This window comes from Lithobates pipiens, unplaced genomic scaffold (assembly GCF_037356315.1).
Source record: "Lithobates pipiens isolate NorthernLeopardFrog02 unplaced genomic scaffold, aLitPip1_a1.2 Scaffold_22, whole genome shotgun sequence".
Classification (NCBI taxonomy): Eukaryota; Metazoa; Chordata; class Amphibia; order Anura; family Ranidae; genus Lithobates; species Lithobates pipiens.
The window spans coordinates 63,833,307-64,339,610 of record NW_027507784.1 but is presented as its reverse complement, the minus strand read 5'-3'; the positions used below and the strand labels follow the sequence as shown (position 1 = coordinate 64,339,610).

Here is a 506,304-nt window from a genome sequence, read left to right as displayed (position 1 = left end):
GTCCATGTCAACAACACTACACGTGGCCGCTAAGTAAGCAGCCTTAGATAGTGTGGGGCGTGGACTTAATCCCCCTGAGCCATTATTGGCCGAAGGCATCCTGACTTTGGCCGATCATGGCTCTCTCAGCAGAGAACGCTGTTATTGGCCATAGCATGCTGGTCACATGCATGCTTTGGCCAATCATCATACAGCAATGCATTATGGGGCGTTACGCAGCGCTCAAATTTCCCGCGAACGCCCCATAATGTTCGGTGTTCGGCGAACACCTGATGTTCGAGCTCATCCCTAGTGTCAACCCTTCTAAATCTAAAGTTCTGTCGGTCAACCTCTCTCTTCCAGTATTAATGGGTTTGAAAACAACCTTCCCCTTTGATTGGTACTCCTCTTTGCCCTATCTGGGAATCTGCCTCAGCTCAACATATGCAGGATTGTACCAGGCCAATTTTCCATCCTTGTTCAAAAGATTGTCTGATATGCTGTCCTCCTGGTCCCATTTACCACTGCCCTGGTTTGGTAGAATAACTGCAATTCGTATCTTATCTCTCAAAATTGCTTTATATTTTTAGTCTTGGCTGTTTAGTCCCTTCGCAGATTTAATGTATACATCAACCTAGGCTTTTGCAGTTTTTAGGTCTACCCGACCTTGAATCAGTAAACTGGTTTTGTACGCTCGACAGATCAATGTTGGCCTTTCAGTCCCCAAGTGGCAGGCCTACTATACTGCTGCAAGCATAGCTCAGTTTTCCCATATCCATGAAACATATCAGCTGTGGGTATGGGCCACAATGGATCTTGTCGATTCCTATCCCATACCTGTCACTTCCTCCTATTCATCGCCTGGCTGCAATAGGGCCATGTTTAGCCCACTCTCTATGATTATGGGACTCAAATACAATACAATCCCGCCCTACCCCATACACTCTGACTCCTTTTGATAGCCTATGTAGAGTCAGACCCACTCTCCAGGCCTGATATCGTTGATACATTCATCAATAATTTTTGCAAAAAAGCCTCCTTTGAGGCCCTATCATCTCCAATGGGAAAAAGAGCTGGGAAGGCAGTTAGATACAGAGGACTAGTAGATTATGACTATAGCCCTTTCCAAGTGTTTGAGAAACGTTCTTATGTTGGAGAATGCCTATAAAGTGTTTTATAGGCGGTATTACATGCTGCATAGATTGGCCCATTTTAGCCCAACTTACTCTCCTCTCTGCTTTCGGGGATGCTCACAAGAATGGCACATATTCGGAGGTCATGCCCGAGGGCGTGCAGGCTATGGGTCAGGGTCTATACCCTTCTTCGTAACTTATTTCATGTTAACCTTAAAAGGGACCTCTATGAAGCCCTACTTGGCAAACCAATCCTTGAATTGCTATGCCCGGCAATGGCAATTGGCCCAACATCTCTCTACTGCAACTAAACTAAACATTGCAAAGGCATGGAAACCCCCCGCTCTCAGCTTTGAGGTGGTCAAAAATCGTATGAACGATGTCATGGTGAATGAGAAGTTGACAGCCATCTTTTCAGATACGCATGACAAATTTCTTATGCCTTGTACACACGGTCGGAAATTCCAACGGAAAAGTCCGATCGGATTATATTGACGGAAAATCCGATCATGGGTGGGCTCTATTGGACTTTTTCCGTCCGAAATTCAGACGGAACAGATTTGAGAGCAGGATCTCAAGTTTTCTGACAAAAAAATCCAATCTGACTTTTTCCGATCGTTTGTAGAGAATTCCGATCGGACAAAGTGCCGCGCATGCTCAGATCAAATTATGAGACCAAAGCTATTGGCTACTAGCCTCAACGTAGTTTCGTCGTAAAGAAACGAACGTCATCACGTTCCGAACGATCGGATTTTCCGTCAACTTTGTCCGACTGTGTGTATTCAACACCAGTTTAGGACAAGACCCGTCATAAAAAATCCGATGGATTTTGTGGTCGAAATGTCCGACTGTGTGTACAAGGCATTCGAGTTTGGCAGCCACTGATTACATATACTTAGCCTTCTTTGTTTGACATTACACGTCTCTGATTTAAAGCGGACCTTTCATTTTTTCAACTTTCCATCTATTAAATCTTCTGCCCTTGTTTTAACTTTGGATAGTTAAACATTTATTTCCTGCGAGTAAATAACGTATACAGCCCACTTCCTGTTTCTTGTCTGGTCATTAGCCTAGGCTTATGACATCATGCACAGCTCCCTCTCTCACTCTTGTGAGAGTTTGCCAGGAAGGGAGGGGGAATGAGTCATAAGAGGGCCAATGAAAGCTGCAGAGCTGGGGGGGCGTGCCTCTGTGTGTCTGTGTAAATCCAGAAAGTGAACAGGCAGTAGCTTCAGCTGCCCACAGTTAAAATGGCTGCAGCCAGACTCAGTGGAGAGAGATTTCTGCAGCATATTTGACAATCACAGTATATATAAAATAATATGCAAAGTGGTTGAAGGGGAAACTTCAGAATGGCAAAGATGTTTTTATTACAAATTATGTGAGCAGACTGCAGTTCCTCTTTAACAACTTCCTGTCCGGCCTATAGCAAACCCGTGGGGGCACGCAGCGTGGCAATCAGTGGTGCGGCGTGTCAGTCAGACACACCTCTATACAGATTTCAGTAAAGAGCCTCCGATGGAGGGTCTTTACTAAGTGATCAGCCATGTCCAATCACGGCTGATCACAGTGTAAACAGGAAGAGACGTGTATCAGCTTTTCCTCACTTGCGTCTGAAAGAGGCGGGTAGAGGAGAGCCGATCGCCAGTTCTCCTGATGGTGGGGGGGGGGGTCTGCGCTGATTGTTTATGCCCACCACACATTGATCAGTGCCCACAAATAGTGCCAGTCAGTGCCTACTATGAATGCCTCCTCATCAGTGATGCCCAGCAGCGCCACCCATCAGTGCCACCCATCAGTGTTCATCAGTGCCACCTACCAGCGCCTGTAGAGTAGACAGCAGGCACTCCAGGCAGCCAGAGTCATGACACATGACAGGAGAGGAGAGCCACCCGCCCGAGTGCCAAGTGGGGATCTTCTCACAATGGCGCGGTGGCTGCATTGTAATTCCAGCCTTCTGATGGACACTAAAACATGTCCCGCAGTCCCGGCATTGGACCAGTGGGACATCCATCATAGGCGCTGCAGGCTCCAGAAGGTGGGACCTGCCATGTCACTTGGCCGCGCTCGGATTAGATCGATCCTCGATTGGCGGTGGTGCTCGTGCTCAGGGCTAATAAGAAAACTGCGAATGCCCGTGACCCGGGGCTTTTTGGGCTCCAGCCCCCCTCACCAACGCTACGCTTGACACCTGCATAATCCTACTGCTCATGTCTCCTTTTTTCTATTATTTATTTTTTGTTTGCCTATTACACAATTTAACCATCTAAATGCTGACCTGATATGTTGGATTACATGTTAATAAACCTTTTGTAAAAGAAAAGTATCTAAAGTTTTCTTCTGTAGTTCTTGCTGGGATTCCATCTGTATCCCTGAGGGTGAAGGATAAGCATTCCTTCTGTTTTGGAACTTTGCCTTAAAACTGATAGATTACTGTTCTTAAAACATTCTATCTTGAAATGGGGCCACAACACCTCTTCTGTAATTCATATCAAACTGACAAAGTCCTGCTGGTATCTACAGCCAATGGAAGAAGAGCTGGAGCCCATTGCATCTTCATCCTATGTAATCTTTGGCAATGCATACCACAGATAATAGACATTTTAATGGTATTCTCTACTTTCTTTTGGCTTTAAAGGTTACTGGGTTCATGCCTTCCTTTGGTTTATATATATAACAGCATACCTGCATATATACAGTGTATATACACATTGATCAGCCAACTTTATGACCACTGACAGGAAAAAGTGAATTGCATTAATTTTCTCGTTACAAGGGCATCTGAAAGTTGGTGGGATATATTAGTTAGCAAGCAAAGATATTACCCCTGAAGTTGATGTGTTGAAAGTAGAAATAATGGGCATTGCAGTTTGTTGCATATGGGGCTACATAGCCGCAGACCGGTCAGGGTGCTCTTGCTACCCGTGTCCACAGCCAAAAGGGTCTACCATGGGCATAGGAGTAACAGAACTGGACCACAGAGTCCAGACCATGAAAGGAGGTGGCCTGGTTTGATGTGGATGGCTGGATGAGTGTATGTCGCTTATCTGGGAATGAGATAGCACCAGGATGCAGTATGGGAAGAAGAAGGCAAGCTGGCAGAGGCAGTGTGATGCTTTAAGCAATGTTCTGCTGGGAAACCTTGGATCCTGCCATTCACGTGGCTGTTACTTGACACGTACCAGTTACTAGTGATGGACGAACTTCCGACGGGACGTTTCGCGAACGCGGCCAAAAGTTTACGAACCGCAAAGTTCGCAGCAGACTCAATTGACTTTAATGGCAGGCAAACCTTAAAAACCTACAGGTCATATTTTCAGCCACAAAATACTTACTAGCTGTGCACACATAGTCCCACAACATGGACACTGACATAACAAAAGTATTAAGTGAATCTGGGATCGACAACGACAAGCATTCTTTTTTTATCTGTCTGAAACCAGCACCGCGAAAGAGACTGAGCACTGACACCAGCACTGTGATAGAGAGCACTGACACCAGCACCGAGATAGAGAGCACTGACACCAGCACAGTGATAGAGAGCACTGACACCAGCCCCGTGATAGAGAACACTGGCACCAGCACCGTGATAGAGAGCACTGACACCAGCACCGAGATAGAGCACTGACAGCACACCAGCACCGTGTTAGAGAGCACTGACACCAGCACCGTGATAGAGAGCACTGACACCAGCACCGAGATAGAGAGCACTGACACCAGCACCGTGATAGAGAGCACTGACACCAGCACCGAGATAGAGAGCACTGACACCAGCACCGTGATAGAGAGCACTGACAGCAGCACCGTGATAGAGAACACTGACACCAGCACCGAGATAGAGAGCACTGGCACCACACCAGGACCGTGATAGAGAGCACTGACACCAGCACCGTGATAGAGAGCACTGACACCAGCACCGAGATAGAGAGCACTGACACCAGCACCGAGATAGAGAGCACTGACACCAGCACCGTGATAGAGAGCACTGACAGCAGCACCGTGATAGAGAACACTGACACCAGCACCGAGATAGAGAGCACTGACACCACACCAGGACCGTGATAGAGAGCACTGACACCAGCACCGTGATAGAGAGCACTGACACCAGCACCGAGATAGAGAGCACTGACACCAGCACCGTGATAGAGAGCACTGACAGCAGCACCGTGATAGAGAACACTGACACCAGCACCGAGATAGAGAGCACTGACACCACACCAGGACCGTGATAGAGAGCACTGACACCAGCACCGTGATAGAGAGCACTGACACCAGCACCGAGATAGAGAGCACTGACACCAGCACCGTGATAGAGAGCACTGACAGCAGCACCGTGATAGAGAACACTGACACCAGCACCGAGATAGAGAGCACTGACACCACACCAGGACCGTGATAGAGAGCACTGACACCAGCACCGTGATAGAGAGCACTGTTGGTGGTAGTGTCTTTGGGGGTGCATGCAGCAGAGAGTGAAGAGGGTGCAGATCGAGAGGATGAGGAGGGTGCAGAAGAGTACGGCTGAGTGAGCCACTCAACCAAGTCTGGTGCATCCTTTGATGTAATCGCACGCACCTTCTGCAATTTGCCACTTTGGCTCGAGTCTGTTGCTCCTGCCCTACCCCTACCACCCCTGCGGAAGGGCCTGCCTCTTCCTCTGCCAAAAGTCTCCAGAGAAGTGCAGTATGTATGTGGAAGAAGGTATATAACACCCCGCTTCAATCTGTCATTTTTGGGGGCCACTGGTCTATCACACCAGTTATAATACTTTTTTTTAAATTGCGTTTGTCACTCTTTGTAGTATCGCTGCAGAACCGCTCAGCAGTCACAATGCTGCACAGTGGAAATGCACTATACTATGCTTTCTATATGTGCAAGTATTTTATACATGTATTACACCCCTATATACTGCACACCAAATAGTACACCTATACCAGTCCTTAAAAGGACCTTTGTGGACCTAATAGTAATAGCTAGTGATTAAACTGACTGCAGTCAGCAGCAGTGCATCAGAACCCTATATACTGTACACCTATACCAGTCCTTAAAAGGACCTTTGTGGATCTAGTAGCTAGTGATTTGCAGACTGTCCCTCAGTCCCTACACTGATAAAAGACAGCTGCAGAATCAGTCAGCACTCAGCTCAGCAGTCAAGTATAATAGGCTTTCTATATTTAAAAGAAAGTATATTATACGTGTACAACCCTATATACTGTACACCTATACTAGTCCTTAAAAGGTCCTTTGTGGACCTAATAGTAATAGCTAGTGATTAAACTGACTGTCCCTGCTCCACACAGCGTCCTGTCCCTACACTGACAAAAGACAGCTGCAGAATCGGTCAGCAGTGCACTCAGCAATCAGCAGCATAGCAGTCAGCAGCAGTGCACCAGAACCCTATATACTGTACACCTATACCAGTGCTTAAAAGGACTTTTGTGGACCTAATAGCTAGTGATTTGTGTCACTACAGTCTGTCCCTGCTCCACACAGCAACTTCTCCCTACACTGACAAAAGACAGATGTAAAATGGCCACCAGATCAGGTCTATTTATAAGGTAGGGGGAATGTCCAATTGTCCATGTGCTGAAATGTTTCAATTGGCTGTCCTGTAACCCGTGATGGATGTGTCATCATGGGTCAAAGTTCTTTCACAATGTAAACACATATGTCTGCTGCACGAACAGTCCGCCGGTTTGGCGAATCGCGAACACACAAAATTTGCTGCGAACCGACCGCCGGGCGAACCGCAACCAGTTACCTGAACATTGTTGCTGATCATACAGTAGGTGTGCACAGCCTATTGAAATATACCTCCTGACAGGGGATGTTTTGGAGATTAGGCCAAGGGGATTTCTAAGCTTTGGTCCGGTAAGGTGGCGATAAAGGTGAACTTACCCTTTAAAGAACTGTCAGATGGCAGTGGAAGCTTTCTGCAGCAGTCAAACATTTTTTTCTTTTTTCAGGTTGGTGGTGGGCATCATGATTGAGGATGGATCTACATTAGGGGACATTGTTTTTTGTTTTTTAAATAAATAACTTGTCAAAAATGGCCTACAGTCATTTTTACACTACACCTTTTTTTGGTGAATGGGTAGGGGTGCTATGTACCCAATGCTCATTTGCAAAGTCCAGAAATCAAGATAGGGAAAGGAATATCACAGCTCCAGATAGGTCAGCCAAGAATAGGATAAAAACCTCTCCTCCAGTTTAGAAGCCACAGGTGCTGGCAATGCATATAGCAATAAAATAGGAATAAATTCTGGTCAGCCGCGCTCCAAAAAGTTTATTTAAAAAACAGTATCAAAAATACATATCACAGCAGAGCGGCCGGAAATCTGACGTGTTTCACACTATAAAGCTTTTCTGTCCACTCTGCTGTGGCATGTATGTTTGATCCTGTTTTTTGAATAAAAGGCAATTTTTGCAGTGCGGCTGTCCAGAATTTCTTCCTATTTTACCCCCTGCTTATTCACATAGTGGGGAGGCCAGGATCTGGGGGCCCCCTTATTAAAGGCGGCTTCCAGATTCCGATAAGCCCCCCACCTGCAGACCCCCACAACTACAAGCCAGGGTTGTTGAGAGAATGCCCTTGTCCTCATCAACAAGGGGACAAGGTGCTTCGGGGGGGGGGGGGGCTGTCCCAAAGCACCCCCTATGTTGAGGGCATGTAGTCTGGTATGGTTCGGGCGCACTCGCTCGTCCCCTTCCTTTCCTGACCTGGATGCTTGGATAAGGGTCTGGTATGGATTAATAAAATTGACGCGTGGTTGCCCTCATAAATCATACCAGACATGAAGGGCCTAGTATGGATTGGGGGAGTGCGCCGTTTTTTGCTATGGATTGGGGGGGGCATTTAAAAAAAAGAAATTTTAGGAAAAAAAGTCCCTGACCTTTTCCAAAAACGTACTCACTGAAAAACACATAGGTGTAAACTTCTACCATAGGAAAGAAACCATGTTAAAGGGGCTTTTCTGCAAACTGCAAAACGCACTATAAAAAACCCATAGGTGTCAACCTAGGCTTAGGGTTGTCTCAATTGCTCCTTTCTCTACAGTGGAAACACCCAGGAAGCGTGTTACATCAGTTGAAAAGAAAGGGGGGGGGGGGGGCAAAAGGAAAACAAATACAGTCACCATGTTTAAGGATTGGTAAGCAACAATATATTACATTTTTGTTTTTGATATTAATACCACTTTAAATAGGGAGTGGAGGTGTTTGATCTTTGAACTCTTTAGGATCTGCACCTGTCAAGGCACGGTGGACTTTGTAGTTCCTCAACAACTGACATACTGCAGCTTTCCTGTGCCTGATCTAAATTCAAATGAACTTTCCTGCTCAGTCAAGAATTTGAATAGAAGTCCATTCATCACATGCCTTTCCCTGCAGAAAGTATGCAAATAGAGACACAGGCCCCAGAAAACGTGGCTTCCAGATGGCTATTTGATAGATTGGTTACTCTATGACTGTTTTCATTTGGAAACTGAGCAACTTTTATCCTTGTACAGAAACATTTAGAAATGGAAAAAAAAATACATTTTATTTTATGATAGTTTCAAGTCCTCCTCCGTTTTTGAATCTGCAACTTCTAACAGATGACTCATTTTAATAGGATTAAAAGTACTATAGACTTTAACAACTGTAGAATAACACCAGCTGCTGCAGAATCACTAATTAGATGACTTTCTTTAGGCCTGATTCACACCTTTGCAATTTTAGCGCTTTTTGCATTTTGCCAATTTTCACTACAGTCCATTCAACTTGGTTCCCCATGGAACACGTTCTGTAGCATAGCTCCCACCTGTCCCTGATTTTGAGGGACTGCCCCTGCTTTAGAGCAATGTCCCTCTGTCCCTCATTCCTCCTCATTTGTCCCTCATTTTGGTCTGATCAATATAGTTGTATATAAAATACACTTTTTATCTATCAAAAAGTATTTTCCAGCACTAAACCGTTCATCTGATTTCTAAATTTCTGCATTTGTAAATTCCAAAAGCCAATATAAAGAAATATTAATGGTAAAAAGAGCATTTGTGGGTTCAACAAATCTTGTTTTTTTTGTACAATTCTCCTTTAAGGGGGCGTGGCAAGGGGTGTGTCCTATGCCTACATACTTTTTCTGATATGTGTCCCTCATTCCCATCTCAAAAAGTTGGGAGGTATGCTGTAGCCCAAATCTGCAAAATGCAAAAAGCACTAAATTGATAGGTGTGAATCCAGCCTTAAAGAGTAACTCAAGGGAATAAGTCAGTTGGAGTGCTAAACAGTCTTCTATATTAATATCTCTCCTGTGTCAATCAGTCAGTGCTTTGCAGGAAATGTCTTTATGCTACAGTCAGGATGTCCTTTAAGTTAAAGCGGACCTTCACCCAGCCCACCGAATTTCCATCATTCCACTCCTAACTCCCCAACCAGCCCAGATGACAAATCCCCCCCCCCCCCGCTCTCAAGTAGACATTATTTTTATTTCTTTTTATATACCCTCATTTGGGACCATATCCTCGCATTTCCTACATTCTTGCCTAGGTGAGAATGACAGATTCAGTTGCCCGCCGCCTCCAGGGCTACTCACATCACGCATGCCAAGAGGCCTAGATTTGCTGGGCTTGCAGTTTTTTTTGGGTAACTCAGCGGAAAAGTAAGGGGGGAAAAAACATGAGAGGTGTGAAGTTCCTCTCTAAAGAGACTTATCTAGTGCAAAGGTACTCTAGTGAAAGTCCACTCAACCCACCTAATTAGACCTTTACCATGCTTTCCATCAGTGTCCTTGCAAAATACCCAGTGCTTCGGAGTAGCGGGGGGAGACAGACACACGTGACCTTTTCTTATGATGCAGTGCTCCTCCATTTTGAACAACCAATTGCTCATGTGAGGTATTAGAGGTAGGGGCATTCTCTGCCCTGTGCAAGCTCTGACCTGGAGCTGCTCCTCCATCTTGAACAACCAATTGCTCATGTGAGGTATTGGGGTAGGGGCATCCTTGGTAGATAATATTTATGTTTGGCCAAAACAAATTGGATTTTTATTTTTATTTTGCAATCCAGACAGGAGTGCCAGGATCTGTTCTCACTTTTCTGTATTACAGTTAGAAAAATGTAACTTGGCCCAGGGCCGGTGCAAGAATTTTTGTCTACATAGATGTTACTTCCTGCTCTGTGTACAAAAGGAAGTCTCAGAGGACAGATGTCCATTGAGCTCTCGCTGCCCTTCCCAGCAACACCTGACATGACAGCACCGGGCCTGCAGGTGGGACAGAGAAGCCCAGTAAACATGGCAGGGGGTTGCGTGGGGGGTGGCACGTTACGGCGGTTGTGAAAATGATCAGTAGCGTCACAGCCACTTGTATCACTTCCATATTGAAAGCTAACAGTTGGCTTTACAAAAGTACACACACTTCCGGCTGCTATACCGCCTGGGAGTGTGTTGAAAACACATGTCTACAACACAGTGAAAAATCTGAATCTCCAGCAAGTGGCTGGGGATTTAGATTTTAACCCTCCCCCATGGTAGCCAAGTAAGAAAAATTAGCTGCACACCAACATCCATCCAACAGTTTTATTGAAAGTCTGCCACCCGGGCTATGACAAAGGACCAAGGGGTGATGACGTTTCACACGTACATTGTGCTTCTTCAAAGTTTTGTAGAAGCTCAATGTATGTGTGCAATTTCTTCACCCTTTGGTTCATTGTCATAATCCTGGTGGCAGTATTTCAATAAACCTGTTGGACGCATGTTGGTGTGCAGCTAATTTTTCTTGCTTGGTCTGCATGTTCACGGTTGTGAACCCTAGCTAGAACCTAGCCCTTCCTTTCTGGTGGATTATCACACTCACCTGGAGCAGCGATCTGTCTCATTGACTTGATCTTATGGTGGCACCGGCCCTGCCTCGGTCAAAGAGCAGCACCAGTCCGTGACTGGATATTGAAAAAGCTGCAACATGCTGAAAAGGTCAACATTATGCTATCCTCTCCTATCAGCCAGGGCTCTGGGTACTCTGCAGTGTAATTAAGCCTGGTAGGTTTGGGATGCCGGTGTTCCCTTTCGTTGTCATAGCCTATGGTACAAGTCACCGCAGGATGCTGATATTTATATATTAAAGGTACTTATATAGAGCTGTCAATTTAAGGAGCGCTTTACATATATATTGTACATTCACCTCAATCCCTGCCCTCAAGGAGCTTACAATCTAAGGTCCCTAACTCACATTCATACATGCACATACTATGACCAATTTAGACAGGAGCCAATAAACCTACCAGCGTGTCTTCGGAGTGTGAGAGGAAACCATAGTACCCAGAGAAAACCCACGCAGGCCTAGGGAGAACATGCAAGCTCTATTCATGTAATGCTGTGGTTGGGATTTGAATCAACGACTCTAGTGGTGCTAGGCAGAAGTGCTGACCACTTAGCCACTGTGCTGCCCATAGACTGGGTACTATTGGGAAATACATTATTAAATACATAACTGGCTTAAATGGGGGTATTTTGTATTTGCCTACCAGTTTGCTTAATTTAAGTATGCTTTTTTTTTTCATTCACACGTGAAGCAATAGCTTCCTGCACCATGTCATTTCGGTACAGAGCCATGTTATTTCATCCCAGAGAATCCCAGATTTATCTCCACACTGTCCATATACGGTGTCTATATGTTCTGTAATCACTGCAACTCAATAGAGTGTCAATGAGCTGGTTGCAAGTGGCACCCGCATGCTCCATAACAACCAATGTGGTGCCGCCCGCATGCTCCATAACCACCAATAGCACTGTATGGCCGCCTGCCTCCTGGTAACCAATAACACACAACCACATACCATCATTGGTTTCTAGGACACTGGCCGGGCCAAAGCATCATTTGGGGGTAGGGGTGGCATTGAGTGTGGGTTTCAAAAACAGCCACCTCAGGCAGTAGTTAACTTAGGCACAATCTTGTCAATTAGTATTGATGAGGCGGGGGTAGGCTATCAAATATACCATTGCAAAGGGGAAGCTCTGCTTGTTTGTACACTCCCTCCCTCCACTGCCACTTTTGTCACTTTTTTGGGGGGAGAGTGAGTACCTGGTTTTGACAGGTACCCACTCCCACATAAAATCGCAGTGGCGATATCCAAGTATTTCTGGCCCCTCCTCTTTCCCCCTGCTGCCTTCTGGGACATACACAGGTCCCAGAAAACTGTGGGACCATTCAAAAAGCACAGCGTGACTTGAGCATGCGCAGTAGGAAACTTGCTGCGAAGCCTGAAGGCTTTACTGGCAGTTTCCCTTAGTGAAGATGCCATCACCTGCACCCAAAGCCAATTGACTAATCGTCTTGGGGTGCTGGATCTCTGGACAGGTAAGTGTTCTTATATTAAAAGTCAGCAGCTACAGTATTTGTAAATGCAGACTTTTCATTTTTTTGCCCAGCCTGGAGCTCCTCTTCAACCACTAGCCGACCTGCCACAGTCATTATAATTGGGCAGGTTGGCTCTCCTGGGCAAATCGTCATAGCTGTATGTTGGCCCTTTAAGTAGCCTTAGCAGGCACATGCCCTCGCCACATGGCGTAGGAGCAGATGCACGCCGGGCACCAGCAATCACTCCTGAGAGAGGAATGAATGGGGGATCTGGATCTAGTGATTAGAAACAGCAATCTCTCTCTACTCCTAGTCACTACACTGTCCACACAGTTAGAAACACCTCCCTAGGACACAAACTTTTTTTTTTTTTTTTTTTATAATTCTTTATTTATCGATTTTATCAAACAATCACATTTCTTACAAAATTCCATCCTTTTTACATTATCGCCGATAAAAATCCCTTTTATTCCCCCCCTCCCCCCCCCTCCCCCTCTCACTCGATCCTTCCCTTGTCACAGTCCCTTAACATTCGAGTAGCTTCCAATAATTATCAGTTTTTTTGAATTGTAACCAATGCCTCCACTTATTCAGATACCTCTCCTCTGTACTTTCTGACTCAGAGATCATGGCTTCAATATTTCTTATCTTTTCCAGTCTCTCTACCCATTCCTTCATTGTGGGGGGGTCTTGACTTTTCCATTTCCGTGGAATCAAAGCTTTAGCAGCGTTCAACAGACAAGGGATCAAGGACCGACCATACGCTTCCTCTCTATCTTCTGTGCTATGGAATAAGCACACCCATGGATCACTCCTGATCCTTTCACCTGTTACATTTAAACTTGCTTCTATTATTTTCCCCCAGTATACTTGTATTTTAGGGCACTCCCACCATAAGTGAGCAAAAGACCCTACCGCTGAGCATCCTCTCCAACACCCAATGGGGTTTTCATTACTAATCTTATTTCCTTGCTGTGGGGTTATATACCACCTAGTCAGGAGTTTATAGGACATTTCCCTTGTTTGTGAGTCTGTCGCTACCGTATACGTACGTCTCAGTATTTTGTTTCTTTGTTGATCGTTGCTTAAAGAGCCTATTTCCCTAGGACACAAACTTAACCCCTTGATCGCCCCCTAATGTTAACCCCTTCCCTGCCAGTGACATTTATACAGTGATCAGTGGCTATTTTTAGCTCAGATCGCTGTATAAATGTCAATCATCCCAAAAAAGTGTCAAAAGTGTTCGATATATCCTCCGCAATGTTCCAGTTCTCCTAGAAATCTTGCCATTACTAGTAAAAAAGAAAATAATAATAATAAAAATACCATAAATCTATCCCCTATTTTGTAGACGCTATAACTTTTGTGCAAACCAATCAATATACGCTTATTGTGATTTTTTTTTAACAAAAATATGTAGAAGAATACATATTGGCCTAAACTGATGATTAAATTCGTTTTTTCAAATTCGGGAGATATTTATTATAGCAAAAAGTAAAAAATATTGTTTTTTCTTCAAAATTGTCGCTCTTTTTTTGTTTTTTAACAAAAAAAAACAGAGGTGATCAAATACACAGTGCTGTATCGCAAAAAATGGCCCGGTCATTAAGGAGGCAAATCCTTCCAGGGCTGAAATGGTTAAATACCGCCTCTTATACCAGTGTAGCTGATAACATTTGGGATCAAATGTCACACACCTGTAAATTTAGTTTTTGGCCTCAGAACAGTAAAGGTTCTGAGGGTTAATTGTGTGGGTAGGCCTTAACACCAGCCTGGCCAGGCTGTGTTTGGAAGTTCTGCCTGGTCATGTGGACGGTGAGGTGCACATGACAGGCTAGAAGTCTGGTTGGGTGTTTGGGTATCGGTAGGGTTGCCACCTTTTCTTCAAGTCAAACCCGAACACTTTAGCGGCGCACAGCAATTTTTTTTATAGTATAAACTATATATATATTTTGCTATTTAATAACATTTCTAATCATATGAAGTTAAGAACAAGAGTCCCCCTTTACATCAGAGTCCACAGAGTTCCCCTTTTACATCTGAACTCGCAGAGTTCCCTTTCACTGTAAGGGGGGACTCTGATGTAAGGGAGAACTCTAACATAAGGGATGCTCTAGGAACCCTGATTTAAGGGGGGACCCTGAGAACTCTGATGTACGGAGAAGACTCTGATGTAAAGGGGAAACACTGTGACCTCTGGTGTAAAGGGGAAATCTGATGTAAGGGGTGCTCTGAGAACCCTGATTTGCCTTAGTGTACTTAGTCAGAGGCAGGAGAGAGAAGGGGGAGACTTCAGTCACAGACAGGGATGGATGGTGAGCTCACTCACCACCTCTCATCCAGATGTATCTGAGGCTGCTGGATTTCAAATTTCCGGCCCGCCTTACTTTCCTATTCTGGGGCTCAGCACCAGGGATCGGAGTGTGGACAGACACAGAGGGGTAGGGGTGGGGGAGGCGCAGATTGCGCCCTCTTTCCTCTGTGTGTGTGTTTGGGGGGATTGTTAGTGTTGGCTTTGGGCAGTGTTAAAGAGTGTAACAGACACTCTCAGCTTAGACAACTGTATGCAGCAACCCTGCTGGGAGGCCATAGTCCAGTTTAAATAATGTGTCCGGGTTTCAGGCAGTCTGAAACCCGAACACATGATTCCAAACCCGAACTGTCCGGGTGAATCCTGGACAGGTGGCAACCCTAGGTATCGGAGTCTGGGAAGGGGTACTTAAACGGATGTGGGTCACGTGTTCGGGGTTCCAGAGTTGTTCGAGAGACCCGTGTGGTCTGGTCTGGTTCCAGGACTGGGGTAGCCCCGTGAGGGGTCCTGGTCACAGGGTGTTTGACAACCTGCAACATGTTCCTGTCAGTGGCCCCTGATAGACATGCCTGGTCTGGGGTAGGGATCCGTCTGTTCCCGAGCCTCGGAACCTGCTGGTCCGAGGCGCAGTAACTGAGGGAGGATTCAAAGTGTCCGGGTGTGCTCTCGGAGGGACACCACAACTCGTGGAAGTGAACGGGGGAGGACTCTTCGGAGGAGGGCCGGCAAGTGGCATCCTGAGAAGTGCCTGGTTACTGAGTTGAGAAGTACATTGATGAATTCACACTTTTCCAGTACCAGAATGGAGACGGGAAATGTTCCAGGTACGGAGGAAAAGCTTCCTGTTTGCCCTTACTTATTTTTTCAAGTTTGAGTCAACGTGCTGACTGCCATGATCTCTGGCTAGAGATCTCTTCAGCCTTGAAGTGCCCAGCTGCGAGTGGCTACTCTCTGGGTGGAAATAGAGGCTTTGCTAGACCTACAGTGCAAGGTGCCCGAGTTCTTCACCCGTGCCCTCTGTTCCCTAAGAGACTGTGTTAATTGAGAGTTCTACTGCAAAATAAAACCTTTTTGAAAGGACTTCATCTGTGTCAGTGTACAAGTCATTGGGTATCAACCCTGGGAACCCTTATGCCGCGTACACACGACCAGACTTATGTCCGACAGACTTCCGAAGGAGTTCTGCCAGAGTTCTGCCGGAGTTCCGACAGAGTTCTGACAGACTTTTCGAATGAGCGGACTTGGCCACACACAATCACACCAAACTCCGACGGATTCTAACGTGATGACGTACGACTGGACTCGAATAAGGAAGTTCATAGCCAGTAGCCAATAGCTGCCCTAGCGTCGGTTTTAGTCCGTCGGAATAGCATACACACGAGCGAATTTTTCGGTAGGAACTGGGTCCGGCGGAGTTCTGTCTGAAAAATTTGAAGCATGTTCCATTTTCTAAAGTCTGTCAGACTTTTGCGAATCAAAAGTCCGTTGCAGCCCACACACGATCGAAAAGCCTGACGGAATCATTCCGTCAGACTTTGGATGTTGAAAAGTCCGCTCGTGTGTACGGGGCTTTAGAAGTGGAAGAGCAGGCCAAGAGAAGGTAATCGGTAAGCCCATTAAAGCGGGAGTCCACCGGGACTCCGCGTTTTTTTTTTTTTTTAAAAGCCAGCAGCTACAAATACTGCAGCTGCTGACTTTTAAAATAGTGACACTTACCTGTCCAGCGCGCCCGCGATGTCGGCACCCGAAGCCGATCGCTAGGTCGTCTGTCGGGTCCTGCCGCCGCCATCTTGGGTATGGGAATCAGGAAATGGAGCCTTTCGGCTTCATTTCCCGGTTCCCTACTGCGCATGCGCGAATTGCGCTGCACAATAAGGACGCTCCCCGCTGCCTCTGGGAGCTGTGTGTTTCCCAGCAGGCAGCGGGGCACTTGCGGGAAGGGGCGGGCACTTGCGGAAAGGGGCGTAAGTTACGCCCCTTTCCGCAGAGAGCTGTCCCGGAAGTGGGTGCAGTTACCTGGATTATCCAGGTAACTGCACCCCCCTCCCCCCTGAAAGGTGCCGATTGTGGCACCGGAGGGGGGGAGGGTTCCGATGAGCGGAAGGTCCACTTTAGGGTGGACCTCCGCTTTAAGCACCAGCATTTTTTACCTGTAAAAGCACCTCTATGTCAGTGATGGTGAACCTTGTTTTCGAACTACATTTCCCACAATGCTCAACTACACTGCAGAGTGCATGAACATCATGGGAAATGTAGTTACAAAACATCAGAGGTGCCAAGGTTTTCCATCACTGGCCTACGTGATCAAGCACACATTGGCGTTTAGAGGCATATTTTAAGAGGAGTGCTTACAGGCAGAAAGAAAAACCCACCAAAGCTGCATTCAGAGAGGACCTTCTCAGCTGAAAAAAAACCACACCTAAATGCATCTAAACACTCAATAACACAAGCATATGCGCGTAAATGTATTAATAATGGGCAGAATAAATTATTATCATAACCAGTAGAATGCATTTACACTCAAATGAGAAATGCATATAAACTTGTGTACATACCCACATAAATGCGCAAACCTATTGTAACATTAAAGGCGTTTTTTTCTGCCAAATTCTGGCAGAAAAAATGCTGCATATTTTCATATGCCCATGTGCATGAGGCCTAGAGAGTAAATGCATACCTCCCAACTTTTTGAGTTGGGAATGAGGGACACCTATCAGCAAAAGTATGCAGGCATAGGACACACCCCCTTGCCACGCCCCCTTAAAGGAGAATTGTACAAAAAGATTGGTTAACCACTTCAATACCAGGCACTTAGACACCTTCCTGCCCAGGCCAATTTTCAGCTTTCAGCGCTGTAGCAATTTGAATGACAATTGCGCGATAATGCTACACTGTACCCAAACATATTTTTTTATCATTTTGTTCCCACAAATAGAGCTTTATTTTGGTGGGATTTGATCACCTCTGCAACAAATAAAAAAAAAAAAGTTTTTCTTTGTTTCTGTTAACATTTTTTGACGGGCACTGATATGGCTGCAATGACAAGCACTATTAAGGCAGCACTGATGGGCACCGATGAGGTGGTACCAATGAGGTGGCACCGATGAGGTGACACTGATGGGCACTGATGATGGGCACTGATAGGCGGCACTGATGGGCACTCATAGATGGCACTGATAGGCACTAATAGGGGGTACTGATGGGTACATATGGGTGGCACTGGTAGGTGGCACAGATGGGCACTGATAGGTGGGCACTGATGGGCATGAATGGGCACTGATAGGTGGCACTCATGGACACTAATGGGTGGCACTGATGACACTGATGGGTGGCATTGCTTGGCATCACTGATGTCATTTGTTACATAACAGTGTCAGTCAGTGCCCATTTGTGGGCACTGATTGGCACAGATTGGGCATTCATTTGCACATGTAGATGGCCATGGGGTACATACCTGGCCATTCACATGTTGCCCCATTCCCTGGTGGTACAGTGTGGGCATCCGAGGGAGGATTGTTTATCATTAGCCGCCGTTTGGCTCTCCTCTACTCGCATCTGTCAGATGCGAGTGACGAAAAGCCGATCAACGGCTTTTCCTGTTTACATTGTGATCAGCCGTGATTGGACACGGCTGATCACATGGTAAAAAGCCTCCATGGGAGGTTCTTTACCGAGATTGGTGTAGCGGTGTGTCAGACTGATACGGGCACATGGCGGCTGTTATCCTGAAGGACGTCATATGACGCCCAGTCAGGATAACCGAACCACCGCCTGGCTGTCATTTTGCTGTAGGCCGGGCGGGAAGTGGTTAAACCAACAAGTGCTTTTTTTACCACTACTATTCCTTTATATTGGCTTTTGGAATTTACAAATGCAGCAATTTAAAAATCAGATGAAAGGTTTAGCGCTGGAAAACACTTTTTGAAAGATAAAAAGTGCATTTTATATCAGACCAAAATGAGAGATAAATGAGGAGGAAAGAGGGACAGAGGGACATTGTTACAAATCAGGGACAGTCCCTCGAAATCAGGAACAATTGGTATGTAAATGACTGGCAGTAACATTCACATACATCTTAGCTAAGTTCTGTTTAGCCATCACTTCCTTCCCGGTCTAATTTGCTCCTAGTACCAGTAAACAGATTGCAAATAGTATCATAGCAAAAGAAGTAGTAAAGGGAGCATCTGCTATCTGGCCCTCAGGGCGAAGTCCTAAGTCTGAGTGAGCAATGCTTGTCTTTTTCACCATCATTGCTCCAACAGAAGCCAAACCATGTTGTGCAGATTAGCTTAAAGACATTTCATACTAGTAAATCCTCTGTATATAAGAGCCCCGAACCCTAGTTCATGGTTTTTATCAAAGACCAGAACATTTTAGGCATTACTCCTGAGTGCAGTAACATGTTTTTCTATCTGTGGAGGTTCTCATTTATCCAGGTCATGGTATATCAAAGAATAGATAGTCACATTCAACTGATCTGTTATGCTGAAGACATGTTATTCTGACAACCGTGACAACTGCCGCATACTGAAGATACCAAAAAGCAATGTATACATGATAGATTGAGTAGGAACGTTTGGAAGTAATACATTTAAACCTCAGATAATGCAACTTTTGGGCTGTACATCCAAATTCTATTTGTTATAAGTAATAAGGTTGTGGCTTAGTGGCCAGCGCTGTGGCCTTTTTGAATATAGGTTACAGGTTTAGTTCCCATGTTCATTGGCAAGTTGAACACTTGCAGAGCACTTGAAACACAAGTTCTAGTTGACACTTTTCCAATTTGTAGTAAATTTGGGTGGCAAGTCTCTAGCAAGAGCAAAGTTGCAGTGGTGAGTCTACAGCAAGAGCTCTGCAACAGTGACCCTGTGTGGTGGGATGATGATTACACAACATAACTGAACCAGAACTTGCAGCAGACTTTCAGAATGTTTGCAAAGAAAGTTGATCTGGAGTCATGCAATGTGGACTTGCTGCAATTGCGCAACAAACTTGTGAAGCCTGGCAAGTCTAGTAATGGCTTAGCAAGTCATTTTCAAACTTGCAGCTCATTTGCTTGCTATCTGGGATGCTGCCATGGGCAAAAGGGGGGGGGGTTGCTGGCCATAATTGCACAGTATGTGGCCCGGTGCAGCTTAACCACTTGAGACCCGCGCTATAGCCGAATGACGGCTACAGCGCGGATCTCCTTCGCCGGGACTACGTCTATTGACGTAGTCCCGTGCACGAGAGGCTATGGGACTCGCCTGATCACCGATCCGAGCAAGGGGTCGATCCCGACCCCTTATCACGTGATCAGCTGTCAGCCAATGACAGCTGATCATGTGATATAACGGAGCCGGTAATCGGCTATTATTCCTCCTCGCGCTGACAGGCGGCCGTGATCGGGACATCAGTCCCGATCACGGCCAGCCCTGCCAGTGCCCACCTGCCCCCTGCCAGTGCCCACCTGCCCCCTCATCACTAAACACAATTAAAAAATAAGTGCCCCCCATCAGTGCCACCCAGCAGTGCCCACAGTGCCACCCAGCAGTGCCCACAGTGCCACCCAGCAGTGCCCACAGTGCCACCCAGAATTGCCCACAATCTGCCTCAACAAAGGTGCTGCACCCCAGTGCCACATATCCGTGCCCATCAGTGTCATCTACCAGTGCCCATCAGTGCCCAGCAGTGCCGCCCATCAGTGCCCAGCAGTGCCACCTATCAGAGCCACCTATCAGTGCCCATCAGTCCCATCTATCAGTGGTACCTATCAGTTCCCCTTAGTGCCACCCATCTGTGCCACCCATCCGTACCATCTTATCTGTGCCCATCTTTGCCCATCAGTGCCGCCTTATCTGTGCCCATCGGTGCCGCCTTATCTGTGCCGCCTTAACTATGCCTATCAGTGCCCACCAGTGCAGCCTATCAGTGCCCACCAGTGCAGCCTATCAGTGCCCACCAATGCAGCCTATCAGTGCCCACCAGTGCAGCCTATCAGTGCCGCCTCATCAGCGCACTTCAATGAAGGAGAAAAATGACCTGTTTGCAAAATTTTATAACAAACTATTAAACATGATTTTTTTTTTTTTGCATCTTTTTTTGTTTGTTTAGCAAAAAATAAAACTCCCAGCTGTAATTAAATACCACCAAAAGAAAGCTCTATTTGTGGGAAAAAAATGATAAAAATTTCGTTTGGGTACAGTGTTGTATGCCCGCGCAATTGTCATTCAAAGTGCATCAGCGCTGAAAGCTTAAAATTGATCTGGGACTGAGGGGGGTTTAAGTGCCCAGTAAGCAAGTGGTTAATTTGGTGTAAATATAGCATGCACTCCCTCCTTTCTGCTCAGTTGTGTTATTATTATTATTATACAGGATTTATATAGCGCCAACAGTTTGCGTAATGCTTTATGACACGAGGGCAGACAGTACAGTTACAAAACAAATCGATACAGGAGGAATCAGAGTGCCCTGCTCGTTAGAGCTTAAAGTGGAGGTCCTCTGAAAAAAAAAAAAAATTACATATAAATGCAACAAAAAATTAAGAAAAATAATAATTTTTTACTCACCAGAAATGTCTGTTGCTAGGCAGATCGTCCTAATCTGCCACTTCCTATTCCGTGGTGATATTCAGTCTTCTCCTCCTTGCATTGATTTCTGGGAAATTTGGGCGCAGTGTCTTCTGGGACCTGTGTTTGTCACAGAAGACAGCCGCCCATTCAGAAATCGCCGGGGGGACTCGCGCATGCGCAGTAGGAAATGGGCAGTGAAGCCGCAAGGCTCCACTGCCTGTTTCCCTTAGTGAGGATGGCGGCACATGATACGAGCGACGGATCGGTCGATATATCGCGGGCGCCCTGGACAGGTAAGTGTCCTTATTAAAAGTCAGCAGCTACAGTGTTTGTAACTGCTGACTTTTAAAAAAAATTTACGGCTGGAACACCGTTTTGAAGGTATTTGTGAGATTTTAGTACTGGGTTTACATATATTTTAATGGGCTTCTGATTCCTAATGCCGCGTACACACGAGCGGACTGTATGGCGTACTTAGTCCGTCGAAACACATTTCAGCGGACAGTCCGCTCGTGTGTGGGCTTCAGCGGACTTTTTCAGCGTGCAGTCCGGCGTACTAAGAATTTCGGATTTTTCGAAATTCTGTCCGTCGTACTATGGTTTCAGCGGACAGTCCGCTCGTCAGTATGCTAGTTCGACGGACTAAGAATGGCGCATGCCCAGAAAGGATTTACACGGCGGAAGGGTGCTTTGCTGTGTCTTGGACTTCCTATTTCTAGTCCCGTCGTACGTGCTGTACACGTCATCGCGCAAGCTTTCGACGGACTGTTTGTGCATCCGTGTGTGGTCAAGTCCGTTCAGTCGAAAGTACGACGGACTGTCCGTCGGATTGTATGACGAACTAAGTACGCCATACAGTCCGCTCGTGTGTACGCGGCATTAGGCTACTTTTACATTAGCATAGCTCCAAACTGCCCCTAATTTTGAGGGACTGTCCTTGATTTGGAACAAAGTCCTTCTGTCCCTCTTTCCTCCTCATTTGTCCCTCATTTTGGAGTGATCTATATAGTTGTATATAAAATTATTTTTTGTATTTTGCACTATTTATGTTTCAAAAAAGTGTTTCCCAATACTAAACCTTTCGTCCAAATTCTAAATTTCTGCATTTGTATATTTTAAAACCCAGTATAAAGGAATTGCAGTGGTTAAAAACTAATGATTTTTTGTAGAATTCTCTTTTAAGGAGGTGTGGCAGGGGGTGTGTCTTATGCCTACATACTTTTGCTAATAGGTGTCCCTCGTTCCCATCTCAAAAATTTGGAAGGTATGCATTAATGGTCCTGCTTATCGCCCTCTGTGGTTTTCAGAGGGCAGTATAGCAGCGGCTGACGGGCATTCAAGAGGCACTACTGCCACCTCTCGAACACCTGTTTTTTGCAATTTTTCATTGCAGAACCATGCCACAACTGTGAGACAAGCATTCAACCGGTAGTTGCGGGTTAGTTTGACAGTCGACACTGCAAGTTAAGAATGCTGCAACCATGAAGCTGCAGGTTGTGTAGAGCCCTTTCTAGCTGTATTGTTACAATTCCGGTGGGCAGCTGGTTGAGCAGTAAAATTGCAGCCTATTATTATTGCATCTCCACCTTTTATAAAAGGGCCCTTAGTCTACTACTACTAGTGAAGGATCAAAATTACTGTTTGTGCTTCTCTACCAGCATTAAGAAGAAATTGTGGTGGATCCCAATGCACAAGCAATTTTGCAATCTTTGTTTCAGGAGAAAATATCTGTCAAATAATGGTTGTATACAGCGCAGTTTTGTTTTCGAAGTACAATGGCCTATTTCTGATCTTCCCTATTCACACAGAGGCCAAGTAGTTCACACCAAAAGCTTGGCAGCCATGGAGCCTGAAAACCTTGTTCAGAAATCAAAAACTACCTGACATGTAAGGGCATATTTAAAAAATAGTGAACATTACTTTCACGCTCCATTCACTGGTCATGAATAAATCACGGTCATTTAAAAGACTTGATACTCTAAGAATATCCTGCTGTAAATATTTGGTGAATGTCAAATTCACTACTTTATAAATATGTATAGTTAAAACAGAAAAAAAGTGCCCCAGGACGACGTTATCTTGTGACGAAACATGTCAGGAGGAGGGACGTGCTGACATCACCACGTTGCTACGATCCCGGAAGGATGAGTGGTCTATGCAAGCCGGCTGACTTTTTTATTCTTTGCTTTTTTATCTACTCCTTGCTTGTATGCTGAGGTGGTTCCTTGGTCCTTGGTAGATAACCTAGACGTCTGTTTGGCCTCTTCCCGCACGGAGTGTGATCCAGCTTAGAGTTTCCCTCTGGATAAAGGCCCTGGCTGGGTATTAGTCGCAAGATTTTCAAACTTGCCATCTGGTAAGCATGTCTTTTATGTGGTGGAGGTGCACTTTTGGTGTGATGTGACAGTCTTCACCCATTTGTCACCGAAAACACTTTATGGGCACTTATCTTTATAGTTTTTTTTTGATTAATATGTGGACATTTTTTCACTGTTATTTTTGCATAATTTATGTTTAGGTTAGCGTAGCTCATTTTGCCTTTCAAATATGTATAGTTGTCATTGTGGACTGTTTATTCACTCTTTGTACCTTTCTCTTATCAGTTTATGTCTTTCCTGTGATGAGTCAGGTGCTTTTTATAGACTTAATAAATGAATGCTCAGGTGACAGTCCTAGTGATTTGGATCTATAGCATTAGAAGTGATGGAAAGTTTAGTAAGGATCACAGCTCATGATATTTTGAAACAAATTATCTTTAAAAAAAATCTGGAGTCCATGAGTTGCCAGCGACTTCCTACCAATTTTTCCACACAAAATCCCCCAACAATCCAGTCCACAGACCAGGCCTCATACCCAGGTGTATAAATCACTATCTACTTTAAAGCTGACCATACATTTGTAGCGGCGGCTCCTGAAGAGCATGGGCTATGCGTTTTTATAAAGTTAAAGTTGCCTAAACTGCCGTTTGGTTTAGACACAATTATCTAAATTGGGCCTCAGCATCAGTCTGACTGGTCTGTGAGATGTTCAGCCTGGCCACACGGGGCACTGTCTCTTCTGGCAAGCATGGAACTATAGTCTGGTCAGGTGCTTAAGTTACTCTCTCTCGGAGCCCGCCCAGTGGGAGTGGCACTCTCGCTGTGCTTTCTGGGAGAGGGTATTTAAGAGGTCACGTGGTTCGGGGTTCCGGTCCAGAATGATGTGCTGACTTCATGGTCCTGGTCCTCCTGACCAGCCCCCAGGAAGGCTATGGCCTAGGGTGCGGATCCACCCGACTTTAATGTCTCTGGGCTGGCTAGCCTGAGGCAAGGAAACTAAGGAAGAATTCTGAGATGGTTGGGTGCCGTCTCCGGTTCGGGAGAGACCCAGTGTGCTTCCAGCATTCCAGGGGAGGACTCTTCAGAAGAACACCACGTACAGGTTGGTTTTCTTAGCAAGAGCCTGGAAGGGCTGAAGTAACCGAGAGAATACGGTCTTGTGGATATCGCCAAGTAGGCTGAGAGATCCAGGTGTTCCACAACAAGTGTTCTCAAGCTTAGTTTTCCTACGAGTTCTACAACAACGTCTGTGGCAGAGACATTATTTTGTACGTTTCCACAACAATGTCTGTGGCAGAGACTTGTTCCTGAGTAAGCACGAAGTTGGCTGCTAGGCCTTGTGAGAGAGGGACTGTCCAACCTGAGTGATCATCCAGTTGTGAATGGCTATTCTCTGGATGCAGTCAAAGTAAGCAAGTTCTTCAACGTTTTTCTGACTTTGACACTAAGAGTACCTGAACCCTCTTTCCAACCATCTGATCCCAAGTTGAAAGACTGTTCAATTGTCTGAGTTTTGCAAATAAAATCCATTCAAGTGGATATATTGTCAGTCTGAAGTTACTAGGCCATCTACCACGGGACATCGCCTAGACGTGCCACAAGGAGAACAGAATGTAACGGTAATCCCAAAAATAACCAGCAGCTCCTTCGGGGATGAGTGCTACACATTGTAGACTTTTCTTGTTCAATTTCCTTTAGATTTACCTTCAGCTATGAAGGGCAAAGGGCCTGTCTGATTGCATACAAACTGAAATTGTTTAGGTTTGACCCCATATTTTTGGTAAATCTAAAGGAAAATTGTACAAGAGGATTGTATAATGTATGATTAGCCTAACACATTGGGGTTGATTTACTAAAGGTACGTTGAAAAGTGTAGCTGATCTAGAGCTTAGTAAATGAGGTAAAGCTTAATTTTACAAAGAATACCCAATCATGAACAAAGAAAATAAAAATATGAATTTTTGCTCGCACATGATTGGATGATGGAAATCGGCAGAGCTTCCCCTCATTTACTAAGCTCTGGAGCAACTGCACTTGCAGAGTACACAGTCTATTTGCCTTTAGTAAAGCAACCCCATTGCTACAACCATAAAGTAGCTTTCCTTTCAGTTCCTCATGGGACAGTTGCCCCCATGCTCCCTTCATTTCCATTCCTTCCTCCCCACACATTCCATTGAGACGAACACATAGTACCCACATCTCTATTCTATCCATACCCGTTATTAATACAATTATAGAAACAAAAATACTTAACCCAATGTATGTTCTCTATTACACTTAAATTAAAAAAAAAATATATTGAATTGGAGAATTTGCAACCTGGTAAAGGATGTATAAAGAAGTCAGGGAATTTAGAAACATTTTTTGCTGCAAAAAAAAAATGTATGTGTTCTATTAGAATAGATTCAACCAGGCGGCAATTTATCTGAAAAGGGATCTGCGGTGGACCGCGTTTTCAGGGGTCGTAGAGCAGTGACTTCCAGGCGTTCAGGAGGTGATACCGCCATCTCCTGAATGCCTGTTTCTAGTTATTGCAAAGCACGACCCCCTCTGGCTAACTTGTTAGGCTTTGATGGGTGGTTGGGGGGGGGGGGGGGGGCTTGGGCTGTAAAAGAAGGGCTTGCCTGTCTGTTTTTTACCGCCTAAACCGTGTACACTTTATTCCCAGTGTTTTATGTTGTTCTTTAGCAAGGTATTGCAATGTAAATTCAATAATTTAATTGAATGAGAAAGTGCTACTTTTGTATTGTAAGAGAAGCCAAGGAGTTTAGCAACCATTTATGTGTTTAAAAAAAATGTTTTTTTTATAAGTAAAAGGGTAATTTAGCTCAGCATCATGGAGTGTGTTTCTATAGGGCCAAAAACAGATTCATCCAAGGTCTGTCACATGTTTTGATAAATTATTTACCTAATTGTTTTGGCCGTCATCAGGCCTCACAAATCATCACTTAAAGTCAATTGCCAGATTCTATATTATTCCTATTTACAAGGGTAGCAATACCTGTAGCCAAAATGTTTTTGTGTCTTTGGATAATGTAGGGAACATTTGGAACATTGGAAAATGTATCAGCTTTTTATGTCTGTCTATATTCCTAGTAAGAATTATTTGTCTTGCTGACCATTGTCACTGAGACAGACGCTGATAGGAAATCCAGCATGTTATGGTCATCACTAGATCAGAAATTGAGGGGAAATCTTCCAATGGGAACACCTGTTCTGGAAACAACTGAAGAATGACTGAAGAGTGGATTTCCCTTGAAATTGGTACATAAGTACATATTGTGTCACAGGGCCCTTTACTATGGGCGCCTTCTGTCCTGGCTCAGTTTATGCAGAGAGGACATGTACAGAGCCTGGTGTGCACTATGGGCAGCCGGAAGTAAATGGATTCCACTGCCCATTTACGCCTGGCTGTCTCCGATACACTCCACCCATCCATTTATTTTTTTAGCAGGCTTGATCAGACCAGGAGGTAGACAAGTGTAATGGGACACAAGTCTATTTACACCAGCTTCTCCATAGGGATGCATGGACCTTCCAAACAGGTCCACCTGAAAAAACTGAAAGGAGGACCTGTAATCAGTTTGCCCATGTGAAAGGGCCCTCAAGGTTGGAAAGTGAAGGGAAATATTACTAGCCAGACACAGCAAGAAAAAAAACCCCTAAAAGACAGTCTCACCCTTCCCTACTCTATTAAAAAAAAAAAAAAAAAAGTTTTATCTAGAGATATATTTTTAAATGCTTCTTTCATTAACAGTTGATGGGCTTATAACGTGGTATATCTTACAGTCATTGACAAGATTAGCTCAGACACCATGGCTGGTGCTCTGGAATGTTTCCCGTTTCTTTCTTTGGTGCTAGATTCATCTATGTTTATTGGTTTATTCCCTTGGTCTTGCCCTTTGTCTGCCTAATGGGTCCTCTTGAACTCCAGATGTCTCTAATTTCTCATCCTAAAGCAACCTTTTAGCTCCTTGAATGTGTTGTCCACCAAAAATCCATATGCATTAAATTGTTTTGCATTCCAGGGTTGTCCATCATAGAGTTTGTTAACTCATTGGTGTGACAGGCAGTTTCTTGGATTGACTGTTGGTGGTGACCCTGATCAGCCTCAACTTCCCTGAACTCTGCTTTGCTGAATACATGTTCTCTGCCTGCTCTGTTTTTTTAACTCTCTGTTTTGATTATCCCTGGCAAAGACCCATAGCTATACTGCACTCTTGTGTTATCCTTTGGCAACAAGTCCAGCTGATTTTGCTGCCTGCTAGGTTACCAACAAATCCTTGGCATCCCCCTGACTCTGTATCGTTGTCTTGATCATTTTGCCTATCCAAGAGAAAAAGCTTTCTCTTTGGGGCTATGGCCATGTTGCCTAAGCCTTATGATCCTCTAAATAAATTCCTAAGGTCACCTGAGTACTAGAACAGTCCTAGAACAGTCTTAAGAAGGTGAAGAGTCACAAGAAAGCAGTAACAGAGTTACTGCCTACACCTTATGCCTATGCTGCAGCATATAATATTCTTGACCATTTACAGTAGTTTTGCTACTTGCACAGGAGGCTTTGCATACCTAATGTGGAGACCACTTTGGTTTTTTATGGCAGCTGTCACAATTTGCTTTAGGAAAGGGAACTCTGTCTTACCATCATATTACACAATAATAGTGAGGCTAAGGGAGCTGGACTGAGTAGGGCTATGCTTGAGCTTGCCATGAAAAGTCAGGATTTGTCTTCAGTTTCCTATACGTTTGGAACTTATAATGTTTTGGCATGTAATTCCCACTAACAGCAACCATGGTTAATGCATTTTTCATCCTCTGCTCGGTTTATATCGTCCAGATTTGTGATAGCTATTCTTTAATATCCTGAATATGGTTTCACTGAAGTGTCTGCTAAATATATATCTGCTGGATAACCTTTAATAAAAGAGGGTTACAAAAACAGCCTTCTTTATTTCCGAACTGTCTCCATCAGCTGCTTTCTAAATTATCAGCTCACTTGAGGTCTGTTCTGCAAATTCTCAGACATTTATGTGAGATATCTTGTAGGTTTTCCCTGGCACACTGACCCCTTTTTTTCCTGCTTGTAATGAAATGTATATGAAATACAGCTTGTGTCTGGAGAGAACCAGAGGAGAACATTTCACAGCATGACACAAAGCAATCATGGTAGAGTGTGAAATATGCTCAGCGCACTCCAGAGATGTAGCATTTATTGAAGGCTGGGGTTTACTGTTAAAAAAATGACCTTTCTAAAATATGGTAGATATGAAATGTAACTCCTTTTCTGCAACCTCAAACCTTCAGTTCACACAAAAGTTCTGCAAAGAAGGGGACCTGTCTTAAAGAAGAGAGTGCTTTGACCTGCAGGTGTTCAACCGTTAGCTAAAACCTCAGTGTTACAAATGGCTCTATAATAGAAATAATATAAGGGTTTATATGTGTTATACAGCAGACATTCTGGAGGTACAGTAAGCAAATGGAATGTGAAATAAATGATTTGCAGGGCTCTGTCCATTATTCTGAAGAGTAATCTCCTTATTTTTGGGAAATGTGATGGAATGAAAATTGTGAATACCTTTTGTTCTAAGAAGGCTCCAGTGTATTACACACAAGTCAAGTAGAGGACTTGTTTCCTTTAAAATCTCCTCACCATTAAAGTGGAAGTAAACCCATTGATTTAAACAGTTAAAAAAAAAAGGCATGCCGGGAATGCTAACTGCACATTGGCTGTGCTCTCAGCCAAACTATCAAACCATCCAATGGCTGGTGTCACAACGAATCGCATGTGCAGCACCATAGCAGTTGAAGATTAAACAGAGGCAAAGATGGCAGCTTCCTTGGCTGAAAACGATACGGGAGTTTACTTCCACTTTAACTTCTGGGTTATATGTCCTCCTTCTAAAAATGCTAGTTGCTTGCCTATCAAGTTGATCCAGTGGATTAAATGCAAAACTTGAGAACAAAAATTTAATAAATTGCAGCTTACCAGTTCTTTGATGTAGCATCTGCATTGATTTTCCTTTTTAAAGCTAACTACATTTTTTGCAAGTACAGAAAAACTTTTGATTCTGCTGATTTGCTGCTTTGTGTCTATGTTGTATTTTGAATATAAGTTTATACAAATGTTTTTGTCATCTGCTTTTGCCATTGATTCTTTATTGTGCTTTCACTCTTCAGTTATGAGATATGTTGACATATGTATCTATTTCAGAAAGTACCTCAGAGAACCAATGTATAACCCCCTGAGGAAGACTGGCAAGTTAAAACGTGTTGGATTTCCTTATGTACTATTATCATTAAGAACAACACACCGTGTATGGTTTCCAAAATGTACAATTAGTACACAGTATTATGCTTACATGTTTTTAAGATTTTGTTTTGTATGCAATATCTCTTGAGCTCACCTGAGCTTTTTTAATGTGTTAACATTAAAGGAGAAGTCCAGCCTGAGCTTTTTTTTGGCTGGGCTTATCCTATGGGTCACAGGAGTGCAATTTGTTTTGCACTCATGTGACCCATTTTCAGCAGAGAGCGGACTGAATTCTGCTCTCTGCTAATGTCACAGGAATCAGTCCAGGCACCGCCTCTTGGTGGTAGATTTGACGGTACATGGCCCAGTCCATCGTCCCTTTGATGCTGTGAAGTTGTCCTGCCCCTAAGCAAAAAGACACCCCCAAAGCATAATGTTTCCACCTCCATGTTTGACGGTGTGGATTGTGTTCTTGGGGTCATAGGCAGCATTCCTTGTCTCCCAAACACAGTGAGTTGAGTTTATGCTAAAGAGCTTGATTTTGGTCTCATCTGACCACAAAACTTTCACCCAGTTCTCCTCTGAATAATTCAGATGTTCATTAGCAAACTTTGGACAGGCCTGTACATGTGTTTCCTTGCGCAGGGGGGCCTTGCAGGCACTGCAGGATTTCAGTCCTTCACCGTGTATTGTGTAATCTTTTTTTTAAATTTGTGACTATGGTCCCAGCTGTCTTGAGATCATTGACAAGTTTCTCCTGTGTAGTTCTGGGCTGATTCTATACCGTTTGCATGATCATTGAAACTCCACCAGGTGAGATCTTGCATGGAGCCCCAGACTGAAGGAGATTGATAGTTATTTTGTGTTTCTTCTATTAGCGAATAATCGCACCAACTGTTGTCCCCCTCTCACCAAGCTGCTTGGAGATGGTCTTGTAGCCCATTCCAGTCTTGTGTAGGTCTAAAATCTTGTCCTTGACATCATTGGGCAGCTCTTTGGTCTTGGCCATGGTGGAAAGATTGGAATCTGATTTATTGATAGCTTCTTGTTTTGTATGCAATATTTCTTGAGCTCATCTGAGCTTTTTTAATGCGCTCACAATAAAGGATAATGTCCAGCCTGAGCTTTTTTTGCTGGGCTTATCCTATGGGTCATAGGAGTGCAATTAGTTTTTGTTGCACTCCTGTGACCCATTTTCAGCAGAGAGCGGACTGAATTCTGCTCTCTGCTGATGTCACAGGAATCAGTCCAGGCACCACGTCTTGACGGTAGATTTGACGGTACATGGCCCCGTCCATCATCCCTTTGATGCGGTGAAGTTGTCCTGCCCCTAAGCAGAAAGACACCCCCAAAGCATAATATTTCCATCCTGTTGTCACCCTCTCACCAAGCTGCTTGGAGATAGTCTTGTAGCCCATACCAGCCTTGTATAGGTCTACAGTCTTGTCCCTGACATCATTGGACAGCTCTTTGGTCTTGGCCATGGTGGAGAGATTGGAATCTCATTGATTGATTTCTTCTGTGGACAAGTGTCTTTTATACAGGTAGCAAACTGAGATTGAGAATGCACCTAATCTCAGCTCGTTACCTGTATAGGGACACCTGGGAGCCAGAAATCTTGCTGACCTTTGTATGACGAAACCGATAGGGCGTGGCCATTGGACGTGACCTATCTATAGCAAACCGCAGCGGCTGGAAGTTTTATTATTGCGATTGTACAACCTGTGATATGTGAGTAGTTTTCCTTTTTAATAAACAAACTATAAAGACATACTACACCATAGATCTCCTTTTCTTTCATGGAACATATGAATGAGACCTTTACCAGTGGATGACAAACCAGATTCCCAGGGAAACACCAGAGAGCGGCACAGGGGCTAACACTGTGGAGGCGACTTTACCCCGGCAGGGGTAGGGATCTGGTGAGCACAATACAATTTGATTTCACCAAAGCGCACCGGGAATTTGTTCTGGCAGTCTGCACAAGTCACCATTTGGAAAGAATATTGGATTTGAACTATTTGCACATTATAAATCACTTGTGTATTTAAATATATCTTTATATCAATTGGAAAGAATATTGGAAGGCTTGAACTATTTGCACATTATAATTCACTTGTCAATTTAAATGTATTTTTATATGGTTTTATGTATTATAGCGTAATCACCTGGTGGTTTGATATTGGTTACAAAAACATTGATTAGTGACACGTAGAATTAGGGAATTTTTTACATCTTCCAATATTCTTTTTATATATAATAAATTTTTTTTTTTTTTTTTTGAGAGACAGTATAGTGAGCACATATAATTTAAACACACAGGAGGAAGGTGCAGTTAAGGTTTAAAGTAGCACATAAGACACAAGGCCTTCATTGGCCATATACATCAGTATTCCAATAGCACATGGAAATACCCTTTAAGCACATCACAAAGCAGCGATTTCATGGCACAAATTGGGGGGGGGGGGGGGGGGGGCTATCAAGTAGAGGCAGCTCTTACCCATTACTATTCCATAGTGCAATCTCATCTTTTTTCCTTTAACACCCTTTATGTATTGCAGCTAAGGAGAGGGGGGAGAGAGCAGCTCAGGGTAACAATTCTGCTTCTACATACAGTAAATACAGAGCAGTAAGTGATCATTGTATACCTACATCATGAAGATAAGCCTTTTTGACTAAATATGACCATATAAAGAAGTGTTTTTGCACAGTAAATATTTGTTGATCTATGAACTGATTCATTGCCTTTACATGAAGCTTATGAGGGCTTTCTGCTATGCAGATCAACAGAGCTTAAAACTAGTGTAGCAACCTGGTGTTTAGGCAGGGTTGCTCCTAAATTTACCTGCCAGGTATAACTATCTTGGCTAATTGTTAAGGATCAATTGATTTCACTCTAAGTATGTAATTGCTGCACTTCTCTTGCCACTAGGTGGCTGGGTACCTTGTGGCATTAGATATGAGAAGGGCACTGCAAGGTCAGATTATGGGTATATGGGGTATCTCAGCCAATGGGCAGAGGTTTTCTTAAATCACTTGGCCTGCTGTGAGAACCTACCCTGTTTCCCCCAAAATAAGACCTATCGTGATTGTCAGTGATGGCTGCAATATAAGCCCTACCCTGTTTCCCCAAAAATAAGCCCTACCCTGAAAATAAGACCTACACGGCTTATTTGGGGGTAGGGCTTATATTGCAGCCATCACCGGCAATCACGCTAGGTTTTATTTTCGGGGAAACAGGGTATATATTTGGGTGGAGTCAGGTGATCGGTGTTCTATGCCACCTAGACAGCTGTCTGGGTGGATGTGTGTTGTACTGCCCGGGCTGCTAGGCTGGAGATTGGGCCTATTCCGGGCACATCAGGCTGCTATGCTGTCTGAGGTCCTATCCAGAAGCAAGAGAGCAGAGCAGGGTTCGGACTGCAGCTTGCAGTCCAGTCATAAGTGATGGTTCTGCCAGCCAGAGAACCTGTCATGGTCGGAGGTAGAAGGGAAGCTGTCGCCACTAAGGGACCGACCACCTTATTACCAGGGACCACTGTGAGTAACTGAAGAAAGTACCAGAGCAGCATTCTCATCAACCGGGGACGGTGAAGAATCTGGACTCTTCAGTGGATATCAAGCCAGGGACCCAGCCAGCGGAGGTGACGCTCACAGAGCAACCTTGTGTGTCAAGCCACTGAAGGAGCAGGCCAGTGGGATGAAGCTTGAGAGGTATCTTGAGTGCCAATCTAGGGACCCAGCAGAGAGGCGGGGTTGACGCTTGAGGTAGATACTGCCGTAAAGTTTGGAGGAGCTCAAGGGATGCGGTGGCAGTGAATCAGCGGGTCTAGTGAGAGACTGGGAGCTCAGTGGGCTGAAGAACTAGAAGAGGTGATTGTGGTGGAAGTGAAGAAACTGTTACGCTTTGTGTTAGGAACTGTTAAAGACTGTTGCCATAGGAGACAGCATTCCTACACATGCAGATGTGGCGTCTTGTCTCTTGTGTCCTCGCCCTAACCCTCTCTCTCAAAGTTCTGTTAAGAGAAATAAAAATCTCTTTTGCATTCAAGTAGTGTCGGGCGCTCAATGACTTACCTTGCACCCACTATGCCTCACAACCCACCATATACAGAAGGATGTCAGCTATCCCTGGCCCTGGAGGTTCTCATTAGACCGATGGATGGACATTGCTACACTAAAATGTCAAAATCTTGTCTATGCCTGATGTGTCTATGCTTTCCCAGCATTAAGATTATTTGGAGCCATTGGTGGTTATGCTGCCATTGGCGTTGCTTTATGTGATCATTATAGCACCTTATCCAATGCCAAAGCTTTTACCTTGTTAAGAAACCATGAAAGCAAGAGAGGACTCATCAAACATGATGACCTGCATTGCTAATGAACTTCTCTGAGGTTCTCATCTCAGATTTACTCCTCCCCCATATTTTCTATAGCCACATACGTCTAACCAATATGGCTTAGTAGTCTGTCAGTGCAGTGCATGAATAGTAGAAATTGGCAGCAGGGGATCGTGGAAGGGCAATCAGGAAGTGATTTGATGGAATAGATGATGACACTGTTAGGGAAAAAAATGTTATAACCCATTCATAATTTTTTTCACTATGGCCCTCTGTGCTTTTTGTCCACAATTATTTATACAGGTCTAAGCCCTTGTACACACGGTCTGAGACTCCGATGGAATGTTTCCTATCGGACCGTTTTGTCGGATATTCCGACTGTGTGTGGTCTGCATCGGACTGTTTCCATCAGAATATACGACGGACCAAGTTTTCCAACTTGCCGGTAAAATTTTCAGACAAAATGCTCCTATCGGACATACTCCGATCATGTGTAGCCTACTCCGACGGACAAAGTGTCACGCATGCTCAGATCAAATTCCTAGACCAAAGCTATTGGCTACTAGCCTGAACGTAGTCCCGTCTAACGAAATAACGTCATCACGTTATGTACAATCGGATTTTCGGACAACTTAGTCCGACCGTGTGTATGCAACATCACTTCCGGACCTCTTCCGGAATTAATCCGTCGGAATTACTCCGACGGATTTGGTTGTCGGTATCTCCGACCGTGTGTACAAGGGCTTATTCCTTGTACACACAAGGATGATGATTATTTGATAATATCTCCCTCCTCCATCCTGACCACCTGGCTATCCATTTGGCTACCTGTTTAACTCCTAGTGGTTCCTAATGTCCTTTTGGGCACCAGCTGTATTATCTCTACCCCTGGGTGTATAGCCATCATTAGGGTAAGTTTTCAGCTATTGTATATATGACAATGTCAGAATGCAGATAGACTACTAAATAGAAAGACCTTTGGCCATGGAAATTGCATCTTCTAGAAATAAATTCATATTCTACAGAGGCTTCTTTGCATGTTGTATAGTTTGAAATTCAACCCTTACTGTTTTTAATAAAGATAACGTGAAAGCAGATGATCTGTAGGAGAGAAAGTGTGAATGTCTGCTACATATTTTTAGTCTGATATCTCCAGTCCCTGGAAGAAAATAATGAATTGTAGAAAATAATGAATTGTATCAAATTTATGGCAGCTAATGCCTGTTTTTCTGCTTTAGGAGTGGGATGGGAGCTGCAGTACTTGCAGGCCAGTCTGTGTCTCTTGTCATGTTACAGCTCCCCATATATCTCTACTATTTTTATTATCTTTTTCCTTAATAGCCTCTTAAGACCTATTTATCTAACACTACATAAAATGTGATGGAAAATTAAACATGGGCAGTAGTTAATTGCTTAAAACAGAATCCTAGCGTGGACATGTTGTTTTCAGACATTGCAAATATGCCACATTCAATTACTTACTTAAAGTATAACTAAATGCAAAACTTTTTTTTGTTTTTGGATAGGGTGTAGCATGATTAGAACGCTTGCCAGTTTTTTAGTTCAATCTTATTTTATTAAGAAAAGAGAGGTGTAAATCACACACAAGTAAACGTTCATTAACCCATAGATAGAAGCAGACATTTCGATATTGGTAACATAACGTCACATTGTATAGAGAATTTGTTAGCTTCAACTGAATTAATTTCGTATAGAAGCCTGTGTAGCTGTCACGTACCTTTAAGCAGAGCCCGGAGTGCAGGGAGTGGCCTCTCGTAGACCTCTGACTCGAGAGACCCTGGTAGTGGTGACAGGGGCTCAGGAGCACAGAGGGGCACAAGTGCCTGACTGGATAGCAGATGGTAAAGGCAGAAGACCGTTGAAGGAGGAGGTGTATTGTAGTCCGGTGTCTGAATGCAGGCAAAGGTGAGATAAGGTCCAGCAGACAGCAGAAGGGTTCCTGTAGTCCAGCAACGGCATACAAGTGATTGCAGGAGGTGACAAACAACGGAGGGGTATTGTAGTCCAACAACGGATGCAGGTGCAATGGATAAGCGGAAGCGGAAGAGTCCAGTAGTCTGTGGCCAAAGGTAGAAGGCTACAAACGCAGAAGGAGTACAGCCAAATATTGCGGAGGACTGGGAGGTGTCCTATAGTACAACAGCAAGCAACTTACAGTTGACGGATGGTGTAACAGTCCAGGTCAGGCACAGGCGGGCAGATCAGATACAGAAACGGAATCCAGAAGAGTAGTCGGGTACAAGCAAAAGTCGGGAGGCAGGCAGCAAACAGCAGAATCGGAAACAAGCCGGGTTCGATACGGATCAGGGTACAGGTACAGGTACAGGTACAGGTACAGGTTCAGGTTCAGATTCAGATACGGATCACCAGGACGCACAGGAACGCTGTTGATCAGGCAGCAAGGCAGTGAGGCATGGATCCAGTTTAAATAGCGCTATTGGCGCCAATTTGCGTCAAACGGCCGCGCGCATGCGCACCCGCGCGCGCACGTGCACGCGCACGCGCGCACCGCCGATCGCGGTAACGCTCCTGGAACTGGGCAAGAGATCTTCTGCGACTTTCGCCGCTCGGACGTCCGTGAGGAGGATCTTCCTGACATTGCCCCCCCCCAATGGGCAGCCTCCGGATGCCCAACTGGGACATCTTACCTGGGTGAGATCTTTTAAATGCCAGAACCAACCTCTTGGCGTGGATGCCAGTCTCTGGTTCCCAGGAGTTCTCTTCTGGACCATACCCCTTCCACTTCACGAGATACTGTACCTGGTTGCATCTCTTTCTGCAATCCAAAATTGCTTCTACTTCAAACTCCTCTTCACCATTAATAAGCACAGGTTCAGGAGGGCCCACGTTCCGATCGGTGAAGGGATCCTGGATTGAAGGTCTTAAGAGGGACACATGAAACACTGGGTGAATACGCAGCGATTCTGGTAATTTCAGCTCATAAGCCACATTGTTAATTTTCCTGGAAATTGGGAAAGGACCCACAAATTTTGGGCCCAGTTTTCTAGATGGGCATGTTAATTTTAGATTCAGAGTAGATAACCAAACCAAATCTCCGGGTTTTAGGTCGAGCTCCCCTCTCCTCTTTCTGTCAAAAACTGCTTTGTTGCGTTCTTGAGTTCTTGCCATCGTTTCTTGAAGCAATTTGTTATTGGTGCAGAAAAAGTCCAAAGTTTCTTGAACTGCTGGAACCGTGCATTCTGGGATATTGGCTGATAAGAACTGAGGGTGAAAACCATAGTTCGCAAAGAAGGGAGATTGATTAGTTGCAGAATGAACAGAGTTATTGTAGGAAAACTCGGCAAGTGGTAAAAGGGATACCCAATCGTCTTGCGAAAAAGAAGAATAACACCGCAAATACTGCTCAAGGGTCTGGTTCGTTCGTTCGGTCTGGCCGTTGGTCTGGGGATGATAGGCAGACGAGAACGAAAGATCAATTTTCAAGGACTTACATAAAGCTCTCCAAAATTTTGATGTAAATTGTACCCCTCGGTCGGAAACAATGTTCGCAGGTATACCGTGGAGTCTTACAATCTCCTTAATGAAGATCCTTGCGGTCTCAGGGGCAGAAGGTGTACCCTTCATGGGCAGAAAGTGAGCCATTTTGGACAATCTGTCGACCACCACAAGGATAGTGGTGAAGCCTTCTGACGGAGGTAATTCTACAATAAAGTCTATGGAAATCATTTTCCAAGGCCTTTCCGGGATGGGGAGTGGTTTCAGCAACCCCCAGGCTTTGGTCTTGCTACTCTTGTTCTGGGTACAGGTAATGCAAGATTCAACATAAAGTTTACAGTCTCTTAGCAGCTGAGGCCACCAGAAGGTGCGTTGGAGAAGTTCGGCGGTCTTGTGTACCCCAAAATGACCGGCCAATTTGTGGTCGTGGCAAGACTTGAGAACAGCAACCCGTAGTTGTTGGGGCACGTAGATCTTGTTTTCATGCCATAACAAGTTATTGCTAGAGAGTAAGGTGGTGTTTGAGGGATGTGGAGCTGAAGATGAAGCCTGCTTAAGTTGGGATAGAAGATCTTCCTGGAGCATAAGGAAATTTCCGGGCGCAAGGATGGTGTCTGTGGGCTGAAGAACTTCGGGTTCGCTGAACATCCGGGATAGCGCGTCGGGTTTGGTGTTCTTAGATCCGGGCCTATAGGTTATGTGGAAGGAAAATCTTGTAAAGAACAGTGCCCATCTGGCCTGACGCGGCTTCAGCCTCTCAGCAGTCTTTAAATACTCTAAGTTCTTGTGGTCAGTGTATACCAGAATGGGATGGACTGCTCCCTCCAGGAGATAGCGCCATTCCTCAAGTGCGGCTTTGATAGCGAGTAACTCCCTGTCCCCGACATCATAATTCTTTTCCGCTTCAGACAATTTACGTGAGAAGAACGCCACTGGGTGCAATAAAGCCTTTGGGCCCTGTCTCTGAGAAAGGACTGCTCCCACTGCAACTTCGGATGCATCCACCTCAAGGATGTAGGGTAGCGCAGAATTAGGATGCTTCAGGACAGATGCTGATACAAATTGTTCTTTAAGGGAAGAAAATGCGGCCTGTGCCTCCGGAGTCCACTGGAACTTGATACCTTGTCTCGTTAATCTGGTGATTGGAGCGATGATTGTAGAAAATCCCTTGATGAATTTTCGATAAAAATTCGCAAACCCCACAAAGCGTTGAATTCCTCTTTTATCAGTAGGGGCTGGCCAGTCCAGGATGGCCGAAACTTTTTGCGGATCCATCTTGATTCCATCCACCGAAATAATCAGCCCCAAAAACTGAATGCTGCAACGTTCAAACTCGCACTTCTCAGGTTTTGCGTACAAGCCGTGTTGGCGAAGCCGAGTGAGAACCTTCTTAACGTGTTCCCTGTGAGCTGGCAGAGAGGGGGAGAAAATTAAGATGTCGTCCAGATATACTATAACAAACAGGTCGAGAAAATCTCTAAAGATATCATTCACAAAATGCTGGAAAGTCGCAGGAGCGTTGCATAGCCCAAAGGGCATTACGAGATATTCAAAATGTCCGAAGCGGGTGCGGAAGGCAGTCTTCCATTCGTCCCCGCTTCGGATACGGACCAAATTATAGGCTCCGCGAAGATCCAATTTTGTGAAGATACTAGCTGATCCAAGGCGCTGGAATAATTCGGGTACCAAAGGCAGTGGGTACCGGTTCTTGACTGTAACTTTATTTAAGTCCCGGTAGTCAACACAAGGGCGGAGAGAATGGTCCTTCTTTTCTACAAAAAAGATTCCTGCCCCAGCTGGGGACGTAGAAGGACGTATGAACCCCTTTTTCAGATTGTCGTCAATGTAAGTCCTGAGAGTCTCCAATTCCACTTCTGTTAAGGGAAATATTCTCCCGAAAGGGATTTCGGCTCCGGGAAGGATCTCAATTGGGCAATCGTAGGGTCTATGAGGGGGAAGTGTTTCTGCCCCCTTCTTGCTGAACACGTCCAGGAAGTCATGGTAGGTCTCAGGAACGTGCTGGCGAGTCTCAACATCGGTCTCCATGCACATTAAATGGGGTGAAACCTTAGTTGATTCTTGAAAGCAGTGTTGACGACAATAGGGGGAGAAAAAGAAAATGTTTCCGGTGGACCAGTCTATTTGCGGGTTGTGTGCCCGAAGCCAGGGCATACCCAGTATGATAGGGAAAAGGGGAGATTCAATAATGTCCAGGCAGAGTTGTTCCTGATGGTTACCGGAAATGGTAGCAGTCAAAGGACATGTCTCTTGTGTCACTGGTCCTGATTTGATAGCTGACCCATCGGCAAGGTGTACAGACAACCCTTTCGCCCTGGGCCGTAAGGGTACTTGGAACTTTTGGGCAAATGATAAGTCCATAAATCCACTGCACGCTCCAGAATCAACTATTGCGGGGACTTGAATGTTCCCTCTGGGTAGCTGAAGAGAGACGGGAACAGCCAGGTGAGTAGCATTACTAGGCACAGCAGGTAAAACAGGAGAAGATCCAGAAGAATGCTTACGGAATTTGGCAGGACAGGATCTCACATAATGTCCGGGTTCTCCACAGTAAAGACACAGATTGTTGAGCTGCCGGCGTTGTCGTTCCTCGGTGGTGAGCGTTGGTCTAAGTAAGCCCAGTTGCATGGGTTCAGGCGTGTCAGCAGCAGGATGTGCAGGGGGATTAGGTACACGGGGTAACATCCAGACTGGTCGGGACGGCCCGGCAGTGCGTTCTGTTCTCCGTTCTCTCAAGCGTCTGTCTATCTGGATGGAGAGGTTGATAAGGGCTTCAAGAGTTGCTGGAACACCCACCCGGGCCAATTCATCCTTTAGAGGTTCAGAGAGTCCCATGCGAAACTGGTATCGCAGAGCAGCATCGTTCCAGGTAGTATCGGAACTCCAGCGCCGAAATTCAGACGCATAGTCCTCTGCCGCTCTGCGGCCTTGCTGAAGAGAATATAAAGCTGCTTCCGCTGTGGCCGCCTGCTGAGGATCCTCATAGAGCAAACCCATGGCTTGAAAAAAGGTATTCAGGTTATTAAGGCAGGCTTCCTTTTGCTCCAAAAGGCGGTGGGCCCAAGCCTGGGGCTCACCCAGTAGGAGGGAGATAACAAAACCCACCTTAGTGGATTCTAGAGAGAAGGTTCTGGGTTGAAGTGCAAAAAACAATTCACAGGCATTGCGAAAAGCTCTATACTTGCTGCGATTTCCCGAAAACCTCTCCGGAGTTGGGACCTTGGGTTCAGGGGGTAACATAACCACTGATGGCGCAGAAGAAGTTCCCGACACGGTAGGGCCTGTGGTAGATAAGACCTGGACACGCTCTTCCAATCGAGAATAGCCTTCTTGTAGAGATTTAACAGCCTGGGTAAGTCCAGCAAGATGACGGCATAAATCATCCATGGCCGAATCTCCCTGCGTGGGCTCAGACATGGCTGCCTGATACTGTCACGTACCTTTAAGCAGAGCCCGGAGTGCAGGGAGTGGCCTCTCGTAGACCTCTGACTCGAGAGACCCTGGTAGTGGTGACAGGGGCTCAGGAGCACAGAGGGGCACAAGTGCCTGACTGGATAGCAGATGGTAAAGGCAGAAGACCGTTGAAGGAGGAGGTGTATTGTAGTCCGGTGTCTGAATGCAGGCAAAGGTGAGATAAGGTCCAGCAGACAGCAGAAGGGTTCCTGTAGTCCAGCAACGGCATACAAGTGATTGCAGGAGGTGACAAACAACGGAGGGGTATTGTAGTCCAACAACGGATGCAGGTGCAATGGATAAGCGGAAGCGGAAGAGTCCAGTAGTCTGTGGCCAAAGGTAGAAGGCTACAAACGCAGAAGGAGTACAGCCAAATATTGCGGAGGACTGGGAGGTGTCCTATAGTACAACAGCAAGCAACTTACAGTTGACGGATGGTGTAACAGTCCAGGTCAGGCACAGGCGGGCAGATCAGATACTGAAACGGAATCCAGAAGAGTAGTCGGGTACAAGCAAAAGTCGGGAGGCAGGCAGCAAACAGCAGAATCGGAAACAAGCCGGGTTCGATACGGATCAGGGTACAGGTACAGGTACAGGTACAGGTTCAGGTTCAGATTCAGATACGGATCACCAGGACGCACAGGAACGCTGTTGATCAGGCAGCAAGGCAGTGAGGCATGGATCCAGTTTAAATAGCGCTATTGGCGCCAATTTGCGTCAAACGGCCGCGCGCGCACCCGCGTGCGCGCTCCCGCGCGCATGCGCACGCACGCGCGCACGTGCACGCGCACGCGCGCACCGCCGATCGCGGTAACGCTCCTGGAACTGGGCAAGAGATCTTCTGCGACTTTCGCCGCTCGGACGTCCGTGAGGAGGATCTTCCTGACAGTAGCCAAAGCATCTATCATGACATATTGAGGGTCAGTGAGCACCACTATCCACTCAACGAGTTGTGCTCACACATTACAAATATGCTAGGGCTTTTGTTATTGTGCTAAACTCAATTTCTCAAATGGGGGAACTCTATGTGGGTCAGAGTTCCCGCCTGTCGAGACTAGAGATTATGGTTTGGGTGTTCGTGTATCATTGCATCATATAAAGAGAGGAGGGGGAATTATGGTGAAAATAGAGGGGTCAAGGCAGTAAGGTAAGTAGATATTGAGAAGGAGACATTCCACTTATGTCAGACAGATGTGATGGTAGAGTCCTCAGCTGCCCATGGAATAAGTTCCGAACATTCATTCCAAGCTATTGATTCGGTCCACTTCAATTCCCCATTCCCCCAGGGAAGACATGTCCGTCAACTTCCAGTGTCTGGGCAGAACCATTTTAGCTTCTGGCAGAAAGTGACCCAGAATGTCTTTTTTGATGGATTTGAGTGGTCCGGGGAGCATAGATAGTAGAACTACCTCAGGAGAGAGTGTAAGCGAGGTCGCCATGAGTCTGCAGTACAAGTTGAGAATCTTTTGCCAGAACCTCTGCACAGTGGGGCATTCCCACCAAATGTGGAATAAAGTTCCCTTGTCTTACAAGCAGCGCCAGCAGGTATCCAGGAGCAGTTTATCCAGTGTAAAGTCGAGGGGCATCTGTATCAACGGGTCAACAACCTGAACCCTTTTTCTTGATCTTTGGAGGCTAAGGATATTTTGTGAGTCAGAATGAAGCACTTTTTCCAGTCAACAGGTGAAATGGAGTGGCCCAAGTCTACCTTCCAGGCCTGTGTGCATGGAGGGAGGTTGAGATTAGAATTCATATGTATGAGAGAGTAGAGTTTAGAGACCACATGCAGGGGAGGGGGGGTCGGCCTGAAGAAGCATGTTCTCCAAGTCCATTAAATCAGTAAGCATATCAGGCAAGGATGGGAAGGTACGAATGTAGCATATCACTTGTTGCCTCTGCAGCCAATGCGCCGAGGTATAAGAAGATGGGCCGGAGGGAACGTCTTTCAGCAGAGAAGAGTCTGAATGAAGGACTTGGGCAAGTCGTCTGTTGTCCTCCTTACTCCAAGGTCCAAAACTCTCCCCTGTAGTGCCGATGGAAAAGCCAGAGTCCTAAACAGAGGCATCATTGGTCCCTTTAGTGGGGATACGGTCTTGGAGGAATTAATTGGGGTCCATATTTGTATAGTTTGTCGGGTGAGATCGCCAAGGGGTAACACCCTCTTCAGGAATTCAGAAGGTGTCCATGGCAAAGTGCAGAGATCTATTGGATTGAGGTGGCTTTCTATTTGTACCCATAATTTGGTGAAGGAATGGTGGAACCAGTCAAGCATACGCATGATTTCTGCTGCTCTATAGTATATAGAGGCATCTGGATCTCCAGCTCCACCCCGGATCTTGGGGAGCGATAGAGTTTTATAGCGTATCCGAGCCTGAGCCCCCCTCCAGATAAAGGAGGAAAACAGGAAAACGGAGCTTCTTAAAGAACGAGGAGGGTATGGAAGTAGGAATTTTCTGGAACAAATAAAGACTGAGGGAGAACATCCATTTTTAGAGCATTCACCCTGCCTAGCCATGATAGGTGTTTCTTTGTGTAGTTTGAGAGATCCGTCTTGGTTCTAAGCAGGAGGGGAGCGAAGTTCGTGAAGAACAATTGAGACCCTTCTGTAGATATTCTGTGGGTATTTGGATTCCGAGGTAAAGGATGGAAGTGGAACTTGTTTAAAAGGGAAAATTAGTGGAGACTTGGTGGAGGACCTTCTGGGACAGCAAGATATTCAGGATTTCTGACTTAGTATGATTCACTTTAAAGTTGCTCAGCTTCCCAAACCTTGTGAATTCCTCCATTATATGTGGTAAGGATAGATGGGGTTGGGTCACAAACATCAATAGGTCATCTGCAAAGAGAGGCAGTTTGAAATGAGATTGGGATTATTGCGCAAAGCAATTGCCAGGTGTTCCATGACAAGGACATAGAGGAGGGGAGATAGAGGACAGCCTTGTTGTGTCCCATTGTGGATAGAAAATGTGGGGGACAATGAGCCATTGACATGAATTCTAGCGGAAGGAGAAGAGTATAGGGACATAATTCAGGATAGCATAATGGGTCCCAGACCTATCTGTACCAGAGACATCTGGAGGAATTGCCAGTCGACCCGATAGAATGCTTTTTCCGCATCGACCGTCAAAAGGCATAGAGGGGCATCATGGGTGCAAGCATAGTCAGGAAGAAGCAGGGTTTTCAGGGTGTTGTCCCTTGCCTCGCGACCACTTGCAAAACCCACCCGATCCAGGTGTATGAGGCAGGGGAGCAGCGGCTGCAATCTATTGGCTAGAATTCTACTCCAATTAACGATATGGGTCTATAATTAGCGCACAGAGATGGGTTCTTGGGATAATGGCAATATGGGCTTCAAGTGTTTGTGGGGGAAACACTGAGCCTTCCGATAAGGAGTTGAACACTTTAGCTAAGAAGGGGGTCAGTAGGGGAGCAAATATTTTGTAGAATTTAGGAGTGAAACCATCAGGACCCAGGCTTTTACTGGATGGGGTGGCTGCTATCGCTTTTACGACCTCGTCTGCGGTAACTACCTGCTCCAGCTCATCTACAGTATCGCCATCCAATGTAAGGAGCGCTCTTTCCTTAATATAAGACTGTCTATGAGTCTCAGGAGTAAGGGGGGACTAGAAGAGAACCCGGGCAGTAGATTGTACAGTGATTGGTAGAAATGTTTGTGATAGCTTAGAGGGCTCACTGATTATTTCCCCAGATGGGGCCTGAATGTGGGGTATAAATGTGGAAGACGTGTTCGGGTGGAAGAAGCGAGCCAAAGGTCTGCCGCATTTATCAGCCTCATATAATACCTTGATTTGGGATCGAGCCGTTGAGACCTCTGTAAGGGTCACCACCATTAGAGCTTGTTTATGTTGGGTTTCAAGGTCACAAAGCTTTTGCATTGCTGACGTTATTGAGGCTGATCGTGCCTTTTTCATGCGGGACCCCATCTGAATAAAGATTCCCCGCAGGACAGCTTTAAGCGCCTCCCACTGTAGGGGTAGTGTCCGAGGAATGATCTGCTAAGAAATTAGAAATGGTTTCCAAAACCTTGTGGGAACAGTCAGGGTTTGTAAATCATTTAGCCTCCACATCCATTCCCTCACCAGAGTGGAAGGGAGTGATAGTGTCAGATAGATAGGTGAGTGGTCAGACCACACCATAGAGTCTATCTCGTAATTGGGTGACCAATCCAAACAGCTATGATCAATAAGAAAAATAGTCAATACCACTATAGGAGTGATGAACCTGTGAGAAATGAGTATAGTTGTGAGTTTTCGGAAACAGAACCTGCCAAATGTCGATTAGGCGGTCGTAAATAGCCCATTTGAATGTCCTCAGCTTAGTAAAGGAGATGGATGAACGAGAGGTTGATGAGTCTAGAAGGGGATCCAAGGGGGCATTAAAATCCCCTCCTAAGATTAGGTTACCTCCTGTGAAGTCCAACAAGATCCTCATGTACCGCAGAGCAGTCAATATTTGATTAGTATTTGGTAGGTAAAGGTTGGTGATAGTGAATTTCGTACCCCATAGAGAGAACTTCAGAAACACATACCTTCCCTGAGGGTCTGAGATCTGGTCTATCAGCTCAATCGGAAGCGTTTTGTGGAAAGCAACTGAAACACCTTTAGATTTCAGAGAAGGATTTGTACTGTGGAACCATCTGTTAATGTACCAGTTGGAGCAGGAAGGGGTGGAGTTTGTGTGGAAATGAGTTTCCAGTAATAGTAACACATGGTATGGTATTTGCCCCCTTTTGGATGCAATATTGAGGCCATTTACATTGTAGGAGCAAAATTTCAGGTGAGGACGAGATAGTACTGTATGGACCATAGTGGAATGAGAAAAAGAAAATCAGATTATAGACAACAGAGAGAGGAAGAGGGATGGGGAAGGAAAGGGGAAACCTGCACTGTGGCAGAAATATACCAGGACAAAACTAGGAAGGGGGTCCAGTAGCATAACAGGCATATAAAGCTTAATTGAGGCACATCAGTGTAATAAGGCGTTAAACAGTAGAACACACATCAGATCATTTGTGAAGGAGGGTGGCGGTCTGTGTGTGTGAATAGTCCTGATCAAGATGGCCCTCTCTCCTTCACAAAGAAATTATCAATCCATGAAATAACATCATATGGGGAAGGTAATCATTTTCAGCATATGTTATCCATAAACTCCAACAGGCACCCTGGAAACATAAATTTGAGTAACAATACTAAAATCATTAACAGTGTGAGTTAACATTTTAGGGTGAAACTAAGCGGTGTAGGAGAAATCATACACGGAGTGCTATAGGCTATAGGTGCCCACGAGGACAGTGACAAGGGACCGTGGACCCAGCAAGTCCATCTATCTGCCCCTCCGCCTGTATCCAGGTGGGACATTTGCTCTAAACCCATAAAGATTCAACCAGTTCAGCAAAGTATATTAGAAGCTCAGTAATTGCATAGCCAAATCAGATATCAGAAATTTTACAATCCCATAGTCTCTCCCAAACCCCAGCTAGGTACAGCACACCACCAAAGGGCAGGGAGGAGGCTCGAGAATTTGTTACACCAATTATCGTGAGGCATTAGATTACGGAACAGGTCATTTCGTCACCCACAGTAACATATCTGGCTGAAAACAGTTGGAACAAAGAAGTAAATTGAAAAGGGAAGAAAAACAAAACAAAAAAGGGGGGTTCCCAACGTCGACCAGGAGACAAGAAGTAAGCAGTGTATCGGAATGGTGCTAGTTACATGTGGAGTGTTGATATGGCTTTATGCAACATCTTAGCCCACGTACACACGGTCGGAGATTTTGGCAACCAAATCCGTCGGATTTTGCCTGTCGGATTTAGTCTGACGGATTGTGTCCGAAACTGTTGCATACACACGGTCGGGCCAAGTTGGCGAAAAATCCGATCTTTCAGAACGTGATGACGTAATTTTGTTACGATGGGACTACATTCAGGCTAGTAGCCAATAGGTTTGATGTAGGAATTTGATCTGAGCATGCGTGGCACTTGGTCCAATCAAAATGCTCTACACATGATCGGATTAGGTCCGTCCGGCCCAGTTGGTCGGGAAATATTTCCAACATGTTGGAAAATTGGGTCGGACGGAGATTCGGACGGAATCAGTCCGATGCATACCACACACAGTCGGATTATCTGACGACACGGTCCGATAAGACTCATTCCGACAGATTCTCCGACCGTGTGTACAAGGGCTTAGAGTTCTCTTAATCTTCTGGTGAGGTAGGCTGACACATTTTAGGGCCCAGAGAATGTAATCTGGACTGCGGATGCCTGCGTTGTTGTGGTAGGGGGTCACGTGCTTGTACCCTGGTGCGGTCAACTGGTGAATCTAACCAGTTCGGTACATGAATTGGGTCTTGTTCCAGAAAGAGGAAGAAGGATGGGATTTGATCTGGGTCAGAAAGGACGAATTTATGTTCAGTCCTGGTCACCCTAATACTGAAGGGATGACCCCATGTGTAAGTTGCTCTGGCTTGTCATATCTGGTCTAGCAGCGGGCGGACCATGCAACGCATTTGGAGAGTGTTGCGAGAGTGTTCCGGGTAGAGATGAATTGCAGAACCATTGCAGAAGTCCATGGGGCCCAAACGCCATGCCTTAAACATAAGTTCTTCCTTAAGGGTGTAATAATGTACCCTGCAGAGGCCATCGTGTGGGTGGGCATTATGATCCTTCTTCGGCCCTCCTCGGTCTATTTCAATGGGGGATGAAGCCTCTCTTCCCAGGACTATGTTGAAGATGGCAATGACAGAAGGTTTTAAGTCTGTTCCAGTTGTGGCCTCTGGTATTCCTTGTAGCCGTATATTGTTCCTGCGGCTCCAATTTTCTCTGTCTTCTATGCGCAATTGATGTTGCCGTATGCAGTGCAAGTGCTCCCTGGAGGCCTTTTTGAGGGATGTGATGCGCCTGCATGGTCAGTTTGAGTGTCAGTTAGAGGGCCTGGAGGGCTTTGTGAAGTGAGATCTCCATTTCGACCGCCCAGGACTTAAGCTCCGCCCACAAGAACGACAGAAGGGCCGAGACCTCGGATCTGGATGATCCCCCTGAGGCCTGAATAGTATCCACAGGGTCTGTGTCAGGGAGCAGTGCAACAGGTGTCACTGACATGGATACCACAGCCGGTGGGTCTGAATGCAGGGCCGGGGGATAATCCGATTCCTCACTGCTGTCTGTCGCCGGCTAAGAAGGGGGAGGAAGCTCTCTTCCTTGTTTCAAGTGGGTGCCATCTTGTCTTTGGGAGTATGGGGAATCCGACTGAGATGTGTGGAGCAGGTACTGCTGGATTGTGCCCTGTTGCAGATCTCTGGAATTAGCAGATTGAGAGCTGTGTGTAGAAATGCTGTTCAAAGAAGGGCTATGGTTGGAAGATAGCCTGCCAGCTATGGGCGATCACGGGGCTCAGCTCACGGCGCTCAGCAGCACATGTCTTTAGCCATCCATGGTTGGCCACGTCCCCTGAGGAGTTTTTTTTCCTGGTGAGGACCACGGGTGTCAGCTGAAATTGCTGGGCAGCTCTTGTATCTATGTATGGAGAGATCCAGGCTCAGAGGGGATAGGGAGAAGCAAGATGGCCACCACATGTGGCCTCTGTAGCTAGGGCCGCGGCTGCAACACACGTAACAGATGAGGGTGGATGCCTGTTAATATCCCCCTCGGGGGTCACAATCTGCCAGGTCAGGGCACCCCTGGGGGTAGATGGGGCTTGAATCGGGCCCAGAGGAGTCGGGGAGGCCGCCAGGGTGTAGCAAGATGGCTGCCGTTCCTTCAGGATGGCCAGCGCTTGCCAGTTTTTATTGCGGTTTGTACCCCCATTAAGATTCACCCTCCCTATTTATCCTGGTTACCATTATCACTGAAAGTGAATATAAAAGAAAATCCCAAATTTTGAGTTATCCCCAGTAATAGATGGGAACTCTTCCAATGGGGACACTAGATCTGGTGACCTAGGGGTCCCCAAGAAATTCCCTTGAATTGCAGGGATTTCTTCTCACTTCCTGTTTGGCAATGGGACAGGAAGTGGAAGGAAATCTCCTAATCGGACACAGATGGTGAAAAAAAATCTGATAGGGGTTATAATCCTCCCTTACCCTATTCAAAATGAAAAAAGTTTTGCCTATAGTTCTATGTTAAGCTCCCAGCACATTCACTTCTTAGGGCTGGACCATTGGCTTGCAGTGGTGACAGATATATGTCAGTCACTTTAGTTTTATAGTTTTATTGTTGAACACACAAGGGAGAGATGAGGGAACAGGATACCAAAATACACAACAATAACATCTCTGTACAGCAGCCTCCAAAACCTTCTTACAAATAGCAACTTCCAGCTTGCAGGTCCCATACACATGTAGAATCTCCTTGCCTCTGGGTGTTGGATGCGGTCACATGAGTAGCTCAGTGGTCTAACATCTCAGTCTAAGGATCTGATCAGTAGTGTATGGTGGGGCAAACAATAAGTTAAGCACTAGTCACTTTAGTGCTGTACTCAATAACAAGAGAGAGGGGTTGGAGGACTAGTTATCTGAAATAGCAATAGTAGTAGTAGGCCATTTAGGCCATTTAGCAGCAGCCTCTTGGCAAATGCTGACCCTGTAAGAGTGTTCACTGGACTTCCTTTAAATTGCAGTGCATTTCTCTTTCATAATCCTGGCTTTGATTACATTCAAAGATACCTTGATTGGTGGGAAGTTAATCCTTCTTGCAATGTCCGGACAGTAAATTCTTCCCAGTTCCTCTACGACACTCCTCAGCAAAGAAGATTCCTTACAGTTGTTTCTTTTAGGCAGCCATCCACGTGCCCAGCTACCTCTGGATTACACCCTCCAGCAACACATGGCCCAACCTGAGATAAGGCCCAAGCAGAGATCCTATTAAATAATCATCCTCTCCAGGCAGAAGCCCAGGAGGTAGAGAACACTCAAGTAAATTGGCCCAAGCATTTATCATATCCCAAACTATACTATAAAAAGGACCTCAGAGATTAATTGAGTTAGATACATATTCATAAGTCAGTGATTGTTTTTCCTACTCTGCTTACTGAAACCTCCATCTCAGTAACAGGCAGAAGCAATAATCCCACTGAGCTTAGGGAAGACCTCTAGAGAAATGCTTAAATAATACATTACAATTTAACTAAACCCATTAGGTTTTAGTTGACGAAAATGATTTTAAGAAAGAAAGAATCTGCCGCTCCAGGTGTATACAATCTCAATTGGAACCGAAACAGTAGTGCTAGTCCCGGTCTGCCTGGCCGCCTCCATGGAATACATGGAAAAAAAAAATGGCTTCACAACCAAAGGTTCCAAAAATGTGGCTTTATTGAAAATCACCAGGATACACCAGGACACCAGATATTTAGTCATGTAGATGCGTTTCACACATCTAAACTGTGCTTAATCATTAACGTAATTAGTCCTTAAATAGGATTAAATCTAAAACAGTTCAAATGAATAAAATATGACCATAGTCAAAAGACTATGGCTAAAACAAAATCGACATTTGTCCTCAAAATGAACACTGCTTTGGAAGGGATAAAGAGGGAGGGGTGAAGAAGGTAGCGTTACGGAAGGGTGACTAAGTTATAGAATAACTGTCCGAAAACACAGTTATTATTTACAGTTTAGTTCCATGTGTGAAGTTTGCTTTTTGCTGCTATAGGTAGCACCCTTTACGCAGTATAAGCAAAAAAAAAAAAAACATGAATTTGTATTTTAGATAATAGTTATATATGTATATATATATATATATATATATATATATATATATAAAACTATGTATCACTGTACAAAACCCCTGCAATTTTCATTAAGCTTGTTTTATTTCTTGTGCTTTCTGCAACACATTTCAAATGCTCAGCAGTATCTCATTTAACCAGCAGGGGTCCCCATTAAAATAATACTTTTCAATCTTCCTGCAGAATATTGGTGTAGTTTATTCAGACAATTGTAATACTAATGTAATACTAATGTATAATCATACTTCACTTTTAATCAACTACTTTGGAGAACCTTTACCATCAAGTGGCTGGCAAAATATGATTACTGCCTTTCTTCCTTTGTATATTTACACCAAATCACTACCTGTGTCCCAAAATAAATGATTGGCTACCCAACCTACTTCTGCTTGGGAGCATGTGGCCTAGTCTATGAGCAATTTGGCCATACAGGTTTCTGTTCATACCTTACAGATCCAGATATTTGAACTGTGTATTGCATACACCCTTCTGTACAAATAAATGATAGACATACAGGAATGGATATTCACCCCGGAACACAAACTGCCTGCGTCCAGGGGCGCACATCTATTCCTGTACGCATGTAAATGCGCTAATGTGAGGTTACCAGTGTACAGCCACAGCCTGTCATTGATTGGTACATCCTGAGCCTGCTGTACGCACATGCCTATACTCTGGGCACAAGATTATACACTTCTATTCATGGAGTAGAACTCTCTACAGCAGTGGGTCTCAACTCCTGTCCTCAGATGCGCTTCCTGGAAGAATGGGCAAACATTCCCATAGACACACTCCTAAACCTTGCGGACAGCCTTTCCAGAGGAGTTGAAGCTGTTATTGCTGCAAACTCAATATTGAACCCTACGGACTAAGACTGGGATGCCATTAACCTCCCTGGCGGTAAGATTAGTTCTGAATTTAGGTGCTGAAAGCGGTACAATTATTTTGCATGGAAATTTGGCGTTTTATATTGTAGGCCTGCAATTCTCGGGAATAACTCTCTTAAATCTGTTCAAACCAGAGTCTAGCAGACATCCCGGGTATGATAAAATGTATAATATAATAAATAATAATAAAAATTATTCAATAATGTAATCAAATCCAAAAACACTGAAATTTGCTCATTTGCAGAATTGTCGCTGTCATTAGATTTAGTGTTTGATGACGAATTTCCCCACAAATCGCTATCGCTCAATTCTGCAAGTGATTCTAATTTATTATCGCTGTTTTCTAGTTGGTCTAAAATCACTTTTGACATAAAGGGACACTTTCTGGTTGCTATGGGCAATCTCCAAATTCCAGGCAGAAAAAACAGTATTTATAATATAAAAGTGCATGCAGGGCACTGCACAGACCACTAGGGACAAAGGGTGTGTGTAATTTTTTTATACAGTACTGCAATCTGTAAGATTCGCAGGGAACAGAGCTCGGCGGCACTCGGGCACTGTGTGAATCGAGCGGAGGACAACTTGATCACACAGCGCGGAGGACATTGCTGGATCCAGGGGACAAGGTAAGTAACTTCTCCCTGTATCCAGCGATGCGATCCCGAAGTTACCGCTTATGGTACTGAAATCCCAACCCGAGCCAGACTCGGGATCACCGACAGGGAGGTTAAAGTTCATCTGTGTGTAAAGGCAGGTGTCCCAATACATTTGGTAATATAGTGTATGTGAATTGGAACGTAAAACAAATAAAATAATTATCCCAATTTGGGATACACATTAGGGCCGGTTCACACAGCGAGGCGCGGCGAGGCGTCTCCGACTTGCCTCGCCGCGACCTGCGGGGACCTCAGCGGCGACTTGCAGAGGATTTCTGTATAGAAGTCAATGCAAGTCGCCCCCGAAGTCGCCCCGAAGTAGTACAGGAACCTTTTTTCTGAGTCGGAGCGACTCGAGTCGCTCCTCTCAGAACGGTTCCATTGTACAGAACGGGGGCGACTTGCGGGAGCGAGGCGAGGCGAGCCGTGTCGCCTCGCATCGCCTCGCTGTGTGAACCGGCCCTTAAAGTAATCTTTAGCTAGGGCAGTTCCTGGACTAGGTTGTATATTGCTTGTCTGCACTGTTGTCTGGAGATCTGACTGGGCCAGACTTACAAGCCTAGGTGAACAGAATTGCAAATCATTAGGCAGGTAAGGAAGTTCTCATGTATGCATTGGAATTCTTTATTAGCCGTTTGCCTGGAGTTTCAAAACACCTGTCTATTGCAATATAATTATTCAGAATTCCCTTCTTTTTCTAAAATGTGTTGCTGCTCAGTCTATGCAGCCAGACATTGCTGAACTGGGTGCAGACTAGAACAATGTTTTTGGGAGGATCCTTCGATAACAAATGTGAGAAACATGTCAAGGTCAAGACATTGTTTTGTAGGATGGGGTCTGGTAATAGTGCTGAACTGCAATGGATTACATGTTGTTTGAATTCTAAATGGATTCTTTGGAGAGGTCACTAAGTCAGGATAGACACACAATTTTCACTGCATGTTTACGCACTTTTATTTCTCAAATCAGAGGAAACAGGAAGGGGCACGTCATCCCGACAATTTATTGCTTACCTGGTAATGTACACATTGTGAGCTCTGAGGATAAAAACTTCAGTTATCTCTGTAGCCATTAGTCTGACTCTATATAAAAGGCACACCAGGATAAAGATATCTACTTACTTAACAACTTCAGCCCCGGAAGATTTTCCCCCTTAAAGACCAGGCCATTTTTTCCGATACAGCACTGCGTCGCTTTATTTGACAATTACGCGGTCGTGCGATGCTGTATCCAAACAAAATTGATGTCCTTTTTTTTCCTACAAATAGAGCTTTCTTTTGGTGGTATTTGATCACTTCTGCGTTTTTTATTTTTTGCGCTATAAACAAAAAAGTCAGACAATTAAAAAAAAAAAAGATTTTTTACTTTTTGCTATAATAAATATATAAATATTACAAAAAATCTAAATAAATAAATTCTTGATCGGTTTAGGCCAATGTGTACTCTTCTACATATTTTTGTTAAGAAAAAAAATTGCAATAAGTGCATATTGATTGGTTTGTGCAAAAGTTATAGAGTCTGCAAAATAGGGGAGAGATTTATGGCATCTTTATTATATTTACTAGTAATGACGTGATCAGCATTATTTAGCGGGGCTGTGACATTGCGGCGGACAGATCGGACACTTTTGACACTTTTTTGGGCCCAGTGACATTTATACAGCGATCAGTGCTATAAAAATGCACTGATCACTGTATAAATGACACTGGCACGGAAGGGGTTGACATTAGTGGTGATCAAGGAGTTAAATGTGTTCCCTGGGAGGTGTTTCTTACTGTGGGGGGGAATGAACTGACTGGAGGAGGAGAGAGATCGCTGTTCCTGATCATTAGGAACAGATGATCACTCCGTTTGTTTACATTGACAGATCCCTGTTATGGCGTTCTGTGGATTGATTGCGGGTTGCCAGCAGACATTGCGGCCATCGGCCACGCGCATCAGCTCCCCCGCCGTGCAGCGGGCACGCACGTGCCTGCTATAGCTGTTAAAGGGACCGGCGTACAGCTAAAGCAATTCACAGGAACGAGCTGACCCGACACAATATAATGATGATGGCTGGTCGGCAAGTGGTTAAAGCAATTCTAAAGGTAAACTTTTTATTTTTTAACAAAGATATCATACTTACCTGCTCTGTGTAATGGTTTTGCACAGAGCAGCCCCGATTCTCCTCTTCTCAGGTTCCCTGCCGGTGTTCTGTCAAAATAGCCAATTCATCGACATCTCCAATCATGTAATTTCCGGTTACTGTAAACCCTCAGTAATTGAAGATTTCGATAAATTGCTGTTTTGACACAATACCGGGAAACCATATACACTCCGGTACACGCTAAACCAACAAAAGTCGACGACAACTTTTTTCTCCTCACCCGCCGTTCTGTCAAAAATTGTAAATCTTTGTGTACCGGAATGTACAAGGTTGTGTAAAAACAGCAATTCATCGAAAATCTCCAATTACTGATGGTTTACAGTAACCGGAAGTGAAGTGGAGATCTCGGTGAATTGGCTTTTTTGATAGAACACTCCTGGCTCCTCCCCCCTGCTTAGTGCCTCATAGCAAGCTGCTTAATATAGGGGCACTTGTGTTTGGCTTTGCTCCCTCCTCATTGGCTGTGATTGACAGCAGCGTAAGCCAATGGCTCCCGCTGCTCTGTCTGAGCCAATGAGGAGAAAGAGCAGAGAGAGCCTCTGCTCTAATGCACATCGCTGGATCGAGATTGAGTTCAGGCAGGGTTTTTTGTGTCAGAGAATAGATGCAGGTACTCCTCCCCTACCAAGTCATCCCTCCTCTCCACCCCCTACCCACCTCTGAGCACTGTCCCTTGATTCTATCCCTCACCCACATGTCAGTACTGCCCCTTTTTGTTTTTTGTTTAAATCAGATTTTTTTAATTCAATGATTTTGGAGTAAAAATATATCTAAATATAGTTTTTCTATTTAATATACATTGATAATTTAGTTTATTCAGCATGAAAGAGCTTAGTCATGTAAAATGAGGCTGTATATTCTGCAATATTTACATTTTTGGTAAAATCATTCAATGAATCCAAGCTCTGCAAGCTGAGATAACATGCACTGGCAAAGTTATTGTTTTAATTAAATAAAAAAATTTGAGTAGTTCTCCAACCATGTGTGATTAACCTATTAACCTAAAATTGGCTCTGATATCGCTGTTTTACTAACCTGACAGCTTATTATTCTAAATAGAAGACCTTCATTTTGTTTTCAAAATTTTGTTTGTCCTTACATTTAAAGAGCGCCTGTCATTTCAAATCCATCATAGCAGCGCCTGTTTGCGGGCATCCACTTACTTGCTGTCAATGCATCCCTCACCTTGTAGGGTCACTGATGCATTACCAGTCCTCCCATTAAAGTGAATGGGACTGTCGGTGAGTCAACAGCAGGTCAGAGGAGGAACCGCTGCGGGACAGAGATGACAGTTGCTCTTTAACCACTTGCTTACTGGGCACTTAAACCCCCCTCAGTCCCAGACCAATTTTCAGCTTTCAGCGCTGATGCACTTTGAGTGACAATTGCGCGGGCATACAACACTGTACCCAAATGAAATTTTTATCATTTTTTTCCCACAAATAGAGCTTTCTTTTGGTGGTATTTAGTTACAGCTCGGAGTTTTATTTTTTGCTAAACAAACAAAAAAAGATGCAAAAAAAAAAAATCATGTTTTAATAGTTTGTTATAAAATTTTGCAAACGGGTCATTTTTCTCCTTCATTGAAGTGCGCTGATTAGGCGGCACTGATAGGCTGCATTGGTGGGCACTGATGGGCTGCATTGGTGGGCACTGATGGGCTGCATTGGTGGGCACTGATGGGCTGCACTGGTGGGCACTGATAGGCATAGTTAAGGCGGCACTAATAGGCACAGATAAGGCGGCACCGATGGGCACAGATAAGGCGGCACTGATGGGCAAAGATGGGCACAGATAAGATGGCACGGATGGGTGGCACGGATAAGTGGCACGGATGGGTGGCACGGATGGGCACTGATAGGTACCACAGATAGATGGGACTGATGGGCACTGATAGGTGGCACTGATAGGTGGCTCTGATAGGTGGCACTGCTGGGCACTGATGGGCGGCACTGCTGGGCACTGATGGGCGGCACTGCTGGGCACTGATGGGCGGCACTGGGGTGCAGCACCTTTGAGGCAGATTGGGTGGCACTGTGGGTGGCACTGTGGGGTGGCACTGTGGGTGGCACTGTGGGTGGCACTGTGGGTGGCACTGTGGGTGGCACTGTGGGCACTATGGGCACTGACAGGGGGCACTGACGGGGGGCACTTACTTTTTCTTTTATTTTACTTCAGGATGGCACTGCGGGAGGCAGGTGGGCACAGGCAGGTGGCAGGTGGTCCCTTGTATTGATGGCCGTGATCGGGACTGATGTCCCGATCACGGCCGCCGGTGATCGGCTTTTTTTTTCTCTCCTCGCGCTGTCAGCGCGAGGAGGAATAATAGCCGATTACCGGCTCCGTTCTATCACATGATCAGCTGTCATTGGCTGACAGCTGATCACGTGATAAGGGGTCGGGATCGACCCCTTACACGGATCGGTGATCAGGCGAGTCTCACGGACTCGCCGATCACAGAGCGCGCCGCGCGCGCCCCTCAGGGGGCGCGCAGGCCGCTCGTAACCAGGACGACGTCAATAGACGTAGTCCTGAAAATGTAGGTCCGCGCTAATGCCGTCATTTGGCAATAGCGCGGATCTGAAGTGGTTAAAAATTATGATTTAAATCGAGTTGATTTAAATCAAGCCTTTTTACTAGTGATTTAAATCAAATCCACCCTGGAGAATACAGAACCAAATTATAATTTTTTCAATTTGCTAATGAAAGGCAGTAAAATAGGTCCCCTGCAGCCAGCAACAATAGACCCCCCAGCAACAATAGGCACCATCATCAATAATAGATCTCCCAGCAACAATAGATCCACCCAAGCAATAAAATACTCCCCAGCAACAATAGATCCACCCCAGCTCTAATAGACCCCCACCAGCAACACTAGATCTCCCAGTAGCTAGTACTAATAGACTCCCCAGCAGCCAGCAACATTAGACACCTCCCTTAACAGTAGATTTCTCCCATCAACAATTCACCCCCCCCAGCCAAAATAGATCCCCTCACCAGCAGCAATAGATCTCCCAAGCAACAGTAGATCCACCAATGACAATTTATCCCCCCCAGCAGCCAGCATCAATAGACCTTCCAGCAAACCCCAGCACCCCTTGTCATTACATACATTCAGTGCTGGAGGTGATGGAACTGCGTTCTCCCACATCCCTGCTGAAAAAAAGACCTGAGCTCAAGTAATTATTTAGGGGTCATGGGGGGAGCTTTGCTAGGGAACTAACCAGTGGTGGCCCGTGCATTGCGGGCACACGGGCGCCACCCCCCCTATCCCTGCCGGCACCTCCCCATCCATGTGCCCGTGTCAGCATGGACTCCTATGGCGGGGGCAGGAGGAAGCTCTAATATTCTTCAAAAAAGGGTTTGCTTGGGGCACAGAGAGTGAAAAAAAAATCAAAAAGAAAAAAAAAGAAAAGTAAGCATTGAAAATACTTTTTTTTTTTTAACTGCAACCTTGATAATGGGTCTCTTTAAGGAAAACAGAGAAAAATACTAAGCACAACAGAACTTGGATTGTGAAGAGTAGCCGAGGGACAGAACACTGGTACCTCTTGCTTCATGTTGTGTATTCCCTGACCAGCTCGAGGCACTGCAGGAGCTAAAATAAACCTACAATTCCCAGAGATTCATTTACGACTAATCAGTCAGGACTGGTGTTTATATAACAGAAAAACCCCTTTGATGGAAATTCCCAGAAATGTGTCGATCGCCTCCGGACAAATGTTACTTTCACTTTTTGTTACCTGGAACATTTGTGTTCTCAATGACTTGCTTTGTTTTCCATGCTATGCTGGTTGTGGGAGGGTGATAGTTTCTCCGTTCTTCCAGACTGATTGAATGCAGTGAAAATCATTTTCAGCTTGTGCTCTGCCAGTTATTTGCAGTGGCAGATCGATATTGGTGTAGCGCTAAAAGGGCCACTGATTTGTCCTAGGTGCTTTTCCCAGATTACTGCAATAGCAGCCAACAAACACAGCAACAGTCACTCCTTTGGCTCAATGAACAGTCTAGGGCAGGGGTGTCCAACTCAACTTCATCAAGAGCAGGGTGGATTTGATTAAAATCAAGTCGATTTTAATCACAATTTAAATCCTGATTTAAATCACTAATAAAACGGCTTGATTTAAATCAGCTCAATTAAAATCAGAATTTTTAACTACTTTACTACTTTAACTGCAATGTATATATACGGCCTGGTGGGAGCTCTCTACTTCTGACTGGACGTCCTTCAGAAATAGGGGGATCGCGCGTGCGCGTCCCCGCGCAGCGGCGAGATCCCGATGCGCTCGTGTCACCCGGACACGGCGCATCTCGGATCGGCAGGAGGGCTCTGTGATTGGCCCTCCTGTTTACATGATGGCCGTGTCCAATCACAGCCGTCATGAGATGTAAACAAACAGCCGGTTGCTAGGCAATCGGCTCTCCTCACGCGGAAGTCGTCGCTGAGGAGAAGAGAGTGGATTGCTGCAGCCGGCTGGTGATCAGTGAGTATGAGCTGTTTTTTTACAGCTTTTTACTCACTGATCACCAATCTAGTCTAAAACAGTGTAAACACAAATGTCCCCAAAACACACATGTCCCCAAATAATAAACACACATGTCCCCAATAATAAAAACACATGTCCCCCACATATGTCCCACTAAAATGACATGTCACAATGATTATCTGCACACATATGTACATGATCATTTGCGTACATATGTCCGTGATCACACAAACCAATTATTATACACTTAACGGAATTTTTTTTTACCAAAAACATGTAGCAGAATACATTTTGGCTTAAATTTATGACAAAATTCGATTTTATTGGATTTCTAAAATAGAATGAAGAAAATATTGTTTTTTTTTCCCCAAATTTACACAATTTTTTTGCTTATATCGCAAAAAATAAAAAACGGAGTCGTGAATAAATACCACCAAAATAAATCTATATTCGTGCAAACAAAATGATAAAAATTTAATTTGGTTACAGCGTAGCATGACTGTGCAATTTTGTCATTGAAAGTGCGAGAGTGCTGAAAGCTGAAAATTGGGCTGGGAAGGAGGGGGCGAAAGTGCCCAGTATTGTAGTGGTTAAAGAGCAACTGTCATCTCTGTCCCTCCTCTGACCCGCTGATGACTCACCGACAGTCCCATTCACTTTAATGGAATGGCTGGTGATGCGGCAGTGTGTCAGGGGTGAGCTCATCCCTTCCTTCTCAGAGCTGGGCGCTCAGCTGTCAGCTAATTGCCAGCTCCGATCTCTCCTCAGTTACTCAGCTGTTGATGATATCCTGCTCGTCAGTCCTGCCTACTTAAGCAGGCCATACATGGTCGAATTTCGAACTAATTTTCTTTTCAAAATCTGAAAGATTTTTTTTTTGGTGATCCGATGATGCCACCATTGATTTTCAAAATTCGAACGACCAAGCCTTCAATTTCACCTCATGTTGCTACAGAAAAGAATTTTCGTGGCCGGGAATCTTCTTTTCTCTCTGTAAATTTTCTTGTCTTGCACAAATGCGCATTTTTTTTTCTTATTACATTTCTCGCACAATTCTCCCATCATTGATTAGAAAATCGTTCGTTTTTCAAAAAATTTGCAACATGTCCGATTCCTCAAATTTGATTGCCGCATGAAAATCGAGCGTTGTTGCAGCTAATGGTGTGACATTCGTACCAAAATTCATAGATACAATTTTCGAAAGAAAATTATTTTGAAATTCGAAACGTATATGGCCGGCATTAAGCTATCCAGTCCAGAGGAGCTCTGCCTTCGCCTTACTCAACATCACAGAAACTATCTCCTGCGATCCTGTTCAAGACTTGCTTTGCTGACATCCCTTCTGGCTCCAGATCCTGCTTGCTGTTCCACTACATTGATCCCTGACTTCTGGCTTGGCTGACTATCCGTTCTGGTTACTGAACTTTGGCTATGTTTTGACTACGTTTGTTCTTTTTACTTTTATTATTAAACAAGTGTGATTTAACTGTACTTCTGTCTCAGCCTGATTTCATAGTTTCTGACACAGTGACTCAAGGTGAGGGATGTGACGGCAGCAGGTGAGTAGATGCCCGCCAATATGCGCTGCCATGAAGGATCTGAAATGACAGACGCTCTTTAAATGTAAGGACTCATTCTTGCTGGTAGTTGGAATCTTTAATATTTGCAAACAAAAATAAGTTTTCCTATTTAGAATAATAAGCTTTCAGGTTAGTAAATATTCCCAAACTGAGTTTCTTTTACAGACTGCTGCCATTTTGCTTTCTCAGGGGAGGAATAAAGCACTTCAAGCTATGTGCAGAAAGATCACATGGTTAATAATTTGCTTAGAAGGTTTAATTTTCATTTTTCCTGCTTGTCCTTCCTCCTCACACTTAGAGCCTGGTACAGATGCATTTCTCTTCAAACAATCATACAGTTTGTAGTGTACATAGATTTGAAAAACAATGGGATAAAGGAATATTCCTAAACTTTGTTTTATCTCATGGTTACTGTGAAATTGTGTGAATGCATCAATGAGGTACATATGATCTCAGCTTGCAGAGCTTGGATTCATTGAATGAGTTTATCAAAAATGTAAATATTGCAGAATATACAGCCTCATTTTACATAACTAAACTTCATTTCATGTTGAATAAACTCATTTATTAATGTATAATAACCACTTCCATACCAGGCCTATTCTGGCACTCCTCTCCTACATGTAAAAATCATAATTTTTTTGCTAGAAAATTACTGTGAAAGATGATGTTATGCCGAGTAAATAAATACCAACATGGCACACTTTAAAATAGCGCACACTCATGGAATGACGCCAAACGTCAGTACTTAAAAATCTCCATAGGCGACACTTAAATTTTTTTTACAGGTTACATGTTTAGAGTTACAGAGGAGGTCTAGTACTAGAATTGTTGCTTGAACACTAACGCACGCAGCGATGCCTCACATGTGTGGTTTGAACATATGTGGGCGGAACCTACGTGTGCGTTCGCTTCTGAGCGCGAGCTACCGGGGCCAGGGGCGTTTTAAATTATTATTTTTTTTATTTTATTTAACTTTATTTTTTTATTTTCTTTTACAACATTTATTTTTTGATCACTTTTATTCCTATTACAAGGAATGTAAACATCCCTTGTAATAGGAATCATTCGTGACAGGTCCTCTTTATGGAGCGATGCGGAGTCAATAAGACCCTACATCTCTCCACCAGGCAGGAAAGCACGAGATCGGGAAAAAAATCCCTGATGTCATGCTTACCAGTGGCTTTCTTTACATCCGCGGCCCGGACGCGACCATTTGGTCACCGGTCATCTCTATGCTCGTCATCCGGCGGTGGCCGATTCTTTCTCTGGGTCCCGGATGGCACGGGAGAGCCGGGGAAGCACCAGATGGCGGCTGGGGGGATGTCCACTCCTGTCACATGTAAGAACGATTAACTGTCACTATGATCATTCTTATGGTGCACCGAATCGCCAGCTGAAAACAAGGATATCTGAATGGTGCCTGTAGCTGCAGGCATCATTCAGATATTCCCACTGAAAGTCCAGGACATCTTTAGATTTTTTACTCCAAAAGTATTATATTAAAATAAATTTGATAAAAACCCGATTTAAATAAAAAATATATATATTTATTTTTTAAAGAATCATCAATTTTTATCTACCCTGATCAAAAGCCACGTTATTATGATTGCCCTCAAAAAGCCAATGTATCTGTACAACTATATAAATTTATCCAGGGCTTTTTATCATCAGAGAAATGGTTCAGGAACTTAACCACACCCCCTATGCCGAACCTCATTGAATGGTGGGCATGGCCATCTTGCACCTGTACCTGATTAGCATTGTCGATGTTCAGCCAACAATTTTCTGCCCAGCTCTTTAATTTTTAGATCAAAGGATGTCAAGCGAGAGGGTGCACTCAGGGGTTGAATATCAACCAGTTCGTCAGAATTTGCTGCATGTATTGCAATCTTAAGGCTTCTTTCAGACAGGTGATGGATGGAAAAAAGCATCATGTGCCCATGCATCAAACACTCTCCTGGCATGGCCACCAGGAAGCAATGGAAACCAATGAGAAGATGCTGGCAAAACATTGAAATCATTTTTTATGTTTTATTTTGAAGCAAACCAAAGCCTGGCCAAGTGGGTATGGACATACAGTAGATTCGTTCACTGCACTCTTCCAGCTTTGCAGTTGAGTTGCAGTTATTTGGAATGGGTGCCAAATGTCCCCTTTCAGAACTCGTGTGAATGTCAACTTAACCTAAATGTAAATCCTACATGAGTGACATTTAGTTTGGTAACTCACGCTACATCATAAATAGTTTCCATTTTGCTTTATAATTTTTCATAGGATAAAACAAGCTGTTTCTGGCATGTTTTATCCTATATTGCAGTGGTCATCAACCCTGTCCTCAGGGCCCACTAACAGGGCAGGTTTTATGTATTAGCTTGGGGAGATGCAGACTAGAATACTGCAATCACTGAGCAGCAAATGATATCACCTGTGATGTATTTCAGTTATCTTGCAAACCTGGCCTGTTAGTGGGCCCTGAGAACAGGGTTGATGACCACTGCTATATTGCATGTCAGTGCTTCTTCCCTTCTGCAACCTCTTTGCAGACATTTCTTATCTTTATACTATGCTATGACCAGGGCCGGTGCAAGGATCCCCGTCCACACAGGCAAAGGCACACCCCACTGCCCCTCCCCCCCCCCCTTCATTAAGGAAAGGAAGCGGCAGTGCTGTAGGGGGAGCCACAAGACGATTAGTGTTAGCAATAAGGAAGTACAGCTGACCTTCCTGCTCAGCAGGTGCACGGGCCCCCCTTTGGAACTGATGGGGCATGGTACAGGAGGCCTGGCTGTACTACCTTATCAGCGGCCTTGTACCCCCCCCCCATCCTAGCACCCTAAGGTGGCTGCCCAAATAGGCTTATGCTGGCGCCAGCCCTGGCTATGACTATGTGGCATTTCTCTGGGTAGGCTTTCTAGTGGTGACTGGCCATTGGGACTACTGGGAGTTTTCCGGTGGGCCGATGGCTCAGTGGGCCAGTTTGAGTGACAGCCTGTCAAAGTAATGGCTGCATGGCCCCCACTGTGTCCTCCACCCCCCCACTGTGTCCCCCTGTGTCCTCCAACCCCCACTGTGTCCCCCTGTGTCCTCCACCCCCCATGGTGTCCAACTGTGTCCCCCCCCACGGTGTCCCCCTGTGTCCTCCACCACCCACACTGTCCCTCTGTGTCCTTCACCCCCCCCCCCCCCAACAGTATATATACTGTTTTTGTGCGTGTTTGCAAAATTAAAGTGGGCCGGTCTGGATTAAGTCCAGGGCCAAATTTTTGTCCCAGTCCATCTCTGGTGGTGACAACAGTGGACCACTTTTGTATGATGTGTGTGGTCACTTGTGGTCTCCGTTCAAAGTCCATCTGCCAGGACGACAATGCAGTGAACAAATTGGAAGACAGAAAGAAAACATTGTAACCCTGGAGCAGAAGGAAGTGCCTGAACAGGAAGCTTCATTGGTGAATCACCAGCCAGGTAATATTTTGCTGAAAGCTACAGATTTCCAAAGGCTATTAAAATTTCATAAAAGCTTCTATGAGATTTAAGTGATTAGGTTCACACATATTTTATACAAAAAAATTTCTAAAGTGATTTTTTGTTGGTGTCTTCCTGATTCATACCTCCCAACATTTTGAGATGAGAATGAGGGACACCTACTATCAAAGGTATATAGGCAATAAGACACGCCCCCTGCCACACCCCCTTAAAGGTAAATTAACCAAAAAAAAAAGTTTAATTAAATCCACAAGGACTTTTTTTTACCACTACTTTTCCTTTATATTGGCTCTTAAAATGTACAAATGCAGTAGTTTAGAAATTGGATGAAAGGTTTAGTACTGGGAAACACTTTTTGAAAGATAAAAAGTTAATTTTATTTACAACTATGAGACTATCTATCATACCAAAATGAGGGACAAATGAGGAGGAAAGAGGGACATTGCTCTAAATCAGGGACAGTCCCTCGAAATCATGGACAGTAGGGAGCTATGCTGATTGATGGAGAGTTGGGCCAGCGCTATGTGGCGCTGGTATTGGGAAATCACCCAATACTGTATACAGAATCTAGTCGATGCAAATATCAAGCTAAATAATGACCACAAGGTGGTCTGATCTATCCCTGATGGAACAATTGGAGGCTTTTGTATCTGGAAAGCTTTGCAGAGAGATATTGACTCAGAAGAGCTAGGCATTGATAACACAAGGAAAACAAGGAAAAAAGGCACATCTTTTTAAACGTAAACTATAAGCACTGCCAGAAGACTAATCATTAACAATGACATTTACAAAGTTAAAGTATTCCAGGCTTGTTGTCTGTCGGGATGTAAGACAAGTGGGAGCTGGACAAGAAGTCTGTAATAGCTGGAATCTAAAATTGACTCTATCATATCAATGTGATATTCTTGTGACAGTTGCTTCCTGCACATAAAACAGCATGTGGGATGTATGCAATGTTCTTTATTGCGGTTTGCAACAATAAAAAAAGGAATTTACTTAAAGTCCATCTCCGGGGAAATAAAAAATGCTCCCATGTATTGGGGATGCTCCCACACTGCAAGGCTTAATTCTCATTTAGGTCTGCAAAAAGCAGTTTTACTTGCCTGACTCTCTGCTCCCTAGCAGCAAGTGCTCTCTTCTTCTCCCCTACGCTCTGGCAGGGGATTGTCCCTTGTTGGTTTCACGTCCAATGCAGAGCTAGTTATGGGCTCCTCTTTGAACATGATGACATCAGAGGACCTCCAACTGCAGGAGTGTAGGTGAGAAGAGGCTGCTGGGACTGGTCTACTAGAAAGATGGACTCTGTGGGAGATTAGATTTAGATCATTTGAATTGCTAGATCTAAATAAGCATTTAATCTGTGTACTGAAGGCACACCTCCCAACAGTTTGAGATAGGAATGAGGGACATCTACTAACAAATGTACCGTATTTTTCCGTGTATAAGACGCTACTTTATCCTTAAATTGTTAGCCTGAAATTCGAGCAGCGTCTTATACACGGTCAGTCAGCCTGGGAGAGAGCCGTGCGGTGCCTAGATGGTCATAGCTTGTGAACGGCTTCCTCCAATCACGAGCCATATGTTAGTGACGTCAGCTGGAGGTAGAGGAGGAGGTGGAGAGTGAGCAGATACGATCCCGTTCGACGTGGAGACTGCGCAGATGCAGAGAGCAGAGCGTTTGAGCCCAAGATGTCACAGAATAATAAAAGTAAGAGACTGTCTTATTCTGCAAAATTTAAACTCAGTGTAGTTAGCTATGCAAAAGAGCATGGGAATAGAGCTGCAGAGAGACAGTTGACTGTGACTCAGAAGACAGCAATGATGCAAAAGAAGAATTCTGTCTGGAACTAGTGATGAAGAAGAGAACATTGATGCAACAGAGGTTGAATAAAGTGATATGATGCATAATATACTGGTATGTAAAAGTTAATTACTAAATAAAACTGTGTTCTGTTTTACCTGTTTAAAATATGGATTTCTTAATTCTGGGTTGCAAAAGTGGGGGGCGTCTTATACATGGGGGCGTCTTATAGACGGAAAAATACGGTATGTAATCATAGGACACGCCCACTACCAGACCAAATTTATAGGAGAATTAACCACAAAAAATGCTAATTAAATCCACAAAGGCTTTTTTTTTTTTTTTTAATCTTTATTAAAAAAAAAATTTCCATACAAAAAGTATAAAACATAGTATACATATACATATGCATCCTACTACCCCCCCCCCCCTATAGCCCTACTACCTCTTCATATTTCTTCGTTGATTTAAACAGTTTCCATTGCTTCCATTTCTTTCTAAATTTCTTTTCCCCGCTCTCCTCATCCTCTTCCCATCCCTCCATTCTATACATGTCCTCTACTTTTCCTATCCATTCCCTCAATTTTGGGGCTTCCACCTGTCTCCAGTTTTATGGTATCAAGCTCTTTGTTACGTTTATTAGGTTTCCTATGAGGCCTTCTTTGTACTTTTGAGTTGGGGTGTCTGTACCATGGAAAATACATGTCCATGGGTTTTCTAGTACCTGAGTTCCTGTTATTATTTTTATTAAAGTTAATGTTTCTCTCCAGTAATTTCTAATTTTTGGGCATTCCCACCAGATATGTGCCGCACTCCCTTGCTGTCCACACCCTCTCCAGCACATCCCGAGTTGCTCTTCCTGGTATCTCCTCATCTTGTCTGGTGTCCTATACCATCTAGCAAGGCTTTTATAATTCATTTCTATTGTATTAAGATCTTTCGATGTCCCGTGTGTTAAGTGTAAGATTTTTTCTATATTCTGTTTCTCCCCTCGTGGCCCTATTTCTTCTTCCCATTTTTTTTATATACAGTGGTGTGAAAAAGTGTTTGCCCCCTTCCTCATTTCCTGTTCCTTTGCATGTTTGTCACACTTAAGTGTTTCGGAACATCAAACCAATTTAAACAATAGTCAAGGACAACACAAGTAAACACAAAATGCAATTTGTAAATAAAGGTGTTTATTATTAAAGGTGAAAAAAAATCCAAACCATCATGGCCCTGTGTGAAAAAGTGATTGCCCCCCTTGTTAAAACATACTATAACTGTGGTTGTCCACACCTGAGTTCAATTTCTCTAGCCACACCCAGGCCTGATTATTGCCACACCTGTTCACAATCAAGGCATCACTTAAATAGGAGCTGCTTGACACAGTAAGGTCCACCAGAAGATCCTTAAAAGCTACACATCATGCCGAGACCCAAAGAAATTCAGGAACAATTGAGAAAGAAAGTAATTGAGATCTATCAGTCTGGAAAGGGTTATAAAGCCATTTCCAAAGCTTTGGGAATCCAGCGAACCACAGTGAGAGCCATTATCCACAAATGGCGAAGACATGGAACAGTGGTGAACCTTCCCAGGAGTGGCCGGCCGCCCAAAATTACCCCAAGAGCGCAGCGACGACTCATCCAAGAGGTCACAAAAGACCCCACAACAACGTCCAAGGAACTGCAGGCCTCACTTGCCTCAGTTAAGGTCAGCGTTCATGCCTCCACCATCAGGAAAAGACTGGGCAAAAATGGCCTGCATGGCAGAGTTCCAAGGAGAAAACCACTGCTGAGCAAAAAGAACATCAAAGCTCGTCTCAATTTCTCCACAACACATCTTGATGATCCCCAAGACTTTTGGGACAACATTCTGTGGACCGATGAGACAAAAGTGGAACTCTTTGGAAGGTGTGTGTCCAAGTATATCTGGCGTAGAAGGAACACTGCATTTCATAAAAAGAACATTATACCAACAGTAAAATATGGTGGTGGTAGTGTGATGGTCTGGGGCTGTTTTGCTGCTTCAGGACCTGGAAGACTTGCCGTGATAAAAGGAACTATGAATTCTGCTGTCTACCAAGAGATCCTGAAGGAGAATGTCCGACCATCTGTTCGTGTACTCAAGCTGAAACGAACTTGGGTTCTGCAGCAGGACAATGATCCTAAACACACCAGCAAGTCCACCACCGAATGGCTGAAGAAAAACAAAATGAAGACTTTGGAGTGGCCTAGCTAAAGTCCTGACCTGAATCCTATTGAGATGTTGTGGTATGACCTTAAAAAGGCCGTTCATGCTCGAAAACCCTCTAATGTAACTGAATTAGGACAATTCTGCAAAGATGAGTGGGCCAAAATTCCTCCAGGACGCTGTAAAAGCCTCATTGCACGTTATTGCAAACGCTTGGTTGCAGTTGTTGCTGCTAAGGGTGGCCCAACCAGTTATTAGGTTTAGGGGGCAATCACTTTTTCACACAGGGCCATGATGGTTTGGGTTTTTTTCACCTTTAATAATAAACACCTTCATTTACAAATTGCATTTTGTGTTTACTTGTGTTGTCCTTGACTATTGTTTAAATTGGTTTGATGTTCCGAAACACTTAAGTGTGACAAACATGCAAAGGAACAGGAAATGAGGAAGGGGGCAAACACTTTTTCACACCACTGTATATAGGTACCTCCATCTCGTCCACTTCTCCCAGCATCTTATATATCTGTGAGATATTTACTCTTATTATTTTCCCCTCACATATCCGCTCTAAGACGTTAAGATCTGTTCCACTTCTCAATGGTTGTGGCAATGATGAGACAAAATGTCTGAGCTGGAGGTACCTCCATCCGTCTATATCCATGTACTCCTGTAGTGTTTCTAACGTGTTTATTTTACCCGCATTTATTATGTGTCTCAATTGAATATCTTCTCTTCTAATCCAGTGTCCTCCCATAGTGCTCTTCCCCGGTGGAAATAAATTATTTTCTTTTAATGCCATTAGTGGAGAGTTGTATTTCCACTTATTATGCTTGTGAATTCCGTCCCATATTCTAAAAACGTTTTTTGTGAGTGCAAGTGTTGTTGGTCCGAGTGATCTGTGTTTTGGGGGTATCCAAATTTCCTTTCCTAATCGTGTCTCTGCAGCGCTGTGTTCTATTGCCACCCATCTTTTTTCATTATCTAATTTTGTCCACTCCACCACCCGTGTTAATACTATAGATTCGTAATATTTCTTAAAATCCGGTACTTTTAGACCTCCCCTCTCTTTTCCCAGTTGTAATACCTTTAAGGCTATTCTAGGCTTCTTATTTTTCCAAATGAGCTTGGTTATTAGACGTTTAATAGTATTAAAGTAGACTGGAGGAATATATATCGGTAACATCTGTAACTTATATAATATTTTTGGTTGTATGATCATCTTAAGGGCATTAATCCGGCCAAACCAGGACAATGGTTTCGTCATTATTTTTTTTGTGTCTTCTCTTACTTCGTCCAGTAGGGGGATATAGTTTATCTCATAGATTTTCTTTAATGAGGCTGCCAGCTTTATACCTAAATATTTAATTTCCTTTTTCCATAGGAAGGGAAATTTGCCCTTGATATCCTGTTCTTCCCCACTGCTCGTGCTGACACTTAAAACCTCTGTTTTTTTTAAATTTATTTTAAAATTTGATAGATCTCCATACTGCTCGATACTCTTTACCAAATTTGGCATGGAGATTCTAGGTTTTGTCACATAAAATAGGACATCGTCCGCAAATGCGGCTACTTTATGAACCTCTTCCCCCAGCTCAATTCCTCCTATGTCGGGATTTTTCCTCACTGTCTCCAGCAGTGGTTCCAAAGTCAACACGAACAGTATGGGTGACAGTGGGCAACCCTGTCTAGTCCCATTGTACATTCTAAAGGGGTCAGACAAGTTGCCGTTTACCCTTACCACTGCCATTGGGCACTGATAGAGTGTCTTTATCCAACTCAGGATTCGGATACCAAATCCCATTTCTTTCAACGTGCCCAGCATAAATCCCCAGTCTACTCGGTCAAATGCTTTTTCTGCATCTATTGACAAGAGAAGACTGGGGGTTTTGCTCTCTTGGGCTTTCTGGAGAAGCAATAGTGTCCTCACTCCATTATCCCTTCCCTCTCGGCCCCCCACGAACCCCACTTGGTCTGGGTGGACCAAGTTCGGAACTATTTTTTTAATTCTAGTAGCTAGTATTTTTGCGAATAATTTTATGTCGGTATTTAACAATGAGATTGGTCTATAGTTTGAACATATCATACCTTCCCTCCCTTCTTTCAATATTGTGGAGATAATTGCTAGAGAGGCTTCCTTACCCAGTCCATATTTTATATCTAGGCCGTTAAAATATGCACATAACCTTGGTGACAAAATTTCCCCAAATTTTTTATAATATTCTATTATATAACCGTCCGGGCCCGGGCTTTTCCCTCCTGTTGTTTCTTTTATTGCTTGGTTTACTTCGGATGTTGTTATAGGAGAATCCAATTCCTGTACTATTTCCTGTGATAGTGTAGGGACCTTAGCGTTTATTATATATTCTTTGATTTTCCTCTTTCTAATGTTCTCTTGCTGCTCTGTCTCCTTTTTTCTCACCCAATATAATTGCTCGTAGTATTCTCTAAATACCTCCGCTATATCTTCAGTCTTATATTTGATCTCGTTATTTTTATCTATTATTTTCTCAATATAATTTTTTGCTTTCTTTTTCCTCAATATCCTAGCTAAACTCTTGCCATTCTTGTTTCCCAAGAAATATCGCTCTTTCGTTATTTTATGATATTCTCTCCTTACTTCTTGCTCTATTGTTTCCTCCAGCTCTAGTTTTTTTATAGCTAGATTCCGTTGTAGCCCCTGTATCTGTCCCTTTCCATTTTGTTTCTCTATTTTGTGTTTTAATTCTAATCTCCTAATTTCTTCTCTTAATTCCTTTACCTTTTTATTCCTTTCTTTTTTTCTTTTTGCCCCAAGTGAGATTTTAACCACTACTATTCCTTTATTTTGGCTTTTAAAATGTACAAATGCAACCTTAAGGGGAATAATACATTATCACATGGAAATGTTTGTCTATTAATGGTACCAACCATCATGTCTTTTATTTACGTGTATATCTTTGGAAAATGTTACTGAATAATTCTACCAAGAAAATTTGTAATCTACATATGTCACAGCTCTTATATTCTTTTATATGTGCTATTTCTCAATAAAAAAAAAAGATATTGGAGTAAAAGATTTTTTTTTTTACAAATGCAGCAATTTAGAAATTGGATGAAAGGTTTAGCACTGGGAAACACTTTTTGAAAGATAAAAAGTGCATTTTATATACAACTATATAGATCAGACCAAAATGAAGGACAAATGAGGAGGGAAAAGGGACATAGGGACATTGTTCCAAATCAGGGACAGTCCCTCGAAATCGGGGACAGTTGAGAGTTATGACTGAGGGGGCTGCCCCAATGTAAGAGAGCATTTTTTCTTTCCCTGAAGTTCAGCTTTAAAGGTGCAATCCATTCAATATTGAAAATTAAAGCCCAGGTCCAGGCTCAGCCTAATGCCCCCAACCCAAATACAAAGAGCATAGTTTACCTGCTGAGTATTTCAGTTTTAAAAAAAATATGAAATCTGATGATACTGGAACACAACTGCTGGTGATACTGGAAAAAGTACTTGCTGATTCTCACACACTTAAAGCCTAATGTAAAAAAAATGCCAGTGATATGAATTTGCTCACCAATCGTCGATTTAAATGAAGCTTGGAAGTTTGAATTTTATTGGTGATAGTGTAAGCCAGCCTTTCTCAACCTTTTCAACACAGAGGAACCCTTGAAATAGTTCTCCAGTCTCGGGGAACCCCTGCTAAAAATTTGAAATCTACAACTTATTATACATTAGTGTGATGGTCAGTGGGAAGAGTGGTCCTTACACGTGTGGTCATTGGGAAGAATTACCTCCTTATAGATAGCTAAAAAGATCAATGGTGTTGGTGGGAACTTATTCGAGAGGCAGAAATGGCCCAATGCTGAAGGAACCCCTAGCAACCTCTGGATGAACCCTAGGGTTCCACGGAACCCTGGTTGAGAATCACTGGTGTAAGCAGAGAAAGGAAGTTACATACTATATGCTCCAGCAACTACACTCCTAACTTGCTCCTACTCATTCTCTATGCAGCTGTGATCATAAACTAAAGGCATTGAGAGAGCCATGAAGACGGTACATTGAGTAATAATTCTCATCACAGCCCTGGAGCCAGGAAGTAACGATAACCACATTTGTTAACAGGTATCACAAGAAATGAAGAACAAGTACTATAATCAGGGTATCACTTTCCTCTAGCCAGTGGGTAGCACCAATACAATAGTCACCATTAGAACATATTCTACTGGGCACAATAGACACTTCAACAGCCCGTATAAGCATAACAAACTAACAAAAGGTGATCAATATTATTTATTATGATTTATTATGATCAAACAAAGTTAAAAGAAAAGTAAGTCTAATGCCCGGTACACACGATCGGACTTTCCACCAACAAAACAGTGGATTTTTGTTCGAAGGTTGTTGGCTCAAACTTATCTAGCATACATACGGTCACACAAATGTACAAATGTTGGCCAACAATTCCGAATGTGGGAACGTGGTGATGTACAAGACGTACGATGAGCCGAGAAAAAGGAAGCTCGATAGCCAGTGCGGATTTTGATTGATTCCGAGCATGTAGGAACTTTCGTACGACGGACTTGTGTACACACAGTTGGACTTTCCGACAACAAAGTTTTGTTGGACGAAAATTTGAGAACCTGCTAAGAAACATTTGTTGGCGAAAAGTAGGACAGCAAATGCTCTATGGAGCATACACACGGTCGGACTTTCCGACAACAAGCTCACATCCAACATTTCCGACCATGAGTACGGGGAATAACACAAACATGAGCATAGGGTGAAACAAAAACGACATGCATGTTAAAAAACAATCAATAGTTCTATAGAGAGTCAGCTGCCCTATAAATAATATGTAAATCTCATTTTTTTTATGTGAAAGGCTCACCCCCTGAAGCCCCTATTGATCAATTTTACATTTTTTTTTTACATCTACAGCTTTCATTATAAGAACACCTAGTGATCAAGGCAGATGGCCATGATGGTCCACATTCAGGCATTTTCTGTCAGAGGGTGTGCTTACCTACCAGTTGCTCTCCTATGTTGTCATCCTTTGCCATGTACTTTTGGTGGAGACCATAAGCAGCTATGCAAGCATGTTCCACCTTTGCCACCGCCAGGAAGCCAGTCCTAAGCAATGATGTGCAGCTGCCACTACAGGGCATGTAGACAGGAGGTGCCAAAAAGGCTGCAGGAGATCATCAGGACTAACATGCAATAATGGATAAAAAAGGAGAATGCAAGACTCTTTCCTTAAACAATCATCCAGGTGGGGTTTATATCTACGGTATATTAACACTTATCAAGCTATCTTAGACGGGACCATGGAGGTTACCACTAAAATAAAGGGCACACCATTTTGTGGGCTGTGTTATTGGGATGGCCTTTGATGTGATGGAAAGGCTTGGAAGTAATGGAGCAACCTCTGACATGGGAGGCCTCTGATGTGGAGGGGGGGTTCTGATGCTTGGGGGGCTGTGATGTGATAGGGGGACCTTTTGATGTGATAGGAGAACCTCTGATGTGATTTCATCAAGGTGGTAGTGTGCATTGTCCCAGGCTCAGGTTTCCTATTGATCAATAACATATACATTTTTTATATATTAGACTGGGTGCCTCAAGATTTTTCATGTTTTTAAAGGGTGCCACAACTAAATAATGGTTGATAAATGCTGAACTATACCATGACCCTGGATAAATGAGAACCTTCACAGTCACACTTTCAATAAGTTCCAAAAAAGTAGGGTCGGCAGTGCTCCGTGTCTGCAGCATCAGGCTTGTTCTGGAGCTTGAACACATTGCTCCAGGCAGCGCCACACACCCCAATGCTGACTCTAGAGGTGCTCAGGGAATTAACACTCCAGTTGCCCAATTGCTTTATAGCTGTTCTGCTCTACATTACATAGTGTAAATCTTTCATTGGAGGATTATGGTGACTGCCACAGACCCACTTCTGAAAATAATAGTCACATTTCTGTTATACAGTACTGACTTTCTGGTTTCAATACTTTAGGAGTCACTGACCTGGAAAAAGTATGCAGGCCAAGAAAGTCAGACCAATGGCAGAAGTCCTTATCTGTATACTTGTCTTAGAAAGTTTTAAAGCAAAACAGTCAGTATGAGAGCCAGATGGGTAGCATTCTCAAAAGAAGATTTCAGTAATGGCAACCTCCATATGTCTTTATAGGGCTTTAGCAAAAGTCAGTTATTGTATGATCTTGGTTATTGGAGTCGGCCCCTGGCTTCTTAAAGCCCATCTACATGCCATTTTTTTTCTTTGTATGGCCCTCCATACAAAAAGCAGCCCCAGGCTCCAATATTAACCTTTAAAGTGGTTGTAAACCCTTACAAACCACTTTGACCTACAGGTAAGCCTAGATTAAGGCTTACCTGTAGGTCCAATTAATATCTCCTAAACCTATACGGTTTAGGAGATATTTACAAAAAGACAGCCATCGCTGATCGCCGCGATATGCCGCTCGTGTCGGCTCCCGTGCAAATGCGCGGGAGTGACGTCATCGTGGCTCCGGCGAATCACAGAGCATGAAAATGTACCAAGGGGCTTCCTCTCTGTGTTTTTGGGGATGTGGTCAACCTGGTATGATGTTCCACATATGGTGGACCTGTGGCAATGTTCGCCGGTTTTGGATTAGAGTTCCCTCCCTGATCTATTCTGTAACCATGGTGAATATAGTTAAAAACACTAAGGTGGCTCTGCTTAACGAGCCTGTTGTTGATGCTCCCAAGCTCATTCAAACTTTAATCCACTTTATGTTTCTTGTGGCAAAAATCGCTATAGCGACCGCATGGAGGAAACCGGTGTTAGATTTAGCTGTTATGAAAAATAAACTGACATGAATCAGCTCAACGAAAAATTGGTCAGTATCTTGCAGGGTAAAACTGCTAAGTGTGTCTTGTCTACAGTCAGGCATGATGGTGGGAGTGTGATGGTCTGGGGCTGCACGAGTGCTGCCGGCACTGGGGAGCTACAGCTCATTGAGGGAACCATGAATGCCAATATGTACTGTGACATGGTAATAGAATAATAATAATAGTGCGCTTAAACCCAACCGATTCCTACACATTAATTGGATTCATATCAACGCTTTACTTAGACCCCTTTCACACCACACCGCCGACAGCGGCATTTCGGCCGCTAGCGGGGCGCTTTTACCCCCGCTATCGGCCACGAAAGGGTTAAAACCGCCGGCAATACGCTGCAATAGCGGCGTTTTGCCGGCGGTATTACAGTGCTGCCCCATTGATTTCAATGGAGAGCAGCGGTGGAGGAGCGGTAAACACACTGCTCCTTCACCGCTCCAAAGAAGCTGCTGGCAGGACTTTTTTCTGACGTCCTGCCAGCGCACCGCTGTAGTGTGAAAGCCCTCGAGCTTTCAAACTACATACAATGGTGCAGCTTCTTTAGGGCGGATTGCAGGCGCTATTTCTAACGCTATAGCGCCTGCAAAATGCCCTGGTGTGAAAGGGGTCTAAATTCTTTTTTATTATGTACTGTGACATACTGAAGCCAAGCATGATTCCCTCCCTTCAGAGACTGAACCACAGGGCAGTATTTCAACATAACTACCCCAAACACACCTCCAAGAAGACCAATGCCTTGCTAAAGAAGCTGAGGTTAAAGGTGATGGTCTGGCCAAGCATGTCTCCAGACCTAAACCCTATTGAGCATCTGTGAGGCATCTTCAAATGGAAGGTGGAGGAGCGCAAGGTCTCTAACATCCACCAGCTCCCATATGTCGTCATGGAGGAGTGGAAGAGGACTCCAGTGGCAACCTGTGAAGCTCTGGTGAACTCTATTGCCAAGAGGGTTAAGGCAGTGCTGGAAAATAATGGTGGCCACATAAAATATTGACACTTTGCGGCCAATTTGGACAGTTTCACTTAGGGGTGTACTCACTTTTGTTGCCAGCGGTTTAGACATTAATGGCTGTGTGTTGAGTTATTTTGAGGGGACAGCAAATGTACACTGTTATACAAGCTGTACAATCACTACTTTACATAGCAAAGTGTCATTTCTTCAGTGTTGTCACATGAAAAAATATAATAAAATATTTACAAAAAATGTGAGGGGTGTACTCACTTTTGTGAGATACTGTATATATTGGCGTGTGCTGAGGTCTGCAGCAATGAAGGATTTTTGTATTTGAAACTTTAATGTAAATCTAGACAGTTGAGGGGGTGTGTGGTGTCCTGCCATTCACTATACCCATTCAGCATTTTCCAGTGACACCGATAACACCAGAAGGAGGGTGAGGACCAGAGAAGGATGAGAACCAGAGAAAGGCGGGGAACAGAGAAGAATAGCGAAGATCAGAGAAGATGTCCAGGAACCAGAGAAGAAGGGCAGGGAGCAGAGAAGAAGGGCAGGGATCAGAGAAGAAAGGCAGGGACCAGAGAAGAAAGGCAGGGACCAGAGAAGAAGGGCAGGGAGCAGAGAAGAAGGGCAGGGATCAGAGAAGAAAGGCAGGGACCAGAGAAGAAGGGCAGGGACCAGAGAAGAAGGGCAGGGACCAGAGAAGAAAGGCAGGGACCAGAGAAGAAGGGCAGGGAGCAGAGAAGAAGGGCAGGGATCAGAGAAGAAAGGCAGGGACCAGAGAAGAAGGGCAGGGACCAGAGAAGAAGGGCAGGGACCAGAGAAGAAAGGCAGGGACCAGAGAAGAAGGGCAGGGAGCAGAGAAGAAAGGCAGGGATCAGAGAAGAAGGGGCACAGATCAAAGGAGAAGGGCACGGACCATAGAAGGACAGGGGATCAAGAAGGTCTCACCGCTGAGCAGGGACGGCACCTGCCGTGTAGGCTGGACCTCCTCGACCACATACTGCCTCACACCACCACTTTTCAGGAGGTCTCTGAAGGCCAGAGGGATGGTGAACTGCACAGACATGATAGAACCTGCAATAGAATGGAAGGAAAATGTTACATTACTCTACGAAGACATTCTTCACTTCAACAGCGGAGTTCACCTTTACCTCCCTACACCCCAATGTACACTCCCCTTTCCTTCACTCACCCCACCCCCTCCATTGTGTAGCTGAAGGAAAGGCCTTCTCATTCAAGGGATGGAGGAGTGTGTGGCCAATCAGCTCTGTCCTAATAGGATACCAGAGATGACATTGTGGTGTCTCCCAGCACTGAGAAGAGGAGGAGCCAACACTGGAGATACCCCCCCCCAAGGGGGCAGAGGCAAGGTGTGCTGTACAGGGATTGTCAGCATAGGAGCGGGTGTAATAGAAAGCCCCCTCCCCCGATAGTGTGACATTATAGATATGTCCCCCAGACAGAAACAAGTCTGACCTTCTCCTATTGATGAGGTGACAGGGAACATGACACCGTTCAACTCTGCAAACCGCGGGCCGCCCTCATCCCAGCCAAGCGTGGTGCCCACTGTCACAATCCACAGAATCCCAAGGGCCCACCCCCTCACCCCGAACAACCCGAGGGCCCATCCACCTCACCCCAAACACCTTGAGGGCCCACCCCCCTCACCCCTCCCTTGCAGGAGCCAATCAGAGAAGTTGTGTACCAATATGATGACAGGGAACATGCTGATAGAAGGAGAGAGTGATGCTGTCTATGAAATGTTCCCACATACCTGCAGCGGGACTCCTGTTAACAGCACACAATAGATCAGTAGAGATCCCCATCAGGGTCAGGATGGTGGGGTGTCAGTGCAATATTTCTATCGGTGTAACATTTCTGCTGGGGGAGTATGGGTGTAATATTCCTGCTGGGGTGACGTCTGTGCAGGAAGTTCTTGTCATACGATGGACACGACGAGGCTCTTTTCACACCTAGGTGTTCCGGACTCCCGAATCGCTGAAAAATGCAGGAAGTGCTTGCGATCCATTTACTTTCAACATCACCCCAATCGAGGTGTGATTTTGCCACAATTGTGACAAATCGCAGGACTGCTTTTGGGAAACAGGCTTCACACGATTTTGTTTGCACGATTTGTTAGATGACAATATTGTCCTGTGATTAGGGTGCCATTGAAAGTAACAGGATCACAAGTGTGTCCCGTGTTTTCCGGCAATTCAGGAATTTCAGTAATTCTGTCCACAATCCAGAAGGCCTAGGTGTGAGCACAGCCTAAGCGTCTTCTATCAGTTTCTGGGTTCACCTACTATAGATTCTGGTGGAACATTTTCTTTCTCACACATACCACACCTTGGCTTCATTCTTTATTCCACTGCTAATATATACTCAGCATTGACCTTGTATAGCACTTTTCTTTCTGAGGAGTCCAAGTATTGGCTATGGCCAGGAATTGAACTCGGGTCAGTTGCTGGGAAAACAGCTATGCTCACCACTGCACCACCAACACAAGGTCTTTGTAGTGTGGGAGGAAACCTGAGTACCACGGAGGAAACCCACCAACAGGGAAGTGCCTGTTATTAAAGTGGTTAATCTTCAACTGCCATAATGTGGCACATGTGATCTGTTATGACACCAGCCATTGGATGGTTTGACAGTTTGGTTGAGAGCACAACCAATGTGACAGTTAGCATCTCGGCATGCCAGAAATAGAAATATTTTTTGAAACTGTTATATCGATGGGTTTTATTCCACTTTTATACAGGAAGAAACTGTTTATTTTTATAAATAACACACAGGCACTAGGATGCAGCTTTTTATCTGACAGAGAAGATGATATAAAGATCAGATTGTGGCTTAACAACCACTTCAAGTTCTAAAATTACTTGAAAACGAATAATTTTGAGATGAAGGTGCCTTTGATCCATGAGTGTAGGTGACTTATCCAGAGTATCTTTTGTATCTATCACTATCCATATTACTTACCATTCGCGGTGTCTGTATCCCGGTTAGGGATGAGACGAACACCCCTTGGTTCGGTTCGCACCAGAACTTTCGAACGGACCCCAAATTCGTACGAACTTTAGAACCCCATTGAAGTCTATGGGACTCGAACGTTCGAAATGAAAAGTGCTAATTTTAACGGCTAATATGCAAGATGCTGTCCTAAAAAGGGTTTGGGGACCTGGCTCCTGCCCCAGGGGACTTTGGTTCAATGCCTAAAATGTTTTTAAAAATGGCCGTTTTGGCGGGAGCACTGATTTTAATGACGATTAAAGTGAAAAAAAAAAAGTGAAATATTCCTTTAAATATGGTGCCTGGGGGGTGTCTGTAGTATGCCTGTGAAGTGCCACGTGTTTCCCGTGTTTAGAGCAGTCCCTGCACAAAATGACATTAAACGGAAATAACACCATTTAAAACTGCTTGCGGTTTTAATGTTATATCTGGTTCCTGCAATATGGTTGAAAATCATTGAGAAAAATGGCATGGGTAGCCCTCCCTGCCCATTACTAGCCTATTTGGGTCTTGTACACATATTAAGGGGAACCCTGTACCCATATTAAAAAAAGGAAATGCGTGTGGCTCCCAGGCCCTATATACTCAGAACAGCAGTATACAGGTGGTGCAAACAAGACAGGGACTGTGTAGGTTTGTTGTGTTAAGTTGAATCTGTTTGTAATTTTCAACTGGTACATTTTTAAAGTGTAGCTCCAGTCCAAAAAACTATTTTTAAGCTTTTTGGAAAACATAGGGAAGGGTTATCACCCCTGTATAATTTGTTTTGTCATCCATCTTTTTTCATCTCACTTGCTGTTGTTTCCTTCCGTTTGCAAGTAGGAGATGTTTGTAAGTTGGATGTTTGAAAGTAGGGGCCTGCCCTATATGCTCTGCAGAAATGGCGGAACAAGGTGTTGGTTTTGCCACAACATTGTAAGCCCTCAAAGTGACTCTTGGTGGGCGCTGGAGCGCCCTGCTGTGAACGATTATATCAAGAATTGTAATTACATGCCATTGTTGAACAGTGGTAGAAAAATTGACCTTTGGTGATTGTGGTGCTGGTGCCACAACACTATAAGTCCTCACCGTTACTCTGGGTGGGCACAGGAAGGGGCCCTCCTGTGAAATATTATATCAAGAATTGTAATTACATGTCCCTGTTAAACAGGGGCAGAAAAATGTGGCCTTAGGCACTGCTGCTGGTGCCACCACACTGCAACCTCTTCCATATACTCTAGTTTTAATGCAGGAATTAGCCCTGCTGCAAAGCATTGCATCAAAAATTGTACTTAAACGCCCCTGTTAAACAGGGGCAGAAAAATTGGGCCGTAGGCACTGGTGCTGGTGCCACCACACTGCAACCTCTGCCATATACTCTAGTTTTATTGCAGGAATTAGCCCTGCTGCAAAGCATTGCATCAAAAATTGTAATTAAACACCCCTGTTAAACAGGGGCAGAAAAATTGGGCCTTAGGCACTGGTGCTGGTGCCACCACACTGCAACCTCTGCCATACACTATATTTTTTTTGCAGGAATTAGCCCTGCTGCAAAGCATTGCATCAAAAATTGTAATTAAACGCCCGTTAAACAGGGGCAGAAAAATTTGGCCTTAGGCACTGCTGCTGGTGCCACCACACTGCAACCTCTTCCATATACTCTAGTTTTATTGCAGGAATTAGCCCTGCTGCAAAGCATTGCATCAAAAATTGTAATTAAACGCCCCTGTTAAACAGGGGCAGAAAAATTGGGCCTTTGGCACTGGTGCTGGTGCCACCACACTGCAACCTCTGCCATATACTCTAGTTTTATTGCAGGAATTAGCCCTGCTGCAAAGCATTGCATCAAAAATTGTAATTAAACGCCTCTGTTAAACAGGGGCAGAAAAATTTGGCCTTAGGCACTGCTGCTGGTGCCACCACACTGCAACCTCTTCCATATACTCTAGTTTTATTGCAGGAATTAGCCCTGCTGCAAAGCATTGCATCAAAAATTGTACTTAAACGCCCCTGTTAAACAGGGGCAGAAAAATTGGGCCTTAGGCACTGGTGCTGGTGCCACCACACTGCAACCTCTGCCATATACTCTAGTTTTAATGCAGGAATTAGCCCTGCTGCAAAGCATTGCATCAAAAATTGTAATTAAACGCCCCTGTTAAACAGGGGCAGAAAAATTGGGCCTTAGGCACTGGTGCTGGTGCCACCACACTGCAACCTCTCCCATATACTCTTGTTTGATTGCAGGAATTAGCCCTGCTGCAAAGCATTGCATCAAAAATTGTACTTAAATGCCCCTGTTAAACAGGGGCAGAAAAATTGGGCTGATGGCATCAACCAGAACCAGAAATGTTCTTCCAACATATCAGCGGAGGAGGAAGAGGATAGACAATCAACATAACAGGACAGTCACTCAGCATCAGCATAGGCAGTCTTGAAGGGATGTGATATTTCAAAAACAATTATTCTGTTACATCAGTTTCAGGTGCTTGGTAGCTGTGGGTGATCCAAGACTGATTCATCTTGATGAAGGTCAGTCGATCAACTGATTCGGTGGACAGGCGCACCCTGTGATCGGTAACAAAGCCACCAGCAGCACTGAAGGTGCGTTCCGAAAGAACGCTGGATGCAGGACAGGCCAGTAGCTCAATTGCATACTGTGCAAGCTCTGGCCAGTGATCCATCCTCAAGACCCAGTAAGCCAGAGGATTTTCGGTGGGAAAGGTGTCCAAGTCTGACCTTGCCCCTAGGTATTCCTGCACCATGTAAATCAGACGCTGGCGATGGGTGCTGGAACCGATCATACCTTGGGGCTGCGGACTAAAAAATTGTCTGAAAGCATCAGTCAGACGGCCACCTTCTCCACCGCTCCTTCTGACCGATGCCTCGGCAACACGTTGTCCAGGACCAGGAGTTTGTAACCTCCCAGTCTCTGGGAACGCGTTGCACAGACCTTTCTGCAAGGCCTCCCGGAGATGTCTCATCCTCTGCTCCCTCTGTGATGGCAAGATAAGGTCGGCAACCTTACCCTTGTACCGTGGATCAAGGAGAGTGGCCAGCCAGTAATGGTCCCTCTCCTTGATCCGAAGAATACGAGGATCCTTCCGCAGGCTTTGCAGGATCAGGGAGGCCATGCAGCGTAGGTTAGCTGAGGCATTCGGTCTGGAGTCCTCTGGGTCACTAAGGACAACATGATCCACAGCTACCTCCTCCCAGCCACGTACAAGTCCACATGTTTCTTGGGACTGTAAATCATCCCTACAAGACTGCTGCTGCTGCTGCTGCTGCTGCTGCTGATGCTGAGTGCCAGCCTCCACCTCCATGCTGACACAATCATCCTCCTCCTCCTCTTCCTCCTCCTCATCCTCTTCCTGTGTGATGGGTGGCACAGCAGGAACACTGTCTGGATAAAGGGGGCCTTGAGAGGCAAGGAAGTCCTCCTCTTCCTGCCTCTGTTCTGCCTCAAGTGCCCTGTCCATTATTCCATGCAGCGTATGCTCCAAGAGGTGGACAAGAGGTACAGTGTCACTGATGCATGCACTGTCACTGCTCACCATCCTTGTGGCCTCCTCAAACGGTGACAGGACAGGACATGCATCCCTGATCTTGCCCCACTGGCGTGGTGAGAAAAAACCAAACTCCCCTGACCCTGTCCTGGTGCCGTAGTCGTACAGGTACTCATTGATGGCCCTCTGCTGCGTGTGCAGCCGCTGCAGCATGGCCAATGTTGAGTTCCATCTGGTGGGCATGTCACATATAAGGCGGTTCTTGGGCAGGTTCAACTCCTTTTGGAGCTCAGCCAGCCGAGCACAGGCATTAAATGATCGGCGGAAATGCACACAGACTTTCCTGGCCTGCTTCAGGACATCCTGTAAGCCGGGGTACCTGCCCAAGAACCGCTGCACCACCAGGTTAAGGACGTGAGCTACACAGGGCACATGGGTCAGTTGTCCCTGTCGGAGGGCGGAGAGGAGGTTGGTGCCATTGTCACAAACCATCATTCCTGGCTTAAGCTGGCGTGGCGTCAACCACCTCTCGGCCTGCCCCTGCAGAGCTGACAAAACATCCGCCCCAGTGTGGCTCCTGTCTCCCAAACAAACCAGCGCAAGCACGGCATGGCATCGTTTTGCCTGCGTACTTGCGTAGCCCCTGGAACGCCTACGAAGCACCGCTGGTTCTGAGGACAGAGCACTGGAAGAGGCCATGGAGGAAGAAGAAGAGGAGGGGGTGGAGGAGAGAGGTGTGTCACAACCAATAGTAGCATTTTGGAGGCGTGGTGGCGGAACAACCTCCAACACTACTGCACCTTGTCCTGCATCCTTCCCAGCTGCCAGAAGAGTGACCCAATGGGCCGTGAAAGACAGGTAACGTCCCTGTCCATGCCTGCTGGACCATGAGTCAGCGGTAATATGCACCTTACCGCTGACCGCCCTGTCCAGCGAGGCAAGGACATTGCCTTCCACATGCCGGTAGAGAGCCGGAATCGCCTTCCGTGAGAAAAAGTGGCGTTTGGGGACCTGCCACTGAGGAACCGCACATTGTACAAACTCACGGAAGGGGGCCGAGTCTACCAACTGAAAAGGCAGCAGTTGAAGTGCTAGCAATTTAGCCAAGCTAGCATTCAACCGCTGGGCATGTGGATGGCTGGGAGTGAACTTCTTTCGCCGGTCCAGCAGCTGGGGCAGGGACATTTGCCTGCTATAGTCGGACGTGGGTGTACCGCTAGCAGAGTTCCCGGAAGCACTTGGCTGTGACACACCTAATTCTACACCTTCATTCCTCTCAGAGCAGGTTTCAGAGAGGACTGAAGGTCTAGTGGTGTTGGAGATGCCAGCTGATGAGGAGCAAGGAGAGGTCCGCTTTGTCCTTTGGTGTGGGTCTTTGAGGTACGCTTGCCAACGAGCTGCATGGCAGGTCAACATATGTCTGGTCAAGCATGTGGTGCCCAAGCGGCTGATGTTTTGGCCACGTGAGATACGCTTGAGACATATGTTGCAAATAGCAGCGGTGCGATCTGATGCACTCGTCTCAAAAAAGGCCCACACCAAAGAACTTTTAGAATAACACGCAGAGGCAGCGCTCTGCACAGGCGGAGCTCTGCGGTGTGATTCAGTCGGTGGGCCCCGAAGGGCATCCTGCCTCGTTGGACATGTGCCTCCTCCTCCTCCTCCCTCCTTCCAGGCACCCACGTGGAGTCAGTGCCCTCATCATCCCCTCCCTCTTCATCGCTGTAGCAAACCTGGCAGTATGCTGCAGCTTGTGGAACATGACTGCCAGATTGCTGTCCTTCTTGAGCATCCCCTCTCTCTGCGCTCACGCTACTGCCTTCCTCTAGCTGAGTGTCATCATCAGAGCCCACAAAACACTGGGCATCCTCCTGGAGCATGTACCCAACACTGTGCTCAAAGAGTTCAGGAGACTCCTCAGGAGGACGTGGTGGGTCTAGGGAAGGAGTCACTGATGATGACATTGAGAGGAGGGAAGACGATGCGTTGGCAGCTGCTTTGCTAGTACCCTGAGACTGGGTGAGAGAGGATGAGGAGGATGAAGAGGGCTTGGTCATCCACTCTACCAAGTCGTTGGCATGTTGCGGTTCAACATGTCCAGCTGCCGAAAATAAGGACAAGCGTGTCCCATGGCCACGTGCTGATGACAATGCACCGCGTCCACGACCAGCACTGTTGTCTCTAGACACAGAGCCTGCTTGCCCTCTTTTATCGGCTCGCGCCTGTCTGCCTCTCCTTGCTGGCCTTCCAGACATGGTAATGGCCTGAAGGGAGTTGGGTAAAAAAGCAGTTGGGTAGTGTATATTGTGCTAGAGGCACACAACACCCACTAACTCCTGCAGATGCCTTTATTATAGAACACCAGAGATAAAGGGGTATATACAGATGTATACTGTGCTGTGCTGGAGGCACACACAACTTCCAATAACTCCTGCAGATGGCAAGTGGACTCAAATAGAGAAGAGCTATGTAGGTGGATATAGCGGTATGTACTGGGTACAGAGCACGCAGACAGCACGCACTATCTCCTAACACTACTGACTGCAAGCTCTATTATAAAAGATAGATCACTAGCTATATAGGTGAGGTGAATATAGCGGTGTATACTGCGGTCAGGGCACGCAGACAATAACCAGAGAACACCAGAGATAAAGGGGTATATACAGATGTATACTGTGCTGTGCTGGAGGCACACACAACTTCCAATAACTCCTGCAGATGGCAAGTGGGCTCAAATAGAGAAGAGCTATGTAGGTGGATATAGCGGTATGTACTGGGTACAGAGCACGCAGACAGCACGCACTATCTCCTAACACTACTGACTGCAAGCTCTATTATAACAGATAGATCACTAGCTATATAGGTGAGGTGAATATAGCGGTGTATACTGCGGTCAGGGCACGCAGACAATAACCAGAGAACACCAGAGATAAAGGGGTATATACAGATGTATACTGTGCTGTGCTGGAGGCACACACAACTTCCAATAACTCCTGCAGATGGCAAGTGGGCTCAAATAGAGAAGAGCTATGTAGGTGGATATAGCGGTATGTACTGGGTACAGAGCACGCAGACAGCACGCACTATCTCCTAACACTACTGACTGCAAGCTCTATTATAACAGATAGATCATTAGCTATATAGGTGAGGTGAATATAGCGGTGTATACTGCGGTCAGGGCACGCAGACAATAACCACTACACAACAGCAAGATCGAAAATCGTCCGAAAACGATCGGTGTGTACTGTGTTGAAGGTACACAGAACACCCACTGCTTCAGACGCCAACACACTACACAAGGCCACCGCGCTGGCGGCCTTATATAGTGTGGGGCGTGCACTACACAGCCTGAGCTATGATTGGCCACAGGCATCCTGCCTGTGGCCAATCATGGCTCTCCTCGCTGCTGGCGCTGCGATTGGCCAAGCATGTGGGGTCACAGTGCATGCTTGGCCAATCATGAGCCAGCAATGCACTGCGCCATTGCAGTGCATTGTGGGCCGTGAGCGCCACACGAATTTGGCGCGAACGGACCAAAATGTTCGGACTTCGCCGAACGGACGAACAGCCAATGTTCGAGTCGAACGTACGTTCGACTCGAACACGAAGCTCATCCCTAATCCCGGTGATGTCCATTGGCTTTACAGCCGGAACCGAAACATCCGCACACAAACGCTCGGGTCCTCTTCATTTTGGGGGACTTTTTGGTTGGAGTATCTGCAGGCTGGTCCCCGATACCTCTTACCTTAGCTGCCCTTCCTTTGCTGGGTTTCTCTTTGGTGTTTTTCAGAGAAAGAAACTGATTACATTTAAATCGTTTCATTATTGAGAATAAAGAAACTCGCTTTCTATGTACAATAGAAATCGCAGTGAAATTGAATTGAATTAAATCAAATTCAATAAAATCGCAAGAAAAATCTCAGGAGAGATAAAAAGCACATCTTCACTGGTCTGTGAACACTCAGCTTCTGCTGCCTGCCTTCCCTGCGCCTCTTTATATTGGCTCACCGGAGATGCACTGTACCTCTCTGCCTGGGGGTTTTTCGGCTCTTGATTGGATAAATTGATAGCAGCGCAGCAATTGGCTCCCGCTGCTATTAAATCCAATCCAATGATGTGGGCGTTGGGGGGTGGGGCCGAGTCCTGCATTCTGTGTCTATGCACGTAAATGCTGAACTCGGGAGCGCACCCACAAGGTAACCCCCCAGGGAAAGCACTTCTCTGGCAGAAAAAAAATGTTTTACTATGCAAAGTTAAAACAACAAGGGCAGAAGATTTAATAGATGGAAAGATGAAAAAAATACTGAAGTTCCGCTTTAAGCACATATATTGAAAATGGAATTTCTACGCATGCAGGTGCTTCACCAGATGTGACTAAAGATAATGTAATAAGTTACAGATGTATAGAGGAAATACCTTCAAATATTACTGTATTCCAGACTGTCACCTCTTAAGAGCTGAAATATTGGCCAACCTACTACAAGATGCACTGCTCCCGAATGACAGAAAATCACAAGCAAAATAAAAGTTTCTCATAGGTGTGCACAGCCTATTGCACTAAAAAGTGCAAACACACATGCATGTGTGTAAATATATATGCCTATATATATATATATATATATATATATATATATATATATATATATATATATATAGAGAGAGAGAGAGTGAGAGAGAGAGAGAGAGAGAGAGAGAGAGATTTCCTTGTGGGCCCCTGCCTTGTCTGCACATAATCTCCCTGCCTGCAGATTTAGAGAAAGAGGAATGCTTCCACACTTCTTTCTTTCCCATCTCCCCACTGGCACACAGAGCAATAATGCTAATGCAAACAGGGTGATTAGAATGTGCCCAGGCACACCTAGCACAACCCATGCGCACGCCAATGAAGATCCTGGTTTAAATAAAAATCAATAAGGATAAATAATCATGGTGATAATAAAAAGCTACCCCTCTATATTCATATCTATCTGTTCTGTGTTTTTCTTTAGACTTTTTTTGACCGATTTCAACATAAGGATCCTTTCACACTGCTCCATTGAATAAACACAGTAAAAATTCATATTGTATGTGTTTTTGGTGCATTTTCTGGTTGCCTGACTCAAATCATGCACCTGTGAAACATGGACAAACACACCAAAAATGCAACTCTAATGCTTTTTTGATGCATGGAAAATCAATTTCAATGGGGAGGTACATTTTTTTATAAATGCATAAAAAATGCAGCATTCAGGGCTTTTAAAAATTCACCACACCCACAGTGCATTGCTGTGCAGAGTTTAATAGGACTTAAAGGGACAGGCATGTACTGGCCATCGGAACCACCGGCAGTTTCCCTGTGGGCCAATGGCTCAATGGGCCGGTTTGAGTGACAGACAGCCTGTCAAAGTAATGGCTGCGCGGGTTCGCTTAGTCATTAATTTGAGCACCTCTGTACTGCCCAGAGCCGGCCCAGGCGCCAATTTGAGAGGGGCGGCAATTCAGAGGTGGACTGGGCCAGGATGGTGGGAGCATGCTGGGGGCTTCAGTGTTCAGGGCGGCTTCCCTACTGCTACCATAGCTGGAGGCTTCTTATTGTTGCTGGCCCACCCACCACCTGTAGCACAGAGTGACAAGCTTTTGGAGCTTTGGCTGTGATAGGTTTCTAATAGGTCACGCTGGTGGGCAGGGACAGAAGTCCTCTGACAGCTGCTGCCGTTCCATCCTCCGGATCATCCCTGGTGTCAGTGTGTGGGCAGCGGGGGACAGCCAGTTCAGTGCAGCTGCCCTAGAAGAGGGGATCCGCACACTGCTCCATCCAGCATGCCTGAGCGAGATTGTGACACACACTGCTTATCCTGCCCCTTTCTCCCTACCCGTGTGCTGCATCTATGAACAGAAAGAGGGGGTGGGAAGATTAAACAAGCAGCGGACAGCCACATTAAAGCCGCTGACTGTGAGCCCCCCCGGACCATCCAAGTGAGTGAGCTGGGCACTGTCACTGACCAGACCCTGACCCCTCTCTCTGCCCCCCTACCCCCTCTCCCTGTCCCCCCTCTCTATGCCTTCCTTCGCCCTCTCTCTTGCTCCCTGCTCCCTCCCCCCTCTCTCGCTCCCTGCCCCCTCTCTCTGGCAGAAGGTGACAAGTGACATGCTACATCTGAGTAGCAGGTAACGGTGGCAAGTGACATGCTGTATCTGGGTGGCAGGCGACAGTGGCAAATGACTTGCTGCATCTGGTGGTAGTCAACGGTGGCAAGTGACATGCTGCATCTGGTAGCAGGTGACGATGGCAAGTGACACGCTGCATCTGGTGGCAGTCGACAGTGGCAAGTTACATAGTTACATAGTAGGTGAGGTTGAAAAAAGACAAAAGTCCATCAAGTCCAACCTATGTGTGTGATTATATGTCAGTAGTACATTGTATATCCCTGTAATACCGGTCATTCAGGAGCTTATCTAATAGTTTTTTGAAACTATTGATGCCCCCCCGCTGAGACCACTACCTGTGGAAGGGAATTCCACATCCTTGCCGCTCTTACAATAAAGAACCCTATACGTAGTTTAAGGTTGAACCTCTTTTCTTCTAATTTTGGCCAAGTGTATTGTTAAACTCCCTTCCGCGAAAAAGTTTCATCCCTATTGTGGGGTCACCAGTACGGTATTTGTAAATTGAAATCCAGCAAAATCAAGCTCAAGTGTCTCTTCTCCAGAGAGAATAAGTTCAGTGCTCGCAAACCTTTCCTCATAAATAATATCCTCCAGACCCTTTATTAGCTTTATTGCCCTTCTTTGTACTCGCTTCTTTTCCAGTACATCCTTCCTGAGGACCGGTGCCCAGAACTGGACAGCATACTCTAGGTGCGGCCGGAGTCTTGTAGAGTGGGAGAATTATTGTTTTATGCCAATATTCTGTTTGCTTTGTTAGAAGTAGCTTGGCATTGCATGCCATTGCTGAGCCTATCATCTACTAGGACCCCCAGGTCCTTTTCCATCCTAGATTCCCCCAGAGGTTCTCCCCCCAGTATATAGATTGTATTCATATTTTTGCCACCCAAATGCATTATTTTACATTTTTCTACATTAAACCTCATTTGCCATGTAGTTGCCCACCCCATTCATTTTTTGAGATCTTTTTTCAAGGTTTCCACATTCTGCAGAGAAGTTATTGCCCTGCTTAGCTTAGTATTGTCCACAAATACAGAGATTGAACTGTTTACCCCATCCTCCAGGTCGTTTATGAACAAAATAAATAGGATTGGTCCCAGCACAGAACCCTGGGGGACCCCACTGCCCACCCCTGACCATTCCCAGTACTTCCCATTTATCCCCACCCTCTGAACTCGCCCTTGTAGCATGTTTTCAATCCGTGTACTCACCCTATGGTCCATGCCAACGGACCTTAACCACTACAATACAGGGCACTTTCGCCCCCTTCCTTCCCAGCCCAATTTTCAGCTTTCATCGCTCTAGCACTTTCAGTGACAATTGCGCGGTCGTGCTACACTGTACCCAAATGAAATTGTTATCATTTTGTTCGCACAAATAGAGCTTTATTTTGGTGTTATTTATTCACGACTCCGATTTAAATTTTTTGCGATATAAGCGAAATTTGGAAAAAAAGCAATATTTTCTTTTTTCTATTTTAAAAGAAATCCAATCAAATCAAATTTTGTCATAAATTTAAGCCAAAATGTATTCTGCTACATGTTTTTGGTAAAAAAAAAGTGTATAATAATTGGTTTGTGTGATCACGGACATATGTACGCAAATGATCATGTACATATGTGTGCAGGTGATCACGTACATATGTGTGCAGATAATCATTGGGACATGTGATTTTAGTGGGACATATGTGGGGGACATGTTTTTATTATTAGGGATATGTGTTTTTATTATTTGGGGACATGTATGTTTTGGGGACATGTGTGTTTTGGGGACATATGTGGGGACTGTGTTTACACTGTGTTGTGTGTTGTGTGTTGACACTAGACTGATGATCAGTGAGTAAAAAGCTGTAAAAAACAGCTCATACTCACTGATCATCAGCCGGCTGCAGCGTCCTCACACGGAAGTCATCGCTGAGGAGAGGAGAGCCGATTGCCTAGCAACCGGCTGTTTGTTTACATCACATGACGGCCGTGATTGGACACGGCCGTCATGTGATCAGGAGGGCCAATCACAGAACCCTCCTGCCGATCTGAGATGTGCCGTGTCCGGGTGACACGAGCACATCGGGACCGCGCCGCTGTGCAGGCACGCGCGATCCCGCTACTTCTGAAGGACGTTTCTGAACGTCCTATCAGAAGTAGACGGCTCCCACCCGCCGTATATATGCATTGGCCAGGTGGGAAGTGGTTAATTTGTACAGGAGACGTTTATAGGGGAACTGTGTCAAATGCTTTTGCAAAATCCAGATACATCATGCCTACGGGCCTTCCTTTATCTTGATGGCAACTCACCTTCTCATAGAAGGTTATTAGATCGGTTTGGCAAGAATGATTCTTCATGAATCCATGCTGATTACTGCTAATGATACCGTTCTCGTTACTAAAATCTTGTCTTATCATCCCCTCCAAGAGCTTGCATACTACTGATGTTAAGCTAACTGGTCTGTAATTCCCAGGGATGTATTTTGGGCCCTTTTTAAATATTGGTGCTACATTGGCTTTTCTCCAATCAGCTGTTACCATTCCAGTTAGTAGACTGTCAGTAAAAAATTAGGAACAATGGTCTGACAATTACTTGACTGAGTTCCCTGTGTCCCCTCGGATGCAAGCCATCTGGTCCCGTTGATTTATTAATGTTAATTTTCCAAGTCTAATTTTAATTCTGTCCTCTGTTAACCATGGAGGTGCTTCCAGTGATGTGTCATGAGGAAAAAAAGCTGTTTTGGTTACTGAAGCCTCCCGGTCCCCTCGTGAAGGCTGAGGAGAAGAATAAATTCAATACCATAGCAGCAGGAGCCAATGGGGAGGGAGAGAGTGGAGAGAGCCTCTGCTCTCAGGCACAGTGCTGGATCGAGATTGGGCTCAGGTAAATATTAGGGGGGCTGGGAGGAGGGAGCTGCACACAGAAGATTTCTTTACCTTAATGCAGAGAATGCATTAAAGTAAAAAACCTTCAGCCTCTACAACCACTTTAATGTTTTTATAAAAGGCACAAATAATGTAGTCCTGTTTTCATTATTACACAAATAAATGTATTTTCTAAATGTAAGTTCCTGAATTCAACTTGGTTTCAGCCTGTACAGCAAAGCTCACAGAGGGTGAGAGAGAAGCAGCACAGGGAGCCAATCCGGTGTGTTGCAGTGACACAAACATGATGATAAGAGGGGAGTGTAGAATTGGAGAAAAATTACCTTATCAGTGTGCTGCTTCTCCTTTTCCTGTCCAGTCACAGGGTGTGGGTGGGAAGGAGACCTGCAAGTAAAATTAAAACCTCAGCAGAAAAAGATTAGGTCCTCTATCCTGAATTACAGGACTTTATCATGTGTCAGGTCTGTGTAAACCCTAGGACTGGATGGACAAAAATACAGATCCTTTTGATAGTCTCCCTTTGCTTATTTTTATCCGTCCCCAGGAGCACTATTTCATCCACTGATACCAACAATGGGGCATAATTCCCCTCCCCCCTCCCACTGAGACCAGTGAAGGGGTACAACTCCTCCCAATGACACCAACATGTGGGCTCAATGACACCAATGATGAGGCACAATTCCTCCCGTTGACACAAACCATAGCGCAAAACTCCTCCCACGACACCAACAAAGGCGCACAATTCCTCCCAATAACACCAACAATTGGGCCCAATGACACAATGATGGGGCAAAATTTCTGCCAATGACACTAACAACAGGGCAAATTTCCTCCCACGGGCACCAAGGACAGGGCACAATTCCTCCCACTGACATTAAGAATGGGACATTGTTTTCCTCCAATCACATCAGTACCTTTTTCTACTCCCAGTGGCCACAGTCCAGCCCCCCTAAAGTCTGAGGGACAGTTATGCTCCCTATATTGTGCACACTATAACAAGGCATCGCATTATTTGTTTTTTCACAAAATTACATTTTACTCAACACTGTATCCCACAGCATGTTGGGATATGGCATAGAGCATTACAACATGCTATGCAGCCTGTCCTGCTTATTTCAACTGGCTGCATTGGTGTGACAGCTGGTGGTATTTTTTTTTGGGGGGGGGGGGGGGGAGGGCGCCAAACATTCCACCTGCTGCCAATTCCCCCAGTCGGTCGGGTCACAGGCACTCCCCAGGTTCGTTGGTCCCCAGCCCTGCACTTATCCCATCTAGATCATGGGCAGCGCTTCCTCCGGGCAGCGGGTCGCATCTCCTCCTCCTGGTGCTTCACGGCAGCTTCCCCTGCACCTCCTCCCTCCTCCTCCTTGGAGGCCAATAGGATCGCTTCTCCTCTCGGCCAATTGGGTGACAGGTCACGCATCCTGATTGCCCAGGAGGAGAATCAGGAAGACAATAGTGAATATTAATTTGCTATTATCACACAACTGGGAGTGCTCAGGGCACTGTGCCCTGTGCGCCGAGACCACCCTTTTTTGAAGCCTAGCAGAGCTTTTGGCTCTAATAACGTACTTCAAAAAAAAAAAAAAAAAAACCTCAATGCAATCCATTTGTCTGGCGCCCCCATGTAGATTAGGGGGGCAGCCGCATGTATTAGGGAGGTAGCGCCCCTGTGCCCTGCATTAAGAGCTACCACTGGTGAAACATAAAAACATAAGGCAAACTATACGCTGGGTCTGCATTAGAAAACGCTGCCCAATGCAGCCCAATGCGTATTGTGTGAATGGTCCCTTAGAATGGGTCGTTTAGGAGGAGCTGTAAACAATTTTCCAATACAGAAAATAGATCAGCCATGAGTGTGGAACACAAGCACAATTCATACACTCAGGTGTGCAAACAGCTTTCTGTAGACGGAGGTGGTTTCCAGAGTCTATTTATAGAGCAGAGTACATCAAAGTGACTGCTGGGAATTCCATCTCCAAACAAACATGTCCTATCTGCCGGCATTCCTGAACTACGCATGCAGGAAAACCAAATAACAAAAATCTATTACAAAAATATACATTAAAAAATGATATATATATATAAATATTGTTACAGAAAATTTGTTTTCAAATGTCATAGTGTTGTTTGCTTTTGGAATAGGACTGGTAGTTTTTGGCAAGATGGTTAAGGTTAAGCATGGTGGTTCAGGTGTTGCTTTAGTTTGTAATCACATCTATGTGATGCGGCAATGCAGGTGTATAGATGCGCATTTTTATGTGTGTTTTATATGCATCGTGTTGCGTTGGGCAGCCTATTCTTTTGAATGAGCTGCCCAAGTAATGAAATCGCACTAAAGAAGTGCATGAACCTTTTTATAAACAGAAAGTTTTACCCCCTTCATGACCAGGCCATATTTTGCTATTTGGCACTGCGCAACTGGTACCTGCACGGTCATGCAACATTGTACCCAAAAAAAAGTTTGTATAATTTTTTCACACAAATAGAACTTTCTTTTGAAGGTATTTGATCACCATAGTATTTTTTTTTTTTTTGGGATATAAACAAAAAGTAAAAAAAAGTAAAAAAAAAAAAAAAAAAAACGGTATATTTTTTTACTTTCTGCTATTCGCAGTACATTGCGGGCAGGAGGTCCGGCTCAAGTGTATACACACGCCTTAGCAAGGTGCATTGAGGTGCCTTTAAGAATGAATGGAACTGCAGCACATCTACAATGAAAACAGGCATTATTTGTTCGATGCATGAAAGCTCACGATTTTACCCACATTCCTATAGCACACAGGTATGATTGTGGACTTAGTAGGGATAAGAGTGCTTTAGTCAATATTGATATTGCCCCAAAAATACAGATTTTACTGTCAATGAAATTTCGAGAAAACGAATTTTCACTTATTGAACTCCTTAGGCCAAATTTTTGTTGAATAAGGCCCCTTTCACACAAGCTTTTTGATCAGGTCCACGTGTCAGTTTTTTCAGGCAGACCTGATCAGAAGCTCCATGCGAGTCTATATAGCCTCGTACACACAAACAAATTGTTGGCCAACAAAACCGTGTACTTTTGTCCAAAGGGCGTTGGCCCAAACTTTTCTTGCATACACAAGGCCACACAATTGTTGGTAAACAAACACGAACGTAGTGGTTTTTCAGCTCTTTAGCGCCACCCTTTGGGCTCCTTCTGCTAATTTTGTGTTAGTAGAAGTTTAGTGAGTGTTGAGTCTCGCTTTTCATTTCACACTTTTCAGTTTGTTTCTGAATGGCCGTTTGTCAACCAGCCATGTTGCGGAATCAGAGGAGATAACATGTTAGTTATTGCTTTGACATTATTATAGTATATTTTCTATATTTTTAGATGCATAGAATGCACTTTTTGGTTAAGTTCTATTGGCAGATAGCATGTCTAATTTTATTTGTTTTCTTTTTTTAATGCACAATAAAAAAAATGTGGAGAATAATACTTGGCTGTGTGCTTTACTTCAAATGACAGTTTGGGAGTAGGTAGTTACATTTAAAAAAATACAATGTAAAATTGACAAGGGACACCAACATAGTTGTATCTTTGATCTTAACCACTACAATACAGGGCACTTTCACCCCCTTCCTTCCCAGCCCAATTTTCAGCTTTCATCGCTCTCGAACTTTCAATGACAATTGCGCGGTCATGCTACACTGTACCCAAATTAAATTTTTATCCATTTGTTCACACAAATAGAGCTTTATTTTGGTGGTATTTATTCACGACTCCGTTTTTTTTTTTTGCGATATAAGTGCAAAAATGCGGAAATTTGGAAAAAAAACAATATTTTCTTCTTTCTATTTTAAAAGAAATCAGATGAAATCAAATTTTGCGTAAATTTAAGCCAAAATATATTCTGCTACATGTTTTTGGTAAAAAAAAAAAAAAAAAAAAAGCTGTAAAAACAGCTCATACTCACTGATCACCAGCCTGCTGCAGTTTGTTTACATCACATGACGGCTGTGATTAGACACGTCCGTCATGTGATCAGGAGGGCCAATCACAGAGCCCTCCTGCCGATCCGAGATGTGCCGTGTCCGGGTGACACGGGCGCATCGGGATCGTGCCTCTGCGCGGGCACACGTGCATGCGATCCCCCTCCTTCTGATGGACGTTCCTGAACGTCCAGTTCGAAGGAGGTGGCTCCCACCCAGCCGTATATATACATTGGCCGGGTGGAAAGTGGTTAAAAACAAGGGGATAATGGAGTTGTGGTAACTTGCCCAAAAAAAAAAAAAAAAATATATATTATTCTTGATATCACTAGAAAAAAAAAGCCTTTGAAAATTCGTTTGCAATACCTCCATCAGTATCACCAGAAAAGCAGCTTCATTATTATCCCATTAAAGAAGAAGAGAATTGTGCGCTGCATTTTGAGATTTCATAAATTGCCACATCACGAATGTTAATTCTTCATTACAAACGCTAGTTTACAAGACCGACCGCTCCCTGGCTCGTTCTTGTTTATAAGCATGCGTGTTTCTACTTTGGACTTTTGTCCGACGGACTTGTGTACCCACGCTCAGAAAATCTGACAACAGACATTTGTCCGCGGAAAATTTTAAAACCTGCTAGCCAACATTTCTCCATGGAAAATCAGACAATTGTCCGATGGAGCATACACACAGTCGGATTTTCCGCCAACAGCCTGTCATCACAAATTTCCCGTCGGAAAATCCAATCGTGTGCACGCGGCTTATGAGCAGGCTAATGTAAGCAAAATTGTGTCTTCTCCACTTGCCTACTTCTGAGTCTGTCTAGGTCCAGAAAAAAAAAAAACAGAGAAGGATGCATCCTTTTCTGTTTTTTCCAGACCTAAAAGTGACGGATGGTGATCGTGGTCTGGCCGCCTACAGAGCAATCATGGGTTTGCACCTCTCCATTGTGTACATGCAGAGAAATACTAAATGGCCATTGATGTCAAAGAAACAGACATCCTTCCCAATCAGCACCGATTCAGCCCGGATCTGCTCACCGGTTCCCCGCTGAACGGAGTGGACAAAGCCCAAGTGAAAGCACCCTAACGGTTCAATTTTTTCTGGGTTAATTTGATGTTCTTTGTATTTGTGTTTTTTCCCATTTTTGAATAGTTGATTGTTATTTGTGAACAGTTGTTAGATATTTTTATTCAACTTATTTCTTACTGTCAGTGCTTTCTTTCTGTGAAAAAAAATTAAAATAAAATGAGGCCAATGAAGGAACATTTTTTCTGCAAAAGAACAGATCCAGGACAGCTGAACGCAGTTTTTGTAACTCTCAGGAGCCATTTAAATGCCACTGTTCCCACAAAAACCTACCAATCCACCTCAATGTTGTCTCTTGCATTGACTGCAATACACTTTGGTGAAATGACAAAATTTCACTTAAACTAGAGGGAAATACAAACCCACATTCTCTCATTGCTAATCTGTAGTGACTTCCTATTGGGGCATTTTAAGAACCATAAAAAATAGGATGCTCAGCTGCCTCCTGAGCCTTCCTATTGGCTAGGATTAGTAAGGCACAGAGACATATGTGATTAAAGAAAAATGGAGGTGAGCTGATGGACACAGATCCTTAACCCGTAACAAGCAATCACCAGTTCTTTATAATGACTTGGCCTCGGCAGATTTCCACAAAGCAGGGTTTCCCCTCTAAAGATAGGGGCCACCCAAATCAAGAAGTCCACAAAGTGAAAAAAAGAGAGAACCAAACTGTCATCTGAAGAGTCCAAGATCCTTTATTGTTAGGAAGGTATGTTGTGGAAGACAGCCAACACCTTTCAGGGGCCAAAAAGCCTTAGCCCTTGTACACACGGTCGGAGAATCTGTCGAAATGCGTCTTATCGGACCGTGTCGTCAGATAATCCGACTGTGTGTGGTATGCATCGGACTGATTCTGTCCGAATCTCCGTCCGACCCAATTTTCCAACATGTTGGAAATATTTCCCGACCAACTGGTTCGATCGGACATACTCCGATCATGTGTAGAGAATTTTGATCGGACCAAGTGCCACGCATGCTCAGATGAAATTCCTACATCAAAGCTATTGGCTACTAGCCTGAACGTAGTCCCATCGTAACGAAATTACGTCATCACGTTCTGAATGATAGGATTTTTCGACAACTTAGTCCGACCGCGTGTATGCAACAGTTTCGGACAAGATCCGACGGACAAAATCCGACGGATTTGGTTGTTGAAATCTCTGACCGTGTGTACAGGGGCTTCCACAGCTTTAGGCCTGGGCCCCCCCTCCTGAGCCTGCCCACCAACATTCCCCAAGGCTTGCCTATGGGCCATCCTACCAAAAATCCGCACATCGGCCACCTCATCTGTACACACGCAGCCCCCACCACACCTGTATATATGTCAGCCCCCCCCCCCCCACACACACACCTGTATATATGTCAGCCCCCTCAATCCTGTATAGATGTCAGCCCCTCACATACACAAATCTGCAAACACACAAGGCTCTGGCCCCTCCCTGTACACACAGCCCTCTTCCATTACCCTCACAGCCCCTACTTGTAATGAAGGTCTTCCTACCTAGTCCCAGCCATTTTCACAAAGCTGACATGTTGCTGAGAAGCACAAATCACACGAGGGGTGCAAATACACATAGAAGCCAGAGGTGGCAGTAAAGCGCTCGATGTCTGAGCTCAGTGACACGAGAACAGCAGAAGCTGTGAAATCGTTTTCTGTAATGCACAGCACGGCTCCCCTTCACCTTCTTCTGGCCCAGACGGGCCTCTTACAGTTGTGACGGCTGTACCCCCCTGCTTGTGCATGTAGGAAAAAGGCTGAAATACAAAAACTCCTGGATGTAAATCACTTGACTGGAGTGAGAGGATTTAAGTGGTTTCAAACCCACAACCAAAAATGTAATATATTGCAGCTTACCAGTCATTAGATATGATGGCTGTATCAGTTTTCTTTTCTTTGGCCTTTTTCCCCTCTGTTTTCACCTGGTGATCTGACGCTAACAAATGAAATCCAAACTCAAGCTCACACATTCTAATCAGTTACAGAAAACATTTTTTTTCCTTTTGGGATAAAGGTTTTGCATGAATAAATAAAAGATGATTATTTTAATGGTTTTAAGTGGTTTGTCTAATCCATGTAAACTAATACATTCTTCTGGAGAGCTTGTGCTTTTGAAAAACAACAGACTTGCTGGCTGGATCACCAGATGAAAATAGAAGAAAGAACGAATGCCATGATCACATCTAAGAATTAGTAAGTTGGAATTTAAAGTGATATTATTATTATTTTTTAAATAAAAAACGTTATACTTACCTGCTCTGTGAAGAGCAGCCCCAGCCTTCCTCTTCTTGGGTTCCTCATGGCCCCTCCTCTTCTCCAAGTGCCCCCATAGCAAGCTTCTTTGCTACAGGGGGCACTTGTGCATGCTCGCTCCTGAGCCCCTCTCTGTGTGTCCATTAGACACACAGAATGGGTCTCAGTCCTGCCCCCTGCTCCCTCCTCTCTGGCGGTGAGCTGTGATTGAAAGCAGGGGGAGCAAATAGCTCCCACTGCTGTCTCTCAGCTAATCAGGAGGCAGAGACCTGGAAGAGCAGCTGCTTTCATGCAGATCACTTTCAGCCTTTAGAACCACTTTAATAAATGTTTGCTTTTGGGTTTATTACTGTTTTAACCACTTGCCGACCGCCGCACGACGATGTACGTCGACAGAATGGCACGGGCAGGCAAATGGGCGTACCTGTACGTCCCTGCCTTCCCGCGGGTGGGGGGCCCGATCGGGCCCCCCCCCCGGTGCCTGCGGCGGTCGGTATTCGTTCGGGAGCGATCCGGGATGAGGGGGCGGCCATTCATTCATGGCCACCCCCTCGCGATCGCTCCCGACGAATGGAAATGCTCCGTGACATCACTTCCTCTCCTGTAATGTAAACACAGGCAGAGGAAGTGATGTAATCTCTCCTCAGTGTCAGTATTTTTCGTTCCGGCACCGAGGAGAGAGGATCGGTGAGTTGCACCAACACGACACTACACAGTCGAACATGCCAGGCACACTCACACCCCCCCTCACCCCCCGATCACCCCCCCAATTACCCCTGCCCCCCCAGTCACAGTGACACCAATTGCATTTTTTTTTTTTTGCATTGGTGTCATTTGTGACTGTAATAACTGTTAGGGCAGTTAGGGTTAGCCCCCTTTAGTTCTAATGTACCCCCCTAACCCCCCCAATAAAAGTTTAACCCCGTGATCACCCCCCGTCGCCAGTGTCACTAATGCTGGGTTCACATTGCAGCGGTTTATGAGAACGGATGTGATTCGCACTGCACTGCAGTGCAAATCACATCCGATCTCTGTGCGATTTGAGTTCAGCCATACAGATAGTATGGCTGAATTTGCGCCGCACCCGCCGCACCTGCCGCAAATTCGCACGGGACCCTTTTTTTGGTCCGCAGCAGAATCGGATCGCATGGGTGTTCACACCATGCGATCCGAGTTTGCAGATCGCACTGCGATATGCGAACTGATCTGGGGGTGTCATTAACATTTCACTGACACTCCCAGCAGTTCGCATAGGGCAGTGTGAACTGCCGCCGGGAGGCATGCGATGCGGGAACCCGCCGCGGATTCGTGGCGTTCCCGCATCGCTCCAGTGTGAACCCAGCCTAATAAGCGATCGCTGTATTAGTGTCACAGGTGACGCTAGTTAGGCAGGTAGGTATTTAGGTTCGCCGCAGCTTTTTATAGCGCCAGGGACCCCCATATACTACCGCATAAAGCCCCCTGATTGCCCCCTAGTTAACCCTTTCACCAGTGATCACCATATAACTGTTACAGGTGACGCTGGTTGGTTAGTTATTTTTTTATAGTTTCAGGGCACCCGCCATTTATTACCTAGTCTCACTAGTGTACCCGTAAATTTAGGGGTGTCTACTTTCCAAAATGGGGTCATTTGGGGGGGGTTTGTGCCATCTTGGCATTTTATGGCCTTCAAAACTGTAACGCCCTTAGAAAGCCTGAAGGCGGTGCTTGGTTTTCGGGGCCCCGTACGCGGCTAGGCTCCCAAAAAGTCCCACATATGTTGTATCCCCGTACTCAGGAGAAGCAGCAGAATTTATTTTGGGGTGTCATTTCACATATGCCCATGGCATGCGTGAGTAATATATCATTTAGTGACAACTTTGTGAAAAAAAAAAAAAAAAGTTTGTAATTTTCCCGCAACTTGTGGCAAAATATAAAATATTCCATGGACTCAATATGCCTCTCAGCAAATAGCTTGGGGTGTCTACTTTCTAAAATGGGGTAATTTGTGGGGGTTTTGTGCCATCTTGGCATTTTATGGCCTTCAAAACTGTAATAGGTAGTGAGAAGTGAAATCAAAAATTTACGCCCTTAGAAAGCCTGAAGGCGGTGCTTGGTTTTCGGGGCCCCGTACGCGGCTAGGCTCCCAAAAAGTCCCACATATGTGGTATCCCCGTACTCAGGAGAAGCAGCAGAATTTATTTTGGGGTGTCATTTCATAAATGCCCATAGCATGTGTGAGCAATATACAATTTAGTGACAACTTTGTGAAAAAAAAAAAAAGTTTGTAATTTTCCCGCAACTTGTGGCAAAATATAAAATATTCCATGGACTCAACATGCCTCTCAGCAAATAGCTTGGGGTGTCTACTTTCTAAAATGGGGTCATTTGTGGGGGTTTTGTGCCATCTTGGCATTTTATGGCCTTCAAAACTGTAATAGGTAGTGAGAAGTGAAATCAAAAATTTACGCCCTTAGAAAGCCTGAAGGCGGTGCTTGGTTTTCGGGGCCCCGTACGCCGCTAGGCTCACAAAAAGTCCCACATATGTGGTATCCCCGTACTCAGGAGAAGCAGCAGAATTTATTTTGGGGTGTCATTTCACATATGCCCATAGCATATGTGAGCAATATATCATTTAGTGACAACTTTGTGTAAAAAAAAAAAAATATTTTTTTTTGTCATTATTCAATCGCTTGAGGCAAAAAAATAAAATATTCAATGGGCTCAACATGCCTCTTATCAATTTCCTTAGGGGGTCTACTTTCCAAAATGGGGTCATTTGGGGGGGTTTTGTACTGCCCTGCCATTTTAGCACCTCAAGAAATGAGATAGGCAGACGTAAACTAAAAGCTGCGTAAATTCCAGAAAACGTACCTTAGTTTGTAGATGTGACAACTTTTGCGCAAACCAATAAATATACAGTTATTGACTTTTTTTTTACCAAAGACATGTGGCTGAATACATTTTGGCCTAAATGTATGACTAAAATTGAGTTTATTGGATTTTTCTAATAACAAAAAGTAGAAAATATCATTTTTTTACAAAATTTGCGGTCTTTTTACGTTTATATCGCAAAAAATAAAAATCGCAGAGTCAGTCAAATACCTTTAAAAGAAAGCTCTATTTGTGGGAAAAAAAGGACGCAAATTTTGTTTGGGTACAACATTGCATGACCGCGCAATTACCAGTTAAAGCAGCGCAGTGCCAAATTGTAAAAAGACCTCTGGTCATTGACCAGCAAAATGGTCCGGTCTGAAAGTGGTTAATGTGTGTTTGTTCCTGCCTCTATGGCTGAATGATGCAGTAACCAATATCATGTGATTTTCCTGGTTACAGTGCCTTGAAAAAAGTATTCATACCCCTTGAAATGTTCTAATATAATTTTAAAGACACTTGAATAGAGTTTAGTGTCACTTTAACCACATGCCGACCAATATACGTCAGCAGAATGGCACGGACAAGCAAATGGGAGTACAGGTACGTCCTTTTAAATTTGCTGCTGTGCCATCACGTGCGCTGCCAGCCGTACACGCGCGCACCGGTTGGGACCTCCGTGAGTCTGATCACGGGTCCCGTGGATACCCGCAATTGTCTCACAGGGAGGAAAAACGGGGAGATGCTAATGTAAACAAGCATCTCTCCGTTCTGCCTAGTGACACTGTCACTGATCTCTGCTCCCTATGATTGGAGCAGAGATCAGTGATGTGTCATACACAGCCACTCCCCCCCCCCACAGTTAGAAACACTCCCCAGGGCTCACTTAACCCCTACACTGCCCCCTAGTGGTTAACTCCTTCACTGCCAGTGTCATTTACACAGGAATCAGTACATTTAATAGCACTGATTGCTGTATAAATGACAATGGTCCCAAAAATGTGTAAAAAATGTCTGATGTGTCCGCCATAATGTCACAGTCATGATAAAAATTGCTGATCGCTGCTATTACTAGTAAAAAAAAAATATTAATAAAAATGCCATAAAACTATCCCATGCTGTAACTTTTGCACAAACCAATCAATAATCAAATCATTCTCTGCAGCTATTACCTTTTGTACCACCACCCCTTCCCTTTAGAATGTAAGCTCTACGAGCAGGGCCCTCCTGTACCTTTTGTATTGTACTGTAACTGTGTTGTTCCCCCTATACATTGTAAAGTGCTGCGTAAACTGTTGGCGCTATATAAATCGATAATAATAATAATCGCTAATTGCGATTTTTTTTTTTTTACCAAAAATATGTAGAAGAATATGTATTGGCCTAAACTGAGGAGAAATTTTTTTTTAAATACTCTTGGGGGATAATTATTATAGCTAAATGTAAAAAATAATGTGTTTTTTTTTTCAAAATTGTCATTCTTTTTTTGTTCATAGTGTAAAAAATAAAAACCACAGTGGTGATAAAATACCACCAAAAGAAAGTTCTGATTGTGGGGACGTCAATTTTGTTTGGGAGTCACGTTGCACAACCGCGCAATTGTCAGTTAAAGTGACACGGTGCCGAATCGCAAAAAGTGCTCTGGTCTTTGGCCTGCAAAATGGTCCGGGGGTTAAGTGGTTACGTTAAAAAAAAAAAAAAAACAGTCGCAGTGTTTTGAGCAGAATCACTGAACTGGGCTTTCTATTACCTAACCAATTACAAATTATTGATCAAAACATCCCATCTGCCAAAAGTAAGCTTCAAATCACATTTGTCCTGCAGAATTCTCCGTAGAGTAAAAAAAAAAATCTAAGAGGAAGAGTGAAAAACCCATGTAATGGATAATATAGTAAGCTTGTTGGGTAAAAAAAAAACTGCCAACAACTGGAAAATCTGCTCTGGGTAGACAGAACTATTAAAAATTGTAATATTTGCTATTATAGTAATAAATTGTCCTAATAGCAGCTGCCAGCTCTTCTCCATTCTGTGACCCTCCCTGCATGTGGAACGTGTTATTATGTGTTTGTACGGGGTGGTTCTTCTGCTTGAGGAATATGTAATACTCAGGGGAATGACATAACGTATGACCTTTCATCAGAGGTCCAGTTTGGGATCTCTGTAATCAGACTCCATGTACATCATTAAACTATTGAGAATCATTGAATATTAAAGTGGACTTATGCTCTACGGATACCCTGGGCTACTGAACACCCTGAATTACACTAATACACTATACAACTGCTGGATTAAAGGGAACTCTGGGCTCAGCTGGAGGCTGATCACATGATCTCTGCAGACGGCGCATTGAGAAATGATGTTCGGGTAGAGCTGGCCAATCAATAGCTGTGCCTCCCCTTCAGCAGGAATCATGTGAACAATGCCACATCACCTGCCATGGCAAAGGGGGACCTCTCTACTCTTTACTCCATTACAGATATGTTTTTGTCAGCTGTCTTGTCAGGACATGATTTTAACCACTTCAATACCGGGCACTTTCGCACCTTCCTGCCCAGGCCAATTTTCAGCTTTCGTTGCTGTCACTTTTTAAATAAGAATTGCGCGGTCATGCCACTGTACCCAAACTACATATTTTATCATTTTGTTCCCACAAATAGAGATTTCTTTTGGTGGTATTTGATCACCTCTGCGGTTTTTATTTTTTGCTAAACGAATAAAAAAAAAAAAAGTGCATACTAGCTCATTATGCCTTTTGCCTTACGGGTTTAAAAAAAAAAAAAAAAATTGCGGGGTTTACTACCAGTTTCACCCCTGCGCCAGATCACGTATATATATGTGATACGGTTCTTTGGGTAGCAAGCGTGAATGTGCGGTGGCTCGCTTGATGCGGCAGGAGCTGATCAGCAGGTCCGCCGACACCCGCTGATTGTACGGTAGAGAGGCAGACTGACGGTCTGCCTTTGTGAACAAGGCAGATCGCAGTTCTGACAGGAGGGAAAGCAAGGATCCTATATCTCTACATGCCTTCCCCTAGTAAAAGCATCTCCCACAGTACACAAAAACATTGGCTAGGCACATAGTTAACCCTTTAATCGTCACTAATGTTAACCCCTTCCCCTAGTCAAAGCACCTCCCACGCAGTGAGTAAGCACAACCAAGACACACAGTCAATCTTTTGACCACCCCTGATGTTAACCCCTTCCCAGCCAGTGTTATTAGTACAGTGACAGTGCTTATTTTTTAGCACTGACCAATGTATTACTCTCACTGGTCCCCAAAAAGTGTCAAAGTGTTAGTTAAATAAATAAAAATATCCTATAGTTTGTAGACGCTATATCTTTTGCACAAACTAACCAATTATTGAGATTTTTTTTCCCAAAAATATGTAGCAGAACACATATTGGCCTAAATTGATGAAGAAATTTGATTTTTTTTAAACTTTTTTATTGGATGTATTTTCTAACAGAAAATATGCAGTTTTTTTCTTTCTCAAAATTATCTGTCTTATTTTGTTTATAGCGCAAAAAAAAAAAAATGCAGGCGATCAAATACCACCAAAAGAAAGCTCCATTTGTGGGGGTAAACCTTCTGGAGCTGAAGTGGTTAATTAATACAAAGTACCTTCAAATAAGGCTTTTTATTTAATATGGATAAGAAGGGGGCAAAGAAAATACAACAACCCATGACAATCAATGAGCAATCATTTTTTGTTGTCCTGGCTATTTAAAATGGAGGAAAGCTGACATTTGGTTCTCAAGGACACATAGATGGACTTTGTGCCAACAGCTAAATATATGGCTGCTGTTGTACCCAGCAAACAGCACAGCCAGTTTGGTGACCTGACTTTTCTCTACTACACTCATCCAATACAGCTGGGTCACACCCCTGCCATCAGGCTTTGATTGGACAGTAAAGAAGCACCAGCAGACTGATCAGCTCATCCCTCTTTTCTGTCTTGCTGTCAGGATGTTCTGTGTCAGCAAATCTGGATGTGGCACACCATGTTAGGTAAAGTGACCAGATTTTTTAAATGAAATCCAGGGACATATTTTTTTTACTAGTAATAGCTGCAATTAGCGACTCTCTGCCCTTCACCGCCGCCGCCGCCCGCCTCACAGCCTGTCAAGTCTTACTGGGTGGGGAGCGGAGGAAGATCACTCCGCCAGGGAAGGCAAGGAGATGGGCAGGTGGCTGGCCGGGACTTGAGCTAAGGCAGAAGAACATGCGAGCAGGAACTGAACGGCACCTGAAATGGAAGAAATATTCTCTCTGCTCTGACCAGCGCATGATCATCAGAAAGGGGCACAGATAATGAAAAAAATACACCCCACCCCCATGTAATTCAGATTTTTTTTTTTTATTCTGCACTGACTGTCTTTGAAATTGCCCCAGCCCCTGTTCAAATCCAATCTGGGGACAAAACTGGGGACAGACTTGGTTCGGGGACAGTGTCCTCAATCCGGGGACTGTCCCCGGAAACCGGGAATGTATGGTCACCCTAATGTTAGGTCCTACCTTATTTCCCTGCAAATAAGACTGGGTCTTATTATATTATTTTGGCTACAAAAAACACACTCCTGCTTATTTTCAGGGGATGTCTTATTTACGGTATGTACAAAAAAGGTTCCTGTGTCCACCTGTCTTCTCTCTCCCTGTAAGGTCAGGAGTTAGCATTATGACATTCTTTAATCACAAAAATAAACCTTAGTTAAAGTCACTGTTAAAGCATGTAATCCGTTTTGTAAAAAGATTATGTCCAGTGTGTCTCCTTTTGTAACTGTATTGTCAAAAATACCTTATTTACAGTGCCGCTGGGCACTCACGTGATCTGCCAGAACTCTTCTTCCCAAATGCTCCAAATACTGCAGAGGGAGAGGCCGAGATCCCTGCTGACATCGGCCCTGCTCCAAGCACTGCAGAGGGAGGGCCTGCTGATGTCAGCCCTGCTCCAAGCACTGAAGAGGGAGGGCCTGCTGATGTCAGCCCCGCTCCAAGCACTGCAGAGGGAGGGCCTGCTGATGTCAGCCCTGCTCCAAGCACTGCAGAGGGAGGGCCTGCTGATGTCAGCCCCGCTACAAGCACTGCAGAGGGAGGGCCTGCTGACGTCGGCCCTGCTCCAAGCTGATGTCAGCCCCGCTCCAAACACTGCAGAGGGAGGGCCTGCTGATGTCAGCCCCGCTACAAGCACTGCAGAGGGAGGGCCTGCTGACGTCGGCCCTGCTCCAAGCTGATGTCAGCCCCGCTCCAAACACTGCAGAGGGAAGGCCTGCTGATGTCAGCCCCGCTCCAAGCACTGCAGAGGGAGGGCCTGCTGATGTCAGCCCTGCTCCAAGCACTGCAGAGGGAGGGCCTGCTGATGTCAGCCCCGCTACAAGCACTGCAGAGGGAGGGCCTGCTGACGTCGGCCCTGCTCCAAGCTGATGTCAGCCCCGCTCCAAACACTGCAGAGGGAGGGCCTGCTGATGTCAGCCCTGCTCCAAGCTGATGTCAGCCCCGCTCCAAGCACTGCAGAGGGAGGGCCTGTGGATGTCAGCCCCGCTCCAAGCACTGCAGATGGAAGGCCTGCTGATGTCAGCCCCGCTTCAAGCACTGCAGATGGAAGGCCTGCTGATGTCAGCCCCGCTTCAAGCACTGCAGATGGAGGGCCTGCTGACGTCAGCCCCACTCCAATCACTGCAGAGGGAGGGCCTGTTGATGTCAGCCCCATTCTAAGCACTGCAGAGGGAGGGCCTGCTGATGTCAGCCCCGCTCCAAGTACTGCAGAGGGAGGGCCTGTTGATGTCAGCCCTGCTCCAAGCACTGCAGATGGAGGGCCTGCTGACGTCAGCCCCGCTCCAATCACTGCAGAGGGAGGGCCTGCTGATGTCAGCCCCGCTCCAAGTACTGCAGAGGGAGGGCCTGTTGATGTCAGCCCTGCTCCAAGCACTGCAGATGGAGGGCCTGCTGACGTCAGCCCCACTCCAATCACTGCAGAGGGAGGGCCTGTTGATGTCAGCCTCGCTCCAAGTACTGCAGAGGGAGGGCCTGTTGATGTCAGCCCCGCTCCAAGCACTGCTGATGTCTGCTGGGAGGACAGAAGAAGATCTCATGCGGGTCACGTGAGTGCCCAGCGGCGCTGTAAATAGGGTATTTTCCACAATAAAGTTACAAAAGGAGACACACTGGACAATATAAATTATTTTTACAAAATAGGATTACATATTATTACAAAGACTTATAGGGCTTTAGGGCTTTTTTTCAGAGTAGGGCTTATATTTCAGCCATCTCTGAAAATAACGCTAGGTTTCGGGGATAGGGCTTATTTTCAGGATAACACAGTAGTTCTGGCTCTCCCTCTTTCGGTCCCTGTTTTTCTGTACAAGGGATTACTAGAGGTTGACATCAACAGAGATTCTGGTTATTACACTAGCTACATTTAAAAATAATTTTAATTATGTTTTAATTCATTCCTAACTGTATTCAATGGCATTTTTTATATCAGCTTTTTAATAAAGACGATGGCATACAGAATGTCAAATTTTGAGATTTAATCAATGATGTAGCAACAGAGGTCGCCACACCCATATCTACTAAATGGCTTTAGAAGAAAAGTCCTACTTCCAAGTGCTCAGATCTTGATGTTATGTAAGTTTACTGGCAAGTTTCCTCCTGACTAGCACTTTCCTTTAGCAGCATTGCAAAATAAGCAGTTAAAAAAAGGGTGTTCATAGGACTGATGAAACAATTCTTCCAACGAGTCTTTTCATGTATATTTATAAATCGTTTTCTGAAGATTCAGTGTACCTCCCACTGGACCACATCATAGTATGGAATTCACTCTAAAGAATATGTTACTGAACCACAGAAATAAATTGAGCTTAATTTAAAGGTATTGCAGTTGACATTATTAAAAAGAATAATTTTTTTTATGTATAAATAGATATTGTCTATAAAACATCAGTTCTGCAAAGGAGCCTGTGCAACTCTAATGTGACCACTCAAATATTGTGATCATTTAGTTATAAGAACTAAGAAATTGTGGCAACAGATTTACTGCAAAATAAACTTAAAAATCTGCTTTTATCTTTATTCCAGTAATCCGCCTCCCTGCACTTTCCAAAATCCCAGCAGAACTGGTCACCCCAAAATATTCAGGGTCAGGTTAGGTTAATGTTAGGGGCAGGCCCTAGAGAGTGAACCCGGGGTCAGGAAAAGGCATCTCTCTGGAGCAGAGGTTGGGTGGTTATCTGGCTCTACTTCTTCCCGGTCATCTCATGTGTTCTGCATGACTGGTTACACTCAATGTAATCAATGAGGCCCCTCTGTTCATATGATGGCTGGTTCCATTCCATCATAAGCACAACAGCACAGCAGACCAGTTGTCAAAGTGACAGCAAAGCTTCGCTAATTGCAGAGCTGCTCTCTCCCAGTATAACCTGCAGGACTGGGCTGTCAATGTGACAGCCCAGTCCTGCTCTTCATTCTTGCATGAATAAATTCTGGTTGTAGCATTCATTCATAAATTAGTGTTCTTAAGTGAACTGTAAACAAAAAAAAGTTATGAAAAGTTTAACCCCTTGTTAACCCTTAGTTAACTCTGATTATTTTTATCGACCCCATCATACCCTTCTGCCCTGAACGTTTCATATGTAAACTTTACAAATGTGCATTTGTTTGCTTTTTAGCATTCAATTAAAAAATAATTTCACCAGGTACATAACCTCTTAGAGAAAGAACTGAAGGTACAGAAAATATAGACTGATAGACTGTATTTTTGTTAGGACATGGGTTGACTAGTGCCTCCCAATGCTATCCTTTTTTTTTTTTGTATGCTGCCGTATTCTATTCCGTGTGTGCAATGGGGGCAGTGCCTTGTCCATCTCCTTCCTGTGCAGGGTGGAGATGCAGCAGATAAAAGCGAGGTCTGGCAAACCTCAAAATCTAAGTAGAGGTACTAGGAGTAGTACTGAACACCTTGCCACTCTTGTTTTCTCCAAACTGCTAGAGTTAAAAGAGAAGTATGGCTTAAAAAACAGTCATACTCACATAGATGGCTGCAGTACCGATCCCAGCTGCAGCTGTCCCACTACCGCCTCTAAGACCAAGTGCTCAGTTCTTGGTTGTCAGCCTGCAAAGAGCCGGTGGCTGTCAGTCTCCAGTGCTCACTGGAGTGCTGGGCTGTGTGGCTCACCAAGAGGCCAAGTCAGCTGCCAGTTCAGGCATTTGGGTAGATCCCAACCATATGGTTAGGATCTTTTCCGAGACTGGACCAGCACTGTGACGTCAGTGGGTCACATGAGTGCAGAATGAACTGTACTCCTGTGAGCCATAGGAGAAGTACAGCCAAAATAGCTTTGGCTATACTTCTCCTTTAAGGTTCATACAATCTCCATAATTCTTACTGTAATGGAGTTATCTTCACAAAAAGTGGTTACACTATTATATAAGAAGATACCAATCAATTAGATACTAAACGCCTATAATACAAGATTTGGAAGGCTAATAGGATTCTTTAGACCTCCTAGCAGAAATATACATCAGATCTATATTGGATTTGGTATTTAACAAATTGTATTTTTATTCTGCTAAAAAAATATGCTGGTTAAAGGATTGTGAAACCTTGACATATGGAAATATACAGTAGCTGTATCCAGGAGAGTTGGCATGAAGGGTGTGTCAAGCTGAGCATAAAAAAATGCTATCAAGCACACCTACCATCCACCCCTCGCAGCCTTTGATTGGGTGTAATTAGATATGAACACCCTCACAAAGAACAACAAAAAGCTGCTGCATTTGGGACCTTTATATTCAAAATTACCTAGGATACCAAGTCATGTTTTTGAGGACCAGTGACTCTGCAATATCAGATTGAGCTTACTCTGTGAGTGATCTGATCTTTGCACTGAGCCAAAGACCAGATGGACTGAACTTAAATTAGTACTGAGGTTTAAACTTTTTTTTTACCTTTTTGAATTCTCTGCATTAAGGTAAACAAAAAATACCCAACTACCTGTTCTATACTATCCCTAAACACTTACCTGACTCATAATGGAGAACAAGAAAGGGGGGGATTATTGCAGTGTCAGTGATGACCTATGTTGGCACAGCAATAATCCCCCCCCCCTTTCTTGTTCTCCATTATACTGTAATTTTGGGATGAGGTGTCTTATCTATTAGGACATACTAGCCACCAGTTCTCACTTACCTGGCTCCATGTCACTGCCGACAGCCATAGGCTCCTGCTGCCATCAGCCAAGTAGCTTTCCAGTTGTCAGGGATCTTGTGCAGCAAGTGCTAATTCCTTTGCAGCGGGCTCATTTTCATGTACATGTGCAAAGTTGTGGAGTGTGGCGTGCAGTTTCTGGCCCTCAGTGGCTTATTTAAACCTGAGGTCCACCTAGCCTCATTGCTGGATTGTCTTCAGCTCTGAATACTGTGCACCAAGTTCCTAAAAATCTGTTAACCTTGTTATTGACCCAGCTATGCCTAAAATGTCTCTTTGGATTGTCCTTGTCTGCTATGTCTGCTGCTCGTCTGTGTTATTGACCCCGGCCTTGAGTTCAGACCACAATTCTGCCTCCTGATTTAGTACCTCGCTGCCAGCACCATTGCTGACTCCTGCCTGTCCCTGACCTTGATCGTGATTCTGTACCTGTCTGCCTGACTGCTGCAGAGCACAGCTTGTGACCTGACTTTATACTGCCACTGAGTGGATCCCTGTGTTTCCAAGCTCCAGTTCACCTCTCCAGCTTCCTGGCACCTGTGCCCTTCTGCTGCCCTAGCAGTCCCTGTCTCCAGTGGCAAATCTGGACATTCTGTCACCCGGGGCAAAGAATCAGACTCGACTCAGTTTTTTTAATGTATGGGCTGTTTTAGTTTGCTGGTGTTTAGATTGTTTTCCCCCGAACTGGAAAATCTCTGTGCAGGGCACACATGCACAGCACACCCTTGGGTTCCTTTCCACCATATTTGACCAGAGAAGGGCTCCCTAAACTGGTGTGGAGATGTTAGGCTTTCCAGCGCAAATTACTTTATATATGTGTAGTGCTTATCCCCGGAGGGGCTGCTGGAAATAAACCAGGTCACCCTTACCTATTCAGAGGCCACCAGCCCAGGTACCAGCTCCAGAGCACACCAGCAAAACTCAAGCTCAGTCTAGGGGTATCTTTCTAAAGATTTATTGCAGTACTTGAACCAGTACTTAGATGAGGGCTCATCCAGTACTTTGATGAGGGTTAAGGATACTCCAAAACACATGCAGGTACAATAGGACATATTTTCAAGCAAAGCTCCTAAGTAGCAGCCTTAAGTATTGCTGGTGGTAGAGGGGAAAGCCAGTTTAGCCTGAGATTCCATGGGAGCAGCCAGAGTCCTTGCAGCAACCTCTGGCATCTAACCCTAAAAGCACAAGCATACCTGGAGCTTAAAGCAAAAGCTCCAACTCACAATGTCCAGAGACAGCTCCCCAACCATGCCCTCAGCCAAGTACATGTTAAGGCCAACAGCAACAGCTATTCAGTAACACAAGCTGCCTCCCAGGGGCAGAAACCCCAGGAAAAAAAGAGTTTTAACCAGCCCCTCCCAAACATTTATCTTCTCCCCAGCCACACCTTCTGGGCCAGCCTCCAAGGGATTGGCTGAAGTCAGATAACTATTCATAACCCAGTGGCTAACTATCATACTCTACAGTAATTCTAAAAGCTTGTAGCTTCTTCCAGAGGCAGGGAGAAGCAATCAATGGTTAGGGATAGACCTAACCAGATCTGAATAATAAATTGCTGCTCAGCTGGGTGCAGAAGAGCCAAAAACTAAATTTAGCCAGCCTAGGGCAGGGCGCTACTTATGTAAAAAGAATGACCTTTAAATACAATTTATGCAACAGGCTTTGACGACCATAATAATGTGAAAACTTTGAGAATAAAGGCCAACTTTTTAGTTAAAGACTAATTCCACCAATTTTGAATAGAGTATGAAAGGGTTAGAACTTCTATTGGATTTTAAATACTGTTGGTGGCCCTGTTCTTATTTCTCTCTCAGAATTTAAAGCTGTCGCATTTCTGTTCTGTTCCTTTTTTCTCAAACACCTTTGACTTGCACAGGAAGTGAGAAGAGATCTCCTCCATGAGGACACAAACAACAATAAAATCCTAACAGAGGACCAAAACCTCCCTCTTCTTCTAGAACAGGGATAGGCAACTCTTACGAGGTGGAGATCGACCTGAACAAAATGGAGGAGATCAAAAATCACCAGGATGCAGCCAACCTAACAGCAACCTAGGGTGGATATAACCTAGCAAAGTCCCATTAAAAATGAAGGCTCGTTTGAAGAGTTCAGTTATCAGTAGTAGGTAACATAGCATTTAGAGGTCAGCAGTAAGTAGTGCAGAATTCAACAGTCAGTAATATGTAACACAGAGTTCAGAGTAGTAGTAAGTAAGGCAAAGTGCAGGGATCAGGAGGAAAAAACAGTTCAGATGTCAGTGGTAAGTCACACAGAGTCAGAGATCAGTAGTAAGTAAGGCAGAGTGCAAAAATCAGGCGTTAGTAACACAGAGTTCACAGGTCAGTACTGTGTAATGCACGTAATGCACAATGCAGAGGTCAGTCATAAGTAACACAGACTGCAGAGGTTGGTAGTATGTAATGCACAGTGTAGATGTTGGTAGTGTGTAATGCACAGTGCAGAGGTCAGTAGTATGTAATGCACAGTGCAGAGGTTAGTAGTATTTAATGCACACGACAGAGGTCAGGTGTAACTAGTACACATCCCTTCCACAAGAAAAATAGCTTCCTTTTAGTACATACATTTACCACCCGAAGCCAAAATTGCTCACAGCACTATAACCTCCGCTGTAAAGTTCACCCGCCAGACTTCAGGCGCAGCGTTGTCCGACAGAGTGAGGGAAATCCTCCCAGGTCTCCCCTTGACATGAAAGGTAAAAGCAGGAAAAGGTGCCTGGGACTTCACTCAGCTCTGGAATGCCTAATGCCCTTCTGATCTGAGGTCTGAAAGGTGACGAACGGTGTAAGGAAATGGCAGCTGGCACCGTGGGGGGTCAAAATTTACCTGTCACAATTGGTAAATTGTGATTGACTGGCCGTCAATTACTGCTCTAGAAAATTAGAAAATGTGTTTTTACTGCTGCCTGTGTCCCCATTGGGGAAATAATAGACAGAAGGTAAGAAAAACTCTCTTAAATGGGAACACACAAAAGGTTGAATGAGAGTCTAACCGTTCAACACACGATCCTAAACTGAAAAAAATAAAAAGTTTGGAATGAAGTTGGACTTTTAGGATATTTCCTTTTTTTGTGATTGGAGCTTCACTTTAAATTAAGAAGGGTGAAAAAACAAGCCACAGCTAAAGCTTGCCTCCATATTCACATGCCAAGGTGATGTTTGCTAAACTAATTTGTCCTCTCTTGTTAAATGTACCTTCCATATTAAACGCCTTGTTTATTTATGGATGGTGTGAAAATCTTCCAACTCTTTCTGTTTACTTCTGGGCGACAAGTTTACATCAGGACGTTATTTTAGATATTGATGAAGATACGTGAATGAGATCAGATCATCACACTGTTCATCCTCTGCCACTGAATTCATTAGCACCTCGAGAGCAGAGATTCCACAGTATTAATTGGAATTATAAATATCGCTACGTGGGAACTTCAGCAGACTAACAATGCATCACTCACACTCATTCAGTTGTGATATAAACCCAACTAAAATATATTTGTGTGATGATGAATTTATAAGGGGGCCCTGCACAATAGATAAATTATTTTATATTATGAACCTCACCTTGATGCCACTTGTACATAGAGCATTGATAGGCCAGACTCTCTGTGATGTCACTATTTAATAGTGAAGTGTCGGGCTAGCTTACAGTGATGTCACTGATACAAAGTCAGCTGACAAGCAAACTGTCAATGATGTCACTATAGTGAAATTAAGTGGCAGGCTAGATTTTTAGTGATGCCACTGGTTCTTAGTGAAGTAATGAGGCTAAACTGTCAGTGATCTTGGCTGTACATAAAGACGTGGTTGGCTGAATTGTCAGTGATGTCACTGGTAAATAGAAAAGTTATATGCCTAAGTGTCATTGATGTCACAGGTACATGGAAAAATGATAGGCTGAACTGTCAGTGATGTCACTGGCACATAGAGAAGTGATAGGCTGATTTGTCAGTGATATCACTGGTAAATAGAAAAGTGATAGGCTTAAAGTGACTGTAAACCCTCACCTTGTAAAATAACCCATTCAATTTAAAATAGAAATGAAAGGCAAAACATTTGTGTACAGATATAAAACATTTAATTTTTCCCCCTTTTTTCATAAGTGCTTACATACCCTCTGTTCTCAGCTGCATAAGGGGGGAGGGAAGAAACCAAAGCACACTGGTCTTTCCAGTGAAAGGCTGCATGTGTGTGTGTGTGGGGGGGGGGGGGAGGGGGGATGTCAGCACAAGTCTGATCTTTGGAGGAGAACAGGCTGAGTTCCCAGCATAGCTAGAGAACTGACCATGCTCTTTTCTCATGCATAGTATAGTCAGCAGAGGGACTTCAGGGATTCATGGAACATCAGGGATTTTACACTAAGGAAGCAATACAAAGAAAACAGGATACTTCTTGTTAGGAATTCTGTATATAGCCCTACAGAACAGATAGTGCACAGTCCACATGGGCTTTGCTGCTTAGCTGCAGACAGAAATCAGGAATTTTATTATAGAGAAAAAAAAACATAGGGGTTCATTTACTATAACTGGTGCAAAATCTGGTGCAGCTAGGCATAAAAACCAATCAGCTTCCAGGATTTTTTGTCAAAGTTTAATTGAATATGTTAGAAGCTGTTTGGTTACCATGCACAGCTGAACCAGATTTTGCACCCTCCAGCTTTAGAAAATCAACCCCATAAGGTTTAACCATAGATGCAGCTAAAAACATATAAACACTCCCATCTACTGGTTGAAGTATATATCTGTGCTGAATATTGATATTGATGTAGTTGTTTCATAAAATCCAATTCTGTATTCCAACACACCCACTCAACAACTACTCCTGATATTAGTCCAATTTCGGATGTCAGTTCTATAAATCTGTTTCTTGTAAGCAGTTTTGTCAAATGCTGTGATTTACTTTTGTTTCTCATGAGTTGGAAGTCTTTGCATCTCATCCTATGAATCTGGCTCTGGTTTTAATGCTATGCAAACAACATAGGACAGACGTTTGGCTGGGATGCCTTTATTGCTTCTGGTGGTTTTGCTGATTGAAGCCTCTTGTGACCTGGTTTCTTCTTTTACAGCATTTGGATTGTCTGCATTAATTTATACCGTGTTTGTGTCTTGGTGTAGAATTCTGTATCCCTTTCCAGATTCACTGTACCCCACAGGTACACCTTACTTTGCGCAAGCATCCCATGTTGTTTTTCTTTTGGGATGTGCACATAGGCTTGGCTTTAAAAATATTTTAGATGGTTCATTCAAATTTGGGGCTTTTTCATTCCACAGGGTATATGGAGTTTTCCCAGTTGATTTTGGTTGGCATATCTGCATCAAACAGAATGCTTCTTGCACTCTCACATAGAGTATGGATCATTCTTTCTGCAACCCCATTTTATTCTGGGTTGCATGGTACAGTAGTTTGAAATATTATGCCGTACTTTCTGAGAATCGACCTGTGTGTTATCACCTGTATATTCAGTTTCATTGTCTGTGCGCAATAAACACATTTGTTGCTTATTTGAGCCAAATACTGTTCAAGTTGCTCTGGTACATCACTTCTGTTGTGTAACAGATATAGTGTAGTACAGTGTCTTTCAAATGAGGTTCCGCGGCACCCTTGGTATTCCGCAAAGGGTCCTCAGGGGTGCTATGGCAAGGGGACCAAAAACTGCCCTATCTATGGCAGGCACCTGCTAAAATATTTTTCATAGCTAGAAGTTAAGCTTTTTTCTTACTGTGTGCCAGTTTTCTTATGTAAACTCTCTGGAAAATAGGATAGTAAAGAAAACTCTCTCCTATTCCAATTCCTATTCCATTAGTTGCTCATTAGCTGTGGTGATTTTTCATATTTGAAAAGTCCCTCTGGTCAAGTTAAATAAAGAAATGTCTGTCATTTGTCAGGTAACTTGTAGCTCCTGAATCAACACACCATGCCTGCAAAGATGAGGTGCAACTTTTGGATTGAAAAACATATTCATTATATGAAGAAAAATCAGTTTCTTCCGTCATACTTTTGGTCTTTTGTAGTTTAGTTGTTTTTGCATTCTAGCTTTCCAGATTCTGCAGTCTGCTTTTAAACTACCTTGCTTCTTGCATGCATTCACGTGTTTCTTGCTGCATGTTACTGTTTGTATTCCTATTTTTTGTCTTTAAAGCAGACTTTGTGACAGAATCACCGTCACTATTAGCCCTTGTACACACGGTCGGAGATTCCGACAACCAAATCCATCGGAGTAATTCCGATTAATTAATTCCGGAAGAGGTCCGGAAGTGATGTTGCATACACACGGTCGGACTAAGTTGTCGGAAAATCCGATTGTACATAACGTGATGACGTTATTTCATTAGGACGGGACTACGTTTAGGCTAGTAGCCAATAGCTTTGGTCTAGGAATTTGATCTGAGCATGCGTGACACTTTGCCCATCGGAGTACATGATCGGAGTATGTCCGATAGGAGCATTTTGTCAGAAAATTTTACCGGCAAGTTGGAAAACGGAAACAGTCTGATGCAGACCACACACAGTCGGAATATCCGACAAAACGGTCCGATAGGACACATTCCGTCAGAATCTCATGTGCACTGACAAAAAATGTGTTTGTTTTCGTTTCATTCTTTTTTTTTTTTGCTTTTTTCGGAAATTCAAAAATTAGAAAATTTGTAAATCTGAAAATCTGAAAAAAAGAAAGAAAATCAGTAACATTTGAAATAATAACTAACTAATAATAACTAACTATTCAATTATAGGTATTGGAATTTCCTTTCAAATTTGGCTGTTTGTGAACGTAATGAATACAAATTTATCTGACGTTATGAATTATCCAAAATAACAAATCCCACATCGAAACAAATGGAATGGAACAAATTAATAATAAATAATATTAATTAAAAGGTTTTATTATTATTATTTATTATTATTAGATTGTTACATTCCATTTGTTTAGCTACGGCATTCATTATTTCAGATAATGCGTAACTTCAGATAAGTTTGTACTTGTTACGTTCACTAACAGCCAAATTTGAAAGGAAATTCCAATACCTATAATTTGATAGTTATTATTAGTTATTATTCCAGACTTTTGGGTTTTAGAATTTTTGGATTTTCAAATTTCAAAATTTTGGGATTTTCAAATTTCTGAAATTTAGAATTTTCTAATTTCTGAAATTTAGAATTTTCTAATTTCTGAAATTTAGAATTTTCTAATTTCTGAAATTTAGAATTTTCTAATTTCTGAAATTTAGAATTTTCTAATTTCTGAAATTTAGAATTTTCTAATTTCTGAAATTTAGAATTTTCTAATCTCTGAAATTTAGAATTTTCTAATTTCTGAAATTTAGAATTTCCGAATTTCTGAAATTTAGAATTTCCGAATTTCTGAAATTTAGAATTTCCGAATTTCCTAATTTCAAATTTTTCAAATTTCTGAAATTTCAAATTTCAGAACTTCTGAAATTTCGAATTTCAGAACTTCTGAAATTTCGAATTTCAGAACTTCTGAAATTTTCGAATTTCAGAACTTCTGAAATTTCGAATTTCAGAACTTCTGAAATTTTCGAAATTTAAAATTTCCGAATTCAAATTTTTGAATTTCCAAAATTTTTAATTTTCAAATTTCTGAAATTTAGAATTTCAGAAATTTCCTGTTTCTGAATTTCAAATTTCTAAAATTTTAAAAATTGAAAATTTGGAAATTTGGAAATTCCAAAATTCGGGGAAATTCCAAATTTTAAAATTCGAAATGTTGGAAACTGATAAAATTCAGGAAATTCAAAAATTTTGGAATTAACAAATTAGTCAAAATTTGTTAGAAAGACGAATTCAGAACTAAACAAATTGCAAATGTCTAGTCACTATTAATGCTTTCTATTTTCCACTTATATTCATCCACAAGCTGGCCCTTATATAAACATATTCCAATGTCAGTTTATCATCTGGATTTGCATCAAGTACTGTGACAAGTGTTTCATAACTTTCTGGTAAGCCACTGAGTAATAGTGCCGCGACATGAAAATCTTTTATTTCTTCTCTTATAAAGCTTAGGCATTCAACCATTTCCAAGGTAATCCTTCATATCCTGGCCTTTCATCAGCTTGGTTTGGTATAGCTTTCTAATCAAATACAGTTTATTGCTCATTCATGTTCATGTACCTTTTTGCAATCCTTTCCACATTTTTTTTAGCAGTTTCACACTTACATATTTGTATGATTTGATCATATTTGATCAAAACCTTTGTTGCAGCTGTGTTATCGGTCATCTTCTTTTATTCTGTTGAAGTCTTGTTTCTGTTGCTCTTGCATTTATCTTCTGTATATGGCTATGACTGGGTTCTCAGCTTTTCTTTAGGTGGGTGTCTGGGCTATGCCTGGGCCCATACTGACCTGTTAGAAATTCTGTATATAGCCCTACAGAACAGCCAGACAGTGCACAGTCCACATGGGCTTTGCCGCTTAACTCCAGATAGGAAACAGAATCTTTATTATAGAGAAAAGACATAGAGTTTAACCATAGATGCCGCTAAAAACATATAAGCACTGCCATCTACTGGTTGAAGAATATATGTCTACTGAATACTGATATTGATGTAGTTGTTGCATTAAATACAATTCTGTGTTCCAACACTGTTTCATAGAAGTTCATGGTACAGCAGGCACATATCAGGAATATGAAATGTTGGGTTTACATATTCTTTAAGTGTTGGTGATGCCATTGGTAAATAGAAAAGCATTAGGCTTAAGTGTTGGTGATGTCACACGCACATGGAGAAATGATGGGCTGAACTGTCAGTGATGTCACAGGTACAGTTTATTATCTTGACTGCTCATTAGGCCATTGATTTAAAGTGATCTGATAAAATGTGCTGTTAGTGACCCCACTGGTTTATATTGAAATAATAAGATGGACAATTGATGACATCACCATTTATTTACATTGGTTTTATGTGCAGCCTGTTACATTGCTATAAAACCATGACATCAGAATGAATTTAGATGATTATTTACTAGGTATTAGTCACATTTTCGATAATCCATTTGAGGTGTCCAGTCTATCAGTGTCCTTCGCATTTAATCTCTATAAACTAGTGGCATCATATGGAAAAAAATATAATTCACTATGAAATGTGAAATCACTGAGAATCCATTGTATCATTTCACTTTTAAGTTAATATCACTGAAGAGATTCTATTTTATCTATTCACTTTAAAATGTGGTATCTCTGATTATAGTATGTTATATCAATTCACTATGAATTCACTGTGACATCACTGAGATTCCATGCTATTATTTCACTTTTAAGTGTGATATCACAGAGCAGAGTCCATTGGATTATTTCACTATATACAGTAGGCCAGGAATATCACCGAACTAAAGGCAGTCCAGTTATATTAAAAATTACCCACCAGTAATAAAAATAAATGTTGCTCGATAATGTTCCATTTTAGTGGCTAGATATTTCTAACTTACCAAACTGAATTACTAGAACGTTTCTGTGAAGTAAACCAATGATGACTGCACAGAGAGCTATGATAATGCAGGAACGAACACATAGGAGAGCGATGAATTCTGTCTGATAAGGGTTAATGTTCTTTGCATTTTGCTGTTCATTAAATTAGCTTGTCTGTGTTATTTTTTATTATTGGTAGGTTGATTAAGTGCAGAGAATGGAATCATTATTGAATAAGACAAAGAGAAGTAGCAAAGCACAGATGCCCATAAGCAACCAATCAGCTATTAATGCTCTGGTTGTGCTTAACCACTTCATCCCCGGAAGAGTTTACCCCCTTCCTGACCAGAGCACTTTTTGCGATATGGCACTCCATCTCTTTAACTTACAATTGCGTGTACTCAAACAAAATTGACGTCCTTTTTTTCCCACAAATAGAGCTTTCTTTTGGTGGTATTTGATCACCTCTGCAGTTTTTATTTTTTGCGCTATAAACAAAAAAAGCGACAATTTTGAAAAAAATTCAATATTTTTAACTTTTTGCTATAATAAATATCCCCCAAAAATATATAAAAAAAACATTTTTTTCCCTCAGTTTAGGTCGATGTGTATTCTACATATTTTTGGAAAAAAAAATTGCAATAAGTGCAAAAGTTATAGTGTCTACAAAATAGGGGATCGTTTTTTGGCATTTTTATTATAATTTTTTTTTATTAGTAATGGCGGCGATCTGCGATTTTTATTGTGACTGCGACATTATGGCAGACATATCAGACACTTTTGACACTATTTTGGGACCATGGTCATTTATACAGCGATTAGTGCTGTAAAAATGCACTAATTACTGTGTAAATTACATTGGCAGGGAAGGAGTTAACCACTAGGGGGTGATGAAGGGGTTAAGTGTGTCCTAGGGAGTGATTCTAACTGTGGGGGGAAGAGGCTACCTAGGACATGACAGTGATCACTGCTCCCGATCACAGGGAGCAGTGATCTCTGTCAAGACACAAGGCAGAACAGGGAAATGCCTTGTTTACACTTCCCCTTTCTACCTCTCCACACCACAATTGCAGTCCGCCGGGGAACATTGAGTTCCCGGGACCATGGGCACGCTCCCGCGGCTTGCAGTGGGTGTGCGCCTGAAAGGCGGCAAATTCAAAGGGACGTACTTGTACGCCCATTTGCCTGCCTGTGCCATTCTGCCAACGTACATCTCTGTGCGGAGGTCGGCAAGTGGTTAAAGCAACACTGGGAAGAGCCGCAATCGAGTGCAGGTAAAGATGGCATGGGGGATCGGTGGATACCCTTTACAGATACACTGTTACTTTACCCTTTAGGGGCACCAAGCTGATGAAAGACAACATCTGATTGGCTTTGCTTACAGCACATACATGTATACATATAGGACCAAGGAAACCTGGAGAAAAGTGTAGATGCCATTCATGGCCACAAATCACAATAAATCCTTTGGATAGCGCAGTGGCTAAGCGGTTAGCATTTTCGTTGAAATCCCAACCATGGCAACCATGCACGGAGTTTGCATGTTCTCCCTGTGCCTGGGTGGGTTTCCTCCGGGTACTTCAGTTTCCTCCCACACTCAAAAGACATGCTAGTAGGTTAAATAATTTCTGTTTAACTAGTTGCTGACCGCCGGCCGTCAAATGACGGCCAGGCGGCGCACCTATTGTGGCGGGAGGCCATCATATGACATCCTCCCGTTTAAACAGGGAATGCGCGCGATCGTGCGCGTGCACCCCTGTTTCTTCGGTGGCGGCGTGTCACGGAGACACCGCACGCCACTGAAGGGGGTGAACAGCCATTGGTTATGGCTGTTTACCACGTGATTGGCCGTGATGAAGTCACGGCCGATCACAGATGGTCACACCCCGACTGTGCACGGCACATGCGAACAATCGTGAGCGCGCTGCGCGTTCACGTCGGTGGCGGCGTGTTCCCCGGGAACACTGCTCGTCACCGATGCTGGTAAACAGCCATTGGCCGGCTGTTTACCCACGTGATCGGCTGTGATCCTTTCACAGCCGATCACTAAAATGTAAACAAACCGCGGTAACAAGATGTTACCGGGTTCTCCTCCTCACACACCGATCGTGTGTGAGGAGGAGATTGCGGTAACATCTCGTTACCGCCTACAGTACACATGAAGCACACTGATTGCCCCCCACCCCAATAAAGAGGACCTGTCACCACCCCTCATAGTACCTGTCAATCACAGTCCATCAGAGTACCTGTCACAGTCCATCAGAGTATTTGAGTACCTGTCACAGCCCATCAGAGTACCCGAGTACCTGTCACAGCCCATCAGAGTACCCGAGTACCTGTCACGGTTCATCCGAGTACCCGAGTAGCTGTCACAGCCCATCAAAGTACCCAAAGTACCTGTCACTGTTCATCCGAGAACCCAAGTACCTGTCATAGCCCATCTGAGTACCCGAGTACCTGTCACAGCCCATCTGAGTACCCGAGTACCTGTCCCAGTCCATCTGAGTACCCAAGTACCTGTCCCAGTCCATCTGAGTACCTGAGTACCTGTCCCAGTCCATCTGAGTACCCGAGTACCTATCACAGTTCATCTGAGTACCCGAGTACCTTTCACAGTTCATCTGAGTACCTGTCACAGTTCATCTGAGTACCTGAGTACCTGTCACAGTCCATATGAGTACCTGTCACCGCCCTTCAGAGTACCCAAATACCAGTCACCAAGCCATCAGAGTACCTGTCACCAGGCCATCAGAGTACCCGAGTACCTGTCACCAGGCCATCCGAGTACCTGAGTACCTGTCACCAGGCCATCAGAATACCCAACTACCTGTCACCAGGCCATCAGAGTACCCAAGTACCTGCCACCAGGCCATCAGAGTAACCGAGTACCTGTCACCAGGCCATCAGAGTACCAGAGTACCTATCTCCAGCCCATCAGAGTACCCGAGTACCTATTTGCAGCCCATGTCTCATAGAATATACGTTGGGGTGTTTGCTTTCCAACATGGGGTAATTTTGTGGGTAATTTCACTGTCCTGGTGCTCCAGGACCTTCAAAAGTGTGATGGGTAGGAATGAAATTAGATGTGTCATTTATGCTCCTAGAACGCCTGAACGTACTACTTCAATGTTCGGCCTCTCTATGTAACCACGCTGTGTAAAAGTCCTACACATGTGGTATTGCCATACTTGGGAAGAGTAGCAGAATGTATTTTGGGGTGTCATTTTTGCTATATACATGCTATGTGTTAGAAATATCTTATAAATTGACAATTTTGTGTAAAAAAAAATGCGTTTACATTTTTTCCCACATATTCCAAAAACTTCTGGAAAAAAATTAACCATTCAAAAGACTCATTATGCCTCACAGATTATACGTTGGGGTGTTTGCTTTCCAAAATGGGGTCATTTTATGGGAAATTCCATTGTCCTGGTACTCCAGGGCCTTCAAAAGTGTAATAGGTGGATGAGAAATGAGATGCGTCAATTTTGCTCGTAGAACGTCTGAAGGTACTGCATCAATGTTGGTGCTCTGTATGTGGCCAGGCTGTGTAAAAGTCTCACACATGTGGTATCGCCGTACTCGGGAAGAGTAGCAGAATGTATTTTGGGGTGTAATTTGTTGTATGCATATGCTGTGTGTGAAAAATAACCTGATAATATGACAATTTTGTAAAAAAAAATAATAATAAAAAAAAAATCTTCATTTTGCAAAGAATTGTGGGAAAAAATGACAACTTAAAAAAACTCACCATGCTACTTACTTAATACCTTGGAATTTCTACTTTGTAAAAAGGGGTCATTTGGGGGGTATTTGTATTTTCCTGACTCGTTAGTGTCTCAAGAAATGAGATACACCTGATGTACTGAAGGCCTGATCAGATGTGATCAATTTTCAGCAATTGGCACCATAGTTTGTAGACTCTATAACTTTCACAAAGACCAAATAATATACACTAATGTGGGTTATTTTTACCAAAGATAGGTAACAGTATAAATTTTGGCCAAAATTTATGAAGAAAAATTACTAATTAGAAAAAATTTATGACAGGAACAAAGAAAAAGGCATTTTTTTCACAAAATTTAAGTTTTATTTTATTTATAGCACAAAAATAAAAAACCCACTAGTGATTAAATACCACGAAAAGAAAGCTCTATTTGTGTGGAAAAAAGGATGCAAGTTTCATATGGGTACAGTGTTGGATGACTGAGTAATTGTCATTCAAACTGTGAGAGCGCTGAAAGCTGAAAATTGGTCTGGTCAGGAAGGGGGTTTAACTGCACTGTATTGATGTGGTTAAATTGGCCCTATTATGTGCTTGTATGAATGTGAGTTAAGGACCCTTAGATTGTAAGCTCCTTGAGGGCAGGGACTGATGTGAATGTACAATATGTGTAAAGTGCAACATAAATTGACTACGCTATATAAATACCTTCCTTTTTTCCACACAAATAGAGCTTTCTTTTAGTGGTATTTAATCACTAGTGGGTTTTTTATTTTTTGTGCTATAAATAAAATAAAACATAAATTTTGTGAAAAAAATGCCTTTTTCTTCGTTTCTGTCATAAATTTTTGCTAATTAGTAATTTTTCTTCATAAATTTTGGCCAAAATTTATACTGCTACATATCTTTGGTAAAAATAACCCACATTAGTGGATATTATTTGGTCTTTGTGAAAGTTAGAGAGTCTACAAACTATGGTGCCAATCACTGAAAATTGATCACTTCTGATCAGGCCTTCAGTACATCAGGTGTACCTCATTTCTTGAGACACTAACAAGTCAGGAAAGTACAAATACCCCCCAAATGACCCCTTTTTACAAAGTAGACATCCCAAGGTATTAAGTAAGTAGCATGGTGAGTTTTTTTAAGTTGTCATTTTTTCCCACAATTCTTTGCAAAATGAAGATTTTTTTTTTTTTTTATTTATTTTTTTTTACAAAATTGTCATATTATCAGGTTATTTCTCACACACAGCATATGCATACAACAAATTACACCCCAAAATACATTCTGCTACTCTTCCCGAGTACGGCGATACCACATGTGTAGGACTTTTACACAGCCTGGCCACATACAGAGCACTAACATTGATGTAGTACCTTCAGACGTTCTACGAGCAAAAATTACGCATCTCATTTCTCAACCACCTATTACACTTTTGAAGGCCCTGGAGTACCAGGACAATGGAATTTCCCATAAAATTACCCCATTTTGGAAAGCAAACACCCCAACGTATAATCTGTGAGGTATAATGAGTCTTTTGAACAGTTCATTTTTTTCCAGAAGTTTTTGGAATATGTGGAAAAAAATTAAAACGCATTTTTTTTACACAAAATTGTCAATTTATAAGATATTTCTAACACATAGCATGTATATAGCAAAAATTACACCCCAAAATACATTCTGCTACTCCTCCCGAGTATGGCGATACCACATGTGTAGGACTTTTACACAGCCTGGCCACATAGAGAGGCCGAACATTGAAGTAGTACGTTCAGGCATTCTAGGAGCATAAATGACACATCTCATTTCATTCCTACCCATCACACTTTTGAAGGTCCTGGACCACCAGGACAGTGAAATTACCCACAAAATGACCCCATTTTGGAAAGCAAACACCCCAACGTATATTCTATGAGACATGGGCTGCAAATAGGTACTCAGGTACTCTGATGGCCTGGTGACAGGTACTCGGGTGCTCTGATGGCCTGGTGACAGGTACTCGGGTACTCTGATGGTCTGGTGACAGGTACTCGGGTACTCTGATGGTCTGGTGACAGGTACTCGGGTACTCTGATGGTCTGGTGACAGGTACTCGGGTACTCTGATGGTCTGGTGACAGGTACTCGGGTACTCTGATGGTCTGGTGACAGGTACTCGGGTACTCTGATGGCCTGGTGGCAGGTACTCGGGTACTCTGATGGCCTGGTGGCAGGTACTCGGGTACTCTGATGGCCTGGTGACAGATACTCGGGTACTCTGATGGCCTGGTGACAGGTACTCGGGTACTCTGATGGCCTGGTGACAGGTACTCGGGTACTCTGATGGCCTGGTGACAGGTACTCGGGTACTCTGATGGCCTGGTGACAGGTACTCTGATGGTTTGGTGACTGGTATTTGGGTACTCTGAAGGGCGGTGACAGGTACTCATATGGACTGTGACAGGTACTCGGGTACTCAGATGGACTGTGACAGGTACTCTGGTACACAGATGGACTGGAACAGGTACTCGGGTACTCAGATGGGCTGTGACAGGTACTCGGGTACCCTGATGGACTGTGACAGGTACTCGGTACTCTAATGGACTGTGACAGGTACTCGGTACTCTAATGGACTGTGACAGGTACTCGGGTACTCTAATGGACTGTGACAGGTACTCGGTACTCTAATGGACTGTGACAGGTACTCGGGTACCCTGATGGACTGTGACAGGTACTCGGGTACCCTGATGGACTGTGACAGGTACTCGGTACTCTAATGGACTGTGACAGGTACTTGGGTACCCTGATGGGCCGTGACAGGTACTCGGGTACCCTGATGGGCCGTGACAGGTACTCCGGTACCCTGATGGGCCGTGACAGGTACTCCGGTACCCTGATGGGCCGTGACAGGTACTCCGGTACCCTGATGGGCCGTGACAGGTACTCGGGTACCCTGATGGGCTGTGACAGGTACTCGGGTACCCTGATGGGCCGTGACAGGTACTCGGGTACTCTGATGTGCCGTGACAGGTACTCGGGTACTCTGATGGGCTGTGACAGGTACACGGGTACTCTGATGGGCTGTGACAGGTACTCGGGTACTCTGATGGGCTGTGACAGGTACTCGGGTACTCAGATGAACTGTGACAGGTACTCGGGTACTCTGATGGGCTGACAGGTACTCTGATGGGCTGTGACAGGTACTCGGGTACTCTGATGTGCTGTGACAGGTACTCAAATACTCTGATGGACTGTGACAGGTACTCTGATGGACTGTGATTGACAGGTACTATGAGGGGTGGTGACAGGTCCTCTTTATTGGGGGGGGGCAATCAGTATGATTGGTGTACACTGTATGCGGTAACGAGATGTTACCGCAATCTCCTCCTCACACACGATCGGTGTGTGAGGAGGAGAACCCGGTAACATCCCGTTACCGCAGTTTGTTTACATTTTTGTGATCGGCTGTGAAAGGATCACAGCCGATCACGTGGGTAAACAGCCGGCCAATGGCTGTTTACCAGCGTCGGTGACGAGCAGTGTTCCCGGGGAACACGCCGCCACTGACGTGCACGCGCAGCGCGCTCACGATCGCGCGCATGCGCCGTGCACGTTCGGGGTGTGACCATCTGTGATCGGCCGTGACTTCATCACGGCCGATCACGTGGTAAACAGCCATAACGAATGGCTGTTCACCCCCTTCGGTGGCGAGCGGTGTCTCCGTGACACGCCGCCACCGAAGAAACAGGGATGTGCGCGCTCGATCGCGCGCATTCCCTGTTTAAACGGGAAGCCGTCATATGACGGCCTCCCGCCACAATAGGTGCACCGCCTGCCCGTCATTTGACGGCCGGCGGTCAGCAACTAGTTAATATTTAGTTTTTTGAGGCATGGGAACGCATATCAATGCTAACTACAATTTATTTACTGGGTTTTTCAGCAATCAGCGACCTCCCTTAGAGACCAACCCCTGGTGTTGAGATAAGGGGACTCTGATCTTATGGGGGACTCTCTAAGGGATGGTGCCAAAGGGACTGTGATCTAATGGAGGTCTGTAAGGGAGGGGTGATGATATAAGGTGACTCTGATATAATGGGAGGTCTCTACGGGGGATGCTTATATAAGGTGACTCTGATGTAATTGAGGACTCTAAGGGGGGGTGTTGATATCAGGAGACCCTGATCTAATGGGGGTCTCTAAATTCTAAATTATGGGGGGTGCTGACTGCTGATCATCTAAAGGTTGTCACAAACCATTAGATCAGCCAACCCCACCCCATCTTCAGAGACCCCCCCCCCCCATTAGCTAGTCCCCTTATATCATGCCTCTCCTTAGAGTCCTCCATTACTTCAGAGAGACCCCCCTTATATCAGTGCCCCCTATTAGATTGCCTTACCAAGAGGGACTGGGAGCTGCTGCAAGCCAGGGAGCCAAGTGTGGGAGGGAGAGTTTGGGGGCAGAGCTTGAAGATGGAGTAGCTCAGCTCTACTGTTCTAGCTGTATTCCTCCCATTGTGTGTGTGTGTGTGGGGGGGGGGGGGGGGGGGGGAAGCAGGGCAGTAGCAGGGAGAAGGGAGGCACAGGCTCCGGGCACATGCAGGTGCTGCACCGGCACAGGAATCCTCATTGCCTGAGAGCACTGATTGTGAGAAGAGCACCCGTGGTCCACAGGAAATTGCATGGCTCCGCCCCAAGGACAGAATTACATTTATTTGAATTGTTCCAGGAGCCAGGATGGTTGCACTCAAGGATCATGTTCTGTAGCAGTGTTATGGCCCCACCATGGTGCTGGAATGCTAGGGCCCGGTCACAAGTTTGATCTTGAGATCCTGGTAGTTCCACCACTCATGCACTTGAAAACTGAAATTAAGGATCTGATTGGTTGCTATTAGTATCAGCAACTTAATTTCTAGTTTTCTTATAACAACCATAATGGCTCTTTGCTATATGAGCCTGCGGGAATTGTGACATATTTGTTTAACAAGTCAGGTTGAACAAATAAGGAGAAAAGCAATGAGGTGTCTAGATGACGGTGATGCGGTGTAGTGTTGAGTTAGAAGTGCTATGAGCATGACTGTGTAAACAAGGAGCTTTCACAATCCTAGAATTATACCAAGACTGGTTTGTGTCTGTTTTCTCTGACTTGATATGTACCACATTATCAGAGCATGGGTGGTCAGACTCCCCCAGTGACAATATTCTAAAGAAAGGTGATATGGACAATGAAAGCATGTGGAACTTCTGAGCACTTAAAGTGGTAGTAAAGCCTGCTTTATGATATTTACCTATTAAGTCTTAACTGTAGGTAAAATATTGAATATTTCCTAAACATTCAGGCCGCGTACACACGCGGGGACTGTTCGCTCAACTTTGTCCGCTGAACAGTGTTTCGGCGGACAGTCCGCTCGTGTGTGGGCTTTCAGCGGACAGTTTCAGCGGACAGTCTGCTGAACAAAGTTTTTCGGAAATTCCGAAAAACTGTCCGCTGAAACTTTGTTTCAGCGAACAGTCCCCTCGTGTGTAGGCTTGTTCGTCAAACTAAGTTCCGCGCATGCTCAGAAAGGATTTACACGCCGAAGTTTGCATTGCAGTGTATAGGACGTCGTTTTCTAGTCCCGTCGTACGTGCCGTTCACGTCATCGCGCACGGTTTCAGCGGACTGTTCGTTCGTCGTGTGTGGGCAAGTCCGTCCATGCTAATTTTGAGCGGACTGTCCGCTGAAACTGTTTGACAGACAAAGTTGAGCGAACAGTCCCCGCGTGTGTACGCGGCCTCACCCTTTAGGAGATATTCACCCGGGGTGCAGCCCATTATCGGCGCATGCGCTCCAAAGGCCTGGCATACCTTTCCGGAACGTCAGAGCTTCCTGTTGAAACCGAGGGCTGCCACGTGCATGCACGGGATTGATGTCATCGTGGCTCCTGCCAATCACATAGCTGGAGCGTACGAACCCCGGAAGAAAGACCGGGGGAAGATGTCAGCCCTCTCAGAGGTGACAGCATAACGCTGGAGGGCTTTGTTCTTTATTTCATAGTATGTGATACATACTAGCACATTATGCCATTGCCGTACAGGTGTTTTTTTCTTTTTTTTTAAACCAGCCGTGGTTTACAGCCACTTTAAATGAGCTTGTTTGGCTGTACTTCTGTGAAACACGGGAGTTCAGTTATTTCTGTACTCCTGTGACCCGTTTTCAGCCAACAGCTGAATACCGCTGTCGGCTGAAATCACAGAGGCAGAACAGGCTGAGGTAGGGTTGCCACCTCATCCCTTTAAACCTGAATACATATTAATTACACAGGTTCTGTGGCTGATTAAGGTGGTAATTAAACTCACTTGGTGCCTTATCTGCAATAAATTAGCCTCAGAACCTGTGTAATTCATATGTGTCCGGGTTTAAAGGTATGAGGTGGCAACCCCTGGCTGAGGCAAGATCACAATAAAGTCAGGATCCACCCACAACCCAGGACCAGCACCTGGCTCAGCCTCTCAGCAAGCTCCTGAGAGCCTGAGCCAGCCGCTCCCACCCCCTTCACAGCCCAACACTCCAGTGAGCACAGAGGGGACAGAAAAGAGAGCCAGTGACCAACTGAGAACTGAGCGATCATCAATCTTTAATCGGACCGATGTTGCATCCACCTAGGTAAGTATGATTTTAAAAACAAAAAACGAACGTTTCTTTTAATAATGACAATCCAACAAAATTAAAGAGGAAGTAAACCCTTATGGTATCCTATGGTATACAGTAAATACCTCCTAAATGGTGACTGTTTAGGAGATATTTAAAGAGGTTCTCTCCCATCACCAGTTACACTAATTTTGTGTTCAGTGATACACTGTCACTGTACTAATGACATTTAGGATGATCAAGGAGTTAAATGTGTGGCTAACACCATGTAATGTGTGTAATATGTGTTGGTTTTTACTAAGGATCTTTGATTCTTATTCCTGCTTTGATTGTCAACACAGGGCTATGGCTGTGATTGGACACAGCCGATCAGCAGGTACTGGCCATGAATCATTGGGCAAGACCTGCAGTACTGACTAAGTGCTGCTGTGTTCAATCACAGCAGAGCCGGCGGACGCAGGTGTACATGCGCACCCTGAACCCGGAAGAAAGTCTTGATGTACAGGTAAGGTGCGGTGCCTGTAAGAGCCACCCTGTCACTTTATATGTGCTGTGGTGGGTCGGAAATTGGTTTTAGAGAGGGGAAGTGTAGGAGCTGAAAATCGCTATGAAAAGTGGAGGTGGAGATGATGAGTGGTTCTATGGTTCTATGGAGAGAGGAGATATGGGGTAATTAGCAATACCAGGGTTCTTCAAAAGGTTTCTGCACTTTTATAACTCTGTTAAATATAAAAAAGTAGGGGAGGTAGAATAGATGAGCTCCACTACAGAAATAGCATGGATAGATGAGCTCCACTATGAATAGGGAAGGGGAAGGAGAGGATAAACACTATAGAGAGGAGACAAAAGACTGAATGGAGAGGGGATGTAGGAGATATGAGCTCCACTATGTAGAGCTTCACTATATAGAGGGAAGGAAGGAGAAACACTATGGAGAAAGGAAGAGGAGACACCACGAAGAGGAGGAGTAGTGGCGATAAGCTCAACAAAGAGGATGGAGGAAGAAGGAACAAGAGACATTATGCAGACGGGAAAGGATACCATGGGGAAAGGAAGGCTGAGGAGATGAGTGGTAATATGGACAAGAGGAGATGGAGGAGATGTGTGATACTTTGGAGAAGGGGAGCTGGAGGAGACAAGTGGTACCATGGAGATGGGGAGATGGAGGAGATAAGTGATACTATGTAGAAGGGGAGATTAAGGAGATGAGTGGTAATATGGAGAAGGGGAGATGGAGGAGATGAGTGATACTATGTAGAAGGGTTGATGGAGGAGATGAGTGGTAATATGGAGGAGATGAGTGATACAATGTAGAAGGGGTGATGGAGGAGATGAGTGGTAATATGGAGGAGATGAGTGATACAATGTAGAAGGGGTGATGGAGGAGATGAGTGGTAATATGGAGGAGATGAGTGATACTATGTAGAAGGGGCGATGGAGGAGATGAGTGAAACTATATAGAAGGGGAGATGAAGGAGATGGGTTGTAATTTGGAGCAGGGGAGATGGAGGAGATGAGTGATACTATGTAGAAGGGGAGATGAAGGAGATGGGTGGTAATATGGAGAAGAGGAAATGGAAGAGATGAGTGATACTATGTAGAAGGGGAGATGGAGGAGATGAGTGGTAATATGGAGAAGGGGAGATGAATGAAATGAGTGATACTAAGTAGAAGGGGAAATGGGGAAGATGAGTAATACTATGAAGAAGTGGAGCTGGAAGAGATGAGTGGTAAAACGGAGAAGAAGAGATGGAGGAGATGAGTAATACTATGTAGAAGGGGAGATGGAGGAGATTAGTGGTAAAATGGAGAAGGGGAGATGGAGATGAGGGAAGAAGGAGAAGAGAGACACCATGGACAATGGAGGGTAAATTAAGGAAATGAGTAATAATATTGAGAAAGAAGGTGGAGGAGATGAGGGATACCATGAATAAGAGTGGAGGGTTTTAAGAGATGAGTGGAGTAAGAAAAGAGAGAAGAGACGCTATGGAAAAGGGGAGGCAGAAGAAATAAGTATCACTATGGAGAAAGGAATGGAAGTGGATGAGAGGTATTGGCAGAGACATTACCACTATATTTCTAAGCCCTTGTACACACGGTCGGAGAATCCGTCGGAATGTGTCTTATCGGACTGTGTCGTCGGATAATCCGACTGTGTGTGGTATGCATCGGACTGATTCCGTCGGAATATCTGTCGGACCCAATTTTCCAACTTGTTGGAAATATTTCCCGACCAACTGGGCCGGTCGGACATACTCCGATCATGTGCAGAGAATTTTGATCGGACCAAGTGCCACGCATGCTCAGATCAAATTCCTACATCAAAACTATTGGCTACTAGCCTGAACGTAGTCCCATCGTAATTATGTCATCACGTTCTGAATGATCAGATTTTTCGACAACTTAGTCCGACCGTGTGTATGCAACAGTTTCGGACAAGATCCGACGGACAAAATCCGACGGATTTGGTTGTCGAATTTTCCGACCGTGTGTGCAGGGGCTTAGGAAGGAACAAAAAAGATGGGTTTTCTAACCTGCCCAGCGAAGAATGCATTTTTGACAAACTGGATAAATTATGAGAAAACGTTTGAGGTCTAAAGGACTGGTGTGCTTTAATTAAAAAACAAACAAAAAAAAAAACCCCAAAAATAATGACCCAGGTGGAACATATTTAATTTTTTTTTTACATAAAATAACTGTTACCCTTTACAACTTTTTACACATGCATGCTATCTTTGTACAGCCATGGGCAAAAGTTTGGTGAATGGTACAAATATTAGGTTTCACAAAGTCTGCTGCTTCAGTGTTTTTAGATCTTTTTGTCAGATGTTACTATGGTATATTGAAGTATAATTACAAGCATTTCATAAGTGTCAAAGGCTTATATTGACAATTATATTAAGTTTATGCAAAGAGTCAATATTCTCAGTGTTGACCTTTCTTTTTCAAGATCTCTGCAATTCGCCCGGACGTGCTGTCAATCAACTTCTGGGCCACATCCTGACTGATGGCCGCCCATTCTTACATAATCAATGCTTGGAGTTTGTCAGAATTTGTGGGGCTTTGTTCACCAGCCTCTTGAGAATTAAACACAAGTTCTCAATGGGATTAACCTCCCTGGCGGTATGATTATTTCAGATTTTTGATGCTTAAAACAATTCTTTTGCATGGAAATTTGGCGTTTTATATTGTAGGCCTGTAATTCTTAGGAATAACACACTTAAATCTGTCCAAAGAAGAGTCTAGTAGACAGGGACGGACTGACATACCCCCGGGCAATAGGAGATTATAGGGCCCCCAGGCAATCAGACATTATGGGGCCAAACAGTATACACAAACACACACACACACAGTATACAATCACACTGTATACTCAGACATGTTTCTATTGGCTGAGAAGGTACCGGAGAGGCGGGGCAGCTATAATCTCGGGATTTTTAGACCAAAAGGATGTCGGTAAGGGACATTTCAGAGACAGATGTAAAAAAAACTGATTTTTAAATACTTTCCCTGGTTTTACTGAGGCTGGCAACCCTGATGGGGCCCCCTAGTGGCATGGGGCCCTCGGGCAGTGCCCGAGTGGCCCAATGGTCAGTCCGCCCCTGCTAGTAGACATCCCTGGTATAATAAAAGTTTGAAACATGAAATCATAAATTATAATATAATAAATAACTATAAATAATTATAATAAATAATAATATAATAATAATATAAAATGATTCAATAATGTAATCAAATCAAAAACACTGAAATTTGCTCAGTTGCAGAATTGTCACTGTCATTACTTTCAGTTTTTGAGGATGAATTTCCCCACAAATCACTATCACTCAATTCTGCAAGTAATTCCAATTTATTATCGCTGTTTTCTAGTTGGTTTAAAACCACTTTTGATGTAAAGGGACGGTTTTGGTTGCCATGGACAATCTTCAGTTTCCAGGCAGAAAGAACAGTAGTTATAATATAAAAGTGCATGAAGGGCACTGGACAGACCACTGGGGGATGTGAAACGATTTCATACAGTAATGTAATCTATACAATTACAGTGTACTGTATGTATAGTGTGTGTTTCACTTTTTGAGTTTGTCGCCGTTCGTCCTCGCACGTCATAACGCTGGCAGGGAACGGAGCCCGGCTCTGTGATGCATCAAGCAGAGAAACAGCCGCCGCACACAGCGGGGAGACATCGCAGGATCCAGGAGACAAGGTAAGTAACTGTACCTGGATCCCAAGTGTGGCTCAGGGTTACCGCTTTTGGTACTGAAAATCCAGCCCAAGCCACTCGGGAATACTGTCAGGGAGGTTAAGGTCTGGGGAGTTTCCTGGCCATGGACCCAAAATGTTGATGTTTTGTTCCCCAAGCCACTTAGTTAACACTTTTTCCTTATGGCAAGGTGCTTCATCATGCTGAAAATGGATGGTTGGGAGAAGTTGCTCTCGGGGGATGTTTTTGTACCATTCCTTATTCATGACTCTGTTCTTAGGCAAAATTGGCTGAGAAGCAACCCCACACATGAATGGTCTCACAGCTTTACTGTTGGCATGGCACAGGACTGATGGTAGCGCTCACCTTTTCTTCACCGGACAAGGTTTTTTTCCAGATGCTCCAAACAATCGGAAAGGGAATTCATCAGAGAAAATGATTTTACCCCAGTCCTCAGCAGTCCAATCCCTGTACCTTTTGCAGAATATCAGTCCGTTACTGATGTTTTTCCTGGAGACAAGAGGCTTCTTTGCTACCCGTCTTGACACCAGACCATCCTCCAAAAGTCCAGGGCAGCACAGTGGTGTAGTGGTTAGCACTTTCACCTAGCAGCAATAGGCTCACTGGTTCAAATCCCAACCATCTGCCTGGAGGTTGCATGTTCTCCCTGTGCCTGCATGGGTTTCCTCCAGGTACTCTGGTTTCCTCCCACACTCCAAAGATATGCTGGTAGGTTAATTAGACCTTGTCTAAAAAAAATGGTCTTAATATGTGTATGTCAATGTTGTATGTGTTTGTAAGCGTGTCAGGACCTTACAAGGTGAAGGACTCTGGTGGCAAGAAAGCACCCTGAGGCGATTCAGTTTGCATAGGTAGCGCTATACAAGTCACTCACTCACTCAAAAGTCTTTGCCTTACTGTGTGAGCAGATGTACTTACACCTGCCTGCTGCCATTCCTGAGCAAGTTGTTGGTGCCCCGATCCCATAGCTGAATCAAATGTACAACTTGCTGGACTTTCTTGGCCAACCTGAAGCCTGCTCACAAATGCAGTGGAAATGTTTTTTATGGGATTAAAGTGTTACTAATCCCACGACAGTAAAAATCAGTCTGTATATGCAGAATAGCATGCTTGTTATATTCACTGTGCAAACTAAGGGATTAATCCTTTGCATTGTGTAAAAAGTCTGTTTGATCCTGTATGCACAGATCCTTCTCTTCCTGCATTATCGCCCTGGAAAAGTTTGGATAAGATACAACAGGTGGAGTCAGGCTGCACATGCTCAGTTTGTCTATATTGCTGGAGAGAGCATCTCCTGTACATGTCAGTGGTACAGGACCAATCAATGTTGGCCGGAAGGAGGGTCAGAAGTCAGGCACCATCACAGATACCAGGGTGCCTTGACTAGGCTCTGTGGCAGGATATTTGGTTGTCTGCGGGCTGGTGGTAAGTTAAGCTTGGTTTTTCCCTTGGATTTATCCTCGGCCTTGTTTGTACCTGTTGTTAGCCTTCCAATGCTTCTTACTGCGATAGCCAGCTATAGATGGGAGCAAGTGGCGTCTTTTTTCTATCACTGTCAGGCACCATCACTATTCATGTCAGAGGAGAGTGAAGTCTCCCCCTACAAGAACCTTCAGCGTTCGGCCAGACAATGATGTATGTCACGTGACTGCTGTATACCGAGCATCAGAAGTGGTTTTATTTGAAAGAAATAACAACACATATGGGTTGTGTGTAATGCAGGGGTTTCGGATGGATCCTTTATACATTCAGGGGTTTAGTAACACATTAACCACTTCAGCTCCGGAGGGTTTTGCCCCCTTCCTGACCAGGCCATTTTTTGCGTTATGGCACTGCGTTGCTTTAACTGACAATTGCGCTGTCATGCGACGTTGTACCCAAATAAAATTGATGTCTTTTTTTCCCCCAAAATAGAGCTTTCTTATGGTGGTAATTTATCACCTCTGCGTTTTTTATTTTTTGAGCTATAAACAATATTTTTCACTTTTTTGCTGTTAAACACATCCAATAAAAAAAATTTAAAAAATCAAATTTCTTCGTCAATTTAGGCCAATTTGTATTCTGCTACATATTTTTAGTGGGACTGACATTGCGGCGGACAAATCTGACACTAAGTGACACTTTTTTGGGGACACCAGTGGCACCAATACAGTGATCAGTGCTCCACACAATCATACATACAGCTCTGCGCTATACTTACAAAACACACACTTTGGAATAAATACTTAAACACAGACCTGTGCTTTACACATAAGCATAAGTACATACATACAATCTGCATTATAATCACAAACATACGCTTGTGTAGTCACCGTCCTCCTGCAGAAGGAGGGTCAAGCCCGGTCCTGCTGCCATATGCTGTTCTTTTACTAGAACAGAAGCTACACCTGAAATGGTAGAACTTGAAACTGAACTCCAGGAATTTAACCACTTTGTTAAATGAGCTGGTTTATTATAGGTTAATTATAATGAGGTGCATGCCACCTTGAGGACTTATCACTTTTATTTACAACTAACAGTTTTACTGAGCACCGGGAGTACAGCTATGACTATATTTCAGGCACCTTAACAGGAGAGACGCTGTCTTCTCAACAGCAACTCTACAACTCATGCAACTCTGCAGGTGCTGGAGCTGAGACCAGAAGGTCCAGTGTTGGATGTATAGCAATATCTATGCTCCTGGTGCTCAATAAAAATGTAAACATGTAAATAAAAGAGAAAAATCCAAGAGGTGGCATACACCTCATTGGACTTAACCCATAGTAAGCCATTACATTTTAGAAAGTGTCTGAAGCTCTCTGGAGGTTGAGGCCTGGGTTCACACTAGCTGTGGCCATGGCTCACAGCAGGGGGTCTGGTGCGTCCTTGTGCTCCGTTTCAGGGTCTGAATTTTTGCCTCAATTCGGACCTGAAAGGGAGCCAAAAATGCACAGGACCCTTTTCCAGTGCAGACCATGGCTGCCCCGGAGGTGTGCGAACTGGCTCCTTTGAGAGCCGGTCACAGTCCCCTATCATGCGAAATGGATGCGGAGAAATCTGCATCCAACCCAGCTTAAATGTAACACATGGGGCATAATTATGAAGCAGTTATTCTTTCTCTGCAGGTGAATCTCCCTGGTACACACATGTTTTAAATGACTGTGAATGATTCACCACCAGTGAATATCTGGTGAAAGTTGCCTTTTTTTGACATGTTTTTATTTATTCAGAAAGGTACAGCATTACAATAACTAAATAAAAAAGCAAAGAAAAAAAAAGTCACCTTCAATACTTTAGAAATACATCCTATAGTATATTTTTGGCGTGCACATGTTTTGAGTTAGTATTGCAATCTTTACCCAAAAATATTTTCCCCTATGTTTGTCTTATTGTATAATAGAGGTTTGAAGATTGGCCACTAGGGAGCGCTCTCAGTGCTTTAGCACATTAAAGTAAAAAAAATAAAAAAATCAATATTTTTTTTAATTTGCAGCTTTTATTAAAGTAATACTTGGTGATCCTACCACAAAGGTCCTGTATAAGCAGTTCCCGTTAGGGCTTGTTTACACTTGTGGCCAGGGGTAATAAAAATAGGGGGGTGAATCTTGGTTTTACCACCTTTGCCCTGTTGAGCTGCAAAGGCATCTGGATGGAGTTGTACACATGCATACCTCCCAACATCTTGACAGGGCCGGATTAACATAGGGGCTGATGGAGCTGCAGCACCAAGCCCCTGCCTTAAAATAGGCCCACCCAGCCAGCAGCATAAGCCCGATTTTTTTTTTTTTCCTGTCCATAAACTTCTATGGGACAGGAGAAGTGTGTGTAAATGTAGGGGTGTCTGGCTGCATCTGTGTTTGCTCACTGTGGTTATTACAATGTCACAGTGCACAGTTCCCCCCCTACACAAATGGGAGAGGCTGAGTCGGCTCTGCCTTTCCCCTCCCCCTCTGTGAAGTCTATGCAGTGAAGGAGCCGTGTGGGTGGGAAACACCGGCAGATAGAAGGTGAACAGGATATCTCTGAGTGATGAGCCTCCAGGGACCGTCCACATGTGAGCTCAGTGACTGGTTTCTTATATCCCTTTCCCTCGTTTTTAACTTTTTTCTCCAGCAGTAGCTGTTAGAACTGCAGCCAAAGTGTTTAGAATTGTGTCATCAGCCTGTGGCAGTGCTTGGTGGCCCCTTGTGCTTTTAGGTGGTTCACACTGATTTGCTGTGTTTTGGCCCATTGCTGGTGTATCCACAGTTTTCCTGCGTTTTACCCCCAGTCCTATAGATTTCTATTAGGTTGTTTGTTTTTTCTGCATTTTCTGAAAGCGCACCAAAATTCCTGCATGCTGCATCTTTGGCACACTGTCAGAAAATGCAGCAAAAACCTGCAACCTGATATAAATCAATAGGACTGCAGCTAAAACTGCAGATACATGAGCAGTGCAGCCAACTGCAGCACACCAGTGTGAGCCCAAAAGCTTGCACACACAACCCTGTACAACTTGGTCTAAACAAAAGTCCTGGCATACAGCCATACCATCCCAGCTCAGGAGGGGTGGGGGCTCCAGGGATTTGATTGACTATGCAGGCCCTGTCTCTTCTATCCAATTGGGGAGAGTCTTGGAGGCAGTGGCAGGCTGCTGGTGGTAAGTGGCACACTGTATCTGGTGACAGGCTGTGGGTGGCGAGTGGCACACTGTATCTGGTTGCATGCTGGTGGCAAGTGGCACACTGTATCTGGTGGCAGGCTGCTGATGGCAAGTAGCACACTATCTTGTGGAAGGCTGCTGGTTGCACACTGCTGCTGGTGGCAAGTAGCACACTATCTGGTGGAAGGCTGCTGATGGCACACTGCTGGTGGCAAGTGGCACACTGTATCTGGTGGCACACTGCTGGTGGCAAGTGGCACACTGTATCTGGTGACAGGCTGCTGGTGGTAAGTGGCACACTGTATCTGGTGACATTCTGCTGGTGGCAAGTGGCACATGCTGCTGGTGGCAAGTGGCACACTGTATCTGATGGCAGGCTGCTTGTGGCAAATGGCACACTGTATCTGATGGCAGGCTGCTTGTGGCAAATGGCACACTGTATCTGGTGGCATGTTGCTTGTGTCAAGTGGTACACTGTATCTGGCATGCTGCTTGTGGCAAGTGGCATGCTGCTTGTGGCAAGTGGCACACTGTATCTGGTGGTACACTGCTGCTGGTGGCAGGCTGCTGATGGCAAGTAGCACACTGTATCTGGTGGCAGGCTGCTGATGGCAAGTAGCACACTGTATCTGGTGGCAGGCTGCTTGTGGCAAGTAGCACACTGTATCTGGTGGCAGGCTGCTTGTGGCAAGTGGCACACTGTATCTGGTGGAAGGCGGCTTGTGGCAAGTGGCACACTGTATCTGGTGGAAGGCGGCTTGTGGCAAGTGGCACACTGTATCTGGTGGAAGGCTGCTTGTGGCAAGTGGCACACTGTATCTGGTGACATGCTGCTGGTGGCAAGTGTCACACTGTATCTGGCATGCTGCTGGTGGCAAGTGTCACACTGTATCTGGCATGCTGCTTGTGGCAAGTGGCACACTATATCTGGCAGGCTGCTTGTGGCAAGTGGCACACTGTAACTGGTGGCAGGCTGCTTGTGGCAAGTGGCACACTGTAACTGGTGGCAGGCTGCTTGTGGCAAGTGGCACACTGTAACTGGTGGCAGGCTGCTTGTGGCAAGTGGCACACTGTAACTGGTGGCAGGCTGCTGTTGGCAAGTGGCACACTGTATCTGGTGGCATGCTGCTGGTAGCAAGGGGCACACTATCTGGCATGCTGCTTGTGACAAGTGGCACACTGTAACTGGTGGCAGGCTGCTGTTGGCAAGTGGCACACTGTATCTGGTGGCATGCTGCTGGTAGCAAGTGGCACACTATCTGGCATGCTGCTTGTGACAAGTGGCACACCGTATCTGGTGGCATGCTGCTGGTGGCAAGTGGCATGCTGCTGGTGGCAAGTGGCACACTGCTTGTGACAAGTGGTACACTGTATCTGGTGGCAGACTGCTGGTGGCAAGTGGCACACTTAAAGAGGGATTCCGCCCAAAAAAAAATATTAAAAGCCAGCAGCTATAAATACTACAGCTGCTGACTTTTAATAAATGGACACTCACCTGTCCCGGGTTCCAGCGATGCCGAGGCCGATCGACCGCTCGTGCCTCGGCTGCTGCCGCCACCATTCTAGGTGAGGGAATCAGGAAGTAAAGCGAATCGGCTTCACTTCCCGGTTCCCTACTGCGCGAGCTGCGCCGCGCAATAGGAAATCTCCGCGCTGTCACTGGGACCCGTGTGTGTCCCAGCAGACAGCGCGGCAGGGCAGGAAATGGCGTAGACTCCCGTGGGAGTCTATGCCCGGAAGTGGGTGAAAATACCCCCCTCCCCCCTGAAAGGTGTCAATTGTGACACCGGATGGGGGGGGGGGTTCCGATCAGCGGAGGTTCCACTTTAGGGTGGAATCCCGCTTTAATCTGGTGGCATGCTGCTGGTAGCAAGTGGCACACTATCTGGCATGCTGCTTGTGACAAGTGGCACACCGTATCTGGTGTCAGGTTGCTAGTGGCAAGTGGCACACTGTATCTGGTGGCAAGTGGCACACTGTATCTGGTGGCAGGCTGCTAGTGGCACTGTATCTGGTGGCACACTGTATCTGGTGGCAAGTGGCACACTGTATCTGGTGGCAGGCTGCCAGTGGCACACTGTATCTGGTGACAGGCTGCTGGTGGCAAGTGGCACACTGTATCTGGTGGCATGCTGGTGGCAAGTGGCACACTGTATCTGGTGGCAGGCTGCGGGTGGCATCTGGCAGCAGGCAATGGTGGCAAGCGACACACTGCATCTGGTGGGAAGTGACAAGCTCAGGTTCCCACTGATAATGCATCATGGTGAGTTGAACTATTTCACTATATATTACAATGTAGTAATAGAAATAATGGAATTTGATCATCCCGATGCCATATCAAGCATAGCGTCAGGATGATTTTAAGTGCTAAGTGCCATTTGCCTGAAAAATCACCCCCCGCCACCTATTTCCCCATCAACCCGAGACTACATCCCCCCTCTTTTTTTTTTTGGAAAGGGGGGGATCTCCCTGAATGGCAGTTTGGAAATGTGGTCTCCTATGTTGCTGCTGTTGAGAGACCGCATAGCAGGTGGTATTGGGGGTGTTCCTGCTGCTCAAAGGCTGCACGGCCGATATTACTGGTGAAAGTATATTTAATTTGTTTTAGCAAAACATTTTTGCATTTTCATTTTGTTTCCGTAAAAAAGGCCCACCAAAATCCTCAGCACCAGGCCCATGATGCTGTTAATCTGGCCCTGCATCTTGAGATGGGAATGAGGGACACCTACTAGCAAATGTATGCAGGCATAGGACACGCCCCCTGCCACACCCCCTTAAAGGGGAAATAACAAAAAAAAGGTTAATTAAATCCACAAGTGCTTTTTTTTTACCACTACTATTCCTTTATATTGGCTTTCAAAATTGAAAAATGCAGCACTTTAGAAATCAGATGAAAGATTTAGTGCTGGGAAACACTTTTTGAAAGATAAAAAGTACGTTTTATATAGAACTATATAGATCAGACCAAAATGAGGGACAAATGAGGAGGAATGAGGGACAGATGGACATTGCTCCAAATCAGGGACAGTCCCTCGAAATCAGGGACAGTTGGGAGCTATGCACATGCTGTAGTAAAAATGATATCCCCATCGCGTTCAGCAGTTAGTACACCCGTCAAACACGGTCTATTCAAGTGACCCCACTGCAACTACCCTGCGATGCAAGGAAGTGACGGTGAAGTGGTGTTTGTCTAGAGCTGTGATCTCCAAACTGTGGCCTGGGGGCCAGATGGGGGCCAGATGCGGCCCTTCACTTGCTTTTATCCAGCCCTTGGGGCACTATTTTCATCCACCGATACCAACAAGTGAGAGTAAATCCCTGCAAATTGAGACCCCCAGGTCATCAGAACCAGTGTCCCCACTGGAAGATTTCCCCTCTATTACTTTTCTGGGGACAACCCAAAATGTGTGATTTTCAGTTACTTTCACTTTCAATGATAATGGTGAGCAGGGCGAATAGAGAAGGGGAATCTCCTTAACGGGGGCACAGATAGCAATAAAAACCTGACAGGTGTATTCCCTCTCCACTCCATCCCAAATAGGGTTGCCAACTGTACGGGATTCACCCGGACAGTTAGAGTATTGAATCATGTGTCCAGGTTTCAGGCGGACTGAAACCCAGACACATTATTGAATTCAGACCAGGCTATGGTTCCCCAAGTAACTAAGATAGTCACATACAAATCTCTTGCTATCCAAGAGCTGCAGCAGCCACCTGGTGGCAGGTTTGGCATCGCTGGAGGGCAGGGCGATGATGTCATGAAGAGTAATCTGGCAACACCCACCATTCGCTGTGGCACGCATTACTACTCTCCTTGGGGCACCCAAAGGGGTCCCAGGTAACTAAAGTGTTCGGGTTTGGCTTGAAGAAAAGGTGGTAACCCTAATCCCAAACGAAAATAAATATTTTGCCTTTAGTTATACTATAACTCTTTGATCACTCTAGCTGTTTAACCCCTTCCCAGCCAGTGTCATTAGTACAGTGACAGTGCATATTTTTAGCACTCATCACTGTATTAGTGTCACTGGTTCCTGCAAAGTATCAAAAGTGTCAGCTAGTGTCTGATTGTCCATTGCAATATTGTAGTCCCACTATAAATAACTAAACGCCACTATTACTAGTATAAATTTTTTAAAAAAAAATAACATTAATAAAATAAATAAATAAAATATATCCCGTAGATGCTATAATGTTCACGTAAACCAATCAATATACGCTTATTGGGATTTTTTTTTTTTAACCAAAACTATGTAGCAGAATACATATTGGTCTAAATTTATGAAGAAATTCGATTTTTTCGATTTTTTTTTATTGGAAATGTTTTATAGTAGAAAGTAAAAATTATTGTTTTTCTTTGAAAAATTGTCAGCCTTTGTTTTATAGAGCTAAAAATATAAAACACGGAGTGGTGATCAAATACCACCAAACAAAAGCTCTATTTGTGGGAAAAAGATTACATACATATTATTTGGGTACAGCGTCGCATGACCGCGCAATTGTCATTTACCACGATTTTAAAGCCTTGTTTTTTCTTATTTTAAAAATAACAAACATGTTATACTTATCTACTAGTAGTTTTGCACAGAGCCGCCCCAAGCCTCTTCTTCTTGGGTCTCACGCCGGTGTTCCTGGCTCCTTCCTCCTGCTGAGTGCCCCCACAGCAAGCAGCTTGCTGTGGGGGCATGTTTCCCGATTGGACAATGTATCAGGCGATCCTATTCCTTTGGTGGAAGAGGGGAAACATGGCGGAGGAAGCTGCTGGAGGAGCAGGGGTGTTTTTTTCTTTTTTGCAACCCCCTCAAAAGAAGAACCCACCAGCCACCACTGCCACAGAGTCGCATGCCTGAATAATTTTTGAGGGGGGGTTTCAGTGCTGTGCCACCGGGGGAGTGTCCTTTGTTTGCCACCCCCAAAGAAGAACCACCAGCCATCACTGGCACAGAGTCGCATGCCCTCATAATTGTTGAGGGGGGGTTTCAGTGCCATGCCACGCCACTGAGGGGGTGTTCTTTGTTTGCCACCCCCCAAAAGAAGAACCCACTAGCTGCCACTGGTACAGAGTTGCACGCCTGCATAATTGTCAGGGGGGGTTTCAGTGCTGTGCCACACCACCGGGGGGTGTTCTTTGCTTGCCACCCCCCCAAAAGAGGAACCCACTAGCCGCCACTGGTACAGAGTCGCACGCCCGCATAATTGTCAGGGGGGTTTCAGTGCCGTGCCACGCCACCGGGGGGGTGTTCTTTGTTTGCCACCCCCCGCAAAAGAAGAACCCAACACCCACCGCTGGTACAGAGTCGCACGCCTGCATAATTGTCAGGGGGGTTTCAGTGCCGCCCCACGCCACAGGGGGGGGGGTGTTCTTTGTTTGCCATCCCCCGCAAAAGAAGAACCCAACACCCACCACTGGTACAGAGTTGCACGCCTGCATAATTGTCAGGGGGGGTTCAGTGCCATGCCACTGGGGGCCACCGCTGGTACAGAGTTGCACGCCTGCGTAATTGTCGGGGGGGTTTTAGTGCCGTGCCACGCCACTGGGGGGATGTTCTTTGTTTGCCACCCCCCAAAAGAAGAACCCACCAACCGCCAGTGGTAGAGTCGCACACCCGCATAATTGTCATTTAAAGTAACGCAGTGCCATATCGCAAAAAAATTGAGCTGAAGTGGTTAAAATACACCTATAATAAAAATGACCGACCCTTCGTTTCTGCGTAAGTGGGCAAACGTACAACATCTGCAGGGGATCAAATAATTATTTCCCCCAATGTATTACATTTTTCGGGTTTAGTTCCGCTTTCATTTATTTATTTTTTGCTGAGCTACTGATTCCAGAGCCTTGATTGCCTCCCATCCCTTTACTTATAGTGACACCTCTATGGGCAGGAGCTGCCAATCATCCTGCCCTCTCCCCACCATCATCATCATCATCATCAGCAGCAGCAGCAGCTCTACCCTCACCTGAGCCTCCGCTGCTCTGCCTGGATCACTAGAGGGAGCTTTTCCCTTGCCTTGGACAATGAAGGGAGTTTCCATGTTGTGCTGAGTGAGGCTGGCTGCTGCCCGGAGCCTCCTGCGCTCCTCTCTCTCTCTCTCTCATTGAGCGGCACGGAGCGGGGAGGGGTGAGCAAAGCGTGCAACATGCAGATGCCATCCGTGCCCCGGAGCCCTTCTCTAGGATCCCAGCCGGGCTTTTTCTGGAGGGCACCCAGGGCCAGGAAGGTGGCAGAGCTGCCAGTGTGCTAGAAGGGCAGCTTCTATTGTATCGTCCGATCTGCCGCCAGGACCGGTGGGGAGGGAGATCGCTGGTGGTGGGGGGTGGGGGGGTGGGAGAAGGAGGACTGATTTCCCAGGAAAGGTGGATTATTGCAGAGACTGCACATCATGGGGAATGCTGGCAGCATGGATTCCAACCAAACCGACTTCAAGGCGCACAATATGCCACTGAAGCTGCCCATGCCAGAACCAGGGGAGCTGGAGGAGCGATTTGCAGTGGTCCTGGTGAGTAGCGCTGCTTTTGGCTGTAGCCCTGTATGCCTATTGATGCCCACTCTCAGCACCCCCCTCCTACTCTGTCTCTCCTATCTGCTATTGCTGTCCCCTTCAATGCAATTTGCACTGGAGGAAAAAAAAAAAAAAAGGTCTGCCTAGCAAAAAAAAAAAAAAAAAAGCCCCATTGTCTGATGGTTTTCAAGGGGGGTGGTTCAGCCAGGCACGTTTCTCCTACCAGATCCTTTCAGCTTGTTCAGCTAGGAGAGCTGCTTTGTAGTGGAAGGGTTGGCATGGTGTCCCATGTGGAGATATTATACTGTAAAGTCACTGCTTGGACAAGCTGTCTATAGAAGAGAGGGTAGGAGGGGGTCACCATTGGGAAGAGATGACATCTGCAGGGTGTCACTCCTTCAAAGAGAAAGCCATTGATTCCATTTTTTTGGAAAGAGAATAAAAAAAACTTGGGTGCTTAGAGGAAACCTTTTATGGCAGACACATGGAGGCCTCCATTGGCCTCTTCCAGTTGTCTGATTAGTAAAATGACCAACTGGATTCAGGAAAGATTCAAGTCACTGGCGCAAGTGTTCATATTAGTAAAGCAGTCTTTTCAACTGAGGTTTTAGTGGAGCACTAGAGTTCCTACAGAGGTTGCTAGGGGTTCCTTGCGCAAGGAGCAGTAAGTTCCCACTGACACCAATGATCATTTTCGTTATCTATAGGAAGGGTATCCTTGCCACTGAATGCCAGTTTAAGGAGTATTCTTCCCACTGACCACCAATATAAGAGCGTTCTTCCCAATGACCACCAATGTAGGTAGCATTCTTCCCACTGACCACCAATATAAGAGCGTTCTTCCCAATGACCACCAATGTAGGTAGCATTCTTCCCACTGACCACCAATATAAGAGCGTTCTTCCCAATGACCACCAATGTAGGTAGCATTCTTCCCACTGACCACCAATATAAGAGCGTTCTTCCCAATGACCACCAGTGTAGGTAGCATTCTTCCCACTGACCACCAATATAAGAGTGTTTTTCCCAATGACCACCAATGTAGGGGGCATTCTTCCCACTGACCACCAATATAGGGGGCATTCTTCCCACTGACCACCAATATAAGAACACTCTTCCCAATGACCACCAATGTAGGTAGCATTTTTCCCACTGACTGCCAATATAAGAGCACTCTTCCCAATGACCACCAATGTAGGGGGCATTCTTCCCACTGACTGCCAATATAAGAGCACTCTTCCCAATGACCACCAATGTAGGGCGCATTTTCCCAATGACCACCAATATAAGAGCACTCTTCGCAATGACCACCAATGTAGGGAGCATTCTTCCCACTGACCACCAAAATAAGAGCACTCTTCCCAATGACCACCAATGTAGGGAGCATTTTTCCCACTGACCACCAATATAAGAGCACTCTTCCCAATGACCACCAATGTAGGGAGCATTGTTCCCACTGACCACCAGTGTATGAGTAGTCTTCCCACTGACCCCAGTGTAACAAGAAGTTTTCCTACTGTCCACAAATGTAAGTGGTATTTTCCCACTGACCAGCAGTGTAAGGGGCATTCTTCCTACTGAAGGCGATAGGAGCATTCTGTCCACTGAACACCAGTGTAGGAAGAAGTCTTCTTACTGGTCACAGATGTAAGCTATATTCTTCCTACTGACCACCAATGTAGGGGCATTCTTCTCACTGATCACCAGTGTAAGCATTGTTTGCACTGGCCACAAATCTAAGGGGTATTATTCCCATAAATCACAAATGTAAGGGGCATTCTTCCCACTGACCATCAATGTAAGAAACATTCTTCCCACTGAACTACCAGTGTAAGAGCAGTATTCCCAATGACAACAAATGTAGGGAGCATTCTACTGACCACCAGTGTACATTCTTCCCACTGACCAGGAATGTAAGAGCACTCTTCCCAATGAATACGAATGTAGGGAGCATTCTTCCCACTGACCACCAGTGTAAGAAGAAGTCTTCCTACTGTCCACAAATGTAAGTGGTATTTTGACTGACAGTCATAGAAAGAAGTATTCTGCCCTTTGAACACAAATGTAAGGAGTATTCTTCTGACTAGTCACAAATGTAAGCTATATTCTTCCCAGTGACCACCAATGTAAGGACCATACTTCCCACTGACCACCAATGTAAGAAACATTCTTCCCACTGACCACCAATGTAAGGACCATACTTCCCACTGACCACCAATGTAAGGCGCATTCTTCCCACTCACCACCAAGGTAAGAAACATTCTTCTCACTGACCACCAATGTAAGACGCATTCTTCCCACTCGCCACCAATGTAAGGAGAATTCTTACTGCTGACCTTTGCACTAATGTACAGTGAACTGTAGATACAGTAATTATTAGCAGGGGTTCCCTGAAAATGGAAAGTTCTTTCTAAGGTTCCTCCATTCTAACAAGGTTAAGAAAGATGCTCGAAAGTTGGAGGAAAGTCAGACTTGATTTGTATAGCTAATAGTAGTCATATTTAGGTGACTTTTTCTGTAATGTTTGAAATGTTTCTCTGCTAATTCATGTAGCTTCCTCGGCTCAAATCTGATGATCTCTTGGTTGAGTGGTGAAATATCTTCAGAACAAGTCCAGTTAATCGTGGCTTTCTGCTACTAGTTATTTCCACACTTCTTCCATGTAAGGGACACAAAGTATCAAAGCATGAGTTTAAATGTGACAGCTAGGACTAGCATTTGCAGAATGAGAAGTGGCAATGGCAGCCTCCATGTCTCTATTAGGAACGGTTTCCTTTCAAGTGAAGCTTGGTTTGGGGGGGCAGTGGGTATCTGATCCAGGTGGAAATAAGCACTTGGTAGGAATTTGGGAGGAGGGGTGACATCTGTGTTCAGTCTATTGTGGTCTATGAAATATTAACTTTGAGCCTGTTTAATGAGTATGGCTGCACTTGATGTTTGCTCTCTGATCCAGATGATTGCTGTGAAGTGTTTGTAATTCTGAGTACAAGCTTAAGATCCTGGATGGAGTAGCAGTTATACAGTGAATTAAGTATGCCATTGACAGGAAGGATAGTGTGTTGGATCAGATTGACAGGAGGGATTGTGCACTGTGTCTGATTGTCAAGAGAGATTGTGTACTGTGTCTGATTGTCAAGAGGGATTGTGTACTGATTGTCAAGAGGGATTGTGTACTGTGTCTGATTGTCAGGATGGGTAGTGCACTGTGTCTGATTGTCAAAAGGGATTGTGTACTGTGTCTGATTGTCAAGAGGGATTGTATACTGTGTCTGATTGTCAGGAGGGATAGTGTACTGTGTCTGATTGTCGGGAGGGATTGTGTACTGTGTCTGATTGTCAAGAGGGATTGTGTACTGTATCTGATTGTCAAGAGGGATTGTGTACTGTGTCTGATTGACAGGTAGGATTGTGTACTGTATCTGATTGACAGAGGGGATTGTGTACTGTACCGAATTGTAAGGAAGCATTGTGTACTGTATCTGATTGACAAAAAAAAATTGAGTATCTGATTGACAAGAGGGATCTTTTACTGTAATAATTGTCAGGATAGATTATGTTCTGTATTTGATTGAAAGAAGGGATTGGGTACTGTAACTGAGTGACAGCAGGGCACCTGTACTGTACTTGTCAGGGAGGATAGTGTACTGTATAAAAATTGACAGTAGGGATTGTGTAGTTAATTGTCAGAATTGTGTACTGTATCAAATTTTATGGAAAGATTGTGTACTGTATCTAACTGTATGGAAGGATTGTGTATTGCATCTTATTGTATGAAAATATTATGTACTGTATCAAATTGTATAGAAGGATTGTGTATTGTATCTGATTGTATGGAAGCATTGTGTACTGTATCGAATTGTGTACTATATCAAATTGTAAAGTAGGCTTGTGTACTGTATCAAGTTGTAAAGATGGATTGTGTCCTATTATATGATTATAAGGAAGCATTCTGTCTGTGTCAAATTGTAAAGAAGGATTGTGTACTGTATCGAATTGTAAATAGGGATCATGCTCTGTATCTGATTGACATTGGGGTTGATTTACTAAAACTGGAGAGTGCAAAATCTGGTGCAGCTCTGCATAGAAACCAACCAAAGCTGCACTAGATTTTGCACTCTCCAGTTTTAGTAAATCAACCCCATTGTGTAATTCCCAGAGGTTTAATGAGCGACTCTAATTTTTGTTACATTTGTTTGAGTTAAATTCCAAAGTTTGTAAATAGTATTCATCGCCTGTGTTGTTTTGATACGCCTATGCATACCTTTGAATCACTGTTTAGATTTTGTTCAGATTTTGTTGTATTATTATTATTTTGTTGTATTTATTTATCATTCAGGATGGTCTAGAGCAGCCATTCTCATCCAGGGTTCTGTGGAACCCTGGGGTTCCTCCAGAGGTTGCTCGGGATTCCTTGAGCTGTGGCTGATGAACCACCTATTTGATGATGCCTACAGAGTTCAATGTTCAGGACCACTTGGCAAAGCCAGCAGCATGACACTAAATATCTTTTTAGCTGTCTTTAAAGAGGATGTGAACCCTGATGAGTTTACTTCCTCTTTCATTCCCTGCAAAGGTAAAGCATAATGGACTACTATGCATTGCATAGTAGTCCATTATGTGTCACTTACCTGACACAGGAGCCAGCGAAGTCACCGCTGTCCCCTGTAGTCCGGCGCATCTATCTTCTCGGTGGGTCTCGCTGCTCCGCCGCTGTCATTCTGCGAAGCCGCGATGACGTCACTCCCACACATGCGCACGGGAGCCAACACGCACTGCATCTTTGTCGTTGACAGTGCCGTGCTCAGTGCGTCTGTGCGCCGCCGTCTACGGCGCATGCGCCGTAGACGGCGGTGCCTGTCTTCGGGCAAATATCTCCTAAACCGTATAGGTTTAGGAGATATTTCTTGGACCTACAGGTAAGCCTTAATCTAGGCTTACCTGTAGGTCAAAGTGTGTTGTTAAGGGTTTACAACCACTTTAAGGGCGGCATTCTAAACACCACTTTATGGGGGACGTTCTCCCTATTGACCACTAATATAAGGAGCATTGTTCCTATTGAGCCCTGATGATTTGATTTTAGTAAGGGTTCCTCGAGACATAAAAAATATTTTTGGGGTTCCTTCAGGGTTAAAACGTTGAGAAAGCCTGGTCTAGAGAGCTACTTTCAGTTGTCAGTGCTTTGCTTAGTTAGTCCGCACATTCCAATCATCAACTGAAAATGAAATGAAATGTCAGTTTGCAATGTTAAGGGCAATGTGACCGAATCTCTTGAAAGCCCACCTCCTGACCCACTTTCTTATTTATTGACCCATTTTCATCCAAGAAGCCATCCATGACAGTCCACACACTTCTCCCCTGACAGGTGTCCAAAGAGCTCCATTTGCCAGAAGAACAGTATTTGAATTTAAAAGAACAATGTTACAAAGCAAGGCACCTGTATGAGAAGTAGCAGATGGAAGCTTCCAGCTTCCAGGACATATATCAGGACTTTTATGAGTTCTGTAGCAGTGAAGTGGAACCTGTGTGTTTTCCTTGCATGGGATGTCACTACCCTAGAAGTAGTATGTAATCCATGAGTCACAGAATGGCAGCTTGCATTTCACGCTTCTCACCCAGGTACCTTGCATTGTTACACCATGGCACTCAGGTCACCTGCGGCTCTCTACTTTATGGATTTATTACAAAAGTTATCAGGAAGCGGAAGACCTGAGTCTCACTTTCAGGTTGATCCTGTATTTTATAGTAACCACAAACTATAAAGATAACATATTTGATTAAACAATTGACACAAGTCCCTGTTTGACTGATAAACAGTAGTCAAGAAGTCATTTCTTGTGATCCTTAAAGTAAGGTGCAAAAAATTCAACTCCTCAAAGCAGATGTCTTTGCAAGAGGTAATTGATCCTTTCCAGCCAACAGGAGCTGTCCTTTAAAAGTTTGTAACACTGGGCATCATATGGGCTTCCAAGTAGGGTTGCACCGATACTAGTATCGGTATTGGTGCCGATACCGAGTATTTGCACAAGTATCGGTACTCCTCCAAATGTGACGATACCTGAAACCGATACTTTCAGGCTCGGTTCTTTGAGGTGTCAGTGGGTTTCCCCTGTTGACAGCTGAAGTGTTAAAGAAGTCTGGTAATTGGAGCTGTCAAAAAAAAAAAAAAGCAGTCGGTGTTCTGACGAGAAGTGTTCCCCCCATCAGATAGTGTCCGCCCTATACTGCACAGGCCCAGTACTTTCGCAGTACAGAGGAAAAAGGAGATGTCGAAAGTCTCCGAAGATGAATGGTACATTCAGCCATAGGCTCCCGATGTTGTAAAACAGCACTTCGTAACAGGGCCCCTCGCAGGCTCGCTTCGCTTGCCACGCTTCGGGCACGGCCTCGCTTTGCTCAAAATATTTTTATTCTAACTCTATGTCCACTTTGATGGTGGGGCTTGAACCAGGACTCAGGGCAGAATGTACTATTAAGTGCTCAGGCGCTGTTCATCTTTGGAGACTTTCGGCACCTCCATTCTCCTCCGTACTGCGCAAGTGCAGTATAGGGCGGACACTATACGATGGGGGACAGTTTTCAAAAGGACATTGGCAATGTTTATTAACAACATTGCTCAGCTGCTGAAACACTATAATAAAAAGAAATATTGTTTCTTTTTGAATCTTTCTGTTTCTTCATCTGCAGATCAAAGGGATGAACAAATATTCCTCTATTTAACCCCTTATTAACCCTTAATTTACTTTAATCAGCCTTAATTAACTCCCTATTATCTTCCATTTAATTATTTTCCTGCTTTTTTTTTGTTCACATCTATTCTATAAACGATAAACAATTAAAAAAAAATTTTGTTTGCTTTGTTAGTGAATATTTTTACACATATATATATTAACATATATTTACACATTTTACATTGAAAAAGCGCAAAATGATAGATAAAAAAAATATATTTATTTCATTTGTAAACCTTTCAATGCTCTGTACCATTGCTGACAGCTGAAGTGAAAACAAAACAGCTGCGGTGCATATTGGCAATTGGTATCGGCGAGTACTAAAAAAAAAAGTATCGGTACTTGTTGTTAAAAAAAATGGTATCAGTGCATCCTTGCTTCCAAGTCATATGATTGGCTGCCACGGTGATCACATGAGCAGGGAGCTTGTCCCAACAGTGAGAAAGAGCTGTTGGTGACAGTGCAGTCACTGTGTGTGTGTGGGTGTGGGGTGGCAGGGTACAAAGTGAGTGTGATCCAAGCCTAAACAAGGGACCCGAGCTGTTTGCGTGTAGGTGGCAGCTTGATGCTAAAACCCATTGCCATGCTGCTGATGTATACGACCAGCATTAAGGAGTTAAATACTTACCTCTCCTGCTGCCTTCGCCACTGAACACCACAAAATAGAGGAATTGTTTATTGAAGTCTCTGCAGAAACCAGTACTTGAAGGATTGTTGGTCATCTGTGTCTCCTGCTCAGGGTGGAGAGGAGCGGTGATGATGTCTGCACAGCAGAGCTCATAGAGAAGAAGGTAGAAGCAGCATAAGGAGCCAATCGGGTGTGCTGAGGTGGGAGGAGCATGCTGATAGGAGCAGAGAGCAGAATAACAGAGAGATGAACTAATCAGTGCTTCTCCTTTCACTACTGTATAGATGGAAGTGAAGTTTCAGCAGAGAAATATCAGGTCCTTTCCTCTGCTTGACAGGGCTATTCTGTGGCAGAGCTGTATATATCCCATGACTGTATGGACAGAAGTACAAACTTGACAGGTTAAACAACACCTACATACATTATGTACTGTATATCATCTGTGTATTTAGCCATTTGCCCGCAGTGTAGCTTTTATACTGTAAATCTGATGGAGAACATACAGTATTTAATGACACTGCAAGAAAACGTTAACAACCAGAAATCAGCATTCATCTCTATAAGTGCAACTGAAATGAAGAGCCATGGCTTGCAATGGGGTTGATTTACTAAAGGCAAATAGACTGTGCACTTGCTCCAGAGCTTAGTAAATGAGCAGAAGCTCTGCTGACTTCCATCATCCAATCACGTACAAGCTAAATGCATTTCTTTTTTCATTTTCCTTGCATGTGATTGGGTGTTCTTTGCAAAGTGAAGCCTTGCCTCATTTACTAAGCTCTGGAGCAACTGCACTTGCAGAGGGCAACTACACTTTGTAAAGTGCACAGTCTATTTGCCTTTAGTAAATAAACCCCATTATGTCTATTGATTTTTTTTTACTATTATGTGCAGATCAAGCTACCTTGCAAAACGATCGGTGACAGATTGGGACAAACTATAACATTGCCAGGGGTTCTTGAACAATTGCAGTTCTTTTATTTTTTTTAAGTTTAAACAATAGAAATAACAGGTGTTTGTTCTAAGCACCCCTGGCAGTGCTAATCACCTCAATAATAGATGAATTCTTTCTTAGTAAAGGCGGTAATTACACTTCCAGAAACAAAGGCAAAGACCTGCTAAACTGTAAATCTAAACAGGTGCATTTATCCAGTGACAAGTGTGGTTTGAACACTTTGGTCTCTATGGGGGCTGGTGCAGTGTTTACATCTCCCAGGACACACAGTAGGGGCTGGGGCAGTGTTTACGTTCTATGGTATACAGTAGGAGGCTGGTTCAGTGTTTACATCTCCCAGGACACAGTAGAGGCTGGTGCAGTGTTTACATACTCCAGTGCACAGCGGGGGTCGGTGCAGTGTTTATATTCTCCAGTGCACAGTAAGGACTGGTACAATGTTTACATCCTCTGGTGTACAGTAGCAGGGTGGTACAGTGTTTACAACCTCCAGTTTACAGTAGCAGGATGGTACAGTGTTTACATCCTCTGTTGTACTGTTGTAGTCTAGTGCATTGTTTACATCCTCTTGTGTACAGACGGCCCCCTAGTTACAAACATCGACTTATAAACGACTCCTACTTACAAACGGAGGGAGACAACAGGAAGTGAGAGGAAATCTACTCCTAGGAAGGGAAGTTCGCTCCTGTAAGAACTATTATGGGAAAAAGGTGTCTCCATTGAAGCTTTATCACCAAGGTTTGTTTCCACAACAACCCAAAATTTTCAAAATCCAATTGTCATTGGGAAAGTGAGGTGAAATCTTCTGAACAGGGGCGCAGACAGTTACAGGGGTGATGATAACCCTTTCCTATGCAATCCAAAAAGCTTAAAAATAGTCTTTATGGCTGCAGCTACAGTTAAAAAATGTACCTGTTCCGACTTACAAACAGATTCATCTTAAGAACAAACCTACAGACCCTATCTTGTTTGTAACCTGGGGACCGCCTGTACAGTAGAGGCTGGTGCTGTATAGTAGGGGGGCGGTGCATTGTTTACATCCTCTGGTGTACATTAGGGGGTGGTGCATTGTTTACATCCTCTGGTGTAAATTAGGGGGTGGTGCAGTGTTTACATCCTCTGGTGTACATTAGGGGGCAGTGCATTGTTTACATCCTGTGGTGTAAATTAGGGGGTGGTGCAGTGTTTACATCCTCTGGTGTACATTAGGGGGTGGTGCATCGTTTACATCCTCTGGTGTACATTAGGGGCAGTTCATTGTTTACATCCTCTGGTATACATTAGGGAGCGGTGCATAGTTTACAACCTCTGGTGCACATTAGGGGGCGGTGCATTGTTTACATCCTCTGGTGTACATTAGGGGTTGGTGCAGTGTTTACATCCTCTGGCTTATAGTAGGGGGTCATGCAGTGTTTACATCCTCCAGTGTACAGTCGGGTGGTGCAGTGTTTATATTCCCAGGTGTACAGTATAGAGTGTGCCATGTTTACATCCTCTGTTGTACAGTAGGGTTGGTGGTGCAGTGTTTACATCCTCCAGTGTATAGTAGGGGGTTAATGTTTAAATCCTCCGGTGTACAGTAGGGGGGTGCATTGTTGGCACTCTCTGATGTAAAGAAGGGGCTTGTGCAGTATTTACATCATCATTTGTTTATAAAAATGTTTTTTTATTGATGAATGGTAATTTTGCATTGCAGTACCACACTGCAACCGTGAGCTAAGCGTTTCCCTTGTAGTTGAGGTGTGGCCCAATTGATCTCAATGGGTGAGTGTGACAGGCGGTGGCACCTGTTATACTCTGAAGCCCTGTTATACACTGCATGCGTACAACCCTTTCAGGTTGTAATGTTGGGATTCAGGAGGTGGGCAGCCAGAGGGTAGTAAAACCGCTACTCAGCTGCCTGTTTCTACCACCCCGCCCCCCCCCCCCGGGTGTGTGGAGGGGCACTTAATGATAGTGGCATAGTGCGTCATATGTCATTAGTTGGTCCTGCTTATACTCTAGTTCCACTTTAATAAATCTGAGTAGCTTATTCCCTACAGTGAGAACCAACAGCAATTTTCCTTTGTACAGTTTTGAGGGCCCCAAGCGTGTTCTGATTTTCCATTAATAGAATGGCGGTGCCGTCATAGAAGCGCTCACATGGCTGCTGGTGTTTGCAGCTACTATTCTGTGTACAATTCACATGTAAATCCAATCACTCCTTAGTTATTCAGAGAGGCAAACACCCTGCAAATGGCTGAGAATTCCTCAATGTCAAGTCAACTCTCACTGCCCTGGTGACTTATTAACTTCCCATTAAATAAAGGAGTCACACAGTTCACTAGACCTGGACTGGAATTATGGATGTGTGGGATCAGATTTTCAATATTGTCTAAAGTGGATGTAAACCCTTACAGACCACTTTGACCCACAGGTAAGCCTAGATTAAGGCTTACCTATAGTTCTAAGAAATATCTCCTAAACCTACACGGTTTAGGAGATATTTGCAAAAAAACGGGCACCGCTGTCTATGGCGCCGTAGACAGCGGGTGCGCAGGCGCACTGAGCATACTGCTGCTAACGCCGATATGCCATTAGTGGCGGCACCCTTGCACATGTGCGGGAGTGACATCATCGTGGCAATCACTGCAACGGAGCCACGATGCCTGGAAAGAAGATGGACGCTCCGTGGAAGAGGGGACAGCGGTGACATCGCTGGCACCTGTGTCAGGTAAGTGACACATAATGGGCTACTATGTGATGCATAGTAGCCCTTTATGCTTTACCTTTGCAGGGAAACAAAGAGGAAGTAAAACCCATCAGGGTTTACTTCCTCTTTAAAAGGAAGTTATTTTCAAAAAGATATACATGGAGACATTAGGGTTGATTTACTAAAGGCAAATAGACTGTGCACTTTTGAAAGTGCAGTTGCACTCTGCAAGGGCAGTTGCTCCAGAGCTTAGTAAATAATGGAGAGCTCTGCTGACTTCCATCATCCAATCATGTGCAAGGAAAGTGACAAAAACAAAATTTTTGCTTGCATATGATTGGATGATGGAAGTCAGCAGCGCTCTCTGTTATTTATTAAGCTCTGGAGCAGTTGCTCCAGAGCTTTGCAGAGTGCAATTTAACTTTCAAAAATGAACAGTCTATTTGCCTTTAGTAAATCAACTCTAATCAGTCTTATCTAACTAATCTCCTACCAAATATATTATTTAGCACTTCTGCCTTACAGCACTGGGGTCCCCGGTTTGAATCACATCAGGACACCATCTGCATGGAGTTTGCATGTTCTCCCTGTGCTTACCTCGGTTTCTTCCCACGCTCCAATGAAATGTTGGTAGTATTATTGCCTAATGTCCAAATTCCTAGTATATGTATGTATGCAGGGAAGATGGGGACCTAAGTGCTCTTTTAGACTTGCAGTGCCCTCTGATCTGCGTCCGGATCACTTTTCAGAGGGCAATACTCACCTTAGATTGAAGCTGCTGCAGCGGTCCCCGTACACTGGTCCGGTAACCGCACGGCAGCTAAGCAACGGCATGAGCGAGCCGTTGCTTCAGTGCACATGTGCCAATGGCGTCGATACATGCTGATACAGGGGATATCGCCCAAACACATTTAGGAGGTAAGCCTAATGCCCCGTACACACGGCCGGACTTTCCGACGGAAAACGTGCGATCGGATCTTGGTGTCGTGTGTGGGCTCCATCTGACTTTTTCCATCAGAATTTCCGACACACAAAGTTTGAGAGCTGGATCTAAAATTTTCCGACAATAAAATCCGATCGTTTAAATTCCGATCGTGTGTAGACAATTCCGCCATGCATACTCAGAATAAATTATGAGACAAAAGCTATTGGCTACTGGCCCGTTTATAGTCCCGTCGTACGTGTTCTACATCACTGTGTTCTGAACGATTGGATTTTCCGTCAACTTTGTGCGACCGCGTCTATGCAAGACATGTTTGTAGACAGTTGCTCTTTAAAAATTATGACTTAAATTGAGTTGATATAAATCAAGCCTTTTTACTAGTGATTTAAATCACGATTTAAAGCGGTGTTCTGCTTAAAAAAAAAAATTAAAAGTCAGCAGCTAAAAATACTGCAGCTGCTGACTTTTAATAACCAGACACTTACCTGTCCCAGGGCCCAGCGATGCTGGGGAACGAAGCCCTGCTCCTCTCCCCCTCCTCTCTGCGGTGCCGGCATTGTAACCGTGGGCACCCAGCTGTGGCTTCACAGCTGAGCACCCACTACGCATGCACGAGCCGTGTGGCGTCTGTGACTGGACAGGTAATCATCTGGGACCTGTAACATGTCCCAGATGATTGCTGAGAGGGAGGGGGGAGTGATGATCTCCCTTCCGGTGCTGCGGTGCGCCGGGAGGAAGTGGGAGCTGGAACCCTCTAAAGGGTAGCTGCCCCCCCCCCCCCCCAAAAAAAGACTTGCCAAATGTGGCATGTCAGGGGGTCATCTTCCCTTAAAGCGGAAGTTACATTTTTGGGTGGAACTCCGCTTTAAATCAAATCCACCCTGGCCAAAAGGACTTGGTGTTGCCTCTCCTGGCTAAGGTGTAGAGCCCCATTGGCACTCCGGATAGTAGGGATGCCAGCGTTAGAGAAACTCAACCAGTGACCAATGAACATTTGAGCTTGAAGGCACGCACCTTTTTTTGCCACACTGGAATCAAAACGCATGGGTATTCACATCCATGTGATCCATTTCTGCCAATCGCACTGTGTTTTGCGAACCGTTTTTGGGGTGTTGTTAACTTAACAATGACACCTGCAGCAGTTCGCACGAACAAAGTGCGATTGTGATGTGGTGCGGGGAACGCACAGGAATCGATGCGAATCCCACACCGCATCAGACTTAACCTTTTTTATTGGTGGTGATGGTCACTTGTCCAGATTGTTGTGTTCAGTTCTTGTCCTAATCATCACTGCTGTGCCATTAACATGGTAGTTTAAGTTTTCCCAGCTCACCCAGTGGCGTGTTTGTTCAGATGTGGCTGGGGTCTCATTAGTAAAACAAATATCGTTCTCTGAGCATATACACAGCTTGGCAAATTCACACTCTGAATAGTCACGTGCTGCGTGGTCCTGATTAACCAAGTGGGCTCCAGATTTCTGCAATCCTTAGTAGACCTTTTCAGTTTTTCGGTGGCTGTGTTATTGGGGAAAGGCATGCTTTGGACCACCCAGAAGCAGAACTAAGTCACGATGAAGAAATAGGAAGCTGCATCTCTTGGGAAATTAAGTTGCTATTTCATAAAAAGGTTCATTTTTGTCAGCGGTGATCAAATTTTTTTGCTTTGTTTGAAAATTAGATGTCAACCTTATCCAAAACAGTAATATCAGTTTCGTATGATTGCTGGCAAGTTGGAACACATGCTGGTTTCTTATACCTTTCCAGGAATTTAGCGGTGAGGTATCCTCACCAGAATTACCAATGTTACCCGTCTATCTCGGCTGTTAAAATGCTAACTGAGGGTGTTGAATTTACACAAAAGAAGCACAGTAAACCCTTGCATTGCGAGCAAAATTCACTCCAGAAACATAATCCAAAGCACTTGTATATCAAAGCGAATTTCCCTATAAGAAATAATGAAAACTCAGATGATTCGTTCCACAACCATTTACTGCATTCATAAGTCCTTCTTCAGTTTAAAGTACAGGGCCACCCTAAAAAAGAAAACAGCATTAATATTCTTTAAAAAAATAAAAATTGTTTTTTTACCTTACCAGAAATTCCTGTTGCTAGGCAGTCTTCCTAATCTGCCTGTTCCTACTCCACGGTGATCTTCGGTCTTCTCTCCTCCTCGCCGTTGTCTTCTAGATAATGGGGCGCGCTGTGGTCTGGGAACTGTGTGTTTCCTAACACAGCGCATCCCATTCACAAAGCGATGCGCGACTCGCACATGCGCAGTAGGAAACGGGCAGTGAAGCCGCAAGGCTCCACTGCCCGTTTCCCTTAGTGAGGATGGCAGCGCTGGAACCCGAGAGCCGAGGGACGGGTCGGCCTCGGGCGGCCGACATTGCAGGCGCCCTGGAAAGGTAAGTGTCATTATTAAAAGTCAGCAGCTACTTTTTTTTTAGCTGCTGACTTTAAAAAAATGTTTTTCCCTGCTGGAGCACCCCTTTAAAGTCCATATAAAAATATTATAGCAATGTGATAGGTTGTGTAACCATAAAATGTCCATCAAGAAATTGAAGCCTCCACAATGGGATTAGAAGCAAAATCTATCAGGAGCTCCAGAGTATAAAAGAGAAGAGAGGCGCCTCTAAGGCCGCGTACACACGGGCGGATTGTCTGTCCAACTTAGTCCGCTGAACCGTGTTTCAGCGGACAATCCGCTCGTGTGTGGGCTTCAGCGGACTTTTTCAGCGGACTGTCTGACGAACAAAGTCTTACGGAATTTCCGAAATTTTGTCCGTTCAAACTTGGTTTTGTCCGTCCAAACTTGGTTTCAGCGGACAGTCCGCTCGTGTGTAGGCAATTTGGACAGACTAAGTATGGCGCATGCTCAGAAAGGATTTACACGGACGAAGGTTGCATTGCAGTGTATAGGACGTCGTTTTTCTAGTCCCGTCGTACGTGCTGTACACGTCATCGCGCAAGCTTTCAGCGGACTGTCTGTTCATCGTGTGTGGGCAAGTCCGTTCATGCAAATTTTGAACGGACTGTCTGTCGGATTGTCTGACGAACTTAGTTGGCCAGACAATCCGCCCGTGTGTACGCGGCCTAAGTGTAGCAATATGGTTACATTTAATAAAGGCACAACATTTACAAGCTCACGTGGTTGCTCCCACATAACTGGATTTACAATGTATTTGTTTTTTCTACATTATAATACAATAAAACTGGTTTGAGAGTGTTTTTCAAGACAAACAACATTTTAAAATAACTCTTGACTTGATATACAAGCGATGTCTTGATATACAAGTAGCGTCATGAGTATAAAAGAGAGGCGCCTCTAAGTGTATCAATATGGTTACATTTAATGAAGGTACAACATTTAGGAACTCACATGGTTGATGATTAAACCTGGCACATCTACGTATGCAGGAATCTGGGGTAAAGCTGTCCACATAGACCATCCCCCAAACCGCCAGCTCTCACCGCTGTCAGTCTGCAATCGTGACCGGGAAGACTACCCTGCAGGAGAGCGATTGAACCACTCATGGAGCGCAGTGTAGAAAGGATGATGTCAGTGGCAGTGAGGGGGATGGTCTATGTGGACAGCTTTACCCCATATTCCTGCATATGTAGATGTGCCAGGTTTAATCATCAACCATGTGAGTTCCTAAATGTTGTACCTTCATTAAATGTAACCATATTGCTACACTTAGAGGCGCCTCTCTTTTATACTCAGTTGTGACATGACGCTACTTGTAGATCAAGACATCGCTTGTATATCAAGTCAAGAGTTATTTTAGGATCATGTTGTCGGAAAATTTTATAGCCCAGCTCTAAAACTTTGTCGGTCGGATATTCTGACGGAAACAGTCCGATGGAGCCCACACACGGTCGGATTATCCGACAACACGGTCCGATCGGACATTTTCCGTCGGAATGTCCGACCGTGTGTACAAGGGCTAAGAGTGCTTGTCCATGGTCAGCATCTCATTAGGTAGTGAAGACTGGATCGGGATGACAGCCCACTGATTGCACCTTTTAAAAAGTCATCAGTGGCAACATTTGTTCAATCACTTGTTTAGGTAACATTATTTCCACATTCCACAGGAAACAGAAACAGGGAACCCTTCATTTGTTGCAGTGAATGCTCAGATCACCACCAGACTATTTTGTGGAGCCAACTTAATGGCAATCTGAATCTTCTGGTTGCTCATAAAAACTCAATGATTTCTGGAACACGATGGCTTACATTTTTTTTTTTTTTTTTTTAGGTCTAGCTTTGAAAACCTGCTAAACCCTTTGATTTTATAGTAGAGGGTGTTTCCCCATTTTAAGGTGTAAAAAGAAAAGTTTGTTTGCTGTGCTGGCCAATGAAACCAGCAAAGTGCTATAGAGACAATGGGGTTGATTTACTAAAGGCAAATCCACTTTGCACTACAAGTGCACTTGGAAGTGTAGTCGCTGTAGATCTGAGGGGAAGCTCTGCTTATTTTTTTTCATCCAATCATGTGCAAGCTAAAATGCTGTTTTTTATTTTTCTCACATGCCGGCCCCCCCCCCCCCTTCCCCTCAGATCTACAGCGACTGCACTTTTAAGTGGATTTTCCTTTAGTAAATAACCCCCAATGTCATTTTTACACATGGGATATCGGAAGCTTTGCGACAGACATCACAAATGTTGGAGAATGCCTCTACGTTGGCTGTTAATGTGCGGTAAATTTGTGTTGAAATCTGCACACTCTGCTGACAAATCACTTGTAAGCTAATTTTGATGATTGCTTCAGCACTGCTAACCAGCTATTCTTCTATGCGTTAATCCCCTCTTTCAGGATGGAATGTCAACTGGAAGGGGAGGGGGGCTTCATGTGCAACTGGAGGTGTGTGCTTCATTGAGTTGTCTTTCTACTGGTTGAGTGAAAAGAAAAGAAAATACCATTGTTAGTTAATACACCCTTGCCATCGTCTGATAATTACCATGAAAAATCAGGACACTGAAAGAGGTCTAGACAGGTTCTCACTAAGGTGTGAAGTACGCAGTATTTAGTTTAGCATGTGCTATGTACTTTGAAGAGGGCCGGTCTGTCTTTATGTCACCCTCTGTCTGAGGTTGGCCGTAAAGGTCTGTTCTGTGTATAAGGATGAACTTGATAGGGTTATCTTGATGCTGCTTCCATGGTGGTGACATCACTGGTGGTAAGGCTGAATGTATTCTTCTCCCCTTGCATCTTTAGGCTGACTTTCCCAAAGTATCCTTACATACATAAATGTGGCTCATAGCCAGATTTTTTTCCAGGCAGAGGGGAGGAATGAGAATGGATTGGGCCTTGCTGGTGTATCCAGCCAACAAGGAATTGTGTACTCTTATGCCGCGTACACACGACCGGTCTTTTCGATGGACTTGGTCCAGCTGACAATCCGACGGACTTTGCAGCTGAGGTCCGCCGGACTTTCAAACGAACTGGCTTGGCCATACACGATCACTTCAAATGTCAGACGGATTCGAACGTGATGACATAGAATAAGGAAGTTCATAGCCAGTAGACAATAGCTGCCCTAGCGTCGGTTTTAGTCCGTCGGACTAGCACACAGACGGATTGTCCGCTAAAAGCCGAGTCTGGCGGACAAATTTGAAGCCAGTCTTATTTCTAGATCCGCTGGAGCCCACACACAATCGAATTGTATGACGGACTCTGGTTCGCCGGACCAGGTGCACTGGAAAGTCCGATCGCGTGTACGCGGCATTAGGCCAGTGTCTTGCAGCAACTCACCAGTGACAGGTTTGCTCAAAAAGCAGAGAAAACACTCTTCTGCATCTATAGTGCCACTCGTTGGTTGAATCAGTGTGGTGTCTCTCCCTGGAGAACTTTAGCAGGATACTGCTGCTGGAAAGTAGGCCACCAGACGCAGGATCACTATTGGGACATGGCCTTCAGGGTTGCCACATTCTCTGGGAAAAATACCTGATTCTATTTTTTCCTAATAATACCACTGGCAACAAGTCCAATGTTTACTGGTAGAATACTGGCCAGGTGGCAGCCTTATGTGTTCTACTAGTTAGGTTACCTGATAGATTAATTTTAAGCCAATCTATCCTAGCCTCTCCCAGGTCTGTCCAAACTTGTTAAACTGACATTTTAGTACGCCAAACCCACATCAGAGTACCTCTAGAATGAGGCAAATTTGGAAGTCAAAGAGTCATATATAGGCTAATTCGCCATTCATGAACTTTCTTTTTTTCCATTTGTGACAGTAGTCCACTATTTCTCAACCAGGGTTGCATGGAACTCTAGGGTTCCTCCAGGGGTGGCAAGGAGTTCTTTGAGCAATTAGCAATTTTTGCCTCTCAGATAAGTTCCTACTGATACCAGCTATCTGAAACGGGGGTAATTCTTCCCAATGTCCACAAATGTAAGGAGCATCCTCCCTACTGACCATCGCACTAGTGTATCATGAGTTGAAGATAGTCATTTTCAACAGGGGTTCCCTGAGACCAGAAAGCTAATAAATTGAATGCATAGTTATGCACCACATTTCATGGATCAGTGGACCTCTAAATTGTTTGTAGAAAGAATAGTTCCTGGTGCCCAAGGCAACCAGTCAGCTTTCTCCTTCCAAATATTTACTGCAGCAAAGAAGAGTGGAATGAAATCTCTGATTGGTTGTTGAAAGTAAGGCTGGCTATAGAGGGGTAATTGTTTTCGATCAGCCGTTGGGCAAGAAAAAAATGAATGTATTCCCCCATCTGTACAAATAAGGTGGATGGAGGAATCCTCCCCACTATGTTATTGTATTCTCACAGCAGGGACTCCCCCACTGTCAGAATACACTAATCAGTGCTGCAGCCGATTGGCTGCAGTTGCTGACCGAATGGAAAATTTTCATCATTCCTATTTGAGAAAAGTTGCTTGTTAGATGGCAATGGGATGCTAATTGCATATGGCTAGGTAGGTCCAATAGGTCACACAGGAGCAGGGGCTCAACTGCAAATAAAACATGACAAAAGTGTAGCAATTCGCGTGGAATGCATCTTGTCTTTTCTCCTGGGCCCTTTTAAAGTGTGTCTATAGGCAAATAAATGCCTATTTGTATTTTGGATAGAGTGTGGAAGAGTTAGAACCTCTGTCAAGTTTTTATTCCCCCTGCGCTTGCTATTGTTGTTGCTGCTGCATCGGGGGGAATCACCTTTTTTTTTAATAGGCCCCGTTTACATCTGTGCATTTTATGTGCGTTGTGTAAAAAAACTCGTGCTTGCTGCATCTTTGATGCACTTTCATGAAAATGCATGATATATTGCATGCACAGCTAGTAAAAACGCATGTAAAATGTGCCTATTCGAACCGCACAGATGTGAACTGGCCCCTAGTCTTTGTGCGTCTGGGAGAGAAAGTGATGGGAAATCCAAAATGTTACACTTGTCACCAGAATAGAAGGTTACAGGAAATCTTACAATGGAAAAATTGGTTCTGGTGGCCAGTTTTTACTCACAACAGAGATTTTCTCATGCCTCCTGTTGTTTCCTTTAGATCTCCCCAATGGGCTCATGTACACACAGACTAGGTTGACCACCAGCTGGGGTAAAATGCAAAAAGCGACAAAACCGTGATGCGATTTTACCGGGAATTTGCAGCGAAACGTTCCTATCCGGAACGCGATTTTTCCGCATTCAGGAGACGGTGATTGAGGAAGGTTGAACCTCCCCTAACTGCAGCAGCTTCTAAACTCTAAAGCCTATGTGTGGACACATAGGGGTTGATTTACTAAAGGCAAATTGACTGTGCACTTTGCAAAGTGCAATTGCACTCTGCAAGTGCAGTTGCTCCAGAGCTTAGTAAATGAGATAAAGCTTCACTTTGCAAAGAATACCCAATCACGTGCAAGGAAAATTTAAAAAACAGCATTTTTTTTATCACATGATTGGATGATAGGGGTCAGCGGAGCTTTTCCTCATTTACTAAGCTCTGGAGCAACGGCTCTCGCAGCGTGCAACAGCACTTTGCAAAGTGCACAGTCAATTTCCTTTAGTAAATCAACACCAATGGCTTTTATGGAGTTGTGTTTAGGAGCTTTGGCAAAAAAACGTGTACTTGAGCACTAAAACTGCAGTCACACCTCTGCGTTTTGAATCATGAGCAGATTAGCCACGATTCTGCCCGCGATTTCAAAGCGCCAAGGTGTGAATGACAAATTGCAGAACACATATTTTATAAGCCATTCATTTGAATGGCACCTAAAATCGCTGTGTGGTTCTGCCACGATTGTCGCACGATAAATCGTGCTGCAATGGCAGCAACCCGCATCACATGAAGTTTGTCGGCCAAAATATGTTTAGGAGCTACTTTTGGCATGCTTCAAACGTAGTGGGTCATCATGATTGCAGTGCGACAATTGCGGCAGAATCAAATCGTGATATTAGGTGCCATTTAAATGAATGGCATATCAAATATGTGTTCTGCAGTTTGTCGTTCACCCCTCGGCGCAAATCTACCTGTGATTCAAAATGCCAAGCTATGAATGCAGCCATAGTCATTACCTTTCCAAAAAAAAAAAAAAGTCAGATCGGATTTTGTTGTGGGAAAATTTTAGATCCAGCTGTCAAACTTTTTACGTTGGAAATTCCGACAGAAAAAGTCTGAGAGCCCACACACGATCGGATTTTCCAACAACATAATCCGATCAGACTTTTTCCGTCAGAATTTCTGATCGTATGTATTATGCATAATAATACCTAAACACAAGATCAAATGATATGATCATCGGTCTTTATTACCACTATATTATAATTTTTAGGGCTAGTTCACACCACAAAAATGCACTGCAGATCCGTTCTGGATGCATTTCAGCATGCACGCTTTTAACATGTTTTTGGCGCGTTCCGGTGCATTTTGGATGCATTTCTAGACGCATTCCAGATGATTTTTTCTGCTTATCTCCTGTTTATTTTTATTTTTTTTTGCACTGGACTGGGGTCCAATGCATTTTTAATGCATTCCAGTGCATTCCGGTGGGTTTTTGATCCATTTTACCACGTTGCAGTGCAGGAAAAATGCAGCATGTTCTACTTCTTTTTTTTTTTCCTGGAACTGGGAAGCCCTGGAACTGACCACAGTGGTGTGAATTATGCCATTGGAAACCATTTCACCTATTTCCATGCGCTTTTGAGGCAGAAAAGAAACGCACTGGATGCATGTGATTTTAACTGGCCTTTAGTAAATACTAGTTCTAGCTGCATGTTTTACTAATTTTGCTGCGGAGAGTCCAGTAGAAAGTCACAAGCTTAATCCTAAATACTCCAGTGAAAGGGATTATTGTTCTTGCGTTAAGCACCCACTTTGTTGAAAATGCTGTTTGTGTTGTGAATTCTTAGAGCTACTAGTCATCGCGGTGCCACATTTGCGTGACTCGTTGGCTGTAGTCGGTGGTATACCGGTTACAGAAGTATAATTATTTATAGCGTTGATGAAAAGTGTCTGAAAGGCAATTAGAATTGCTGTTAAATACAATGGAGGAATGATTACATAGAAGGAAACTAGACAGAGCCGCGTTGATGTAGTGAGAGTGCAAAGCAGAGCGGCACTGTTGTGTTGGAGGGGAAGGAGGGACTACAGTGGGTGTTATGACGGACAATAGCAAAGCCATTTTTACTATTTATTTACTCATTTGTTTCTTGATAGAAACAAAGGTACCCATAGAAGTGAGATGATGGTGGGTAGATCTGGCAACTCAATGAGTTTTCTAAAGAAAGATTGCTACATAAACAAGCACCAGTTTAGAGTGCACCCTTTATAAATTGTTACATTTAGGTCATAAAATGAAAAGTGGTCCACTGCTGCTTGGAATATCTACATCAGCCTTTCTCAACCTTTTAACCCTGGAGGAACCCCCAAAAAAATGTCAGGTCTCAAGGAACCCTTGCTAAAACCAATTTATCAGGGGTTAATAGGAACAATGGCCCTTAAAAACGGCCCCCTTAAAGTGGTGCTCAGAATGCCACCCTTAAAGACAGCTAAAAAGATATTTGGTGTCATGCTACTGGCTTTGCTAAGTGAAGCTGAACCTCAAACTCTGTAGGCACCATCAAAAAGGTGGTTCATCAGCCACAGCTCAAGGAACCCCTAGCAACCTCTGGAGGAACCAAAGGGTTTCACGGAACCCTGGTTGAGAATGGCTGATCTACATCCTCACTCCTTTTTGCAGCAAACCTTATTTTAATCTATCAGCCTCATCAGGAATAGCAGTTTTGGAGGACCAGCAATGCTCCTCGCACACCTGAGCGATTTTGTTGCATGTTTCCCAAAGCATGACAACACACATCACGTAATATTCAATGGTACCTGAGTGCCGTGATCAGTGGGGGCTGGTGCTTTAGCCAGGAGGCAGCAAACAAACCAGCCGACCCCCCCTGCTGGTGGTACTCACACGGTTGGGCTCTCAATCGACGTTGATGCAGAGCACTGAGAGATCGCTCTGGGCGGCTATCTCCCGAGTCCAGGATCTTCCTGTAAATACTCCTCCCTGCCCAGCCAATACGATCGCTTCTCCTCTTAGCCAGTCGTGCTCCTCCCACTTCCTGATTGGCTGGGAGGAGAAGCTGGAAGACAATAGTGAATATGGAGAAGCAGGAAGGCAATAGCGAATATGGACAAGCAGGAAGACAATAGCGAATATTAATTTGCTGTTGTCACACAACTGGGTGGGTGCCCCAACAGAACATTGTGCCCCAAGCCCACCCTTTTTTGAAGCCAATTAGAGCCTCAGGCTCTAATTATGTGCTTCAAAAAGAAAAAAAAAACATTGCAATCCATGCGTCCAACGCCCTGCATGTCGTGGGAGTGCACCACTCCAAAGTGATCAGCTCTCCTAAGAACAGCTGTCTCCACAATCAGGCAGGGTGCTGGTTCTGTTTGCAACAGAGATAATGGAAGAAATAGAACGCTGGATAGCCGCATTCCAAAAAAGTTCACCTTTATTAAAAAATGGATATCAAAGCATCACAGGGCAATACAGACTAACAGCACACGTCTGACGTGTTTCACACCATATATGGTGCTTAGTCATAGCTGATATCCATAGGTGAACTTTTTTGGAGATATAGGTGAACTTTTTTGGAGTGCGGCTATCCAGCGTTCTATTTCTTCCATTAGCCCTGCATGTTGTGCTGCCACTTGTCGGAAGTACATGAGCTTTTTTTTGGGGGGGGGGGGGAGAACTGTACTTTTTGGCCCCATACACTTCAATTGGAGCACCCAAAATGTATAACATAAGCGCTTTAGCATGTTTTTGAACCAGACAACTGATCTCCTCCTCCTAGCAACCTCAAGCCTGTTAACAAAATGGAAAATTCTGTAAATGTGGTCATGCTGAATGTGGAGACTTTTCTGGTGAGGGCCTACAAGAACCTCTATGACCCAGTGATGCCCATTACAAGAAGTGACAGGGGCCATGGGAAGAAATTGACTTAGTGGACATGGCTCAAGGGCTCTGATAGCACAAGACACCAAAACACCACACTTTAAAACCAGGAAGAGATAAGCACAATGACAACAAATGATATCATGGATCATATTGTTTTCTATTAGCCAAAACAAAAATGCCTGAAGCTTGAAAACGTGAAAAATACTTAAAAAACAGATGTTCACATCCAAAAAAAAGTGAAATAAAATGCTTCAAATCACCTGAAAATTGTCAGGTTTTAGTGTGAATGGGACTTTCATGGCAGGCTTCAGCTGAGCACCCGTGCCTGTAGCAGTTATGGAGCCTGTGTGGGGTCCCAAAATTTCCAAAACTCAGGACGACTCCTTAGAACCTCCCAGGTGAAGTGTAGGAGCTTGATCCCTACTAGGGGATGCTGCACAGTGGTCTTTTTCTGCCTCAAACAACATTTTCACCAAGGCCAATGGCGGTCTTTATATAACCAAACAGCAGTGTTCCAAATACAATAATGCCTGGTATACACAACCGGTTTTTCCATCAGAATAAACTCTGATAGTCTTTCCGACGGAGTTCCGCTGAAACGGACTTGCCTACACACGATCACACCAAAGTCCGTTCATTTAGAACGTGATCACCTACGACGGGACTAAAAAAAAGAAGTTCAATAGCCAGTAGCCAATAGCTGCCCATTTTGGTCCGTCGGAATAGCATACAGATGAACGGTTTTCCTGTTAGGAATTGATTCAGTCGGAAAGATTTAAAACATGTTCTATTTCTAGGTCCTTCAGAATTTTTGAAAAAAAGTCTGCTGAAGCCCACACACGATCGGAATATCCGATGAAATGATTCCGTCTGACATTTTCTGCCAGAAAGTCTGGTCATGTGTTAGTCTTTCTGACCAATCAAAATTCATACCTTACCTACACTACTCTGATGCAGGTTGCTGGTTTACCAGGCAGGGACAGAAGAACAATGAAGTCTGTGCAGCACAGTGTTGTGACAGCGGGTTTTGTTGCATGAAGGATGACCATCCCTTCTTCTACTTGTGGCATGAAGGATGACCATCCCTTCTCCTACTTGTGGCATGAAGGATGACCATCCCTTCTTCTACTTGTGGCATGAAGGATGACCATCCCTTCTTCTACTTGTGGCATGAAGGATGACCATCCCTTCTTCTACTTATCACCTAGGCCCTTCTGAATTAGGGACCATGTTGGTATGAAATTGGGGTGCTTGGTGCTGATATTATGTTAAAAAGTGAAATGTGTGGTTCTGATGATGGCCAGCATTTAATACGGTCTAATAGAGGTCCTTATCCTGACCCTGTTGTATCAAAAATTTAAATAAAACAATTTTGGGCAGGATATACAGTTATATATATATATATATATATATATATATATATATATATATATACACATATTTTTTTTTGTTGTATGTTACATTTTTTACACATGTGTTGGAGCGTGCAGCTAGAAACGAAAATTGAATAGTCTGGCAGCTCTGCAGGTTCCTTGCTGCCAAGTGTATCTGGGCTTCACGTACAGGGCTCTTGGCAGTGATGAGTTGCCCTGCATTTTCCTTTGTCTCTGAGCACGATGTGTATGAGACTGGGGCTGCACACAACACACTCAGCATTTCTGTGTCTCCGGAGGGCTGATGGGACAATCGTATCACAATGACCGTTCACACAGCTCTTTCTGCTCACTTTCAGGCCTCATCTGCGTGGGCAAGGCTTGTGAAAGGCTTTACACAGGGGTATACATGTCAATGAGCTTAAGCACAGCGAGAGACTGGGCTGCAGACATCCTAAAGAGAAAATTAGACTTACTCTAACGGCTGATTCTAACCATTTTTTTTCTCTCTAGATGTTTTTTTGTAAAGAGTACCTGTCCTGAACTCATATTGTAAGACATCAGCTAAACTCTGTACATAGATTAAGTATCCCTTTTCAGACCTTTATAAGCCCAGAACCACAGAAAGCTCTATTGTGCATGTACCAACATTTTCTAAGAACTCACTGGTCACTTACAGCATCTTGCTATTGGCCACCACACCTAGTGGTCAAGAGCAATACAAGGGTAGTTACAGTGCCTTGAAAAAGTATTCATAACCCATTCAATTTTCCACATTTTGTCATGTTACAACCAAAATATACGCAAGTTGTATCTATCGGCAGTCTTCTCTTCTCTACATCCATTCAAAGTGCTGAATAAGGATGAGCCGAACCCCCCCCCCCCCCCCCCCCGGTTCGGTTCGCACCAGAACCTGCGAACAGACCTAAACTTCGTGTGAACTTTAGAACCCTATTAAAGTCTATAGGACTCGAACGTTCAAAATCTAAAGTGATAATTTTAAAGGCTAATATGCAAGTTACTGTCCTAAAAAGTGTTTGGGGACCCGGGTCCTGCCCCCGGGGACATGTATCAATGCAAAAAAAAGTTTTAAAAACTGAAGTTTTTTTGGCAGCAGTGATTTTAATAATGATTAAAGTGAAACAATAAAAGTGTAATATTCCTTTAAATTTCATACCTGGGGGGGTATCTATAGTATGCCTGTAAAGGGGTGCATGTTTCCCGTGCTTAGAACTGTCCCTGCACAAAGTATCATTTCTGCAGGAAAAAAAGTAATTTAAAATAATCCGCGGCTATAATGAATTGTCGGCTCCTGTAATACAGAGAACACTCATTGAAAGTCATTGATAAAAAAAAAAAAAAAAAAAGCCAGCCCAGACTAGAATAAAAAAGTTCATAGCCAGCAGCCAATAGCTGCCCTAGTGTCGTTTTTTGTCTGTCAGACTAGCATACACACGAACAGATTTCTCTATCGGAACTAGATCCGGCGGGTTCCGGCGTAAAAATTTGAAACGTGTTCTATTTCTAAAGTCCGCCAGATTTTTGGACAGCAAAGGTCCGATGGAGCCCACACACGATCGAATTGTCCGACAGATTCGTTCAGTCGGACCTTTGCTGTCGAAAAGTCCGGTCGTGTGTACGCGGCATTAGTGTCACTTCTGTCTGTTGCTTTGTTCCTCTGCTATCAGCATGAGTCACGTCTGACAAGTTTTTCTGACACCAAGAGAAAAAAAGTGACAGGGGAGGGAGCTCCAGCTGATTGGCAGCATCAGCTCTGTTCTTGTGAGCTGTGTAAAGGGGGTGTGTGTATTTTCTCCAATCAGCTCTCAAAGCTCTTCTAACTGAGCTATGCAGAGTGTAAGTTCAGCTCTCCATCCCCTTTTTTTCTGAACTCTCAGACAAGCCTATACATTCAGCACTTTGAACAGACGTAGAGAAGAGAAGACTGCCGATAGACAGATACAACTTATGTAGGAGGCTTTGTTAAATTTCTGTGAATCACCTGAGGATAGTCCTTTCACTGGGTATATGTAAGGATTTGCAATCACTTTAAGCTTTGACAATAAAACCTTGAAGCTGATTGGTTACCATGAACAGCTACACATATTCTGTGTACACCAGTTTTAGTAAAATTCCCCCAATGTAATATAGCAAACAAAAAAAAAGACCTAACCTGCCTATACCCTCACCTAAATATATGGTCACAGCATACACTTTCATTTTATAAATTCAGCATTGTAATACCAATACAAACAATATTTATTTTAGACAGTCCAATATAAGCTTACTTAAAGTGGTGTTGCCACCAAAAAATTAAAAGCTGCTTAAAATTCGTAAAAAAAAAAAAAAAAAAATAATTGGCAAAAAAAAAAAATTTTTACTCACCTCTAAATACCGGTTGCTAGGGGGTCCCTCGTAATCTGCCTTCTTCATTGCCCGGGCTGGTGACATCACTTCCCCTCGCGCCGCACATTCACCTGGGACCTGTCATGTGTCCCAGGTGACTGTAGGGCGTATCACGGCGCCCTGCGCCGCTCGCGCATGTGTAGTGGGTGCCCGGCTGTGAAGCCACAGCCGGGTGCCCACAGTATGCATGACGGCGCCGCGAGCGGAGCGGGGAGCGAGGGGGGGGGCTTCGTTCCCCCGCATCGCTGGACCCTGGGGCAGGTAAGTGTCCAATTATTAAAAGCCAGCAGCTGCAGTATTTGTAGCTGCTGACTTTTAATTTTTTTTTTTTAGGGGGTACCCCACTTTAAAAAATCTCCTTTCCTGTTGTGAGTGCTGCCTGTCTGCTGACCATCTCTTTCCACAATCTCCTGAATTCCCTGCATGTTTTGCACCTTCTCCTCTGCTGTTTACTTTCCAATTCTAGGGACTATATATCCCATGGTACCTTGCTGCCTGCAAGCAGTGATTCCTGTACTGACTCCATCTCCTGCCACTCCTCCTCTCGGCACCTCTGTAGATCAGAAGGCAGGCTCTGTGAAATGTGTGACACAGCAATGCCTACTCACAGGGCAAAGTGACTAGGCCCCATGTACACGGGATGCTGTTAAACGTGCGTTCAGAGGCAGTTGGACGCTTTTTTCAAATGCCCCTGAACTCATTCAATGTTATCCTATGTGACCATGTACGCAGTCTCGTTTATTGCTGTTTTTTTGCAGTTGCGTTTAACAGTGTTCCTTTGGAAGCAAAAAAATGGGTTCCAACGCAGAAGATTTCCAAAAATTAAATACAATGTGGAAATATATATAAATATATGACTTTGCATTTTTACCATTGATACATTTTAATAGCTTGTACTATACTAAACAATACTAAACAATATAAATGAGTCATATATTACTTAGTGTGATACAATCTTTGAATATGAAGGTAGGGAATATGCAGGTTGGGTATTTTCTTTCGTTTAGGATAATCTTATGATTTGACCAGAGTTTATGTTTCACCTGACTCATCTTTCACTAATGCTGCTATCAAGTATAAAGTGTCAGCATCTAGAGGAGACACAACATGGGTCCTCCTGACTCATGTAGACTTTTTTTTAGCATAGCGGTGACAGGAAACCAATTGGGTCTTCTAGAAGGAGATCAGCTGGTTTCCTTTCTAGCAGCTGTCCTTGAACACATTGTGCAAATATTGAATCCTGGGCAAAAGCAGCACTTGTGAAATTGTAGCTGCTGTTACATGTTCCCTTTATGATTCTGATATGGTTGAGTAGGGTTAGAACTTCGTATTTTCTTGCTATTCTTTTGAAAAAATTATTGGGGACCATATCAAAATCTAAAAGGTTTAGGTTGGAGTTCCATTGCCTCTAGAACACATATGTCGAACACAAAGACTGCCAGGCCGAATCCGGCCCGCCAGGCCATTTCATGTGGCCCTTGCACCTCTCCTGTAGCTGTGGCACCCTCTTCATCTCTGTCCTCACCATGTCTCAGCATTTGGCAGAAGACAGGAGGACAGAACTCCTCATACAGTTCCTGCACCACTCTGCGCAGCCACAGAACCCCCTCCTCTCTACCTTCCCTGGTATCAACATTCAGCAGACTCCAGCCCTCCTCTGGTCTTCCTCTAGACTCTGAACTTTTTGCTTCCCAGATCCCCCCCCAGCTTCTTCCCAGCAACAGCACAAGGGGGGTGCACTATTATGTAAAGGATGGTAGGGGACTCTGGACAGCTAGTCTTACAAATTCAACCAGCCCTTTGAGGGCAACCATAATGCTGATGTTGCCCGCAATGAAATTGAGTTTGATGCCCCTGCTCTAGAAGCTAATGAAAATGTTGTGTTGAGACCAGAGTTCTACCTAAAATACGAAATAAAAGAGGTTTGCGAGTTAAGCCACACTGGATTCTTTCAACGACCGTTAACATCTCAAACCACAATGAAGTCTACAGAGAACACACCGCAGCTTTCATTAAAAAAGAATCAGATTCGTTGGTTGAATCTTTTTTTTCTTTGAAGTATTTCAAGATCAGAATTACAGGCCGTAGGCCTATCTATCTTCAGCTTTCAGGACAACAGAACCTCTAGTGTTCTGTATGCTATAAGGCAGTAATTATTAAAAGTAAAACCATATGCGCTTCCTCGATGGATTGTATTGGAGTGGCGGTTTCTTTGTGAGATGATTAGGTGATGAATTACCCCGATATTGGCAACTATACAGGGAATTGCATGTGCAGATCATACATAGTCATTCAGAACTGGTGAAGAGTGAGCCAAATCCATGCAGAGATGGATCTGTTGGATGCAGTAGCAGCTGCTAAACTAGCAAACAAATTAGCTGGTGAACCTTGATGTCCTGTGATTACTTTTGGGTTGATTTAAAAAGATACTGAAGCGAAAAGATAGTCAAGTGGAAAATAAGTACTACTGCTTGTTACCAATAATATATAACTGCTATACCCCCAAAATGCCCATTTACGGAGTCTTTTATTACTTTCCTATAGATCTCGCTCTTCTGTCTGATCCCTACATCCCGACACATCTCAGATCTCTGCGGGACCTTTTCTGTTCAGTCAACAGCTAACATTGCCTTTCGGCCCCTGATATTAAAGCCCAACTTTGGCCATTTTTTTTTACCTTTGAATAGAGTGGAAAAGGATTTAAACCAGTGTTTGAGGGTATTATTTGCTGTCTGTTTAGCTGTTGGAGAGACTTTCCCCTCAAGATGTCCCATTATTTTATTTTCCATTGACCATACCTTGGACTTTTTTGAAGTGCCCACGCCTGGTGTGGTTGGTGAATAAGGGTGGATGATGAAGAATAGGATAAAATTGCAGCACTTGGCTGTCCCTCTGTTGTAGGTGTAATCGCTTTGTGTGAAACAATGCCAGGGTATATCTCTGAGTGATAGTGGCTGATAGTCCTAAGGAGGGAAGCCCGCCGTGCATCCACCACACCCCTGCCCCTATAACAACCTTCTGTCAGGGTACACTATTAGGCAACCAGATCCTGTGGTCAAGCACCCAGGTCCTTTTCTTCCTGTTTCATGATTGGTTGGTGATACCTTCCATTAAAGTTAAGGACCAGTAGAATCCATAATACTGGTGCCACCAGTGCATTCTTTACCCCTAGTGGATTCTTCTTAGGGATAGAGGGGGCTCTCACCAGTGCAGGGGATGGGAGTATTCTTTTCACTGAGGTTATCAACATGATGTGTCCGAGCATCAAAGCCTACATCACTCCATCCAACCTAATGTGCTTTAAATATCATTCCCCTTTAAACCTGCAAGCATAGCTAGAGCCATAGTATTTGCAGCATGTAAATACATATGATTTACATGTACATACATACATGTATGTACATACATATATGATTTATAGAGAGCTGGAACTAGAGTCTTTATTTGCAATCCAGAATTTTAGAGAAGAATGGGCTGTGTTTTTTATCCATGGCTAAGCTCCCCACATTCAGCTGCTCCAGGCACTGATTAAATACCATGGATTTTTCGCTGCTCCAAATTCAATAATTGTTCATTTTTAAAACATGCCTTAAAGGGAAGTATTCATTTCATTTGTATTTTCATTTCCAGAATACATTATAACTGAGGTCATTCCTGGCATATGATGATTCAGTAAACCTGTTTTGGGGGTTTGCTGTAAAAAAAAGAGCTTTGGTAAAATATTCTGGGGTTCAGGCATAAGGCCAACACGGACTGCGGTTGTGTTTCAACTGAGGACTGGTGGCTGAAAAATTGAAAATTCTGTTTGGTATAGTAAAAGAGAGTCGTCTCCAGTTGGTCAGCTTCTACCCACCCCACCTAAATCAGATTTAAAGAGCCCCTGTCACTAAACTATTCATCTTAACTAAAATCTTCCCATAAGCGTATGCATTCTGTGCATCTTATTGTCAGGCATGGGCAAAAAAACTATATCACAGTGATCATGTGATCTGTTGCCCATCGTACTGTTCACACTGGTGCCAGCTGTACTCATATATCTGTCTTAAAGCCTACTGCCTTGCTGCCACATATATGTGTATGGCTGATGGCATATCTGCAGCCCTCTCTCCACTACAGTCTTCCAAAACACACATTTTACACAGTATCTCTCAGCGGCAGGGGGCAGGGATCTAAAGAAACAAAGTGCACAGTGTAGAGCACAGAGCTGAGTGTAATCAGAGACTTAAGTGGAGGGAATGCTCACACCCTCTCTGCACAGTCTCATAGGGAAACTTGCAGATGTGAGGCTATCACTCTGCTGCGTACTGGAGCTCCTCTCCAACATCATCTGTGATTATCTGGAATACAGTACATAACCTGTGAGAAGGGACTCATGCAGATAGCATAGAAAGGAGACAACAGATAGAAATAATACTAATACCTTTGGTTTGAGGCAAATACACACTGCAGTAAAAGCTTGGATTGCGAGTAATGCTGTTTATGAGCATTTCGCAATACGAGCTGTTTTTTTTTTTTTTAATCCTGACTTGGTTTGCGAGTGTTGTCTCACAAGACGAGCAGGATTCAAGCTTCTGGGATGTGCAGTACCGCATATGGCCAGAGGTGCGGGAGAGAGCTCCAGAGTGTCTCCGAGCATCTCTGAGTGTTTGCAAGTGTCTCTGGTGCTCCCCACCTCGGGCCACATGCGGTATTGCATACACTAGCCCGTGACACTGGAACAAATTATCTGAGTTTCCATTGATTCCTATGGGGAAACTCGCTTTGATATAAGAGTGCTTTGATTACAAGCATGCTTCTGGAACAAATTATGCTCATAATCCAAGGTACTACTGTATAGAATGATATGCTTTGTTCATTGTTCATTTCAGAGGTTTACAACCACTTTAATATAGAGTTGTATGTCACAGCAATCTTCTTTAACGTCATACATTGTTTATATTTCTCCCTGTCCTTGCTTCCAAGGACTATGTCAGGTTTTGTCAGTTCATTTTTTTTATTTTTGCCACTGGAAATGTTTGTGTAGTTCTCAGAATTGAGTCCAGATAAACATGGATTAGCAGGATTACTGGAAACAGGATCCTTTAATTGTTTGATTACACTTGGCACCCAAAAGAAAATAAGAGATGGCAGTTATAAACCGAACAAACATCATATCAGGTATGTCCCAGCTTTTGCTTTCAGACAGTGGGATCCCTAATTAAAGAGGAAGTAAACCCTGATGGGTTTTACTTCCTCTTTATATCCCTGCAAAGGTAAAGCATAATCGGCTACTATGCACCTTATAGTAGCCTATTATGTGTCACTTACCTGAAACCGAAGCCTATGATGTCACCGCTGTCCCCACTAGCAGCGAGCGTCCATCTTTACCCCTCTTCCTTCCGGGGCTGCGAACTATAGGTCTGTGACTGTCCGGAGTTGCGTGACATCATGCGTGCAGGAGCCACCAGTCACGGCATGACCCCTATTAGAAACGGCACGATCTGCCCTTCCTAAAGTGCACATTTGCGCCATAGACATCGCGCATGCGCCATATTCACGGCTGTTTTGTGAATATCTCCTAAACCGTGGAGGTTTAGTTGATATTTCAAGCACCTACAGGTAAGCCTTAATATAGGCTTACCTGTAGGTAAAAGTGGTTGTACATAGTGTACAACCACTTTAAGAAGTATTGTTTTGTGTCAGTATACTGACAGTTTACAGCAAATTGTTTTGATAATGGAACTTGTTGTTCTAAAATAATTGAAAAAGTATTATAATTACAAATAAAACTACAATAAAAAAAAATTAGATTGTATAGGCTTGTGATTAGTTTTTGTATAAACTCGAAAACTACCTTGCACATTATAGCTCTCTCCTTTTCTGGGAGTTTCCAACTACTCTATGTGCTGGCCCAGCTCCTCCACCCCTCCCTAAACTTCCTTACATAACCTTTTATGTAGCAGCCAGGGGAGGAGAGAAGAAGAATACTATAGGGCAGTGATTAAAAGTCAGCAGCTACAAAAAGTATAGCTGCTGACTTTTAATAAACAGCCACTCACCTGTCCCACGGTCCAGCGATGTGGCCGCCCGAAGCCTCCTTTCTCTCCCTCTCCTCTACATTGTGAGTGTAGGTGCCCGGCTGAGACAGTTTACGGCTTCAAAGCCAGGCGCGCACTGCGCATTCGCGCATACCTGTCACGTGTCCCAGAACATCACTGGGAGGGAGGGGATGCCTATGACTCGCCTAGGCAGTCGGAAGGACGAAGTGGGACAGGAAGTTCCACTCCAAACCAGGAACCCATCATCCCTCCTCCCCCAAAAAAATGACATGCCAATTGTGGCATGTTAGGGGGTGAGGAGTACTTAAAGCAGAAGATCCACTTTTGGGTGGAACTCCGCTTTAACATATCCCCTGCTGAACGGACTGGAGATGGTTAAATATAAGATTGATTGTTATAGTAAAAGTATAATGGAATCCAACTAGATTGGATAAAACATAAAAACAAGATAAGTAAGGAAAATAAGCTTTTGAAGCTCTAGCTTGGATGGCATGTATACACTAATACACTATTGGGCGAAAGGTAACTCCACTTTGCACTGAGGGGAAGCTCTGCTGATTTTATCATCTAATCATGTACAAGCTAAAATTCAGTTTTTTAGCTTTGCCTTTAGTAAATAAAGCCACATATATATATATATATATATATATATATATATATATATATATATATATATATGTATGTATATATATATATATATATATATATATATATATATATTATATAGAAAACAGTATGACAGTAATAATTGATTCCATTTAGCCAGTGTTGATGCCTGACACCTAAATCCAGATAATATCTTCTACAAGAAAAGAGTATTCAGCTTTTTGCCCATCCCCCACCATTTTGTAGTCAATGATCGACAATGAATTAGTGCCCCATCTTGGTGATATTTTTGTCAGCGGAAACATTTCGGCCCCCTTTTCCCCCCCCTGTTCATTCATTCTTTTTCTTTTTAACATTTCTCCGGCCTTCCCTTTTTTTTTTTCTTTTTCTTGTCAGCCTAGGAACTTGGTGTAGAATCCAGGGAAAGGGGTAGGGGGTATTCACATGAAATGTAGCCTTTGAGACACAAGCATGTCTGTATGAGCAGGCCTGGTTGCCATGGTGCTGCAATAAGACTTCCAAGGAAACCACAGGCAGGAATTGCAGGCCTCGGAGATGCAGGGCTTTGTAGGCCTCAGAGATGCAGGGCTTAGATTTTTAGATGCTACACACAACCTGTACGCATTCCTGGCTCAAAATTCTTCACAGGGCTCAAATGTTTTGCATTACTCGATTTGGACACATGATACAAAGGGTATTGGTTGACGTTAAAAGAAGATATCTACCTAACATAAATGACAGTGCTTTAACCACTTCTGGGCTGCCACACGCCAATATACATCCTAACTGTGAAGAGAGATATCTTTGTTATGGCAGCAGCTAGCTTCCATAACCCTGGTATCCTCTTCTGCGGCGGGCGGTCCGGTTTCCCATAATAGTAGTCTCTGCGCAAGATCACTTTTATCCCCCCCCCCCGCCATGCTTCGGTGCCCTCCGTCGCTTAACGAAGCCATCGGTAGCAGCGGAGGCGATCGGATGCTTGTCCTTCCTGGGTATGGAGACGAGCAAGGGGAAGATGGCCCCCACCTGTCTCCATACCATTATAGGGCGGAAGGGACGTCAAAACGGCACTTCAACCCATAGCTCTTAAAGGGCCATTTAAAAAAAATCCTTTTTGACCCCCAGATCTCATATCTCAGGTCCTGTCATGCTTTTTTTCTATAAGGCCCCTTTCACACATGCGGATGATATGTCCGTATTTCATCCATGCGTTTGCGGATGAAATACGGGCATACATTCATCCCTATGGGATAGCGGGTGTCTGTGGATGAACATCTGCAGACACCCGATTTCCTCCGCCTCCGCAACAGTCCGATTCTGCAGACGGAGGAAAATCCTATTTTTCTATCCGTCTGCAGAGCGGATCGGATGAACACGGACACACGGTCCGTGCTCATCCGATCCCCATAGAGGAGAGCGGAGAGCTGACAGGGCGGTCCCTGCACAGTGTGCGGAGACTGCCCTGTCCGCAGCCGGCTCAGCGGGGACAACGGAACGATCCCCGCTGAGCGAGCGGATCATCACGGGGCGGATCATTACTGATCCGCCCCGTGTGAAAGAGGCCTTACAAGGGATGTTTACATTCCTTGTAATAGGAATAAAAAAATACACATTTTTTTTCTCAAAAGAACAGTGTGAAAAATAAAAGGTAAAATAAATAAGAAAAAAATAAATATATTTTTTAAACACATCCCGTCATGCCAAGCTTGCGTGCAGAAGCGAATGCAAAGATAAGTAGCGCCCGCATATGAAAACGGTGTTCAAACCACACATGTGAGGTATCGCCATGATCGGTAAAGAGAGAGCAATAATTCTAGTCCCCAATTTTTGAAACGTCACCTATGGAGATTTTTAAAGATAAATGTTTGCCGCAATTCCATAAGCAGGCACAAGTTTGAAGCGTGACATGTTGGGTATTAATTTACTTGGCGTAACATTATCTTTAACAATATACAAAAAATTGGGCTAACGTCTAATTTTTTTATTCAAAAAAAGTGTATTTTTTTCCCCCAAAACATGTGCTTGTAAAACTGCTGCGCAAATACGGTGTGACAGAAAGTATTGCAACGACCACTATTTTATTCTTTAGGGTGTTAGCAAAAAAATGTATACTGTTTGGGGGGCTCTAAGTAATTCTCTAGCAAAAAAAAAAAAACTGTTTTTAACTTGTAAACAGCAAATCTCAGAAAGAGGCTCGGTCCTTAAGTGGTTAATAAGAAAAAGCAATCTCTTGCATGTTAGACTTCCTAGACTTCGTTTTCTTTATCCTCCTCAGGCAGATTATATCAGATTGCCACTGTGAATATTCTTAATTGCTGCAGTAATAAATGTGTTGCCTGAAAAAAAAATAGTTGGCACTGTTTTAACTCTTAAAGTGGTCCTTTCAAAGATGACGCCAGCAGGCTGATAAAAAACAAAAAAACTGAATGGATTCCCCTATATACACAATCAAAGTGACTGGAGGAATCCTCCCCTTTGCCCTATTGTATTTTGACAGTGGGGACTCTTCCACTGTCAGAATTCTCTAATCAGTGTTGCAGCCAATTTCCTGCAGCACTGATCTAATGAAGATTTGTGCCCCAAGTTTTGCTCAACAGGGGATCTGTCTGCTGATCCCCTGCTGAGCTGAGTTGGAGCAGCTGGATGAAAGGTCTGCAAGGGCCCAACACACATTAACGGCTAGTTTACGCTACACAAAACAAGGCTTCAGACAGGCTTTATTAAAGCTCTCTGAACATTAGTCAAAGCTCCTGTCACTAAATAAAATGGTTAAAGTTCTGTTTACACCTTGCTTTTGCTTTGGCTTTGCTTCAAAAATGATACCCCATGTAGCTTTAGTGGTGCTTCAAAGCATCTTCAAAGCCTCTATAGAAGTCTATGGCAAATCTCACTTGAAGCCACACTGAAGCCTCACCACAGCCTCATCAAAGCACCAAGCAAAAGCAAGGTGTAAACAGCACTGTAAGCTAACCATTTTATTTAGTGATGGGAACTTTGACTGGCGTTTAGAGAGCTTTAACAAAGTGTGTCTGAAGCCATGTTTTGAAGCAAGTGTAAACTAGCCCTAACCTCTCCTCTCTGCTCTATGGGCAGCTGAATGTAAATGGACCAGACAAAGGGGAAAAATCTCCTTCCGTTTTTTTTTTTTTTTTTGGATTGGACCTGGAGGTAGCTGGGTGCAAACAGACACAAGGCTGTTTACATTCCACCACTCATAGAAGAGAATGTAGAGTCTGGTCAGGTCCGGCTGAAAAACGGACATCTAGAACCGATTGGACCTCTTATGTGAAAGGGGTCTTACTGGAAGTCCCATTTGAGAGGAGTCTATCATTAGATTAACACCTCTCAAACTGGAACAGCCATAGTTGGATCAAAACTCGCAGGTTTGGCAGCCCTTCCATGCCTAGGTGTCACAGCACTGCGCCTTTGTTAGCTTCTATATGTTTGTACTATAGCTTTGATGTGTAAATACCACCATAGCTGTCGACCATTTCGGCATGGGTTTCATCCGCTAATTATGCACTCATGGGGCCCTGGCCTGGTCCCTTTGGTATAACTGAGTAGGAATTTGCATCGCTGATGGGTTTAGCCTGGAAATGTGGGGGGTTTGGTGGTGGTGGGGGGGAGGTTTTTTTTGGGGGGTTGTTTATACACTATTGCTGTGTATTTTTGTACTTTTGGGGCCTTTTCATCCTTTTTGTTACTTTGTGGTGCCGCTGGCGACATGTGGTGCCTTAAAGCAGTAGTAAACCAGCAAATTTTTTTTTTTTTAAACCTGCAAAGCAAAAGGCATAATGAGCTAGTATGCACCGCATACTAGCTCATTATGAAATACTTACCTTAGAACGAGGCCCCGACATCTGGCCCGATCCACGCCGAGGGAGCCGACATGCTCCCTCGGCGTTTCTTCCGGGTATCGCGGCTCCGGCGCTGTGAGTGTGCCCGGAGCAGCGATATCGTCACTCCCGCTCATGCGCGCGGGAGATTTCATTCCGGCCGGCCGGATTTTCAGGCCGAGAATCCCCTTGTGCGCATGCGCCGCTGCAGTCAGCGGCGCATACCGAGGGGAATATGTACGGTTTAGGAGATATTTTTTTTACCTACATGTAAGCCTTAGTGCTCATGCACACGGACGTTTTAAAAAACTGGCTGCAAAGCTAGCTCCGATGCCTGGAAAAATTGTTGTTAAAAACGTGATTTTTACCGCGTTTTGCATTGGCGTTTTTGCGCGTTTTTGCGCGTTTTTTAGCGTTAGCGTTAAGTAGCGTTTTTTAAGAAACACATCTCTTGGATAGAGCACTCAGAAAACAAAGAAAATATGTTGCGTGTTTATGCGCGTTTTTGCGCGATTCGCGTTTTTACAGCTCTAGCTCCACGCCACAGAACGCACTGGTCCTGGGGTTTTTTTACAGCTTAAAAACGCCTATGCCATTTGCAGCTCAAAAACGCCTAGGTGGGCATGAAGCCATAGACTAACATGGACAGCCGTTTTTAAGCTGCAAAAAAAGCTCAAAAAAGTGGCTGTAAAAACGTCCGTGTGCATGAGGCCTTATAGGCTTTCCTGTAGGTAAAAGTAAAAAAATTGAGTTTACAACCACTTTAATGAGGCCCCTTTCTATAGTAAAGTGCACATGGGTCCTGACGAGCCCCTGTGTTAACTTTTTATTTTGTGTATTGTACTTGTATTACAAGAAGTATACTTGAGTTGGTTGTACTCCCCCATAAATAGAAATTACAAAAAAAATATTTTGTCTGGTTCCTGCTAAAACAGCCAAATTTCAATCCATCTATAGCTAGCTTAATTTTGTGCCATAAACTTCCTCCCCCTTACAAAAATACCAACAGGTTTTATACTAGAAAAAACTTTCTCCCTTTGTTCCCTCCCACTACCTCATTCCTCACCTAGGCCAGGGTGAAACGTAAAAGGTCCTCCTGCTGGCCCCTGAGACAACTACTGTACATCACATACCTGAAGAGGATGCAAAGCTTGCCATATCACTAGTAGATATTCAAACCGATATTCGCAGGAACATTCATATGAAAACCTGTACAAAATTTCACAGCATGTTCGACAGCTTGATGAATGGCATTCGAACGTATTTCAAAATTGCGTTTGCTTTTAACATTCGATTTTGGAACCAAAAGACTCTATTAAATGAAACTATAAAACTAAAAAATTTGTTGATTCGCAAAACATTTTCCAAATTGCTTCCTCAAAGTTTTTTTGTCACTGTGGTTGAAAAAGAATGCCGATTTGACCCCGCTAATGATGAGGAAATAAAACAAACTAAAAATTTCAGAATTGAATTCTACTAGTGTTTGACCAGCCTAATGCCCCGTACACACGATAGGATTTTCCGACAAGAAATGTTGGATGTGAGCTTGTTTTCGGAAAAATGTCCGAACATGTGTATGCTTCATAGAACATTTGTTGTCGGATTTTCCATCAACAAATGTTTGAGAGCAGGTTCTCAAATTTTTCGACAACAAAACTTGTTGTCAGAATTTCTGAGCGTGTGTACACAATTCCGGACCACAAAAGTCCATGCATGCTCGGAATCAAGCAGAAGAGCCGCACTGGCTATTGAACTTAATTTTTCTCAGCTCGTCATACGTGTTGTACGTCACCACGTTCTTGACAATCGGAATTTCCGACAACATTTGTGTGACCGTGTGTATGCAAGACAAGTTTGAGCCAACATCCTTCGGAAAAAAATGCTATTGTGTATACATAGCCAAACACCTAAAATCCTACCATATTTCACTCCTGCAGACAAAACAACATGGGGCCAGATCTTCTGTGCTTGCACTAGATCCGGCACCTCATTATCAGGGGTCTGGTTGCAGCAATGCGAAAGAGACAACTTTGATGCCCTAAAAAAATCATGGAGGAGCAGAGCAGGACAGACCATGGACAGCAGCAGTTGAAAGAACGACATGAATGGTTATACTGGGCTGTTATGTTTTTCATTTCATATTCAGTGGACAATCACAGCAAAGGTAACATGCCTTTGATTATTTAAAGCCGACCTAATGTCAGTATACTTACCTCCTCTCTAATATCCAAAATCCACAAACTGTCCCTTGCTGGTGCCAGCTTCTTTTTCCTGAGTGCTGGTCTTCGGGCCTCTTCATTAGCCGGTGCAGGATGATGTAACCCTGCACATGCTCAGGAGATAGTCATCCTGACACACAAGGACCATGACGGCGATTTCAGCAGAGTGTGGCAGATCTGTGATGGCTCTATGGGCAGCCAGATGTAAACAGACTTGTGTGCGTTTACATCAAGCTACTTCTGATCTGTCACATTTAGGTCTGAAAAAATGGAGAAGGCAGTTCTTTTCCATTTTTTTTCCACACCTGGATGGACACAGGTAGGCGGGTGTAAATGTAAACTTGTCTATGCCTGTGCTTAGACCTGCATGTAGCTTTCCGATCAGGTCTTCCTGAAAAACGAACAGGTGGACCTGATCGGAAAGTCCATGTGAAAGTGCCCTAAAGCAGACCTTACACTAAAATGCATTAAAAAATCTGAGGTGGACAGAAAGAAAATTCAGGATTGGCAGGGAAATCTCACTTTTGGAGTACCTATCTCCACCTAGAAGTGTAGTATTGAGTTGGTGGACTGACCGTTTAAGAATTTGAACTTGATTTGTTTTTACAGTGGCCTTTGGCACAGTAGTGCTTGGAGTTTGTAAGTTCTTCCTGTTTATGTGTGAATTTGCTGTAGGTGAAAAATAATACAGGCTTATTATAGTGTAACTATATTATAGTAAAACTTTTTTTTTAAGTTTGGATAGAGTGGGAAGGAATTAGAACATCTGTCAGGTTTTTACTGTGGTCTCTGCCCATGTTAGGGAGATTCGCCCTTTCTATTTGTCCAGTTTACTGTTATTAGTCAAAGAAAATGCCCAATGTTGGGTTGTCACCAAAGCAGGGGAAATCTTCTATTGGGGACATCGGTTTGGTGACCCTGGAGATTATTCTCCTCTCACTTCCAGTTTTGGCCATAAGACAGGAGGTAAAGGGAAATCTCCTCAATGGGACACAGATAGGCAAAAAATTTTTTGAAATGGTTCATGGTCTTTTTAACCTGTGGGCTGAGATGCCTGACAAGTCGCGCTCCGTTCTGTACTATTGAACCATTCTAATAGGAGAGACTTAAGTCGCTCCGACTTAGAAAAAGGTTCCTGTACTATTTTTGGGGCAACTTCAGGCAACTTGCATTGACTTCTATACAGTAGTCGTTTTGCAAGTCGCTGCTGAAGTCGTGTGCAGGTCGCGTCTGTGAGTCGCGCTGCAAGTCGTCTAGCCCCTGTGTGAACGGGCACTTACTCTATGAACAATAAAAAATAAATAAGTTTCCTTTAGTTCTACTTTAAAGCTGAATTCTAGGCAGATGTAAATTATAAAAATAAATGTTGTTATGTAATCAAGCCCAGCCTGTCTAATCACAGTCTGGGGCAGGTTCAGCACAACCTGGGTTCAGAGCAAGTGGTTTGATTGGTGGTGGCCATCAGACTGAGGACATCTAGCAGCAGAAGAAAAGTACTGCAAGGAAATCACCGAATTGCAGAAAAGGCTTGTATTGTTATTTTTTCTTTTTAAATAGACCATTCCTTTTTATTTTTATTTTTGTAATTCAGCTTTAGTTGGTTTCTGGTGTGTGTTAGTGTGATTTTAATAGACACATTGTAAGGTCCTTTGTAGGTAGGGACTTGTGTGAAGTGTTTTGTGTTCTCTCTAAAGCTCCATGGAATATACCGGCTCTAAACAAATAAATTAGATGATATAGACATCCATGTATATTACATTAGAGGACTGCTGGTGGGTGCAAAACATAAACTAGTTCAAAGGAAATAGTATTTAATTCTGTGCAAGTTGAGTTTATTTTGTTTTTCAGTTTTTTTTTTTACACATTTTCAGCAGGGTGACCTGGACACCTGACCCCAAAGTGTTATTTCCTTTTACTCCCAGCATGACAATGTATGGTTCAGGACACCAGCTCCTTTCTCGTATATCTCATCAAAGGCTTTTAGTTTTAATAGCAGCTCCAGGCAACAAGTAAGACCAGCTGGTGAAATACGAATGCTAACTGGAAAGCATTGCAACTGTGCTTAAAGTGATTGTAAACGATCGCCTTGTAAAACAACCCATTCCGTTTTAAAATAGAAATGTAAGGCAAACATTTGTGTATAGTTATAAAAAAACATTTTTTTTTGTTGATACAAAATACCTTGTTTGTTTTTTTAAAAGTGATTACATCCCCTCTGTTGCCAGTTGCATAAGAGCTGGGAGAGGAGAAACAGAAGAACACTGAGCGTCCTAGTGGAATATGCACCAAAAATGCACCCCCCCCCCGTAAAATGCATGGACAATGTGGCAAAATGCATCAAAAATGCACCCATGTTGAGTTTTTTATGGGATTTTTGAGTCACAAGACATGAAAAATGCACCATAAACGCAGTAAAATCATTGCAAAATTGCATGCATTTTTCAGCGGCCATTATCAGCATAATGCCAATAAACCTATTTTCAACTGATAATTTTTGGTGGCTGATATATCAGTGTTTACCGAGACCAGATATTCCCAGATATAATAAAAGTCTGGTGGCTCAAAGCTCACATCAAGCAACTAGATCTTATGGACAGGAGACCTTGTTTGCATTATTACGGCATATGCTAAGAGTGAAAGGTCTACTTGTTCTGATTGTTTATATGACCTGGTCACAGGCAGGCTTCCTGATAGAACAGGAAGAACACTGTTGTTTCCTTTTAAGACAGAATATTTTCCATATGAACTTGTCCACACTGCACACTCCGGCTATGTACAGGGTTCAACAAGAGTGAAAGCTCCACTATCTTCTTTCCAAGGTTTCCCTATGGCAGGTGCAGGAACTTACGGTCAAAGGGAACAACTTTCTTCAAGCCAAAATGAAAAGGAATACCAAACCCCCAACACTTAGCCAACATTTTGCAGTCCAGTACATTTAGATTAAATTGGAGGTTAAATAAATAAAATAAAAAACTCTTCTTGATTTCTAACAGCAGATTTGTTGAGATCTTCGACTATAACCTGTTGACTATGTTTTCGATGTTGTCACGGTCTGAAGCTGGGAGGGCTCATACCATCAAATTATCTGTTCTTATTAATGAGATGGACAAAATATTTTGTTTGTGCATCCTGGTTTAATTTTTCAAAGAACTATCTTCTGGGGATGGGTTTTTGGGGGGTCCATAACGCAATATGTGCGTTACTGTCCAATCAGATAATACTATATTTGGTCAAATGTTCCATGTCTCGTCATCCAGTTGTGGAAGGTACATGGAGGAGGCAGAGCAAGAGCTGATTGTGGGGATACATGGTGGAAGATAAGCTAATCATGGCATTGTGATGGATGGGGAAGATTTAAAAGGTGAAGTGGTAGCTGATTTTAGCTGGCGGAAGGTGACTGTGGCAGAGGATGGGAAATGGGACACAGTGGAAGCAATTAGTGTTAGAGGAGGGGGGGGGGGTAGAGTGAAAGACAGGCAGAGTGGTAACTGATCACAACATGGGGGGCATTGGAGAAAGAGAAGAGAAAGAGCTGAATGTGGAGCGATGAGGGAGGGTAGTGCAGCAGCTGATTGTGGACATAAGAAAGGCAGTGCAGAAGCTGATTGTTGACCTGAGGGAGGCAGTGCAGGAGAGTGTTGTGGACCTGAGGGAGGCAGTGCAGGAGAGTGTTGTGGACCTGAGGGAGGCAGTGCAAGAAATGATTGTGGACCTGAGGGAGGCAGTGCAGGAGAGTGTTGTGGACCTGAGGGAGGCAGTGCAGGAGATGATTGTAGATCTGAGGGAGGCAGTGCAGGAGATGATTGTAGATCTGAGGGAGGCAGTGCAGGAGATGATTGTGGACCTGAGGGAGGCAGTGCAGGAGAGTGTTGTGGACCTGAGGGAGGCAGTGCAGGAGATGATTGTAGATCTGAGGGAGGCAGTGCAGGAGATGATTGTAGATCTGAGGGAGGCAGTGCAGGAGATGATTGTGGACCTGAGGGAGGCAGTGCAGGAGATGATTGTAGATCTGAGGGAGGCAGTGCAGGAGATGATTGTGGACCTGAGGGAGGCAGTGCAGGAGATGATTGTAGATCTGAGGGAGGCAGTGCAGGAGATGATTGTAGATCTGAGGGAGGCAGTGCAGGAGATGATTGTAGATCTGAGGGAGGCAGTGCAGGAGATGATTGTAGATCTGAGGGAGGCAGTGAAGGAGATGATTGTAGATCTGAGGGAGGCAGTGCAGGAGATGATTGTAGATCTGAGGGAGGCAGTGAAGGAGATGATTGTAGATCTGAGGGAGGCAGTGCAGGAGATGATTGTGGACCTGAGGGAGGCAGTGCAGGAGAATATTTGTGGACCTGAGGGAGGCAGTGCAGGAGATGATTGTGGACCTGAGGGAGGCAGTGCAGGAGATGATTGTGGACCTGAGGGAGGCAGTGCAGGAGATGATTGTGGACCTGAGGGAGGCAGTGCAGAAGATGATTGTGGACCTGAGGGAGGCAGTGCAGGAGATGATTGTGGACCTGAGGGAGGCAGTGCAGGAGATGATTGTGGACCTGAGGGAGGCAGTGCAGGAGATGATTGTGGACCTGAGGGAGGCAGTGCAGGAGATGATTGTGGACCTGAGGGAGGCAGTGCAGAAGATGATTGTGGACCTGAGGGAGGCAGTGCAGGAGATGATTGTGGACCTGAGGGAGGCAGTGCAGGAGATGATTGTGGACCTGAGGGAGGCAGTCTTTATTAGGCCTGATTGACACCTATGCATTTTTAGTGCTTTTTGCATTTTGCAGATTTGCGCCACAGAACGTGTTCCATAGGAAACCATTTTAAATTGGACTGTTGTGCAAATCTGCAAAATGCAAAAAGCACTAAAAATGCCATAGATGTGAATCCAGTCTTAGGCAAACATAAAATGACACATAATGCACTCACATGCTCCTGGAATGACACCAAGCTCATCACACAACTGTGAGAACCCAACTTCAGAACCCCTGTATGGATGCCACTAGATGCAATCCACTAATGGCTCCACTCCCAGTGTCTGTGTTTTGGGATAAAAAGTGGGGAGCTGCCGCAATAGCAGCTTGTGTATGACAGCTCCCGGGATTATGGAGGACTGGTGTTCTATCAGATTACCACTACCCATCAGAATATGCAAATTTAGTGATGCTCCACCACGGCCATCTTGGTACACCCGCACTTGTCCATAGCAAGCCTACAGTCAGAAGGCGTCAAGTGGACATCTTGTTACACCCACCGAAGTCTTGCATTTCACAGTTTTTTTTACCACTAAATTGAGCTTATATAGTGAAATACAGTATTTTGAAATCTGTCAGACTGTTTTGATGTTGAATTTTAAAATCAGCGGTGTTCTGTCAGATCAGCAAACCTGTGAGATCAGCAGGCTTGCGGATGCTTTTAAAATTCAACATCAAAACAGCGTTACAGACTTCCAAATACTGTATTTCACTATATAAGCTCAGTTTACTGGTAAAAATAAGTGTGAAATGCAAAACTCCCAACATTTTGAGATGGGAATGAGGGACACCTACTAGCAAATGTATGTAGGTATAGGACACACCCCCTGCCCCACCCCCTTAAAGAAGAATTAACCAAAAAAAATGTTCATTAAATCCACAAGTACTATTTTTACAACTGCTATTCCATTATATTGGCTTTTAAAATTTACAAATGCAGCAATTTAGAAGTTGAATGAAAGGTTTAGCACTGGGAATCACTTTTTGAAAGATAAAAATTGCTTTTTATATACAACTATATAGATCAGACCAAAATGAGGGACTAATGAGGAGGAAAGGGGGACAGAGGAACATTGCTTCAAATCAGGGACAGTCCCTCGAAATCAGGGACAGTTGGGAGCTATGGAAATGCAAGACTCCGTTGGGTGTAAAAAGTCCGCTTGGCGACTTCTGACTGCGGGCTTACTGCGGATGGGTGCAGGTGTACCAAGATGACCGCGACGGAACGTCACTTCCGTTGCATATTCTGATGGGTAGCGCCTTTCTGATAGAACACTGGCAATCATTCAGTAGAGCGGCTTGCCCCCGAAGGAGGCTGTGTGGGTTATCGTAGGTTTGAAGTTGCGGGCCACGGGTTGAGATTGATAAGAATGTTTACCTGAAGTTGATCATATTCACATATGTATAGAAAAATTGTAAAAAAAAGACTTCTCCATATTAAAATGCCAATCATTTCTATTATAACATGATACATTGTTAACCTTATTGGCAGCAAGATTTTTTCTATTTGCTGCCTTGCAATACTGCCAGAAAATAGAAGTGGGATCTGATTGCTGATTGGATGCTAGAAGAGCTGTGAACATCTGCACCCCATTGTCTCACCTCGGATGATCTGACTGTAGTAATACACAGTATACATTATCAGTACGTGCAAACTATGACACCATGCCTTCCGAGCTGAACTCAATTTAAAACATGTCTCTTGTGTAATACAGACAGAACATGAAAAAGGGCTTTCTGTGCTGGTACATAGATCCTAGTCTGTGTGGTCTCCTGGAGGGGTCTTGGAACTTCCCAGTTGTGTAATTATATCCAAATGTGATTCCCACATCATGTAGGTCAGTGGAGTAAGTGAACATCTGTCGGTTTAATCTAATACATCTCACCTGTGAGTGAATCTGTGGGCTAAGCACATTAACTGCCACGGGGATGTCTTAAAGGGCACGCACAACCACTTGTGACACTGGCACATATGGCATACATCCTTGCAGTAATCCATTTAATAACTTTAGTGAAATAGCAAAAAGCAGAAATAATGAAAGGCATATAAGGCTAAGTGGCATGACACCTCTCTATGATGTCATAGCAGTGGAATCACTGAATAACCAGTGCAATATACCAGCAAGCTTTTAGGACTAAAGCCTCGTACACACAATCGGATTTTCCGACGGGAATTGTGTGTTGACAGAAAATCCTACCTTTTGTATGCTCCATCGGACAATTGTTGTCGGATTTTCCGCAGGACAAATGTTGGATGGCAGGCTTTAAAATTTTCCGCAGACAACAGTTCGGATTTTCCAATCGTGTGTACACAAGTCCGTCAGACAAAAGTACAAAGTACAAACACAGAATCAATGCTCACCAAACACAACATTAGCAGAAGGAGCCCAGAGGGTGTCGCTAAAGAGCTGAAAAGCCACGTAGTACGTCACTACGTTTGTGTTTGTTGGCCGACAATTGTGTGCAATTTGTATGCAAGACAAGTTCCTGAGCAATGCCCTTCAGACAAAAATCTGACGCTTTGTCTGCGGAAAATCCGATCGTGTGTACGAGGCTTAAGGGCTGGGTTCACACTGGTGCAATGCGGAAACCACAGAGATTCCTGTGCAGGTTCCCACATCGCATCAGAATTGCAGGTAGTTCACACCGCGCTCTGTGAACCTCTGCAGGTGTCAATATAAAGTTAATGACACCCCCCAAAATCGGTTCGCAGAACGCATTGTGAACTGTGGAATTGGATGGAATCAGATCGCATGGGTCTAAATACCCCAAAAAAAGGTCCTGCACCATTTTGGTGTGAATTTGATGTGATTTCAACCATACAAACATGCATGGCTGAATTCACACCACACAGACATCACATATGATAGGCACAGGGATGCGTTGGTGCGAATCACATGCGATGTCTACAATCGCATCAGTGTGAACCCAGCCTTAAGGGCCACTCATGGTAAATCCAAAGATTTCCCCTTGCAGTACTAGCCTGCCAATAGATATCCTCAGGCTGATAGCAAACACCATTGAGCCTTGGTTCACACTGGTACAAATTGCCGGCAATGGCACCGCCTTAATCGGTGTGGTGCTGCATTTGCGGCGCTGCACTGATTTACAAAAGTAGTTTCTGTACTACTTTTTGCAATTTCCGGCTGGGATTTACTTTGACATCTGCACAGATGTCTCTGAAGTCGCAGTCGAAATCGGGACTGACAAGCAGGAGTGAAATCTGAACTTGCATGGCTTCATTCCTGCAGCTCAGTGTAAACCTGGGCTTAACCTGCTTCCTCCGAACCCATGTTGGCATCAACCTGCTCAACCAGTGGCTGGACAGTGAGAGGAGAAATGGCACAGAGAGGAGCCCATCTCACTGTCACTCTGCTTACTCCTCCTATCTGCATGCTTCTTGTTTTCACGTGAATTGGTTGCTTGAGCTGCTACCCCCTTCAATACTCCAGCTACAAGAACTGCAAGAAGTAACCACCAGGCCAAATGTAGGTACTTACTCTACTTGCATTTAAAATGTACATGTAAAAATATATTAATAATTACAGCTCTGCTTTCATTTGTGTCTTTTATCTATGCCGAGTATTTCGCTTTAATAAACTTTTTGAGTCATCATTAAATTACAGCAGCAAAAAAGATAAATGCTTTCAACAACATGGCAAAGTTCCAAACCTATCTGGCTCTTGCTCAAACCCAGAGGTAAATGTGGCGAAATGGATTTTCTCATAATGTACATTTTGTGCTTCCTGCATAGTAATGCAGAACAGTGACTGTACTTAACTGATCTTCTTCACCAGCCTTTCTCAACATTTTTACCTCATAGGAACCAGTAAAATAATTTCATATCTCTAGGAACCCCTGCAAAAATGAATTCATTGGAGGTCAATGAGAAAATGCCCCTTAGCTTGGTGGTTAGTGGAGAGAATGCCTCTGGCCTTGGTGGTCAATGGGAAGAATGTCCCTTACATTGGTGGTCAGTTGGAAGAATGTCCCTTACATTGGTGGTCAGTTGGAAGAATGTCCCTTACATTGGTGGTCAGTTGAAAGAATGCTCCTGACATTGGTAGTCAATGGGAAGAATGTCCCTTTAATTGGTGGTCAGTGAGAAAAATACCACCCTTACAGAGAACTAAAAAGATAACCAGTGTCATGCTGCTGCCTTTTGCAAGTAGCATTGGCCCGGGACTAGGCATCATCAGGCAGCTACAACTCAAGGAACTTCTACCAATCTCTGGAGGAACCCTGGTTGAGAATGGCTGTCTTAGCCCCTGTACACACAGTCGGACATTCTGCCAACCAAATCCGTCAGATTTTGTCCGTCGGATCTTGTCCAAAACTGTTGCATACACACGGTCGGACAAAGTTGTTGAAAAATCCAATCTTTCAGAACGTGATGACGTAATTTCGTTACGATGGGACTACGTTCAGGCTAGTAGCCATTTGATCTGAGCATGCGTGGCACTTTGTCCGATCGGAATTCTCTACACATGATCGGAGTATGTCCTATCGGACCAGTTTGTCGGAAAATATTTCCAACAAGTTGGAAAATTTGGTCCGACGGATATTCTGACGGAAACAGTCCGATGCATACCACACACAGTCGGATTATCCGACAACACGGTCCGATCGGACACATTCCGACGGATTCTCCGACCGTGTGTACGGGGGCTTAGACTGATTAACATGTCTTATCATGAGAGTGGTTTTATCTCTTTCCATAAGGATTATTCTTGTTTTTTTGTTGTTGTTTTTATTTTATTTTAATGGTGATATTAGACCTTGGTGGCATTACTTGATGGCAGGCAAGTCAATAAAGATGACAGACAAGATAATAAAATCAGCTATAATGGCAAGGTTCCCAGAGAGTTGGCCTATAGAGTTTGATAGAGACTGAATGGATATATAGTTAGTAAGTTATATGAGAACCACCACTCTACCTGGTCTGGAGCTGGTCTTGGAGCCTGTCCGCAAACATACTAGGTATGAGCTCAGGCATGTTCGGATTCTAGTCTAAACCTGCCTGAGCTATCCCACCAGATGCAGTCACTGCAGGCTGCCGATTATAAATGGCTGAAGCATGAAAGAGGTAGTAAACCACTGAAAATAAATAAGTAAATAGATAAAAAACCTGCAAGACAATGGCATAATGTGCAGAAATACATGCCTTAGAACGAAGCACCCCCAGTGGCGCCTGGTCACCACGAGAAGGCTGACATCTTTCCCCGGCCTTTCTTCTGGGTTCATAGTCTCCGGCGCTGTGAGTGGCTGGAGCCGCAGTGACGTCACTCCCGAGCATGCATGTGGGAGCCCTCGGTTCCGAGCTCTGAAGGTCCGGCACAGCATGTTGGACCTTCAGAGCGCATTCGCCGATGACGTCACTGGCTGCACCCAGGGGGAATATGGAGATATTTATTTTGCCTACAGGTAAGCCTTACTATAGGCTTACCTGTAGGTAAAAATAACAACCACTTTAATCATCCCACAGCCACACATATACAAGGGGCATGTATACATGCGGGGAATGCCACGGCCACTTATGATTGGCGGTATGCAGTGACAACTTCCTGGTGGGATAGCTCAGGTCAGTTCAGGTAGGCAGGCCATACATGGTTTGAATCCCAACTGGATCATTTGGAACCGATGGAGATTTGGGCAGGCTGGATGTATCAAGTTGATCGTTCGATCAGCTTGGGTAAAACCAGCATGCCAGGTTTTACCTGTGATTATCGCTAGTGGCTGCTATAGCCACTAGCAGTAATCAGTCTTCTCCCACCCCCCTGCCGGGAGAAGGCAATGACCCAGCACTGTCTGTGTTGATGGGAGAATCAAGCTAATTTCTTTCCTGCAACCCGTGGTTGCAGGAAAGAAATCCATGTGTGGCTGGCCTTAGTATCCGAACGTGCCTGATCTCGTCCCTGATTACATACGGTACATACTGTACAGAATAGCAAGCTTTTAATTGACAATAATCACTTTTTTTTTTTTTTTTTTTTTTAGCAATGGTTAAATAGTGCTAGATGTTTATATTTATTATCTATTTATCTTCAAGCAGATAGTCCTCCATGGTGTTTCGCATTTGGTTATGCTGTGTGGCTTCTCTGTAATGGAAGCCAGTGGGGGAGGGCGCTGACTAGGCCTCAACACAGGTAGAGCTAAAAGCAAACCCACATTCATATTTAGTGGGGCAGAAGATAATTGCAAAAAATAGTGTCAGGATGTCGTCTGATGGATTTTACTTCTGCTCCGCTGGTTGTGTTTTAGTTGAAGGAGTTTTTTTTTTTCTTCCTTTTTTTAACCCCTTCTTTCACTTAGTGTAGTTTCCTGTGCTAAAATTTACCCTTTGATCTGACAATTGTAGTTTTACGCAGGGATGATTTTTCACCAGTCAGTTATGGTATGGCATTTTTTAAATATCATTTATAACACTGCAACATATAAAACTCTATAATGTCACATTGTTCAGATTTTACAATTTTTTTTTACTTACTAACTAAAGTGAACCTGTGCCCAAATCATGTAATGCTAAAGTATTTATATATGGAGAGGTGAGCATTTTATTTAAATAAATATTATAGCAATTCCCCCCTTTTTTTTGTGAACATGTACACCGGTAATTTAGTAAAATATATTATGTTTCCGAAAAAATACGTAATATATTTGTTGTTTCATATTATATTAATTTAGTTTAAATGTTGTTAGAACACAAAGAAACTTTCAATTTAAGCTTCAGGTACACGGGACGTCGTTCAACCTCTACTGAACAATTTAACTTGACAGCTAGAAAACAACATCTAAAAACAGCCTTTTAGCTGCGTTTACATGTCACGTTTAGTCACGTTTAGCATCATTTGCATCTAGGCACGTGTGAAAAAAAAAAAAAAAAAAAAAAATATATATATATATATATATATATATATATATATATATATATATATATATATTTTTTTCCTTTTCAAATTAGCCAAAAATGAAAAACGCCTGTAAACAAAATGCGGCTAAATGTGAGTTACCTTGTTTAGCCGCGTTTAGCTGCGTTTTGCTTTTAAAATGCCTCTAAACACAGCTTCTGAACGCATTTTTTGGGGTTCCAAAAAAAGCCTCTAAACGCAACTGCCTAGAAGCGACTATAAATGACCCTGTGTACATGTACTGATAAGATAACATAGAGGAGAGTTCAGGAGCAGTTGAAAAAAATGCCCAACTGCTCCTAAACATCCGTTTACCAGCAGCAGTGTACATGAGGCCTTTAAAGTGGTTGTAAAGACAGAAGGTTTTTTTATCTTAATGCATTCTATGCTATGCAAAAGATAAAAGCCCTCTGCGAGCAGCAGCCCCCCTCATACTTTCCCTGAGCCCATCTCGATCCAGTGATGTTGCACAAGAGACTTTGTTGCCCTGGACTCTCCCTCCTCATTGGCTGGGACGGTAGCGGAGCGCCATTGGTGCCCGCTGCTGTCAATCATGGTCAGTGAGCCAATGAGGAAAGAAAGGGGACTAGGCCTAGCCGCTGCTCTCTGTCTGAATGGACTCATAGAGCAGTGGCTCAGCTCGGGTTCCCCTATAGCAAGGTGCTTACTGTGGGGGGCACTCAGAAGGAGGGAGGGGCCAGGAGCGCCGGCGAGGGACCCGAGAAGAGGAGGATCTGGGCTGCTCTGTGCAAATCCACTACACAGGGTATAACATGTTTGATATTTTTAAACACAAAAAAACAAAACTTTAGTATCACTTTAAATCAGCTAAATATATTGCAGGTGTATCAGAACAAAAAGTGTGCAAAATCCTAACCCCCTGTTCACACCGGTGCCAATTGTCATGTAATTTGACAGGTCCAAATCGCATCACAAGTCGCACCCTATTGTTGACAATAGAACTGATTGAATCGGTGCGACCCCGACTTTGCAGTACCACACTGATGTGAAAAAAAAACGGTTCCTGCACAATTCTTTTGCGATTTCAGGTGCGATTTGCATAGACATCTGTGCATGAAGTCAAAGCCACAGGTCAGTGCGACTTGGCTGACATCAAGTGAAGTCGGGCGATTTCAAAGTCGGATTTAGTGTGAACAGGGACTTAAAGTGGAACTTTAAGTAAAAAAAACAAGTTGTGGAACAGACAGTATTTAGAACGTAGAATAGGCATCCGTCTCTTCTGCGTTGAAGATTCTTACTTACATGTCTACCATTGTACAATGAGCAGCTCGGTGCACAATTTTAGGCAATGCTGAGGTGTCTGAACTCCGGCACATGTGCAGGATTGGCGTCACCTCAGCCTGGCCAATTATAATGGCTGGAGATCCGTACCGGGTAGCTGCCCGGCTGAAGATGACAGCGAGCTCCGGGACAGTGCAGGGGAGGTAATTATAGCTCTGCTTTCTAGTAGATCTTCAGGCTTTTCCTAACTATGCCTGTCATTGATTTGTGCAGAATCCCTGCATGGGGCTACATGGAATTGCTGTGCATGCTGTACTTGGGAAGCTGCACCCTTCCCACAGATGTCTACAAGTCGCTACATCTATGCTAATGAGGCCCAATTGGGTTTTAGCTTTTGGATGGTTCATTCATACACAATAAACATCTACTGACATCTGCTTTGAACTCTCAGCACTAATTACGACAAAATATAAAATTACCCCAGGAATTTTGCTAAGGGTTAACATAATGTCAAAGATAAAGGTGCCTTAAATGAATCATCTGAGGCTTTCATCTCCATTCTTTTGCATAGATTTTAGTGGATCTCTGTTAATCTCTATTACAAACAGTGTTTACAGCTTGGTGCACTGTATGGCAGGGCAAATCTGCAGATCAATGGGTGCGAAGTTCTGTGGACCCGTGAAGATATGCAAGGTGGTCAATGCAACTTCTTTTTTTTTTTTTATTGTATTTTTGTTAGTTTTATCAAAGTACAAAAATTAGATCTTAGAAAAAAAACCACATGTATAAACAGTAGCAAAGATGGAGGCATTAATAAAAGTGGGTTACAAATCGTTAACGTCTATAGCACATATCATAGTCAAAGAATAAAGGAAAAATAACAAAAAAGGAAAATAAAATTAATCGTGACATATAGCTATAACTTGTATAAGAATACACCGGTGGGTCAAAGTAGAGAGAACAGGGACATGGGATGCAGGGACCTAAAAGAAACTTAGAACTGATAATATATAATAATCCCACCCGTCTCAATCATGCGGGACCACGCGGGGTACCAAATTCAGAGCAGTCACAGGAATCCCATATCCTGTTGAACTGGGTTACAGCATCTCCCACCTGAGCAGTCATATATTCCATTCTACATATTTCCAAAATCACCTTCAAAAGTTGGGCTTGAAAAGGGGGGGTAGTGGATAACCAATGTAGCGGAATAGTTCTTTTATTTGTTCATAGACTTTCCAATACCCAGAAAAGGGAGCCCCAAAAGACAACGTAGCGGATCCATCGATAAAGAGCACTTGTTGGATCAGACATTACCGTAGACCAAAAGGGCACAATAATCTCACATTGAATATGAAAATGTCTACCTTTATCTTTACCACAACGCCAGCATAGAGGGGAAAGAGATCGATCTTGAAAATGTAATACTTCCGGGGGTTCTTCACCAGAACATAAGGATTTTATAAACAGTCTCTCTCTTCGCCACACATCTGGAAGTGGATGTCCATATTTTGTTTCAACATGGCAGAGTGATGGGGCCTTGAAGACCACTTCCTCATATAAGCATGATGGTCTACAGAAATTGGGGTGGTGACATGAAGTAGTTTATAAATAGAGGAAATCAGATGGAACTGATGGGGGGCCTTGAGCACAACAATGCAGAGACTTCCGTTCATTATAAACACAAACAGAGGTCCATTGACAGCTGTTAAAGCAGGTGTGAAGGTCCCAGATCTCCATGCCCCTGGGAAGGTTCTCCTACTGTTCCCCACACTTGGCTGATATCATGTTACCTTTGGTCACAGCATTGATGCATGGTGACCATCATGGACAGAGAAGAAGGTTGTATAAATATATTGCACTCTATTGGGGGAATCAAGTCAAACAAAGGGCAGGCGTGAGCTAATATAGGATTCAATTACTGTACATACAGACTGTTTATTCTGAGTTTAATCCTCTCTTCTACAAAATGCAATATACTGCTGTGTAGATAAGCAAGTGAATACCAATAAACTCTTATTTACTCTCTCTTTAGTCCTATTATTATTCTGACAGTCACTTTCAGATAAAATCACAAATGACTGTTTAGTCTATCCAATCGCGTTTACCTAGAGAATTTTCAGTTTTGGAGTGAGGAAGGGTAAGTAAGACCCCCTGCTGGATTTTCAGTTATCCAAGGCTCCATTAATCTGGCCATACACTGTAATGCAGGCCATACATTGGTCGAATTCCAAACAAATGTTCTTTTAAAAATCAGAAATTTTGTGTGTTTTGTGATCATTGATTTCAAAATTCTACCAACTAAGCCTTCAATTGCAATTCATGTTATTACAGAAAATAATTTTGTAGCCGGGAATCTTTTCTTTCCAGAATTATTCTTTTTTTGTGCTCATGCGCATTTCTTTTTTAGATTTATATTTCTCACACATGATTCTCCCATCATTGATTAGAAAATTATTTGTTTTTCCAAAAAATTTCCAACATGCCCAATCACTCAAATTCAATGGCTGCACAGAAATCGAACGAAATGGTGCGAAATTCGAACGAAAATTCCTTCTGAATTTGACCCATGTATGGCCGGCCTAAGGCTTCTTTTTATACACCAATCCATGCTAAATAGCATAGATGGAGGAATCTCTGCTGCCGCTGAGACGCAAAAGTGTGAATGGAGCCTAAATCTGCAGCAGGACTGCAGGCAGCAATAAAATCTGATGGGAATTCTAGTCTGCACCCACTGTACTTAACATTTTTTTTTATTTCTGTAACCACTGTCACCAGGACAGGAAGTAAGAGACATCTTTTAGAGCTGCACGATTAATCATTAAAAAATCATGATCACGATTCAACCCCCCTCAGGATCTTAATACAGCATTTTCCTGATTCAGCCGGCAAATGTTTATCAACAGCGATAAAGAGAACCAATGGGGGTTATTTACTAAAGGCAAATCCACCTTGGACTACAAGTGCATTGCAAGTTTACATCCATTATTCGTCCGATCCGTTTTTTTGACAGATGAAAAAAAACGGATGTTGATGGATGAAAATGGATGAAAATAGATGATCATCGTTGTCATCCATTTTTACATAGACTTGCATTGATGTCCGTTTTTCATCCGTCAACGAATGGATGAAAAACAGACAAACTGTCTGTATGTGTGAAAGGGGCCTTATGGGAAGGCAGCTAGCATATGGTGGCCAGCAATGGCTGCCTTTGTAAATCCCTCATGACAGGTTTCCCTTAGGCTGGGTTTACACATATGTGGCTGCGGTTTCAGTGCGGCAGTCCGGTGCAGTTCTGTCCACCGTTTTACCTGAAACCGGACCCAAAAATGTACAGGACCCTTTTTAGAACTGCACTACGGCCACCCCGCACATGTGTGAAAGCCGGTCCCATTCACATGTTATGCGAATTGGATGCGATTAAAAATTCATCCGATTTGCATATATGTGAACTGGCTGATCTAATTTTGATAAACTGAAATCGAATTGGTTACGGGTTTCTCTTCTCTTCTCATTGGCAATGCTCTTTGCACGGCCTGATGGAATAAGCCTGGAAAGCGTATATTCATGAATCGCATGTTATATACAGACATTTTTCTGGTTCTTTGTGCGCTCCCCCTGATTCGTGCTCACCGTAGCTTTTCTTTAGCAGTCCCCAGTGCATTTACTCGATTTAGTTATGGCTGGCTAGTAGCAGATTCAGATGACCTCAGAAAGATAAAACTTGGTGTTCATCTCTGAGGAATTAATCGGCTCCTGTAGGTGAGATCGCCCTCATGGCTCAATTCACAATAGTAAAAATGGTTCTTGACAGCTGAGTGCTCTCTTCTTAGTGCATTTAGTCTACATGCCTGGAAACAGGGGCAAATACTGGATGTATTGTAAAAAAATAATGTGGTTTGATTACAGTCGCACCTGTCTAACAAGGCAAAGTGCGGTCAATTGACTTGAATATCAGTTATTGCAGACTGGTGCCATTACTAATCAGATTTCTAGGTATGTGTACGTTTGGCAGCATTATTTTCTTTTCTAGGACCTAAAAAAGGTAAAGGACAATTAAAGAGGAAGTAAACCGTGATGGGTTTTACTTCCTCTTTTATCCCCTTCAAAGTAAAAACATAATGGGCTAGTATGCATCGCATATTAGCCCATTATGTGCCCCTTACCTGCAAACGAAGTCCGCAAGGTCCTTGCTGGTGGCCGCATCTATCTTCACCCCTTTTCCTTCCGGGGGACTCCGGCTCTGTGACTGGCCGGAGTTGCGTGAAGTCACTGTGCACGGGAGCCGCCAGTCACGGCACAAGCCCCTTAGAAACGTCATGATCGTGCCCTTTCTTCAGTGCGCCCGAGTATATGGTAAATATCACCTAAACCTATTTGTGGGTAAAAAAGGACTTCAGCTTTGTTTGGGTACAATGTGGCACCACCACGTAATTGTCAATTAAAGCGATGCAGTGCTGTATTACAAAAAATGGCCTGGTCAATAAGGGGGTAAATCCTTCTGTGGCTGAAGTGGTTAAACTTAAAAAGTAACACCACTTTTGTTTAAAAAAAAAAACTATTTCCCTCTGGGTGATTTATATACATTACAAGTATTTTAACAAACTTTGTTGCAGATTCTTATCTTTTGTTATTTTGAAACAATAGTTTGTTTCTCTGTGGAAAGTGAATCTACAAGGAGTGCTTTTATAATTATCAGGCTGGTTTCACGCTGGTCTGCTGTGCGAGATTGCATGTGATTTGCACCACACTGCAGTGCAAATCACATGCGATATCTGTGCGATGCGAGTTCAGCCATACAGACAGTATGGCTGAATTTGCATTGCATTTGGACCAAACTCGCACTTTTTTGGTCTGCACCAGAATTAGAACACCCAATCAGATCCAATTCCTGTCTGAACTGTCAGTTCCCACTGCGGTATGCGAACTGAAATGGGGGTGTCATTAACCACTTCAGCCTGGAAGAATTTGCCCCCTTCCTGACCAGGCCATTTTTTGCAATTTGGCACTGCGTTACTTTAGCTGACAATTGCGCGGTGGTGCGACGTTGTACCCAAGCAAAATTGATGCCCTTTGTTTTGGTGGTATTTGATCACCTCTACTTATTTGGGGTTTTTTTGCACTAGAAACAAAAAAAAGACTGACAATTTTGTAAAAAAAAAAACAATATTTTAAATTTTCTGCTATAAAATACACCCACATTTAAAAAAAAAAATCTAATTTCTTTATCAATTTATGCCAATATGTATTCTTCTACATTTTTTTGGTACAAAAAACCCCTATAAGCATATAGTGATTGGTTTGCGCAAAAGTTATTGCGTCTACAAAATAGGGGATAGATTTATGGCTTTTTTTTTACTAGTAATGGTGGTGATCTGCGATTTTTAGTGGGACTGCGAAATTGCGTCAGACAGATCGAACACCTAACTGACATTTTTTACACTTTTTGGGAACCAGTGACATCATTACATTGATCACTGCTAAAAATATGCACTGACATTATACTAATGACACTGGCAGGGAAGGGGTTAACATCAGGGGCGATCAAAGAGTTAACTGTGTTCCCTCACTGTGTTTACTAACTGTATGAGGGATGAGCTGCCTGGGACAACTCACAGATCCGTCTTCCTGCATAGCAGAAAAACAGGATCTGTGTGTCATCCCCTGACAGAACAGGGATCTGCCTTGTTTACTTTGGCAGATCCCGGTTCTGTCACTGCGGGGAACAATCGCGGGCAACCAGCGAACATCGAGTCTGCAGACCTGCTGATTGGCCAGCGGAGGAGAGATGAGACATAACGGGGGGTGTTCTGGACACAAACTGTGTCCAGAACACCTCCAGGTTGCCATATTGTATTGCATTTTACAGAAAATTACAGCGCTGCAGATTGAAAATGAAAGGTAATTTTTAATAACATTCAATTACAACATGAGTTGTGTAACAATTGTGTATGCTAGATTTTTTGGGGGTTTATTTTCTTTTTTATTACCCACAAGTGTGGAGTTACCCTTTAAAAAACCCCAAGCAACCCACAAAAAAAAGACACCCCTGAAGAACCCAAAAGTCACCCCAAGGTGCCACCTCACCCTCGATGAAAAAGACTGCTTTAGAGCTTTACTCAATATTTGAAGTCCCTTGAAATAGTTTGTTTCGGCCAAGCTGCCATAAAGGAACTATCTACTGTAGGTATAGATGTACTTGCTGGGCGTCCGGTAATAACTGTAAGTAGCCTCAGCTACTTACAGTATACAGCGAAGTGTTCCGGCAGTGGGACGGGGAATTCTTGCCCCACGCCTGGAACAAAAGATTGTTGAGCGAAGTGCTGCTCAGCTATTCACAAGAAGATTTGTATTCTATGAATGAATACAAGACTTCTTCTGATTGGCTGAGGTGGAGAAGCGGGTGAATGATGTCACAGTCCAGTCTGGTTGTAATATTAGAATTTAGGTAAGCAGCCGGGGGGGCAGTAAAACCGCGCCTGTTTATCACAAGGCTGTCTACTAATTTTACCGGTTGGGACCTGGAGCAACGTTGCAGTCGGTGAAACACAGACTGAACCAAAAGTCTATGGCTCCCTAAGCAGTGGATAAGCATGACAAGTAGGGAGGAAGAATTTTCAGATTCAGATGTCGGCCTTCTCTTTTCTTCCACTAAGGTGCCATTGAAAGATCATTTAAGGCCAGCGACTCGTGAACAGTTCCTTGCTATCAACACATCACTACAGAGTAGGCCAGAGCTAAATGAAAAAGTCAGATCGGAGTTCTTCCATTTCCAATCTCAGGAATATATTTTTATTTATGATGTTAGATGATTGGAACACGAGTTTTTAGAAAGCGTTCCAGCTGTGAGGGACAAGCAGTTCACGAGCAGAATGCGAGAGGTTTGTGCTGAGCTTGCTGTTACTCTCGTTTAATCTCGACTTGTTTTCTTTTCCTCATGTGTCGAGGATTTCTGTTTTTCTTATAGAGCAGAAGGCAGTCAAGTCCAAATGTCCTAGCAAATTTAGAACTGAGTGATGCAGATACGTGAATGCTATTATTTTTGTAAAATCTCTTCAGTTGGCCTGGCAGCTGCAGTCTAAATTTGGTCAGTATTTAATACCTTGTGTTACATCAAGATGTTGCCTGTTCTGTATAGGAGAGCGCTCTCAATTATTCTGCAGACAGACAATATGGTCAAGGGTTTGACTTTTGATTTATGGAAACAATGAAAATAGATAATAAAGCCACACTCTAGCCTTTTTTATTGTATTTTTAAATACTATGTGACGGGAGTCACTTTTGGTGCGGGGGGGGGGGGGGGGGGGGTTCATGGAGCCCAGCTTACCTTAAAGAGGTCAGGAAACTCATTTTTCAGCTCCCCAGGTCCCTTTTATGTGTAAGCCACCCTGTGTCTATTAGGGTCACAGGGTGAAGAAAAAATGATGGACAACTACTTAATAGACGCTGAGAGCGTGGTTTGGATTACTTCAAATGGGACAGAAATATTTATCAACAATACCCCTTAAGAAATCTATGAAGATAAATGAATTCAACTTTATCAGACCTGGGACCTGGTTTGTCTTCTAATGACTTGTCTAGTGGACAGAAAACACAAATGTGTATCTCTCCCATTGTATGCCTCCTAGAGTGCAGTCCCATTGTTAATTGTGCTAATTAATTATTGTTAATTCTGGCAGTCTGCTCATCTCTTGAACATAATATTGTCACCACTTTAACTTGTTATGGAACCATTGTGGGATGTTATGTTTTATGCTTATAATAATGTGTATTGTACAGTATTTTGAATCCAGGGATGTAGGTGCCGGGCAGTCTGGTCACCTAGGCTGGACAAGTTAATCATATCACTGTCAGCTATTAGTTGCTAGAGGGGGAGTAGCATAGTTTATGTTGACGATTCTTTAGTTATGCTAATTATATTCCTGTATAAAGAATTGATTGGAGATGTTTGCTCGTAGTAAAGGAGGGAAGGGTCTGGGGAAAGGAGGCACAAGCACTTCCGGACTCATCTATGAGGAGACCTGTGGATTACTCTACTGCCCCGTACACACAAGCAGAAAGTCCGATGAGAGCTTTTGGTCCGAAAATGCGACCGTGTGTATGCTCCATCTGACTTTTGCTGGCGGAATTCCAGCCAGCAAAAGATTGTGAGCATGGTCTCAATTTTTTGGTCAGAAATTCCGATCGTCTGTACCAATCCCGACGTGCAAAATTCCTATGCATGCTCGGAAACAATTCAACGCATGCTTGGAAGCATTGAACTTAATTTTCTCGGCTCGTTGTAGTGTTGTACGTCACCGTGTTCTTGGTGGTCGAAAGTTCAGTGAACTTTTGTGTGACCGTGTGTATGCAAGCCAAGCTTGAGCGGAATTCTGTCGGAAAAACCATCCAAGATTTTTCTGACAGAAATTCCGTTCGGGCATAAGTCTTCTTGGAGAATGTCATCCCAAGACCCAAGGGTCCCAAGACCCTGAGAATGCCAAGAGGAAGACCGTCACCTCCATGGATGTCGCCTATGCTCTCAAATGCCAGGGCCTCTCTCTCTAAGGTAAAGTAGATTCCACAAGCCCCCCGCCAAAAAGTGACTCCCCGTCACATGCGAAAATAGATATTAATATACTATAAACTGGATTTTTCAGTGAGGCAGTGCAATAAAACATTTGTGTGTGAAATTTACTTTTTGGGGCACCTAAAAAGTCCATGTAATCTTTTTTTGGAAATTCCTTCAAGGTTAGAGTCTGAGCAGCTACTATGTCCATTCCTCCCCTTTTCCTGCCCAATCACAGGAGCCTTTGTATTATGTGAACTCATTTACAAAATACAAAGGCTTCTGTGAATGGGCAGAGGAGGGGAGGAGCAGGCATAGCGGCTCTGTGTGCTTCTCTCCTCTCTCACATCCCAAAATGTCTGGAGTACTGTATATCCTTCCTCAGAGCCCTAAACCCATCAAGTATAAAAAAAGTTCATGAGCTTGCAGTCACCTGGTTGGACTTACCTCATAGTGTTCCTGCACTTTTTATAGGATTTCAGCTTCATGCTGCTCTGTATTCATCTGTACTGTTAAATGCAAGCAGTGTAAATATGTAAATGTCAGCCACCTACAGTCCCCGTGCAGCAAAGCTTAAAGAGGGGGGCATAAGAAGCAGCGCAAGGAGCATTCTCAATATAGGAGAGAGAAATACAATTGTTGAAGAAAAATCTAATTTACAGCTTGTATAGTTTTAGAACAGGGAATGGCAAGAAACATCTGTCAGATCATTATTGATACATGTACCCTTTAGGAACATGGCCCCTCATGTCCTGACCTGGTGATACCCTATGTCCTTGGAAGTGCACTATTTTTGGCAATTTCAGGTGCGACTTGCATAGACATCTATGCATCAAGTTGCACAGATGTCAGCCGAGTTGCACCTAAAGTTGCACTGACCTGCGGCTATAAAATCTTGCGACTTCAAGTCAGATTCAGTGTGAACGGGGCTTAAAATTAGCAAACTATTTAACGTGAGACCTACCTAAACCTCCCATTCTATATCTTTCTCACCAGACTAGCCCCTATAATATAAAAAAAATTGTACTTTTAAATTCACATTTACAAGCATTTCTGGTTTTGCGTGTTTAATATAAGCAGATGTCTTATAGCAGTTGTGTGGAAGCTCCTTTCTTCCTGTAAGGCTGTGAGCCATCACTGGAGATATATATTAGCATAATACATTGAAGGAAATGTTGAACTTGGTGCTTTGTTGGCTGAAGTGCCCCAATTTGATAGAACATAGCGGACGTTCTTGTGAAAGCTGCTCGGGTTTACTTTGTTGATGACTGGGGTCCTGGAAGCCGGATGGCTCTATAGAATAGATGCTCTCCATGAAACGTTCCATTGATGGCCGAGCAATCTGCAGCACAATAAACAGTGTCTGTGTTCTTTGCCTGCTGATGCGGCCTGGCACTTAGGTCACATTGATCCATTTCCAAAAATGGCCCTGAAGGTATCTCCTCATCCAGCTGTATTTATCACAAGATAAACCCGCAAGAGGTATTTTACATCATTTTACAGTTTTCTACTGAATTCACAAATGTAGATATTGAGGTTTGCAATTTGTATCTGTGAAGCTTCTCATCTATCCAGGTCACAGTATATCTAGTAATAGTTGGTCATATTCTGCTGGACTTGTTCTGTAATGTTAAAGCGGAGCTCCACCCAAATGGGGAATTTCCGCTTGCTTGCACCCTTCACTGCCACATTTGGCACTTTTTTGGGGGGAAGGAGTGGGCACCGCAGTCTTCTGGGACACATCACAGGTCCCAGATGACTGCGGGACCATTTCTACCATAATTTAACCATTGAAAAACCTCCTGGCTTTGGACATCTCTATTAATTTTTTTAGAAATGAATATGAACTTTTCCATGCTGAAGACTTGGGGTGGTGGTGGGGTTTCTGGAAGTTCTATCTCTATTAGGTTAGCCATACAGATTTATCTTGTTCTGCCCGCGGACCCTAAAGCCCCATCAGGCCTGCCCAATTCCATACAAACTGAAACTCCTAAGGTTTGACCTCATATTATATGGTTTTGGTAAATCTGAAGGAAAAAATCAGCAGAAAATCTGTTAGTGTGTATGGGGCTTTACAGGGCCACCCAAGGCGCAAATTGTGGCTGATTCAGCAGGAATTGGTTGAAATTTGAACCATCTGTGGCAGCCTTTTCTTCCATCAAGCTCTTTCCATCTGTCTACAGGACACCTATCACACTCATTTATCTCTATGTCTGTCTGTCTATCTTTACCAACCTCATATTTATCTACAGTACACCCAACTCTCTCATTCATCTGTATATCTGTTGTTTCTGCTTTTCTCTACCACCTCTCTCGTTCACCACCGTCTCCACCAGTATTGTATTGTTTCTACATAGTCCAACTATGGCTAACCATTCCCAAAAACCTGTGTGGTAGCTGGTTGCCTGCATTTATCATATTGCAGTCCACCGGCAGCCTTGCCGAACTTTCAGAAGTGGAAACCACAGCTTCCACCCAGACAAAATGTAGCTGAGCAGACCTTCTCGTTCCTGATATTTGCAAGGTTTCCTGGACTGCTGTAGCAGATGTCAGTTCGACTTGTCGCCCGGAGTCGCTCTTTAAGAATGAAGAAATGCCAGTTTATTTTAAGCATACATTTACTGCCTCCTTGCAGATGTTTCATTGTGTTTTGTATTACTGACCTTCTCACCAGATTAGCACTTCTATGTTATCACTAGCCAAGCAGCTGTTATTATGGCTGCTGTGACATTCCTGTGTCTATCAGCAAACTCCATGTGAAAGAACATTGACAGCGGTCTACTAGATGGAGCAGCCTTTCTCAACCATTTTACCCCAGGGGAACCCTTAAAATAATTTTCAGGTCTCAGGGAACCCCTGATAAAACCAATTCATTGGGGTCAGTGGGAACAATGTTCATTACTTTGGTGGTCAGTGAGAAGATTGGCATTTTTTTACAGTTATGGTAAGAATAGCCCCCTTACAGAAATCTATAAAGATCATTGATGTCATACCACTGGCTCCTCCAAGTGGCATTGGCTCAGAAGTATGTAGGGACCATCAAACAGGAGATAAATCAGCCACAGCTCAAGGAACCCCTAGCCATCTCTGGAGGAACCCTGGTTGAGAATGGCTGAAATGGAGGAATGACCAAAAAAATGTCTAATTGATAGGGATGTTAAAGGAACATAGCTTTTAAACATTTTGGGTGTTTTCGTTTAAAATGACTTAAGGCTTCCATACATGGCTCGACATCACCTGGCTGGCTTTACACTGATGAAATATCGCCAGTTCATCAGTAACCCTGTCAGTACTTTCCTGGCCAACTTCCTTTAATTGAAAAATTGTTGGAAAATTGTTGCCCCGAAACAGCGGCTGCGTCTGATTGGCTACACTGGCACCTGCTGTCAGAATACATATAGCTGTGGGAGATTCATCCATCTGTGCTGTAAAGGCATCCCGTAGGCTGAACAAAAAGTGTATAGCCAGCTTAAGCTCCTTTTTTTCCAGATCAAGATATTAAACAGTGCGTGGATGTGAATACCTTGGATCAGTTGTACCAAACAACAAGTACCAAAGGGCTGCATGTTGAATTGTCCTTTCATAAGTTGGTATAAATAAACCATACCATAGTGTTCAAGCCTCCTATAGCAACCAGTCAGAATCCAGCTCCCTTTTCTAGCCTAGGCTATAAAGCAAAAGCCTTTTCACTGCTAGAGGTAACCACTCCATTCACCCTTCATCCTGTAGAGTCTGTAGACCTTTGCATCATTTGTACTGGTCTGTAGATTGGCCTTTCTCAACCTTTTCTTCACAGAGGAACCATTGAAATAACTTTCTAGTCTCAGGGAACTCCTGCTAAAAATCACTATAGCTACAACTCATGATACATTAGCGTGATGGTCAGTGGGAAGAATGCTCCTTACACTTGAGATCATTGGGATGAATTACTGCCTTACAGATAGCTAAAAAGTTCAGTGGGGTCAGCGGGAACTTATCTGAGTGGTAGAAATTGCTTATTGCCCAAGGAACCCCTAGCAGCATATGGAGGAGCCCTGGTTAAGAAACCCTGCTGTAGACTTTTGCATCATCTGTACACTTATATGCAGAGTCTGTAGACACTTGTATCATTTGTACACTTATATAAAGTGTCTGCAGACCTTTGCATCATCATTTGTACACCTTTATATAAAGTCTGTAGACCTTTGCATCATCATTTGTACACCTTTATATAGAGTCTGTAGACCTTTGCATGATCCGTACACTTATATGTAGAGTCTATAGACCTTTGCATCGTTTGTACACCTATATGTATAGACCTTTGTATCATCTGTACACGTATATGTGGAGTCTGTAGACCTTTGCATTATGTGCTTACTTAAATGTAGACACTTTAGACCATTGCATCATTTGTACACCGATATGTAGAGTCTGTGTACTGTAGACCTTTGCATTATCTGTGTACTTACTGTATATGTAGAGTCTATAGACCTTTGCATCATCTGTGTACTTATATGTAGAGTCTATAGCCCTTTGCATCATTTGTACACCAATATGTAGATTCTGTGTACTGTAGACATTTACATTATCTGCGCATTTACTGTTTATGCAGTCTATAGACCTTGGCGTCATTTGTATACTTATATGTAGAATCTGTAGACCTTTGCATCATCTGTGTACTTATGTGCAGAGTCTGTAGACCTTTGCATCATCTGTGTACTTATATGCAGAGTCTGTAGACCTTTTCATCATCTGTACACTTACAGTATATATAGGGTCTATAGACCTTTGCATCATTTCTACACCGATATGTAGAGTCTGTGTACTGTAGTAGACCTTTGCAGTATCTGCATACTTACGGTACTGTATATGTAGTGTTTATAGACTTTGCATCATCTGTGTACTTATATGTAGAGCCTATAGACCTTTGCATCATCTGTGTACTTGTATGTAGAGCCTATAGACCTTTGCATCATCTGTGTACTTGTATGTAGATTCTATAGACCTTTGCATCATCTGTGTACTTGTATGTAGAGTCTGTAGACCTTTGCATCATTTGTACACTTCTTTTATCCAGGCATGCTGTACAGCTGACACTACGCTGTTGAAAGCCGTACTGAAGCCAATGTGGGGAAATGTGAGCTCACTATAAAGAGGTTGCAAAGCTGATCTCTCGCTGCCAAGTGTAAATGGTTATCGGTGCCAACAAGATCATCAGCATTTTCCCTTCCAGACTAAAACACTGAATTAAAGATTTTTTTTTTTTTCCGCTTGTGGATTTATTCCAGGCTTGTTGACTTGTGTTTTGTACTTATATTTCAGAGCATGATATTGTTCTGAAATCACTCTGAACTTTTCAGTTCCTCCAAAACTTCTTTTATAGCTGTACATATGTTGTTGGGCTGAATTGCCTGCTGGGGTCTGTTATCTTTCAGAAATTCCAGCAAGGCGATCACTCCACCACCTCAAGTTTTTGACTTGGACTTATACAGTAGAGAGTGCAGGATGTAAAAAATGTAGTAATCATCACCAACTGTAAAATTAAATAGACTGTTTCCCATTCAGGGCAAAGTAACAGACACCCAAACCCATCCATCTCCCAATCACTGATCTACACCTTCACAACTCTCCACCTCTCTCAACTCTCCTTCGCTCGGTTCTTCAGTTAGGGATAGGAGTCCAGACCCTGTCATCAGACCATTCATTTCAACAGTAGTCTTCTTATCAGTAACCCTGTTAGTAGGATAATCCATGCTTGTTATTTACCTGTAAAAACCTTACTTGTGTAGACTTACAAAAGCCATGAGACTGCTGCTGGGTGTCAACAGCTCCAGCAGACTCAGAGCTGTCACTTAAAGCGGAGTTCCACTTACATTTTTTTAAAGTCAGAAGCTGCACTATTATAATAATCGGGCACTTACCTGTCCCGAGGTCCAGTGAGGCGGGGGAACGAAGCACTGCTTGTCTCCCCCCTCCTCTCTGTGGTGCATTGTCACTGTGGGCACCCAGCTGTGGCTTTACAGCCGGGCATGCACTGTGCATGGGCGAGCCATGCGCTGTGACTGGCTGGGCAATTATCTGGGACCAGTGATGTGTCCCAGATGATTGCTGAGAGGGAGTGGGGAGAGCTGATCTCCCTTCCAGTGCCACGGTGCACCAGAAGGAAGTGGGAGTTGGAACCCTCTAAAAAGAGGGTGTCCACACCCCCCCCCCTAAAAAATGACATGCCAAATGAGGCATGTCAGGGGATCAGCGGAAGTCCCATTTTTGGGATCAGGGTAATTAGGGTAGTTTCTGCTGTCATGATTTAAAAAGAGTAAACACAGTTGATTGATAATAAATGTCTTCAGCCAAACACCAGCCATGACTGAAAGAAATGTTTTTGTGTTATCATTCATATTCTCTGAAAAATGGCCAAGAAATCATAAATTCTGCCAGGGTATGTAAACTTATGAGCAAAACTGTATACACAGCAGAAGCATGGAGAAGTCACTGCCACAGCATGCAGAGAGCTGGGCATTGCATTACAGTGCCGCTATCCCCATACCCTGTGCAAACGAATGTGCCAACTATAAAATATAATCAGTGGTCACTGGAGCCAATAAAAAAAAAAAAAAGCCCAATAATTGCAGAATATTGCTCTAGAAGTCCAGGAACGCGCCCAGACCCTCATTATATGTTCCAAAGTGGAATGTTTTTTTTGCAGAAAAGAAAGTGCTATCACAAGAAAGCATAGAGTGTTGACACACAAGAATCTGAAACATGAAATATGTTAGGATAACGTTTCTGCATCCCCATGGGCCTTTGCTTAAAGAGGTTTTCAGTTTTTTTTCATCAAACCACTTGAACTGTCTTTCAGCTGAACTGCCAATAAATGTGGTTTGCATGTGTCTACATGAATTACTCATCAATGGGAAGCATACAGTACAACTCTTTAAGAAATGAGCGTGATCTTTGCTGGGCTAAAGATAAAATACAAGATTTCAAGGACAGCTATAATCTAAGCTGACATTACAGATATGGGTGGAAATTGGTGACAGAACTATCCCTGTGCTATTTAAAGTGGACCTAGCATCAGGTCCATTTTTCATGCCAAGCAAATGCATGCCAAAGCTGGCCATATACCATACAATTTTCTTATTCAATTTTCTTTAGATTTACCTTCAACTATGTAGTAGTAAGGGCCTGCCTGATATACAAATTGAAAGTGTTTAGGTTTGACCTCATATTATATGGTTTCAGTTAGGGTTGCACCGAGAGGTACCCATAAGCATCAAACAGCTGTAGTGGTCACAATAATTTTTTTTAATGTCATGTAACAGTAGCACTAATATGCAACACTGGTAGGTGGCACTGATGAGGCATGGACTGTGTCAGTAGTTTTTATTTTTTATTTTTTTTACAATTTAACTTTTAAATATTTCTTACAATTCTTTCTTTTTTTTAATTATTATTATTATATATATATATTTTTTTTATCAGCCCTGTTGGGGGGGCTTTGGTGAGCTATCAGGGGTCTAAACAGACCAATACCAACACAGTTTATGATGCTCAGTTATGAATAGACAGGGCAGTGACATATTTACAGACTCCTTCCTCTGCTCTCCATCCTGACAAATCTGGGACGGGGGGGGGGCCGAAGGAGAACACAGAGGACCCGGGGAGCTGGAGGAGGACAGTCGGGGATGATCGGGGTGGCGATGGGGGGGGGGGGGCAGTTACAAGCACCGATCTCCCTGTGTGACTTTCAATAAAGCAGCTGAAAGCTGCGGGAGGGAGGAGAGGAGAAGCCACTGTCAGCTACTTCGTTGAAAGCCATACAGGGAGATCGGGGCTTGCAACTGCCCCCCACCTCCACACCGATCATCTGTGAGGCTGCCCACGTATCGGATTAAGCACCAGAGCATTTGCACATAAGTATTTCGTGCAAATGCTCGGTATCGGCATTGATACTAATATCGGTATCTTCAGGGCTTTTTTTCAGGGGGAACTTGGTGGAACTCAGTTCCTCCACCTCTGGCTCAGACCCTTGGGGGGGCTGCTCACCACAATCAGCTCTGCACTCTGTGTGTAACCCCCCTGAACTCTGCACTCTGTATGTAATGTAATCCTGGTATTTAATACCCCTTTAAGACCCTCCTACTGTTTGTGAAATTTGACTGGCCACACCCACTATTTGATGTGATTTGGAGGGTGTGTGTGGGTTTTGGGGGGTCGTGGTTGAGTTCCAGCACCTAGTGTTTGAGAAAAAAAGCCCTGGGTATCGATGCAACCCTAGTTATGGTAAATCTAAAGGAAAGTTGTAAAAATAAAATTGTATAATGTATGGTCAGCGTTAGTAATGTGTAAGTATAAAATGCCCAGGTGTCTATTACCCCTCATGGAGATCACAGTACTCCGCCCTGACAAGGCCTTCCTCTGCTTTTCTCTCCAGAAGGATGGAGCCATCTTTGTTTAGGCAGTATCCAGGGTCACCAACTATTTCCTGCACTAAGATACAAGCTCAGAGATAATGGATATATTCCCATCCCATATTCATCTCTTTTCTGGATAAAGCCTGGGGGTGGTACAGCAATGAGCAGCTCATATTATGGTGATCAATGGACAAGGGAAGCATATGTCACCAGCACACCATGAATCAATTTAACAGTCCAAAGATTAATTGAAGCAATTACATCAATTTTAAAGCTGAAATGTTGGCAAAATCAATATTGCGGCATTAGACACGTGCCAATAACGTACCACGTATGTCCCACCTGTGGCTGGAGTTTCATTCCTGAAAGCTGTTAGATTCATGATGCATCCCCTGTGCTGAATGTCCAGAGCTGAAACTGACAGTTGAGGCTAGAGTAAGCAATCACAGGGGAATTCTTGCTGTGCAGCTCCTCCAGTCAGAAAACATCTTGTATTCTTTTCAAAGAATACAAGGCATTCTGTGTTTGGATGAGATTGTGACAGTCATGCGCCCAATTGCAGAACGCCTTATATTCATTGAATATAATTTTAATTTTTTTTTATAAATAGAGGAGCTGCAGAGCGAGCGTGCTCCAGCCCTTACTGTCAGCTGTGGAAGTTCATTGCTTACATTACTGTCAGCAGAGGCGTAACTTTGGGGGTCACAATTGCGACCCAGCCCCATGCTCCAGGGGGCCCATGCATCTTCCCTGTCACTCTTGGCTCTACACTTTGGATAGGAGGGGAGCAGGGTGGCATATAGAGTAATCGGTGCCCTCTATTTTCTTCCTGCAGTCGGCTTCTCCTCTTCTCCCTCATGCAGACATTCAGCAGCTTCAGGAGGAAAATAGAGGAGACTGGTTCTTCTATATGCCACCCCTGCTGCCTCTCCTATTCAAGTCACTTGTCTCCTGATGTCCCTGGGCCCCTGTATGCTCCCCTCACCCCCCCTCCCCCCGAAGCACTCCCGCCAGCTGCTGCGGGGGATGCATCAGGGTGAAGAGCAGAGAGGGGGACGGTAAAAAATAAAACTGTAAAAAAATAAATAAATAAAATAAAATTGTAAAAAATAATAATAATTAAAAAAAAAACTACTAGTGGTGGAAATACCAGGGTTGCAAAAGTCACACTTGTGACTGGGCCCTGGCATTTCATTGGCCACTGTGAAGATGGTAGGAAGAGGGCCTGCTGCAGAACATGTGATAGGGTCCCGTTGCAGAACCGTAATAAAGGGCCCTGAAATCAGTGGGAAGGGCCCTTGGCCCAGAGGGATAGGACCTGACCAGAGGGTCAGAGGGGCCCTTCATGGTTTCTTGCAGCAGGGCCCTGAAGGTTCTAGTTACGAGTCTGCTGTCAGGATGTTCTGAACAGATTTTTTAGGACTAAAGGAGCAGCCTTGAGTGAGACACACATCATTAGAGGTACGATATTGATGCCTAGCTAATGCCCCAAGATTTGTTTTGCCCAAAATTCAGCTTATGTGCCACGTTCTGGAGTTATATGCCAAGGGCAGCCCATTCATTTCAGTGCCGTATGATTAAAGTTCACAGACCGACAATATTGCTAAAAAGTATTTTTTGATTTGATGCTAATTCACGAAGAAACCGGGGTGCCTCCCATCCACATCAGCTATACACAACTCCTTTATGTGTTACCAGTACCTCACATTTTCTTTTCTATTTTGGTTGGCATTTTCTTTTCAGTTGTATAAAGTTGGATGGTTTCCTTAGACCTTCTAATTACAATCAGTGAGAAGAAATGTTCCTACTGTTTCAGTGACCTTTGCTGCTGAAAGTACTGAGTCTGCATTTGATTTTTCCTTGTGCAATATCCTTCAACAAGTACTTTTGAACTACAATTTCATAACTTATTTACTTGGAAAAAGACTGTTATCTAAGGAACACGACTTGGTGAGGTTTCACTTCTGTTAAATATCCTTGACATATAACTTGTTTCAGATCCTTCCCAGGTTTTTAGTCAGTTTTGTCTGTACCAAAGTTAACGTAACCGTTAATTTAGACTGGAGGTGCAATGGTGGTTGCTTATCATGTCATTAAAGCCACATTGCTGACTTTGGAGCTCATTTGTTTTTGCTTTCTAAAGCTCATGAGCAGTCATATCAGTTAAAGCGGCGTTCCACCCAATTTTGAGAAGTGGTCTTACTTAAACGAAAGACCACCTCTTCATCCCTCATTTTTGGATATAAAAAAAAAAAAAAATGTTTTACTTTCTAACTTACCTTTTTTGGATGTACTAAGAGTACTTCCGATCCAGATGGGACGCGGCCGAGGACCTCACCTCCTCTTCTGCGGCGAGCCTATACCCCCCCCCCCCCCCCCAATTTTCTTCTCCCAGAAGGCAAGCTGGCCATTCACAAAGCATGCGCAGTCAAAAACAGGCAGTGAAGCTGCAAGGCTCCACTGCCGTTTCCACTTAGTTGGAACGGCGGCTCCTGCACCCGATCCAATAGACGGATCGGCTTCGGGGGGCCAACATCACAGGCTACCTGGACAGGTAAGTGTCCTTATTAAAAAAGTCAGCAGCTACAGTGTTTTCAGCTGCTGAATTTAAAAAGAAAAATTTTGCATGGAACTTTAAGGGGAAACCGTTGGGTTGATGTACAAAAAGAAGCTCTGCCCCACAAACCTATTCAAGAGTTGGCACGCACCTCCTAATTGAATCCACCCCAAAATCCTGAACCGATGTTATGTTAATTGGTCCCCTTTAAAAATACGAATTGCCTGCCTATCTTTTGCTTTGATACAGCCACATCAACTAGTGAGAGTTGAAGAAAAGTCAGGGTTAGCAAGCATTAAATGCACTGGAATCACAGCCAGGCAGCTAACATTTTCAAAAGGACAGAGATGGCAGCCTACATGTCCTTTATGACAAGCTACTGTTACAGAAATGACTTTCCCTTCCCTTTCTTCCTGAATCCTCTTCTCCCCCCCCCCCCCCCCCCCTCTGTTAAAGTGGAAATAAACTATATCTACTGCACCACAAACTGAATACGCTAGTTAATTTCAATATTTAAAGCAAACTCATCTATTCATCCATATCTCCATGGTTTATTTTGTTGAGAAATCACTTAAAAAAACTCTTCCCCTAACATTTCTAGCTGTGGCCATATTGAGTAAGGGCTAGGGTCACCACCTCATCCCTTTAAACCCGAACACATATAAATTATACAGGTTCCCAGGCTAATTAAATGCAGATAGTTTAGTCTAATTACCACTTTAATCAGCCACAGAACCTGTGTAATTAAAGCAGAGTTCCACCCAAAAATGGAACTTCCGCTTTAAGCACTCCTCGCCCCCTTACATGGCACATTTGGCATGTAATTTTTTTTGGGGGGGATGGGGGCATCATTAGGAGGGGGACTTCCTGTCCCACTTTCTCCTTCTGCCCAGGGACTGCCTAGATGACTCCTCCTTTCGCCTTAGGTGGCCCCTCCCTCCAAGCGATCTCCTGGGACACGTGACAGGTCCCAGGAGATCGCCTGTCCACTTTGGGAGCATAGCGCGACTCGCCCATGCGCAGTGCGTGCCCGGCCGTGAAGCCGAAAGCTGTCATGGCCAGGTGCCCAGAGTGGCAATGGAGGCGCCGGCGGAGAGGAGCGACACCCCATTTGGCCGCATCGCTGGACCGTGGAACAGGTAAGTGTCTGTTTATTAAAAAAAAATTTTTAATCTTTACCTGCAGGTAAGCCTACATTAAGGCTTACCTGTAGGTAAAATGAATATCTCCTAAACCTGTACTGTTAAGAACATATTCAATTTGCATGCAGCCACTGACGTCAGCAGCGCATGTGCAGTGACCTTGCCGGGAAGAAGGCTCCGGCACGCATGCGTGGGAGTGACATCATCACGGCTCCGGCCACTCACAGTGGCAGAGCCGCAAACCCAGAAGACACAACGAGGGCAAAATGTCAGCTCATTGGGCGTGGACCAGCCTTGCGATACGGGGACCTTGTTCTAAGGTAAGTATTTCATAATGTGAATAGAAAATAAGAATTGCGCTTTGCCCAAAAAGTATAAATGCAAAAAGTGAGCAGCTACACTAGAATGTGACAAAATTCAGAAAAAATGTTGAGGGTGAAAAGTGTAGCGCTAAAAATAAGTGAATTGGTGTAAACAAAAATCACTATAAAATATGTGCATAGGTATGACCTAGAAAGGAAACTGAAAATGAAACCAAATACTCCCCAAACGGAACACATATAACAAAAAAGTCCATCAAAAATTATAATGATATCCCAGTGAAGATGTCTTGAATCTTGTAGACCATCACATGGAAAAAGCTTTTCAGACAGATAATGTAGCTTATGCACGCTTACCGGAACCGGTGTACCCAACTGTCCGTGACAATGGGTCAATCAAGCATGGTTGGCTCAAAATGGCAGGTGGACCGGACCATCACCGGATGCTGGTCGATGCACTCTGCTGTTCTCCCGATGGCATCCGCAAAAACGACCAGTGGATGGATTGCAAACCACTGAATGGATATCAGTATTTCATAATGAGCTAGTATGAGGTGCATACTAGCTTATTGTGCCTTTGCCTTTCAGGGTTTTTTTATTAATTTTTTTCTGCGGGTATACAACCGCTTTAAAGGTCATCTTACTCTTTGCTTTTTTCAGTTCCAGAGCTGGTGCAGAGTTTGTTGATTTCATGATGTTAGTGCTCTGCTTCAACACACATTGAATTAAGGGTGATGTAGTGCTTCCCCCTTAGGGGACAAGGTAGTGACACCCTGCACTCATTGCATGTCCTCAGTCTTCCTGTTTAAAAGGTGTTGGGCGTCATTTCATCCAGAAAGACTTAAGACATCTTGTGGTGAAAAACAAGTACTGCAAGAGGGATTGGTTTGCTTTGGATTGAAGGTTAATATTGCATTCTGAGCTCCTTTTTAATTTTTTACGCTGCCTAGTGGCCCATTTTTATCCTCAAACAATAATTGCCCTAAGTTGAGCTTGAAACAGACAAAATATGTTAATAGATGGTGTTTAAAGGTCCGAACAGAGCAAAGTTAAACAGACTTTACCTTGAATTTTACTTTTCCATAATTCTTAATGTTTCACAGATTAGAAAAAGACATGCAGGTCTCACTGTTATTTTATTGATTATTTGGTCCTGAACTTTGCCTTTTACTTTTAAGCAAAAGCAGCAGAAGGCATATGGGACATTTTTCAGTGTTGTGCTGAACAATATTGTTGTTTTTTTTTGTTTTCTTATCCAACAAAATTTTCTTTTATTGAAAATGCAGCAGCATACATTGCCAAAACAATATTGTTTGTCTATAAGTGGGTAATGTCTTGGCTGGACGGAATGTTTTAGGTTAGTCATTGTGTGAGATCAGTTTGTGCTCTGGCTGCGGTTTCATGTTAGGCACATACATTTCCCTTCAGGATTCAGGGCCAGTTCACACCATATAAGCGCAGTACAGATGCGCTCCAGATGCTTTCTGAATGCGCCATTTTTGACGCTTATTTGATGCTTTCCAGTGCATTTTTGGTGCATTTTTGGTGCATTTTTGATGAAGTCTGGTGCATTTTTTCCTCCTCTTTTTTCTTAACCTTAAATAAGAACATATGTGTGCCAGTGCGTTTTTGATGTGTTTTACAGCGTTCCAGCACAGTCCAGTGCAGGGAAAGTGCAGCATGTGCTACTTTTTTTTCTGGAACTGGAACGCATTGGAACTGCAAGCACTGGTTTTAACTATGCCATTGAAAACCATATAACCTAATTTCCATGCGTTTTTGATGTAAAAAAAACACACTGGACTGCATATGGTGTTTGTGAGAAAAGAAGCCCAAAGGCTAACGCTGTACTAGAATTTTTTATTTTTTTGCTATATATGAAATATAGTGAATAAACTAAGCTGTCAGTACTAAGAAGTCTAATACAAGAGCTTAAAATAAATATATAGATACAAAGTAAGTGCAGCGCTAATAAAACAACATATCAAAATTTTCTAATTTTCAAGTGAAAACATATATAAAAAGGAATACGAAAGCAGAGTCCCAGTGAAAATTTCAGTCCATGAATAAAGAGTGAAATAAACATCCATCCGTGTGAAATATCGGTGACAAATTGCAAAGATTAAAATCGTGAAAGATCCTTCAAAGAATAGGCATCCAACGCCACACCCAAGTAAGCAAGTAGCCTACTTACCAGCTGTACGTGACTACTAAATCAGTAGTCTCACCCGGCACAGTCAAATCAGTCTTCCCAAGACCCTTAAAGATGTCTGGAACCACAGCTACAATGATGCCACTCAAAAATGTTAAAAGAAAATGCTTCCATTGGACCTGTCACCCACTTGTTCTGCTCAGATCTGCAAAGGATCAATGGACAGAACCCCCTCTGATCTAATTGTATCCTGCCTCGTCTGAAAGGGGCCTTAGGGAGGATGATTGAGAGATTGGTCGCACAGATGGAGGGAGCCTGCAGGAGCAACAAATAAAGTAAATAGGACTCCTTATATCCCTACCTTAACTAACATTCAAATCTTTGCAGTGTGGGGGGCAATGCAAAGATAACATTTTTCATACGTCCCAAGTTGGGTGTTAAAATTCTTCATACTTACCTATCCAAAATACAGTGAGTCTGAACTTTGTAGCTACTACCTCCAGTAGAATCATCTGTGCCAAATTGACATTGGATGAAACCACAGATTACAGCAGGGAACGCAAGCATTAAACACACCCAGGAGTGTTGGATGACGAAGATTCTGCTGGAGACCATAGCTCTACACAAAAGCAAAGTGCAATAGCTGTTAAGGTAAATATTCAAGCATACCTAAACCCCCAAAAATTTTTTTTTAAGAAATAGCAGCTCAACAGTCTGTAGATATGGTGCCTGCATTTGTTTTATTTTTATAGTTTTTTTTCCTTTTATTTTAAACTAGAGATCCTGAGAATGTACTTTCTGTCCTAGAGTGGCTACACTCACTTCTTCAGTGCATCTATAGAGGGAGCCATGGTTATCACATGGCTGGAATTCAAACATGTCTCCCTTTGTTTCTATAGGAGGCTGCTGTGCTTGAAAGCACTGATCGGCAGGTGAAACTTCTGCTGCCATCACTAATGAAGCAGGAATAAGGATAACAGCCCTCAGAGCTTGCACTTTTTAGAACAAGTCAGCAATGGCAATTTTCTTATTTCTTATAAAAGGTTCTTTTTAGGGTAGCCATAAACACGACTTATCTGTCTGGCAACAGTTTTATGTCTGTGTGTTCTTCTTGATGCCACAAACAAGTCACAGTTGGAAAGAATGAGCATCTGAACAAGTTGGAGAACGTGTTCCGATGGCTATAGCTCCTCTTCTGTCTAGGCCTCTTCTTTCTCCTCCACCCCCTCAACTCTTCATTGACATAATCTTGTAAAGTCTGGTCTATAGCGCTCCGAGAACAGCTTGTCTTGATTATGGTCAGATCACAGCAATCTTTCTTTCACGTCTACGGGAGACTACTGTACTGCTTGTTAAAACTTTTAACATAAAAACAAAGAGTTGTAAAAACATTTACATAAACTACTGATTTTTTAAAACTATATAAAAGCACAGTTCTATTCTGCTATACAAAGTCAGATCAGGCAAGTTCTTAGCTGCTTTTCTATTTTTAGGGCAAAATTTTCAGTACATATTTAATGGTTTTCTAATCATGTTTGATGTCTTCACATACACTTTTTTAGAAAAAGAATTCAGATGAGTTCTCTTTGTATAAACCACTAGAAAATGCATTTCCTGGAGAAAATGTGTGGGAATGCTGAATAGCATCAAAACTGCCCCATCATATTGCCCCCATCAAAACTGCCCCATCATATTGCCCCTATCAAAACTGCCCATCATATTCCTCTATTATAAATCAGTAAATGGTGTGTCTGCGCTCTCCCCCACTGCCCATCACTGTGTATAAGAAGCTTTGCTAACCATGGAAACAAAACAGCCAACAAAAGCCTGGATGCCCTAAATTTAATGACATTTTCTGAAATGATCACTAAACTTAAACAGCTTTTTCACAAAAACTGTAAAAGATATCAAACTGAAAAGATATAAACAGATAGCTGAATATTTTGTGAACATTTTAAAGTTAGTTTGGCGTCTGTAGGTGAAAGTATGAAGGAGCTGAAACTTTTAGGAGTGGAAGAAGATTTTAAGGATGCTCTCATTGACTTCAATGTTAAAAAAAAATAGTTAAAAAGCTTAATATTTTAAAAAGTATAAATAGTAGAAAAAAAGTTGAAGAAGTCCACACATCAGCTGAAAGAGCTCAACATTTTAAAAGACGTGTGACATTACTAGTCTAGAGAGGAGGGGATCTCCATCTTCAAATCCCAGAGTTGGGTTCGAACTTATTCAAGATTATTATCCTACTTATGATGAAGATGAAGGCGGAAAAAAAATGAGTGATCAATAAATATAAAGCCTCCTGTTTGCTTTTGAAATCTGACTAATCAAATAGCACCTTCTGTGCATGGTCTTTCCTCTTCCGGATGCCATGGCTTACCAGGTCTAAGACAAGAAAAATGGGGAATTGTCCTAGTTTCCTGTCCTACTGGGTATTGCTGTGATCTGAGCTTCCTATTTCCATTCTCTGGTGTGAATTTACCATTTAATTCTTTGGGCAATGTACTAGGGGCTGCTGTATAATTTAGATCATTTATTTTACTGTCTGTGCAAAAAACTATATCTTTTTTGTATGGTTATATGAGGCAGAGATCTGAAGAGGCAGCTGTACAGAGATGCACCATTATAATTCATGTGCATTAAAAATTTAAAACACCTTTCCGCTACTTTGTTCAGACAATGTGCTGACAATATTTTACCTCCTCTTTGTTGGAATATACATGTATATAAATAGTGCAAACATCTGAAAAGAAGTGGATTTCGGGGAGCTAGGGAGGGCATATTTTTGTGAAAGATGGCTTCCTGAGATACTACATTAGTGGGCTAGATAGATCAGATGAAGGAAGAATGATGACATCAATCTCCCAAGAGGCATCTGGAAAACAGTGCAATGCTTAGGCATACAATATTTATCTTCATGATATAAAACCTTTTTTCGGTACATATTTGCATATTGTTGACACGCTTATGGGATTGTAAATTTTTTTAAAGGTTAGATCTGCATCTACTCTATGCAGTTTTTTATGGATTAGATCAGTGATCTCAGAACTGTGACATGTGGGATGGATGTGGCCCTTTGCATGCTTTTATTTGGGTCTTGGGAATTCCTCCCACAAATCTGAAGTGTTCCTCCCACTGATACCAATGATGGGACACTATTCCTTGCACTGACACCAATGATGGGTCTCTATTCTTCCCACTGATACTGACAATGGGCCACTATTCCTTCCACTGACACCAACAATGGGGCATTATTCCTCCCACTGACACCAATAATAAGTCATTATTTCCATCACTAATACCTGCTATAGGGCACATTTCCTCCTCCTACTGACCACGGTTCGGCCCTTCTAAAGTCTGAAGGAAAGGTTAAACTGGTCCTTTGTTTTAAAAAGTTTGGAGACCCCTGGGTTACATGAAATTTATTTTGAATGTTCCTACCTTCATGTTTTAATTTGCTATAGGTGTCATATTTTTATAGCATTTAATGGGCATATACGTGTCTTTTCTTTTTAGTGGCTGTATGTCACAGAGCATGCTTGTATGATCGATTGCAGACTAGGCCATCCAGCAATAGTAATGTTTTTAGTATATAATCAAGAGTCTTTTCTGGCCTACTGACATGCCCTTGAGTGACTTTTAGGCTCCATTCATCATAGCCAAGAGTTCTAGAGGTTTTTTTTATGTGCGATTTGTAGTAAATAAGCAAAGTCACATGTTTTTGTCCCCATATCATTTTTAGGAGCTCCCTTTAAAGTCTATGGATCCAAAGAAATGTAAGCTGCCCAAAAAGACATTCATGTACTTTTTCAAACTTCACATGACTCGGGTATGAACAGGTCAATTGAGAACAATGAGATCCGTTAACTAGAGCGTTGGCCCGTTTTGGGGCCTTATGGTTCATGCCCAGCAAGAGAGGTGGACAGTTTCAGGACTGCAGGGAAAAATGAATGGGATACTGGCGTCTAGTTAATTTACTGTCTATACCAGTTGTTCTTAACCTTTTATGATGGAGGAACCCCTGCTAAAAAGTATTATATCTAGATTTTAAATGAAAGAATGAAGAGTACGGCATACTTAGAATATTTGATGCACACTCCCTTGCTCTATATCTCAGTACCTCTCTACCTTAATAACAATAATTCAATTAATAATAATGGGCACTAGTCATCAGTGGGAAATTGCCCCCTTACATTGGTAGTCACTGCAAATGAGCTCAATCTGCTATTGTTCAAGGAACCCCTGGCAAGCTCTGAAGGAGCCATAGGGATCTATAGGACCCTAGCTGAGAAAGCCTAGTCATACATTGGAAAATGGAAGTGTTGGTACTTTTTTACTGCTTGGATACAAGCTGTGAGCGAAAATTTTGTTTTGATAAAAAGGAATCTTCAGTTATAAAGTACAGTTACATAGACCATGTGTTTCCAATCTGTATGTTCTTGGCTACTCCAGAATTGTATATCACAACTGTTCTTCTATCAGGAGGGTGCCTAGAGACAAGATGAATTAACTCTGACTGGTTCTGTTAAAAAATACTGGCTTCCTTAAAACTATATCCAGTGGCTCTCTGACCCAGAATCCTTAATAAGGTAGTGTGCATCCTATCTCTAATGCAGTGTGGCAGGTATAGGGTAGGGGTGCCTTTTGCCTGCTGCTTCCAAACACTTTTCATCTGCTTAATTGACCTCATGTTGAAATATTTAGCTGAAGTCTGTGTCTGCATGGCCAAGATGGAAGTTCATTTGCCGTTCAGATTGAAAGATCAGCTGTAATCTCAGAATTCTGGGGAAAGATGCAGTGCAGGCATCCATCCATCCCCGTGTCGAGCTCCCAACTACATCTGCTGGCTGTGGGGGAACACTTGGGTTTAACATGATACCTTAGAGCAGAGAGGCCCAAGTTATTTCACAGAGAGTACAGTTATGTTTTCACTGTAGGTGTACAGTATATCGCAGCAGATGTGAAGTGCACGTGTTTTTCGTTTGGAAGGAAAGCACAAACCAAAGTGCTCCAAGTTTTTTTTTTATGAAACGGCAGAAATCTGCCTAGGCTTTGATTCATGTCCAGTTCAAAAAGAACCCCAGGAAAGTAGACAAAAAACAACTAATAGCTCACTTGAATTTCTTCTAAAGTCACTTTTTGATTTTTCAGTTCAGCTACTGAAATGTTCCAAAATATAACTAAATACCATATTAGAGCGATGCTGAAAATCAGACTTGCAGTGGGAGTGTCTTGGCTGGAAGCTCATGGGCAGGGACGAGAGGCAGTAAGAGGGCTGGACCAATAAAGTTATGTTGTGAAGAAGTTCACAGGGCAGGCAGGAGGGATTATGCCATGTAGTCTGTAGAATTATAGGTACTGTAATATCTTGTCACCCTCTTTATGCTTCAAAGACAGATTGAACAGCGAGGTGGGTGGAATATACAGATTGGATCATTTTTCAATCCTTTCACATATAAAACAGACTAATTATGTATTTAGCTAATACTTTTTAAATTTCATGTATTTTTAATAATCACACTCCCAACTTTTTATTAGCATGGAATAAATTAAAAAAGTTTTTAATAATCTGAATGAATTAAAGCCACTTTTCTAAACACATTGTTTAACACAGATGGGGGGAATCAAATGAATTTCTCTCATTCAGCCTGCAGAAAATGTAAATGTGGATGGCTACCCTTTCATTGCAGGGTAGAGAGTAGAGCTGCATGGTTCTGGCCAAAATGAGAATTTTTTTGCTTAGAATAAAAAGATCACGATTCTCCTGACGTAAAATCTTTCACATTATACAAAAAAAATGGGCTAACTTTTCTGCTTAGTTTTTTTTTTATTCATTAAAGCAATTTTTTCCCCAAAAAATTGCATTTAAAAGACTGCTGCGCAAATACAGTGTGATATAAAATATTACAACAACCACCATTTGATTCTCTAGGGTGTCTACTAAAAAATATATATATATAATGTTTGGGGGTTCTAAGAAGTTTTCTAGCAAAAAAAATAATTATTTTAACTTTAAACCAACAAATGTCAGAAAAAGGTTTAGTGTTGAAAGGGATTGTAAAGTAAACATGTTATACTTACCTCCACTATATAGCTCATTTTGCACAGAGTGGCCCCGAACCTGCTCTTCTGGGGTCCCTCAGCGGCTGTCTCTGCTTCCTCCCGCAGGTACTTCTCACATTGATGCGAGCTCCCTCGCATGGTGAGAAGCACCTGCGGGCACGCTTCTGTGATACAGCCGGCGGCTATAGCCGCTCGCTGTATAACACGGCCCCGCCCCCCGGCGCTCCGCGTCAGTGGATGTGATTGACAGCAGTGCGAGCCAATGGCTGCGCTGCTTTCCATCCATCCACTCCAGCCAATCAGCGGCCAGGCTGAACGGTGAAGAGGACGGCGGGGGTGAGCGGGGGATTTTCGAGGGGTGAGGTAAGTAAAACAGGGGGGCTGGGGGCGCAGGCAGTGTCAGATGTTTTTTCACCTTTAAGGTGAAAAAACATTTACGTTTACAACCCCTTTAAGTGGTTAAAGCGGGAGTCCGCCAGGAGTCTGCGTTTTTTTTTTTTAAAAGCCAACAGCTACAAATACTGCAGCTGCTGACTTTTAAAATAGTGCCACTTACCTGTCCAGCGCGCCCGCGATGTCGGCACCCGAAGCCGATCCCTCGATCGTCTCTCGGGTGCTGCCGCCGCCATCTTGGGTATGGGAATCAGGAAGTGGAGCCTTTCGGCTTCATTTCCCAGTTCCCTACTGCGCATGCGCGAGTCGCGTTGCGCAATAAGGATGGACCCGCTGCCTCTGGGATCTGTGTGTTTCCCAGCAGGCAGCGGGGGACGTAATCTACGCCCCTTTCCGCAGAGAGATATCCCGGAAGTGGGTGCAGATACCTGTACTGTACAGGTACCTGCACCCCCCTCCCCCCTGAAAGGTGCCAATTGTGGCGCCGGAGGGGGGGAGGATTCCAATGAGCGGAAGGTCCACTTTAGGGTGGACCTCCGCTTTAAACATTTTTCACTTACACACAAAGTCTATTCCATTGACAAATTGTTACAATCTTTATACTTAAGTTCAACTGATAAAGAATGTTTTGATTCTTGGCAGACTGCCCAGTTTTTCTCTTCCTTTCTTTTGATGGCTGTGGCTTCAGAAGAGCAGAGATAATTCTTTGCATAGAAAGAATTGTGAAACACTTCAGTCAAGATCGCCATAACGATTCTTGACGATTAATTTTGCAGCTCTAGTAGAGAGCATGGCTTAATTCCAGATAGCTGCCCAGTGCTGTGACATTCCTCTTGAGATTCACAGTCAGACACCAACCAGGAGCCACTGTCAATCATTCTCTTCAGGGCTGGGCATGGGCAAGTCTTAGTCTGACAATGGCACTACAGGCACACCATACATTGGCACATTGTCCTGTAAATCTCAAGCAAATAAGAGATGATGCAAACTGACTGTGTTAGCTACCATGGATATGCATTAGGGGTTAGCATGGTCAGTAAAGAACAGGACGCCCTGCAATATGAGGGGGAAAGGCATGATCACCATATGAAGGGGACTGGCAGAATCACCATAGGAAGAGGATTGATAGGATCACCATATGAAGAGGACAGACAGAATCACCACATGAAGGGGACTGACAGGATCACCACATGAAGGGGACTGACAGGATCACTACATGAAGGGGACTAAGAGGATTGAGTGACTTGTATAGCGCTACCTATGCAAACTGAATCACCTCAGGGTGCTTTCTTGCCACCAGAGTCCATCTGTGGCTTTGCGTGGTCCTTTTCCCCCGTAAGGTCCTGACACGCTTACAAACACATACAACATTGACATACACATACACATATTAAGGCCAATTTTTATTTTTATTTTATTTTTTTTAAGACAAGGTCTAATTAACCTACCAGCATGTCTTTGGAGTGTGGGAGGAAACCGGAGTACCCGGAAGAAACCCACACAGGCACAGGGAGAACATGCAAACTCCAGGCAGATGGTGTCGTGGTCAGGATTTGAACCAGGGACCCTATTGCTGCTAGGTGAAAGTGCTAGCCACTACACCACTGTGCTGCCCTATTACCACATGAAGGGGACTGGCAGGATCATCACAAGAAGGGGACTGGCAGGATCACCACATGAAGGGGACTGGCAGGATCACCACATGAAGGGGACTGGCAGGATCACCACATGAAGGGGACTGACAAGATCACCATATGAAGGGGACTGGCAGGGTCACCCCATTGAGGAGAACTAGCACAGTCACCACATGAAGAGGATTTGCAGGATCACCACATGGAGAACTAGCAGAGTCACCACATGAAGAGGACTGGCAGGATCACCACAAGGAGAACTAGCAAAGTCACTACATGAAGAGGACTGGATAAAGCACTCCATTGAGGAGAACGAGCAGAGTCACCACATGAAGAGGACTGGATAAAGCACTCCATTGAGGAGAACGAGCAGAGTCACCACATGAAGAGGACTGGCAGGATCACCACATGAAAGGGGCTGACAGGATTACTTGATGCCTGAAACTCTGTCAGAAAATATAAAATTATAGTATAATTTAAAAGAATTCTTCTTACTAGTGTTATAAGTCGCTGTGGACCCCAGATATTTGCCTGTAATATCTGAACCCTAAATAGCATCCCTGGTGACAGAGATTGTTCGCACAGCAGATCAAGGAAAGTAAAAGCCATTGAAATCCTCCCTGTGAACTTACGACCTGATCTGCAAAAGTCTTGTGACACCGCGGGTGTGAATTAAAGCTACTTTCTATTATTACTTGCAAACAGCTTTTTTCCCCCTAAGCCACAATTACTAATTCGATGTCTTTGTAGAAGTGAAAGCACCAAATGTTCTATAGTGAGAGGCCACGTCAGGCAAAAGGCTAGTAAAGTGCGGTGATAAAATAAGGTGGCCCAGAACAAAAGAGACAACTGGCACTTACAGCCAACCATGTATAACTGAAGCCAATAAAAAAAGTTGTAAATTTATGTTTAATTGTAGCAGTTTTTGGGTCCTTATGAAGATCACCATCAGGCTTATGCCGCGTACACACGATTGGACTTTCTGAAGGGAAATGTTGGATGTGAGCTTTTTGGCTGAAAGTCCAACCATGTGTCTGCTTCATCGAACATATGTTGTTGGACTTTCCGCTAAGAAATGTTGGCTAGCAGGTTCTCACATTTTCCGCCAACAAAACTTTGTTGTCGGACTTTCCAATCCTGTGTACACAAGTCCGACGCACAAAAGTTCACACATGCTTGGAATCAAGTATGAGCCGGAAGCTCTCGGTCTTGTAAAACTAGCGTTCGTAATGGAGATATCACATAACTATTGAACTACCTTTTTATCGGCTCGTCAGACGTCTTGTACGTCACCACATTCCCACATTCATAATTGTTGGCCAACATTTGTGTGACCGTGTGTATGCAAGACAAGTTGGAGCCAACAAACTTCAAACAAAAAAACATGGTTTTGTTGTAGGAAAGTCCGTGTGTACGAGGCATTCGATTTCACCTAACCTCCTGCCCAAGTGACAATTTGCAATTGTAAAAATTAGCAAATACTGTACAGGAATAAAAATACTGTCTGTGCAATTGGCCCATTGCATGGGTTTCCCTGTGGGTGACATTTCATGTCAGGTTTAAAAACTGGAAATTTTTGATCTGGTATCTGTATGCAGATTCCCCATAGAGGAAACCCACTTCTTCACAGTGTGTCAGAACTTCAACAGGCTGGGTTTTTATGGACAGGGGAATTTTGTAGTAAGTTCAGTCTTTTGTTCTAGAACCTGTAATATACCTCTTAATCGCACCTGATAATTGGGATAGGACATGTTAGCTTTTGCTTTTTAAAACTGCCACAGGAAAAGCATTGGGGAGATTTCCCCTTACTTCCTGTTGTAGTGACAACAATAGATGAACTTTCTGTTTCTCCTTTCTTTTTTGCATTCACTATTCCAGAGACACTGTCACCTGGCCCCTGTCACATGAAAGTTCCGATCAGATCCGCCTGTCCGTTTTTCACGTGGACCCAATCAGAACCTCCATTCTCCTCTATAGAGCTTCGGGTGTAACGATCTGCTAAAAACAGATAGATGGGAATCTGTTCCCCTTCTGTCCAGCGGATCGGATCGAATGGCAGTTGGGTGTAAACGGACAGGCGGTCCGTTTACATTCAACCACCCATAGAGGAGAGCGGGCTGTGTCCATGTCCACTCTGCATAAACGGAGCGGACACAGACCTGTCATCCACCTGCTTAGCAGGGATCAGTTTGTTTTTAATTTGCTATTTTTTTGCACAGTTTCACGTGTTCGAAAACATTCTTCTTGCTTGGTGTGTTTGGGATGCTTTTCACAATAAATGGCAGCACAAGCATGCATTTACAGTGCCTTAATGAAGTATTCATACCCCTTGAAATTTTCCACATTTCGTCATGTTACATCCAAAAACGTAAATGTATTTTATTGGGATTTTATGTGATAGACCAACACAAAGTGGCACATAATTGTGAAGTGGAAGGAAAATAATAAATAGTTTCAATTTTTTTTATACAAATAAATATGTGAAGTGTGGGGTGCATTTGTATTCAGCCCCCCCCCCCCCACCCCGAGTCAATACTTTGTAGAACCACCTTTCACTGCAATTACAGCTGCAAGTCTTTTTGGGAATGTCTCTTCCAGCTTTGCACATCTAGAGAGTGACATTTTTGCCCATTCTACTTTGCAAAATATCTCAAGCTTTGTCAGATTGGATGGAGAGCATCTGTAAACAGCAATTTTCAAGTCTTTCCACAGATTCTTAATTGGATTTAGGTCTGGACTTTGACTGGGCCATTCTAACACATGAATATGCTTTGATCTAAACCATTCCATTGTAGCTCTGGCTGTATGTTTAGGGTCGTTGTCCTGCTGAAAGGTGAACCTCCACCCCGGTCTCAAGTCTTTTGCAGACTCTAATGCCACGTACACACGATCGGATATTCTGACAACAAAATCCATGGGATTTTTTCCAATGGATGTTGGCTCAAACTTGTTTTGCATACACACAGTCACACAATGTTGTTGTAAATTCCGAATGCCAAGAACGTGGTAACTCACGACGAGCTGAGAAAATCGAATTTGAATAGCCAGTGTGGCTCTTCTGCTTGATTCCGAGCATGTGTAGAACTTTGTGCTTCGGAACTGTGTACACACGATCAGAATTTCCAACAGCGGATTTTGTTGTCGGAAAATTTGAGAACCAGATTTCAAATTTTGTGCGATGGAAATTCTGATTGAAAATGTCCGATGGAGCCTACACATGGTCAGAATTTCTGACAACAAGCTCCAATCACACATTTGCCGTCGGAAAGTCCGACCGCGTGTATGCGGCATAACAGGTTTTCTTCTAAGATTGCCCTGTATTTGGCTCCATCCATCTTCCCATCAACTCTGACCAGCTTCTCTGTCCCTGCTGAAGAAAAGCATCCCCACCATGAAACATGGCGGTGGCAGCATCATGTTGTGGGGATGCTTTTCTTCAGCATGGTGTGTATTAATACTGAGATTAAATTACATACAGGTGGAATCTATTTACTAATTAGATGACCTCTGAAGGCCATTGGTTTCCCTAGATTTTTGTTAGGGGTATCAGAGTAAAGGGGGCTGAATACAAATGCACGCCACACTTTTCAGATGTTTATTTGTAAAAAAAAAAAATGAAAACAATTTATCATTTTCCTCCCACTTCACAATTCTGTGCCACTTTGTGTTGGTCTATAACATAAAATCCCAATAAAATACATTTCTGTTTTTGGTTGTAACGTGACAAAATGTGGAATATTTCAAGAGGCATGAATACTTTTTCAAGGTGTGAATACAGAAGTAAGTGTATGTAAACCCCAACAATACTCTTTTGCTCCCTTTTGGTCAGTTTAGTATACCATTGAAAGTGTTTTGTTATATCTGTTCAATGCAGAAGAACATGTAGATCCTGAACAAAATCCATTCAGTTTGTAACTTGCTGTACTCTGTGTTCTGTGTTGTGCTATTATAAAGTTACATAGTTACATAATAGGTGAGGTCGAAAAAAGACACAAGTTCATCAAGTCCAACCTATGTGTGTGATTATATGTCAGTATTACATTGTCTATCCCTGTATGTTGGGGTCTATCGATGCTCCCTGCTGAGACTTACAGTAAAGAACCCTCTACATAGTTTAAGGTTAAACTTGTTTTCCTCTAATTTTAATGAGTGGCCACGTGTCTTGTTAAACTCCCTTCCGCGAAAAAGTTTTATCCCTATTGTGAGGTCACCAGTATGTTATTTGTAAATTTAAATCATATCCCCTCTCAACGTCTCTTCTCCAGAGAGAATAAGTTCAGTGTCGTAACCTTTCCTCATAACTAATATCCTCCAGACCCTTTATTAGTTTTGTTTCCCTCCTTTGTACTCGCTCCATTTCCAGTACATCCTTCCTGAGGACTGGTGCCCAGAACTGGACAGCATACTCCAGGTGTGGCCGGACCAGAGTCTTGTAGAGCAGGAGAATTATCGTTTTATCTCTGGAATTAATCCCCTTTTTAATGCATGTCAATATTCTGTTGACTTTGTTAGCAGCAGCTTGGCATTGCTGAACGTATAATCTACTAGGACCCCCAGGTCCTTTTCCATCCTAGATCCCCTCTTAGCCCCTGTACACACGGTCGGAGATTTCCACAACCAAATCCATGGGATTCTGCCCGTCGGATTTTGTCCGTCGGATCTTGTCCGAAACTGTTGCATACACACGGTCGGACAAAGTTGGCGAAAAATCCGATCTTTCAGAACGCGATGACATAATTTCGTTACGATGGGACTACATTCAGGCTAGTAGCCAATAGCTTTGATGTAGGAATTTGATCTGAGCATGCGTGACACTTGGTCCGATCAAAATGCTCTACACATGATCGGATTAGGTCCGACCGGCCCAGTTGGTCGGGAAATATTTCCAACATGTTGGAAAATTGGGTCCGACGGAGATTCGGACGGAATCGGTCCGATGCATACCACACACAGTCGGATTATCCGACGACACGGTCCGATAGGACACATTCCGACGGATTCTCCGACCGTGTGTACAAGGCTTAAGTTAGCATTGTTCCTAATTCTCTCTGTGGACTATGGAGCCCCCCCCCCCAGGTTTTGGGGATGGGGGGTTTGTAGTTATAACAAACTTTCCTGGCTCAGGTGAATTATGCTGCTCCTCCCTAAATAAAGTACAGTCATGGCCCATACATACACCAATGCAGTGCACTGCAAAACATCTGTTTTTGTTGAGGCACATTGCGATGTGATAGGCTGCAGAGCAACTTGCTGAAAGTAAAAATTGCTGCAAGTCTTCATTTTTTCACAGTGAATCAGAATGCACAGGACACCATGCATTGTGTGCATGCCTGTACATTGTAAAGGTGCGTTGGTGTGCCATTCACAATGAATGGCGCTGCAGTGCACCAGCACATGAAATTTACATTGCTGAAACACAATTGATGTGTGAATATTTTTACCCGAACACAGGAAATGTGTTAATGGCAAGATCACCAGGTAAAATAAAGGAAAAAAAGGACAGAAAAAAGAAAATGAAAGCAGCTATTATATCTAGGAACCATTAAGCTGGAATATGTTACCTTTTTGTTTTTAGGATTATTTACCCTAAAGCTGAACTTTGTGATAGGTAAATATTGTCTAAATGTGTATTCTTACTTAAATCTTGGTGTGCTTTGCCTATTTCTTCCAGATCTGTGCAGTAATCCAGTGTGAAACTTGTGTAGGAGCTTCTTGTAATAAAGACCGCTCACTGCTGCTCTCTCTCCTTGTGCAGAGTGACTGGTCTTGTCTCCACCCCCTCTTGTAGGTCACTGCTGCTCTCTCTCCTTGTGCAGGGTGACTTGTCTTGTCTCCGCCCCCTCTTGTAGGTCACTGCTGCTCTCTCTCCTTGTGCAGGGTGACTTGTCTTGTCTCCGCCCCCTCTTGCAGTTTTACTCCGCCCCTCTTGTAGGTCACTGCTGCTCTCTTTCCTTGTGCTGGGTGACTGGTCTTGTCTCCACCCCCTCCTGTAGTTTTACTCCACCCCCTCTTGTAGGTCACTACTCCTCTCTCTGCTTGTGCTGGGTGATTGGTCTTGTTTACATCCTGTGTGGCTACTAAGCAGCATATTTCAATGATTTTTTTTGAGCCTGGAGTTCAGCTTTAAGCTCACATCAGTACTCTGATGGTCACCAGGGCAGGATGTGAGAGGAGATATGCTGTAAGCTGACACAGCAATAAAAATGTGACAGAGGTGCTAACCCTGCCCCAGTGTAACCAAAATAAAGAAAAGGTTGAACTGGAGTTCAACTTTAAAGTGGTTCTTCACCCTAAATGGGAAGTTCCGCTAATCTGATCCCTCCCCCCTCCGGTGCCACAATCGGCACCTTTCAGGGGGGAGGGGGGTGCAGTTACCTGGATAATCCAGGTATTTGCACCCACTTCCGGGCAGACCCCCGCAGACGCCCCCCCCCCCCCCCCCCGTTGTGTTCTGGGAAACACACAGTTCCCAGGACACAGCGGGGACCAGAAGAGACGCGCAGCGCGACTCGCGCATGCGCAGTAGGGAACCGGGCAGTGAAGCCACAACGCTTCACTTCCCGATTCCCTGACAGAGGATGGCGGCGTGGGCAGCAGCGAGACGAGCGATCGCTCGTCATCTGCCGCCGACATCGCTGGACCCTGGGACAGGTAAGTGTGATTTTATTAAAAGTCAGCAGCTGCAATATTAGTAGCTGCTGGCTTTTAATATTTTTTTTTTTTTAGGTGCAGAACCACTTTAACTGCTGAGAAATTGAATAATGAGCAGAATAAATTTGTGGGTGCGGTAGAAACAACCCTTTATGAAAACAAAAAAAAACCTTTTAGCATTAATACCTTCTAATTGGCAGTCATTAGAGATTCTGTTTAGCGCTGCGGCTTCTCCATTGTTATACAGAATAATGCATAGGTTATAAAGCCTTTGATCATTTGTGTTATCAGGAATTAGATTTTTCCTTTATGCCCCCCCGAGAATTGTAATTATTTTTAGTGCTCAAGTTGTGAAGCATTGTGGTGAAATTCTACACTGAGATATTCTCCAAAGTCTTCCCCATAGACTTCCTTTTCATAGGCTTTCTACCACTACTCTCACTTCCGCTTCTGCATTTTATTTCCCCAAAATGATACATTTTGAGGAATTATTGATACGTAAACCTGAATTGTTAATATTTTTTCTTTTTTCATTTGAATTCTTTATGTAAAGAAATTTCACACTGGCAGGGATAATATTTTTTATTTTATTTTCAGTAGCTATGATAGATATCAAAGGGTTAGCACAGCGGTTAGCAAGTCAACCTTGCAGCACTGGGGTCCTCGGTTTGAGTCTCTGCCAGGTCACTATCTGCATGGAGTTTGTGTGTTATCCCTTGGCTATCATGGGATTGCTCTGGGTACTGCAATTCCCTCTCAAACTCTAAAGACTTTTTGATAGGTTAATTGGCTCTGGTTTAACAGTTGACCCTAGTATGATATTCTACAGATCACACCCAAGAATGCAGCCTTACCTTCTGCCCTAACAGAAATGGAAATTAAAGTGCCACTACTGCTAAGAGGTCCAGTATTCCAATACAAGTCAGAGGGACAAACAAATGCATTTTAAGGGTCCAAAAATGCCCCCTATCATTGACTGCTGAGAATGTCTGTGCTTGTAATCACACTGGAAAAAATACCATTAAAGGCCCAGCTCACTTCTAGTCCATTCACGATTATAATGAATCAAGCACTGATGAAGGGGGAGTTTTGGACCCTTGAAATGCATTCGATTTTTTTGGGATTGTCCCCCTGACTTTTATTGAAATAAAGTTGTATCTGAACCTCTAAACAGTGGTGTGGCACTTCAATTTTAATTTGTGTTACATTACCCTACAAGCCAAGGAGACCATGGAGATCCTCTGGGGTGAAGAAGCCACCTGCCTGGGAACCAGATTATTTTCATCTTTGTCACACCCATACCAGTGAGATAACCTTGTGGGTCCAACACTATTTTTCCACTTTCCTCAATTCACCATCTGCCCTAAAAGCAGATAAAGTGCTTTAAAGAGGAAGTAAACCCTGATGAGTTTACTTCCTCTTTCATTCCCTGCAAAGGCAAAGCATAATGGACTACTATGCATCGCATAGTAGCCCATTATGTGTCACTTACCTGACACAGGAGCCAGCGAAGTCGCCGCTGTCCCCTGTAGTCCGCCGCATCCATCTTGTTGGTGGGGTCGCGCAGCTCCGCCGCTGTCATTCGGCGAAGCATGCGCACGGGAGTTGACACGCGCGGCAGCTCCATTTTTGGAAATGCCGCGCTCAGTAGACAGCGGTGCCCGTTTTCGGGCAAATATCTTCTAAACCATATAGGTTTAGGAGATATTGCTTGGACCTACAGGTAAGCCTTAATCTAGGCTTACCTGTAGGTCAAAGTGGTTTGTAAGGGTTTACAACCACTTTAAGTCCCAAGGGAGAAATGTGCTATAGAAATATAAATTCATGAATTAATTAAAAAAAATGCATCAAAATGACATGTCCTGCCGCCTGGAGTCAGGCCACTCCGCTCTGTGATTCTGTACAAGTTTTCCCACAAAAGCAGCCTACAGCACTGGACAGGGGGTTTAGCTGTCCCAAAAAATCATGATATCTTCTGTTCTTCTATCGGTGGATCAACTTTTGTACAACCACCGTGCACATACACGGGTCAAAATTCAGCTGGCCCCCGCTGAACTGGCCAAATTTTGACCCACGTATGGCCAGCTTAACCGTCTACTGCCAATTTTACTCACCTCAATGTATCAATGGAGAAGCATCAGTTTCATATTCTTTCCTTTTTGGTTTGGTAAATATAACATTGAAAGATTTTGTTATATGTTGAACTAAAAAACATCTGTCTTACTTAAAGGGAATGAATGTGAAAAGTTATTGATAAGGTTTACATACACATTAGGAGATCTTGCTTTCTGGTTCCATATTGCTCCTACAGCTTCTCAAGTCTTGTGAGACTACTGTTCGATGCATTATCTCACATCCGCACGAAGAACCGCCTGCATAGAACATACTGTATATTCTAAGTCTATCAGATATTAAGAAGGATGACAACCAATCCAGCCTTGCAGTTCATATGAACACAACGGTGAATGCTCTTTAAACTAAAAGATTTGAAAGAACAGGGAAAAGAAAAGCAGCATAGTGCAGAAATCTTTATTAAAAAAAAAAAAAAACAGTAAGTAATACTCTCCAATAGTGACAGGAGATGTTTTCGGTCCAACCCCAGGGTTCCTGTTTATTATATAATATTGCCTACATGCTTTTTTATTATATAATATTGCCTACATGCTAGCTGTGCAAGTATTTTACTGTGTGAGTGCATTACTATTGTTTTTTATACATTAAAGAAGATGACTATACTATTCAGGTATGCTCTTCCCTATTCTTTCATATCTCTTAGCCCTTGTACACACGGTCGGAGAATCCATCGGAATGTGTCCGTGTCGTCGGATAATCCGACTGTGTGTGGTATGCATCAGACTGATTCCGTCGGAATATCCATGGGACCCAATTTTCCAACATGTTGGAAATATTTCCCGACCAACTGGGCCGATCGGACATACTCCGATCATGTGTAGAGAATTTTGATCGGACCAAGTGCCACGCATGCTCAGATCAAATTCCTACATCAAAGCTATTGGCTACTAGCCTGAATGTAGTCCCGTCGTAATGAAATTACGTCATCACGTTCTGAAAGATCTGATTTTTTCGCCAACTTTGTCCGACCGTGTGTATGCAACAGTTTCGGACAAGATCCGATGGACAAAATCCGACGGGCAAAATCCGACGGATTTGGTTGTGGAAATCTCCGACTGTGTGTACAGGGGCTTAGTGTGCATACCTTTCCTCCTGCCCATGGTGCTAAACGCAGTGCCATTCATGAGGAACAGTCTCTGAAGTCCTCTGGAACTTCTGCTGAGGTTCTGTCTTTTGGCCTCCACACCATGTCTGCACTTCTATGATTATCAATGCAATGGTCCCCTTAAACGCTTGATGGTTCCTTCTAATGACCTCCACGCCACTTCTGTACTTCCAGAAGTTTTGATTTCCTGGGTCACCTGAGATCTTCCTGGTTGCTTCTATTGACCTGCCATTTCTGCACTTCTGGGAGTGTCAATCTATTAGGTCCCATTAGGTCCCCTGAGCTCCCCCTGGTTCCTTCTATTGACCTCCATGCTATTTCTCCGCTTCTGGGATTGTCAGCCTATTAGATCCCTGGAAATCTCACTGGTTCCTTCTATTGACCTGCACACCACTACTGCACTTCCAGGAGTGACAATCTACTGAATCCCCTGAGTTCCTCCTTGTTTCTTCTGTTGACCTCCATGGCACTTCTGCACTTCTGGGAGTATCAATGTACTGGATTTCCCTGAACTCTCACTGGTTCCTTCTGTTGACCTCTACACTATTTCTGCACTTCCAGGAGTGTCAATGTACTGGTTTCGCATAGCTCTTCCTGGTTCCTTTTATTAACCTCCATGCCACTTCTGCACCTCCAGCAGTGTCAATCTCTTAGGTCCTTTGTAGCTTTCACTCCTTGTAATAGGTGGAGGCCAGTAGGAGGAACCAGTAAGGAACCAGCGAGAGTTTCAGGGACCCAGTAGATTGACACATCTGGAAGTGTCACTTTTCCAATAGACTTCAGTGCCCAATTACACAGTTTTTTTTACAGGCAAAGCTTGGCTGTGTAACTTTGACGGGTTAGAAAATTGACGGGTTATCTTAATGTCACAACATGATGTGGCCCAGGGTTCTTTACATGAAAACGTAATTCAGTTAATGTTTTTACATTAAAACTTCATTAAGCTGAGTACCAATGTAGAAAAAATATTTTTTTTTTACATTTTTCAAGATCAGACTTTATATTTTGTAGCATGAATATATTTAAACACACACAACAGATCAAATAAATGTTCACGCAGCAGACCCGAAGAGTGTTCACTCCTGAAGTGCATGACATCGGAGAGGAAGGATGTTATGTGACTACTCTTAAAAAAGAAAAATAATTATCATCAGAAATAAACCATTTACTCTGGAAAAATACAGAACTGATACCAGGGCTTCCTCTTTGGTTACATTTACTTTATGAATGATTCACAACTTCTAGAATCTTCTGACATACTGATCTAATTTTAAATTGTAAGCTCTCAGGAGCAGGACCCTCTGAACCCTCTCATATTGAATTGTATAAGCCCTTGTACACACGGTCGGAGATTCCGACGGAATGTGTCCTATTGGACCGTTTTGTCGGATATTCCGACTGTGTGTGGTCTCCATTGGACTGTTTCCGTCGGAATATCCGACGGAGCAACTTTTCCAACTTGCCGGTAAAATTTTCCGACAAAATGCTCCGATCGGACATACTCCGATCATGTGTAGCCTACTTTGACGGACAAAGTGCCACGCATGCTCAGATCAAATTCCTAGACCAAAGCTATTGGCTACTAGCCTGAATGTAGTCCAGTCGTAACAAAATAACGTCATAACGTTATGTACAATGGGATTTTCCGACAACTTTGTCTGACCGTGTGTATGCAACAGTTTCGGACAAAATCCGTTGGACAAAATCCAACGGATTTGGTTGTCAGAATGTCCGACCGTGTGTACAAGGGCTAACTGTACTGTATTCCTATGAATTGTAAAGTGCTGTGAATACTGTTGAGACTATATAAATCCTGCATAATAATAATAATAATATATTATACTGTAAATTTATATTATCTACATTATTCTCGAGCAAACTTGGATTTAACCCTCTTTTTTCATTTTTTTAACTAATCTGACCACTCCCAAATTAATGTCATTGATTACATGATCTAAACTAAAGAGGGTCTAATAAAATTAGAGAATTAAAGGTATGTTTAAAACAGATCAGGGCAGAAGCATACAACTTTTTTAAGGAAACCTGTGCCAAACCTACAGAGAAAATGCTGTGTACTGTAACTATGGTGAACAAAAACAGCCATTCAACATGAATACTGTTCTTTTGCTGCTTATAGGAAATATACCATGGGTCTGTACATATTTTTTTTTTATTATGGTGAGGACCATTAAAAAAAATGTTTTTTATTAGGTACAAATTAAATATTGCATTTTCATATTTGCATTTGTCTTCCAGGCTCTTGCTTTGCTTCTTTGTTGTAAAAACATATTGGTAACAGAACACAGAGGTTCAATCTGAAATATAAACAGGTAGATGACTGATGGCAAAGACATGTCCCTTATTGGAAAGTTCAGTTCTATATCGTATGGTTTTTAGATAACCCACAGTGCTTTGGGAGTCCATTGTCATGTATAAAATGTTTATATTTAAATAACAACTGGGTGGCCAAATAACAACTGTCACACAAATGAACGTTCTATTACACACTACTAAAGCCCCGTACACACAGGCCGAATCAGTCAGTTCAATAAAAAATGGCCAACATTTGGCCCGTGTGTGTGTTGGTCTGTGTGATAGAAGCCATCCATTTGTCCGGCTTCTGTCGGAAGAGCATGCTGGAAAACCAGCAGCTGCCCGATTCCCGACCAGCGATCTTAGCCAATGGCACAGAGCACTGATTGAAGTGTTGTGGCAGGGGAGCTGTCCCCCTGTCAGAACACAACAGCTCAGTAGGGGAGATTGCTGTACTAACTTCGGATTGTTAGTACAGTGGCTCTGACTGGAGCTGTCTGTTTTTTTAGTTCTGAATTAAAAAAAACATGTAGTGTGTACCAGGCAAGTCTTTACCACATGTTGCATTCGGCAAGCATTACTGCCATCACGACTTATTCAAGTGAATGGGGCATTACTTCAACCGATCTGTAACCTTGTGTAATGCACGTGATTGTGGTGCGGCAGGCTTTTAATAATAATACAGGTAATACAGGCAGTAAAGAGGCTCAGAGCCCCATGTCAAATGCTCCTGATAAGTGATTCACTGCAGATCACTTTTTAGAGGGGCAGCAATGACAGCCACATGTGTCTCTTACCTGCACCAGAGAAAAATATTCCTGGCGCAGGATTATGGTGTGTAGCAGAGCTGTTTAAATCTCAGGTCTGGAAGGAAAGAAATACTAATGCTTTGCAGGTGAAACTGATTTTGTATATGTATTTAGTCTATGTACATACTGTAGCTGTTTTCCTGGAGTTAAGATTTAAAGTCTATATACAGATTATTTTACTGTTCTTTGAATTATTTTAATGAAAATACAGTGAACTGATTGCTCATTCAGAATTGTTTTGTTAATGCATAAAACATCTATCAGACTGCCTTCTCGGAGAATGACTAAGCTCACAGTCCTCGCTATTTGCGTTTGCCATCCCGGACAAGGCCCACCCTAATTTATTGCACAAGCCTCCCTGACTCTTCCTTAGTGTCCCACTCGGCAGTCATGTCTCCAGCCGAGCATGTTAAAGCCTGACATCATGATCCAATCACTGTGTGCGTTTTGCAATAATGCGAATCACAGGCCTAGTGTCAGCAGGGCCGGCAGCCAGCAAGGAGTGAAAAGTGTCACGCCTTACACAGCTTACTTCATTGTTCTTGGGGGCTCTGGAGAGAAAAACAGATATATTTCACAATAAAAATCTATCTGTGAGTATTGGGCTGTCTTCAGGGTTTCCTGTGTCAGCCTTGACTTTCTGGAAATTTCCGCAGATGGGAGAGTCTCAGTAAAATCTTTTACCTTGTAAATATTTTGTAGGAAAAAATAAATCATTTTATATAGTGTTCTCTTCCGTTAATCTGTAGAAGAATTTCCGACGCTCTGTTATGTGGATCACGCAGGACCATTCTGCGACGACCAGAAATATAAAGGCAGCTGCAAGCAACAAGAATGTTACTAAACGGTGTGTACTGTCCAGGAATTGTTGCAGCTGTTACTGGGGAAAAACATTTTTCTTTCATATTGGATAGAATAACGGAGGGTTATGACCCCTGTCAGATGTTTTTGCCATCTTTGTCCCATTGGGGAGATTTTACTTTGCTTCCGGTCCCATAGCCAAAACAGGAGGTAAGAGGAAATCCTGCGAAAGTGAGGGATTCCCTGGTTGTCATAAAAGCCACCAGAATTTGTGTCTAGGCAGTGGGAAAGGGGGACATTTTTCTTGGGCATAGTACAAGGCAATAATGCCTAGTATGAGTTATTCGCTTAATATTTTGACTTTCCAGACCACAGTTAGTTAAGCCAATCTACCACTCTTCTCACTTCTGGGTAGGAGTGCAGCCTCTTATCATGGGACTCTTGGGTATGGGTTACATACAACCTCCCACTCACACCACACTATGTTTGTTTGGGGCTGCTATGATCTTAGAGAAGAAAACTTTCCGTGCATACAGGTCCACTTCATTTCATCTTAACATTGTCCTATAGTAGAAAGACAAACACTCTTGCGCATAAGTATAGTGGCCAGCCTAACTATGAGTGATGATCCACTCTTTAATGGATGATACTTCTGGCTTTGCTGTCCTCTAGGACTGGGGATGACCTTAATACACTAGAACGATAGAAAGAAGAAGGCATACCAGCCTTGTGCATTATCCCAAGTAAATTTATTATGTAAAAAGATAAAAAACGATTTACAAGCATGTAGAAATAAAAGTGATTAAACAGGCCACCGTCAAGTGGCTATACAGTCTTGGGACCTACGTAGGCTCTGAGGAAGAAGATTTACCTTTGAAACGTGTTAGCAGCAGGGCCTCTTGCATGGTCTCCCCAGCGATCTAGATGTTGCTGGTCCCAGGACTGTATAGCCACATGATGGGGGCCTGTTCACTCCCTTTCTTTTCTACATGCTTGTGAGTAGTTTTTATCTTTTTACATAATACATTTACTTGGAATAATGCACAAGGCTGGTGCACCCTCTCATTTTTCTACTGTCCTATAGTAGATTGGGCCTTATCCCATTCACACTTCTTGCGACTTTGGATATACAACGTCACATGACAAGTCGTACCCCATGTCTTTCAAATGTTAACTATGTTAACTATGTTAACTATTCATATATGTACAACTTCTTGCACTACTTTGGTCCAACTTTCAGGCAACTTGAAGGCCATAGACTTCAATGTTAACCTCAAGACTTCATGAAATTCATACCTGAATGTTTTAAAAGCAACAGTGGGTCCAGCTTTGCAGAAGGACAAGCCACAGTCAAGTGGCATCCAACCAAAGTTGCATTCCAAACCGACATTGGAGTCATAGAGGTGCCAATATGAAAAACAAGGTCTCTTTAAAGCCTGCACCCAATGTTTTAAAAGCAACAGTGGGTCCAGCTTTGCAGAAGGACAAGCCACAGTCAAGTGGCATCCAACCAAAGTTGCATTCCAAAGTCGCCGACATTGGAGTCATACAGGTGCCAATATGAAAAACAAGGTCTCGTTAAAGCTTGCCCCCAACCACCTTATGCACATCTCCATGATGTTCCCCCATTGCTCCTTTCTCCATCGTCCAGTATCAGAGCTTACATAGGGTGGTGATGTCACCTTTTCCATCATATGATGGTGTTAACATTGAGCGTTTGTCCATCATGAGTCAGTGTTTGGGCCTAGTTATTGGTCATTAGGCCAGAGCATTGCATTGTAGGAGGAGGCCAACCCAATTCAGATGTATAAGAGGAAATCTGCCTTCGGTTGGTCATATATAACTGATGCAAACAAGTAATGTGACTGATACAAGAAAGTCATTTGCCATGTGGTTGTGTGTTAATTGATCATTCCAATCCTTGAAAGCACAAAGCTTTTTCAAACATGTACAACATCAATATGTCAACAAGATATGAAGGAACGATGAGTGTGCAAGTCACTAAAGATAGAAAGATACTAGATGTACGGTACATTAATGGCCACCCCACTGCCACATACACACGATCGGAATTTCCGACAACAAATGTTCGATGTGAGCTTGTTGTCGGAAATTCCGACCGTATGTAGGCTCCATCGGACATTTTTTGTCGGAATTTCCGACCAACAAAATTTAAGAGCTGGTTCTCAAATTTTCCGACAACAAAATCTGTTGTCGGAAATTCCGATCGTATGTGTACATTTCCAATGTACAAAATTCCATGCATGCTCGTAATCAAGCAGAAAAGCTGCACTGTGTACGCGGCATTACTGTTGTTAGCATGCCATTGTGTTTTTTAGCAGCTTTTGGCCTAAGTGTTTTGTGGTCTGCTTTGCTCTGTGCCACAGTATGGCTGTTGGAGGCCGAAACATGTCATCATCAGCCGTAATCTTTATTATCAGAGTAAATTAAATTCATTTTAAGGCTCTTGGTAGTGGAAAAAGTGATCAAACACATCTCAGTACAATAAATCCTCTGTTCGTAGTAAATGGTGGTACGAGATGGAATTTGTAGCCAACAGCCCAAGACTTGTTGGTGTATGAAGACCATCCATCATTCTGGAACTATTATGATGAAACAATTACTACTTTAAAATTCAAGAACATATGGAGTGTGGTTTTCATGGTGAATCACAAGCAATGTTAGATGTGCTAATTGATCACCAGCGCATAACAATTTGTTTACCCCTAGCAACCAGTTGCATATTTTCAAATTTGTTTACCCCTAGCAACCAGTTGCATATTTTCAAATTTGTTTACCTCTAGCAATTTGCAATTCATTTAACTCTAGCAAACGAATCACAATTTCACTTATCAGATGCTAGTAATCTGAAATGCGTTAGATATGCGTTATTAGTCTTTCGTGTTTTCGATGCTCCTTCTGCCATTAAACTGGTGAGGCTGCTTTGTGTTCATTTGTTATAGTCACTTTTGAAGGAAAGTTTGTTTTATTGCCCTTTTGTGAAAAGCACCAGATTGATTATTACCTGCAAGTCTTTTAAGTCTGTGCTGACATTTGCAGTTGCGATAATGATTAACACTGTAAAAATGCAAGATTGCCTATTCTGACATACTTTATAGTATTTTTTTTTTATATTATACTGTGTGTACCTGGATCAAATCTATCAGATTACGTATTTCTGTAGCTATCTCAGAACTTTCATTGGAACAAATAGCTTTAACATCTGGATTTGAAGAATGCACATCTTGTGTTTGGAAAGTCGCAGACACTCGCCAGCTATTCAGTAAAAGAGTTTTAGTTAGCATTGTCCACTTTTTTTTCTTGGCAAGCTTTATGGTTGTAGTACAGAACTGTAAACTTCTGCTGAATACTGTTTTTCTTTGCTTAATGGTACTGTACAGCAGGCCTTATGGTCTAAGGCTGAGGTTTCCAAACTTATTTGGCCTATTGCCCCCTTTTCAGAAACAAAAATGACACAGCGCCCCCTGGAAATCCTTCTTCTTTCAGCGAACAAACAGAAAGATGCAGTTACAAATGTACCTTCTTTCATGTATACCAAAAAAAAAAAGATGGGATTGCTGCACATAAAAATGTATTGAAGATATAAAAAGATTACTGTATTTGTCGGCGTATAACATGCGCCATCGTATAACACGCACCATCGTATAACACGCACCATCGTATAACACGCACCCCAAGTTTAGGAGGGAATTTTAAGGAAAAAAACGTATAGGACGGAAGTTTAAGGATGTCCTGTGTATCTTGGCGGCGCTCTGTAGCTCTCGGCCGAACTCACCCGTTCTCACCCGTTCTCATCGGCTTTCAGCCTCTCTTGGCGGCTTTCGGCCATTCTCAGTATCTTGCACCCGCACTCAGCCATTCTCGAAAGCCACCGAGAATGGCAGAAAGCGTCCGAAAGCCACGAGAAGCTCTCAATCGGCGGAGGATTGGCGTATAACACGCACCCACGATTTTCCCTTGATTTTAAGGGGAAAAAAGTGCGTGTTATACGCCGATAAATACGGTACATCAAAATTAAATGGCATACACGGTGAAGTTTTGGGATAATGTAGATAGCGCCCTTCTTCAAAACCACATACCTGCAAATTGACCACATACATGGACTAATATATAGCTCATTATTATTAACACTTAATTGAATAATTAAATCATTTATACAAGCCGGAATCAATTAGTAATGAAGTATACAACATTCCTTATCATTATATATCAATTAATCAAAAAAACTGAAACGACTCTAAATAACAGGTGTTTTGAATCCCTCACATTGCAAAGATGTAATCGATCAAACACTACATCTAAAGAACAAAAAAAAATATATATAATATAATTCATATCTATAAAGAGTATTAATAAAACAGTGAATATCTAAATTAATTAATACAAAAAAGGGGACCAATACAGAAAAAGCTAATACAAAAAATGTATGAATCAATGAAAATTATTAAAAAATCAACTGTCTCCATAAATAAAAAAATTAAAATAATTGAATCAGAAAAAAAGCTATTACAGTGAATGCTGTTATAAGAAAAAAGTGAAAATCTGAATTTAACCCCTTGGGTTGTAAGGTATCTAAATGGTGTATCCAATTCACTTTTCTTTTTCTCAGTTCTAATTCCCTATTTCCTCCTCGCCTATTTTTAGGTATCCCATCAACCATATATCTCAATTGACACTGTATGGTTTTTTTTCTATAAAGTGTCTGGCCAATGGTAATTGAACCAGTCTATCTCTGATGGAATACTTGTGTCTTAGGCCGCGTACACACGCGCGGACTGTTCGCCCAACTTTGTCCGCTGAACAGTGTTTCAGCGGACAGTCCGCTCGTGTGTGGGCTTCAGCGGACAGTTTCAGCGGACAGTCTGACGAACAAAGTTTTTCGGAATTTCCGTAAGACTGTCCGCTGAAACTTGGTTTGAGCGGACAGTCCGCTCGTGTGTAGGCTTGTTCGACAAACTAAGTCTCGCGCATGCTCAGAAAGAATTTACACGGCGAAGGTTGCATTGCAGTGTATTGGACGTCGAATTTCTCGTCCCGTCGTACGTGCCGTTCACGTCATTCCTGTCCTTGACTTTTCGTGTTTCTCCCACATAAAGAAGTCTGCATGGACATTTATTGATATATACAACATAAGAGGACTGACAAGTAAAATAGTCCCTAATGGGTATGCTTTATCCTTTATTCTTTTATGTATATATATATATATATATATATATATATATATATATATATATATATATTTCTACCTGCATCCTACAAGAAAGAATGAAAAAAAAAAAAAACAGAGGAGCTCGCGAAGAGCTCGCTGTACAAACTATGCAATTGCTATTGGCTGCCAGTGCTGATCGGTTGCCAATCGACTGCTGTTTGTCCAGCATACCTGTTTAAAAGAAGTCGGATGTTCGTCTGATTTCTGTAGGACAGGCTGCTGTACACACAGGCCGAATGTCGGCTGGTTTCTGTTGGACAGACCAATATTCGGCCCATGTGTTCCAGACTATATTTACCCAGTCCTCCGCCCCTCTCTGCACAAGACCAGTCCCTGCAGCTACTGTACCCCCCGTGCTCTTAAATTCTTGAGTCCTGATGGCATCAAGCCTAGATCAGTGTCCAGAGTAGCAACAATCCCCTGCTGGATCGTGGGGGAGCTCCGTTTGCTGGAGGAACAGAGGTTTGGGTAAGTATAAGGGGTTTCTCCTCTCCCCCAGACAAAACAAAAGAGGTTTTAAACCTCCACAAATTAAATCCCCCCCCCCCCCCCCATAAGCCTGCATGACAAAGACATAATGAGCTAGTATGCATCGCATACTAGCCCATTATGAAATATTTACCTTAGAACGATGCCCTGAATCAGCGCTGGCACGCCCCTGACAGGGCTGGCATCTTTCCCAGAGTTACTTCCGGGTTCGCAGGCTCTGGAGCTTTGATTGGCTGGAGCCACAGTGACGTCACTCCCGCACAAGCGCGAGGGAGCAGCCGATCAGGGCACAGGCCCTGAAGAAACGGCCCAAGTGGGCTGTTCCTTCAGTGCGCATGCAACAATGACTTTAGCAGCAGGGTATATAGTAAATATCTCCTAAACGGTTCAAGTTTAGGAGATATTTACAGTACCTACAGGTAAGCCTTATTATAGACTTACCTGTAGGTACAATTAAAGAAGACTTTTCTTCCTCTTTAACTCTTGCAGTGAGGCTGCAGATAATTTTTCTGCTCAGTGTTGGGCTTTGAGACTTGTTGGTGGACTTGACCTCTGATTGTTTATAACTTGCATTTTGTGTAATTAATTGGAAAATAAAGTAATCACTACAATTTTAAGTTACACAACTGAATAAACATGCATAAATGTTTTTTAAAATGATTTCTTCTTCTTCTTTCTTTATGCTTCCACTGCCCCCTTATTTTTATTGAACACCCCCTACTACTGCCCCTGGGTTGTTCCAGCGCCCCCAGGGCAATATGGATACTTATGTCAAGTGTCCCTATTAGCGTCCCCTCTTACATCAGGGGTCCTCATCAGAGTCCCTCTTTATATCAGGTGTCCCCTTCAGAGTGTCCCTTACATCAACTGCCCCATTCAGAGCCCCTCTTACATCAATTGTTTCTATCAGAGTGGCCCCTTACATTAATTGTCTCCATCAAAAGTGCCCCTTACATCAACTATCTGCATCAGAGTGCCCCTTACATCATCTGTCTCCATCAGAGTGCCCCCTTACATCAACTGTCTCCATCAGAGTGCCCCCTTACATCAATTATCTCCATCAGAGTGCCCCCTTACATCAACTGTCTCCATCAGTGCCCCCTTACATCAACTGTCTCCATCAGAGTTCCCCTTTACATCAACTGTCTCCATCATTGCCCACTTACATCAACTGTCTTCATCAGAGTGCCTCCTTACATCAACTGTCTCCATCAGAGTGCCCCCTTACATCAATTATCTCCATCAGAGTGCCCCCTTACATCAACTGTCTCCATCAGTGCCCCCTTACATCAACTGTCTCCATCAGAGTTCCCCTTTACATCAACTGTCTCCATCATTGCCCACTTACATCAACTGTCTTCATCAGAGTGCCTCCTTACATCAACTGTCTCCATCAGAGTGCCCCCTTACATCAATTATCTCCATCAGAGTGCCCCCTTACATCAACTGTCTCCATCAGTGCCCCCTTACATCAACTGTCTCCATCAGAGTTCCCTTTTACATCAACTGTCTCCATCAGAGTGCCCACTTACATCAACTGTCTCCATCAGAGTGCCCCCTTACATCAATTGTCCCCATCAGAGTGTCCCCTTGCATCAACTGTCTCCATCAAAGTGCCCTCTTACATCAATTGTCCCCATCAGATTGCCCCTCGCATCAATTGTCTCCATCAGAGTGCCCCCTTACATCAATTGTCCCCATCAGAGTGCCCTCACATTAACTGTCCCTATCAGAGTGCCTCATGGATCAGTAAATGCACATTTAGAACCCTGGGGGGCGCAACTAAATTCTGGGGGGCACAGCCCACCCGGAACCCTGCTAGATCCGGGCCTGCCACTGATCCCTGATAAATGTATTTTCATCATGGATCCCTAAGACCTGCAAACGGTTTCAATGGTTCCTTTGGTGTAAAAAGGTTGATAAAGGCTGCATTTGGCAAGTATAGGGCACAGACACTATTTACCCTACAAACTGTACAAAGAAACAATGTTTTTAATATTCTCATTCATCAAATTTTATAATTACATTATGCTGATCTCTTTCACATCATATCTAAGTTGAATTAAAAAGGTGACAATTCCCCTTTAACTGCATTTTGGCGTGGCTCATGTGTGTGATCATCAGGTGTCACTTCCTGAAGGATTCAGTGAAAACTTGCAAAATCGGAAAGGATCAGACTTCAGTAATCATGCTGTGGGTTGTTACTCCGTTTTGGACTAGATTAATGATTACACAACTATGAGCAATCGTATTCAGTAAATGCCAACAGACATTTAATCTGTGAAACCTACCAGAGTTGTAAACCCACCTTGACTTATAACTTTTTACGACAGAGGAGTAGGCGGGCGGGGTGGGGCACATATGGAGCCATATTACTCCAAAAATGCACACATCCTTCAATAAAAGCTGTGTGTCCTTTACAGTTTGGAATTACTCTAAGTCAGTGGTCTCCAAAATGTGGTCCAAGGGCATGATGTGGCCCTTTGCTCGCCTTTATCTGGTCCTTGCGCCAGTACTGCTTCCACTGACACCAAAGATAGGGCACTGTCCTTCTCACTGACGCCAACAATGGGTTACTATTCCTTCCACTGATACCAAAGATGGGATACTAATTCTCCCACTGACACCAATGATGGGGCACCATTCCTCCCACTGATGCCAATGATGGGGCACTATTCTTCCCACTGACACCAATGATGGGGCACTATTCCTCCTGCTGATACCAATCATGGGGCACTATTCCTCCCTCTGACACCAATGATGAAGCACTATTCCTCCCATTTTTACCAATGATGGGGCATTATTCCTCCCACTGTCACCAATGATGGGGCACTGTTCCTCTTATGGACACCAATGATGGGGCACTATTCCTCTTATGGACACCAATGATGGGGCACCATTCCTCCCAGTGATACCAATGATGGGGCACTATTCCTCTTATGCTGCGTACACATGGTCGGATTTTCCGGCGGGAAATGTTCGGTGTGAGCTTGTTGTCAGAAAGTCCGACCGTGCGTATGCTCCATAGAACATTTGCTGTCGGAATTTCTGCCCACAAATGTTTGAGAGCAGGTTCTCAAATTTTTCGCCAACAAAACTTGTCCGAAAGTCCGATCATGTGTACACAAGTATGTTGCACAAAAGTTCAAGCATGCTTTAAATCAAGCAGAAGGCTATTAAACTGGCTATTGAACTTCCTTTTTCTCGGCTCGTCGTACGTCTTATACGCAGGGGCGGACTGACAACTCATGTGGCCCCCGGGCAATAGGAGATTATGGGGCCCCCAGGCAATCAGACATTATGGGGCCACACAGTATACATAAACACACACACAGTATACAATCACACAGTATACGCAGACATGTTTCTATTGGCTGAGAAGGTACTGGAGAGGTGGGGTAGCTATAATCTAAGGATTTTAGACCAAAAGGATGTTGGTAAGGGATATTTCAGAGACAGATGTAAAAAAAAAAAAAACACATATTTTTACATACTTTCCCTGGTTTTACTGAGGCTGGCAACCCTGATGGAACCCCCTAGTGGCACGGGGCCTTCGGGCAGTGCCCGAGTGGCCCAATGGTCAGTCCGCCCCTGCTTGTACATCACCGTGTTCCCACGTTCAGAATTTTGGGCCAACATTTGTGTGACCATGTGTATGCAAGACAAGTATGAGTCAACATCCTTCAGACAAAAAAACACGGTTTTGTTGGCGGAAAGTCCGATCGTGTGTACAGGACTTTACTGTCACCAATCGTGGGGCACTATTCCTCCCACTATCACCAATGATGGGGCCCTATTCTTCTTATTGTCACCAATGATGGGGCACTATTCTTCCCACTGACACTAATTATGTAAATTGTTTTACTCCCACTGACCACCAAACCTATGGCATAGCAGTGCCGGGCAGTTGTCTACTCCCACTAGCAACAGTCTGGCCCCATAGAGTTGGAAGGGCAGTAAGCTGGCCCTTTGTTTCGAAAGTTTGGAGAGCCTTGCTCTAAGTGAAAGCAGTTTATTCTTCCACCTTCTATTATCTTGTTAACTGATAGAGTTAAAAAGTTTTTGTTCTTGGCAGAGATACAAAGTTAAAAGTATCGCATTCTGCAGGGTTGTCATATCTCTTGTCTTCTGATCTGAAAAGCCATTGTGTAAAGTCAGCTGGTGTTATTTTACAAGGGAAGCCTCATATTCACCATGGTGGCAATAAAGTCAGGATAAAGTTTTTGTTGTGGCTCTGATCTGGTTATATCAAAACTTGCAAAGCTGATCTGGATGACTTTGTATGGAATGTGGTTCAATGGTGGTTATGGGGTTCTGGCACAATTCCCCTGCAAAGTGTGGTCCTCTGTATAGCCCAACAAGATTAATGTTTTGCAGCCAGTCCTGAATTGTATACAGTGCTGTATGGTTGGTGATCTCACATTTGTCTAATGCTGTTAAGCAGTATAGATTGGTTACCTTCTTCTTGCTCCCAACCTGTGTTTGGATAGGGATGGACCAGCAGAAATCTCAGATACTAGAGAATGGGAAGGAGATTGCATAAGACAAGTCTCTTTTTTGTCCACACAGGTTCAGTGGTACTACATCTTCTCATATAAGACACTGAAGAATATTGAGTCCCTAAAACAACTTGCCAATAACATTTTAAAAGGTACCACACCATATATTTAAAATTCAAATTTGTTATTTGTCAAAGGCGCACTTAAAAAGAAGTTAAAACCACAGATAACTTAACACATAGGTGTTGATTATACACAACTGCAGTTCCATATATTGCCAGTTAATAATAACCACAACCCCAGATGGTCAAAAGGGGTGTTACATGCAGAAATGTCCAACACGTTTCGTGGGACAAAGCCTGCTTCCTCAGGGAGAACTGGCAAGTATCTTTGTCATAGGTTTTCAATGTACAGGCAACTTGAACCAAGAATGTGGTTAATAAAGCATAATAATATTATTCTTGATATCATTAGAAAAAAAAAAGCCTTTGAAAATTAATTTGCAATAACTCCATCAGTATCACCAGCAAAGCAGCTTCATTATTATCCCATTAAAGTAGAAGAGAATGTGCGCTGCATTTCTAGATTTCATAATTTGCCACGTCACGAATGTTAATTCTCCATTACGAACGCTAGTTTACAAGAGCGATCGCTTCTGGCTCGTCCTTGCTTCCGAGCATGCGTGTTTGTACTTTGGACTTTTGTCCGACGGACTTGTGTACCCACGCTCAGAAAATCCGACAACACACATTTGTCCACTGGAAGATTTGAAAACCTACCATCCAACATTTGTCCGCTTAAAATACAATTGTCCGATGGAGCGCACACACAGTCGGATTTTCCTCCAACAGCCTGCCATCACACATTTCCTGATCCGATCGAGTGTACGAGGCTTTACGGCCTAAAATAATTGTTTTAACGTGTGCAAAAAACTGAATTCTTTTTTACATGTTCCATCCATAAGCTTTGTTAGTAAAAAGCTGGCTCCTAGATTCAAAGCAAATGTGTCAAGCCCTGTTATAAGGTCATCCTTCTGCTCACTCTACGCTCTTTATCCGCCTGTGATTGGATGCTGCTATGCATGGGGTTTATTAGGAGGCTAATATCAATGCAAAATCTGCTACTTACAATAGTTGCATTTAAAAATAATAGTTGTATTTAATGAATACATATCAGCATTATTATTATTAATATTTTTTTTTTTTTGCTAATATGTTTGTCTTGAGCTCATCTTTAAGATTTATGCTTAACAAAGCTCATTCCTGATTTTGTAAAAACAGATCGGTATGCAAAACGGCTTCTATTACATTAGCGCACAGTATGTCGGCTTGGTAATAATCCCTGTAGAATATGGTCAATTGGGCACGGAGCAGTTGTGTACAAGGCAGATTGCTTAAATATCAAATCAGATTTTCATCTGCCACCCCTAGAGAACCTGTTTTGACTTAGAGGAACCATCTGGGATGACAATGTTTTGGTCTGTGCCTCATCCGTGTGTAACCAGCAGCTGACAACACAGCCAGATAGATAGCACACCAAGGACCAGAACCATCTAAGTTAATAATGTGCTAAATGACTGCTTGTCCTGTCATGCAAGCAGAAGGCCCCAAATTTCGGGATGTTAATGACATTGCAGAAGCGGTGCCCCCCTCTTATCCCCCCTCCCTCCCTTCATGTTCTTCTTCGTAGTGGCAGATGCTAGCGGCATGCCGTTATCAGCCTACTCTAGCTGCTGGAAGAGGGAGACGGTCATTAAATTATTTACAGTAATGCCACTGAAGAAGCTGCCAAGTGTTTTATAAAATCCCTTAAATGTCTCAATCATGTGTTTGATTACAAACATTTGTTAATGTTATCAGTTCTAGTGCTTACTAATGCATTCGAATCAATCATATTCTCTAACCTTTCTGATTCGTGTGCCAAGAATCACATTTGCGCTACACATTTATTCCCACATGAATCGTATATTACATTTGTAGTTTAAAGGGTCGGGCCACCCAAATCCCACATTTCGCATTTTGGTTCCTGGAGATTGAAAAGACCTCATGTGTTTTTCATATCTCAGGGACTCCAGTGGAAAACATAGATCACAACTGTCCCTCATTTGGAAGGACTCTTTTACAAGACAAGCAACATTTTTAAATAGATTTTGACTTGATAAACGAGCGATATCTTGATATACAAGTAGCGGCATGTCACAACTGAGTATAAAAGAGAAGAGAGGCGCCTCTAAGGCCGCGTACACACGGGCGGATTGTCTGCCCAACTTAGTCCGCTGAAACGTGTTTTAGCGGACAATCCGCTCGTGTGTGGGCTTCAGCTGACTTTTTCAGCGGACAGTCTGGCGGACTAAGTCTTTCGGAATTTCCGTAATTTTGTCCGTCCAAACTTGGTTTCAGCGGACAGTCCGCTCGTGTGTAGGCAAGTTGGACGGACTAAGTATGGTGCATGCTCAGAAAGGATTTACACGCCGAAGGTTGCATTGCAGTGTATTGGACGTCGAATTTCTAGTCCCGTCGTACGTGCCGTACACGTCATCGCGCAAGCTTTCGGCGGACTGTCTGCTCATCGTGTGTGGTCAAGTCCGTTCATTCAAAAGTAGGACGGATTGTCTGTCGGATTGTCTGACGAACTTAGTTGGCCAGACAATCCGCCCGTGTGTACGCGGCCTAAGTGTAGCAATATGGTAACATTTAATGAAGGTACAACATTTAGGAACTCGCATGGTTGATGTTTAAATCAGGCACATCTAAGTATGCAGGCATCCAGAGTAAAGCTGTTCACATAGACCAGGGATCCTCAAACTACGGTCCTCCAGCTGTTGCGAAACTACACATCCCATGAGGCATTGTAAAACTCTGACATTCACAGACATGACTGGGCATGATGGGAATTGTAGTTCCTGAACAACTGGAGGGCCGTAGTTTGAAGACCCATGACATAGATAGACCATCCTCGGCACCACCATTAACGTTGTCCCTTCCACGCTGCGCTCCACGAGCGGTTCAAGCCTCGCTTTCAGATTGTGCTACTGTAGTGTAGTTTTCCTGGTCAACATTGTAGACTGACAGCGGTGGGAGGCGGCGGTGCAGAGGACTGTGTATGTGGACAGCTTTACCCCGGTTGCCTGCATACTTATGCTACATACACACGATCGAGCATTCCAACAACAAAATCCATGGGATTTTTTCCCGACGGATGTTGGCTCAAACTTGTCTTGCATTCACATGATCACACAATGTTGTCGGAAATTCTGAATGTCAAGAACGCGGTGACGTATGATGAGCCAAGAAAATTTAAGTTCAACAGCCAGTGCAGCTCTTCTGCTTGGTTCCGAGCATGCGTAGAACTTTGTGCTTCGGAATTGTGTACACACGATCGGAATTTCTGACAATGGATCTTGTTGTCGGAAAATTTGAGATCCCGAGCTCAAATATTGTGTGTGTTGGAAATTCCGATGGAAAATGTCCAATGGAACCCACACACGGTCAGAATGTCCGACAAAAAGCTCCTATTGAACATTTTCAAAAACATTGGAAAATCCGACCATGTGTATGTGCATTAGATGTGCCTGTTTTAATCATCCACCATGCGAGTTCCTAAATGTTGTACCTTCATTAAATGTAACCATATTGCTACACTTAGAGGCACCTCTCTTCTCTTTTATACACTCTCACTGGATTTCGCTTCTAATCCTCTTGTGGAGGCTGCCATTTGTGAATGGACATTTTATGGTTACACAACCCATCACATTGCTATAATCATTTTCAATAGACTATAAACTGAAGGACTTATGAAAAAATGATTGTGGAACAAATCATCTGAGTTTCCATTATTTCTTATGGGGAAATTAGCTTTGATATAGTTGTCTCTCTATTTCAGGGGTGTCAAACACAATTTCATCAGGGGCCTAATCAGCAGTATGGTTGCCCTCAAAGGGTCAGTTGTATCTGTAAGACAAGTATCTACCCCTTCATTATTCAGGAGTGCGTTACAAACAGAATGCAGAGTTCAGGAGTACGCTACATAAGTTCAAGGTTCAAGGGTGCGCTTTGTATAGAGTGCAAAGTTTGGGGGTGCTTTATGCACAGAGTGCAGAGTTTAGGGGTGCGCGATGTACAGAGTTCAGAAGTGTGTTATGTACAGAGTGCAGAGTACAGGGTGCAGAGTTCAAGGGTGCACTGTGTAGAGCGCAGGGTTAGGGGGGTGCGCTATGCACTGAGTGCAGAGTTTCGGGGTGCACTACATACAGAGTTCAGGACGTACATAGTGCAGGATTTAGGGCTGTGTTAGGCACAAAATGCAGAGTTTAGGGGTGCTCCACATATAGAGTGTAGAGTTCAGCAGTGCTTTATGTACAGAGTGCAGATTTAGGAGCGTGCTGTCCACAGAATGCAGAGTTCAGGGGTGCGCTGTGTACAGAGTACAGGGTTTAGGGGTGCGCAATTCATAGTGTGCAACACCAACTCCACCCCAAAGCTTCCTTGCATATCTACTTATCTACCAGCTCGGGCCCCCCGTGAGTCTGGTCGCGGGTCCCACAGACTCGATCGCTGTGGGGATACCCGCGATCGTCTCACAGGGCGGCTGAACGGGGAAATGCCATTGTAAACAGCATCTCCCCGTTCTGCCTAGCAACAAGTGACGCTGATCTCTGCTCCATGTGATTGGAGCAGAGATCAGTGTTCACTAACACAAAGCCCAGCCCCCCACAGTTAGTAACACACCCCTAGGAACACTTAAACCCTACACTGCCACCCCCCGGTTAACCCCTTCACTGCCAGTGTCATTTAAACAGGAATCAATGCATTTGTATAGCACTGATTACTGTATAAATGACAATGGTCCCAAAAATGTGTCAAAAATGTCAGATGTGTCCGCCATAATGTCGCAGTCACAATAAAAATCGCTGATCGCCGCCATTACTAGTAAAAAAAAAAAATTATAAAAATGCCATAAATCTATCCCCTATTTTTGTAAACGCTATAACTTTTGCGCAAACCAATCAATAATCGCTTACTGCGATTTTTTTTTACCAAAAATATGTAGAAGAATACGTATCAGATTAAACTGAGGGAATTTTTTTTATATATTTTTTTTGGGGGATATTTAAACAAAACAAACAAAAAGTAAAAAATAATGCGTTTTTTTCAAAATTGTCGCTCTATTTTTGTTTATAGCGCAAAAAATAAAAAACGCAGAGGTGATCAAATACCACAAAAAGAAAAGGACATCAATTTTGTTTGGGAGCCACGTCACACGACCGCGCCATTGTCAGTTAAAGCAACGCAGTGCCGAATCGCAAAAAGTGGTCTGGTCTTAAGCCAGCAAAATGGTCCGGTCTGAAAGTGGTTAATAAAATATATCCAAGGATAATGCACAAGGTTGATGCTCCCTCTTTTTTCCATTTCTCTATAATGCTCATCTTTGAATATTTCTTTTTATATACTGTATGTCTTTATACCTTTATGGTGGATCAGTTGTTATGGACACCAAAGTTAACAAAAGTCCGGTCCAGTGAATTAACATTCCCTGTCCTTTGTAATTTCTCAGTTTCAGGCCTCTGCCATCCAACTACAGAGGATGTCATTATTCCTAGAAACATAATGAGGAATGATGCTGGCCATTTGCATTAATAGGGGCAATTGTGCATTGTTTACAGTAAGCATGCTAAGCGACTCGAGAAAACCAATTGTTTCAAAGAGATTCACATGGCCTTGAATCAAGAGAAAAAAGTGTAATTAGACATCTAATTTAAAGTGACTCTATCTCTGTTTTAAACTTTAAACACTGCCAGATCCTGCACAGCAAACACTTACCTGTTCCATTTGCCGCTCCACCAAAATTCTCTCTGTTAAAGAAATGGAGGTTAATTTACTAAAGGCAAATGGACTGTGCACTTTGCAAGTGCAGTTCCTGCAGAACTTAGTAAATAAGGGGAAGCTCTGCTGACTTCCATAATCCAATCATGTGCAAGCAAAATGCTGTTATTTTTATTTTACTTGCATGTGGGCATTCTTTGTAAAGTGAAACGTTGCGACATTTACTAAGCTCTGACGCAACTGCACTTGCAAAGTGCACAGTCTGTTTGCCTTTAAAAAATCAACCCCATAATGCTGCTGCAAAATCTTCTACATTGGACACTTCTGGGAGAGTCAAATGCCGGAATCACCCTCTGTGCTCTGTGGTTCCTTCCACTGCTGTCTGTGCTCTGCAGTGATGTAGGGGGTATGTGGAATGAACCACAGAGCACAGTGGGGGACACCAACATGCAACAGTCCCTGAGGCTCGATTCACACTTGTGCAATGCGGGGACCCTGCGAATCCACTGCGGGTTCCCCCATCACACCCGACTCGCACGGCAGTTCACATTGCCATATGAAAACTGCTGGGAGTGTCAATGCAATGGGGTTATTTACTGAAGGCAAATTCACTTTGCACTGAAAGTGCACTTGGAAGTGCAGTAGCTGTAGATCCGAGGGGAACATGCAAGGAAAATAAAAAACAGCATTTTAGCTTGCGCATGATTGGATGATAAAATCTAATCTACCCCTTAGCCCTTGTACACACGGTCGGAGATTCCGACAACAAAATCCGTCTGATTAATTCCGGAAGAGGTGCGGGAGTGATGTTGCATACACACGGTCGGACTAAGTTGTCAGAAAATCCGATTGTACATAACGTGATGACGTTATTTAGTTATGACAGGACTACGTTCAGGCTAGTAGCCAATAGCTTTGGTCTAGGAATTTGATCTGAGCATGCGTGGCACTTTGTCCGTCGGAGTATGCTACACATGATCGGAGTATGTCCGATCTGAGCATTTTGTCGGAAAATATTTCCGGCAAGTTGGAAAAGTTGGTCCGTCGGATATTCCGACGGAAACAGTCCGATGGAGACCACACACAGTCGGAATATCCGACAAAAAGGTCCGATAGGACACATTCCGTCGGAATCTCCGACCATGTGTACAAGGGCTTCGATTTACAGCGACTGCACTTCCAAGTGCACCTGTAGTGCAAAGTGGATTTGCCTTTTGTAAATAACCCCCAATGTTAATGAGACCCCCATTTCAGCTCGCATATCGCACTGCGAACTGACAGTTCAGACATGAGTGTGTGAACACCCATGCGATTCGATTCTGATGCGGCCAAAAAAGGGTCCTGTGCAAGTTTGGTCTGAATGCAATATCAGCCATACTATCTGTATGGCTGAAATCACATCGCACAGACATCGTGTGCGATTTGCACTGCAGTGCGGTGCGAATCACATGCGATCTCGCACCACGCACAAGTGTGACCCGGGACTGCAAATGTTAAAAAGAATAGACCTTCAGTAACATTATCTCTTCATCACAGAGGGGTTCGCCAAGCAGATAGTATAATAGGTAAGTATTGAGGATTTGGCCTCTCTATATGTGCTTGTAACAACAGGACAAAAAGTAAGGAGTTGGGGTCACAGAGATAGGAAAACACGCAGCAATAGAAAAAAAAAAAGTTTAGAATGTCTGTCCCGTTGACCCCCAGTCACTTCTCTCATGCTAGATAGATCTCAAGGCACGCATATGCTTTGCCTATTTAGAGCAAAAAACACGTGACTCACTCCGTGGTGACAATGATGGGCCTAGGGTTGCCGCCTCATCCCTTTAAACCCAAACACATATGAATTACACAGGTTCTGAGGCTAATTTAATGCAGATAAGGCAACAAGTGAGTTTAATTACCACCTTAATCAGCCACAGAACCTGCGTAATTAATATGTGTTCGGTTTTAAAGGGATGAGGTGGCAACACTAGATGGGCCACATGGTCATGGCCAACAATGTCACCCAGCACATCTATACAGGGGGTTCCCTAGCCCTGTGTAAGCTAGGACTCCGGAGACAAATAGCTTACGTGGGGCTTTCCTTTCACTCCAAGCTTCAAAAGGTTTAAGAGCTTAATTGCTTACTACTTGCTTACAACTTTAAAAGTCCGTGTATCTGGTCACATGATCTCTGCTGAACAGGAGGTTAGGGAACGCTAAGCACCGATCTTGCCCTTTAGCATATATCATGTGACCAAATGCCTAGGCCTTGTGTCCTGTGAACAGTACTAGAGGGATCCAAGAACAGCAGTATGTCCAGGAAAGGATAATAATTTCAGCTCCTATATTATTGTTAATTTGCCTATCCCGGCACAACTGTTAACCTAGCTTTAGGGTTAACACTGTAGTAAAGGTCCATTAAAGAGCCTTCACTACTTTATAATATGGCTGTGTTATGTAATAAGTGCTGTACTCATTGCCACAGTTACGATTTTATTAGGTTTTAATTCTTTTACTTCTTACGTGTTAAGACTTGTGGTGCAATATTCTATGTAAAAGTGTCAATGAAAATGGAATTTTCCATTGTATATGTCTGGCAAGTTCTCATTTTTTATTTTTCATATAGCCATAACAAATGCCAAGTGCCAGTTCTCTGTGTTTACACTAGGTTTACACTAGGCGTGCGCTTCATTAGGTAATTTGGTGTAATAATATTTTATGAAGTATGAAATTATGTGGCTATGAATTTATATTGTTAGGGCAATTTAGAAGTGTTATAGTTTTCAGGATACATATTATTTAACAAAAGTGCAACGTTTCAAATTTTTAGGGGTGCCCCGAGACCCCTGTCTTGGTGAAGCACCACCAGCTGGACCCTCTACTCTTACCGCTTTCAGAGCTAATAAACTAAATTGTGGACAAAAAGCTTTTACTTTCTTGCAGTGCCTGCTAGTCATTATCCTTTATGCAAGGTTCACACTGCCACGTCCCGAAAGTTGTGCGACTTACAGTGCGACTTTGAAGCAATTATGAAGCAACTTCAATGAATGCCTGGGTAATCTTCCTGTAATTTCGGGTCCAAATCACATCAATTAAGAGGATCCGACTTAGAGGCAACTTCCATTAAAGTGATTGTAAAACCTCATTTTTTTCCTTTTATACTTACCTGCTCTGTTTGCAGTGGATTTGCATAGAGTAGCCCCAATCCTCCTCTTCCCGGGTCTTGCCGAGTGCCTCCACAGCAAGCAGCTTGCTATGGGGGCCCAAGCCGAGTCAAAGCTCCACGTCTCCATTCAGACACGGTGCCCCGGCCCTGCCCCACCCCTTCTCTCTCTTGATTGGCTAGCCGACTTTGGTAGCAGCGGCAGCCTATGGCGCCGCTGTTGGGACTCAGCCAGTCACGAGGGAGAATCTCAGATGGCTGGGACACTCGTGGATGACATTTACAGAGAAGGACCTCAGGTAAGTGTTAAGAGGGCTGAGGAGGGAGCTGCATACAGAAGGCTTTTTATCTTAATGCATAGAATGTATTAAGATAAAAAAACCTTTGGACTTTACAGCCCCTTTAAAGTCTATGGGCACAAGTTGGATAGAAATCACGTTGAAGTATTGCAGGAATTTTTTCTAAAGTAGGTTCGACTTCAGTAGTGCTAATTAAAACATTTCTCATTGACTAAAATGGGATTTTACATGTCACATGACATGGGGTCCCACAGGTCGGATCCCAAGTTGCGGAAGTATGAACTGAGCCTTAAAGTATATATTTTGGCAAAGTAATAGAAAAAAGAAAACTTTCCAGTACATCTCTCCATTACCTGCATGGTTTTGTCTCTTTAAAAGTGTTGCAGGTGATAAAAAAATACCTATCAATCCGTCAGAAATCCTATGAGCTCCTAATTTGCAATGTTAGTCTGAGAGCACCGGAAGGTTGGTTTACTAAAGGCAAATTGACTGTGCACCTTGCATGTGAAGTTGCTCTAGAGTTTAGTAAGTGAGGCAAGGCTTTTCTGGTAGGATAAACAGGTATTATTTGTACTTGCATTACCTTTACCCGATAACACATGGGGAAATATGCATGTATTGCAGAGATTTATTGAGAAGGTTTTCCCCCAAGAAACACATTTTACCTGCTAGTCCCCAATGGCAGTAGTGTTGCTGGGCTCTACCTTAGAGTGTTGTGTGCTGCAAACCAACCAAGAATTCAATGAAAACTGGAATGTAGCCAGGGCAGGACTTACCATTGGGCTTGACTGGGCTCAAGCCCATGGGCCCTGCCCAATGGGGGGCCCCGTGGGCCCTGCCGGGATACATAGCCAAATGCACTCAACTCAGCTCACAGTCACGCCCAGTCCCGCCCGATGATGGACATAACACAGGGACAGGGCATGACTGTGAGTCGAGCCGAGTACACTCGTCTACTCTTGGCTCTGCTCGGGACTGCGAGAGGACCTGAGAGGACCTGAGAGCCGCCAAGAGGACCCGAGAGCCGCCAAGAGGACCCGAGAGCCGCCAAGAGGACCAGATAGCCGCTGAGAGGACCCGAGAGCCGCCGAGATACACAGGATTCTGTATCTCGGCTGTGCCATTTTGAAACTTCAAGACTGCAATGACAAGGCTGCAACTGACAAGGCTGCAATGACACTGGACAAGGCTGCAGATGGACACTGATAAGGCTGCATTGATGGGTATTTAAATGTAAGTTTTTTCCTTAAACTTCTCTCCTAAAAGTTTTTTTCCTTAAAATTCCCTCCTAAACTTGAGGTGCGTGTTATACACCGGCACGTGTTATACACCGATAAATACGGTAATGTATAGAAGGTAGGACCTGAAAGTGACTCAAGCCCAGGGGCCCCCACCACCCTAAGTCCTGCCCTGAATGTAGCCCAATATTTCTATGGCATCCCATCAGCCCTCCTATGAGTGCCTAATTGGGATTCTACATTGAGCCAAGTGCTGAGACACAAATGAGTTCTAGACCCATCAATTCCAGGATCTTGCGGGTCGAGCAGTAAGAATAAGAACCCCTCCTTATGCCCATAGTTTTGGGACTTAATAGCAGCTTTCTGATCAATTGCCTAGCCGCGATATAAGGTAGCTTAAATTGGAACTACTCCCAAAAGGGAAGTCCCACTTGTTTGCATCTCCCTCACTACACTGCCAGGTGGCACTTTTTTTTGGGGGGGGGGGGGGGGGGGGCTGGTTTTGACAGGTACCTGCTCCCACTTCTGGTCAGATGCACTATGGCAATCTGAGCTGGTAATTTGCCCCCCTCCTTCCCCCTTGGTCTTCTGGCACGCAGTTCTCGGAAGGCTACAGAACTATTCAAAGGTGCAGTGCAGCTCATGCATGCGCAGTCGGGGAATCCGATGTGAAGCCGTGAGACTTCACTGCCTTTTTCTCTTACTTGAGATTCCGGCACCTGCATCTGAAGGTGATTGAAGAATCGGCTCCGGGGAGGGCATTGCTGGATCCCTGGACAAGTGTCCTTATATTAAAAGTCAGCAGCTACAGTATATGTAGCTGTTGGCTTTTCGTTTCTTGGGGGAGCCTGGAGCCCCTCTTTAACTCTTCAGAAACTACAAAATCTCTAAATATCAGATGCACTGACTTTTTACCATAACCAAACAACAATCCATATTTTTTTTTGTTTAAGCAAATTTAAACCACGAGTGACTCTTCAAGCACCACCGGGCTCCACAAAAGTTGATTTTAAAATCTACCGAGCAAGGTGGAAATTATTGGCCAGACAGTGACTGCATCCAATCAGATTCAGTCACTGTTCAACGGCACCTGAAGATGCAGGAGACATGGCTGCATGAATACAATGCAGATTCCGCCATTCATACTGTTAGTACACTGTCTCACATAGCCTGAACGGATGAAATTTGAGCTGTCTATGCCTAGCCTAAGATTTAGTATTCACTAATCTTTCAAACTCCATAGCGCTGAATATTCCCACTGTTGGAACCAAATCTGTCTGTCTCTCTTTTCTCCTCTAATGTACCTCTTTTTAGATTCAATACACAGAGTTGTATAAATCCATTTCACTGCCAGAAATGTTTATACTGCACTCAGCATTTCACCCAACCTTCGGATTATTGTGTTGGTTATTTTCAAATGCCAGTATAAAGGTAAAATCCGGGGGCTGCAAGGTCCATAAAGACATAAATGAGTTTCCAGCTCTCAAACTTTGTGTGTCAGAAATTCCGACTGAAAAAGTCCGATGGAGCCCACACATGATTGGATTTTCCGACAACACAATCCCATCGCACATTTTCCGTCTGAAAGTCCGGCCGTGTGTAAAGGGCATAAGAGTTCGTGTGTGTGTAAAGGCAGTCGTCCCAATACTTTTGGCACTATAGTGTATATAGAAATGTAAGCTATCCATATGCTGCTCGTTTTCTTTCCTTCAGCCCATGGGCTAAATAGGAGAAAAATAGTTAATTTCCCCTTAATTCAGCAGGAATCAGCCTGGTGAGGCTCGGTTCACGCAGTACGCGGCACGACTTGCAGCGCCGCGACCTGCCGCGACCTCAGCGGCGACTTGCAAAACGACTTCTGTATAGAAGTCAATGCAAGTCGCCCGAAGTCGCCGCAAAAAGTAGTACAGGAACCTTTTTTCTAAGTCGGAGCGACTTGAGTCGCTCCTATTAGAACGGTTCCGTAGTACAGAACGGGGCGCGACTTGTCAGGCGGCGAAGTCGCCTGGACAAGTCGCCCCTGTGTGAACCGAGCCTGAGTCTTAAAGTGGTAATAAAGGTTCAACTTAAAAAAAATATATATAACAAACATGTTATACTTACCTGCTCTGTGTTGTAGTTTTTCACAGAGTAGCCCCAATCTACTTCTCATATCCCCGCCAATGCTCCTGGCTCCTCCCCCTTGACCAGTGCCCCCAATAGCAAGCTGCTTGCTTCGGGGGGGCAGTGGTCCTTTCTCACTCATATTGCACAATCACATCAGTCCCTGCCCTCAAGGAGCTTACAATCTACGGTCCCTAACCTCACATTCATACATACACATACTAGGACCAATTTAGACAGGAACCAATTAACCTACCAGCGTGTCTTTGAAGTGAGGGATTAAACCGAAGTACTCGGAGGAAACCCTTGCATACACAGAGAGAATGTGCAAACTCCAGGCAGGTAGTTGGGATTCGAACTGAGGACTCTAGTTCTTTAGAACAACTTTAATTGTTATTTTATTAAAAGTGATATTAAAGCCTTAGTTATACTTACCTACTCTGTGTAATGGTTTTGCACAGAGCAGCCCAGACCCTCCTCTTCTTGAGTCTCACGCTGGCGCTCAAGCAGGTACACTCCTGATTTGTGGCTCTGTGTGTCCATTCACACATGTAGCCATGGCTTGGCCCCTGCTCCTCTGTCTCCTGATTGGCTCACTGGCTGAGAGTGACAGGAGCAGGAGCCAATCACTCCCGCTGCTCCCAAAAGCTAATTAGGAGTGCGAGTCCCTGGAGAGGCTCTCGTGGACATAGATGGATTGAAAGGGGGCTCGGGAAAGTATCAGGGGGGCTGGGGGGCTGCTGCACACAGAAGGTTTTTTTACCTTAATGCATAGAATGCATGAAGATAGAAATATACAAAATAATGGACCCTAACCAACAAAATATAAGGACTATAACAGTACCCAATTTATGTAAAAAGTATCAAAGAGTATTTATTTATGATAAAAATTGCACATACATGTGCAATTTTTATCAAAAATAAATACTCTTTGATACTTTTTACATAAATTGGATACTGTTATAGTACTTATGTTTAGTTTGTTAGGGTCCATTATTTTGTATATTATTGATTAGAATGAGGTACCAGACCAACATGGGCTACCAAACGAGGGTCTCTTATGGAGGCCTTCCTCCTAATTCTCTATTCTTCATGAAGGCAAATAAACCTTGTGCCTTTACAACCACTTTAATTATGCTATTAAAGCCAACCTAATCATCCAACCTCTAAATTTTTCGATTTGTTATTTGAAAAGCCAGTATAAAAGAATTTTGGGTGTGAAAAAACTTCTATAAGTTTAACAAATCATTGTTTAACCACTTTTTGCGATTCGGCACTGCGTCGCTTTAACTGACAATTGCGCGGTCGTGCGACGTGGCTCCCAAACAAAATTGACGTCCTTTTTTTCCCACAAATAGAGCTTTCTTTAGGTGGTATTTGATCACCCCTGCGGTTTTTATTTTTTGCGCTATAAACAAAAATAGAGCGACAATTTTGAAAAAAACGCATTATTTTTTACTTTTTGTTATAATAAATATCCCCCAAAAATATATAAAAAAACATTTTTTTCCCTCAGTTTAGGCCGATACGTATTCGTCTACATATTTTTGGTAAAAAAATCGCAATAAGCGATTATTGATTGGTTTGCGCAAAAGTTATAGCGTTTACAAAATAGGGATAGTTTTATAGCATTTTTATTAATAATTTTTTATTATTTTTTTTTTACTAGTAATGGCGACGATCAGCGTTTTTTATTGTGACTGCGACATTGTGGGGGACCCATCGGACATTTTTGACACATTTTTGGGACCATGGTCATCTATACAGTAATCACTGCTATATAAATGCAGTGATTCCTGTGTAAATGACACAGGCAGTGAAGGGGTTAACCAGTGGGTGGCAGTGTAGGGGTTAAGTGTTCCTAGGGGTGTGTTACTAACTGTGGGGGGGTTGGGCTTTTATTTAGTGAACACTGATCTCTGCTCCAATCACATGGAGCAGAGATCAGCGTCACTAGTTGCTAGGCAGAATGGAGAAATGCTGTTTACACTGCATTTCCTCCATTCGGCCGCTCCGTGAGACGATCGCGGGGATGCTCGCGGCGATCGAGTCCGCGGGCGCGCTCCCGATGGCAGGGTGGCATTGAATATTGGACGTACCTGTATGCCAATATGCCTGCCCGTGCCATTCTGTCGACGTACATCGTTGTGCGCTGGTCGGGAAGTGGTTAAACATATTTATCCTCTATGGGTCACATAACTGAAAGCGTTGCAGGGGTGGGTCCTTTGCCTACATCCATGACTGCTGAGACGCAATGGGCCTAGGTCCAAATTAATGTAACACAATGGGATCAAATCCCCCACCACCCTTACCCTTTTACCCCATTAAATAAAACACAACCATTAGGTTGGAAAGGGCAAGGCCACAGCTTTATTAAATTCCACCCCAGTAACATGTGAACACATTTAACCAGTGGCAGTCACAGTGGTACTGTGAGCACACAATTCCAAAAGGGGGAAGTGGTGCCTGTCCTTACCATAAGTGCCGGACAGGCCGTCTAAGTTCTAATTTTCCATCAAGGGCATAGCCCATTACAGCAGCTTTAAATGCTGGCAAGGTCAAGAAACCGCAGCCATCTGTGACATACCATAACAGAGGAAAAAAATGGGCGGGAGGGTGGGCAGCTCTTCCATCCGGTTCTTCGGAAAGACCCAGAATTCCCTGGGGCACACGTTCCCTGAGCTCAGGCCCATCCCCATGTTTCTACTAATCATTTCCTTTGTCTGGCCCTGGCCATGCCCCATCAGTCAAGGCTCACTTTCCCGGGGGGGCTCAAGAGCTCTTCATTGTAATAAAGGGGTCCCTCTTTCAATCTCAGAAGGTTGGCCGGTATGCGTATGATGTTCTCTGCTTCATGGACATCCATGTAGACACATGTACAGGGATAGGGACAGTTGTAGACACTCACTCAGGTTGAACTGGATGGACTGGTGTCTTTATTCAACCTTACTCTGTAACTATATATCACAATTCCCTATAAAATGTAATAATATGACTTCCCAGGGTGCTTCACTGTCATAAAAGTGTCATTTCAGGTCTACAGTCCGATCAATTAAAAAGGAATCATTTTTCTAAGCACCTCTTATTGCAGAATGGGGTTGTAGTAATTCTTCATCCATTCACATAGATTATGCACCCTGCAGAGTAAAATTAGTGGTGTTTCAAATCCCGCAGCTCTCCCACTGCTCGGTTAATATCCATTCTCTGTGCCATTCTAATGCCGCTGCTCTTAATCCCATTTGGTATTTTTATGGTCTGCTTGTGTGTGTGTGTTTTATCTGAATGAGTGAGAGGAGGATCAGTTGACATCATGTTTCTCGCTGACTTAATCTCTTTGTCTGGGTTGCTTGTGATAGATATTACATAACACAGTTGTGCGTAGTGTATCACAGCCACGGAGAGGGAGGAATGTGGGGAAAAAAATGAATATTGAGGTCAGATTATAAAAAAGACCTTTGCTTTTTATGGTTTGCTTTCAACATATCCAGAGACATTGTTTTAACCCCTTCAGATCTAGACTTATTTTAAGCATCCCCTAAATAATTTATGCCCCGTACAGAATAGAGGTTTGGGAGTCTGGTCCCCCACCAGGACCCACCAAAGAAAGGAGCACTTGGACTATCTCGGTACACATATAGATTCTTGTAACTATAAACAAATATATAGGCAAGCATAAAATTGAAACAATTTATTAATACAGACAAAAAAACACAATTTCTAAAATTACAGATGATGTAGTATTTTGACTAGTTTTGCGGCTTGACCGCTTCATCAGGAAATACAGGGAATACATCTGAAAAAAATTAGGGCTGTGGAAATTAAAGATTAATTCCTCGATTAATCAATACATTTTTTTTGATCGATCGAAATTCTTTTGATCGGTACTCACTTCTCCGCCGACTTCCGAGTCTTCAGGGAGTTCCATCGGAGATCCGGTGATGTCACGGACATCGACGTCACTGGACTCCTCCCCCCTTCCCCAAGTGCCTCCGTCTGCTAACAAAGGGGAGGGGGAGATCAGCCAAAAAGGTATATAGTGGTAATATTTTAATATAAAAAGATTTATAAACTGTGGGCACTGGGGGGGGGGGGGGGGCAGATGAACTGTTTTAATTTTACTGGGTTTACTAACACTTTAGGGTTCCCCTACTCTGACCTACATACTATCACAAATCAACCTTAAACCTAATCAGCGCAAATAAAAAATTATATATAAATTCAGGTGACTATATGTGAAAAAATCCAGTTCCTGCTTCTCACTCAGTTCATTTTAAAATCAGTAATACGGTAGTATAGAGCAGCGCAACTGGCAACAGGCTAATACTGAGATGGATACATATAAATAACAGTGTAACAATTAATCCTACAAAACAGTGATTGCTACAATCTTATAAGTTTATTATTATCAGATTGTAGCAATCAATGTTTTGTAGGATTAATTGTTACACTGTTATTTATATGTATCCATCTCAGTATTTGTTAGTTTGTTGCTAGTTGCGTTGCACTATACATATTATTGATTTTATATACTATTACATTATCCACTATTCTCTACAGAATGGTATGATGTGGGTTATTTTGCTCTGTTCATCATGTGACCATAAATGGAAAAGAGGGACATCTTAGGGCCTTTTCACACTGACGGGTCCACCTGTCAGTTTTTCAGTGGACCCGATTGGATCCCCCAGTCTCCTCTATGGAGCGGTCTGATGACACCCGCCGACATTCAATCCTACCTGCTAAAATCAGACAGATGGGGGTCCGTTCCCCTCCATCTGGCGGATCAGATGGCTGTCGGTTGTATAACAGTTGGTCCATCCATAAGCAGAGCAGACACGGACCAGCCATCCGCCTGCTGAAGCAGACTGCAACAGAGCCCGTGTATAAGGAGTCTTAAAGTATTAGTAAACAGAGAAGTGTTAATTGCCATAATTCATTCACATAAATCATAATATTCAAAGCAAATTCCCTTATCCATCTATGTCTCCATGGTTAAGACCCTCCATGCTTGAGAAAACACCCCCCTTAGCATTTATAGCCGTGACCATTTTGAGTAAGGGGAAATGATTCATGTAGCATTTACTTCCTGGAATCCATCTGCCCTCAGCTCAAGCATGCATGCAGGAGGGTGTGCTTATCTGAGAAAACTCCTCCTTCTCTCCTCCCCTCCTGAAGACTTGTGTGATGTATGGCATCATTTGCCTAAGCAAGAAACCAGGCTGTAACTGAAGAAATGTAAAAAAAAAAGGTTTAAAACAAGTAAATATAATATACTTTCCTATCTATTTACTAATGCTAGCAGCATGAGGATTACAAATAATCAATGTTGATTGGGAGAGTAAAGTTCCACATTAAAGCGGAGTTCCACCAAAAAAATAAAAGTCAGCCGCTACAAATACTGGAGCTGCTGACTTTTAAGTTAAGGACACTTACCTGTCCAGGGTGCCCATGATGTCCTCACCAGAAGCCAACCCAGCCCTCGGTTCTCGGGTGGAGGCGCCGGCATCTTCAGTAAGAGAATCAGGAAGTGAAGCCTTGCGACTTCGCAGCCTGGTTCCCTACAGCGCATGCGTGAGTCGCGCTGGGTGTTCTGAGTGGTCCCTGCAGTTTTCTGGGACCTGGGTGTCCCCCGGAAGACAGCTGGGGGGACAGAGGAGGGCCGGACATGGCGTCGTAGATCTCCGCAGATCCTGCGACGATCTTTCGCTGGAAGTGGGAGCAAATACCTGGATTAGACAGTTATCTGCTCCCCCCTGAAAGGTGCCAAATGTGACACTGGAGGGGGGGGGAGAACCGAATTTCCATTTTTGGGTGGAACTCCACTTTAAGGCTTTGAGATGTTTGTGTATGGTGTTTTTCCTGTCCCCCCAGATTATCCTTAGAGAGAGTCTTTATGTCGCACTAAGGTGCCAAACAGAGTTAATGAGCTAAGAGGGATTTCTTTCTAATTGAATAGAAGAAAATATTACATTATGTATTTGCTTTGTTCTTCAATGAGTGTGAAAGTTTTAAATGATTACAGAATTAGTCACACAACCGCTCTATTGTTTTCATTTCATTTATAGCAGCAGCACACATTGATTTAATTGCTTTGCTAGCCAATAATTTCCGGGCCCTTCTTTGCTTCTATTTATAGAATGACAAGCACATAAATATGGTACAATTTACAAATTAATTTTACACTTTTATTTTTAGTACAATGGTAAAAATTTGGGAAGTGAAGTAATGTATTAGGAGAATGCATAGGCTGCCATTGCCACTGCTTCTTCAAATCTTTCTTAACTGGTTGTGTTGCTCATCCTCTGGCTTCAATACTTTATGGATCGTTAAAACGGAACAAGATCAAGAGTAGTGATGAGTGAACGGGATTCGGTTCGCAGGAGTTTCAGCAAAGCCATAAAAAAAAACCTGCTAAACCCAAACGTAGCACCAAACCCCACTGACGTCTTTGGGTAGCTGGGCACTACCATGGAGGCCATTTACCAATGCAAAAAAAAAAATATGCAAAATACCATCTAGTGGAGAGAGTGCCTTGTAATGCTGCTTAAAGGACAACATAAAAAATACACAAATCCTTTAAATAACATGATTGGAGGATGCCCTGAACCTGCACAAGAAGGTACAGCTGCTGTCAATCAAATCCAATGACCTGGGGGGCGTGGCCGAGTCATACGTTCGGCTTCTATGGACGCTGAATGAATGACTCTGGAGCGCGCCCGCAAGGTAACCCCCTCGGGGGAAGCGATTCTTCGGGGGAAGCGAGGGGGTTATCTGATGCGGGGAGGAGCCGCCGAGGGACCCCAGAAAAGGATGTTCGGGCCATTCTGTGCAAAACGAGCTGCACAGTGCAGGTAAGTATGATATGTTTGTTATTTAAAAACAAAAAAAAACAAAACAAAGCTTTAGTGTCACTTTAAGCCCCATACACACTATTAGATTTTCTGCAGATTTTTGTCTTCAGATTTACCAAAACCCTATAATATGAGCTCAAACCTTAAGAGTTTCAATTTGTATGCAATCAGGCAGGCCCTTCTACTACATGGTTTTGGTAAATCTGAAGACAAAAATCTGCAGAAATTCTAATAGTGTGTAAGGGGCTTTAGATTTTCCTGAACACACACAAAGCTGCCATTTTTCCACAATCTGGCTCCCACTTTTACCGCCCAGATGATTTTATCAATTACTCAATACTGCCTTTGTTTACATTCACTGTTGTTTCCGTCTTGGAAGGACAAAGAGAAATATATGAAATCACAATACTACTTGTATACTGCATGTATTTTTGAACCAAAGCTCACGGATCTAGAATATTCCAGCGTACAGAAATAAAGCCAATTAACCTCGACTGGAAATTTTTATCCTCTGGTTAGTTGGGTTCTTAGGATTGGAAGAAGAGGGGTTCACAGCTAAGTGTAAGTTCAACCCAAACTTTTTTTTTTGTTTTTAGTTGAGGGGAAAAATTAGAACCCTTGACGGGTTTTTATTTCTATCTGGGACTTTGTTCCAGAGATTTCCTCGTTTTACTGTATTAAAGCGGGAGTCCGCCGTTTTCAAATACTAGAGCTGCTGACTTTTAAAATAATGACACTTACCCGCCCAGTGCGCCCGCGATGTCGGCACCCGAAGCCGATCTCTCGATCGTCTCTCGGGTGCTGCCGCCGCTATCTTGTGTATGGGAATCAGGAAGTGGAGCCTTGCGGCTTCATTTCCCGGTTCCCTACTGCGCATGCGTGAGTCGCGCTGCGCAATAAGGACGGTCCCCGCTGCCTCTGAGATCCGTGTGTTTCCCAGCAGGCAGCGGGGGACCTTCGGAAAGGGGCGTAGATTCTGCGAAAAAGGGCGTAGCTTCTGCAGAATCTACGCCGGAAGTGGGTGCAGATACCTGTACTGTACAGGTACCTGCACCCCCCTCCCCCCTGAAAGGTGCCAATTGTGGCGCCGGAGGGGGGGAGGGTTCCAATGAGCGGAAGCTCCACTTTAGGGTGGACCTCCGCTTTAATGATAGCACATAGAACTAGAGACACTTAAAGTAGTTATAAAGGTACAAGGTTTTTTACCTCCATGCATTCTATGCATGAAGGTAAAAAACCTGTGTGCAGCAGCCCCACTAATACTTACCTGAGCCCCCTCTAGATCCAGCAATGTCCATGAGAGCCTTGCCTCTTCGAGGACTTGGACTCCTGATTGGCTTTTGGCCATTGGCTCCTGCTGCTGTCAGTCACAGCCAGTAAGCCAATCAGAAGATGGAGGGGACGGGGGCCAAGCCACAGCTTCATGTGTGAATGAACACACAGAGTCTGGAGCGCCCCTGCTTGGGTGCCCCCACAGCAAATTGCTCGCTGTGGGGCACCAGATGGAAGGGAGGGGCCAGGAGTGCTGGTGAGGCATCCGAGAATAGGAGGATCCGGGCTTTTCTGTGCAGAACCACTGCACAGAGCAGGTAATATAACATTTTTGTTATTTAAAAAAAGAACAAGGCTTTAATATCACTTTAATTTTAGAAGTGTAGGGATCTAGTTGTAATGCTTCTCCACTATATTCAAAACTTTGTGAATAAAGAAAAAGGGGAAAAACACTGTGCTACCAATTAAAACTAATCAAAAGTAAATGTGAAGTACCACAAACCAGCAGCTAACATACAAACAAACCAAGTCAAATAGCAAAGTGTAACCAAAAAATATATATTCTATATTCAAATCTATATTATTATATTCGTAACTTAAATTAAAAATTGGCTGGACATATACTTCAGATGGCTTCACACTTCTGCTTTGTGGTACTGCAAAATGCATCGCACCTATTTATGCATTGTGGTCCTATTCCTTTTCAATAAAAAACATGCACAAATGGAAGGAGCGCCAGACCAAAGGATAAAAGAGTCCAACTTAATTTATTAGTTTTTACTAAAAAACAGCTGTGGCAGTGTTGAAGTGTAAGTCTGTTAACTTGCAGCACATTTTCACTGGCAAGTTGTACACTTGCAAAAGCACTTGAAGCACAAGTTCTAGTTGACACTTTTCCAATTTGTAGAAAATTTGCATGGCAAGTCTCTAGCAAGAGCAAAGTTGCAGTGGTGAGTCTACAACAAGAGCTCTGCAAGTATACAGCATGAAAATTCAGCCACAGTGCCCCCTGTGGTGGGATGACTATTGTGCAACATAACTAAACCAGAACTTGCAGCCACCTTGTAGAATGTTTGCAAAGAAAGTTGATCTGCAGTCATTCAATACGGACTTGCTGCAACAAACTTGTGAAGCCTGGAAAGTCTTGCAATAGTTCAGCAGGTCATTTTCAAACTTGCAGCTCAGTATCTTGCTATCTGGGAAGTAGATCTTGTATTCTAGGTCTCCTAGGCCTGAACAAACATCTAACACTTCCAGGGTGTGCTCTTTCCCACTGCAGGGGAGGATTTCTATGTTTCTCGGACTTGGGCTTTAGTGTTGTATTACTGATTACAGAGCTTTATGAATTTGTATTTTTCATATCAGCCTAGAGTCCAGCTGTAAATTAAGTCCAAAAATAAATAAAAAAATACATGTAGGGCCTCCAGGGGTTAAAGGTGTAGTACTAGGGGGTGTGGAGTTAAGGGTAGAATTGGTTTTTAAGAAATAATTGGGGATGCTAGCTACAAACTGCAAAACTTTAGCTGTGCCCTTGTAGGAATGGGCAGGGGAATGTTACACCACTGAGCTCTTATGGGATACATGAAGCCAAAACTAAATTCTACCTTGAAACGAATGCTTGTACTGGACAGAAAAGTATAAAAATATCAGGGGATGTTGCACATGCACCTGTCTGCCAAATTCTTGGTAATTTCTAATTATAGCTGTAGACACCAAACAAAGGACAACTGGGGCATTTGTTGTGTCTAATGTAAAATGGGAGCCAGTGCCTGGCTTCTTTGGCTTAATGAAAAAACATGAATTGCCTCTAGTTTGTCTTCTCCTAAAGGGAACCCATCTATGTAATTAAAAAAAAAATAGGTTTCAAAGAAACCCTGATTCCCATTTCTCATTCCGTTTGAAAAAAAAGGAAGTCAATATTGTTTTGTGATGCCAGACAGAAGAATACCTAACTTTGGAAATCCAACTACTTCTCTATTATTTCAGAGACACATAGTTTTTGTCTGCGGTGTCCTCTGTAAATAGTATTTTTTTTTTATACTTGGCCAGGGGCTGCCCGTCCATCAAGGGCCCATCCGATGCATCCGGCCCCTTTTAGGACAATGGATGCATGGATTCCAATGGGGGGGGGGGGGGTTGAAGCTCTGATTAGAGCTATAAGGTCTAATAGGCTTCAAACTAGGGTGGGCTCAAGGCGCAGAGAATGAGCTCTGAGCCCACCCAGGTGTGTTACAATATCGAATGAATATTTGCTATTTTAACACTGATCCTCCTCGAGGGCAATCAAAAGCTGATGGCCACTGGAGGGGGGGGGGGGGGCGATTGGTGGTTGTTTGCCGCCGCCCCCCCCCCCCCAAAAAAAAACACCAGTCGCCACTATACTCAGCCAACTGGTATGAGAGAAATGGGCAACGCAACATAGTGGGCTAAGAAGAATTAAATGTATAAAAAATGGCCCTGCATATAGTGTTTTACCCAATAATTACAGCAAAGGGTACCTTCAAGGGCTCAAGAAGCAAGGTGAATTTAGGGTAAATCTATTTATATAGACTACCTATACCTATCGTTGCTGTCGAATGTCTTAGGTATTTGCATTGGTTCCCGTGATATATATATATATATATATATATATATATATATATGGTGCTATATATTGAATTTTTGCCAGTGCCCAAAGGTGAAACAGTTTTGGAGCTGCATTTCAGCAGGCATAAGTGAACCAAACATGGCCCGGTCTGCCCTACTAAACAAACCAGATATCCCGAAATTCTCTAATTCTCTTCTCCCAACTGTCCCAACACTGTTTTCGATCTCATGTGTACATCTCTACAAAATGTGTTATTTGACTAGCAAAAGTTTATGCTGCACTACACTTTTTATCCAAGCTCTATATGACTGCATTTGAAAAGCCAATAAAAAGGAAAAGTAAGGGTCAAGCATGTGTTGGTTTTAGCCGATCCCTTTCTGCTTTAGATCTTTGAATAGAACATTAAACAAAGTCAGACTTCGTTCAATGCTCTATTCTAAGTGATTATTATATGGATGTTGTACCACTAATACAACAGCCCATCACATTAAATTAGTTCATATTAGATCTTTGTGGTCTGTGTAACTGGTGCCGGGCCTTCTGAGACCATGCCCATAGGGGCTGTTTCCTTTGCTTACATAATATGTATTAAAAGGTGTCCCTCTTTATTTCAGAAAGTTGGAAGGTATGTAAAGCTTGTATTGTCAGCCCTGCATGTCAGCGTCAGGCATGTCATTAGAGCTGCACGATTCTGGATAAAATGAAAATCACAATTTTTTTTTGCTTAGAATAAAGATCACGATTCTGAAGAACTTTTTTATTTGAAATATTTATAACCCCTGAACGTTAGGTTATCAAACAAGATGGCAATAAAATAAGACATAATACTCTTTTCTTCAATCAAATTTAAAGAAATGTAATGAAAAACAATGTATTGTCTAAAGAAATCCATAAATGACCATTAGGTTATATTAGGGTCTTTTTTTTAGTACTCGCCAATACCAATTACCGATACCTACTGCAATGTTTCTGTTTACACTTCAACTGTCAGCAATGGTGCAAAGCATGGAAAAGTTATTTTACAAATTAAATACATGTTTTTTCTGTCTCTTTCAGCACTGAGCAATGTTGTTGATAAACATTGCCGGCTGCTTTTTTTGACAGCTGTAAACAGGAAACTGCTCTGCACTTTTTACATGAATTGTGGGAATGCTGGATTAAGATCGTGTGGGGGGTTGAATTAAGATTGTGATCTTTTAACGATTAATTGTGCAGCTCTCGTGTATAGGTTGCGCCCTGTATGTCGATAAACATCATGGAGGATCTGAATGAATCTGATTTTGGATTAGCTACATGCCTGCTAGTGGTAGTTTTTTGGGCTTATTTGGATCATGAGGTGGTATAATTAGGTTAGGTATGTCATATGAGCTGTTTATTAAATTTTCTAAATGTTTTTCCTGTGATTAAAGCTTTGAGAACCCCTTTCCCCTTTATCCTGTCAACCCAGCCTCCGGTGTACACTGTATTATCTATTTGGATCTATATTGGCCTTTGAAGGAAATATATATATATATATGGTGGCTGCCATGCTCAACTTCCTTCTGAAAATGTGACATGCCTGTCTATCATGCTCATCCAATGGCTTCAGCTTTTTGCAAGTTACTGACTTAGTTCAAATGGCTTCACTGGCTGTGTGCTCATCCTGACTAGAGACTCAGAAGGGAGGCAGTCTTTTTTCTGTCTCATGGGTTCCCTTTTTGTACCTCCATGCAGTTAGGATTGCAGCCGTATATACAGGGACTAGAGTTGTGTCTACCTACACAATGTGCGTTCATAGAAACCCACAGCTCTGTAGCCTAGGATAGCAAGGTTCTCCTGTTCCTTCCTCCCTCCCTTTTTCAAGCTAATAGACTAACAGGAGACTGCACTGTCAACTCATTCCCATGATAACTGGAAGTTCAGCAGCAACTTGTTCCTGTGATAACCGGAAGTTCAGCAGCAACTCGTTCCTGTGATAACCGGAAGTTCAGCAGCAACTCGTTCCTGTGATAACCGGAAGTTCAGCAGCAACTCGTTCCTGTGATAACTGAACGTTCAGCAGCAACTCCTTCCTGTGATAACTGAACGTTCAGCAGCAACTCCTTCCTGTGATAACTGAACGTTCAGCAGCAACTCGTTCCCATAATAACTGGAAGTTCAGCAGCAACTCCTTCCTGTGATAACTGGAAGTTCAGCAGCAACTCATCCCATGATAACTGGAAGTTCAGCAGCAACTCGTTCCTGTGATAACTGGACGTTCAGCAGCAACTCGTTTCCATGATAACTGAAAGTTCAGCAGCAACTCGTTCCCATGATAACTGAACGTTCAGCAGCAACTCGTTCCCATGATAACTGAACGTTCAGCAACAACTTGTTCCCATAATAATTGGAAGTTCAGCAGCAACTCCTTCCTGTGATAACTGGAAGTTCAGCAGCAACTCATCCCATGATAACTGGAAGTTCAGCAGCAACTCGTTCCTGTGATAACTGGAAGTTCAGCAGCAACTCATCCCATGATAACTGGAAGTTCAGCAGCAACTCGTTCCTGTGATAACTGGAAGTTCAGCAGCAACTCGTTCCTGTGATAACTGGAAGTTCAGCAGCAACTCCTTCCTGTGATAACTGGAAGTTCAGCAGCAACTAGTTTCCATGACAACTGGAAGTTCAGCAGCAACTCGTTCCCATGATAACTGGAAGTTCAGCAGCAACTCCTTCCTGTGATAACTGGAAGTTCAGCAGCAACTCATCCCATGATAACTGGAACTTCAGCAGCAACTCATCCCATGATAACTGGAAGTTCAGCAGCAACTCATCCCATGATAACTGGAAGTTCAGCAGCAACTCATCCCATGATAACTGGAAGTTCAGCAGCAACTCATCCCATGATAACTGGATGTTCAGCAGCAACTCGTTCCTGTGATAACTGAACGTTCAGCAGCAACTCGTTCCCATAATAACTGGAAGTTCAGCAGCAACTCCTTCCTGTGATAACTGGAAGTTCAGCAGCAACTCATCCCATGATAACTGGAAGTTCAGCAGCAACTCATCCCATGATAACTGGAAGTTCAGCAGCAACTCGTTCCTGTGATAACTGGACGTTCAGCAGCAACTCGTTCCCATGATAACTGAACGTTCAGCAACAACTTGTTCCCATAATAACTGGAAGTTCAGCAGCAACTCCTTCCTGTGATAACTGGAAGTTCAGCAGCAACTCATCCCATGATAACTGGAAGTTCAGCAGCAACTCCTTCCTGTGATAACTGGAAGTTCAGCAGCAACTCCTTCTTGTGATAACTGGAAGTTCAGCAGCAACTAGTTTCCATGACAACTGGAAGTTCAGCAGCAACTCGTTCCCATGATAACTGGAAGTTCAGCAGCAACTCCTTCCTGTGATAACTGGAACTTCAGCAGCAACTCATCCCATGATAACTGGAAGTTCAGCAGCAACTCATCCCATGATAACTGGAAGTTCAGCAGCAACTCATCCCATGATAACTGGAAGTTCAGCAGCAACTCATCCCATGATAACTGGATGTTCAGCAGCAACTCGTTCCTGTGATAACTGGACGTTGAGCAGCAACTCGTTTCCATGATAACTGGAAGTTCAGAGGCAACTCCTTCCCACGATAACTGGAAATTCAGCAGAAACTCATTTCCATGATAACTGGAAGTTCAGCGGCAACTCGTTTCTGTGATAACTGGAAGTTCAGCGGCACTAATACAGCAGGAGCCAGCAGCATGAAAAGATGGAAAGCTGTGAACTGAATGTGCTGGGATAAGAATTATAACAAACTTTAACTGGGGAATATTTAATTTATTGTGCTCAATGTGTTAAGCTAAAAAAACGCTGAGAGTTTATCACTACTTTTTAGTATTTCATAATTTTAATTTATAAAACGCTGTTGTCTTGTGTTTAATGTCTTGGGTTCAGCACGTGCGTCCAAGCCTTGAGTAACAAAAACACTCCTTCATCTGGACAACTGCTCTTGTAAACCTGACATAGAGCAGAATACAAAATATAATTACCTTGGGCAAAAATGGATGAGATTTTAATATATGCTCTGTTGACTTGCGCTAGGTGTTGGCATTGGCCATTGTCAGATGATGTGAATAACACCATGGGAGATTTTCTTTCATGTCGATTGTATTTTCGGTATCCCCTGCAGCATGATTAATGATGCATTCTTCTGGATAGTTGGAATGGAGCTGGGGAACGTACAAAGGCAGTGCTTGGCATTGTGCGTTGTGTGATGGGCGGGACCCCCAGTAATGGGATGCACAGCTTGGCATGTCTTCCACAGATTGACTTCTAACCTGTGCCAATTCTGTACTGATGTGTTCCTTCAAACCAGGCTAGTGGATGAGTGGGAAGTATACAGCATGCAAAGGAGGAAAAGGTTGGGGTTTTTGGTTTTTCTGTGTATTCAGCCAGACAACAGTGGTCCGCTGACAAAGATAATTCCAACACAGTAAATGACATTGGACCTGTCACCCAGAAAGGATGAAAGTATATCATTTTCAGGAGTAATTCTGGTTCTGTCAAGGCATTTGTCATTTATTGTCATTTAAATGGCTTTTCCAAGTCAGTGTGCTGCTATTCCATCCATCTCCACAGTACAGACCATATTTTAAAAACATAACAGAAAAATCTTAACTGTTATTCAGCATTTAAACCTGACAGAGCTTCTAACTTTTCCCCGCTCTAAAATCTAAATCTAAAACAAAAAATTTGGGGCTTTAAATTGTAAATATAGACACCATTAAAAAAATACAGATATATAGCCTTTTCCAAGGACCAGAAGGATTTGCCCCCTTAATGACCAGGCAATTTTTTGCGATATGGCACTTCGTCGCTTTAACTCACAATTGTGTGGTCGTGCGACATTTTACCTAGGCAAAATTTATGGCCTTTTTTCCCCCACAAATAGAGCTTTCTTTTGGTATTTGATTATCTCTGCGGTTTTTATTTTTTGCGCTATAAACAAGAAAAGAGCGTCAATTTTGAAAAAAATACAATATTTTTTACATTTTGCTATAATAAATATCCCGAAAAAAATATAAAAAAAATAATTTCTTTCTCAGTTTAGTCCAATATGTATTCTTCTACATATTTTTGGTAAAAAAAAATCGCAATTAGAGTGTATTGATTGGTTTGCGCAAAAGTTATAGCGTCTATAAAATCGGTGATAGATTTATGGCATTTTAATGATATATTTTTTATTTTTGTTGTACTAGTAATGGCGGTGATCAGGGATTTTAAGCAGGACTGCGACATTGCAGTGGACAGATCGGACACAATGTCACTAGCAGGGGGGGCCAAGGGGTTAACACTAGTGGTGATCAGGGGGTTAAGGCTCCATGCACACTGGGCTTAAAAAAACATCTGTTCTCTTGGGAGTAAGAGAACATTTTTTGTATGAAGTTTAGACAAGTTTAGGAGAGTTTTAAGTTTTTTCTGCCTCCAAGCTCCAATCAGAAACGCAAACCAGAAGGTTTTTTCTTCTGCCTCTAAACGTTAAACTCAAAATATGCCTCTTAATGTCCTAATGTGCATGGGCAGTTTTTTAAGCCAGTGTGCATGGAGCCTAAATGTGTTCCCTGGAAGGTGTTTCTAACTGTGAAGGGAGTGGACTGACTGGAAGAGGAGAGATATCGCTGTTCCTGATCACTGGGAACAGACAACCTCTCTCTACTCCCCTGACAGAACAGGGATCTGTTTGTTTACATTGACAGATCCCTGTTCTGTCTCTCTGTAGAGCGATCGAGAGTGGATGGCAGACATTGCCGCTGCCAGTCACGCACATCGGCTCCGGCGTGCTCACTGTATTTATTACACAAACTGACATAAAGCTATGGCGATTCATGTAATAGAGTCAACCTGACGTAGTATAATGACGTTGGCTGGTCAGCAAGTGGTTAATCACACTATTTGTCCACTTCCTGTAATAGGATGACAACATGTTCATTCTGCAATGAAGCGTTGTCACTCTGTGGACATGTTAGTCTTAGATGAACATGTAAGTTTAAATGGACTTTAAAAGAGAAGTACGGAAATAAAAAAGTAAACATGCAGTACATACTCCACTATGTGAATGCTGCATTGGTTAAATGCTGCATCCGTCCTCTGCTGCATCTACACCGAGAATTGAGCGATCAAAGACAGCTGATCGCTTGTTTTTCAGTCTGCAGTGAGAAGAGAGCTGGTGATTGTCAGTCACTGACTCTCTGCTATGCCCCTCCAGCTTTCACTGAAGTGGGCTTTAGCCAGCTGTCAGCTGAGTACAGGTCAGAGAGAAGTAGGCCAGAAGAGCTTTGGCCCTACTTCTTCTATAAAAGAAAGTATGGGATTTTTTTTTTTTTAATCATACTTGCTTAGGTAGATGCAGCATTGGTGCGATGCTGCATCTGTCCCCCGATGGCAGTAACACTGAGAACCGAGCGATCAAACAACGCTGGACCGGCTCTGTGATGTCAGCCAGCAGCAGACTTCAGCCTGCTCTCTGCTGAAAATGGGTCAGAACGAACTGCACTACTGTGATCCACAGGAGAAGTACAGCCAAGCGCTTTGGCTATACTTCATCTTTAAGTAAAACACAAACAAATTAAATCACAACTACAACTAACACTTTTTAAGCAGGTAAGGCAATAAACTCACCCAAAGGAAATATACTCACCTGAAGGACGTGCCATATTTTGTTCAGGCATCAGCCAGAGTCAGCCTCTACATCCTGGACTAAGAAGCTAGTCCAAGGCATGTAAATCCCAAATCCAATATAGACGATGGTATGTTGCTTGACCCAAACAGATCAGCTCCTTGTTGATACCCCTTGATACTCCTTGTACAATGTTACTACAGCCCCGTTGAAGTGGTCATTAGTTTAAGGGAGGCTAAGGAAATTCTTAAGCCCTCATACACACGATTGGACTTTCCAACAACAAAACCTTGGAATTTTGTTTGAAGGGTGTTGGGTCAAACTTGTCTTGCATACACACGGCCAACAATTATGAACGTAGTGACGAACTAGAGGTGATATCTCCATTACGAACGCTAGTTTTACAAGACCGAGCGATTCCAGCTTGCCTCTGATTCCGAGCATGTGTATTTGTACTTTGGACTTTTGTCCGACAGACTTGTGTACACACAATCGGAAAGTCCGATAACGCACATTTGTTGGTGGAAAATTTGAGAACAAGCTACAAGTCCGACAACAATTGTTGTTCCAAAAATTGGAAGGAGCAGGATGAATGTGGTTTTCAGGCAAGTCAATTCACTCCAAAATATTAAAAGCAAATGGAATGATTTTTGTGAGGTACTTTTAAGCCACATTTTTCAAGTCATCAAATGAATGTTGATTATTTTTTGCATGAATTTTCATACGAATGTTCATATTAATGTTCTTCGAAAATCTTCTAATTTATGGCCAGCTTTAGGCTCAATTGCTGCCTTTTAATGATAGAGGTACCTTTTTAAAATTATACTGTTACTGTTTAATATGACATATAAGGAACCTGTTTGTGTGAATTTGTAAAATTACCGATCGCTCAATTTTAATTCTAAATAAAATGTCTTATTCAAAAGCTTTGTTAGCAGTATAAGTGAGAAATATTAGGAAATTTCAGCAAAAAAAAAAAGAGAGAATGAGCAGATTTAAAAAAAAGTAACTTAATGCAGTTGGGTAACTCCTTCCCTAGACTGCTTATGTAAGCGATCATTTTCTCGTAGTTGGGAGCTGTAGGCCCGGAGACATTGTTGGTACTGAGGTAGAAATAATTCTTCGTGTCTCCTTTGTAATAGGCTGGCTGGGGTCTGGAAATAGTATGTGCACTCATTTTTATTCAGCACCACGCTCGCCTTTCAAGCAGACCTGCTGAACTGTTTAACCTAATTACCATCAGAAGGATTTATTCAGCTTGCAACTGTGGAAGCTATTGCTTTATTTAACATGTCTTCATTTCAGCAAATCTCTGGAATTCTGACATCATTATTTAGCCGCGCTTCTCACTATCGACTGACTGTTATATATATATATATATATATATATATATATATATATATATATATATATATATATATATATATATAAATTTTTTGTGTGTGTGTACAGGTGCTCCGTGGCTTTCCCATCTAGGCCTTCCAAGCTAGGCCACATCCCAATCTCTTGGGAATAAAATTAATGCTTACGTATTTGTTTTCTGTATTTGTGTAGTAATGGAACATTCAGCTGTTCTTCACAGATTACATTTTGACTATGCAGATCAGTCCAGACTCCAGTTCTGAAGTCTGTATTAGGGGCAGCTTTACTATAATGCACTCATGGGACTATCTTAGGAGTAGTAGGGGAAAAAAAAAGGGTACCACCAAAAAGAAGAAAAAAATCATTTTGATTTTATTTTGGCCTTGCCTGGTCATATTTGGATACTTTTAAAGCTGACCTTAGATGGATGGAAATTTAGCCAGTTTAGCAGAGCCCCCGATTTTTGATCCATCTGTGGGCAGGCTGGTTTTACAGAAGTCGATCTCTTGATTAACTTCTGTACAACCAGCCTGGTGGAAAACTTTTGCTTGATCAGTGCTGCCGGCTGTATTCTCAATAAATTCAATAATTAAAATCTGTAATTAGTGTTCATTTAATTTTATTAAAAGAACACAGTGATCCTGCTAAGATCCTATTTGGGTACTTTCTGAGGTGACATCAGCCTCCCAGTTGTGCTCCTGTGTCAGGCAACCCTTGTGAAGACTACAAGTAGTCATGCCAACACACCTTTCTCAAGATTGGTTCACTGTTGTCACAATCGGATATGACAACAGAATGTGACAAGATGGTGTGTAGCCAACACTGGAGCTTGTACATGTAGACAAGAAGCATTTTCAAGTATGGTTTCGGATGTGGAATGAAACCCACCAAATGACTGAAACGGCTCTGCTCTCTTGCAAAGTTCTTTTGTGACCTTGCTTGGACAGGGGTCACTTTATTATAATTATCTATTGTGTGGTTGGAGACATGGTCAAGCAATCATATTTTACGAGCAGGCAGTTCTGATCCCAGGCAGACCCCGAAATTGACGGGTGTCAATAAGTGACCTGAGCTGAACAGTTGCGTTTGCATATAAGTGGCTGCCAGGCAGGTCCAAATGTTGATGTGACATTCAAGCCACAGTTGCATATAGCTTCTTGCAGTTCCACACCATTTTTCTGTGTATTTTCCTTTGTAGCATGCCTGAAGCCCACTGACCCTGACATAGAATCTAAGCCCTTGTACACACGGTCAGAGATTCTGACAACCAAATCCGTCGGATTTTGTCCGTCAGATTTTGTCCGACGGATTTTGTCCGAAACTGTTGCATACACACGGTCGGACAAAGTTGTCGGAAAATGCTACGTGTTTACGTTATTTCGTTATGACGGGACTACGTTCACGCTAGTAGCCAATAGCCTTGGTGTTGGAATTTGATCTGAGCATGCGTGGCACTTTGTTTGATCGGAATTATCTACACATGATCAGAGTATGTCCGATCGGAGCATTTTGTCGGAAAATTTTACTGGCAAGTTGGAAAAGTTGGTCCGTTGGAAACAGTCGGAATATCTAACAAAACGGTCCGATCGGACACATTCCATCAAAATCTCCGACCGTGTGTACAAGGGCTAACACTACTCCACTCTAATCAAACAAAAAAAAAGGTTGTAGCTAGAGTTCCACTTTACTATTGCTGTCTTGTCTGTTTGCATGTAAGATTAAAGTTTAATTGGCTTTGTTCTGATGTCATCTTCAACGATTATGAAAGTTTATTGTTATGAATGCAAACACATTTAAGTACCAGTAATATATTAATCCGTGTATTGATCCATGTTGCGACTTTATCATGAGTGATTGGCTAAGCTGGAAATGTCCTTTGATTTTTTTTAAAATATACCAACTATGCAGGTCTTTTAAAGTTATGACCCGACTGAATCGTATTTTAACACCATACCCACTTTTGGTTCCCCGTACATTCCCTTAAATTAGCATGCAGCAGAAGATTTTCGGAGTTATAGTATATTTATGTGACTTTCATCTTAGTTTCCTAGCAGAGCTATCCTTGTTTTACCAATCGCCCCAGTTGTAGATGACTTCAAGCTGTGTTAATGCTGTAGGAGCATTAAATACAGTATGGTCCACATGGAACAGTTTCTTGTGTGAACGAGACACAACTTTGTTTCTCAGATCATAACTGTCCAACTGGCAGCCTGAAACTCCTTTTGGACAGGACTGATCCTGCAAGAAACAATTTAGCAATTTTTTTTAAGTTTGTGTAGTGTTTGTAGTTACAGAATTTGAGCCAAATAATTATAGTTAATCACTCCTTATTATATTATTTAGTAGTTTTTACATATATGGTAAAGTTCCAAACACACCATAATATACATGTTATTAACAAATGAAGCTGAAAAGATGAATTACACCCAAAAGATCTGTTACTATTACCTTGATGTTGTCCATTACATCTACCTGTACAGCCATTTCGGTTTCAATAGTTTTTATTGAATTTTCAGCATTTAGCAAATATATAGAGACACATGAACCGGGATAGTAAGCAAGCTATATGTTATGCCGCAAACACATGGTCGGAATTTCGGCCAGCAAAAGACAGATGAGAGCATTTAGTTGGAAAATGCGACCATGTGTATGCTCCATCGGGATTTTGCTGGCTGAATTTCCGCCAGCTAAAGATTGAGAGCGGGTTCTCAATTTTTCAGACGGAAAAAGTTTCTATCGGAAATTCCGATCATGTGTATGCAATTCCAACATGCAAAAACTCACGCATGCTCAGATTCAACTACGGAAGCTATTGGCTACTGGCTATTGAATTTCCTTTTTCTAGTCCCATCGTACCTGTTGTACGTCACCGCGTTCTTGATGGTTGGAATTTGGTGTGACCGTGTGTATGCAAAACAGCTTGAGCGAAATCCCATCGGAATTCTGTCGAGAAAATCATCAGAGCATTTTCTGACCAAAATTCCGATCGTGTGTGCGGGGCATTACAGTATAAAAAAGGACTAGTAAGGCTTGAGTAGGGTAAAACAGATGTCAACTTACCCAAACCCCTTAACAACCTTATAATTAAACCAATTCCAATTTGAAGTAAAAAGTGGCTGTAGTGGCTGTTTATTAACAAATAAACAATACAGGAACATTTTTAGAAAAAGAGAAACATAAGAATAACCATGAAATTCAATACTCAAGGTTGCAAATCTTTGAAGGCACTAAAGTGCCAAAACTTGGTTTGTATCTGCGTAGCCATTTAAAGGTCCCCAGTCACAACACGCCAACCTGGGGACAATGCCAACTCTCCACATTCTCCGCAGATACCTCCATGTCAGAAAAATTCAACCCACCATTAACTGGACTTTTACAGAGAACACCCATACCATAGATGGGTCCCCACTATGCGATAACACTGTTACTTTATAAGGCCTCTAGAGATCCCGCTACACCACCACGACCACCGATGAAACAAATCCAAAATTTCAGGATGGGAGGGTGGGAAGATTTCTCTTCGTCCATTGGATTCAAACTGCAAGGAATTCTCCTTTAATCCTACCTCTTATCATCCAAGCCCCTCTTAACCTGCAAACCCAACAATCCTGGTACATAACCTAATATCTCATGATAAGTTGTTAACCCTCAATCTGGCTTCTTTGCCCTGTTTACCTAGTCAAGCCAGCCCTTCGCTTACATATTATTATTTTTATTTTGTTTCGGCCTATCTTTTATATAGCAAAACTATATGGGTCATTAGCCTGTTTTAATATTTGCAATGTGATGGTTTAAGGAATGATATAACTTGAAAGAGAAAATATTGTTCATATTGGGCAACTGGGGGAGGCAAAGAGCAAGAGAAACCTGCAAAAAAAAAAAAAAAAAAGGAGAAAGAGGAGACAAGAGAGGCGGGGGAAGGAAAATAAAGAGGAGGGATGGAAGATGGGTAGGATCCAAATGGTCCTTGACCTAATCAAGAAAAAATCATTAGACCGGCTTCAAACTGTGGCGGTTTTCAGACGCTTTAGTGCTCCAATTCCAATTCCAAACCACGTCCAATTCATTTCAGTGTGTCTTTAAACACTGGGGCGGTGCGTTCTGAAAAGTCCTGCAAACAGCATCTTTTGGGGTGGGTTGGGAGTGCTGTATTTAGCACTCCCAAAACACCCTGCCCATTGAAATAAATGGGCAGCACTTTCAAAGCGCCTGAAAAGCTCTTATTCTGAGCGCCGCAAAACTGGACTTTTTACCCTTTTTTTTGCGCCTAAAACAAGTGGCGCTTTAGCGCTAACGGATGTCGTTTTTACTGTGAAAGTAGCCGGGAAGAGTGGTCAAAATTGACTGGTAATAGTGTATATGACCAAGACTTCACTTTTGTGAAATTTGGGCAATCTATTATCTGAAATAGCTGCCATTTTCTCAAAAGCTTTACATAAATTGATATATGATTAATTTAAGGGTCTGGCAATTGTCTGCTTTACAGCATGGATTGACAAACGGAATTCTAAATTGGTACGGTCAGCTGTTTTTTTTGTTCAGGAGATGAAACAAAGCTCCCTACATAAGTTTTACATGTATATCTGCAAGCCTCAGCTTTATATACTGTTTAGACAATGCACGTCCTGTGAAATTTCTCTTTCGGATTCACCTGTGGGTGTGGATTGTTGCCATACACTGTGAGACAGCTGATTGGAAGAAAGGCACACACCCCCTATCCACATAGGCAGAGACTTGCAGAGCTGTGCTGCGACAAGACAAGCTCTCTGCTAATCAATTTATAGCACCCACAATAACACAAAATTCAGGCTGGTTTTATCAAAGTTTACAGAGAACTTGTCAGACGTTATGCTGATAACAGAAAAACGGAGCAGGAGAAAGCCACAGGGCACAGGGCTTTTGAAAAGAGATAAGAAAACACTGCAGATATTTGTGCCCAGCTCAAATTTCATGAATGGGCTTTACATCCACTTTAAATGATAAGAATAGGTTTTAATACAAACATTTATACTCAACTATGTTGGTGCAGCATTGATGCGATGTTGCAGCTGTCCCCCGCCGGCTCTACACTGAGTAATGAGTGACCAAAGACCGCTGATTTCTCAGTTCTCGGGTCTGCTCTGAGCAGAGAGCAGCTCTGTGATGTCTATGATGGCTTTAGCACGCTATCAGCTGAATCTGGGTCACAGGAGTGCAGAACTAAGTGCCCCATAGGAGAAGTATTCCCAGAAGAGCTTTGACAATACTTCTTCTTTAAAGTGTTACCAAACCTAGGACCCTGCATTCACTATATCTGCTATATTAAATATAAACTGCTAAATACCTTTTCTCATAAGAAGATTATAGCAGTCTTGTGACTTTTGTCAGTGTCTGGTTAAAGCTTGTAGGAGGAGTTTTCATTCTCCTCTGGCTGTCCTATGAGGCTGTAGGGCTCATAACCCTCTGTTTGGAAAGTGCTGATTGGCTCTGTGCTGATCACATGCACCCTCTCAAGAAAAAAAAAACCTGTAGCAATACACACCAAACTGAGCTTGTGCACAGTGACTCCAAAGGCTCTGTACTATAAGGAGATTAATTGGGGACCGTGGGAAGAAGGGGAGGAGCAGAGAAGACAGGATCAAATAGCCTTTTTACACAATGCACAGGATTGACCTCTTAGGATCCACAATGAGTATAACAAGCATACTTTACTGCATATACAGACTGATTTTACTGTTGTGGGTTTAGTAACACTACTCTTTGGACAATCAATCATTGTGGCACTAACACAGCCCCCACCACCACCCGCTGTCCGTACCTTGGATGTGGGTGGTAAAAGTGTGGTGGGCTTGAGTAAAACTAGTCCAGTTACTGGTGTCCTCTTGTGCAGCAGCGTCCACTGTGTCTCTCTTTTTCCCGGCGCTGGGCATCCAATAGAATCGCCTGATGTTTTGGCCAATTGGGAAACAGATTTTATACCTGCTTCCTGATTAGACGGAAGGCGGATCAGTGTTGCAACAGCAAATTTTCATTCGCTGTTGCAACACACCTGGGTGGGCTCCAGATGCAATGCTCTGCTTCCAAAGTCCTCCCTATTTTGAAGCCTATTAGAGTCTATGGCTCTAATTAGGTTCTTAAAAAATCAAAAACTGGCCGCTCTAATTCATCTGCCCGGTGACCCGAAAGGGGCCAGACACATGAATAGGGGGCGGCCGCTGTGATGGTGGATAGAGTCATGAAATGCATGACTCTATCCACTGCATATAGTGGGGTGGGGAGGATGGGGGGGGCCGCACCCGGACGTCCCTAATGGATGGGCCGCCCCTGATCAGTAAGTTTTTTAGTATTATAAACCTTTAATAATAAAGTACAAAGAATTCCATTGTGCTTTAACTACCCACCCACTCCCGTGTTGGATGAATCTAAACACTAAGTGCATATTTAAAAATAGAATGTCAAAGACTACCTCCCCCCACAGTATGCTCAATTACCGATTGTATGGGGAGCTAAGATGCCTTTTAGTCAAATGTAAAATAATTGTTTTCATACGGTGGATGCCAATTGTTTAAATGGGATGGAATTGAGATAATTCTCAACATGTTTCCCAGATCATAAATCTTCTTCGTCAGAGGAGGAGGAGAGTTTATAATATCATATCATAAATAATGTTAATGACATATAATAATTACAAGCTAGAGATACAATATCCTTTATATAATTATATCTTACATATCAACATTTTCAATCAGTTGTTCCATGACCAGAAATATTTTCCATACACAAATAAAAGAGAGAGCCCTGGAGCAACGATTTTATAAATTTGTGGGGAGCAGTAATGTTAGTGAACATGAGCCCACCAGTTTTATTCTAATTTGCTTGGGGGGGGGGGGGGGTATCTTATCAATCATATCATTGTGTATTATTTATTTCTGCCATCAGTGGCCTGGCCTATAGCCAGATCATGTTATATATGAAATATATGAAATATAAAATGCGTTGAATATGATTGATATTTCTCTATATAGATATATTTACATTCCTTTAGATCTGCTACAAACATTTATAAAACCACATTTTGTCTGTTCTCAGTGTATGGAAAATATTTATGGTTTATGGCACAACTACGTTGTAACTTTTGATACATGTAAGATATTGTGTGTCTATAACATTAATTATGATATATTATAGATACACTTTCATCCCCTGATGAAGCAGATTTATTATCTGGGAAACATGTTGAGAATTATCTTCATTCCACTGGAACAATCTACTTAAATTATATGGAAATAATTTTTTTGCATTTGACTACAAAGGCATTTTAACTTGCTGAGAAATTGGGTAGTTGAAGGTACTGTGGGAGGTATTTATGCGACATATCAAAAAACGAAATGGGTCGAAGTCCGAACATATTTTCTTAATCAGAAATTCCGCCAGCAAAAGTCAGATGAGAACTTTTGATCGGAAAATAGGAAAATACGATCGTGTGTATGCTCCATCGGACTTTTGCTGGCGGCAAAAGATAGAGAGCAGATTCTCTTTTTTTCAGATGTAAAAAGTTCCGATCGGAAATTTCCGATGGTCTGTGGCGATTCCGACAAGCAAAATTCCGACACATGCTCAGAAACAATTTGACGCATGCTGGTAAGCATTGACGTTCATTTTCTTGGCTCGCTGTAGTGTTGTACGTCACCGCGTTCTTGACGGTTGAAAGTTAAAGGGGTTGTAAAGTAAAAATTTTTATTTTTTTAAAATAACAAACATGTCATACTTACCTCCACTGTGCAGCTCGTTTTGCACAGAGTGGCCCCGAACCTGCTCTTCTGGGGTCCCTCTGTCTCTGCTTCCTCCCGCAGGTGCTTCTCACGTTAATGCGAGCTCCCTCGCATGGTGAGAAGCACTGCGGGCGCGCTCCCGTGATACAGCCGGCGGCAATAGCCGCTCGCTGTATCACAAGGCCCCGCCCCCCGGCGCGCTGCGTCATTGGATGTGATTGACAGCAGCGCGAGCCAATGGCTGCGCTGCTTTCAATCCATCCACTCCAGCCAATCAGCGGCCAGGCTGAGCGGCGAAGAGGACGGTGGGGGCGAGCGCGGGATTTTCGAGGGGTCAGGTAAGTAAAACGGGGGGACTGGGGGCGCCAGCAGTGTGAGATGTTTTTTCACCTTAATGCATAGAATGCATTAAGGTGAAAAAACATTTACCTTTACAACCCCTTTAAGAGAACTTTTGTGTGACTGTGTGTATGCAAGCCAAGCTTGAGCGGAATTCTGTCAGACAAACCATCCAAGATTTTTCCGATGAAAACTCCAATTGTGTGTACACAGCATTACTGCATCCTAGAAAAATATACATAATATACATTCAAAAAACAAGTTGTTCATCATACATTGCTTATAGCATGATATTTGCAAATGTATTGGTCTTAATGACTTACAATTAATAACAGATAAGATATAACTCAGGAGGATCCAAAGAAAGATGTGCTTAAAATCTTTCTCTATACAAGCTTAGGTTGGAAACCTTACAAGCTTACTTTGGAGAGCCTGTTCTTGTAAACTTTTTTTAATAGATGTGCAGATGATGGAAAGAAATTCTGTAAATATACATTTGCCTATTTTTCCCTCATTTGCAAGAAAGCGTTTCCTATAGATACTGCGGCCCTGGTCTACTGATGCCCCATACACGCGGTCGCAAATTCCGATGGAAAAAGTCAGATCGGATTATGTTGTCGGAAAATCTAATCGTGTGTGGGCTCTATTGGACTTTCCAACGCACAAAGTTTGAGAGCAGGATCTAAAATGTTTCCGTCAACAAAATCCGATCGTTTAAATTCCGATCATGTGTAGACAATTCCGATGGACAAAGGGCCACGCATGCTCAGAATAAACTAAGAGACGAAAGCTATTGGCTACTGGCCAGTTTATACTCCCATTGTACGTGATGTACACCGCCTCGATCGGATTTTCCGTCAACTTTGTGCGACCGTGTGTATGGAAGACAAGTTTGGCCCAAAATCCGTCGGAAAAAAACAGATTTTGTGGTCAGAGTGTCCGACTGCGTGTACGGGGCACGACTGGTAGAGGTTGTAATGATTCTGATTTGGGAAGAGGTTGCAAACGATTTTGTTATGTAACTAATAGGTTAAAAGAAGAAATAAATACTCAGTGAATTACAAATAATATTTGGCACGAAAGCCTTCAGTAAGTAGGAGTTTTAGTGCTTCAGTATGACTTCAAAATGATTTTCTTATCTCGCCATTGGATATGGTAGTGAGCTGGCGAAAACAACGGTCCACTCCCTTTTATGAAATGATTTATTTATATTATTATAACTGCTAAGTGTATTCTAGATACAAAGTAGATAGAACATCTGGATGGTGGGCGTTGTACAAAAGCTTCAAATAAAGTTTATGCAATGTTAAAATAATCGATCCCATTTTTTGAAATAATTAACAAAATAGCATAAATAGTTATAAAATAAATCGTTTTGAGGATTTTTAAAAGAAGGATTTGTAAATTTTCCATCAACCCAAAGCTGAACTCCAGTAATTTTTAAACACGGATCCTTGCACTGCCCCCCCCCCCCATTTCCTGACCCTTACCCCTAGCACTGCAAGGTTAAATGCTTATTAAAGCGGCAGTAACCCACTGTGTCTTTTTTTATGGAATCTGCAAGGTAAAGCCATAATGTGCTAGTATGCATCACATACTAACACATTATGTGAGGCAGCACAGTGGTGTAGTGGTTAGCACTCTCGCCTAGCGGTAAAAAGGGTCGCTGGTTCGAATTCCAACTACGACACTACCTGCCTGGAGTTTGCATGTTCTCCCTGTGCCTGTGTGGGTTTCCTCCACATACTCAGGTTTCCTCCCACACTCCAAAGACATGCAGGTAGGTTAATTGGCTTCTGTCCAAAAATTGACCCTAGTATATGAATGGGGACCTTGGATTGTGGGCTCCTTGAGGGTAGGGACTAGAGTTGCCACCTCATCCCTTTAAACCCGAACACATATGAGTTACACAGGTTCTGAGGCTAATTTCATGCAGGTAAGGCACCAAGTGAGTTTAATTATCACCTTAATCAGCCACAGAAACTGTGCAAATAATATGTGTTTGGTTTTAAAGGGATGAGGTGGCAACCCTAGTAGGGACAGATGTGAGTGTGCAATGTACAGGGATAGGGACAATTGTAGACACTCACTCAGGATGGACTGGTGTCTTTATTCAACCTTACTAACTATGTAACTTAACTTAGAGCAAACATTGGCTTCTATCTTCACCCATCTTCCTTCCAGGGTTTGCATGCGTGTGGGAGCAGCCATTTACGGCAGTGGTCATCAACCCTGTCCTCAGGGCCCACCAACAGACCAGGTTTGCAAGATAACTGAAATACATCACAGGTGATATCATTTGGTGCTCAGTGATTGCAGTATTCTAGTCTGCATCTCCCCAAGGTAATACATAAAACCTGGCCTGTTAGTGGGCACTGAGGACAGGGTTGATGACCACTGATTTACAGCACAGGACTCTGAAGGAATGGTCCGGGTGGCCGATCCTTCAGAGCACATGCGCCGGTGACATAACCGGCAGTATATATAGTAGATATATCCTAAACGGGCGCACGGTTATGAGATAGTTACAAATTATGCATGGCAGTTTTCTCCCACCTATAATCTAGGAGTAAAGGAATATGCAGTAAAGCCGCATACACGCGATCGAAATTCTCGTTGGAAAAATCTCTGATGGTTTTCCCATCGGAATTCCGCTCAAACTGTCTTGCCTACACACGGTGACGTACAGCATGTATGACGGGACTAGAAAAAGGAAGTTCAATACCTAGTAGCCAATATCTTCCATCTCGTAGTTGAATCTGAGCATGAGTGAGCTTTTGTACGTCGGAATTGCATACACACGATCGGAGTTCTTCCAACTATCAAGTTTTTGCTGGTGGGAATTCGGCCAGCTAAATTCCGATGGAGCATACATGCAGTCGCATTTTCCGATGAAAAGCTCTCATCGGTCTTTTGCTGGCCGAAATTCCGATCGTGTGTATGTGGCATAAGGCCTCGTTTAGACTAGCTGTATGAGGGTAGACTTTAAGATTGACACTTTTTCTTCAAGCCAAATCTGAACACTTTAGCGGCCTACAGCAACATTTTTTTTTTTTTTAGTATAGGATTGTAACAGACCTGAGACACCTTTGGGTGCTCCAAAGAGATTAGTAATGCAGAACGCATAGTGCCCCCTCCTGTTCTTGAGCCACATTCCTGTCTGAATAATGTGTCCGGGTTTTAGGCAGACTGAAACCCGGACACATAATCCAAAACCTGGACTGTCCGGGTCAAGCCCGGGCAAGTGGCAACCCTAGTATACGCCAGTACTTGCATAAACCCATGCATACAACCGCAAAACCTACAGGTACAGGTACATATACAGGTTTATGTATTACATGAGTATTGGCGGATAACCATATATAGCCCCGTACAGCCATTGATGTCTCTGGAATAGCAGTGTGCAGCACCTGTGGTTTCCAGGGGAAGAAATATGCTCAAACATTATATGAACAGAGGCAGTCATGAGCATGAACCCCAACAATTAAACTTTAGTTTGCATGTACATCTTTATCTTAAAAAACCCCATATATATATATATATATATATATATATATATATATATATTTATATATAATATAGGTGCAGTTTAACTCTCTTGTCTGGAATACCAAGTATACATTCAAGTCTGACCATTCTCTATGTCTATGGCCAGCTTTAAACTGTATTCTTCTTCCAATTCTCTTAGTAGTAAGTGATGTAGATGTTATATGCATCCTGACAAGTGTCAATGTCGGCAATGTGATCTTGCTACAGGCACAATATGGCGCAGGAAGGTGACCTTACTCCATTGTCCTTTTGTGGCGTCAAGCAGAAGTCACACGTTCGGTGCTGTTAATTGAAGCGCTCCTCCAGCATATTGTGCGCCCTGTATTTATAATGTGCCACTCTGTACGGTGGTGAGCAGCTTGCTTTTGTAGCCTGATTAAAAGATAGGATTAGACCCATGAATAGAGCTTTAATACTAGTCTGGAGCTGACCTTCTTTGTGTTGGATGTAAGCATATAAGGAGCATGCTCAGTCAGTGTCACGCTGCTCAGAACCAATTTCCAACTATAACTCTCTGGAGCACAATTACTGCAGACCCTGTAACTGCCCGCTTATTACCTATGTGCATACTTAATTGGAAACCAAAATGATTGCCATAGTAAAATATTTTGTGCAAAATTAATTGCTGGATTTGCATGCATTTAATTATTGCTATCCTGTTATTTAATACCAGTATTAAAGTACCAAATTTATTTAAGCCAGACTTTAAAGGGACCTTCCCTTTTATCTGTCATGAAGCAAAGTCCTGGCTTGAAGTTTGAAATAATGTAGAACATGAAAATGCATTTACATTTTATTTTCGCGCTGCCATTGTTGACTAATCAAAAATGGAAAACCAACTTTTGTATGCAGTTGTCTGCCCCTGTGCTTTGCTCATGCCCCTTCCCTCAGCAGCATATACTCCCTACCCCAACATTCCCCTGCGGCTAGGTCCAGTAAATAAAATACTCAGTGTTTCTAGTTACTGGTGAGTGTTTGACAGTGCTGGTGCTTGTTGGAAAGATGAGCATGTGCTGCAGAGGAAGGTGGCATTTAAGTGGGAGAACTTGGATCAGTTTCATCCGATTAATGCTGCATCAGCCTAAATTCAAGTTATAGGTGGCCTTGTAAGCACCACCCGGGTTGTTGGGTGTTGGGCATCATGACTGAAGTGGATCTACATGACTGGACAATGTGATTGAAGGAGGATTTACATTATATAGAATATATATTTTTGTAACCCATTTAAGGGGCCCTTTAAGGGGTTTCAGAAGCCAGGAGGCTGGGCGGTGTTTCTAATCATGTCACCGCTGTGATTGGCAGTCACAGTGGTCACATGATCAGTTTTCCGTTAGCCGCCGTTTTTTGTGATGTGAGCGCACAGGGTGCTCACTCTTGGCACAGCTCTGTTTATCTTTAGAGGCGCATACATGTGGCTTCTTGGTGTTAAGGCCCACCTGCCGAAAGGCAGCATATATGCGTACGGCTGGCGGAAAGGAGTCAAATTAAAGGACTTGTCAAAAAATGTGTTTATTTACCATTGACTTTTTTTTGTGAATGTGTAGGAATACTAAGGCAGTATTTGGGGGGCCCTTTATTTTTAAAGAGGGCTTCCAGACTCCAATAAGCCCTCTGCCTGCAGACTCCCACAACCACCAAGCCAAGGTTGTAGGGAAGAGGCCCTTGTCCTCATGAACATGAGGAAGCATGCTTTGCCACACGGTCTCCCCTGGCAAGGTACTCTCTCATGTTATGGGCATGGGACCTGATATGATTCAGGGAGGAGGGAGCCTCCTGCTTGTCCACCTCCCTTTCCTGTCCACCCAGGCTGCATGGTCAGATAATGGTCTGGTATGTATTTTTGGGTGGACCTCGCATTTTTCCCTTGTTTTATGTGTGCTAAAATTAGGCAAAACAAAATAGAAAAACTGGAACTCTGGGAGCTCATATAAAGAAATCACACCTATAGATTAGTTATGTATTCCTGGAAGAATTGCAATGTATTTTTAATTACGTCTTTTCATGATCCGCTATAAACCAGAAATCATAGTGAGCACACTGCTGCATCTTTTGCATTGCATCCCAATCTGTTTACATGTCTAGGCAGTTAAGAAGAGTGGAAAATAAAGAGAATAACCTCATTGGTGCCGTGCTTATACAGAGTCCATTGGACAGGGTGGAGGTGAAGAGATAAAAAAGAAAGGATACAACTGGACTCACAATTAAATGATTTGGAATCTACTGAGGCTAAGTTTTTATTTTACTGAAACAATATGTAAAGATAAAGCAGAACTCCACCCAAAAAGGAAAGTTCTGCTTGTTTGCATCCTCCCACCCCCCACCCCCCACTCCACTGCCACGTTTGGCACTTTTTAGGGGGGAGGGAGAAACGGGTACCTGGTTTTTGACAGGTACCCACTCCCACTTCTGGTCAGATCGATGTGTGTGGAAGTTTGCCTACCCCCTCCGAGGCCTTCTGGGACATATTACAGGTCCCAGAAGATTGCTGGACCATTCACCAGTCTGCTGCAGCCTTTTCACTGTCCAATCAGCAGGCTGAGGGTGGAGAGAAAACACCAATGTATTACTAACTGTAAGTGGTGTCATGACCAGAATTACAAATCCTTTGGCAAGTAAAACAGTTCCTTTTATGCCTTTCCTTTGTGTATTTAGCTGTTTGCCTGGAGTTCAGTTTAAATCTAATCACAGGAGCTCTTTTTCAGTCTTCAGTTTAGAAAACCACCAGCTATGAGATAGTAGACAGGTGCACTCGGCGCACACACATGTGCAATCGCCTTGTCCCAAATTAGCCGAACCATTGTTAAGTTAAAAATAGTGCCAAATTATTTTTATAACTGCTCCCCTGATACCATCGACAGCTCCATCAAATGTAACTCAGCTGGTTCTATAGTACGTTCAGCTGGCACTGTCCCCTGGCGATAGCTTGGCTTATTCATGCATGCGCCAGGCCAGATGTTTCCACCGTGAAAGCCAGCCAGACAAATCTGTCTGATAGATACAAAGGTTGGAATTGCTGCAGCATAGTGCAGCTAAAGGTCCTATTAGTGGAATTGTTGGCGCAGTTTACCTTGTTGTCACAAAGAAAGGTCAAGTCATAAAAAAACTTACTAAAGATAAAATCTATTTTTGTGTTAACTTCGCAATTTCGGTAGTATTTGTAGATATGTGTGGGAAATGGAATCTTTAGAAAGTCGTTCTCTTTTTTTCAAAGTTCTGAATAAAAGCTGTGCAGACAAGAAAGATATTGTTTTCTTGTTCATGTTTCATTCTTGCAAAGCGTATCCACTGGCGGCTTTATTTTTTTTACAAAGCAATTTTGAAATATTGGATCTATTGGATTTTAATGAACAAGATATAGCACTTTAGATGTATGTAAGTGGTTGCCACCATCCCTGTTATGTAGATCGGGGTTATCCAAACTTTGGCCCTCCAAACTACAATTCCCATCATGTCTGTGAATGTCAGAGTTTTACAATGCCTCATGGGACATGTAGTTCTGCAACAGCTGGAGGGCCGTAGTTTGGACATCCCTGATGTAGATATTCAATTAATTTGTTAACTTCTAATGGAATTTTATTGGCAACCAGGAAAGCATAAACACAAATATGGATTTTTTTTAAAAAGTATACATTTTTGATATTTACTTCCACAGTACGTCATAAAACACCCACCTCATCATTGTTAAAAACTGTTTTATACATTGTTGTGTCATAAAAAATGACAAAGGGTCAGCATCACATAGTTACACTTGATATTTAGTGATACATCCAGTTGTCATTTGCTGTCGCAAAGGTAGTCTCCCACAGTAAATTTTCAACTGGAATTATCCAACACGTTTCGAACAATTAACTACAAAATGTTCTTCAGGGAAGTACCACAATGGTTATCACCTGTGATTCAACTTTTGATCCCCAAGACCACACATGGGCACAAGGAGGAGGAAAGGGCAAATCCCCATGCAATGGGACCAAAGTAATTTACTGTCACAGAGGTAGTCCCCACAGTAAAAGCTCAACTGGAATTTTCCAACAGGTTTCGAACAATTAACTACAAAATGTTCTTCTTCAGGATAGTACCACAATGGTTATCAACTGTGATTCAACTTATGATCCCCAAGACTACACATGGGCACAAGGAGGAGGAGAGGGCAAATCCCCATGCAATGGAACCAAAATCATTTGCTGTCACAGAGGTAGTCCCCACAGTAAATTTTCAACCAGAATTATCCAGCGTGTTTCGAGCAATTACCTACAACATGTTCTACTTCAGGAAAGTACCATAATGGTTATCAACTGTGATTTAACTTATGATCCCCAAGACCACACATGAGCACAAAGAGGAGGAGAGGGCAAATCCCCATGTAACGGAACCAAAGTAATTTGCTGTCACAGAGGTAGTCCCCACGGAACATTTTCAACCAGAATTTTTCAACCTGTCACAGGGCTGAACATGATGGAGCGGAGCTTGGAGCAGGCAAGGTGAAGTCCTTCCCCTCTGGTTTATAAACAGGTTTGGGTTCAGTGCCTCCCTTTGGTTCTGTTGTCCTCTCCTCCTCCTTGTGCCCATGTGTGGTCTTGGGGTGTCATCAGTTAAATCACAGTTGATAACCATTGTGCTACTTCCCTGAAGAAGAATATGTTGTAGTTAATTGTTGGAAACACGTTGGATAATTTTGGTTGAAAATTTACTGTGGGAGACCACCTCTGTGGCAGCAAATAACAACTGGATGTACCATTAAATATCAAGTATAACTATGTGTTGTTGACCTAGTGTCGTTTTCATGACACAACAATGTATAAAACAGTTTTTACCATACCCACAATAAAGGGGTGGGTGTTTTATGATGTTCTGTGGAAATAAATATGTCAAATTTATACTTTTTTAACAAAAAATCATATTTGTGTTTATACTTTCCATGTTGCCAACAAAATCCCATTAGAGGTCACCTAAGAAATTGAATGGATATATTGGATATATGATCATCAGCAGTCTGTTTTTTTTTTTATAGAAACCAATTGGATCATACCTTTTGACATTTCTATCATGAACTGGAAAATTATGCCTACGTTCACACTTATGTGGGGCAAATTTAATCCATTTTGCAGTGCGATTTTAAGGAGCACCTCCAGTGCGAGTTGATGCAATTCAGAAGCAATTTTAATGCATTTTTGATGCAATTTGGATACAGTCAGTTAAGCCCTGTACACACGGCCGAATGTCAGGAGACATCGACCAGTTAAAACATTTTTTAATTTGTATGTTGGTCTGTCCGACAGGAGCCGGCTGTTCAGCCAATGGCAGAGAGTGCTGATTGTAGTGCTCTGGCGGGGGGGGGGGGGGGGCACCCCCCTGTCAGGACACACCAGCTCAGCAAGGGAGATCGCTGTATGGATAGTTAGTACAGTGGCTCCAACTGGAGCTGACATTTTTTCTTCAATTCAACCCAGCGGAGTAGTGTGTACCTGGCATAAAGCTGGGTTGCATGAAAAAAACTGACAGCTCTGGTCAGAGAAGCTGTACTAACTATGCAAGGTTAGTTCAGCGGTCTCCCCTGCTGAGCTATAGTGTTCTGGCAGGGTGACGCCGCCCAGCCCCCCCCCCACAAGAACACTCCGATCAGTGCTCTCCGCTATTGGCTGTCGGTCGGCTGCTGGTTTTCCAACATGCACGTCGGACAGAAGCTTGGCTGGCTTCTGTCGGATAGGCTGACATACACATGGCCTGAATGTCGGCGTTTTTTCATTTTTTAACCAGCCGTTGTCTCGCAACATTCGACATGTGTGGAGCTTAAGTCTCTCTTTCTCTCTCATGAAATGGACCGGGGATGGGAAATAAGGAACAAAGCAAAGATTTGCAGAAAATGTGCTGGAATTGTGTTATCTTAGCACAGATAAGTGATCTGCATGTGATTTCCATTCAAGTCTATGTAGCTACAAATCGCACTGCACTAAACTCTCGCAGGACCCTTTTCAAAATCACATCTGAATCGCACTGCTAGTGTGTGAACTACCTCCATACAAGTTCATGTCATTTCACTTGTCATGCGATTCAGTGCCTTCTGGATCGCATCAGAAATTGCATTAGTGTGAACCAGGGTTAAAAATGGAAACTGGATGCCAGGGTCCAGAAGAATTGTTTTTTTGGCTCAGTATTGATTTAGTACATTCCTTTATAGTCCTCTTATAAAAGTGCATTTTGGTTGACCCTACACTAAATTTTTAAGTCGAGTTATTGCAATAGACCTCCCTTCTCTCCCATCTTAAATCGGGGGGCGGTGGAGGGAAAAAAAATATACTTACTTTACATCCAGCTTCCATCCGTGGCACCTAGGCAAGAGTAATATGATGAGCCTTCCAGTGCTATTCAGTGAATGCCGATCTGAGGATCCCAATTATCAGGAGAAGATGTTCTTGCACCGTGATGGAGTGTATTCCCATGAGAATTGGGATCCTTAGGGTCAGGGCCGTCTTTAATACTGATTGGACCCTGGGCAAAAATTTTCTTATGCCCCGTACACACGAGAGGGATTAAGTCTGACAGACCTCCAAAGGAGTTCCGCCGGAGTTCCGCCGGAGTTCCGACGGAGTTCTGGCGGACTTTTCGACCGAACGGACTTGACCACACACCATCACACCAAACTCCGACGGAGTCGAACGTGATGACGTACGACTGGATTCGACGTAGGAAGTTCCTAGACAGTAGCCAATAGCTGCCCTAGCGTCGGTTTTAGTCCGTCGGAGTAGCACACACACGAGCGGATTTTTCAAAGGGGACCGGGTCCGGCGGAGTTCCGTCGGGGAAAATTTAAAGCATGCTTCATTTCTAAAGTCCGTCAGACTTTAGCTTCGCTAAAGTCCGTTGCAGCCCACACACGATCGGATAGTCCGCCGGACTCAGTCCGTCGGAGTTTGGATGTCGAAAAGTCCGCTCGTGTGTACGGGGCATTAGGGCCCCCCTCCACCCATGCAATTTCGCTCTCCACCTTCTCTCAGACATACAATAAAAATAGCAGCTAGTATTAAAATCAGTTTACTGTATCAGATCAGGCAGCGATTGTGATTGGTTGCCAGAGGTTACAGCATATCATTACTGCTCACTGACTGGTTGCTAGAGGTTACAGCACTCCTTAAGGCTCACTGATTAGTTGCTAGAGGTTACAGCACATTTCCGCTTGTTGATTGGCTGCTAGAGATTGCTGTACAGTAATACTGCTCACTGGTTGCTATAGGTTACAGTACATCTTCTCCTCACTGCAGGGGGGCAGGATATACCTATGAATGCTGCCTTTATTTACATGCAGTTGGCCTCAGCTATTTACATATGCATGTCACTGCTATTTACATATGAATGCCAGTATTTACATGTAAACACAGGTCTGCAGGTGAGTCATCTGTACACAACAATAAGGCAGAGCTGGGCAGCATTAGTAGCAGCACTTCACACTGAGATATTGGGACACAGCACAGGAAACAGCACACAACTTCAAAGGACAAGGGAATTTAAACTGGGATAGTTGGCAAGTATGAGGCAGCTGCTTTGGGCCCCACAACAATGACAGGGCCCAGGGAAGCTGCCCCTTTTGCCCTGCCTTAAAGACGGCCCTACTTAGGGTTTTGTAGGATCTTGCTGGAAAGATCATGGCGTCACCTGCACCAGTGCAGAAGTCGATTATAAGGTATGTTTTCTAAAGTTTTTTCTACAGATGTTTTTTCACAGCTCTCATGAGGATTTGAGATTGGGGAACCTGATATAATAAGTAGACTTTGCATTACAGAGCAAGACCCGCATGCCCAGTCTGTATAAAATAACTTAATCTGTAAATTTCCGAAAAGTACCCGTAATTACATTCCAATAAGTGTGCCTATAGAGAGTAATGAATTCTAGACCCAGGTTGAATACAGGTCATTCACTTCTCTTCAACTTCAGATTAAGCCCTGCCACTTCCCTACACCACCCCTCCTGTCATTCATGTGAGTTGCATGTAGAGGCTCTTGTATTCAAATGTTGAAAAACATAGGCAAGGATTCACCCTGCTTCATCCTGACTTGCCCATTTTAAAGTGGAGGGCCACCCTGAAAAAAAAAAAATACATTAAAAATTAGAAAAAAAATCATAAAAAAAAAAAAATGATTTTTTTTTTTAATTTACTAGAAATGCCTGTTGCTAGGCACATCATCCTAATCTGCCTCTTCCTCCTCCGCGGAGATCTTCTTTCTTCTCTCCTCGTCGCGTTGTCTTCTGGGTAATGGGCCGCGCTGTGTTCTGGGAACTGTGTGTCTCAGAACACAGCGCGTCCCATTCACAAAGCGATGCGCGACTGGCACATGCGCAGTAGGAAACGGGCAGTGAAGCCGCAAGGCTCCACTGCCTGTTTCCCTTTGTGAAAATGGCGGCGCCGGGACCCGAGACCGAGGGACAGGTCAGCCTCGGGCAGCCAACATCGTGGGCGCCCTGGACAGGTAAGTGTGCTTATTAAAAGTCAGCAGCTATAGTGTTTGCAGCTGCTGACTTTTAATTTTTTTTTTTTTTAAACGGCCCTCCTCTTTAACATTTGTATTGTTACCTGTAATTTATTTGTTGTTTAGTTATTCATTTTGTATTACCTTTCATTTCTCCTTTTTATGCTTATAAATGTTGCTGTCACTTCTTGATCCTCCCTGGTTTTGAAAAACAGACTGGGAACCGGAATGCATCACCGGTAAATTTCTGAGTTTGGAAGAGGGACATGCTTTTTCAGCCTAAGGGCTGCATATCAACAGTCAGTAGATCCAGAGATACTGGGGGTTATTTACTAAAGGCAAATCCACTTTACACTACAAGTGCAAAGTGCACTTAAAATTGCACTGAAAATGCACTTGGAAGTAAAGTCGCTGTAGATCCAAGGGGGACATGCAAGGAAAATATGAAAGCAGCATTTTAGCCTTCACATGATTGGATGATAAAATCAGCAGAGCTTCCCCTTATTTAAGATCTACCCCTCTGGTTTGTGAAGGAGCAGCAGCTCACTGAAAAGGAATTCCCTGCACTGTCTCCCCCATTGGCTCTCACTGCTGTTAATCAAAGCCAGTGAGGAAGGAGTGGGGGGTGGGCCGAGCCACACTCTGTATGTCTGTGGGAGTGAGCAAACACGATTGCCCCATAGCAAGTTACTGGCTATGGTGGGCACTCAGTGGAGCCAGGAGTGTCAGTGGTGGACCCCAGAAGAAGAGGATCTGGGCTGCTCTGTGCATGTACCAATGACATAGCCAGCGTACACAGTAATTATCTTCTAAACAGTACAAGTTTAGGAGATATTTACAGTACCTATAGGTAAGCCTTTTTATAGGCTTACCTATAGGTAGAAACAAAATAAGGGAGTTTACTTCCTCTTTAAAGCTGAACACTAGGTAAATAAGAAAGACGCTGATGAATACAGTGTGTTTATTAGCAAAGCAGCGTAAGTATTGGAATTGATTTGATATCAGTCTCTTGCAGTACCTGTACAGCAGAGCTCAGAGTGTTAGAGGGAGAAGCAGTGCATAACGCCAAATTAGTTTATATGCTGACAAGGAGCATGCTGGTAGGAGGAGAAAGCACAGTGCCAGGGAGATGAGCTCATCACTGTGCTGCTTCTTCTATTCTGTCCAGTCACAGGCAGGGGTGGGTCCAGGGTGACCTGGACTCAGAAAATACGTGTTACATGTTGCGTGCCAGCAGACTTAAGACACAGTGCTAGAAAAAAGTACACCCTGGAATTTCCTGAATTGAAGCTGAAAGCTAATTTATAGTATTTTGTCTTTTAATTGACTATTCATTTTTAGCATTATTTTAGCTGGTGTTCTGCTTTTAGTCTCTGTGGTATAGCGCATGCTCTGAAGTGTTTGTAACCCTAAAAAAAAAAAGTGATCTCCTGCTCCCTTATAGCAGGTCTCTTGTCCCGCCCAACCTGCCCCTCTCTAAGCTGTAAAAAACCTGGTTGATCCTGCCAGTTTTCTGTGTCTACTGACCACAATAATGCAGGGATAATGCACTGTTTAAGTGTTTTTTTTTATAAACAAAGCCTTTAAATACCTTTTTTGCAGCTACGTTCAGGTCAGTCACGTCATTTCCAGATACTCTGTTACTCTGATCCAGGGCTACAGTGGGAGGAGCCGAACGGTCATGTGACCTCTCTGGCTGACGTCAGAGGGGGATCTCAGCCCCTCCCACTGTAGCCCTGGATTGGAGTAGCAGAGCGGCCAGGAGTCACATGACTGTCCTGAATATACAGTAAAACCTTGGTTTGAGAGTAACTTGGTTTAAGAGCATTTGCAAGACAAGCAACATTTTTAAATAAATAGTAAAAAAAAAGTAAAGAAAAAAAAAAGTAGCGGCATGTCACAACTGAGAGTAAAAGAGAAGAGAGGAGCCTCTAAGTGTAGCAATATGGTTATATTTAATGAAGGTACAAAATTTTACCAAATCACATGCCTGATGAATAAAAGAGGCACATCTAAGCATCCGGGGTAAAGCTGTCCACATAAACCATCCTCCGCACCGCCATCGTTGTACCTTCGACGCTGAGGTTCAAGCCTCGCTTTCAGATCGCTCTACTGCAGGGTAGTCTTCCCGTTCATGATTGCAGACTGACAACAGTGATAGCCGGCAGTGTGGAGGATGGTCTATGTGGACAGCTTTACCCCAGATGCCTGCATACTTAGCTGTGCCTGTTTTAATCATCAACCATGTGAGTTGCTAAATGTTGTACCTTCATTAAATGTAACCATATTGCTACACTAATGCCGCGTACACACGATCGGAATACTCGTCGGAAAAAGCCCTGATGGTTTTCCCGACGGAATTCCAATGGAACTCCGCTCAAGCTGTCTTGCCTACACACGGTAACACCAAATTCCGAACATGCTATAAATTTTTGGCTGGTGGGAATTTGGACAACTAAATTCCGATGGAGCATACACACGGTCGCATTTTCCGATGAAAAGCTCTCATCTGTCTTTTTCTGGCCAGAATTCTGATCGTGTGTACGCGGCATTAGAGGCGCCTCTCTTCTCTTTTATACTCAGTAGCTCCTGCTGGATTATGCCTCTAATCCCCTTGTGGAGGCTTCCATTTGTGGACATTTTATGGTTACACAACCTATCACATTGCTGTAATCTTTTTTATATGGACTATAAACTGAAGGACTTATGAATAAATGGTTGTGGAATGAATAATTTGAGTTTCCATTATTTCTTAAGGGAAAATTTTCTTTGATATGAGAGTGCTTTGGATTACAAGCAAGTTTCTGGAACCAATTATGCTCACAATCTAAGGTTTTACTGTATTTAGAGTTTTTGTTAATAAAAAAACACTAATGCCCCGTACACACGAGCGGACTTTTCAACATCCAAAGTCCGTCAGACCGAGTCCGTCAGACTATCCGATCGTGTGTGGGCTGCAACGGACTTTAGCTTCGCAAAAGTCTGACGGACTTTAGAAATGAAGCATGCTTCAAATTTTCCCGACGGAACTCCGCCGGACCCGGTCCCCTTTTGAAAACTCCGCTCGTGTGTATGCTACTCCGACGGACTAAAACCGACGCTAGGGCAGCTATTGGCTACTGGCTATGAACTTCCTTATTCGAGTCGGGTCGTACGTCATCACGTTCGAATCCGTCGGAGTTTAGTGTGATCGTGTGTGGCCAAGTCCGTTCGGCCGAAAAGTCTGTCAGAACTCCGTCGGAACTCCGGCGGAACTCCTTTGGAAGTCTGTCGGACATAAGTCCTCTCGTGTGTACGGGGCATTAGCCCTTGTACACACGGTCGGACATTCCGACAACCAAATCCGTTGGATTTTGTCTGACGGATTTTGTCCGAAACTGGTGTGGGATACACACGGTCGGACAAATTTGTTGGAAAATCTGATCGTTCAGAACGCAATGACGTTATTTCGTTACGATGGGACTACATTCAGGCTAGTAGCCAATATCTTTGGTCTAGGAATTTGATCTGAGCATGCGTGGCACTTTGTACGATCGGAATTCTCTACAAACGATCGGACAAAGTCCGATCGGACCATGTTGTCGGAAAATTTTATAGCCCAGCTCTAAAACTTGGTTAGTCGGATATTCCAACGGAAACAGTCCGATGGAGCCCACACACGGTCGGATTATCCGACAACACGGTCCGATCGGACATTTTCCGTCGGAATGTCCGACCGTGTGTACAAGGGCTTATACAGTGATTATCCCTGGATAAAACAGAGGGGCTGCCAGTGAAAGGGGCTTGAAAGGTAACAACCCTTTAAAGCCTCATACACACGATCGGATTTTATACAAACTTTCCCGTGGACTTTTGTACAAAGGGCGTAGTCCACTAGTTTGTATTGTATACACACGATCTGACTTTTTATGTAACAAACACAAACGTAGTGACGTTTCAACGTACTGACAACACTTCAAAAGAGGACGTTCAATTACTCCAGCGCCACCTTTGGTCAACTTCTGTATTGTTGTCTGATCTTTTGCATTGGTTCCGAGCATGCGTGTTTGTATCTTGTACAAAAGTCCGATGGTTTTGCGTACACACGATCGGACTTTGCTCCATCGGACTTATGTTGTCAAAAAGTTTGTCCATTCGCACAGCCAACAAAAGTCAGATGAAAACGGAAAAAGTTTGTCCGATGGAGCGTACACACGGTCGGATGTTGCTCCAAAACAGCTAATTTGCATGTTTGTTGTCAAAAAGTCCGATCGTGTGTACGGGCCTTAACTTTCACCTGTACAACATTTTCTCAAAAGACAAAAATGTAAAAATCAATATAAACTCATATTCAGGTCCAGAATGTAATTATAGCAGCACCATGTGAATAATGACCATAGTGAAATGTCGTTTTTGGCCGATGTTCAGTGCAAACCAACTCTCAGGATCACAGAAACTTCCTTGATGTGTCAATGATCCTATTTGAAAATTTTTCAGTGATTTAATCTTTGGTAAATCCCCCTAGCACTTTGGAGTCCCCATCTGTTCCTGCGATCAGGGCTCTGGGTTCTGTCCTTGTCTATAGCGAGCCGTGTGAAATGGAAACTTCACCTATAGAAAGTTGGCGGATGGAGGCAGAGGTGAATTCTTTTAGAATTTATTCACTTTTTTTTTTTTTTAACCTGCAGAGAACTGCCAAAATTCTTCTCATGAACAGCCACAACTTTTATTTGGAAGGAAATGGCGAGTCAGGGCAGGTTTAAAAATGTATGAAAAGAAACATACTTTGCTGAGACATTTCCAAATGATTCCAGATTACAACACTCATACAGCAGCTAAAATAAGGCAGTCTGATTTAAAAATAAAAAAATAAAAATGACTGTAACAATTGTAGCAACGACTATGTAAATAGTTACAGTTATTATCTTTTTAGTTAAAGTGTTACTAAACCCTCAACAGTAAAATCAGTTTGTATATGTAGTAAAGCATGCTTGTTATACTCACAGTGGAACCTAAGGGGTTAATCCTCCCTCCTCCGTTTTAAAAAAAACGCCAGGAAAAAGCAGCTTTAAAAAACACGCTTTTAGCAACATTTGAATAGCGTTTACAGGCGTTTATGCGCGTTTAGCGTTTTTTTTTTTACAGTAAAAACACTCCCTATAATTTAAAAGCGTCAAAAAGCAGCAAGCGTGGCAAAAAGCTTGTTATAGCATTAAGGTGGGTTTTGCCACATTTTTTTTACAGCCAACTGCCTCTGCTCCTGGACGCACAAGCAGTCGTTTTTTATTTTTTACTGCCCCTAAAAGTTTATGCCTCCAAACTCCTCTGAAAGTTTATTTGAGCATGGACACATAGGCTAACATGGAGGAGAGTTTAGAGGCAGTAAAAAAAAAATGCCAGACACCCCTAAAAAGAGCTGTAAAAATGTCCTGTGTGTATGAGCCCTGTCCCCAATCCATCTGCTGATACAACAGAGCCTTGGAAGCACTCTGCCCATGCTCAGTTTGGTGTGTATTTTTTTTTTTTTTTTTGGAAGGGTGCATGTGATCAGCACAGGGCCATTTATCACTGTCCAGACAGAAAGTCAGGGTTCATGTGGCCTCTGTCTGAGGAGTATGGAGATGGCGGCACAGTTCCCTGGCTGCTGCACCTGATCAGCAACTTATAGCAGGGAAAAGCTGGATCCGCCAGACAGGTGCATGCCTAAATCAAGGACAAGCCTTGATAAAAGGTAAATGGGGATAAAAGAAAAAATTGCAAGTGAAGTTCCACTTTAGCAGATCAAAAGGGAGCTTACTGTACGAGTTTACATTCACTTTAAAATAACTCAATTGCTAAACTAAATATGTAATATAATAAAAGGTCTCCTTATAAGGAACATAATAGATACTTGCCCCCAAATGCCGCTATTTTAAAAAGAAATTGTCTCCTAAAGTCTATTTTAGACACTGAGATTTTCAAGAATGTCAATCTCCTGGTCCCCTGCTGCACTCCGTGGTTCCTCCCGTTGACCCCTATTTCATTACAGGGCACAGTAGTGATAGGGGTCAGCAGGAGAAACCACTGAGTGCAGCAGGGGACCAGGAGATTGACACTAATGCCATACATTTGGCCAGTTCAACTGGGACTGGGTGAATTTTGATCCATGTATGGGTAGGCTGGTTATATACAAGTCGATGTATCTGCTATCTGTGTTCCCGTTTTGGAGATCGCCCTCTCTATTTATCCTGTTTACCATCACAACGGAAAATAAAAGAAATTCTCACATTTTAGGTTCTCACCAGAACAGGAATAGAGGGGAAAGCTTCCAATAGGGACACTGGTTCTGGTGACAACGGGATTTTCCTCACCTTGGAATGATTTCCTCTCACCTGCTGTTTTGGCTATGGGACAGGATGTGATGGGAAATCCCCCCCCCCCCCCCCCCAAAAAAAACTAGTTTTGCTTTAGTTTTAGTTTAAGATAGACTTTCGAGAAAAGTGAAAGTAGTGAATGACAACTTTTACAGGAAAATAACAGAGCATATAACAGCAGGAATGTCTGCACAAGTCTGAAAATAATCAGAAGTATTTCATTCTGTAAAGCCCTGAGATAAGAGTGTACCCTTCTGACTTTACTCTATGAAGCACATTTTAAATAAGAATGGGTAAAAAAGAAAAAAATGCGTAAATTTGTAAATGTAGAACAGGCAGGACCTGGTACAGAACATATTTTTGAGGCCTAGGTCTGCTCAGCACATGGGAGTTCTAAGAACTCTGTAGCAAGAAGCACTTGCTGACAGTCATCTCTTTTGCAGCACATGTATTTGTTTATGTTCCATTATATGCTGACTCAGGGGACCGTGTTTGGCGACGTGACCTTATTGTATATTGTATCTCCAGAATTGTCTGCTATGTAGTCTTTCTATCTGTAGCTGAAATATGTTTTGGGTAGAATGGTGAAGTGTTAGAACTTCTGTCAGGAGGACAGTTATGCCTTTTACACACAATTGGACTTTCCGACAACAAAACCGTGGAATTTTGTTGGAAGGTTGTTGGCTCCAACTTGTCTTGCATACACATAGTCACACAAATGTTGGGCAACAATTACAAAGGTAGTGACGTACAAGATGTAGGGCGAGCCGCTAAAAAGGAAGTTCAATTGTCGTGATATCTCCATTACAAACGCTAGTTTTACAAGACCGAGCGCGTCTGACTCGTACTTAATTCCGAGCATGCGTGGACTTTTGTGCAACGGATTTGTGTACACACGATCGGAAAGTTAGACAACAAAAATTTGTTGGCGGAGAATTTGAGAACCTGCTAGCCAACTTTTGTTGGCGGAAAATCCGACAACAAATATTCTATGGAGCATACACATGGTCGGACTTTCCGCCATCAAGCTCACATCCAAAATTTGTTGTCGAAAAATCTGATTGCGTGTACGGGGCATTTCTCTACTTTTGCCGTTCCATCCTGTTTATAAATACTGCAGGGGTTTTATTTTCTGTTTTTTTTTTTCCTTGTTGTCGCAGCAAAATCCGTCCTCCTAAAATAGGGAGACTAGGTAAGCTAGGCAGGTAAAAAAAGTACCTCAGAGGGTGTACTCACTCAATGCGATCCATACCATGGCCAAGCATGCTTGATCACCGAAATCCAGTTCATTTGACTAGTGTGAATTCTTCACACTGTGCTTGGGCACTGTTCCGCATACCATGACTTGGTCCAGTTGAAGAGGTGGGTTCAGACATGGTTCAGTTGAACTTGCACACAGGGTCACTTTGTACTGTGACAGTGGTCTCCAAACTGCAACTCTTTGCTTGCCTTTATCCTACCCTTGGGGCACTTTTCCTCCCACTGACATCAATGATGGGAAACTATTCCTCCCACTGACACCAACAATGGGGCACTATTCCTCCCACTGACATCAATGATGAGAAACTATTCCTCCCACTGACACCAATGATGGGGCACTATTTCTTTCCACTGACACTGACAATGGGGAACTATTCTTCCCACTGACACCAATGGTGGGGCACTTTTCCCTCCACTGACACCAACAATGGGGCACTATTCCTCCCACTCACACCAATGGTGGGGCACTATTCCTCCCACTGACACCAAAAATGGGGCACTATTCCTCCCACTGACACCAACAATGGGGCACTATTCCTCCCACTGATACAAAAGATAGGCATTGCTTACCCCCACTGATGTCAGGACATTTTCTACCCCCACTGGTCACAGTCAAGGCCCACCAAAGTCCGAAGGACAGTAAACTGGCCCTTTGTTTGGAAAGTTTGGAGACCTCTGATCTATGGCAAGGTAGCCCAGTGGAGGTGATGACAAGTGTGTTCAGTCTTAACACAATATGGGTGCAGGGAAGTGGGGAAGGGGGCAATCATGCTTGGGCATAGTAAAACAACCATGTCTAGCATGAGTATGAGTTTAAAGTTTTGCCATTCCAGACCACATTTATTTCATTATTGTCAGGACTTGTATGCTAGGCAAATTTTTTAAAACAATTTTTGAACAAAAGATATTTAGTATCCTCAAGAGATACAAACACGTGGGCTGGTGTGCCCATAGCTACAAGTCTATTTGAGATAATGACCTATATCTCTTCAGCTTCAGGCATTTGCCAGAAGATATGCCCTCCCACCAAAATAATGTGACTTCCTTTACAAAAATGCAGGTTTCTGCTGAGGGGCACTTACCTGGGCAAAGTCATGTGCAACTTAGATAGACAATCTGAATTCTGGGAGGTCCAGTCATTTTGAGATACATTTGCAGCAAATATTGCATTAGTTGAAAAATTATATTTTGTTGTACTTTCTATTTTTACAACTGCTTTTCATTTTACTGTGATTAATTTTGCCAATTTAGTAACAAGTTTAAAAATTCACACCAGTATGTGACCAAGCATTAAAAAAATCTCAATCTTAACGAAGAGCCGCAATTTTTTCAACTATTTTTGTTTGCCTTTTACCCTTGAATAAAACTACTTTTAGTTTTGAAGAGACCTCCAATACGCGTTTAATAAAGCTTTAGGACTTTCTAATATCGGTTACTTGGATGAAAAAAAGTAAAACTCAGGAAGGAACTTTGTGCCATAACAAATACTAATGCTGAATCATGAACTGAGCTGTTGGAGAAATCAAGGAGTGGCTCAATACAGGAAACTGATAGACAACACTGAACTTTAATAACCTTCTAGCTTTTACATGGATATTTTGTATTGTTTATTTGTGTGGGCCATAGAGCTAAAAATTCAGAATGAAGTGGTCACAAATTTGGATCTGCACTGTATTGACTGCCCCTATTGTCATGATCTCGCAATATATATAAAAAAAAACTGAAGTACACCTTAAAGTGATTGTAAAGGCTCAAGATTTTTTACACACAAAACCTTCTGTGTGCAACAGCCCCCCCCCCCCCTAAAAGTTATCTGAGCCGGTCCCGATCCAGCGTTGTGCACAAGAGCCACGGCTCCCCCTGGTCACTACTTCCTCATTGGCTGAGACAGCAGTGGTAACCATTGGCTTCTGCTACTATCACCCACTGCCAGCGAGCCAATAACAAGAGAGTGATATGAATGGACACACAGAGCAGCATCTCAGGAGTGAGCCTGCTTCGGGTGCCCTCAAGCTGCTTGCTATGGGGACACTAGGCAGGAGGGAGGGGCCAGGAGTGTCCGTAGGGGACCCGAAAACAGGAGGCTCAGGGCTGCTTTGTGCAAAACCACTTCAAAGAGCAGGTAAGTATAACATGTTTGCTATTTTTAAACAAAAATAAACTTGCCTTTAAAGAGGTTGTAAACTTCCAAAAAAGAAAAAGCAAGAAAAAAAAAAAGAAAATACCCTGCAAGAGAAAGGCATAATGAGCTAGTATACATCATATACTACATCATTATGAAATACCTTAGAACGAAGTCTTCCAGCGGCACTCGCACACCACTAAGATGGCCAACATCTTTCCCGGAGTTATTTCTGGGTTTGCGGGCTTCATTGATGTGAATGAAGTCACTCCCGTGCATGCACGCGGGAGCTGCCGTTCACGGCAAGGGGCTTGGAAGGAACGGCCCTTCCTTCAGAGCACATGCACCAGTGATGTCACTGGCTGCATGCAATGTAGATATCTCCTAAACTGTACACGTTTAGGAGATATTTGCACTACCTATAGATAAGCCTTATTATCGGCCTACCTATAGGTACATGTCAGCAGAGGAAGTTTACAGTACTTCCTCTTTAATATCCCTTTAAGGCCAAACTTTTGTGGACACTTTACCATCAATCATACCTATATGGCAAAACCTGCCACGAACACATATCTAAATGATTGAGTTTAGATGTTTCATGTGAAGGTGGCTGTTATTGCTGTAGCATACAAAAGCATTTTGGACAATGGTGCATGCTTTAAGACCAGTAGGGTGGGGAAGTAGGATTTTATCGGCACAGTCATTGGACATTACAAGAAGGTTAAAGTCACAAAAAAAAATGTTATTTCATACATTTTACAAAAACAATAATCATAAACTATACAGACAAACAATTGTATATAAAAATTTATATCCTTCTTAGCGGCTAATACACTCCAAAAACTGGGGTCACTTCTACCTAGGATGTTAATCCAGAGAAGAAATTTGAGTGTAGATCGTCGTACTCGACATGTTTCGCAGTCACCCGCTTCTTCAGGAGTGAAGTTTTAGGGAACAGGATACTATAACAAAAAATATATATCATCGTAATACCAATAGTAAACAAGATTTTGATGTTTAAGAACAAAATACTCATATGTACAGATTAGATAGCAGACATAAGATGAGAAGTATGGTATAGAGAGCACTTACCCAAAATAGCCAAGTGAAATTAGCCAACAGCCATCATGAAGGCATCAGGGCATACATCACACATACAATAGCGCATGCTTGGTGAAGACACAGTTTGGTGAAGACCCTATACTGTTCTGGAAAACCATCAAACCTACCTGAGCTTGTTGGACATCCCATTTGAAAATGTTGGGCATTGATATAATTATGGTTTCTTATGTACCAACCCTCACTTTTCTGGGAAAGTTTTTCATGAGATGGGGGGGGGGGGGGTTCTGTGGGAATTTGGGCACATTCAGCAAAAGATAATTTGGTGGGTCAGGTACTGATGTTGGATGAGAAAACCTGGTTCACCGTATGTTTTAATTTACCTCAAACGTTTTCAGTAGGGTTGAAGTCGGGGCTCTGTGCAGTCGGCTCAAGTTCCTCTATGCCAAATTCATCAACCCATGTTTTTATGCATCTGATTAGGGACTAGATAAACACCCAATATCTTGTACTTCTTGTGAAAAAATAATAATTCTTTATATTTTTTAATGGTTCCTATAAGACCAGAAATGTCTAAACCCAGTTCCAGTGCTAAAAACCTGTTTTCTTTTTCTTTTACAGAATGCTATGAACTTACCACCTGATAAAGCCCGATTATTGCGACAGTATGATAATGAGAAAAAATGGGAACTTATCTGCGATCAGGTAAGGAATACATATTTTTGTAATGTGTCATAAAGTATAAGAAAGAAAGTACCGTATATACTCGAGTATAGGCCGACCCGAATATAAGCCGAGGCCCCCAATTTACCCCCAAAAAACTGGGAAACTTATTGACTCGTGTATAAGCCGAGGGTGAGACATGCCTGTCCATCCCTGTGTGTCCGTCCATCCCTGTGTGTCCGTCGATCCCTGTGTGTCCGTCCATCCCTGTGTGTGTGTCCATCCATCCCTGTGTGTGTGTCCATCCATCCCTGTGTGTGTGTCCATCCATCCCTGTGTGTGTGTCCATCCATGCCTGTGTGTGTGTCCATCCATGCCTGTGTGTGTGTCCATCCATGCCTGTGTGTGTGTCCATCCATGCCTGTGTGTGTGTCCATCCATGCCTGTGTGTGTGTCCATCCATCCCTGTGTGTGTGTCCGTGCAGCCGTGTGTGTCCGTGCAGCCTTGTGTGTCCAGCCTACCTGTGTCCCGAGCCTCCGTCCCATCCCGAGCCGAGCCTCCGTCCCATCCCGAGCCGAGCCTCCGTTCCGTCCCGTCCCGAGCCGAGCCTCCGTTCCGTCCCGTCCCGAGCCGAGCCTCCATTCCGTCCCGTCCCGAGCCTCCGTCCTTCTGCCATGCCAGGATCGCCGCTCTTCGTCGGCGGCTCGGCGGCCATTCCACTGTTCAAAAGCCGCGCCTCCGTCTGTGATAGGCGGAACACTCAATTTCCCAGCAGTCTGTGTTCCGCCTATCATGGACATCCTCTCATCCTCGTCCGTAGTATGAGGATGAGCGGATGTCCGTGATAGGTGGACCACTGACTGCTGGGAAATTGAGTGTTCCGCCTATCACAGACGGAGGCGCGGCTTTTGAATAGTAGAATGGCCGCCGTCTGTCTGCTCGACACGCTGATCAGGCAGGCAGACGGCGATGACTCGAGTATAAGCCGAGGGGGGCACTTTCAGCCTCAAAAAAGAGGCTGAAAATCTCGGCTTATACTCGAGTATATACAGTATGTGTGTACATCACTGAAATCATAATCACCTATTATGTCTGCTTCATTGCTACTTTTCCTCTTAGTGCACATCTATGATTGAAGGCTGCCCTGACTAAAAAGAATGGACTCTCTATGAGACATGGGTGTCCAACCTGAGGCCCACATATACGCATAGGGGTTGATTTACAAAAATTGGAGAATGCAAAATCTGGTGCAGCTACGCATGGTAGCCAATCAGCTTCTAGCTCGTTCATATAAGCTTTGACAATAAAACCTGCAAGCTGATTGGTTTTTATGCAGGGCTGCACCAGATTTTGCACTCTTGACTTTTAGTAAATCAACCCCATAGTGAACACATGCAGCTTAAAGTGGTTGTAAACCCTTACAACACACTTTGACCTACAGGTAAGCCTAGATTAAGGCTTACCTGTAGGTCTAAGAAATATCTCCTAAACCTACACGGTAAAGACAGGCACCGCTGTCTACGGCGCATGCGCCATAGACAGCGCACAAGCATTTGACACAGTTCCCCATAAACGTTTACTGTACAAAGTAAGGTCCATTGGCATGGACAATAGGGTGAGTACATGGATGGAAAACTGGCTACAAGGATGAGTTCAGAGGGTAGTGATAAATGGGGAGTACTCAGAGTGGTCAGGGGTAGGAAGTTGGGTCCCTCGGGGTTCTGTGCCAATCCTATTTAATTTGTTCATAAAAGACCTGGAGGATGGGGTAAACCTCTCAATCTCTGTATTTGCAGAAAACACTAAGCTAAGCAGGGCAATAAATTCTCCGCAGGATGTGAAAATCTTTCAAGAAGATCTGAATAAATTAATAGGGTGGGCAACTACATAGCAAATGAGGATGTAGAAACATGTAAAATAGTTCATTTGGTTGTCAAAAATATGAATGCAATCTACTCACTAGGGGATGAACCTCTGGGGGAAAAGGACCTGGGGGTTCTTGTAGTTAACAGGCTCAGCAATGCCATGCACTGCCAAGCTGCTAACAAAGCAAACAGAATATTGGCATGCATTAAAAAGAGGATTAACTCCAGGGATAAAGCGATAATTCTCCCACTCTACAAGACTCTGGTCTCACCTAGAGTATGTCCCCACAGTTCTGGGCACCAGTCCCCAGGAAGGATGTACTGGAAATGGAGTGAGAACAAAGAAGGGCAACAAAGCTAATAAATGGTCTTGAGGATATTAGTTATGAAGAAAGGTTGCGAGTACTGAACTTATTCTCTCTGGAGAAGAGATGCTTTAGAGGGGATATGATTTCAATTCATAAATACCTTACTGGTGATCCCACAATAGGGATAAAACCTTTTTGCAGAATGGAGTTTAATAAGACACGTGGCCACTCATTAATATTAGAAGAAAAGAGGTTTAACCTTAAACTACGTAGAGGGTTCTTTACTGTAAGAGCGGCAAGGATGTGGAATTCCCTTACACGGGCGGTGGTCTCAGAGGGGAGCATCGATAGTTTAAAAAAACTATTAGATAAGCACCTGAACGACCGCAACATACAGGGATATACAATGTAATACTGACATATAATCACACACATAGGTTGAACTTGATGGACTTTTTTATCCATAGTTTTTCTTTTTTTTTGTTTGTTTTTTGCGGTTTTGGAGCATCTAGTGTGCATGGAGCCTTATGCCGCGTACACACGATCGAATTGTTCGGCGTACTTAGTCCGGCAAACAATCCAGCGGATAGTCCGGCGGACTTTCTACCGAACGGACTTGGCCACACACGGATACACGTAAAGTTCGGCGATTGCTAGCGCGATGACGTACAGCACGTACGACGGGACTAGAAAAAGGAAGTTCAATAGCCAGTAGCCAATAGCTTCCTTTTCGTACTTGCTTCTGAGCATGCGTCATTCTTAGTCCGCCGGATTAGCATACTCACAAACGTATTGTCCGCTGAAACCCAAGTCCGGCGGAAAGATTGGGCTGCAAAACTACTTTCTAAGTCCGCCGGACTTTACGCTGAAAAAGTCAGCTGAAGCCCACACACGATCGGATTGTCCGGTGAAATGCGGTCCGGTGGACTAAGTACGCCGGACAATTCGATCCTGTGTACGCGGCATGAATGTTTATTTTCCTTTCAAGCTGCAAAGGTGAGCTTATACTTTAATGTAGCAATGTATCACTTGTGCTCCTGACCCTCTCCGTATCTGAGTAAAAAACAGTTTGCCTGGATGAGAGAGATTTCCTATTTTAGCATTAAATATCAGTGATATCGATCACTGCTCATGGTGCAGGAAGTGAGGTATCTTGTAACTAACCATCCATGTTTTCAGCTATTTGCAGAGTTTAAATGACACAGGATCTTTAAATAGAAATGCATGATCATTTTGGTTGACCATGCACCGAGTAGACACCCCTACATGCAACACGAGGTATAGTTAATCAATTAGGTCTGAACAATAAACCAATGAACATCAAGGTATTCTTATAAGCACATCAAAGTACTAAGTGTAAAGTATGAAAGTATGTTGTTAAAATCTGGGGGAATCCTTAGTATTGTTGCCATGATTTTGTAACCTTTTTACTATGTCTTTAGTTACCTCATCTGTCTTACCCCGTTTTCCCCGAAAATAAGACCTAGCGTGATTGTCAGTGATGGCTGCAATATAAGCCCTACCCGGTTTCCCCGAAAATAAGCTTTACCCTGAAAATAAGACCTACAAGGACTTTAACTAGGGCTTATTTGGGGGTAGGGCTTATATTGCAGCCATTACAGACAATCACGCTAGGTCTTATTTTCGGGGAAACAGGGTATATAGATATACATTTTGGTTAGTTCCATTAGATTGAGAGGGAACCAGTTAAAAATAAAACATAGATCACATGTTCTATTAGATGGTTCTACATTTAAACTGTGTAATAAAATGCTGGAAGTGTCCTTTTTTTATTTTCTCAGATTTGGCTTCCATGATACTAAGAATATTCAAAAATGTTAGTGGGGAGCAGGGAACACATGGAATCAGTTGACAAAACCACAAGTAAAGTCATGCCAAGCCAACAGCTCCACAATTGTCTCTAAAAATGTGTTTAAGCCCAAATTTCCCTGCTATAGATTTGCACCCTGGTCCTTTAAATATACTCAATTTAGTCTGTCTAGCCTGTCTGCATCATTTTTTTTTTAATAGATGCTTTTTTTTACCATGGAGTTGAACCATGTTATCTGCCCCAATAGAATACTATGACTGATCATAGTCCTTCGCTGCCCCAGGTGACACCAGAAGAGAGAGAATGGAGCCCTTTTTTCCAGGTGTCACCTGGCAGGAGGATCAGACTAGTAACCCACTGAGAGATGACAAGTAGAGTGTTATGCAGAGGACCATCTTCAAATAAGGACATCTGTTCCATGACAGCTTTCTAAAAAGAGAATTCCCCTCATTTTGAGAGATTTCATCTAATTACCTATTGTGTCTCTGGGGCAATAAATGAAGGGAAATTACATCAATGGACACAGATAGCAAAATAATCACCTGGCAAGGGTTCTAACCATTTAGTACTCTATCCCCCAAAAAAAAAAAAAAACGTTTTTGGCTATGCATGTCCTTTAACTGATCTCCAAATCCTTAAACACATTATATGTCCCAAACCAAGTCATTAGGTGAGCTACACAACCTTTAGCCTGAGATTTGTAAGAAATAGCGGCAGGGGCGTATTTACCACCTTTTTGCCTGGGCAGCATTTTTTTTTGGGGGGGCGTTGCAGGCATCACCCCAGTATTGTTTTTTAGAGTTGCCGGTCGGCTCTCTTTTACTAGCAATCAAGCAGCTTACTAGCCACTCAATTGCTATTACAAGCAGCAGGAGGTGACTCCAGCCGCCTTCCTCAGCTCTCCTATCCCACCGGGAGACCCAAATGATTTGTAACAGTAAACATGACATCACTTCTGGTTTATTTGGGAACCATCGGTACCAGTTTTGAAAAATCGAAAGCATTCAGAAACACAGATCTTGATGGTTTGAATGTTTTTAAGGGCACAGAAGGGATTTTGGGTCTTGTAGAGTAATGCCCCATACCCATGGGCGGATTTTCCGTCGGGAAATGTTGGATGTGAGCTTGTTGTCGGAAAGTCTGACCGTGTGTATGCTCCATCGAACATTTGCATATCGGATTTTATACCAACAAATGTTGGCTAGCAGGTTCTCAAATTTTGAACTTCTATTGAAGTTCCTTTTTCTTGGCTCATCATGCGTCTTGTACGTCACCGCGTTCCCACGTTCGTAATTGTTGGCCAACATTTGTGTGACCGTGTGTATGCAAGACAAGTTTGAGCCAACAAACTTCAAACAAAAATGCACAATTTTGTTGGCGGAAAGTCCGATCATGTGATGTATCACTGCAAACGTCAGATCATGGGCATTAACTCTAGCACCAGACCTCCTCTGTAAATCTAAATGAGTAACTTGTAAAGGCTTTTAAAGGGCCGCTTGTGGGTAGTAAAATTTACGTTGTTTGTTGCCTTTGCACTGGCAATGCGCAATTTTAAGGCAGCTGTGCTGGCACAAGTTTAGATGAGGGGTGCGCCCATTTTTAGTCTTTCCTAGGGCAGCACAAACCCAAAATACACCACTGGATAGCGGGTACATAAAGTGACACAATGGGTGCACTACTAGGAATTCCAATAAATGTAGAAAGTCACTAGCAACAAAGGCGTTCATTTTTCCATTTTATTGTGAAAGAAAGGCAACAAAGTGGCCTACTTTCGTGCTTTGATAAAGGGACCCTGCTTTGACAGTAAAACTGTGAAACAAACCCCTGGGAGAGCTGGTGACATTCACTGTTTCATTTGCATGGAGTGATGTTTCCAGGGTATGTAATATGCCCTGTGCAACACTTGAAGGGTGAGCGTTGTGTGGGGGCGACACCAGGGGGTGTTTGGGTGTGTTTTAGCATACCCAAAATTCTAACACCCTCAAAGCGCTCCCATAGGATTAGCAGACCAAAACACTCTTATTTTATTGAAAAATCCCAGAATTTCCTGGAGTCCTCTATTCATACACAGTCCATATTCCCATCACACACATTCTTGGAATAAACTCTTAAGTTACTGGGTGCTGTAGCGACCAGCAGCTGGATACTGGAACCTTTACGATATGTAGATGTTCGCCATCGCACCAAGGATCATCAATTTCGTCCAGTTTTTATTCAAGAAAGACGAAATCACAAAATGGTGTAGCGCAACGTTTCATAGCCACGCAGGACAACTTCATCAGGGTGCTGCACAGTGCCACGTGTTTCCATGGTTCGGACGGGCCTCTAGATGCACCCCCTGTTTGCAGCTAAGGATACTAATCAGTGACATTGAGATAAACACTTTCTACATATCACCTCTTTGCCTTCAACCTCTTATTGGTGGATTTACACCTTCCTGGTGGCTTATCGCTAATGATTGGCAGCTGTTTTGAAAAGCTAATCTTACTGCAAGCAATTAGTAAGTGGTGGAACTGAGGCATCAGGATTATGTCATGTTCCAGAACTTTTTCTGGTGAGATAGTCTATCCTTTAACCCTGAATGTGAAGGATACCTCTTCACTTTGATGTGTTACTGGATTTTTATTCAGCAACACAAGTGATTCCTGTAATCATTATCCGTCTATCATCAGCACTGGGATATTGTCAGCTTCCACATCAAAGGGATGGCATAACAGCTTGTGCCACTCTAGATGGCAATCACAGGCAGCTGGAGACCAAAGTCTAAGTCTTTGTAATATTTCTAACTTTATTTCTGCAATTATAGGAAATCGGTCGTAACTGGAACATGGAGCTATAGTTGCTGATCTCCTCTTATAATGCTAGCGGACTGACTGTACCCTCACCAACTTTCTTCAGTAGTCAGAAATTCTGACTTTTCTCTCACTTTCATGGTTCACATAATCCGTCCTAGTCAGTGACTCAGAAAGTCTTTAAGGATTAGCGACACAACTAGCATTTTCAGAAGGGTGCCATGAATTGCCGTCCCATTTTTTTTCCATGAGAGGTTTACCTTAAGGTGAGCTTGGGCTTTTCTCATGCATGTCTAGAAGTATCAGGTTATTCCTTTGGCTCCAAGTGCTGACTGGAGCAGATGGGGAGAAAAGGGAAGGTGACAATGCTACTGGGGAGTAGGCTTCAGGCACAGTTTGCCCTGTATCCTGGTTGGCATTAGTTTAGTGCAGGGATATGCAATTAGTGGACCCCCAGCTGTTGCAGAACTACAAGTTCCATGAGGCATTTCAAGACTCTGACAGCCACAAGCATGACACCCAGAGGCAGAGGCATGATGGGACTTCTAGTTTTGCAACAGCTGGAGGTCCGCTAATTGCACATCCCTGTTTTAGTGAATACTTTTACTTACTATAAGGCCTCATGCACACAGGATGTTTAAAAAATGCCAGCGCTGCTGCCAGGAAAAAGCAGCTGTAAAAATGTTTTTTTAGCCACGTTTTTTCGCGTTAGTGTTTTTGGGTGTTTTTTGGCATTAGCATTTTTAGGTGTTTTTACAGTAAAAGCACTTCCTATAAATTAAAAACATCTAGAAACACCCAAAGAGGCTAAACGCGGATAAAAGGTTGTTACTTCGTTTAGCAGCGTTTTTAGGCGTTCTGCGTTTTTACAGCTCAACAGCCTCTGCTCCTGGAGGCACAAGCTATTGTTTTTTTCTACTGCTCCTAATTGCTTATGCCTCCAAACGCCTCTGAAAGTTTATGTGTGCATGGACACTAACATGGAGGGGCATTTAGAGGCATTTAAAAAAAACGTCAGATGCCCCTAACAGCAGCTGTAAAAACGTCCTGTGTGGATGAGCTCTAACCGAAGGTGAACTTTGGAATGTGTAAGTAAACCAAAAACTTTTTTCAGTTTTAGAAAAAGTAGGAAATGTTTAAAAACCATGTAATTTTTTTTCCTCTGACCTGGTACAAGGAAGTCAATGTGATTGAAGGGAGTCGCTATTGCTTCCAGGTGTCTCATTGGAAGATTTAATTACACCCCTCAGCTGAGTGTTGCATTTCTGAGTGTTTTTCCTTTGTTTTTGTTTTTTTGCGTGATTTTAGCACATTTGTATGCATGATCTGCCCATAATAATACAGTGTTTTTGAGCTTTGGTGTTTTTTTTTATTAGCCAATAGAGAAAACTGTTGCATCATTTGTTGCTAGGTTTTTTAGCTTTTCCATCAGCTTTTATTTCTTTTCTTATTATTAAATATTCATTTATTATTCATTAAGGGTTAGAATTAAGGTTAGGTTAGAGTTAGGATTAGGGATGAGCTCAGGCGTGTTCGCATGGAACACGTGCAGAGCCCGCCAGGAAGTAAGCGCAGCGCTGCGCTAATCACAGGCAGTGAGACATTGCCCGATCTCTGCAGCCGCACATCGGGGCAATGTCTCACTGCCTGTGATTAGCGCTGCGCTGACTTCCTGGCGGGCTCTGCACGTGTTCCATGCGAACACGCCTGAGCTCATCCCTAGTTAGGATTAAGGGTTTGGGTTAGGATTAGGGGTTAGGTTTATTTATTTCTTTTTTGTTAAGGTGAGTATGTTAATAATACTACTGCTACTACTACTAATAATAATAAAATATGAATAAATAAATGTAAAATAAATACATACATAAATAAAAATAATCATAAATAAATAACAAAGAAATACAATAAATGAAATCTTTGTAGTAATAAATAAATAATTAACCCCTAACAACAATAATAATAATAATAATAATAAATAACTAAATACCCGAACCCTAACACAAAATAAATACATGCATTATTATTATTATTATTATTAATAATATAAATATTAACAATTTTGGGTGGGTAGCGTATTTATTTTTATTATTATTATGAATAATAATAATTTATAAAAAAAAATATTTTTAAGGTTAGGGTTTATTTTTATTTATGAAAATATAATAAATTGGTTCCGCGCTATGGACTAAGGTAAAACTCAAATAGCTGCTGCCTCCACATATGGCAAGCACCAAATGGTGAATGGCCGCAATGAAAAACAATAATGGGTAAATGGAATTGGTGCTGCTAATGTGTAATTATGTAAACAATATTACGACAGTGCATATTTTTAGCACTGATCACTGTATTAGTATCACTGGTCCCCAAAAAGAGGGCCAAAAGTGTCAGTTAGGTGTCCGATCTGTCTGCTGCAATATTGAAGTCCCGCTATAAGTCACTGATCGCCACCTTTACTAGTATCAAATAAAAATATCCCATAGCTTATAGATGCTGTAACTTTTGCGCAAACCAATCAATATACGCTTATTGGGATTTTTTTTTACCAAAAATACGTAGCAGAATACATATTGGCCTAAATTGATGAAGAAATTCGTTTTTTTTTTTACATTTTTTATCGGATGTGTTTTCTAGAAAAAAGTGCATTTTAGAGCAGAAAGTAAAAAATATTGTTTTTTTTTTCAAAATCGTTGGTCATTCTTTGTTTCTAGCACAAAAAATAAAAACCGCAGAATTGATCAAATACCACAAAAAGAAGGCGTTCATTGTGGGAAAAAAAGGACATCAATTTTAATTGGGTACAGTGTTGCATGACTACACAATTGTCAGTTAAAGCAACGTAGTGCCATTACGCAAAAAATTGCCTGGTCAGGAAGGGGGGTGAACCTTCCTGGTTTGAAAGCTTCTCAGAGGATATGGTGCCTAAAAAATTCCAGAAGCCCCACTTTTTGTTTTTCTTGTGTATAGCTTCTTAGAGGCCCATATGATGTATTGAAATGAATGCTTGGCAGTCAGGTAGTCTGGATAGAGCAGTCTTTTTTAACCAGGGTGCCCAGGCCCCCAGGGGCATCTTCTGAGTTCTTCCAGGGTGCCTTGGCAAAATGCCTAAAAATTGCCCCAAATTGACCAAAAATTGTCTTCCAACCAGGAAGTGGATGAAACCTGCTTTTTTGTTACATAAACCATTGCTATTTATTGTGCAGCAATACAACCTTGGGCACTGTGAAGACCAGCTGCTGGCATCCTAAATACCGATTAAGTAATTGGTTGATAAGGAGGATGCCAGGCACCTGCATCCTTGTTTTCCTCTTTCCTTCAGCACTTGGGTCACTTCAGCTGAGTAAAGGAAATGAAAAAGAATGATTTAAAGGTATCACCACAGAGTGGTACTGTGGGTACAGAAGAAGTATATGTGCCATGTCCCTTTAACGGGAGATAATATTGGAAAAATTGGTACTGGACTTTTTAGGCACTGAGGTACACAATGAATGTTATAAGTAAAAATAATTTTTATTACAAATTGAATAAAAAAGAAACAACCAGACAGACACTGGTTTAAAAAACTTTGCAATGATCATGACAATGTCCTTGTTACATACTTACATAGAAGGTGAGGTTGAAAAAAGACACAAGTGCATCAAGTCCAACCTATGTGTGTGATTATATGTCGGTATTACATTGTATATCCCTGTATATTGAGGTCGTTCAGGTGCTTATCTAATTGTTTTTTTGAAACTATCGATGCTCCCCACTGAGACCACCGCCTGTGGAAGGGAATTTCACATCATTGCCGCTCTTACAGTAAAGAACCCTCTATGCAGTTTAAGGTTAAACCTCTTTTCCTCTAATTTTAATGAGTGGGCACAAGTCTTATTAAATTCCCTTCTGCAAAAGGTTTTATCCCTATTGTGGGATCACCAGTACGATATTTATAAATTGAAATAATTTCCCCTCTCATAGTTAGGCAGCAATTAGTCTACTTTCACATTTAGGCGTCTTACAAGGCGTTTTTGCGCTAAAAATAGCACCTGTAAACTGCCTCTTCCGCCCCCCGAAGGCTTTCACGTTGGGGCAGTGCGCTTGCAGGATGGGACATATATATATATATAATGTTTGGGGGTTCTAAGTAATTTTCTAGCAAAAAAAATACCATCTACCAATCAAAGTTTATTCCTTTCATCTAAAAGAACCAAGAGATACAATAAAGGTTGATTTACTAAAGGCAAATCCCCTCGAAGTGCACTTGGAAGTGCAGTCGCTGTAAATCTGAGGGGAAGATCTGAAATGAGGGGAAGCTCTGCTGATTTTATCATCCAATCATGTACAAGGAAAAATGCTGTTTTTTATTTTCCTTGCATGTCCTCCTCAGATCTACTGCGACTTTACTTCCAAGTGCACTTGCAGTGCAAAGTGGATTTGCCTTTAGTAAATAACCCGCATAGTGTATTATTTTGGGGAGCCCGGGATCAGCAGCCAGCCAAGTTCAGAAATCTATTTCTGAAGAATGTTAATAAACATTTGTTGGCCTTATTTTTTATTTTATTTTTGACAGTTTGGCTCTGCACTGTTTACATAGAATCCCAGAAACAGCTTATTAGCATCGTGGGGGGGGTTTGAACCGAGATCGCAATCTTTTAATGATTATTCGTGCAGCTCTTGTCTTTTGGACAATTTCATTTTTCCAACTTTGTGGGAACAGTTTGGGGATGGCCACCTCCTGTTCCAACATGACTGCACACCAGTGCACAAAGACGATAAAGACATGGATGAGTGAGTTTGGGATGGAGGAACTTGACTGGCCTGACCTCAACCCGATAGAAAACCTTTGGGATGAATTTGATCAGAGAATGCTAGCCAGGCCTTCTCATCCACATTAGTGCCCAACCTCACAAAGGCGCTTCTGGAAGAATGGTCAAACATCAGCCTTCCCAGAAGAGTTGAAGGTGTTATAGCTGGGAAGTATGGGACAACTCAATATTGAACCCTACAGACTAAGACTGGGAAGTCATTAAAGTTCATGTACATGTAAAGGCAGGCGTCCTAATAGTTTTGGTAATATAGTGTACCTTTTCCCATACCACGACTGTGCGGTCATGTGATCACCATGTGCTGGACGCCTGACGTCACAGAGAAGCTCGGCCCCTTCCGCTTCTCTCCATAGATCGGGGAAAACCAGCGGAGGTGGATCACGTGACCGTACAGCTGTGGTGGTTTTGTTTCATTTAAAAGAAATACGCTATTGTTGATGGCAGCCTAAACCGGAGGGGGTACATGTAATGTCACATAGTGACTATACAAACCCTTTAAGTTGATAACTGTTTTCAAAGGATTCCGCTGCTCTCAATATATATATATAAAAAAAAATTCCTCTTGATTGGTTCCCAGCTCCTCCCACCTGACAACGCCATTGCAATGGCTACTCACTCTGTATTTCTCAGGTATTTTAAGTAGGACGTTTGCTTGCTACTGCCCATCACGATGACCATGTTAGAAATAAAAGCTAAATACTAAATAATAATTGAAATAAAAATTAGTTGTAGAAGGACTCTTGGAGCAACATAGGGCTGCTACAAATAGCAATAATAAGGTTTTAGATTTTTTTTTAGCAAGTACTGGAAGAATAGAACAAGAAATCTGATTGGGTATTGAGGTAAGTATTGTTTTTTTTGTTTTTTTAAGTACCAATCTTTCCCTGTATGTAATTCTCTGTGTGGTCTCACCCCACTTCCTCCGGCTCCTATATGACCTCTGTATTATTAGCATTCTCTGCTACGGGTTACAGTGTAAGCAAATGAAATGAGCTTCTATTTTCCAATCTTTGACATTAATCTGTAACAATCTCTTTCTTCTCCGTGTCCCCAAATGGCCTGCTCCAAAGGCTTTCATTTCTTGAGAGCTTCTAACTGAATCTGTGAAGAATATTGTGCTTATACCGCGCTAAACATATTCACAGTTTTTCAGATTTATTGCATTTGCAGAATCTGTTTAATTAGGATTTTAGGAAAGTGTAAAAATGGGTGTTATGTCATTAAATATGATCACATTTTATGTGTTGAGATAATATTTTTGGAAAATATATTTCTGCAATAGGATGTCCACTACAAAGTGAATTTGGGCCCATGCTTCTGGGACAGTCTATACAGCAATTACTTGACTTACCCGACTTACGTGGAAGACCGTGGGACGCCGAACTGGCAGTACTAGCCTTTCTTGGCATGTGCAGCAAGCATAGAATGATGTGGGATCTCCAGTACAGAGAGTGATAGAAAATCCAAAATTTGTCACCAGAACAGAAATAGAATGGAAACCTGTTCTGATGACAATTATCTAAGGGGACATTCCCACCTTGCTTCAGAGAGATCTCCTCCTAACCACTTGCAGACCGGACCATTTTGCTGGTCAAAGACCAGACCACTTTTTGCGATTCGGCACTGCGTCGATTTAACTGACAATTGCGCGGTCGTGCGACGTGGCTCCCAAACAAAATTGACGTCCTTTTTTTCCCACAAATAGAGCTTTCTTTTGGTGGTATTTGATCACCCCTGCGTTTTTTTTTTTGTGCTATAAACAAAAATAGAGCGACAATTTTGAAAAAAACGCATTATTTTTTACTTTTTGTTATAATAAATATCCCCCAAAAATATATAAAAAAATATTTTTTTCCCTCAGTTTAGGCCGATACGTATTCTTCTACATATTTTTGGTAAAAAAAAATCGCAATAAGCGATTATTGATTGGTTTGCGCAAAAGTTATTGCGTTTACAAAATAGGGATAGTTTTATAGCATTTTTATTAATTATTTCTTATTATTTTTTTTTTTACTAGTAATGGCGGCGATCTGCGATTTTTATTGTGACTGCGACATTGTGGGGGACCCATCGGACATTTTTGACACATTTTTGGGACCATTGTCATTTATACAGTAATCACTGCTATATAAATGCAGTGATTCCTGTGTAAATGATACTGGCAGTGAAAGGGTTAACCAGTGGGTGGCAGTGTAGGGGTTAAGTGTTCCTAGGGGTGTGTTACTAACTGTGGGGGGGTTGGGCTTTCATTTAGTGTACACTGATCTCTGCTCCAATCACATGGAGCAGAGATCAGCGTCACTAGTTGCTAGGCAGAATGGAGAAATGTTGTTTACACGGCATTTCCTCCATTCGGCCGCTCCGTGAGACGATCACGGGGATGCACGCGGCGATCGAGTCCGCGGGTCCCGCGACCGGACTCACGGGGGTCCCGACCAGCGCGGGAGCACGCCGCCGGCGCGCTCCCGATGGCAGGGCGCCGCCGGCGCGCTCCCGATGGCAGGGCGGCATCGAATATTGGACGTACCTGTACGCCAATATGCCTGCCCGTGCCATTCTGTCGACGTACATCGTCGTGCGCTGGTCGGGAAGTGGTTAAGCCGCGTACACACAATCGGATTTTTCTATGGGAAATGTGTGATGACAGGCTGTTGGCAGAAAATCCGACCGTGTGTATGCTCCATCAGACAATTGTTGGCCAACTTTCCGCGGACAAATGTTGGATGGCAGGTTTATACAATTTCCACAGACAAATGATTTTCCGAGTATGTATACACAAGTCCGTCGGACTAAAGTCCAAAGTACAAACACCCATGCTCGGAAGCAAGGACGTGCTGGAAGCGGTCGTTCTTGTAAACTAGCGTTCGTAATGGAGAATTAACATTCATGACGTGGCAAATTATGAAATCTCCAAATGCAGCGCACAATTCTCTTCTTATTTAATGGGATAATAATGAAGCTGCTTTGCTGGTGATACTGATGGAGTTATTAAAAACAAATATTCAAAGGCTTTTTTTTCTAGTGATATCAAGAATAATATTATTATGCTTTTTTCTTAATTTTTTTTTATTTGGGCAAGTTACCACAACATCATTATCCCGTAGTTTTTAAGATCAAAGATACAACTATGTTGGTGTCCCTTGTCAATTTGACATTGTATTTTTTAAAATGTAACTGCCTACTCCCAAACTGTCATTTGAAGTAAAACACATAGCCAAGTATTATTCTACACAATTTTTTTGTGCATTAAAAAAAAGAAAATAAATAAAATTAGACATGCTATCTGCCAATAGAACTTTACCAAAAAGTACATTCTATGCATCCAAAAATATAGAAAATATACCAAATCAAATCATTATTATTGAACCAAAAAAATAATGTCAAAGCAATAACTCCAAGGCCAATAATAAATAACACGTTAGCTCCTCCGATTCCACAACTTGTCTGGTTGACGAACGGGAGTTCAGAAATGAACTGAAATGCACGAAAAGGAGAACCGAAAAGCGCTAAATGAAAAGTGCAAAAGACAAGTTTGGGCCAACGCCCTTCGGACAGAATTCCATGGTTTTGTTGGCCAACATCCATCTTCACTCCTCTTCTGTGGACTCCGGCTCTGTGACTGGCTGAATACGCATGACGTCATCCCCGCACATGCGCCGGGGTGCCGTCGGTCATGACAGGGGCCCTTTAGAAAAGGCATGATCGTGCCCTTTTTTAAGTGTGCATGCACCAATGACGTTGGCGCAAGCGTATATGGTAAATTTTTCCTAAACTATGTAGGTTTAGGAGATATTTCCAGTACCTACAGGTAAGCCTTATTACAGTATAGACTTACTTGTAGGTAAAAGTGGTATAACTAAGTTTACAACCACTTTTTGTGTGTGTCTCCATAATATACAATGGGGTGGGTTTTAATAAAACTGGAGCATGTAAAATCGAATGCAGCTCCACATAGAAACCAATCAGCTTCCAGGTTTTATTGTCAAAACTTAATTGAACAAGCTGAAGTTAGAAGCTGATTGGCTACCAGGCACAGCTGCACCAGATTCTGAGTACTCCAATTTTAGTAAATCTCCCCAATGTATTTAATGGTGACACACACATGCCTTTGTGAGCCTTATGGGAACAGAAGGCACAAAGTAGCATTATTTGGATGCTCAACGTGCACAGTAGACTAGGACTGCACCAATATGTGTTGAACATTAGCATACAATTAGGTTTAGGCATCATGTACAGTGGAACCTTGGTTTATGAGTAACGTGGTCAACAAGCATTTTGAAAGATGAGCAACTATTTTCTTTTTAAATCCTGACTCGGTTTGCCAGTGTTGTCTTGCAAGACGGGCAGGATTCAAGCCAATGGGGTGTGCAGTACCGCATTTGGCCAGAGGTGTGGGTGAGCCAGTGACACTCTGATACTCAGAATCACTCGGAAATACTCGGAAACACTCAGTTCCCGAGTATTTACGAGCTTTTTCAAGGGTTTGCGAGTTCAGCTGAGTTGTCCCCGAGTATTTTCAACTCTCTGCGGTGCCCCCCCACCTCTGGTCACATGCAGTATTGCATGCAATAGAAGTCAATGTGGAACAAATTATCTTTGTTTCCATTGACTTCTATGGGGAAACTCGCTTTGATATGTGAGTGCTTTGGATTACAAGCATTCTCCTGGAACAGATTATGCTTGTAGTTCAAGATTCCACTGTATATATTTTATTCCTGTATTTGTCCATTTGCTTTTGGTCAATCAGGATCGATATGTGATATTTTACATTGGGACCTAGAAGAGATTTGCAGTAAGTTGCTGACTCTACTGACAGGTAGAGTCTCTAGTTCTCCCTGGGCCCCCCCAGAACTTATACATTGATTGCTGGAAAATAATGCACACACAGACTGTAATATCCTGTTTATTTAAGAAATGTGTCCCTGGCAAGCCTTTCTGGCAAGTTTGCAAATCCAATTTGGCAGAGGTAAATCGAATATATTTTGGTTCCGGACATGAAAAGTCATTAATCAGGTTCGGAGACAGACCAATAGATGTAGAATTAAGTTCATGGCCATCTGGACAGATAAGGAAAATGCAAAAGTAATTTTTGCTTCCGTTTTTCCTTTTTTTTTTTTATGACTTGCGTTAACTGCGCCATCTCAGAGGTGGTCCCTGGTAGGACTGAAATAGGACAAATGATTTACTGCTGGTATAGTGAGCCAACATTGGAGAAATATGAGCATCTCTTACTAAAGAGACTTTCTGCAGTTTATAATGGGAGGAGATCTGGTTTATAATGGCATCATTCACTGCTATTGTTGAGTGAACTGTGATCTTGAAGAATTAATGCACTATTAGAAAGAAACTTGGGAAAGCGTTAGGAGCCCCCTGTCAGGCTTTTATTGCTGTATATTAGGAATAATACAGTTAACATTCTGACTCATTACTCCTGTAAATTATACATCAACTAGCCTGCACTTAGAACCCCTATGAAATAGAACGTAAAAGAGATAAGGCTTAATAGCCGATTTAGTTCCAAGTACAATATTAGTAAAACATCTTTTTTTTGCTATTCATCTGAAAGCAATTCTGCATAGAACCATCCAAAATACACACTCACCGGCCACTTTATTAGGTACACCTGTTCAATTGCTTGGTAATACAAATTGGTAATCAGCCAATCACATGGCAGCAATTCAATGCATTTAGGAATCTAGACGATAATTAATAATTACTACACAAAATGAGATTGCTATGAGTCTGACCTCAGCTCAGGGTCCAGACAGTTCATCCATGTGGTGTGAATGACTTTTGGCCAAGCGAATTATCAATTTTCCCAGATTAACCGATGTTCCCATCTAAATTGCTCCACAGTGTTCACTGGAATTCTTCTAACTCGAAAGTGACAAGTTGGCTTTTAATATTGAGCTGTTCTTTAGACTTTCACGTATTTTGCCAAAAGAATGATATGTTGGACAACACAATGAAAGTGCATAGTCTGAGGAGTCTATTGATGTGAACTTGGATTATAAATTACTTAAAATCAGAACACATTCTGTATGTAGACTCTTTTCTGCCAGACTCTTTATACTGGTTCTTGAGCTTGAGCCATAGAAAGCATTACATAAGAAAGAACTTTTGCTTTTACTTATACATTGTTTTTTGTTTTTACTGCCCTGTTATTCGGGCATATAGCTAAAAATAACATCTCTATTATATCTAGTGCTTAATTGAGGAAATCCGGCTGACACTCAAGTAAGCCATTCATAAAGAGTTGTGTTTAACACATTTTCTAAGCTGTTATTTTGTTGCAGCCTTTGTTGGGGTATAGCTTTTTTTTTTTTTGGGGGGGGGGGAGGGGGTTGCCCTTTTCAATATATTATAAAACAATCAAGTTTTTTTAATCTGAATTCCAGGTATGGCTATTGTACTGTATACATACTTACATTGGTCTAGTTACATTAGTCCAGACCGCTGTAACTATTGTACTAAATTCCAGGAATAGGTCTTAAAAAACAGGTATATATCACCATTGTTTGCATTGTGGTCCCTTTAGGGGGCAACAAGAGGCCATTTGGGAGTACTCATGTATTCTCACCCATACAGGTTGAGGGGTTCCAGGCTGATCAAGTGGAAGAAAGACAAAAACTGGCTTGCACTTTTCCTACAATTGTTAAGTCCTCATATGGGACCCAGAATTTGAACAGATTTGGGGTGAAAAAGTGCCTCCAACTCTGACTACAAGTACCATGGTCTTGAAAAGGTTAGCGTGGCTGCAAAAGAAGGCTGTGAAGGGCAAGATGCAGTGGGTAGGTGTCCATGAGGTATGGAGCAGAACATGCTTGTAATAGGAGCTATGTACTGAGACCCTGCTGGATTGTGGTGACCTTTCTTTGGACCTCTGTGGCAGGCAGGAACTTTAGACCATGTTAAGAGAAAAGGTGTTGCTGGAGTTTTTGCTAAAGTTTAATCTATACAAAAGGTGTATGGGTTGTTCTGTTTGTTCCCATGCTGAAGTAAGCTGTTTTACTAACTTGGCTGGCTGCTGATCCCAGGCTCCCAAAAATAATAGACTATGGGGGTTATTTACTAAAGAAAAATCCACTTTGCACTGCAAGTGCCCTTGAAAGTAAAGCCGTTGTAGATCCGCACATGATTGGATGATAAAATCAGCAGAGGTTCCACTCATTTCAGATCTACTACTTAGATTTAGAGCGACTACACTTTCAAGTGCACTTTCAGCACAAAGTGAATTTGCCTTTCGTAAATAACCCCCTATGTATGTGCCATACCTGGCCTAACCTAGAAGTTGGAAATCTGAACTAGACACCACTACTGCAGTGCTCACCAGTTGCTGCCGGGTCCTGTACCGAGAGGCTACAAAGTATAAGTGATTGGCTTTATTATACAGTATATCCAAAATTAGACACAAATTAAAACCATTTAAAAGAACAATTCTAAAGCAGCATTTTGCTAACATAATAAAATTTAAAAAAGCATTAAATATAAAAAAAAAAATTGAACGTGGCATTTTGAAGACTGTACGCTTTGCAAAGAAAGTTCCAGCAAAGTTTAAAGCTTAAAGTGTTTGTAACCCCCCCCCCCCCCCCCCCCCAAAAATGCTGTTCCTTTAAAGCATCCAGTGCTTGTGCTGTGTCATTTGGCCCCCTGTATCACCTAAAAAAAAAAAAAGAGGATGATGCTGCAATTTTCTGCTCTCCCCCTGTAAACGGACAACGGTTGGTTTAACATGGCTACTGAGCCCTGACATTGTGGTCAGTTTACATGCCTCTGTTATCTGCTGTGTCTCTCCTCCTCGATCCTCTCCTCCCTGCCTGTCAGCTCCGTCCACGCCACGATCCTCCCTCTCTCCGTCCACCTCTCTCCTCCCCATCCCCTGGTTGACATCAGCAGGAGTCCTCGCCCCCCCCGCTGTATATGTCAGACAGGGAGAGGAGAGAACCAAGGAGTCACGTGAGTGCCGGGAGACACTCTAAAATAAGGTATTAACCTTTTTTTTAAATAAAGGACATACAATGGGGCACATGTTATTATCTAACAGAGGGGATTGTAGAGACATAAGTTGCTTTACAGCCACTTTAATGAATGAGGTAAAGCTCTGCAGACTTCCATCATCCAGTGATGTGCAAACAGTGATTGCACATGGTTGGGTATTTTTTGTTGCCGCTTTCAATAAGCTGTAGGCGAAATCCCCTGAAAAATGCAACTTCCCTTGCAAAGTGAAGAGTCTATTTGCCTTTAGTAAATCAACCACAAAATGTGATTAATACAGAAATTGGTGTGTTCCTTTTTCATTTTGGATACAATAAATAGCAGGGTGGGCAAGCACTTTGAGCCAAACAGGTACTGTATAGTGCTGTCAGTCCAACACTGGTAACTTGCTCACAGAGAGAGAGAGCAGAATGAGCATGTCCTTCATTGTCCAAACACTGGGTTGGAGGGTTGGAGGCAAGTGACCAAACTCTATTGCTTACCCGCAGCAGAGAAAAGTGAGGTCACTAACTTGTATAGTCCCCTTTTCAGTAACGCTTGGATGTCAGGACTGAATAGGATTATAATTCTTTTGGTGTATAATTCATAATAATGTATTCGTATCTGTGGAATTTAACTTTGTTGGTGAAGTTATTTGTGTTAAAATGTTTGGATAGACACTTTTTTTTCAAGTTTTGGATAAAGTTAGCTTTCTCTGTGCCACTAGAAAGGTTTTCATTTCACTTCCTGTCCAGGAGGCCCAACAAGAACTGAGAACAAATTTCCATCTTTGACAGATGTCACCAAAGCATTTGTCCTAGTTGGATGACTTATCCTCACCTCAAAGTATTGGTGACAACCCCAGAGTTTAGGATCCCCCCCCCCCACGTTCTGTCTTGGTGACAAAAGTTAGCCAGGGGGTTGATTCTCTCCAGTTGGGACACAGACAACAAAAAAAATTGACATGGGTTATAACACTGACTTATGCCACATACACACGGCCGGAATTTCTGATGGAAACAGTGCGATGGGAGCTTTTCATCGTATTTTCCGACTGTGTGTATGCCAATCGGTCTTTTTCTGTCGGCATTTCCAACGCTCTTTAGATTGAGAGCCCGTTCTTAATTTTTCTGACGGAAAACCTTTCTATCGGATTTTTCGATCGTGTGTATGCAATTCCGACACTCAAAATTCCGTCGCATGCTCGGAAACAATTCAATGCATGCTCGGAAGCATTAAACTTCCCTTTTTTTAGTGCCGCCGAACGTGTTGTATGTCGCGGTGTTATTGACCATCGGAATTTGGTGTGACCATGTGTAGGCAAGACATTTTGAGCAAAATTCCTTTGGAATTCCGACGGGAAAACCATCAGAGCTTTTTCCGACGAGAATTCCGATCCGATTCCGATGTGTTTGCGGCATTACTCTATTCAAACTTAAAAAAAAGTTTTGCGATTACATACTGTTTTAAAATGGTTCTAAAGTCTTAAGGTTTTGTTTTACTTTAATTCATTCTATGCATTAAAGTGATACTAAAGTCTTGTTTTTTTTTTTATTATTATTAAAACGATAAGAAACATGTTATACTTACTTTCTCTGTACAGTAGTTTTGTACAGAGCAGCCCAGATCCTCCTCTTCTCGGGTCCCCCACTGGAGCTCCTGGACCCTCCCTCCTGCAGAGTGCCCCCACAGCAAGCAATGTGCTATGGGGGCATCCAAACCGAGCCACTGATCTTAGTGTCCATTCAGACACAGAGCTGCAGGTCGGCCCCACCCTCTCTCTCCCTTGATTGGCTCACTGACTTTGATTGACAACGGTGGGAGCCAATGGAGCCTGCTGTGTGTCTCAGCCAATTAGGGGGGAGAGTCCCAGAACAGTCGAGTGTCTCGTGCAACATCACTGGATCCAGATGGGGCTCAGGTAAGTATTAGGAGGGCTGCTACACACAGAAGTCTTTTTATCTTAAAGTGGAACTTTGGATAGTAAAACATTTTTTTTCTGCCAGTAAATACCTTATACAGCCCACTTCCTGTTTCTTCTCTGGTAATGAGACTAGGCTTATGACATCGAGCACAGCTCTGTTTCTCACTCTCCTGAGAGTTTGCCAGTAAGTGAGGGGCGGGGGGTGAGTCATAAGAGGGCCAATGAGAGCTGCAGAGCTGGAGGTGTGCCTCTGTGTGTCTGTGTAAATCCATGAAGGGAACAGGCAGCAGCCTCAGCTAAAATGGTTGCAGCCAGACTCAGGGGAGGGAGATTTCTGCAGCATAGCTGGCAAGTACAGAATCACAGTCTATATAAAATAATATGCAAAGTGGCTGGAGGGAAGCTTCAGAATGGCAAATATGTTTTTATTACAAATGATGTGAGCAGACTGCAGTTCCTAGTATAGAATGCATTAAGTTAAAAAACCTTCTGCCTTTACAGCCAATTTAAGGTAAAAAAAAACTCCTATTGCAGAGGATCCCCCAAGCCCTCCTTATACTTACCTGAGCCCGATCCCACAACAGAGATGGGCACAAGAGCAGCGGCTCTGTCCCTCCTCTCTGGACAGACTGATAGCAGCTGGAGACATTGGCGTCTGCTCCTGCCAATCAAATCCTATGATGGGGGCAGGGTTGAGCCACCCCGTCTGTACCAGCAGACGCAGACAGGGTGGCTTAGGAGCAAGCTTACATGAGTGCCCCCATAGAAAATGGCTGTCTATTGGGGCACTTGGTGGGGGTAGGGAGCCAGGAGTTCCAGCAGGGACCCAAGAAGAGGAGGATCTAGGCTGCTCTGTGCAAAACCATTGCACAGAGCAGGTAAGTATGACACGTTTATAATTTTAATGGAAAAAAAACAAACAAACCAGGAGGCCATAATATCAAATACAACCACGTATATTGCTAAAAACATAAAGACTATGGATTCCCTTAGACCGAAGGCTAAATGTAACAATGACTTTAGTTTGCACAGTATTTCACTATTTACAGTGTTGTCTTTTTCTTTCTAGGAAAGATTTCAAGTAAAGAATCCTCCGCACACATATATCCAGCAGCTGAAAGGCTACCTAGATCCAGCAGTAACACGGAAGGTAAGAGGATATCCATTATCCAATGTGGCCGCTCATTTTTGTGCACGTTTGTTCCAGTGTCTTCTGAAGGGTAATCCGTTACACCGATGTTCCAGGGGGACATCCAACCAAAGTTTAAGAGTTGCCTGTGTCATGGAAAGTCTTTGACAGGATCCAAAAGAGCAGAGAGCTAAAAAAAACGTCACAATGCAATCCAAAAATGGCATTAAGAAAAGAAGCCATTATAATTTATAGGTGAATTTGACCCCTTACCAGATCAGTGGGACAGCAACCGACTTCCCTTCTAGACGTGGAAAAGAAATAACTTGGCAGAAATGAAAGCCGTACCTTAAAATACAGCTTTACGGCTACAAAAATATATCTAATTATTAATATCCAGGCAGCCAGATGTGCTCATATCCCGTACTGATGTCTCAGCTTGATGGACGGAGGAGATCATATTTCTGATTGCTTCTCCCGTCTTTTCCATTCAAACAATTTCAGCTTTGTGATTTCAGCTAAAGAACAGTTGAAGTAGTAAGTTATATGAGCACAACTGTGTGTGTGTGTATGTATATATATATATATATATATATAGGCGTATAACACGCACCCTTTTCCCCTTAAAAGCAGGGGAAAATCATGGGTGCGTGTTATACGCTGATCCCCCTCCGATTGTGAGCCTGTGGGCGGCTTTCAGCCGTTCTCGGCGGCTTTCGCCCATTCTCACCGACTTTCGGCCGTTCTCGGTGCCTGAAAGCCGCCGAAAACAGCCAAGAGTGGCTGAAAGCCGACAAGAACGACCGAAAGCCACCGAGAACAGCCGAAGGCAGCCGAAAACAGGACATCTGGCTCTATATCTCGGCGGTACCATTTTTAAATGGCAAAGCTGAAAAAGACACTGACAAGGCTGCAGATGGACACTGATAAGACTGCATTGATGGGCATTTAAATGTAAGTTTTTTTCCTTAAACTTCCTTCCTAAAGGTTTTTTTCCTTAAAATTCCCTCCTAAACTTGGGGTGCGTGTTATACGCCGGCACGTGTTATACACCGATAAATATGGTATATATATATATATATATATATATACATATATATATATATATATATAAATATAAATTATATAAATTAGAGCTGCACGATTCTGCCCAAAATGAGAATCACAATTTGTTTTCTTAGAATAAAAAGAGACCACGATTCTTCTGGCGTAAAATCTTGCACATTATACAAAAAAAAAAAGAAAAAAATGGGCTGACTTTACTGGTTAGATTTTTTTTTATTCATTAAAGTGTATTTTTTCCCCAAAAAATTGCATTTGAACGACTGCTGCACAAATACAGTGTGACATAAAATATTGCAACAACCACCACATTTTATTCTCAAGGGTCTCTAGTAAAAAAATATATTTATATAATGTTTGGGGGTTCTAAATAATTTTCTAGAAAAAAAAAAACAATATTTTAACTTGAAACCAACAAGTGTCAGAAAAAAGTTTTGTGTTTAAGTGGTTAAACTTCCCTCATTTATATTATTATTATTATACAGGATTTATATAGCACCAACAGTTTACGCAGCGCTTTACAATAGAAAAAGGAGACAATACAGTTATGATACAATAAAATACAAGAGGATTAAGAGGGCCCTGGTCAGAAGAGCTTACAATCTAATAGGGTGGGGGAGGTGGTACAAAAGGTTGTAACTGTGAGGAATGAGCTGATGGAAGTGGTAGAAGATTAGTTGAAGATGTGATAGGCTTTCCTGAGGAGATGAGTTTTCAGGGATCGCCTGAAGGTAGCAAGAGTAGGGGATAGCCAGACCAGTGGAGGTAGTGAGTTCCAGAGGATGGGAGAGGCAGGTAGGAAGTCTTGAGAAGAGCGGGGAGGACAATTTGGGTGATATTTGGAGACAAGATTGGTGATGTAGCTCGTGGCAGAGTTGTGAATGGCTTTGTATGTTGTGGTTAGTAATTTGAATATCACTTATACACCGATGACATCCAAATCTATCTGTCTACTCCTCACGAGAGCCCTGCTTATTAGAGCTTACAATCACTTATTAGATTGTAAGCTCTTCTGAGTAGGGCCCTCTTAAAGAGGAAGTAAACCCTGATGGGTTTACTTCCTCTTTTTTTCCCTGCAAAGGTAAAGCATAATGGACTACTATGCATCGCATAGTAGCCCATTATGTGTCACTTACCTGACACAGGAGCCAGCGAAGTCGCCGCTGTCCCCTGTAGTCCGCCGCATCCATCTTGCTGGTGGCGTCTCGCAGCTCCGACGAATGACAGCGGCGAAGCCGCGATGACGTCACTCCCACGCATGCGCACGGGAGTAGACAAATTAGGCAAATCCATTCTTGGACTTGCCGCATTTAGTGCGCCTGCGCGCCGCTGTCTACGGCGCATGCGCCGTAGACAGCGGTGCCCATTTTCGGGCAAATATCTCCTAAACCATATAGGTTTAGGAGATATTGCTTGGACCTACAGGTAAGCCTTAATCTAGGCTTACCTGTAGGTCAAAGTTGTTTGAAAGGGTTTACTTCCTCTTTAATCCTCTTGTATTTTATTGTATTATAACTGTATTGTCTCCTTTTTATATTGTAAAGTGCTGCGTAAACTGTTGGCACTATATAAATCCTGTATTATAATAATAATAACAAACCCTGTGCATTTTTAGCACACATGCGGCCACTAGCGGGGCAGTTTTAACCCCCGCTAACGGCCGAAAAAGGGTTAAAACCGCCCGCAGGCGCTTTGCAGGCGGGTTTGCAGCACTGCCCCATTATTTTCTATGGTAAGGGATGCTTTAGAAGCGGTAAATACACCGCTCCTACATCGCTCCAAAGATGCGGCTTGCAGGACTTTTTTGACCGTCCTGCAAGCGCACAGCTCCAGTGTGAAAGCCCTTGGGCTTTCACACTGGAGAGACAGCAGCGGCTGTTTCAGGGCGCTTTGCAGGTGCTATTTTTAGCACTGTATATGTGAAAGGGGTCTAATGCCGCATACACAAGACCGGACTTTTCGAGGGACTAGGTCCGACAGACTTTCGGCGGAGTTCCGACGGACTTTCCGAATGAACGGACTTGGCCACACACAATCACACCAAAGTCCGATGGATTCGAACGCAATGATGTACGACTGGACTAGAATAAGGAAGTTCATAGCCAGTAGCCAATAGCTTAATAAAACCTATAAAATACAGCGCTATTCTTAAATGTGGTTTGTGTAACAATGAAAATTTGTGACAAAAAATTAGTGAAGATATACAATAAATGCAGCAGCAGCTTTAAACGTGAGATACCCACAATTCAAATACTAATTTTTTCCAAATAAGCTGCGCTATAATGATCCAAAAATACTATATGAAACAAGTAAATGAATTAAATAAATCAAAAACAACAGTTTGACAAAATATAAACAAAAAATGCATATATATGTGTTCAAATGTTAGTCCTTTTCCCCGTCAACAGAGATTCTGCTTGTAGTCTCCAACGTGTTTTATCACACCACACCAATAAAGAAAAAGTGTCTTTAGAGTTGCAGAGAAAGACTTCCACCACCAACAATACTGCCGCTTACCAGCTAAACTGATCCCATCTCAGAGATCAGATGTCACCAATATTAGAACATTCCCTCTGAACATGGACTGCATGGAGGATGTACAGTATCTCTTTAGGCGCTTAGTTCAAGTAGTTGGTTTAATCCTACGGCCACACCGCTCATTGCCCAGCACATACATAAACGAGAGGAATCGCCATAGTGTAATAAAGTCATAAAATTTTATGAATTAAAAAGAATTAAACTTACATCAAGTAGAAAAAGAATTCGCTTTCTAAAAAACACAACAGGTTTGCCGGCCGGCTTCGTACAACGCTGCCCGTCGCTTCCGGGTTCAGCGTAGATCGCGGTGACGTCAATACGCCACTCCTCCCTACGCCGTTTCGTTAAAAATAAAGTCTTCCAGGGGCACGGAAAAAAAAAAAAGTAGCCAATAGCTGCCCTAGCGTCGGTTTTTGTCCGTCGGACTAGCATACACATGAGCGGATTTCTCTGTCCGGCGGAGTTCCGGTGGAAAAATGTAAAACATGTTCTATTTCTAAAGTCCGCCGGATTTTTGGCAAGCAAAGGTCCGATGGAGCCCACACAAGATCGAATTGTCCGATGGACTCATTCCGTCGGAACTTTGCTGTCAAAAAGTCCGGTCGTGTGTACGCGGCATAAAGGAACCAGAACTTGCAGCAGACTTGCAGAATGTTTGCAAAGAAAGTTGATCTGGAGTCAGTCAGTGTGGATTTGCTGCAATTGTGCAACAAACTTGTGAAGCCTGGCACGTCTAGCAATAGCTTAGCAAGTCATTTTCAAACTTGAAGCACAATTGCTTGCTATCTGGGATGGTGTCTGCAGCGGTAGGACAACATCGGCCTGTTCTCAGTTGTGCTAACCTTCTGTATAGTACCTTGAAGCTCAGCCAATGATACCAACATGGCGCAGGGTCCTCTCCCTAATGAAAAGAGGGAAGGGTCGCCACTTTTTCAAAGACATTTTCCAATATGTTCTATACATTTAATAAGTATTTATGTCAGACCCAAAGCAGTATGATTTTGGCACTGGTCCATGGAACTCCTAAGGGTAAGGATCAAATTCTAACGATGACTTCACCAACCAGCTAAATATCCTCCAATTAGATTACTACTGTGAAGTCCTGAATAAAACTATATATGCAGAGGGCCATATCACTGAAACCCCTCATAGCAATTTCAAGTTAAGCTGGAAACTGAGATTTTCATTTGGATGCTTATACGTTATAAAAGGGAAAATTGGCTGGTACACAAAGGCCCTTTTAAATCGATACTTTACTTACACTTCAAAAGTTCATACACATTAAACACTAAGTGGTAAGGTATTATTATAGTATTCCCATGACTGGTAGCTACTATGGAGCTCTGTGCACTCTGTCCTAGAATTAATATTTCTTATGAAAACACTACTTATGAAAATTGAAACATGGACATTTGTGGGGCTGCTATTGTTCTAGTGATGGCACAATTCCACAGCACTCACAGTATATAGGATTGTAAGCCTGGGAAAGTCTATGACCAGGATGCCAAACCAAAGGGGCACAAAGGACTGTTTTGTGTGGGCCTTCATTCTTAAACTGTAGAAGGTTTGAGAGATTAAAATGTATCTGTCTTTGTCACAGAACCACAAAAACCAAAGACTAAAGCCGGCCATAGACAGAGCGATTTAAGAAAATCGCTTGATTCCCCTATTAACACAGTAAGTGTTTGTGAGGGAATCCCTCGCACAGAGCCATTGTGTAATAGCCACTAGCAATAATTGCATGTAAAATCGCATGTAAAATTCTTATTTGAACCTAATGAGATTCTAATCGTCTATGGCCGGCGTAGTAGACCTAAACCTTTGCTATTCTAAAATGTTATATCTTTTCTTATTTACTTTTGCCTGTCTATAAACTTCTATAGAGTGTCTATTATTATCATTAATGATAATTTAAAGTGGTTGTAAAGTCTTAAGGTTTTTCACCTTAAAGCACTGGTCCAAATCATTTGGTGGAGGGGGGATTATGGTGTGGGGTTGTTTTTCAGGGGTTGGGCTCAGCCCCTTAGTTCCAGTAAAGGGAACTCTTAAGGCGTCAGCATAGCAAGACATTTTGGACAATTTCATGCTCCCAACTTTGTGGGAACAGTTTGGGGATGGCTCCTTCCTGTTCCAACATGACTGCACACCAGTGCACAAAGCAAGGTCCATAAAGACATGGATGAGCAAGTTTGGGGTGGAGGAACTTGCCTGCACAGAGTTCTGACCTCAACCCGATAGAACACGTTTGGGATGAATTAGAGCGGAGACTGCAAGCCAGGCCTTCCTGTCCAACATCAGTGCCTGATCTTGCAAATTCCCAAATGCACTTCTGGAAGAATGGTCAAACATTTCCATATACACACCATCCTAATCCTGGTCAGCCTTCCCAGAATAGTTGAAGCTGTTATAACTGCAGTGGGTGGGCCAACTCAATATTGAACCCTACGGACTAAGACTGGGATGCCATTAACATTCATGTGGGTGTGAAGACAGGCATCCCAATACTTCTGACAATAAAGTATATGTGCATAATCACACCTGTTGAGGGTGCATGTTTATTTTCTGTGCAGATCCCTCTGGCAGGTTCATTATTTTAGAACAGAAGGTATCAGGAGAGTCGATGCAGGGTTTTCTCATAGACATACAGCCTTACTTAATTGACCAATCTGAGCCATATCAGATAATGTTCATCTTATGTCATTTAAACAGGCAAGTAAACAGCTCTGAGGCACCCTGAAGACTAAAAGTAGCATATTGGTATAATTCCCGTAATGCAGTCATGACCTTGGAAGCCAGATGGTGTTACAAGGCCAGCTATAATTTGTGCTGAAAAATACTGTACATGTGCAGCAGTCTCCCTGCATCGTGCAGCTGGGGTGTGAGGCGGACAGCCTGCATCTCTAGGCATAAGTCACCCCTACAGCAATAGTCTCCTTAAATCACTGCCAGAAATATCAAAATGTGATGTTGACCATACACATAAGATGAGGACCTACCTAAACTATCAAGTTGTCTCTAGTTGGGCAGGCCCTAGCACTATAAACTTGTCGGTAGCATGACGAAACCAATAGTGAGCAAATTGTAATTTAATTTTGTTTCTCTTTAGAAGTTTCGCAGAAGAGTACAGGAGTCCACTCAAGTGCTGAGGGAGCTGGAGATTTCTTTGAGGACAAATCACATTGGGTAAGTTTTGTTCTCTAAATACTTAGAGAAGAATTATTTCCTCTACTGCCATCATCATGACCAGAAGAGAGAAATCTAATGCTGTAAACTGCCAGGTGGATTTCGAAAATTGGTATACATGGGATCCTTCGTTTTTTGTTAGTGGCAGGCAACACAAACAGCTGCCTTCGTTTTTGTTCCTTGCAGGTAGCACCAGCAGCATCCTTATGTTTGTTAGTGGCAGGTAGCACCAACAGCATACTTGGTCCTTGTCAGTTGCAGGCTCCACAAAGAGCATGCTTAGTCTTTATTAGTGGCTGGTAGCACCAGTAGCATCTCTAGCCTTTATATATATCAGGCAGCAGCAACAGGATCCTTAGTCTATGTTAGTGGCAGACAGTGCCAGCAGCATCCTCCTTAATTTTTGTTAGTGGCAGTCAACAGAAACAAATGCCTTAACTTTCGTTAGTTGCAGGCAACACCAACGGCATCCAAAGGATTAAAAAATGGCAGGCAGCACCAACAGCATCCTAAGGATAAAGAAATGGCAAGTGGCACCAGCAGCACCCAAAGAATTAAGTAATGGTAGGCAGCACCAACGGCATCCACAGAATTAGGTAGTGGCAGGGAGCACCAGCAGCATTTAAAGAATGAAGTAATGGCAGGCAGCACCAGAAGCATCCTCAGAATTAGGTAGTGGCAGGCAGCCCCAGCAGCATTCAAAGAATGAAGAAGTGGCAGGCAGCAGCAACAACATACAAAGAATTAAGTAGTTTCAGGCTGCACCAATAGCATCCTTAGTCTGTATTAGTGGCCAATAGCTAGAGTAGCATCCCTAGCCTTTATAAATTGCAAGAAGCAGCAACAGGATCTTTAGTCTTTGTTAGGGTCAAGCAGTGCCATCCTTAAACTTTGTTAGTGAATTGCAGCACCAAAAGCATCCTTTGTCGTTTTTTATTGGCTGGTGTAATTAGCAGCATCATTTTTTATTTTTTTTTTATTTGTGACAGACAGCACCAACATAATTAAAAAAATGTACTAGTGGTAGTGAGCAATGTAGTTACATTCTGGTACATGTTTGTTCTTTCTTTGAGGTTTACAGATAAAGTTGTATTCACATACACCTAGGCCAGCTTCATTTAGTTGTCTAAAATGAAAAATTAAGCCTTGAGATACAAGGGTTGGACACAAATATGGAAATACTACATGATTTGCAGGTGTGAAAGTGATGACAAGTTCCGTGTTGAAAGTGGAAGTGATGTAACATTCTTTTGTTTCCGCTATGTGATGAGATACCTAGCTAACAGGTGGAAAGCCTCACTTTCGTCATTCACTGCGAGTGCTAATAGTAACATGGAGTTATGTCAGACTGTACTGAGTTTCAAAGAGGGCAAATTGTTGGTGCCCGCTTAGCTGGTGCCTTAGTGACTGGAGTTGCCAATTTATTCACGGTGACCCAAGGTATAGCAGCAAAGGTTATGACGACATATACATTTTCTGGGAAAACGTCATCTGATAAGCATAAGCGCGGTCGACATAGTCAACTGACCGAAAAAGACAAAAGGACATTGTGCAGGGTTGTGACCCGGAATAAGAAAACAACTGCTGCAAAAGGGCTCGGGCTAAATCTTTTAAAGCCACAGAAACTGTGCGGAGGAAACCCCATAAGCAAAGCATTCATTGGTGAGCTGCAATTGCCAAACCACTATTGACCGATATTAATGCTCAAAAGAGGAGGGAGTGGTGCAACATCTATAAATCGTGGACTGTTGATCAATGAAAGATTGTAATACCATCCAATGAATCGAGCTTCACACTGTTCCCAACCCCAAGTGTTTACGCATGTCGAACACCGCCCCAAGCTTACAACCAGGACTGTCTTGTGTCAACGGTAAAGCACGGTGGGCGGCACAATCATCACCATAAAAGGTAGAGTCACTGCCAGCAACTATGTACAAATTTTGCCTGACAAGGTGCACACCCATGGTGAAGACATTGTTTCCCAAAGACAGTGCCAGTTACCAAGACAGTAATGCTCCGATTCAGACAGCTGGTGTTGTCAAATCATGATTTGATGAGTATGCAGACATCTCGCACCTTCCCTGGGCGCCACAGTCGCCAGACCTCAATATCATAGAGCCACTATGGTCAATTTTGGAGAACAAGGTTCAGGCTCGTTTTCCACCCTCCAGCATCTCTGCGAGAAATATAATTATTTTTGCACGAAGAGTGGTATCAGAATTCATTATCCACCATCCAAGACTTATATTTGTCAATTCCCAGACTTTAGGCCGTCTTGGATGACAAAGGCAGCCAAACACCATATTAGGTAACGATTTTGTTATTTTACCTGGTATTTCCATAGTTTTGTCCAACCCCTTAATATATAATATAATCCCCTGCTAACCGTAGCATTGGTGTAGTGCACCAGTCCACCCTACCCCTACCTGCGATGCAGGAAAGCTGTTTGCAAACATACAACTGCAGGCTTATTGCTGACTCTGACAATGCAAGTTTTTTAAAGTCACCAATCAGATTTAATAATCCCTTATAAGTTTTGAATATGAGTACTGATACAAGTACAACAAAGAAGGTGTCAGGGAAATAGCCGCAGTTTTGTGAGACACGTTCGTGTTAACGCGCGTCGGCGCCTACACAAGCGCAAAGTAGTTTTTAGACGTACGACCGACGCGACGTCTAACCGGGCGGGCTTACGCGGTGATGCCACGAATACGCAACGTACCAGACGTAGGCGTACGATCGCTCCGACGCGCCCGCGGCGTGACCCCGCCAGTTCCCCTATTTAAACGTTCGCCTGACACTCCTGCATTGCTGGATTATCGTCAGCTCTCCTGAGAACCTGTACCTGTGATTCCTGTTACCTGATCTTCTGTGCACCGACCCGGCTTGTCTGACCCGTTCCTGTTGTCTTCCTGGCTCCGACTCTTGGCTTGTACCTGACGTTCCAGATCTGCTTCCTGAACCCGACCTCGGCCTGTCTTGACCACTCTCTGGACTTCCGCTGCCTATTCTCGGATCTCCTAAGCACGGTTGCCCATCCAGGCTTGTCCATCTGCTACCTGGTCTCTACTATTGCTACCCGGCAACCCGTGCCACTGTGGGCACTACATCCCTGTGCCAACTTCAGGGTTGTGCTGCGCTCGGCCGCAAGGGGAGCCCTCTCAGCATTTCGGCCTCATCCTAGACTCTGACAGTATAATCCAGCCATGACAGAGGTCGACAGAGGTGACTCCCCATTGGAGGCCGTCCTACGAGAACTCACGGCCCTTGCTCCAGCTATTCAGGAGCTCCGAGAGAAACATCACCGGCTGGAGGAGCGCCTGCAACATCCGCCTGAACCACCCACCTGCTCTGGTCAAGTTCCGGTGTCTACAATTTCAGCGGTCCTAGAACCACGAGTCCCAGTTCCAGAACACTTCTTCGGGGACCGGAGAAAATTCAGATCTTTCAGAAACTCATGTTTCCTCTACTTTTCCCTGCAACCTCAGACCTTTGCTTCAGAGACAATCAAGGTGGGATTCACCATCTCATTACTGAGGGACGATCCCCAGATGTGGGCCCATGGCCTGCTGGAACAATGCAGCCCTTGTGTGAATACCCTGGACCTGTTCTTTGAAGCCATGGCCCGCTTGTACGATGACCCTTTCCGGACAGCCACAGCCGAGGCAGCCTTGCATACTCTTCGCCAGGATGGGCGACCTGCAGAGGACTATTCAGTGGAGTTCCGTACCTGGAGCTCTGACTCTGGCTGGAATGAGGCGGCCCTCAAATTTCAATATCGTATGGGGTTGTCCGAAGCTCTTAAGGATGAGTTGGCCAGACTAAAGATCCCCACTACGCTCGAAGAACTCATCCAACTCGCCATCCAGCTTGACAGGCGTTTACGGGAACGTCAGCTAGAACGCTCTCAGACTGCGTGCTCCATCCAGGCCCCACCTCCAGCCTGCCCAGCAGTATCCCCCGTTCTGAGGGGCATTCCTCGTCCCGCTTTAACCTTTGAAAAGAGACTCCTCCGTCGTCAGGCACATCTCTGTTTTTACTGTGGGGGATCAGGACATTTCATTAGCAACTGCCCTACAAGGCCGAGTAAGCCAGCTCCAAACACTCCTTCCCATCTTCAGGTAGCAATGACAGTTTCTGCCCACATCGCTCTTCCAGTTACGTTGATGGTGGCGGGCAGCAGGATCCCCCTACAAGCAATCATTGACTCCGGAGCCTGTAGTTGCTTCCTGGACCTAACCTTGGCCAGGAGTCTGGCTCTCCCACTGAATCGCAAGGAACAGAGACTGACCGTCCGTTTGGCCGATGGCTCTTTACCTAGTTCAGGTCTTGTCACCCAGGAAACTAGTCCCATCCTGACAATCACCGGTTCGGGTCACCAAGAATTCCTTAAATTCGACATTCTGAGCTCCCCGATGTTCCCTGTTATCCTAGGGATCCCTTGGCTACAAGCTCACAACCCCCAGATCAATTGGCTCACAAGGGCGGTTTCCTTCACATCGGCCTATTGCCAGCAGCACTGTCTGGACTCCACCCCTCACGAATTGCCCGGCTGTTTGACCGTGCAACCCGCTCCCGGTCCGGCTTCTCGCATACCAACAGTCTACCAGGAATTCAGAGACGTTTTTGATAAAAGGAGAGCCGATACCCTACCTCCGCACCGCCCCTATGACTGCCCCATTGAATTACTACCTGGGGCCCCCATTCCTTTTGGTCGGATATTCCCCCTTTCGGAGACGGAACTGGAGGCTCTACGACTGTACATTGACGAAAACCTGGCCAAGGGATTCATTCGTCCCTCTTCATCCCCTGCCGGAGCAGGTATCTTCTTTGTGGAGAAGAAGGATAAGACCCTAAGACCATGTGTGGACTATCGGGACTTAAATAATATTACCCTCAAAAACCGGTATCCTCTTCCGCTTATCCCTGAACTCCTTCAAAGATTCCGTACCTCTCGTGTCTTTACAAAACTTGACCTACGTGGGGCTTATAATCTTGTCCGTATCCGGGAAGGGGACGAATGGAAGACTGCGTTCAGAACAAGATTCGGTCACTTCGAATATCTGGTCATGCCCTTTGGGTTATGTAACGCCCCGGCAACCTTTCAACATTTTATCAATGATATTTTTCGGGAGTACCTTGACCACTTTGTTGTCGCCTACCTTGACGACATCCTGATTTTCTCACCCTCACTAGAGCTGCATAGAGTACATGTCAAGAAAGTACTACATATTCTTAGAACTCATGGGTTATATGCCAAAGCCGAAAAGTGTGACTTTGAAAAGGAATCTATCCATTTCTTGGGACTTATTATTTCCACAGGGGGAATCGCCATGGACCCGCAGAAGGTGAAATCCATTCTGGACTGGCCCTCTCCTGCTGACAAGAAGGGTGTACAGAGGTTTATTGGCTTCGCAAACTTTTATCGAAGGTTCATACGGGGCTTCTCCACCATCGTAGCTCCCATCACTGTGACTACTCGCCAGCACACCAAGTTTCACTGGTCCCCAGAAGCTCAGTCCGCTTTCGATCAGCTCAAGACCCTATTTACCTCCGCGCCCATCCTGCGACACCCAGATCCCGCCTTACCCTTCGTACTAGAAGTTGATGCCTCGGAGGTGGCCACCGGGGCGATCTTATCCCAACGCCAAGGTCCCAAAGCCTTACTGCACCCTGTAGCCTTCTTCTCTCGGAAGATGAGTCCCCCAGAGAAGAACTATGATGTAGGGGACCGGGAACTTCTAGCGATCAAGACCGCCCTTGAAGAATGGAGGTACCTCCTAGAGGGCGCCGCTCACCCCATTTTAATTTTCACAGATCATAAGAACCTGGAGTATCTCCGTACGGCCAGACGCCTAAGACCCCGACAGGCCCGGTGGGCCTTGTTCTTTTCAAGATTTCATTTCCATATTACCTACCGCCCAGGATCTAAAAACAGCAAAGCGGATGCCTTATCTAGAATGTTCCCCGACACTCCTGAGGGGGCCCCACCTAGTACAATTTTATCCTCCCAGAATTTCCTGTTAATACAACCAGACCTGAAATCTTCTATTGAACTGGCTACTAGACAGTGCACGGAGACCGAAGCTTCCACCCTGAGGAGTCAAGGAGGGCTTCTATGGCACCAGGACAAGGTTTTTGTTCCCCAGCAGGTCAGGCTACTAGTACTGAAGACCCTCCACGATCACCCACTTGCAGGCCATTTTGGAGTGCGGAAGACGACAGACCTTGTACGGCGGTCCCTATGGTGGCCTACCTTAAAGGCGGACTGTAAGGCATACGTAGATTCCTGCACCATCTGCCAGCGCAACAAAGGACCTAACACCAGATCCTGGGGTCTATTAAGACCGCTGCCGGTCCCGGAGAAACCATGGAAAGAAATTTCCATGGATTTTATTGTGGAACTACCGCCCTCTGAAGGATTTACGGCCATCTTGGTGGTCGTAGATCGCCTGTCCAAGATGGCACATTTCTTGCCGCTTAAAGGGACTCCCTCTGCCCTGGATACAGCAAAAACTTTTGTTAAAGAGGTTGTCCGGTTACACGGGGTACCTGATAGTATAGTATCTGACAGAGGGGTTCAATTCACCTCTAAATTTTGGAAGGAACTGTGCAAATTGCTTTCAATTAAGATTTGTCTATCATCTGCCTACCACCCACAGAGTAACGGACAAACCGAAAGAACTAATCAAACACTAGAGCAGTACCTGCGATGCTTCTGCTCCTTCTCCCAGGACGATTGGGCCTCCTTGCTACCTTGTGCGGAATTCGCCTATAATAACTCCGTGCACGCCTCCACCAACCAGTCACCCTTCTGGGCAAACTACGGATTCCACCCTTCATTCCTGCCTAACACCATCCCTGAATCATCCGTCCCGGCAGTTCAAGACCGAGTAAAATTTATTCACTCGAACTATCTAATACTCCAAAACACCATGAGAAGGGCCCAGGAGGAATATAAGAAGCAGTATGACAGAAGGAAGCGAGCCAACCCCATCTTTAAGACAGGGGATAAGGTGTGGCTTTCAGCAGCAAATCTCAGACTGCCTTGTCCTTCCCGGAAACTGGGACCTAAATTTCTGGGTCCTTTTGAAATCAAACGAGAGATTAATCCCGTAGCCTTTGAACTTGTTTTACCTGACTCGTTTAAGATCCATCCTATATTTCATGTCTCCCTCCTTAAACCTGTTACCTTTAGTCCATTTTCAGGAAGAGAAGAAATGCCTCCGCCTCCGGTTCAGGTTGGTGAAGAAACCGAATACGAAGTTGAGTCCATCCTCGACTGTCGTCGAAGAGGTAGGACCATTCAGTTTTTAATTAAATGGAAAGGGTATCCTGCTGAAGAGAACTCGTGGGAGCCTGCCGATCACGTACATGCTCCTGAACTTTTACGAAGGTTCCGCACCCGACACCCTGAAAAGTGGGCTCGGTTGGGCATCCGGAGGCTGCCCCTTGGGGGGGGGCACTGTCAGGGAAATAGCCGCAGTTTTGTGAGACACGTTCGTGTTAACGCGCGTCGGCGCCTACACAAGCGCAAAGTAGTTTTTAGACGTACGACCGACGCGACGTCTAACCGGGCGGGCTTACGCGGTGATGCCACGAATACGCAACGTACCAGACGTAGGCGTACGATCGCTCCGACGCGCCCGCGGCGTGACCCCGCCAGTTCCCCTATTTAAACGTTCGCCTGACACTCCTGCATTGCTGGATTATCGTCAGCTCTCCTGAGAACCTGTACCTGTGATTCCTGTTACCTGATCTTCTGTGCACCGACCCGGCTTGTCTGACCCGTTCCTGTTGTCTTCCTGGCTCCGACTCTTGGCTTGTACCTGACGTTCCAGATCTGCTTCCTGAACCCGACCTCGGCCTGTCTTGACCACTCTCTGGACTTCCGCTGCCTATTCTCGGATCTCCTAAGCACGGTTGCCCATCCAGGCTTGTCCATCTGCTACCTGGTCTCTACTATTGCTACCCGGCAACCCGTGCCACTGTGGGCACTACATCCCTGTGCCAACTTCAGGGTTGTGCTGCGCTCGGCCGCAAGGGGAGCCCTCTCAGCATTTCGGCCTCATCCTAGACTCTGACAGAAGGAGTAGATTTCATAAAAGAGGTTTCTGGACGTATACTCCCAGTGTTCCTATGAGGTGCCGTCTGGATTCTCTGGTGTCACAAATTACTTAAAATAACATGAATTGAGTGAACTTTATGAGTTTAGAACAGCTGCATAGTTTGCATTATTAATAGTTCACTGATTGATTTCATTTTCCTGCAATTGCAAGTTAAAGATCACTGGGAATCAGTAGAAGTCATTCTTTGTCTTTGGCATTTTATCAAGTTTACGATATCTTTGCAATTAAAATGTGCATTATTGACAGGATATTGTCAATGAAGAGGTGCTTATCAGACTTCTTTATTAATAATAATAATAATAATAATAATAATAATTTAATTTAGATAATTCCAAAACCTCATTCAATTTTTTTATGCTCTCTGTGTCTGTGACATACACAGTATCAACTAACGTTCTGCCCAGGAGGCTCAACACAAAGATGAAATCTTTCAAAAGTGAAGGGAAATTGCCTCTGACAGTTGTGACCAGAACCAGTGTCCCTATTGGAAGATTCCCCCTCTATTCCTGTTCCGGTGACAACTCAAAATATTTCTCGTTTCCTAATTTTTAGTCCCAGTGAGGCTGGTCACCAGGACAAATAGGGTAAAGCAATAAAATCCAGACAGGGCTTTCTAGTCTTCTCCACCCTATTCAAAACTTAAAGAAAAGTGTGAGCTTTATATGAATAATCTACATCAGGCAAACTGTTCAGTGCCATGAAGAAGCTGAAGGAACATGCAAGCCAACTGTGGCTCTTAAGCTGCTCATTGGAAAAAATAGCTCGAAATCATTACCCTGACTGATAATCAATTATTTATTAACCGGGCATTTTCAGAATTGCATCAGATCATTTTCATTTTTGTAGGGTTCATATACTACAAAGCCTTCTGTGATTGGGCAAAATGAGAGGAGGGGCATGCAATGTTATGGCACCTGGAGTATATCTATAGCTATTGATACAGAGCTCAGTAAAACAGTAAATATTAAATAAAATACATAAGTCAATGAGATGACATACACCACAATGAAATGAACCCCTTATAATCCAGACATTTTTTAAAGGGTGCACTTACTGGAGTAATCAATTAGCAAAACAAATTTGTGCTAAGTCAAAAAATTGTGTAACAGCTAATTAATAATCTGTGATACCAGTTCAAAGTGACATACATACGTAAGCAGCGCTAAAAGATAAGTGACATAGATAAAGTGCCAAACAGAAGCGGCTGGTCCACAAGGGGCGCAGGGGTGCTACCCCCCTAGTTTGCATGCCGGACTCATAGGTTTCTATGAGTTTTTGTTTAGTTGTTCAAGTCACATGATTAGAGCCGGAGGCTCCTATTGGTTTGAGAATGGTTGAGCTTTGCGCCCCAAACTCACCCACTTGTGACACTAGCAAATCAGTATTTGCCATTGTCTTCTGGCTTCTCATCCCGGCCAATCAGGACAGGAGGCGAATCAGGTTGGCCAGGGGGGAGAAGCCGAGGAAGCCGTGGAGGGGCTGAGTGTGGGGGACCGTGGAGGGGTGGGTGCAGGGGAACTGTGGAGGGGTGAGTGCAGGGGAACTGTGGAGGGGTGAGTGCAGGGGAACCGTGGAGGGCTGAGTGTGGGGGACCGTGGAGGGGCTGAGTGCGGGGGACTGTGAAAGGGTGAGCGCACCCCGCCAAAAAGTTTAGCACCAGCCGCAACTGGTGCCAACTGCAATGACAAATAATACAGTGTAATCGCTATCTCAAAATAGCACATAGATAAATAAATACTATGCAATCCAAAGGTGCAAAATGAATATATGAACAAGTGAAAGATCAATCCATGTAAAGTCCAATCAGTACTTTGCAACATAAATCACATTCAATTTAAAAAAAAAGGGCAGCACGCAGCAAGTTGATTGATGAGGTCCACCACCATGCAAAGAACACTTGGCATATGCCTCTTACTGAATGTGCTGGAGCATAAATTAGAAAGGTCAAATAGGCATGTAATGGAGAACAGGAATCCAAAATCAACACGGACATGGATGGCACTCAACAGTGGGAACATATAAATGTCAGGAAGATGGAAGAAACTTTTTGTCTCTGTCCTGAACAAAACTTTTTCATTATGTACTGCTTTCTGGCATGGCTGGGATTGATTCATTAGCCACCAGGTGAAATGTCAGAGCTCTGGCCTAGGAAGCTGCCTAATTAGTGGAGTAAAACCAAAACCAAAAATGACATGTTTTGCAGCTCACCAGTTCTCAGATGAGGTGGTTGTATTTGTTTTCTATTCTCTTTTCTTTGTTCTATTTTCTTTTTTCCCCCCTTTTCTTCCTGTATTGTCACCTGGAACTCCTGTGAGTAACACACCTCCTGTCCCTGGCAGGCCTACGATCACTCACTACACTTTGACAACGGAGGGAGCAATGGTTGCCACACTAGGCTATTCCAATGATTTGGACTAAAAATTCATATTCCCCTCTTCATCTCCATTATATGGAGGATGGGGAAATTTGTTTACAGAAGATAGCCTGAAAGGAAGATTAGGTAGTATGTGATTTCAATTGAATTCTCAAGTGGTGACAAGGACCCTGTATTTCTGGCAGGATCAATAAGTATTGTTATACTTGTTGAAAATAATCTAAACCTGAAAAACAAAATTAATGCAACAACAAGATCTGTGGACTGGTAAGCCACAATACATTTCATTTTTTGTTCTTGGGTTTGGATACACTTTAAACTGACATAATTCCCCTTTTGCTGTTTCGGAAAAGTTTCCATAATTTACCTTAATGATTGGCAGGTTTGAACACGTACCTGCAATTAAATGTACTCTGTACGCGTTTTTTTTTTTTTTTATCCAGCCTCTGGTAGTGCAGGATATCCATCTGCAGAGTATTTATTAATTACATCTATTACGTTTTTATAAGGTCTATAAGAACCCGTTTGATGCTGCCAGACTGGTGATCTAAGCAGTTTTCTGTGCCAGGGAAAGAGCGGATTTGGATGCCCGCAAAAGCCTGGTCATGTTACCCATTTGTGAGCCGCTTCCTATAAACCTGAACATTAGGAGTATAGTGAAATGGAAAAACCACATCTTCAAATACGGCTATTTATAGCCAGACCGCAAAGTTTAGTCTACTTTTTCCATATGGATGAGCTTGTTGGGGCGAGTACACCCCATTCATCATTGCTGCTTCTATGTCACTGACATTTTACAATGTATAGGAGAAAAAGGGAAACTGTCATTATTGTAATGTTGATGTTAAAGCAGGGTTTAGCTTAAAACAAGAAAAGTTTATAAAAGTTTATAGGAAAAATATAGCAATAATAGCATTCACAGTCTTGCATGAAAAGTTTCCTGTTGTGTAGTGGTATGTACTGAAATGAAAACTGAAATCCAAGGAAAAACTCATTTGGAGTACATGAAAAAGCAAGATCAATCATTATACAGTAAAACCTTGCTTTGAGAGTAACTTGGTTTGAGAGCATTTTGCAAGACACGCAACATTTTTAAATAAACTTTGACTTGATATACAAGCGATGTCTTGATATACAAGTAGCGTCATGTCACAACTGGGTATAAAAGAGAAGAGAGGTGCCACTTATGCCTCGTTTCCACTGAGCAAAACGGTTTGGGTCAGTACAGTTTGGAAGGGTTAGAATGGTCCGGCCTGTTCAGGTGAGCGCAAGGTGCAAGTCGGACCGCCAGGGGCCATACGGGGTTTAGAAAAAATGCCTTTGACATGAGCATTGACGTTTTTTTTCTGTCCGCCAATCAGTGGAATGTATTGTGTGATGCCTGTAGCTCCGCCCTAACAGTACCGTACCATTTTCTATCGCCCCACATCTGAAGCAGGACCATGAATGGTGCGGTATGGTTTGTTTTTTATGGGCCGCCTTCATAATGGAAACACTCAAAATAGCGTAGCGTACTGAACCAACATGTTCTATTTCTAGGTCTGTCAGAATTTTTGAAAGAAAAAGTCTGCTGAAGCCCACACACGATCGGAATATCTGATGGAATGATTCCGTCTGACCTTTTCTGCCGGAAAGTCCAACGCGTGTACGCGGCATTAGAGGCGCCTCTCTTCTCTTTTATACTCTGTAGCTTCTGCTGGATTTTGCTTCTAATCCACTTGTGGAGGCTTCCAATAGTTACACAACCTATCACATTGTTATAATCTTTTTATATGGACTATAAACTAAAGGACTTATGAATAAATGGTTGTGGAACAAATCATTTGAGTTTCCATTATTTCTTATGGGGAAATTCGCTTTGGTATGCAAGTGCTTTGGATTACAAGCATGTTTCCGGAACGAATTGTGCTCGCAATCCAAGGTTTTACTGTATTACAAACAAATTGTAGCTAGTTTTTAATATTTTGAATTTTTTTCCAGGAATCCCAAAATTGGTTAAAGAGAAAGTGGTATTGATTGAAGTTAAATTATTATGTAAATATATTTTTAATGGTTAGTCCATCCAACATAACATTTTTGGTATAGGTAGTGTTTAGCAGGCTGAGTCACCTGCTGGCTTTCTGTCCGTGTTGGAAATCCCAGTGCTGAGACATCCTTTTGCCATAATGTACATGTAAAAGTTCTCACAAGGCGATTGAGACATGTGGCTATATAATTGTAGGCACGGCGGAGTACAAGCCAACCAGCTTACATGAATAAAACCATTTATTAAAATGCAAAGTCAAATAAGTCAACAAGGCAATGTCACAATGAAATAGTGGAGGACTTCATGCCATATCTCTTCAACCACATGTTGTGTGCATGACTCAGGATGAGATCCTCTCCCGAAGAGTGAACCCTGGCTGTGTGAGCCTACCTGCCAATGGACGGAGATGTACCAGCAGTGGTGGGGCTGGTGAGACAGGATGCAAGAGCCGACTGTCGTGGGTCCACTTGGATGGAAGGGAGGCTTCATTGTCACTACCCGTGGTGAGCAAGTGGGTCCGGTGCAGAGTGAAGAAGACAACTGGATCAAGGACCACGAGAGGCTGGCTTACGTCAGCAGACTACCTGCGGGAATGGTGGAACACTGAACTGCCGATGGAATCCCGGTACCAGGGGATGACGTCACAACCAGCGTCAGCACGGAAGGCTGAGCGGTGGTGGAGGGATAGATTCCTCACAATTGCGAATCAGAAGATCACCATGACAACGCGTTTCGTTTGAACGAGACTTGTCAAGTGAGTCCTGTGCCATGAACGGCGGCTCCCGCGAGTGACGTAATCGTGGCTCTGGCCACTCACACAGCCACAGTTCACAAACCCATGAGGAAGACCGGGTGATGATGGAAGTGCCTTCGGTGGTGACAGCGTATCGCTAAAGGGCTTTGTTTTAAGGTAAGTTTCACATATAGTGCAAGTATGCAAAGCCATATTAAATCCAAAAGCAAACATTTATTATATTGCAGCCTACCAATTGTTAGATGTGGTGACTGCATTTGTTTCCTTTTATTTTCACCTGGTGATCTGCCCAGTAAGTCTGTTGTTTTTCAAAAGAACAAGCTCTCCTGCAGATGTAGCAAGTACAGGGATGAGACAAACAATTTACCACTGACAGGGGTGCTTAAAATGATCAGCTTTTATTTATTTATGTAAAACCTTTATCCCAAAAGGGAGACGAAAAAATGGGTGCTGTAACTATTTATAAAGTGTTAGCTGGAGTTTGGCTTCAATTTGTTAGTGTATCTAATTCTGCTAGTACATCTAACACTCCCCTCCCCCCAGATTAACAATGCTGCTGTCTGCTGAGCCCCCTGTTCTCATTCATCCAGACTGGTGCCTCACACAAGCTGGGTTCACACTATTGCGAAGTGGATGCGGATTTCTCCGCATTCATTTCGCATGTCAGGAGATTGTGACTGGCTCTCTATGGAGCCGGTTCACACACCTCCGGAGCGGCAGCCACGCAAATTACACAGGAGTTCTATGCATCTTCTGGTCCTTTTGGACCCCTGCTGTGAGCCGCTTTGTGCTGCACTGTGAACCCAGTCTAATAGTGATGTGTTTGGATTGAACCCACCAGGAAGCCGTCACTGCACACACCAATCATAGGCAGTGAGGAATTTACCAACTGGCAGCTGCACATATACATGCTGCCTATGATAGGTGGTGTGCAGTGCTGACTTCCTGGGGCGTGCAATCTGAACACGCCCGAGTCCATCACTAGTCACTAATAATAGTTGTGTTACTGGTCAGATCACCAGGTGAAAACAAAAAGGAAAAAATTCAAAAAAAAGGAAAGTAATGCAGCCATCACATGTAATGATTGCTCATTTGCAATATTAGATGTCTGGTTTTGAGTTTAATACCACTTTAATTAGACATACTCTATACTAACTGAAGCTAATAGCATTGTCGTATATACATAGAACAGAGTTACTGAGATGTCACTGCTGCACCATAAGAACCAGTGGTGCTGTGTGGCCCTAGCAACAAAGAACGCAGAACAGCCAAACCACCCGCATCCTAGCAAACAAGGATGCTGAACAGCCCAACCACCAGTGTCCTGGCAACCAAGGATGCCGAACAGCCCAACCACCAGTGTCCTAGCAACCAGGGATGCCAAACAGCCCAACCATTAGTGTCCTAGAAACCAATGATGCTGAACAGCCCAACCACCAGCATCCTAGCAAACAAGGATGCTGAATAGCCCAACCAACAGCGTCCTAGCAACAAAGGACACTGAACAGCCCAACCTCTAGCGTCCTAGCAAACAAGTATGCTGAACAGCCCAACCACCAGTGTTCTAGCAACTAAGGACACTGAACGGCCCAACCACCAGCGTCCTAGCAACCAAGGATGCTGAACAGCGCAACCACTAGCGTCCTAGCAAACAAGGATGCTGAACAGTCCAGCCACCAGTGTCCTAGCAAACAAGGACACTGAACAACCCAACATCCAGCGTCCTAGCAAACAAGGACGCCGAACAGCCCAACCACCAGAGTTTTTAGCAACTAAGGACGCTGAACAGCCCAACCACCAGCGTCCTAGCAACCAAGTATGCTGAAGAGCGCAACCAACAGAATCCTAGCAAACAAGGATGCCGAACAGCCCAGCCACCAGTGTCCTAGCAAACAAGGACACCGAACAGACCAACCACCAGCATCCTAGCAACCAAGGATATCGTACAGCCCAACCACCAGTGTTCTAGCAACCAAGGAAATCGCACAGCTCAACCACCAGCATCCTAGCAATCAATGACGCATGAATACATGACAGAGTTGGCAGAAATTGCCACATGGGATGGTATCCAGAATGTCTATGTGACAAAGTATAGCGTGATCACCAGAAACTTTCAAAAGCTGGTACAATCTCCAGCAGGTGTCCCTGCTAGCTGTTTCTGCTTCTTTTGGTGGATTGTGAATGGATGGCCGCAGTAATGGAGATGCCCAGCTTTTGAATGTTTTGAGGATGGAGGTGCAGCAAAAAATGGCTGCCTCGGGTGGTATTTAACCTATGCACGTTCCTGCCGGGCCCCCACCTGCCTCTGGGCCCCATGGTTGCTGCATTGTTTGCTATGTCTTTACTTATGCTGTTGACGTCTTAATGAGCTGGACCCCTCGATATTTCAAAAAAATTTAAGAGGATTATCCATTTTAATTGGACTGACCCATTACCTTGATAAAAGTATATTTAGGATCACTTTGATCTCATAAACTGAAAAATGACATTCCACTCCATAAAACAAGGGGTCTGTTGTTTCTAAGAGCATTGGTGAGCTGTGATTTACAAGGCCTTTTACAACCATAATAGCCAACCGCTATTACTTGCATGCCGCTTTTGCGGGCCTAGAGCAAATGCCATTTCTGACCTTTTATTAAAACAGCCCAGATCACCCCACAAATGATTACTAATAACTTTCCTTGGTATGATTGTTTTCCTGGCAACATTGGAAACAATTCTGGATAGAATTTGATCTTGGAACTTTTTAAAGAGCTGTTTAGTCAGCTTCTCTGGGATGAACAGAACTTTCACTTTAGAGCAGGACAAACTAACTATTCACAGTTCCAACAAAACTCTTCACAATTCTTGCAATGGTGTTACAGCTGTGTTCCGCTCGGAGCACAGTCCTGTTCTTATGGACCTGTATCAGTACAGTAACATTGTTCTCTATTTTTGGGTTTGTTCTGAATTCATCTCTCTAATTACAATTCTATTGTGACAGGTGGGTGAGGGAATTTCTCAATGAAGAAAACAAAGGACTGGATGTACTGGTGGAATACCTTTCCTTTGCACAATACGCAGTCACGTAAGTCAATTATTTATTGAATAGGACTTATAACATCGCTTTGTGTCACTTTTTGTTGAAAATGTGTTTTGATTAGACCTAGCTTAAAGGGGTTTGTAAAGGTTAGTTTTTTATTTTCTAAATAGGTTCCTTTAAGCTAGTGCATTGTTGGTTCACTTACCTTTTCCTTTCGATTTCCCTTCTAAATGTTTTTTTACTTTGTTTTCTTTGTCTGAATTTCTCACTTCCTGTTCCTCCTCAGTAAGCTGCTCAGTAAGCTGTTCTGGCTGACTAAACACCTCTCAGATGATGGTGTGAAGTTTACTGGGGAGAAACAGGAAGTGAGAAATTCAGACAAAGAAAAAAAACATTTAGAAGGGAAATCGAAGGAAAAGGTAAGTGAACCAATAATGCACTAGCTTAAAGGAACCTATTTAGAAAATAAAAAACAAAGCTTTACAACCCCTTTAAAACTTGCAGACCGCCCATTGTACATTTACTGCAGTAGGGCGGCCACTCTGTGCCAGATCACATACCTAGTACGTGATCTGACACTAACAAGTTTGAGGTGCGCGCGCGCGCCGCCACCGGGAGCTGATCGGCAAGTATGTTGTCCACCGGCACACGCTGATGCTTCGGTACATAGGCAGAATGGCAATCTGCCTTGTTTCATATCGGCAGACTGCCGTTCTGCCTATGTACCGAAGCATCAGCGTGTGCCAGGCATGGATCCTGTGTTGCTGTAAAGCAGGAAAACTGATCCATGCCTTTCACTAGTAAAAGCACCTCCCCCACTACACTGAAGGCTGTCATTCTGTGAGTACAGAAGACATGGATCCTGTGAAGCAGGAACACTGATCCATGCCTTTCACTAATAAAAGCACCTCCCCCACAGTTAGTAAGCACTCCCCCGGGCATACATTTGCAACAGAGGTGGCTTTTGGGACTTTGAATGAGATGCATGGTAACATGCATCTCCATTCCTATTCACGTACATAGAGAAAAAGAGTCGGGACTTTAAAGGAGGTGTCTATATTGTGGCTAATCGAAGGAGTCAAAATAAAACATGAACATGTATTTATTTGTTTGCCATGATTGAGTAGGTACATGGCAGACAATACATGCAATAATGGCACATAATATAACACATCATGTATCCAAAACATTTACATGTTAAAAGCATGAATAGAATATACAATAATGTTGATTCAATAATAAAAAATCATTATAATATAACAGTTATAATCCCCGGCATTGCCTGAATCCAAAGACCACGTAAGTATGCATACATTGCATCTAGGTTAGGCCCTACGCATTTCATGGGATCTATCCAATCATCGGGGCGGATGCATGATAAATCTATAAAAAGAGGTAAGTATATCAAAATCAACCATTCATAGACAAAAATGGAAAATAATTTAATCCTTTGAAATTAAAAGAAATTAACCCTTTGATCGCCCCTGATGTTAACCCCTTCCCTGCCAGTGTCATTAGTCCAGTAACAGCGCATATTTTTAGCACTGATCACTGTATTAGTGTCACTGGTCCCCAAAATGTGTTGGTTAGTGTCCGATTTACCCACCGCGATATCACAGGCCAGCTATAAGTCGCTGATCGCCGCCATCACTATTAAAAGAAACAATAAATAAATAAAAATATCCCATAGTTTGTAGACGCTATAACGTTTGCGCAAACCAATCAATACATGTTGAATGGGATGTTTATTTTACCAAAAATATGTAGCAGGATACATATTGGCCTAAATTGATGAAGAAATTCGATTTTTCCTTTTTTTTATTGTATGTTCTTTATAGCAAAAAGTAAAAAAATATTGTGTTTTATTTATTTTTTTCAAAATTGCCAGCTTTTTTTTTTTTTTTACGCAAAAAATAATCAATGATCAAATACCACCAAAAGAAAGCTTTATTTGCGGGGGGAAAAAGTATTTTATTGGGGTACAGTGTTGCACGACCGTGCAATTGTCAATTAAAGTAACACAGTGTAAATCTTCCGAAGGTCAAGTGGTTAAAAAAATTCTTCTAGATGTAAAAGATCTGGCAAGATTATTCCTTTTAAATAAATGTTTAATCACCCCGCTCTTCTAAAACACTAATAACATTCAGAAACCCACTGACCTCCAAAATTATATTATTATAATTCTCTATAAGGATCAGCTGCTAACTCGTAGTTCCCTTTCTAATGGACCATGTCTGGTCTGATCAGCAGGCGATCCGTGAACAGATCCCCTGCTGAATAAGAGCAGAACGTAACGCATGTCACTTTTGTAAAGTCCGTGTCTATTCATTATTTTGATGCATTTAACCGCTTCAGCCCTGGAAAATTTTACCCCCTTCCTGACCAGAGGACGTTTTGCGATTCGGCACTGCGTCGCTTTAACTGACAATTGCGCGTCCGTGTGATGTTGCACCCAAACAAAATTGACGTCCTTTTTTCCCCACAAATAGAGCTTTCTTTCGGTGGTATTTGATCGCCTCTGCGGTTTTTACAACGGAAACGTGACTGGTGTTTTGTTGCCAATCAGAGGTTTTCATCTGCTGCTGAGTGAGGGTTGGGAAAATGATCTTTTTTTATGGGAGTGGGAGACTGGTACTGGTAGTCGATGGGAGATTCAGAATCGGACAAAATAAGAATTTTTGCTAATTACAATTATTGGTTATGATGACGTTAAAAACCCAGGAAGTCAGCACAGCACAGGGATGGTGGGAGCTCCTCATAATGTTAAATTTATTGGAACAAACGTTCGTAATTGTTACGAAAAGTTAACAAACCTAACGAAAATTCGTATTTCATACGATTGAATTCAAATTGAATTTTGGACACGAATTAGGAATTAACGGCTAATACCAAACAAAACGAATTTATTGATGGCGCACATGTCTAAAACTAACCTTTTAATGGCAGTGTCTTCCGTCCTGTCACCCCAGCCTCCCTCTGGTTGTGGAATTGGGGCAAATCTGCAGGGGGAGGGGGCTGTTTATGCAGACATACTCACTGGTTGGCTGCCTCTAGAGTGGCAGGAGGATAAGTTGTGTTCATTTTATTTTAGCTGTCACAGCAACAGGAGGTATAAATGAAGTAAACTTCATAGGAAGGTCTAAGTCCACACAATACACAAAGAGAAAATGATGACATGCCAACGCGGCATTAGCTGCCATGGTCATCAAAGGCACCTACAGCTTGAACATTTAGAATCTAGGTCTGTTGTTTGTGTGCAATTCATGTTCCTCGTCTTAAAATAAAAATTTGGCAGCAGCCACTGCATTATTCACTTTCCAGAAATCTGCCATGGTGGAAAAATTCCATTTTTAATGGAATTACGAACATTTGAAAATGGAACACAGCACAAAGGCCCCCTTGTCTGCCGATAGCTGTGTATGAGTAAACATGACCCAACATGCCATTTGGTCACTGGGACGGAGACAAAATTAATTAGCGAAAATCTAATAAAGTTGTGTGTTATGCCTCTTTTTTTCGGAGAAGTCACAATGGATAAAGTCCAGTGTACCCTCATAATTGACACTTACTGAACAGTTGCAGTAAATCTACATGGAGGAAGAGCAATAGGCTTTTTAATGAGCCAGTGCAAGGAACAAAGCCCAGTAATCTCTAGCAACCAATCAGGGTGCAGTTAACTGTCATAAAATTGGTTACTGACATAGTTCTGATTGGTTCCTGTGCTTTTATAAGAGGATCCAATAGACACCCTGCCGCGCTAAGTGGAAATTATAGCCTGCATGGGAAAAAAGCAAAAATGGCTGCTCAAATATATACTAGTATATCACCAAAATTATTGGGACGTCTGCTTTTTCACACACATGAACTTTAATGGCATCCCAGTCTTAAGTCTGTAGGGTTCAATATTGAGTTGGTCCACCCTTTGCAGTTATAACAGCTTCAACTCTTCTGGGAAGGCTGTCCATGAGGTTTAGGAGCGTGTCTATGGGAATGTTTGACCATTCTTCCAGAAGCGCATTTGTGAGGTCAGGCGCTGATGTGGTTGAAAAGGCCTGGCTCGCAGTCTCCACTCAAATTCATCCCAAAGGTGTTCTATCGGGTTGAGATCAGGACTCTGTGCAGGCCAGTCAAGTTCCCCAAAATTGCTCATCCATGTCTTTATGGACCTTGCTTTGTGCACTGGTGCGCAGTCATGTTGGAACAGGAAGGGGTCATCCCCAAACTGTTCCCACAAAGTTGGGAGCATAAAATTGGCCAAACTGTATGCTGACGCCTTAAGACTTCCCTTCACTGGAACTAAGGGGCCAAACCCAACCCCTGAAAAACAACCCCAAACCATAATCACCCCTCCACCAAATGATTTGGACCAGTGCACAAAGCTAGGCCCATAAAGGTATGGAAGAGTCCTGACCTCAACCTGATAGAACACCTTTGGGATGAATTAGAGTGGAGACTGCGAGCCAGGCCTTCTAGTCCAACATCAGTGCCTGACCTCACAAATGCACTTCTGGAAGAATGGTCAAACATTCCCATAGACACACTCCTAAACCTTGTGGACAGCTGTGAAGGGTGGGCCAACTCAATATTGAACCCTACGGACTAAGACTGGGATGCTGTTACAGTTCATGTGGAAAGGCAGGTGTCCCAATACTTTTGGTAATAGAGTGTATATTTACAAACTCTATGTAAAAGCAGAGTTTTAAAAGCATTAATACACACTGATGTGTCTATATTTTTTTCATATATCTAACTACTAATTAGACATAGAAAAAAGCATGGTCTACTTAATCAATTAGGGCGCTGATTACTTCTTGCAATCGTGATCTTTCCGATCCTGTGATCGCCATGACAGCCAATCACGGCGATTACATGATCATAAACCCCACCTCCTGGCATCTGAAACCTCTTAAAGAGCCAGGAGGCGCCAGCGCAAAGGGGTTAAGATAGAATTCACTTTTTGTAGTCAAATTACACTTGGTTAGCAATTCCGCCTGGCATCAATGGGGTCGCTGGTTCGAATCCCAACCACGGCACCACGTGGTTTGCATGTTCTCTCTGTGCCTGCATGGATTTCCTCCGGATACTCCGGTTACCTCCCACACTTCAAAGACATGCTGGTAGGCTGATTGGTTCCTGTCTAAATTGGCCATATTATTTGTATGTATGAATGCGAGCGTGGGACCGTAGATTGTAATCTCCTTGAGAGAAGGGACTGATGTGAATATATACATAAAGCTCTGTGTAAATTGACAGGGCTATATAAGTACCTATAATAAATAAAAAAATAATAATTTGCAGCCATCTTTCCATTTTCATTGATTGATTTATTTTCCTTAGGTTTGATTTTGAGTGTCTGGAGAATAATGTAGAAAACAATGTTGACAAGTCAAAACATTGGAGCCGGTCTATTGAGGACTTACATAGAGGTGGTAACCTACCTTCTCCTGTTGGGAATAGTATTACTCGCTCAGGCAGACATTCTACCTTAAGGTAAGTTGAGTTCATCCTTTATGTATATATGAGAGGTTACATGTTTTTCACTGTGGTGGGCTGGATTTGAGAAAAATAACCATTCGCGCCCAATTTCTACAACAAAACGTGGGCAGGATAACTGCAAGAATGTCTGTCTGCATTATTCAGTGTCCCTGAGTAGAGCATCTGTTCATGAAACGTGGATACAACCACAATCCATTGTATCTAGGATTGTTGAGGGGTATACAAGGGGATGTAACCAATGAAGACAAGAAGAAAAATGAAGTAATCCTTTATATACTCTCTTAGCAGGTACAGACCACATATCAATATATTGTACAGCTCTCTGTATGTAGAATTTGTTTTATAACAATTTGTTAAAATCAAGCAAATCCTTTAAATATGTAATGGGGTTGATTTACTAAAAGATTGTGCACTTTGGAAAATGCAGTTCCTCCAGAGTTTAGTAAATGAGCAGAAGCTCTGCTGACTTCCCTCATCCAATCATGTGCAAGCCAAACTAAGGCCGCGTACACACGGGCGGATTGTCTGCCCAACTAAGTTCGTCAGACAATCCGACAGACAGTCCGTTCAAAATTTGAATGAACGGACTTGACCACACACGATGAGCAGACAGTCCGCTGAAAGCGTGCGCGATGACGTGTACAGCACGTACGACGGGACTAGAAATACGACGTCCAATACACTGCAATGCAACCTTCGGCCGTGTAAATCCTTTCTGAGCATGCGCCATACTTAGTTCGTCCAACTTGCCTACACACGAGCGGACTGTCCGCTGAAACCAAGTTTGGACGGACAAAACCAAGTTTGAACGGACAAAATTTCGGAAATTCCGTAAGACTTTGTTCGTCAGACAGTCCGCTGAAAAAGTCTGCTGAAGCCCACACACAAGCGGATTGTCCGCTGAAACACGGTTCAGCGGACTAAGTTGGACAGACAATCCGCCCGTGTGTACGCGGCCTTACATAGTACATAGTAGGTGAGGTTGAAAAAAGACACAAGTCCAATATATGTGTGTGATTATATGCCAGTATTACATTGTATAGTTACATCGATAGTTTCAAAAACTATTAGATAAGCACCTAAACGACCACAACATACAGGGATATACAATGTAACACTGATATAATCACACACATAGGTTGGACTTGGTGGACTTGTGTTGTTTTTCAATCTCACCTACTATGTAACTATGTAACAGATGATCAGAGCTGCTTGAGATGCCTATAGGACAGTGATGGTGAACCTTGGCACCCCAGATGTTTTGGAACTACATTTCCCATGATGCTCATGCACTCTGCAGTGTAGCATCATGGGAAATGTAGTTTGAAAACATCTGGGGTGCCAAGGTTCGTCATCACTGGTATAGGTCATGAGAGGTGATCAGCGATAACAACACAACAGTGGTTCTAACTCCTCTCTATTCTGTCGTAAGCTAAAAAGAACCTTTGGCTGGAGTCTCCCTTTAAATGTATTATTTTTATGCCCGTCATAAATGTCTAAATTACATTCTTCAAGACTTGTGAGCACTAGACTACTTGAAGAGACGGCACGTGCAAATAAGCCTCCATTACTAGTGTACATTGCTGCGTAAGTGTAAAATCAATAGACCTGTCGGAGGGTTTGCTGATGTATGGAAACCATGTATTGACTGGGAACGGCTTGACTTCTATAAACTGCAGTGCAGCAGAGATCACATGATGATTAACAGGGATAGTTTAAAGTGCAGTCACAACAGATGTTAGACACTTATTATACGGATTGTCTGCTGCTTTGATTTTAGAGAGAAAATGTCACTAACTAAATCATATATTTACGGCGTGAGGTTTATTAGCGTTCTTCCAAGTATTGCCATTATAGCTTTCCCAGCATTCAGTGCTAGATGCTCATTGATTAGGTGATGTCTGTTACATTTTTCTTAACAGTATGCAGTGGACAAGAACTAATTTGCAGGATACAGTTAGAAAAGAAGGTATTTCTGGGTAATGGTGTCTTTCATGACAGGTCTGAGTGCCCGCACTTCCCAACCCATCTATGGAGTTTTAAAGCATCTTACGGCCCTCCTGAACAGAAACACCAACCTTACTTGACCTTGGTGAGGGGTTATTTTGGTTAGTATTTGAAGTGCCACAGTAGGGACTTTGATGATGTCCAGATGGGGTGCAGCAGGCTAACATATAGCTGTCTATGGGCCATTGTTTTGGTTCAGCAAAAGCCTTGTGATCTTTTTAAAAAACTCAGTGTTTGAGGCATTGTTAATAAACCCACAACAGTAAAATTAGTCTGTATATGCAATAAAATATGTTTGTACACTCACTGTGGAACATAAGCGGTTAATCCTCTGCATTGTGTAAAAAGGTTGTTTGATCTTATCTTCTCTGATCCTCCCATTCTTCCACAGTACCCAATCCATCTGCTGATAATACAGAGATCATCACAGGGCCAACCAGCACTGTCCAGATTGAAAGTCAGGGGTCATGCAGCCTCATAGGAGAGTCAAAGGAGAATGAAAACTCCTCCTACAAGCTTTAAAGTGTTTTTAAAGGCAGAAGTTTTTTTTTTATTCTAATGCATCCTATGCATTAAGATTAAATCCCTTCTGTGTGCAGCAGCCCCCCTAATACTTACCTGAGCCCCATCTCAATCCAGCGATGTTGCATGAGAGACTTGGCTGTCTGGGACTCTCCCTCCAAAATTGGCTGAGCCACAGTAACGAGCGCTATTGGCTCCCGCTGCTGTCAATCAAAGTCAGTGATCCGATAAGGACAGAGAGGGGACAGGGCTGAGTCGCAGCTCCATCTCTGAATGGACATACAGAGCAGCGGCTTACTGTGGGGGCACTCGGCAGGAAGGAGGGGGCAGGAGCGTCAGCGAGGGACCCAAGAAGAGGAGGATCGGGACTGCTCTGTGCAAAACCACTGCACAGAGCAGATAAGTATAACTTGTTTTGTTTTTTTAACCTCCCTAGCGGTAATCCAGAGTCTGGCTCGGGTTGGGATTTTAGTACCATAAGCGGTAACCCCGAGCCAGACTCGTGATTGCATTGCTGGATACAGGGAGAGTTACTTACCTTGTCCCCTGGATCCAGCGATGTCCTCCACGCTGTGTGATCGACCTCCGCTCGATTCACACAGTGCCCGAGTGCAGCCGAGCTCTGTTCCCTTCGACGTTACAGTGCACGGGAACGGAGAACGGTGCCAAATTCAAAAAAGTAAAAACACACAAAACACACACAGTACTGTAATCTTACACATTACAGTACTGTATAAAAAAATTACACACCCCCTTTGTCCCTAGTGGTCTGTGCAGTGCCCTGCATGCACTTTTATATTATAAATACTGCTTTTTCTGCCTGGAATTTGGAGATTGTCCATAGCAACCAAAAAGTGTCCCTTTATGTCAAAAGTGATTTTAGACCAACTAGAAAACAGCGATAATAAATTATAATCACTTGCAGAATTGAGCGATAGCGATTTGTGGGGAAATTTGTCATCAAACACTAAATCTAATGACAGCGACAATTCTGCAAATGAACAAATTTCAGTGTTTTTGGATTTGATTACATTATTGAATAATTTTTATTATTATTTATTATATTATAAACTTTATCATACCCGGGATGTCTGCTAGACTCTGGTTTGAACAGATTTAAGAGAGTTATTCCTAAGAATTGCAGGCCTACAATGTAAAACGCCAAATTTCCATGCAAAATAATTGTACCGCTTTCAGCACCTAAAACCAGAACTAATCATACCGCCAGGGAGGTTAAACAAAAAAACAAAACAAAACAAGACTTTAATAACACTTTAACCAGTGCTCAGCCAGACACTGATAAAAGTCACAAGACTGCTATATGCTGCTGATGAGTAAAGGTACTTAGCATGTTCTGTGTACTGTGGGAGACCAGATATAGTGAATGCAGGCTCCTGGGTTTAGTAACACTTTAACTTAAAAAGAAAAATCATGAATCGATATGGAGGGGGCACATGGCTCTAAAGACATGGACAAGTTGTTTCTTATTTTAGGCTTTAAAGACCTGTCATGTAAACCTTCTGTCATCTATCCAGAAGTCCTCTCTCTTTTTTACTTGCATAATAGACATGTGCGATTGGTTTCGTATGAATTGAAAATTCATATAAATTTCCGGAAATCGAAAATTTGTATTTCGTATGAATCCAAATTGAATTTCGGATACAAATTACGTAATATGATTTTTTTTTTAATGCGAAACAGAACAGAACGGAACGAAACAAAACTAATTTTTTGTCTGCCCAACTAAGTTCGTCAGACAATCCGACAGACAGTCCGTTCAAAATTTGAATGAACGGACTTGACCACACACGATGAGCAGACAGTCCGCTGAAAGCGTGCGCGATGACGTGTACAGCACGTACGACGGGACTAGAAATACGACGTCCTATACACTGCAATGCAACCTTCGGCCGTGTAAATCCTTTCTGAGCATGTGCCATACTTAGTTCGTCCAACTTGCCTACACACGAGCGGACTGTCCGCTGAAACCAAGTTTGGACGGACAAAACCAAGTTTGAACGGACAAAATTTCGGAAATTCCGTAAGACTTTGTTCGTCAGACAGTCCGCTGAAAAAGTCCGCTGAAGCCCACACACGAGCGGATTGTCCGCTGAAACACGGTTCACATGGCTCTAAAGACATGGACAAGTTGTTTCTTATTTTAGGCTTTAAAGACCTGTCATGTAAACCTTCTGTCATCTATCCAGAAGTCCTCTCTCTTTTTTACTTGCATAATAGACATGTGCGATTGGTTTCGTATGAATTGAAAATTCATATAAATTTCCGGAAATCGAAAATTTGTATTTCGTATGAATCCAAATTGAATTTCGGATACAAATTACGTAATATGATTTTTTTTTATGCGAAACAGAACAGAACGGAACGAAACAAAACTAATTTTGGTCCATGTCTATTGCATACATTTTTTAAGGTTCATGGTACTTGTACTTTAGTTAACAACAAACGTGTTAGTTTATGAGTTTATGAGATCACAGTTTGGGACAAATTAAGAGCACTTGTAAAATTTGCATGGTTTAACATGCCCTTGGCCATCCAAAGTCTTGATGAGAGGTAGCATGCAGGGCTGGCGTCAGCATACAACGGCTTAGACAGCCACCTTAGAGCGCCAAGATGAAGGGAGGTAAAATCCAGATCCCCAGCCACTTGATGGGGATTCAGATTTTTAAAATATCAGCTAGAATCTTCAGCTAGAAGAGTGAAAATTTTTGGATGGCCTCACAACATAGTAAAATATATTTATATGCAAGTAAAGCATTACATCGTGCACCATCATCCCAAATGAATATAGAAATGGATATTGGGAAATCTGGTCCCCAGCCAGAGATACCAACAAAGGTAAGAGCAAGGGGACTATTGCGGTGCACATCACAAGATTCGAAACCAGTTAGAAAGACGAGTATAAAATTATTATATAAATGTATTAAATGATAAAAACAAGTAACAATATACAAACAATCAGGGGCTAGTACAGAAGGTGAAGTATTTCGACTAGTTTCGCTTTTCAGCTTCTTCAGGAAATACATACATCTAAAAAATATATATATCATAGTTAAGCATACAACAACTAGATAGGGTATGATCAATAAGTACAATGGGAAAATAATAGGGGAAAAAAAAGGGAAGAAACAATGCAGGTAGATACATTCAGAGTCTTATCCAAACGCTTAGGCCCCCAAGGTAGCTCAGGCAACCGGGGGAAGCCTTCCCCGGCGACTGGGATGGGTATTAACCCCGACACTGGCCGATGTATGTATAGAAATATTTACATTAAAGTTTGCTAGTTTGTAAATTTGCCTCAAGACGTTTTTCAGGTGACAACCGAGTGTACGATCCATCTCAACCACCAGAAGTTAACCAGTGCCGTTGAGGGAAATAAATGTGGCCAATAAAGGGGTGAAGCCAAGTGACTGTGTTTGAAAAAAGCTATATAGAAAGGAAACCCCTAATGAAAAAGGGAAAGGGAAAAAGGGGGGGGGGGGAGGGAATAAATAAATGAAGGAGAAAAAGAAACAGGAACAGGAGAAGCAAAAGTGAGGGAGAACCAGAAAAATTGATGAATGGACGGATGAAGGGGGGGGGGGGACCATAAGGGAAAAAAAGGAGGGGAAGAAAGGAACAAGAGGAAAGGAAATGAGGGAGGGGGGGGGGGAGGAAAAGGAAGAAAAGGAGGATTGGGGAAGGGAAAGGAACCAAAAAAAAAAATATATATATATATATATATATTTATATATATATATTTTTTGGTTCCTTTCCCTTTCCTCTTGTTCCTTTCTTCCCCTCCTTTTTTTCCCTTATGGTCCCCCCCCCCCCCTCATCCGTTGATTCATCAATTGTTCTGGTTCTCCCTCACTTTTGCTTCTCCTGTTCTTGTTTCTTACTGCAGCTGCTGACTTTTAAAATAAGGACACTCTCACCTGTCCCAGGGTCCAGCGATGTCGGCACCCGAGCCCGAACCGTCCCTCAGTCCTCGGATGCTGCCGCCGCCATCTTCGTTATGGGAATCAGGAAATGAAGCCTTGCGGCTTCACTTCCCAGTTCCCTACTGCGCATGCGCAAGTCGCGCAGCGCAATCAGAATGGTCCCTGCTGTCTCTGGGACCCGTGTGTGTCCCAGCAGACAACGCAGTGAGACGGGAAGAGCCATAGACTCCCATGGGAGTCTATGCCCGGAAGTCGGTGCAAATACCTGTACCCCTCCCCCCTGAAAGGTGCCAAATGTGACACCGGGGGGGGGGGGTTCCGAAAAGTGGAGGTTCAATTTTTGTGTGAACCTCTGCTTTAAAAATGTTCCCACCCCAACAAACTTTAGAAGCAGAAACCAGATTGTTAATATCTCTTTCATTATAAACTATAGAAAAGATTTTAATTAGACTGGAGCTCCTCTTTGCTTGAACGTTCGAAACAAAAACTCCCCAGCCCCAGCGTTCCATTGCCCGGCGGCCATTCTGAAGATCCATACGTCTTTTATATAGCTGCTGTTTTTGCTTTTCTTTTTAAAAAAACCGTTAGCTTCCACCCGTATTGACAGATGGAGGCACGTGACTTCGGTGTTTAGTCTAGGAGAAATAAATGTTCTGTATAAATAAGGCGCATATTCCTTCTGGGTGAAAAGGCATCGCTCTGTGGGGACGCGCTGCATTATGAAGTTACCACCTCAAACTTCTGTGTATACTCTGTTGCAATGTTGATGCATGCAATCTCTGATGCCACAAATTATATTATCTGTCCCCAGTGGGCTGCTTTTCTACTCTTTTTACACTGCATTTTCTTCAGCTTAACGAAAATGTATTAACTCTTTCAGAGATTGTTATTTTTTTTAGGCAATTTAGGTCAGTTGACTTATTTGTCTATTTGCTGTTGCTAATTCATTATGTATATAAGCAGGGAGGCATCATTTATTAACCATCACTTTATCACTACTGACAGTCAACAACAGTTGAGAATTATTGCTACTGGCTCCCAATCAGCTAGCAGTCATTATAGGGTCTATTTATTTAAAATTTGCTGTGGGTATAACTAAGCATTCACATAACCGTCACAAATGATCCCTTTAATGTATTTAATATGTATATTTTCTATCACTGTCAGCTCCATCTAGTGGCCATAATGCAGTGTTTTCCCTTATTGTCTCATATTTGGAAAATATTGCATTATGGCCACTGGATGGGGCTGTCTATCACTGGGAAGAGACATATTGAACATAAGGGGGTTGATTTACTAAAACTGAAGAGTGCAAAATCTGGTGGAGCTGGGCATGATAGCCAATCAGCTTCTAACTGTAGCTTGTTCAATTAAGCTTTGATAAAAAAAAAAAAATGTTAAAAAATGGAAACTGATTGGTTTCTATGCAGAGCTGCACCAGATTTTGCACTCTCCAGCTTTAGTAAATAAACCCCATTGTGTGTATAATTTGTGACAGCAGGTGGTGGAATGCTGTACACAGTGAATTTTGTTATGATTAGACTCCTTTAGACCCCTTTCACACCACACCGCCCATTGCATCGGCGGTAAAACGCGGCTATATTTAGCGACGTTTTACCGCCGGGTTTGCGGCGCATTTCGGCCGCTAGCGGGGCGCTTTTACCCCTGCTAGCGGCCGCAAAAGGGTTAAAACCACCGGCAATACGCCGCAATAGCGGCGTTTTGCCGGCGGTATTACAGCGCTGTCCCATTGATTTCAATGGGGAGCAGCGGTGGAGGAGCGGTAAATACACCGATCCTTCACCGCTCCAAAGAAGCTGCTGGCAGGACTTTTTTCTGACGTCCTGCCAGCGCACCGCTGTAGTGTGAAAGCCCTCGGGGCTTTCACACTACATACAATGGTGCAGCTTCTTTAGGGCGGATTGCAGGCGCTATTTCTAACGCTATAGCGCCTGCAAAACGCCCTGGTGTGAAAGGGGTCTAAAGCGGAAGTAAACCCATCGATCTAACAGTTTGAAAAAACAGTTACATTCCCGGCATGCCAGAAATGTTAACTGTCACATTGGCTGTGCTCTCAACCAAACTGTCAAACCATCCAATGGCTGGTGTCATAACTGATCACATATGCAGCTTCATGGCAGTTAAAGATTAAAGGGAGGCCAAGATGGCAGCTTCCTTGGCTGCCATCTTGGCCTCCCTTTAATCTTTAACTGCCATGAAGCTGCACATGTGATCAGTTATAACACCAGCCATTGGATGGTTTGACAGTTTGATAGGAGGGTTTACTTCCACTTTAAAGAGGAATTCCAGGTATGGATATTTTATATATAGTTACATTGGTCCAGCTTGGAGCAATATAGCTATGTACTGTGTATACCATATGTGGCCGATGCCCCTGGAACCTGAAAATGACTCTACTAGGCACTGCTACTCCAGTGTTCTTCACTAGCTTCTGCTATCTGAAAACAGAAGGTTGACCACTCACCATGGATGCCATTTTTTTGAACTAGTGAGTTGGCCCACCCTTTGCAGCTATAACAGCTTCAACTCTTCTGGGAAGTCTGTCCACAAGTTTTAGGAGTGTGTCTAAGGGAATGGTTGACCATTCTTCCAGAACTGCATTTGTGAGGTCAGACATTGATGTTGGACGAGAAGGCCTGGCTCACATTTTCCGCTCTAATTCATTCCAAAGGTGTTCTGTCGGGTTGAGGTGAGGAATCTGTGCAGGTCAGTCACGTTCCTCCACCCTAAACTCGTTCATCCAAGGCTTTATGGACCTTGCTTTGTGTTCTGGTGCCCAGTCATGTTGGAACAGAAAGGGGCCATCCCCAAACTGTTCCTACAAAGATAGGAGCATTAAATTGTCCAAAATGTCTTGGTGTGCCTTAGTGTTTCCTTCACTGGAACTAAGGGGCCAAGCCCAACCCCTGGAAAACAACCCCACAGCGTAATCCCCCTCCACCAAATGATTTGGACCAATGCATAAAGCAAGGTCCATAAAGACTTGGGTGAGCGAGTTTGGGGTGGAGAAATGTAATGGCCTGCACAGAGTCCTGACCTCGACCCAATAGAACATACATCTTTGGAATGAATTAGAGCGAAGACTGTGAGCCAGGCCTTCTTGTCCAATATCAGTGCCTGACCTCACAAATGCGCTTCTGGAAGAATGAGCAAACATTCCCATAGACACACTCTTAAACCTTGTGGACAGCGTTTCCAGAAGAGTTGAAGGTGTTATAGCTGCAAAGGGTGAGCCAATTCAATATTGAACCCTACAGACTAAGACTGGGATGCCATTAAAGGCAGGTGTCCCAATACTTTTGGTAATATAGCGTATATGTAAAAGATGACTTCCTGGTATGAATAATTTCACTCTTGTCTATGGCTGGCTTTATGTGGTTGCAGCTTGTATTTACTCCTAGCACTGAAACATAACTTTCGGCTCATTGCTTAGTTTCCAGCCTCCTTTCATTTCTCTCCCTAATGAAGGAAGTGTGGCTCCTGTATATATAATGCACAATGTATATACATTTTTTGGTGAAGGATTTAATGGGGTCCATCCCACCTTCACACAGAAGACTTATTAGAATGTATAATTCAGCAGTCCATTTGAGCTGTGATATATTTTAGAAATGGAGCCTCATTTATCAAACACATCAGCAGTTTCCCTGGGGAGATATAGCTGAATGAAATGTATGTGTTGGCAGATGTTCACTTTCCTGTGTGGGGATATACGGTAGTCTACAGGGCAGATTTATAGATATTAACCAGTTCCCCAATCAGAGGATGTGAATGAGCCCAGGTCACACCACTAACCTGATTGCTGTGCAATGTTCATTTTTTTTTGCCATCCAAATAAGAGGGCACTAAAAACGTTCAACTCCAGCCATTGTTTATTGCAATGACGGCACGCTGCGACCTCCCACCCAAAGCCGATGCTTCTAACATGTTTCAACCCCTGCAGGGCTTAAAGTAGAACTATAGGCACCTTTTTTTTGTCAGTTTGGATAGAGCAAGGAAGGGTTAGAACCCCTGTTAGATTTATTTTTGCCATCTGTGTCCCATTACGGAGAGTTCACGTCATTTCCTCCCAGGACCTCCTGCTTTTTAGCTCCCTTGTTACCTCCTCTCATGCTCGCCTTCAAGATAGCCTCTCCCATCCTCTGGAACTCCCTGCCCCAGTCCGTCCGATCAGCCCCTACCCTGTCCACCTTTAGGAGTTCCCTGAAAACTAATTTATTCAGGGAAGCCTATCCCACACCCACCTAACTGTCCCTGAGCCACCCCCATCAAATCATTCTCTGCAGCTATTACCTTTTGTACCACCACTCCCTCCCTTTAGAATGTAAGCTCTATGAGCAAGGCCCTACTTTACCTTTTGTATTGTACTGTAATTGTGTTGTCCCCCCTATACATTGTAAAGCGCTGCATAAACTGTTGGCGCTATATAAATCCGTAATAATAATAATTACCTGTCCCATAGCCAATAAGGAAGTGAGAGGAAATGCCTGCAAATTAATGTACCATATATACTCGAGTATAAGCCTAGTTTTTCAGCCTAGTTTTAGGCTGAAAACCCCCCCCTCGGCTCGAGTGAGCCGTACAGCAGCTGTACCTTTGACCTTTGATGGCCGAACAGACTGCATAACACAGCGGGAGACACCCGCTGTTTTAGTAATCAAAGGTACTGCTCTAGATGGGCACAGTGAGGCTGCCAATGGGCACAGTGAGGCTGCCAATGGGCACAATGAGGCTGCAAATGGGAACAGTGAGGCTGCAAATGGGAACAGTGAGGCTGCAGATGGGCAGAGTGAGGCTGCAGATAGGCATTGGTTACCCAGTAGCTGCTGCATTTTCCCACTCAAGGCTTATACTCGAGTCAATACGTTTTCCCAGTTTTTTGTGGTAAAATTAGGTACCTTGACTTAGATTCGGGTTGGCCTATACTCCAGTATATATGGTAATTCCTTGCAGACCACCATATCACCAGAAATAGTGTCCCCATTGGAACATTTCCCCTCTATTACTTTTTCTGAGGACAACACAACATTTGGGGATTTTCTTTTACTTTCACTTTCACTGATAATGGTAAAATCTCCCTAATGGGGGCACCGACAGCAATAAAACTGACAGGTGTTCTAATCTCTCTCTACACTAACAAAAAAAGTGCCTTTAGTTAGTTATACTTTAATCATGGGGAACCATGATCCATACGTTCAAGTCCTGCTGTGGATGTAACATGTTGGGGGCATGGTTTTGAGTGGGAGCGAGTGAGCGATTTGCTGTCATTGCAATAATCCTTGGCTAGAGTTAAATGTCTTTAGTGTGCGGCCTGTTACTTGGATGGTTGAGCCAGGGTGGACTCCGGGGCCTTGGCACCCAGATAATAGCAGGGAACCGAGGAGGACACAGGATGGCCTGTTGGCAGTGAAAGGGGTTGGGTGCATCATCTAGTTATATTGTAGTTAATAGAGGGTACACCTTTGATTGTTTCCTGTGCTGCAGTGCAAAAGCAGCTCTAGGCTTTGTGAGGCAAAAGTGCTACAAATCAGATGTTCGGCACACTTAAGTGAGATAGGGCTCTTAACGCTGCCTGAGCTCAGCAAAACTCAAAACTGGGGTAATGCAGGTAGTGCTAACCCTGAAGGAGCCGCCTGGTAATTTTGTGTTCCATGTTCTCTCCACTCCAAGAGAACCCTCTGACACACCTGGTTTGGTTGAATCACTAAAGACACACGTAGCAACACCGGCATATAGTACCTTTCACCTTACTGTAGGATATAGGCAATAAACGAGTACACACCTGCTTAGTGGTAAACGATATTTGACTATAATTAAGAACTTGCATAAATGACAAAGTTCAGCTCACTAATCAGAGTAGAACTGTCATCAGGTAATAAAGGTAAACAAATAGATCTATCCTTTCAAGACACTGGACGCATGGACTCCTATGGCGGGGGCAGGAGGGGGTGTATTATTTGAAGCACCTGATTAGAGCCAGAGGCACAGTGGCAGCGTTTGGGCACAGTGGCAGCATGTGATGACACAGTGGCAGCGTTTGATGGGCACAGTGGCTGCAATTGATGGCACAGTGGCAGCGTTTGGGGACAGGGGCAGGATTTGATGGGCACAGTGTCAGCGTTTGATGGGCACAGTGGCAACGTTTGATGGCACAGTGGCAGCATTTAATGGGCAGAGTGGTAGCATTTGATGGCACAGTGGCAGCGTTTGGGCACAGTGGCAGCGTTTGATGGGCACAGTGGCTGCAATTGATGGCACAGTGGCTGCGTTTGATGGGCACAGTGGCTGCGTTTGATGGGCACAGTGGCAGCGTTTGATGGGCACAGTGACAGCATTTGATGGGCACAGTGTGGCAGCGTTTGAGGGCACAGTGGCAGCGTTTGAGGGCACAGTGGCAGTGTTTAATGACACAGTGGCAGTGTTTGATGGCACAGTGGCAGCGTTTGATGGGCACAGTGGCTGCGCTTGACACAGTGGCAGCGTTTGATGGGCACAGTGGCTGCAATTGATGGCACAGTGGCAGCATTTGAGGGCACAGTGGCAATGTTTGATGGGCACAGTGGCAACGTTTGATGGGCACAGTGGCAGCATTTAATGGGCACCGTGGCAGCATTTGAGGGCACAGTGGCTGCGTTTGATGTTCAAAGTGGCTGCGTTTGATGGGCACAGTGGCAGCGCTTGGCACAGTGGCTGCAATTGATGGCACAGTGGCTGCATTTGATGGGCACAGTGCCCCCCCCCTCACCAAAAATTTTGAGCACCAGCCACCACTGCAGTGCTTCCTTTATTCTTGTGTGTTTATGACTCAGCGGGTTGTGGATTTCCAGGAATGTCTGTGTCATTCTGTATACAGTACTATGTCTGATGGTGATATTACTACACGGGAAGAACACGTCACCCTCAGTCATTACTGAGTGATTGGATCGGCATGATAAAGTGTGAATGATTTCCATGTAACGTCATTATCACTATTTCTCAGTTACAGATCACTTGGTTGTGATTACAGTCCGTATTGACACAGCGGTCATTATAAGTTATAAGATAACAATTTCTTTGTTCTACCAAATGTCACTTGCAAAAATGATTTCTTAATGTTTGCTCTGTCCACTCCGTCTCCTGAGCTTCTCATCAGAGATATCAGCAATAGGACGTGAGTTATCCCGGCTATAAATTCCAAAAACATAAAACAAGCCAAGTATGAACTCTGGTCACAAGATTCCATGCCGGCCTATACACACACGGAGCAGTTAGGCTGCTTTCACAATAATCAGTGTTTCTTTTGTTTTTGCATTACAAAAAGCAGAAGAAAAGCGCATGACCATTAAATCCTATGGAGCTCTTCACACTGGTCAATTGCATGTCCATTGTGTTTTTCAAAGTCCTGCTTGCTGCATTTTTTATGCATGTTTGGTGTGGTTATAAAAAGGCACCTCACCTTTGAAATGAATAGAAAACGCATCAGGAATAGAGAAAAATAAACTTTTTGCATATGTGAAAAAAAAAACATGCGGCACAAAAACCACACCAAAAATGCAGGCGTGAGTGCGTTTTTGAGTCACATGTTCTTTTTTGACAGGTGCCATATGCACCTGTCAAAACGCATATGCGTTTTTATCATGTTTTTGCAGTGGAGAAGTGTGTAAGTAGTCCTAACCTGTTAGATCCCTAAAGGAGTTTAAACCCCTGATGCCCAACCTGTGGTCTGGGGGCCACATGCAGCTAGAGTTGCCACCTCATCCCTTTAAACCCGAACACATATGAATTACACAGGTTCTGATGCTGATTGAATGCAGATTAGGCACCAAGTGGGTTTAATTACCACCTTAATCAGCCACAGAACCTGTGTAATTACTATGTGTTTGATTTTAAAGGGATGAGGTGGCAACCCTACATGCAGCACTTTGGAACCTACTGTAGTCCTCAGAACCCACCAGGATGTAGTCAAGTATTTTAGTTGCCTAGGTACTTACATAAAAACAATTAAAGTGGGAGTAAATCCAGTTTAAAAAAACACTTACATTCCCGGCATGCCGGAAATGCTAACTTTCAAATTGGCTGTGCTCTCAACCAAACTTTCAAACCATCCAATGGCTGGTGTCATAACTGATCACATGTGCAGCATTATGGCAGTTGAAGAATTATTAGAGGCCAAGATGGCAGCTTCCTTGACTGAAAACGATAGGAGGGTTTACTTCCACTTTAAAGATGAACTCTGGGGAAAGTTAAAATCCACCCTTGCAATGTGGCTGTCTCTCACTCCAAGAGTTAAACGGTCGACTGGGAAAAGCAGTTTTATTGATCAGATCCTCCACTCCCACAGGATAATTCCTCCCACTAACACCAACAATGAGGCACTATTCCTCCCACTGACACCAATTATTTCTCCCACTAATATCAAAGATGGGGCATTTTCTATTCCCACTGGGTACAGTCTGGCCCCCCCTAAATTCGTAAGGACAGTAAACTGGCCCTCTGTCTAGAAAGTTTGGAGACCCTTGGTTTACAAGATGGAAACGCAGTTTTACGGCACTCCCCTATGCTCAAGAGGTGGACTGTTCTAAGGTTAAAGCGCAAGAAAATGAAATATTTTAAATGCTTAAAGTCAAACTCCAGGAAAAGTAAAAATCCTTATTTGCAATGGGGCCACACTACAAGGTTTAAATGCTGGTTTAGGACACGGGTCTCCAAACTTTCTAAACAAAGGGCCAGTTTAGGCTGGGTTCACACTAGTTGCGAATTGGATGTGGGTTTCCCTGCATTCAATTTGCATAGCAGGAGATTGTGACTGGCACTCTATGGAACTAGTTCACACATCTCCAGGGGTCCTGTGCGTCTTTGGCTCCGTTTCAGGTCCAAATTCAGGCAAAAATTTGAGCTGGATTTGTCCCTGAAACACAGAGCGGTGGGTCAGACTATGGTGAGTGGGAGTAGAAAATGTCCTGGCATCCATGGAAGTAAACAATGCCCCATCATGGTTTTAGAAGGATAGTATCTCATTGATGATGTCAGTTGGAGGGCTGGTGCCCCATCATTGATGTCAGTTGGAGGAACAGTGTGCCAGTTGGAGAAATAGTGTCCCATCATTGGTGTCAGTTGGAGGAATAGTGTCACATCATTGTTATCAGTTGAAGGAATAGTTTCCCATCATGGATGTCAGTTGAAGGAATAGTGTCCCATCATTGCTGTCAGTTTGAGGAATAGTGTGTCAGTTGGAGAAATAGTGTCCCATCATTGGTGTCAGTTGGAGGAATAGTGAGTCAGTGGAGAAATAGTGTCCCATCATTGGTGCCAGTTGGAGGAATAGTGTCCCATCAATGGTAAGAGTTGGAGGAAAGTTGTCCCATCATTGATGTCAGTTGGAGGAATAGTGTGTCAGTTGGAGCTATAGTGTACCATCATTGGTGTCAGTTGGAGGAATAGTGTCCCAAGGGCGGAATAAATGCAAGCAAAGGGCTGCATCTAGCCCCTGGGTCACAATTTGAAGAACACTGCTAACATTTGCACCACTCTGCACTAAACTCACTATGAACCTGTCACGTACCTGGTTCGTTAGCCTGATGTGTAGAGGAGAGCCTCTCGTACCACACCAGCTTGTGGGCCACTGAGGTTGAGACAGGGGCCACAGAAGCACAGTGACGTAGAAGTCCCTAGGATCAGTCCAGTATTCAGTATGGCTGGTTGTCCGTGGCTGGATATGCAGCAGGCAGACCGGTAAAGGTTAGGCAGAACAGAACCGTGGAAGGCTGAGATCGCAGCAGGAACCGGATGCGATCTGCAGAGCAGAGTCGAAGCAGGCTGGAAGAGCAGATGCAGGGAAATAAGTTGCTTTGTGGTGTCATTAGTCAGGAAGGGTCGAATTCTGGAGATATTGCGGAGGTGAAGGCGGCAGGATTTAGCCAGTGATTGGATATGGGGGCTGAAGGAGAGGTCAAAGTCAAGGATTACACCTAGGACCCTGGCATGTGTGGAGGGACCAATGGTTGTGTTGTTGATATTAATGGTGAAGTCACGGGGGGGATTGTGAAGGAGGAAATATAACAAGCTCAGTTTTAGAAAGATTGAGGTTGAGGAAGTGGTGTGACATCCATATCGATATGTCATTCAGTAAGTTTGAGATCTGTGAGGACATCGAGGGGGTGAGTTGAGAAGTGGAGAGATAGATCTGGGTGTCGTCGGCATAGAGGTGGTATTGGAAGCCATGGGAGGTTATCAACTGGCCCAGGGAAGAGGTATAGAACGAGAATAGGAGGGGCCCAAGGACGAAACCTTGGGGTACCCCAACAGAAAGAGGAAGGGGAGCGGAGGAGATGGAGTTGTGAGTGACACTGATAGTGCGCTGAGATAGGTAGGAGGAGAACCAGGATTTTTTCATTAGATATGTTTTTTTTTACAAAATTTTCAGTCTTTTTTAATTTTTATCACAATAAAAAACCCAGTGGCGATCAAATACGACCAAATAAAATTCTATTTATGTAATAAAGAAATGATACAAATTTTGTTTTGGCATGACTGCACAATAACCAGTTAAAGTAGTGCGATGTCAAATAGCAAAAAATTACCTAGTAAGTAGCGCAGAAAAGAAGGGCCTGGTCATGAAGGGGTTAAAATCTTCCAGGGCTACATAGTTACATAGTTAGTAAGGTTCAATAAAGACACCAGTCCAACCTGAGTGAGTGTGTGTGTGTGTCTACAATTGTCCCTATCCCTATCCTCAAGAAGCACACAATCCAAGGTCCCCAACTCACATTCATATACTAGGGCCAATTTGGACAGAAGCCAATTAACCTACCATCATGTCTTTGGAGTGTGGAAGGAAACCAGTGTACCCAGAGGAAACCCACACAGGCAGAACATGCAAACTCCAGGCAGGTAGTGTCGTGGTTGAGATTTGAACCAGCAACCCTTTTTACTGCTAGGTGAGAGTGCTACCTGCTACACCACTGTGCTGGCCTTGGTGGTTAATATAGGCAAGGTGTCATGGTTATGCAGTGATCTTTCTGTGTTTGCTTACCTCCCCCCATGTGTTCAGACTAGAAGCCAGCCACTTCCACCGGGTGGTTTTTATAACCTCTTCTCTAAGCATGGCTCCACCCCAGGCCCTATCAGGGAGCCCTATATTAACCTGTGCACTGCAGGCCATCAGTGCTGATCAACCATTGTGTATACCTTTGTGTGTTAGCTTCCTGTTTCCTGCCATGTGCGCTTCTACTGTTTTCCGTTACCGACTTTGGCGTGTCTTCGACTATCCCTGTTTGCCTGTGATCCTGACCTTTTGGTCGTGTCCCCGACTATTCTTGTCTGCTTGTGGCCCTGACCTTGGCTTTGTCCCTCACCATCCCTATCCTCCTGTTGCCTACTGTGGGTGTGAGCTGGGGGACCCTGGGGGTCGCGACCTGGAGCCAGTTGCAGCCAAGTCCATCCTCACCACTAGAGGCGCTGGTGAACACCTGCTGGCTCTTAGACTCCGCGCCCCAGGGAATCTTACGTTCTAACCCCAGTGGGATCTGTCCCCCGTCTGCAGCAGTCAGCCGTAGGGTCCACAACCTTGCGGTGCACTCCTGATCCCCACGGTGTGCACTTGTCACCTCGCCTCAAGGTGACCTGACACAAGGGTGTTAAGCCAGCCATACATGGATCAAAATTTGGCTGGTTCAGCAGGGACTGGCCAAATTTCGATCCATGCATGGGCAGGGAAGTTGTACAGAAGCTGATCTATTGACTGACTTCTGTACAACCTTGCTGTCAAATTTTCCCCGCTCGACAAATGCAGCTGGCTATAAGCCCGACTTATGTATGGACTGCCTTACCTAAACAACTCAACTAAAATTGTGGCTTTCCGTCTATTCCTTCAACCATCTCCACAGACTATATCTCTGTCAGTTTACATCTCAGGAAGCCATCACAATACAAGGCTGAATTCTGTGTAATGAGCGGTCACAGCAGGACACACAACATTGCGGGTAGGATGAAGTCATGCAGCCAGGGGCAGTACAGGGAATGTTGCTCTGGTGGCTGGTGGTGGTGAGCTTGGAGCTTCTGCAGTCAATTTTCGCAGACCATTGACGGACATCAAAATCATATTTTTAATCAGCAAAAGAATGACATCTACCTCCCAAATTATTAATGTGATGGAGCATCTCTGAGGACGGAAAATGTTATATGCGGAGTTATAAGCACATGAAATATTTATAATTATGAACACACTATTATTATTGCACTACTAAAATTAAGTCAAGCTAGGTGTAATTTACAGGAGGACACAAGTCCAACTAAAAGCCAGGTCTTGATTTGAACTGGTCTATTATACAACACTGTGTATGAATACTGCATGGTAAAAATAATATATAGGATAATGTATATTAGGATTTACTTAGGAGTTGACTGACCATATAAAACAGCCTCGATCAAACTTTTTAACATGGAGGTGAAATAAGTTTACAGCATTATAACATCAGTGTGATGGTCAAAAGGAATAATGTGGGCTAGTTTAAACTTGCTTCAAATAAGGCTTCGGACATGCTTTGTTAAAGCTCTCTGAACACCAGTCAGAGCCCCGGTCACTAAATAAAATGGTTAGCTACAGTCCTCTTTGCACCTTGCTTTTGCTTTGCTTCGATGAGGCTTTGATTAGGCTTCGGTGGGGTTTTCAATAAGCCTTTGTTTTTGTTTTGTGGAGCTTCGATGAGGCTTAGGTGGGGTTTTCGATAAGCCTTTGGTTAGGCTTCATGGGGCTTCAGTGGGGCTTTCGATAAGTCTTTGGTTGGGCTTGGCGGGGTTTCGATGAGGCTTCGGTGGGGCTTTTGTTAAGCCTTTGGTTGTGCTTCATGGGGCTTCGATGAGGCTTCGGTGGGGCTTTCGATAAGCCTTTGGTTAGGCTTCATGGGGCTTCAGTGGGTCTTTTCGATAAGCCATTGGTTGATCTTCATGGGCTTTGATGAGGCTTCGTGAAGCTTTCGATAAGCCTTTGGTTGAGCTTCGTGGGGCTTCAGTGGGGCTTCGGTGGGGCTTCAGTGGGGCTTCAAGCAGGCTTTGCCATAGATTTCTATGGAGGCTTTGAAGCACCACTAAAGCTAAAGGGTATCATTTTTGAAGCGAAGCGGAAGCAAAGCAAAAGCAAGGTGTAAACAGGACTGTAAGCTAACCATTTTATTTTGTGACAGGAACTTTGACTGGCATTCAGAGAGCTTTAACAAAGCCTGTCCAAAGCCTTGTTTTGAAGCAATTGCAAACTAGCCCTTAATGTGTGTTGAGGCCGAAGCAAGTGTAAATGAGCCCTTACGCAGAACTTCACCCAAAAAGGGAAGTTCTGCTCCCTCTCTTCCTCTACCACCTACCTACCTAGGGGGTAGCCTGTTTCGACAGGTACCCGCTTCCACTTCCAGTCGAAACGCAGAGGCAGATCCACCAGAAGTTCTCCTCCCCCTTCCAGCCCATAACCTTCTAGGACACGTCACAGGTCCCAGAAGACTGTACAACCATCCACATTGTGCAGAACGGCTCTCACATCTGCAGTGGGTTGCCAGCTGTGAAGCCTCAAGTTGTCACAGCTGGCTACCCGCAGTTAATATGCTGGGGCCAGGGACAGCGCTGGACCCCAGGACAGGTAAGTGTCCTTTTTTGTAACAGTATTTGTAGCTGCTGACTTCTAATTCTTCATTCCTAGGGTGAAGAACTGCTTTAAGCTGCCCATGCACTAATTTAAATGTTGCTGGTCCAGCTGGTGTCCTCCCCTGTCAGCAGGAGTCAACTATTAACTGACATATAATGACACACATAGGTTGGACTTGATGACTTTTTTTCAACCACACCTACTATGTAACTATGTAACTGACTTCTGTTGAAGGGACATGTTGGAAATTTTTCAATCAATCAGTGGCTGCAGCCAATCAGCTGGCTCAAAAAAAGAAAACGAGGCAGGCCGTAAACGGTGCAAATTTCTTTACTACAACCATGGGTTGTAATCAGGGGGGTAGCTTTCCCCGTTTGGAGAGGCAGTGATTATTGCTAGTGGCCATAACAGTCGGTAGCAATAATCGCAAGTAAAATCCGGCAGGCTGGTTGTACCCATGTTGATCGATCAACTGGATACTTTCAGCCTGCCCATACATGGTTCAAATCTCTTCAAACCGCCTATGGTCGGCATAACTGTGTGTGGTCAGCTTAACATCTGTGGTCACCTTGTTAATAGCTAAAATGATCATTGGTGTCAGTGGGAGAAATTGCTCATTGTTCGAGGAACCCCTAGCAACCTCTGAAGGAACCTAAAGCATATACTTACAATAACATTCTTTTTTTGTGGCTTTGTTTTAGTCCACAGAACACTCCAAGAGCTCCTGAATCCGCAGTTTGTATTCACTGGGTATGCCCACCCCAGTATCCCTCTTGCCAATACATAGGTGCACATTGACAGTCCAACCAGGCATTCTAGGGCAGTGATTCTCAACCAGGGTTCCTTGGAAGCCTTGGGTTTCTCCAAAGGTTGCTAGGGGTTCCATCAGCATTGGGCAATTTCTGCCTCTCAGATAAGTTCCCACTGACTCCATTGATCTTTTTAGCTATCTGAAAGGAGGTAATTCTTCCCAATGACCACAAGTGTAAGGACCATTCTTCCCACTGACCATCACACTAATGTATCAAGAGTTGTAGATTTTTTTAGCAGGGGTTCCCCGAGACTGGAGAACTATTTCAAAGGTTCCTCTGTGTTGAAAAGGTTGAGAAAGGCTGTTCTAGTTTGTTCTCGAGACTAAAATGAACTCTGTGCTTTAAGGCTCTCCTGTCACGCGGATAACATTATCCAGGTGGTCGGCGCTCTTTAAGCCTTTAAATGATGTAATTTCCCTGACATTTGTTATTGGATAAGAGTGAAGCGAATGTCATCAGACTTTGTTTCCTGTGACAGTTAATAGGTACTTTACTCTGCATAGGGATTGCTATTATAAATAGGAAACAGTGTCTGTCCCTAAAGACCCTTATAGATCACATTTCACCCTAAACCGCTCATGACCATGGACATATTTTTTTACCTTAAAGACAAATGTGCAAACAAGCTGTAAGTGCACAGAGAGAGTGTCAGGATGAATTAGGCATCAAATGCTTCCCCAGTAATTACATGGCTTATGTAGCATTATGACACTTAAGTAATTTCCCAGGCTCTGATAGACAGTAACCGCAGGCTGTCTACTCGCTCTTATAAGGACAACTGCTAAAGCAGTTAAAATGTATTCAGCCGTCCTACATTTCTATGTTTTAAATGGTGCTTGCTTTGCTTGTTTTTTTATGTATATACACTATATTGGCAAAAGTATTGGGACACCTGCTTTTACATGTACTTTAATGACATCCCAGTCTTAGTCTGTAGGGTTCAATATTGAGTTGGCCCACCCTTTGCAGCAATAACACCTTCAACTCTTCTGGGAAGGCTGTCCACAAGGTTTAGGATTGTGTCTATAGGAATGTTTGACCATTCTTCCAGAAGCTCATTTGCGAGGTCAGGCACTAATGATGGACACAAAGGCCTGGCTCGCAGTCTCTGCTCTAATTCAACCCAAAGGTGTTCTATTAGTTTGAAGTCAGGACTCTGTGCAAGCCAATCAAGTTCCTCCACCCCCTACTTGCTCATCCATATATATATATACTTTCTGCACAGTCATGTTGGAACAGGAAGGGGCGATCCCCAAACTGTTCCCACAAAGTTTTGAGTATGAAATTGTCCAAACTGTCTTGGTATGCTGACCCCTTAAGGCCCCTTTCACAATGGGGCGCTTTGCAGGCGCTACACCACTAAAAATAGCACCTGCAAAGCTCCCTGAAACAGCCGCTGCTGTCTCTCAAGTGTGAAAGCCCAAGGGCTTTCACACTGGAGAGGTGTGCTTGCAGGACGGTCAAAAAAGTCCTGCAAGCCGGATCTTTGGTGCGCTGTAGGAGCGGTGTATTTACCGCTCCTAAAACATCCCTTCCCATAGAAAACAATAGGGCAGCTCTGTAAACCTTTGCAGGCAGTTTTACCCTTTTTTCGTCCGATAGCGGGGGTTGCAACTGCCCAGCTAGCGGCTGCATAGCGTCGCTAAAACAACGGTAAAACGCCGCTAAATATAGCGCTGCTTTACCGCCAGTGCAGTGTGAAACTAGCCTAAAGCCCCATACACACTATCAGTTTTTCTGCTGAGTTTTTCCTTCAGGTTTACCAAAACCATGTAGTAGAAGGGCCTGCCTGATTGCATACACATTGAAACTCCTAAGGTTTGACCTCATATTATATGGTTTTGGTAAATCTGAAGGAAAAACTCAGCAGAAAAACTGATAGTGTGTTATGGGGCTTAAGAGTTCCCTTCACTGGAACTAAGGGGCCAAACCCAACTCCTGAAATTCAACCCCACACTACCCCTCTCCACCAAATGATTTGGACCAGTGCAGAAAGCAACATTTATAAAGACATGGATGAGTTTGGGATGGAGGAACTTGACTGGCCTGTACAAAGTCCTGACCTCAATCCGATAGAACAACTTTGGGATGAATTTGAGTGAAGACTGCGATCCAGGCCTTCTAGTCCAACATCAGCGCCTGACCTCACAAATGCGCTTCTGGAAGAATGATCAAACATTCCCATAGACACTCCTAAACCTTGTGGACAGCCTTCCCAGAAGAGTTGAAGCTGTTATAGCTGCAAAGGGTGGGCCAACTCAATATTGATCCCTACAGACTCATGCTATTAAAGTTCATGTGTATGTAAAGACTGGTGTCCCAATTCTTTTGGTAATGTAGTGTATATTAGTATATCTTATTGGAAAAAGAACCCCACATGTGCTATTTTTGTCAATGCAGCATACCCCAAGCCCTCACTGCTGTAAGCTGTAGGGTACTATAGCTTCAGTTATTACTGGATATGTTGTAAATATAATAAAGAATGAAAGGCTATGCAGTATATATCATGTAAACGTGCAACGTGGGTTTGGTGTGCTTTGCATATGCTTTGGTGTGAACACGTTAACTGATTAAATTCACCACATGCCTACAGTATATAAAATTCCCCATTACTATTTATTATTTCTGTACAACAGATTAGCTGGGCCTAGACAGTTTGTTTACTTTTGATCAATCCACACCAGTGAGACGGATGGACTGTTCTGACAGCAGCTCAACCACCTGCAAAAACAGGCAGCTGAGCTGCGGTTTTACCACTCCCGTCTGCCCACCTGAATTGTACCAATACAGACATACAGGCCTGCACACATGTCGTGGCTGCGATGCATTGCTTCACAGCCATGGCATTTTTACCTCAGGGTGCAGAGGTTGACAAGCAGCCCCCCCCGTCAAACTCATCCATTCAGTTCAATGGGGCCAGCATTACAGGGTTAAATCAGATAGTGAGATGGTGTGGAATGCCTCCTCACCATCCCTCAAATACCCTCTGAAAAGAGCTCCAAATGCAGATCACTCTTTGGAGAACACTACAAGTATGAAAGAGCCCTTAGTATTTATACTACTGTCATCTTCTGAAGAGCCATCGTTTTTTTGTTTTGTTTTGTTTTTTCAATTTGAGGATTGTTTTTCAGAGGGCAGTTGATATGAGCCTGTCCTGAGCCTGCCAGGAAGTCGTAGCAGCGCTGCTCTAATCACAGACAGTGAGACATTGCCCCGATGCGTGGCTGCAGAGATCGGGCAATGTCTCAGTGCCTGTGATTAGCGCAGTGTTGCGCTGACTTCCTGGCGGGCTCTGTATGTGGAGTATGCGAACACACCTGAGCTCATCCCTAGTGAGGATGCATTCCTCACCACCTCATCACACCTCAACCACCTGTTATTACTGCTCCTCAAACACAAGTGTATTTGTGTTAAATCTTTAACATGAAATTGTCCAAGGGTGCCCAACCTTTTGAAGAGCGAGGGCCACTTAAGCGACTTGGTAATCGGTCATGGGCTACATTGAGTGGAGCGGGCAGATGACAGGTAAATGTTAACACTGCATATGCACAGCGGATACGGACACAGCACATTCTACTCTATGGGACCTCTGATTCATCCAGACAGAAGAGGACGGATCCCCTTCTATATTCTTTAGTGGATCCGAGTGTGGATCTGGGTGTGAAAGCCTGAGTGCTTTCACACCCAGGCGGTGCGCTTGCAGGACATTAGAAAAATTCCTGTAAGCAGCCCATTGTGAATGAATGGGCCTGAAAAGCACTTTGGAAACGCGTCACCACAGGCCTTTTTAATCCCTTCTTCTGGTGTCTAGCGGGGGTTAAAAGTGCCCCATAACGGCCAAAAAGTTTTGCTTAAACAGCGTTAAAACGACGCTAACGCATGGTCGGCCCCAGTGTGAAAGGGGTTTAACATAAGACCCCTTTCATACTGGCCACGGCCGCTAGCAGGACGCTTTTATCTCCAAAAAAGGGGTTAAAAGCACCCGTGTTTTGCGGCACTTTAGAATCCCTTTTGGTAGGCGCTTTGGAAGAGCTGCCCATTCATTTCAATGGGCAGGGTGTTTTGGGAGCGCTAAATACAGTGCTCCCAAACCGCCCCAAAGATGCTGCTTGCAGGACTTTTGCTATCGTCATACAAACGCACCGCCCCAGTGTGAAAAGACACACTGAAATTAATGGGAGGCAGTTTTCAGGCGCTATTAAGAGGCTATTTCTAGAGCTAAAACGCCTGAAAACCGCCTCAGTGTGAAAAGGGTCTAAAGGTAGTGATGGCAAAGGATACCTTAACACTTTTACTAAAGCATTCTAACTATACCCTTAAAGTACAACTAAGTCCACCTATATGACAATTTAAACAAGTACCAAGCCTCATAAATCAAACACAAACTTCCTTTACCTCCAATGAATGATTCAGATCCTTCTTTGTGTCTCACATGCTCCCCGGCACTGCAGCTTACAGCAGGAAAGTTTATAAAACACAGGCAGTGCTGTCGATCTAGAAAGCAGTGGGCAGGACTGGGTGTGGCCAAGTGCTGACTGACAGTGACAGTGACAATGCTGATAGCTACATCCCCGAGCAACATCTTTGCCTCTCACTGTAGTGCAAGCAGGCACAGCTTATACGAGAGTGGCAACTCTGCTTTGAATTTAGAGGCAGCGCAGCATTGTTGCCACCCTATCACAGGAAGCTGCATTAGGTGTACTGGTAAATTCAACAGGTAATTTTCAAGGGGAAAAAGCTGGGGGCTTCAAGGGGAGAAAACTGTAAGTGCAAATACGCTCATAATTAAGTGGGGAACATATATTTTGTGTTTTAATGGGAAGCATTAGATCTACTTTAATTCTGCTGGTAATCGATTTTTTTACTTTTTAAACACAAAGAAAGAAAACGTTGACCTCTTTTATACCTTGTACCAGCCTTTTTCAACTGGAGTGCCTTGAGGTTTCTTCAGGGGTGCCTTGGCAAAATGCCTAAAAATTTCCCAAAAATTGTATAAAAGCCAGCTGGTGGATCAAGCCTGGCTTTTAGTTATACAAAGCCACAGTTGTGCAGCATTACAACCTTCTAGCCGCCGGCACCCTTATAACCAATGACATCATCAGTTGGATAAGGAGGATGTTGGGCACCTGCATAGCATCCTTGTTTGACCCTCCCCTGCCCCGTCCATCTGCATTGGGGTCACATTAGCTCAGTGTTTGAATAAAGCTGAGCAAGAAAAGGGGCATTGGAATACAAGTCAGTACAAAGTCTGCAAAATGTGCTTGCTTTGGAAGAATAAGTCACCTCTAATGTTATTTGCATTTTTTTTGCATTTCAATGGGTAGGGGTGGTATAGGAGCTCTGTATAAAAAACAAAAAAACAAAAAAAAAGTCCTGCAAGCAGCACCTTATATTGTATACAGCGCTCCTACACCGCCCCAAAGATGCTACTTGCAGGACTTTTTTTTTCCAATCCCGCAAGCGCGCCGCCCCAGTGTGAAAGCTCGAGTGGGGTGGCATGGGAGGCAGTTTTCAAGCACTTTGCAGATGCTATTTTTAGCTCTAAAATGCCTGAAAAACACCTTCAGTGTGAATGTAGCCTTAAAGGGTGCCTTGATTCAAAAAGGTAGAGAAACACTGCCTTATACTACTTCAGGGGGTATATTAAATACAATACAAAATGAATATACTATGGGACTTTGTATATTCCCCCAAAAAATAATGACAACTTAAATTTAAAAATTTAAATTTTTATTCATATCAAAAAAAGTATAAAAATCATGGACATCACTCTGTATCATAAAATACATTATATAAAGTGTAAAATTAAACACTATTTGATACAATCATAATTAAATTATGCTCACTTGTAGTTTTAACTTTTCACTGTGCTAAATGTGAATACAAGGAAGGCCAAGAGGTCCTGAGGAAGCGGTATTTGCGTGAAACGCGTCAATATTGCTACTGCACATATTCACAAGATATGTAATGTCCTTTGATACATGGTGATGTCCATGATTTTTATGATTTTTTTTATATGAATTTTTTTTAATTTTTAAATTTAAGTTGCCATTACTTTTGGGGTTATTACAAAGTCCCATACTATATTCATTTAGTATTGTATTTTTTGCTTGTTGCGTGCCTGTCTAATGTAAACAAGTATACAAATTAGTGCTGCGCTTAAAGGCACCTATTTAAATAGGTGAAAAAAGTGTATTATGTGCATAACTAACAAACAAGCAAGTGAGTAAAAAAGTCCATGAAATGTTTGAGAACAGTCCCAAAATTATTCACTCTGGTGCATCCAAAGCTTAGTTAAAAGTCCACAGATGGCATTCAAGGTGAATTATCCTGCTACATTCTCAGACCTCGGCAATTCTTGAAAATGGATTATAAGCAAGTAGAAAAAATAAATACCCTTACCGGATGGGTTGGATACATCCACCTTATAGTAGTGTGTCTTGCAAGCTTATGGGGGGGCTCCAGCCACTCACCCCAGTACACCGACCAGATGTTGTTTTCCTCTCAGGGTTCCTTGCGGTATCCAGATGAGAAAGGTGAGTAGGATTTCCGTGCCATAAACTGCTATAGGACTTGGTGCCAGAAGTCTCGTGAGAGTTCACCATAAAAGGAACAAAGCATAAAAAACGCCTCGCATGGTGAAATACAACCAATGATGGTTTATTGAAAACATTTTTTTGATAAACAGAACTAAAATGATAAAATCACGTGATACATAAAAAAAAACAACAATAGCAATGTGGGGAGCAAACAACTGCTGGCCCTACGTGTTTCGACCTCAAAGTCTTCAACAGGGGCAGGGGGACTGTTCTCAAACATTTCATGGACTTTTTTACTCACTTGCTTGTTTGTTAGTTATGCACATAATACACTTTTTTCACCTATTTAAATAGGTGCCTTTAAGCGCAGCACTAATTTGCATATATGTTATGTGAACTTTTCTCCACTTTTCGATTTTTGAAATAGCGCGATGTTTTCTTTTTTTTTTGTTTTGCAGTAATGTAAACAAGGAAACCTAAGGATTTCCCCATTCTTTACAAAAATGTTGATTCTGTATAAAAATAAATAGATAAGAATAAAGTATAATAATAAAGTATAAAGGGATTTTCCTAAAACACTTCAGTCTCTAAGCAACAGAAATATTGCAAACTAGGAATTTCATTGTAATTTTCTTTTACTGTCATGTGTAATTCGGTTCTGCACATATAACATGTTTGCTTTTCAGGTATAATACTCTGCCTAGTAGAAGGACGTTGAAGAACTCAAGATTAGTGAGCAAAAAGGACGACGTCCACGTCTGTATCATGTGTTTGCGGGCGATCATGAATTACCAGGTATGTTACTTTGTATCCATAGGTGTGCGCAGCCTATTGCATTAGGGTGCGCACCCCGCAGCTCAAACACACGCCTTTCTCTGAAGCCTCGGCTGCGTGGGACAGTGAATGAATGGGAAGTGCTCTGAGCTGAGTGGCTTCCTGTTCATTCACAAACTGAAGCATAGTAAACACCTGCGCACACCTATGTTTGTATCATTCTTCAATGGAGACATAGAAAAAACGGAATGTTTGGATTTGGACAGAGTAACAAGATATTTGACCACTGCTGGATTCCCTCGCCTTTCTGGGACGATGGCAGGGGCGGACTGACCATTCGGGCACTCGGGCACTGCCCAAGGGCCCCATGCCACTAAGGGGCCCCATCAGGGTTGCCAGCCTCAATAAAACCAGGGACAATATGTAAAAATCTGTGTTTTTTTTTTAAATTCCAAGATAATAGCTTCCCCCACCTCTCCAGTACCTTTTCAGTGTGTGCATATGTGTATTCTGTGTGTGTATACTGTGTGTGTATGTGTGTGTATGTGTGTATATACTGTGTGGCCCCGTAATCTATTGCCTGGGGGCCCCATAATCTCCTATTGCCTGGGGGCCCCATAATCTCCTATTGCCCGGGGGCCTCATAATCTCCTAATGCACGGAGGCCCCATAATCTCCTATTGCCCGGGGGCCTCATAATCTCCTATTGCACGGAGGCCCCATGAGTTGTCAGTCCGCCTCTGGGCAGGTATATATATGCTGTATTCTCCACAAGGCTGTGACAACGCAAACTCAGCTTTTTACTTGAGCTGCCATTGTCACTGGTCTGAGTGCCAAGTGTAGGTATAATTGTATGGCCAATTCATTACATGGAGTAGATCATGGATATGCAGAGCCATGTGCCCTCTAGTGGATTGTATAAAAGAATATATAAAGTGCATTAGCAAGGATGGAAAGCTGAGCTTGGCTTATGACACTCATGTATAATTTCCATAGCTCAAAAATGTCCCTGATTTCGAGGGACTGTCCCTGATTTGTAGCAATGTCCCTCTGTCCCTCATTCCTCCTCATCTGTCCCTTATTTTGGTCTGATCCATATAGATATATCTTTCAAAAAGTGTTTTCCAACGCTAAACCTTTCATCTGATTTCTAAATTGCTGCATTGGTAAATTCCAAAAGCCAATATAAAGGAATAGTAGTTGTAAAAAAAAAAGCACTTGTGGGTTTAACCAATCATGTTTTTTGTACAATTCTCCTTTAAGGGGGCGTGCCAAGGGGTGTGTCATATCCCTGCATACTTTTGCTGATAGGTGTCCCTCATTCCCATCTCAAAAACTTGGGAGGTATGGATTTCTCATCCTAGATTGCACCATAGAGGAAATAGAAATAAAGGGTGCATTAATCTGGAAAATTATTAGTAGCATTTTCTAAAAAAACAAGCTATTACAACTGATAAAACCAACGTTAAGTCCTAAACTCACACATGAACATTTCTTCTCCATCCTCTGCACCTCCCTATTCGTCCATAGCTGTGATGGGCAACAATTTTGACCAATAAGGGGATTCAGAGGAATGAGGGGGGGGGGGGGTCTAAACAGCACTCCAGGAGCAGAAGTCGCTGTGTGCATTACAGAGTGTTTTTGTGCTTTTGACAGATGATCATGTGTGTGTTTTTTTTGTCTTGTTATTTGTGTGCTTAAAGTGGTTCTACAGGTGAAACATTTTTTTACCCTAATGCAGTCCCAGTGTTAAGGTAAATATGTTTTGCCTCGTTCTGTGCCCTTAAAGTGTTACTAAACCCACAACAGTAAAATCTGTCTATATGCAGTAAAGCATGCTTGTTATACTCACTGTGGACCCAAAGGGGTTAATCTTCCGCAATCTGTAAAAAGGCTGTTTGAGCCTGTCTGCTCTGACCCTCCACTCCTTCCACTGTCCCCTAATAATTTCCTGATAACACAGAGTCTATGGAGTCAGGCCGCACATGCTCAGTTTGGTGTGTATTGCTAGAGAGGGTTTTTTTTTTCCTGGGAGGATGCATGTGATCAGCAACAGGGCCAATCAGCACTGTCCGAACAGAGGGTCAGGGGTCTTGCAGCCTCATGGGAGAGGCAGAAAGCTCCTCCTACAAGCTTTAACCAGTGCTCGGCTGGACACTGATAGAAGTCACAGGACTGCTATACACTGCTGATGAGAAAGGGTATTTAGCAGTTTATATTTAATAAAATAATTGAATTTCCATGTTCTGTGTACTGTGGGAGACCCGATATAGTGAATGCAGGGTCCTGGGTTTAGTAACACTTTAACCTACCCCCCTTTTAAATACTTACCTGAGTCCTGCATCGATTTTATCGATGTGAATGTTCACCAGTCATGTCACCCCTCTCCATGCTCTTACAAGCCTGGCTGAGATCAGCAGGAGCCATTTGCTCTTTGCTTTGTAAGTCAAATCCTGTGAACAGAGAGCGGGAGAAAGGGCCCAACCATGCTGTGTGTGTCAGTGGGCGCACACAGCCCAGCTATGAATGAAGCCCACATGTTTGTCCCCATAGTAAGCGCTTGCTATGGGGGCAGACACAAAAGAAGTGGAGCCAATATCGCTGGTGTGGAACCCCAGAGGAAGAAGTTTGGGGCTGCTGTTTGCAATACTATTGCACAGACCAGGTGAGTATAACATGTTAATATTTTAACCACTTCCTGCTGCCGCCTCCTCGCCTTTTAAGAGGTTCTAAATTCCCACAAGGTGGAATCACACATTATGATCATGTGACCGCTGTGATTGGCAGCCGCAGTGGTCACATGATCAGAAAGCTCCCAAACGCAAGTATTCATCGGGAGGTTTGTGGTATCTACCGGTTACTGTGCTGGTCGTGTGTTCTCAGCACAGTATTGTGTTTACATAGGGCTGCATATATGTGGCCTCTCGCCATTAAAGCCCAACCACCAAGAGACCACATATGTGTATATGGCTGGCAGGAAGTAGTTAATAAAAAAAAAATGCCTTTGCAAACACTGCAATGCCCTGTACACACGGCTGGAATTTCAGACAGAAAATGTGCGGTCGGATCATGTTGTCTGACTTTTTCCGTCGGAATTTCTGACACACAAAGTTTGAGAGCAGGATCTAAAATTTTCCGACAACAAAATCCGGAAAAAGTGCCACGCTTGCTCAGAATAAATTAAGAGACCACAGCTATTGGCTACTGGCCCGTTTATAGTCCCGACGTGGTTTACATCACCTCGTTAAGAACGATCAGATTTTCCAATAACTTTGTCCGATCATGTGTATGCTAGACAAGTTTGGCACAAAATCCGTCTGAAAAAATCTGATGGATTTTGTTGTCGGAATGTCTGCCCGTGTGTTCAGGGCATAAGGCATTCCATACATCAGTCAGTTTTTTTTTTCCGTTCAGCCAAGAGGTTACTCTAATGCCCCGTACACACGATCGGATTTTCCGACAACAAATGTTGGATGTGAGTTTGTTGGCTGAAAGTCTGACCGTGTGTACGCTCCATTGAACATTTGTTGGGGGACTTTCCGCCAACAAATGTTGGCTAGCAGGTTCTCAAATTTTCCGCCAACAAAACTTTGTTGTCGCACTTTCCGATCATGTGTACACAAGTCCGACGCACAAAAGTTCACGCATGCTCAGAATCGAGCAGAAGGAGCTGCCCTGGCTATTGAACTTCCTTTTTCTCGGCTCGTCATACGTCTTGTACGTCACCACGTTCCCACGTTCGTAATTGTTGGCCAACATTTGTGTGACCGTGTGTATGCAAGACAAGTTGGAGCCAACAACCTTCGAACAAAATTCCACGGTTTTGTTGTCGGAAACTCCAATCGTGTGTACGGGGCTTAAAAGCAGGGAGACCTGCCCACCGTCAGAACATTGCCTGCAGCGCTAGTCAAGGGGAAATTTTTCAACATCGGTAGTTTGACTTCTAACCACAGTGCTCACATATGGATTGAAATTTGGTAGGTCTCTGCTGAACCAGCTGAATTTCGATCCATGTATAGTCAACTTAAAGCGGTATTAAACATTAAACTAAAAATAAAAAATAAAAATGTAATATATTTCAGCCTACCCATTTTTTGATGTGGTCGGCTGCATTTTTTCTTTTGTTTTTCTGGTGATCTAGCCAGTAACACACCTCCTGTATGTGTCCCCACTCTGGATGAAGAGTCACAGGAGGCACTACAGGCAGCAGAATTGTCAGCCTGGGGGGAGGGAAGTGTTAAGCTTAGTACACACTGCAGTGTGTACAGGGCTTTAGATGTACAAGCATTTCAATACGCTAACAAATTGGAGCCAAACTCCAGCGCACACTTTATAATCAGTTACAGCAAACATTTTTTTTATTTTGGGATAAAGGTTTTACAGGAATAAATAAATAAAACTAATCATTGGAAGCATCCCTTTTAAGTGTAAATGGTTTGTCTCATGCCTGTAACTGAATTATCTGCAAGAAAGCTTGTTCTTTTAAAAAACAACAGACCTACTGGCTGGAGGATCACCAGGGGGAAAAAAAAGAAAAGAAAGCCTAAAAAAGAAAACAAAATGCAGCCATCACATCTGAAAATTGGTAAGCTGCAATATAATAAATCTTTTCTTTTGGGTTTAATACTGCTCTAGGGCAGGTTCACATTAAGTAAAACGATGTTACATAATGGTGTACAGTCAGTGTATGGCTCAGATTTGTAAATTGTTATACGTGTTTATAGTGAGAATTGTTTTTATTCTTATTTTTGCAGTATGGTTTCAACATGGTCATGTCTCACCCACACGCTGTCAATGAGATTGCACTAAGTTTAAACAATAAAAATCCCAGGTGAGTTTGTCATTAACTCTTTTGTGACCAGAGGTCATCAATGTCTAGATTCCGAGGCTTAATTCAGCAGGGCCAGCATGGGTTGGTCATTTGACATTAATTCTATAACTAATAAGTGATTAGGCACAGAATTATTGTCCCGTTACCAACGCATATATATATATATATATATATATATATATATATATATATATATATATATATATATATATACACACACACACAAAAGTGAGTACACCCCTCACATTTTTATAAACATTTTATTATATCTTTTCATGTGACAACACTGAATAAATGACACTTTGCTACAATGTAAAGTATTGAGTGTACAGCTTGTATAACAGTGTAAATTTGCTGTCCCTTGAAAATAACTCAACACACAGCCATTCATGTATAAACCGCTGGCAACTAAAGTGAGTACACCCCATGTGAAAATGTCCAAATTGAGCCCAATTAGCCATTTTCCCTCCCCGGTGTCATGTGACTCGTTAGTGTTACAAGGTCTCAGGTGTGAATGGGGAGCAGATGTGTTAAGTTTGGTGTTATCGCTCTCACTCTCTCATATTGGTCACTGGAAGTTCAACATGGCACCTCATGGCAAAAAACTCTCTGAGGATCTGAAAAAAAGAATTGTTGCTCTACATAAAAATGGCCTAGGCTATAAGAAGATTGCCAAGACCCTGAAACTGAGCTGCAGCATGGTGGCCAAGAACATACAGCGATTTACCAGGACAGGTTCAACATAGAAGAGGCCTCGCCATGGTCAACCAAAGAAGTTGAGTGCACATGCTCAGAGTCATATCCAGAGGTTTTCTTTCGGAAATAGACGTATGAGTGCTGCCAGCATTGCTGCAGAGGTTGAAAGTGTGGGGGATCACCCTGTCAGTGCTCAGACCATACGCCGCACACTGCATCAAATTGGTCTGCATAGCTGTCGTCCCAGAAGGAAGTCTCTTCTAAAGATGATGCACAAGAAAGCCTGCAAACAGTTTGCTTAAGACAAGCAGACTAAGGACATGGATTACTGGAACCATGTCCTGTGGTCTGATGAGACCAAGATAAACTTTTTTTTGTTCAGATGGTGTCAAGCGTGTGTGGCAGCAACCAGATGGGGAGTGCAAAGACAAGTGTGTCTTGCCTACAGTCAAGCATGGAGGTGGGAGTGTCATAGCCTGGGGCTGCATGAGTGCTGCCGCCACTGGGGAGCTACAGTTCATTGAGGGAACCATAAAGGCCAACATGTACTGTGACATACTGAATCAGAGCATGATCTCCTCTCTTTGGAGACTGGGCCGCAGGGAAGTATTCCAACATGATAACAATGCCAAACACACCTCCAAGATGACCACTGCCTTGCTAAACAAGCTGAGGGTAAAGGTGATGGACTGGCCAAGCATGTCTCCAGACCTAAACCCTATTGAGCATCTGTGGGACATCCTCAAATGGAAGGTGGAGGAGCGCAAGGTCTCTAACATCCACCAGCTCCGTGATGTCATTGTGGAGGAGTAGAAGAGGACTTCAGTGGCAACCTGTGAACATCTGTTGAACTACATGCCCAAGAGGGTTAAGGTAGTGCTGGAAAATAATGGTGGCCACACAAAATATAGACACTTTGGGCCGAATTTGGACATTTTCACTTAGGGGTGTACTCACTTTTGTTGAAAGCGGTTTAGACATTAATGGCTGTGTGTTGAGTTATTTTGAGGGGACAGCAAATTTACACTGTTATATAAGCTGTACGCTCACTACTTTACATTGTAGCAAAGTGTCATTTTTTCAGAAATGTGAGGGGTGTACTCACTTTTGTGAGATACTGTATATATACTGTACATGTTTTTTACTGTTATATTTTTCAATAATGTAACTGTACCTGACAATTACACTATTAAATATGACACTGCATATCCCACTGCAGCATGGAGGTGGCTATGTTCATCTGCAGACTGATGGCTTATTTTGTCAATGAAGCCTCCAGCCTGCATGTGATCATGAAATGACACCCTGCAGAGCTTAGTGAGGAGAGCTCTGAGAGATGATTGGAGAGAAGGGACACCCCCCCCCCCCCCTTCACACAGCGCACAGGAATAGAGCTAAGGATGTTAATCAGCTGCAGCTGCCTCCCCTGTCACCATTTTTCTTTTGGTGTCAGGAAAATTTGTCAGGGTTTACTTCCTCTTTGTTTCCCTGCAAAGACAAAGCATAATGGTCTACTATGCATCACATAGTAGCCCATTATGTGTCACTTACCTGACACAGGAGCCAGCGATGTCCCCCGATTTCCTCGCCTGTTGGAAGCATCCACCTTCCTTCCGGGATCACGGATTCCAGCTTTGTGACTGGCCGGAGTCGCGTGCCACCAGTCACGGCATGTCATTTAATGAAAATGGCACGCCATGACCTTTCTAAAGTGCGCATGCACCGAGTACATCAGAGTGAAGTACGCATGCCCAAAGGAATCCTCGTACGGGGAATTGTAAATATCTCCTAAACCATGTAGGTTTAGGAGATATTTTCAGCACCTACAGGCAAGCCTTAATCTAGGCTTACCTGTAGGTTAAAGTGCGTTTTAAGGGTTTACAACCACTTTAAACAGTTATGTCTTACCTTGTCAGACCATCTTGAATGCAAGTTAGCTCAAAGACCCAAAGCTGTTAACCCCCACCGTGCTGCAAATTCAGCAACAGGAAGAGGACTGGTCACCCTACAGCGAATATTTTTGGCACCCGGCAGCTATTGGGGAAAACTGCATTTTGGTTAAATGTTAGCTTTAGGCTATACAGTGTTCTGTATCAGAAAACAGTTACCGGTATGTCTTTGAGTAAAATATTCACTTAAACGTGATTGAAACATTTATTGTGTTATAGTCAGAAATTGTTATGCACTTCTTTTCCCTATGAAAGCATATGATTATGAGATTTTAGAGTCCTGTTTCTTCTTTTGTTTTAAATGGAGTGTATTACAGTAGAAACAAAGCCGTTTGAGTTTCTGTAGAGATCAATTTAAGGCCCCTTTCACACGACTGTGCACACAACATTGTCCTGCGACTTGAAGTCCGACATGCGTCCAACCTCCATGAACAGGGATCCGATTTTGATCCCCGACAATACCAGGCACTGTCTTGTATGAATCTTTAGGGGGGACTCCACAAACTCCCCCTGCCCCCAAAGCTCCCACCCCCTCCATGTTGAGGGCATGCGGCCTGGTACGGTTCAGGAGGGGGAGGGTGCTTGCTCGTCCCCACCCCCTTTCCTGACCTGCCGGCCTGTGTGCTCGGATAATGGTCTGGTATGGATTTTGGGGGGCCCCCACGCAGTTATTTTAGCGTGGGGGTCCCCTTAATATCCATACCAGACCAAAGGGCCTAGTATGCTCTTGGAGGGGGAACCCATGTTGTTTTTTTTATTTGGCGTGGAGTTCCCCTTCAAGATCATCAGCGCACAAGTCGCATTCCAAAGTCGGATCAGTTAAGACGGCGATCCAACTTTGATCTGACTTCAATGATATTAAATGGGCTGAAGTAAGATCAAAGCCAGACCAAAGTAGTGCAGGGACTACTTTGAAGTCAGCATGAATTAAAGTCATTCTATTATGAATGGTTGTCATTGGAAATCATGGGGAACGACTTATGATGCGACTTTGCGGTCCCAAGTCGTAGGACAAGTCGAATAAGTGTGAAAGGGGCCTAACCCATGTTTATATACTAGATACAATGCCATTAGGAAATTATTTTTCCCATTGCTACGGTCCACAGTAAATATGTGGCCCTGACACATTAGAAAGTGTTAGGTTCATTCTTCTGTCTGGTGGCGGCCATTTTGTATGGTGACAGTTCCTGAGCAGTTCTCTTTTAATTGCACCCCGGTCAATAATGACCACAATATCCTCTGGATTTTTTTGAAGTAACAGCTTGTTTTGTGTCTGAGGCAAGGCCGGGGCATACGTCCCTGCTGTGATTTCTCCTCACCCTTATATGTTTGCTTCTTAAATTCTCCATATGGCAAAATTAGGTCAGATTGTTTCAAAATATGTCTGCAAAACTGGAGACGGTTTAACCTAGTTTCATTTTATTTCAGTGACTTTCTTTTTCTACGTACTAGAAAAAATAGGTTTTCCTGTCTGAGAGTTTATGTAAAAACCACCAGAATTCTCTGCATTGGGGAAAGCCTGTTGTTTCTACATTCGCTATATGCAGCCATTACTGAAATGTCTGAGGTAAAAAGGGGTCCAGTCAGTGACTAAATCAGTGAATTAACACTCCTGAGGGAATGCATAAACATGTACTATACTTGTGGTTCAATTTAGCATACATGTTTAAAGTGAACCTTTCGAATACTGCACACGTTATGTCTGCATTAATAAATTGCTGGCCTGTCACAACAACATAATAATAATATTCATCACAAAATATTCATCATAAAATTATGCGGGCAAAAACCTCCGCAAAACTACAGTAAAGTGCCGCTAAAAATAGCGGAGCTTTACCATCGATGCCCCGGTGTGAAACGGCTCTAATGCCCCGTACACACGATACGAAAATCGTACGGAAAATACCGCTTTCGATGCGATCGTACGATAATCGGATCGTTAGTACAGAGCTTTCGAGAGCCGATTCGAACAGTACATCCGATATTATTCTATCGGACGTGCACGGAAATTTTTTTCGTACGATGCTAGATCGTACGATTTTCGTGTAATCAGTACAGCTATCGTTCGAAAATGCAATACAAATGCATTACAACACATGACATCACGTACGAATTTTTTTTATGTCGTGCGGGAATTTTCGTGACTTTAGTAAACTCATCAGATTCGATCTGAGATTAGCATGCAATAAAAAACGGACGTTCATTCGTCCGATAATCTCATCGTGTGTATGGGGCATAAGGGAATGCAGAGTGTTATAAACATGTACATTTGGTTCAGACTAGCATACAGTACATGTTTAAAGTGGACCTTTTGGATACTGTATACTTTATTTCTGCATTAATAAAATGCTGGCTTGTCACAACAACATTATTATAATACCAACAATAATTAGAAAAAAGAATATAATGTACTGTGTATGTGTGTATATATATATATATATATATATATATATATATATATATATATATATATATTGCTGTGGAAAAGTTTTTGTCAGGTGTGAAAAAAAATGCTGTATATGAAGAATGCTTTCTCTAAAAGAAGTGTTAATAGATTATTTTTATCAATTAACAAAATCAAGTAAATCAACAGAGGAAAAATACAAATCAGATCAATATTTGGTGCGACCACCTTTTACCTTCAAACCAACATATCAGTTCTTCTAGGTACACTTGCACAAAGTTTTTGAAGGAACTCGACAGGTAGGTTGTTCCAAACATCTTGGAGAACTGACCATGGATCTTCTGTGGATGTAGGCTGCCTCACATACTTACTCATAAAATCCCAGACGGACTCTATGATGTTGAGATCAGGGATCTGTAGGGGCCAAACCATCACTTCCAGGACTCCTTGTTCTTCTTTGCACTGAAGATAGTTCATGACATTGTTTGTATGTTTGGGGTCAGCAGGACACTGTCGAATAAACTGTTGAATAAATTTGGGGACAATCACACACCTCCATGATGGTTAAAAATGTTTAACTTTCTGCTATAAAACATACCCAATAAAAAAATGTAAAAACTCAAATGTAATCATTCATTTAGGCCAATATGTATTCTGCTACATATTTTTGGTAAAAAAAAAAAATCCAACAAGCGTATATTAATTGGTTTGCTCAAAAGTTATATCATCTACAAACTATGGGATAGATTTATGGAATTTTTTTATATTTTTTTTACAAGTAATGGCGGGTGATCAGCGTCTTTTAGTGGGACTGCAACATTGCAGCGGACAAATAGAACACTAAGTGACACTTTTTGGGACCAGTGACACTAATACAGTGATCATTGCTAAAAAAATATGCACTCTTACTGTACTAATGACACGGGCAAGGAAGGGGTTAACATCAGGGGTGATCAAAGGGTTAAGTGTGCTCCTAGGGTGTGCTTTCTAACTGTGTGTGGGGGGGGTGTGGCTTAACTGGAGGAAGTTTCTGCATAGTAGCCATTTTGGATTGATAACGAGAATGCTACGGGGTTGATTTACTGAAGGCAAATAGACTGTGCACTCTGCAAGTACAGTTGCTCTAGAGCTGCATAGCAGAAACACAAGATCTCCATCTTCCTCTCTGACAGAACAGTGATCTGCCATAGGCGGGGTCCCGGTGGACGTTGCATCCGCCGGACCCGCTGATTGGCTCCCACTGTGTCCAATTTTCAGCCGGCGATTCCCTGCACCATAAGAACGATCATAGCGGCTGTTCCGCCGCTCAATCATTCTTCACCCACCGCTTCCATTGGTGTTTCGGAGAATGGATGCGCTGGCCCCGGATGGTGATGATAGAGATTTCCGGTGCAACAGATGGTTGCCAGAGTCTCTATGATTGTTCAGAGGCTGGGCGCGATGTTATGACGTCATGCCCAGGCTCTGCATTCAAAAAAATGGCGCCGCCACGATGTGATCAATTTTTTATTTTTATTTTAGGCTTCCCAGCCTAGACGTGAGATATGGGGTTTTATTGACCCCATATCTCACTGTAAAAAGAACAGATCAAGCCATATTCCTATTACAAGGGATGTTTACATACATCGAAATAGGAATAAAAGTGATAAAAAAGAATTATTTTGTGTCAGACAAAAAAAAAAAAGTCAAATTAACAATTAGAAAAAAATAATAATTTTAAATCGCCCCTGTCCCCTAGAGCTTTCTCACAGAAGTGAACGCATACGTAAGTCCTGCCCACATATGAAAATGATGTTCAAACCACACATGTGAGGTATCGCTGCGAACGTTAGAGTGAGAGAAATAATTCTAGCCCTCCTCTGTAACTGAAAACATCTAACCGTTAAAAATTTTTAAAGCGTCGTCTATGGGGATTTTTAAGTACCAAAGTTTGGCGCAATTCCACGAGCGTGTGAAATTTTGAAGCGTGACATGTTAGGTATCTATTTACTCGGCGTAAGGATCTTTCACATTATGCAAAAAAAAAAACGCCTTAATTTTTTTGTTTTTTTAAAGCACTTTTCCAAAAAAAAAAGTATTCGAAAAAATTGCAGCGCAAATACCGAGATAAAAAGTTGCAACAGCACAGCGCCTTGAGGCGATTCAGTTTGCATTGTAGCGCTATACAAATTATTCATTCATTTAGTGACCGCCATTGTATTCTCTAGGGTCTTTGCTAAAAAAACAAATATAACGTTTGGGGGTTCTATGTCATTTTCTAGCAAAAAAATTATGAATTTTCCATGTACGAGAGAAATGTCAGAATTGGCCTGGGTGCGAAGTGGTCAAGTGGTTAATTAAAGAAGCATGGATAAGGATGACAGCCACAGAGCTTACATCTACAATAAAGTCATCGTGACGGTTAAAACATTTCTATCCTAATAGGCAGCCTATAGGTTGCAATCTTGCTGACGCACCCAGTCAGATTATTCTTTTATTGAAATCACTTCACACCGCCAGCGTTTGTATACTGTTTGTATAAGATAAACCCATAACCTTCATACAGAGACCAATTGCCTGATTTCCTTAAAGGGAAATAAAAACTCTTATAAATGTCACTTTTTTTTTCTAAATGTCACCTTTTCAGCACGCAATCCAGTTACACCCTCGCTTATCACATTGTTCCCACTGATTAATGAAATATCTGTTTTTTTTTTTGTTTTTTTCACAGAACGAAAGCACTTGTATTAGAACTGCTAGCAGCCGTCTGCCTTGTCCGCGGAGGACACGAAATCATTTTATCAGCGTTCGATAACTTCAAGGAGGTAAAAAAAAACAAAGTCTCTTGCATTGCATTTGATGCGGGGAGGAGGCCCAGGGTCCGTGTTTGTTTTCTTTTTTTTTGCTGAACAGAGCTGGTTGCTGGTTTTGATTTAGTCCTGTCCCTCCCCATAAATAGACGCAGTGAAATTAAAGCTTTGTGATAGAAGTAATTGATAATTATTTATGGGCCTCAGATGCTGGTGCTCCACGCTTTGAAGATTTCTTTGTTCTAAATATCGTTCAGATGTTTGGAAGGGGGAGCTGGTTACCATTCAGTTCTTGCAACATTTATCAGTTTTAGGGTCAGAACAAGCTGAGTAAATGAGGTAAAGCCGAGCGCTGGGATTCAAGGCTTAAAGTGTACCTGTCTCTTGTATAATGCAGAGCCATTTTGGATTGAGAACGAGAATGCTATGGGGTTGATTTACTAAGGCCCCTTTCACTCTGGGGTGGTGGGTGCCCCGGCGGTAAAATGCCGCTATTTTTAGCGGCACTTTACCGTCAATTTCACTGCGCTATTCGGCCGGTTGCAGGGCACTTTTACTCCCCCCCCATCAGCGGCCGAGAAAGGGTTAAAACCACCGCAAAGCACTGCTGCAGCAGCGCTATGCCGGCGGTATAGCTGCGCTGCTCCATTAATTTCAATGGGCAGGAGCGGTGTATACATTGCTCCTTCGCCGCTCCAAAGACTTATTTTAGTGTCCTGCCAGCGCACCGCTACAGTGTGAACGGAGGGCGCTTTGCAGGCGCTATTTTTAGCGCTGTAGCGCCTGCAAAGCACCCCAGTGTGAAAGGGGTCTAAAGGCAAATAGACTGTGCAGTTGCTCCAGAGCTTAGTAAATGAGCAGACGCTCTGCTGACTTTCCGCATCCAATCATGTGCAAGCAAAATGTTTTTTATTTTTTATTTTCCTTGCATGTGATTGGGTAACATTTACTAAGCTCTGGAGCAACTGCACTTGCAAAGTGCACAGTCTATTTGTCTTTAGTAAATTAACCACTATGGGGATTATTTACTAAAGGATAGGTGATAGAATCAGCAGAGCTTCCACTCACTTCAGATCTACCCCTCAGATTTAGAGCGACTGCACTTTCAAGTGCACTTGCAGTGCAAAGTGGATTTGCCTTTCGTAAATAACCCCCTATGTGTCATATAGGGGTTGACTTACTAAAGGCAAATAGGCTGTGCACTTTGCAAAGTACAGTTGCACTCTCCATGTGCAGTTTCTCCAGAGCTCAGTAAATGAATAAAACTTCACTTTTGCACTTTGAGTACCTAATCATGTGCAAGGAAAAAAAAATGCATTTTTGCTTGCACATGATTGGATGATGGAAGTCAGTAGAACTTCTGCTCATTTACTAAGCTCTGGAGGAGATTCACTTGTAGAGGGTAACTGCACTTTGTAAAAATGCACAGCCTGTTTGCCTTTAGTAAAGCAACCCCATAGTATATTTGGGGGGTTATTTACTAAAGGCAAATTCACTTTGCACTGCAAGTGCACTTGGAAGTGCAGTCGCCGTAGATCTGAGGGGGGTATGCAAGGAAAATGAAAAACAGCATTTTTGCTTGTACACGATTGGATGATAAAATCAGCAGAGCTTCCCCTCATTTCAGATCTTCCCCTCAGATCTAAAGCGACTGCATTTACAAGTGTATTTGCAGTGCACTTGTAGTGCAAAGTGGATTTGCCTTTAGTAAATCATCCCCATGATCTCTTTATGAGCCAAGCTAAAGTGAAAAGTTCAGTAGCCCAAGGCACCCAAGATGGTCAGATGTTAGCTGCACTCTGATCCATGGAGGATAAATTCTGATCACACCGAGTTTCTGATTTTTACCCTCCAGTCTTCTCTTTAGTCTTGCACAGTTGTACAGACTCCTCTCCTGTACTGAATTTGCTTACTTTGATTTCACTGCACGCTTTGAGATTTTTACAGTGTGCATTAGAAGCTCCATCAAGTCAGATAGCGCCCATCTCATTTCTGGACTGGGGGACATTCAGAATCACCCCCAGCCCCTGGGCTGCCCCTGGCCTGCCACTTTCATTCATTGGATTTTGGTTCTTTGAGTCAGGGAGACTCAGCATCACATGAGGGTATTACCTAGGGTAGGGATGGTGAACCTTGGCACCCCAGATGTTTTGGAACTACATTTCCTATGATGCTCATGCACTCTGCAGTGTAGTTGAGCATCATGGGAAATGTCGTTCCAAAACATCTGGGGTGCCAAGGTTCACCATCACTGACCTAGAGTAATCTAAATTGAAATGTGCCTTCTCACGTAGGAACAGCCAGTTCCTTAGACTGACAGCTGCCCATGAGGGCCTTATGATTTTTCTATAACTTTTCCTAATACCCAGCCCACTGCTTTCATCAGGGTTCACAACTCCTAAAGCGGTTGTAAACCGCTGAATAAAAAAAAAAGTAAGACAATGTCATAATGTGCTAGTATGCATGACTGAGGCTCCATTCACACCTTGAAGTTCCATTTTGCGGGTGGAATCGCCGCGATTCTGCCCACGATCTCCGCCATTTTGAATGGCACCAAATTGCAGCACGATTTTGCGCGTCTCCAGGTACAATCAAATAGGCTGCACATCCACTAATGTTTTTTTATATCCAACAAGCTTTATTGCAAGTTGTTCAAACTCACAAAGCCAGAATGTTGCACATCACTCACTGTCGGGCCCTCTTTCAATTCCCCCTTATGCCCAATAGGGGCTCAGTCATGAATCATTTAATGTTACTGATGCTATTGTCACTTTGTATTTGAAGTTTTCAGGAGCACTCTCTAAGGCCCCTTTCATGCTGGGACAAATACGCTCAGCTGAGTCTGCCAGCTTAGCGGGTGTTCGCTCCGTTGATCTCCACTGAGTCGACAGATGACAGGTCCGTCTTCACTCACTGAGCAGGGAGGGACCTGTCAGAGCCCCGCTGATTCCTGTGGGGAGATTGAACGAAAATAGACAGCATGTCCGTTTTCATCAGATCACATCCGATCCACCAGATGGATGGCTGAACGTATCGTCATACACCTGTCTTGAGTGGATCGGATGGTAGGTGGGTGTCAACCGACACATCTCCGCTGACACCTGACTGCCCATAGGAGTCAATGGGTGGCCCGCTCGGATCCGCCTGAAAAACAGACAGGCAGTACCCGAGCGGGCTTATCGTGCGAAAGGGCCTAAGGCTGGCCATAGACGGATCAAATTTCAGCTGGTATAGCAGAAACTAAACAAATTTTAATCCATCAGGCTAGTTGTACTGAGGTAGATCCATTAATCGACTTCAGTACAACCAGCCTGTTGGGTTTATTACATGTGATCACTGTGATCATTGCGTACTGCTGGCAGGGAAGGGAAGGTTGATGGGGGAATCCAAGCGATTTTCTTTTCATCCACCTGTGGTGGAAGAAAAGGAAATTGTGTAATCTATGGCTTGCCTAAATCACAATTAGAATTTCTGATTGTGCCAAGGAGGATTAATCCTACGATCTCCATCTTTTATTACACCGTGAAAACTATGTGAAGTTATCGATTCTGGTTTATTTATTTACTTATTTATTTTTATCTAGAGATAAGTCCATTTGGCTCGGTTCACACAGGACGCGGCACGACTTGCAGCGCCGCGACCTGCCGCGACCTCAGCGGCGACTTGCGAAACGACTTCTGTATAGAAGTCAATGCAAGTCGCCCGAAGTCGCCGCAAAAGTAGTACAGGAACCTTTTTTCTAAGTCGGAGCGACTCGAGTTTAGAACGGTTCCGTAGTACAGAACGGGGGCGACTTGTCAGGCGGCGAAGTCGCCTGGACAAGTCGCCCCTGTGTGAACCGAGCCTTTTTGTTTTGTTTATTTATTTTTGCTTGGATGCCATCAGGGTAAATCACTCTTCAGCATCTTATTTTATGCACCTCTTTACAGGCATACCCGACTTTTAAGTCCAAAATGGGGTTTATTTACTAAAGCTAGAAAGTGCAAAATCTGATTTACTTCTGCATAGAAACCAATGAGCTTCTAACCCCAGCTTGTTAAATTAAGCCTTGGTAATAAAACCTGGAAGCTCGTTGGTTTCTATGCAGAAGCGAGTCTGATTTTGCACTTTCCAGCTTTAGTAAACAAACCCCATTGTGTACTTAAAAGTGGGGTATGCCTGTATACATCCCTCAAGTTTTTAGTGGCATAATGTTTGTGCTGGAGTCCTGACTTGGCGCATCATCTATGGTTCTTATACTTTAATAGGACCACAGAGGGTGGAGGGGCAGGACCAAGGGCTCCACTGTGGCTTTTTTAAAGTGGGGTACCCCCTAAAAAAAAAAAATTAAAAGTCAGCAGCTACAAATACTGCAGCTGCTGGCTTTTAATAATCGGACACTTATCTGCCCCAGGGTCCAGCGATGCGGGGGAACGAAGCCCCCCCCTCGCTCCCTGCTCCGCTCGCGGCGCCGTCATGCATACTGTGGGCACCCGGCTGTGGCTTCACAGCCGGGCACCCACTGCGCATGCGCGAGCGGCGCAGGGCGCCGTGATACGCCGTACAGTCACCTGGGACACATGACAGGTCCCAGGTGAATGTGCGGCGCGAGGGGAAGTGATGTCACCAGCCCGGGCAATGAAGAAGGCAGACTACGAGGGACCCCCTAGCAACCGGTATTTAGAGGTGAGTAAAAAATTTTTTTTTTGCCAATTTTTTTTTTTTGATTTTTTTTACGAATTTTAAGTAGTTTTATTTTTTTGGTGGCAACACCACTTTAAATCAAAGCGGGTGACCTCCATGCCTAAAATTTCTTTCACAGGTTGCCATCGACATCAACTTTTGGAAAACTCATTGGGCTATATAAGATATAGCACAAGAAATACCAGTAGAAAATAACACATTTGTTATTAAGAAAAAGCATTTCCAGTATTAAACTGTATATCAACTGAACAAGTATGATTGCCCAAAATAAACCTAAATCACCACCACATCCCGCTGCATGAATTAACACAGCTGTGTTTTTCTTAATAACAAAAAAAAGTGTTTTTCTTAATTTGCGTAGCAACTGTAACATTGTTCAGCGGCTATAGAAGAGATAACAAGCTGAGACTTTTTTTTTTCCGAAGGAGGCTTAGTTATAAAAAATGTTGGCAGCAAATGAAATAATCTTTACTGCTGAATGATGGAACCTTGATAAAAGATTTTTTTTATACAGGTGACTCCAATGAGTACATTCCTAGGGCCCTGCGAGGCAGATTTCTATGTTCAGATGTTGATGGAAAGCAAAGTAACCTTGCAGCTGTGTGGCATGCACCCTTTGATGCCACACTTTAGCCTCAAAGTGTATATAGCTAAATATTTTTTTTTGATTGAATAAAGTAGAATAGTCAAGGAGAACCCATCACACTTTAATTGTTCTATTGCAGATCCCCTTAGCCCCCCCCCCCCCCAACAACCCCACCTTCCCCCTATATGGTTTGTTCCAACCCTGTAACACTTTTGCCGAACAGCTTGGCCTGCATGTAAAGGTACGGGTATTATACTCTAAAGCCTCGTACACACGATCGGACTTTCCGATGGGAAATATTGGATGTCAGGCTGTTGGCGGTAAATCTGACCGTGTGTATGCTCCATCAGACAATTGTTGTCGGACTTTCCGCCAACAAATGTTGGCTAGCATGTTTTCAAATTTTCTGTGGACAAATGGGAGTTGTCGGATTTTCAAACACGCATGCTCGGAAGCAAGGACGAGCCAGAAGCGGTCGGTCTTGTAAACTAGCGTTCATAATGGAGAATTAACATTGGTGACGTGGCAAATTATGCAGCGCACAATTCTCTTCTTCTTTAATGGGATAATAATGAAGCTGCTTTGCTGGTGTTACTGATGGAGTTATTGCAAACACATTTTCAAAGGCTTTTTTTTTCTAGTTATATCAAAAATAATATTATTATGCTTTTTTTTTTTATTATTTGGACAAGTTACCACAACACCATTATCCCGTAGTTATTAAGATCAAAGATACAACTATGTTGGTGTCCCTTGTCAATTTTACATTGTATTTTTTTTAAATGTAACTGCCTACTCCAAAACTGTCATTTGAAGTAAAACACATAGCCAAGTATTATTCTCCACAATTTTTTTTATTGTGCATTAAAAAATGAAAACAAATAAAATTAGACATGCTATCTGACAATAGAACTTAACCAAAAAGTGCATTCTATGCATCCAAAAATATAGAAAATATACCAAATCAAATCATTATTCAACCAAAAAAATGTCAAAGCAATAACTCCAAGGCCAATAATAAATAACACGTTATCTCCTCCGATTCCGCAACATGTCTGGTTGACGAACGGCTGTTCAGAAATGAACTGAAAAGCGTGAAATGAAAAGCGGAAATCAACACTCACCAAACTTCTACTAACACAAAAATTAGTAGAAGGAGCCCAAAGGGTGGCGCTAAAGAGCTGAAAAACAATGTAGTACATCACTACGTTTGTATTTGTTGGCCAACAATTGTGTGGCCGTGTGTATGCAAGACAAGTTTGGACCAATGCCCTTCGGAAAAAAGTCCACAGCTTTATTGGCCAACAATCCGATTGTGTGTATGAGGCTTTAATCTGCTTTTCTCAACCTTTGTAAACATGGAGGAACACCTGAAACCCTCAAGGAACCTTTAAAACCCTTGACCACTTGAAATCATTTTCCAGGTCTCGGGGAAACTATTCTACTAATCATTGTATCTATAGATCATGGTACCTTAGCATGATGGTCAATGTGAAGAATGCTTCCTACATTTATGGTCATTAGGAAGAATCTGCCCATTACGATAACTAAAAAAATCATTGGTGTCAGTGATTTCTTATTTCAGAGGACGAATGAACCCCTAGAAACCTCTGGAGGAACCCTAGGGTTCCACAAAACTCTGGTAGAGAATATTATCTTCTCTAAAAAAAAAAAGAAGACTTATTGGGGAAAAAAGGGATAGCCTACAGATCACAATAGAAGTGAATAGATGTGACTGACTACAGGAAATCATTGTGGGGTATATTTGATTTCAAGGCTCATGCAACTCAAAATCTGCATCTATCTTTTCAATTTTTTTTTATGAAAATATTTGTATTTTGATACTTTCTGTTAGGTATAATGGGTGAAATTGTATTTACCCATCTTACTAAAAAAAACAAAAAAAAAATACAGAAATAAAAATGTTTTGGCTTTTTATAGACTTTTTTTTATACGCTCTTTAACGATAAAAAAGTTTAAAAAATGAAAAATAATATGAAAAGATATGCCATTTAAATTCCTGTATTATGGCACGCTAGCTAGTTTTAGATGTCTCATCCTTAGTATCAACCAATCAGGAACTGCCATTTATTTCAGTGTCTACTACAAGCTACTGGAAGTTGAATTTTGATTGGCTGCTATGGGTTATCTAACGTCAAATCTTTTTGTGCCTTTAATAAGCCCAGATATTTAATTGATAGACAATAAAATGCAATCTTTTATTTGAATACTGAAAAATAAATGTGTCATATCACTCAAGTTAAGAGAAGAAAATTATGTTTTGTAGCTATTATTTTTTTTTTTTTTCAAAGAATACACAGATGATTCAAGTCAAGCAGGCAGAATACAGACCTTCAACCGGCTGTATCATCTATATTTTAATTAGCATTATTTGCATGAAATAACTTGTATCACCATGGCAACCACCCTAAAATACACAGGGGATTTATTGTTTTGCGGTTAAGAGTTGTCATAGTGTCATCCATGCTAAATTTAGAGGCTCTCCCTGGAAGGTGGCTTTGTTAGGATAAATCATTCTTGTGCTAGGGTCATTTTTTTTCCTTTTATTAAGTTTATATGAATTGTGCAAATTGCTGTTTCAGAAGACAAGACAGTGATTTTTATTTTTTTGTAATCATTTATAATTCTAGACTAATATTATATTAGGAGAATATAATATGATTTAATAAAGGCTCTCATTTGTTCTACAATATGGTTGCCCCCCATTGTACCTCAAAATTGGCGTTCTGTGAAACTACAAGACAGAGACAGACACAGGATCCTTGCTGAATTATGCTAAATTTTGCCTGTTATCTCTCATCTATGGGGGCCTTTTCTTTGTGTTAGTTTAACCACTTCAATACAGGGCATTTTCACCCCCTTCCTGCCCAGGCCAATTTTCAATTTTCAGCACTGTCGCATTTTGAATGACAATTGCACGATCATGCAACGCTGTACCCAAATAAAGTTTTTATCAATTTTTTCCCCACAAATAAAGCTTTTTTTTGGTGGTATTTTATCATCTCTAAGTTTTTTATTTTTTGCGCTATAAAAAAAGAAGAGCGATAAGTTTGAAAAAAAAAAAAATTTTTTTTACTTTTTGCTATACTAAATATCACAAATTAAAAAAAAAAATGTCCTCAGTTTAGGCCGATATGTATTCTTCTACATATTTTTGGTAAAAAAAAATTGCAATATGTTTATTTTTTGGTTTGTGCAAAAGTTATAGCATCTACAAAAAAGCGAATTATTTTTTCCCTTTTTCATAATTTTTTTTTTACTAGTAATGGTGGTGATCTGCGATTTTTATTGTGACTGTGATATTGCGGCGTACTGGGACCATTGGCATTTATACAGCAATCAGTGCTATAAAAATGCATTATATAAATGTCAATGGCAGGGAAGGGGTTAACAATAGGGGGTGATCAAAGAGTTAACTGTGTGTCCTAGGGAGTGATTCTAACTGTAGGGGAAGGGGACTCACAAGGGGAGGAGACCGATCGGTGTTCCTCTGTACTAGGATCACATGATCGGTTTCCTCTCCTCTGACAGGACGGGGATTTGTGTTTCTGCTCGGTCAACGGGCAATCACGGGTACCTGGCGGACATCGTTGCCACTAGGCACGAGCATCGGGTCCCGAGTGACGTGGCTTCCCCCAGATGGCCGGGAGGCCCAGGACGCCATATGACGGCTGCCCAGGGTGGGAGATCCCATCTGCGGACGTCATATGACAATGGGCAGTTATTGACGTGGTTAATAAATGTAGTAAATTAAAGGCAGCTCTTTCATCATTCCAGTATCAAAAAGGAACTGTACCTAAGCAGTACCCTGAAAATTGTACCTTTTGAATGTAAATTCCTCCTGAAAAATAGCATTGCACCTCTTGGTATGTGTAGGTGCCTATAGCTTCAGAGCTGTATACCATCAGTGTGAGATCTAAAGCCTAGTACACACGGGCCAAATGTCGGACGGCATTGGCCGGTTCCATAGAAATCACCTGGCATTTGGCCCGTGTGTACGGCAGCCGGCCTGACAGAAGCCGGTCATGTGGCATGAATGAAAATGGTCTGCTGATTGGCTCCCAGTCAGCGCTCTCAGCCAATGGCAGAGAGTGCTGACTGGAGTGTTCTGGTGGGGGGGGTTCCCCCCCCCCCCCGTCAGACCACAATAGCACAGCAGGGGAGATTGATGTACTAACATTGCATGGTTAGTACAGCGGCTTCTCTGAAGCTGTCAGTTTTTTTTTGTTCAGCCCTGCTGGGTTGAATTAAAAAAAACTACTAGTGTGTACAAGGCTTAAATGGGTCGTAAACCCTCAAGGTTTTTCACCTTAATGCATTCTATAAGGTGAAAAAACTCCTTTAGTGTAGCAGCCCCCCCAGTGCCCCCGTTTTACCTACCTGAACCCTGCCTTTCTCGCTCCGGGAACAAGCACACCAGTCTCGGGTCCTGATTGGATAGATTGAAAGCAGCACAGCCATTGGCTCCCGCTGCTGTCAATCAATCCTAACAACGCAGGAGCCAGGGCTGAGTCCTACCGTCTGTGTCAATAGACACAGCAGCAGGACACGGAAGTGCGCCCACACCAGTGCTCCAAGGGAGAGCGTCTCTCCAATGGGGCACTCGAGAAGAGGAGGAGCCAGGAGTGCCGCTGAAGGACCCCAGAAGAGGAGGATCAGTCCACTCTGTGCCAAACCAACTGCACAGAGGAGGTAAGTATGAAATATGCTTAGAAAAATAAAATAATAATTACCTTTAAGGCCTCATTCACACCAGGTGGATCTGCTGCCACGGAGTCCGCCAGAGTCCGCCAGCTCAGTGGGAAATCTCTCCATTGATCTCCGCTGAGCCGGCGGATGACAGGTCCCTCTCTATTCACTGAGGGGCTTGTCGAGCGCCGCTGCTTGCAATAGAGAGATCAAACAAAAACGGACAGCATGTCCATTTTTATCAGATCTCCCCCGATCCGATCCACCAGGGACGGATGTGAACGTAGGGCCAGCCGCCTGATTTTACGGGTTGGATGTCAGCGGAACTGTCACCGCTGACATCCATTGCTCCATAGATTAGCATGGAGCGCTCATTCAGATCCGCCGATAAAACTGACAGGTGGACCTGAACGCTCCGACAGTGTGAAAGGGGTCTTTAAGGCACTGCTGCCTCTGACTGCTAGTCTCTGGAGATTTGAAGTGAGAGTTGGAGATGTCACTACTGTGCTTCTCACTGTACTTCTGCCTGGAGGCTCGAGCATGAGGAAGTAAAGCCCTGCCTCTACCAAGATGGCCGCCTCCACACAGAGACACAGTGCAGGACAAGACATTATGGGGTTGATTTACTAAAGGCAAATAGACTGCATTTTGCAAGTGCAGTTGCTACAGAGCTTAGTAAATGAGGCGAAGCTTCACTTTGCAAAGAATACTCAATTGCATGCAAGAAAAATGCTTCATCTCCTATCCGTACCTCTCAGCATGTACAAACAAGAAGCATTCTAATTGGTCAGCACCATCACATGGATGGCACTTAGCAATCAGAATCTGTCTAACCTGTCAGTGTTGTGCGGAGCGGAGAGAAAGCTGCAGGGATTTTAAGATTCCCGGACTGGTGAAGTGGCATGCCGGTGCCTGACAGCGGGGGATCACAGGACACTGGTACCTGAGTACTGGGGGGTCCAGTGTAAGGACACTTTACAGATTTTCTGTAAAAGTGAGCTTACACTTTAAGCTAAATCTAAACCCAAAAACAAAGATGTAATGTTTGCAGCTTACTAGTCCTTAGATGTGGCGGCTGCATTAGTTTTCAGCCTGTGTGACAATCACGGTTTCCACCATAGATACTGTAGAAAAAAATGTAGACATTTTTGGTAGGTTTAGATACGGTTTAAAGCATACCTAAACCCAAGAACAAAATGTAATATATAATACAGCTTATCAGCCTTAATATGCTGCATGAGTTTTCTGTTTTCCTGCAAGGCCCATTTTCTGTAAATCCTAGCTGTGAATGAACCAAAGATAAGGACATTTGTGACTTCTATGAAAAGCCACTTTGGTTCTTTCTTTTTTTTTTTTTTACTTCCTGTTTAATAGACAAAGCCAGGAAGTAAGAGGAAATCCCTCCAAAGTGATAAAATCCTGTGCTGCCACCAGGGTCACCAGAACTAGTGTCCCCATTGGAAGATGTCCCATCTATTCCTGTTCTGGCGACAACCAAAAATTTGTAATTTTCTTTTACTTTCACGATCGATGATAATGATGAACAGGACAAATAGAAAGGGTGAATCTCCCTAATGGGGGCACAGACAGCAATAAAAACTGACAGCTGTTCTAATCCCTCTCCACTTTATCCAAAACTACAAAAAAAAAGGTTTGCCTTAAAGTGTTTGTTACTCCAACATTTCATATTCCTGATATGTGCCTGGTGTACCATGTGTACTGGTATGAGAAAGTATCCTGTTCTCCTTATATTGCTTGCTTTATGTGAAATCACTGGTGTTCCTGCTAGTCCCCTTGCTTTCCTATTAAAACTGACCACACTGAGCAGGAGAGTACATCGTGGTCAGTTCTCTAGCTATGTGGAACTTACACTGCTCTCCTCCAATGATCAGTCTTGTCCCCCCCCCCCCCCCCCACACACACACACCCCGCCGCTGCACAGCCACCCAAGCTCAGTGTGCTGCTGCTTCCCTCTTCCCAGCTCTTATGCAACTGAATACAGCGGGAATGCGATCAAAAGGGAAAAAATGTATTTATAATGTTTTTTTTATATTTCCCTTTCATTTCTATATTAAACTGAATGGGCTGTTTTACAAGGTGATCATTTATCACAAATTAGAAAGGTCATTACACTTGATCACATGAGAAGGTTGTGTATTTTACTGGTATCTTACGTGTCCCCCTGCTTCAATCCTAGGTTTGTGGTGAGAAACAGAGATTTGAGAAACTCATGGAACATTTCAGGAATGAAGACAACAATATTGATTTTATGGTAAGATGCTGTTTCTAATTACTAATTGTTACTAATGTGAATTCCAGGCAAACAGCTACATTTACAGTCAACATACACATATGGAAACCCATATGTCCACCAAAGGATTTGTAATTTCGTGCAACTGTTTTGTGGTCTAAGCACCCTTACCATACAGCACAACTTGACTTTAACTTTAACAGCAGCACAGCTTGATCAAAACACACTGCCAGCCCTCAGCACACCTACAGATCATCAATTCTGCTCATTCAGAGTTCTTTCAGGCAATACGCTTACTGATCTCTAAAAAAGGATCAATGGTGGATTGCCTTTCAGATGGGTGGTATAGCAGCAGCTGGCAGGCGTTACGAAGGTGCATAATGCCGCCTCCTGATGCCTGATTTATTTATTAATTTTACTTATTAAAGGGCAGTTTTACTTTGGCAAGCAACTCAGTTGCAGTGTTGCCCCATTGATCCCAAATGGGTGAATTTGACAGGTGCTGCCACCTGACAGACGCTGCAGGCTGAGTTAAACGTTCTGCAGAGCGAAGCATTATGGCCCTGGCATGTGTACAGCCCTATTAGGCTGTAATGTCAGAATTCAGGTGAGTGACCGTAGGTGACAAAACCACTACTCAGCTGCCTGTTTTTACCACCCCTCCCTCCTGGCCACGTGTGAAAGTGCCCTCAAATCAGCACAGGTTCACTACTTAAGAGACGGATTTACTCCTAGTGCTGGGCTTCCTATTTCCAGTCTGGCCAAGTTGTTTATATCATAATCAATTCACATGGGGAATACTATACTGTACGCCCCTACAGGGCCGTGTTAAACCCAACGAGGATGCGCAGTTGTTCTGTGCATCCTCCTGCAGGCAGTCCCATTCATGTCAATTAGAACAGAGCAGCTGCATGGACACGGCCACTGTTCCAAATATGACATCTGTGTGGGTGCGGCTACATGTCCCCAAACAGACTTTCTGAGTTCGGGGACACATGCCAACACCCACATGGATGCCGCTGTGTCTCAATTTGAGATGTAGAATTTCTGGAAATTTTGAAGCTCGGAAAAATCAAAAATGAAAAAAATGCTACAGTCATTCTGTTATGAGAACGTTGAGAAAAACTATGTGTATTGTCATCATTGTTGTCCTCTTCACTCGATCCATGAAGGATTTTTTAATATCTACAGGACACTTCTTACATACAAGAATGTGTTTTGTCATCCTGGTAGCATTTGGAAATGCATATTTCATCTGACAATATTTGCAAATCACATTTTTCTTTTCAGAAGAACTTGTAATGCGAAAATACCTTCATGTGCTAGATGTTGGTCTCACCTTTTTTCTGAAGGGAGTAGGAAAAAAAAAAGAAAAAAAATTACTACTTTGCAAGAAGACACTAATCTACGGTTTTGTGTGGGGGTGGGGGAAGAACCAGATTACTGGTAATTAAATTATTATTTACACAAAAGTTTATAAAGATAAACTAATGTAGCTAAATGATTCTGTTTTCTGGATTCAGAATCAGATACATGTAAACTCATACCTTTTTTAATTAAGTATATACTTTCAGGTCATTTTTGTTGTTCTGTATTTTTTTCCAATGCTTTTGAGGCCTAGTGAAGAGGACAGAACAAACCAAACACACCCACTAACATGCAAAAGCAAAACTGAAACCCTTTTCTTGTTACAATAGCAGCACAGCACCTCCTAAATGAAGAAATGCATACTGTTCTTGCATTGGAGGGTTCCGTTTGTTACCTAGGACTTGCTTGTCCTCACTCAGTTCACAGAAATTAGAATAATCTGATATCATACATTTTTTTTAGAAATGATTTGGAAAATATTCGAACACCCTGTCTTAAAATATTTTATTCAACACCCTGTTAAAATAAAATATTCCACAATTTTTTTTTGCTTTTTTAAATTTGTCAAATTTTTGGGAAAAAAACAAAAAAGCCTTCAGGAAAAAAACGGAAAAAAAACTTTTTTTCTGAACTTTTCTGTTTTTTTTCTGGGCCTTCAGATCTCTAGTCTCAATTGACATCAGTGGGACTGTCTGCACAAGTGCATGGAACACCGGGAGTTAACACGGCCCTGCATGAGCATACAGTATTCTATGCCTCGTGCGGCTGAGGCTTAACACAATTTAAAAAAATATATATAACTGCAGTATGTTTTTTTTTAACTCCTCTGGAGTACAGCTTTAATATACTTTTGCAAGTATGAATATAGTTGAAAACACCTGTAGTAACCTAATGGCTATGACTAAGGCTACATGCCAAAACGCGTAAGCGTGTAGAAGATTGAGCTGCCAGCTTTGCTTTATCTACAAACTTTCCCAAGTAGCTTAAAGTGGCCCCCTTCTTAAAGTCCCCTTTTAAAACCCACCCACTGTCATTCAACTACCAACGCTAGAGTTTCTGGTGCCCACTGAGGCTCTGGGATTTGACAGTTGAATAACAGGAGGCAATTCAGAGGCGGCAGGGTTTAATGTCCATTTGCAGAGAATCAAGGGCCTGTGCACAGTCTAGTCTTATAGGAACAGTAGCATAGGTATTTGCAGGCACAACGGGTTGTCTGCACCTCAGCACTTTTATTCGATTTTGGTTCAGGTTAGGTTCACTTTAATAGAGCTGTCACAGTTTGTAGACCAAAATAAGTAAATAACTGAACTAAGTTCTGGAAAATAAATTTTATAGAATCTTTGTAAAGTTTTCAAATGCAAAATTAAACTTTGGAAAAAGATGTATTACAAGTAAATAAGATGAAGGTTTGATGTAAAATCTAGTGTATAATTTATTAGGCTTGTGGCGCCAACATATGCGTCATGGCATACTATACATGTACATGTGTAATGCAGCTGATAGAATGAATTATGCATTGATATTAATAGTAATTAATAATTCAAATGTTCGAAATACAGTTTTGCCATGAGGAAAAAAGCTTTCCTCTTACTTTCAAGTTATGAAGTAAAGGCATTTTAAAAGTTTTTAGACAACTCTAAAGACTTTATTCTGATTGGGAAACAATAATATCATATTAAAGGGTGAGTCTGTCTACTGATCTGAATCATCTGCTGCCTTTCTATGTCTCTCATGGATCCTTTCAACATGATCCCTGAACTTGAATTCCCAGCCCCACCCACCTAGCACATTACAAGAGGGGGGGGTCTCTCTTTTCCTGTTGAATTTTTTAATTTATTTTACATTATACAAAATTCATGGGAAAGGACGGCTCCTTCTGCTGTGGTAGGAATAGGACTGTGTTGGTCAGATCCAGGCAGGCCTGGGAAGGATCCCCCACAGGATGATGTCAACACTAGATTTTCTGGCAGATCCGGGAAGGCTTGGAAAGGAGCATCCACAGGAAGATGTCTCTAGATTTTCTGAAAGGATAAAAGAAGGAAGTTCTCAACATGTACCTACCCTTCTGGAGTAGGTTACTGAGCTTGATCACATCAAAAGTATGGAGTGCCTCCTAGCCCATTAAACAGACGCTGTTTTCACAGAATTCCACAACATATTCTCTACTTAAGCGATTTCCTCAGTCAGGCTCTGAACCAGATGATAGTTGGGGAGATATTATCCAGCATTCCCCTCACCCGCCCTTCCGTCCTTGCTCTGCAACACTTTTCACCTTGTTTTCTACATCCCCCTCCTTATCCTCTTTACCCCACAATAACCCTTTCACCACCTCCCCTTCTACCCTCTTCTCAATACCCCTTTCTTTCTTTCTCCTTCTCCCTCTTCTTTCCTCTACCCCCCCCCCCCCCCATACCTTTACTACATCTAGTCATGTTCCCTAGCCCCTCCCTCTCCCTACTTCCCTTATTTAGGGATACCGGACCACTGGGCAACCTCAGACATGGTCCTCTCCTTTAGGGTCCTTTTGCACGGACGGATCGACTGGGTCCGCCTGTCAGTTTTTCTGGCGAACCATATCGGACCATCCATTGCCCTCCGTGGCACGGCGGGTGTCATCGGATATGTGTTCGTTGACACCTGCCGATGTCCGAGCCGATCCCGTCTACTAAAAACAGACAGGAGGGGATCCGTTCCTCATATGTCTGGTGGATCGAATGGCAGTCAGGTGGGAATGGACAGGCGGTCTGTTACATCTGACCGCCCATAGAGAAGAGCAGGCAGTGTCTATGTCCACTCTGTATAAGCGGAGCAGACACGGACCAGCCATCTACATGCACCGCGGATGTATTCCTCGCTGAGCGGGTGGACTCCAACACAGCCCACCCCATGTTTAAGGGACCTACCACATTAACTCAGCTTTTTTTGTTTTACCACCCCACCTACACACTCAGGCCAACCTCTCATAACTACAAATGTCAGCCTTTATACCTTATGCCCCGTACACAAGATCAGACTTTCCGCCAACAAGCTCACATCCAACATTTGTTGTTGGAAAATCCGAGCATGTGTACGTGACATTAGGGTACTAATGCAGCTCACAAAAAAAAACTGTACCACCTACTTTCCCGTGCCTGTATTTTCTATGCAATGTGTTAGGTGCGCCCCCTTCCCTGTCCATGCTTTCTGTGCCCTATTTCTTTTTATTGATTTGTACAAAAATGCAAAAAAATCGAGTTAATGTTTCAATTTACCAAATTCTGTCTATTGCTGTAACATCATTTTTAGGTGGACTGACCTTTAAAGGACCATAAAACATAAGCTATGCTTTGGCTTATTTCACTACTAACATATAACAAATGTGTGTCCTGGGGCATTGTAAAACATCTATTGTCCCCAGTCAACAAAATGATACAACTGGAGGAAATTGCATATACCATCAGAGGGTTATCTACAAAATGACATTCTATCAAGTCAGTATGGTTAAAATTCTGATTTGCATGACCAGTAATAATGCAAACACTATGAGCTATAGGCACTCCACTTTTTGATTTCTAATGGACGAGAAATAGTGTTTTAAAAGCAGTAAAACAAATATGTAGTGATAGTTATTAAAGCAGAACACTGGATGTCCTCTACCCGTGGCAGTTGTTTAGTTGCACCAAACCCCTGTCTTTGTCATTTTTGTGGACAGCTTGATCTGCAAAAAAAATATATAACTATAAGTAATACAGTATACTGAACAATATAAGTATCTGCATTATCAAATTTTTTTTCTTTTGTGGAATGACTCCTTATATTTTGGATTTGAGATAAAAATCCTTTCTGTTTTAGGAAGGCAATGGCTCTACTCCACTGAAGTGTATCGCTGTCAAAAGAACAAATCACATCCATTCATCTCCTTATTATAATTACTTAGAAATGTGTCTACCGTTTGCCTATTGTTTTAAAAATAACTCTTCTGTGGCACCGTTGTTTTTATAACAGTGGGCACATATTTTATTAAGGAATGGTAAAAATAGGAATGAGGATGAGAGCCGGTAATAGGGAACCGTGATGATAGGAGATGGGGGAGGAAGGGCTATCAGGGGAGTGCTGGATACTTCACCAAACTTTCCTGCACATTCTGCACAATCTCTAATTAGTTAACTCTTGCCGTGCTGTTGCAGGTGGCGTGTATGCAGTTCATTAATATCGTAGTCCATTCGGTAGAAGACATGAATTTCAGAGTTCATCTTCAGTTTGAATTCACCAAATTAGCCTTGGATGAATATCTGGATGTAAGTATGTGTATGATATTGCTTGCGTTGTACATTTTTGTTATTCTTATTACAAATATGATGATGATGATAATGATTCTAGATAGATAGATAGATAGATAAATACATAGATAAAAAACAGTTATATGTAGAGATAGATTTCTAGATAGGCTATGATAGGTAGATATAGATGATAGAAATATAATAAATAAACATATTGATAGATAAAACTAGGTTTAGGTAGAGATACATAATAATCAGATCGATCAGTAGATGATAGAAAAATAATATGATAGATAGATAGATAGATAGAATACATAGATTAAAAAAAAGGTTTTATGTAGAGATAGATCGATTGATAGACTATGATAGGTAAATATAGATGATAGAAATGTAATAGGTAAACAGATTGATAGATAAAACTAGGTTTAGGTAGAGATACATAATAATCAGATAGATCAGTAGATGATAGAAAAATACTATGATAGATAGATAGATAGAATACATAGATAAAAAAAGTTATGTGTAGCGATAGATTGATAGATAGAATACATAGATAAAAAAAAAAAGGTTATATGTAGAGATAGATCGATAGATAGACTATGATAGGTAGATCTAGATGATAGAAATATAATAGGTAACCACATTGATAGATAGATAAAACTAGGTTTAGGTAGAGATACATAATAATCATAGATCAGTAGATGATAGATAGATAGATAGATAGATAGATAGATAGATAGATAGATAGATAGATAGATAGATAGATCTTAAAGAAATATAATAGATAAATACATTGATTGATAAAATAGGTATAGGTAGTGATACCTAGAGTGAGATAGTTGTAAATAATACATAGATGATAAAAATATTTATAGGTAGACATAGATAGACAGATAGATAGTTAGATAGATACACAGATAAATAGATAGATTTTCTACAAATCTGACGCCAGATTTTAGGATATGCAGAAAAGTTATTGTAATCCTCATATTTTCTATTACATATTGTGTCATTTGATTGTGACAACTAATAGTCACAACATATACTGTCTGGGTCATGAGAGGTTAAAAATTAGATCTTCAATTGTAACTGTAACAAAATATATGCCCAGCTATTATAAGTGTTTCTTTTGGAAAGTTTTTTTTTCTTACTTTTTACTCTTTAAGGAGTCTTCCATCAATGGATAATTTAGATGTGATTGCTTGTAAAACCCCTCTGTGATTTTGTGGCCATGTAACTTTTTATCATGGTTTAAAAAATGTGGGTCTAAGTTAAAGCGGAGCTCCACTCAAAAAAGGGAAGATCTGTCAGTGAACCTGCAAGCTGTCCCAGCCGGGTGCCCACACTTGTAATCCCGGCGCCGGATAGAGGAGTGGGAGAGAACCGGGGGTTCGGGGGCCACATCGCTGGATCCTGGGACTGGTGAGTGTGTGTTTATTAAAAGTCAGCAGCTACAGTTTTTGTAGTTGCTGACTTTTAATAAACACAAAAATGACTGGAACTCCTTTTTAAATATAAATGGAGTAACGCAACTTTACATAGTGTGATCCTCTGGTGCCATTAAAAAGGGGCGTTGCAATTTTGGGTGTCAGAAAATGGATAATACCAACCCTAAGAATTATTATATTTTTCTGGAGATTATATTTAGTATCAGCTTCCTGTCCCAATGAAGGTACAGTTTTAACGCTTAGGGGTACATATTCTATATCAACCATGGATGCCTAGTCATTGATTAGTAGGAGAGAAGCTTCTTGGGTTCTCAGGCCTATTGGTTAATGCAACTTGTTTTGTGTATACAAAACAAAGCTGCTTTATAGGTAGAATTCCATTCACAGTAAACAACAGACCTACAATATATACCATTGCAATAGAAATAAATAGCTTTACATGAACATATACATTTTGAGCTTGAAAACACGAAACAAGACACTAACTGGGGTTGATTTACTAAAACTATAGCGTGCAAAATCTGTTGAAGCTGTGCATAGTAGCCTTCTAACTTCAGCTTGTTCAACAAAGCTTTGACAAAAAACCTAGAAGCTGATTCGTTTCTATGCAGAGTTGCACCAGATTTGCACTCTCCAATTTTAGTAAATCAACCCCACTGTGCCAATTAATGTGTAAAGTGAAAATTCTTCTGTGTCTGCTGTGTCTCTGTGTGGAGGCATCCACCTTGGTAGGAGCAGGGCCTTGCTTCCTCATGTTAGAGTCTCCAGCAAGGAGGAGTGAGCTGCACAGAAGTGACATCACTTATTCTCACTCCAAATCTTCTGAATCTGGCAGCCAGAGGCAACAATGCCTTAGATCTCATGCTGCAGATATACAGAACACTTATGAGGCTGGATGCACAGAAGTTTTTTTTTCCAGGGGGAATTCCAAACAAAAGGTTATTTTTCCAGGGTACTGTTTAGGTACAATTAATATTTCTATATGTTCCCTGTAACAAAGTAAATCTTCACTTTTTGAGTTTAAAGGAGTTGTAAAGTCTCATGGTTTTTCACCTTAATGCATACTATGCATTAAGGTGAAAAACCTTCTGTGCTGTAGTTGCCCCCCAGAGCCCCCCTTTTTCTTTCCTGAACCCGATCGTTCCAGCAAAGATCATGAGCCCAGCAGCTCCAGCCATTGTCTCCGGTCCTCATTGGATAGATTGATAGCAGCAGGAGCTATTGGCTCCCACTACTGTCAATCAAATCCAGTGACACGGGAGCCAGGGGTGGGGCCAAGTCCTGCTTTTTGTGTCAATGGATGCAGCAGCAGGACTCGGGAGTGTGCCCGCATAGGTGCCCCATGGAAAGCGGCTCTTGGTGGGGGTATCCAATGAAGAGGAGCCTGGAGCGCCCAGCAGCACTACTCGGGAGCATGCCCACATGGGTGCCCCCATGGAAAACGGCTCTTGGTTGCACCCAATGAAGAGGAGCCTGTAGTACCGCCAGGGGACCCCAGAAAAGGGGGACCCTTGCACAGAGCAGGTAAGTATGACATGTTTGTTATTTAAGAAAATAAAACAAACCTTTACAATCACTTTAAGTTCACATTAAAATTTGCCCGTTTCCATATTTGCCATTTTAGTTATTCCTAATTTTATTATCCACTAATGCCCTTTTGGCTTAATCTGGTCCTGCTCATGAATAGGGCCCCCAAGACAGTCAGAGTAGCATAAACTTGCAAGTAACTAATAATCTCAAGAGTCATAGTTACATTGTTTGTAAGGTTGAATAAAGACAATAGTCCATCCAGTTCAGCCTGAGTGTGTGTGTGTCAATGTCCATAATCATTTCCCATATCCCTCTATATTGTGTTCATTAAGATGCATATCCAAGAGTCTTTTAAAACTATCAATTCTTCCTGCTGACACCATTGATAATGGAAGAGAGTTCCACATCCTTACCGCCCTTACAGTGAAAACCCCCTACGCAGCTTATGGTTAAACTGCTTCTCCTCCTGTCCACTCCTCCAGTGTGGCCCTGTGTCCTCTTACACTCCCTGAGACTGAATAGTTTCCTACCTACAGAGGGATCACCATTGAGATATTTGTATTTGTATATGCTATCACATATCCTCTCAAGTATATTCTTTCCAGAGAGAATAAATTAAGCACTTGTAGCCGCTTCTCTTATGTATGACACTGCAACCAAAATCGTTTTTTCTTGTGTTGAGTTATCATTCTCAGTATTTTGACCAGTCTTTGTGAATTATATGTACTGATTGCACTGTATTTAATCTTCTGCATTCTTTGACATTCAGAAATTGAAGCATACGGAGAGTGATAAGCTTCAAGTCCAGATTCAGGCCTATCTAGATAATGTGTTTGATGTGGGTGCGCTTTTGGAGGACGCCGAGACCAAGAACGCAGCTCTGGAGAGAGTGGAAGAACTGGAAGAAAACATTTCTCATGTAAGAGAAACAATATATATATCATATGCAGGTTATACCAGGTTATACAAATACAGTATCTTTTTTGTTTTTGGGCTTTTTATTGTGTTCCTATGGTTTTATGGGATCCACAGTAGACATGTGCAGAATGCAAAATTGTGTTTATAGTATCAGATAGATTCGTTATATTACTAATTTTGTTTCGTTATGGAATTCGCTTAGTTTGGTTTCGGAATTTGTTTAGTTATGTTTTTTTTTAGTTAAATTTAGTTTATTTTCATTAAAATTCATTTAATTTATTCATTTTTTGAAGAATTCCAATTTTGCACAACGATTATAATTTGGGTCGGTTGAAAAACAATTGACTGATTCGTATTCTGTGTGAAGAAATAGCTGGTTGTTAAGTAGTGGGCCAGGAAGCCATCTGTCAGTGTCCTTAACAACCATGAGGCATCATCTGTCAGCAGGCTTCCCCACTGACAGATGAATATAAAGAATACCGGAAATTGCCGGGCAATAGAAAAATGTAAAAAAAAAATGGCGTATACGTAAAAATGGCAGTACACGCTAAAAATTTTTTTTAAAACTGCTTGGGCTCTGTGCCCCCCACCTCAAAGCACCTTGTCCCCATGTTGATGGGGACAAGGGCCTCTTCCGACAACCCTGGGTTGTGGTCAGGACCCCCAGATCCTGACCCACCCCTATGTGAATGCGTAACGGGTACATCGTACCCGTACCCATTCACCAAAAAAAGTGTCAAAAAGTAAGAAACACAGGAATCTGTTTTTGACAAGTCCTTTGACAAGTCCCTAAAACACTTTGCCTCCTAAGAGACTACCTGCCATATGCCTTCTCTTCGGCTTTGACAGCTCTTATATAGGAAAGGGGCGGGACCCCCCGGCTACGTCACTCGGTGACACTGTTTCCTTCTGATGTCACATGACCTGACCTGACAAGCTGCATGCTGGGATAAGAGTCTGGTACGGATTTTGGGGGGGACCCCATGCCGCTTTTTTTTTTATTATTTGGTGTGGGGTTCCTTTTAAAATCCATACCAGAAGTTTGTTCTGAAAAGTTGGAATTTGTTAGAAAACGAATAAACAATAAACAAAACAAATTTTAACGGATTTCAACAAAATTCGTTACTATTCATTACTATATCATTCAGAGATTCGGATGTATCCGAATCTCCGAATAACCAAAGATTCATCTGAATTTGTATTGGAACTGAAACGAATTGCACGTGTCTAATCTACAATACCAGTTTCATCCCCCCACCACAAATGAAGCTTAGAATATGATGTTTATATGGTTCATGCATACTCCAGCACCAGTTTGGGAAGATGACACTGAACCTGTTAGTATATTCTTGGTTTATGTGAGAAAATTAGGGCAAATTAAAAAGTCCTTGCAAATGCAGGAAAAAGGAAACAAATTCCATGTTACTAGCACTCTTGCTAGGAATCATGTTCAAGACACCGTTGCCCCCCCCTCCCCCAAGACCTCAAGTCAGCCATTTAGATATTAACATGGACCCAAAATATGTTTGTTATAGTCCATTCCAACCATTTCCAAAAACTCTCTTAATGAATGTTTGATAAAGGTTAGTACTAGCTGGAAATTTATATATGATCATTGTCTAACTACGTTCATATATGGAGAAGTCTACAAATAACATATACCATTATTGAACCAGGCATACCCACTGAAATGGAGAAAAAAAAATTGAAAGAGATAATTTATTTACACCTTCCTGTTTGCATGTTTATGAGTACCCTAAATAGTACTAGAACATTGCAGCTGGAACTTGTCTGTTGGTTAATGGGTTAGAAATTGCAACACTGGGGTTCTGGGTTAATTTTTCACTACCTACCTTTGTGTTTTGTTTTTAAAACACTTTTCCAGTATACAGGTGAAAAGCTGACCGCTAAATCAGCCAGGGAACATGCCTCCTTGAAGAAGCCATACAGTACATGTTAAGCCATTTTAGCACTCTACTCTACTCTACTGTGGCATAAAGTGATGTGAATGGTTTAATGCCTCATGCCATGGGAATTGAGGGAACCATGCAAATAAATAAAAATAAACTGTGTTTCTTTTGCTTTATTCTTAGCTTTCTGAAAAACTCCTAGACACAGAAAATGAAGCAATGGCAAAAATCGTAGAACTGGAAAAACAGCTCATGCAAAGGCATAAAGAACTGGAAATTGCTTGGGTACGTTTCTTATTGTCTTGATATTACAATTTAAAAATGAGCTCACCTAAATGTACAGAGAACATTGCCTATGCTGTAGAGATTTTCACAATGAGCTGAAACTTAACCTGTTACTACTTTGTTAAATCCCCCATCTTCCCTGACCTGCTATTTGTTGTACAGTGGTGTGAGTGACTGGCACAGTACAATGCCTTGCTATGTATCTGAGATACAAAACATGAAGCCGCTTTGGTGAAAGGAATAACGTAGACACTAAACCCGCTAACATTCCTGTTCTCTGTCTACTGTGTTCTTTATTTCTTTTTTTGTCAACAGGGTATCAGCTATACAATTATTCTGTTCTGTGTCCTGAACAACTAATCTCTTGCTATAAAGGGTCATGTCTTGTGTTTGAACTCCCAGAGATATCTGCATGAAAGAACAATTAAGACTATTCTGAGGTGTTCTACAAGGAGCCAAAAAACTGTTACTCTGTATAAATCAGCCATTCTCAGCCAGGCTGAGCCCTAGGTTTCCTCTAGAGCAGGGATATGCAATTAGCGGACCTCCAGCTGTTGCAGAACTACAATTCCCATGAGGCATAGCAAGACTCTAAGCCCTTGTACACACGGTCGGACATTCCGAAAACCAAATCCATCGGATTTTGTCTGACGGATTTTGTCCGAAACTGTTGCATACACACAGTCGGACAAAGATGTCAGAAAATCCAATGATACTTAACGTGATGACGTTATTTCGTTAGGACGGGACTACGTTCAGGCTAATAGCCAATAGCTTTGGTCTAGGAATTTGATCTGAGCATGCGTGGCACTTTCAGAATTCTCTACACATGATCAGACAAAATCCGATTGGATCATGTTGTCGGAAAATTTTATAGCCCAGCTGAAAAACTTGGTCCGTCGGATACTCGGACGAAAACAGTCCGATGGAGCCCACACACCGTCGGATTATCCGACAACACGGTCCTATCGGACATTGTCCACCGGAATGTCCGACCATGTGTACAAGGGCTTACACCCACAGCATGACAGCCAGAGGCAGAGGCATGATGGGACTTGTAGTTTAGCAACAGCTGGAGGTCCGCTAATTGCCTATCAATGCTCTAGAGGTTGCTATGGGTTCCTTGACCTATTGCTAACAAACGTTGTTATGCAGCAATTTTATTTTGGCAGTTGTATAGATCAGCCAGGGTTGCATGGAACCCTAGGTTTTCTACAGAGGTTGCTAAGGGTTCCATGACCTATGGCTGATTGACCTTTAGTTTGCTGGTTCCTGCCTAATTTCGGGGCAAAACACCCCTTGGCAGAGCAAGCAGTATGACATCAATGATATTTTTAGCTGCCTGAAAATGGAGAGCCCTCTCTCTCCTGACCATCAACGTAAGGCATTTTTCTCAAATCAATGTCTTTTAGAAGGGGTTCCCCATGACCTGAAAATAATTTTAAAGGTTCCACTGGGGTAAAAAAGATTGAGAAAAGCTGGTATAGATTGTGGCTGCTCAGTGGGGAAAAGGCATTGTTTTTGTACACTTAGATAGAGCGGACATCACATAAAACTAGAAAAATGTTGGGTTGGGGTTTTTCTGTGTAGTCACTTTGAAGAGTCTGTGCCTTTCAAAACTTTCCTATAAAGATCAGTGGGATGCCAAACTTTTGTTTAATTGGAGTCCAACCAATGGAATACTGTATGGCCAGGGTACAATACCAGATGTAGCCACTGCTATTTGTAACCCATAATCTTTTGGTTCCAGTGCTCCAGAAGGGTCTGACATTAAACAAACAGTTTTATTATAATTTTCTTTCATGAAAACCTGTACAAAAATCTAAATATGTAAACTGTTAAGGTACAAAGCTGGTAGCCTAACCTGCCTGGATTTACCTTTAGGTATCAGTCATCACAATGCAGCTCTCCTGAAGTGCCTCTGTTTCTAAGTGGTAAACGAAAGGCATGATTAATGCTTTATACCATGGTGCCACCTGATCAACCTGTTAAAAAGTACCTATATTGACATCTAGGGAAGTACCTATGTTTATGCACGCAGTGACTTTGAAAAGTTCTAATTTGCTTTGCATACGGTTGCTGGCAGATTACAAAAGCAACTAGGGCTTAGTCTACCACGGCCTGATATGACCTTATCTGTACATCTGGTATGTACCAAATGTGTACATTGTTTATTAACATAACTTATATGATAAGTGTGTACTTTTACCACTAGTAGTCATCTGAGAGTTTAATGCAACAAAACAAGTGTAAGTCCTTGTACACACGGTCGGACATTCCGACAGAAAATGTCCGATCGGACCGTGTTGTCGGATAATTCGCCGTGTGTGGGCTCAATCGGACTGTTTCCATCGGAATATCGGACCGACAAAGTTTTAGAGCTGGGCTATAAAATTTTCCGACAACATGGTCCGATGGGACTTTGTCCTATCGTTTGTAGAGAATTTCCGATCAGACAAAGTGCCACGCATACTCAGATCAAATTCCTAGACCAAAGCTATTGGCTACTAGCCTGAACGTAGTCCCGTCGTAACGAAATAACGTCACCACGTTCGGAACGATCAGATTTTCCGACAACTTTGTCCGACCGTGTGTATGCAACACAAGTTTCGGACAAAATCCGACAGATTTTGTTGTCGGAATATCCGACTGTGTGTACTAGGGCTAAAAGAGACCATTAACCTCAACCTTTGAACGCCTAAAACTCAACCCCAACTTAAACTTTGCTTTGGATAGTGAGCAGCAAGGTTAGAGCCTTTGTCTAGTTTTTACTGCTGTCTTTGTCCCCACCCTGGAGATTTTATATCCTGTTCCAAGGACACAACAGGAAGGTAGAAAGAATCACCCCAAAGAGATGGGAAAACCTTTCACAGGTGTTACTGGAACAGGTGATCCCATTGGAAGACATCCCTTCTTCTGCTTGTGACATCTGTAAAAGTTTGCATTTCCCCTCACATTTCTCCCTGAGACAGCAACCAGCATGAAAAATAATGGGTGGATTTGTCTGAACGGATAACGGAAAAGGTTATAACCCTGATCCATCTTTAAAAAAAATAAAAAGATTATGGCTGAAATATTTTCTTCAGCTACTGATTTTTGTGCTTGCTTGGACAACTCCTTGGAAAGGTTTGCTGGGAGCTACAACAGGGCTCCCAGCAAAACTGTCCATGATTTTTTTATTTGTGTGATATATTTATATTCTTTAATATTATTGTATTATATTTGCCCCATAACTGTACCCTGTCTTACCTCATCTGCCTCCTATTTCCACGCAGGATGTCTGTAAAGATGCAAACACACAAGTCAGCACACTGCGGAAAATGGTCAAGGAGAAGGAGGAAGCCATTCAGAGACAATCCACCCTGGAAAGAAAGATCCATGAGTTGGAAAAACAGGGGACTCTTAAAATTCAGAAAAAAGGTGATGGAGATATATCTATCATGCCACTGGTGACAGGTGGTGTGCCATCAGGGGCAGAGGTGGTGCCTGGAGCATCAACGGGCACCGGTATCCCACAAACTGGTCATCCTGTGCCTGCTGGAGCACCTACAATTGTATCAGGAAGTTCTGTATCTTCAGCAGCAACTCCTGCACCTCTACCTCCTGCGTCTGCAGAGTCTGGGGAAGGTAAGTGAACAAAGTATCCTATATATTTGTAAGAGGAGTCTTCTGAAATGTGCTTCATGTAATGATACATCTGTAAACCTAATCCACAAAAACTGCCAACACTAAAAACAGTGTAGTCCTGGTCATGCTAGTTCTAATTTAACACCGATGAGAAAAGTCACATTGTTTAAAAATTGTTAATTTAGGACTCCCATAGACATTGGTTAAGTGGTAGGATATATGTTAGAAGATATAAGCCTTGAATTTTGCCGGCATCTACTCCAAAGGACATGATTTAAAGGAGAAGTTTGGCCTAAGCTTTTTTTGGCCATACTTCTGTGGGTCACATGAGTGCACTTAGTTTTCCACTCCTGTAACCCAGATTCAGCTGACAGCAGGCTAAAGTCTGCTGTCCGCTGATGTCACTGAGCTGGTCCAGGCTCTGCAGGGATCCCCACAATGTTGGGATCCACCCAATGTTGGGATCCACCCAGATACCTGCACAGAAGCTGGCTCAGCCACTCAGCATGCCACTGTGCAGGTCTCAACAGAAGTTTTGGATTTCAGACAGGTTATGCTCCCAAGTTGAAAGCAAAGACTGACCACGCTAGAATGGATGGGCTTACTTGCCTGGCATGGTCAGTTTGAAATAGGAAAGCAGGGGGACTGGCAGGATCCCAAGGTGTTCCACAAGAAGGAAGTAATACAAAGAGAACAGTACAAGAGACAAATATCAGAAATATGAAATGTTGGGGTAACATGCGTTTTAATCACTTCCCTAGTGGATTGAGTGGATTCCCTAGTGAGGTGACACACATCAAACACAAGAATGACGTGCATAACAGCATCCAACAATCCTGTGTACAAGACAAAGCTGAAATTATGTTCTTGGTTTATGCATTATAATTTTTTTTCTTTCTTTTTGTTATAGTGGAAATTGGTGCTATACCAGCAGCTATGCCGCCTGCACCCCCACCCCCACCTCCTCCTCCACCGCCGCCACCTCCACCCCCGCCACCACCTCCTCTACCAACTGCAGAGCCTCCAGTTCCTCCACCTCCTCCTCCACCACCAGGAGCTCCCCCTCTTCCAGGAACTGCCTCACCCACAGTTATATTTAACTCAGGACTAGCAGGTAACACAGTCAGGCTTCCTGATAAATGTATTTCACTAACGTGCACTATTGTTCAAGTAAAGCTTTTGTCCATCTTTTATTACTAAGAATGTTTTGTTTTCTCTTAAGTTTACATAGATATCAGTTTAGCTAGGATGCTAGTAAAGTTTATTCTGGTATAGAAATCTTGGTGCTATAAGTCTTCAGTGCAGTGCTTTTGGTGCTCTCCAAGTACCCTCCAGACACTTACCATTAGGCTATTAGGCTAAACCTTTGGCTGTCCCTTATACTTCCTTTCAAATGAATGAAAGTGTAACTGGTCACTGGAACAGAAATAGAGGGAAATCATCCAATGGGGACACTAGTTCTGCTGGAATTTACCTTACTTTGAATGGATTTTCACTCACTTCCTTTTGTGACTACGGGACATTAAGGCCTCATGCACACAGGGCATTCGAAAAAACGAGCTGCAAAGCCACTACCAATGCCAGGAAAAAGCTGCTGTAAAAACGTGCTTTTAGTAGCTTTTTGCATTGACGTTAATGCACGTTTAGCCGTGCTAGCTTTTAGAGGCGTTTCTCTGCCTCTATTCAAAATCAATGGTTCCCTATGGGAGCCCACTGATTTGAATAGAAGTCACACCACAAGTTGGATCATGATGATCTGACTTGTGGTGTGGCTTGTGCGCTGAGGATCTTAAAGGGGAACCTTCGCCAAAATGAAAAAAAAAACTGGCGTGGGGTGCCCCCTAAAAGATCTGGTATGGATTTTAAGTGGAACCCCACGGTAAAAAGATGAGCTAGCACCTCAACATGGGGGGGGGGGTGCTTTGGGGCACGTCACCACCCGGGACATGATGGGGCAGTGATGTCACAGAATCAGTCCATGCTCGGGAAGGATCATAACCATATGGTCAGAAACTGCCCAAGGCGCAGAGAGCCTGAGCCAATCATTTCCGCACCCTCCACGGTTCAGCACTCAAGCAAGGAGGGGGAAGAGCAGAGAGCTGGTGACTGAAAACCAGCCCTGAGAACTGAGCAATCGCTGGTGTTAGATCTATTGGTTCTCAGTCTTAGATGCAGCATTGGACCTAGGTAGGTAAGATTATTAAACAAAAAGAAAACCCATACTTCTCTTTTAAGTGAAGGAAAATCTCCGCAATGAAACACAGATGGCAGAAAAACCTGAAAGGGCTATTATAACGATTCTTTACTCTTTATCCGTAATGAAAAGAAACGTTTTGCCAATCAGGTTTTCTGTATGCACATGTGCTGACAACTGACATGCTGATTTGAGAGAGAAGTGTAAGCAGAGGGAGGAGCTCTTCAGTCTTCTTATGCATTTTTATTGTCCAATCACAGACTGGCTAGGTGACCAAGCGTTGTTACTTAACTGAAGTAGAGAAAAGTCAGGTCACTGCTTGGAGTTTAGCTGTGACATATGCCTGCCTTATCAGGTGCCATAATCTATGTAGTTCTGCGTGGGACACTACCATGGCAGACCCCCTGTTACAACAGCAAGATTATTTAATGCTATAAACTTAGGATGTCCATAAATGGACCAATAAAATGATTTCAAGCATTTCTTGTGATAATTGGATCATTCTGAGTTGCTTGTTAGTGTAGATTTTCCTGCTTAGTATAAATTAGGTCTATTAGAACCTTCCCTCTCCAGTATAGAACAGTGAAGCAGAATAGTACCAGATATACATACCGCTGTCCCTGCTAGGAGGGAGTTGCAGGGGGTTCTGGGGCTCTGTAGGATATCAATTGTACTGACCCATGCCTGATAGTATTTGTACCTTGAAGTCTAATGGAGAGTGTAATGGAGAGCTAAAGCTTGTTTATTCCTGCAGTTGTTACTATTAATATTGATTCATTTACAGATCAAGCAGCACATATCTTCCTTTGTGCATTAGTGAACATCATTTTTTCCATTTTTTTTCCATGTAGTGAAGTTTATTTGTGGGATGATCAGTTTAGCTCCGAGCCTCGCAGGAAATATACGGCTATGAGTCAGCTCATTCATATCATCAAGGGAAATGAGCGGACATATATCCTCGTACTGACGCATCTTGCTTTCATAAATATGGATAGACTGCATTAGACTTTCGGGTGTTTACCAATTGTACAGAAATTATCAAATTCATTTTTCATGTTTAAAGCTGGACTCCAGGCAGCCGCAGTATAAAAACCCTAATTAATGCAGTTATGTGCAGTTTCATTAAAAAATAACTTAAATGCAACTAATGTGAGGATCTGAAACTAATATCCATACTAGCCTTGGGGCAGCATTTGGAGCCAATCAGGCTGTGTAGCAATGCCCAAGGAATATACTGAAAGGAGGAGAGAAGGATGACCCCTTCAGTGTGCTTCTTCTCCTTAACTGTCCAGTCAGCAAGATGAGGGCACGTCTGGGTCCCACTGTAGTGTTCTATCTGTAGTGGAGGTCATAGACCAGGCTATATTGGCTTGCAAGTGTGTTACAAATCTTTTGGTATTATACAATTTATTAATTGTATAACGTCTGAGGAAGGGACATAAGAAAGGTCCCAAAAGCTTGCTGTAAATTGTAATTTTTTTAACTGGACTGAAAATAAACATTAGAAAAAAAGAAAGACCTTTACCCATGCCACATCCCAATTATTATAGTACCGTATATCTGGCTGATGCTGGTGGTGGACTTTATTGGCACCCACATGAGACAAATTTGTATAAAAATAACATTTTATTCTTGATCATTAAAAGATGCCACCAGTGCGTTGATACATGATTAAAAACAATAAGTTGGCATATGGTACAGACGTCCTAATAGGGACCATTATGCAGACACCTCTTTACATCTAAACATTTATGTGTGAAGATAGAGGTGTGTGCATTTTCATCTTCTGGTCCCAAATATTTTATATTTTTATACAAATTTGTCTCATGTGAGTGCCAGTAAAGTCCACCACCAGCAGGACTGGTTCCTGCTAATTGAAAAAAAAAACCATTAGTCTTCCCAAAGTTTTTAGATCTAGTATACAAGAGATCACCTTAACGTTAATAGTATTAATGGTGTTTGTTACATACATAGTTACATAGTTAGTCGGGTTGAAAAAAGACACAAGTCCATCTAGTTCAACCACAAAAATAAATAAATAATATCAAACAGTCCCATATACCTAATCCTGTACCCAAAGTTGATCTAGAGGAAGGTGACCCCAGCAAAGCATGATCCAATTTGCTTCAGCAAGGGAAAATCTCCTTCCTGACCCCCAAGAGACAATTGGATTTTCCCTGGATCAACTTTACCTATAAATGTTACTACCCAGTTATATTGGGTGCATTTAAGAAAGAATCCAGGCCTTTCCTAAAGCAATCTACTGAGCTGACCAGAACTACCTCTGGAGGGAGTCTATTACACATTTTCACAGCTCTTACTGTGCAGAAACCTTTCCATATTTGGAGATGAAATCTCTTTTCCTTTAGGCGTAAAGAGTGCCCCCTTGTCCTCTGTGTTGACCGTAACGTGAAAAACTCAACATGAAGTTCACTATATGGACCCCTTATATATTTGTACATGGTGATCATATCCCCCCTTAATCTCCTCTTCTCAAGAGAGAATAAAATCAGTTCCTCTAATCCTCCATGGATTGAGTTCCTCCATGCCTCTTATCAGTTTGGTTGCCCTTCTCTGCACTTTCTTCAGTTCCCCGATATCCTTTTTGAGAACTAGTGCCCAAAACTGAACGGCATATTCCAGATGAGGTCTTACTAATGATTTGTACAGGGGCAAAATTATATCTCTCTCGGGAGTCCATACCTCTCTTAATACAAGAAAGGACCTTGTTCGCTTTGGAAACCACAGCTTGGCATTGCATGTTATTATTGAGTTTATGATCTACCAAAACCCCCAGATCCTTCTCCACTACGGATGCCCCCAGTTGTACTCCCCCTAGTATGTATGATGCATGCATATTCTTAGCCCCCAAGTGCATAACTTTACATTTATCAACATTAAACCTCGTCTGCCACACAGTCGCCCAATTAGACAGAGCATTGAGGTTGGCTTGTAAATTGGAGACATCCTGTAAAGACGTTATTCCACTGCATAGTTTGGTGTCATCAGCAAAGACTGAAATGGTATTTTTAATACCAGACCCAATATCATTTATAATCATATAACAAATTAAGGGTCCCAGTCACTGAACCACTGATAACCTTACACCATTCAGAGTAAGAATCATTAACCACTCACTCTCTGAATTCTGTATTTTTGCCATTTTTCTCTCCATATACAAATTGATATTTCCAAGCCTGTAGACTTTACCTTACACATGAGCCGTGTCTGGGGAACTGTATCAAACGCTTTTGCAAAATCCAAGTATACCACGTCCACAGCTACCCCTCTGTCTAAGGTTTTACTTACCTCCTCATAAAAAGAAATCAGATTTGTTTGACAACTTCTGTCTTTCGTGAATCCATGCTGTCTGTTGCTTAAAATATCTTTTTCCATCAAGAACTCATCTATGTGGTCTTTAATTAAACTCTCCAGTATCTTCCCGACTATAGAAGTTAAACGAACAGGTCTATAGTTACTTGGTTTTAAGTATAGGCACCACATTGGCCCTACGCCAATCCAGTGGTACCATTCCCTTCATTAGTCCCTAAAAATTGGAAACAATGGCTTTGAAATGACAGAGCTCAACATATTATCATATTAACCTGCCTGTTTGCTGTATGTTTGTTAATCAGAAGTATTAGGCATTGCTGACATATACTTCATTAGAAATGTATATTTTATTAACAGGTCCTATTTAAAGGAATACCCCATTTCAGTAACTTGTAATTTGAGAGTTGTGATCATTTATTTTATAATTGTAATTGAGGTTTTGTGTTTTACCTGCTATATGCTATAATGTATAACACTAATTTCTCCTCTTGCTTTTGTGCTTCCTCTTAAGATGGACCGATCAAGCTGTTCTGTAGGTTTTTCCATTGTTCTTTTAGAAACTGTGTTCATTGCTTTAATGTTTATTTTTAAAAATGAAGTATGTACATGATAACATTCCAGAGGAAGATTTACCCTTTCTCAAGCTGCCCATAGAACAACCATATCTGCCACTTAACATCTGCAGTGTTGCCCAATTTAGGTCTAAGCCCTTGTACACATGGTCGAACATTCCGATGGAAAATGTCCGATCGGACCGTGTTGTCGGATAATCCGACAGTGTGTGGGCTCCATCAGACTGTTTCCGTCGGAATATCCGACCGACAAAGTTTTAGAGCTGGGCTATAAAATTTTCCGACAACATGATCCGATCGGACTTTGTCCGATCGTTTGTAGAGAATTCCAGACAAAGTGGCACGCATGCTCAGATCAAATTCCTAGACCAAAGCTATTGGCTACTAGCCTGAACGTAGTCCCGTCGTAACTAAATTACGTCATCACGTTACGAACGATCGGAATTTCCGACAACTTTTTCCGACCGTGTGTATGCAACACCAGTTTCGGACAAAATCCGACAGATTTTGTTGTCGGAATGTCCAACCGTGTGTACAAGGGCTAAGACCTAAAAAAAAACAAAAAAACACGACTGCCACAGCACATCAGGGACTGTTGTCAAGTATATAAACAAAATAAACTGTTCCCTTTTTATGGACCATTTTCTTTATCTTTGTGGAAACCTAGGGTTTATTATCTGTTTAATATGCTGGCAAAATTCACTATGACTTTTCTTTGTGATCCTTGGTCGAACAAACTCACTTACATGTTCATTGTATCAACTATGCATGTTCTGTATGTGTTTGCATATTTTATGATTCAGTTTGAGAATAAAAGTATATCCCCATCTACTGTTTTTCTTGCTCAGCTGTGAAAATTAAGAAGCCCATCAAGACAAAGTTCAGGATGCCAGTATTCAACTGGGTTGCTCTAAAACCCAACCAGATCAATGGCACAGTCTTCAATGAAATTGATGATGAAAGGATACTTGAGGTATGAACCGCAGATGTGCGTGAAATAAAAATGAGTGTACTTTATCACCTCTAAGTAAATGGGTAATAGCCCAAGTCCAGTCTTTCTTAGATCATGGACATTCTTAGACTTCAGTCTTCTCTCGTTCCCTATGTAAAACCATTGCCTAGCTAAAAACATGTACAAGCTAATTGCTAATCTTATGTTGCCAGGATAAAGGGTTTCCAAAAGGGAAATATGCAAATCTAGTCTTGTTGGAATGAAGAAAGCAATCAAATGGGTTCAAACTGCCTAATCTATTTTCTGTCTTATTACATTTTTTTTCTCCTTATAGTTGAAAAAACAGCATAGCATCAATTGTAATTATGATGTAACCACCATTTCTTTATCTAGGATTTAAACGTTGACGAATTTGAAGACATTTTTAAGACAAAGGCCCAGGGCCCGCCCATTGATGTCACCTCCAGCAAGCAGAAAGTAACACCTAAAGGCTCCAACAAGGTGACATTGCTTGATGCCAACAGAGCCAAGAACCTGGCCATAACCTTGAGGAAAGCAGGCAAGACAGCAGAGGAAATCTGTCGAGCCATTCAGCAGTAAGTCGTGAAGTTCTGGGAATAAAAATACTGCAGATTAGGAGATTACTGCAGATCTCGTTATGTAATTGACTCAGCACAGTGTTTTTCCAGGTTCTGATGACCTGTCCCCTGAGCGCATGATTTTTATTTCTGTAAAGGTGTTCCTGACATCATTATTTCCAGCACTTGGAAGGACCAGTGATTTATTAAAGATTTATTAAAGGAGCAGGAATAAATAACTAAAAGTTTCAAGAATTTGCAAATACCTATTCATTAAAGATCATCACTAAACCATTCATTTCAGCAAAAATATTCCCGAAAGATTATACAGTATCTCACAAAACTGAGTACACCCCTCACATTTTTGTAACTATTTTATATCTTTTCATGTGACAACACCAAAGAAATTACACTTTGTTACAATGTAAAGTAGTGAGTGTACAGCTTGTATAACAATGTCAATTTGCTGTCCCCTCAAAATAAATCAACACACAGCCATTAATGTCTAAACCGCTGGCAACAAAAGTGAGTACACCCCTAAGTGAAAATGTCCAAATTGGGCCTAACGTGTCAATATTTTGTGTGGCCACCAATATTTTTCAGCACTGCTTTAACCCTCTTGGGCTTGGAGTTCACCAGAGCTTCACATGTTGCCACTGGAGTCCTCTTCCACTCCTCCATGACAACATCACGGAGCTGGTGGATGTTAGAGATCCTCCACCTTCCATTTGAGGATACCCCACAAATACTCAATAGAGTTTAGATCTGCAAGCATGCTTGGCCAGTCCATCACCTTTACCCTAAGCTTCTTTAGCAAGGCAGTGGTCTTGGAGGTGTGTTTGGGATTATTATCATGTTGAAATACTGCTGTAAGAGACACGCTGTATGCGCGGGCATACAGAACCTGGCTGATCGCAGGTGCGCCAATACGCATGCGCAAAGGAATGTGCGCACTCACGGGAGCACGTCCACAGTCCCCTTTGATGCCAGATGGCCTATTTAAAGAGCACTCTGACCCTTGCTCAATGATGACTGGTCTTCAGCTGTTTCCCTGTGTCCTGCCTGTATCCCGTTTAATCATCCATTGCTGACCTGGCTTACTACTGACATATCCTTTTGGATTCCGATTATACTGCTGATTACTGGTTCCTGATTCCGGCTTATCCACGATATTGCTTCGGTCTGATGCCCTGGTACTTCGCAGCCCGCTCGCTGCTGACTCTGGCTAATCCTCTGACTTCACTTCTGTTTCCTGTCTGGCTCCACGCCTCCTCCGAGTACCTGAGCGAGCTTCCTCTCTTCCGAGCCCCATTTAACACACTCCTGTCTCCTGTCCGCATTTCCTGAAACTGCATGCCTGGTGGATTTCCCCTTTAACCTCGGTTGATCTACCCAGCATCATCACAGTTCTGGACTTGATGTTTTGAATCTCTAAGTCTACGACTTCTGTCACAAGCTCTGCAACCTACACCTACAGGCACTTGTGTTCTTCCTGTCCCTTGGCACCCTCTGTCTCACTCCCAGTTGGGCCTGGGCTGGAGATACAAGGGAGGCTGACCTCATCATTTCAGACTCCAACCAGGTACATGAGAACTATCCTGTTTAGACATTAATGGCTGTGTGTTGAGTTATTTTAAGGGGACAGCAAATTTACACTGTTATACAAGCTGTGCATTCACTACTTTACATTGTAGCAAAGTGTAATTTCTTCAGTGTTGTCACATGAAAAAATATAATGACACATTTACAAAACTGTGAGGGGTGTATATGCTGTTAACATATTCCGTGCATGGTATTTCCATTGATATCAAAAAGCCCCAAGACCGCTGCTGGGTGCCGCCATCTTAGATGTGATGTCTCCAGCCCCAGCAGACTCAGAGTTGTCACTCAAGTGACACACTGTGGTATTCCTCATCACTCCTCCCCAGCAGCTACATAAAAATATATCTTGAGGGGTGGAGGAGCTGGGCCAGTACAGAGAGTAATTACACACTCCAAAAAGAAGAAGGGGCTGTGATGTGCAAGGGGGTAGAGGGATGGGCTAGGGAATGCTGGAGTAGTCAAATTAACTAGCAGTGTAGTTGCAGATTAGATGCTCCGGTGCCAACTTTATAATTTGGAAATCAGTAATCCATTGGCTGTGTGGTTTTTCCCTTGGTTATGAAAAGATTGTGCATCCTACTGATATATGACATTTCCAGGTCCCTCAAGACACTGTGTCTCCTCCACAACATCTTTGAACAATGGATTGGCTTATTGGTCTCTGTGACAGAGTTGTGAATATAATGGACGTTTTTAACGCTTGAACTCCGTGAATCAGATAGACATCGTTCATAAATATTATGTACATGCTACTATTGTGCATTTTGTCTGAGCACAAGAACAGCCATTTTGTTTCCCTGAAAACTATGATTGTTATTATTACTTATTACTTGCGTTGTTTAAATTGCACGAATTGTATTGTGCAGGGTATTTAGCTTCAGGAAATAAAATTAGAAGAATTTTAATTACTCAGCAGACAATGAAACAAACATCTCTCTCTCGCTTTTCGTCTAAGGGAAAATAGATTACAGGATTCAAGGACAGGGAGTTCTGGCCTCAATGGGAAGAGAGATGAATTTTATTTATAACAAAAAATGGTTAATGTTAGTCTCCGCACAAAATATTTTTTAACATTTCCCTTCCTCCTTCTGGCCTCCCCAGAAAAGCAAAGCTCGTATTATTTTTACTAAGTGGCACAAGCTCATCTCCTATGCTTTCGATGTGTTCAGTTTTCCAGAGCCGGGATCCAAGGGGGCACCCTGCATCATTCCCTCTATATGCAGCAGGGTGCCTTCATGAATAATGCATCATGTGCTTATTGACAGGGAGTGGAAGGCTTATCAGCAGTGACTATGCTGATAATCCACCTAAATGTAGTGAAGTAGCCTTGTATGGCTGCTGAGGGTGACAACACTGCAGTGAATTCAACGCAAGCCCTGTAGCATTGTCACTTTCCAGGAGGAAGACTAGAAGGCTGGCAGGATTACCAGGTACTTTTGAAAAGGGGAAACACTATTTTGGTAAATGCAATTTTTGCACTTGCAGGTATTTTATTTCTGTGAAATGATTGCATTTTGAGAATAGCTGTACTTTATTAATGTAAACACTGTCTGTATTCTCATTATTTTTCTTTATATCTTATATCTTATTTATTGACGTCACGCTTAGGTTTGACCTGAAAACACTTCCTGTGGACTTTGTGGAATGTTTGATGAGGTTCATGCCCACAGAGGCAGAGGTGAAGGTTTTACGGACTTATGAGCGGGAAAAAAAGCCCATGGAGAACTTGACGGACGAAGATCGCTTTATGATGCAGTTCAGCAAGATAGAGCGCCTGATGCAGAAGATGACCATCATGGCATTCATTGGAAACTTTTCTGAAAGCATCCAGATGTTAACACCGGTATAGATAGAGTCAGGTTTTTCAAACCTTGAATCATTAAAGTGCTGACTATACTTAGTAGCCTATTCTTTTATAACAAGGTTAAATAGTCACTGCTCTCCATTGTTCTGCATCAGTTTTTATAAGTTCACAATTTAGTTATTTGAGTTCACCTTTTGAATGTATAAATTATATTTTTGACTGAATTGCTATTTTGTTATGTTTATTCTAGCAACTTCATGCAATAATAGCTGCCTCAGTCTCCATTAAGTCTTCTCAGAAGCTAAAGAAAATACTAGAGGTGTGTTATGGATTTGTACAGAAATATGACCGGTAACATTATGTGTCAGCCCTATTTTGAATTGAGCTGATATATGACAAATTGTTTCCTTTTTATGCAGATTATCTTGGCCCTTGGGAATTACATGAACAGCAGTAAACGTGGAGCCGTGTATGGGTTTAAACTTCAAAGCTTAGACTTGGTAAGTAAGTAGGCCAATGATACATTAGCATCAGTGTAACTAGCAAAAGGGTAGAGACTGCAAGTGTTCCTAGGACCTTAAAGTGGTTATAAACCTCTGAAAAAAGATGAACAGAGCATGTCCCTCTAGTGTGCACTTGAATAAATCAAAAGCACTTAGTGTGATTTCAGTCTGCACTGTCATTCCTCTGCAGTCTGCATTAATCACTTCCGACAGGTTATGTCAACAGCACAGAATTTGGGGGAAGGCTCTGCCTCCCTCCCAGCACATAGAAAGTGATTGACAGCCCTACCCCTGCTTTTCCCTATAGAACTGTGTAGAGAGGAGTGTGGTCCATATCCTTCACTCATGTCTCAGATTACATTCACCTCCCTGCTCTGCTGTGCTGAGTGTAATGTCAGGTCCCGCACACTTCCTGCTGGACCTGAGACATAGCCTTTGATATGTGTGTTTTAGAAGGCTGTAGAGAAGAGAGTGCTACAGATAAACAGGTACAAATTATGTAGGATGTGTTTCATCTCTGTGTATCACCTGAGGCTTGTCACTTAAGTGGGTATATGTACGGGTTCATAAACACTTTATAGACAACTTGAACTGTGAAAGCTGTACCTTAAAGTGGTTGTAAACCCTTACAACACACTTTTTGCTACAGGTAAGCCTATAATTAGGATTACCTGTATCTACCCTGGATATCTCCTATACCTGAAGAGTGTAGGAGATATCCTCTGTATTTTCATGTACCGATGTCATCGGCACATGTTCACTGAAGCAAACTGAAGCAAGGGCATGTACGTACCCTTGCTTCAGTTAGATGGTGCTCTCCACTGGCGCGCTGTCACCGCTGACAGGGCTTCCATCTTCACCCGGTCTTCCTTCCACGTTCGCATGCTCGGACCATCTAATTGGCCGAGCAGCGATGATGTCACGGATTGTGGCACGGAGCTCTGAAAGGCTGGCACGAGTATGACGGCCTTTCAGAGTGCACGTGTCGACGACAGTGCAAGTTTAAGACGTATTCACTGTACCTACAGGTAATCCGTATTATAGACTTACCTGTAGGTGCAAGTAAAAAAGAAGAGTTTAATACCACTTTAAATATGAAGACACAGGGCAAAGGAATAGACACCAGCATTACCTGTGGTCTCCCTGCAGCTGATCTTTCTGCACTACTGACTTGATAGATGCTGGACTTTGCTTCCTCATATTAGAGCTGCTCCCCTGATGACTGGTAATCAGATGACTGATAAAAGAATAATCAAGCAGCAACAGGGGGTGCAGAAAGCACAGACTTAATGAAGCAGAAGCAGGGAGAGCATTGCACTGCAGGTATGGCTTCCTCTCCAGCAAGGAGAACAGTGAGCAACGTAGTAGTGAAAACAAATGTCCCACTCCAAAATACTGGTTGATCCTGACATAAAGGTTCCTGATCAGGCGGTTCCTGTTGTGGGGTTGCTCTGTCCCAATTTGCCAGTTTTGCTCCTGAACGGTTGTTCTTTTACATGCACCCCTAAAGGGAACAGCACACATTGCTATTGGCACACACTACTTAGCCAGGGTCCACAGTTTTCACTATCAGGAAGCCAGTCCAGAGCAATGACGGGCAACCAGTTCAGGAATGAGTTCATGTAGAAAGAAAGTGGCTGGATGAAGCTTGAGGACATTGGTAGAGACTGGGACATTAGCAGGGACTGAGATACAAAACAGATGAAAACAGTGTCTTATGGAAGAAAAAAGACATTTGTTTATGGACTGCTTTAGCAAACTAAATGTCAGTTAGTTAGGGTTCATATCTACATTAAAACATGCGTGTACAAAATGTTTTAGATGTATTGTAATCAATCATATCTGTTTTATTTTATACAGCTTCTGGACACCAAGTCAACAGACAGAAAACAGACATTGCTGCACTATATATCCAATGTTGTACGGGAAAAATACTCGCTAGTCGCTCTGTTCTTCAATGAGCTCCACTATGTGGAGAAAGCTGCCGCAGGTACGATCATTTATAGGATTGCTATCCTCGGCTGGTTCTCATTAAAGCTTTGTCACTCTGGAGATGCCCATAAATGGGAAGAAAGCTTCACTGTATGTTAGAAATAAGTTGTTTTATTCTACTAAAACATGCTGATGTGTGATTTACTTTTCATATGAAACTTTTTCGCCCAATGTTTAATTACAGTAATTTGAAATGTGACGGCAAGGGGTTGTCTGGTACTACTGGAAATGGGCAGAAATGTGGGCACATGGGGTTGTCTGGTACTACTGGAAATGGGCAGAAATGTGGGCACATGGGGTTGTCTGGCAGTTTTGGGAAGAAATTACTTCCAAATATGAATGATGCTACACTGTTATAGGACTGTAGTGTGACCTATGTGCCACAGGTTATAAAGTAGAGAGTGATACTAAAACTGTGCACAAGATGGTAGTAGAAACCAAACATGCAAAAAGCAAAAACAGCTTTCAAAATGCAACTGTGAAAAACTATATTCAGGGCAAATAAAAATCTTGTATAACAAATAATGATAAATCAATCAGTGCTCATAGTAATACACATCAACATCTCACTAAATAAATAATAAGGGATGCAGGTGTGAGGAGTGAAAAGTGGTGCTCCAATCTTAACTGTGCAAACTATGAAGTAAGTAACAGGTGTCTTTTCATTCCATGCAGTGGCACCTCTATGTGAAGTGGCCTCTCACCTTACTACTGTAAGGTAACAGCATGGGAAAAATCAATAATTCCGAAATCCTCTATAGGTCTTTGCATGGATAGCTGGTGGCTTCTATATGCTCTCTGTTTCTTTTAAGGGTCCTCCTCCCATTAATCCAAGAACCAGTACTAGGTGGTGGCTCCTCTATACTGGACTTTCACTCTCACCCCGAGAGGGATGCAGAGGAAAGAAGGGGAAGCCCAATAGTGTAGTATGTAGTGTAAATGTTATTGATAAAACCAACGCAGAATGGCACTCACATTAAGCAAGATGAGACACAGTGTATCATCCAGGAGCTCCGAGTTCTTCTAACACGTCACTTCCAGTGTGCCTGTCAGCCAATCCCGTCGCGTATCGTCATGGGTCACGTGACTTCATCAGGACAAGCACAACTGATGTCCTTAAATGGTCCAATAGGGGCGTATGGTACCGTGGCCATTTTGTTGAAGTCCCCATTGTATAACATAGTGGCGGCCATTTTCTCAGTGACTTTCTATTAAAACGAATACGTCAGTCATTTTCCCGAAGTGTTTCCTTAAGACGGCAGCCATTTACCCAGAGATAACTGAGGAAATTAATACATATAAAAAGGTTGGGAATCGTAAACAACTATGAAAAGGGAATAATGGCTGAGATGATCGTGAAAATGCTTCTTAATGAAGCAGAAGGTAATAAATTAAAACAAAGGGCTAGTAAATCCTTTAATAATATGGATCCATGCATCACTTCTGATGTCTCCTGATCAGAGTTTTATATATATTTATTTTGTATTCTTCATTTTATCTCATTAATCTATTAAAGGGTTGACTAGCCCTTTAAACAGTTCACAGCCAGCCATCCCCCCTCCTGTCTGGTTACCCACACCTAGCCCCCCCCCCCCCCCAGGTTGGTTTGTACCCTGACTACAACACTTACCCCGGGGCGACAGGCGGACGGACGGCCATCTAGCTTCACTTGCATCTCCCCATCTCCTCTCCTTGCGGGTCTTCTGATTGGCTAGGAGGAGAATTAGTGTGACATTAGCAAATATTCATTCGCTAGTGTCACACAACTGGGTGGGCTCGGAGCGCAGTGCTCTGTGCCCCCGGTCCACCCTATTTTGAAGCCTATTAGAGCCTCTGGCTCTAATCACATGCTTCAACCCCCCCCCCCCGGATGCATGGATAGGGGGGGGGGCCTGTGCGCCCCTTATGGACGGGCCGCCACTGATACCCAGACATTGTAAATCAGCAACTCCAACTACAGTTCTAGAGTGGATTGCTGAACTAAACTTAGTGATGCAAATGCAGGGATTGATGGCACAACTATAAGACAGATATTATCAATTCTCTGAGACTTGCCACCCCTGGAAACTCTACCAGGATGGCCCTGATTTTTAAGTCTCTCTGAACTGATGGCCTCTACCTACTATTCACATACTGCATATCACCCCATTTCCACATCTTATTTCTCTTACCTTGTAAACCTCTTTTATTCTTCTAATTTTCCTTTTCTTTCGCATCTTTTTCCTTCGCTATGTCTTTGTATCCAAGTACCCAAATTTGACTTGATAGAATCTTGTTACAGTCCCTGACAGCAGAGCTCAGGCTGGCAAAGAGGGAAGGGGGGAGCAGTACTAGGAGCAGATCGTGTGAGCTGCATGTAAATGCAGGAAAAAAGCAAGCTGAGAGAAGGAGAGAGCAAAGGAACGACCTCATTGCTCTGCTTCTGCTCCTTCAGTGTCCAGCAGCCTGAGAGTGAAGAGTTTCCTCTTTGTATCATTTCAATATTTGCTGGAGTTTAGCTTTATTAAATGTAAGTCTTTTGCTATTAGATGTTCTGTTTGAATTATTTTCCTCTGTTTTAGTGGGCATGTACATTATAGCACAAAGCTATACATGTAGTCGCATGGTCTGACTGACCATCTGCTCTTCATGGCCAGATTCTTGCACACACATATTCAAAAACACGTGCAAAATAATCTGAGCTGAATGTTGGTTTATACCTGTGCATGGGTTCCCCAAGTCCTGATACCATTTTTTTATTTACTTGTACTGGGCTTTTTGTTATATAGTCTTTCTGTGCGGTGTGAGCTCCTTCACATGGCCTTAGAAGGTATTGCATTTATATTCCAATGTTTCACAAATTCCCAGTGAACCGTGAGTATTGTTTTGCAGTTTCCCTTGAAAATGTCCTATTGGATGTGAAAGAACTTCATCGAGGGATGGATCTGACAAAACGGGAGTACACCATGCACGACCACAACATAATGCTCAAAGAATTTATACAGAACAATGAAGGGAGGCTGAAGAAGCTGCAGGATGATGCCAAAATCTCTCAAGTAAGTCAGTACCAAATGGCGTGTTTTTCCTTGTTTTCTAGGAGATATTTGAAATCTGAAAGATGCCTAAACCCCAGATCTTTTACTTCTTTTTTTAAACTACCTGATGCCTCTGTCTGAATTATTTAGAACAGGGGTCTCCAAAGAAAGGGCCAGTTTACTGTACTCTGGACTTCAGGGCAGTGGGGGGTAGAAAATGTCTCAGGCCCAGCATCAGTGAGAATAAACATGGCCTCAAGGTTGGTAGTCATTAGGAGGAGGAATAGTACCATCATTGGAATCTGTGGAAGAAATAGTGCCCCATTGCTGGTGTCAGTGGGAGTAATAGTGCTTCATATCACTGGAAGGAATAGTGCCCGAGGGGCCAGATAAAGGCTAGCAAAGGGCCACATCTGGTCCATGGGCCTCAGTTTGGAGACCCTTGATCTAGAACATTATATACTGCACTCTGCATGCAGAGGAGATACATTCTGAGCCTTTGTTATTGTTAAATGGTCATTCCACCCAAATTAACATTTCAATTATTGGTGGAATTTGGTGGGTTGAATAACCTGTTGATTTCTTATACTTGTTTTCCAATAATGAATTCTCCCATGTGTGGACCTGGAATGTTTACTCTTGTCATTCATTTTCCTAATCTATGTCATCTAGTGGCAAGTAGCAGATAAGGTTTCCCAAACTGAAATTGGTTTACTAAAGGAGTAGAGCATGTCCACTTTGCAAGGAATTTTCACTTAGTTTAGTGAATGAGGTGAGGCTGTGTTGACATCCAACATCCAATCTTGTTCAATCAAAAATTCCTGTTTTTTTTTTGTTTGTGTTTTTACTTTTCTTTGTACATTAATTGGGTATTTTTTCCAAAATGAATTCTCACTACATTCACTGAGCTAAGTAAAAATTATTTTGGAAAGTGAACGTGTTCGACTCCTTTAGGCCGGGTTCACATTGCTGCGATGCGGGAACGCCGCGAATCCGCGGCGTTTTCCCGCATCGCACGACTCCCGCCGGCAGTTCACACTGCCCTATGCGGACGGCTGGGGGTGTCAATGTTATGTTAATGACACCCCCAGATCCGTCGGCATATCGCAGTGCGATCTGCCGACTCGCACAGGAATCGGATCGCATGGTGTGAACCCCCATGCGATCCGATTCCGTTGCGGACCCAAAAAAGGGTCCTGTGCGAGTTTGCTGCGGGACCGCTGCGAGTTCAGCCATACTATCTGTATGGCTGAACTCGCAGCACTACGGAGATCGGATGTGATTTGCTGTGCGAATCACATCCGGTTCTCCCCCCGCAGCGGTGTGAACCCTGCCTAAGTGAATGAATGCCAGAGTGTCTAGAATCATTCCCATATCACAGGAGGGTGCAGTCCATCTAATGCCTCGTACACATGATGAGATTATCGGACGAATGACCGTCCAGTTTTGTTTTTGCATGCTAGTCTCCATATTGAAACTGAAGAGTTTACAAAAGTTACGAAAATTCTTGTACGGCAGAATAAAAATTCAGAAGTGATGTCAAGTATTATATTGTATGTGTATTGTAATTTCGGACGAAGACTGTACATATTAAACAAAAATTGTACAATCTATTATCATACAAGAAAAAAAACTCTTGTTTGTTCCTTCGGATAATATCGGATGAATTGTCATGATTGGCTCTCGAGAGCTCTGTAGGATTATCGATCGCCGAATGATCACTTCGAAATCGGTATTTTTCGTCCAATTTTCTGATTGTGTGTACGGGCCTTAAATGCAAACTGTCACAGCAGTGTCAGTATGATAGCTGGGGAATAGAAAACCAAATAAAAAATAAAAGGATGGCAGATGAGAGCCAAACACCCAAAATCACACCTGAAAAATATAATGAATTATTGATATAAAGGGACAGAAGTAATACAACGTGTATAGGTATATGCTTTTGACACTGTAGTACGGCTTTTCTTGCCATTATTACTCATTTAATATTCTTCTCCTTCATGTTATATATCATAAATGTTGTTTTTACTTTACACTGGAAATAAAAAGCTGCTTCCCACGTCATCCAATCAATTTTTTCTTTCATTTTTCCATGCTGTGTTTGCAATTAGAAAGCTCCTCAAGGATTATTAGCAGATGATTAATGGAAACAATGTAATGGGATAAGGCTTTGCTGAGATAAATAATGAAGATTTCCTGTTGTTTTGCAGGATGCCTTTGATGAAGTAGTGAAATATTTTGGTGAAAATCCTAAAACCACTCCTCCATCTGTATTCTTCCCTGTTTTCGTCCGATTCGTGAAAGCCTACAAGGTCAGAAGATTTTCATTGTCTTACAGGATCAACCAACATGAAGAAAATAAGTGTCAGCTCTTCTGTCTGTCAACTTTTTAGTCCTGTTTCACATTTTTTTTTGTCTTTGTTATAGTTGCGTGTGTATTTTTAGGCAAAACTAAACCTCAGAAATATTCACCTCCACCTTCCACCCATATTTTTTTAACTTTCTGCTATTAGGCCAGGTTCACACTTGTAGGACAAATGCTCCAACATTGGAAGCTTCTGTCACATGACATGTGCAAATCAATGGTTCCCAATGAGAGCCGTCTTAACTGGTCCGACACAAGTCGGCCTGACTTTGAAAAAGGTTCCTGCACTACTTTGGTCTGACTTTGATCCAATTCAGCCCATTGAATATCATTTAAGTCTGATCAAAGTCTGATCAAAGTCAGATCATCGTCTTAACTGATCTGACTTTGGCATGTGACTTGTGCTCTGAGGCTCTTAAAGGGCAACTCAACGGCAAATAAAATAAAAAAGCCATGGGGTTCCCCCTCCAAGACCATACCAGGCCCTTCGTTCTGATATGGATTTTAAGGGGAACCTCCACGCTAAAAAAAACAGCAGTTCCCCCCCCCCCCCAAATCTATACCAGACCCTTACCTGAACCATACCAGGCCACATGCCCTCAAAATGGGAGTGTGGGTGCTTTGGGGCAGGAGGGGCCCTGCGCCCCCCCCCCCCCACCCCAAAGCACCTTGTCCCCATGTTGATAAGGATAGTTGTCGGGGTCTGTGGGTGGGGGGCTTATCGCAATCTGGAAGCCCCCTTTAACAAGGGGGCCCCCAGATCCCGGCCCCCCCTCTATCTGAATGAGTAAGGGGTACATTGTACCCATTCAACTAAAAAAAAGTTTTAACAATAAAAACAGTACACAGGTTTTTGCTAAGTAATTTATTAAATCAACTCCGGCGTCTCTTCTGATTTCTTCTCCCCTCTCTGGCTCTTCTCCCTGTTCCGGAGATGTTGTCTCCCTCTGCCATTTCTTCTCCTCTCTGCGTTATCTTCTCCCTCTTCTGCCGGGTCTCCTCTTTCCAATATCTTCTGCCTCTGCCAGCGCAGAGAGGAGACCCGGAAGAAGAAGAAGACATCAGCGGAGAGAGGAGACCCAGAAGAAGAGGGAGATGACAGAGCAGAGAGGAGAAGAACCGGCAAAAGGAGAAGACATCTCCAGAGGAGGGAAAAGGGCCGGAGAGGGAAAATAAATCGGAAGAGACGCTGGAGCTGATTTAATAAACGACTTTGTCAAAAGTGTACTGTTTTTTTGCCATAGAGTTTTCCCTAAAGATCCGTACCAGACACAAAGTGCCTGATATTGCCGGGATCGAAGTCAGATCCCCGTTGATTGAAGTCAGATGGATGTCGGACTTCAAGTCGCAGGGCAAAGTCGGATTCAGTCGTACAACTGTCGTGTCGTACTAGTGTGAACCTGGCCTTAAACCCAATAAAAAAAAATAAAAAAATCGAATTTCTACATCAATTTAGGTCAATATGTATTCTGCTACATATGTTTGGTAAAAAAATCCTAATAAGCATATATTGATTGATTTGCTCAAAAGTCATAGTGTATATATTTATTTATTTTATTAGTAATGGCAGCGATCAGAGACTTATAGCGGGACTGCGATATTGCGGCGGACAAATCGGACACCTAATTGACATTTTTCACACTTTTTCGGGACCTGTGACAATAATATAATGATCAGTGCTAACAAATATGCACTGTCACTTTCCTAATGACACTGGCAGGGAAGGGAGTTAACACCAGGGGCGATCACAGGGTTAAATGTGTTCCTATGGAGTTCTTATTAACTGTGGGGGAGATTCTTTGACTGGGGAAAGGTAAAGAGCAGAAATTTCCCTCCCACAGAACGGCGGTCTGCCTTGTTTACATCCCCTGTCTCCCAAACGATTGATGGACATTGCGTCCACCAGACCTGCTGATTGGCTCCTGTTGTGTCCAATCACAACTGGAGCAGGTCACCGATGGGCCACGCGTTTCCCCCCCCCAGGACCGAAAGTGTTAGGTCACTTACTAAGAACGTTATCTGGCACAGAGCAGCCGCCCTGCCGCAGTATATGTGCGTGGGGCGGTCTGCAAGCAGTTACAGCGGTAGTAAGCGATGGCATTGGTGGTGAAGTCAGAGATGAAAGTCAGGATGAAAAGCCCATCGTTTTAATCTCCAGAAATAAAATCAGCAATGGAAGCCCCCTATTTTTATCCTGACAGCTTCCCTTTAAATGATTCTACTTATTCTTCATTCAGTATACCTCGTGTACCTCGAAGACAATCAACTGTCACACTACGAAATGCCAGTAAAGCTGAATCAGTGACATTCAATGTGCCTCCATTCATGCGATTACCTATCGAGGGGTATGTCACTTCTTCAGTCAGTCATTTATAGATATATTGTTATTTTTTAAAAATAGGTGCACACATTCTAAAGACTTTGCATAACAATATATTTAAATCTTATGCAATATAAAGATAAACTACATATATGGAATCAATTATTTTTTTTATCTATACAGTTCATCCAGTTCTAAAATTTACACAGCTCAGTCACACAACACAACCCTGTCTTACTTGGGCAGAAGGCTTTTACTCTGTTACAGTTAGGATTCCTCGCCACCCCCCCCCCCCCCCCACCTGTGACTAGACATTGAAAGGAGACGCAGCACAGTGACGAGCTCATCTTTCTGTCGTTACGCTCTCTCCTCTTATCAGCATGCTCCTGGCACTGCAGCACATCTGACCGGGCTGTTGTGCTGCTTCCCTCTCCCATACTCTGAGCTCTGCTGTACAAAGACTAAAAGAGGCAGCTACCAAGTAAAATTCTGCGACCGGACTTGTTGACAGACTAGGACTTTCGGCAGAGTTCCGACCGACATTCCAAATGAACGGGCTTGGCCACACACAATCACACCAAAGTCAGACGGATTCGAACGTGATGACGTACGACCGGACTGGAATAAGGAAATTCATAGCCAGTAGCCAATAGCTGCCCTAGCGTCGGTTTTTGTCCATCGGACTAGCATACACACGAACGGATTTCTCGATAGGAACTGGTTCCGGCCAAAAATTTGAAACATGTTCTATTTCTAAACTCCGTCAGATTTTTGGACAGCAAAGGTCCGATGGAGCCCACACACGATCGAATTGTCCGACGGATTGTTCCGTATGACCTTTGCTGTCGAAACGTCCAGTCGTGTGTACGCGGCATTTGGCCCCTTTCACACGGGCTTTCCAATCAGGTCCACCTGTTAGTTTCAGATGGACCTGATCGGACACTCCATTCAACTCCATGGGGCAGCGGATGGCAGCTGTGACATGTCTGCTGACACCTGCTGCTTTCCGATCCGATCCTGTCCGCCAAATCCAGGCAAATGGTGACCTTATTTTCCATCCATCTGGCAGATCGGATCGGATGAAGATGGACATGCAGGATTTTTTTATCCAATCTCCCCATAGAGGAGAGCGGTGCTCTGGCAGGTCCGTCTCCGCACAGTGAGTGAAGACGGACCTGTCATCTGCCTCCTCAGCGGGGATCAACGGATCGATACCTGCTGAGCAAGCAGAGTCCATCAAAAGGACAATTGTGTGAAAAGAACCCTACTCGGCTCGCATTAAAAATAATAGGAATAAAAGAATGTTTTAATTAATTTGTGGCTTTTATATTTAGCAGGAAATCAGCTTTAATGTCTACTAGCATAGTCAGTATGGCAATTAGAGGTGGTGAAGGAAGAAAAATGAATTGTAATTGAAATCATTTTTTTTTTGTTTGCATGTTTCAGTCAGTTCAGTATGGTTATTGGACAGGTTTTCATGTGTTAAAATTCTACTTATGGCAGGTTATTCTCAATTTTCTTTCGTTTTCTGTCTCTTAGCTAGCAGATGAGGAGAATGAACTAAGAAAAAAACAGGAACAGGCCCTCATGGAGAAACTCTTAGAACAAGAAGCCATGATGGACCAACAAGATCAAAAGGTTCCACTTTATTAATATGCTAGAAAAACTGTGTTTTTTTTATTGTTCACCTGAAACAGCTTTGAATTGAAAGTGGTAGTAAACCACCAACTATTTTTTTTTAAACCTGCTAAATAAAGCCATAATGTGCTAGTATGCATCGCACACTAGCACATTATGTGAAACTTACCTTGGAATGAAGCCCTTCAAGCGGCGAGTTGCCACATTCGTGGACTCCGGCTGTGTGACTGTACAGCTGTGTGCCCGGGAGCCTCTGTTTATGGCACAAGACTCTAAAGGAATGGCCTGGGTGGCCATTTTTTTTCAGAGCTCATGCGCTAGTGATGTCGCCGGCTGCATGTACAGTAAATATCTCCTAAATAGTGCACGTTTAGGAGATATTTACAGTACCTATAGGTAAGCCTTATTATAGGCTTAAGCCCCATACACACTATCAGATTTTCTGCTGATTTTCGTCTGCAGATTTACCAAAACCATGCAGTGCGAGGGTCTGCCTGATTGCATACAAATTGAAACTCCTAAGGTTTGACTTCATATTATATGGTTTTGGTAAATCTGAAGGAAAAGAAATCAGCAGAAAATCTGAACGTGTCTATGGGGCTTTACCGATAGGTAAAAGTCATCTATGGGAGTTTACTCCCACTTTAAGACCAGCATAATGAAAAAACAATTCAAGCACCTTAGATACCGTATTCATTTATTGTAATTTGTTCAGCTAGGATGTGGATTTTATTTCTGATGCAAAGATACAGTAGATGCACAACTTTGTATGGGAAACATTGTCATCAATAACACGGCATAACCATGAAAAACATGGATAAAATGTCAAGATGTTGCATTAACAAACACAATATACTTGCAAATTACAGAGTACGACTTTAACCTGTACCTAAAGCCAAAACTTTTTTTATAATGTTGAATAGCACAATGTAGGGTAAGGCCATGTTCATATGGGGTAATTATATCCATGCCCCTTGCAGGGCTATGTTTAACCACAGGTGTTCTTCGCATCCCCGTGCAGGCAGTGCCCTTCGTGTCTATTGGGACACAGCATGGACAGAGCCGCTGGGGGTTATTTACGAAATACTTTGCACTGAAAGTGCACTTGGAAGTGTAGTTGCTCTAAATCTGAGGGGTAGATCTGAAATGAGTGGAAGCTCTGCTGATTTTATCATCCAATCATGTGCAAGCTAAAATGCTGTTTTTGTTTTTTTTTGTTTTTTTCTTCCTTGCATGCCCCCCCCCCCCCCCCCCCCTGATCTACAGTGACTTTACTTCCAAGTGCACTTGCAGTGCAAAGTGGATTTTCCTTTAGTAAATAACCCACACTGTGTCCCAATATGAGAAACCTATGGGTACTGATGCATGTCCCCGACCTCACCCTGGGTGCGTTCAGTGCGCCTGCACCTGAATGGATATCACATTGGAAGCAGCCGATCTATCTGTGCAGCCGATCTATCTGTGCAGCCGCTGGGTCCCAATACACATGAATAAGACTGCCTGCATGGGGATGCACAGAACACCTGCATGGGGCATGGATGTAATTGTCCCATGTGAATGAGGCCTTAAAACTACTGATAGATTTTTATTCCAGTCTGTGTCTCCTCTGGGGAGATTCATCCACTCTGCTTGACCCTATGACTATGGTCGCCAATACAAAAAGTGATGGGAAATCCAACATTTGGATTTGTTACCAGAATAGGAATAGAGAAGTCTTCCAATAGGGAGACCTATCCCAGTGACAGGTGTCTAATTGGGATTTGCATCACTTTGGAGAAATTTCTTCTCACTTCCTGTTGTGTTTAATGGGCAGGACATGAAGGGAAATCTCCTTAACAAGACATGGATGACAAAAAAAAAAAACAACTAACAGGGGTTTATATATCATTTCCTATGTAACGTGTTTCTAAAGCCTAAACATTTTTTACCCTTCACATCTAAGGGTAAAACAAAACCTAAATGCCTAAGTGCAATTTTGACATATGTTAGTAAAACCGTACATATCATCACAACTCCCAGCACAAAGGGAGAAACGCATATATGCAACCCCATGTAAAAAAGCCCAGTGCAGTGAGGCCGCATATGTGTGTTATGCCGGCGTGATTGGGTTAATGTATTCCTTGCATTAAGGTAAAAAATGTTTAGATATCAGTATCCCCCTCTCACCCCCCCCCCCCTTCACTTACCTGGGCCCTCATTTGATCCAGTGCTGTGTACGTCTGCATCTCTTCTCTCCACTCACTTCTGGATCTTGCTGGCTTTGCTGGGGCACCAGGAGCCATTGGAGTGGAGGGCGGGGGGTGTCAATGGACGCAGAAGAAGGGCTCTGGAGCGAGCACTCATGAGTGTCCCCATGGAAAGCAGTTTCCCATGGGGACACTGGACAGAGACAGCGAGTAGGGGCCAGGAGCACCGGTGGTGGTGGACCCGAGAATCTCTTTAAGATGATTAAAAAACATTTTGGGTTTGCATACACTAAGCTTCTTCATGCAAACATTTTCTTGCTACACTTTTTGGCATGTGGTCCATTGTCTACAATAATCCATTATGTTGCTTTCTTGCAGTCTCCTTCACATAAATCTAAACGTCAGCAGCTAGAGTTAATAGCAGAGCTGAGGAGGAAACAAGTCAAAGATAATAGACATGTTTATGAAGGCAAAGATGGAGCCATTGAGGATATAATCACAGGTAAGAGCTATTCTTGTTTTCTATTGGCCTGGCTTATCATGTCCTGACCAATCGCGTAACGTTGTTTTAGCCAGACTGTTGATTTTGGTAGATGGCACTATACAGGTAGATTACACCAGCCTTGCACTGATTTGTGCAAGTAGTGTGGCAGGTGTGAATGACATGCTTCACAACCAGGTAAAGGATTAGTTAAGAAATAAGCAGAAAAGGTTTCAAGGCTAAAAGTTTTCTAGATGTTCCACACATAAAATATCAACATGGTAAGAATTTGAGCCAAAAGAACATGTGCCCTTGGCTGTTATTAGGGCATTCCCCTGTGACAAGAGCAATACAGTGTTACCATAATAACATTGTACTACCCTGGGGAAGCAATTTTTTTTTTACACATTATGATTGCTTATATCAGTGAATTTCAGTGGTATAAACAACCATTTTTACTGAATGAAACAAATTCATTTAGTATTTATTGTTGGGATTACCTGTGATTGGCCACAGCTAATCACATGGTACAGGTGGGCTGTGATTGGCCCTGTCTGTACTATGTGATCACTGTCACCAATCACAGCTAGCAACACAATTGTACACAATAAGTGGCATGAAAGGAAGCCATTCATTGTTTGTCATGTGATTTGCCGTGATTGGTCACAGCAATCAAATGTTACCGACTATGGTTTGGTACAGTGATCAGCCATCAGCTGTGTCCGATGACAGATCACACCTGGAACTTCGAAAGTCCCACCCGGCCATCACAATTGGGGGGTGGTTAAAGAAGAATTTCAGGTATGGCATGTTTTACATAGTTACATTGATCCAGATCATGACATCACTGCCCTGCCTTTCCACCTTGTCCATTTAGAGAAAGCTTTGCATTCAGTGAGAAAATGCTAATCATTTTCTGAATGGCGCCCTGTGCAAATCATTTGACCTCCTCTGTTCATAATGCAGAAGGGGAGCTGGAAGGGATTACTGAAGGAGTTCCCTTCTAGTGATTTCCCACTCATAGAGGGATCCCACAGGTATGGTATATGCATAGTTACATTGATCCAAGCTGGACCAATGGTACTATTTCAAAGGTGCTATGCCTGGAATTCTTCTTTAAGTTTTTATTGCAATCTGTGACCCTACTGGGGAGATTTCACCTCACTTCCTGTCTCTGTGACAGCAGGACAAGAAATGAAGGGATATGTTTTCAATGTCAAAAAGGCACAGAAAGTAAAGAAATAACCCAATAGAGGTTCTCACTGGAGAGATTTCTCACTTCCTATGTCAACGGGATATCAGGGAAAATCGGGGACACACACTACAAATCAGAACCTGACAATGGTTCTATCCTATCCACTCTTTATTCAAACAAAAAAATGTTTTGGCTGGAGTTGGGCTTTAGCATACCATATGGGTGGAGAGCAGAGGAAGTGCAGCATCCTAGAGCAGCCAATCAGATTTTGACTTACTGTAAATGCGCTAGTAAAATATGAATTCTGTTTGGTTGCTTTGAGATACTACATTTTGCATTTTCTTTATTTTGTTAAATAAGTCTGATGATTTGCTATGTCAAATACCAACGATTTTACTGTATAATGTTTCATGCATCAGCTATTACCAATTACCCGGGGTTCTTATCAGGTACTGCTCTGATTTATGTTCTTTACTAGTCCAGTGGAGCTTGTTAGGATAAAGGCCAACTTATTGCTTTTTAGTGCATAGACGACTGCAGGTTGAGGAACTTCTCAGCACTGCAGCCAATAACATGCAATCTTGTAGATGTCTAAGTAGAGACACTTGATTTGTGTATGCCCAAGCCCTGCTCTCTCCTCCAATCACTCGAGGATAACTGCATCTTGCTTCTCTATGAATTACACTAACAGAACGTTTTCTCAGTGGACTGTCTTCTATTTATATGTCTCATGAAAAGCTTTAGCAAGGAGCTGTAAAGGTACCCATTTGCACTCAGGAACTGCCATTCCACATTGTTGAGTCAGCCAAACACATAATACTTCTATAATCAGGTTAAATCAATGTATGGCTATCAATGTATGTGTCAAAGAAATATACCTCTTGCTATGATCACCTCTATTACACAGAACATTTTCATATTTTAATGGCAGACCTGGCTTGGAATATTGTAAAAACATGTAAAGTTTATATGAAGTTTTTGTAGTTTTACTCATGATAGAACAAAATAGTGGCCAATAATTAAACTGAGAAAAGCTAACTCTTTGCCTCTGCCACCTACAGGCACAGGTCTACTGTGCCTAATGGTAAATCCATCCCTGCACATTGCATAGTGGTGAAACTGTCTATCCACCCATTTCTCCACCCATGGGTCTGAAAAGGGGTCTGCAGAGTTCAAACCATATGTAAGCAAAAAAAGGCAGCTTCATATAATGGATAACTAAGGTATGGATCTGTCTCCTGACAAAGTGCAACAGCTCAATGTGGACATGCAAGATCTTAAAAGGAGATCTGAAGAGATGTTTCATCTCACTGCTTTGAGCATGACCAACACCAATCTCATTCCAGCGTAAAGTATATCACTCAAATAAAAAGTCACACAGGTATTCCTGAGTATGGGTACCTTGACAGTACCTAGCATACTGTTTATTTGGTATACTCCTCTGATTTATAATGTCAAACCCGCGAGGGCATTGTAAGTAATCCTTAAAAACACTTAATACAAATGTTTATTTAAAACAAAAATTACAGTAATTTTAAAGCAATATTTGCATAAAAGAGTAATTACCAGTATTTTCCTTCCTGTTACATAGCCTAGAAAAGGGCCTCCTGAGTTTCCATACAGATACTGACTTCCAAAAAGTCAATGCATAGACACCGGCCTACATGCAGAAATGCACTGCCAAGACTTTAATTGTCTTATCAAGAGACCCAGTCATTGTGACATGGGATGAGGCAAGAGCGGGCCTATTCTCTGACTATCATTATTCAGTATTTGCTTTGGCAGTTCAGGAACATGTTAAGAGAGCTCTTGAAGGCAGCACGTAACAGGAAAGTGTGTACTGGAACCTTCTATTTATTGCAACTGTTTTCTTTAAGTGGAGCTAAAATATGAGAGCTGCCACTACTAGATTATTTTCTTCACTATCTTCATCTCTATCTAATGAGTCACTGACCTGAAAGATAAATGCGGGGTAAAAGCTCAGACTTCAATGGCTACTTCCTTTGTTCCAGGTCAGTGACTAACTAGGTAGTGAAGCCAGGAATAGGATGTGAGTCCAGATCCTGTACCTTTAAAAACAAGGCCACTGTGGCAGCTTCTTTATTTCTGTAACCACATGAAAAAGCGCCTACTACAATGCCTTTTATTTTGAATGGATCAGAATGTCCCTGCTGAAGCCTCATCATTAGAATGTAAAGTAAAGGAATTTTGTGCTTGAGCTGCTCTCAGTAGCAGCCATTATAGGATATATAGGACTCCTGAACATGGACATTTCTTTAAATGAATCTATACTGAGGGAACATGTAGATCGCCATTGTTGCTGTCTCCTTCTAAAAGTGATAGTTCTCTGCCTTTCATGCTAATCCATTGGCATTCAATACTTTTGCATTGCTGACTTAGAACAAGGATTTATGCTTGTTTTAGATCAGTGACTCAAAGTATGTAAGCCAGGCCAGAGACAGCTAGCTTTAGGAGGTCAGCGCTGGTAGCTTCCATGTTTTTCCAAGTACTGGCATACACTCCAAAGGGCTAAGGCAGGTTTAATCTCTTCCTACTTAGAGATGTGACCACTTTCCAGTAACAGTTATCCACATGATTGGAGCATTGTGTGATTATCTAAGCCCTTGTACACACGATCGGAGATTCCGACAACCAAATCCGTCGGATTTCGTCCGTCGGATTTTGTCAGTCGGATTTTGTCCGAAACTGTTGTATACACATGGTCGGACGAAGTTGTCGGAAAATCCGAACGTTCAGAACGTAATGACGTTATTTCGTTACGACGGGACTATGTTCAGGCTAGTAGCTGATGTAGGAATTTGATCTGAGCATGCGTGGCACTTTGTCCGATCGGAATTCTCTACACATGATCGGAGTATGTCCAATCGAAACATTTTGTCGGAAAATATTTCCGGCAAGTTGGAAAATTTGGTCCGACGGATATTCCGACGGAAACAGTCCGATGCATACCACACACAGTCAGAATATCCGACAAAACGCTCTGATCGGACACATTCCGTCGGAATCTCCGATCGTGTGTACAAGGGCTAAGACTGATTGAAGCTACCAACAATTTGTGTAGCTTACTCAATTGGAAGTTATTTACTCCAGTGGTCATCAACCCTGTCCTAAGGGCCCACTAACAGGCCAGGTTTTATTTATTACCTTGGGGAGATGCAGACTAGAATACTGCAATCACTGAGCAGCAAATGATTTCACCTGCAATGTATTTCAGTTATCTTGCACACCTGGCCTGGTAGTGGGCCCCGAGGACAGGGTTGATGACCACTGATTTACTAATTTTGCTTTGCAACCAGTTTCTACTTTTAGTAATGAGTGGCTAGCAGTTATAGTAGAATGATTGACCTACTAAAAATCTCTTGAATAACTCTAGGTTAGTGAAGTGACTGCCAGCAAGTGGTTAAATCTCTCAGTAGAAACCAATTAAACTGTCCTTTTTAAAAGATCTGAAGTGCTTCCAAAAGTGTAACTGGACCATACACCAGTCCTCAGAAACTGTCTGTGTAACCTAACAGCAACCAATTTGTTTTTTGACCTCCATTGTAAAGCCGGCCTTAGATGGTGTTGAGGGAAAGAAAATCTCTAGATTTCCCCATCCACACCGTCAGTGTTGGTGGGGGAATCCCTCCCGCAGAGCTATTGTATACTCCCGATGGGGAAGGGGGTAGCGCATGGGGAGCTGTCCCTGCCATGAGAACACACAGTGATTTTTGCTATTGGCTGTAGCCGCTGGCAATAATCGTATGAAAAATCAGCCATGCTGGTTGTACCCAAGTCTATTGATGGATCAATCAGCCTGCCCATACATGGTTTGAATCTTGTTCGGTCTCTGCTGAACCGGCCGAGATTCAAACTGTCTATAGCCGACTTAAGATTACAGAAGGAGAATGAATGTCTATTTTCAGTTGGTTGCTGCATGGCAATACAGACAGTGAAAATCTCAATATTACATTAGCGCTTAATGGTCAGGCCCACATAACATCCCACTAGGCAGGGAGGAGGAAACAAATCACAACTCAAGAGAAGTCTGCAAAGGGCAACCAATTTTTTCCTATTGCTGGAAATTGCCCTCCCAGCTTTGGCAAACTTTGTCAACAAAGCTTTCAGAGGTTAAACAGTAAACATATACTGTAGGTTTAAACTTAGCATAATTAGTGTATTTGGCGCTTTCCATGGAAATATACTTTGAATCCAAAGGATAGGATGTCCAGTCCCATCCTAGCCATATATTGGTGAATCCTTGGTTCAGTCCCCAGAATTTTGATCTATTTCTACCAAATAGGAACCGTTGGGAAAGGTGACTGAAATTTGACTTTCCAGCTATAGTCTTGGGTTTCTATTACTATGTAAAAAACAATGTGCACAATGCAGTACAGGATAGATCTATCTGAAATCTGGTTGGTTGGAATGGGTCACCACACTTTATAATCATTGCTCTTTGTACCCTCTGAGTATTTTAAAATTTAATCTCTGAGGCAGGCTCTCAACAGCTCTTGGGATTCTGAGTTTTCAACTTTGTCTGCTAGAAAATACTGTTATTCTGGTACCATTGTTACTACTGTATTTGTATTTTCATTAACTGCTAGTGTCTACATGATATGCTGCTTGCTCTAATTAATCTCTACAAAGCTTTGACCTTCTTGGCTTACAAAAGCCGGCCTTGTTTATGAAGCATTGTAAAGCCCATTGCCTCAGCAGAGCACTAACCAGTGTACTAATGCAGTAGATCTTAGCTTCTTAATCAGTTGTGTTTGTCTTGTTTGGCTGTTATTTCCCATGCAGTGCTGAAGACAGTGCCATTTACCGCTCGAACAGCCAAGCGCAGCTCACGGTTTTTCTGCGAACCCGTTCTCAATGAGGAATTCCATTACTAAAAAAATTCTCTCTCATCTGATGCTCTTAACACAAAAAGGTTGCTGTAGGTTTTCCAATACTATTTTCATATTTAGGCCTTGCCACAGATACCAGAGTGGGTTTCCTTGCCTGCTTTTCTTGTGGGAGTTGTGATATTTGCCATCTCATTGCATGCCATCAGCTGAACCTTCTCTCCTCCATCTTGTCTCCCACCTGTTGTGCATGAGTCATACAACAAGCCGATCAGCTACATAAAGAGTGGTTTGTGAGCACTGCGAAAGGAGAAGGGTTAATGTGACAAGGGAGTCTTAATGCATCTGGGATTGTGCTCAGTGATATTTTGTCAAATGTGCCATTTTCATTGACATGTCATTTATGCATTTGTGAGACATTACACCTAAAATTAAATTGGCTTGATGACATTTAAACAGTGTATGAACATTGAAACCATTGTCCCTGAACAAGAATTGGCTAAACAGCGGAGGCTGGGCATCATTGAATACTCTACCAGGACTGCCTCAAAAATTCAAGGTCTAAAGAGAATATAGGATGTTGGGCCTTAGTCCTCAAAAGTGAGCCTCTAATATAATAATAGATAAGTTTCCTCGCAAATCGTGCATAAAAACAAAATATAAATACTGATGTCCGTGAATACTACTATTAACCAACTCTGTCCAGTCCACAAGGTGTAGATTTTTCCAAGACCAAAAGTCTTTAATCAAGTGTGAAAAAGAATCACTTCAAATGCAAAGCCACTGCACAACTCACCAACACCCTGTGCTCTTCAGATGCACTTTCACCTTCTATGGTGGTCAAGGATAATAAGAGGTCAAAAACAGCTCATTTAAAACAAGCAGGTGAAATGACACTGCTATTTGGACCCTTGTACTGGTATAGCTCATAGAGAAATATAAACAAACTGAATAGTGCTTACTGCAGATATTTTATTTAAGTAAAAATGTATAAGTATAGCCACTCACGTGTAATCAACATCAACAGGCGTGCATGTAGGTCAGGGGTAGGCAACCTCAGCCCTCCAGCTTTGGTGAAACTACAAGTCCCATGAGACATTGCAAGACCCTAACATTCACATACATGACTCCTAGAGGCAGAGGCATGATGGGATTTGTAGTTTCACCAAAGCTGGAGGGCCAAGGTTGTCTACCCCCGATGCAGGTATATACACTCCTCTACTGTAGCAGCCACATAAGTCTATGGTGGATCCAACTGCTCTGCTCAGCATGATGATGTCATAGCCACTTCCCACTTGATGCACTGCATCCCAATTGGACTCCTTCAGAGATAGCAACATGCCAGGTGGGGAGTGGCTATAATGTCATCACACTGGGCAGAGATGTTGAATCTGCTGGAGAAACTTACATGTATGCTTGAGGATGTTTGTTGTATATTGGAGGTCATATTTAAGAAAATGAGGGCCGCAAGTATGTAGGCAGACATTGATGGAACTCAGTCCCTTAAACCATGTAGAAACCTAAATGGAATTCTGCCCATGGGACTTTGGTGAGTTGCGCCAAATAAAGTTGATAAAAACATTTTTTTAAAGTAGATTTCAGTCCAACATGCACCCATTTGAGTGTATTTGTAATATTGTCCAATTAATTTACGTTAACATATGTGTATTTTCCAATATGTTTGGTTTTAAACTTAATATGGAATACATTTTGTACTTTTTAAGACAATTTGTTATCAAATTTATTTAGTGCAATGCACCAACGTCCCATTGGCAAAATTCCTTTTAGGTTTCTATATGACCTTGAATATAATTATTTCACAAGGCAGTATTGGTCAAATCCAGACCTACTGTATCCCCAACAGTTTATGTGTTCCAACCTGTCAGAATATAGAAATGAACAAATATTTCTAAAGTGCAGGTTTATGTCACTAATAAAGAGATTTGGCTGGTGGAAGGGGGCAAACTGGGGCAGGTATACTGCACAGGCACCTAGATGTGCATATACCTTTTTCAGGCCTTGTAAACTATCATGTTACGGCTGAATTTCAAGTGATTATGAAATGCATATTTTCAGTTCTTACTGATAGTGCTGAAGCTGCCCACCCTTTCCTGTCTCCTGTACATTCCTATTGGCCAGTGAGGTTACTCGTTAACCATTAGGAATAGCAATGGGACTGTAGGGATGTCCCCTGATAAGTCAGTTCCTTGATCTGCCCAATCAGAAGGGAGCATGAGCATTGCTGATTGCAAAGCTAAAGGTCTGACTTAGCAGGGATTGTGTTGGACTTCTGCATTGCTTCCACAATGAGATGCAGCATGCTGGCAAGGGACAGGCTTTTCTGCTCAGGCTGTGTCTGTCTTCTAAAAGAAATGAATTGTAACACTTTGCACACCTTTATTTTTAATGCACTTCCATCCCTTTTAGATTGTAAGCTCTCATGGGTAGGGCCCTCTGAAACCTTTTGTATTGATTTGTATTTTAACTGCTGTGTCTCCCTTAATTTTGTACACGTCTGCGCAAACTGTTGTCACTTTATAAGTCCTGTATTATAACAATGCACCTGGAATGAATTTAGTTGATTTAAAATGTTGAATTTGGATTTAGATTCTTTTATCACAGCCATAATGTCACTGGTTACTATTGAAATCTTAGGCCACAGTCTTGTTTTACCACATAAAATGAAAAACAATATAAAACAAAAAACAATGTGGCTTCTCAGCTCTCACAAAAAAAAGGATATACACTGTTTAAAGTGATCAAAGCCAAACTATATTTTGTGTAATTTCATTTTGATCTCCATGTTTTGCCAAAAATGTTTACTCTGTTTTGTGACCATACATGAATGTTCCTTTTTAGATCCTCGCTGTATTTTCTAACACATACTGCATGTCATATTTGCATGAGAAATGACTGCATTCTAAGCATGAAATTCTTTCTCCTCCAAACATTTATATTTCTCAGTTTTTTCATTTTTGAGACAAGACCATTTATGTTCATTGTCGATCACAATAGACATTGCTGTCAGGAATCATCTGAATTTGTGAATGCCTCCATTGGGTATATAACTAATACACACATTTTTTTATGGTCATATAGCTAAACTCTTACATTGTCTCAAAACTAGAAAAAATCGTATATAGTTGCATTTGCTGATCTTACTGTAGAAAACTCTTTTCTGATGCATTTTAAAGAGTCAGACCATCCAAAAGTTTTAGATGATGCCTGGTGGGCTAGGGCCCTGGTTTCTTGTACTCCCTGGATTCTCCACAAAGGATTTCACTGCAATAATTCCCAGCTCTCTTCCATGCCTGGAAATGTGGGGTTCCTTCCAGCCTTTGCAAGTACCACCTTCTCCTTTTGCACTGTCCAAATTATAAAATGAAAAAAAACAGGAACCCCTCATATGTCCACAGCAGGTGTGCAGACCTGGGAACTCAAGTGCAGAGATCTTACCAATAAAGTTCCAGGGAAATATAAGATACCATCAGGTGGTTTAACTTTCTAGAACACCATAAACTAAAATTTCAAGGTGGGCTGACCCTCTAAAAATGAAGTGCGAACTCATAACAGCACATGTAGAAATAGAATATTAGAGCATTCAAGGTGTTTTTGTGAGTTTGTACTTCCCAGCTTGTGTCCGTTTCTTGGGAAGGCTTTATTTCTGCTACTCTTCAACAGGTATTGTTACTGTATTAATGATCTATCTGGAGCCAATTTTCAACGCAGCTTGCCTTTACTCCTGTCAAAATTCTGAAAACAATAATTCAAAGCTTCTCGTGCTAACAGGGCATTCATCTTGTTCACTGCCTTGCTCTGCTTAACTTGGCCCTAGCTATCCCTCCTTCCTTCTTGCTTCAGTGGCTAACTGATTCGAGGAACTGAATTCTGAGCTCAGACTATCTTCACCACTCACCCATGTTTTTATTTAACCATCATGTTATGTTTTCTTCTGTTTAGCCCTAAAGAAGAATAATATCACTAAATTTCCAAATGTTCATTCGAGGGTAAGGAATTCATCTAGCACACCGGTGGTGGAGGATACACAGAGCTGGCAAGCATTATTTTTTACTTGGTTTCCTCCTCTCTCTGTATGCCAGACCAGTTATGACTATTTCTGTCAATATGCACAGTGGAGATGGCCATCTTGTAAATATGCTTACTCTTCCTAAATAAGTCAGCTGTTCCTTCAGTGGGAAGAATAGACTTGAGGTACTATTTCTACAATTCTGTTAATACAATTAAACTGGCCTTGTACTAGTAAAATTTAGTATCAATTTTTTCATTTTAAGAATGTTTGTTTAATTTTCTAATCGTTAGTGAGGTCAAATCAACATTTATTTTCATTGATATTTAAAATGGAACAAGTGTGTATCTATCACAGGGTGGTGTCTGTGGATACACTGATAAATAAAATGCCACGTCCTGGTTATCACTTTGTGAATGTAAATATTGACAAGGAAAAGGGGGAGTAAGGGAGAAAAATTAAAAATAAAAATAAAAGAACCTTCACATAAAAGACCTCAAAAGAAAAAATGTGGGTTCAGTTGGACTTTTTAGGCATAAAGAAAGTTGTAAACACAACCAGTATATTCAAAAGGAATTATTTCTATTTATTTTTAAAACAAAAAATAAAAACAGAAAATAAAGAGTTCAATTTCCTTTTTACACACAAAAAAGAAATGTTTCCTCCTTATAACTACACATTTAAGACCTAATTGACATCCTATCAAAAGTAGTAAAATCCATTTCAAATTTCCAAAAAGAAAAAAACAAAATATATATCTATATAAATATAGGATCAAGGATCAACTCTTTATTTTCTGTTTTTATTTTTTGTTTTAAAAATAAATAGAAATAATTCCTTTTGAATATACTGGTTGTGTTTACAACTTTCTTTATGCCTAAAATGTCCAACTGAACCCACATTTTTTCTTTTGAGGTCCTTTATGTGAAGGTTCTTTTATTTTTATTTTTTATTTTTTATTTTTATCCCTTACTCCCCCCCTTTTCCTTGTCAATATTAACATTTATTTTCAACCACAGCGCAAGAAACTTCAAAGGAACAGGAAGGAAACTTTTTCTCTCTTTTTAACAATGTATGTAGTTTTCTTCTGGAAATTACATTTATTCCAAAATCAAATGTTAACATAAAATGATATTTAGAAGTACTTTCAAACATTTGTCAAGTCATTGAATGCACTGAGAATTTTTGTACAAATATTTTAACAAATGTTCATTCACAAATCTACTAGTGCATGGCCAGTTTTACTGTTTTATATGAAGTGCTAATTTCTAGCTAAATGGTTCTCTTGCAAAATGGCCGTTTCCACTTTGTGTAGGTATCTAGTGCACTTTAATAGCCTATTGACATATTGTTACTCTTTTAAAGGGTCTTACTCCACAAAACTGATATTTCAGCTCTAATAACAGCAGAAACACCTTCACTAGACTGATTTTATGTATAAGCTGCATCCCATTCTGCAACGGCCAAAGCTGCCAGCTTCAATATTAGTCATGACTAATGACTGTCCATAGATAAGGATAATAAGTCCGCTTTTAAGAACCCTTCACTTTTGTCTATCATTAATATGATACGCAACAGTGCATGCTAAATATGCATTGCCACTTTTTCGTAATAGCGCCCCAGTCCATATATACACACTTGGACAAGTGTGAAGTGGCTCTTCATCTTTTATGACATCTTATGGCTTGTTCAAATAAAGAATATTTAAATCAGAAATGCTGACCTCATAACTGATAAATTTCAGTTTTGGATAGATCCTGAAACCTACAGTTTCTTATAACTCTTTTGGACTCTCAATAGATCTAAATAACGCAGTCTGTACTTGCGGCAGCCTTGGCACAAAGGTTTAAATAAGATTCTATCATGTGGAGAGTTGGCTCCATGCACAAAAAAGAAAACAGAAAATTGTGTCATACTTACCGTAATTTTCCTTTCCTTGTGCCTATTCATGGCAGCATACATGTAGTAGTAGCCACGCCTGCTTCCACCCATGGGACCAGTGCATAGCTATATAAAGTTAATATCTCTAGGAACGAACTGGGTGGGTTCAGTATGTTGCCATGGATAGGCACCAGGAAAGGAAAATTACAGTATGATACAATTTTCTGTTTTCCTGTTGCCTCCATGAAAGCATACATGTGGTAGATCAATAGCTATCAGGGTGGGAAGCTTCAGCAAATCCCATCATATAAGAAGTGAGTAAGCTACTGGTTTCCCACCAATGACAGGTGTAGTGGGGGCTACTATCTAAGCCCATCAGTAGTGCTGATAGAACACACCATAGTAGAACCTGATTGGCTCTCCTGCCTGCCATGATGGCGGACATCTCTTGCATAAGATGCCCACGATGTCCAGATGCTGCATGAGGAACATACAGCAATTATTTTTGGTGGCTGCAGCCCAGCCATATAGTGGGCCCTTAGAATTAACTTAAGGAACTGCAAGGCCACTGGAATGGGTTGTTGTGTGGTTGTCAACATTTTATAGCTATGCACTAGTCCTGTGGGCGGAAGTAGGCGGGCTACTACCACATTTATGACGCCATGGATAGGCACCAGGAATTGTATTGTCAGCCATAGCAGCCAATCATCTTGGAACTGTTATTTATACATCTATACAGTTCAGCATTTGAAAGAAAAAATAATTTTGATATCTATAGGCAAACAATATTCTCTGATTAGCGAGCGTTTATACATAAGCCCTAAAGTGGCTCTCTTCACAAGAATATTGTTATCTGCTGCAAGCTACAGGGCCAAATCATGTGACTTCTATCATATTATCTGGGCATTATCATGTGCCAACCAATGACAGGAACACATATTTTGATATCACAAATTTACTTTTACTATGGTCAGGGTAGGTTAGAACATAATTTCATGATAGGCTTTAAAGTGCACTCACAACGTACTTCATATATTCCTTACTGTGCTTTACTAGGTCAATGGTAGGAAAAACATGGCTTCCTGACAAGGGAATGATCACTGTTACCCATAACATTTCTTCTAGTGTATGTTGCTAGTTTACTAGTTGTGGGTAAGGCAGACAGTTCTGCATTTTGCCCTACAGTACATTTGGATGCCACAATTGCATTAAACCATAGTAACCCATCAGATATTGGATTTCATCCACTAATGTATGCTAGCTAAACAAAAACTAATACTTGCAACGGTTTTAGTACCAGTTATTCCCTGAACTGTTAGTCTTCCCATAGACTGACAATTATCCCACTAAAAACTTGGCACAGAAATATAGCTGCCTCTGCTGACACTAGGAAATCTTTGATAGTCAGAGGAGCTCCTCTAGGGGAACAGCCAATGGCAAGCGATGCTCAAAGTATCTGGATCTCGGTTTGTTTACAGCCATGCTACGGTTTTAGAATGTCATCATTCTTTTTTTTTTAATCATATTTTTTTTGATGAAATTTTCAATCTTGAAAAATACAGGCAGTACATACAAAACACGTCCCACAGGACTTCAAAAATGCAACAAATTAAAGGAAAAAAAAAAACATAGTAGTGGAAAATTCTAATTACTAAATAAGGTCAACTATATATGACCATCAAAACAAATGAGAAAAGAGAAATAATTTAAAAAAAACATTCTAAAAGTATAGTGTATGTATTTGCGAGCCACAAAGAGAGCACCCAAGATAATATTCGACATTGGGGGAGTGTAAAAAGAAGAATCAAGGTAGCCCAATAGACATGTAAGTGGTTCAACAGAAATATTTACATCAACCACCTCTTCCAAATATCTTTGGAGTTTGGGGCACAGGCTGGATCAGATTTCAGGCCTATGGAATGCAAGAATTAAGGGGTTCTATATACACTATGGAGAATAAAGATCTGGGTCAATATGTTTGATGGAAAGAGAGGGGCAAGAGGGAGAGACCGAAGGGTCTCTCCTAAACCTCCTCCTTCTAAACCTCCTCAGAGATAGGGCCAATATCCTGTTCCGACTCCACCTTGGAACGGATAGGAAACCTCAATAAAAATGTATCTAGTAGCACCATATATGTTACATAAATAAGTTCCTTAGTTGACCTTGCTTGTACTAGTCTATCTAGAGCAGAGTGGGAGAAAAGGACACTTCTAATGAGGAAAATTGGGCATGCAGTGCATGACACAACTAATGAAAATGATAGATAATGTCATCATTCTTACTTCTAGTTGTTGCAAGATGAGAGCTTATTTTAATTTCACCTTCAAAAATTGCAAACCAAAATATAAGCATCATCAAGGAAGTCTGTACTTTTACTGTTAAGACAAGTCCCAATTAAGCCACTCTTTTGTCAGTGTTGGATAGCATGAGAAGGGTTAGCACCTCTGTGCTGTTTTGTTTTTTGTATTCCATTTAGGAAGACCTCCTCTCGCTCCCTGGTGACACCATCACACAGTGAGACAAATGAAGTGAGACAACAAAGAGACAAGGTCCTTCAGCACCAAGGAAAAAAAATTTCCCCATCCCGTCCATGAGCTATGAGCTATTTTAGCACCAAAATTTGCCAATCCTGTCCGTGTTGCTGCAATTGCTTATGCCATTGTTATAGTTTTTCTGGATCCTTGTAATTGTCAGTTTGTGAACCATATGGTCTGCAGGAAAATATGGAGAAAAATATGAAGATATGAAACAAAGGAATTCATATACATATTGCACTAATGTAGAACACCCTACCAGTCCACAAGGCAATGTATTATTGCACAAGCTCATGTTACGCAGGGCCAAGTGCTGACCAGCAACATTACAGGCCGCCCCTTTACAGTGTGTGGTCTGAGTACCAAACCTCTGAGCGTAGAAAAGCCATAGGACATGGATTTGGGTAATGACAGTCCCCTAATCCCAGCTGGAACAGTTGAGGAGCTAGCTATTTTCATTCTTAAAGCTGTATTGTCATGACCATTACTGAAGAAAATAGCAAAAAAATAGAACCTGGCCAAACAGGGAGGGGTTATACCAGGGAGGAGACTTCCTGTCTTTTTTTTGCCAGTGTCCAATAACCTGAAGGTGTCAGCATAACTCTATAGTTATGAAGATGAAGATGCTCAGTGTCCCAAGATGAACAAAAAAGAAACAATATTTTTCACAAACACGGTACTCTAAATAGGTGTTTAAATTTCTCTTTGTATCTCTGTTAAAGTGATTTATCCTTACATCCCATCTCAGTGATTTTGGGGCTGGAAATGTGGCAAAATCTTACTAATTGGAATGCAAACACTTCACAAAAATCTGCAGTTTGGCTGTAATTAGACCTGCCCGTGAAGGTTTAATTACTAGTACAGCATTTAGAAAATAATTATTATATCTGTGTGCAGTAGATCACAAAATAAGTCAAATCTCACTTAATTTAATTAGATAAAATCTAGTTTAAATCTCTCCGTTAAAAGATCCCCTCTTAAGCCTGATACACATGGGCTGAATATTGGCCAGTGTCAGCCGGTTCAACAGAAACCAGACATTTGGCCCATGTATACACCAGCCTGGCTGACAGAAGCCGGCCAAATGGGCATGCTGGAAAACCAGCATCTGATCAGCATCCAATGGCTGTGAGTGTTAACTGGTGTGTTCCTGCAGGGGGGTAGTCCTCCTATCAGAACACAATAGCTCAGCAGGGAGAATTTTTTGTTTTCCTTCAGCCCGTTGGGCTGCTCTGTGAAAATCCACTGCAACAGAGCAGGTAAATATAACATGTTGGTTATTTTTATAGGGTAAAAAAATCTGATTTTTTAATCACATAAAAATAAATAATTAATTAATACATAAATAATAAATAAAACATATTTTTTAATAATAATCATAAATAAATGCAAATTATAATAAAAATAAATAAATAAAACCCTAACCCCCCTACCCTAATATTAACCCATAATTATAACCCCTATCTCTAATCCTAACCTAACAAAATAAATAGATAAAATAAAGAAATTAACCCCTAACCCTAACCTTTAACTCCTAACACAAAAAAAGTTAAAAAATAAATAATAATAAATAAAAGTGGATGAAAAGCTGAAAAACATAACATATGATGAAACAGATGATATTTTCTTTATTGGCTAATAAAAAATGCCCAAGCTCAAAAACACTTTAAAAAAGGCTGTACAAAAATGCTCAAAAACCATACAATCGCCTAAAAAAATGCCCGAAATAACTCTCAAAAACGTGATGCTTAGGTGTGAATGCTGCCTAAAAGAGTTCAACTTCCTAGTGTCATTTTTTTTAACTCCCCTATCAGCTATAAACTTAAACAGAACATTTAAGGAGAAAAAACATTTAAGGAGAAAATGAATGCAATAGCAAATTGCCACTGTTTACAGAAAAAGTAATTTGAACAATTCTGTCATAAATCCAATAAGCACCTATTCCCTCTAAAAGCTGCTTTGATTGGCTCCCAGATTTTCTATTTCTTTCTGTTTAGTTCTAGGCTGTCAGACTTGTCCCTAACTCTTCTGTCCTGTTCCAGATCTTAGAAGCCAGCCCTATAGGAGAGCCGACGCGGTGAGGAGAAGTGTAAGGAAGCGATTTGACGACCAGAACCTGCGCTCTGTCAATGGTGCTGAAATACCCGTATGAGACGGAGAATTCGCCACGCGTGTATGTGTGTGTGACGTATCCCTTGCACAATACACAAGACGCCGCCCTCGCCGTGACTGCAGCTTTGTAAACAATGCCATTTTTTTAACCATTGAACTGCCAAGGGCTTAAACTGGACAGAAAGAAAAATGTGCATAGTGACTGAAACGTGCTGGGCTGTCCACTCCAAACAGATGTTTATCCGACTGTAGCTAACAAGTGCCTAAATCCAAAATACCTGGTCAGACAGATCCAAGCAATAGATGGGGTTTGGTCAGGTAGCATTCACACCAATACGTTACTCAGTATTTTTAACCAAAATGTAAAATACACGATTTTACTTTTGTTACATACATGTCAAAAAGAGTGACCCCCAGTAGTCGCTGTAGGTTTCTCGATGATTTGTAAATAAGTGAAACCGAAGTACGGATCGATGGAAGGGGTCCTTAAAAAAAGCATTAGTGTGCTGTCAGTCTTGTGCTTATGTTGCACTTAATGGTCATTAAAGAAGAACTCCAGCCTAAGCAAAACAGGGAATATTGTTTTAAAGGCACACTCCAGGAAAACATGAAATTTATTCATTTGAACTCGTTCAGGTGACTTGATCTACCTAATCAGTCAATCCTCGCCTTGCTACATCCTTTAGGTGACAGCATACTTATCTAAATTTGAACATGTGAAAATGCAGGCTAGGTGTTCCTGGTTCCAAGTACCATTCTTGGTAGTTCTCAGAGGGAGGTTGCTTGACACGAAGTCATGTGGAAGGAGCCTAGGACACAACTACAATGTAAAATCTGCCTTATCCAGTTGCAGTTGTGTAAAATGCAGAATGTAGATGTAAACTAAGCTAGTGAGATAAAGTGGATATTTTTCAGGTCACTGATTGATTTTCCAAGTCTCCTGGAGTTCCTTTTTACAAAATAGAACTTTTAAAGTGACTAAATATAAATAATTAACACTTTTAACTACTGTTCCTGATATACGAGACCTAATTATCCGATACCACCACAAATTCCACGCATGGATTTCCTCTGCTATATCATTCTGTTTGACAGCATAGCTCATGGCAGAGTAAACAAGGGAAAATTCCCAATGCATCAAGGGAGCTAATATTTGTTTTTTGGTTTAGACCTACCTAGTTATGACAAACAAAGGTGGAGGATGGTCTATACAAAGAACAAAGATAAATATTTGTCTGTATGGGCACTGAGGCCTGGAAACAGGCCTTCTTCAGAATATTTATGAGATTAATGTGGTGATTTTAGATGCAAAGTGTGCACAGTGGAGTTCTTCTTTAATTTTCAAGGGCTTTTGGTGTGTGTGTGTGACGGACATGATTAAAAACACTACACCGATCAAAAAAAGGAAAACCTGGAACAGATCATTAGCATACACTTCAATTTTCACACATATTCGTCCTAAATCATTATTCAGTACAAAAACAAAACTGTGCATATTATGGTTTTTCAAATCTAAAAGGAAGTTGTTTTTGTAATTAGCTAGCACTAATGAATGGCACACTAACTGAATTTTTACCATAGGATTTAAATGCTAAAGAAAATGGTTTATATAACATTTGTAGTAAAAGCTTTCTCAAAATTCCTAAACAGTGAACAGCAGGGATTATTATTTTTTGCCCTGTTACCCCACCTTCCCAACAAAGGCAGGACAATGATTTCTTCCACTTTGTAAATAACATTCATTCACTGCCTCGCTCCATTTTGGCCATAAGGCTCATGAGGTTTCTTTTATAGGCTAGCCCCTTGCCTGAGATTTCAGTTTTAGGGGAGCTGCAATGGGTGCAATCACCTGGCCACTTTCTCAACTCTCTGAGACGTACATTTCACTTGCCATAAAGGTGGTTTTGGATTATAACTTATCATTGCAGACTTGGGTTTGAAATCTTTTTAAAGGAAGGACAGTCTGTATTTATCATTTGCCCTAGAGACATTCACGTAGTTGGTTGCTTTGGGCAGCATAGACCATCATCCAGTCTAATACATCCAGCTTGTGTCTAGACTTGTGCTATAGTTTAGGCTCTAAGAAAGTCTTATATGAATTTTGGTAATGGGTTGAACTATTGACTGCAGTATTCTTATTGCCAGGCATCCTTATTACGTAGCAAATGTTTTGGTAGGTGATCACTGCCCTCTTGCACTGCTGATCACCATATATATGAAATATGCACATACAGCCTGAAATATGCACACCATAATCAATCAGTCATTTTACACTTAACACATGCTCAGTCATTCTGCTAGAGATGAAGGTTATGTTTTTACACAGTCTGTAATGACCAGCAGGCAGTGGCACCTGAAGACATGACATGACTGAGCTGAGTTTAAAAGGACAGAGGAACTGCTGCATGTCCCAAAAGCTAAAAACAAGAAGTCACAGTCATCAGTCATTGGGCAGCAAGCACATCATAGCACAATAGCCACATATTGCCTGTGCTTAAAACCACTTTCCAAACAGCACATTTGATAATATAAGTGTGGTTGGATTCTAGAATAAAAACTCTGATTCCAGTCCAGTGGATCGTCTCTCTAGTATACTGGAATGAACTCTCAGACCCAAATTCACAGGCCAGGTCTAGTGAGTACTCTTGTAAGGCAATGTATCACATGATAAGGAGTAAGTATATCATTTAAAGTTGGTGCTGCTCTGGGGCCTGAAAAAGCATGGGATCATTGAATGCTTTCAAACGTAATGTCCTAATAACAGGTTCATTTTGTTCATGCAGAAGCAAATTTATAAAAACTGGGGGAAAATGGATCTGCTTTCAATTGGGTGTCATTTTTTGAGAAATCAGTAAGCTTATCTCTTACAGTTTGGTGCAGCCAATAAGAAATCATCTATCTCAAGTGGGTAACCAGTCTGCTTTCTTCAATTTTTTTTCTGCTTATCAAAGTTCACAAGTGCCAGTGCATTCAATAGACCTATATGGAGAATGCACACTGTCATCACTACAATGCATAATAGGAAACACCACAGAAAGGTGCCTCATTTCTGTTTAAGTATAGTCAACTGCAAATCTGTGCTGTCTGTGCATGGCATCTGCATTCAGCGTGAAAGGGGGCAGACCCAGACAAAAAGGTACCCTCCTGTTGTCAGACTACTCTGCGTGCCCATCCAACTAAAGCTTGTGCATTGTACTACTAAAACAGGCTGAGTATTAGGTTTTGCTTCTGAATAATAAGGAGCTTTAAATAAGACGGTACAGTTTGAGCACATTAAATAAATGCTGTGAGCATCCAAAGTAAAAATGACACTGCACAACAAAGCACTATAAAGTTCCTTCTTGTACCAACTCAGTTGTGGCCAACTCTTGCACTATTTGAACTCCCACAGAATTTCTGAGCTGGTATTTGAATAGGTTTAGGCAACCCCATCCCAGGTAGTGGTTGTGCTAGCTGCTTTGCTCAGACACTAAGTGCTGAAGGGTGGCAGAGTATGCATGTCTGTCCTACTCCCAAAAGTTAGGGTTTTGCTCTTCAGGAAGTTGGTCGGCACTGTGCACTTTTTGTGCAGCATGAGTGTTAGTTTGGCTGTTAAGAACAAATGATGGGTTACTTTAAAGAAATCTGTAAGCAGTACACAATTGTAGCTGAATATATGTTTGTATATTTGCTAATGCCAGTGTCTTGCATTTCATGTGTAAATCATATTCTGGACCTGCCCCTTTTTGATTTTCTTTGTTTCATGTTGCCTTCACTGCATCTGAAGCCTCAAGAAACACAGGAAGATCTATATGCACCCAGAACTGGGTAGCAAGGGGAGTGCTGACATCACATATCACATGACCACTGCACAGAGAGGGTTGTCCTATTTTTTCTGTGGTTTCCCTAAAAGTGAGATGAAATTGATAACAGTAAATTAAAGGGGCAAAGCTCTTCACACCAGAACTAAACAGATAATGTTCCAAATTTCATTTACAGAACAAAGTTGAGTGGGTAACATTTAAATGAAGGGGGAAAAAAAGCTCTTTTTTATCAATTAAGGTCTCTTTATGGTTATTCATTTTGATTGCCATGGTCAGAAGCACCAAACCTGTAGCTTGTTTTCAATATCTACTCTGCAGATATACAAGATAAAGCCTTTAAATGAGCACATTTGTCAGTTACAGAGATTTTATGTACTCTAATTCCATGAACAGGACACTAAATTCAATTTCAGCAAGTCATAAACTCCTTTCCTCCCACTCTTCTTACTCAAACACTTCCTTTTCTGCTGACCTTACCTGATAGCATCCTAATATGTTTATTGTAAAAAGAATAAAATTGTATAGTATTTAACAGCCTTTAGGGGAGAGTTACAGAACATTTCCCTCTGACTCGGTTTTGGGTAATAAAGTACCAGAATAAAACACAATAATGGCATGCACTTCAGCAAAACTTTACCACCTCTCCCCGTTCCTCCTGCTTAAAGCACAACTCCACTCTTTGACAGGTTTGAGATCGTAAGGCAGGGCAAGAAAATCATCCACTTTCAATACCATTAAGACCAAACAACAGCCTTGTAAGGTGCTAGACTGACTCTAACACCACCTTGGTGAAAAGTCCATCCGCCATGATTGATACAGATATCAGTAGTCATTTAGAAGGGCTGCCTTGGAGTGACCACTGAGATAGTGGCAAGAAACATGAGTGAGAACATGACACTAACAAGGCACAATTGGAATGACATGTGGGTGTCATATATGCACAATGTGATTAGACCTCAAAGGGCTGACTGGCAGTAATATCAGGAGCCCAGGGGACAGTGTATCCATTAAAAAACTATTATTCCACACAGGTTTAAAAAAAAAAACAATTGAGATTAACAGTGGTTATCGGTTGATGACCAGCCCCGTGCCACAGGCATGCAGGATACGTTGAGGAACCAATAAGAACCGTGTAATCCAAGAAGGAACATTCTCGCCAGCCACGGCAAGGAGGCAGGAAGATCCACGTCACCAGAAGTGACGTTGCTGGAACCAGGAAGTCTCTTGTGGTGGACACTCAGACTGGGACAGACCAGAGAATCACGCTGGTTGCCAGGATAACACGTTTCCAGGTATGCCCCTTTGTCAAATCCCCTTTTTCCAGCTACATCACTTTGGGTGACGTCTTCTACCTGTGACGTGGATCCACCCGCCTCCTTGCAACGGCTAGTGAGAATATTCAAACAGATATTCCACAGTTCTCATCGGTAACCCCGTTCCTCAGCATATCCTGCTATCTGTGGTATGGTGCTGGTCAACAACTGATAACCACTGTTCATCTCAATTGTTTTTTAACCACGTGTGGAATAAACCAAGACTGTTTTAATGGATACACTGTCCTCTGGGCTTCTGATATACCTGCCAGTCAGCCCTTTGAGGGCTAATCACATTGTGCATATATGACACCCACATGTCATTTCAGGAGCGCCTTGTCAGTATTATGTTCTCAATAATACTGTTAGCTAGTCTTGTTCTTGTATGTTGGTACAGGATTCTTGAGATCTCAAACGTGCCTAATATTCACATTGTGCTTGTTGATGTGGGGGAATTGCATACACACAGAATGCTGTGTCTGTATGAAAATTATGTACAATTTCTAAAAATGCGTATAGTACTTGGAAAGACTGTACAGGCAGACAGGAACAAGACAGATAAGAAATATCATTTTGAGAGTTGGTGATTTCCCTTTCCTGCCTTACAGTGTTAAATACTCTAGAAGGCGGTGTTACACTTTAAAAAGCAACTGAATCAAAAATAGTTTCTGCTCTTGGTATAGTAGGGCAAGATAAGTTGCTACTTATCTGGTTTTCTCTGCTCTCAGTGACTCCACTGGGCAAGTCCTTCCCCAGCACAGCTGTGGTAAGTTCACTTATTGTTCTCCGTGTCATCCTCAGGAAGGCGTGAAGAATATGCACCCATTCGTTTTATACACCATAGAAGTAGACAGAAAACTCAGAGGGCCAATCACAAAACCATTTGCCGTTGATCTACTTTTATAAAAGTGAAGCAACTAAATGCAAGTCAAAGCAACCACCTGAAAACATTCAGCATTTGATTTGCTTTTGATGGTCCGTGTACATGAGTCATTAAACTTGTCACAACTGTAGTCAAGCTGAAAAGCCAACCGCTGCTTCTTCCAGTTGTAATGGGGTGAAGGGAAACCTGGAATCTAGACAGTGACACAACTTACATTTTGCCCGCTGCACTCTAAAAGCAGAAAACCATTTTTGGGTGGAGTTGCTTCTTAATTTTGTGTTATAATAATTTCTCAACATTTCCAATTTTGGTGTCCTCTATTAATACAGTATGTAGTTTTATGATACTCTGTTTTTAAATGTACAGATATTTTGCTACAAAGTTGGTGCAGTTTTTTAAGTTTTTTTTTGTTTTATAATTCCTCAATTCCCACTTTAGCCGCTGGGTAATATTGTAAATATTGTTTAAAATAAAACAGAAATGAAAATCGCATCAGCCTGTGCTATACAATCTGAATGTTATTTTAACTTATAGTTTTTTTTATATTTAACTAAAAATACATTTGGGGATCAAAGTTACAACATTGACATTTGCTTAACTTTACAGTTTGTTTCTTGTGTACAACTGGCAGTACTTGTTACATTTGCACAAGTGTGTGTACTTAATGTACCGAGGAGAACATGCCAATGTCAGACGCTAATTTTGTATAATGATAACGAACTCACATTTGTAGAAGTGATCCATTTGAAGAGCTAATAATGGTAACCGGATTTAAAGTGCTTTCTAGCTGGGAGATGACAGGCAGACATGATGGGGGGATTACAAAGAGTCCAGTACAAAATATATGTGTGCATAATTTACAGAATCTAAACAGTTCCTAATGATAGCTATGCCCACACTACATGGCATGCTGTCCATGGGTGAAAGAGTTTCAAAGTGGAACTTTAATCATTTTATGTTTTTTTTTTTTTCATACATGATAAAGAGATCGGCTTAATGTTAATTAATCTTATCATTGTTTGTAAAGACTGGTGCACACGGGTCAATTTCTGTTAAAGCAGTTGACATTTGGCCAGTGTGTACAGCAGCCTGTCTGGCTTCTGTGCAATGGGCATGCTGGAAAACCAGCAGCCAACTGGCATCCAGCGCTTGCAGCCAATGGCTACAAGCAGAGCTGCAGATAGGGGGGTAGCACTGGTCCTCCTGTGTATCTCTCTCCTGTGTATCTCTCCTTGCAAAAGTTAAAAGCTGGCTTCTCCTCCTCTCCCTCCTGCCAGCTTTCAGCTGCTGCAGGGAGACACATACAGGGGGGTTAGTGAAAATATGTAGTTAATATTTTGATTTCAAATAGGCTGTACGGGGCCCCATGATTTCTAACAGCAGCCCTGACTGCAAGCACTGATCAGTGATGTCCTGGTGGGGACAGGCTCCCTGTCAGAATCACAATAGCACAGCGGGGGAAAACGCTGTACTAACATCGCTTGTGTCAGGCTGAACGCTAAGAAACATGTGTATCCTGCATTAATGTTTGAAAGATCTTGTTTGTATGTTTAGGTTATACATGTACATGGGGGTAGCCATATTTGCTCATTACATTTGCTGTGCTTCCTGGCCATTCACATCATCTAATCTCTAAACATTCTGTAATGGTGTCAAATACCCTCAATGTACCTGGTTGACAGAGACCATGGGCTGTCAGATATATGGTAAATACTAGTTTCCCACTTGTACTTAAAACGTGAACGGCCCTAGAAATTACAAGTTTATGAAGCTGCTCGAATCATTTTGTGACTTCACAATGCACGTTAATAGACATTCCTCTATCATAAAGGACTTTAGTTCTTGGTTCATTCCATTCGTGGTCATGGATGAGGTGAGAAGATTCCAATATAACACAACATTTTAAATATACCATTTATCCAACCAGAAATGTATCAGCAGCAACTTACTAAGAGATGAAAGTGGTTGTAAGCCCTCACATATACCCAATAAAGTGAACAGCCTCAGATGATACACAGAGATGAAATAAATCCTCCTATATACGTTTTACGTGTATATCAGCTGTTATCCCCTTTCTACACTCTTTGGAAAGTGCAGATTGTGTTAGAAATCTATCTTCCTCTTTCAGCAGTGGGTGTAGAATCTGGACTTACATTGTGTGAGAGCTGATTGGAAAGGGACACCCCCCCCCCCCCCTCCATATAGGCAGGGGAGCGAAGACAAGCTGGGTGCTTATCTTCCTCTGAGCTCCCTCCCCAACACAAATTTTCATCTTATGTTATCTCATGTGTCAGAGAACTTGTCAGAAGTGACTCATGCTGATAGAGGAATGGAGCACCAGAGAAAAACGACACTTGGAGCTTTAGAGAGAGATAAATAAACACTACAGATTTATGTGCTTAGGTCAAATTTCATGAAAGGGGTTTACAACCACTTTGAGATACGTTTGGCCACAGATCAACTTCAGTTGTATCTTGTATCCTGAAAGTTAAAATCTGGTGGCAATTGAGAAATAGCTCCAGTTCTTGTGCCACATTAACTTGTAGATACAAATTTCCCTATAAGGTTAAAATAATGTGGGCAGGATTCCAAGTTGTTGAGTACAGGTGAGTAAGCTCCATAAAGACATAGGGCTAAATTCACTAAGGAATATCTCATGAGATAATTGAATCACGTAACACATTGTTTCCAGTGATCTCTTGCGATCCTGAAAATTTCAATTCACTATCACTATATGAGGTATTTACCTCAAAAAACAAAAACGCTTGGTAAATACCTCATGACACTTCAATTCACTAAAGGAAATAAATAAATGCATGAGTTAAATAAGTAGTCATTAAGGCAAGAGGTGTTTAAGGAATGTAAAAATATAAAAGCCAATTTGGAGAAGTCTCTACCTTTTTGGATCAGTTTCTCAGCAGTTATGCATAGAATCCTAAATATGGAAAAACACAGAATCATCAGGGCTGATTTACTTAAAGTATAACTAAAGGCAAAACTTTTTGTTTTAGTTTTGGATATAGTGGAGATGGGTTAGGACCACTGTGAGCTTTTTATTGCTGTCTGTGTCCCCATTAGGGAGATGTACCCTCTCAGCTTTCTTTACTGTTACCAATAAAAGTGAAAGTAAAAGAATATCCTAAATTTTGGGTTGTCCACTGAAAAGCAGTAGAGGGGAAATCTTCCAATGGGGACAATGGTTCTGGTGACCTGGAGGTCCCCAAGGGATTCTTTTAATTTGTAGGGATTTCCTCTCACTTCCTGTTTTTGGCTTTGTAACATGAAGTGAAGGGAAATCTCCCCATTGGCAATGCTGTCTTTTTTTTATTGGTGGAAGAACGGTATTTATATATGTGCGCGATTCTTTTTTTTTTTTATACTATTTTAATTCAATATTTGACATTTTATAAAGATTTTTTGTATTTACCTAATTTAACTTGTTTTTGATACATCACGTGCGTCATGTCAGCTTCCCCTTTGACTGGTATTCTAGTCACCTTTTTTTCTTTTGTAATAATACATATGCTGCAGGGACATCACAGACTTAGTGAGTTGGCATATTTCTACCGTTTAAACCATTTTACCTCTTTATTAGCAATAAAAATTGACAGGGGTTCTAATCCTTCTCCACTGTATATATCCCACTGAAGATCACATCATGAGATAAAATACCAAATATCATGAGATAATTACCTCACTTTTTGATTAAATAATTCATGCTTTATTTTAGGCTCCCTTCACATCTTGGCATTCCGAATTGCAGGCGCAATCACATCGATTCGAAATGGCGCCAAATCACGGGACACTCGTGCGACCCCACGTCACTTCCAGTGGCACTCTGATAGCGGGTGACAATCGCGGTAAAAAAACACGCAAACAGAATCGCAGGACGCCTGTTGCCCAAAAGAAGTACAAGGTCCTTATTTGAGTGATAGGCATCCCGCGATTCTGTTTGCGCGATTTTACCAATGATTATTGGGAAAAAAATATTGAAAAACGCTATGAGCTATTTTACCTCAGATTTAAGAGAAAAATACCTCTTGGTGAATTGAGTCATAGTGAGCTTTGTGTGGAGGAACTCAAGTGGTCAGTATGGAGCTCTGACCCCAGCCTTATCAGAAACATTTGGGATGAATTGGAATGCCAATTGCAAGCCTAATCACCTCATTCTACATCAGTATCACCAGACCCACAAATGCTCTTTTGGCTGAATGAGCAAAAACTTTTACAGACTCGCTTTTGAAATCTTGTGGAAGTCTTTCTCAGAAGAGTGGAGGTTGTTATAGCTGCAAAAAGAGTCTAACCTTATATTAAAAGAGAAGTATGGATTTTTTCATACTTACCTAGGTGTTTCCCACTGGCTCTAACACTGAGAACTGAGAGATCAAACAGCTTGGTTCTCAGAGCTCCCTTTGCATAGAACTGGTGACTGTCAGCCACCGCTGTCTGCTCTGCCCCTTCCTCACTCACTGGAGTGCTGGGCTGTGGAGGGGGCGGGAGCAGCCGGCTCAGGCTCTCAGAAGCTCGTTGAGAGGCTGAGCCAGGTGCCGGTCAACGCATGTGGGTGGATCCCAACCATAAGGTCGCGATCTTGCCCAAGCCTGGACCAGTTCTGTGATGTCGGCCGTCAGTGGGCTTCAGCCCACTGAGAACTGATCACAGGCGTACAGAACGATCTGCACTCCTGTGATACACAGAAGTACAGAGCTTTGGCTGTACTTCTCCTTTAATGCCCATGGTTTTGGTATGGGATGTCCAACAAAGCTCATACAGGTGTAAAGGTTGGGTCCACAAATTTTTGGCAGCATAGTATACAATTGAAAATGAATGTCCTAGCAACTTGGAGATCTGATTTAAATTTGAGGCAGCAGTATTTTTACTATTTCCCTAAGGTTTTGTTGGATAGCACATACATTTAGCATCAGTAAGCAAAAACATTTTTTATTTTATTTGTTTACATATGGCCTAAAATAATCTTTCCTAAAATTGAAACCACACTAAGAAGCTCAAAACAGCAAAATAAGCTATTTTTTATTCAAGATAATAATGTGATTTAATAACAGTGACATTCTTTTTAGACCACATTTTAATGTTAGGTCCATGTTAAGAAAGCTTCCTTTCCATGTCACTAATTCCTTTGTCTTAGGAGAATTGCCAAATAATTATTGGCAATGCAGTTATTTCTGTAAGTTATGCACATGAGAATATAATAAGCATCTGTGATTGTAAGTTTCCAATTGCATAAAAAAAAAAAAAAAAAAAAAAAACAGGAATAGCAAGAAAAAATAACCCCAACATGACTCTTTAAATCTCTGCATCTCTTAAAACACATTCAGCCTCTCTGATCACCAAAGTGACATTGACCACCCATGGTGAATTAATGGGCTGAAGGTGTATTTAAGCAGAAAAAATGACTAACTGTGAATTGATGACAGGTACACTTTAACTCCTTGCAAATCCAATACAATGCTCATTTTTTTTAATAAATCTAAGCTTGGAAAACTAAGGTAATTAACTTGCCTGGAATGTTGGAAATGTTGGCATGTTTTCTTTAGTTTTACTCCAGCTTTTTAGCAATATTAGAACCAGTCCATGTTACGTTTCTGCTCTGTCCATTGCATATAAATAAATAAACTATTTACACTACTACGTCTCTATGGTCTCATGTTGTAAATTGTATTCATTTAGTCATTAAAGAGTACTAATTGCAGCCAGAATGTTAACCTGTACTTAAAGTGTTACTAAACCCAGGACCCTCCGTTCACTATATCTGATCTCCCACAGTACACAGAACATGGAATTGAAATTATTTTAGTAAATATAAACTGCTAAATACCTTTTCCTGACACTCCATGGCAGTCTGTGTGTGGATTAACCCTGCCTCCTCTCCAATGCTATAAGACCCCATTCCCATAAATCTGAGCTCACCACTTGAGATTGCGTTCCTTTTTTGTCCTCCTCCATGGACCTACATCGCGTGTACTCACGTTTTTCTTCCGCGACGTCCAGTCGAGATGATTGCCGAGTCCGGCATACCAATCATGTGGTGCAAGCCCAGCGCAAGTGGCTTTTCAGGCACAGGATATCCTGGTGGTGGAGGGGTGGCTTCCTATGTATGCCCAAGATGGACGTCTGGCGAATACAATCCGGCTGGCAAGGTCTACGGTTTTTATTTTCTCCGTGGCAGTCGTTTATGTTACGTGTCCTTCTGTCGTGTCACTGCTCCATCTTCCTCCTGGGTTAGCCTTTCGGCTTCTCATGGCGCCCGGAATGCTTCTGCGCTCCAGGACGCCGCTGTATTTCCAGGTTGCGGCCGCAATGAGTCTGCACATGTGTGAGGCCTCGGTAAAACTGAGGCTTGGCTCGTACATGCGCAGCTCGGCGGGGCACCAGGCGGCTGCACAGGCGCTGTTCGCCCACTCTCTACGACGCGGGGGGGTGGTGGTGATGTCATCCGGGCGGGGAATTTAAATAGCTGAGAATGGGAACTCCTGCGGGCAGTGAGCGGCAGCTTCCCCAAGCCTTCTTGCTGGTCTCCCTGGCTTATCCTTATTTGGGTATTGCCCAAGGCTGTGTGATTCCTTCTTTTGGATTGACGTTCCATCCAAGGTACTATGGACAGGTCACTGCCTCAGTGCGGCCATCCCTCACGCACAAAGTATGTGCAGACGAGGGGAAGGGGCCGAAATTGTTTATTGTTGAATAAGAATGCGTTACCACCAGACTTCGCATTTCTTCTTTTTTTTTTTTTTTCTCCAGCCGTTCCAGATCAGACGGCCAAATCATGGACTGCTGGAATGCAAGAAGACGTCAGACCCAGAATACCGTATTTATCGGCATATAACACGCACTTTTTTCCTCTTAAAATCAGGGGAAAATCGTGGGTGCGCATTATATGCCGGTCACCCGCCGATTGCGAGCTTTTCTGCCGGTCTCGGTAGCTTTCGGCTATTTTCCGTAGCTTTTGAAAGCCGCCGAGAACAGCCAAAAATAGCCAAGAATGGCCGAGTGGGGCAGAAAATGGCGGAGAGCTACCGAGCGCCGCCGAGATACACAGGACATCTGCTCTGTATCTCGGCAGCGCCATTTTTAAAACGAAAATCCTGCAAAAGAAACTGACAAGGCTGCAAATGACTGACAAGGCTGGAATGGAAGGCTGCAAATGACTGGGAAGGCTGCAATGGAAGGCTGCAAATGACATGGAAGGCTGCTAATGACATGCAAGGCTGCAAATGACATGCAAGGCTGCAAAGGACATGCAAGGCTACAATGCAAGGCTGCAAATGACACTGACAAGGCTGCATTGATGGTCATTTAAATGTAAGTTTTTTTTCCTTAAACTTCCCTCCTAAAAGATTTTTTCTTTAAAATTCTCTCCTAAACTTAAGGTGCATGTTATACGCCGATAAATACGGTACTCATAATTGCCCCAGGAAGATTCTGGATTGCACAGGTTCCAAGGAGGACTTTTCCAGACTGACCAACCAACCCATTTGGGTTTTGAAGGAAATTTCTTCCCCTTGTCTGAGGATCGGGATAGGACTTACTCTAGGCCCGCACCAAAGAGCAAGGAGCCTTCCAAGGGTAGGCCACAGAGATGTGATTTAGACGTGAATTCACCATCCCAGGTTTTAACCCACAAAGAACGTCTGGCAGAATTCAGAAGGACCGCCGGCTTGGCGGTTGTTCTGACTGTATCGATTGCGGCATCTGCCAGGTAGGCTACCGCTTTGCCAATAACTTCCAAGGAATCTGCAACTTCCTTGGATTTAGTATCGTGTGCCACATACTCTAATAGTCTACCTACACAGGCCTCTGCATTCCTGGCGACGCAGGCGGAAGCCACAGCTGCCGCATTGGCTTCCCATGCCCTACGTAACAGGACTTCAGGTTTTTTGTCCATTTGATCCCGGATACTTCCGAAATCTTCAAAGGAGAGATCCGAACGTTTGGACACTTGTGCCAGAGACGCGTCCAAATGAGGGACTTTGAAAAAATGTTCCTCCTCCTCTGGTTTAAAAGGACACCTCCGCTTCCAGGCTTTTAACTTTACAACCTTGCACTCTGGGTCTTTCCACTCTCTAAGGATGATGTCCTTGAGAGACTGATGTACTGCAAAGGGCTTTGCCTGTGGCTTTCCTAGTCCCCCTGTACAGTTTATCTTGTGCCGATACCTGAGTATCGGGGGAACTGAATACCCTCAGAGGTATGGATAGCTTTTAGAAGACAGTCCATGTCCTCCGTAGCAAAGAGATGACCCCACCCAGCCTAGCTTTAGATTGACTATCCAGGTCTGAGTCCTCTCTTTCACCTGAAGACTGACCTGAGACCTCCACCTCTTCCTCATCCAAATAGGGCTTCAGACCCTGAGACCCTTCCGTACCCCCCATGGAGGCCCCATCCTGATAAGGGGAGCTTTCACTTGCAGACAAGACTCTGTCCCTATCTTGTGCCTCAACAGAGGCTTTAAATGACTGAATGGTCACTAACATCTCCGCCTGCAGCACGCGACATTCCTTCATTGCCTGAGCAGACTCCTTCCCTGCTAGCTTATAAATACATCTATAGCAAAATGGCTTAGCGTGCTCTAGCACGAGTTTCTCATTACAATTGCCACACCCTTTATATTTAACTGTGGCTTTTCTAGATCTAGTGGCTGACCCCTGAGCAGGACCCTCTGTATCTACGAGGAAAGGAAAAATACCTTACGTCAGCTCACTACCCAGTCTTTTTTTTTTTTTTTAAAGAGCGTTACAGGGGGGAAAAAATAGGATTTTTAAAACGGATTACCTGTAAAAATCCTTTTCTTGGAGTACATCATAGGACACAGGGTCTCAAGTAATTACTTGGTGGGTTATAGGCCTACCTTCAGGTGTAGACACTGGTATAACCAATACAGGACGTTTAATCCCCTATATAACCCCTCCTCCTTCCTGGAGTACCTCAGTTTTTGTAGCCAAGCAATATAAGCAATATACTCTCACCCCAAAAAACAGAGGGGCAGGAGGTCTGTGTCCCATGATGTACTCTAAGAAAAGGATTTTACAGATAAGCGGTTTTAAAAATCCTATTTTCTTTATCGTACATCATAGGACACAGTCTCAAGTAATTACTTGGTGGGATGTCCCATAGCAATGCTACTTGAGGGGAGGGAGACACAACCCGTAGAGTAACCCCCAGACCTGAGGACTTATACTGCTGCCTGCAGCACACTGCGCCCGAAGGCGATATCCTCATTCCATCTTACATCTACTTGATAACATTTTGCAAATGTATGTACTGAAGACCAAGTTGCGGCCTTGCAGATCTGAGACATGGAGGCCTGGTGACGCACTGCCCAAGAAGCACCAACCGCTCTGGTAGAGTGCACCTTAACTTGAAAAGGGGGAATCTTCCGCCTTAAATCATAAGTTTGAATTATAACTTGCCGAATCCACTTGGAGACAGTGGATTTCAACGCTGCCTGTCCTTTCTTGGGACCCTCTGGCAGAATAAATAAGATGTCTTGCGAATCTGAGCAATTTTCTTCAAATAGATCTTCACTGCTCTCACTATATCAAGGCAATGTAGAGACTTTTCTTCCCTGAAACCTGGTCTTGGGAAAAACAAAGGCAGGACAATATCTTCATTCAGATGAAAGCCTGAAACTACATTTGGCAAAAAGTCTGGTCGAGGGTGTAACACCACTCTGTCCTCATGAATAACCAAATATAGCTCTTTACAAGAAAGAGCAGCCAATTCTAACACCCTCCTTGCTGACGATATAGCAACTGAAAATACCAGCTTCCTTGTCAAGAGGACTAAAGGAATATGCTGTAATGGTTCGAATGGCTGTTTTTGTAACACCGACAAAACTAGATTTAAGTCCCAAGGGCTTAAGGGAGATCTAACTGGCGGATTTATCCGCAGCACTCCTTGCATGAAACCCCGGACTAAAGAATGCGTAGCAAGCGGTTTTTGAAACAAAATTGATAAGGCTGAGACTTGGCCCTTAATAGTACTCAGGGCCAGTTTCATCTCTACGCCTAACTGTAGAAAGGCAAGAATTCTGCCTATAATATATCTCCGAGGGTGCCAAGCCTTGGATTCACACCAGGAAACATAAGCTTTCCAGACTCTATAATATATAGCTCTAGAAGCTGGCTTCCTAGCATTAATCAAAGTAGAGATAACTGACCTGGAAAGCCCACGTTTCTTCAGAATGTGGGTCTCAATAGCCAAGCCATTAAATTTAGCGTTCGTAAAGTAGGATGGAATATAGGCCCCTGCAATAGCAGGTCTGGCCTTAGTGGAAGGGGCCAAGGACCCTCCACTGTCATCTTAACGATCTCCACGTACCAGGACCTTCTGGTCCATGCTGGTGCTATCTGTATTACCGACTTTCTTTCCAGCTTGATCCTGGAAAGAAGCCGAGGCAGCAACCGGGGGGAAAAGCATAGATCAGTGTGAACTTATCCCACAAGGTCACCAACGCATCTGTTCCGTACGCGAGTGGGTCTCTTGTCCTGGACACAAAGTTGACTAGCTTTGTGTTGAATCTGGACACTAGAAGGTCTACATCCGGAGTCCCCCATTTTTGGCAAACAGCTTGAAACACTTTGGGATGAAGAGACCATTCCCCCGGAAATAGCTGCTGGCGACTTAGATAGTCCGCCTGCCAATTCTCTACTCCTGGAATGAAAACTGCTGATAGGCAGGGGTCATTCTCTTCCGCCCAAGTTAGAATCTGGTTCACCCCTCTCTGAGCTGAGAGACTTCTGGTGCCCCCTTGGTGATTGATATATGCCACAGCCGTGGCATTGTCGGATTGAATCCTGACAAGAAAATTCTTTAACCTGGAGGTCCAGGTCTTTAGAGCCAGATATACTGCCCGAATCTCTAGGATGTTGATGGGTAAGGTACCTTCGGTTCCTGACCATTGTCCCTGGACAGTCTTCTCTAGTACTGCTCCCCAGCCTGAAAGGCTGGTATCCGTCATTACTACCTTCCAGATAATTGGTCTGAAGGTTTTTCCCTTCAGCAAGTTCCGGGATAGTAACCACCAACTGAGGCTCTGGGACACTCTTGGGGACAGCTGCATTGGCAAATCCAAAGTTTGATTCGTTTTGTTCCAAGCAGACAGGATACTGCTTTGAAACAGTCTCGAATGGAATTGGGCATAAGGAACTGCTTCAAATGAAGCTACCATCTTCCCTAACAATCTCATGCAAAGGCGAATTTAGGAGTTTTTTTTCTTGACCTGATCATCTTCATTAGCTCCTGTATGGAGCTGATCTTTGCCGGAGGCAAGAACACCCTCTTCTGGGCTGTATCTATGATCATGCCTAGATACTCCAGCCTTTTTAGTGGCTTCAAAGAGGACTTCTTTAGGTTCAGAATCCAACCCAAACTTTTCAGGTAACTGCTTGAAACGGCTACACCCCGTCTTAAGTGAGCCACTGACCGGTCTATTAACAATAGATCATCTAAGTAAGCCAAGACAGTTATGCCCTGTGCCCTTAACCTGGCTAGAGGTGGGGCAAGTACTTTTGTGAATACCCGAGGTGCTGTAGCAAGGCCGAAAGGCTACAAACTGAAAATGCTTATATTCTACCTCGATACGCAGAAACCTCTGGCGAGGAGGGAATATAGGGACATGCAGATATGCATCTCTGATGTCGATGGATGCCAGAAGTTCCCCTCCTTGTAGGATAGATACGCCTGACTTGATTGACTCCATCCGAAAGGAGCGGATCCTCAGGAACTGATTTAGATTCCGTAGCTCTAGAATTGGTCTATCTCCATTCGGCTTTGGCACCATAAATAGGTTTGAGTAAAACTCCAAACTAGGGATGAGCCGAACACCCCCCGGTTCGCACCAGAACTTGCGAACGACCCCCGCGTTCGGTACGAACGTTAGAACCCCATTGAAGTCTATGGGACTCGAACGTTCGAATTGGAAAGTGCTAATTTTAACGGCTAATATGCAAGATAGTGTCCTAAAAAGGGTTTGGGGACCTGCCTCCTGCCTCAGGGGACATGGGTCACTGCAAAAAAAAAGTTTTAAAAACTGCCGTTTTGGCGGGAGCACTGATTTTAATGACGATTAAAGTGAAAAAAAAAAAGTGAAATATTCCTTTAAATATGGTGCCTGGGGGGTGTCTGTAGTATGCCTGTGAAGTGCCACGTGTTTCCCGTGTTTAGAACAGTCCCTGCACAAAATGACATTAAACGGAAATAACACCATTTAAAACTGCTTGCGGTTTTAATGTCATATCTGGTTCCTGCAATATGGTTGAAAATCATTGAGAAACATGGCATGGGTAGCCCTCCCTGCCCATTACCAGCCTATTTGGGTCTTGTACGCATATTAAGGGGAACCCCATACCCATATTAAAAAAGGAAATGCGTGTGGCCCCCAGGCCCTATATACTCAGAACAGCAGTATACAGGCAGTGCAAACAAGACAGGGACTGTGTAGGTTTGTTGTGTTAAGTTGAATCTGTTTGTCATTTTCAACCGGTACATTTTTAAAGTGTAGCTCCAGTCAAAAAAACTATCTTTAAGCTTTTTGGAAAACATAGGGAAGGGTTATCACCCCTGTATAATTTGTTTTGTCGTCCATCTTTTTTCATCTCACTTGCTGCTGTCTCCTTGCGTTTGCAAGTAGGAGATGTTTGTAAGTTGGATGTTTGAAAGTAGGGGCCTGCCCTATATTATAGCGGTATGTACTGGGTACAGAGCACGCAGACAGCACGCACTATCTCCTAACACTACTGACTGCAAGCTCTATTATTAACCACTTGTTAGCCCAATGTTTGCATAAAGTGAAAGATGAAGTTATGCTGAGTAAATAGATATCAAACATGTCACTCTTCAAAATTGCACATGCCCGTGGAATGGCGCCAAACGTCGCTACTTAAAAAATCCCCATAGGCGACGCTTTAATTTTTTTTTTACTGGTTACATGTTTTGAGTTGCAGAGGAGGTCTAGGACTAGAATTATTGCTCTCGCTCTAACATTCTCGGCGATACCTCACATGTGTGGCACATGCGAGCACATGGGGACATGGGCGCTTTAATTTTTATTTTATTTTTTTATTGTTCATTTTACTTTATTTATGTTAGTTTGACATTTTTTTCTACAAAAATATATTTTTGATCACTTTTATTCCTATTACAAGAAATGTAAACATCCCTTGTAATAGGAATATGGGGTGACAGGTCCTCTTTACAGTGAAATCTGGGGGGTCAATATGACCCCACATCTCACCTCTAGGCTGGGAAGCCTGAAATAAAAAATAAAATAAAAAGATTCTGGCTTTGAGCGTACTGGCGAGTTGGTAGAAGCACCGGAGGGCGGTGAGGGGTGGGGGGCGTCTATGGCTGGGTATTTCAGGGTATCACCGAGTATGGCTGGGTATCTCTGAGTATGGCTGGGTATGGCAATTTATGGCAGGGTATTACAGAGTATTGGCGGGGTATTGGCGGGGTACTACAGAGTAATAGCAGTGTACTGCAGAGTATTGGGGGGTACTACAGAGTAATGGCAGGGTACTGCAGAGTATTGGGGGTACTGCAGAGTATTGGGGGGTACTGCAGAGTATTGGGGGGTACTGCAGAGTAATGGGGGTTACTGCAGAGTAATGGGGGGTACTGCAGAGTAATGGCAGGGTACTGCACTGCAGAGTAATGGCAGGGTACTGCACTGCAGAGTAATGGCAGGGTACTGCAAAGTATTGGGGGTACTGCAGAGTAATGGCGGGTACTGCAGAGTAATGGCGGGTATTGCAGAGTATTGGGGGGTACTGCAGAGTAATGGGGGGTACTGCAGAGTAATGGGGGGTACTGCAGAGTAATGGCAGGGTACTGCACTGCAGAGTAATGGCAGGGTACTGCAGAGTATTGGGGGTACTGCAGAGTAATGGCGGGTACTGCAGAGTAATGGCGGGTACTGCAGAGTATTGGGGGGTACTGCAGAGTATTGGGGGGTACTGCAGAGTATTGGGGGGTACTGCAGAGAATTGGGGGGTACTGCAGAGTAATGGGGGTACTGCAGAGTAATGGCAGGGTACTGCACTGCAGAGTAATAGCGGGGTACTGCAGAGTAATGGCAGGGTACTGCAGAGTATGCACTGGTATTGCAGAGTATTGGCAGGGAATTGAGGGGTTAAATTCGGTGAGCAGCGATGTGGGCACTGCAGATGCAGCCCACATCGCTGCTGACACCGATCTCTTTCCCCTCCGCTGTACCGATTGGTACAGAGAGGGGAGGGAGGAACAGGCATCATAACATGACGCCGGTTTGTTTCCAAGTGATCACTCCGTCATTTGACGGAGCAATCACATGGTAAACGGCCGCTATGAGCGGCCGTTTACCGTGATCCGTGATGCGACCCGGCGGTCACGGATGCTCTCGAGTGCGCACACCTCGGGGCACGCGAGAGCAGAATTCTGGGAGGCCGTTAATTAACGGCCTCTCAGAGTTAAACAACCGCCCTGAAGCCGTTAATCGGCAATGGGCAGTTGTTAAGTGGTTAAAGCTAGATCACTAGCTATATAGGTGAGGTGAATATAGTGGTGTATACTGCAGTCAGGGCACAGACAACAACCACTACACAGCAGCAAGATAGGAAATCAGCCAAAAACGATTGGTGTGTACTGTGTTGAAGGTACACAGAACACCCACTGCTTCAGATGCTAAGTAACACACTACACGAAGCCGCCTCAAAGGCGGCCTTATATAGTGTGGGGCGTGCACTACACAGCCTGAGCTATGATTGGCCACAGGCAGGATGCCTGTGGCCAATCATGGCTCTCCTCACTGCCGGCGCTGCGATTGGCCAAGCATGCGGGGTCACAGTGCATGCTTGGCCAATCATGGGGCAGCAATGCACTGCGCCCTCCGCAGTGCATTGTGGTCCGCGCGCGCGTCACTCGAATTTTGACGCGAACGGCCCAAACATTCGGAATTCGCCGAACGGCCGAACAGCCAATGTTCGAGTCGAAGGTACGTTCGACTCGAACACGAAGCTCATCCCTACTCCAAACCCTGCTCTTCTTTGGGAATCTGCATGATCACCCCTTGAGCCAATAAGCGGTCCAACGCTTGCAACAGGGATTGCTTTTTGGCTGGATCCCTGGGAATGTTTGATCTGAGAAAACGGCCGGTGGAAACTCTCGAAATTCTAGCTTGTATCCTAGAGATACAGTGGACAGAGTCCATCTGTCCTGAATTTCCCACTGCCAGACTTCTGAGAACCTCAGAAGTCTTCCCCCCACCTTGGTGAGGGGAGATGCCTCTTCATGACAATATCTGCTAAATAGCATGCTAACAGTTCTTTTGCTGTACTGGAAATGCCCATTTTACACCCTTACGTGCCCCGCGCTAGATGTCTCTTAGCCCTTGTACACATGGTCGGGCATTCTGCCAACCAAATCCGTTGAATTTTGTCCGACGGATTGTGTCCGAAACTGTTGCATACACATGGTCGGACCAAGTTGTCGGAAAATCCGATCGTTCAGAACGTGATGACGTTATTTCGTTACGATGGGACTACGTTCACGCTAGTAGCCAATAGCTTTGGTGTAGGAATTTGATCTGAGCATGCGTGGCACTTTGTCCAATCGTAATTCTCTACACATGATCGGAGTATGTCCGATCGGACCAGTTTGTCGGAAAATATTTCCAACAACTTGGAAAATTGGGTCCGACGGAAACAGTCCGATGCATACCACACAGTCGGATTATCCGACAAAATGGTCCGATAGGACACATTCCGTCGGAATCTCCGATCGTGTGTACAAGGGCTTAGTATAAAAGACTCCTCTCTTCAGTGGACTCAGCCTGCGATTGCAGGCTGAGTTTCCTTGTAACAGAGAGGGCTTTAATGTGTGAGCCTCAAGTGGACCTGATTGGCATCCACAGCACTTCCCCCTCAGTAATCTAACGCTGTGTGGATAGACACTGTGTCTCACACCTAGTGTCATGTGACCTACGGCCACGCCCCTCTGCGTCCTCCGGCCACCCCCCATTCAGCTTCAATATGCTTAGCTCGTGCACGAGCGCCATACGGGTCTGCATTATGCAGACCTGAAGGGAAAGGGAACCCACGCTGCTTAGAAACAACTGCCGGTATGCCGCTCCACAGCAGGCTAGGATACCTACCATTAACTGTAAGTAAAAAAGACGCCAAACAACTCCAAAGGAGGAGAGGGAGGAAAGGGGGGTTCTGTCAGCATGCTGCTAAACTCTACAGAGTTTTAATGATATGGGATAACTTTTCCCCGCAGCTGATAAACCTCATCCTCGCTGCAGGATACTGCTGAAACAGCAGATCCAAACTTCACCCATCATGGCGGGCTGCGTTAACACATGCTCAAAGATTGGGGCCCTTTTAAAAAAGGGGTTCCACTCCTTTGGGCCTTGTATAGCACCCCTCAGGACAGCTTTAGGTAATGTAGCAAGACCAAAAAGCATCCTGGTTCCTAGGGTCCAGCTCTCAAAGAGAAGCATTACAGGCAAAACTTCGTTCTTGCATCGAGGTCCAGGTACCATCCTATGGCCTCAGTGGCGAGGATGGATCCGATTGTGGAGGTTTCTTTAAATCCAGCATGGATCCCTGCTGGAGCTCATTAGAGCACATCTTCACTCGTGACCAACACCTTTAGACACTGGCAAAAAAACTGAGGTACTCCTGGAAGGAGGAGTGTCAACACCTGAAGGTAGGCCTATAACCCACCAAGTAATTGAGACTCTGTGTCCTATGATGTACGATAAAGAAAAAGGGAAGATAATAATGGGACCTTCCCCCCAAAATATACTCCCCCTCCCCCCAATGGCCGAGTCTCTCACCCACTGCAGTGAACTCAGTAGCCGCTTTATGTCCATCCTCCTCCATGGCACTTAGCTTCGTCCAGCCAACCCAGCAGGCTTGCTCTCGGCCTCCACAAAGGATCTTCAGAGGGATATTGAACCCTGGACCCCTGCCGACTGTTGGCGCCTGCCACGCTGCGCGCCGCCATCTTGGTCCACCCCAGGCGGAAGTGTGTCATCCGGACATGCGGTACACGAGACGCCGCACACACGGCAGCATACGCAAAGGGACAATCTCCTGCCCAGAATGCCGGCGTTAGCCTCACCACACTGCCCTGCAGCCGGCAGACAAGACCTCTCCAAATCCATCAGCCACCGTCAGGTAGGAGAGGGGAGCAAGCTAAGGAGGTCCCTGTGCCTGTGGGGACCCTTCACAGTGCCCAAGCCATCAGGATCCCAGGGAGGGGGGGGAAAAAAAAAAAAGAAAAAAAAGAAAAAAAAAGAAAAAAACTCTAATCCACCCCCTCCCTGGGAAAAGATTAGGTATAAACCCCCCTGGAATGAGCAAAGCTCCCTCAGTTCTTTGCAGCCCCCACTGACTGAAAGACTGGAACTTCCAGGGGAGACCTCGGTCCCAGACCTAAGTCTTTTTTAGGAAAAGATAGAAAAAAAAATGATGTTTCGCTGCCATCCTGTGGCAAACAAACAATAACTGAAGGGCAGAGGGAAGGGAGGGGCTTTTTAAACTGTTGATTGCGTTTCCTGTCAGGTGGGACCAGTCATCTCAGGTGTGCCGTTCTGGAAGATGACTGGAGAGAAAGAATTTTTAATACAGAAGTGTTGGCTTACTGAAAAGTATGTCCATGTACAGTATATTTTGCACTAAATACTTGGCCGGGGCTCCTTTTGCATGAACTACTGCATCAATGCAGCGTGGCATGGAGGAGATCAGCCTGTGGTACTGCTAAGATATTATGGAAGCCTAGGTTGCTTTGATAGTGGCCTTCAGTTCATCTACATTGTTGGGTCTTGGGTCTCACATATTCCTCTTGACAATACCCCACAGATCCTTTATGGGGTTTAGGTCAGGTGAGTTTGCTGGTCAATCAAACACAGATTACCAAGTATCAAACCAATACCAAGTTGGCGGTGTGGGCAGGTGCCAAGTCCTGCTGAAAAATGAAATCGACATCTCCATAAAGCTGGTCACCGGTGGGAATCATGAAGTGCTCTACTATTTCCTGGTAAAGGGCTGAGCTGACTTTGGACTTGATAAAACACAGTAGATCAACACCAGTAGATGACATGGCTCCCAAATCACCAATGACTGTGGAGACCTCACACTGGACCTCATGAAATTTGGATTCTGTGTCTCTCCACTCTTCCTCCAGACTCTGGGACCATGATTTCCAAATGAAATGCAACATTTTCTACAGTCCACCACGTTGTATTTATGCGGTAATTCATGCAAAAGGATCCCCAACCAAGTATTTAGTGCATACTATACTGTACATGGACATTTTCCAGTAAGCCAACATTTCTGTATTAAAAATCTTTTTTTTTTTTTTTTTGGTCTTATGTAATATTCTAATTTTCTGAGATACAGAATTTTGGGGTTTCACCATCTGTAAGCCATAATCATCAAAATTAAAAGAAAAAAGCTTGAAACTACATGTCCCACCTTGCCTCTGCCTGTGGGAGTCATGCTTGTAACTGCCAGTCTTGCAATGCCTCATGGGACTTGTCGTTTTGCAATAGCTGGAGGGCCACCAGTTTGAGACCCCTGATCTAGAATGTTGGCCTAGATTCTAAGGTAATATTTTGGTCCCCCTTTTTTCTACACTGTGGTTTGTACCTTGGTTTTTCCTTTTTGATTAGGGACACACTGTGGGTGATTTACGAAAGCCGTGCCCCCCGCACCCCACGTTCTAGATCCATTGGTGCACAGTGTCCACAAAAACAGCCACAAGGAGTGTCTGGACACACTGAGGGGAGTATTTGCTTCCAATGATAAATCTCCGTGTTTCAGTGAACTTCAAATAGTTAATTTAGACCAGCTTGGTCCAAAGAACTATTTACTTCACTAACAAATGCAGCACCTGTGTGCACTGTAAGTAACCTCAGCTAAATACAGTATTCAATGAATGATTACAAAGCTTCCTCTGATTGGCTGAGGCCTGGATCATGACATCATCCACCCACCTATCCACCTCAGCCAATCAGAAGATGCTTTGTATTCATCGACAGAATGCAAAGTTTTCTCTGAATGGCTGAACAGCGCTCAGCCCAACTTGATTTTGTTTTGGGATGGGGCAGTAAGTCTCGCTGCTGAAACAGTGCTGTATATGTAATCTGAAGATAGATACAATTTATACAGTGCACAGTCGCACTCAAATTAAATCGTATGTTTCGATCAGCTTGGTCCAAACGATTCAAAGTTCACTGAATGAATGAATGAATGAATGAAATACTTATATAGCGCACAATGCGAACTGAATCGCCTCTAGGCGCTGTGGCGAGCTTTGATCATCTGCTAAAAGAGGAAGGTCTTGAGTTTTTTCCTAAAAGCCAGGTGATTTTCTTCCAGGCGGATGTTGATTGGTAGAGCATTCCATAGCAGAGGCCCTTGGACAGCGAATCTCCGATCACCCTTGGATTTATACTGGGCTTTGGGCACGAGGAGGAGGTTTTTGTTGGCTGATCGAAGACTGCGGTTTGGTGTGTAATTATTTATTTTCTCCATTAGGTATTGCGGAGCTTCTCTATGCACGCATTTGTGGGTGAGGCAAAGGGTCTTGAACGTGATCCGATTTTTTACGGTTAGCCAATGTAAGCTCCTCAGTGAAGGAGAAATGGATTCCCAGGGTTTTTTTCCTGTTATCAGCCTTGCCACCGTGTTTTGGATCAGTTGTAATCGCGCAAGTTGATATTGTGGTAATCCTATGTAAAGCGAGTTTGCGTAGTCCAGTCCTGAATTAATGATTGTTCCAACTACCACTGCTTTGTCATTCTTTGGGATAAAAGGGATGAGTCTGCGAAGCATGTGCAGTAGATGGTGAGATCGACTGACTACAGATCCTATTTGCGCATCCATTGACATTTGTGCGTCTAAAATAACCCCAAGACTCTTCGCTTTGGTCTTTGGGGAGATAGTCTGCCCAAAGACGGTTGGTGGAGACCAGGAGGTTTTGGTTGCGGGCTTATGATTTGGGTGTAAGATAAGAAGCTCTGTCTTTGATTGGTTCAGCTGGAGGGAGTTGGTGGTCATCCAGTCCTCTATTGATTTGAGGCAGTTTTCAAGTTGTTGGTGATCTTTTTTTCCATTGATCCGGAAATAAAGTTGTGTGTCGTCAGCGTAAGAGTAGAAGCAGAGATCTGAGCATCTGATGATTTGAAGGAGTGGGCGAATGTAAATGTTGAAGAGAACGGGTGACAATGGAGAGCCTTGAGGGACTCCGCAGGTGACTGCCCGAGTTTCGGAGAGGAATTTTCCTAGTTTCACTGTCTGTGACCGATTTCCTAGGAAGGACGCGAACCAATGGAGATCTATGTCTTGGACTCCGGCTACTTCTGTGAGGCGGACGAGTAGAGTATTGTGATCTACTGTATCAAACGCTGCACTTAGGTCTAGCAGTACGAGGAGACACGGCTCTCCGTCATCTGCTGCTTCGAGGGCGTCATCCCAAATCTTGAGGAGAGCTGTTTCTGTTCCATGACCCGGGCGGAAGCCTGATTGCAGCGGGTCCAGGAGTTTGTGAGTATCCAGGTGAAGTTGTAGCTGATGTACTACAGCTTTCTCCATGATCTTAGAAATGGTGTTGAGGCTTGTAATCGGCCTACGGTTGTTTGGATCCTGAGGGTCCAGGTTTGGTTTCTTGAGTAGAGGTTTGACAATGCCTTGTTTGAGGATGCTGGGAACAATCCCTTCGTGGAATGATCGGTTTATGAGGTGGGTTATGGTTGGAGCCACGATGTCGGAGCATTCTTTCAGTAGTTTTGTGGGGATGATGTCAATAGGTGAGGTACTGTCACGCAGTTTATTAATGATGTTTTTTGCGGTGTCTACGGTAATTGGGGATAGTGAAAATTTTGGCGGTTGCGGTATGTTGGTGCGGACATCCTCTTTATGTTTTTGCTGGCTGAGGTTGGATGTTTTCTTCTGACAAATTGTTTCCCTGATGGTTTTGACTTTATCTATGAAAAAATCCGACAGTTTGTCACAGTAATCCTGGGATTCGCTTTCTGGGGGTTCTAGGCACACCGGATTCATTGATTGATTAACCAGTTTAAACAGTTCCCGTGGTTGGTTTGCGGCCGTTGAGATTGTATATGAGAAGTGGTCCTTTTTGGCTTTGAAGATTGCTTTCCGATAATTCTCTGTCAGACCTTTGTAGTTAAATAGGTTTTCCTCGGTGGGATTTCTTCTCCATGTTCTTTCCGCTCTTCTGCGTTCTTGCTTTAGTACGGAGAGGGAGCTATTAAACCATCCAGCATTTTTCTTCCTGATGAGAGCCCTGCGTTTTGGTGCTACCGAGTCTGCTGATTGCAGTAATGCCTTGTTCAGGGAGTTGAGTGTTTCCTCCGTAGAGTGGTTTAAGGTTATTGTAGATATTTTTTTGGACAGAGTGGTTTTGAAGGCTTCGGAGTACAGTTTTTTATGCGATCTGGTCCAGTGCGTTGTTACAGGTTTCCGTTTTGCGTTGGTGATGTTGGTAGCGATTTTGAATTTGATGGCGTGGTGATCCGTCCATGGCAGAGTTATGTTGTCGAGTATGTTGACGTCGATGTTCTGTTTGAAAATGAGGTCCAGGGTGTGTCCTGACCCATGCGTGGGAGTCTTTATCAGTTGCTGTAGACCCAGTTCTTCTAGTTGATTGATGCAGGCAGTCGCGATGGGGTCTTTAGGCTCGTTTGCCCAAAGGTTGAAATCTCTGAGTGCCAGGAAATTTTTGAATTTTAGGGTGTGCATTGCAAAGGATTCCGTGAGGGGTGAAAGAAGATTGGACTTTGGT

At 43.1% G+C, this 506,304-nt stretch overlaps 1 protein-coding gene across 9 annotated transcripts; it reads left to right on the top strand.

Annotated features, from left to right (window-relative positions):
- Nucleotides 1–145,359: 145,359 nt before the first annotated feature.
- FMNL2 (formin like 2) lies at nucleotides 145,360–490,143 on the top strand. 9 transcript variants are annotated; one of them, XM_077447681.1, is made up of 28 exons: nucleotides 145,361–145,903; nucleotides 316,645–316,728; nucleotides 339,256–339,336; nucleotides 346,022–346,098; nucleotides 362,365–362,448; nucleotides 367,741–367,893; nucleotides 396,037–396,145; nucleotides 400,879–400,955; nucleotides 408,715–408,808; nucleotides 420,970–421,044; nucleotides 426,558–426,668; nucleotides 430,398–430,547; nucleotides 432,640–432,741; nucleotides 436,017–436,368; nucleotides 437,279–437,482; nucleotides 442,407–442,427; nucleotides 443,316–443,440; nucleotides 443,813–444,015; nucleotides 447,208–447,442; nucleotides 447,654–447,722; nucleotides 447,823–447,903; nucleotides 449,767–449,896; nucleotides 452,770–452,933; nucleotides 455,123–455,224; nucleotides 459,137–459,235; nucleotides 461,800–461,923; nucleotides 471,905–471,951; nucleotides 478,429–490,143. In XM_077447681.1, the coding sequence occupies exons 1-28, from the start codon at nucleotides 145,787–145,789 to the stop codon at nucleotides 478,465–478,467; spliced, it is 3,309 nt and encodes a 1,102-aa protein (XP_077303807.1). In that variant the 5' UTR covers nucleotides 145,361–145,786; the 3' UTR covers nucleotides 478,468–490,143. The 9 variants fall into 9 exon arrangements, with proteins under 9 accessions (XP_077303802.1, XP_077303807.1, XP_077303805.1 ...); XM_077447679.1 differs by lacking the exon at nucleotides 471,905–471,951 and adding an exon at nucleotides 467,901–468,030; XM_077447678.1 differs by lacking the exon at nucleotides 471,905–471,951 and adding an exon at nucleotides 467,901–468,036.
- The last annotated feature ends 16,161 nt before the right edge of the window (nucleotides 490,144–506,304 follow it).

Bases quoted from the DNA above. Each gene is read 5' to 3' on its own strand.
- FMNL2 (XM_077447675.1), top strand. From the start codon at position 145,787: ATGGGGAATGCTGGCAGCATGGATTCCAACCAAACCGACTTCAAGGCG. The intron at 452,934-455,122 runs GTAAGTCAGTAC...GTTGTTTTGCAG, and splicing joins ATGATGCCAAAATCTCTCAA to GATGCCTTTGATGAAGTAGT. The intron at 459,236-461,799 runs GTTCCACTTTAT...GCTTTCTTGCAG, and splicing joins TGGACCAACAAGATCAAAAG to TCTCCTTCACATAAATCTAA.